The sequence below is a fragment of the Macaca thibetana genome, chromosome 1 (assembly GCF_024542745.1).
Source record: "Macaca thibetana thibetana isolate TM-01 chromosome 1, ASM2454274v1, whole genome shotgun sequence".
Taxonomy (NCBI): Eukaryota; Metazoa; Chordata; class Mammalia; order Primates; family Cercopithecidae; genus Macaca; species Macaca thibetana.
Genome location: NC_065578.1, coordinates 152,937,809 through 153,384,442, shown reverse-complemented (window position 1 = coordinate 153,384,442; position 446,634 = coordinate 152,937,809). Strand labels below are relative to the sequence as shown.

The following is a 446,634-nucleotide window of genomic DNA, read 5'->3' as shown; positions in this document are numbered from 1 at the left end:
TCTCTCAAGGGTCCTCATCCAGTTCCTAACCTGGCTCCCCTGCCCCTTAAATATCTGCCCATCTCTCAGGAGTGGCAGGGGTTCCAGCAGCTGGAGCCAAGTTCCAATTTCAGTGGCACCAGCAGTACAATAACCCTTGTCTTTGGACTAGTTCCACTTAAAAGAACCTAGCCTTCCTAGCTCACTTTATCACGAGCTCAAAAATATACATCCAAGGATGTCCATTTTCACATCCTATGTGAAATCCAGATGTGCATCACTCACTTGTCACCCACATTAACACAAAAATTCAGCATCTCTTGTAGGTTCCAAAAGTAATTATATTCTCACTGAAAGTATAAGTAAGCAAGGTAGCATATCTCAGAGGGGAGAAGGAAGACTAAGTTTACATTCATTCAGCGTACATCCTTTTTTTTTTTTTTTTTTTGAGACACGGTCTTGCTCTGTCACCCAAGCTGGAGTGCAGTGGTGTGATCATGGCTCTACTACAGCCTCGAACTCCTGGGCTCTAGCAATCCCCTGGCCTCAGTCTCCCAAGGAGCTAGGACTACAGGCATGTGCCACCATGCCTGGCTGGTATTTTAAAAATTGTTTTTAGTAGAGATGAGATCTTGTTATGTTGCCCAGATTGATCTCAAACTCCAGAGCTCAAACAGTCTTCCCACTTCAGCCTCCCAATGTGCTGGGATTACAGGCATGAGCCACTACGCCCAGCCCGGTGTGCATCATTTAACTCAAAAGATCCCCCTTGGCCATGTTGCCCTCAAAGTGCTTCCTCTAGGCTTCCCCTCTTAATCTGACTTTGACCCCCAGAGAATCCAGCCTCCAGCCTCCTTCTTCTCCCTCGTATATTTATGCACAGTTGATTCTGACTCTAACTTGAATGTCTTTTTTAACAAAAATAGTCTCTTCCCACAAAGAAATTCCTTCACCAAATATTACATTGGTAGGAGCCAAGACAATTGAGAACAACCTTAATGTCTACCCATGGGGAAATGTTTAAATTACAGGAATTAAATTCAATATTATGAAATCACTGTGTCATGGTAACAAGGGATCAAGTCGATTTATATGTACATCCATGGAAGGAATTCCAAGGCATACTGTTAAGTGTGTAAAACAAGTTGCTTACAAAGATGCATAATATAATTCCACTTATGTTAATAAGTTACATACACACACTCATGGAATGAGGATGTGTGGATTCCATGTGAATGGAATGGGGAAGCTAACTAGCATAAGGCACGATTGTAAGACCTGAGAAAATTAGGAACAGCTTTCTTCCAAGGAATACACCTGTGATTCTCAAACTGGCAGTGTTGTGAGTTGAGCTGTGTACCCCAAAAAGACATATTAAAGCGCTAATCCCTAATACCTAATACTTCAGAACATGATTTTATGTGGAAATAGATCATTCCAGATATAATTACTTAGGTGAAGAGAAGGCTGCACTGGATTCAGGTGAGCAGTATGACTAGTGTCATTTTAAGAAGAAGGCCACATAAAGGCAGAGACACACAGGGGCAACACCTTGTGATGACAGAGGCAACACCTTGTGATGACAGAGGCAGAGATGCAAGTGATGCAGCTGCAGGCCAAAGGACACCAAGGCTTGAAAACCCCTATCAGGAGGCAAGAAGAGGCAAGGAAGCACTCTCCCCTACAGGCTGCAGTAGAAGTGTGGCCCTCTCAACAACTTGATTTCAGTATTCCAGCCCCCAGGACTGTGAATCAATAAATTTCTATTGTTTTAAGCCACTGCGTTTGTGGTCCTTTCTTTGGCAGCCTTTGGAACCTAATACAGGAAGTACTTTCTTTGGCAGCCCTAGGAACTTAATCCCTGTATTAGGGATCCTTAATACAGGGATATGTACCCCTTGCCTTGCTTCTCTTGGTGGCCCAAGATTATGATGTTATCATAATGTTATGATTATAATATTATCATCATCTTGGGCCACCAAGAGAAGCAAGGCAAGGGGTACATATCCCTTGACTCAGAATTTTACTTCTAGGAATCCTGACATACAAATGTGATGTAATTAAAACAGAATCAAGTCATACCTCCATCAAAACCCATAATTATCCCATTTCATTCTGAGTAAAGGCCAAAGTCCTTACAGAGACCTAAAAATCTTACATGATCTGGGTCCTCATTGGCTCTGAGATGGCATCTCCTTCTCTTCTCCCTCATTGCTCAAGCACTCCAAGAGGCCTCACTTGGCCTCCTATCTATTCCAGAACATGCCAAATATGCTTCTACTTCTCCATACCACATGGCCAGCTGCCTTACTTCCTTCAGATTCATTCAAAAAGTTGCCTTTTCATGGGCTAAGGACATGAATAGACAATTCTCAAAAGAAGACATACAAATGGCCAACAAATATGTGAATAAAATGTTCAACATCAGCCAGGCATAGTGTCACATCTGTAATCCCAGCACTTTGGGAGGCTGAGTTGGGTAAATCACCTGAGGTCAGGAGTTCAAGACCAGCCTGGCCAACATGGTGAAACCTCATCTCTACCAAAAATACAAGAATTAGCCAAGCATGGTGGCGGCACCTGTAATCCCAACTACTCAGTGGGCTGAGGCAGGAGAATCACTTGAACCTGGGAGGCGGAGGTTGCAGTGAGCCGAGATTGTGCCACTGCACTCCAGCCTGGGCAACAGAGCAAGACTCTGTCTCAAAAAAAAGAAAAAGAAAAAATGCTCAACATCTCTAATGATCAGGGAAATGCAAATCAAAACCACAATGTGATACCACCTTACTCCCACAAGAATGGCTATAATAGAAAAAAAATCGAAAAATAATAGACGTTGGCATGCATGTGGTGAACAGTGAACACTTCTACACTGCTGGTGGGAATATAGGCTAGTGCAATCACTATGGAAAACAGTGTGGAGATTCCTTAAAGAACTAAAAGTAGAACTACCATTTGATCCAGCAATTCTACTACTGGATGTCTACCCAGAGGAAAATAAGTCATTATACAAAAAATGATATCTGCACATGCATGTTTGTAGCAACACAACTCACAATTGCAAAAATGTGGAACCAACCCAAATGCCCATCATTCAATGAGTGGATAAAGAAACTGTGATATATATATATACATATATATATACACACATACACACACAATGGAATACTACTCATCCTTCAGAAGGAATGAATTAATGGCATTCACAGGAACTTGGATGAAATTGGAGACTATTATTCTAAGTGAAGTAACTCAGGAATGGAAAACCAAACATCGTATGTTCTCTCATAAGTGGGAGCTAAGCTATGAGGATACAAAGGCATTAGAATGACACAACCGACTTTGGGGGCTCAGGGGAATAGGGCGGGAAGGGGGTGAGGGATAAAAGACTACAAATTGGGTGCAATGTATACTGCTCAGGTGATGGGTGCACCAAAATCTCACAAATCACCACTGAAGAACTTACTCATATAACCAAACACCACCTGTTCCCCAATAACCTATGGAAATTAAAAAAAAAATTTTTTAAGTTGCCTTTTCAATGAAGCATTTCTTAGCCACCCTAAATAAAATTTCAAACCCACCCTGAAATGTTCTTTCTGTTTTGTTTTTTAAGACAGGGTCTCGCTCTGTCACCCAGGCTGGAGTGCCATGGCATGATCACAGTTCACTGTAACCTCTACCTCCTGAGCTCAAGCAATCCTCCCACCTCAGCCCCAGAGAGATGGGACCACAGGCATGTGCCATCATGCCCAGCTAATTTTTGTATTTTTTGTAGAGACAGAGTTTTGCCATGTTTCCCAGATTGGTCTCAAACTCGTAAACTCAAGCGATCTACCCGCCTTGGCCTCCCAAAGTGCTGGGATTACAGGCATGAGCCACCATGCCGGCCTACCCTGAAATTTTATGTCTGCCTTCCATGCTTCTTTTTTCTCCTTAATACTTATTATTATCTATATTGTTGGTCATTTGTCTTGTTTATTATCTACCCTTGTCCCAGTTACTGTGGTGACATAACAAATCATCCCAAAACTCAGTGGCTTAAAACATAAAACAACATTCACTTCGCTCGCAAATCTGTAGTCTGAGCAGGCTCAACAGGGATAGTTAATTTCTGCTCCACTCAGTAAGACTGGGTGGCTCAAAGGTCAGGAACTAGAATCACCTAAAAGCGTGATTGTGCCTGCCCTGGGAAGACATGAACAGCTGGACTCTGCAACAGGTAGGGCACCTTAGGTGCCTGGCTCCTTGGGCACCTGGAGCCGAGCAGGGAGGGCACAGCGGGAGTCTCTCTCATCTTTGTGTGGTCTTCCACATGGTCACTTGGAATGGCAGCTTCAGGGTTGCCAGACTGCTTGGAGGACTTGAGATCTCCAAAGGCAAGTGTCCCAAGAGAAAGAGCCAGGCAGAAGCTATATTGCCTTTTAGGACTGACCATACACTTTTGGTTGAAGCAGTTCTGAAGATGCACCTCTTTTCAAGGAAAGGGAATATAGACCCCACCTGTTGATGGAGGAGTGTCACTGTCACATTGTAAGAGGAGCATGTGGGATGGATGGGCTAAAAACTGCTGCAGCCATCTTCAGAAAGCACCATCTGCCTCACTCCCGCTGCTAGAATGTTGGTTTCATGAGGACAGGAGTTTTTTCTGTTTAGTTCAGTGTACCCCCAGCACCTCGAGGAGCACCTGGCACATACGTGCGGGCCAGAGAAGATCATGAGGTATCTAGATACAAGTGATAAACTGTTTTCCCAAATCCAGAATCAGGAGATTCTGAGAGTAACATAAACACAGCGAGAAGGCAGGTTTGCAGGAGTCAAGGCCCTGCAGATTGTCAAAAGGACAGGAGTGGGAGGGCTGAATAGGAGGTGAGGAAATGAGTGCAGAGACAGAAACACGATCAGGTGACAAATTGATAGCTAAAGTCAAGTTAAAATTAGTTTTTGCCTTTAGTCTGAACATGTAAGAGTTCTCCTTAGGCCCAAAGATATTGTAAGGTTTCAGCCTGTGTTCAGGATAAAGCAGCCTTTCTGATTCTGCTCATTTTGGGCTTACTCACCCCTCCATAGCATTAGGGGAGCAGAAGATATGAAAACTAATAGCCAGTATCTATGAGTTAATATTAAACTAAACCTTTGGTCTCTTCCAGGGCTGTGCTGAGAAATGTTTAACGACTAACTCTCCAGAAAAAGAAGAAACAAAGCCTTAATTTGCTGATTGGTAGCATTTACCTGTATCTATGATGTAAAGACTCTCACTGTGGCCAACATTGAGTCACCAAAAGGACATCACTGCATGTGTATTGGGAAGAGATGGGCACCCCCGGCTCTCTCAAGCCTGTGTACTGGCTCCAGCACATCATCATGACTTTCACTTTCCACATTCCTGACAGAATTCGTTATTCTCAAGGAGACAGTTCACTCTCTCCTCCTCCAGGACTTGAAATCAAACTCTGATAACACGAGTCAAATCGGCATTTTTTTTTTTCTGTCAGTAAGCGTGGCCAAGCTGACTAGCAGTGACAAGACATCTACATTCTATAATACCATTGCCAGGGAAGGAGAGGCAGCAAGGGCTCCTGAAGACATGGGATGCTCACACTCTTCCATTCTAAGGGCATCAACATCCTGCATGAAGTCAACAGCCTCGACCGAAGTGTCAGGGAGCCCTGTAGTCATGACTTTCAAGTTTTTTAGCACTGCATTCCCCTGGGAGCAACGGAAAATCCAACTATCTGACAGTGGCTGGCTGAATCAGGCAGAGATTTATTTTCCCCTCCTAACAAAAAGTCTGGGTGGAGCGGACTAGGGCCTTTGGGGACCTGGGCTCCTTCTGTCTTTGCACTCAGCTCTCCATCCTCTTCCTTGATGTGGGGTATTCACAAGACAGTGGTCCCACCCTCAGCATCACTCAGTGTTTCCGGCAAGAGAAGGAGGAAGGTGAAGGGTACAGGATGCACACCAGCTGACTCCGACCCCTGATAATGAGCACACTGGGAAGCCCCATCCAAAGACTTCAGCTTACATCTCATGGCCCACAGCCATGGCGTGTGGCCACTGTTCCCTTCAGGGGAGGCTGAGAAATGGAGCTTTCAACTGGGCACATTGCCACGCCAAACAAAACTGTGGTTCTATTCAGCAACCAATAGTGTTTGTCATAAATATAAATCACCAGAGAAGCAGGGAGATACAGTCAGAGTAGAAGGACACAGGTCCTAAGACGTCAGCCTCCTAACCATGCTGACAGCATCCACTCACACTGACCATTTGCAAGGTCCTACTTGGGCACCACAGCTCTACCTATGCTGGAGGAAATCCCAGGCTTCCCACATCTGTAAATTTCCCTTTGAGAAATTGTGATTCCCTCTCTTCAGTAAAGAATGTCATGAAAAGGCCTAGATATCAGTAGGAGGGAGCACTGAGGAGGAGATCTCAGAGGAGGAGTACACATTGGCACAGGGGACAGACATCCAGGCTGCTCTTCCAGAGATCTCCTTCTCAAGGACAGTTAAGTCCCTCCTCACCAACAAGTCCCTCTCCAGAGCTTCTGTGCTACTATTCTCCACACTGACAGGACCCTGCTCCTTGGTTGGACCACTCCGGGCCAGCATGTGAAAAGCACCCCAGAGTATAGTCCACGGCAAACTTCAAAGGATGGCTGGATCGAAGACTCTCTAGAGCAGCGTTCTCCAAAGCTTTTGATCACATACTTCATTATTAAAACATGATTACACTTGGGGAACTCAAAAGATCCCCAAGTTGGAAAAAAAATGATTAAGCATGTGTGCTTCTAATAGACATATGGTTACTATTTATTTAATATATGCATATAATATTTGCTAGCATAAAACATATGCAAAAGTTGAAATCTTAAAAGGACAAACTAAAAATAAATAGAGAGATGCAGCTGGCAGAGGCGTAGTGTGGGCACATACAACTGTCCCACGTGAGGCTCATGGTAGATGAGGCCCTAGTAGATGAGCCATGGGCCCAGGTAGGTGAGGAGCCTGGCTAGCCGGGCCATGCTGCTGGAGGTGCACGGTGCACCCATTCATGGTGCTAGGGCTGGCATGCCAAGTGCACTGCAGTCGTCCACCAAGTGTCCCTGGTGGTGGATGACTGCAGTGTCCCTGATGTGTCCCTGATGTGGCCATGGGGCTATTCACCTTCCCCTTTCCCATCATCATCAGCCTGGGTTCTGCACTGACTTCCACAGCCACCTCTTCCTTGCCCGCTTCATGCCTGTGCTCACACAGAGCTCCATCTTCAGCCTCCTGTCCATGGCCATCAGCAGGTACCTGGCCAGCCACAGTCGGCTCAGGCATAAAAGTTTAGTCACTGGGACCCAAACAAGAGGGGTTACTGCTGTCCTCTGGGTCCTTGCCTTTGGCATTGGACTGACCTCATTCCTGGAGTAGAACAGTAAATATGCTATGTCCAACAACTGCAAGGAGCCCTGGGATGGAACCATGAATGAAAGCTGCTGCCTTGTGAAGTGTCTCTTTTAGAATGCAGTACCCATGAGTTACATGATATATTTCAGTTTTTGGGGGGGTAAGTCCTGTCCCCACTGCTCATAATGTGGCTGATCTCTATCAAGTTCTTCACAGTTAGTGCATGGAGCTGATGGACCACTCAAGGACCACCCTCCAACGGGAGATCCACACAGCCAAGTTGCTGGCTGTGATGGTGGGGATGTTTGCTCTGTGCTCGTTACCAGTGTGCACCATGGACTGTATCACTCTTTTTCAGCTAGCTCAGGCTAAAGATAAGCCCAAGTGGGCAAGGAAGATGACCATTCTCCTGTCACATGAACATTTGGTTGTCAATCCCATTGTCTATGACCACCAGAACAGAGACTCCTGCTATACTTTTCATAAAATTATTTACAGATATGTTCACTGCTGGACTGATCTCAAGAATGGGAATGGGAAGGTCAGGGCACAGCCTGTTCTCAGTGTGGCCTGTGAAGCAGGCTCTGGCCTCTTCGAGGAGAAGACGTAAATACATAATAAACAATGGGACAGGACATGACTGGCTTATTCTCATTGTAAAAGGTAGCTATACCTCCCAAGTACATGGGCTGCCTCTTTTGAGCACTCCCCTGGAGCTACCATATATCTAGCTAATATATACCTGTTATTAGTAGGCTCCAAGGGTTGACAAATATATTTATGGTTCTATTTGACTGCTCTTACTGTGTTGACGATGTTGACAGCTTGAATGGATTCTAAAAGCATGTTTTGTTTTGTTTTAGAGTCTGCCTCCTTTATGGTAGAAAATGACAAACTATTTTACTGTGAAACACTGTGAACTATTATAATGCAAATATGTTTTAAATTAGAGGCAATGAAACAATAAAAGTTGCCTGTACTAAAAATGTATATTTGTTCCTAAGAAGACAGCCAGGAAAATTAAAAGTATAATTCTTCAATCAAGAAACTGCCATATTAATTTGAGGAAATGATAGTCTCCTAAGTTCTTAAGTAGAATTGTCATCACATAATAATTTTAAGCTCCATTCTTTTCCATATACAGAAAACTACCCGAGGGGAAGAAATTGGAAGAATGAGATCCCTCTTCTACCAAATTCCCCTTTCTAGAGCTAGGGAGTGAATTTCGCTTCTCTCCAGAGTTCAAGTTTGGCGAAGTTCTTGGAACCTAAAACATGAACATTTCACTAAGTAAAATTATATAATTATGTGTATGTATTAGGTGAAATAAAAATAAAACATTTTAAAAATTAAATAGAAATTCCAATATTCTGCCCATCCTAGTAGTTCTCCTGCATGTCCCCCTTTGGAGGCTATGGCTCTAAAGTTGTATTAGAGAAAGAAGTCAGCATATGTTATGCTTTTAACTAGTCCTTTGGGACGTGAGTTATGGGACAAATGTTCCCTTGGCTTAGGGCGAGCTCCAATAAGTCAGATACAGAAAGAAAAATATTGCATTATCTCACTTTAAAAAAAAAGAAAAACTTGAATATATAGAAACAGAGAGTAGAAAGGTGGTTGGGGTAGAGGGATGATGGGGAGATAGAGGTCAAAGGGCACAAAGTTTCAGTTATGTAAAATAAATAAGCCTAGAGATCTAATGTACAATATAGGGGCAGCAAAACTCCACCTCCATTCTCAGAGGGTCCTGGCTGAGTCCAAGAATTAAGCTGACATAAGACAGATTAACAGAAGACAAGCAAACAAATTTATTTAATAGAAATTTTACATGGCACAGGAGAACCTCATAAGGAAATAAAGACCCGAAGAAGCAGTTTGAGTCAGTTACAAATTCAGTATACTGAATTCAACAAAGAATAGCACACTGAAAAATGTGATAGGGCAAGTGGCTTGGGCTAGGGTATTAAATTGGGCAGAGATGCAACTAGGAAGATAAGGGTTAGTTTAACAAGGTTTGTTTGTACAGATTTATCTTGGCTTCAGCTTCTCATCCTTGATGATAAGACTGTTCCTTTTTTATCCTACTACAGGGAGGATGTCTTTCCCATGAGAATGTCGTTTGCTTTTAAGAAACAGCTCAAAGGTCAGAGTGATCTTCTTACACTTGCTGTTTTTTAAGTGCCCTTAACTTAAATAGTCAATATGCCAGAATGGCGTATCTTTAACTCCTGAAACATCACGAGGACTATAGTTAATAGTATTGCATCATATACTGGAAATAACAGAGTAGATTTTACATACTTTTACCACAATAAAAAGGTGACTATGTGAGATGATGAATACCTTAACTTGCTTGACTGTAGCAATTATTTCACTATGTAAATGTACAGTCATGCATGACTTAACAGCAGGGATAAGACCTGAGAAATGCATCACAGTTGATTCCATCATTGTTCCAACATCATAGAGTGTACTTACACATACCTAACTGATAGAACCTACCACACACCTAGGCTATATGGTGCACCTACAGCTCCTCAGCTACAAACCTGTGCAACATGTTACCATACTGAATACTGCAGTCAATTGTAACACAATGGTAAATATTTGTGTATCTAAACATATCTAAGCATAGAAAAGGTACAGTAAAAATACAATATTATAATCTTATAGGACCACCATTGTATATACAGTCCCTCATTGACCAAAACATCATGATGCTATGCATGACTGTATATCAAAAAATCAATTTTTAAAAGATGGAAAGTACCAGATGAACACTGGCTGAGTTGGGGAAGCTTTCTGGGAAGGATGATAGGAAACAGAAGCCCTAGGGGAGGACACATTGGTACACCGCATAACCTGGAATCAGAGGGTGGAAACTGGGGACTGGCCCAAAAGACCCTTAACAATGAGGGGCTGAGGCCCATGGGACAAAAGAAATGGCAGAGCGTTCGAGCATCTCTCTGCTGAGCGACTGGCTGCCCGGGGACCGCTGGGGTGGTGTGCGTCTGGGGCTCCCTCACACTGTCCTTGAACGGTACTGTGGACCACAAAAGAGCAAGGCTGTCCTAAGGAAAGACTTTGCCTCTTTGCCGGCCTCCCTTCGGGCCGTCAGGGTGGCAGCGCCACCCCGTGGCTGAATGTGGTGGCGTACCACGCTTCACACAATCTCCTTGCCCAGTGCGTAGCAGGTTCTACCCCAGGGCAGCCACTACCTGTACACCAGCGTGCCTACCAGTGAGTCATCGCTTAGGACCCTGAACTGACCTAGAGGCGGGGCTGGACTCCGGCATCCGGTAACTCCGCCCGGCTGCTGGGGCCTTACGTTTGATATTGAGCCCTGGGGAACTAGACCTGTTCAATAGCGACAGCTAGTGGTCACCCTAAAAATAAGGTGCTCTGAGCCTCGCAGGGAAAGCACTGTCAAGATACGGGGAAAACCGGACAGATTCTTGGCCTTGAGTGGAAGCTGGCACATTTCCAAAGCCACTCTTGGGTAAAATGGTCTGTGGAAAACCCAAACGCTTTAAAGTGATGTACCAGGACCTTGTCTGCCTCTCCAGCCACATCTCGGGCCACCTGCCTTGCTTTTGATTCCCCAGGGACAAAGAACTGCCGGTCCTCTGAAGCACCCTGATGATCCCACTGTGTGCTGGCCATGCCATCTCCTCTGCCCTGAGCGCTCTTCACTCTCCCCATTGCCTGGTTAACTCCTGCGCCTCCTTTAAGGTTAAGTCCAACCATTACCTCCTCCAGGAAAACTTCCTTCCCTTCCGCCCAGCCTACCTCTGAAGGCTGGGGTAAGTGAGCTCCCACCCCTATCCCATGCCTCTACAGTTTTCTGTATTTGTTTATCACTTGAGTTTATCACATGTTTTAAATTTACCTGAAAATTGTCTTGTGCATCTGTAACTAAGAGAAAATACTGACTATATTTTACTCCTTGTTGCATCTCTAGTACTGAGCACAATTTTAGGCATTTAGAAGGTATTTAATATTTAAGAAATAAAGAACTCATAGACCCTCGTACTGGGAAAGGCTTTAGAAGAAATGGAGACCCACAGGGGCAAAACAACCTTGCTTTTCGCTCTGTCACCCAGGCTGGAGTGCAGTGGCACGATCTCAGCTAACTGCAAGCCCCGCCTCCTGGGTTCACGCCATTCTCCTGCCTCAGCCTCCCCAGTAGCTGGGACTACAGGCACCCGCCACCACGCCCAGCTACTTTTTTGTATTTTTAGTAGAGACGGGGTTTCACCGTGTTAGCCAGGATGGTCTTGATCTCCTGACCTCGTGATCCACCCTCCTCGGCCTCCCAAAGTGCTGAGATTACAGGTGCGAGCCACCGCGCCCGGCCGCAGCCTTGCATTTCAACAGAGAGGTAGAGATGGATCTAAAAGTCACCTCACTGGATTCCAGCCATTGCCTGTTGCCCCACACCCCGCTGTTTTTGCCGCCTGCTGACTCGCAATGTACTGAGCTCTCAAGCTGGTGAGAGAGCCTCCCAGCTCTACTGACCCTGCCATCTCCACAATGCCCTAAAGCCCAGCTTGATTCCCTCCCACCCACTTCCTGGAAATCTTTGCTGTCAGAACTAACCTACTTCTTCACTAAACTTCTCCAGCAAACCCACTCCAAGGTTTTATCTTAAAGAAAGTATTTTAAAAGAAGAAAAACAAATAAATGCATGCATGAAGATGCCCATCGGCAGCATTATCTGTAAAAGCTAAAAATTAGAAATGACAAAAATCTCCATATAATTAAATAAAATTAAATTCCTCCATATAATTTCCATATGAATAAAATTCCTAATTATATCATGCAAACTAAAAAGAGTTTCACCGCAACATTGGAATGGTTTTATTTTTACTTTATTGTATTACCAAATACTTCCATAGTATTTACTATATTTAGGAACTATTCTACTGAATACTAACTAATTTAAATCCTCAAAAGAGCCTTGTGAGACAGGTGCTATTATGATTCCCATTATTACATCAGAACACATTTGGTTTGGTCTAACTTAGAATTTAAATGACCTGGGATAGAATAGAATTTAAGTGACACACAATGAGAAACAATACGAGCCACTTCAAATGTTTTTCTTCCACAGAGAACAGTGTAAGGCACATTCTTTTAAAAACTTAGTTAAATGAGTTTTAAAACTTACAAGATTAGATCAGACAAAATGCATCGACTCACTGAAACTACTACTCCATTTTCACACAGCTACAGATCTGTGAGTCCATTTCGTCATAACCATTAATAAATGACAAGACAGATGTTCCAAATTGCAGGCGTTGCTAATAGTGATAGCTCACATGTCTTAGTGCTTTACAAGTGTTATATCTCATAATCCTATAACAATTCTGTCAAGTAGATATTATCAGTTATAGCCATTTTACAGAGGAGGGAACTGAGATGCAAAGACCTCAAACATAGCGTTCATGCATCCTAAGCTCAAACAGATAGTAAGGGGCAAAGCCAGGCTTCACACCCAGGCAGTCTGACTTCTGGTGCCCCTGCCCATCTAGCCCCAGGCTGTCACTCAGGACAGCTTCAGAGTGAGCAACAGTCTTGAAGTACAGATGACAGATGTGATCGATAAAGTAATCTTGTTACAAAGTTAAACATAATCACAGCTCTGAATTATTACAATTACAGAAAATTATTATAACATATTAATTTTTATTATGTGTATTAAGTTGTATTTGTACTGTATTTGTCGGTGGCTAATAATTATCCTGAGCAATGCTGGGTCACATGGCTACTATTTAATATAAGGATATTACTAAACACATTGTGGTACACTAATATTATGAAAGACCATGACGATGTGAAAAGCTTAAAAATGGAAAAAATGGAAAAACAGAAAAAATATTTATAATATAGTATCAAGTGAAAAACATATAATTCATACAATCACATATTACAAAAATGTAGGTTTCACTATGCTTAAAATATTATTAAAAAGAAATGCATATGATCAAAAACCAGAAGGTAGTGTGAAAAATATGAAACTAATTTGTCTTTGGGTAGCAGGGTTAGGATGATTATTTTTCCATTTTAAAAATCTTTTAGTGATATTATATTAAAATTTGTATACAACCTGAAAGAAAAAAATGGAAGAAAATCCAAATGCTTTCCAACTCATTTCTCTGTCCATCTGCCTTTAGTTTTCTAAGCAAGCCCTAAAGTTGCTCTCTGCAGGCAGGGGCAAGGGCGTGTGCAGGGAGTGCTGACAGCAGTCTAACATGTGAGCACTTTTGGTGAGATCAGTTTGGTTCAGCATTACAGCATCAAGTTAATATTCTTTGTTATGGATGATAAATCGTACTGAGTACAAAAGAGATTCTAAAGGTTTGTGTAGAAATGTATAAAATGTATAGAAAAGTCTCTGGAAGATATCTCAGTTTGGAATGTGAAGGCATTTGTGAAATAATTAGGATAGTTTAATCGAGGCTGTGCCAAGAGATGACAATTTAACTAGGAAGGAAAATTGTCAGTTTCAGAAAGAGGATCACACTATTAAATGACCTAATTTTGTTAGACAGCCAACGTCTCCAATATCGGAGTATTAATGAGTACAGTAACTAGTGTTGAGGCTCTCAGAAATCTTAGCTAAAGACATTGATCATGGTTCTGACTGCCTAGGCTATGTGAAAAAACATGACATACAAAAAGTAAGTAGAAGCATATTTTAATCAACAGAAACCTCATATTTTTTATTGTTATTGAATGATAATTTTTGGAAACTCAGTAATTTACATAAGAATACCTTTTAAATAAAGAATATGGGCCAGTCACGGTGGCTCACACTTGTAATCCCAGCACTTTGGGAAGCTGAGGCAAGTGGATCACTTGAGGTCGGGAGTTTGAGACCAGCCTGGCCAAAATGGCAAAACCCCATCTCTACTTTAAAAAATACAAAAATTAGCCAGCATGGTGGCATGTGCCTGTAATCCCAGCTACTCAGGAGGCTGAGGTGGGAGAATCACTTGAACCTGGGAGGCGGAGGTTGCAGTGAGCCAAAATCGTGCCACTGCACTCTAGCCTGGGCAGCAGAGCAAGACTTCATCTCAAAAAAGAATGTGATTTTTTAGTCACGAACTAGGAGTCCTATTTATTGGAAAACTCACACATACACTGGGGAGAGGAGGTTTTTGCTTCGGCTGAGCTCTAAAAAGCAGTAATTTTTCATTTAGAAAAGGGCATTGTATGAGCAGAAGACAAGTCATTATGATATTGAACTCAGGAACAGCCTATTTCATGTTCTGGCAGGACTCAAGGGGACAGAAACTGAAATGAAGGATAAAGGAGAGGAATGAAAGCTCTCGGAAGATTAACTTGTGGTTTGTCCTTTCCATCCAAATAGAGATGGGTGCCCCCCTTTTTCTGTTCTACATTACTCTCTCCTTTCCTGTTTCCTAATATACATACACTCCTACCTCTATACCTACCCCACCTTCACCCCCAAGCCTGAGGCTGCAGCCTGTCAAGGCTCTTCAGTGTCACAGCCAGTGAGACCACCTTTCTTATGAGCCCACGACAAAAAGTAACTCGTCCGTTGCTCAATGCTGGACCCACAAGAATGGATCAACAGTTATTTGTACCTTATGGTTAGGCTTTTCAGATTCTTAGAATCTAAACAACAGATAAATCTCTTGCTAATATTGAACGTCTCTTACAGCATAAATTTGAGGTTTCATTACGTGAAAAGGCTCTCCACCAACAATGACGATACAAAGCAAGCAAAGGTAAGAGGAGGACTTAGAACTCTGTCCTGCCACAAACGTACAGTCAGAACTCTACAACAGAGCAGCAACCTTGCAAACGTAGGAGTCAAGGAAATATTTATCTTCCTCCTGGTGAGTTTAGACTGTATCATCTCTGAGAATGAATATTTGTCCTTGGAATGTTTGTGTGGACATGAGTAAACATTTACCAGCTAGACACTTGGGAGACTAAGGAGGACAGTCTGCAAGTCACCTGATAAGGAGAACTTGAACTGAATGGGAACAGACTCAAGTATGCCTACCCTGAGCTGCTCTGCAAAACTTGGAGTGCCAAGGCCACTGTGGACTATCCTAGTAAGAGTGTCTGTGGCATTATTCTAGAATGAATAACCTAGACTTGAGGAATGTGGTGCTGAAGAAACATTGTCAAGAGTGTAGGAAAGGATTCTAAGGCAAGAACAACTCTTATGAGTGAGGTTAATGTTTCCCAGAAGATATGAGGAGTCACCCAGTACAGTGGAAAGAGAAGTGGGATTAGAACTGGTAACAGTTCTAATGGGTGGGTGGGTGGGGACCCCCATAAAGTGTTTAACTTCATGGTGGCTCACGCCTGTAATCCCAGTACTTTGGGAGGCCAAGGCAGGTGGATCACTTAAGGTCAGAAGTTCGAGACCAATCAGGCCAACATTGCAAAACCCGGTCTCTACTAAAAATACAAAAAATTAGCCAGACATGGTGGCACATGCCTATAATCCCAGCTATTCAGGAGGCTGAGACACCGGGGAGGCAGAGGTTGCAGTGAGCTGAGATTATGCCACTGCACTCCAGCTTGGGCAACAGAGTGAGACTCCATCTCAAGAAAAAAAAATTTTTTAAACTCCTTAGTGCTGTCTCTTGGAGTATGGGAGAAGTCATATTAGCATGTAGTTTGGTTATTACCCCAACTGTATAATAAAATCTGATAATCTTACACATGCCTGTGTGGTCTTGTGAAGCAACCAGGCTATAAAGGAAAGGGGAGCTTACCCCATACTCATCGCCTCATGGGGGCCTACCCAGGGCCCAGCATCTATCAAGGAAACTGTTTCAGAATATGACCATCAAAAAAGGGAGCCGTTGTTCCCATTGAACCTGGAAATGATGAGGAGAAGCACAGGATACTGGCCACTAAAAGCTAGCTGCCCAGCTCAAGAGCAGCCTGAATTAAAACCTCCATTGGAGGCCAGCTGATGATCACACTACAAATCTCTACTTGAGCCTAATTTGGTAAATTCGTTTTCTTAAGTCCATTTTATCTATATTTTAAAAATCATTCACATAGTTACACAAATGACTCTCTACAATTATTTTAATTTCCACTGTATTGTGGCTACTTTCCATGTATCATTCCTAAACTTTTATAATGGCTTTTCTCTTTTTTAAATTGATTTGGCTCATTGATAGTTTATTTTATTGATTTGTTTTCTATTTGTATGTCTACCCTTCCTCCCCTTGCCAGATGCACACACAAAAACTGATTTTTTTAATCAATTTTAAAAGGATTCTAACTTATTACATATTCTCCTTTTATCATTTCAAAATTCTCACCTCCTTTTTTTCTGATCATTTTTTAGCAATTCGTTTGAAAATAAATGAATAGGAAATTTATTTTTAATCTTCTTCACTTAAGTAATGAAAATGTTTAAAGCTAAGGATTTTCCTTGAGTTCTGCTTGGCCTCACAGATTTTGCTCATAAGGTTGCCACTACACCATTTTTCAATCCATTCTTAATTGCAGATTTGAAATTCCCTCTATATTTCAAAGTAAATGGGAAGAATTTTTTCCCAAGAAGTTAAAATATTTTTCTTCCATCTTTTGTTATTTATTTCAATTGTATTGTACTATGGTCAGAAAATTCTGCTATAATAGATCAACCTTTCAAAAGATGTACTGAGGCTTGCTTTTTTATCAATATGGTCAATTTTTTAAATATTTCATTGGCATTTGAAAATAAGGTATATTTTCTATTCTCAAAGTTCTCTGTGTGTGTGTGTGTGTGTGTGTGTGTGTGTGTCGATATAGATAGATAGGTATGACAACCTTATTAATTGTTTTGTTCTCAGAACACAATGTTAAGAGCTCAAGCCTGCTGTCAAGTAAACCTGGGTCCAACACTTTCTGTAGCATATCATTGACTGCTCTAAATGCCAGTTATCATGGGGGTAGTATCCCAATGACTGCAGAGCTTTGTACACATTTCTTTCTGGTGTTTAATGGAGTCCAAATAGTAGGTCTCTATAGGAATTCCTATTAAAATCTCCTGTCTTCCTTTACACTCTAATCCCCTGAACTCCCAGAATCTTCTCACTCTTCTATGCCAATAAAAATTCTCTGGCCAGTCGCGGTGGCTCATGACTGTAATCCCAGCACTTTGGGAGGCCAAGGCAGGTTGATCACTTCAGGTCAGGAGTTTGAGACCAGCCTGACTAACATGGTGAAACCCCATCTCTACTAAATACAAAAAATTATCCAGGCATGGTGGCATGTGCCTGTAATCCCAGCTACTCGGGAGGCTGAGGCAGGAGAATTGCTTGAACCTGGGAGGCGGAGGTTGCAGTGAGCCGAGTTCATGCAATTGCACTACAGCGTAGGCCACAAGAGCGAAACTCTGTCTCACTCTGTCGCCCAGGCTGGAGTGTAGTGGCACGTTCTTGGCTCATTGCAACCTCTGCCTCCTGGGTTCAAGCGATTCTCGTGCGTCAGCCTCCCGAGTAGCTGGGTTTACAGGCACATGCCACCACACCTGGCTAATTTTTTATATTTTTGGTAGCGATGGGGTTTCACCATGTTGGCCAGGCTAGTCTTGAACTCCTGACCTCAAGTGATCCACCCACCTGGGCCTCCCAAAGTGCTGGGATTACAGGCGTGAGCCACTGTGCCCAGCCAAAATTCTCTTATTCTGACATCTTGGACTCCCCAAACCCTCTGTCCTCTACTCATTCCCATCTGTATGTGTCAAGCTCCAGACACAGGGCCTTGAGCTGTTGTCTCTCATCCTGAGTAAATGCCATTTATCTTCAGCCCTACTGCTTGAGAATCCATCCTCTGCTTTTCCCTGCTGATTCCTCGTCCTTTTTCTCCTCAAAGAACAGAGAAAGAAGCAGTAGCAGAGAAAATGGTGACAAACTCTCCACATGTTAATAAACGTGATCACAGCTATGTTTAAGTCTCATTACCTGCCTCACGTGTGTCAAAACTTAGAATTCCAAAGAGCCACGTACATCATCCAACCACCACAGTGAGTAGCATCCAGACAAGGTGAATTTTACAAGGTTACAAAGCTGCTGGGTTAACTTGTCCCAATCCAGTTTCCCCTCCACTATTTTAGCTTGAACTTCTTGGGAATTTCCTGACTGCATCATTTGTGATGACTTCATCTTAATGCACACAAATTAGTTCCCTTTAGTTTTTCCCTAAATTTCCTAGTCTGGTTGACTGGATAAAAAATGTGTAGAAGATTCTGCCTTCTATTCCTTCCTTCATCCCCCAGCTACCCACCTTTATACCCCCTCCTCATTGCTCTAGAAAGGAGCAAATGCAGAATTGGCCTCATTCCAGAATCTGAGAAAGACACCAGCTACTTCAGAAAAGCAGAAACTCTTTACAATACCAGGATTGGGAAGAGGTGGCTAAAGAAAAAGGAAAATCTTTGCACAAAGAACTACCTGATACACATGAAAGCCTACACTGAGAACATCTCATCTAGGTCTTACCATCAAAAAGGAATTTTCTTTCCCTTCATAGAAACCACAAAGGTCTGAATCTGACCCAGAGGACTATCCTTGTCTAATCGTGGAAAGGAATCTTGACTTGAAACTGTCCAAGAGCTTCGACCAATCCAGTAGCAAGAGAAAGGGTGGCCAGGGTGCCTACTGATGGGAGGAGCTCCTGAGCCCAGCCCTGGAGGCCTCAGAGTTCAGAGGCTCACTCAGATGATGCCAGAGAGCAAGAGAGAGGAACCGGGGTTTGCAAACCTTGTGGCTTTGTCTGTTTCCTGTTTCAGCAAGGCTGCTGTGCAAAAAGAAAGACAGTACCAAGAAGGGACATGTTAATGGGGCCCAGACCTATGGATTGAAAGCGTGTGCTTTACCCATCTGCTGTCTTGCTCCATCTGAGACCAGAGCCAAGATCTGCCCAGGAGCTGGAATGCTTTCCTGAGTGGCTTGAGTCGGAGCCTGGGACTCGGAGGTAACTGAGAAGGAGGATGCTTTTGTGTCCTGGTTTGGGAACTCCAACTTTGGGGTGGGGCAGAAGATGCTCTACCATCCCAGCTCTCCTGGGTGAAGAAAGAGCAGGTGGCATAGTTTAAGGGTGTTGGGGGTTTGGGTAACCAAGAAAGTATCCTGTGTTGGTTTCCCGTGGCGCTAGCCTTGGCACAGGGTACAGCTTGCACCACTCCTCTGTTCCAGTAGATTAGATTAGATTACATTAGATTAGGAGTAAGTCAAATGACTTAGTTCAGGCTACCCAGTGATATGGGCATGAATTAAATGACCTTTTATAGTTTTCTTCAAAGCGGGGATCCCTGAACACAAGACTGCCTTCCCAGCAGCTCAAGCGTAGGCCCCTCTCCCCTCAGTTCCCACTGAGAGCTCTGGGCCAGGAAGGCCAACCCATGCAGGAAGCCATTCATTGCGTCTGTTGCACACACGGCCAGGAAGTAAAAGCGAGACTCGGAAAGGCATGTCAAGCCACAGTCAGGTGAGGAGCCATGCCCTGTTCTCTCTCTGCAGCCTGAGAGACCAGACTGAGCCTTCCAAGCCAGTAACCCTTCCTCCAAGCTCTAAGTGAGCCCAGTCATGCTGCCAGGGGGGAATGTCAGAGATGCCAGAAAGCCTGGGCAGTGACCCAGTGATCTTTCTTTGAACTCTACAGGGACCAGTTCCCTTTTCTTTAGCAGCCTATCCCTGTCAGCCATCCTGCATACCTTCTTGTTTTTAAGCAAGTCAGTAGGGTCCAGATATCCCAGAAACTGGGGTAGGGTTCTATGCAGCATGCTGCACCACATCCTAGCAGTTGTGGTAGCCAAGGCATCTGGGAACACTCCCGTCTCTAAGAAGCCATTTCCACTGCAGCTCCTTTCTTGGGTAAGAAGACTCAATGTCTGCCCCGAGGAAGCAGTGAGCAGAGCAGCTGTGTGTTTCAGTGGATGAAGGTGGGTGGCCTAGGTGGAAAGCCCAGAGAGACCTCATCTCAGGCCCTGTGTTCTCCCCCATAGCCCTTTCCTCTTCATGGCAAGAAGGTAGGAGGATTCTCAATGTTCTGCCTCCACTACAAAACCTGGCGGGAAGCTGGAGCCAAACAGGGAGGGAACCTCACAACTTATGTGTGACACAGGCAGACCCCATCTCTTCCTTACCTTTCTGCTTGGTGTAATTGGGATGGTGATTATGTCCAGATCACAGAGAAGCCCTTTCTCCTTATAGCCCAAACCCGGGGTCAGAAGAAACAGAGAAGTAAATGTGACTCCAACCTTGGTCCAGCATCCCCTCAATCTGATAAACAATATACTCTGTCAAAGAGAGAGGGTTGAGAGGATGAGAGAAGGCATTCTTGGTCTTAAGAGTGCTCGTTTAGCTTGGAGCCTTTGTCTTACAGCACCAAGTCTTCAATATCCAACATCAGCATAACAAGGATAATATTTGGTTTTTGCCATTACTTTTAATGGCAAAAATGTCATTTAATCCTTATAACCTACAAGGCAGGTTCTAGCCCTATTTTATTTTATTTATTTTATTTTATTTTATTTTATTTTATTTTTGAGACGGAGTCTTGCTTGTCGCCCAGGCCGGAGTGCTGCAGTGCAATGGCACGATCTCGGCTCACTGCAAGCTCCGCCTCCCGGGTTCACGCCATTCTCCTGCCTCAGCCTCCCGAGTAGCTGGGACTACAGGAGGCCGCCACTATGCCTGGCTAATTTTTTTGTATTTTTTAGTATAGACCGGGTTTCACTGTATTAGCCAGGATGGTCTCGATCTCCTGACCTCATGATCCACCCGCCTCAGCCTCGCAGAGTGCTGGGATTGCAGGTGTGAGCCACCGCGCCCATCCAATCTAGCCCCATTTTATAAATGAAGAGACTGGGGCTTAGAGATGTTTAATAGCTTACCTAAAACCACACACAGGTAGTAGGTGACAGAGCCAGGATATGAGTCCACACAGTGTGACTCCAAGAGCCAGGGTTCTCCACTGCAATCCATGGCAGAATAGCCAGGGGCTGTGACTCAGGGATGCTGTGAGTGTAGGTTCCAGAGATGGAGTTCACATGCACATAATCCTGGGTCTCCTCCATTCAGTCATTTATAACAACAGACATGGGTCTCTCAGACCCTTTTTTTTTTTTTTTTTTTTGAGACGGAGTCTTGCTCTGTCACCCAGGCTGGAGTGCAGTGGCCGGATCTCAGCTCACTGCAAGCTCCTCCTCTCGGGTTCACGCCATTCTCCTGCCTCAGCCTCCCGACTAGCTGGGACTACAGGCACCCGCCACTTCGCCCGGCTAGTTTTTTTTTTGTATTTTTTAGTAGACATGGGGTTTCACCGTGTTAGCCAGGATGGTCTCGATCTCCTGACCTCGTGATCCGCCCGTCTCGGCCTCCCAAAGTGCTGGGATTACAGGCTTGAGCCACCGCGCCTGGCCCAGACCCTTTCTTTTTAAGTCTCTAAATAAAGAAAGTGGCAGGGAGAAAGTCAAGGGACCATCCCCTATGCCCACTCCCACCCTTATCCAAGAAGGAGTAAGTAGAAACACCTAAAGAAAGAAGAGAGCCATTCAGAATGGGTATGTAGAGGACAAACATTAACAACCTCACATTTCTGTTTGGAATCAATGCTGCCTGACACCAGAGTATGCTCCTCCAACCCTCAAGAGTCAGGCATTTGAGTGTTCAGGGCTTGACCACCCAAAACTCCTCTCAGGGAAGAAGACTGTACCACCCATGACCCTGGGGAATGAGTGGTAGGATCAGAGAGAAAACAAGAATCCTGCAGAGAATTCCAGACTGAGCCAGGATAGCGAAGTCCCAGTAAAGGGGCAGAGACTCTGCTACCTGTTGAGTCTGTTTGGCCTATAAATAAACCCCGAGGGGTTACAGCTAGCAAACGCCTGCTGGTTGGTGAAGCTGAGATACCCTCCTCCCAGGGTGGTGGGTAATGAGGTCGTGGGAGGAAAAGAAGCAGCAGCAGCTGTGAGGGGGAGTCCCTCTTCCTTCATCAGTCCCTGGTCTGACTCCAGTGATCAGAGGAGGCAGGACACAGAATTTCCAACGCTCAGGATCCAGCTAATCCAAGTCCAGCCCAACTCAGCAAAGTGACCAGAGGGTTCTAGTAGGATAAACTGCAGAAGGTAGGTGGGGAAGAGTAGGAAAGAGAAAGGCACAGAGAAGGAAAAGGGGATTTGGGTCTGAGTGCTATGTGAATACCAGGTAAAGCCATGCAGAGGGACATCCTGTGGCCCCTACACAAAGCCTGGCTCCCTGGAAACTTCTGATTACTATTTTTGTTTTGTTTCTTTTCTGTTTGCAGCAGCCTTATTAAGGTCTAATTCATGTGCTTGTGGGTTTGGATGGCACAATCTGTGTCTTGGCAAAGGAAAGCAGACTTGGCACCAGAATTAGCCCTGACAAGAAGGTGATCCTAAAGAAATGGAACCCTCATCTCCAAGAGTATTGGAGCCAGATGCTCTGAAATGGGTTTAGGCCAGCACTAGGCATGTGGCAGATGCTCAGTCAATACTGATTGAACTTGATCTGCACCTGAGAGACACGGCCGAGTCCTGAGCTTGGAGTGGGGGGCCCATGGACCATTGTCAGCACAGCAGGTTGGAGGAATTAGGGTAGGGTTTCCTCCTAAACCATGCCAGGTCCAGACTCATAAGTTAGTTGCTAAAAGTCAAGAAGAGAGCAGCGGGTGCTGGTCACAGGACTGGTCACCACCTGAGTGGGGTGTGGTTAGCCCTCCAGATCTTGAGAAGTGTCACTCAACTATGTTAGTAACAGCTTGGACCAAGACAGCAGTAAAGATACTGACTTTCTTTTTCAACTGGGGGATAAGAGGGCAGAGGGGCTCACTAGGCTGTTTCTCTAGAAGTCTGGAAAATGAACACACACCTGCCATCCAAGAGGCTATAAGCTCATTATTATTTTAATCAATTATTTATCATGTTCCCCTGACTTAGAGGCATGGTAAGATGTTCAGTCAAGGAGTAAGTGGCAGCCATAGAGACCGTTTTACTTTACAAAGGGGAAACATCAGCTAGAGAAGAGCAGCAAATCGCTGTTACAAGGTTGTATTAATTCATTAGAGACTGAGCCCAAGAGTCCTGACTCCCAGTTTGATACCACCATGTCCTCAGTTTTCAACCCACATGGATGGAACTCTGTGCTATTTCTGCCCCCTGGTCTAGGGAGATAGTCATTTTTCTGCCCATCTTCTGACCCCTCCCCTTCTCCTCCCTCTTGGCATTTGGCAGATCCAGGCATCTATTCCAGGAACGGGAAGCCAAGCGCAACAGGTGCTTGGAGGTCATCATGATCAGCCCAGACCCCAGGCCCTCCCCTGGCTTGGCCCGGTGGGCTGAGAGCTATGAGGCCAAGTGTGAGCGCAGGCAAGAGATCCGTGAAAGCCGCCGCTGCCGTCCCAATGTGACCACTTGCCGCCAGGTGGGGAAGACGCTGAGGATCCAGCAGAGAGAGCAGCTCCAGAGAGCTCGACTGCAGCAGTTCTTCAGGAGGAGGAACCTGGAGCTAGAGGAGAAAGGCAAGGCGCACCGTCCCCAGGCCAGGGAGCAAGGGCCCTCCAGGCGGCCAGGCCAGGTGACTGTCCTCAAGGAACCTTTGTCTTGTGCCAGCAGGATCTCTTCTCCCAGAGAGCAGGTGGGCCATGTCAAGGGACATACTGCTCTGTGCTCCGGGACCCTCTCTGGACAAGGAGGGTGGGTGGGCTCAAGGTCGCTAAAAGTGATCTAAATTAAGTCCTTCTTCCTCAGTCATATAGTAAAGTTGCTAAGAGCTTCTTATAGTAAAGTTGCCAACAGCTACTTATTCAGAGATTTTTGCTGTTGTGTTTTTGTTTGTTTAGCTCTTTTTGTTCTGCACTTGACTTGTAAGAGAGAAAAAAATAATTTTTAAAAACAATTCCAGGCTGGGCATGTTGGCTCACACCTGTAATCCCAGCACTTTGGAAGGCCAAGACAGGAGGATCACTTGAGGCCAGGAGTTCGAGACCAGTTTTTTGATAGAGACAAGTCCCTGTCTCTATCAAAAACTTTACAAACTAGCCAGGCATGGTGGTGCACACCTGTAGTCCTAACTAATCAGGAGGCAAAGATGGGAGGATTACTTGAACACAGGAGTTTAAAGCGGCAATAAGCTATGATCACACCATTGTACTCCAGCCTGGGCAACAAAGGGAGACCCTATCTCTAAAAAACTTAAAATAAAACAAATAAAAATAATTCCAAAGCTAACACCTATATCAGTTCAAACTTAGGCAATATACACATATCTTCTACAGCTATCTTATAGCATTCATTCATCCATCAGTCACCAAATATTTACTGAAAGTTTATTATATGCCAAGTACACAGGCCAATCCTTTTGACACACACACAGACATATCTGTCCTCTCTTCTTCTGCAAGGCTGTTGTGCCCACTCTTCTCTCTTTCTCTGGTGTTATTCCAATTCTATTAAATCACTCGGCTACAGCCTCATCTGGTCCAGGAAGCCTTCCCTGGCTTCTCCAGGCCACCTCTGCTGTCTACGGGCCTTGTGAGGTTAAAATCTTCCAAGATTGTGTAACCCTTAGAGGGCCCATTAGTCTGGCCTGGAAAGGAACAGTGTTGGCAAAAACCAGGGTATGCTGAGATGACGTTGGCCAGCAAACCATCTGTGTCTTCCTACTGAGGTTGTGAGCATGTTGACAGCAGGGATGTGTCCATTATGTTCCGTGGAAATGCTTGGCATTGTGTCCTACCCAGAGTGGGTACTCCATTAGGGCTTCTTAACTAGTGGATCTGTTATGCTCAATAGGAGATACTGTTCAGAGCAATGATCCCAGAGCCCAGTTGCAAAAGAAAACAAACTGTTTACTAAAGCAAAAAACCTCCCCACAACTCCCCACTTTACCTAGTCTTCACACAAAACCTCAATGATTTTCTAGCTGTTACTAAGAGAAAGGAAGTTTTCCTTCGAATATGGAAGGAATCTTATAGATTATCTATTCCAAACTCCTCACTACACAGACAGAAGACTGAGACCTAGAAAAGATGGGATCTGAACCCAGATCCCCTTAGTGGCCACTCAGACCAGTTCTCTTTCCATATCACCATGCTGGCTATCTAAGTGGCCAAAACCAAACAAGGTAGAGAGAGAGGGGGAAAAAACAACAACAACAACTAGAGATTCTAGAGAGAAAAACTGGAGAAAAGTACAGCTCCACATATGCCTGGCCTGAGGAGGACCATGCCTGCCAGTCAGGACAAGGATGTCAGGAGCAGGAGAAGCCCGTGTGGCTCTGAAAGCTTGAGTGGGCTACTTTGATTTTGTGGACCTGAAACATTGTCCTTGTCCTGTAATGAATTACCACAGACTGGGTGGCTTAAATAACAGAAATTTATTTATTACAATTCTGGAGTCTGGAGGTCTAAGACCACGGATCCTGCAGATCTGGTGTCTGATGAGAGCACTCTTCCCACTGTGCAGATGGTCTTCTTCTCATTGTGTCCTCACAAGGCAGAGACCAGAGACAGAAAGCAAGCTCTCATGTCTCTTCTTATAACAGCACGAATCCCACTCATGAGGGCTCCCTGCTCTGACTTAATTATTTCTCAAAGACTCCACTTCCCAATACTATCACATTGGGAGTTAGGATTTCAACACACAAATTTGGGTGGGAGGACAATAAACATTCAGTCCGTAACAGACATGATGGTTGGTTCTTCCTTCTGAAATCATCAAGAGAATCTTTCAAGAGGCTCCAGGCAGTGGTTTTCAGCATTCCCCACTTGCCTTCCAGGTGGCAGGCACCAGCTCTGAGGTCCTTCCAGCCCAGCATCCTCCTCCCTCAGGCATCTGCAGGGATCTGACTGACCACCTCTCCTCACAGGCTGGGGGCCTTCCTCCACAGGACCCTCCCATCAAGAAGCCACCCAAACACCACCGTGGTAAGAGCAGAGCCTCCCTCACTCCACAGGGCCTGCAGAGAATCCTGAGACAGCTGTCCCAGCTCACTGGCAATGGAGAGTCCCTGCCCCTTCCCACTTCCCTCATTTCCTTCCCATAAGTTCTAAATCAACTTATCCTCTATCTCTCAGGTACTCAGACAAAGGCAGAAGGACCAACAATTAAGAATGATGCCAGTCAGCAAACCAAGTGAGTTCCTGACCCTAACCCTCTCACATCCCATTCATTCCTCTCTAGAGAGAACACAATGAATTTTCATGTCCACCTTAATTCAGAAAGAGGAAGCCCTTCCCCACCCTACTGGCTCTTCAGAAGGGATTTCAGAAGGAATCAACCCACTGCCTCCTGACTTGATTCTTTGGTCCATTATCATTATTTTTAATTTCTTCTCTTTCCAGTTACGGAGTTGCAGTTCTGGATAAGGTAAGCACATATTCACTTTGAAGGGGTCGAATCAGAAAGTATTAGGCTCTGACATTCTGGAATTCCATGATAAACTTGGCTGGGATGGAGGGGCATCTTCTTCCTGGATGGCAAGGAGGTACTGAGCATAGACATGGGGACTAAATGGACCCTGTCAGAGCCAAAGCAGAAGAGGTTTGCTCTACACAAGCCAACCCAGGTGTAGGTTTTATGTCACAGGGTTTCAGGGGACTTAGAGACATTTTGAATACCCTTGTTCTTTCTCTCCAGGAAATCATCCAGCTTTCCGATTACCTCAAAGTAAGTGGCATGTGACCTCTCCCCTCAGTTCCTCCACCCACCTATCCCCGATCCTCCAGGCTAATCTTACCCTCTTGCACTTTGTTCCCGCACCCCCAGGAGGCCCTACAAAGAGAGCTGGTCCTAAAACAGAAAATGGTGATTCTCCAAGACCTACTGTCCACTCTGATTCAGGCCTCTGACAGCTCTTGGAAGGTAAGGGAATGAAATTTTTTTTGAACAAAACTCATGGGCTTCTATGTGTTCCCATCTCATTTTTCTTTCCACATCATCACAGTAAGAGAAAGGGTTTTGTCACTACTGAAAAGTGAGCTGGGAAGAGGCAGAAGATGAGGGTGATGGTGCTCAGACCTAGAAGTCAAACAGGTCACAATAAATATATGGGTCATCACCTGAGGGTCATGGTGCTACATATCCAAGGAAGACCCAGAACCAAAAGTGGCAAGAATTCCCATTTTTTAATTTGTTGGAAGGAATGAAGGAAGACCCCAACATAGTTTATATTACTGAATATGGTAAATGCCAAATATTTTTGTATGGGATTCACACCGATATTTATCCAAACTAGCATGCCATGTACACACTCAGTCCAAATGAAAATATCAGAGTGGGAAGGGACCTTAGAGACAGTCTGGTCTAATACTCTTATTTTGCCCAGGAGGACACTGAGTTTCATAGGGGTCAAGTAACTTGCCAAAAGTCACACAGCTAGTTAGTGGCAGATCTGGAGCTAAAATTCAGGCCTTTGATTTCGGTCCATTCAATGTACAATATTCATAGGTTATGTCCTCTATACGGAACACTGGACTAGCACTAGAAATAATGAGATTATTTAGATAGGGTTCTTGCTTTGAGAAGGCTCATGGTTTTGTAAGAAAGACACATGACTAAACAATACAAAAACATGAAAACTAAAAGAAACGTTTTCAAGATATAGGAAAATACAAGAAGGAATGAGTGACTCCAGAGAAGAAAAGAGCCAGGGGAATGCTTATATAAGCATTTGCCAGGAAAATATAGAAGCAGAAATAGTATTCTAGTTGGGGTACAGGCAAAGATCTAAAGGCAAGGCCGGGCATGGTGGCTCACACCTGTAATCCCAGCACTTTGGGAGGCCGAGGTGGGTGGATCACCTGAGGTCAGGAATTCAAGACCAGCCTGGTCAACAGGGCAAAAACCCATCTCTACTAAAAATACAAAAGTATTAGCTGGGTGTGGTTGCACATGCCTGTAATCCCAGCTACTTAGGAGGCTGAGGCAGGAGAATCGCTTGAACCAAGAAGGCGGAGTTTGCAGTGAGCTGAGATCACCTCATTGTACTCCAGCCTGGGCAACAGAGCAACAATCCATCTCAAAAAAAAAAAAAAAAAAAAAAAAAATTAAAGGCATGACACAGTCTAATAAAATGGTTCTCCAATTTTTTTATTTCAGGATTCCTTTATACTTTTTCAATTATTGAAAATATATAAGAAATGTTTATATTTACCATATTAGAAATTAAAACAGTTGGCCAGGCGCAGTGCCTCACACCTGTAAGTCCCAGCACTTTGGAAGGCCAATGCAGGAAGATCACCTGAGGTCAGGAGTTAGAGACCAGCCCAGCCAACATGGCAAAACCCTGTCTCTACTAAAAATACAAAAATTAGCCAGGCATGGTGGTGCACACCTGTAATCTCAGCTACTCCAGAGGCTGGGCCACGAGAATCACTTGAGCCCAAGAGATGGAGGTTGCAGTGAGCCAAGATCGTGACACTGCACTCCAGCCTGAATGACAAGGCAAGACTCCCTCTCACAAAAAAAAAAAAAAAAAAAAAGAAACGAAAAAGAAAGAAGAAGAAAGAAATTAAGACAGAAATTGAGAAAGAATTATTAATTTTAAAATGATAGTAAAATATTTCATGCTAATCTAAATTACATGTTCTAAGAAAAACAGTCTGGGCACAATGGCTCACACCTGTAATCCCAGCACTTTGGGAGGCCAAGGCAGGCAGATCACTTGAGCTCAAGAGTTCAAGACCAGCCTGGGCAACATGGCAAAACCTTGTCTCTACTAAAAATACAAAAAATTAGCCAGGTGCATTTGCATGCACCTATAGTCTCAGCAACTCGGGAGGCTGAGGCAGGAGAATCTCTTGAGCCCCAGGGGCAGAGGTTGCAGTGAGCCAAGATTGCACCACTGCATTCCAGCCTGGGCAACAGGAGTGAAACTCTATCTCAAAAAAGAAAAAGAAAAAGAACCATTTTCAAAAACAAAATTAGTGACAGGAGTGTCATTGCTTTACCCTTTTGCAAATATTTTTAATGTCTGGCTGAAAAAAAGACAACTAGATTCTCCTATTTACTTCTGTATTCATTCTATTGGTTTAAACATAAAGAAAAATTCAGTCTTACACAAATACGTCATTAGAAAAAGTAAGACTTTGCTCATCCCTTAAAAGGGTCTTGGGGATTCCCAAGGTTCCTCAGAATCCCCATGTTGAAACCTGTAAATTAGTATATATTATAAATTCATGTATTAGTATGAGCTACAAGCATCTTGACACCACCAAAGCATAAAGCACCAGGTGGAAAGAGATGGAGCACACAACCTCACCGGCCTGTGTGACATCTCACCCTACCTCAAAGATGGCTTGAGCAGAGAAAGAAAGATGATGGGAGAGTATGGAACAAAACTGAGAAGTTGCAGCGATGTAAAAAAAGACTTCCTAAGCTCAGCTCTGCTCCTCATGTCAGACGTTGTACCTGGATTTTTCAAACCACGGTCAGGGCTCCTGACTGTTAGGTCATTTTCATGGAGAGTAGGAACTTCTGGCAGACAGCTGTGCATGTGAGGTGGTTTCTGGTCCTGAACTAAATTGAGATCATCTTGCTCATTTGTTTGACAGTCATTTGATAAGTTCCAACTCTGTGCTGGGTCTTGTGCTACAGGGACAAAAAGCATTATGGTCCTAACTCTTGAGGAGCTCACAGTCCAGCCATGAAGACAGAGACATGTAATAAATAACACCAAAACAGTATAATAAGGCTATAGCAGCAGTGCATACAGCGTGATGCAGGGAAAAGAGAAAGAGGGCAGCAATTATTCTGCCTGAGGTGGAATAGGGAAGGCTTTAAAGGAAGGAAACCTAGCCAGGCACGGCAGCTCATGCCTATAATCCCAGCACTTTGGGAGGCCAAGGTGGAGAGACCACTTGAGGCCAGGAGTTCGAGACCAGCCTGGCCAACATGGTGAAAACCCGTCTCTACTAAAAATACAAAAATTAGCTGAGCGTGATGGTACATGCCTGAAGTCCCAGCTACTCGGGAGGCTGAGACACAAGAATCGCTTGAACCCAGGAGCTAGAGGTTGCAGTGAGCTGAGATTGTGCCACTGCACTCCAGCCTGTGTGACAGAGCAAGATTCTGTCTCAAAAAATAAAAATAAAGGAAAGAAACCATTTTAGCTGAATCTTGAAAGATGAGTAGGAGCTCACCAGTAGAGAAGCAAGAGTGATGATGAGGAAAAAAAGCAGAAAGTAGAAGAGTGTTTAAGGTAAAGGAATTGGAATGATTACAGGCCTATGTATGGCAAAGAATTGGGTATGGAGAGTATGGCTGAAAAGAAGGTATGTCAAAGTAGTGCCAAAGAAAGGATCTCAGACAGGTCTTTAGAATTATAGGTCTTAAACTTTTTCTGTTGAACAAGGTATTTCAAACTTGAATAATGCATGGACCCATTTTTAAAGGAAACCCATATATGTAAATATATAAAATCACAGATCCATTAGAATGCATGCTACCCAGCTTGAGAAACACTGCTGTAGGTAATAAGCTGAGTAGGAACGGAACTATGCCTTATTGAGGTTTAGAGTTCTACACTTAGCAATGTCTGGCTCATCCTTAGAAAGTATGCAATTACTATCTGAGGAAATGACTTGTGAATGATCAGATCTGTGTCTTAAAAGGTTCTCTAACTTCCAACTGGATGCAGTGTCTCACACTTGTAATCCCAACACTTTGGGGAGCCAAGGCAGAAGGATCACTTGAGTGATCAAGACCAGCCTGGGCAACATAGTGAGACCTCATCTCTACTTTAAAAAAAAAAAAAAAAAATTAGCCGCGCACGGTAGTACACATCTATAGTCCCAGCTACTTGGGAGGCTGAGGCAGGAGGATCGCTTGAGCCCAGGAGGTCCAGGCTGCACCACTGTACTCCTGCATGCGGTAACAGAGCAAGATCCTGTCTCAAAAAAAAAGGGGCAGGGAGGTTTCAAGGATTCTCTAACTTCTAGCAATAAGAACCCTGGCTCCAAGCTGGGACTGGGGGAGTTGAGAGTCTTGTAATATCCCAGGTAAGACACAACCAGAGCTTGAATCAAAGCAAGTTTTATGGGAATGAGGGGGGATATATTAACAGACATTTCTGGGTTTGTCTCCAAGGAGGAGTTTCACCCCATGCACCAGCCCAAGAGCAGAAGTTTCCTTGGTTGTGGTTTTCTCCCTCCCTTCTTCTCACCCCTCCCAATCCTCACCCTTCTCTTCTTCATCCCTCCTCCCCACCAACCCCCTAGCTTCCAGTTTTAAAGAAAAACAGTCTCAGACTTTTTCAGTTAACAGCTATTGTTTCCCTTAAAATAAGGCAATTCAACTCTCTATCTCTTCCATGAAAGCCTCAACTTCAATAAAAGTATAGCCCCAAACTGTGGTATCTGGGGAAAATAATGGGAAGAAAGTGGCCAGAACTGGTTCAGACCTTTTTTTTTGCCATTTGACCTTCATAAATTTGAATTTACAACTTCACATGCTGAGAACTCACCACAAACTCCCTATTAGAACCCCAAGGATTAGCTCCCTCCACTGTGTCTCTGGGCCTTTTGGATACCATAGGCCCTGGGGCCCTGAACAGGGTCCAACCTTCAGGGCAGAAACAGCTCTACTAGCAGAGAAAGCAAGCTTTCAATATTGTGCAATACAAAAACGAGAGCAGGGCAGACTTGGGTTTGAAGATCTGCATCGTGGAATTAAGATCTTGAGATGACAGCGCAGCGGGGATTGGTTGCAAGCCCTAAGTAACCTCTGCTAGAGCAGAGAGATGAACTGTGGGCTGGTGCTTCCGTGGTGAGGTGGTGGTGTCTCTGGAGAGCAGATCAGAGGCAGGGGAAAACCACGCAGAAGCAGGAGCTGAAGACCTCAGATCGGCACCAGGTGTGTATGGCCTCCGCCTTGCTCCTCTCTTCACTGGGGGTTATATGCCCTCTGAGCCCTGGGGTCCCGGGGTCTAACTGCCTAGAACGTCAGCAGTAGGCCTGTAAAAAGTGCTTCTTCCCACATACTGTAACACTGGGCTTCAGTGTGGGGAGTCCTGGGGCTCAGACCAGCAAACTACATGCCCCATTTGCAACAACTTGGCTGCGACTTTTGTGACGTCTTGGGGAGTCCAGAAAAGCAGAGCTATGGAAAGAGGTTTCGTTCAAGCTCCAGACTTGGGTGGCCCTTCATCCCCACTGAAGGGGCTATCGTAAATTGTCTTCCGTTGCAACACGAATGGAAAAGTAATCTAGGGTTGGGCCAATACAAAAACAGTTGAAAGAGGTAAAATATTGGATTAAAGCCATACTATGGAATGGGGAGAGAGGAAATACCCCAAAAGGGTAGGAGACTGGGAAAAATTTAAGAATATTGCCTTAGGCCTGTTTTCTTCCCAAAATATAGCAAGATAAACCTTAAACTTGGTAGGTTTGACTGCATTCTGCATAGAAAGAGTTTGGGCAAAGGCAAATGTGCGGAGCGGAAGATGTGAACCAGAGGAGGTAGGTGTAGAGCCAGTTGATTTCAGGACCTGTGGATTGACAATGAACAGGTCACAGCAGAATGCAGCATTTTACCAGTTACTTCAAAGCTCAAACAGTAGAAGTCTTTCTCCACGTCTTCCATCGGTCACAAAGCCCTGTGCTTATTGTAGTTGCCAAATCCCTGACTCTCTGCTTTCCCTCACATGAGACGTTAGGAAAAACATTAATAGCAGGAGGCACTTTAAAAAATTATTTTTGGCAACACTTTTTGCTTTTGCAAGCCCCAGCTGAGTAACACAGGAAGCAGAAAGGGTGGGGGCACCCCCTGGCTCCCATGGTTAGAAGAATAAGCCAAACAAGATCAAAACAGGAGCTGCGAGATACCACTTCCTGCCTCCCCCAGGCACCCTGAAACTCACTGAGGGAGGCAGACCTCAAAGCCGAGCCCCCTCCTCTACCCCCAGACCGTTACAGACCGGAAATGTTACAAGAGATGGAAACGTCCAGGCCGTCTGGCTGAGAGGGCCCATGGCGTCTCGGGCCTAAAGAGAGGTGGAATTTCAAGACCTCACAAGTGTCCCACTTGGCCTGGTTGGAAAAAGCCAGAGAAAGGATAGGAAAACTGGTCACTGCCCTTTCTCTGGAAAACTGGCTCTCATTGATGGCTCCCCCGCCCCCTCCCCTACACATACACCCTACACAAAACTCCAGGCTAGAAGAACAAAACCCCTACCTGGGCAAAAGGGGCAAGTCTACAAAGGGAGGGGACAACAAAGTGGCAGGGAAGCTGTAGCTACTCAGCTGAAATACTGAAAAACTGAGAAACAGATATTGGCTCTTCGTGCCGACCTTGCTCCCCTCTCACCCTTGAGATTAGCATCTTTCTCGGAATGTCCAAAATACCATTAGACAGACCCAGCTTATGAATAAATAGAATGTGACTTTCTGGGAAGCTCCCTTACACCCCCTGCCGCCCTTACTCTGCTTTAATATCTCTCCATTTCTTGCTTTCTTAAAGAAGTTCTCATCTTGAGTCTAATATGTACGTGTGCATGTGGAAATGTATGTATGCAGGTGGAGGTGTGTGTGTGGAGATGGAAGTATGTGTGTCCAGGTGGAACTGTGCGTGTGCATATGGAGGTGTGCGTGTGCATGTGAAGGTGTGTGTGTGCAGGGGGAAGTATGTGTGTGTATATGGAGGTGTGTGTGTGCATGTGAAAGTGTGTGTGTCCATATGGAGGTATGCGTGTACATGTGGAGGTGTGTGTGTGCATGTGAAGGTGTGTGTGTGCAGGTGGAGGTGTGTGTGTGCAGGTGGAGGTGTGCGTGTGCATGTGAAGATGTGTGTGTGCAGGTGGAAGTATGTGTGTGTATATGGAGGCGTGTGTGCGTGTGAAGGTGTGTGTGTGCAGGTGGAGGTGTGCATGTGCATGTGGAGCTGTGTGTGTGCATGTGAAGGTGTGTGTGTGCAGGTGGAGGTATATCTGTGCATGTGGAGGTGTGTGTGCATATGGAGGTGTGTGTGCATGTGGAGGTGTGTGTGTGCCCATGTGAAGGTGTATCTGTGCATATGGAGGTGTATCTGTGCATATGGAGGTGTGTGTGTGCATGTGGAGGTGTGTGTGTACATGTGGAGGTGTGTGTGTGCATGTGGAGGTGTGTGTGTGCATGTGGAGGTGTATCTGTGCATGTAGAGGTGTGCATATGCATGTGAAGGTGTGTGTGCATGAGGTGTACCTGTGCATATGGAGGTTTGCGTGTGCAGCTGGAGGTGTGTGTGTGCAGGTGGAAGTGTGTGTGTGCAGGTGGAGGTGTGTGTGTGCAGGTGGAGGTGTATCTGTGCATGTGGAGGTGTGTATGTGCAGGTGGAGGGGTGTGTGTGTGCAGATGGAGGTGTATCTGTGCAGGTGGAGGTGTATCTGTGCAGGTGGAAGTGTGCGTGTGCCGGTGGAAGTGTGCGTGTGCCGGTGGAGGTGTGTGTGTGCCGGTGGAGGTGTGCGTGTGCACGTGGAAGTGTATCTGTGCATGTGGAGGTCTGTGTGTGCATGTGGAGGTTTGTGTGTGCATGTGGAGGTGTACCTGTGCATGTGGAGGTGTGCGTGTGCAGGTGGAGGTGTATGTGGGCAGGTGGAAGCGTGCGTGTGCATGTGGAGGTGTGCGTGTGCAGGTGAAGGTGTATTTGTGCATGTGGAGGTGTGCGTGTGCATGTGGAGGTGTTTGTGTGCATGTGGAGGTGTGTGTGTGTGCAGGTAGAGGTGTATCTGTGCATGTGGATGTGTGCGTGTGCAGGTGGAGGTGTGTGTGCAGGTGGAGGTGTATGTGTGCAGGTGGAAGTGTGCATGTGCATGTGGAGGTGTGCATGTGCAGGTGGAGGTGTGCATGTGCAGGTGCAGGTATGTGTGCAGGTGGAGGTGTGTGTGTGCAGGTGGAGGTGTATCTGTGCATGTGGAGGTGTGTGTGCGTGGGTGGAGGTGTGTGTGTGCATGTGGAAGTGTGTGTGTGTCCAGGTGGAGGTGTATCTGTGCATGTGGAGGTGTGCGTGTGCATGTGGAGGTGTGTGTGTGCATGTGGTGTGTGTGTGCACAGGTGGAAGTGTGCAAGTGCATGTGAAGTGTGTGTGCAGGTGGAGGTGTGTGTGTATATGGAGGTGTGCATGTGCATGTGAAGGTGTGTGTGTGCATATGGAGGTGTGCATGTGTGTGCATATGGAGGTGTGCATGTCCATGTGGAGGTGTATGTGTGCATGTGGAAGTATACGTGTGCATGTGGAGGTGTGTGTAGCAGGGAGGGAAGTGTATTAATCTCCTAGGGCTGCTATGACAAAGTACCACAGTCAGGGGAACTTCAAAAACAGAAACTTATTTTCTCATAGTTCTGGAGGCTAAAAGTCTGAGATCGGGGTGTCAGCAGAATTCTTTTCTCCTGTGGTCTCTCTCCCTGGCTTACAGATTGCCATCTCTCTCTGTGTCTCCACGTGGCCTTCCCACAGTGCCCTGATCTCCTCTTTTAATAAGGACATCCATCATATTGGATTAGAGCCCAGCCTAATGGTCTCATTTTAACTTAACTACATCTTTAAAGACCCTGTCTCCAAATATGGTCACATTCTGGGGCACTCAGGGCTTAGGACCTCAACATAGGAATGTTGAGGAGATACAAATAAGCTCATAACAGAGGGTAAAGGAGGGAATAAACATTCTTCTGGGAGGGGAGACTGTGTTAGCCTTACTGGCCTACATTTTACAGGGAAAGGTCCATGTACAAGACTGAGAAGAGGTGAGGAGTGCAGAAGTGCCTAGAGAGGGGAGAGAGGTAGTGAGCGAAAGGGTAGCTTAGAAGCTTTCCTTCCAGGGCTCCCCTGCTATTCTACCCTGAGCCTTTTTTTTTTTTTTTTTTTTTTTTTTGAGACGGAGTCTCACTCTGTCGCCCAGGCTGGAGTGCAGTGGCCGGATCTCAGCTCACTGCAAGCTCCGCCTCCCGGGTTCACGCCATTCTCCTGCCTCAGCCTCCCGAGTAGCTGGGACTACAGGCGCCCGCCACCTCGCCCGGCTAGTTTTTTGTACTTTTTAGTAGAGACGGGGTTCACCGTGTTAGCCAGGATGGTCTCCATCTCCCGACCTCGTGATCCGCCCGTCTCGGCCTCCCAAAGTGCTGGGATTACAGGCTTGAGCCACCGCGCCCGGCCTACCCTGAGCCATTTGATAAAAATGGAGGTAAAAAGAGGACTTGAGGCCAGTCTGATTCTTTCTTGTCCTAGTCTAGAGAAAGAAGAGAAGATCCTCTTCTATTCAGCATCCTTTGTCATCTTTGCTCTTGCCTGCCTCCTGAAAGAGTTCACTGTTTGAGCATCAACCATGTGCTGGGCAGTAGGATAGGAATATAGAGTCAAACTCTTTGCAGACTAGATTTTGGCCCACACTCATTAACTCATCCCATTTGCTCCAGGGACAACTTAATGAAGAAAAACTGAAGGGGAAACTGAGATCCTTAGAAAACCAGCTGTACACCTGTACCCAGGTAAGCATTCTGAAGGATATTTCCATCTCGGGAATCTAGAATTAAATGTGAAGAATGCTTGAACCTCAATCTTACTTTTGAGAAATGCCACCAGATAGAGAGTAACACACCCATTCCTACTTACCCAGTTCTGGCTTGGCCATTTTCACTTTAGTCTCTAATTCACTAGATCACTGTCTCCATCCTTCTTCCTCTCCCTTTCTCCCAGTATCCTTCTCTTTGCACCCTGGAGGAATCCCAGCACTAACCACTTTGTCAGCTCCAGGGGAACCTTGAGAATACCTGAAACTGTAGGGAAAGGCCCTTGGTAAAGATTCACACCACCCAGACAGATATTTACACATCCTAATCTTTGAACAGATGAGTTAGATGTTATAACGAAGTCTTAGAAAATGATTTTCATTCCATGGGCAACTTTTTTTGTTTTTTCTAGCAACCCCTAGAAGAATGTAAAAGCTCTTTTACTTGGCTCTTCTGTAACACCATTTTCCAGCATTAGTAATCTCCTGATTGGCCTAATTTTGGTTTACAAGAGATAGAAAGAAATCAGCTTTCACATTTGAGAAGTGATGGATACCTGACAGGTGGGGAGATGTCAAATAAGAGAATGGGGCGGAACAGGCAGACTTCTCCCATCTGGAGTTAGAGAGAGAAGACAGTTGGCCACATAGATGGCGTCTCACAGGGGAAGAGAGTTTATGGAGTCTATAAGTTTCTTGGTCCACAACTTTCATTTATTCAGTATGACTTGCTTTGACAGGACTAAATAATGCCAACCAAGTTCACAAGAGACCAATATATAATCCAGAATGCCAATCTATTCATTTTCAATAAGGAATAACACATAACCAGTGCCCAGCATGGATGGTCATTGGATGTCCAATAACTGGGACATCCCCTACATATGACCTCAACCAGGTTAATTCCTGAATCTAGTTTTTAATGAAAGTTCCAAAACTATAAGACCCACTCAAATTTAAATCCAAAATTTCAGACAATTCCAAAGCTAAATGGAAATGATTTCATATTGATCCCTAAATTTTTGTCATCTGGTCTACTGCTTACACAGTGAGTAATCCAGAATTGACAGTAAAATCTGCCTGCCTTCTCCGAAATCACAGGACACAAAGATGAAAGAAAGGGAGAAGGCAAGACCCCCAGTGAATTTGCAAAGCTGCACTTGTGTCTCCTTAATCCTGCAGCCAGGAGGAATTTTATAACGCGAATGTATTAATTTTAAACCATTAAGTTCATTTGGCATTGTAGAGAAGCTACAGTGATTTTTTTTTAAAGCAGCAGCAGTATGCTCCCTCCCTGAAGGAGTTTACAATCCAGTAGGAAAAACAGATGAGTCAACAGAGTAGAATAATAGAGGCATGCAGGGTATACTATGTGAACACTATAAACACTAAGAAAAGCTGCCTAATCTATAAGACATTGTGGGATGGGGGCAGTTGGTCAATTTATCAGAACTGATGATACTGGACTGAATCTTGAGTATGAGTAGAAGTTAACCAGTTCTAGGCAGAAGAAGCTATATGGGTAAAGGCAGAAGCCAAAAAAACAGAGTGCTAGGGGATCTGCAAACATCTCAGCTTAGGTGGAAGTAGCATGGGATGAAAGTCTAGGCATGTAAGTGGAGCCATGACAAGGAGTTTGGATGTGATTCTTAGGATGCTGAGAATCCATGGAGAATTTATGCAGGAAGTGGCAAGATCAGATTTGCATTTTAGAAAGAACCTTCTAAATGCGGGACTGAAAAGGGACTGAAGGGAGGCAAGATTTGAAGAAAGGGAAGCTGTTGCATTAATCCACATAACACTACTACTAGAGCCTGAACTAAGGAAGCAGCAGTAGGGATAGAGAGGAGACAGATATGAACTATGAAGGAAATTGTCAAGGTTCAATGACCAACTGATTACTGGAAGGAAATGAGAGAGAAAATGAAGATTGACTCCCTGGTTTAGGGTTTGGAAAAGACTAGATGGATGATGATTCTGGTCACTGAGATAGGAACCCCAAGAAAAAAGAACATGTTTAGAAACATGAGTCCTGTTTAGACATGTTGGATTTCAAGAGCTTGTGGAAGGCCTCAGATATAATGCCCAGCAAGCCTAGGGCACTGTTATTATGCCCCCCCACTCATCTCTCATTGCCTGAGGGACTCTCCCTGCTAGCTCTACCCTAAAAGAAAAGGCTCACTAGATTACTGGTATCTCTGCCTGGGGGAAGAACCAACTTCTTTTCATTTCTGTATCCCAGTTCAGGATTTGGCACACAGAAGTTCAATGTGTATTTGTTGAATTGCATCAAATTTACAGAAATACTCCCCTTGGGGAATGAAAAAAGTACTACTGGAGATGGAAGACCAGAAAAACAGCTATGAGCAGAAGGCCAAGGAGTCACTGCAGAAAGTGCTGGAGGAGAAAATGAATGCAGAGCAGCAACTACAGAGCACACAGGTATGGGGATGCCACACAGACCTTGGGGTTGGGGACTCCAGGCAGCTTGGGGAACAAGGGAGCCAGCTGCACAGCTCCCTGGAACCCTCTCCTCTCTGACCTCCCTCAGCGATCCCTGGCCCTGGCAGAGCAGAAGTGTGAAGAGTGGAGGAGCCAGTACGAGGCTCTGAAGGAGGACTGGAGGACCCTTGGGTCCCAGCACAGAGAGCTGGAGAGCCAACTCAACGTGCTCCAGTCCAAACTGCAGGTACCAGGCACTGGGGGTGGGGAGGGAAGACAGGGTATGGGGAGGAGGGGTGGTGATGAAGAAGCTGTTCTGGATTAGGGACTCCAAAGGCAGCTGACAGCATCTGGCTTTCAGTTCCTCAGTCACCACCTACTTTGTACCAAATTCACTGTTTTGGCTCTGAAATTTAATTTCGAGTTTAGCAAGGATGTCTGCACTGCTCATGCAAATGAACTAAGCGTTCATTGGAATGACACCATCACCATCCAAATGAAAAGAACTGGCTGGAATATACATCAGCCTACTAATGTCATATCCCAACCCACTCTCCAAACTCCATCCCAAAAAAGCATCCAGTTCAGAATTGCCCACTGTTGGCACAGAAAAAATGTCACTAATTTATTTACAGGTGAGTACTAACTAACACTTTTTGCCAATGTGTTTTTTAAGCAATTACATTTAGCAATTACAATTAGACTCCTGGCATCCTCAAGGGTTCCATCATCTTCAATCTGTCCTAAGACTCGGTTTCCCCATCTGTAAAATGAGGATAATAGTACTTACATCATAAGGTTGTTCTGAGTATTAAGTAAGATGATCCATGTAAAGTACTTAGCACAATGCCTGGCACATAAAAGCACTCAGTAAATATTAGCTATTATTTTGCATAGATTTATTTACTTGGTTTGGAGTTTTGAGGATCCACCTCAAAAGCTGATCTTTATAATTTTCCTGAAACAGGGCTCAGAACAGCCCACTTGATAAGAGACAGAGTATGTGAGTCTTATCAAAGGAGTGAACCTAGCTGGTCACTCTGCGTGGTATCCACATCTCAACCTTTGCTGTTCTCTTCTTCCCATCACCTATAAGGCAACTCCTATGAAGATTTTGGGGGGAGGGGGTTTAACTTTGAATCTTTGTGGAAAAAAAAAAAGACCCTAACAAAAAAAATTGATACTGCCAGAGGAAGAATAAAAGAGAAAATGAAAACATCTAGAAAACTGATGACTTCGTATTCCTTAATTTGGTGATTTACCAAAGTGTCAAGACATGAGTCCCACGCCAATGACAACCACTTACATTTCCCCTAGAATGGCAGATTTTTTAAAGTACTATTCTAGGGTTTCCTAAAGCAATTCTTATTTTATATATTCTAATTTATGTACATGAATGTGTCACTTAGACCTGTCACTAGAGATGGTTTAGAAAATAAACTTACACTACACATGCCTCAGTCCACTTCAAAACTACTGGCACATGCCTATAGTCCCAGTTACTCAGAAGGCTAAGGTGGGAGGATTGCTTGAGCCCAAGAGGTCAAGGCTGCAATGAGCTATGATGGCACCACTGCACTCCAGTCTGGGTGACAAAGTGAGACCCCATCTCTAAAAATAAAAATAAATAAATAAAAGACACGAGTTCCTTGTGAATATCAAGTCTTATTTGCTGTTATAAATGTGAGGAACAAAGCAAAGGGAAGAATAGGAAAAAAGAAAGACTTCTCTATTTTCTCATCTACCTAACATTCCTTCTATCTCTAAAACTCCAGAATTTTCTATATTTTCCTCTTCCATGGTATCTGCCCCCAACCTCCACCCCAACACTGACCTCCTTCTATATGGCCCTTCCTCCTCCTTACAGGGAGCAGATAGCAGGGACTTACAGATGAACCAGACCCTGCGATTTTTGGAGAATGAGCACCAGGAACTGCAGGCCAAGATTGAATGCCTGCAAGGGGACAGAGACCTGTGCAGCTTGGATACCCAGGACCTACAAGGTACTCTTCTCCTTGGAGGCTTTGGGCGTATGGGAGCCATGGCCAAGTGAGCTAAGAAAAAAGAAACTGAGTTAAGAGAAAGGCTTCAGCCTTTTATTTGTTTGCTTGATTGGTTGATTGGCTTTGTAATCTCATTTTACCTTGAGGGAGAGGCAGGGCTGTTTTAATCATCCAAAATTGAAAATTAATTTCACTGTACCAGATAGAGTATCCTTTTGTCTAGCTCTCTTTTTTAGCCCATCCCTCTGGGCCAGATCACAGCTGCTCCCACATCAGTCACATATGTCAAGGCCACATTCCTAATTTGAAAGGGAAAGGCCAGTTGAAACACAAGGCATAGAGAAAGTCTCTCAGTCACAGCCTCTGCGTCCGAGGACTAGATAGTGTGTAAATACAAGCCTCAATGCAACCCAACATTGTTGATGCACAAAACCTGAGGTACTTGGCTTCTGGTTTACCTCTTCAGAACTGGGACACAACTTCCAAAAGACACATGTTAGAGGCCACGACAAGACAGCATCTATTACTAATTTCCATCCTTAAGTACTGAGTTCATTAAGTCTTGGGTTCCTTTATTTTGGCTTGCATTATTGCATTTTCAGATCAACTAAAAAGGTCAGAGTCGGAGAAGCTCACCCTGGTGACCAGAGTACAGCAGTTGCAGAGTAAGTTTGCTTTCCAGATTCTGAAAGTCCACAGGGTTTTCCTGGGGGTCCTGGCCCATAAAAGGCACCCAGAGTAGGGACTAAGGGACCAGTCTTTGGCATATGCTCTAACTCTGTGCATTTTCAGACCCTCTTCTTGTGAAGTGAGGTCATTTACATAGCTCTCCATAAATTATGTATTAGCCTCTGTTCTTTTTTTTCTACTTTTCTCCTTCCATGCCAATGACACCACTTACATTTCCCCCAGAATTGCAGATTTTGTTTTAAGTACTGGGTTTCCTAAAGCAGCTCTTATTTTATATATTGTAATTTATAAGTACATGAATGTGTCACATAGACCTGTCACTAGAGATGGTTTAGAAAATAAGCTTACACACTATACGTGCCTCAGTCCACTTCAAAACTACATATTGGGCCCAAAGAGGAAAAGGGACTTTTCAGAAGAAAAGCAGTTTCTGAAAAGCTGGAGAACCTGACTCAATTAATACTGCTGCTGGTTGCCCACCACTTTAACCTCTGACACCTGATAGAGAAGCTTCATGCAAACAGCAATGATTATTAAGAGAGCAAAGCAACCGCAGGGGAAAGGGAAAGTCTTCAAGCAAAGACTTGAAGATAGAGACATGGTAGGGGGAGAAATAAGGATGCTATATTCATAGCAAAGTACCACAGACTGGGTGCCTTGAAGAACAGAAATGTATTGTCTCACAGTTCTGGAGACTAGAAATCCAAGGTGTCAGCAGGGGTGTTTCCTTCTGAGGGCATTTTTGGAAAGATCTATTCCAGGGCTCTTTCCTTGGCTTTGCAGATGGCCGTCTTCTCTGTGTGTCTTTCCCATGAACGTATCTGTGTCCATATTTCTCCTTCTTATAACGACACCAGTGATATTAGATTAGGGCCCACCTGAATGACCCCATTTTAATTTGATTATCTTTTAAAGAACCTATCTCCAAATAAGGTCATAATTTAAGGTACTGAGGGTTAGGACTTCAACATATAGATTCTGGGGGACAAAATTCAACACATAGCAGATGGGAACATATTTAATAACTAAGGTTCTAGGCAAAGGTCTGAAAAGAAACTCTTTGTAGTAAATATGCTAGCATAGACAAGTTCCTTGTGTTTTCCAACAGGTCTGCTTCAGAATCAATCCTTACAGCTTCAAGAACAGGAGAAACTCTTAACAAAGAAAGGTCAGCAAATTTATTAACCACAAATTCTAAGATACTGCTCTTCCCTTACCTGCCTAGAGGCAGCGGGATGGACTACATGACCTCCTGGAGTCCCACCCAGTTCTGAGAGTCTGTTAAGTCCAGGATGTGTGGGAGCTTTTTAAGGACTGATCATTGGCTCTGAGGACACTTCAACTAGTTAGCCTTCTATCCTGAGGTATATAAACTGTGAAAAAGGATTTCTATTCTCTCTGAAAGCACATGTTTGTGTTGAACATTTCAATAAATTTATTTTGAACTCAGGATTTCATGTCAATTTTTACACACTTGATTTTCCAAATCACATCCAACTTCCCAGCCCCAAACCACATAGCATGCCAGAGTCAACTCACTCTTAGCCCTAGAGAGTCTACTGTCCATGTTTACTGAGAATTCACTGTGTATACAGAGGGGCAATAGCTCCTCACCTGTCCACTACACATGACCTTTTGTTTTCTCCTCACAATCACTGGGCATAATATAATAGATAATGCAGAAATGTTTATGCCCACATAGTATGGATAAGACCATGAAGGTCTATGGTGGCACAGACTAACAACACAGCTACAACAATCCAAAACTTCTGACTCCTAGTCCATGCTCTTTTCACCAAGACTAAGACTGCAGGGTGGCTGAAAAACCATCTTTAACCATATGAAGATAAATTTTAGGATATGACTGCCATCTTCACAACTTTCAAATGAGGACATCAGGGAAAAGGGGTTATATTAAAGCATCCACCAAACTTATCTGACAAACTAGGAAGAATGTGACATACAACCAATGAAATTCAATTAATAAGTATTCACTAAAATTATCTAGCACTAGATAAGACTGGGGATACAAAGAAAAGATGCCAATCTTGTCCTCAAGGGGCTCAGATTCCAGCTGTCTGTCCAAGCTTAGCAGGGGCCTAGTGGAAGTTAACCTTTATGTCAAAGAATGCCATCAGTCTAGCCAAGAGCATGTCCTCCCAAGTTCCCTCCCCTCTCCCCACTCCTAGTGGCTCACCCTCAGGGCCCTTCCTCAAAGGTGTGGGCCTCACTATCACCAAGAATCTGGCTGCTTTTTTAGATCAGGCTTTGCCCGTGCGGAGTCCAAAGTCCTTCCCTAACGAAGTGGAGCCTGAGGGTACAGGGAAGGAGAAAGACTGGGATCTCAGAGACCAGCTGCAAAAGAAGACTTTGCAGCTCCAGGCCAAGGAAAAGGAGGTGAGAGGGTGACCTGAGACAGTGATGGCTCATCTGCAGAATAGCAGAGAAACCTGGGAAGCAGCCAAAGAGCAGGGATTTCAAAGTTTAGGCTGTGACTGGATACCCACAGATATTAATTTGCCTACATAAAGTGTCTGTGCTTCTGGGCTGACTTGTCAATCTTTTCCCTTCCTTATTTACACCAACTCCTATTCAAGGTTTTATTAACTGGTTACCTTTTAGAAAGTCGACCAAAACTCAAACACATTTAATAAAAATATTAACTTCTCAATATGTCGTCCTACATTGAGTATCTTAAGTCTTTATATGTCTTTTAAAGAGTAAAACTCTTCCTTTGTACAACTCACAAACATACACATCCCCAGAAGTATTCATATGCAACTAGCTCCTGGGAAAGAAACTTGTACTAAGGTCACTTCTAGGTTGTTTGTGCTATAAGAACTTCATTTTTCAGTGTCTCTCATTTGCAAAGCACTTGCACGTAAAGTCACATAAAAGAACTTAAATGTATAAAATGTAATATTATAATATGCAGTATTGTCAATCATTTAAAATGAACACATTCCAGACAATGTGAGACAGTCAAAAGACAAACTCAAATCCCTGAGAATGGCTGGGAAGGGAGGATGGTGGTAAAAATTCCAAATGAGTGAAACTTACACAGGGCAGTCTCCCCTACCTGGGCTCTGTCCTAGACAGAAGTGACAGTGACAACTTTGGTGATGTTCTCCCCAGTGCACAGAACTGCATTCAGAATTAGACAACCTCAGTGACGAGTATCTCTCCTGCCTGCGTAAGCTGCAGCACTGTCGAGAAGAGCTGAACCAGAGCCAGCAGCTGCCTCCCAGAGTAAGAGGGTCTCTCCTTCCCATAAAGCCCTGGATGATGGGATGATTCCTTCCTTAACCAAGATTTGCAGATAAAATATATCAGCCCACGCCAACAACTGGCCATCCTGTCCCACTGTGCTTGGTTTATAACATACTGACGTTATGGCAACCATTGGAAAAAACACTGGACTCATGCATCAAAGCCCAACTTTCATGGAACTCTCAATGCCAGAAGGAAAGACTCACTCTTAGCTAAAGTATGAAAGGGTGTTCTTTTAGCCTATGATAAGCATGGTGGCAAGAATAGAAGGACAACAAAAGTACTGGGGAATACAAACAAAGAATACAATTTTGCTGAGTTATTTTCCACCCTTCATTATTCATATCAGTATTTATATATCTGGTCCCTGATGGATATGGCTCCCTGGGCCAGAGAACACTGGTTAAGTGGTTTTACCCCAAGACAGGTGACAGAGTGGGAGACAGAGTAAAAAGCTTTTTCTCTACCACTAACCCAGGGTTTTCTACTGGGCTAGAGTAGGAAGAAGAAAGACTTTTGCCTATATCTTTTCCAGTCAACTCATAGCCACTTTCTTCTGTCTCCCTGTCCCTCTGCAGAGGCAATGTGGGCGATGGCTCCCAATGCTGATGGTGGTGATTGCTGCAGCACTGGCAGTGTTCCTGGCCAATAAAGACAACCTGATGATCTGAATAATTTGTGACAACTGTCTCGGGTGAAAATCAGAAGCAAGCAACTCAACAAAAAACTCAGAAGGTTTGGGTACATTACAGCTTGGGCTTTCCAACTGACTTAGGATTTCTGACTTTTTGTTATTTTCTTAACCTAGTGTAAATAAACTTCACCTGACCAGACTGTTCCTCAGAACTCTCAGTTTATTCCTGAAAGGTGTATTACATTAACAAGTATCACATATTTAAGCATACTGGTGGTCTACTCTCCTCAAATTCAATTGCAGGCATATAAACACGCAGAGAAACCCCCAGCCCTACTTTCCTAGCAGACAGCACCCACATAGAGCAGGTATATTTAGACGGTTACCATGCAAGAGTGTTTGGCTTGTCTTCCACCACCCTGCTTTTCCTCTATCACCTCTTTCCTTCTACCTCTTATCCAGTGAAAATGAAAGCATATCCACTAAGAGGACTTCCTAGCATAGAAATGGCAAGTAGGTACTATCTACCAATTTGCTACTAGCACCACCACTACCTATTTACATGCCCTTTGCATTTGCAGCCAATGGATTAGAGCATTGTGCCTTAGTGTACTCAAGACCCTTGGAATTGGCAGTTGAGATGATTATTTGCCATCCCCAACCTAGAGATGATCATTTACTGAGTACCTTCTATGTGAGAGGAGAGTAAAAGTCAGAGGGCCACAGCCGGCAGTGTGACTATCTCAGAGGAGATGCTGAGATCAGTAAAGTCATTCTGAGTCCTAAAACGGGTTCTGAGGTCCTTCTCCCAGGTGTTTAGAATGTGTCTCAGGCCTGGGAACAAGCTCTCTGGGACACTAAAGGAATAGAGCAGGATTGGGGGTCGACCTAGCAACCATGAGATCCGGGCAGTGAATACTCGTAGTGGAGTCAGAGCTAAGCAGTTGTCATCTCCCTGGTTCAGGTGAAAGGTATAGGGGACAGGATAGCCCAGGAGGATCCCAAATACAGTACAGAGATTCCAGTCTGAGGAATGGAGCCTGCTGTGGGAGACTGCAGAGGGAGATAAGTCCCTCTGCAGCCCCTGCAAATGTGTGATGATCTCAGTCACGAGGGCCTTCAAGTCCTGAAGTTGGTCCAAGGAGCAGACAGAAGGGTGAGGCTGGCAACTGGAAACATCCACAAAGGCTATGGTACCAAGCAGCACCTGCTCCAAGTGCTGACATACATGCTCAGGACTGACAATCAGGCTGTTTTCTCCAATCTCAAGGATGTGAAGTCCAAAGGTCAGGAAGCCAAGCCCCTGCAGCTCCTCCAGATAGCTCTGGAGCTCTGATGCCCCTGCACAGTTGCAATCATAGAGCACAGCTGGCTTCAGTCCCCGGGCCACAGCCAGCACCTCTCCAGCTAAGTGAAGGCAGATGGCTTGGGGTGGACTCCGTCTCTTTCCCATGCCAAGGGTCTGCTGAGCAGCTGCCACCAGCAGCTGAGGTCTCAGTGACGACATGAGATCTAGAAGCAACATCAAGAATGGCCTCCTTAGCTAGCCAGAGTTCCCTTCCCTGGGTGGCATCTTTAAGCCAGACACTTGAGGAGGGGCCTAGAAACAAAGCAATAGCAGGGAATTATTAACAGCCAATGACACACCACGAAACCTGACAACAGCCTTCCCGTTAAGTCGAAGTATCTTCCAAAGGTTATTCTGTCCTCCCTCTGCTTTGAAATGGTGACCCAGCCCAGACAAAATAGGATCAATGCTACCTGATTTTTCTGGTTGACTTGGTCTCCCTCAATCTTAAATTCGTGTTTTTCTAGCCTTATAGCTAGATTTATATTCCCTCTGGCTTTTATTGTAAATTTTACCTGTTGCAAATTACGTTCTCTGGTTCAAACCTTAAGGAGCTTGGGTCAGAGGCGGAGGCGGGGCGGTGTTTGGCAAAATTCACAGCATTTCGCCCAAAAGCCCTTCTGGGACAGAGCTCCAAGTTCCAAATGTATCCTTTCCACTGACAACTCCCCTACTCTTCCCGCCAGAGAATAGTTATAAGAATAGCAATTTGATTAATATACACCAGAATGTGGACTAACAACCATCTCACCCTGACACATAAAAATGAATGAATGAAATCCGCTAGAACTGCATACGGTAGTATTTTAACTTCTGCTGGCCCCGCCTTCCCTTTCTGTCCGACCAAGGACCCTCGGAAGATGGGATTTCTCCGATCCACACGCCCCACACCAGAGCATATTACAGTGATTTGCTAAATGAGGCATAAGTCTCTCTCACATACGTTCTTTTTCCACGTCCGCTACAGGTTCGCGGGCTCAGAAACTTTTTGTGGCTTCCTGCCTGCTGCCAGAAAGGCAGCAAGTCCCCAACGCCCAGCCGCAAGTAACACTGGAAATCCCGCCTGCGCTGGGAAGACCCTCTCAGCCTGCTCTGCTCCAGTCGGGCAGGCACCTTCTTGCGCATGCGCACCCACTCGAGTGCCGCCCTCTTTTCCCCCCATTCCGTGACATCATCCAGCCGCTCGCGCGCCTCGCGTTAGAACCACTAGCGAGGCCGCCTCGCTGCGCGCCGGAAGTTTGGGGAACCCTGCGACCCGCCCTTTCCTGTCAGACAGAACGCGGCCCCACCTGTCTGCTCAGGAACTGGGAAGGGCGGAAGTGAACGAGAAAAGGCGGAACCTGGTGAAACTGGTTTGCCGCTGCTGCCCTCATTTTGCTTCGCAGAACTTCCTTCTTGTGTTATGACGTCTGGTGTCCCACTTGACTGGGAATCCAGAAACGGGGCACACAGCACTTCATAAACACCTTTGATTTGTGTCTGTGGAAATACGTTTTGTCCAGACGAAACATACCTCAAGGCAATTAACATATTTTGCAGAATAGCCTCACCTGTGGGTGATGCTGAACCGTTTTAATTTTTTTTAACTTGACTTCCCTAAATCCTACATTTGAGAGGCCTACAAGAACAGCTCTCTAGGGAGGGTGTGAAGGTGTGAGTATTCACTTTGAACAAATATGTGCCAGTCATGCTGCTAGGCCCTGGAGGTATTGCAGTGAGCAAAACAGACCAAACCCCCACTTTCGTGAGGCTTAAGTTCATGTCTACTGAATCCAGTTTGCTGATTTCAAATAAGAAATGAGAAGTGACGACACAGAGGCTTTCCAGTTAGGTCATTACAAAGAAAAAGTGTTATTTCACGTAAGAGTTAACACCTTTTTAACTACCAGCAATTTGACCCATGCCACAAAGGGAAAGGATTTCTTGAGAAAACCCCAATATCTAAGGAAATGGCCCCAATTTATTTATACTTGGAGCAGGACAGAGATTAAGGGAACAGTGGACACCTACACTGTAGTTGTCACTCCTGGGTCTATCTTGGTGGTGCCTTCAGACCGTGAAAAGTGAACTGTAAAGATGGGGTCAGCATGGGAGGAGGACCAGCTTATAGGAGTTACCAGGCTAACACTGTCTGGTTCTTAGCTCAGAGGGAGTCAGAAGCTGAGTGTAGAAAGTAGTCTTCTAATTTTAGAATGTTTTCCTTTCCCGCATTTATTTAATTTTCCCATGGTGGTTAACAATAAATCCCTAAAAGACTGATTTAGTTCATTCATTTATTCCAGCAACAAATATTTGAGAACACACCGTGTCCCAGACACTGTTCTAAGGACTGGCAGCGAAGTCCAAGACAAACAATCCCTACCTTCAGCAAGTTTGCAGTCAAGCAGGATACAGATGCTGAGCATTACAAGGGAAATGATTATTCTGAAAGAGGAACTATGGGGTGCTATGGGAACATATAACCAGGGACCTAATTATATGGGAAAGGGACCAGCCCAGATCCAACACTTGCCCTCCCAGTTTACCTCCAGTAGGTTCTTTTTAACTTGAACTAATCTTGTTTAGTGGGGTAGACGGTGAGGAAAAAGAAGAGCTAGTGACAAAATCTAACTCCCTTCTCAGTCTTAAGCATAATGAAGGCAAGGGAGTAGAAGATATCAAAGGAGTGAGTGGTGGTGGCCACCAAAGGAGATAGCAGGCTGAGGCCCTAAAAAAAGAAAGGAAACCTAAATCTATCCAGCACTCTCCCAGCATTCTGAAAAGGAGCCAAAACAAGGAAGAAACTGGGGTATCTAGTGAGGCCCTCACAAATCACTCATCCATTTCTCTGACATGTTCATAAACTTTTCACAGTGGTTACAAACCAAAAGCTTGGTATTTCTTGGCACTTTTCCAATACCCTTTACCAGCTCACATTATCTGGGCTCCCACCCAGGCTACAGATAGCCTGGCTGTTAGCATTTCACAGAAGGGATACAGACTGGCCCAGATTCAAAAGCTACCCTTCTAATTTACCTACAGTGGGTTATTTTTAACTTTGAGCTCCCACATAGAGATGGGGCAGCCAAATATCAAGACCAAATCCCTCACTTCACCTGCTCAACAAAATGACCCAAAAAATGTAAAGTTTCTGTGCCATTAACACTTCCTGGTCCCTAAAAGCCCAACTTTTCCTCAAAGCTGGGCACCTGACCTTTAGCCAGATTTCTTAATCTTGTCATGCTTTTCGTAATAGCATGGGTAATGCTTTTCATAATAGTAAATTCCACCAGGTCTCTTAGAAACTCTAAAACCAAAGCTTAAGAACTTTAAATAAATAAGTCCTCGTGTCACCACTGATTATGAACTTTTAGTTTTTAAAATAAGGCTAGCACAACTTTTGAGTCATTTTGAAAAGTAGGAGATGGCCTGGTTTAAAGGTACCAGACTAGACATGGGCTTCCTTACTACGTCCCGACACAGACAGAAAGGCGTCACTATTCAAGAGGACTGGGGCTTGCAACCACAGATTACCATCTTATTTGCCATTTAGGTCCAAGATTGCTTGAGCCCAGGAGTTCAAGACCGGCATGGGCAACATAGCAAGACCTCATCTCTACAAAAAAAAAATTAGCCAAGCATCATAGTGCACGACTGTTGTCCCAACTACTCAGGAGGCTGGGGCAGGATGATTGCTTGAGCCCAGGAGCTTAAAGCTGCAGTAAGTGGTGATTTGCCACTGCACTGTAGCCTGGCAACAAAGCAAGACTCTGTCTCAAAAAAGAAGAGAAAGCCAAAATGGTTAGAGACTCAGCAGATGTTTCCAGATAAGATCAGTTTGTGACAGATAGACCTGCATTGTTCTATACCACTCTTTACCTTCACTGTTCACACTCAGATACCTCCACTAGTAAGGGAGACAAGCAGGTTCGTGCTATGTGAGCCTTTCCAGAAGAGTACTGCCCAGCCCTTCTTCATCCCTGCCTTAACACACCCAAAAACCAATATCTTTCAACTGCAAAAAATCTAAATTATACTGTCCCTTTTGTAGTCAGAGAAGTATATCTTAGATCCCCAGCTCAGTCTAGCTCAGAGAAGAAAATAAGAAAAATAGAGCTCTTTCCTCTTAAAGCTACCACCTGAGTCACATACTATCATCTACCCCCCTCCCCCAACCCCTAAACACACACACTGGTATTTGAGTGGTAATATGGTAAATGCCTGACAACCTATTCTTCCACAGAATCCCTAGGCTTTCTGTGTCAACAGCTTCCCTTTAGAAGCCAAATTTGTGAGCTTTCACTCCACAGGCTGGGTGACTTTCAGACTTTGGCACCCATTTCTATTTAGATATCAAGCATGGTTTCTAAGCAACCAGCCAGCCAGCTCCTCTCCCTCTCACTTCCCCCATCAGGGAGCCAGCTTACTATACTAGCAGAACAGGTCAAACAGAGCTTGATCCTGGACAAATCAGTGCTTGAGGAAACTTTAACAAAACCAAGGAAAAATGTGGTACAAGAACAATGCAGAAGGATTCTGTTCCAGGCAGTTTAGCCTTGTACAAGTAGAAGAAGGTCATCGAGTCTGTTTTAAAGCTGTATACAATTTCAGGCATCATTCCAATCTCTTCACTTTATAAGCAATAAATCTGAAGCCCAGAGGTTAAAGGACTTGTTCAAGGTCACATTGGCAGCAAAGCTGCAGCTAGAACCTTGGTGTCCAAACTCCCAGGCCAAATCTCCTTCTACTGTGCTACATCATACTACCATTAGGAGATTTGAAAAAGAAAAGCAAAGTCTGAAGGGTGATTTTTCCATAAATTAAATCAGCTTTAAATCTAGGCATACTTGGAGAATCACAGTCTTCTAACACTGTTAGAGAAAAGAGAGATTTAAAAGCTGGTTAAATCTAAACAATAAAAAAATCCATATATACAATATTATAAAAAAGGAAAGGAAGAAGATGGCATTCACGATTATTGAGGAGGCAGGGCAGGGGGGAGTTGCATGCTGGGGGTGGGCTGCATGGGCTGCCAGCTCTCCTGGGTTTGAAGGATGCGGTACAGCTGCTTCAGCTGAGCAACGATGTTATCTTTGATGTCTGGGGTTGAGATCTGCAGGCGGACACTGCCACTATCAAAGGATCGTGTGAAATCACCAGAAAACATCTCGTAGATCATCCGAGCTACTACTGGAATGACCTGTTCAAGACACAGAACATAGGTGTATCCTCTCAGGAAAAGGTATTTTTAAATAGCACAATGGACCCAAGATTGAAGGGCAGACCAAAGAGGCCCTGAGGAAGCCCCCCATTCTAATGTCTAAATAAAGGATATGCCTTCATCTCTCTGGACCATCCTCCTGCCAAAGCTCACTCTGGAAGTTGGTTCAAATGAAGGTAAAGAACCTAGATGTAACATTAGGCTACATGCCTAAATAAATGACTGCTTACTTTGCAAGACTTTTAACAAAATATCATCTATTGCTTGCCTTGCTACACAACTCCAGGGGCAAAGCCCAACTGGCCTTGCTGCCACTTCCTAGAATAAATTTATATTCCTAAAAGTAACTCAAAAGGTTTTTCTAAGAAAAGCTGGAAAGGGCCAGGTGTGGTGGCTTATACCCATAATCCCAGAATTTGGGGAGGCTGAGGCAGGAGGATCACTTAAGCCCACGATTTCAAGACCAGCAGGGGCAACATAGTGAGACCTCATCTCTGCTAAAAAGAAAATTATGCCAGGCATGGTGGCCTGTGCCTGTAGTCACAGCTACTTGGGAGGCTGAGGTGGGAGGATCACTTGAACCTGGGAGGTTGAGGCCACAGTGGGCTGAGATGATGCCACTGCACTCCAGCCTGGGTGACACAGCAAGACCGTGTCTCCAAAAAAAAAAAAAAGTGCAATTTACAGTGTGTGTGTGTGTGTGTGTGTGAGTGTGTGTGTGTGTGAAGAAAAGCTGGAAAGGGTCATATCTGTGAGGTTTCAGCAAGACTCTAAGGTTAGTAAGAGAATGAAAGACAAGATCTCCTCTAAATCAGTCACCCATTTTAAGGACCCTGCCTTTTCCAGCATGGTCCTACTGCACAAACCTGAGTCTGTTACCCCATCTGATGAGACTGAAACCTACATGGGCTGATGGATGCTTGATGAAGGCTCAACCCAGACCTGGGGCCTAAAGCATTGGCAAAAAGGAGAAGAGTTGTTGACACAGCCTTATCTTCTCACCTGAACCAAGATGAGTTTCCTTTCCAAGGGTTTCCCATCTGGCCATTCTTCCCCAAAGCATAAGTAGATCTCAAACGGTGGCTGCTTTTCTATCTGTCCTTTCTGGTGGGCAATGAGATCTGCAGAAAGTGGAAGAGCAAGTTTGGTATACCGGGTCATTCCACATGCACTCAACAAATACCATCTTTTATGCTGTCCATTACAATAGCCACTAGCCACAAGCACTCACTAATTTTAAATTAATTAAATAGTTCCTGGGTCACATTAGTCATATTTACATGCTCAATAGCCACATATGGCTTGTGACAACCATACTGAATAGCACAAATATATTGAACAGTACAAATTACAGAGGGTTCTCTTGGACATCATTGATCACAACTTGCGGTCCAAACCACATTGTAAAAAATTCACATCTCAGTGCTTTCCCCAAAACTGCCTGCTTGAATTCACCACTCAGATAATTCCCAAAAGAACATGTGCTATTCTGAATATGACAAGCAGGATTACCTTCCAAAGTTAAAGACAAGCTGGTAACATTTGAGATGTAATGACAGGGCTGTCTCCTTCTTCTGCCATTGAAGGAGCCACAACCAACTTAAAAATGACTTCCAAGTACGTATCTTTGGAGTGAAACTCCCTTCTTTGTTGCCGAGGTCACCTCCAATTTTTAGAGCCAAAGTTCTGTTCTCCCTTGACCTCCTCCAGAAGAAATTTTTAAAGATCTTTGCCATGCCAGGAAAGCAGGGAGGTGAAAGGCAGTCATGGTGGAAGGAATGTACTTCCAGAGAATGATTCCCACCATCAACCTTCTAAGAAATGACTTACCGCTAAGGAATGTTTCCAGACAAAACAGCTTGACCTTCTTTTGTCTCTCAATCAGGTTGGGAGCAACAAGTGATGGGGCACATGGCCCAGACCAGTACACCTTGCACTGGCACAGCCTGATGGCATAAATGGCGTGACCGCTGACCTCCAGGATCAGTCCTCTGTCCATGACGTCCAGCAGCTTGCTAGTGAAGAGCTTCTGCTTCTCATTGGTAATATGCTCAGGACCTGGGAATTTGACCTGCTCCAGGCTGACAGGACCAAAGAGCTCCTCCTGGTCAGGCATGGGACCCAGGTCCCCATAGAAGAGTCGGCAGCCCTGGGGGTTGCTCACGGTCATGGTCTGCCCGTACTCCTTCCCACGGTACTGAAACTTGATGTCCAGGTCAGTCACTGCAAGGTTAGAGATGACAGTGAGAGTCCTGCTTCACTGCTCTGCCTGTTCATCCCTGTGACTCATGCAAGTCCATTAAGATCAAGCCACCTTTCAACCAGCATTCAGGAAGGCCACTGCCATAGTTATCCTTCCTGCAATAAAGGGAGACATCAACATATCCCTGGAATATTCACTCAAAAGGCTGCCTGAAAGCAAACAGTTCAAGGTCCATCTCAACTATTTCTGTTCAATCACCACACCCCAAGGGCTACAATTTCATCAAGTAAAGTGGTCCTGGTATCCCCACGCTATACTGACTGAGTCTTCACACCAGTGGTCATTGGAAGGAACTAAAAACTAAGGTATCTGGTTTGTGTATCATTTTTAGCTTATTGTTTAAAGAAACTTGAGGAACAAGAAGCAATACCAAACAATTTTTCTGAAAATGACATGTGAGCACACACACTGGGGATCTGTTCTAATAATATACCATGAAAGGACACAGTTCACATCAAAGTTAATTTTTACTCAGCAAATCTCCATTGAACCCAATAGCCCTTATCAAAGCTAATTAGCCTCTTGGACAAAATTGTATTAATAGCACTCACATGCCTACCATGTATAGTGTGAAAGGGAGACCCAGGCAATGACATTGATTCTTCATTGAGATAAATTCGTACCAAATTCAGAAAGAGGTTTTTTCTGTAGGTCCTAAAGTCTCTCAAAATCCAAGAGCCTCCTCTACCAAATCCATGGCCATTAACCTCCCTGTTCCACAACTAACCTTGTCACTAAATCCCCCTGCCTGACTGATAAACCTGGGCCTCCTACCCACCTAAGACCTGAATAACCTGGAGCTGGAGCTGTAACCAATCAGAGCGTCCCTATGGGCAAGTAAGTATCAGCCAATGTTTCTTTTCTTTTTCTTTTCTTTTTTTTTTTTTTTTTTTTTTGAGACCATGTCTCATTCTGTCACCCAGACTGGAGTGCAATGGCTTGATCAGCGCTCACTGCAGCCTCGACCTTCTGCCATCAAGTGATCCTCCTACCTCATCCTCCCAAGTAACAGGGACCACAGGCATGCACTGCTATGCCCAGATAATTTTAGAGTCTCACTATGTTGCCCAGGCTAGTCTCAAACTCCTGGCCTCAAGCACTCCTCCCACCTCAGCCTAGGATTACAGGTGTAAGCCACCACACCCAGCTGGGCCAGTGTTTCTTTACTTCTTCCCTGATGACTCATGGGCTAGCCAGGAAACAGAAATAGAAGGTGCCTCTGAGACAGGTAGTTTTTCAATGCATGGCAAAGAAATTAAGTCAGAAAGCAGGACAGGAAAGAGTCTGTAATAGGAGCAGAAGGCCCAGCAAGAAAGATAAGGTCTCACTTACTTGGGAGAGAGCTGATCCACAGTTCTGGAGAGCTATAGAAGGGCTGTATAGGTGCCTGGGGTACTTCCATCTCCAGGGGTTCAGTTTTGGGCCACACTGCCTCAGGGCTGCAGTTGCCCACACTGCAGTTACCCACACTGGCTGGCGCCATGGGAGAACCTAGAACAAAAGCATATGGTGAGCAGACAATGCACATCACTTGCTGATGCTCTGAGAACTCACAAGGTCAGTAGACAAGAACTAAATACTGAACCCTGACCCACTGTGATCTTCCAGCCCATCAGTGATTCCCATAACTAACACAATAAGAAATAAGCTTCCCCTGCTCCTGCTTCCTAATCGTATTATTTCTCCCACAAATTCATAGTTTTAAAAACCTTTGTTTGCTGAAAATTAACTTAGACAAGTGAGTTTTCTCTGGAGGTTAAATTATAAGGAGTAAGAGATTCCATACTGTAAAATTTGCCCCAAGCAATTAAATAGAGGTTCATTGTCTTCCATAAAATGAACTCAACTGAATTAGCTGATTAGCTTCAAGGAAGTGTTAATGCATAGAAATTCCTTTAAAAACAAACAAATACTTTTACATGCATAAAATGTCTGGAAGGATACTCAAGAACCTAGAAGGATCTGACTCCTCCAGGGAAAGAAATGAAGGTTCAGGGACAGGATAGAAGGAAAACCTTTCCACGTATTTACCTTTTTGTACCATTATGAATGTCAACCATGTGAAAGTATTATTTATTCAAAAGGATCCAATTGAAGGTTTTTTTTAAAAAAAAAAAAAAAAAAAAAAAAGAGTATTTCCCTGCTACTGTCAAAGGTGACTTGCTCCAAAGTCTACAGATTTCTCCTCCTAGCCTCACCTCTTAGGCATCTATTCTTCAACAATTCTTCATCCTCTGGCCCAACAGCTCTGAAATCACAAAGGTTAATGTTTCTTTGACCCTTTGTGTATAAGTCTGGTTAAATTTACATTCTCATTTTACTTTTTTGTTTTTCATATCTATTCTACAACTTTCCAAAAAAGGATTAAAGGCAGCTCAAAACATAAGGACACACAAATGCTAGCTTTAATAAAATAGCAACAGAAATAGGAAATCAGGATCCTGGAAATAAACTGCATCCTTTTAGGGGGTGAGAATAACAGAATGAGTCAGCCAGACATTTGGGAAAGGATCCCACATTTCTATTTTTTTTTTGTTGTTTTGTTTTGTTTTTTGTTTTTTGTTTTTTTTTTTTTTGAGACGGATTCTCGCTCTGTCGCCCAGGCTGGAGTGCAGTGGCGCGATCTCGGCTCACTGCAAGCTCCGCCTCCTGGGTTTACGCCATTCTCCTGCCTCAGCCTCCTGAGTAGCTGGGACTACAGGCGCCCGCCACCGCGCCCGGCTAATTTTTTGTATTTTTAGTAGAGACGGGGTTTCACCATGGTCTCGATCTCCTGACCTTGTGATCCGCCCGCCTCGGCCTCCCAAAGTGCTGGGATTACAGGCGTGAGCCACTGCGCCCGGCCTGATCCCACATTTCTAGATGTTCAATTTCACTAAGTGAGAATATAACATGTGGCAATGCTTTGTTTGTTTTTACTTTTATTTTAGTTTCAGGAATGCGTGTGCAGGTTTGTTAAATAGGTGAATTACATGTCCCGGGGTTTGGTATAGAGATTATTTAGTCACCAGTTAATAAGTGTAGTACCCAATAGGTAGTTTTTTAATCCTCATCCTCCTCCCACCCTCCGTCCTCAAGGAGGCTCCAGTGTCTATTGTTCTCTTCTTTGTGTCCATGTGTACTCAATGTTTAGCTCCCCCTTATGAGGGGGAACAAGTAGTATTTGGTCTTCTGTTCCTGTGTTTTAGTTCACTTAAGATAATGCCCTCCAGCTACATCCATGTTGCGGCAAAAGACATGATCTTATTCTTTTTTATAGCTGCATAGTATTCCATGGTATATATGTACCACGTTTTCTTTATCCAGTCCACCATTGATGGGCATTTAATTTGATTCCATGCCTTTGCTATTGTGAATAAGTGCTGCAATGAACATACGTGTACATGTGTCCTTATGGAAGAACAATTTATATTCTTTTGGGCATATATCCAATAATGGGATTGCTGGGCCAAATGGTGATTCTGTTTCAAGTTCTTTGAGAAATCACTAAACTGCTTTCCACAGTGACTGGACTAATTTACATTCCCACCAGCAGGATATGTGTTCCCTTTTCTCCATAAACTCATCAGCATCTGTTATTTTTTGACTTTTCGGTAACAGCCATTCTGACTGGTGTGAGATGGTATTTCATTGTGGTTTTGATTTGCATTTCTCTAATGATTAGTGACGTTAAATATATGGCAATATTGACCTGGAAGATCTCTATGAAACTTCTCTTTACCCACACTTGGTTGCAAATATATAAGTGGAAGGATAAATGAAGGAGGGCCAGTGGATAGACAAGTGTCATTTCCTGATTCTGAAAGGTAGGGGCATCACCTAGAGTAGGGTACCTGAAAATCCTAAATAAATAATCTTGATATCCTAAGTTTTATAGGTGGCACAAGTTATCTCATTTTGACCCATTGCAGCCAGGTGGTACTAAAAAGACAATGAAAAACTGGTTGGCTGGATATCCGCAAGTCATTTGAGTAGGAGCATTTCAGTGGACAAATCAAGTAAAGATGCTGCAGAAGAGTAATTCAACATGTGTTCAAGTATCCTCAGAAAATGCAGTGGGAGATTCAGTACCTGCTCTGTCACACAGTGGATTCTCAAGCTCCCAACTCAATTTTCCTGGGAAGCTGGATTCAAAAGCCCACAAAAGGAAAGTCTGTTGCAGATAAATCCTATCAGAGCCTAGAATTATCAGCTACAAACATCACAAGTTTCCTGTGATACAGCCTAAGCAGAGTGGTCCTTGTTAAGGAAATGACACAGAATTTATACCAAGAGAAATATTAGAAGAGTTTGCCCGTAACTCGTAAAACTGACACTGCACTTGGCCTGAAGGAAATTGGCAAAATGTATAACTGATGATATATTTGTATGTTGGGTTAAGAATGAATTCAAATTTTTTATTTCTTTGAATTAGCACATAAGCTTCCGAAGATGTTCTATTGCCTGGAACCCACCCAACTCTACTGGGATAACTGAGACAGCAGGGAGTTCCTCACCTCTGACTCCCACTTGCTAACAGTCCAGCAGCCTGGACCGATCCTGCTTTCAGGGCAGTGGTGGCCAATGTATTGACAGTTCCAAGGTCAAAACTCCTTACATCCTCCGTATGTCTCTGTACCACCCATCATCCCCACTCACCATTGATGTTCAGGAAGGGGAAGGTGTCCTGGATGGGAACATGGTGCTGCGACTGATCCAGCTCATCTTCCTCATCTTCTTCATCCACATCATTATCCTTCTCATCCCAGGGAGCAGACCCTGTGGATCCTACCCAAGATACACAAGCTCATAAGTGAGCCATTCAGGTTGCACTGCCATCCCTGCAGCTGACCCACCATTCAAGCTAGGGACTGCTATCCCAGAGGCTCCTCAGGTTCAGTACACACCCTCAATGTCCTAGCTAAAAAGAGTGAGAATCAAAGGAACCAACACTTCTCTCATGGAAGGACCTCCCTGGATTCACTGGAGCATGTATCTAAATTATCTGGCTGTTAGTACTTGTTAAGTACGGAGTTAATTGGAGGGATTAGGAGATATTCTCTTATTCAAAGTATCCTATGAATTAAACGATCACTCACCCAACATGTATAAGAACTTATTACCCTGATCTTGTCACTATTGTATGTACCAAAGCATCACTATATACCCAATGAATATGTACAATTATTATTTGTCAATTAAAAAAAATTTTTTTACAGATCATGTTAATTTTTTTTTTTACAGGTCATGTTAATTGATTCTCACAATAGCTTTTGAAGTAAATAGGAAAGCTGAGATCCCATATTTTAGAGTTGAAGAAACTGAGGCTCACAAGAGGTAAAATGACTTGATTCAAGTCCTACAAGTAGTAAAGTGATAAGGGCCAGGTTTAGAATGCAAACCTAAGCTTTGATCCCTTCTCCTTCAAAACTACCTGGCCTCTTGAATCCCAAGAGAGGCTACTTTTACAGTAGAACTGTATACCCCTCCACTTTCTAATGTTTTAAGTAACTAGGCTAAAAAACATACCCCTAATTAAGCAAGATTTTGCTGAGTTTGAGTCTTTTGTTTTCTATGTCCTTCCCAGAGAAAGGCTTTCTTGCTTTATCCATCTTAAACTTTGTAAATCAGGCTGTTTTCAAGTTGACAATCTCTTAAGAGTCCAGCCGAGAATCTGGCATACTGCCCACCTTCTCCCCAGCACCTGGGGCCTCACCTGGGTTAATGATCGAGCCCTGGGGCTGAGGGATGTCACACACTTGATATATCTTCACTGGGTTCATGGGCACCTCCTTGGTGCCATCATACATTAGGTTGAATTCTCTGCTCTTATTGAGAGCACAGCGCAGCTGGGCCTTCCATTTAGCTGGATCAGGGTCATCCACCCCTTCCTGGTACTTCCCTGTCTCTACAGCCCAGGCCTGAGAACAAGAAACCACAGTGAGTCCTATCATTGCCCAGAGCCACTGCAAAGCGTGTGCTTGCCCTTTCTCATAGATACACACACACACACACACACACACACTCTTGCATGACTGCCCCACCATCCCAACCCCAATTTACAGAGACTGCAGCAGGAAACACTGCCCTTAGGACCAGGCAAGACAGGTGCCTAAGTGAAATAAAGCCATGTGCAAACACAATATATTAAAAGGAGGAGCCTTATCGCAAGCATTGGTACCAGCACTCATCAAGACGACAATGTTCTAATGAAGGGCTGAAGATAAAGTTTGGGGAAAATATGCACCAAAGTGCAGATGGTAACTCTGGATAGCAGAATTTCAAGTAACTTTTTTTCTTTGCTTATTCATTTTTGACATGAGTTGCTTATATGACAATAGGTAAGACAAAGAGGCATGGCAGAGGATATGAAGAGTTTGGCCTCCTGGGTTCCTTCCCGTCAGTCTTCAATCTAATACATAAATAAAGAATTGTGGCTCACTCCTGTAATTGCAGCACTTTGGGAGGCCAAGCCGGGTGGATCACGAGGCCAGGAGTTCGAGACCAGCCTGACTAACATGGAGAAATCCCGTCTCCACTAAAAACATAAAATTAACCAGGTATGGTGGTGCATGCCTGTAATCCCAGCTACTTGGGAGGCTGAGGCAGGAGAATCACTTGAACCCGGGAGGGAGAGGTTGCCATGAGCCAAGATTGTGCCATTGCATTCCAGCCTGGGCAACAAGAGTAAAACTCCATCTCAAAAAAAAAAAAAAAAAAAAGAATTGTAGAAACCAAGTACCTTTAGGAGGGAAGGAAACACACTGGGGGTTCAGCTTGTCCCACTGCCTGAGGGCCTCAAGTCCTAAAAAATCCACACCCCTTACCTTTCCCTATCCTCTCAAACTTCTACTTCATTAGAAACATCATGCTGTCAACCACACCAGTGGCTGGCAGCATGGACTAAAACCACTTTGACTCCTTCTCTCTGGTTTTCAAATATGGAAACTCACAGCACTTTCCCCAGACAAGAAGAAGTTAGCCTTCCCAGTGAGGAAATGAAAAATCTAAGCCGCTCAAGTCATAGACCAAAGTGCTCAGGAGCAAAGCAGGGAGTAGACACCTAGCCCTACTTTCGGCTCTAACAGGCATTCTTGTTTCTGCTCATAGGATAGCCACTCTCCCCCATTGCTAACAAGTTCTCTGATCTCTTTGTGCAGGAGTACAACTTGTTCTGATGCCGAAAAAGTAGGTGCCATTAGCAGAGAACTCAAGACAGGAAGCACACACCAATGTTTTCAAGCTAACAGGTTATTTGACTTGTCCAAACCCAATCCCTTCCTGATTCTGATCATAGGCTTCTGCCTCAAGCTGAAATTGAATTTTTCTGCCCCATCCTTCAAGAGCTCTGATCTCTTTCAGTCACCCCCTGAAGAACCTCACAGTCATGAGGAAGTTCCCTCAAAAGCTAATCTAAATCCTCCTCCTCCAATTCGGATCACTTCCTCTTACCATCTTCTCAGATTCCGGTCCCTCCATTGGATTTGTGGTACGGAATGAAGAAGTTTGGCAACACTGTGCTGCCCCAGGTGGCTGAGCAGACACTAGGGGGCCTAACTGCTGCTCCATTCTATCCAACCCCCTACAGGAGATTTCAATTTCACTGGTCACTGGTATCTGGAAGGCCTATCTCCAGTTACCTGGCAATACCTGGCTGCTGCCTCCCCACATTTTCCTTTCCGTTTGTTTGATCCTCTGTGTGCCCACGCTAAGTCTGGCCCCACCCAGCTGACTTGGGCTATGAAGACTTTGGCAGAGGTCTGCACATTTCTGTGGTTCCCTAAAGCCCTGCTTCTCCGTAGAGAGCAGCCAGACCAACCCAGAACCACAGCCCCAGCCTTCCTGCTCACCACACAGCCATCCCCAGGACCCACCCAGATTGCACTGGGCACCCAAGGCTGATGCAGTGAAGAGCCGTATCCTTTAAGACTGGAACTTTATAATCAAGAAAGGAGGCCAGGCCCATTGGCTCATGCCTGTAATCCCAGCACTTTGGGAGGATGAGGTGGGTAGATCATGAGGTCAAGAGATTGAGACCATCCTGGCCAACATGGTGAAACCCCATCTCTACTAAAAATACAAAAATTACCTGGGCATGGTGGTGCACACCTGTAATCCCAGCTACTTGGGAGGCTGAGGCAGGAGAATCACTTGAACCCAGGAGGTGGAGGTTGCAGTGAGCTGAGATCGTGCCACTGCACTCCAGTCTGGGTGACAGAGCAAGACTCTGTCTCAAAAAACAACAACAACAACAACAACAAAAACAAAGCAAAACAAGAAAGGAGAGCCTAGGTGGAACCATGTGGCAATCATTGTGATTTATAAACATCGCTTGTTCAAACCCATTCTGAGTCTTGCTAGCAAGAGATTCTGATCACTGTGCAGGTCCTTATTTCTCTTCCTAAAGAAGAAATAATCTCTGCATTTTTATAGCGCTTTACAAATCCGTTTCCATACTTTATTTCACTTGATTGTCACAGGCAAGACTACTTTCATCCCCATTTTACCAAAGAGGAGCTGAAGCCCAGAGAGGTTAACTTGCTCAGGGCTACACATGCAGCTGATGGTAGTAGAATTTGAGGCTAGTTCTTCCAATTCTTGATCAGAAAGGGCAGTATAATGGGGGTTGGAATGGAGACAGAAAGTCAAGGGTTCAAATCCTGCCCCCACTACTTACTGGGTGTGTGATTTTGGCAAGTTATTCAATCCCTCTAAGACTTAGCTTCTGCATCAACAGCATGAAGGTAATACCTCCCTTACAGGGTTGTCATGAGAATTGAAAGAGATAATGGACACAGACACTCATTTAATGTTAGTGCCCACCTGTATATTCTGCTAAAGGCCATCAGAGCTTGGTATCTGTGAAAGCACCCTCCCTCTGCACTCTGCAAACAGATGCACAGATATAACTAAAACAAAGTCACCTCCCCACAGCCCAATTTTCCTCAAGCCCCAAGCATGCAAGCCCAAAGCATCACTCTCATGAGTAGGGCTTTCAGGAAATAGCCTCTTCCCCAGGGCCAGCCACTGTCAGACATTTGAACAGCAAATCCAGTTTCAGACCATGGCCACAAGAGGCCAACTGGGCCAAGATGGGCCTGCGCCCTTCTCAATGCCAACTCCAATAATTGGTGCTGGTTTATAGGTACTAACCTTGTCAACTTTTATATTGTTATTTAAAATCTAAATTAAGAGCAGTCATTTACCTTCTAAGTACCTTCAGGCCAATTTTCTCTCTGCCTGTCCTCTCTACACCTGACATAACTGAGTTGGGTGGGAAACATCCCAAGGATGGCTTTCTTTTGAACCCTGCGCTCACATTTTCTGCCCTTTCCAAACCCAATTTCAGCAAGGACCCAAGGCATGAATCTTGAGAGGCCCACAGTAGAGACTGTATTTCACTGGTGACTTCTAGCTTATACTCAAAGAAGAAAAGGGCAAACAAACTAACTTCTCAATGTCTTGGGATGCAGGAACTAAAGCTACTCATGAGATGGAAGTGACCAAGAAAGAAGCTGGTCTGGAGCAGAGGCACAGCCTCCAGTGTTTCAAACTATGTGAAAACCTTTCCCACAACAAGCCTGTCCACCTACTTCTGTCTTAAGTCAAGCTTTGGTTTCACTTAAATTTTGTAAAATGTTATGTGATTAAATCTTGTTTTCAGTTAAATAAAATGACTGTCATATCAGTGCTATTTCTTATTTTTGAAAACATTCATAAAATTAAAACTTATAATTAAATCACCTTTAATTTTTAAGCAGCAGTTATAGATGGGGCAAAATATTTTAACTCAAAAGAAAAGCTTGCCAGGTGCAGTGGCTCATGCCTGTAATCTGAACACTCTGGGAGGCTAAGCAGGGAGGATCACTTGACCCCAAGAGTTCAAGACCAGCCTGGGCAACATGGTGAAACCCTGTCTTTGCAGAAAAAATACAAAAATTAGCCAGGCATGGCGGTGTGTGCTTATAGTTCCAGCTACGTGGGAGGTTGAGGTGGGAGAATCGCTTGAGCCTAGAAGGTCAGGGCTGCAGTGAGCTATGATCATGCCACTTGCACTCCAGCCTGGTTGACAGAGCAAGACCATATCCCACAAAAAAAGAAAAAGAAAGAAAAACTTGCTGAGAGTCCTCTATACCAACCACATAGGCTATACTGTGTGCCTGCTAACACCTGATAGTTCTGTCCTGGTCTGAGTATCCATTGCCAGGCCCAAGCACCTCTCTACATAGCAAGAGCTCTGAGTGATTGAGGAGGAAGAGTCAACTGCTGACCCTTGCTAGCTTTTGAAACAAACACATCACTACAATCACTAATGAGAGTTTTGGCCAACCCCAGCTGGTATCCTTTGGGATGTGATTGAGTACCTTCAACCAGTGGGAAAGAACAAAGGGCTTCAACCATTGCAGATATGCCTCCAAAAGAGGAATTACCATGCCTGCAGAGTTTGGGCACCCCCATCATAAGCATTCTCTCTGTTTCACCAGAGTTTTAGATCTAGTATATTCCCCAGGCCAAAAAAAAAAAAAATCCAGAAAGGTCTGATGGTAGAAGAAGTCCTTTACCTTAAAAATGGTATTTTCCTCTTCTTGTTGAGGGCTATGCCGGGTGGCATGTTTCCAAGGAATCTGGAAGCGTTTAGAGTCCCTGTGTAGCCAGATGAGCCCAGGGTAGAGGCCACTATCCACCTGGGCCACCAGCCAGGGCTTCAGTCGGACTCTGCGGGGGTGGAGGGCCATGATCTGGGGGATCAGAGGGAGAAATGGGAAGAGCAGAAGAATTAGGCCAGCCACTGGGAACCCTTCCCAGCCACCGTTCCCATCTACTAGAGCTACAGTTTCACTAGATTACAGCAAAGAAACTAAATATGGGAATAAACTGTGCCAGGTGGGAAAGAAAAGAGGTTAAAAGGTCCTTTTTATTCTGATTCCAAAGCCATTTATACTTCATGCTTTAGCCAAATCAGACTTATCATGCAAGTAGATCACATTTCTTCTATTTAAATCCTGAAGCAGAAAAATAAAAAGATGATGTCATCCTGCTGGAACACAGTCCTTCCTGAAGCAGCAAGGACTTTGGAAGAGAAGGGAAATTGTTCTTTTCAATCTCATCTCAGGAGAGGGAAGAAAAAAGTTATGGAAACAGCAACAACTATATAAGTGAGAAGCTGAAGCATGTTCTCTTTTTAAACAAGACAACTAAAGGTGAATGGGAATATTTTAGAAAGAAATGACAGCACCATGATGAGGGAGAAGTAGGTGAGGGGTAGATCCTGGACTCCAGAGTCTTCACTTACATGGAAGAGCAGGCAGTGTGTTCGCAGGGATCTGAAGAGTTGGCTTGTCTTTCCCTTGACCGCTCAAAGGTTCTGTATGGAGAAAAGGGGGGTCTCAGATGGTTATCCATACAACAATCTAGTGTCTGGGAGAAGGCTTGGGAACATTGGCGACAAAGGTTCTGAGAATATGTCTCTGCAAATGAGTTCTGGTAAAGCTCAGAAGTCCTAGAATAACCAAATACTAAAGTACTAAGAGTACTTAGAGTACCAAAAACAGACATGAGACAAGCTTTGCATGGCTAGGACAGCCTCCTCCCTTGGGTCTGTTTATCTCCCAATGAAGCCTGGAGTGAACTGATTGGTTGCAGGAGCCAGCCTGGGTAAAGTCTGCAATTGATTCTCGTAAAAATACATGGGCATAGCAGATAACATTCAAGAGCAGCTGGCACTCACGGCAGAAAATAAAAGCCTTCCCAGATTAGGTGACTGATAAAAAAAGAGTCACTGGAGAATTGTTTATCTGAGATGTTCTGTTGGATTTTTTGGTGTTCTTACTTTGTTTTTACTTAAGATGAGAATGAGATGCCTGGAAAAAGAACACTCATTCAACAAATATTTGTTCATCAGCTACTGTGTGCCAAGCACCGTGTTAGTTACTAAACACTAAAGCTCTATGTTCCTTCTTGAGAATCTCCACATTGGAACTTCTCAAGCCCCAAAATGGCCTGAGGAGGAGTGAAAGATAAATAGGTCACCTTCATACCCAGAAAGATCCCTACCTAGATCACAGTTCTGAAACCAAACAACCTTACAGCAAAGAAGCTAAATATGGGAATAAACTGTGCCAGGTGAGAAAGAAAAGAGGTTAAAAGGGTCAGCTGAAGGCTCCAACATAGAAGAGCTTAGCTGATGGGGTGGCCCATAACACCACTTCTCTCCCCAGCCAGACTCCCAACAAATGTGAAAAACCCAAACCTAACTCAGCATCTGGCACTTTAAGAGCAAGGCAAGACCTGCTCTCACCTGAGCTTTCTGACCCAATTACCAAGTCCTGCAACTGAAACCTTCCCCCTGGGAGCACAGTGGGTAGGTGAGGTTGGCATGCAGTGTTCAAGTGCCCCCACGTAGTTGGCCTTGAATTGCGGTGTTTTGTAGGGCAGCATGTGAAACCATCAAACCATGGAGTGCATTTACACCTTATAAGGAGGAGGGAATGCATATTCTCTCAAGGGCTAGTTCTACCTTCTGCTCCCCAGTCCTATCACTACTAAAAGGGGGATGGAGCAAGAGAAGGAAAAAGAGGATAGAGAAATAGGCACCATCCAGTCAATCTAGTAAAGAGCTTTTGAGAATTTCCATTGCAATACTGGTAAGTGCTGTGTTTGGGCCTGTCAGACATTAAAATCCAACTCTTGACCAATAGTGGACTTGAAGAAAAGTCCAAAAGGGCTTATTGTAGTTGATCCAAAGCCCATCATGAAAAAATTAAGGCAATCAGGCCAAGACCAGGAGCTGCGCCTGATGATGGGAAAGGAGAAGCAGCCACCCATAGAGATCAGTGATTAAGATCTAGAGCCCTGGGTTCTCAGTGTTCTCCTAAAATGGAACTACACATGAGCAGCCTTGCCTCAGCCCCATGGAAGGAGCCCCAGCCTGCCCTCCTCCAAGCCCATGCCCTGCCTCTCTCACTGTAAACCCTCTCCACCTTCTGAAAGTCAGCCAAGATCTCCCCCACCCACCACCCAGTAACTATAACTCTAAAAACAGGCAGAGATGGAAAAATTGAAAACCCAAATGACCGAGACGGAAATGGTTCATTACGTCACAACCACAGGCTGCAATACCAAGTAGCCATTAACAACAGGCATCAGAATTTTTATTATACTCAAGGAAATATTTACAATATGAAGTTGTGGGGGCAGGCGGAAACACAGTATACTGTGTAGCACTATCTCCATCTTATAACATAGCACATACTTGCATACATGTGCACATACACACAGAACTGAAAAAAGGAAATAAATACAACAATGCAACAAAATATTTGTAATGGTTATTGGAATTGTAACGGTGATGGAATTATGGATGCTTTTTACATTCTCCTATATACGTTATACATGATTCATATTTTCCTACAATGATATGTTTCAACTTATAATTTTAAAAACTACAAGTAATATTTTTTTAACCTCAGGACAGTAAGACATTGGTTATGAAGGATGGTAACAACAATCCTTTGTATCTGTGTAGGCTTTACAATTTTTACATGAACCTTTACCTAACATGTCTGGTTTCATCCTCGTGAACCTGAACGTGGTATTACTATCCCCATTTTACATCTGGGCTAACTGAGATGCTTTATCTCCTAAGTCAAAGTGTTCTGTACCAAACCTTGTCACTGCACCCTGTCTTCTATGTCCCTCTCATCTTCTAGGCACCAAGAAAGTAAACTAAAAACATCAGCAAAGATTCCAGCAGCATAGAGGGCCAATAAAGTGACTGAGGTGGAGACTGCATAACATCCACTCTCAAACACACCTAAATCAGAGTTCTCTTTCTAAACACTCTTACCACCTAAATCCCAATGCCTGCAGAACCACCTTAGCCTAGTTGAACTCATCTTGGTATCTCTAGCTGCCATCACAGCAAAATGCAAGGCCTATGTCTCTAACAGGTATTTAACCAGCCAAAGGACAATGATGCTAACCTATGTATTCCCCTCACGCTGAGCATAGAGGAGGGACACTTTCAGCCTCCTCAGGGCACTAACTGTCCTCTCCCATACGCCTATTCTAGGGAGCAGGTCCTCCATAAACACCCTCACTGCCACCTCCATAGCCCCTCCCCAGACTAGTTTCCAGGGGCACTGCCACACCAAAGCCGAGATTTGGCCATCAGTGGTTTTGCTCAGGTTAAAACACAAGCCATTTCTTGCAGACAAGTCTTAGCAGTCCCAGTTCTTCCCTTTCTCCTGAAGGAAGTGAAATGCCATCCTCTAAGTTCCGTTCCTCAGGTTTCCCTGTTTAGTTTAGCCCTGCTTAGGGGTAAACTCCGGGCGTCTAGTCAAAATGTCTACACCCTTCCCCCCTGCTGGATGGAAGTTGGGGGATGACAAATGGGAGTTACAAGGTATTGAGTGCCACTGTCATACGTCATACACGTCTCATCCTAAACCACACTCCTGGGTCAACACCAGCTTTCACCAATCCCACCCAAGCACCTTCCTCACTCTATCCGTCTCCTTTCCCTCACTTCCACTCTTGACATCCACCAAGAGAACAGGTTGCGACAGGGTGACCCCTTTACCACAAAGCAGGCTGCCTGTAAAGAGTGGCACCTCAGGCCTCCTTTCCAAGTCAGGCCTGGGAGACTTTCCCCATTCTCCACACAACCCTCCAGCCCCTTCGGGCAAAGAGGGCCCACCCCCAGAGCAACCACACCCCAGCCCCACCCTCCCCAACACCTAGCTCCGCTCCTTGGAAATCCAAGGGTGTCTCCCAGGCCCAGGGCGAAGGGCCTAACTGTGCCAAACAGACTCAGGAGGGAAAACAAACCGCCAATGCTCCAAAGCTCCTGGCCACCCTCACACCAGTTTCTCAAAACGCCCACTAGGACCAAGGGCCTGCGGACCTGGGAAGTCCTCTCTCTGGGACACAGGGGCCAGCGGCAAGTTGGTAAGAATGAAGGGGGCGCGGTGCTTTAGATCTACCGGATAGTGGGGTTGTTGGGGACCGAGAGCAGTTCCCTCCGCTTCGGCGGTGGGGGTAGGGAGAGTAGGCACAAGTGTAGATTCGAGAGGGGCCTAGCGCTACAGAACTGAGGCTGCCCCAAAGCTATCTGGAAGAGGGCGACAGGCACCCAACCCCAGTGTGTACGCACCCAAACACACAGATGCCCCCGAGCAAGTTCTCTCACCCCCCACAAACTCCGGCGACGGGTCCTACCCCACCCACGGGGGAGCCTCCCCTCCCTCAAGCTGGTCCTCAGAAGTTGGCGTCCCCACCTTTGCTCAATCTGTCCACCAGAAGCTGACGTCCCTCCGAACCAAGTCCGCAGCGAAGATCACCCGTCGCTACCACGTTCCTCGACGTCTCAGCCAAGGGGCGCCTGGCTCTACCCAAGTAGGGACTGCGGGTTCCTCTCCCCGTCCCGCACCAGCCTTTACCTGCCCGGCCCAGGTGCGCCGAGCTCACGTCAGCGCCTCGCCCCAGGACGCCGCAGCCCTCGCCTCCGCCAGGCCACGCCTCCCAGGTGTGGCCACGCCCCCCGGCATTCGGGATTGGCGAGTTGCAAGAAATATGACACTCCGCGTTTCTGGACGGCCCGGCCCAGCGGCGCCCGCCCTCTGTCCCACCCTACTCCCCCGCTTCTAACTCCGGCTAAGAAAGTCCCACATTCAGCCTAGCCTTACGCCTCAGGGCTGGTGGTCCTGGGAACTGGAAGTGACTGGGAGTTCAGATCTAAGTCGAGAGGGTGCCTCCCTCCTTCACGCCGCATAATTGCCCTGCAGTATGCAAACAGTTAAGCACAAATTAAGGGTTTTGAGATTCTGGGTTGGCCCTACCACTCGTGGGCCTGTGTAAGTGGAGTTGTACATGAAGAAGAGAACCAGAACTCTTGGTCCTGTCTGGGGGAAGCCATATGCTTCCAGGACTAGAATTCTACCTTTACTTTGCCTCTTACCCGTGTGACTCTGGGTAAGGTACTTAGCTTCTTGGTTTCAGTTTCCTCATCTCTTCAATGAGAATAATAATCCCTGCCTTCTTTTTTGTTGTTGTTGTTTGCTTTTTTCTCTTTCTTTTTCTTTTTCTTTTTTTTTTTTTTTTTTTTTTTTGAGATGGAGTCTTGCTATGTTACACAGGCTGGTCTCCAACACCTGGGCTCAAGGGATCCGCCTTAGCCTCCCAAAGTGCCGGGATTACAGGCACTGGCACCCAGTTCAGTTCCTTTTTTTTTTTTTTTTTTTTTTTTTTTTTTTAAGGCAGGGTCTGGCTCTGCCACCCAGGCTAGAATGCAGTGGCACAATCATAGCTCAACCTCCTGGGCTCAAGCGATTCTCCCACCTCACCCTCCCAAGTAACTGGAACTACAGGCATGGGCCACCATGCCCGACTGATTTCTTTTTTTTTTTTTTTCTTGTAGAGACAGGGTCTCACTATGTTGCCCAGGCTGGAGTTCCTGCTTCCTCTGATCACTATCGTGTAATGATTAAAAACATAGCCTCTGGAGCCAACTTTTGGGGTTTAGACCCCAACTCCATCAGTTACTACAGACTTGGGAAAGTTTCTTAAGCTTTTAAGGCCCTGGTGTCGTCTTATCTGTAGAAAGAGGTCAGTAATACTACCTACCTCAGGGTACTGTGGGGATTCAATAACTACATGTAAACTGCTTGCAACAGTATTTAGCACTTATCAAGTGCTTTTTATGTACTTGCAATTATTATTGGCGTAAAGATTAAAAGTACCATATAGACAGTGTGTCAGAGAACAAGAAGGCTTTCCTTGTTATTACCTGAAATTCAAGTCCTGCATGTACCCTAACAGGTGCTTGATGAGATTTCCCTCACGTTCCTCATCTATCTAGAGGACAGGTTTGCAGGAAGCTGTGCAACAGTAAATAAGACTTTTAAAGATCCCCCACCCTCAACCACTGAGCTGTCATAGGTGAAATGGGGAATGAGCAGGTCACTGAGGTTTTGGTGTTTAAAGTAATGAGTGAGAAACTGTGGAGGAGTGGTGCAATTAGTTGAATTGTCACCCACATAGAAAAAAAAATTTGTATTTTGAAGTCTTGACTACCCCCCAGCCCCAACCACCACCACCAGCCAGATGTCAGAATGTAACCTTATTGGGAGACAGGATCCTTATGGAGGTAATCAAGTTAAAATGTGGTTATAAGGGTGAGCCTGAATCCAATATGAATGGTGTCCTTATAAAAGGAAGAGATTTGGACACAGAGGCAGATACCCACAGAGGGAAGGTGGTATGAAGAGACACAAAGAGAAGACAGCTAGCTGCAAGCCAAGGAGAGATACCTGGAATAGAGCTTTTTTTCACATCCCTCAGACCTTGATTTTGGACTTTTAAACTCCAGAACTATGAAACAAAAAATTTCTGTTGTTTAAGCCACCCACTCTGAGGTACATTGTTATGGTAGCCCTAGCATACTCATACAAGTGTGTTGAAGAGCCCCAGATTGATAATAATGTAGGCATGATTCCAAGCCCCAATTTAGCTTTGGACTGTAGCCAGCAAAGGCCTGGGAAGGCAGCAAGGCCCCAAGGCCTGACTCAGCCAGCCTCTGTCTCAACCACTGCCCTGTGGCCACTCTTCCCTTCACTGGGGGAAGGGCAAGCTCATCAGCACAGCTAGCTGTTTACCGCTGATGAGCTCACTAGACAAACAGCATCTTCCATCTGGCCCAGGGCTGGGCTCTGGGGACCAAACAAGCTCCACTGCAGGTGTATGAGAGGGATGAGGGATAAGGCCATTGGGAGAGTGTCATTTGAGGGGAGTCAAAACCCCAATGACATACAAGTATGAGCCCACACACAGGCACTCACTTTTGCACCAGCTGAAATTCCCATGACTAAGGGGATGTCTTAAGGACCTTCTTTAGAAGGCATATATTTTGGAATCAGAAAACTCAAGCTGGGAGGGTGCTTCTGGATTATCTAGATCAAGACTAAAACTGACTTAGCCAGTTTTTACCCATACAGTATTTTAAATATCAGGAGATCTCACATAAACATCCAGATTCTCAGCATCTCTTAAAGAGTCAAGTGCTCTGGATGCTCTACCAGCAGTTCTACCTGGCAATAGTTGCCCATTTAGAGGGAGTCTACACATTACAGCCAGGACAAACTCACTCTATTGAGCTCACTCATTTAATTGCCTGACCCTGTAGGCATCTGATCGCAACGTCTAGTCTAAATTCTCCCTTTCCATAGGCGAGAAAACTGTGGCCCAGCGAGGTCAAGTGATTTGCTCAAGGTCACATAGCATATTAGCCACAAACCAAGACTAGAACACAAATCCAGGGCTCTACCCACTTGGACCCTACTCAGTTCCCCAGCCAGAGCCTATTCTGACCTGTTCTGCACTGGCTGTTAATTATTAAAAAAAAAAAAAAATCGCCAGGTGCAGTGGCTCACACCTGTAGTCCCAGCACTTTGAGAGGCTGAGGCGGGCGGATCACCTGAGGTCAGGAGCTTGAGGCCAGCCTGACCAACATGGAGAAACCCCGACTCTACTAAAAATACAAAATTGGCCAGTCTTAGTGGCACATGCCTGTAATCCCAGCTACTCGGGAGGCTGAGGCAGGAGGATTGCCTGAACCCAGGAGGCAGAGGTTGCGGTGAGCCGAGATTGCACAATTGCACTCCAGCCTGAGCAACAAGAGCGAAACTCCATATCAAAAAAAAAAAAAAATTAAAAAAAATCACCCATGGATCTAGGTACTGTTGATATTGCCATAAACAAAAGCAAGTCCCTACTCTCATGTCACTCAACTGAAGAATTAATGAAAGGGGGTAAAACAGGTGGAACTAAGGTAGAGATCAGGAGGAACCCCCTGGCTCTGCAGGCAACAAGCCCTGGCAATAGGCCACCCTGATGTCTTCTATTCTGATACACACCTCATCTGCTTGATCTAGGGAATAAGAACTTCTTGTGAGTCTTTCCACAGGCTCTTGAGGAATCAGTTCTTCTGTATTCTCAAAAGAGCCTCTTCAGGATTTAGTCATTCCCAACATGCCCTGGGCCGGCAATGCTCCCATCATTTTGCCCTCCATTGATAATCAGGTGCGGCATTGCTGACTCACTAGTGAGTCTGAGTTTCAGGTAGTGGGACGTACATTTCAGCACAGGGGCCCTGATTCACAGCCACAGGGAATGAGGGAATTCCCCTCTCCTGTTCCCAGTCAGCTCTCATTTGGTAGGGAGGAGTTTCTTTTTTCACCCAGAGACTTTAAACTCTACAATATCAGACATGTGACAATAAAACCATGAACCCAAATCCCACTCTCTTCTTGGCAGAGCAGAGGGCGTGGCAACTGGGACTCCTCCCAAAGGCTCCGTATGGTGGAGTTTAGTGTGACTGGAGTCGGTGATAGCAAAGAAGCTGTGCACCTTTGGTGGGGTTGCTAAAGAGTGGGGTAGGGACATTGCACTAAACAATCCAATTCTGTGCTTTCAAAGCACAGAAGACTGCCTTCTGGAAGGCATTCTGTAGCCCATCACATCTACCTTCACTCTTCTCTTGGCCCTGGTTTATCTCTGTCTCCATCCAAGTATCTTAAAGTACCGGGGCTACAGATGATCCTAACACATTGCCTAAGTCACAGCCTAAACTGTAATGCATACTGGTTGTTGCTCTCTGTAATAGCCTCCAAATTCTAGAATCACCAAGATGGCAGGAAGCATAAAAGAATCTCACTTTCCATTCCAAGCAATGGCACAGACTTTGGCTTTGGACTCTAGAACAATTCTCCACCAAAGTATGCAGAACATCTTCTGAGTCCTTCCACAGTTAGAAGACTCTTTTTATCCTTCAAGCAAGCTGAGCACTGGAAAGTGTTCTCAAAGAAGCAGCTTTCTTTATTCCAAACTTGGATCTCTATGGGAGGCGAAGGAGGAAAAACAAAGCCCAGGAAATTATTTGGAAGTAAGCTCCCCATTGGGGCCCTCCCTTCATTCTTCTGCCCATTCATTCTGAATCTTGAGGGTCCACTTTCCATCTTCCCCAGCATTGAGAGCTTCCATTGGCTCTACAGACAAAAGAGCCAAAGAAACTACAACCACCATGAATGTGAGAGTTCAGAGTTCTGATTTCAAATCTGCTTCCCCATTGGGACAAAATAGTGGCCTGATTTTGGCTTCATGGTCAGCACCAACCAACCTATGCTGTGACTGTGCTGCTTTGAAATGAGATAGTGGATATGAACGCTCTCTGAAATAGGTGAAGTGCTGTGCAGATGGAGTGACCATCACTGCTGTTATCTGCTCTTTGTTTTCTTTGTGTAGATAATTCTCTCCAGGCTTCAGCCAAGTCCTAAGGGCAGCAAGGTGCAGGCCAGACAGGAACTAGCACAGTGTCAGGTTCAGTTTGAGCTACAGAGCACTGGACAATGTGTCGATTTCAGAAAATGAGGACTCCAGGAGTACAGAACCTTCGGGGAGCAGTGTGGCAAGAAGCTGGACTCCTGTTCAATATGAGTGATTAACCAAATGTGCTTTTCTCCTCTCCCACCCTCCACCACCCCAGATCACCTCAGGTGATCAATGACAGTGAAGGAATTTTTTAAAACATATTAATCTATAAGGTTAAGAGCTGACAAAAAGCATGGGAGTAGAGATAAGAATGGATGAGAGAGCTCAACAAAAATAATAGGAGACAAAACACTATCTCAACAAAAATAGGATGTGGGTGGTTGCTGACGCTTTGGTTATAAAGCTTTCAGTCCTATTTGATTAAATCTTAAAGCAGATTTATATACATTTAATGAAAATATTATCATTACTTTTTTTTCAAGAAAGAAGAAAGAGCACTTGGGGAGTCAGGAGACCTGGGTGTCAGACCTTTCTCTGGCACTCCATGACAGCAGAGCCGCATCAGAAAAACTAACTGTGCTTTGGAATGAGTCAAAATTTGTCTCCAGTTTCCCATCTCTCATTTCCTAACTGTCCAGGCAGTCTGAGCCTCGATTTACTCACCTCCTAAATGAGAATGCTGCCTGTTTCATGGGATTGACAATAGGATTCAATGAAATAAATAAAACAATACCATGTCTTAGAAAATGTCATTCCTCTCTATTGCTGCATCCCCCTCCCCGTCTTTAGGCAAGGATGTGGCACAATTCAGGGCACCTGGTATTCACTTAACAAAAACCTGCAGAATTCAGTAATGTGTTACTGTGTATTTATTCTTGGGACAGTGAGGATACAAAGCATCTCTTCTCTGCTGACTGGATCAAGAGCAAGGCCCAAGTGTGACTCTCAGAGCCTAGTGAAGAATTCCCTTGAGGAGATATGGCTAAGGGATAGGAAAGACAGGGTAGAAACGGAAGTTTTTTGACCAAGTAGCAGCCCCACCCTTCACCCCTCCCCTGTCAGAATGTTCTTTTCATGTAGTCCACATGATTAGCCTCAACCTAGACTGGCCTCCTATCCAATTACCCTGGCCTTCTGTGGAAAAAGGTAAAGATGGTTTCCATGGGGAGTTCCACTCTCTTGAGTGGCTCTGGACTGGCCAAGGAAGGCCTAAGGACTACCTGCCACACTAATTTCTCCACATTGCCTAAAATTCCAGTTGCATAACATTCAAAAAGGTGATTCTATCTGGTCCCTGCCCCAGACACTGACAGCCTAAACCCCACCTCAATTTCTACAGCTTGAATCTCAGCTTTGTCCAAGCTAAGCTTGGGCCTAAGAAGTGGCTAGATGCCACGGAGGGTTAGCCCAGTCAAAGAAGAAAGGGGAAATGTATATACATATAAGGGATTTTCAGTACCAACCTCATGTAACCCCTGACTGGGAGAGCCCCAAAGTCAGGAGTAAATAGGGTTTTGGTTTTTCTAAGACAGACCAAGACCAGGGCCCTGGGTCTACCCGACATGAGACACAAATATCATTCCTTCATTCACCCTTCAGTAAATCTCTATTGAGCACTATATACCAGAAAAATCCCCACCCTTTTGAAACATATTGTCTCCTGTTCCTATGAAAGCCTTCTGTTTAAACTTTCACATATGTGCCCTTCTGCTATAGTGACTACTTCCCAACTCCCAGCTTTCAGCCCCACCCCAATCTATTCTACAGCCCTCTGTGAGCTCCAGTCCCATCACTGTCCTGCTCAAAAACATTCTGTGATTTCCTAATTCTTACTGAATCAGGAAATCTTATTCCCTCATCCAACAAATGCTTACTGTTTATCTACTGTGTGCCAAAGTTCTGTTCTAGGTGCTGGGGACATAGCAGTGAGCAAGAAAGACAAAATTTTCTGCCCTCATGGTGCTTATATTCTAGCTGGGGAGACAGGCAATAAACAAGATAAATAAGTAAAGTATGTAAGTTCATGGCAAGTTCTAAGAAGGACAACAGGGCAACCGAAAAAGATTAGGAGGGGGTGGAGTGGATCCAAATTTTAGATGGACTAACCAGGGGGAAGATTTGACATTTGAGTGGACATCTGAGTAGAGTGCTAAGAATGTGATGGAATCAAGTGGGTATCAGAGGGAAGATTATTCCAGAAAGAGGGCCCGGCAAGTAAAAGGCCCCAGGGCAGGAGTATACTTGCCCCACTAAAGGACCAGCAGGGAGGTCAGTGTGGCCAGGGCAAGGGGAGAGTTGAAGAGTTGAAGTTTGAGAGGTAACAACTTTTACTCAGAGTGAGGGGGAGCCACTGGAGGCTTTTAAGCAGAGGAGTGACAGAGGTAACTTGTTTTGCACAATTACTCTGGCTGCTGTGCTTAAGCTAGAAGGGAGAAAAAGGTCAGGCAGAGAGAGACCAGTTAGAAGGCCCCTCTCTGGCCCTAGCCTACTTTTCCAATCATATCTTCTACCATTTCGCTACCCTTCAACCATAATAAATTTGTCTTCCTTGATATACTTTGCACCTGCTGATCTACCATCTTTAATGAAGTTGCCTCCATTTGGAATATTAATAACAACAGCTGGAATAAGAGCTACTGTGTAATAAGCATTAACGACCATTCAAACACTTTTCATGATTAGCTAAGTTCATTTACAGACTCTTTTTAGTGTTCATATTTTGTCCCCATTCATTGAGAAAGCTGAGCGTTTTTACAAATTGTGACCAGCTGGAGGGCCCCGTGCCCAATCAAACATAGGATGTAGAGCCATTGATGGCCTTTTGGTCTCAGGTGGACCATTTCCATCTTTGAGGGTCTTCAGGCCACAAGACCCTCTGGGTATTTTCTCAGCAGAAGTCTTCACAAAGGGAGAGAGGAATGTTTAAGATGATCCTTAAAGTTCAGTAACCATTTTCTAGATAGAAGAGGAGAAGCAAAAAAACATTTCAGGCAAAGAGAATAACATTAGAATAGTTCAGCAGTACCTCATGGGATAGTCAGGAAACTGCAATTTGCTGAAGTGTAGCATTTACAGGGATGAATTAGGCAGGAAACAGAACCGGAAGGAAGGCCTTGAATGTGACATGAAAGAGTTGGACTTTCTCCTGTTTACAGTGAGGGGCATTGAAAGGTTTTGGGTAAAAAACAACACACAAAAATATTGTTTAGGTTGGGCAAGGTAAGAGTGTCTAGAAATGGTGAGAACCATGGCTACCTGGAAAGTGTGATTTCTTCCTAAAAGCAGCAGCCACTAAGCTCTGGTTGATGGCTGCCAGACAGAAATACAGGCCCAATGTTACCACTGGGAAATCTAGATTTTCATGTAAAATCTACTAATTTTTTATACACTTACAATTTTTTTTAAACTTTTAATTACATGAGTCATATAAAACACCTCACAGGAGCTGCTATTTGGGGGCTTCTTTCCTGGAGTATGAATAAGCTCCAAGAGGACAGAGGCTTTGTCTATCTTGTGTGCTACTGTGTTCTCAGGGCCTCTCACACAGTAGGTGTTCAACACATCTTTGCTAAATGCATGTGTGTGGGTTAGTGAATAGCATTTCTATTTTATTCTTGAGGAAACTAAGGCCCATAAAGGATAATCCCCAGGATCACATGAGAAGTGGCCAAGCTCAAGTTCAAGTCCAAATCCCTGAACTTTGAAACAGGCAAGTGGACTTGCAAGAGACATAGAATAAGAGTAGAAAGAGCACTTCATCAGACCCTTCTATCCCCCCCTATCCCAGGGCTGTTCTCACATGTTACCAATGTCCTGTGCATGACTCCACCCGGTTTTAAATCCCCTGGGAAACTTTCGATCCCCCTGAGACTGTTTTATCCCTCTTATTTTGTTCGGGCCCAAGAATCAGAGACAAGGCTGCCTACACACCACCTGTCCCTCCCCAGCACAATGACATCTGCATACTGTTGAGCTGCGGCTAGCAGTAGCAGTTTCTCCTGGGCCTTTCGAATCCAAAGAAGGACCCACCAAGCCTACGCTGCCCAGGTGCCTTGCCAGCTTAATCCCCTGGGGTAGCCAGGAAGTTTCAAAGCTCTGTCTGCTCTAGTTCACTATTTACAAAACACTATGAGAAGAGCTGGGCACAGCTGCTGCAGAACAGAAATGGAAGGTGGTAGGGAAATAGTAGACCTAGCAAAGGGGTATTTGAGGAAATATAATACCAGCACTGGAGGCTTCTAAAATAAGAGTCAATCCTTTGAATGAAAATGGTCAAAGTAAATAAATACATAAATATTTTTAAAAGTAAAATAAGAGTCATAATTTCTACTAAGTCCTACTCAGTTGAAATAAAATAGATTCTTCCTTTCTTCCCCCTTTCCTTTCTCTCTTCCTCTAGTTAGCCAGTTATTCAATATACATTTAATAAAGAACTTCAGTGTTCCACATTCTTTATTACTGCCAGGTAATGATTTAAATGGTGCCCATGAGCTGAGTGTATTATACTTAATTCATGCACTTCTGATTTATCAAGAAAGGATAAGGAGGGAAGGAAACAGTAGCATGTTTTACCAACTATGGCTATTCACAGGGGGAATGTCGTTATTGTTCTTGTTCCCCAGTACAAATCTAAGAGTAATTTACCTATGTTAGCTTTTCTGGAATTGTTCCAGAATCTTGCACTTTGAAGGAAAAGTTGTGGCTGCATATTCTGCCCCTCTCTGTTTGGAAATCCCCTGCACAGCTCTGCCAGCTACTCAGCTTGGTTCATCAGGGGATTTTTTTTAAATTTAATTTTTAAGAGTTTTATCCAAGGTCTCAAAGCTGCTAAATGGTGAGTAGGAAGTTGATTCTGCCTAATCTGTCTGACTCCATGCCCTTTCCATTAGGTCATGAAGGGGAACCTGAGGATTGGAGCTTTGGAATGTTAATCTTACCCAGAGGCCTGAAGTAATATCCCAGGATATGAACATGTGTGACCATCTGCCTATCCTGGGGGTGGGAAGAAGGCAGCATGCTCTATCCTTGACCCTGATTGAGCCCAGGGGCTGAATCTGGAGCTTTGGGGCCTGGGAACCTCTCTACTGTGTCAATGTCTGGAGGCCCTGAGAGTTTCGCTCAGGCTCAGAGCAGGCATCACAATCTCCCAGTTACTATTCTGTGCTGTGGCAAGTGCCAGCTTGTCCTCTCTTCCCCACCCAGCCCGGGAAACCGGCGGCATTTCTAGTTCAGGCCCAGACCCGTCCTGGCAGCCTGGATTCCACTGCCTAGGCAGGAAGCTCATCTCAGCCCAGTGACCCTTTCTCTCTGTTTTTTGTCACAGAGGAATTTCCATGCCAGCAGTGTGGGGCAATGGGGGTGGGTGGCCACAGGTTTCCCCCTGAAGCTACAAGAGCCATGGAGTGTAGGTAAGATAAGCATATGGAGGAGGAAGGATGGGAGGGAAGGATCAGGAAGCTTTAGAGAGTCCATTCCTGAGGCTGCTTCACCCTTAAATTCCGAGGTAAATAAAGGTGTTGGGAAGGATGTACTATATGTCCAGCTGCCCAGCCCTTGAGATCCTCCCCCTAGAGAGCTGAGAGGAGTTTTCTCACATTCCCACATGCAGGAGGGAAAGAGGCTGGGCCTGGGCAGGTCTAGAGAGTTCTGTTCCCCTGCCCCAGGGGGAACACGCCTAGGCTTGCTGACCTCTCAGGCAGGAGTCTGTCAGGTAGGAAGCTGGGCCTCTCACTGTGTGTGTGTGTGTGTGTGTGTGTGTGTGTGTGTGTGTGTGTGTGAGAGAGAGAGAGAGAGAGTGTGTGTGTGTGTGTGTGTGTGTGTGTGTATGTGTATACTGGTGGAGAGAAACATATAGGATAGGGTGGCCAGATTTAGCAAATAAAAATACAAGATGCCCAGTTAAATGTGAATCTCAGATAAACAATTAATACATGAATACACTAAACAATTATTTGTTGTTTATCTGAAATTCACATTTAACTGGGGATCTTGATTTTACTGGCAATCCCAATAAAGGGAGTCGGGGCTTGAGGGAACTGGACTGAGGCTGGCACTCCATTCCTTTGCCTCTCTGATTTCAGAGAGGTAGAGCTAATTCCCAGACATATACACCTGCCCTGACCTGCTCCTAACCTTGAAGCCAGAGAATCCCTTAGACATTGGCTTTTCAGGGCATACATGGGCCCCAACCCACACAGCTAGGGATCTTTTGACTTTAGTTCTCAAACTCCAGAGACTTTCATGACAATTGTGAATGCTCCATCCTGGAGCCCCTTTGAAGATGAAAAGCTCTCCTGAGAAGTGGAGTGCTCTGTTGTTGTAATTAACATAATTAAAAGCAATTTGTCTCATAGTCCCATAGGAAACTAGGGGACTTCCCTTCTTGTATGAAATCCTGACAACACTCTCCCAGGAGATGGACACCACTTCTAACCCAACCCTAGCCCCGGTCCCTGCTCCCACCCCATTCTGACTTAGATATAGAGGTTGTTTCATATTTTTTGTTTGTTTTACCTTTTCAGATGATTCCTCATCCACACAGGGCACCCAGATCTCCAGACACAGGACCCCATCTATCCTGGGACATGTTTGTGTCTGCTTTCCTGGGTTGAAAACACCTGGTGAATGGTAAATCCTGAGGCTTTACCATTTCAACCCTAGTTCTGCACCCAGACAAAAAGGATACCCACTGCTGTGGTCTCACCTCTCAACCCACATGCCCTGACCACTAGAAGCAAATGCTTCCTTGATTCCAAGAGTCAGGTTGTGGCTGTGCAGAGTGACCAGGCAAAGAACATGTAAGCATTAGTCTGCTAAAGCAGCTTGGTCACGCAATGGTAACCACGGTAGGAAAGTTAATGTCCAGAAGCCCTGCACAGAGTCTGTTGTCTTAATTATTTCTAGGAGTGCATCCTTCTGCATTCCCCAAGGAGATGATAAGCTTCCACAGGAAAAGCCGTAGCATTTCATTCCCCAGTTGCCCAACATAGAGAAGATGCTGTGTTACTAATTGGGCTGGGCCAAATTAATCTATTCCTGATAGGCCAAAGAAGCATCTCTGTCTCTTTCTGAGTTTTCAGGGTTCTTACCAGACAGCTCTGGGGTTTCCTGGCATACCTACGATGTGATTAGAATTTGGCCTGTTGTGATTGTCAAAATGCGCCAGACATGGTGGCTCATGCCTGTAATCCCAGCACTTTGGGAGACTGAGGCAGGTGGATCGCTTGAGGTCGGAGTTCAAGACCAGCCTGGCCAACATGGTGAAATCCTGTCTCTACTAAAAATACAACAATTAACTAGACACAGTGTCAGGCACCTGTAATCCCAGCTACTCAGGAGGCTGAGGCAGGAGAATTGCTGGAACTCAGGAGGCAGAAGTTGCAGTGAGCTGAGATTGCGTCACTGCACTGCAGCCTGAGCAACATAGCGAGACTCTCTCTCTCTCAAAAAGAAAAAAAATTCTAGACTATGATCATAGCAAGTTAGCAAAAGGCTATAAAATTTCTCTGTCACTTAGAATCTATTTTTTAATATCTTTATGTTGGTTGTGCTTTAGATTCTCTTGAAAAATCATGAAAGGGAAGAGTCCTAGAGTGCAGAGGAAAGCACTCTGAGGGCTTGGTCTTTAAAGTTTGTTCCTCTCCCCACAGCGTGCGCGCGCACACACACACCCATGCATCCGCACGTACACACACCTTCATCTGAGAACAGCAGAGCTAGCTCTTCCCCACCCATCTTCTGTTTCATTCAGTTTAACTTAATAGGAACTAAGGCTTAGACAGCAAATAGTGCTCAATGACAATAATCATAGCCCTAATTGAGCATAAATGACCTGGCCTCTTTGAGATTCAGAGTTACCAGCACATGTCAGATGAACTAGGGATTCTCTGACAGAGGCTCAATGACAGACAGTGATGAAAAGCCCTCTGAAATAGCTTCATCATGAGAGAGGAGACTCTGGACTGGTGACGGAGGGCCTAGAACCCATCAGAGGGGGAGCTGGTTCCAGAAACAGCATGCAGCTGACACTGACTTCTCCTCCCAAGCCATTCACCTGACCCTATGGGACTGCTAGGGAAATGGCTAGCACTTGTGAACTGAGGAGTTTGGACCCTAAAGAGGTGTGCCATTGACAGCTAGTCCTGGCCTGGCAGACATGAAGCAGAGTATCACAAGTTGCAGGGAGCTGGGAAAGAAGAAAGGGGAGAATGGGGGAGAATGTCTGCTTTTGCCCCCAGAACACAATCAGATTTTAACAGCAACTACTCAAGATGAGGGTAATCAGGACTGACCCTTTGGACTGGGTTAGCATTTTTGAGAGACTTGGCCAAACCAGGGGAAGAATGGACTTCCTGCTAATCTAACCCTGTAGAAGCTCAGCCTCACTGAGAATCCCATATCAAAAGAAACTCAGTCCTTTTCATTAAAGACTGAAGCACAGGGACAAATTTTAAGAATGATTATTCTTCAATGGCATACGCTATTTAGGAAATAAACCTTAACTATCTTTTCTTGGGAAAAAAAGTCTAGTGTCTTCATTTTTTAAATCAGGAATACAGAATTCTCAGGGTTTCTTTTCCTTTAATGATTTTTAAAGTGTTTTTATTTCTTGAAGAGCCAACATGGGTTCAAGGGTATATTCCTGTGTGGTTGAGAAAACAGTTTATCTTTGTATTCCAGCAGACAATGTCCAGACCTGGCCCATGCTGCCCTCATCTCACTTTGCACTAGAACCTGTCCTGTCCCAAATACATTCACCGTCATCTACCTTAGCCATCAAAGGAACTACAGTTACAGTTACTTTAGGGCTGGAGAACAAAATTATCCAAACATTTATCTGGCTCCCAAATTCCTAGTTGTGGAATTTGGGACAAAGCTAGAGGAGCTATTAGTTAGCAGAATATGGGTAGTACTATTCCACTGCACTCAACACTAAATTACAACCAGTTTTGCAATCTGCCTTTGTGGAATTTCCAGTGCAAGAATTTATAATAAACTCATGAAAGGACTTTTTTTTTTTTTTTTTTTTTGAGGTAGAGTCTCACTCTGTTGCCCAGGCTACAGTGCAGTGGCACGACTGTGGCTCACTGCAACTTCTGCCTCCTGGGTTCAAGTGATTCTCCTGCCTCAGCCTCCTGGGTAGCTGGGATTGGGATTACAGGCACACACCACCACACCCGGCTAATTTTTGTATTTTTAGTAGAGACAGGGTTTTGCCGTGTTGGCCAGGTTGGTCTTGAACTCCTGACCTTAAGTGATCTGACTGCCTCGGCATCCCAAAGTGCTCGGATTATAGGCGTGAGCCACTGCACCCAGCTGAAAGGACATTTTTAGTTATGAATTTTATTTCTGAAACTTTTAGTTCTAGCCAGAATGAATGCATAACGAAGAAAGTAAGAAGAAACAAAAATGTACAAGAAATTGGTAGAAAATCTTGTTCATGAGAAGTGGATATGGTTGTTAAAGTAAATATGAGAAAAGCTGGTGTTTTAGGGTCTTCACTATCTAAAGAAGAAAAGCTGCCCCCAAAATGGAAGGTAACTGCAGTTGCAGTTACGTTAGGGCTGACCCTAGTTCCAAATAAAACATTAAAATCGCTGACGCCTAGCACACCAGATGTAATAGTCTCAGGGGTTAAGGCTGGGATGTCAAAGTTACACCAGGGAGTGATTTGGTAACAGTCAAAAGGGAGAGAACATTGATTTGGGCTAATAGGCAATTATAGACTCAGTTTCATTCAAGATTGTAATTCCTAACTTAATGTTTTAAAAAGCAGGACCACAATCTGTACCCTGGGGATTTTTTTATCCTTATTTCTCCCCCTCCAAAAAAAAAAAAGAAAAGAAAAGAAAAGAAAAACTTCTTGTATCACATAAATTAATCCATGGTGCTCAGAAGAGTCGTGATTTTCTTGGGCAAAATGGCACATAACAGGCGAAAAAGAAAAAAAGATGTATCATTTGTAAGTCAGGCCACCCTAGGCTGGATTAATCACTCCCTCCTCTCTGTTCCCTCAGTGCACGGCTCACACTTTCATAAAAGAATTTATCATACTGTGATGTTGTGGAGAATCATCGGCTTCTATGACTGCTCCCTTTCTCTGGACTGTGAGCTCCCTGAGGCCAAAGACTTTGTTTTATTCTTTCACATAAATTCCCTTGGCACTTAATATATCCCCAGAGTGCAGTGGTACAGAATCAATGATTACTCCATAAACAAACACGCCCCAGGTTCTGTACTGCACCCAGTCCCCTGTATGAGGTGTAAAAGTCATTTGGCCCCTAATGCGTCACTGGTTTTTGAATCCAGATAGATGTGAGTCCAGCATCCTCAGTCTTAACTCTTTTGTAAACCTGCCTTTCCTGAGAAGAATCAGTCCATAAGTGGGAGACAACACCAGCTTTCCTCTTCCCCCAGTGGCTGCTCCTCCTTAGTCACCTTGCTTATTCTTCTTCATCTGTCCTGTGTCTTAAATTCACGGCTACCCCAGGGCTCAGTTTTCAGGCTTCTTCTCTGTATTGATACTAAGCAATCTCATTCAGTCCCAATCATACACTGACCACTCTCAGGTTATTCTGGCAGCCTGGATCTCTCTTCTGAACTCCAGATGTGCCACATACCTGGACCTTTCCACTTATATGTCTAAGGGAATCTATCTATAGCTTAATATGTGAATTGAATTATCTGGACACTGGCTGGGCATGGTGGCTTATGCCTGTAATCCCAGCACTTTGGGAGGCCAAGGTGGGTGGATCACTTGATGTCAGGAGTTCGAGACCAACCTGGCCAACATGGTGAAACCTGTCTCTACTAAAAACACAAATAATAATAATAAAAAAAAATTAGCCAGGCATGGTGGTGCACGCCTGTAATCCCAGCTACTCGGGAGGCTGGGATGGGAAAAGCATTTGAACTAGAGAGGCAGAGGCTGCAGTGAGCCGAGATCACACAACTGCACTCCAGCCTGGGCAAGAGAGTGAGACCCTGTTTCAAATAAATAAATAAATAAATAAATAAATAAATAAGAAGAATTATCTGGGCACTTGTTGGGCAGATGGATGCAGTGTTTCTGAGCCCACAGGGATAAGGGAGAACATAAGAAGTCAAGAGCTGTGGAGAGCTGGGGCCGGGTGTAGTGGCTCACGCCTGTAATCCCAGCACTTTGGGAGGCCGAGGCGGGCGGATCACGAAGTCAGGAGATCGAGAGCATCTGGCTAACATGGTGAAACTCCATCTCTACTAAAAATACAAAAAATTAGCTGGGAGTGGTGACACGCGCCTGTAGTCCCAGCTACTCGGGAGGCTGAGGCAGGAGAATGGTGTGAACCCAGGAGGCGAAGCTTGCAGTGAACCGAGATCCGGCCACTTCGCTCCAGCCTGGGCAACAGAGTGAGACTCCGTCTCAAAAAACAAAACAAAACAAAAAGAGCTGTGAAGAGCTGGACCCTTGGGTTCACTCGTGTGATTCCATCATATTATAACCATATTTGCATAGTGACCAGCATGGAGAGTGTGGATTTCACGGATGTTTCTGGTAAACTGAATTCATTACAGTCTCAAAATATGATAATTATACCAGGAGAGACTTGAGATTCCGGTTTCAATAAATGCTGAGAAGTAGGAGGAAGCACTTGGTAAACATATGAAAACGTCTTCAAAGTCGCCCCATCTGGAATGCAGTGGCACAATCTCAGCTCACTGCAACCTCCACCTCCCAGGTTCAAGCGATTTTCGTGCCTCAGCCTCCCAAGTAGCTCAGATTACAGGCGCATGCCACCACGCCCGGCTAATTTTTGTATTTTTAGTAGAGATGAGGTTTCGTCATATTAGCCAGGCTGGTCTTGAACTCTTGATCTCAATTAATCCACCCACCTTGGCCTCCCAAAGTGCTGGGATTACAGGCATGAGCCACAGCGCCCAGCTGAAAAAGTCTCCAAAGTCGTGGTGGGCAGCATCCAAAGCAAACTAATTGCTCAGGTAAGGCATCAGAAGGGAAGATTTAATAGCCTTGACACCCACACCAGACATCCTTGTGATTGCTCTAAACTCCAAATCTGATCACATAACTTCCTTGCTTGAAATCCCTTATCAGCTCCTCACATTTTATGGGATTGGATGTCAACTTCTCCATAAGGCATCCAAGGCCTTTCATGGACTGGCTCCTCACCTGCCAGGTCTCTAACCCCTCCTGTCCTGCCCGTCCACCTCAGTGACGTGGACCACTTGCAGTTATCCAAACACGTCTCTACACTTTTGTTCATGCTATTGCCTCTACCTGGAATTCTCTCTTCCTATGTATTCACCCAGGAAATCCTGACTCGGTCCATCCTCTGTGCAGCTCCCCACAAACTTTTCCCTCTTCTCCATGGCAGAATGAGTTTCTTTATCTTCTGGGTTCCTTTAAACCTTTTGTACATCTTTTAGCCCATGATAATGTTATTCTTTGTTAATTGCTTTGTCTCCCAACTAGACTCTGAGATCTTCAAGGGAAAAGTCTGATGATTGAGTTTTTGAAATCCTTGATGCCCAGTGTTGTTATTCCTGGAACACAGTAACAGTTTAGAAAATGTTTGATAAAATGAATGAATGAACAGCTGAGCCCTTGCCGGAACAAACGAAAAATAGTATCTAGTTATACCAACATTCCATTAGGGGAGCAATGCAAAAGTTGATGCCCTCTAACAGCATTTAAGGCTTGTTCTCAACTAAAGTAATAGGATAAAATATTTTCCATTTTAAACTAGACCTAATGTAAATCAATCCCTGATACACCTGATGAAACATATTTATAAAAGTTCACGATATTCCAGGTTCTGAGTTTCACAGTGGATACTTCTTATCGGTACAGATGAATGGAAAGGGCAGGGGCCATATGTACTAATATTTTGTATTTTTATGTTATGTAGCGTGCATCACAAAGCTTTGCTCTTCAGAGACATAATCTCATTTCTAAAGTCTGCTCCACCTAGAAAGCTTATTGCTCCACATATAATAAACGCTGTGGAATCCGATGACTACACAGCTTCCTAATTTCCTATTGTTCTATATCCATCATATCCTGTCTTGAACGCACGCACTTGCTGTTGATGAGGTCAGGAGACACAACTCATACGGCCTCATATCCATAATTCTGATCAATTTTGAGTTCAATACTAGTGTTCAATGAATGTGTCTGGCTGACACATTCTCAGCCTGAGACCAGCATCCCCCGACCTGGGTAAACATGTCCTTGCAGATTCCTTAGCATCCAGCATTGTTCAGTTCAGCATTCAGCACAGTGAATTGTAATGGTCTGTGTACTTACCTACACCCAGACAAGACTGTGAACTCCCTGAGGAGACTGGCATGATCTTATTCTTTCTCCTAGCCTCAGCTGCCAGCATGGTACCTGGCACGTATGTGTTAGGTAAATATTTTTTTAAACAAATAAGTGAGCTAATTCCATAATTTTATAAGGCTAGTGAGAGACTGATTTCTGCCAGCACTCTCGGGAAGAGGTTGGATTGCTTTGGGTCTGTACACAGACATACGTGTATATATGTTGTAGAAGAGCTGGTCTTGTATGTAGGAAACTGTCTAATTTAAGGCTACTAGGAAAACACACACACACAGACACACACACACACACACACACATACTCTTTCGTTAGAATCTTCCCAAATCAGAAGCTGAGGTGTCTGACTTTCACAATTAGAGAGTCATACCTTTGGATATACATGGCTTCCTCTCAACATATCTTGAAACTATGTGACCTTGTTATCACAAAAAAATCAAATCTCAGACATCCCCAGCATCTGAGATGTATCCTCAAGCAGTGCTCCCCCTAGCTCTGTTGAGAATCTCAGACAGACCTCTGCTTACTCTCTGTATTTTGCATTAGAAAGTGACTAACTTGTGTCTTTAAAAATATATAGCTATATGTCAAGTAAGTACTTTCAAATTATATATATCATAATATTTACAAACAATTAAAACATATCAATTTGTAGAACTCCATGAATTCAAAATGATACTAAAAATAAAAACCAAAACGTAATTGGCCACCATTAAATCTAGTGATCAACTTCTTATATTGAAATTGGCAAATGAAGGCAAAGAATCAAGCATTTATTCTTTCCTATATAAACTATACCACTGGGTAACCAAAATGTAATTAAGGTCGAAATTTATCTTCACAACAAGAATTCAGCAAGTAAGTAAAGAATAAATGACAGAATCAGAGTATCACTCCCTGAAACAGAATTATAACATATTCATGAATTAATGAATTTACACATTGAGCATCAATGTCTGGTAATATCACAGAAAGAAAGGCAACCAGACATCATATGCCTTCTGATGGAAGTATAAAATACCAAGTATAACAAAGTCTGATCAAACTACTGGGAAAACACAAACACACAGACACACACACACACACACACACACACTCCTTCGTTAGAATCTTCCCAAATCAGAAGCTGAGGTGTCTGACTTTCACCATTAGAGAGTCATACCTTTGGATATACATGGCTTGATCCAACAATCAATTCATAAGAAATATAGAGAAGAGCATAACAGCATAACATGTTAAACGACATGTTAAACCAACAAATTTTTTTTTTTTTTTTTTTTTTTGAGATGGAGTCTCGCTTTGTCGCCCAGGCTGGAGTGCGGTAGTGCTATCTCGGCTCACTGCAAGCTCCGCCTCCTGGGTTCACACCATTCTCCTGCCTCAGCCTCCCGAGTAGCTGGAACTACAGGCGCCCGCCATCACGCCTAGCTAATTTTTGTATTTTTAGTAGAGGTGGGGTTTCAGTGTGTTAGCCATATGGTCTCAATCTCCTGACCTTGTGATCCACCCACCTCAGCCTCCCAACAAAGTATTTTTAAAAGACAACATTTATGAGACAATCAAAAATTTGAACACTGGCAGTATATATGATTATATTAAATAGTTATCACTTTTTTTTTTTTAGGTTGGATAATGCCATTGAGGTTACATTAAAAAAAAATCCTTAAATTTTAGAAATGCACACTAAAATATTTACAGATGAAATAATATGACGTTTGGAATTTGCTTCAAAAATAATGCAGAGTAGGGACAGAGCAGTGGGACAAGATGGTCTTGAGTTGATAGTTGTTGAAACTGAGCAACAGGTATATGGGAGTTCATTCTCCCATTTTGTCTACTTTTGCATACACTTAAAATGTGCCATATAAAACATTTTTTTCTTTTAAATTATTAACTGATTCCGAAACATTCCTGTATTCTTGTCCTAAGGGATAGCTATCCCTCTCCCACTCCTTGAGATCATTATCCTAGAGAATCTTCTGGAAATTGCAAATATCCCAAGGAAAGTAACTTGTTAATTCATTAACAGCTATCTGTATACTAATATAGAGGGTTATTTCCTAGACCACCTTTAACACTGAAAATACGGAGTTTCTGTGAGTAGAGGTAAAATAAAACTTTGGGGGAGGGAAACAGAAGGGCAGAGGGAGGGAAGACGAAAGAAGAAGAATAAATTTTGTCTTCATTACAGTTTTCCAAAGGCCTTCATTTGTTGGCATATACAGCTTCTTTGTGCGGGTTTTAGTAAAAGAACTTTCACGGGGGGTGGGGAGTGGGGGGAGAGAAATGCTTACATTCTTGGCTCTTAGGTTAAATTTTCACAAAGGATCCCTTTTTATGTTGTCAAAGGGTAATATAAATATTTTTAGGACAAAAAGGGCTTCTTTTTGCATTACCCAGTGATCCAATGATGAGACTGCTTGGGTGGGGCTAGGGTAAATTTTTGCCTGAACCTGAGAACCGTCTAGACCTGTACACAAGACCACAAGGGTGTGGAAACCAGGAGATTAAGAGTCACTTCAACTGCTGGAGAATATAGCTTTCATAGAAGATCTCTGGAAGAACACCAAGAAAGTGGCTGCCTCTGGGGAGGGAAACTGGGGCACTTGGGATATATTGGGAGGGGGAAAAAGGATGGCTCTTTATTGTTACAGCCAAGTTATACTGTGGTCAGCACCTTAAAATATGTGACGACATCTTGTAAACAGGCTTTTGTTGACCTAAGTGACTGTACCTTTTATCTGGAAATTAGATAGAAGACAAATGGCTATTTATGGGTTCCTTGGCTGTCCCAGCTGCTGGGCACCACCCACTCTGTTTGCATGTGTTCCTCATATTCTCTGGCCCTGCCCTCCCTTCCGCACCCCAGCCTCTCCGAATCTAATTAAGAATAGTAGATGGTCACTAGAACTGACAAGAATCACATTCTAATAGTTTTATTACAACTTCTATGGTGTGACATAGTATCAGGGAAAATCCAAATTTCCCACAGTAGCACTCCAATAGCAGAGCTGTTGGATGCTCCTGTTTTACCTTAAATATTCAAGTGAATTCTGCGGCTTATGATTTAAGCACTCTGTTTCTATAGAACATGGTATCATAAGTTACTATTAGGAAAAGGGTCGCACCATCTTTATCCTGTGGTCTCAAGCAGCCCTGCACACTTTGCAGATCCCTAGAATACTGAGTCTACTTCTATATTTTTGCTTTTTCCTGTTTATTTAGGTGTTATTCACATACATTAAAATTCACTCACTTTAACTGTACAGTTTAACTTTTCTTATTGTATACAAGGCGTAACTACCAGCATGATCAAAATGTAAGATGGTTCCTTTACCTTCAAAGGCTTTTCCATCCCCCTTTGTCCGAGTTCAGTTATGAGACACTGGATTGGGTTTCACAGCCTTTTCTAGCATTGATTGGGGTGATTTCAGCAAAGTCGCTTTACCTCTCTAGCTGTGTTTCTGCCGCTGTTAAATGAGGAATGCTGGAACAGATTTGTTTCCAGGGACTCTTCCAATACTTGCAGAAAACGCGAGAGTGGGGTGAGTGTGGGAATCACACACTTGTGGGCCCCATGATTGATACTAATGGGTAAAAGCATGTGGTTGTATCAATATAAGGTTCTTCTCTCGCTAGCGTGTTATTATTTATTTTATTTATTTATTTTTTGAGAAGGAGTCTCGCTCTTGTCGCCCAGGCTGGAGTAGGCTGGAGTGCAGTGGCGTGATCTCGGTTCATTGCAACCTCCGCCTGGGGTTCAAGCAATTCTCCTGCCACGCCTCCTGAGTAGCTGGGATTACATGCACCCGCTACCACACCCGGCTAATTTTTGTACATTTAGTAGAAACGGGGTTTCACCATGTTTGGACATGCTGGTCTCCAACTCCTGACCTCAGGTGATCCACTCGCCTCAGCCTCCCAAAGTGCTGAGATTACAGGCTTGAGCCACCGCGCCCGGCCGTTAGCGTGTTATCTTGTCTAAGCATCAGTTTCCTCATCTGCAACACCAGGCTTATTAACAAGACCTATCTGTACACTGTTGTGGTGATGAAGTGAGATGTTCATGCACCTTTAAATGTGGGTTGATATTTTTATTGCAGTATACTGTAAAGTCACTGCATTCGGCTATCTCCGGTACTACACATTTACACAGACTGATTTCCATAACCAAAACACAAGCACAAAGCTCATGCCTCCGACCCAAGCAACGCGGGAAGCCCAGCTGCCCACGTTCTGGGGCTCTGAGAACATATGGGAACCAACGCCCGTACTTTCAAAGTGCTGCGGTAGGGGGCAGAATCGGGAACCGGATGTTCTAAGCCTGTCGCACGAGCGCGACGTAAAGCGGATCTGCTTTATGGCACCTTGCTTTCGCCGTAAAGCGCCATCAGGGAGCCCACGTGCTAGTGTTGACTGGACAGCTTCCTGGTGAAAAACGCGACTCTTCCAAGTGGGCAAACTTGACATTGTCGCTATGGGCAAACGCGGGAGCCGGAGCCAGAGCCAGCTACTCAACACCCTAACTAAAAAGCAGAAGAAACATCTTCGAGATTTCGGCGAGGAACATCCCTTCTATGACAGGTCTGAAGGGGCGTGACAGGGTTCCCCAGTCGCCAGGGTCGTATCCTCGGGTTTGGTCCTCTGGCCTCCCGGATAGTGCTGCTCCGGCCTTTTCCCACGCTTCCCTGGCTCCCGCCGTGCTCGGCCGGGGAGATTCTGGCGCCATCCCGCCGGGAGATGGAGTGCTTCACGGGCCTTTTTGTTGAGCCCGTAATTTCATGCTAAGAGACACGCCCGTTGTTTGGGGGCGGATTTTTTTTTTTTTTTGAGACAGTGTTTCGCTCTGTCGCCCAGGCTGGAGTGCAGTGGCGCGATCTTGGCTCACGCAGCTTCTGCCTCCCGGGCTCAAGCGATTTTTCTGCCTCAGCCTCCCGTGTAGCTGGGATTACACGCGCCGGCCACCACGCCCGGCTAATGTTTTTTGTATTTTTAGTAGGGATGGGGTTTCACCTTGTTGGCCAGGCTGGTCTTGAACTCCTGACCTCAGGTGATCCACCCACCTCGGCTTCCCAAAGTGCTGGGATTACGGGCGTGAGCCACCGCGCCCGGCTATGGGGCCGGATTTTTGTGTGGTCAGAGATCTTCTAGGAATTTTTTGTGGAGATATATATATATATATTTTTTTTTTTTTTTTTTAGACGGAGTCTCGCTTTGTCGCCCAGGCTGGCGTGCAGTGGCGCGATCTCAGCTCACTGCAACCTCCGTCTCCCGGGCTTAAGCGATTCTCCTGCTTCAGCTTCCCGTGTAGCTGGGATTACAGGCGCCTGCCACCACACCCGATCAATTTTTTGTATTTTCAGTACGGACGGGGTTTCACCATGTTGGCCAGGGTGGTCTCGAACTATTGACCTCAGGTCATCTGCCCGCCTCGGCCTCCCAAAGTGCTGGGATTACAGGCATGAACCACCGCGCTTGGCCTGTTTTTATAATTATTTTTAACTTACATAAAATGATTGTACATATTTGTGGGATACAGTGTGATATTTTGATACCAATACATGTACCCAATGTGTAATAATCAAATCCAGGTAATTAGCATATTCATCATCTCAAACATCATTTCTTTGCTTTGGGAACATTGAAAATCGGCTCTTCTATCCATTTGAAAATATACAATAAATTGTTATGGTCACATTATATGTTTTCTGTGTTTTTAAAGAATTTGTTGGGACATCATTGATCTATGCAATTACAATAAGGAAATAAGTGTATTAGTAGTTGTGGTTTCTCTAGAAATGTGTAGGTGCAGTTATGATCTCAGTGCTCATCCCACTACTTCGGGCTGCTTTATTATCAGTTAGGGACATTCTTTTTTTATTTTTTTTCCTTTTTTTTTCCGAGACAGGGTCTCACTTCGTTGCCTAGGCTGGAATCCAGTGCTGCAATCCTGGCTCACTGCAGCCACCACCTCCTGGGCTCAAGCAGTCCTCCTGCCTCAGCCTTCCTGGTAGCTGAGACTAAAGGTGCACAGCACAACACCGGGCTAATTTTTCTTATTTTTTGTAAAGATGAGGTCTCAGTATGTTACCCAAGTTGGTCTCAAACTCCTGGGCTCAAGTGATTCTCCCACCTTGGCCTCCTAAAGTGCTGGGATTCCAGATATGAGCCACCACTCCCAGCTTAGAGGGACATTCTAATTAAGAAATTTGCTAGAAAAAGATGAACCCCGAGATCTTTTATTTAGCCAAGTTGTATCCTTCTTTTGGATGAGAGCCATGTGTAACTCTAGTGTTTGTCATGTGACCTCGTTAAACTTTTCATTTGTCAGTTATTAACCATATTCTTGGAAGCCCTGCCCAAGTGCATGTGTAATTTTTGCATGACTATATCTAAAATGTATTTATAATGTTATATTCTGCCTTTTTCATTTAATGTCTCATTTGACCTTTTCCTAATTTCTACATACTAGTAGTTAGAGTGTAACATTGCCTGTTTCTTTTTAGGGTTTCCAGAAAGGAAGCAAAACCACAGATTTGTCAACTGGTAATGCTTTATACCTTCTTTTTAATAGTTGGTTTTGGGTTGTTGCCACTAAGATTATATCTAATAATAAAGCTTGATTACATTTCTGTTTCTTTTGATTTCAGATGCAAACTATTATTTTGGCAATGTTACTTAATTTTAAATGAAGATGTCTATAAAAATGCCATTGTGATGTCTAATACAGAAGCTACAGTTTGAAATTGTCCCAGGAGACTAGCCTATTAGGCCCTGTTACAGAGGCTTACCAGAGAGTTCTTAGTGAATCCTAGGAGGGAATATCTTTTTTGGTTAGCATAAAGGAATCACAAATACAGTGCAAAATGAACAAAGGGCCTATCATATTAAAATAAACTAAAAAAGAATAAAAACCTGTTTTCTTTTGTTGTTTTGTAATTGTCCTGTTGTTCTGTTAAACCTGTGGCCTGGGACATAAATTAATCTCATAACCTGAAGTTTTATGTTTTAAAAGTGAGCAGTAGCAGTTTGGAGAATATGAAGAGCTTCTAGAATCATAGCTAGATTAGCAATTTTAAGTAAATTTGAATTTGGGCTTCATTGAATAGATGTTGGCTTGATGATAGTTTTAGGGTAACAATGAGAACAATACAGTTTTTGTTCTTAAAATTCTCCTTTTCTTTTTAGTCAGAGAGTTCAGATTCTTCAGATTCTGAAAGTGAATCAGAGAGTGAGCCAGAACAAGTTTCTGGCTACCACAAACTACTTGCTACATTAAAAAATGTTTCTGAGGAAGAAGAGGAGGATGAAGAGGAGGAAGAGGAAGACAGTATTGTAGATGATGCAGAAATGAACGATGAAGGTGGTGGTAGCGATGTCAGTGTGGAAGAAGAGATGGCTGCAGAGGCTACTGAAAGTCCAGAGAGTAAGTGTCTTTAATATAGGCTCATCATCTTTGCCAGAACTATAGACAGTTCACCTCACGGGCATGGTACCTTGTAAACTGTGTGAGTTGGATGAAAGGATGTGAATCCAAACCAGGGATTTAACCTTGTTAGGTTTGATTATATCTTTGAGAATCTGATGGAAACACAGAACCTTCTTAGCACAGCTATGCAGAAATAACATTTTTGCTTGTCATTTCAGGGACTACACCAGTACTAGTGAAAGACCTCCTAATACAGAGGAAGGAGAACACAGTTCTCTCTTTGTGACTGTCTGAATTTATTGAAGAGGTTACTGTTCTTCCCTTAGGGAGACCAAGTTTGATGGAAGATAGACATAAAAACATATAAAAATTTTCAAACAGTAGATTTGCGATTGCATGGAACAGCTAGATGTAAGGTGTTGAAGAGACGCAGAGTGGTTGAACACTGCCAGCGTAAACTAGGGAAGGCTTCAGGGACTCTGTCTCACTCAGACTTCAAGGTGACTTTTTTCTTCAACTTCAAAATCACCTTCATTGAGGTATCATTTACATACAGTAAAATGTATCCAATTTAAATATGCAGTCTGATGGGTTTTGATAAAGGTATATATCCAAATCAAGATACAGAACATTTCCATTACCTCCAGAAATTTTTCTTGTCCTTTTGCAATCAGTTCCCCACCCTTGGCATCAGGTAGCCACTGACCTGCCTTCTGTCACTGTAGATTAGTTTTGCCTGTTCTAGAAATTCATATAAATTGAATCATACAGTATGACTCCTTTTATGTCTAGCTATTTTTGCTTCTCATGTTTTTCTAATTTATCTGTGTTGTGCATGTATTAGTTGCTTATTACTTTTAGTTGCTGGAATAGCATTCCATTGTCTGAATATATCTGGGTGACTTTTTACATCTTATTATTTTCATGCCTATTTTTCTTACAGACTTATTTTTTTCTATACCTTCTGGTGTTATATATTCCAGGTATTTTAACTGATCAGTTTTACTGAGATAAAAATTCATTGACTTACACTTAGGAATTTGTTTTGTTTCTATTTTTCTTTGCTTTTTTGGATTTTTAAAATTGAAAATATTTTTTATCATTATAAAAATAATATATATTTACTGTAAACATTTAAGAGGGTAGCATAGTTACCCACTATCCCTGCTACCCAGAGATAAACACCTTTAGCATTGTATATAACCTTTCAGACTATATTTTTATGATTATATATGTGAGTATGTATACAAATTTATGTGTATCTGTATAATGGCCTTATACATTTCTGTAACTTCCTATATCTGTAACTGTGGATTCACATTAGCTTCTTAATTACATAGTATTCCATTGTAAAAATATGATTGTACCCCATTGATAGACCTTTTTTCCCCCAGTTATTTATCATAATCAGCACTGCCTTGAACATCCTCTCATGTACGTCTTAGTGCACTATGTCTAGTTATTATTTTAGAATAAGTTCCTAGAACTAGAACTGGGTATATTAATCAGAATTCTCCAGAGAAACAGAACCAATAGGATATGTGTGTATATGAGAAAGAGATCTGGCTCACGCCTGTAATCCCAGCACTTTGGGAGGCTGAGGCAGGCAGATCGATTGAGCTTAGGAGTTCGAGACAAGCCTGGCCAACATAGCGAAACCCCATCTCTACAGAAAAATACAAAAATTAGCCAGGAATGGTGGTGCGGGCCTGTAGTTCCAGCTACTTGGGAGGCTGAGGTGGGACGATCACTTGAGTCCAGGAGTTGGAGGTTGCAGTGAGCCAAGATGATGCCACTGCACTCCAGCCCGGGTGACAGAGCCAGACCCTGTCTCAATATATAAATAAAAAATAAAATGCTCATCCAAAAACATCCTCGCAGAAACATCCAAAATAATGTTTGGCGAGATATCTGGGCACTGTGTCCCAGCCAAACTGAGACATAAAACCCACCATCCCACATCATGCATTGATGATTAGGCTTAATTTTGAAATCGATGTTTTCTACCTGAATTTACCTAAATATAAATAGTATCAATGAACATTATTGTTGGTATAGCCTAAGGAAATAAATTTTGTCAACAGAAGTATAATTTGTGAGTAAATAATTTGATAAAATGTTTCTCAAAACTGCAGATGTACCTTTATCTGCTGACCCTGAGGGAAAAGAAGATGGGGAAAGGCCACCGGGCACATCACAAGCATCCCCCGAAGAGTTCACAGACGCAAAACACGAGTCACTGTTCAGTCTGGAAACCAATTTTCTGGAAGAGGAAAGTGGAGACAACTCTTCTTTGAAAGCATCTCAAGGTCATAGCGCAGTGTGTGTTACTTGAATTCACCAGGTGCTTAGTATGGAATTTGTGTACTAATACACATTGAATCTATTATTGGAACAAACAGCAATAAAAACAGTTTGGTGGCTATATCTAGAGCTGGGAAAAATACTTCTAAAAGATATTTTATGTTTCTCAAGGGTTACTCAGTGTTTAGGGGTTGGAGGGGATGTTTAGGAGAACAGACAACTTAAGAATGATGGTAGGGAAGGTCAGCTTCCCAGGCCTCACATTTTCATTATTGGGGTCAGGGGAAGATTTCTGATTTTCTCCCCAAGCAGGGAAAGAGAAAGAAAAAGAGGAAAAATACTTCCTCTACCCCTCACTTGCTGTGCTGTTTTGGAGCAGTAATTTTTCAGATTTGCAAGACCCAGGGGTGGCTAATCTGAGTGGTCTTTATTACAGGGAGACCCTCAAAAGCCAAAAAGCCCTACCCTGTGTCTCCTGCCTCTCACAGACTCTTGACCACTCCTGTGACCAAATGGCAGTCATGTGGACAAGACGTGCCTATGTCAGGGTTTGATGGGTTCCTGCTGTCTCAAGTCGTTTCTCAGCCAGTGTCTAGGTGGGCAAGTCAGGTTGGTCTTGTTCTGTATCCTGATTGCCTTCGTTGATCTCATTGCCATTCTTCAACCCAGCTTTACCTTTAATGAAACAGAAATTTTAATCCTTATTTGACTCATTTAGTTCTGTTGGTTATTTTGCAGGAGAAGTGACAGAATTTGGAGATTTTAATACAAACTCCCTTCTGAACGATTAAAACTTAGAAACTTTGGAGGAAACATTAGGAAGCTTGACTGTCCCATAATTTCTGTGGTGGTTTTGCCCATACAGATATATTAGCATCTAGAATTCTTATGTCCTGTTGTTCACTCTTAGATATTTAATACAAGATGCTTTTCGTTTGAAATTTTACTGTTTGGATGCTTGAATGGGTCATTTAACTTTGTTCTGTTTCTTGTGAGTGGGACTGGGAGAGAAGGTTGGGTGGCTAGCTCAGAATACTAAAGATTACTTGGAGTGCAGATGCTATCATGTGGATCATTTGTTCAATTCTGTGGAGTATTGATCATTTCTATGTGTCCCAATGCAAGATCAATCAGACAAGGTTCTTAGAGACCTTGGAATCTGCTAGATAAGACATGTATACATATATATATATATGTGTGTGTTGGAATGGGTGGGCTGGGCAGGGCAGGAGACTAGAGAAAGTGATGACTCTGTAGGGAACAAAGGGAGCCAACGTTGTGCCTAACACAGTAAGCCTGGGAAGTATTTATTGTGATTCAGTGGGTAACATTAAATTGATAACATTTGGATATTATCCAAATCCAGCCTCAGTGAAGGAGAGGCTGGAACTTTTGGTTGAAAGAAGGAAATGCACAGAGGCAGAAGAATTTGAGGGCCATATAGTCCAGAAATGACACTGAAGATGCAGGTTGGAGGTATATCCTAAAATGCTCTGAATTTTGGGCTGAGAAGTTTCTTCAAAGGTTTTCAAGCTGGGAAGTAATATAATTAGAGAAATGTTTTAGGAAGATGAACCTTTCAGAAATTTTTAAGCTCTGGACTTGGCTAGAGGATGGGGAAAGGCAATGGAGAAAAGGATGAGTTAACACAATGAAGATCAACATGTCTTTCACAGGGGAAGACCAGAAAACCCCTCTATAGTTGCATAGTGTGCTGACATTTTTTATTTCTGAATTAGATCCATTTCTTCAACATGTGAACAAAGAACTGAAAGAAAAAGAAATTCAGGCTGTTGCCACAAATCCCAAAACCACCCACGAGCTTAAAGTAAGTGTTGCTTGGTCATCCTGGTCAGAAATAGAGAAAACTCTAAATAAAACAGTGGTCTTGGGTTTTAGTAGCCTCCCACAATGTATGATATACACCTGTGGTAGATGACTTGCTAGGGAAGCAGGGCATAGGAAGGCTAGAAGAGCCTAGTGGGGCACAGGTGTAGCCAGAAAAAGCACCAAGAAGCTGGAGTGTGGGTGCCAGATAATATATAATGATGGGTAAGAGTGGATTTGGAGACCAACATCTTCAAGGAGCTGTCGCATTTTGACCAAAGGCAAGTTAATGTGCTTTTTTGCTATTCACTATTCTAGTCTGCTAGAGGGGGATCATAATACCTATTTCAAAATAGAATAGTTTACTAATACATAGTGTTCAGCAAAACGGTGTTCATTAAAACAGTAGGTACTACTATTGTTGATTTGTTTGAAATTATTGGAGGTAGGTCCACAAATAAATTACCCAGACACTGGGCAGTTTTTACTTCTTTGTTCCCACCATTGATACCATTCATCAGAGTTGGTCATCCTTTTTTAATTGAAATTTTTATTGAGGAAATAATTATAGATATACATGCCATTGTAAGAAATCATACAAAGACATCTTGTACCCTTGGCCCAATTTTCCTCAATAGTGAAATCTTGTAGAATGGTAGTATAATGTCACAGCCAGGAAACTGACATTGATACAATCTACCAGTCTTACTCAGATCTGGTTTTACTCCTGTTCAACTGCGTATGCCTGTGCCTGTATTTAGTTATATACAATTGTATCATGCGTAGGTTCCTGTATCTACCCCTGCCATCAAGATGTAGAACATTTCCCGCAAAATATGGATCCTTGCTGCCCTTTTATAACCACATCTACCTCCCTCTACGCCCTACCCCACCCCCATTTCTAAGCCCTGATAACTGCTAATCTGGTCTCCATTTCTATAATTTTGTCATTTAAAAAATGTTAAATGACTCATACAGCATGTAACCTTTTGAGATTGGTTTTTTTTTCCACTCAGCATAATTCCCTGGAGATTCATCCAAGTTATTTCAGCTGTCAGTAATTTATTTCTTTTTATTGCTGAGATTGTCCTATTTTTAGATCAGCAATTTAGCTATAATGCAAAAATTCTTAAACTTGTATCCCACAAAATAGAAAATAGTATTTCTTAGGATTTAAACAAAATGGACAGATTTCTTGTCATGGAATTTGTCAACACCTTTAGTATCTAATGGACATTGTGAATCTCCCTCAGAGGAATTAAGTTTTGTGATGTTTATCAAGGGTATTTGACTATGGGACCCCTTTGTTTCTAGAATGAATGTTGACTCTTCCCAGAATATATTCCACAGAACAGTGTGGGACAACTGATAGGGTGAAAAGCTCAGATTTGAAGTCAGAAACCTTGGGGTCTAGCCCTCAGCTTCTTTTCTTCTGTGTAAACTTTGTCTGTATCATACAACCTCTGTATAAACCTCAGCGTTTCCTAAACTATAACGTGAGTATCATGGTAACTACCTTGCAGGGCTGTTGTGAGGATTAAATGAGGATGATCTATAAATAATGAAAACATTTGCTAAATATATTATTATGTGAATGTAATTTACTGTTATTCATTTCTAATTTAGCCCTTGATCTGTTTCTCCCCTAGTGGCCTATCCTGGGCCAGCTTGTCTTTTCCTCTAAGTTTCAGAAGTTGGAAACATTTAAACCCCCAAAGGATATTGACTTAAAGTCACTTCATCTCCAGAAGCCTCTGGAATCCACCTGGACTAAGACCAACAGCCCGTTCCTATCTGGTCCCCAAAAATCAAGCAGCCCATTCACCCCCCTCCAGAAAGAACTCTTCTTAATTATGAATTCTTACCGGGACCTGTTCTACCCAGAAAGCACTGCCCTGAAGAACGGGGAAGAGATCCGCCATGTGTATTGCCTGCATGTGATAAATCACGTCCTCAAAGCCAATGCCCAGGTGCTTGGCAACAATAGCAGACACCGAAGCCAGAAGTTTGGAGTGGGTGATGATGATGACTTTAGAGACCAAGGGTTAACAAGGCCCAAGGTGAGTGCAGCAGGAAGGCTTTGCTCTCAAGAAGGAGGCTGCAAGGCACTGCCATAGAGGTGCCTGACACTTAGCAGGAACTTGGGTGTTTTAATAATTGGCATCATGAATGAGCCCAAATGTGAGCATAGTAAGTAGGCCAGGTAGTGTCAGAGCATCACTGCAGCAGTTTAGTGGGCTGTTTCTGACAGTGGATGTAGCTGGAAACTTGTGAGAAGGAGGCACTTCGTGACACTTTCCTTAAAGATAAACCCAGAGTATATAAATAAAACTCCATTATAAATCTCTTCTTTGTGGTTGTCAGAGCTGGATGGGACCTTAATGAGCCTTTTATCCAATCCCTCCATATTACAGGTGTGGACAGCCCCAAATTTGTAGAAGTTCGTAGAGGGCCTTGCTAAAGAGAACCAGGGAAAGAGTAGCAGAGATGAGACAAGAACCATGGATTCTCTTCATTAAGCCACATACATATGTCAACCTTTGAAAACAAAAATTTATATTTGCCACTGTAAAGTTTTTGCTGCTTAAAGTGATGAGTTTATATTCATAAGTCTAAGCTCTAGTGGATTTGAGGCCTTAACAGGAAATGGCTTTCAATTACGTCTACATTATTCATGATGTTATAGAACCAGGACTTGTCCCCCTGCCCTGAACTGCATCTCTCTGTATTGAAGAGCCTCATCTTTTTATAATTTTCTCATTGAGTTTAATAGAATCCTAGAATTTTGATACTAATGTGGCTTTTGGAGATTTTTTAGTCAAACTCCCTTGTTTAATAGCAGGGGAAACCAAAGCCCTGATGCTTACTTAGTGTCACCGCTGGAACAATAACCCGGTCCTCTTAAATCCTGGTCCACCATTTCTGTACTGTATCAAGCTAAGTCCACTGCACTCCTTGGGGCTTGAACATCAGGGTTATAAGGTTATTTGTTTCCTTTTAGAATTACATAGAAGAATAAGAGGCAGATTATCTATGAAACATATTATAATTTGGTGAATTATGTGGTTTAACTGGGGTTATGTCCATTATGTTGTTTACAATAGGAAATTAGAAATTAATCATTTATTAAGCATCTTTGGTTTTTATTCTCAACAGTAACTTTAAATATTTTTGAATATGCTTAGAAAGCTGAGTCCTGTTTTTCCCATTAATTGTGGTCATTTTTTTTTTTTTTAGAAATGCTTTATTGTCATTTCTGAAAGACTGTACTAGAGAATGCACTGAAAATGTAATGATGTGTTAATCCTTTTTCTTACCTGCTTTATTTCTTCTCTACTTGTTCCATTTATTTATTTGGCATGTATTTATTCACTGTGTCTTAAGGATAAAAATATTGCACTAAATGCTGTGGGAGACACAGAAATGGAGTAACACTTCTTTCCCTCAAAGAGCTCATGTGTTTATGTCCTTGAGTTTTTACTAGTAGACGTATCTGTTAGAGGTATTGGCTTATTGTAAAAGATATTTCCAAATTCTGCTTGAGAAATGTCTCAAGCAGAGACGCATGGATTCACGGGTCTAAAGTCCGCAGGTCATGGTGCTGGGGTTATGAAACGTGCTCAGTTTCTGGTGTTGAGCCAGGCCCTGTGCAAAGGGGGTAACATAAGTATGTTTCCTGGGCTGGGAGCCACTGCTCTACATGGAGCTTTTTAGCTCCACTTCCTCAGCAGGTTCACCTCAAGATCTGATTCCTTCCTCTTGCCCCTACTAAGGCTGCTGTTGCTCTCTGCACAGGTACTGATAGTGGTGCCATTCCGGGAAGCTGCTTTGCGGGTGGTGCAGCTCTTCATCAGCCTCCTCGAGGGTGACAGCAAGAAGAAAATCATTGTGAGCAACAAAAAGAGGTTTCAGGGAGAATATGGATCAGATCCCGAGGAGAGACCACCCAACTTGAAGAGGCCTGAGGATTATGAAGCCGTGTTTGTGGGCAATATTGATGACCACTTCAGGATTGGTAATTCTTCCTTATCTACTTTGAGACCTAAAGTGTGAAGGTCTGCATAGCTGGAGACCAGAAGCTGGAATTAGACATTTTCCCAGTGGATCACTCGCTGCGCCTCTTAACAGAACCAGTGTGCCTTTGAGACATGTTGTTTGCCTTGGGAGAGTCTTTTCTTGGCTAATGGGGTGGATATTAGGCCAGTGGAGTGGGGAGGATCTCTGAGGCCACATATGAAAGGCACATATACATTAATAACAGAAATTTATGACAAGTGTATAACAGAAGTGTGTAAGCACACCCATAGCTGGTAGCAGATAGATGCTACAAGGGGTGCTGTAGGATGTTGGAAGTGATGGGGCTGATGGGGTCATTCTGGGGAGGCTGAATAAACTGACTGTCTCTACATAAAGGTGGACTTTCTCCTGTCTGCTACATAATGCCTACCCTGAATAATCTCCACACATGACTTCCACCCACATTTTCACGTTTTTGCTTGTCTCTCATTCAGCTCCCATTGACTTTGGTTGGTTATACCTTTCTAGAGTACAGTTCTTGAGAAAATGTTCATTAGTCGCATATGGTCATTCACAAATACTTATTGAGTATTTACAGTGTGCCAGGCACTCTTGAGAATATACGAATAAATATAGAAATAAAAGTTATAGTTCCTATTGCTAAGGAAATCCAGCCTACAACAGGGAGCAGGCAGTGCAGGATACATGTGCAGTGGTTGTTCTTGGAGCATTTAAAGCAAACCCCTTACCCAAAATGGGGGCAGGGTGGTTAGGGAAGATGTTGTGGTGGAGGTGTCATCCGTATTAGGTGGAAACCTATGCAGGATTTAGCCAGTTTCAAAGGGAGGTAACTGAGTGGAAGAAAACATTTCAGACAGGAAACTGCCTGTTGCAGAGGCCTCAGGGTGACTAAGCTTGGAATGACCTGTGATTCACACAGGCTTCGGTATGGTGGAATGTAAAGCATAGGAGATGAGAGCCCATGTTTTGTTTGGAACATATATGACTGTCCAGCAAGCAGTTAGTATATTGTTCTGGAGCTCAGGAAAAAGATAAGGGCTGGAAATACACATTTGTGTGAAGGTGACGTTAAAGCCATGATCAGTGAGTCAGTTTACCCAAAGCTTTATGCAGCATGAGAGCAGAGCTGACAAGTGAATCCACCAGTTTGTGGAAGAAGAGTTCTTTGGATCTGGAAGGATAGACAAGGGCCAGGTCAGTGATAGAAGCAAAAGTGAGCGTTGAAGTCATGGAAATGATTAGCAAGGAAAAGAACATTGCAAGGCAACTGTTTGTACATTCTGTGCCATTTGTACATTCCTCATAAGAAGCTCTCAAAAGTGTTCATCCTGTTGGTGACTGAGGACTGTGAGGACCTTAGCAAGAGTCATTTCCCTGGAGTCCTGAGGAATCAGAGGCCAGATTGCAGTGGAGTGAGAAGTGAAGGAGAGATTTGAAAGTAGAGACAATTCTCTGGAGCAGTTTGATGGTGATGGAAAGGAAGAGAAGGTAGAAGCTAGAAGGGACTATAGATGCAAGGGAAAGATTTCTCTTGTTCTTATGTTTTAATAATTAAAGCAGTTGAGCACAGTTACATGCTAAGAGGAACATAAGAGATGTGGAAGCAATAGAAGTGGTGGACTGCTTTGAGAGGGTGGAAGGTAATGGCTTGGTAGTGACTAATGAATTGGTGTGTACTTGGCTGTTTTGTGTAGGAGTGGCAATACTTCAGAGAAGCATCCGACTCTATGCCCCGTTTTACTCCTCGGATATCCTCATTGCTTCCCCCCTGGGCTTGAGGACCATCATTGGTGGAGAAGGAGAGAAGAAGAGAGATTTTGACTTTCTGTCTTCTATTGAGCTTCTCATCATTGATCAAGCTGACATTTACCTGATGCAGAACTGGGAGCATGTCCTGGTAATGCTGGCCATTCACATTCAGTGGAACAGTATTCATGTTTAGAGGGATAAGACACCCAGTGGTTTAAGTCCTAAAGAATTATTTAAGTCCAGATTAGAACTCTGTTTGGAAGCAAGGACACATTCCACATTTTCTAATTTGAAAAAGTCTTTTGTCCCCTTTTCTCCCCACAGATTGTCCATAATTAAACTATCTAGAGATTATAATTCCTGTCAGTTATTTTCAAATCTCCAGAAAAGATTTCTTTCCTTTAAAATTTCTTTCTGCTAACTTTAGGGTGGGTGGATGGGTGGATGGGACGGGTTGATGGATGGATGAGTCCTCATTGGGAACATCTTTACCTAACATAATCCCACATGTGGTTTTTTCTTATGCTCCTTTGCTTGGCCTTTAGTGAAGATGGGGAAACCCCGCTGCAGACTTTTGAAGGTGGGATTTTGTTTTGTAGAGAAATATAGGATGTCTTTATTTCCCGATGTAATTTGTACTGTTATTTTTTTCTCCTTCTCCGTACACTCTGCAGTGTTAATCAGTTTTAGGATTGAAAAATTGCTTTGGAACAATCCTTATTGAGGAACTATAGGTTTATTTTTCTAAGGCATATGGGAACTCACCCCTTCTACAACCCCATGTCTTGAAGCTTGCAGGAAGTTTGGGACAAATGAAGGGTAGGACTTACTTCTAAAGTAGGAAATACATTTATTGTACTCATTATCCTTCAATATATATTACAAGGTGAAAATATAATTAAAATGGAAAAGGCATTTTGGCATAGTTGAGTTATATTCTTCGATTTGAGGAGAAGGCAGGTATGGTGACACTGCGACTATTCCCAATGTTTTGAGAACTAGGTCATTGAGGGACAGCAACTCTGTTTTCCATGTCATTTCCCTTCTTGTCCAAGCCTGGGACTTAGGGACCCATAGAGAGACCAGTGTGGCATTTCAGAGGTTCATTTTAAAGGAATATTCCTGTAGGTACCATTTTGATCCTTTGTTAAAATTCCAGGAGGTGGCCAGTTTTAGCTTATCTCCTCATTGGGCATGTTTGGCTGGCCATGGGCAAGTCGCTCACCCATGTGAGCCTCAGTTTTCTTATTATAATTTAGGAGATGATAGTACATGCTCCATGGGCTTAACTGAGTTGATAGACTTGGAAAATGTTTAGCAATGTCCAACATGTAAATGCTCAATCAACACTAATGGTATCATTATTTCTACTCAAAGCATTTGATGAATCACATGAACCTGCTACCCCTGGACTCACATGGGGTAGACTTTTCTCGAGTGCGGATGTGGAGCCTCAATAATTGGTCCAAGTACTATCGCCAGACACTGCTATTTGGGGCCCTTCAGGATGCCCAGATCAACTCAGTGTTCAACAAGTACTGTGTCAACATGCAAGGCCAGGTGGGTTCTTATCTTGTTTCCTCAGTGTCTTCATGAGCACTGTTTATTGTTTGGGTCCTAAAGTAGAAGGAGGGGATAGCATCTGGTCAAGAAGGGGATGGCTGTCTACCTAACGCTCTCGTTGACTACTGGCAGGTGGCTGTGAGGAATGTCCCAATGACAGGCTCTATCAGTCATGTCCTGGTGCAGCTCCCACATGTCTTCCAGAGGATGGAAGCTGAAAACCTAGCTTCAGTGATTGATGCCAGGTAACCCACTGCTCCCAGCAGGCCCCTGGGGACAACATAGAGAGATTTGACTTGGGTGTCCAAACCTAGAATTGGATTCCATTTTGCTTTTATTGATTACTGTTTACCAAATCAGATGAGATAATTTAATTTAATTATGTCATGTGTCAGAGGAGGAAACTGAAGCCCAGAGAGAAATAGTGACTTGGCCTAGGTCTCCTGACTAGTAGTGGGGTTATTGCTATAAATCAGGACTCTTTCACTCTTGACGGTGCCATTTTAAAATTATACAGCTTTATGCTACAAGGTGTCTCATGTCAGCAAGTTAATTGTAAGCCCCTCAGGGAAAGAACTATTTTTCCAATTGTATAGAAAATTTTCCCCTTTTTCTTCATTGTGTTTAGTTAGGGGACCCCAAGGAAGCTTAGTCGGGCTTAGTATATGGTAGATGTTCAGTGATTATTTGTTGACTGACTGACTGACTACTGACTGAATAGTGTGGTGTGTACCTCCTAGAATAATTCTCTGGGATATAATGGTATTACATCTGTTTTTTACAATGAATAGTATTGACACTTACTTTTTTAGTGTGCTTATCAAGTTTTATCCTTACATAATCTGTTTGAGAGGAGGGAAATCCTATTGGCCTCTGGGGAGGTAATCTTTTAACACGAGATTGTGATTTGCCCAGGGTCACACAGTTAAGAGACACCATAAGCTTCGCTCTAGACATTAACTTTGCCCTTTGCCATTCCAAATCAGGTTTAACTTTTTTGTGAACAAGATTCTGCCGCAGTATCGTGATGCAGTCATGTCTCACACGCTCATCTATATCCCCTCCTACTTTGACTTCGTGCGTCTTCGAAATTACTTCAAGAAGGAGGAACTAAATTTTACCCACATCTGCGAGTACACGCAGAAGTCCGGTGTCTCCAGGGCCAGACACTTCTTCCTTCAAGGAGAGAAACAGTTTCTGCTTTTCACAGAGCGCTTCCATTTCTACAAAAGGTAAAGTGGTGCCCGGTTTCAAGCCTCCTCTCTGCAGGGGACGTGCAGGACAAATCATGGCCTGCTCTGAATGCATGGCAGGCTTCGTGGTGTTGTGAGATCATCCCTCACTCTCCCACTCTTACAAAGTAGCGAGAGTTTTTGGCCTGGACAGACTCTTCTTAGTTGGTTAGTTGGTTTTTTCCCAAAATGGGCATTGCTGAAGAAGGACGTAGAAACCAAAGCATACCCTGTGTATAACCCTGGAGTGAAGCTGTGGTTGTACACTGCAGGAAGGACATTACAGGACAGCTCCGATGAATACAGGGAAGGGGAGGGACCTTTCCTGTGTTCACTTGAGTTTTCCCTGTCTAGACTTTTTCCCTCTGTCTTCCCCCAGTGCACAGACAAGCATTGAGAGCTGTGTTTCCTGGGGAGATGGAGGCTGAGTACAATGTCAGTTTCCAGACACTTGCAGTGCTCCTGAGGTATGCACAGATACTCCCTACCAAGGAGAACTAGGACCATGAGCTCCTTGACATTTGCAGGAGGTAGAAGGGTAAGGGCTTCAAGTTGAATGTTGAAGGGTTTCAGTGTTTGCTTAGCTTTCCTACTAGGTGACTTTGACAAAATAAGTTGATTGGCCTTTTTGTTATTTTTTTAAAAACTCAGGCCAGGTGCGGTGGCTCACGCCTATAATCCCAGCACTTTGGGAGGCCGAGGCAGGCGGATCACCTGTGGTCAGGAGTTCAAGACCATCCCGGCTAACATGGTGAAACCCCATTTCTATTAAAAATGCAAAAAATTAGTTGAGCGTGGTGGCGTGTGCCTGTAATCCCAGCTACTTGGGAGGCTGAGGCAGGAGAATCGCTTGAACCTGGGAGACAGAGGTTGCAGTTAGCTGAGATGATGCCATTGCACTCCTGCTTGGGCAACAAGAGCGAAACTCCATCTCAAAAAAAAAGAAAAAGAAAAAGAAAAAAAAAACCCTCTAATTAGGATAGTGGCGGCCCTTTTGGCCCTACAGCTCATGTATTTTATTGTTTTGCTGAGTCTCTCTCTGTTGATAAATAGAAAAGGCTTTTTTATTTTATTTTTAGATTTTTATTTTCAATTTTCATAGGTACATAGTATGGAAGAGGCTTTTCTTAACCCTTGCCTGCAGAGATATGTAAATTATATTCTGTTACCTCATCCTGATTTCACAGTAATGTCCAGTGGATTTAAGTTCTGACTTTACTGTTTTATTAACTCACAATGGGTGCATTTTCTCAGAGAATCCCAAACAGATATGCCAGAAATCTCCCAAGCTTTGGAGCACATTAGATGACGCACTTTGGCATCGCATTACCTTTTAATTTATGCTAAAACAATTAGGATGGTGCTCCCCAAATAATGTTCTTGTTACCAGGATGGGGAGGGAGGAGTCCCAGCAGCTTGCCTAGGCATAGCAAAGCTGGCATGGCATGACCTCTTAGAGAGTTGAGGATTGATTAAATTTGTGTTTCCCAGGCTCCATTCTTGGCTACCCAGAGAAGGCTGCTTGGCCAAAGAGTGTTAATGAATGCTTGCTTGTTGGCCTCATTATTTGCTCTGTTCCAGTAAGTTGTCGTTTCCATTCATGTTGGAAAGTGTCTGGGGGAGTTGCACTCATCAGGTCTTAAAAGCTCTTAGCTTTCCATCGTCTTGACAAATGAAAGCAAGCCCTTTAAGTGAAGTGGATGGATTGGAAAACTTCCCAGTGTGATTGTCTATAGCAACTGTGAATTAAGCTGGGATGAGGACTGCTCTTAAATATCTCAGCAGCTTTTCAAGGACAGGGCATGGCGCCCTTTGTAAGCAGGACAGTCCCCTGTATTATACTGTCTGTTTATTTACCAAGCTGTGTTGCCCTCAAAGTCACGGTAAGGACAAATCTCAGCATATGCCATTTGCTTTATGCCCTGGGCCAGGTTAATTGGTGTTTCTTTTGCAGAAGATGAATGGAAATAATGTGCTTTAGAGTTCTGTAACAGCTAATTATCTCAGTTTCCAACTATGGAATTTTTTGCTTGAGAGATCACCAAGGTGATGATGGGTGTTTTCGTGTACAGTGTCTCTGTAATTTGTTTTTTTTTAAATTTGACCTTGGAAAAGGTACGCTTTTTGGAGGGGGGCTGGGTTGTGCGTTTGTTTGTTGTTTGTTTTTTTAGACAGTCTCACTCTGTTGTTCAGGCTGGAGCGCAGTGGCGTGATCTTGGCTCACTGCAGCCTCTGCCTCCTGGGTTCAAGCAATTCTCGTGACTCAGCCTCCCGAGTAGCTGGGATTACAGAAGTGCATCACCACGCCTGGCTGATTTTTGTATTTTTAGTAGACAAGGTTTCGCTATGTTGGCCAGGCTGGTCTTGAACTCCTGGCTTCATGTGATCTGTCCACCTCAGCCTCCCGAAGTGTTGGGGTTATAGGCATGAGCCACTGTGCCCGGCCAGAAAATGTACATGTATTTCATATTGTAGTATCTGACTCTGTTTTTATATTCTCTATGACAGCTGGCAGTGTTAGGAAGATTCGAATTCATTTTTGAGTTAGCAAAAATTTTTTAACCTGAAGATTTGTTTTATTTGGGGAAGATTAAACTAGCAGAATCTTAGAATTAGATGAACATTTAGTCGTGATAGCCTTCCCAACGATGGGTCACAGCTCTTTTCCAGTGTGTTATCAGTGGGTTTCCACGGTAGGGAGTATCTCAACCAGGAGGCAAGTCAGAAACTGGAGGTGGGATTTGTGGAGTTTGGAAAGGCTGCTGGGAGTTTCTGAGTACTCCCTTCCCCTACATGAGAATCCCTTTTCTAGAAGTAGTAGACTTGGTCTTTATGGACCGTAGGAAGGAGCCAGCCTTTCAAGTTCGTTGTGGTTGCCTCATTTGTCTTTAACAGTGGCTGGTGAAATAGACATCTGGAAGGTCCTGTCAGGGTGATTAGGCTGTGTTTGTAGGAGTCACTGAAGACAAAGCATATGTAAGGGAGGAGGAAGGCAGGGGAAGGGGTGCTCAGGCTATGGAGACTTGGCACTAACTGCCCCTTGGAAAAGGCCCTGGCCATGTTCTCTGTTGCCAGGAGATACTTAGTCTCTATTGTGGTTGCATTGGGACTGAGACAGATTTTCGTGTGTGTGTGTGTGTGTGTGTGTGTGTGTGTGTTTAATATAACTCTTAACGGTTTTATTGTTTTGCTTTTCCTGATTGTGAGGGTATTACACAGTTATTGTAGAGAACTTGGAAATTTTAGGTTAAAAATCTCACTGCCGTGATATAAATACTCTTTTTGGTATTTTTTTCCATCTTTTTTATATGAAAAATGTGTGCGTGCATGTATGCACCTGCACGCATGCACACACAGGTGTTTTTTTTTTAAAAAAAAAACTTAAATGGGGATCTTTTTTTCTTTTAGGGATTTTTTTTCCTTTGTCTGAGATGTTTTATGTGCTTACTGAAAAAAATTCAAAGATGTTAACATTTTGGCCTGTATATTTGTATATCGTGGATTTTTTGTGTATATTTTTAAGTTACTATATATAGCTCTACCACATCCTCTCTTCCCCCAGGTTTTTATTTGAAAAGATTTCATTGTGAAAGAAAATTGTTAAGAGACTAACAATAAACATCTGTTTATTTATAAACCCTTTTACCCCAGATTCCACCAGCTGTTCTCATTTTATCACATTTGCACATACCCATCTTCTCTCTATCCCCACTCACATCTCTTGTTTTTTCTTCCTGAACCACTTGAAAGTAAAGTAGCATGAATCTTCAGTGACACTTTACCCCTAAATATTTTAGCATGTAGCTCCTAAAAACATTCTTTTATCTAACCATAGCACCACTATCATGCTACCTGATGTTACTACAACAATATCATCCGATATCTAGTCTATATTCAGATTTTCCTAGTTGTCACTGAAATGACCATTATAGCCCTTTCCCTTCCGGCCAAAAAGGATTCATTAAGGATCATACATAGCATTTGGTTAACTTATTGCTTTTGTTTCTTTAATCTAGTTTAGTTCTCAATTGGGGGACAATTTTGCTCCCTCAGGGACACTTGGCAATATCTGGAGACATTTTTGGTTATGACAACTGGAGGATTATTCTGGTGGTTCTAGTGGGTTGAGACCAGTGATGCTGCTAAACACCTTCGTTCACAGGACAGCCCCCAACAACAAAGAATTAACTGTCTCAGAATGTCAGCAGTGTTAACACTGAGAAACCCTCATCCAGAATAACTCTCTTGCCTTTTTACTTTTTCATCACATTGACATCTTTTTGAAGAGTCCAATCTGGTTTCCTGTAGTATGTCTCACAGTCTAGATTTACCTAATTGTTCCCTTATTATTTAGATCAGTGGTTCCCAAACTTTGCTGTACGTTAGAATAGAAGCTTTTAAAAATCCAAATGCCCAGGTGGCATCCCAGTACCAATTAAATCGCAGTATCTGGGATGGGGACAAAACCTAAGTATTAATTAAAAAAAACAAAAACAAAAACAAACCAGCCAGATGATTTCAATGTGCAGCAGTTTGGGGACGACTGATTTAGAATAAATATCTTTTGATAAGAATCCTACTTAGGGAATATTACTTACTTTCTACCTCATCTCATCAGGAGGCACGTAATGTCACTTTGTCTCATTCTTGGTGATGTCAAATCACTAAAATCACTTAGTGTGCGTATGTAATTAAAAAGTAATGTGTGAGGTAAACATCACATTGTATTTAATGGCTACGTAGTATTACATTGGTTAGTTAAGCTAGCTTCCTTTTAGTGGCATATAGTGTTTTTTTTTTTCTGTTTTCTGCTGTTGTATATAGTAATACGCAAAACATCCATATGCATATATTTTGATGAACTACTTACCTAGTTATTTTCTTGGGATAGATTTTTAAAGGAAAACTTGTTAGCACAGAGGCTGTACACAGTTAAAAATGTGTCATGCATTGCCACTTATTTGCTCCTTCACATCTTTTCCATATCTTCTCCCGAATTCATAGACAAAGTAATTTATGCTCCATTGACCTATTTCTCCGAAACCCCATAGACTGAATTATTGCTACTGATGTGATAGTCAAAATGATACCTCATTGTTTAGATGTCTTTTTCTTGCTTTTTTATGTCTTCTGTAACTTTCAATGGAAGGTAGAGGCTGAGGTAAATAATCCTTATGTCTGGCCACACCCCTTCCGTAGGCCAATGGTGTGGGTGCTGTCAATCTAGTCAGATTTGATTTTTATAGATACCTTCCCAACACCACAGACTTCAAATACCTCCAGCAAACAGTGGGCTTGGTATAGGCTCTCGGGTGCTGGCGGGTTTTTCTCAGTGTCCTGATCGCTCAGCTGTCACCAAGGCCTCGACACTGAGTCCAGAGGAGGGTCTCACTCCACACTCGGACCCCTCCTCACAGGAGGCCTCTTGCTTGTTTCTCCTTGCAAGGCATCAAGTCGGGAGGAGGGGGTTCTCCTGGTCCAGCTCAATTTTTGGCCACCCTTTTTATTCCACGCTTTGGGGGTGAGGCTTTCTTAGGGTTCCTGCCCCGCCACCTCCGTGGCAGCCAGACTCTACCTTTTATCTGTGAGAGATCTTTGTGGTGAAGCGTATACAGCTTCTTCCCCAGTCGTGGCAGAACTCTGTTTGTATCAGTGCAGGAACTTGGGCTGAACAGGTTTCTTACCCCTTCCCCTAGAGCAGAATGCTTTTTACTGGGTGCAAGTCTTGTGTAGGGGAAAATGGAAGGGTAGGGGTTTACTGTCCTTCCATTAAGGGCAGACAACTTTTGCTTCTCCTCAGCCGCCTCCCGCCGTGAAGTGGCTTGCCTGTCCCTGCTTGCAGCTAGCGGTAGGGGACAGGGTGGTTCCTTCCCTCTTTCCCATCTGCTTCAGGTGTTTGCCATGGGTTTCACGGTAATGGGCCTAGGAAGTAGGTGGGCTTTCATGTCCCTACCACCAGTGGGATCTCCCTCGGGTCTTCTGCTTCCTCCAGGGCTCCCAGTGCAGGCCTCTGGAATGAGCTCTTGAGTGGATGTGAACTAAAGGAGCATCCAGGGATCCTTGGGGTTCTGAAGTCAGGCAAGCCTATTCTTGCCCTTTAAGAGTTTGTTAAAAGCGTATCTATTTTCTTACTACCCACTTTTTTGGCAGAGGCCGTCTTTCTCCTGTGCTCCTCCTAAGGTGCAGTAGTTCCTGTACCCTGTTTTTCCTCAGAAGGGCTATACTCTTTGGAACTTAGTCCATGGTGGGCTGAAGCTGGCTCACACTGGCTCTTGAGACCTGGTTGCACGTCTCTGTGTCAGCAGCGTGACATTGGTAGCTTGAAACTGACAAATCCTTCAAATTAGCACCCTCCCTTTCTCCCACTGAGGACCAATTATTAAACATACACCAGCTCACCACCTAATTCAGGTTACCTGATTGCCTCATGATGGTAGCTCTCTGGGCTCAAGAAAAGGAACATTTTTGTATAATAGATTATCTGACTTTTTCTTATTAGTATAGGAGCAATATTCTCTTGAGTTTTATACATTCTAAGCAGAAGTAGAACTCAGTGTTGTTTTTATTTTGAGAACTAGTGAGGTAGAACAGTTTATTCAAGTTTATTAGCCATTAGAATTCCTTCTTTACGGAAAGGATGTTGAAAAGTGAACCACATAATAGATCACAGTCATGGTTTGGGAAAGGAAGGTCTCCAGAGAGATCAGGATGAGCCATGAGGGAGAAAGACAAGGAAAACTTATCTTCTGTGAAAGAAATACAATCCCCAAGGGAGTCTAACGTCTTCAGTGTATAAGAGAAACTTAACAGGAAAAATGAGAAGCTTGTCAACATATAAAATCTTTTGTTACGGAATCCCACAGGGAACGGTTGACCTCAGCCTGACTGAACCATACTGTGAGTCAGTCCCTTGGGTCTACACCACCCCCTACCACAGGGCAGCACTGTGCAGCCGGGAAAGAGGTGGCAATGCATACGCTGTTGAAACTAATTGCTTTCTCAGGATGCCTAGTGGGTCCTTGCGCAGGGTTTTGACATCTGCCATGGAGTTAACATGTCTCCAGAGTGGCAAGAAAAGACTTACAGGAGTGTATTTACAATTTGTACAGCTTATTTTATGTACTGGGTCTGACTGGTCTCCATTCTTTTTTGCCTGATTATAATAAGGCTAATGTTCCATTTTAAGTGCCTGCTTTTTAAGTTTTCTGTGACAGATTTTTAAATCCTGATCTATTCTTTCCCATGATACCTCAGACTACCCAGAGTAGGATCAAGAAATGTGTATTTATTTTATCATTATCTTAAGCCAAATATTAGGACTTTGAATAAAAGTCATAAAATGACTTTGTCATAAAAGTAAGTGCTGCCACCTCAGAATAACTTTTGTTCTGTTATTTGTGCCACTGTTTTTCTCCATTAGCAGGAAGCAACAAGCATGAACTATGCCTCTGTACAACTCCTAGGTAGTTTTTCTAGAACTTATTTCTCAAGTTGACATAGCTCTCTCTTTCCAATTCTAACAGGTATACAATAAAAGGCATCAGGAACCTGATTTTCTATGAACTGCCGACATATCCACACTTTTACAGTGAAATCTGTAATATGCTGAGAGCCACCAACAGAGGAGAAGAGGCCACGTGGACCTGCACTGTTCTCTACTCCAAGTATGATGCCCAGAGGTTAGCTGCCGTGGTTGGTGTGGAGCGGGCAGCACAGATGCTACAATCCAAGAAGAATGTCCACCTCTTCATTACTGGAGAAAAATGAAATTTTGTTGGACAGGAAGTGGTATTTGGCATGATACACAATGTTTGATTCTATGCCACTTGGACCCAATTCTGATTACTTACAGAAGAAGGATTGATACAAAGAAAGTGCATGAGTCAATGTCAGTACTTTCTGACATTTCTTTCTTTTCAGGTTATGTGTCCCTGAAAAGTTAAATGTAAACCAGATTTTGGTAAATCACATTTTTCAGAAGTGAAGAGGGGGCTAGAAGGACTCTGAGAAGTTGGTAGAAGAAAACTTCCACTTGTGAATATTTTTATGAGACATAAATTCTTTTATTACAATTTACCTCTAATTTATTACACTTAGTAAATTCTTCCAGATTTTTCTATTTGTTTGACACTTTCTTAAAGTAAGAATACACATCATTGCTTGTGAGAACTGGTTATGAGACATTGGAATACTTCCTGCTGCTACATGTCATCTTAATTTTGGATGGCATGGGTTTTGTAAAACTTACTTTCCCCCAGCCAAACTTTTTTGAAACCTTAGATAATCCACCTTAATTCAGCCTAGAAGAGTACATTGATTCACTGATCTTTTTTTATGTTCATAATAGTAAATGTTTTAGTTTTGTTCAAATATATGCTTAAAATCACGTTATTTAAAAAACATATCTGCTCTGTCTCAAGAAGTAATTTTGTTGAAACTCCATGTTAAAATATCCATCTTCAACAGTAGGGTCTTCATAATAGCTGGTCATTTTTTGAGTCATAACAGATGCAAATAAAAAGAAAATTACATTTTTAACAACATTTTTATTTTGAAACATTCTCAAACAGAAAAATTACAAGTACAGAACCTGAACCATTTGAGAGTAAGTTGCCAACCCAATGGGCCTATCACCTTTAAATACTTTAGTATGTATTTCCTGTAAACAATTAAGAGTATTGTTTGTGACTAGGAATGCCCCACCAATAAGGATCATGTGAACATTCCAAAATCCAAAAATATTCGAAACACATCTGGTCCCAAGCGTTTCAGATAAGAGATATTCAACTCATCCTAGTATGGACTTGTAGTTTCTTCTTTTATTCATGGGTTACAGTTTGTTACATCATTATTTCTTTAGACGCGTAACTGGTCTCAAAAATGGCCGGTAGGAGCACCTTCAAGTTAGCCCCTGTGTACTTTTGACATGTCCCCCCTCTACTTGGGCACCGCTGTATTTTTTGACAATGAGACATTGCAGGTTTCTCTACTCCAGCCCTGCTTGCTTTTAGTAGGAAATTAGTTTAAAAGGTTAGATTGGAGTGCTTACTGTTGTGGTGCCACTCATCCCAGGCTCCGTGGTCAGAACTTGGGAATTGTGTACACATATGCACATACATATGTACACATGTTATCGAAATTTGCTTCACATTAGTATCTAAATTTACTTTCATATCCATATATTGAAAACCATGAAATCACACCAGTACCTCCAATTCTAGTCCAACAGCACGGGGTTGCTTCTCATTTTCTTTCCATATTGATAACTCCTTTCTCAGACAGTGGCTCCCATTATCCTCAACATAATAACCCGTGATTGGTACAGACTTTTTATCCTTGGGCACATTTAAAACTGCTTATCAAAAAAAAAAGTAAAATCACTTTTGAAGTAGTATTTCTGCTAAACATTGAAATAGACATTTTTACTTCTGTCTTTTTCTTCAGTATGGTAAATAAAACCATTTATTCCATATTTAGATGGTTTTCTAAATTTCAGAAAATTTAGTTGGTAGATAAAAGCCAACCAAACCCATGCTACAAATAACTTTATATCTGTAGGCATGTCCTGTGGCTATTGGCATAATTGTACTGCTGTTTATCATAGATCCTGTATATTGTGAGAAAAGAAATGAGTTTATTTACCTCGTTCAGAAATGTGAGACAAAGGGACTGGGATTACCTGGATCTTTCTTTTTTTTAGATCAAGTCTCGTTCTGTTGCCCAGGCTGGAGTACAGTGGCATGATCTAGGCTTACTGCAATCTGTGCCTCCTGAGTTCAAGCAATTCTCATGCCTCAGCCTCCCGAGTAGCTGGGACTACAGGCACATGCCACCATGCCCAGCTAATTTTGTGTATTTTTAGTAGAGATGGGGTTTCGCCATGCTGGCCAGGCTAGTCTCAAACTCTTGACCTCAAGTGATCCGCCCACCTCAGCCTCCCGAAGTGCTGGGGTTACAGGCCTGAGCCACCATGCCTGGCCGATTACCTGCATCTTTTTCTACTGCCATATTCTTTTGCCTGTGAATTGTAGTTCTCATGGTTTCCATTATCACTATTCACAAGACTCCCAAATCTCCAGCTTCTCTGGCTCTCCACTCACATATGAGCTTGGATTTCAAATCCATGATGTAGCCCCACAAATAACCATTTTATTAAGCACCCCTAGTGATTTTCCTGCTGGCGTAGAGCCAAACCCAGCCAACTGCTTCTTGCCTGCAGAGAGCACTGAGGATTTCAAGTGTGAACAAAGTAGTGCTGCTTTGTTCCTGGCTCAGCACCTGGAAAGAAGGTAAGCCTCTGCAGTTGGCCCTGGCTCCTTAGTGCATTGCAAAGAGTGGAGACTCTGGAATGGTTTTATTAAAAGGATGCCTTAACATCTGGTCTCTCTCACACGTAATAAGGGAGAGGAGAGGCTACTGAAATACAGATACATGAGCTGGAATTACACACTATCTGGATGTTAACAAGGCTCATTTGCAGGAAGCAAGTGCCTATATAGGGTCTGTGGAATATAGACAAAGGAGTGGTCCCAGTCCTAGGAAGAGTGGAATTGAAAGGTAGGGAAAGGAACTTACCCAGAAAGTAACACTTTTAAATGTTTTTTCTTTCCCCATAGTTAAAACAACCAGCTTAGCACTTTTCTTTTTGAGAGAGAAAAAGCTTTGAATCCTGGATGCTTCTCACAGCTGGCTGCACCATGTGCAATGTTCAAAAAACAAGAACAAGCTAATCATAGAGAACCAGCAGCAGCTAAACAGCCCTCTGCTGGCTTCCAAAGGGCTTATAATTGAGTGCAGATGGTCTTGGCGGAGATGGGGAATGTGTCCCTGCTGACTCCTCATACCCCAGAGGACCAAGGGGGGCTCATGAAGGCTCTCAGCCCTGATGGTGCCCTCGTGAGGGCCAGGAGCTAGGCTGCTGAAGGAGGAAAGGGAAAGGCAGGTGGGGCCAGACCCTGTTGGCCACCTTCTGTCCAGCCTTCCCAAGGCCACATGAGTAGATCTAGGGTCTCAAGATTACAGAAGACCTGGGGTGAGGGAGCAAGAGTTGGAAGTTCTTTATAGTTGTCCGAAGAGCCTCATCGTCCAACTGCAGGTGGCTCTGAGGTGCCAGAAGCTTGATGGAAAAGGAATGTCAGTGGAATGCTCAGAAGTGGCTCTTTTCAGAGCATGGCCTCTGAGGAGGGTGGGGCCACCACAGCTAGCCCTCCCTCCCTCTAGCCATCCTCTCCTTCCAGTCCCTTTCCCATGTTTTCTCTCAAAGGAGCATGGTGGTGATCTTCATTACCAAATTTCTACTCCACACTTATTTTTAAAAGCTTTTCTGAAAGCCTGGCTACATAGAATTCTAAACAGATTTCAGTCAACTTTTAATTACAGAGTCAATGAATGGCGAGTAAATACACATATAATCCAAAATTGATGTAAGCATTGGAAGGTGAAAGAGGGAACGCTTCTTTCCCTCTGGGCCTGGCCATTTCCTCCCAAGCGAACCCCATGATGTTCAGCCGTCTTCCTCCTATACCGCATGCTCTCACCAGAATGGCAGCAAAACTACATTTTGTGTCCTGTGTCTAAAGCTAAACACTTATTCCTGTCTACTCAAGTTTGCTTTGTGTCTGTTTCCCTTCTATGAGGACCTTCCCCTCCTCAGATGTGGGGAGGAGTTGCCTCTGCTTGCATTACATGTATTTCAGGGTAGGTCCTGGGCTCCCCTTACACCTCTGGTCATGTTGCTGTTATTCCTATGGTAGGTAAGGGGATGAGAAAGAACAGAGCTCCAGGCCTTTTTCAAGCAAACTGGTTTTCTCAGTAGTTACAGCCCTATGCTCAAAAGGAGTCAGGACAGAAATGTGACTGCCATAAGGAGCTGTTTGCTTTGCACAGAGAAATCGAACCTTTTTCCTGCTGGGCAGCTCAATGCAGATGTCCCCTCTCTGCTGGGAAAAACACCTGTCCTTGCTTGTTCTCCTGATGGCCCCTCACAGTCAGGTGTGGGATGGCACATTCCTAGGTGCTCCTGGCCGAGCTGTCATGGACTTCAGTCTTGGGCCTCTGCAGCTGGCTGTGACCAGGTGGAAACTGTAGCCTCAGCTGACATAGAGAAGGAAAGGCAGTCTGCCGCTTGGCTGATTTGGGAATTGTGCTGAATTCCTGCCCATCTGTTCTCCCAGCTGAGCCAAGGCCAAAGCTGTCTACCTTTTGCCAACCTAGGGAATGACACAGAGCACGGAGTGCCATCACTGAGACATCTGCCTCAGTGCCCTGCACCCCTCGTCCTCACTGACCTCTGCAGCCCCTCTCATCTGCCAGCTTGCTTCCGCAGGGAGAGGCGCCCCTGGGCTCACAGCTGGTGTTTGCCCACAGATGTTCGTGGGTTTCTGTCTTTGTGTTCTCTCATTTTTCAAAGCTGGGTGTTGGGACCAACATCATCACTGACATTCTGTGGCTCTAAGCAAGTCCTCACGACCACTTCTCAGTTTTCTCATCTTTATAAAGCAGGGAGTAATCCCCACTCTCCTTACAGAGGGACTGCGCGAGGAGGGAAGAGACTGCTATTGTTTGCCCTATGTCCACCTGCTTCCCTAGTTCCAGAACGCTGGATTTTAATGAGATAACAAAGCACCTAGTAAAAACACTGCATCATTTTCCGTCCCCCATCCCCCACCCCTTGCAGTAAGATGTGGCCCATGAGACAGAAGCACTAACTACTGAGCAGGAATTCTAGGGGAGTTCTTTGAAACTCAGAGGAGTACCGCTTTTACCTTTTGCTCTTCCCTTTTTCCTGCCTGGCACGCAGAAGTGATGGCCAAAGCTCCTGAGGCTGTAAGCTCTGTACATAGGATAGTGGTGGAGAAAGAAGGAGCCTGGTTCTCCAAGGACGTTGTAGAGCTACCATACCAGTCCTGCATGGTATTCCTGGGCGCCACTCTTATGTGAACACATAAACGCCTAATTTGTTTAAGCCACTAGGCCAGGCCTCTATTAGCCATTCCTGACTGATACAGAAGACAAAAATGGCACCACAGACTCCTGACCTCCAAAGACACTGCCTATTCTTTCGTCTGCTCTTGGTGGGCACCAACATGGGGACTGTACTTCAGGGTTGATGCTGGCCATTTGGTGGCAGTCAGGAGTGGGCACTCAGGAGTCTCTGCTAGCAATTCTGATGTGTCCATTCCACACTGGATCCACAGAATGAGGGAACACAAGTGTCTTCTCATAGGATTTGTGCAAACAGTGATCGTTGCAGGAAAATACTTAGCAAGAGAACAGACTTCAGCTCTCTGAAGGCTGATGACCACCTGTTTTTCATCTCTTCTAGTGTATGTCAAAGCTAAATTAGGTCAGATAGGAAATGAGTCAGAATTCCCAATTCAGTAGTAACTTACAGGTCTTGTGATCCAATCTGCCACGATCTGTTAATTATCTATACGTCATCCCTGAGAGGTGGCCTCCAGCTTCTGCTTGAATTCCTTCAAGGATGGGGGGTGCTCACTGTGGCTTTTCTAATCATCTCTGATTGTTAGAGACACTGTGAAACTTTTATCCATCAGTCCTGTTTCTGAAGTTGTACAGTACAAATCTGGTTTGTTTTTTTTTTTTCCACTTGTTAAGCCTCAACTATTTGGAGACATCTACCATGTCTTCTATGAGACTTCTCCAGGCCAATCATCCTTACTTCCTTCAACTCTTACTATTTTTTTTTTCCTAAAAGGTTATTCTTTTAGTCTTATTTATTAAAAAAGCAACCCATGTCCATTCAGCAAAGACAAGTAAAATGGTGAAAAACAAAAATCAAAACTACATCTATTTGGTGATCATTATTAATGTCTTATGTTTCCTCACAGATTCTTTTCTGCGTGAATGATAATAATAGCCAACAATGTGTGTGTGTGTGTATATATATATGTGTGTGTATATATATTTATGTGTGTGTGTATATATATATATTTGCATTAAAAAGTGGTTTTAAAGGTAACATTTTTTGGAGTACTTAAGTGCCAGCAACTCTTCCAAGCTCTTTGCATGTATTAAATCAGTTAATCTCCCCACCCATTTGAAGTAAGCATCCTTATTTTTCCCCATTCTATAGAGAAGGAATCTGACACTTAGAGGTAGGAAATAACTTTCTTAGCAGGACCGCCAGCATTTGAACACAGGTAGCACGACCCTGAAAACCTACATTGTTGTTCACTAGATAATTACTTTTCTAAAAACAAAACAAAAAAGCACTCAATAAATAGTAGCTATTATTATCCTTTTTAAGGGAGCAATCTTCTTAATTGTTGAATTCTTAAAAGAAGGACTAAGGGATGGCTCAAACCTGTAATCCCAGGACATCAGGAGGCCGAGGTGGGTGGATTCCTTGAGATCAGGAGTTCAAGACCAGCCTGGCCAACATGGCAAAAACCCATCTCTACTAAAAATACTGAAATTAGCTGGGCATGGTGGCAGGTGCCTGTAATCCCAGCTTCTCGGGTGGTTGAGGCACAAGAATCTCTTGAACCCAGGAGGCAAAATTTGCAGTGAGCCGAGACCGTGCCACTGCACTCCAGCCTGAGCAACAGAGGGAGACTGTGTCTCAAAAAAAAAAAAAAAAAAAAAAAAAAAAAAAGGGCGAAGGGAGATGATAATATTTTCTTGGGGAGGGTTGTTATAAACATTAATTGAGATGTTTGTGTGCCATCCTTCTGGATGCCACCAAGTGACATTCTTTTTTTTTTTTTTTTGAGACAGAGTCTCGCTCTGTTGCCCAGGTTGGAGTGCAGTGGCGCGATCTCGGCTCACTGCAAGCCCCACCTCCCAGGCTCATGCCATTCTCCTGCTTCAGCCTCCTGAGTAGCTGAGACTACAGGCACCTGCCAACGTGCCCAGCTAATTGTTTTTTTCTTTTTTTTGTATTTTTTGTAGAGATGGGGTTTCACTGTGTTAGCCAGGATGGTCTCGACCTCCTGACCTCGTGATCCGCCCGCCTCGGCCTCCCAAAATGTTGGGATTACAGGCATGAGCCACCATGACTGGCCGCCACCAAGTGACATTCTGAAGGAGAATTCAAGCACCTGAAAAGCATAACGTCTCATATGTCAGGATTATTTAATGCATATTTTTCACTCCTTCGCTGCCCCGTTTATCCTTGGTGCATTGAGCTTTACCCAGAGAGACTAAATTCTTAATATCAGTTCAAATAAAAATTAAAATTTTTGTTTCTTGAAACACACTCATGCACAGAGAAGCAGCATAAGAATGTGTGAGCACTGAAGTCAAGCTGCCTAGGTTCAAATCTTTCCTATTTTCTAGCTGCATAACTTTTGGAAAATTCCTTAAACTCTCTGTACCTCAGTTGCTATCTGTAAAATGGGGATGGTCATCATAACACCTGTCTTCAGAGTTATAATAACTAAGTTACTTAATCCATGCAGGGCACTTAGAACAGGACTAGACCTTCTTTTCCACATTACAAAGCTTACTAAAGTTTTAGAGAATTAATTCTTATTTTGGATTATTCTTACGTACATGCCTCATACTCTTCAAGTGAAAGAAAAGAGATTTTGAGAGAGAATAGTTCAGAAAAACAGCTGTAGGGATCTTTTTTACTTGGCAAATTCCAACTCTTAGGGGTGAGGAACGCTTATGCGTTATGAACACCAGGTGGCGCTGTAAACAAGTAAGGAGAGCTGCACATCCCCCTCGGGTGCCGGCCTTGGGTTGTGCTGCTTGTGCCTGGCAGCTCTCAGAGCTAGAGAAGACAGAGACCTAGGCCTCTTTTTTTTTTTTTTTTTTTTAACAACTTCAATACATAGGAAGTTGAGAAATTCAAAGAGTTACAAAAAACTGTGGTAGAATTTGTTTATAAGTTAACACCTTATTAAAATGATTTCACAATAGTGTATTTATTTCAGGAAATAATTTTATGGAGTAGTGAACATTACCTTTTAAGAAATGGAAAATCTCCAATACATGCTATTGCATATTTAAACTCACAAATAATTTCTTAAAAACTAACTTAACAAACCCTAAATTATAATAACTATGAGTAGCCTCATTTGGTTATTCATAACCCAATTCACAACCAAATTTACATATATGAGGCCCAAGCCCAACAGCCCCCTGGCTCCCCATAACCAACCACACTCTGGTTACACCTTTCTGCAGAGAAGAGATTGACCATAATCCCTTTAGAAGTGTGGTTTCTTGTCTAACCTTTTTCTAGAGGGGTTAGAGTTTCTCTCAGAGAGAGGGAGATTTTCTCTACTGGGTACCTTCCTAACTTCTTTTCCATCCACTGCTCCCAGGCCTAGGTTGTCACTTCCTTCCTTCTTGAGACTATCCACTCCCGTACCTAGGCCAGGGTGGATGTCCTCACACTTGCCCTTTGGTCCTCCTCTTGGGAACAATACTTCCCAAGCCAAAAGACATCAGGAAACTGTGGGGAAAGATAAGTGAATTAATATTTATGGAACACCTACTGTGGGCCAGGCACTGTCCTGGGTGCTTTATGTACATCAGTCATCTCACAACAACCCTCAAAAGCCAGCTGATTGCTTATCACCATATAGCAGGGGAAAAACATGCTCAGAGAAATTGGGCAGGTCTCCCAAAGTTAAACAACTGGCTAGTGGCCAATGCCACATGTTTTTTCTAAATCCCCATGTGATTGAATCCAGTGGAGAGGGAGGTCAGGACCAGTCACTCAGATGGTGATGAGTCTGCAAAGGGATTTCTACCTTTCCATCTGTGCCCGAGTTTTGTCAGTTTTATCAACCCACTGCCTCAAACATGAGCTCACTTCTCTAACTTCCTTCCCACAGCTTTGCTTAGTTCAGACCTTCATTAGACTTCATGGCATAATCTACACTTTACAAACTGATAAACTAGGCTTTTAATCCCAGCTTTGCCTTTTACTGGGAGTGTGACCTTTGGTAAGTTACTTACCTTTGCTTACCTCAGTTTCCTTATTTGTAAGGTAGAGATGATTATGTCTTTCTTGAGTGGTATTGTAAGGATGAAATGAAACCACATACATTAAAAAAGAAAAAGAGTCTCCTTCTCTCCCTTTTCCTTGGTCTGAGCGTTGATGTATCCATTCTGTGAATGTACTGAGCACCCACGATGTGCCAGGAATTATTTTAGGCACTTAGGACACAGCAATGAATGAGGGACACATATTTCCTGCACTCATAGAGTTAGAGTGCATGATTTAGACAGAAAAGAATTAGAGGCTAGATAAAAGTATAATTTCAGATGGTGCTAAATGTTGGAAGAGAGTAAAACAGGGTCAGATAATAGAGATCTTTGACCATCCTGTTTCCTTTGCCCAGAATGCCCAATCACTCCTCCTCCTCTGCTGAACTTACTCCTCTCTCAAGGCCCCCTTCAAATGATAATCTCTGTGAAATCATCACAGCTCACTATGAACTTCAATCGTGCCCTCCTCTAGACATTCCCACTGGTTGTCTAAATCTACCTGCAAGGCTGAGGACATTCGCTCATATCTTGCTCATTGTTCCATTCTGCACACCTTTGTCCCACCCTCAAGCAAAGCTCCTTGAATATACTGAGGAGGAAAACAGACACTGTAACCCCAAACAACTACCTGATACCTTGGTTTGCGAGTGGCAAATCCGAGAGTGGGGAGAAAGGGGACAGGCATCCCGGTCCCTCTAGATGGGGACAAAGGAACAAACTTCCAAACAAAATGAACGATTCCCCTGGGATGTGTGTGTGTGTTTGTGTGTGCACACACCCATGTGCTCATGACTGTGTGTAGTGTGTGTGCCTGTCTGTCGTAGAGGCAGGGATGAAGGCTGATAGGAGGGAAAATCTACATTTTCTAGCAGGAGGGATACTAGTTCTTTTGTTTGTTTTTTTCCCAAAAGGCTTAAGAAGCCTTCCTGCAAAAGGCTGGATTTCTGGGAGCCACTTAAATGAAGGCATTTTGCACATGAAAGACATGTAGAGTCTGAACATGGTCACCTGCCCCTCACTGCCTGCAGTGAGCCGTCGGCCACCCACATCACCCCAGCTCCAGCACCACAGTAGCAGACTCATCGTTTTTAATGAGATACTCAGAGTCTGAGCACTCCTCCTCCCTGGGGTCCTAATCATTTCTCAGACAGTGGCTGCCCTGCACCCTGGAATTCAAGTTTTTGATTTGTTTCCCTTTCCAACTCCAGCCACAGCTGGGTGAGGAGGTGTCGATGGGAGGAGAATGGCTGTGGAACACCTGTCACAGAGTTCTTCCCAGCCCCTGTGGGTGGGCAGGGAGATATCCCGGTTTTGTTCTGTCTGTTATGAAACCTGAGGAGAAAGCTAAATCTGGCGGTACTGACTGAACTCCCGGGTCGAGAAAAGCTGCTTGAGAGTCTTGGGCACAGAAAGGAATCCAAGCCAGCAGCCATCATTTGTAGAGCTGCGTTTGTTCCCCACAGGAACCTGAACTCAGAGGAAATGCCAGCTGAGTTCTTCTTGCCCCATCTGTGACAGAATTCCAGCTGTTCCACGATAGCAGTCTGGCTTAGAGAGTGTAGTGGCTTCCCTATACTCCATCAAAACAAAGCAGGGTGACATGTGAAGATACTAATTTTGGCTCCATTTTTATTGCTGTAAATGTATCTGCAAATTGCCACCAAAAAGTTAACCAGGTCTTGTGTTCCTTGCCTGGGGGAGCTTTGGGAGAGAGGTGAACAGCATTTTCCAGGCCAAGAGAACTTCGCTGGCGTGTCATGTAAGTAGAGGACATTGAAGCTAGGGTAGAGGAGGGGGAGACAGAAGCAGCCAAAGGAAAAGAGTTTTGAGGGTTCTCCTAGAACAGGAGGGAAGGATATTGACAAGACCTTCCTGTCCAAGCATGGCACAAAAGCCATGACATTGCTCCCTTGAAGCACTCACAGAAGTTTGGAAAATAAACGAGTAAACACGTTGATGGCAGTGAATCCATAGTGATCCGCAGCAACCTCAATTCTTGCCTCCTCAGAGGAAAGAATTCGACTGAGGGGCATCAAGCAGAAAAGGAGACCAAGGCAAGCTTTAGGGCAGGAGTGAAAGTTTATTAAAAAGCTTTAGAGCAGGAATGAAAGGAAGGAAAGTACACTTGGAAGAGGAACAAGAGGGCGACTTGAGAGATCAAGTGTGCAGTTTTGACCTTTTGACTTGGGGTTTTAGACGCTGGCGTACTTCTGGGGCTTTGCGTCCCTAATCCCCTGATTCTTCCCTTGGAGTGAGCTGTCCACATGCACAGTGGCCTGCTGGCACTGGGGCAGGGAGCGCGCACAGTGTGTTTACTGGAATTGTATGCATGTTCACTTGAGACGTTCTTCCCTTGCCAGTCAAATGTCTCTAAAGGTCATATACCAGTTAAGCTTTGCCATTTTGCCTTGTAATGTGCATACTTGAGCCCACTCACCCGGCTCCTGGGATCAGGAAGCTGCTGATCACCAGTTTCAGGTGTTTCTGTTTATTGGGAGACCGCCTTCCCCTGGCTCTAGCTAAAACCAATTATTATTTTAATGAGCTATTTAACAGTCACCTGACCATCACCTAATAGTTGCCTAACATTCCTGGTGTGTGTGTGGGTGGTGGGAGTGGGGGTGGAGGGGTGCCTATCCTGCCCTGCTCATGTCTGACTAGCAGACATGAGCTACCTACCTTTTGTTACCTACTGTAACAAAAATAGACCAGAGTAACTGAAGGCCAGGTCAGAAGGCCTTCCCTAAATGCTGTAGCCTCTATAAGACCTCCAGGATTTTCGCACAAATCTGAAAGGTGGAGCCCCAACTATGACTAAATTGACTTTCTGGTCAATTAGGAGGGATGAGGTTTAGAGCAGATTACATCTGTTTTAAAGATATAAATGAGGCCAGGCATGGTGACTCATGCCTGTAATCCCAGCACTTTGGGAGATCAAGGTGAGTGGATCACCTGATATCATGAGTTCAAGACCAGCCTGGCCAACATGGTGAAACCCCATCTCTACTAAAAATACAAAAATTAGCCGGGCATGTTGGCGAGTGCCTGTAATCCCAGTTACTCAGGAGGCTGAGACAAGAGAATCGCTTGGACCCAGGAGGTGGAAATTGCAGTGAGCTGAGATCGTGCCACTACACTCCAGCCTGGGCAACAAAGGGTGAAACTCCATCAAAAAAAAGAAAATTAAGAAAGAAAGAAAGAGAATGAAAGAAAGAGAAAGAAAAGAAAGAAAGAGAGAAAGAAAGAAAGAAAGAAAGAAAGAGAAAGAAAGAAAGAAAGAAAGAAAGAGAGAGAGAGAAAGAAAGAAGGAAGGAAGGAAGGAAGGAAGGAAGGAAGGGAGAAAGAGAAAGAAAGAGAGAGAGAAAGAAACAAAGAAAAGGTAATACTGCTTATACTCCTAAGTTTTATGAAACAGATTATATACTTGGAACAAAACATTAGCAAAGCATCCCAAATGCTCTTCTTATGAGTAAACAGTAGGGCAGAGCTGGGAAGCAAAACCCTTCATTCAAGGGACTTTGCTCTCAACCTTGTAAAGTCACGAGTTGCAGGAGAAAGGTGGGCAACTGACATCCTGCAAGGAGTAGTGTGTTAGTTTGCTGGGGTTGCCATAACAAGGTACCACAGATTGAGTGGCTTCAAAAACCAAAATTCGGCTGGGCATGGTGGCTCATGCCTGTAATCCCAGCACTTTGGGAGGCTGAGGCAGGAGGATCACTTGAGCCTAGGAATTTGAGACCAGCCTGGACAACATAGTGAGATCCTGTCTCTCAAAAAAAATAATTTTATAAAATTAGTTGGGCATGGTGGCACATGCCTGTAGTCCCAGGTATGTGGGAGGCTGAGGCAGGAGGATTGCTTGAGCCTGGGAGATCGAAGCTGCAGTGAGCCTGGGAGATGGAGGCTGTACTCCAGCCTGGTTGATAGAGTGAGCCCCCGTCTCAAAAAAACAATAAATAAGTAAATAACCAAAATCGATTTTTAATTCTGGAGGCTAAAAGCCAAAGATCAAGGTGTTAGCTGGGGTGGTTTCTTCTGAGGCTTCCTTGTGTCTTCACATGGTCTTCCCTCTGTCTGTCTGTCTGTCTCCTTCTCTTCTTACAAGGATGCATATCAGATTGGATTAGGGCCCACCCTAACGACCTCCTTTTACCTTAATTACCTTTTTTATAAAATATATTTTTTTCTTTTTTTGAGACTGAATCTCACTCTGTTGCTCAGGCTGGAGTGCGATGGTGTGATCTCGGCTCACTGCACGCCCCTCTTCCTGGGATCAAGGGATTCTCTTGCCTCAGTCTCCTGAGTAGCTGGGATTACAGGTGTCTGCCACCATGCCTGGCTAATTTTTGTATTTTTAGTAGAGATGGGGATTTCACCATGTTGCCCAGGCTGGTCTTGAACTCCTGACCTCAGGTGATCTGCCTGTCTTGGTCTCCCAAAATGCTGAGATTACAGGCATAAGCCACCGTGCCTGGCCCAACTTAATTACCTTTTTAAAGACCCAGTCTCCAAATATAGTCACATTGTGAACTACTGGGGATTAGGACCTCAAGATAGGGATTTTGGGGAAACACAATCCAGCCCATAATATGTATTCAGATCCCCTTTCTGCCCAGACTTTAATGCAAATATAGATTCACCAATCTGTCAAAAAAAGGCCACTGAGAAAGGAGGCCACACTTCCTGGAAGAAATTACATCAGGGAGGAATAAATACAAGCCTGTGGAGGTGTGGTTACTAGAAGGGGAAGCTGAAAATCTGTTTCTTATCTGCCTACACTCTTTGTACTTCCTCCACATGGGCTGCAAAAGGATGGTACCCCACACTTCAGCCCTGTTTGTTCCCTTTCACCCATTCCCACCCTCTGTGTATAGCCTGGAGAAAGCATTCTGATGTTTTAGTTTTCTTTCTCTAGCCAGTCTAGGATAAAGTCTGTAGGGTGTCTTTGCAGAAGCCTGCAAATATTTTGCTACAGAAAAGTGTTGCGGGAAGTCAGGGACCCCGAATGGAGGGACCGACTGCAGCCATGGCAGAGGAACATAAATTGTGAAGATTTCATTTTAATATGGACATTTATCAGTTCCCAAAATTAATACATTTATATAATTATTTTTTATGCCTGTCTTTAATCTCTTAATCCTGTTATCTTTGTAAGCTGAGGATGTACATCACCTCAGGACCACTAATGCGTTAACTGTACAAATTGATTGTAGAACATGTGTGTTTGAACCATATGAAATCAGTGCACCTTGAAAATGAACAGAATAACAGCAATTGTCTGGAATGAGGGAAGACAACCATAAGGTCTGACTGCCTGCGGGGTTGGGCAGAATAGAGCCATATTTTTCTTCTTGCAGAGAGCTTATAAATGGACGTGCAAGTAGGGAAGATAACCCTGAATTCTTTTCCCAGCAAGGAATATTAATAATTAATACCCCGGGGAAGGAATGCATTCCTGGGGAGAGGTCTATAAATGGCTGCTCTGGGAGTGTCTGTTTCATGCAGTTGAGATAAGGACTGAAATACACCCTGGTCTCCTGCAGTACCCTCAGGCTTGTTAGGGTGGGGAGAAAACTGCTCCCTGGTAAGTTTGTGGTCAGACCAGTTCTCTGCTCTTGAACCCTGTTTTCTGTTGTTTAAGATGCTTATTAAGACAATACGTGCACAACTGAACATAGACCCTTCTCAGGAGTTTTTGATTTTGTTTTTGCCTTTTGATCTTTGCTTTGCCCTTTGCCTTGTGATCTTTATTGGCCTCAGAAGCATGTGATCTTTGTTCTCCTTTTTACCCTTTGAAGCATGTGATCTTTGTGACCTACTCCCTGTTCGTACATCCCCTCCCCTTTTGAAGTCCTTAATAAAAACCTGCTGGTTTTGCGGCTCAGGTGGGCATCACAGACCTACTGATACGTGATGTCACCCCTGGTGTCCCAGCTGTAAAATTCCTCTCTTTGTACTCTTTCTCTTTATTTCTCAGACTGGCTGGCACTTAGGGAAAATAGAAAGAACCTACATTGAAATACTGGGGGCGGGTTCCCCTGATAGAAAAGTACCCAAACCTCTTAGTAAGCAAACCTCTTAGTTAAGAACTTACCTTATTGGACCATTTGGTGGGAAAAGCATGAACCTAGAAGATTGGCCCTAAGGTGGAGCTGTTAAGATGTGACAAATCAAGTGAAGGCTAAGCTGGTGCACATAATAATAACAGCTTCCGCCCCAGGAGACATCTGTGGGCTCCTCAATGGCTCTTCAAACTCTCAGATAGGTCCAGCCAAGAGGAGCCCCACCAAATGATGTCTGATCATGTGGAGGCCTTGGTTCCCCTGGCTCTCCCTGCTGGGCTGCAGGTGGGTGGTGGCTGCTGTCTCTATGAAAGCCACAGCTCCTGCTGGGTCACCTGCTCTACTACCGCCCAGCCTCCAGATTCCTCCCCTTGCCCTGGGACACTCCAGCATCTCCTGCTAGTTTCCCCTGACCCTGCCCACACCTCTGTGAATAGATACTTCATAATCTCTCCTTAATAACTCATGTCAATGTGCCATCTGTTTCCTCTCAGGTCCCTGAGCTTTTCTATGTGCTAGGTACTGTTATCAATATCAATATAAATATAAATATACATTTCCTCTTTTAAAAAAGCAGTTTGTTGAGATATAATTCACATATCATACAATGTACCCATGTAAAGGGTACAATCAATGGCTTTCAGAGTATTTGCAGATATATACAAACAATACCACAGTTAATTTTAGAACATTTTCATCACCTCAAAAGGAAACCCCCTGTCCCTTAGCTACTACCCTCCTCTTCCCCACACCCCACCCCTCAGTCCTGAGCAACCGCTCATCTACTTTCTGTAGATTTCTCTCTTTCTTTTTCACATGAATAGAATGATACAGTATGTGGTCTGTTACGACTGTGATATAGTATGTGGTCTGTTACTTCTTTTACATAGCACAATGTTTTCAGGATTCTTCCATGTTGTTACAGCTTATGTCAGCACTTTGGTCTTTTTTGTAGTTGAACAATATTCCACTGTATGAATTTAACACATTTTATTTATCCATTTGTCAGTTGATGGACATTGGGTTGTTTCCACCTTTTGGCTATAATGAATAATGCTGCTCTAAACATTCAGGCACACGTTTTTGTGGACATTGTTTTCATTTCTCTTTGGTATACAACTAAAAGTGGAATCGCTGAGTTCTATAGTAACTCTGTGTTGAACTATTTGAGAACTTGCCAAACTGCTTTTCAAAGCAGCTGCACCATTTTACATTTCCATCAACCACATATAAGGGTTCTGATTTCTTCACATTCTCACCAACACTTGTTATTATCTGAATTTTTTATTCTGGCCATCTTCGTGGTGGTGGTATCTCACTATGATTTTGATTTCTGTTTCCCTGTTAACTAATGGTGGCAAGCATCTTTCAATTAGCTTATTGGCAATATCTATCTCCTTTTATTCTCACAACTACTTTATGAGATAGGTGGACAATTAAATCCATTTTACAGATGAGAAGAATGAGGCATGGAGAGGTGAAGTGGCTTACCTAAGGTATACAGCGAGTGAGGGTTAGACTAGGATAGGAACTCTAGCAGGCAACCTTCATGCTCCTGTTAGAACACACTGCCTTTGCACAAAAGAACAAGAAGATTTGGGGGATGGCAGAGCAAGAAGGCAGGGCGGCCAAAGGACTTTTAAGAAGAGGAATATCTGCTGTGCCATTTAAAATAGCTTATGTTGCTGCATAGAAATCTCCTTCATTTCCATGTGTGAATGGTTATTTTGTGGAAAGCAAGGAAAGAGGGCCAAGTTCTTTAATGTTTGGGTTAAAGCCAGAGTGAAAATAAAGGAACAGCCACAAGCAATAGGGCAGGGACCAAGAACTCAGCTGGGGCAGAAAGTTGGAGCCAGAGCTAATAAGATCATATAGATCCCTTAATAATTCACAGAAATACGGGAGAGGGCTGTAGCTTTTCTACAGTCCAGACAGTTCAAAGAAACCTTATCTGGATCTGAAGGGCCTGGGAGACCCTCAGCTGGGTTTCATTTATAAAGTACTTTAGCACAAGTATGGCCATCCCCTCCCCAGTCCACTCCCACTCCCAAGTTCTTAGCCTTGTATCCAAATGAACATGTGGGCACCAAAGCCTACTCTTTCCTCCTTCTATCTTTGTATAAACACTGAACACACTGGCCTTTGTTTCTGACCTTGAAAAGGCAGTAAAATCAACATCATTCTCCAAAATATCCCTCAAAGATGGGCCTATAGGAATTCAGAGAGTTTAGAGAACCCCTGCTTAGAAGCTTTCTCCCCTCAAACTCATCCCAGGAATCTTCTCCCTTTTACTCCCACTCCCACTCTCAACACCACACACACACACCCTTCCCAATTCACTGCCAGACTGCCTGATGGTTCTCTCTGGTGAGAGAAGCCAGGGTAACAAGAAGGAGGGAATGAGTCTGCAAATCAGGTATATTTTTGAATTTCCATTCTGCATCCCCAGCATCTGTCTGCTGATTTATCAAGAGGACCAGAGATCGTTTAGGAATGATGGACAGTCCTCTGAGGAAGCAATGCCAGAAGCATGATGAGCAGAAATGCTGAACAAGATGCTGGCTGGAGGGGAAATCAATCTCCCAGGCCGATTAGTTTGGGTGGGAGCCAACAGAGGCGGAAACTTGTTACAGCTACAGTCATCCTTCTTGCTACTTTTTTTTTTTTCTAGATCCTGGAATAAAATCAGATTAGCCTTAGCGCTCAAGGTAGTTAACTGCTCTGCACATGCCATGGCAATGTCTCAAAACAGATGACTATTATTAAAAAATTACAGAAAGATGACATGATGCATCTCTCCATTTGGTCTGTAAGATACTCAAGGACAGGGGCTAAGACCTTTCTTCTGTGATTTATGGAGTAACCAGCACAATGCTGGGCCCAAAAGATCACTAAGCGACTTGCTGAAGGGAATAGGCTTAAAGTAGACATGAAAGGAACTTTCTTTTTTTAAAAAAAGTAAAACAAAGAGACTTTGTCTAATCTGCCAGCTAAGAAATGAAAGCCAGATGAGTCCAATTCATTATGATGCATAGAGAATAAGATGGATAATTATAAACAGAGAAGCCCACGGAGAAGTTTGGAGAAGGGGGTTGCTATTCAATTTTAAAAACATGATTCTCATACAGATATAGTCGAAGATTGATCTAACTCATTAGTGAGGGAACCAGTAGGAAGACAAATCCAAATCAAAGGAGAATGCAAGAGGCTGTTTTCTATGATCATTGAAAGTAAGGATGTAGGTGTGGGTCTGCAAAGCTAGGCAAAACTGCTTAATGTCCTACATAGCAGTAAGATCAGACCCTTTGGGGTTGTGTTTTCTATTTGACAGAATTCATTTGCCTTTCTACTGAACAAGAGTCATTTGCAATGTAGCAATCTTCTCAAGTTAGCATCTGATTTTACAGAGTCTGGCCCCTAATCATGAGTAATTGGAACCAGAAGAATGCTCTCGGCTCTCTCGCTCTCGCTCTCTCTGTCTTAAAAAAAAAATCCTGGGCTGGTATACCAGGTGACAGTAGCAGTTACAAGTGTTAATCCTCTCAAAGGCCTCTGCGAGTTTAGATGGAAAAGTCAGGGAAGGAAAAGTAGGCAGGGTATGCAATGTGCCTAGCGTCACTCTTGGTAAGATACCACTTGCCTATAAATAAAACCACAATGCATGATCACCCATTAACCCAGAAAATGGTTTTCAGAGTGATCTAATCCAACCTGCAAACCCTGGCTTCTTTTCCTCCCCTGACATTTCCATCCACATTCTTTAGGTGGAAGATGGAAATAACCACCTACCTGAGGTGAACAGACTTACCTCTCCTTGTCTGACAGTTTAAGTCCTAGATTTATAAGCCAGTCTTTCCTATTAGGAAGGGAATTAAATCGTTGTTAAACAAGTGTTTGTTTTCTTTTGCTTTTTCCTTCACAGGCCAGGAGTCATTTCCCTGGATCCCACTCAAGTTTAGGTGGCTGTGCCAATAGCATCAACTGCATAGGCTGTATCTATAGACAAGTGGTATCTGACAGTAAGGGAATTGCTTGTTGAATGACTTGGAGGATCTCCCCGCCCTGTTGAACCAGGATTAATAAACTCAACAATGGAGATTTGGAGGCTTTACTGTCCGCCTCAGGGGATATGGCTTGGAAGAACTCAAATTCACCTCTATGACATTCTAAAACTGGCAGAGGCAAATGAGAGGATTAACACTTGTAACTGTTACTGTCACCTGCAGTACTAGCCCAGGATTTTTTTTTTTTTTAATATACTTTAAGTTCTAGGGTACATGTGCACAACCTGCAGGTTTGTTACATATGTATACATGTGCCATGTTGGTGTGCTGCACCCATTAACTCGTCATTTACGTTAGGTATATCTCCTAATGCTATCCCTCCTCCCTACCCCCTCCCCACAATAAGACCTGGTGTGTGATGATCCCCTTCCTGTGTCCAAGTGATCTCATTGTTCAATTCCCACCTATGAGTGAGAACATGTGGTATTTGGTTTTCTGTTCTTGCGATAGTTTGTTGAGAATGATGGTTTCCAGCTGCATCCATGTCCCTACAAAGGACATGAACTCATCCTTTTTTATGGCTGCATAGTATTCCATGGTGTATGTATGCCGCATTTTCTTAATCCAGTCTGTCATTGATGGACATTTGGGTTAATTCCAAGTCTTTGCTATTGTGAATAGTGCTGCAGTAAACATACGTGTGCATGCATCTTTATAGCAGCATGACTTATAATCCTTTGGGTATATACCCAGTAATGGGATGGCTGGGTCAAATGGTATTTCTAGGTCTAGATCCTTGACAAATCACCACACTGTTTTCCACAATGGTTGAACTAGTTTACAGTCCCACCAACAGTGTAAGTGTTCCTATTCCTCCACATCCTCTCCAGCACCTGTTGTTTCCTGATTTTTTAATGATTGCCATTCTAACTGGTGTGAGATGGTATCTCATTGTGGTTTTGATTTGCATTTCTCTGATGGCAAGTGATGATGAGCATTTTTTCATGTGTCTGTTGGCTGTATGAATGTCTTCTTTTGAGACGTGTCTGTTCATATCCTTTGCCCACTTTTTGATGGGGTTGTTTGTTTTTTTCTTGTAAATTTGATTGAGTTCCTTATAGGTTCTGGATATTAGCCCTTTGTCCGATGAGTAGATTGCAAAAATTTTCTCCCATTCTGTAGGTTGCCTGTTCACTCTGATGGTAGTTTCTTTTGCTGTGCAGAAGCTCTTTAGTTTAATTAGATCCCATTTGTCAATTTTGGCTTTTGTTGCCATTGCTTTTGGTGTTTTAGACATGAAGTCCTTGCCCATGCCTATGTCCTGAATGGTATTACCTAGGTTTTCTTCCAGGGTTTTTATGGTTTTGGGTCTAACAGTTAAGTCTCTAATCCATCTTGAATTAATTTTCATATAAGGAGTAAGGAAAGGATCCAGTTTCAGCTTTCTACTTATGGCTAACCAATTTTCCCAGCACCATATATTAAATAGGGAATCCTTTCCCCATTTCTTGTTTTTGTCAGGTTTGTCAAAGATCACATGGCTATAGATGTGTGGTATTATTTCTGAGGGCTCTGTTCTGTTTCGTTGGTCTATATCTCTGTTTTGGTACCAGTATCATGCTGTTTTGGTTACTGTAGCCTTGTAGTATAGTTTGAAGTCAGGTAGCGTGATGCCTCCAGCTTTGTTCTTTTGACTTAGGATTGTCTTGGCAATGCGGGCTCCTTTTTGGTTCCATATGAACTTTAAAGCAGTTTTTTCCAATTCTGTGAAGAAAGTCATTGGTAGCTTTCTCTACACTTCTCTTCTTGCTTCATTTCATTCATTTGATCTTCAATCGCTGATACTCTTTCTTCCAGTTGATCGAGTCGGTTACTGAAGCTTGTGCATTTGTCATGTAGTTCTCGTGTTATGGTTTTCATCTCTATCAGTTCTTTTAAGGTCTTCTCTGCATTGATTATTCTAGTTATCCATTCATCCATTCTTTTTTCAAGGGTTTTAGTTTCTTTGCGCTGGTTACGTAGTTCCTCCTTTAGCTCTGAGATGTTTGATCGACTGAAGCCTTCTTCTCTCAACTCATCAAAGTCATTCTCCATCCAGCTTTGTTCCATTGCTGGCGATGAGCTGCGTTCCTTTGGAGGGGGAGATGTGCTCTGAGTTTTTGAATTTCCAGCTTTTTTGCACTGCTTTTTCCCCATCTTTGTGGTTGTATCTGCCTTTGGTCTTTGATGATGGTGACGTACTGATGGGGTTTTGGTGTGGGTGTCCTTTCTGTTTGTTAGTTTTCCTTCTAACAGTCAGGACCCTCAGCTGTAGGTCTGTTGGAGTTTGCTTGAGGTCCACTCCAGACCCTGTTTGCCTGGGTATCAGCAGAAGAGGCTGCAGAAGATAGAATATTGCTGAACAGCAAGTCTTGCTGTCTGATTCTTGCTCTGGAAGCTTTGTCTCAGGGGTGTACCCCGCCGTGTGAGGTGTGAGGGGTTGGTCTGCACCTAGTGGGGGATGTCTCCCAGTTAGGTTACTCAGGGGTCAGGGACACACTTGAGCAGGCAGTCTGTCCGTTCTCAGATCTCAACCTCCGTTCTGGGAGATCCACTGCTCTCTTCAAAGCTGTCAGACAGGGGCATTTACCTCTGCCAAGGTTTCTGCTGCTTTTTGTTCAGCTATGCCCTGTCCCCAGAGGAGGAGTCTACAGAGGCAGGCCGGCCTCCTTGAGCTGTGGTGGGCTCCACCCAATTCGAGCTTCCCAGCGGCTTTGTTTACCTACTTAAGCCTCAGCAATGGCGGGCACCCCTCCCCCAGCCTCGCTGCCACCTTGCAGTTAGATCTCAGACTGCTGTGCTAGCAATGAGGGATGCTCCGTGGGTGTGGGACCCTCTGGGCCAGGTGTGGGATATAATCTCCTGGTGTGCCGTTTGCTAAGACCCTTAGTAAAGTGCAGTATTAGGGTGGGAGTTACCCGATTTTCCAGGTGTTGTGTGTCTCACTTTCCTTTGGCTAGGAAAAGGAATTCCCTTCCCCCTTGCACTTCCCAGGTGAGGCAATGCCTCGCCCTGCTTCAGCTCTTGCTGGTCGGGCTGCACCCGCGGACCAGCGCCAACTGTCCAACACACCCCAGTGAGATGAACATGGTACCTCAGTTGAAAATGCAGAAATCACCCATCTTCAGTGTCGCTCATGCTGGGAGCTGGAGGCTGGAGCTGTTCCTATTCGGCCATCTTGGGCGTGCCCCAATTTTTTGTATCCAGGATTTTTTTTAAAAAGAGAGTATCTGGTTTGGCCCCATTTGCTGCTATGAACCCTCCCAGCTCCTGCCTTTTCTCCCCTGCTGGTTCTGGGGCACCCCAAGGAGCACTCCACATGGGTACATAGCACAGTCCTCTGGTGTGTAACGCCAGTAACCGTCATTCCTCTTTAGTTCTGCCCTGAATTCCTGTGCTGAGTTTCATTCCAGAGATCGCATACTCTTGTGCAGCTACCTGGACACCACCAGAGCACAGACACCACCACTCATGATGCCAAAGCCACTGGAACCAGGGCCACAAGTGCCCTGTGCTGTCTGATGCCCTCCATGCCCCTGCCAGAGTCTATGGAATGGCTCACTTAATTCTTTCCTTCTGGCAGCCCTTTCTGCCTAGGACTCAGGCAGGTGCCCTTAGCACCATCTGGATTTCTCTGCTCCTCTCACATGGACCCAGATTTGTGCAACTCTACCCTTTGCTCCTCCAGGTGAACTCTCCCAGGGGACTTATGAGAAAGTCCTCTTAGAGGGCCCCCTGGCCCATTTGGCCATGATTCTCCAAATATGCTCAGGGGGGTGTCTGGATCCAAAGTAAATAAAGTTGAGGTTCAAGTTGAGACACTGTCACTCTTTAAAATGGGCATAGATGGGACAATAGAACATCACCCACCAGCTCTGAAAGGAAGTTCACAGATATTTCCTTAGCTAAGCAGAGAAACATGGGGACAGTTTCCTAGCTCCCTCTGAATCAAATCTTCAACACAAAAGTTTGTTATTCCAGGAAAGAAACAGGAACATTCAAAAAGAGAAAATGGAAACTGAGACCTAGAGTACAGTCTCAGTTGTACCGTTAATGAGTCTAAGAAAGTCATTTCCTCCCCCTAGCTTCAATTTCCTTTTATGTCAAATGAGAGTAGTACTCTAAACTGGGGGTCAGCAAACTTTCTGAGTAAAAGGCCAGATGGTAAATGCGTAGGCTTTATGGGTAATACAGTTTCTGTCACAACTACCCAATTCTGCAGTTGCAGTACAAAAGCAGCCAAAGACAAAATGTGGCCGTGTTCCAATAAAACTTTATTTACAAAAACAGGCAGTGGGCTGGGTTTGACCCACAGGCCATATTTTGCCAACCCTAGGTGTAGATGATCTTCAGCATCTTTTTAAATAACCATAATTCCTTTAGGTGAGAATTGGATTTTTTTGATACTACACATACAATTCATTTAAATGTAAGATCCCCAATATAATAACTCCAACTGCTTTTTGTTGTTTTGGATAACATCTTTTCTTCTCTCCTTTAGTGATAAATCAAATCTCAACAGACTTTATTTAGAGGTTAGAATAACAGGTCAGGTGATGCTCTCACTGAGGAATTTGACAATATACATGACTAAATCCTAGACCTCAAAGTGTTCACAATGTAATGAAAGAGACATACACATAAAGGCATAATTATAAAGTATTACAGTAATTGCTAAAATCATGCTATTATCCATTATCAAGACGTACTTAAATTTTACTACATACAAATTTCAGATGCTAGAGTAGACCAAGTTCAAGGACATTGCAATATAATGTATGTAGCATATGCAGAAAATTGGTGGACCATCTGAAATGCATTCCTGTGAAAATTGAGGGTGTGAGTTTTCAGGGAAGTCTTGACTTAGAATAGGACTGGTCCACAGAGCAAGGCTGTGCCAGATTGCACTTGAGACCAAAAGAGTGGCCATCTGTGGTAAAAGTCAGACCTTTGTTCAGTTGCAAAGAAGTAAGGTGTAGTTATGATACAGAACATGTGAAGAGAACTTTTTGTTCTGGAAGGCGGCACATGACATTCCATTTGAAAGAGAAACATCAGAGAGAGCCATGCTTTCACTCTCACAAGACACGATCCCCAGCTGCACAAAGCATTGTATTTCTTGTTGTATTTCCTTTTTCAGGGAGATGAGGGGCTGGTGGTAGAGAGAGATGCATGGACCACAGCAAGTTATTGTGCCATGATTTTGTCTTTGACGTACTTATTTCTGAAATTCATTATGACTTGAAATATCCTTTTCATAAAGACTGCAATAAAGTCCTTTGACAATATGGCTAGATGGATCAAAGGGCTTATCTCTGTTGAATCTTGAGTAGCCACCCAGATATCACTGGAGAAGCAACAGTGCAGGTAATTCAAAACACCCTCAACTCATACTTAGTTGACTCTGGGATGTAGTACAGTTTTGCAGGAATAGATTTATATTTCTTATATTTCATAGCCTAATAGAAGCTTAAATAGTTAGCTCAGCCTTCATTGCACAGATGGTGAAAGAGAAGCTTAAAGAAGAGAAATTAAGTACTTGGCCCAAGGTCACATAGTTAGTTAATGGAAGAACCAAAACTAGAACCTAGATCTTCTGATGCCACATTTAAAGCTCCATGAACCACTGGTAAGAACTACCTTTGATGCCGGTACACAGTGTGTGTGCAAGATTACACCTATAATGATAAAACTGGTGGTTTTTATTCTGTCCTTTTCTATTTGATTATTTCCTTTTAAAAAGTGCTGGTCACAGTCCACAAACTCACTACGAGGTCTCAGCTAGCATTTGTAAATACTGCTGTGGATCACAGAATTGCTAATATGCCATCCTAACCATATACCAAATGATGCTTTCATACAACAGTGAAAAAATATTTCCCTTGGAAAGATTAGATTTCTATTGTCTCTTTTTGTGAGTGAGTGGAAAGAATTTGTGACTATTTGGTTTTCTTAGGGAAAAAAGATTAAATATGCATAAAGGGAGCCACAAATCTGTCAAGTATTTTCAAACTGTGTTCAAAAACTCACCGTTTCCCTGAACTCTTTCCACGCTAGACTCATCGAACTCTCCGATCTTCTCAACACTGATGTACCTTTTTGCAAAACATTTAGTCACTGATCCTAAACTTCAACGTTACTCCCTTTTTCTAGAAAAATTAAGAAAAATTGCACTCACACACAAAATTTCCATTGGCATCAGGGATGGCTTATTCCCAAATCTGGGAGGTATGGTAGAAGGCTCACATGCATGACACAGAATGACAGGCATTCATACATGTCAAATACTATATATCTGAGAGCTGAAAATATTATAGGAATGCAACAAAAGGTCAAAATCAAATGGTCCAGGATGGAAATTTGGCTTAAAAAAAAATCAGTCTGGGCACAGTGGCTCATACCAATGATCCCAGCACTTGGGAGGTGGGCGGATCGCTTGAGCTCAGGTGTTCAAGACCAGCCTGGGCAGCATGGTGTTACCCTGTCTCTATCCAAAACACAAAAATTTGTTGAGCATGGTGGCACGTACCTGTAGTCCCAGCTACTTGGGACGGGCTGAGGCGAGGGGATCACTTGAGCCTGGGAAGTCAAAGCTGCAGAGAGCTGTGATCACGACACAGTGCTCCAGCCTGGGTGACAAAGCCAGACCTGTCTCATTTAAAAAAAAAAAAAATCAGATTTCTAATGCAATTTTAGAAACTTTGCAGCCTGTGGATACCACGGACTCAACTGGATTCAACCACGCCCTAGTCCTCCTTCCCAAACATCTCTCAGAGTTACACACTTCCAGCAAGGAATGCTTTGACATTCATTTTGTTTTCTTAACCACCATGCCTGCAGGAGATCCAGGATAAAGGCAAGGAGCGGAAGGGAGACACACAAGATGCTCAACTCTTTAAAAATCTCCATAGGGAGAATCTTGCTACAAATGGGCAAATCACATCCTGAAACAGTGGACTCTCTGAAGACCTTACAAAACAGCCTTCAGGCCTGATCTGTCTCCTTTCCCAGCTTGAACTGTGTTTTCCTAAAGTGGTTTCACTTTCCTCCTTCTCCAAAAGGTGGCATCAGAAAGGAGGGAGCAGGAAGGCACAGGCCAAACGCTCATCTCAATGGCTGCCTCAGCCATGCTCTGACAAGCGAGCTGATGGGAAAATTGCTCCTAATTAAATCACTTCATAAAAAAGAGACCATTTTCCAAGCGAATGCACTCCGCAGTTCTCGTGGTGGGTAATTTGTTGTGTTAATAAGCTGGAGAGGTTGAATTCCAAGGTTGCAGCCGCTGACAGCCCACAGAAATAGGGACCATATTTTGGCAATGCCCTTGCCCTGTCGAGGGTACCGAGGAAAGCTGACAAATGGCAGTTCCTTATAATAGTTCTGCTCACTGGAGACCTGGGGGGCTGAGAATGATGTTTTCTAGTCTGTAGGTTTAGGATGCCAACAAGATAAAACAAATACACAGAAAAAGACCCTGTGTCTTTTGTTTGCTGAAAAATAACCAGGGGAGGACTTCCCTTTTGTAGATCCTGCTGTGATAGAGGAAGAGGGTGCTTCTTCAGCTGTATTTGAACCAAAGCATGGAAAATTCCCATCTGCATTCGACTCCGTGGTTTTAGGGCAGCTGGATAGGCAGTGTTGCACAGTCTGAGGCTGTGGACCCTGAAGTTAGACCAAGTGTCAGTTCCAGTCCTAATGCTTACCAGCTGTGACACCTTGAGCATGCATGGTAATCTCTCTAAGCCTCGTTTTCCTCATCTGTCAGGACAGTCATAACACCTACCTCTTGGAATGGTGGTAAAGAGTAAAGAAGGTAATATTTGTAGAGTGCATAGTGTCTGGCAATAAGAAATACTTATTAAATGGTAGCAAAAGTGTTTTCCCCCACTTTACAGATGAGGAAATGGAGGATTACAGTGATTAAGTAGCTTAACCAAGGTCATAAAACCCTGAGTGGGAGGGTCAAGACTCCGTTTGGCTCTAAATCCAGGCACCGTGATTTCACTGTTGGTACAGATGGAAGCAAGCACTTAAATGCATGTGATCTTATTGGCTGTGAACTAAGCAGGACCATTTCTGATATTTCTGTCTAGAGCAGGCCAATCACGTAGTGCACAGATTATGTTCCCTGATGTATATCTTGGCAAAAATGGTCCCAATCCCTTTGGTTCTTGGGCTGATCTTGTTTGAGGATTCTGTTGCTCAGAGCCCCTGAGCCTGTTTCTCTCTAGCTTCTGAAGAACATTTGGTCTCCTGGGTTCCCTGTAGCCAGTCTGCTGCTTCACTTTTCTTCTTTAGCAGCTCAAAAAGATTTTTTCCCTTATTTCCTGAGACCCCAAAGAAAACTGGTGGTCCTGGCTCTTGCCTTCTGACCTCCACTTCTTTCTCAAGTTTCCACTTTAGTTTGGCTTCTGTGGAAAATTCCACTGTGGACTTCTATGGATGAAAGCACTCTCTAATTATATTGAATCTACAGAGATCTGTTTTCATAACCCTAACAGGGTTAGTCCCTGAGTTCCTGTGACTGTTAGATGATCATGGACCCAATGGACCCATTCTGCTGGGAACAAGGGCCCCTCAGGGAGGCTCATTGACAGTGGCCAGTCATCTGTCATGAGTCATTGCTATCGTGCTAGAAAATAGAAACTTATGGCTTTGATCAATATCTTTCCTTAGGGCTCAGCATCTCTTGGCTCCATTCTCTTGTTGGCACTATGAAACAGCAGCAGTTAAAACAATTTTTTTTTTTTTACTGCAAATAAATTCTTTTTTGCTACAGTTTCTCTGAGGGCCCTCACTGCAAAAGAAACCAGGAACTGTAGCGTAATTTGGGTTGTGTTTAGTTCTCTTTCCCTCTCCTAGATTTCCTTGCTGTCTCCTTCCTTGCTCCTTCCTTTCTTCTCTTTTTCCTCCCTGTGTTTTCTTTCCCCTCACTTCCCTTGCTTTCCTATACTCTTCCTTCTCCTATCTGCTCTGTCTTTCCACATTCTTTTCAATTCAATAAATATTGATTAGGTACTCAATTGATTGGACTAGGCAACTCAGTACCCCCAAAATGAGATGGTCTTTGTTCTTAAGGAACTCATGCTTATAATTTAGTAGAAATCTTTCCTATATTGCCTTTTCCCCCCAATGTATAGTGAAGGCTGAAAATCTAGATACTATTTAGGGTTAGTAAATATTCTCTTACAAAAAGTCAAAATCTTCTTGAGGAGTCTGGCTTAGTTAGTCATTTACACATTAGTGTGAATTAATTTAATAAGATTGCTTTCCCTCTCATACCTAAACAGCTTGCCTTGTAAGAATAAAGATTCTGATTGGGGAAGGAGAAGTAGGAAATTTGGAACTATAAAACAATTTTTGGAGGTTGGCAGCCTCAGGGAAAGCCATTGGAAGAGGATAAGAACACTGTTCATTAAGATAGAGATTCTTGTTTTAAAATGAAATCAGGCCGTGCACAGTGGCTCACACCTATAATCCCAGCACTTTGGGAGGCCAAGGCGGGTGGATCATCTGAGTTCAGGAGTTCAAGACCAGCCTGGCCAAATGGTGAAACCCTGTCTCTATAAAAATATAAAAATTAGCCAGGCATGATGACAGGTGCCTGTAATCCCAGTAACTCGGGAGGCTGAGGTGAAAGGATTGCTTGAACCTGGGAGGTGGAGGTTACAGTGAACTGAGATCGCACCATTGCACTCCAGCTTGGGCCACAGAGTGAGACTCCATCTCAACAAATAAATAAATAAACAAACAAGTAAATAAAAAATAAAATGAAATCAATACAAAAAAAATAAAGATAGATATTCTTTTTACCCAAGGCTTGCCAAACACCTCTGTGACCTATAGTTTTAATGTGAACCAAGGCTGAGTGAGAGAATTTGGAGGGATTATGATTTTAATTTCTCCAGCTGTCAAAATTTTTGACTCTACTCTCAGCAGGAAGAGGTGGAACTTTTTTACTGTCTTCTTCACTAGACTGTAAGCTCCATTAGGTTAAGATATGATCTGTCTTGTTCATAATTGTGTCCTCACTACCTAGAACTATGCCTGGTATACATGTAGTAGGTGCTCAAGAGGTACTTGATGAATAAATGAATGGATGAACAAAGTGACAGTTGGATACAAAGGATACAAACTGCTAAAGGAGTGCAAACGAGGGAGAAATTGCATCAGGTTGAAGAACACTTTCCACAACCTGGTTTAGAAGGAACTTCATGGAGAAGGGTTTTCAATGAAGAGCTAGTGGACTGTCTGCCTGGACCTCAAGGACAACAAGGAAGAAAATAACCACTGAGAACCAGTAGGGAACATTACCCAGTTGGAGTAATAACACTTCCAAAAAGTGAACATTCTAACAATGAACTATTTCTTGAGCACAATGGAATGTACAATCAGATTGTGTGCATATTCTGATTGTACAGAATATGCCTGGTGGGATGATTTTACTTCCCTTCTGAGCGATCTGGGAATTGTCAGGAAAATGGAGATAGCTTCAGGCTAAGAAGGGATTGCCCAGGGAACCGCCTGGTGTTCCTGCAGAATCACTGCATGCTCCACAGGGCAGAGCCTCTCACTGAAGGCTTCCGGTGCTCTGTTTCTCAAGAGTTGTCACTCCTTAAATCCAGAACCCTCTCCAGATTTGTTCTACAGGGTTGTTCCTATCCGGAGTGAGTGACAAGTGACTACGCAGTCTGTTTGCAGGGAAGACCTTCCAATCCAGTATTGTGTGGGTGTGGGGATGATTCTGCCCCAAGGCGGGGAGGAGAGAAAATGTCCTTCAATGAGCCCCTTCAGCCTGAGAATCCATAATTACCGCGTAGACTCGTTGCAAAATCTGACCTATTTTCCAGCTCCCTGAGTGATGGCAGGAACTCGACAGTCTTCCTCCTGTGCTGTACATCTTCTCCTTTCCCCACTTACACCGACAGATTATTCCTTCCTAGTGTCCTTTTTTTCCCTTTGTCTCAGAAATAACGAGGCATCATGAGTCTGCCATACATCACCCTATCGGCAGCCAGTGGTGACTTCTGATTAGTGGAATACCATGGGAGCAGAGGGAGGGAGCGTGGCAGCATCGGCTGCTCTGCCTGGCAGCCCTGTCGCGCCTCAGAGACTGGCGTTTTGTCTGTGTCAACAAGAATCCGCCTGGGTATTATTCATGTAGCTGGACATAATGAATTCAGCTGTTTGCTAGTGCAGCAAATAGGTTTTTTGCCAGTGATATTAGGATCAAGCTGAGTAATAGGATGTGTCCATACCAGAGTAATGTCCATTTATTAGTTTCTGTGGGAACACACACATATTAAGAAAAATCACATTTCGCATGGCTCTGTAGCTGAGGGAACTGCTTGTTAAAAATTTCCACTCAAGCAACCTCAAGCTAAGGATTTGTATTCCTAAGAGCTGGACCTATTTCACCAAAAGTATTTACTTGTGAAGTAGAAAAATCCTACAAGCTTAATGAGCACAAATGACTCTGCCTTATGTAAAATCCCTGTGGAAAAGTTAACCTTAGTGGAGGAGAAAAGCTGGAGGTCTACAGAGAGGGCAACCCAGGGGAAATGGCTGACACATGCTGTCTTTCAACATAACGTCAATTGGCTTTTTTTAATGGCAACATGAGATTGACTTTAATTGCCTAGGAGGTTACGCTGCGAACAAGAACAGGCTTCTAAGTCATCAGGAGAAGCAGCTGTCTACTTGATTTCAGGGGCTGGGAGCAGATTCTCTTAGTCCTCCTCAGAAACCTCTCATCAGCTCAACCAGGACTAAACTCCCACCATCTCAGATTCATCCCTTGGCTTGAGATTTACCTTTGCCCAGTGAAAGATGTCACTAGGAAGCGCCACACATGAAGCCTCTTAGAATTGTACAGTGCCAGCCCCCACAGACTTAGTAATTTGAAACTCTTTCTTATGAATGAGTTTTGATGGGAGACAAGGTGAAAATTGGAGGGCTCTGGGATCTGGTGGAGGGGAAAGAGAATATAGACAAGGCAGAGAGGGGGTGACTAGTAGTTCCAAAAAGGTAGGAAGAAGTGGATTTGGCATGCCTGTAGTCTCTGCTACTCAGAAGGCTGAGGCAAGAGAGTTGCCTGAGCCCAGGAGTTCATGGCCAGCCTGGTCAACATAGTGAGACAGATGGAAGGAAAGAAGGAAGGGAGGGAGGGAGGGAGGGAGGGAAGAAAAGAGAGAAAAAGAGTCAAGACCAGAAACAGAGACCTAAAATTTTGCCTATTTCACAGTCTTGCAAAGGAAAACTTAATAAATAGGAGTCCCAATCGTTGTCATTTGGGAGTTTACAAATGTGGAATGCCTTCTAAGGTACATCCCATGCAGCCTAGACAACTGCCTTCCATGAAGCCAAAGGGACAGTGGAAATGTCTTGGTGGTACGCCTTCTTCCAGGTGGGAAGGAAAAGGCAGACACGAAGGTGAATATTCTGAGGTGAGGCAAACCCATCTCCTGTTTTCCCACACAGAGGGCCTCACGCAGTCGTAGCAGTGGAGGTGTTGGATGATGCTGTGCTCCTCCATGGGTCTGTCAAGCATGTCTCCCATGGAAGGCACACCCTTGGCACCAACTTGGCAATTGCAGCCGTCAGCATTTTGTGATCTAGTGAAAGTGTCCATGTTCCTTGGAAGACAGGAGGGCAATTCCTTCAGCTCAGACCACCAGGTCAGAGAACACCGGGGGCTCCTGTCAGGCAAGCATATCTCCCAACCCAGCCCCCGTGGCCCTGGCTCCACTTTCGCTAGTTCCCAGATGCCTCTCTGGAGATCAGGTTGCGTTCTCTGCCCTTCACAGATGTCCCTCACACCGACTCAACTTCTTGGGCCTTTTTTTCCTCAAGACCGACTTCTGAATAGACTACTGGCTCATCAGCTATGCTCTTCCTTGCTATCTCTGAAAACAAACACAGGGGTACCCTTTTCTTTGTTTTAACCACCTGCCACCAGGAAGAAACAGCCATGTTTCAAAGAAGTTACAATCATAAGGTGAACACAGAGGTTCCAACATTTTACTCATTTCTTCTGGTCACTGTCTCACACCACAGATGCCAGCTTATCCCTTGACTATTGCTCAGTCCTTGGCCCTCTTTTCTTCTCAAGCTGCATCTGAACAATCACATGACAATCACATGACTTTGTTTGTCATCTTTAGGCTGAATTCTTCCAAGTCTCTGTTTCTGGTCTCGACTGTTTCTCTGAACATGAAACCTCCATATCCAGCTGGAGGGTCAACAGTCTCACTTTAGTGTTCTCCAACTCAGCACGTCCACAGAGTTCATTATGACTTCCCCTACAGTCTGCTCTTCCACCTGAATTATTTATATTGACTTCAAGCATCCACCTAATCAATTAAACCCTACACCTGGAAACCTTCCCAGACAACTTTTTCCTCTCCAGACCCTCATATCTACTTACAAAATCATGTCTTTTTAACACCTCTGTTCCTGACCCCTTCCTTCTTCTCAACGCAGTACTCTTTCCCTAATCCAATGTAGGCCCTCCTTGTCTCTTGCTCTGCTCCGGTAGTAAGCTACCCTCTGGGCTTGCCTGTCCCTAATAATTCTTTTGTAATCCTGCCAAAGAATGGCTCCCATAAGGCAGATATGATTTTTGTTATCCTCCTGATTAAAACCCGACAGCGGACTCCTCCTTGCCCTTGGCATATAATCTGAGCTTCTTTGAATGTCCTAGGAGGTAGCCCATGAAATGTCTCTGCTGAACCCTCTGACCTTATCTCTGGTGAAGCTGCCCACGTGCCTCACGCCACTGCCCCCTTGCCATGCTCTAGGCCAACCACACTCCCTACCTCCATGCTACCCACTGATCTCAATGTCACTAAGTCATTTTTTTCAAGAGAGTCACTCTCCTTGGCAAGTAGGTCTGAAGTTAGATTTGGGGTAGAACAATAACTGTGAAACAGATGGCCAAAAACTCAGGGCCATTCAACTGCCTTCCCAATCTAAGGACCATTATGGTGGTGTGGCATAATGAAGGTGGGCTGACCCTCTATGTCTAATATAAACAGAATACAGCTTAGCATAGCTCATTTAAAGTGCTTAAATAGATAAAGAAGCAGCCTCTGGAGTCAGAATTCTTAGGTTCAAATTCTACCTCATCAATTAAACCTTAGTTTCCTCATTTGAAAAATAGAAACATTGGTATTCACATGAAATTGCTGGCAGCAAATTTTAAAAGTGGAAATAATAATACCTGTCTCGTAAGGTTGAGAGAAATGGAAATATTGAAATGGGGCCTGGCAAAAGGTGTTTGGTAAATGTTAGCTATTGATGTTATCATTATTAATGGTATTTATAGAATTCCATTTCTTTTCTATCAAATAATCAGAAGGAGATTTTACCCTTGAAACTGTTGGAGAGATGACCATGGGATTCGGCAGTCAGGCTGGCATTCTGATTGGTGGCAGATTGACAGGTGCAGCAGGAAAACAAAGACATACAACCCATTCCTCCCTCCCCCACACTGTTTTATATTTTATAAAGGGAATTCACAGCCTAGTAGATATGGGGTTGAGTAAAAGTACTTCCTGCCTCTATTGAAGCTTGAGGACACTGGAGTCTTCCACAATTCAGCCAGAACCCGGGGTACGCCAAACCACTTTGCGATCCTCCATCTCTGTAGGCTACAGTTTATAAAACACTTCTATCTCCATGATTTCATGTGATTCCCAGAGTGACCAATGAGGTTTTAGACCTCTCCATCCTCAGACAGACTCTGTCACATGCCTCTGAAAATGTTTTAGTTGTTGCCACGTGGATGGACACTCAGAAAATACTTAAAAAAAAAAAAAATCTAAACTGCTTGCTTTAGTGGTTTTGTGTAAAATGCAACCAGAGAGAGAAAGAGAGACAGGCCCTTGGCAGATAGGTTTAACTCAAATCACTGAGCAGGAAAATATGTGGGAATCTGGCCTGGTTTGAGAAAAAGAGCCAGCTTTTTTAGCTGACTAGGAAGGAGCTTAAAAGGGAGAAAAATGAAAGGAAGGAAACTAATGAGGCATCTCTTTCCTCACAGATACTGTGGGATGCTCACCCAGTGGTTTGCAGTGGCTATAGCATCTGTTACACTTCAGTGACAACCAAAATGCCTTGGAGATAAGACAACAATTATGAGACCTGCCTGAGAAGAAATGAAAGAAAACCCAATCGCAGCCAAATAGCACTGCCATCTATTAACAAATTATTACAGGCTGAAGCAGTCTTTAATGAGATTTTAACAAAACAAATCCAGTCGTGTTCCTCTGGGGCAAAGAGATTTTATTATCATGTGAATGGTTAAGCAGGTAAGAGGCCCTCCCTTGGAGCTCCAATAAAGAGGAAATGTGTGAGCCCTGTGTTCTGCCTCTCCAAGGAGCTCTAACTCCCAGTCAAGATGAAAACATCTTGGAGAAAGGACCCAAATAATACTGTTCAAGAGGAAGTTTTAGTTTAGTAAGTGGCTTGATGAGCCAAGTGAGTCTTCAGAAAAGCCGCGTTAGACCTTTGCGTTGTGATTCCAATCCTTTGTGCTTTTGGTTATCCTAAAGGACATTGTGACATTCTCAAGAGATTCTTAAGTTAAAGGGTATAGTGGCAACATTAATCTGAAGGAACAATGAAGCCAGCTAGATTCAGGACCTGCCTGCCTATGATCTTGTAGAACTGCTGAAGTTTCAGAAGAGAAACTGCTATGAGTCTAATGTTGTTAGTTTAAAGGAGGAAAGAAAAATTGGCTGCATGGAGGGAGTTCGAGGGAGGGGGAATAATGTGCAGTCCAAGGAAGTCAGTGAGAAGTCTGCTCTGATGCACTAGACCGTCTTGCATGAATTGGGTTTTTCTTTTTGCTTCTCCCACCCCTTTCACTGATCCACTACATGAACACTTATAGGCAGTCAATAATATCAGGAGAAATATAGCCGTTTTGAAACTAATATTTCTGTTACCCAGGAATTTGCTTTATTTGCAATATGAGCCTCCAATGCCTGACTAAAGGAAACTGAGGACTAACCTGGGTGATCCAAGAATTCCTGGACTGTTAAATAGCGTAGTTTCTTTAGAAAAGGACTCTGGACCTCCTCCTGGGAGGAGGGGCAGTGAGGCTAGGGAGAGTAAGCAGGCTCCCCGCGTGAGGGTGAGTCAGGGAGACTGATTCCTTAGCAGCCGGGGCACTGTGTAAGACTAGGTCACCTTCTGTGGCAAAAGAACAACCACAATCGCTATGTGTTATGCTGGTTATACTCCCCTTGAGACCAATGGCAGACACTGGCTGTTAAAATATTTAGTGTCTGATAATGTATGATTAATGGGTAAGGAGTAGAGTAGCACTTCTTTTAATGGCTCACACTATAGGAAAGAGATTTAATAGAATTGAAGATGGACTTAGAATGACAGAAGATAAATCTCAGGAACATACATCTTTGGGACAGATAGCTCATTCTGTTAGAATATAGTGTTATTATTGTTATTAGCTAACATTTATTAAGCACTGACTAAGTGCCAGGAGCTGCTTCAAGTGTTTTACATATGTTAACTTAATGCTTCTTGTGCTGTGATAATGAACCAGTGTTTGTTTTTTAAATTTCCAATGTGTCATGGACAAATGCTTTTGTGGAATTCAATAAAAATAAATTACTACAAAAGTGAAAAAAATTTAAAACATGCAAAATTAAAGCTCAATTTTTTGCTTTTTTAACTATTAGATGTAAGAGACATCCAATTGTCAAAATCCTACAAAAGTTTCTAAATCCTTACTCTTAGTTACTATACATAACTCCCCGTAGACTAGTAACAAACCTTCACCAACTGGTGCAAGTCTACGGACTCTGTTGAAGAGCACTGTATTAACTCATTTAAACCCTCCTAAAAGTTCATGACGTCATTAATATTTTCATTCTACAGATGAGGAAACTGAGGCACAAAACAGTTATCTTGCTACTGAGGCCAGACATTTAATTTTGCAAAGAGAAAAATATCTATTTCATGGTCATAGAAGAGTACCCCAACTAGTCACTGAAAAATTAAGAGTAGCATTAAGAAAAACAAGCCTTAATGAGAAAGTATGAATAGAGTTTTATTATCCAGGCTTCTGTGGAAAAACCAGGAAAGGCATAGGCCATACTGGTGACATTTTGGGGGTGTCATCGTTGCTATATTGGGCAACAGGATGAAGTGTTTAAGACTGTGGCTTGAGGGCTAGACTTCCAGGATTAGTTTTCTTGCTTGGTCACCTACTTGCCATGTGAAGTTGTTAGTTCCTATCTGAAAGGATGGTTGGGAGGATTAACTGAGTTGTATATGTAAAGTATTTTTCTTTAAATGCCTGGTACATAGTAAGTAGTTTATATGTGCTGCTGTATTTGCATATGAAAAACCACCCATTGCAAAAATTTCAGATTCCTTAAATGCTTCCATCTATAATCTTTAATCAGAAGTCATGTTTGACTTCTAATTAAACAAGCCTATCCTCCTTGCCTTAAACTTAGAGCCCCTGGTAAAACTCAGCAGTGCTGCAGTGGTCACTGCCAGACCTCAGGTATAGAGCAATGTTTGGGGCTGGATAATTCTTTTTCTTGGGGAGGGGGTGGTTACTGTGTGCATTATATGATAGCAGCATTCCTGGTCTCTACCCACTAGATGCCAGTATTATCCCCTTCCAGCTGTGACAACCATAAATGTCTTCAGTCATTGCAAAACGTCCCCTGGGAGGCAAAATTGCCCCCAGTTGAGAACCACTGATATAGAGAAAAGAGAATATTAATAATAGTCTCTTATGTTTTCATAGCTTTTCAGTGTAAAAGGGCTTCTGCATGTTTTAACTCAGTTGGGAAAAAGAAAAAGAGGAAAAAGATGAAATAGATCAGAAGAAGAAAAGAGAGAAGGGAATAGGGGAGGGATAAGGGAGGGAGAGAATGCAGAGCGCAAAGAGATGAACTGGGGCAGACACTCAAAACACAAAGGAACGAACAAACAGGTGTGTGAGTTTGTGTGATCGCCCATGAGTGCATCTACACCTGCAGGTCCTCCCAGCACCTCCCACTCAACATGTTCAAAACTGAACTCAGCAGGTTGTAGACAAGGAAGGAAACTGAAGTCCATGGCGGTCTAAGGTGTGACCTTGGGCAGATTCTTCTGAGTCTAGTTTCCTTGATTGTAAAATGAAGATAACACCACGTGCCTTAATGGACTGTGTGAGCTGGCATGGAGCTAACCTATCACAGTGTGCTCTTGCTCATCCTTTTCCCTCCTCCTTGTCTCATGCCTGTCAGTTAACGGCTAGGGTCTGGCACTCTTCCTCCTTCACAGCACTGCCTCCCGGACAGAGGTCCTGTCCCTACTAGCACCCAGTGTTTCTATCCATTTGACTCCACTATTCCATTCCTCTTCCCACTGCTCCAATCCATGGCCAGCCCTCAACACTGCACAGCTAATGTCCTGTGGGAGCCTCCTAGTTAGACTTCCTGACTCTGGGTTCTCCCCACGACAATCCAGATTCATGTCCTAAAACAGCACTGGGATCAAGTCACTCTAATTTTTTTAAAAAACTGTTCACTGGCTCCCCAGCATAAAATCTAAACTTCTTTGCCTACCATTAAAAGCCATCCTCTCTCCCTACTTCCCACTGTCTGGCTCCAACCTAGCTTCCTAACCTTAATTCTCCATTGTGCTACCCATCTCTCTCTCTTTTTTTTTAGACAGAGTTTCGCTCTCGTTGTCCAGGCTGGAGTGCAATGGTACGATCTCGGCTCACTGCAACCTCTGCTTCCTGGGTTCAAGTGATTCTCCTGCCTCAGCCTCCCGAGTAGCTGGGATTACAGGTATGCACTACCACACCCAGCTAATTTTGTACTTTTGGTAGAGATGGGGTTTCACCATGTTGGCCAGGCTGGTTTCAAACTCCTGACCTCAGGTCATCTGCCCTACTCAGCCTCCCAAAGAGCTGAGATTACAGGCATGAGCCCCCGCGCCTGGCCTGTACTTCCCATCTCTTATCAAACTAAAAAGGCAGTTTCTTATACACACCCTGTGTTTTCCTCATCTTCCTGGGATTCCCTTCCTAAATCCCCACAGTCTATCCCCATCCCTCAAGGCCTATTTCACTTGTTAACTTCCTTCATGAAACCTAACCTCCTCTTCCTGGACATGTACAGTTGTCCCTTGCTATCATCAGCAGACTGGTTCCAGGACCCTACAGATACCAAAATCCATGGATGCCCAAATCTTTTATATAAAATAATGTAGTATTTGCATATAACCTATGCACATCCTCCCACATACTTTAAATTATCTCTAGATTACTTATAATACCTCATACAATGTAAATTCTATGTAAATAGTTGTTATACTATATATTTTAAATTTGTATTATTTTTTATTGGTGTCTTTCTCAAATAATTTTGATCTTTGGTTGATTGAATTCACATATGCAGAACCCATGGACGTAGAGGGCTGACTATATTCAGTCTCTCTCATCTCTGGACTCTCATAGCACTTTCTCTGGGTCTATTATATAGCATTTATGTTTTTCCATCTTGTATCATAAATATCTATGTGTTTATCTCTTATCTCCCACTGAACAAGGGGCTCCTTGAAGACCCAATATGTACAGACTGATTTTCATATCTTCTGTGGGACCTAGTACAATAAATATTTACCTAGTATATATAAGCCATATAAATAACATTAGCTGTCATACTTTTTTATCCTCCACGGAATTCCTATCTATTACTTATCTAACTAAACTTTATAATGGTTTAAAAAAGAAACAGGGAGGAGGGAGAGATAGCCAAAGATTGGTTAATGGATATAAAAGTGATGCAGGGGCCAGGCGGGTGGCTCACACCTGTAATCCCAGCACTTTGGGAGGCCGAGAAGGGCAGATTGCCTGAGGTTAGGAGTTCAAGACCAGCCTAGCCAACATGGTGAAATCCCATCTCTACTGAAAATACAAAGAAACTAGCCAGGCGTGGTGGTGCATACCTGTAATCCCAGCTACTTGGGAGGCTGAGGCAGGAGAATTGCTTGAACCAGAGAGGTGGAGGTTGCAGTGAGCCGAGATCATGCCACTGCACTCCAGCCTGGGTGACAGAGCGAGACTCTGTTTAAAAAAAAAAAAAAAGCGATGCAGGACAGAGACTCAATAAACAAAGGAATAGGCCCACCTAGAGAGGAGGAACAAGTTACAGTGTTCTATAATACTGTAGGGTGACTATCATTAACAACAATTTACTACATATTTTCAAATTGAAGAGTAGATTTTTATTCCCAACACAAAGCAATGATACATGCTCGAGGTAACAGGTATACTCATTATCCTGATTTGATCATTACGCATTGTACACAGGTATCAAAATATCACACTGTACCCATAGATATGTATCCATTAACAGTAATAATAAGAGAAAAAAACTAGCATATGATAGCAGCATGAGGAGAGTCCCTACTGACTTGGGTCATAAGAGCAGCCTGAGGTGTATGTGTATGTGTGTGTGTGCATGTGTGTGTTGTAGTGTAATGCAGTGTTCTGAAATCATATAGAACTGGTTTCTAATCCTAGCTGTAAAACTTGATAGCTATGTGGATTTTGGACCAGATAGTCCGCATACCTAACTTCATTTCCTCATTTGCAAAAAAGAGATAACAATACATACTTTATAATGTTATTATGAATCATTTATTTATGTCATCAACAAGAATTTACTGAGTTTTCACTATGTGCCCGGTACCTGGTAGAAACAAAATAATGTACATGGTATATTTACCAGAGGACCTGGTATATACTGAATATTTGTAATGTTTAGTATTTAGCATTAGAGCAATTCGAATAATATGAGAGCAGCTACTCTGTTACACATCCATGTACACAAAAATAGAGAGAGCTACAGTACCAAGTAGGGGTCTTTATTTTAAAATTTGGACAAAGGGAAACAGTATTCTTTAGCCAAAAGTTTTTCTTCTCCAGTTAGCTTGAATATGCTTTTCCTGCTTCATTCTTAGTATCCATACTCATGGGAAAAAAATCAGACGTCAAGAATACCATTTATCTGGTGTCTATTATGTGCTATGAGCCTTTCAACAACTCTTTAAGGTAGATTAGCTGGTCTCCATTTTATGGGTGAAGAAAGAGACCCAGAGGATAGTATTTGCTAGTCTTTTCCACATAACCTGTAAATGGTGGAATCCTCTTTCAAATCCCATACTGTCTGCTGTTCTGCGGGAGAGGCATCCTACATGCCAGCTCAAGGTGAGGAACAATTATTTGCTCGATCAACTTCCCAGAAGTTTCTATCAATAATTCTCCTGGGTTCAGAGTTCTTGGAAATATTGAAACAAAGTTGGTTTCCAATTCTGTCTAAAAAGATAACATTTTTACTTGGAAGGAGACATCATATTACTCTTCTTACATTCCCACTTATTCCTATACAGGAGGTAACTTCACTAACTATTCAAATCTCCACTCTCTACTGGTTCCTCCCCAGGTAGAAAAAAAAAAAAGATTAATTCTTTTCTTTTTATAGTTAGCAGGGCTATTGGCTTCGAAAACAGGAACCAGGCCTAGCAGGTCATCTGGTCCAGGTTTCCACATCTTTCTTTTAGGTGAAGAGAGCCCATTGCATTGTCCTTGCCCATGCAATAGAGAGAACTGGGTCTATCTTGCTTGTGACAGTGTGTGTGACAAAGCTTGTGGCAGTTTGCCTTACTGGATTTCCTGCAAACTCAGAGTCTCTGCACTCTACACATTCCTCACCTTGGAGGCTCGTGCCTGTCCCAAGGTCCAGATTCCAGTGCAGAGGTAAGAAGCCCCCAGTTTGGCACCAGTTTCAAGCAGCTTTTCTCTATCCCAAGTTGTACTACAGATCCTCATATTGTAGAGATAATTGGGCACTTGCCAAACTGTTGATAAAGCTGATATTTTTGTCTTTTTTTGGCTAGCGGTGCTTATGTGTATTATCTAACAGTCAGAATCCAGAGAGGAAAAGAAGGTGGTTTTACATCCAGAACTGCTGGCTCTGTTGCTGGGTTAGGAGCTTTCTCCATCTTAGTCTGTTCTATATCAAGGCTAACCTTGTTTTCACGGATCAGTGAACTCGTAGGCCCTTTCAGTGATTTTTAAAGCCATATACACAAATATCTAACAACACTCAAAGATGGCCTGCCACTAGAAATTTATTCATTTTACAGTTACCAGTGTAGGAGGATGGAGATACATTCAGTAATATTTGTTTGGGGGCCTAGAATTCAAAACTAAAAACTCTACAGTCTAATTTTGTTACAAATAACTCATACATGTTAGCAAGTTAATTCTGACAAAAGTCAGTCTAGGTGAGCTTACTTGTATTTCTACTTACCATCTTAAAAATAAAGTTGGAGTTCCAGCCTCACTGCCAGTTGTTCTGTGACTTGGATAAGGCCTATTCCTGGGCCTCCATTTCCTCGTCTAGAACAATGGGTGTTTTGATTCAGACCATCACTGACAACCCTCCTGCTCTTCTGTCCTCTTAATACTCAGAAGTTAGCATTTGAGCCTATGTTGCCTTCAGGGTGTATTCTTGTGGCTCTGAGGGGTTTGGGAAGAGGAGTGGATCTAGAGGAAAATTTAATGAACATAAAGGGAGAAACTTGCCAGATGCAAAGTGGGAGTTTATTCCAGGAATATTAAATTATCATGAAACACATCCATCTACATTTATTAAGAACAGGAAGCACGACTCTGCTTGCCTGAAGCCTTCATTTCTAAAGCATTAACAAATTATTCATTTCCTTCATAAGCTCTTTAGTCCTTGGGGTATTTAACACCAGGAGTTTGACCATATTATGACTCATCCTCATATCACATGATAAAGACGATACTAAATATTGTAAACATATGACAGTGGATATAACTTATGAATCCTCATTAATTTATTTTGATTTTAGCATAATGGCTTAATACTTTGCAGGAGACTTCTTTTTACCCAAAACAGGACTGGTGTGTTTCAGATTTGCAGTATTTTCATGAGTAAATACCACTGACCACATTAAGAAAGCATTCTTCTTTTTATGCAAATGTGTGTCAAAGATTATCAAAATGGGAAAGAATTTTACCTTCTCAGCTATTTAAAAAAAAAAGATTTTAAAAGAAGCCTATCATTATTTAGCTGTATACTCTGTGTTAGTTTTCCGTGGCTGCATAATACATTATCACAAACTTAGAGCAACATCCATTTCTTAGCTCACAGCTCTGTAGGTCAGAGTGTGGGTTCTGCTGGATTCTCTACACAGGATCAAACAGGGCCAAAATCAAGGTATTTGCCTACTGCCTCTTCCCTGGAGGATCTGAGAAGAATCTGCTTTCAAAGTCATTCAGGTTGTTGACAGAATTCTATTCCTGTGGTTGTAGGACTGAAGTCCCATTTCCTTGCCGGCTTTTGGTGGGGGACTGCTCTTTGGTCCCTAAGGTCACTCACATTCCCTGGCAGATGACCTCTTCCTTCTTCGAGCCAGAAATGGTTCATAGAATCCCCTTTGTGCTTTGAATCTCTGACTCCTCTTCTGCAGCTAGCTAAAGAAAACTCTCTGCTCTTAAAAGGTTCATCTACTGGGTCAGGCCCACCCAGATAATCTCTGTAACTCAAGGTTAACTGATTCGGGACTTTAATTATATCTGCAAAATACCTTCTCAGCATGAAGAAGATTAGTGTTTGACTGAATAACCAGGGACAAGCATCTTGAGGGGCCATTTTCATAATTCTATCTATCTGTCATACACAGTTGCCCCTTGGTATTCATGGGCGATTGGTTTCAGGACCTCCGCAAATAGCAAAAGCCACAGATGCTCAAGTCCCTGGTAAAAAATGGTCTAGTATTTGCTTAAAATCTATGCACATTCTCCTGTATACTTTAAATCAACTCCAGGTTATTTATAATACTTAATACAATGTAAATGCTATGTAAGTAGTAGTTTTTAGGGAATAATGGCAAAGAATAAAGGTCCGTACATGTTCAGTACAGATGCAATATCTTTTTCCAAATTATTTTCTAATTTTCTAGCTGTGGTTGATTGAATCCATGGATACAGAACTCATGGATATGGAGGGTCAACTGTACTTTAATGCAATTGGGCAAATTATCTAACCTTTTTTTTTTTTTTTTTGGAATTCTACTCTGAGAGCTTTGATGAATAGACCTATGAAGGGATTATGCTTATGATAACTTTTCTACAGCAGCCAACAAAACAAAATAACCAAAACAGACAACAAAAACTGTTCACACTAGATCTATAAGATGCCAAAGCACGTGAATAAAAAATAGACTTAATCATTATCAATCTTGTTAACCACCATTTGCCCAGCTCTTGGAACAGAGCCTGACTCAAAGTAGGTGCTCATTAAATATAGTGTTTGCTGAATGAATGGATGTATAGCACTAATTAGAGCCCTTTAGTTAACTCTTTATCAAGTGCTTCCTGCACACAGTGGACTTGTGCTGAGTATAGTGAAGGAAGATTCATTGTGATGGTTGATTTTATATGTCACTTCAGCTAGGCTATGGTACCCAGTTGTTTGGTCAAACACTAGTCTGTATGTTGCTGTGAAGGTATGTTTTAGATGTGATAACGTTTAGCCCAGTAAAGTTTGAGTTAAGCAGATTGCCCTCCATAATGTGGGTGGGCCTCATCCAATCAGTTGAAGATTTTAAGAGAAAAGACTCCAAGCGGGTGGATCACTTGAGGTCAGGAGTTTGAGAACAGCCTGGCCAACATGGCAAAACCCTGTCTCTACTAAATAAAAACAAAAACAAAAATTAGCTGGGTGTGGTGGCACATGTCTGTCGTCCCAGCTACTCAGAAGGGTGAGGCAGGAGAATCACTTGAATCCAGGAGGCAGAGGTTGCAATGAGCCAAGATTGCACCACTGCACTCCAGCCTGGGTGACAGAGCGAGACACTGTCTCAAAAAATAAATTAAAAAAAAAAAAAAAAAAAAAAAAAGAGAAAAGACTGAGGTCCCCTGAGGAAGAAGAAATTCTGCCTTCAGATTTCTTTCAGACTCAAAACTGCAATATCAACCCTTCCATGGGTCTGTTGTATTCTGGGAACAGGGAAAAGAACAGCCCAACTAAAGAATCCCAGGGGTAGAGAAGCATGCTGTTAGGGAACCTGGAGGCTAGGTTGCAGAGAGCCCTGATAAGCATAGAACATAGGCTGCAAAAGCCTTAAAGATTCATCTTTTAAACAAGCAGCATTAAGTACTTCTCTTTCTTGTGGCAGGTTAGAGTCCCTATCATCTTGCCCCAGGCCTCTCATCTTGTAACAAGAAGCTGAGACCCAGGATGAGTGTCCTTGGGTCACAGGGGAAATCTTTGCAGGAGAAGGCTATCTTCCACTGCCTCAGCCAGCACTCTGGCTACCACATCTTCCTGCTTCCTGCGTCTGCAAACTCATCTCCTGCCTGCTCCCACGTTGCTTACTGCCACACTGGTTCTCTTGCTGTTCCTCAAATGCTAATGCTCTAAGTTTGTTGCCACTTCAGAACCATTACACTTGTTCCCTCTGCCCAAAAGCTAAAAGGACCTTGCCTTGGGTTTTTACACCCTGGAGCTTCTTGTCTCTGATCTCAGCTCAGTTGTTGTCTTCTCAGAAAAGTCTTCCCTGACCACAGGCTTGAATGGTGCCTCATCCACATCTGTTCCATTGCCCTGATTTACTTTTTTTTTTTTAAGATTTTTTTGAGACAAGGTCCCACTTTGTCGCCCAGGCTGGAGTGCAGTGGCACAATCTCAACTCACTGCAACCTCCCCTTCCGGCTTCCTGGGTTCAAGTGATTTTCATGCCTCAGTCTCCTGAGTAGCTGGGACTATAGGCATGTGCCACCATGCCTGGATCATTTTTGTGTTTTTAGTAGAAACGGGGTTTCGCCACATTGGCCAGGCTGGTCTTGAACTCCAGAGCTCAAGCAATCCACCTCCCTCGGCCTCCTAAAGTGCTGGGACTACAGGCGTGAGCCACTGCATCTAGCCTACCTTCTCTATAGTACTAATCAATGTCTAGAATTATTATTATTTACCTCTCTATTGTTTGTTTCCCTAAATAGAATATAAGTTCCATGAGAGTAGAATTTGTTCCCTAATGTGATTTGCTCATTGCTTTAACCCCAGCACCTTGAATAATGTACATATTCGTTACTCTATAATTATGAATTGAATTAATGAATGTTGAATACAGATCTCAGTTCTCACAGAGTAGTTTAAGGGGGAAAAGAGATCAAGAGAAACAAAGAGGCATTTTCATGAGGTAAGCAGAGAAGCCATCGGCGATCACCTCTGGTCCCACAGCAATGCACTTTTACTTCTTCCACTTTTTATTCAAAACAGATGCCTCTAGAAGGAATTGTTAAGGTCACAGTTCTTGCTGGATAAAAATCACAATTGGTACTGAATTCAGCTCACCATTAAAATTCCCCACAATGCCAGTTTCAAAACAAAGTGCTCTCCGAAAGATGAAACCTTATGTTCCTCCCCTGACATTCCCCTCTTTCCTGAGAGTCGTATGAACTCTCTCAGCTTCCCTGGACTCACTGTGCTTTATCACTAATCCTTCACTTTTCCCTTTCTGCCTCAAAGGAAGATGCTCCCCTCTTCACTTACTGAACCTAACATGGATCTGCTCATGCTGTGCAGTAAAGCTAAACAACCACCCTGGGGTTTTGCAGCAAAAGAAAGGAGGATGTTTATCTGTAGGGCCCCAAGCAAGGAGAATCTGGCAGCTTACACTTAAGACCTGACCTCCTTGATGGATTACAAGCAAGGTTTGTTGTTGTTGTTGTTGTTTGTTTGTTTGTTTTTTGAGACAGGGTCTAACTCTGTCGTCCAGGCTGAAGTGCAGTAGTGTGATCTCAGCTTACTGCAACCTCCACCTCCTAGGCTCAAGCGATTCTCCTGCTTCAGCCTCCAAAGTAGCTGGGATTACGGGCATGCACCACTACTGCCCAGCTAATTTTTGTATTTTTAGTAGAAATGGAAACCGGTTGCACCATGTTGGTCAGGCTGGTCTCGAACTCCTGGGTTCAAGCGACCCTCCCACCTTGGCCTCCCGAAGTGCTGGGATTATAGGTATGAGCCACCGTGCCCAACCTCAATCTAGGTCTTTTTAAAGGCTGGGATAAATTTCAGGAAAGCAGAAATCACAAGCAAAAAGGTAAATCAATACATGGAGGTTATATACTGGTTTGGCCTAAAAAGGTGGGATATCTTGAAGTGGGGCTTTACAGGTCACAGGTGAATTCAGAGACTCTCTGGTTTGCAATTCGCTAAGCAAGCAAAGCTTTGTCTAAACATTTGGGGTTGGCAGAAAAGAATGTTAAGATCTAGCCTGTGGGCATGACTTTCTCCAGGTCCCTTAGGAAGAAATTCAGAACAAAGAATGACAGAGTTCAGTCCTCAGTTCTCCCGTGTCTGAGGTCTACAAGCCAGCAGACAGTATTTTTCATTTGGTGGGGTGCGGGGGAAGGTAGGGGAGGGTCCAGGTTTCTGAAAAACAACTCAGGGACATATGTTAAGATATTATCTTTAATTTCTCTAGAGAACCAAACATCTTGTGACTCTAACTTTCTTGGCTATTGTTTTAAGCTATTAGATTACTCATTTACTTCTCAAGGCTAGCTAGGTGCCTGGAATTTCCCTTGAAGAAACTCAAGATTTTCCTTTATTCTCGTGCTTGGGTTGGGGTTGGGAAGGCAGGACCCTAAAAGGGGTCCCTGCTCTGTCTCACTTCCATTTCGGGATTTTCTTCTTTACTTGTTCTCTGAACCCCTTCCCAACTGATCTTCCTCCTGCCTCAGATCCACATTTCACATTGCCACCCAAGGATCTTCAATAAACCACTTCTATGAATATTGCTCGGTTACTCGGATACCTCCACTGGCTCTTCAAACTCACATTATTGAGCCTGGTACTCAAGGCCCTCCCCAAGGACAAAGACCAGCTTACCTCTTCACCCTTATTTCTACGTTCCCTAGCATTAAACTGACGACAAAGCATATAGGATATAACTAACTGCCTGCAATTTTAATGCAGTGGAGCTGTTGGCTTGCAGCTGTGACAGGAAAAGACATTTGACCACAGGGAATCTGGTGCAAAGGCATTCTGGCAGAGCAAACCCAACACATCAGTTTTACTGTTTCCCATGACTTATGAATCCACCCTGGAGAGGATTTGAATCAGTTGACTTCTTCCTCTGAAACCTTCCTAGCTGCCTAGTTGTTTGTGTGTGTGTGTGTGACTGCATTATTGAGTACCCAAGACTTTTGAATCAGGGATCTTAACTATCAATTATTTTACATCATCCTAAACCTCTCTTCCCTTCCATTTGCATGGATAATTGGAAGCTGATGAGGGTTAGCATTGCACAAGGAGATAAATTCATTCAACAAACATTCAGCAAACACTTATTAAGTACCTAATGTATGCCACCTTGAGATACTCACAGTGTAGAAGGCGACACAACCATTTCTTCTTTTGTTACTTCAAAAGAAGAAATGCTATAATAAAGGTATGTTCAATATTACATGTACTGAGGGAATATAGAGGCAGTGCTTCTCTAACAATCTAAAGAGTACAGGGAAGGCTTTGGGGAGAAGGTGACAAGAAATGGAGGATGTGAATCTGAGGCAAGGATAGAAAGAGAAGTAAATTTTCCAGACTTCACCCCCATACTATCAGTATAATTTGAGATATATTTTAAAACATCATGACAGTACAAATTTTTTTAGTGGCATTATTTGGGCCATACCGAATGATTGCTGCAAGCATTTCTACTCCTTTGACCTACTTTTTCATAAGTATCAACAGAGGCTTGCAAACAACCACTAAAAGAGTGTTCACAATGTATCAGGATGGAGTTTTGAATTAGAGGCTTCCAGGCTGTGCTGAAGCTGGTGGTCTTGTGAGCAGAAACACTTTGCTAAGCAAAAGGAAGCATAGCAGGGCAAAGGAGGAAAGAGACAGAGCAAGCCTAAAGCTAAAGAGTTGTGAGGGGTGGAGCCCGGGTCATTCAGGGAATTTTTTTTTTTTTTTTTTTTTTTTGAGACGGAGTCTCGCTTTGTCGCCCAGGCTGGCGTGCAGTGGCCGGATCTCAGCTCACTGCAAGCTCCGCCTCCCGGGTTTACGCCATTCTCCTGACTCAGCCTCCCGAGTAGCTGGGACTACAGGCGCCCACCACCTCGCCCGGCTAGTTTTTTGTATTTTTAGTAGAGACGGGATTTCACCATATTAGCCAGGATGGTCTCGATCTCCTGACCTCGTGATCCGCCCGTCTCGGCCTCCCAAAGTGCTGGGATTACAGGCTTGAGCCACCGCGCCCGGCGGTGGGATTTTTTTTAAAGTGGGTCGCTCATAATGTTTCTGGAAGAGCATACAACTTAGCGGACAGAACCCGTATGACTTGTAAATTACAAGCTAGAGGAAGTCATTAATAACATAGCCAAGCTAGAGGAAGGGCGCCTTCTGTTAGAGTGGCTATGTAACTCTCGATTTCAAAATGCCTCTTGGTTCGTTTGCAGGACTAGGCAAAAAAATAAGCACAAGAGTACATCAAACTTAGCATTTTGGATCAAGCCAATTTTGTTGCCAAAGGACACTTCATGAGATCAGTAGTAGCTGCCTCTATGTTGACCAACTAAAGTCATAGAGGTACCATATTCTCAACTTCTTCCTATGAATTTTAGTTTTTAAATTACCAAGTCAAAAGCAGTAAGCATTTAAACCACTTTTGATAACTATCTTATGTTGTTTATCAAAAGAGCTGTATTAATTTACTATACCACCAACAGGGTATATGTATACCAGATTCACCACGACCTGTCGTACATTTAGCAAAAGTAAGTTATTGAGTTAACAATTTATGATTTAGTATATTTAAAACAGTAGCTTAACAATGGTTTAACGTGCATTCAACAAACATTTGGCAAACAATTATTAAGCACTTAATGTACTTTGATTACTGGAGTTATCTTTTTAGGCTGGCACAAAGCCACTAGAAAGGTCCATTTGAATGAAGCGTCATTGCTGATTTGATGATTTCTCCCTTTCCTTCATCCCCCATAGGAATCAACATATATATATGTGTGTGTGTATGTATACATATGTATATATACATTGAGTTCTTTTGACTATCTCTTTCAAAGGCCTCTTACATCTATCTATACTGTTATTTTTATTCCTACTACCATCAGCATAGTTCATAGTGCAGAAAACTTAAGTCTGTGCTACTGAAAATGTCTTCACAGGTCTCTCTTCCTTCAGTCTTCCCCATGGGAATAATCACAACTCATTTACTGAGCAACTAGTATGAGCCAGGCCGACTGCTGGGCGTTTCATAGACATTACCTCCCACAACAATCCCATGAGACAGATATTAACTCGACTTTACAGATGAGGAAACTGAAACACAGAAAATTAAGATAATCACTGAATTTACACAACAGTAAGTGGAAGAGCAGATATTTTAACCTGAGTCTGACTGAGTCCAAAACCTGTGTCCTCAATGAAACATTTCTCGAATCAGTCCTCTAACCCATTCTAAACATTCCTGTACTTGTTATTAAGTAGTTGCCTTTTAGCTTCAAACCCCTCCTGTGATACCCGGCTTTGTGATACTCAGCTGGGACTCTGCAAAACACAGTCCGCTTTGCCTGTTAGCTCTGTGTTGGGCTCTGCCAATAGCGGGTGCTAGAGGAAGAGCTCAAGGCTGGAGGAGGGAGGACAAAGTCCTCAAAGCAGCCCAACTACCTGCTTCCCATGGACTTCCTGTGAGCATCACTTCTGTAGTACTTCATCCCAGCAGTAGCAGTTCTGTCCCATAGTAGCAGCTAAATTCAGTTTGCCGTTTTCCCAACCCTTACAGAATGAGTTTTATTACATCCCCCTCAGAGATGCCAGCATTAGCCAGCAGGTGCCCCTTTTCCAAGATGTGGGTCCCAGCTCCACTTAGGCCCTCCTCCCAAACAGTATCTCCTCTTCAAGTCTGAGCTTTGGCTTATCAGAGCTGCTCCTCTTCAGCTTCCAGGGTTTAGTCATTCTAACATCTTCCTTTTGTTCCCTCAGCCCTAGAGATGGTAGTGTTTTGATGCTAACTTCATAATATATTAGAGTTCATTTTTACCTGTTCAAGTATCTAGTTAACAAATTTATACCTTATTAACAATTCTGGAGAAGTTGTTGCAAGAAGGAACTTACTCCAGAAAGCAAGTGAACCTGAGTAATGCAAGGAGTGAAACATATTGGATACTGTGTTGTTCCCCCAGGTCCCCTCTTTTGGGCCACAGCACCCATCTTCTAGTTGCTGGGGGTATCCACAGCTGCATCCCCTGGGTTTCATGGAACTGCCTCACCCAAGGCTACAGCCCCTGTCAGCAGCGGATATTTTTGTTGTTCTGTGTTTTCAACTACTTTTTAGCTTTAACAAGTCAAATTGCCTTGCTACCCTGAGGCCACTTCAGAATACATATGCCGCATTGGTACTTGAAATCTGCATATCTTATTTTTGTTTTCCACTGCCTGTAATTCTATAAATAAAAGGGAAAATAATGTATGAAATTTCAACTTATCTGCAATTCATATTATATAAAACATTAACTTTTGGGGAGAAGGAATTGATTTAAATTATTAAAACCCTAAAAATGCTAATATACAAAATAGTCATCTCTCATAACATTATGTATTCTAAGAAGTTGCTACTTGAGTTTTTCAAAGGCTTACTCATGAACTAATTTTCTTAGTCTGCAAACAAATTTAAGTGTTCATAAATGCCATTAAAATTATATCCTGCAGTTTTGAAACAATATTCAATTAGTTTTTAATGAAGGAAAAATATATAAAGAAGATAAAATATTCTTCAATTAGTAGTATGGTTTATACCTCAGGCAATGAATAAAGCCTCCCTGAAATATTTCAAGAAAATTGACTATTTTGAGCTTATTTTTAATATCATTATAAGCCATAACTACATTTTGTTTTAGGGAGATAAACATTTATAACAACCAAATGTCTGCCTACCAGAAGTTTGATTATCTGAAAAAACTCAAGACGAGGAATATTTAATATGTCACTTAAAATTAATACCTAGGAAGAAGTCTCAATTAAATCCTAGGTATAGAGGTGAATCCCCATGTTTTATTTGGCCTGATATGATATTGCTGGGTCTTTCTTAAGGCCTTAAGATAGTACTGTGAAAATGTCATTTGTATATTTTTATGATATCTGCATTTTGTTTGGATGTATTTATATGTTCTTATTTATACCATAGCTTATACTTCCTGACAGTTTTTCATTTTAAATTGGATCATAAATATCCTCCACTTACTAGTTTCTTGATTTTCCCCTTTGCCATTTCTTCACATTTTATCTTCAAAATAACCTCTCATTTTCTTGACTTCCTGGATAGCACAGAAAAGAAGGCACATTGAGCAAGGGGGAGGAAGGAAGGAATTACAATAAGAAGCCTAAGTAGAGGCAGAGTGGGCAGTGGGCTACTTTTCCTGCCATCAAATGTCTTCTCTAACATTTAGAAAGGTATGGAAAGGCTGCTAGTTTAAAGACTAACAAACTAGGAAGGCTGACCACATATTAGCAGAGTTTAATATATTAACCAACTGAATATTAAATTTGTACACTAACACAGGTTAAATGCATACTCGTTAATGTGCTACCAAGCAACTAGGGCTAGCTATTTAACCAGTACATATAGGTAACTGTAACTGAGTCCTTGAACTGTGGTTAAAACCTTCTGAAAATAATGTGTGTGTGTGTGTATTTACACTGCTCCTCAATTGACAATGGATTTCAGGAGACTCCAGAATTACATATACAATGAAGTAGGAAAGTTGAATTAAAAAACAACAACAACAACAACAACAAAAACAATTAGTATGCTGGTGTTTGCTGGTTACAAAGCAACTAGTCCCCTCTTCCCTCCTCCTACCTTTACCTTTTTTTTTTTTTTTTTTTTACCTCCCCAATGTAACTGGGAGAAAAGTGACCCCACTGCCAGATCCAGGGTTCTGATTAGTCTAAATCAATCAGGATCTTACCATCTGGATTAGGCCCTTTTTGCATTGCTATAAAGAAATACCTGAAGGCTGGGTAATTAATAAGGAAAAGAGGTTCAATTGGCTCATGGTTCTAGGCTGCACAAGCATGGTACCAATGTTTGCTTACTTCTGGTGAGGGTTTCAGGAAGCTTATGATCATGGTGGAAGATGAAGAGGGAGCAGGCATATCACATGGTAACAGAGGGAGCAAGACGTGGAGGGAGGTCCCAGACTTTTAAAAACCAGATCTCATGTGAACTAAATGAGCAAAAACTCATTTATCAGCAAGAGGATGGTGCTAAACCACTCATGAAGGATCCATCCCCATGATCCAATCACCTCCCACTAGGCCTCACCTCCAACTCTGGGAATCACATTTCAACATGAGATTTGTCAGGAAGAGACATCCAAACCTGATTACCATCTCTTATGTGACAATGAATGAGAGTCCCCTGTTCATAGGTATGGACATAGGATCCTTTGGCAGTCTTAAAACATGGCCCCCAAATTCTTTGACAGCCTTCCTATTGAGAGGTAGAATCTCTGTCTCCTCCCCTTAAATCTGGTATCTTTGATTTCTTAACTAATAGGATGTGGCAGAATTGACAGTTATGTTAGAAAATACCAGCTCCTACTCCTTGTCTCTTGGGATACTTTGCTTTGGAAACACAACAACCATGCTGTGAAGAAGCTCAAAGCAGCTCATGAAGAGACCCACAGGGAGAGTAATCCAGGTCTCTGACCCTCAATTCCAGCTGAGCCACCACCTGACAACCAGCACCAATTTGCCAGCTGTGTAGGTGAACCATCTTGGAAATGAATCCTCCACCCAATTAATAAGCTAAATAAATTGTTATTTTAAGCCACTAAATGGATTTATAAAGCAACAATAGATAACTAGAACACTGATACTTGACTCCCCATAGGTGAACCTTTTTTCTTTCTCTTGAGAAGTTTAGGCTCTTTCGTTAATCCATCATGAAATTTAATGTTAACACTTTTTTTCTTTCCTTTTCTTTTTGTTTCCCTCCTTCCTTTTTTTTCCTGCCATTTGGTGATCTTTAATAATAATAATAATAATAATAATAATAAATCACTCAATTCTAGGGAATGTCTTTGGTAATCTTCTTCCGGTAATTTTCTCCCCTTCATTTTCTCTGTTCTTTCTTTCTGGCACTCCATATGAGACAAATTGGATCTCCTGATTGATTTTCAAATTCTCTTTCCTTTTGTTCATCTTTTTTTCTATTTTTCTTCCAACCAAGATACTGAATTTTTAAGTACAGCTATCAGATAGCTGTACTTAAGAGCTCTGTCTTGTTCTTTGATTCTCTCTTTTAAATAGGATTCTATTCTTTTTTCCATGGATCAAATATATCTCTTTTCTCTCTGGAGACATTTATCTTCAGGATTTTTAAAAAATAAAAACTCTTCTGCTTTTGTGTCATTTATATTTCTTTGGTATTCCTATTCTCTGTTTCCTTAGGTTTCTCTTTTATTTTGGAGGCATTTATTTTTCAACTATCTGGTAATCCTTGGCTACAGATTCATAGTTTAAGGCAAGAGGCTGTCTAGTTTAGTCTACCTACTGAAAATCAGTTTTAATTTCAATTGAATTTAATAATTTTTTGAGGCTTGCTTTATAAAATGTCTAATTGTAAGCATTTCCAAGGTTATGAAAAGGAATAAAACAAAGCCCTCAAGAGGTTTACAACGTAATACAGTAGTCTTATTAGTCTCTTCTCATGCTGCTAATAAAGACATACTCAAGACTGGTTAATTTATAAAGAAAAAGAGGTTTAATGGACTCACAGTTCCACATGGCTGGAGAGGCCTCACAATCATGGTGGAAGGCGAGGAGGAGCAAAGGCATGTCTTACACGGCAACAGGCAAGAGTGCTTTTGCAGGGGAACTCCCCTTTATAAAACCATGAGATCTTACAAGGCTTACTCATTATGACCAGAACAGCATGGGAAAGATCTGCCCCCATGATTCAATTACCTGCCACCAGGTCCCTCCCACAGTATGTGGAATTATGAGAGCTACAATTCAAGATGAGATCTGGGTGGGACACAGCCAAACCATATCAGTAGTAATGTTTTTTTGTTTCTGTTTTTTTCTGTCTCAATCTTTATGTCATTTATTTATTTGCCTGTTTTTACTGCACTGGCTAGGCTTCCTGATAAAATGCTACTTAGAAGCAGTGACAGGGATTTTATTGAATCTGTAGATGAATTTAAGGAGTATTGTCATCTTAATAACATTAGGTCTTCTGATCCATAAATGTGAGATTTTTTCCATTTATTTAAATCTTATTTCATTTTTTTCACAATGTTTTAAAGATTTCAGATTATAAGTTTTGCACTTATTCAGTAAAATGTATTCCTAAATGTTTTATTCTTTCTGATGCTATTATAAATGAAATTCTCTTAATTTCATTTTTAATTGTTTATTGCAAGTGTATAGAAATATAATTTATTTTTATATATTGATCTTGTCTCCAGCAACCTTGATAAACTAATTTATTAGTACAGTATTTTGTGCATGTGGACTCCTTAGAAATTTCTATATACAAGATCATGCCATTTGCAGTAGAAAGAATTTTAATTATTTCTTTCCAAACTTGATGGTTTTCTTTCATTTTCTTGCTTTATTGCTCTGGCTAGAACCTCTAGTACAACACAGAATAAATGTTGTAAGTACAGACATCTTGTCTTGTTCCTGTTCTTAGTGGCAAAGACTTCCACTATTAAGAATGATGTTAGCTGTGAACTTTTTGTAGATGCCCTTCAGCAGGTTGAGGAAGTTCTCTTCTATTTCTAGTATTGTCAGTGTTACTTTTTTTTGTACTTCATCATAAAAGCACATGAAATTTTTTCAAATACCTTTCCCGCATTTATTAAGATAATGTGATTTTGGCTTTTTATTCAGTTGCTATGGCATAGTATATTAATTGACTTTTAGATATTATTAAGTTGGTACAAAAGTAATTGCAGTTTAATAAAACAACCATGCATACCTGGAGTATATGCCACTTGATCATGATATATCATTATTTTTATACATTGCTGAATTTAGTTTGCTGGCATTTTGTAGAAGATTTTTACGTCCATATTCATAAGAGGTATTGGGTTATAGTTTTCTTGTGATGTTCTTGTGTGGTTTGGTATCAAGGTAATATTGCCTTCATAGAATGAATTGGAAGGTGTTTTCCTCTTCTATTTTTTGGGTAGAGTTTGTGAGGAATGCATCTTAATTCATCTTTAAATGTTTAGAAGAATTTACTAGTGAAGACATCTGGCATGGGCGTTTCTTTGGAGGTAGTTTTTTGATTACTAACTCAATCTGTTTACTTCTTGTAGGTCAATTAATGTCTATTTCTTCTTGAGTCAGTTTCAGGAGTTTGTATTTTTTAGAAATTTTTATATTTTATCTAAGTTATCTAATTTATTGGCATATAATTGTTCATAGTCTTCTTTATAATATTTTTATTTCTGTAAGGTTAGTAGCAATATCTGCTTTTTATTTCCAGTTTTAGTGATTTATGTTGCTGTTTTTATTTTCCTTGGTCAATCTAGCTAAATATTTGTTAGTTTGTTGAACTTTTTGAAGAACCAGCTTTCAGTTTCATTGCTTTTCTCTATTGTTTTTTAATTCTCTACTTAATTAGTTTCCATTGTAATCATTATTATTTCCTTCTTTCTGCTTGGTTTGGGCATAGTTTGCTCTACTTTATACTAGTGTTTTAAAATAGAAAATCAGATTATTGCTTTATGACCTTTTTTTACTGTGGGCATTTACAGCTATACATTTTCTTTTGAGCACTGCTTTAACTCCATCCCATATGTTTTAAATATGTGGTATGTTCACTTTTATTCACATCAAAGTATTTTCTAATTTACTTTTTTATTTTTTTTGATTCATTGATGATTTAGGTGCATTTTAATTTCCACACATTTGCATGTTTTACAACTTTTTTCTGTTATTGATTTCTAATTTAATTTCATTGTGGTTGAATAACATACTTTGTATTATTTCTTTCCTTTTAAATGTATTCAAGTTTGTTTTGTTGCCTAGCATATGTTCTATTCTGGAGAATGTTCCATGTGCAGTTGAGAAGAATGTGCTGTTGTTGTTGGATAGAGTGTTCCATAGATGTCTGTTAGGTTAAGTTTGTTTACAATTGTCCCAGTCTTCCAATTCCTTGTTCATCTAGCTGTTCTATTCATTATTGAAAGTGGGGTATTGAAGTTTCTGGCTGGTTGTCAATTTCTTTATTTCTGTCGGTAGTTTTTGCTTTGGGTATTCTGATGCTCAGTTGTTAGGTGCATATTAATTTATAATTGTCATATCTTTCTGAAGAATTCATCCCTTTATCCACATGAAATGTCCTTCTTTATCTCTAATAATTTTTTTTGTTTAGAAGTCTATTTTTTCTGATATAAGTATAGCCACTCCATTTTTTATGGTTGGTGTGTATAATATATACATTTTGTCATCTTTGACTTTCAATGTATTGGTATCTTTGAATATAAACTGTGTCTCTTGTAGACAGCATATAGTTAGATCTTGTTTTTTATCCATTCTGATAATCTCTGTTTTGTGATTGGGATATTTAATCTGTTCATGTTTAATATTATTATTAAATAGCTTATTTAATACATATTAAATATATTACAGAAAATTGTACATATATCTAATCTCATGAATAAATAAGTATGAATAATTATTTGATGACATAGTTGGGCTTATGATGTGATATGACATAGTTAATATGGTTGGATTCATGTTTACCATTTTGTTTTTTGGTTTTTGTATGTTTCTTTTTTTTTTTTTTTTTTGTCCTCCATTCCTCTTGTACTGCTTTTTTTGGCATTAAGTGAATATTTTCTAATGAAGTATTTAAATTTCTTATTGATATTTTGATATTGCTTTAGAGTTTACCATATTCACCTTAATTTATTGAAATAACCTTCAGATTTATAGTAACAATTCCAATGTAACATAGAAATGTTTTTCCTATATAGCTTTATTAATCTTCTCCCCTTTTGTGACATTATTATTATACATATTACATTTATACATGTTAAAAACACAAGAATACATTGTTATAGATACTATTTTACATAATTTTGTCTTTCAAAGAAGCTAATAGAAGACAAAGTTTATATTTATAGCTTTTGTTATATTAACCTGTTTATTTTTCATTTCTGGTTCTCTTTATTTGTTTCCATAGATTCAAGTTACCAACTGGAGTCGTTTTCTTAGCTCAATAAAGCTTTGCTCTTATCCACCTCTTTTGTGGTGTTAATGGCAAATATATTACATTTCTTTTTCCTTCCTTCCTTTCTTCTTTCTCTCTCTCTTTTTCCCTTTCTTTCCTTCCTTCCTTCCTTCCTTCCTTCCTTCCTTCCTTCCTTCCTTCCTTCCTTCTTTTCTTCTTCCTTTCCCTTGATCTGTCACCCAGGCTAGAGTAGAGTGACACAATCATAGCTCACTGCAGCCTCAAACTCCTGGGCTCAAGCAATCTTCCTGCCTCAACCTCCCAAGTAGTTAAGACTACAGGCATGTGCCACCATGTCTGACTAATTAAAAAAAAACTTGTAAAAATCAGATCTAAGATCTCATTCTATTGTCCAGACTAGTCTTGAACTCTTAGCCTCAAGCAATACTCCCAACTGGGCCTCCCAAAGTGTTGGGGTGACAGGCATGAGCCACTGCACCTGGTGTGAATATATTTCTGTATGTATTATATGTCCAACAATTTGTTACATACTGTTTATACAATAGACGCATTTATCAGCTGAAACTTTGACTATAATTACCATTTCCCCCAATCTCCTTATTCTTTATCTCTGTGTGGTTAAGAGGTAGTTTAGGGCCAGGCATGGTGACTTACACCTGTAATCCCAGCACTTTGGGAGGTCAAGGTGTGAGGATTACTTGAGCCCAGGAGTCCGACACCAGCCTGGGAAAAACAGTGAGACCCTGTCTCTACAAAAAATAAAATAAAAAAATTAGCCAAGTGTGGTGGTGCATGCTTGTAGTCCCAGCTACTTGGGAGACTGAGGTGGGAGGATCAGTTGAGCCCCAGAGGTTGAGGTGGCAGTGAGTCGTGTTTGTGCCACTGCACTTCAGCCTGTGCAACAGAGAAAGACTTTGTCTCAAAGAAAAAAAATGGGGGTAGTAGAGGAATAGGAAAAGACCATAACTGATTTGTAGTTGGCCTGGGGAAGGTAATTCTCAGCAAGAAGAAACACATGGAATAAATGACCAGATCAGGTTATTTTGGCAGTGTTTGTAATATGCAACAATATTGTGCAGAAATTAAGAGCACATACTTTTTTAGTCAATTAGACTGTTACTTGCTGGTTGAGTGACTTTGAGTAAGCACTACTTTGTTTTACTGAACTTCCATTTCCTCTTCAGTATTAATGGGTATAATAACATCTATGTGGTATGGGAGCTAAGTGATGTGACATATGCCAGGTGTTCAATAAAAATAGCTATTATGGTCAGCTCAGAAATAAAAATTCAGAACACACCCACAGAAGGCTAGGGAGTACACCAGTGGAAGGACTATGGCCAACAGGGATAATGGCCTACAGTTATTCTGGATGTCATTAGTAGAGCTATTGCACTAAAAAGCAAAGTGGAATTTAGGGACCATGGATGTAGAACTAATGAGTATGATGTGAAGCTTTTCTAATATTTTATCCTTGTCTTAGAACACTGCTGCACACATTTGAAAAACAGATTGTCAAAATCCCTTGTGTCTACACAGTAGGGTAGTTTTGGATTCATTATTTATATGGCAAAACATCTTATTTGTAGGTCTTCTATTTACATGCATATTTGCTGGAGAGCTGAAAAAGTTAGCAGAATGAGGAGATGAGGGAATACTTGGCGCTGCCACACTCTCTTTGTTTTTCTTGGAATCATGATACAAATTGCTTAGGAAAAAAGATAAAGATGCCAATTCAAGAGTAGTATCTTAATTTGTCGACTGTGGATATGATAACAGCAGGTAGCAGAGCATTCAGGTAATTAGAAAAATCTTTTATCAAAAGAGGACATACCTTTACTATGTATTTTGCAATTACAATTACATAACTCCCAAATATTTCTTTCTTTCTTATTTTCATGGTTTTTAAAATAATTTCTTTTATAAAATGTACAGGTTGTAATTAAACAAGTTCATGGGCAGAACTTTTCACAATATCCCTATTTTAGAGAAAATTATCAGGGAAAAAAAAAACAACGCATAAAGAGAACTGGAAAGTGGCCTGGCCTGCTAAAGCAGCTGATATCAGCTTTTGGGAGCTAGCATGTCCCCCATATGGGAAGATAGGGCAGAGTCCTTTATCATACAAGGCAACAGGTGCTTCCCTGAAGAGCTACTCCTTCTTCTTCTCCTGGCTGCTAGGTAAATCATGATGGTTAAATCCTAGCATGTCCAGCTGGGGACATACTACATCTGAAAAGGGAGGAAAGAGATTATACCCCCAAAGCAGCTGCAAGAATTAACTAACATGTACTAGCAGGGGCCAGGGTGCTTGATCAAAGAAGCTAAAAAATAAGATGCAATAAAGCAAAAGTTCGTTGACTCAGGGACACTTCTCAGTGGAAGAAGGGGTGGTTCTTAGAAACCTGCAGAAATTGATGCTTCATACTAAGTGAAGTTGAAATGCCTAAGTGGCCATGGCAGATGGTGGCAGAAGGGATTTAAATGCTCAAGGAGATGGGCATGTTGGAATATATATATGACGTGAGCCAGAAGACCCACCAGAAGATTCTTTTCCACAGCAGGGCCTAGATGTTACATCATTTACCAAACTGTCAGGAACATGCTGATAAGACAAGCACCGACATTGCTAAGAAGATCAGGGTTGGCTTTTCTCTGTAGGCCAGGGCTGACTGTAGGAGATGCAGTCACAGAGCTGGGCTCATCAATAGCAATGGGGATAGTGAGGTTCTGAAACAAAAAGGCCAGTTGTTGACCCTTAACCGCCAGAAGCCAGAGCAAAACAATTATGATACTGATTGATAAATTTGTAGAGGCAGCCAGGGGGACCTAATCTACAAGGAAGCTGTGGAGATTGGTCAATGTGGCATCCCTAGGAGCAAGATAAATAGGAAACCAACAAGAGTGCTGCCTCATAGAATCAAAAGAAAGCAAAAATGGGTGAATGGAAGGCTGAGGGCAGAGTTTCCCCAACAAAAAAGTTGTGATTCCTTGCTCAATTCCTAAGACAACTGGATCTAAGCCAATTTTCAAACTCTAAACCTATTGACTGAAAAGGTGAATAGGTCCCCAGGAAAAATATAAAGAGTTCTCTAGACCTCCCCAAAGGGACCTACAGCCATTTACTCAGGTGACTATCCACTGGAGCAAGAAGAATGCCAAGGCATTTTGAGGACTGTTGGACATGGGAACTAAGTTGATCTAGAAACGTCAAGAGTCATATCATAGTCATTCTGTTTCAACGATGGTATATGCAGACCTACTGGAATACATTCAACCTGGAAGAAGCACTGAACAACCAAGAAGGCACTACTTAGCCTTGATCATCAGGTACCCCAAAACTAGTAAAATGGGCACATGAACAGAGTGATTGTGGCGCCAGAGATGGCGTCTATGCATGAACTCAATAGCATGGAGTCCCACTTACCAGGGCCTTTCTAACTGCCACCTATGAATGTCCAACCTGCCAGCAATGAGACCAATGTTGAGGTCACTTATGGCATTATTCCTTTAGAGACCAACTGGCCACTTGGTTTTCAGTTTTCTCTACTGGGTCTTTTCTATCCTGAAAGGGCTAGAGATCCATTTGCACAGGAAAAGAAACTTATTTCAGGTATGGATTTGCCTTTCTTACCTGCAGAGCCTCAGTCAGCACCACTAATAAGGAGCTTATGGAACAGGTGATTCGTAGGCATGAAATCCCTCACAGTACAGCATCTGGCCAGGAGATCCACTTCAGAGTGAAAGAGTTGCACAAGGAGACCAATAACCATAGAAGCTACTGGTTGTATCACACCTTCCAGAAGCAGCTAGTCTGACAGAGCATTGGAATGACTCGTTCAAGGCAGAATTACAGTGTCAGCTTGGAAACATACTTTGCAAGTGTGGGATGACATCCTATGATATGCAGTATATATGTGTACATTGAATCAAGTTTCTATGTATAGCTTGGGACCAAGAGGTGGAAGCATAAGAGCCCCATTTACCATCATTTTCATTGACCCATTTCATTGACCCATTTGTTCTTCCTGTGCCCAAGTTCTGGGCTCTGCAGCATCTGAGATCCTTTACTCCCCTAAAAGAGGAGTTGTGCCAGGGTCCCATTGATCTACAGGCTAAAGCCCATCTGGGCACTTTGTACTTCTATGTACAGAGATCAGCTGAGAGAAGAAGAGTCATCATCTTGTCAGTCATAATTGACCTTGGTTATCAAGCGGAGGTAAGAGGTTGCTGTTATACAATAAGGGCAGAAAGTAATATCAATGGAATGCAAAGGATTCTGAGTGCCTCCTGGTACTCTCTTGACCAATTGTGATGAGGCATGGAAAAGTACAGCAACTCTGACTTGATTAAGGGGTCAGGAGCTCAGACTTCGCAGAAATGAGGGTTTGACACTACCAGATAAGCCCTCGAGACCAACAGAAGTGATGGCTGAGTGTGAGTAAAATTTGAATGGTTAGTGGAAGAGGAAGATGATGAGTACCACTGCAACACTTTGAACAACTGTAGAGATTGCTACTGCAGTTAATCCCACTAATCTCCTTCTTCTAACTTTCCAGGAAAAGAGGCTACTATAAGCCAGGGAGATGTTGAATGACATTCTGAAGTGTTCAAGGCAAGAAATGCTGTCTCCTTGCAGAGACTGAGTAAAAGACTGAGCATAATAGGGGAAACTGGGGTTTGGCCATTTATATACAAGGAGAAATTCTTGTAACAGGCAATCTTGCCCTGGAGCTTGCTATCAGTCTGGCTGAATCTTTCTGAGAGTTGCACCATGGTCTGAAGCTCTTTTCACCTCCCTCCTTCCTCTTCTCACTTCACAGGGGTCAGACCTGCATTGTGGCCTGGTGACGTTCTATACCTACTTCTATTCCTTTTTCCCTGTTCTTTCACAGGCATTAGCCTTTGTGAATCTCTTGCACTTCTAACTGTATTTTGACATTTGCTTCCAAGACAGCTCAGACTGACATGCCAACTATGAGACTTCCCAGTTTATGCATTTCCATGACTTGAGGAAGTAGATTTCCTTGTTTATTTTTTAACCTTTTTCTTTTTTTAAAAAAATCAAAGTTATATGTGAACAAAGCTTAAAAAGTAAAATAGTTCTACAAGAGTTATTTAGAAAAACAGCATCCTCCTGGCCCTCTCTTACCGTTTTCTTTCTCATAACAGCCAATCCTTTCCCCTTGTTTACCTAATTAATTTGAATTTTGTCTTCCTATCTCCAAATAACATAGTTATATTGTTACCACTTAATTTTTCAGTTTTAGATATTATCTATTCCACTGTACAAGATGATTTAGCTGTCTTTCTTTCCCCTACTCCTTCCACACACATGCACACTTGCCATAGTTCTTATGCTCCCCAAAGTATTTAATCATACTTTGATTAGGTCAATACCCAATGTTTATATTGTGATAACTAAGTGATTGCTATTCAGAGCTAAGTCAGGTAGTAACCTATGATTACATTTCCTTTCACACAAAATGAAATTAATCATGGTGTGTGTGTGTGTGTATCTTCTTAGTTTTTTTTATGTACCAATTCAAGCCCCAGTACCTAAATACCTTCTCAAGATGTTCAGGCACATAAAATATTCTATTAATTTCATCTTCATGAAGAAGTCTTTCACATGGAGCCTCCTGACTTGTCCCTGATAGAACTCACTGACTTCCATTTTTGGTGTCCAGGTGTTTCTCTGGTTCTCCTTATCATCATTCTAGGATTCCAAGAATTTCTATTAGAATATGTTTCCGACAAGAGCACATGTCAGAACTCCTGTTTCCTATAATTTGTGTCTTCTTTTTTTTTTTTTTTTGGCTTATTCTCTCATTATGTTGGAAAACATTTGCAAATAAATATTTAGGAAAGGGTACATAGGAGGTAACATGTTTTGAAACCATACATTTCTGACAATGTTCTTATGCTATCCTTCCACTTTATTTATAATTTTATAGAATATGGAAGTTTAGGTTGGACATAGTTTTCCTGCAGAATTTTAAAAGCATGGCTTTATTGCTTCATAGCTTGTATTATTGCTGCTTAGAAGTCTACAGCCAATCTGATTCAATTTACTGATCAACTATTATGCACCAGATTGTTCTATATCCAATATATCGGATTTCTGACCTTCCTGCTGTCCCTGGTATTCTCAGTCATGAGAAGTGTCTTAGTGTAGGCCTCTTTTTACTAATTATACTAAGTATTCAGAGTGCCCTTTCAATCTGTAAAATCTGTTCTTCAGATATAGGAAGTTTTCTTAGATTTTTTTTTTTTTTTGTGGTTGTTGCGGATTTCTTCTCTAATTTCTTTTTATTTCCTTTGATGATTTCTTTCCTTTTTCTTTCTAAAACTCCTTTTATTTGTATATTGAACCTTCTGTGTCCCCTTATTTTTGCCCCTATTTTCTGTATCTTCATCTTCATCATTGTTCAACTTTCTGGGAAATGTCTTCACTTGTGTCTTTCAATCCTTCTATTGACATTTTAATTTATCTTATTTTTTAGTTTGAAAATCTTTTTTTTTGTTCTATAAATGCTCCCTGCTTATCTTGTTCTTGTTTCACTGTTGAAATATCTTCTGTTGTCTCAGGCATAAGTTAAGAGAAAAGGCAACTCTGGGGAGATTGGTGTTAACAGTTCGTGAATCTTATTCTAAACCTTAAACCTCCCAACTACCATGTTCTTTTGGTGTCTTAGTTCAAATGAGAGAAAGAAGTTGACTGGGATTGATTAGTCCCCATGGGTTAGGTGTTTATTACCCCTGGCCCAATCCATTATGGCCAAGGGCCCACGCATACTACAGAAACATGAATTCCAGATATTTTCCATTGATATCTGCGAGAATAATTCTCAGAGAAGAGCATACTTGTCATGGAATAGAAAGATATCCCCAAAATTATGTTTTTCTACTGTTTATTCTTGAAATTTCTTTAATACTTCTTATACTTGAAAATTTTCAGTATGTGTTAGATTCCAGAACTCAAAATTGTATGCAGGTGAAAAATATTCTGCATTTAAAATCAGTCTTTATGGAGGCAGTGGTTCTCAAGCTTTGGTTTACACAAGAATCATTTGGAGGAGATTTTTTTTTTTTTGGTGCAAAATACATTTATTTCCAATTAAAATTTTATTTAAAAATAAACATTATTTTGTACAAAAGCTTTAGGTTCACAGCAATACTGAATAGACAATCCCCTGTCCCCACCATGCATAGCCTCCTTCATTATCAACATCCAAAGGGACGCTTTTTAAAAATGTGATTTCTCAGGTCCTACTACAAGAGATTTGTCTTCATTTTATGTGGGATAGAATCTGGAAATTTGTGTTTTTAAAAAAAATCCAGGTAGTATTAATGCCATATTAAAGATCACACTTTGAGAAATGGCTATAGAGAAGGTCTTTTTAATGGCATGTTATAAAAGAATAATGTTTTAAGAATCTGGTTTTATTTCAGGAGCCAAAAATATACATGAATGCATTAAGACAGGTATTTAAAAGAAAGACTTAGGTATTTAATAATCTGTTGGGGGATATTTTGCTTAACTCACTAGGTTGGATGGCCAACAGAGCAAACTCATCTTGGCAATGGTTGTGTAGTTGTTGCCAAAAGTTCTTAGTGAAAAATTCAAATTCAGCATTCAGATCAATGAAGGCATGGCACAATATCATAATTATTATAGCCACCTTGTCACCTGCTGGGCTAATCAGTTTTCCGGGAAAGAACTTTCTTATCTCTCAAAAAAGGGTCATATTTTAACATTATCTGTATTTCCAAATGGATCGCTGTTATAACTATGACATTGAACTTAATCTTTTTAGGCAAATGCAAGACATATTATCATGTGACTAATTAATGGATTCATTAAAAACTTAATCCATTGTTGACTTAGTATTCAGAATTATTTAATATTCAATTTCCTTGCTTTCTTAGTTTAAAAAAAATTGTAAAGACAGGTCAGTAGAATATTTTCTTCCTTTATGTATATGTATTCAGATTCCTTTATGTATATGTATGTTATTTATACATATTATTTACATATGTTATATATATAATTATTCCTTAAAGAAATTGTAACTTGGATTTGGCTTTTTTTTTTTTTAAAGGAAGCACTTAAAAGTACTTACCACTATTTGGGTAGTTTAACCATTGTTTTGACTTTAACGTTGCTTAGCCTTTATTATAACAAATAAAATATAGTTAATTTGAACTAATTAGCAAATTACATTAATGAAGGATATGTATGTTGGTAGCAATTTCATTTAGATTATGTATAAGAATACAAAATAAAAAGACGAGAAAGCTGGGTGCGGTGGCTCATGCCTGTAATCCCAGCACTTTGGGAGGCGGATCACCTGAGGTAAGGAGTTCAACACTCGCCTGGTTAACATGGAGAAACCCCGTCTCTACTAAAAATATAAAAATTAGCCAGACGCAGTGGCAGGCACCTGTAATCCCAGGTACCTGGGAGGCTGAGGCAGGAGAATTGCTTGAACCCAGGAGGTGGAGGTTGCAGTAAGCCAAGATTTTGTGCTGTTGCACTCCAGCCTGGGCGACAGAGCGAGACTGTCTCAAAACAAACAACAACGACAACAACAAAATCCAGAAATAATTATCTAATTATATGGCAAGAAGTGTGGTGCTGTGATCTCAGCTCACTGCAACCTCTACCTCCCGGGTTCAAGCAGTTCTCCTACCTCAGCCTCCCAAGTAACTGGGCTGACAGGCGCCTGCCACCGCGCCTGGCTAATTTTTGTATTTTTGGTAGACACGGGGTTTTACCATGTTGGCCAGGCTGGTCTCGAACTTCTGACCTCAAGTGATCCACCCACCTCAGCCTCCCAAAGTGCTGGGATTACATACATGAGCCACCGTGCCCAGCTGAGCCCAGTATACGATCTTGGTAAACTGATTTTACGTTCTAGTTTCAAGTATTATGTGTCTGTATTTCATCCTGAAACCTCTCACTAAGGCTTCAATTTTTTTTATCCTCAATAACCTAACTACATTTTTATTTGGATATCCTGTTATGTCTCAATCATCTCTCATAAGGAATTTCTAATTCCCAAATTTTTGTGAATAGCACCATTATTTTTGTCTCGTATGCCTATACCATTAGAACTAACTGCTTCTTATCCTCTACTTAATCCTTTGTCTATTTTGTCACTGTGTATATTAATTATGACTCTTTTGGCTTCAAATGACTGAATTTGAAATTCCAGCTACCTTAAGAAAAAAAAAGGGGGATTTATTGGAAGGATCCTGGGTACCCCATATAATTTAAAAAGAAAAAAAGGAGAGAGAGCTGCAGGAAACTAGAGCAGCTCCATGACCCTCAGGAACTGGAACCAGCAAAGTGGTGCCACGAAAATGCACTCTTTCTGTTTCTACCTGGATGATAGCTATACTTTCTGGATCTTTTCCACAAGGCTGGGATTCTAGTAGCAGACTTAGGTCACACCCATTCAGCAGCATCTGCATTTAAAAACTCAGTTTGGCCTCTAGTTTAAACTCAGCCAGTCTCAGGGGGCGTTCTTAGTGGTCCAACTTGGGTCGTGTGCCTATTCCTTGGAATAATCACTATGGGTAGATGGATGCTGTACTAGTTAATTGGCCCAGCCTGGATCATGTGCTACTCCTGGGGTGTGTTGTGTATGTGTAAAAGAGAGAGAGCGAGACAGAGAGATAGAAGTGGCCTCAGTGCAAACATGGAGATGGATTTCCAAGTGCAGTAGCTGAGGCCCTTACTCAAGTGTGCTCTTTGTGGTAGGAGTTCTACCAAGGGCATTCTCATGGCTGTACCTGTCCCCTACATAATCATATGACTGGAGTGGGAGAGGGGCAACTTTTGGAAAAGAAGAGATATATTTTTCTGGTCAGATAATGTCCAGTACACTAAGTATCATCAAAATTCTTTTAACATGCCTCTCCACCTAACTCTTCCTTTCCATGCTTACAGCTGCTCCCATTGTCCATGCTTTCACCATCTGATTCTTGGACTACCATGGCATCTTCCAATTAGTTCCTGCCTTTATTCTCTACTTTCTTGAACTAATCCTATACTCCATCTTATAATTTACTGCCTAGAATGTGACTTTGAACATATCACTTTCTTGCTAAAATCCTTACAAGATTTTGGGGGTCCTCAGTCTGCCATTCAGCAATAGTAATAGGACTCTTACAATTCCTCAGTTCTACTTCTTTACTCTTGAAAATCTCCTCATCTTTCAAGTACATCATGTTCATTTCTATCTCAAGCTTGCCTTAGAATCATCATTGACTCTTAGGTGGAAAATCTCTATATGAGCATTAATTTCTCTCCATTTTAGCTTCTTGGATCTTTGGGAGATTAGAGGTGAATCACTGAAAATTAAAGCTGAAGTATAAATGAGGAGGAGTGAGGCGAGAGAGAGAAACCTAAGGTGTGGGCTCTATGACAAAACTAGTATGTGGTCCTTAGGATTTTGAGAGCAGGAGAATGGGATAAAATGAAACCTGCTGGAAAGTTGGACTGTGGGAAAGAGAGGGATGGGGAGACAGGTACAGATTCCAGGATGGGTCTTCGGCAAGAAGAAAGCCTACCTGGGAAATCATTGTCTTCAACTATCTCAAGTGCTTCCACCAACACAGAGTGGAAAAACCCCAAAAAACAAACAAACAAAAAATGCCAAGTAAGGAGGAGGGGAAAGGGCTGGCAGCTTCCCAAATCTGCCATCCACCTAATGCTTTTGTTGAGTCGCCTGTTAGCATAATTCTCTTCCAATAGAGTTTGCATGTAGGCTATGATTACAATCTGGTTTAATGTGGTAAAAAAAAAAAAAAAAAAAAAAAAAAAAACAATTATTATGCACACTAAACCAAAAGAGACTATTCATGACAGTGATAATCTCAGCACCGGGGCTTATAACAAGCACAGATCTCTTCCTGTACAGCTGCCACCCGCTGGTTTTGGCTCTAACCATCATGACCATACTGAATAAGCCTGATCTCTTTTCATCTGGCAGACATTCAAATATTTGAAAACAATTATCATGGAGTCCCTGAGTCATTTCTTTTTCAGACTAAACATTATCAGCTTTTTAGCCTTTTTCACATAGAATATAATTAGAAATATCTCGCCGTTGAATTCACTCCAGGTATTTTCTTAGCAGGGCAGAGAAGAGTGAGACTGCTGCTTTCTTTTTGATAGATAATAGGTATCTAAAATTGCAGTCTGAAACCACATTAATAATTTTAGTAGGCACCCCATATATACAAATTGAACTTACTCTCAATTAAAACTCCAGGTCCTTCTAGCTGTGCTTCTTCTGGTCTAGGTTTTCCCTATTCTACTTTCATTCATTTATTGAAGGGCTTTATTGATGATTTCTTATTAATTAAATACATTTTCACTAATGAGGGATCACTGTGGGCTTGGTACTGGGAGTGGGGGAAGATTTAGCACTGTTGGGAAACTCTCCCATTGCTGTGACCCAGGGGAGCTAGAGGTGGTGGGAATCCAAGGTCAGGACTAAGGTTGAGGTAAGCCAGGAACCTAGGGCGCAACACTTAAGGAGGCACTCACTGTCGAGTTGGTGCAAGCACAGCACAAATAGTGTACTATTCTGGACAGAGTTGTTGTCCAGTCCCCTCTCTGGTTTATTGTTTAGAATAAGCTGACAGCGTAGCTCAGGTGGGTCAGTCGCAGGTTTTGGACATTTCAACTACAAACCAAAGTTTTACAGTTTATATTAGGCATTTATATTCATTATCGAATACATTCATAGTCTGCACAAAGGACCACACAAGCATACACCCTTATAATATACAATGAGGAAAATCATAGTTGTTATGTGGTATGTCAGGGTGAGGGAATTCAGAATATAAGACTGGGGTTTTTCCTGGAGCCTCCCTGACAGCACTGTAAGGAGGGATAGGAGAAGTATACATAGAAATCCAACTTTCCCCCCGAGTTTGTAAGGTATTTATGCTCAAGGTCCTCCTATGGTTTTTGGATCCTTGATGTCATTGTCCAAATTTTTTAAAAAACCTATCACCAGGCTCCAGATTCTCCCATCTGCAGAGATATAGCTCAGCACATTAAATGACTTCCCATTGACCAGCACCAATAGAAAAGCCCTACATAGAAAATTTGGAGAAAATAAAGAACTTCATCTGTCCTTATATAACTAAGACTCAGACATAAAAGGAGGCTAAATCAAAAGGGAACGGCCACTAAGAGAGAACAGTAAAACCCTTTCCAGGAAAACAAAGAGAATGAGAGCACAGGCCAAGGTGGGCTGAATATACACTTCCTCTCTCAGACTGGCTTGTCCTGTCTAGCTCAAACCAATTCTATTTGAGGAACTCCTCATTTAAGCCTTCGCAGTGAAAGGGAACCAGGAAGATGAATGAAACAGAGTTACTAACTTAGGGCTCAGTTTAGGGCTCATTCAATTATGAAGAGACACTCTAAATATAATATACATAAATGTAAATATCACGAGAGTTCTTACCTCTGATGGAAGGTAAGTTTGGGAGGCATCACAGAGGAGGAGAGAAGCCATTCGAACCTTTATTTTCAGAATATATTTTTATATTTTTAATGCCAAAACAAAAATTATATTTTCCAATTGAGACTCCTCCAACAGGTAAACTTTTATAAGTTTCTGTTTTTAGTTCTTGCGATTATCACCATATGCTAAATAATATAATTCTATTGACTGGCGCAGTGGCTCATGCCCATAATCCTAGCACTTTGGGAGGCCGAGGCAGACAGATCACCTGAGGTCAGGAGTTTGAGACTAGCCTGACCAACATGGTGAAACCCTGTCTCTACTAAAAACACAAAAATTAGCTGGGTGTGGTGTCGTGCCTGTAATCCCAGCTACCCCAGAGGCCGAGACAGGAGAATCGCTGGAACCTGGGAGGCAGAGGCTGCAGTGAGCCGAGATGGCACTACTGCACTCCAGCCTGGGCGACAGAGCAAGACTCCGTCTCTCAAAAAAAAAAAAAAAATATATATATATATATATACACACATATATATATATATAAAATAAAATTCTGGCCAGATGTGGTGGCTCACACCTGTAATCCCAGCACTTTGGGAGGTGAAGGCAGGTGGATCACGAGGTCAAGAAATCGAGACCATCTTGGCCAACATGGTGAAACCCCATCTCTACTAAAAAAACAAAATCAGCTGGTTATGTTGGTGCATGCCTGTAGTCCCAGCTACTCAGGAGGCTGAGGCAGGAGAATCACTTAGACCCGGGAGATGGAGATTGCAGTGAGCTGAGATCATGCCACTGTACTCCGGCCTGGCGACAGAGTGGGACTCCAACTCAAAATATATACATAATATATAAAATTCTATCTTATAAGTTTACACATCTGTTGATTCCAGGTTATGAAACAAGAAGAATTTGCCTCATATATAATTAGTCCTCTGTAACTGTAGGTTCTGCATCCACAGATTCAACAACTGTGAATTTAAAAATTTGAAAAAAAAAAAACCAATACAACAAGAAATAATACAAATTAAAAAAATATATAGTATAAGAAATATTTGCTTAGCATTTACTTCGAAGTAGATATTACAAGTAATCCAGAGATAACTTAAAATATACAGGAGGATGCGGTTAGGATATATGCAAATTATCCATCATTTTATACAAAGAACTTAAGCATTCATGGACTTTGGAATGGGGAGGAGTGTCTTGGAACCAATTTTCTGAGGATACTGAGGGATGACTATACACTATTTCCCACCTTCTCCCTTCCTCTTTTTCTGAACGTATATATAGAAGATACAATGTAAGAATATATAGGCCAGGCGAGGTGCCTCATGCCTGTAATCCCGGCACTTTGGGAGGCTGAGGCAGCCGGATCACTTGAGGTCAGGAGTTCGAGACCAGCCTGGCCAACATGGTGAAACCCCGTCTCTACTAAAAATACAAGAATTAGTTCGGTGTGGTGGCACACACCTGTAATTCCAGCTACTCAGGAGGCTGAGGCAGGAGAATTGCTTGAACCTGGGAGGTGGAGGTTGCAGTGAGGTGAGATCATGCCACTGTACTCCAGTCTGGGCAACAGAGAGAGACTTTGTCTCAAAAAAAAAAAAAAAAAGAATATATATATATAATACATATATATGTATGTATATATATGTGTGTTCTATTGCTCATTTATATCAATTTTAAAATATAATAAAATTTGTCCTTATTTTCCATACATTTTAAAAAGTAACTTTAATTCTCTCTTATGTAGGCTGGGAGAAATTACTGTCCTTGTTCTCCATCCCTCATTTCTCTGCTTTACTTCTCAGCCTCTGATGGCTATATTCTTATTTTGATATTGTCAATATTGATAACATTTATGTCTGGTTCTGTGAAGTATTCTGTACCTTTCATAGTATCTTTGAATTAATAAACAGTGTCTATATGTTATTATTAAAGAAATATTATTTACTATGTTTCAAGTTGTATGATTACAATTTTAAATTGGAAAATGTGGTGCTACGTTGCTAAATCAGTGCTGCTCAAAAGAGAATATTCCAAGTGCCAAGGTCAACTAGATTTTCTCTAACAACTTTAACAATGACTCAAACTCAAGCCATATTTAATTTGCTTCATATGTGGGCCATATGGCTTTTCCACCCTAGAGCATCTAATTGCTCTTCTTTTTTCTACTGAGAGAAAAAATGTATGCCTTTTTCATGACAATAAGATCTTTCAGCATTGTAGTATATTAGTTGTTGAATGACAATTTTCTTTCTGAACATTTTCTTCAGACTTCCCTTTATAATTTAAATTTGTTGATTTTCAGGTTCATTGTCATCCTATTTCTTTTCATCATACTCATAGGTTAGTTTCATGGTTTCTTGGATCTATAACTTCTTCCTTGGATTATTATTTCGTTGGGCTATATCATTAAGTTAAAAATTTTAAAAATGTGAACAACAGTAGATTTTTAAAAAATTTATGAATGCCTGAAACGCTTTACTCTGTCCTCATTCCTGATTGAGTCAGGCTTGACATAGAATTTGAAGTTCATAATCATTCTTTCTTCAAGACTCCACAGTCATCGCTCCTTTTTTTTTTTTTTTTCCAGATGGAGTCTCGCTGCAACACCCAGGCTGGAGTGCAACAGCATGATCTCAGCTCACTGTAACCTCCGCTTCTTGGGTTCAAGTGATTCCCCTGCCTCAGCCTCCCAAGTAACTGAGACTACAGGTGCACGCCACCACATCTGGCTATTTTTTTTATTCTTCATAGAGATGTGGTTTCACCATATTGGCCAGGCTGGTCTTGAACTCCTGACCTCAAGTGATCCGCCCACTACAGCCTCCCAAAGTGCTGGGACTATAGGCATTAGCCACCACATCCGGCTGCTCCCTTCTTTTCTAATACCCACTTTGTCATTGAAATCTCTGATCCCAATTTGAACCTCAGTTTTTCAGAGTTAAGTTATTTATTTTACTTCTTCTTTTTCCTTTTCTTTTAAAAAATCTCTGCCTTAAGAATTTTCATTATTCTTGATGTTCTAAAATTCCATGAGATGTGTCTCAATGTGGGTTTTCATTCATTCATCTTGCTTGGTTCTTGCAGGGTTCTTTCCATCTAAAGTCCAGGGCCTTTCTTTAGATCACAGAAATTGTTTTGCATTGTTTCTTTAACCATTTGTGCTCCAGATCCTTTCTTCTTTCCCTCTGGAACTCTTATCGGTTAAACTCTAGACTTTCAGAATTGATCTTCAAGGAATTTTATTTTTTTCTCCTCTTTTCCATTAACCTATCTTTTGTATCGTCTAGTTTTTTCTTTTTCCTTTCTCAACCAGATTTTCTGAAGCATAATTGATAAACAATAAGTTGCATATGTTTTAAGTATATGAATTGATCAGTTTTGACATAGAAATACACTCATGACACCATTACCACAATCAAGATAACACATCAGTCAGCCCCCAAAACTCCCTTCTGTCCCTTTGTAATCTCTCCCTCTTGCCCCTTCCTAGACCACCTTACCTCTTTCCTCCCAGGCAACCGCTGATTTACTGCCTGTCACTATACATTATGTAGTTTGTATATTTTAGATTTTTATCTGAATGGAATCATAGAGTATGTATTCATTTTTCTCCCTGGCTTCTTTCATTCAGCATAATTATTCTGAGGTTCATCCACGATGTTGTGTGCATCGACAGTTTATTCCTTCTAATTACTGGTTATTACTTCATTATATGGATATGCCACGGTTTGTTTATTCATTCACTTATGATGAACTTTTGGGTTGTCTCAAGTTTTTGGCAACTTTAAATAATGCTGCTATGAACACTCAGGTACAAGTCTTTGTTTGGACGTATGCTTTCTTCCCTTTTTTTTTTTTTTTTGAGATGGAATTGTGCTCTGTCGCCCAGGATGGAGTGCAGTGGCACGATCTTGGCTCACTGCAACCTCCACCTCCCGGGTTCAAACGATTCTCCTGCCTCAGCTTCCGGAGTAGCTGGGACTACAGGTGCATGCCACACACCCAGGTAACTTGTATTTTTAGTAGAGACAGGGTTTCACTACGTTGGCTAGGCTCGAACTCCTGCCCTCAGATGATTTGCCCACCTCGACCTTCCCAAGTGCTGGGATTACAGGCGTGAGCCACCATGCCTGGCCATGCTTTCTTTACTCTTGGATAAGTATCTAGAAAAATAACTAGATCATGTAGTAGCTCTATGTTTAACTTTTAATGAGACTGACAGGCTGTTTTCCAACTTTTTCACCTTTTCTAATGAGTATTTTGTTTCAACAATCATATTTTCACAATAGCAGTCTTTGTTTAAAGGCTCGTAATGTCTTATTGAAGCTCTCTGAGTTCCCCTTGGGTTCATTTGTCCAATTGTTCACCTAGGGGTTTTTTTTTGTTTGTTTTGTTTTTTGTTTTTTTTTTTTTTTGGGACAGGGTCTCACTTTGTTGCCCAGGCTGGAGGGCAGTGGTGTGATCACGGCTCACTGCAGCTTCTGCCTCCCAGGCTCAAGCCATCCTCCCACTTCAGCCTCCTGAATAGCTGGGACCACAGGCACATGCCAACACACCCTGCTAATCTTTTGTATTTCTTGTGGTAAAGTCAGGGTTTCACTATGTTGACCAGGCTGGTCGCAAACTCCTGAGCTCAAGCAATCCACCTGCCTCAGCCTTCCACAGTGATGGGATTACAGGTGTGAGCCAGTGCACCCAGCCTCTCCTAGGTCTTTCACAAATGTCTAAAGATCCTTTATTTAAGAACTTATATTTTAAAATAAGGGACCAGATTGAATAATACATGTAGTTAGTATATCAAAATATAGAGGGCTTTATGTCAGGGTGCCAACACTAGGAGCCTTACCTCTTTCTAGACAGATGTTCAATTTATTTACAATTCTCTGATTCTATCCTACAAATTTCACTTCTTTCTGGCAGTTACCTACACACGTGGGTTTGGGAAAAATAGGGGAGGCTGTATTGAACCAGCTATCCATTGATAGACTTTTTGTTTGTTTGCTTTTTGTTTGTTTGTTTGTTTTGAGACAGAGTCTCACTCTGTTGCCCAGGCTGGAGTGCAGTGCCATGATCTCGGCTCACTGCAACCTCCGCCTCCCGGGTTCAAGCAATTCTCCTGCATCGGCCTCCTGAGTAGCTGGGACTACAGGTGCATGCCACCATGTCCGGCTAATTTTTGTATTTTTAGTAGAGACGGTGTTTTACCATGTTGGCCAGGATGGTCTCGATCTCTTGACCTCATGATCCACCTGCCTGGGCCTCCCAAAGTGCTAGGATTACAGGCATGAGCCACTGCGCCCGGCCCACTGATAGGCTTTTAATTAAGTTCCCTTAGTTCTTACCCTAGAATCTGCTTTTCCACTTCATTTATATCCACGTCAAGCCCGAGGTCTCTGGTGCTTTATTGGGAAAGACAGCTTTCATCATTGCTCTGGAATTCTTCTATGAGTTCTGGGCTGACATTTCCCTCCATTGATATATCCATTGCAGCTGAAGTTTTCCCTCTAGAAAGCTGTTAAAAGTCTGTGATCAACTAACGCACATGCATCTCCCTTTTACCACTATTATCTGAAGATTTAAACATAAGAATAAAATGTTCAGGTATGTATTTTGGAAATGCAGTGTATAATATTGATAGAATTGAAGAAGATAAATTTGGGCAAGGTAATGATATGTGGAATAAAGGAAAGACAGTCAAAGCAGGAAGATAATTTAGGAATTTATTGTAAAAATCTGGAAAAGAGATGATCAGGGCATCCATTAGGAAAAGTAAGGTTTTGATTATATACGTATGGTGGAATCTACAGATTTGATGACTTTTTGAGAGTGAGGGATACAAATAATTCTAAGTCATTCTAATTTGGATTACTTAGTGGATTGTGGTATCAATAACTTAGGTGGTGAATAAAGGAAAAGGAATAATTTTTTTTTTTAAAAAAAGAGAATGTAGTGAGTTTGATTAAGAAGTAGGTTGAGCGTAACAGGTGGAAATTACCAGTAGGCAACTAAAGTAATACTCTGATATTTAAAAGGTTTAGAAATGGATCCCAGTGGAAATTTTATGCAAACATTACAAAGGATAATATATTTGTTACGTTTTAGATTGAGAGTTTGAAATTTAGAAGCCTCTTGAACAATGGTGAATTCAGCTGAATTAATACTTAATAAATAGACATAAACTCAATCAAGTGTAGTTTGGTTGGGTGAGAAGTCTGGATGGAGAAGAAAAATAACATGGCTTAGCATATAGCAAAGGAGTACAGTTCCCCTCTGTAAATTTGTAACAATCAGATGCAGTGAACAGAAACTAGTAGAAGTAGCAGGTACCCTAAATGTTTTATCTAATATTATCTATATTATCTTTTCTACTGAAAGCTAAGCAACGTCAGGTGCGGTGGCTCACACCTGTAATCCCAGCATTTTGGGAAGCCAAGGCAGGTGGATCACTTGAGGTCAGGAGTTTGAGATCAGCCTGGCCAACATCGTGAAGCCCCACCTCTACTAAAAACACAAAATTAGCAGAGTGCATGCCTATAATCCTAGCTGCTCAGGAGGCTGAGACAGGAGAATCGCTTGAATCTGGGAGGTGGAGGTTGCAGTGAGCCGAGATCACTGGAGTCTCACAATTTACTTCCAGTCCTTAACATATCATTTTCAATTCAAAATTGTACTCTTACAAGTCATTCTATGATTGATTTTGTAGCCTATCTTTCTGAATCCTTAAAAAATGTTCCATAATTCCTTTAGTAAATTGTTCCATGTTAAAATAGAAAACACTAATAAACTTTCTAATTGTCAGATTATGGCGTGTCGTACCACGTTAAACTCTACAAATTTTTTCCCTTTCCTTAATAACAGTAAGTAAATACTTAAGCAAAGAGAAATTCTGTATTAGGAAATGATGATTAGGAAGATGATAATGAGAAATACTATTTTACATAAAGGGTTTTCGATAATCAATTTTTAGCTTCTCTTTATCACAATCATCAATGGCTATTTAATCTGATTTTTGTGTAGATGTATGCATCAGAGTTTAAGAACTACAATCATAAAGGACACATGACTCCAAGCCTGTTACAATTTATTCATTTAACAAAAATTCATTGAGCACCTACTTTTATACAAAGAATAATGTTTGATAGCATTGTATTTGAAGAGCGTAAGCAATAAAAGCTCTTAGTGACCGTCATAGATTCTCTGCTCTGATCAAGCCCATTATTTCACCTCCTTTTCCTAACTGATGCCCTAATCATCTCTTTTCCAGATTATCCTAAACTATCTTTCTGCTTTGACTCTCCTTCCTCTACTCTATTCCACACATCATTACCCTGTTCAAATTTGCAATTATATAAACCAAGAAGATTTGAATAATGTTTTTGCAGCAGAAGACCATTTTCTCATCTAACTCAGATTATCGATTTATTTTAGGTGTAAAATTCAATTTCTTTCCTGTATATGTATATTCTTTAGGGCTTCTAAAAGTTGCTTCCATTTTCCACATGATAGGTGGCTGCATTTACTGGTGGGTGACATATTTATGTCATGTAAAAGGTTTGTGGCACACTTTTTGACCTCTGAGTGAAAGTCATCATACAAATGTCACTTGTCATTATCATGGAAACACTCAGTCATGAAGAAAGGTTTTAAATATAGTCCAGTACTCCTACCTAGAACAAAATAATACGCTTCTTTGTTGTGAATAAGAACACTTAGTTACAGTAGCCTGTATCCTACTAAGCATGTACTTGTTGATCATTTTGTGTTAAATTGGTCTATATGTTTAAAAGTTCTGTTCACTCCTACGAGCTGGACAGGCCAGTATCGTGCTGTGTTATTATTCTTTTGAAAAACCTCTGCATACTGCTCTATGCAGCTAGCCAATAGCAATAACTTCAGTGAGCAATAAGAAAATTATAGCAGATTATACAGGAAGAATATCATATTTACAGAGGAAAAGGAAGCAAAGTATAGTTGGCCCTTCTGTCTGAATGAAAGGCTTAGAAGACACAACGGAAGGAAAGCACAGGATAATAAATTAGTGTCCATGCTATTTGCTCTTTTGTTCCTTTTCTTTGCTAGAGCTTGTGTTACTTCTAAAGCTTTAGGTGGCAGGAAAAAAACTACCATTTGATCTAAGTGAACAAAAATAATTCTAGAATTTTTCATGTTAGTTTTTCCCTGTTATAACTGTGCTATCTATAGTAGAGTAAATGACAACTCTTGAGGAAAATATTTGCTGGAGGAAATGGAAGAGAAAACAAAATTATTCTGATTTCTGGTTACTTTTTTCCATCACCATCTTTAACTACCTCCACATAGCATGATGGATATATTTCTTACAGTGTCAGGTCATTAGGTAGAATTGCCAAACATGGGAAATTGCTGCTATCCTTTTCCCACTATAGACATTACAGTTTATCTCACCAAGTGCTCATTAAATAATCTTCTTTCTTACTTCCTGCCTGAACATTACCATGCCATTTCTGTAGCTCTAAGTCTATGCTGTTTGATATGGCAGACAATAGCCATATGTGGCTTTTTAAACTTTAAATTGAATAAAATTAAATAAAACTAAAAATTCAGTTCCTCAGTTGCACTCCCTACATTTCAAGTGCTCAGTAGCACAGGTGGCTAGGGGCCACTGTATTGGACAGCACAAATATAGAGTGTTTTAACTGTTGCAGACAATTATTTTGGATAGCTCTGCTGTAAGGGAACTGCAGGGAAGTATGATGAAAGGCAAGTGCTTGCAAAAGAGTTAGAAGGTAGACATGAGGTGGATGTCTAGACAGTACAGTACCTTTGTAGTTACTACTTAACCCATTTATGCCTGAAGTTACAATTTTTAGAATTTTTGCAATCAGACCTTGGCGATGTCCTTGAGCAGTAGGACATAAATAACTCCCACATGCTTAGCGTTCCGATAATGGAACACTAGGCATAAATTTCTTTCTGTCCCAACAACCTCCTTCTGGGAACAATCTTCCTTCTTCCCCAGTTCATCTTTATGAGTCTCATGGGGGCTGCTGTATTATTCCATGACCCTGCCATTATGGCCACAGAGGTTTTGTTCAGGGGCATTCACTTGACTCAAGCTAGGGCTAATTTTTGTACTTGGCCTCCTGATTGGTAGGAAACAGAGTATTTCATTTAAGTTGAGTAATGATGCTTTACTTTATGGGGACTTTATGAAGCTGGGGCCCAGAAAGTTGCCAGAAACTGTGAGCTATAAAGCTCGACATCTTTCAAGTGTCATGTTTTCTGCCATAGGCACAAAGTTAGCCTGTGGTGAGCAAGCAAAATGAAGCTAACATGCACAAAAGTAGAGATAAGAGGTAGAAGGTATGGTGCTGGCATTGGGGTTTCCAAGTCTAGCTGACTGTGAGGCCAAGGTTCATTTCTGTACTTACACCTTTATAACTAACTTTCCACTTTTCTTAAGCTAATTCAAATTGAGTTGCTCTCATTTGCAACCAAAAAAGTATTAACTAATGTACAATTAATTGAAGACACTAGCTTGTTGGAATGTATGGATTTAGAGAGGCAAGTATAATTCAAATTTGTAATGTAACAAATATAAACAAAATAAGTCAATTACATACATCAACAAAGCTCTGGTAATTATATTTATTTTAAACAAACTAATTTATAATTGCAAAAAGACAGTATTATTTTATAAAGACAACTTGCCATATTTTGTTTAACTTCATGAGTGCTAGAAAAACAGACGAAGATATCAGAATAACTAATAGTGTAACTTTTCATGGCACTGTGATTCATGAAGAAAAAGAAATATTAATGGTTTTAACTTGGTTTTTCACCAGGTTTGTATAATCCAGCCACCTCTTTTCAGATAATTACAACTGGTAACAAAACTTAAAGTTTAAAAGTGTTGGCTGGGCACATTGTCTCAGGTCGGGCACAGTGGCTCATGCCTGTAATCCCAGCAGCTTGGGAGGCCGAGGCAGGAGGATCGCTTGAGCCCAGAAGTTTGACACCAGCCTAGGCAACAAAGTGAGACCCTGCCTCTCCACAAAATAAAAAATAAAAACGTTAGCCAGGTGTGGTGGTGCATACCTGTGGTCCCAGCTACACAGGAGGTTGAGGCAGGAGGATTGCTTGAGCTTAGGAGGTCGAGGCTGCAGTGAGTCATGTTCACGCCACTGCACTCAAGCCTGGATGACAAGAGAGAGACCCTGTCTGAAGAAAAAGTCTCCCTTAACTCAAATACTCAAATGCCTGAATAATATAAGATCTACTAAAATTTTTCAAAATACATATTTTTTTGTATAGATACTTGTTAAATCTCCACTTCTATATATGCAACTATATAATTGCTGGTTAGTATTTTTTTTTTCATTCTTCTAGTGGTTTAGTCTTTTTCAGTTGAACAGCTTAAATTAAATAAAGGAAAGGTCCAATTTTAAACATGAGTTGTTTCTTAAAAGCACATTGGGAATTTTTGTAACTTGGAACATACTTTCCCATCAAGACGATATTGTTATCAATAGTGGTTATTTTGTGTGGTACATGAAAACTACTTAACTAATATAGGTGAAATTACTCTTCACTTCCCTTTTGAGTTGTTCTTCCCACATGATTCATCTTCCGTGCTCAATTTTTCCACTGATGTTTCAGCCACATCACTAGGTAATAAGCTTTGTGGTTCTCCTGGAAATAAAACTCTCATTGAAAATAATAGCTCTATGAAAAACTAATTGGAAACTGAAAATACCAAAAACATTTCCATTTTATAACATAAGAAAGGAAATTAGTATGACTAACTTGCGTTGCCTAAGCTGGAGTGCACTAGTGCAATTACTGTTTACTGCAGCCTTGACTTCTCGTTAAGGTGATCCTTCCACCTCAGCCTCCTGAGTAGCTGGGACTATAGGCAAGTGCCACCATACCCGGCTAATTTTTTGTAGTTTTAGTAGAGACAGGGTTTCACCATGTTGTCCAGGCTGGTCTTGACTCCTGGGCTCAAGCCTGCTTCAGCCTCCCAAAGTGCTGGGGTTATAGGCATGAGCCACTAAGCCCAGCTTGACTTCTTTTATTCTACTTTTCCTAACTGAGCTCCTAACTATCTCCACATCACATGATGGTAATTGCTTGAATTATATGTTTGGAAACTGTTTTGCAAATAATTTATTATAAAGAAGAATGAAGAATGAAAAATGAAGAATCTCTTGTGCATTCCCAAGTACATAAAGGTATACAGACTAAAGACAGTTTTGGAAGTGTAAGGTGAAGATTAGGAACAATTTTTGTTATTAGGCAGGATGTGTAATTAACAAAATGTAAAACATTCAAATTATAAATAATTGACAATCCCTAAAAGTATCAAACCCACAACATACTTTATAAATAAGAATATGTAAGACACTAAATTAAAAATCTGATTCCAAGTGGCTGCTAAGCAAACTCAGCATCTATATGAAATCTTGGGTGAGGAAATCCATATGATATTTTCCAACATCAGTCTCAGAAATTTTCCAGTTAGTATTTGGAAAACATAGTTTCTTTTTTTTAAAAGCAATGTTGGTAGGGAGAATTCTGCATTCTAATCCAGAGGGAAAGGTCATCAATACCCAGTGGCCTTGGCCTAAACTCCTGTATTCAACAAGTTTGAAACTCAAGTTCACCACACATACACACACAAATAAGTCTCCTGAACAAATAATAGCGATGTTAATCTAGGTTATGGAAACTCACATAATCTGGTTATTTACTTAATAGCTGTGTAATTGGTGAGGAAAGGATGATTAAATTTTTGGGGCTTTCAATATGAAATTCTTTAAAAGTTTGAAAAATTGGATTACTCAGAGCTAGCCAGAAACCACAGACTCAGAATTGTGGTGTCAAGTTCAGATCAATGTCTTGGAGTTCAAGATTATTTTAAGGGAGGCTGCCTGGGGAAAATGTCATTAAACATTTTACCTGAATCCTCTAGATGTCTATCATAAACTCTCTCATGAAGCTTTCCTAAAGTATAGGCATTTTAATGTTTTCTGAGTAAAACAGTATTTTGTTTGATCCCTCAATAACAATTCTTGCTTGTAGCCAGATTTCAGCACAGTGCCGGCTCCACAGATATTCACTGAACTAACGAAAATGGTAAAGGATGACTGTCTATTGAGCATAAACTGCGACTGAGGGAGAGGTTATATAAAAGCAATGGAAGACAGTTTCTGCTCTAGATTTACAGTCCAACCTCACTTACATAAGTGTAAAATATTTCTTCTTTGTGTCAGTCCCTATATAGCTATTTTACTCTAGGAATTAGCATTTCCTCCACAAGGGAGAATTACTAAACTCCCTATTTCTCAATGTTGTTTATGCTGTTGATTGTCCAGGTCCTCAAATTACTAAACGAAGTTGAGAGTTGGGTAAATGGTTGAGCGGTTCAAGTATCTTAAGTAAAAACTAAGTGGCCAATTGTTGTTGTGCTCAGGGTTGGCCTGGGACTGTTGACAATGCTCACAGGTTTACAAATTTTAAAAACCTGCATGTGACATGCTTTCCAGGTCCTTTGTCAGAACGTCTGTCTGACCCCTACTTTTGTGTGGCTTCAAATGTGCGTTTGCTGTGTGTAGACAAATTCCAACTCTTAGTTCCAAGAGGTAAACCAAGCTCTGTGTGCCAGCAAGGCTTATCAAGAGCGAGGCTAAGGGGTGAAGTGGGTGCGTGCAGGTGAGTGTGTGTGTGTGAGAGAGAGCGAGAGAGAGACAACTGCTGTGCTCAGGATTCCTCTCCCTTCTTTGCTTTTTGCGAACTAGCTGTTCCTCCACTTCACAGCGGAGATCTGAGACAAGTATGTGGCTGATTCGGGCAAAACAAAACAAAATAAAACCAAACGAAACCAAAACAGACCTTCCTATCACCAAATCTGAGTTAGTGGGTGGAATCCTTTTCAACCAAGGAGACCTGTCCTTGGTCCTGACCACATCATTTGCCACTCGCCTCCTTCATCGACTCCGTTTGCTACAAGTACGGAACCGGCGGGCGCCCGGCTCCAGGAAGCTCGGGCCCGGGCCCCCACAAGTGCTCGGCGCGCCTCGGGCGGGTCTCGGGCGCCGGCCCGTGGCTCTCCGGGCCGGGCACCTGTTTCGAATCCAGGCGCGAGGCGCGGTGGGGGCGGTGGGGTGGGGTGGGATGGGGTGGGGTGGGGGTGGGGTGGCGTCACGTGCCGCCGGCGACGGCGGCGGCGGCCCCGGGAAGGTTCCATTTCTTCAGCGGCCCGCACTCGCGGTGCTCGGGGCCCCTCCCTCGCCCCGCCCGCGGCGCCCCTTGCGGCCGCGCAGCCGGGCGACTCCGGGCCGGGCCCCGCCCCTCTCGCTGGCGGACTCGGCGTGTCCTCCGCCCGCCCTCGCTCCCGCTGCCCCCGCCATCTAGTTGGTGCGGTCCATGGCGAGCACATCATGGCGATTGAAGGTAAGTGGAGGCTGACAGCGGGGAGCGAGGATGGGGACCGCCCAGCTGGCGGGGGGCTCGGAGGCGCGCCGGCAGGCCGAGGCGCTGACGGGGCCGTCTCCTGAGGGCTGGAGCCGGCTGAGGAGGCGCGGGGGTCCCGGCCGCGTCTCGGGAGGCAGGTGGGCGGAGCGGCGCCGCTGGGACGCCGGGCTCCACTGGCTCGCTCGCCCCGGCCTTCGCAGTTTCACCGGCCTCCCGGCGGCCGCACGCGGGGCAGAGCGGACTGGCGGGCAGGTACAGCGTCCGGGCCGCTGCCTCCTGCCGGCCGCGCGGTGTGGGGGTCGGGCTGAGGCCCTACAGACCCCGCGGGACGGGCTGGGAGGAGCGAGGGGCCACGGGGGGCTCAGGCTGCACCTTCTTCTCTGGCTCCCGCCGCGGCAAACCATCCTTTCACAATACCCGCCTTTCTGCCAAACTGAGAGTCCAGTTTTTTGTTCCCTTTCTAACCCTTCCCTGTCCCCACTCAGGCTGATGCTGGGTTACACTCTCTGTCATTCCCCTTCTGTTTGCCGTTGTAGGGTGTCCAGGAAATTTGGGGTTAGGTTAATTTTCTCTTCAAGTGGTTTTGTTCCTCCCCAACACTCAAAATTGTTTTTCTCCGTGAAAAGAAGTAAATACGTCTTTACAACAAGCACACATTCTTAGAATCCTGCAAATATCAGTCTATGAAGTGTTACAGTGCCAACAATGCTTATATTTCGAAAAGCAGCTTAATAAAAATTAAGTTCCTGGATAAGGTAGTTGACACGAAAGTGTATTTTTCTCTTGTTCCAGAAACATGTAACTGGGACCCAGTGTCTATATTTTGCCTTGTTTTTAAGGAAGATATTGTGAAAATTAATTTCACACGTCTAGGATGTTTATGTGAAAGATTACATCTTCCAGGCCCTGTCTCTTAGATTAACTCAAACAGTGAAAGTAATTTGTAAATTTTCCCTGTGCGTGTATATTAATCTGTACAGCTGTGCAAGGTGCCTATAGCTGTATCATTATTTGTCTACATTGAATGTGTGTTCCTAAGTAAAACTTTTTAAAGCGTTTCCCTTCTAAGTGACCAATCACTGGTAGTATGCATCTCTGGGGACTGCTTTTTGTCAGATCGTGTGGACTCCAAAATAGAGTTTAGCCATGTGTTTACGTTTATCTTATTTATTTAAGCGAGGGAGTACTATTATATGCAAGACACGCATTCAGACAGTTTCAAATGTCTACTTTAGTTAAAATGGTGGGAATAAGATCTACCTATAATTTATGATATTCCTGTTATCTGGAGCAGTACTTTCAACGTTTGTTTCCCTGGCTGTCCTTTCACCAAAGGTTAAAAATCAAGAAACCAAACCCACTGATTTATGTTGTGTACTTTATTTTCCCAACTAGTTTGTGGTAGAGTTTCTTGTGAAGCTGTGAAGGTAGAAAGGTTTAGCAGAACATGAGGAAAATCCTTCAGCCAGATGCCATTCAGATATGATGCTATAACTTGTAATTTCTTAAAATCTTTTCAGTTTTTTCCTTTTTTTCTTAGTTCTTCCTTTCTTTCTTCTGGCGGTTAAGTGTTACTGGTTAATTTTCCGTGTCACCTGATGGGATTTTGCTCTGCCTACTACTTAACATGTTTAAAGAATAAGATTTTTTGAATCCTCACATTCTAGAGATTCCTCTGTGTTTGAGATACTCTCATAAATATTTTCATACTGAAGCATTTGCTTAAGGTTTCATAATACAAAGATCAGGAATTATATCTTTTCTAGTTTGGCAAAGAAACTGTAATTAATATTAGCACTTCAGATAAAGATGGCAGTTCGAATTAGCCTAACTGTGCTCCTTATCACATAGTAAAATAGATTCATTATGCACACCCTCCCTAGGCTGTGTTATGGAGTAGAATGAGTTCTGCATGAGACTCTGTGCTAAGGAAATCTTAAAAATTTAGGGGCCCAAAAGGGCATCTCATTTTTTCAATGAAGTGTTTCTTAAAACATTCAATTTCTTCATTCACCTATTAATTCAATAGACTTTTTTTTTTTTTTTTTTTTTTTTTTTGGTACAGTAGCCGTATACAATGTTCATTCCTGGATTCCATGAGGCCAAAACATAAATAAGACTATAACCCTTCCCTCAAAGAGTTCATGTTCTATTCGGAGAGACAGATAATTTTAAACATGCAATTACAGTGTAGTGTGAATGCTAAGAGATGGATCATCTTTCCTTTGTAAAAAAACATTCAATGATGATGGGTCTAACACGATTTTTGGCAGTAATTCTTATATTCATAAGGTCTTTGTATTTGGCCGAATATCTGACATTCTGTAATGTCTGTCTACCCATCCTAGTTTTGCTTTCTGTAGCAATGAAAAGCCCACTATTCTCTCTCTCTGTGATATCCCTTCTGCCATTTGAAGACAGCTCTAGAGTGTTTTCTAGATAAAATTATCCACTTCCCTTCTCTGGATGATCTGTAGTTGTATGTTTTAAAATTTAGAATATCGTAGTGGGCCATTTCATTCCAGTTATACTATTGAATAGCATACATTAAAACTGTTATACCACTCCTTCACTTGTGTGTAATCCTATTAAAATAGTTTAACATTAGAATAGGTTTTTTGGAGCTTCATGTTGGCACAGAGCAAGGCTGTAATCAACTAAAACCACAGTCTCTTTTAGCTGGACTACTCTCAAGGCATGTGCCTGCAACCCTTTACTTAGCTAACCAATGTTTTGAACTGAACAGTTCATTAATATCTGTTAAGCATACTCTTATTAGCTGTGGCCCAGTGTTTTAGCCCTTGAGTCTAGACTTTTAAGTACTAAGGATTGTTTTTATTTCCTTCTCTGTGTAAACCTGCTATTTTATAACACAAAATTATTTCTACTAAGTAATCATTAATTTCCTCCTTTCATCAGTCAGATGTGTGACTACTAATAAAAAGAGACAAATAAAAGATGCTAGAGTTACTACACTGAGCTAACATAATTCCAGTCAGCGGTAAAGAAGTTAGGCTATATTAGGTAAAGTTACAATTTTTAAAAGGCATTTTGAAATATTGAGAATAGTTATACATCCTTACTGTTGGCCCAGTGGTCTGGCAATACCAGATTGGGAATCATTGTTGTAGCCTAGCCAATGAAGTGATGTAATTGCTATCCAGCATATTCATTCTTCTAGTGTTGGCCTCTGTTAATCTGATAGTGTTGACTCTTTTTTGTTGTATTTGAAATTTCCTCCTCTCTTGATTACATATTTCTCAGTCTTCTCTTAATCTACCTGACCTAATGTTCTAGTGGCTTCCATTCTTGACCCTGTTGCCATTGTCTGCTTTATACACATTGCCGTAATTGCACACATTGAACAATTTTGTAATCACTTATTTACAAGTTTGTTTTTCCTGTCTGACTGTAAATTTCTAGAGGTTAATGTCTTATTCATTTGTACCCCTTAGGTTTTGTATGGTACCTGAATACAGTTTCCCCTTGGTAACTGTGGGGGAGATTGGTTCCAGGTGCCCTGGAGATACCAAAATTTGAGAATGCTCAAGGTCTTTATATCATATGGCATAATATTTGCATCTAACTTATGCACATCCTCTCATATACTTTAAATCATCTCCAGTCTACTTGTTACCTACTGTAATGTAAATGCTATGTAAATAGTTCTTTAGGGGATAATGACAAGAAAAAAAGTCTGTACATATTCAGTACACTTACAACCACTGTAGGCCTAACTATGTTTTCCACGCACGGTTAGTTAAATCCGTAGGTGCTGAACCTGTGGATATGGGGGGCCAATTGTATTTTGTATGAACTGAAACCAAGTTTCTATGCATTGTTTCATGGAATTCTGAACATTGTCATCATAAATTATGCCATTACCCAGAAGCGTATTTCTAACACAGAATTTTCCTGACTTATATTTCCAAATAGTAGCTAGATACTTTCACATGGTTGTCCTCAGCAATCCAAAATGTTTAGCTTGGTATATTCAGAATGTCCCAAAGTTGTCATCACAGCCACCAAATCCAGCCTCCATCAAAATTTACCCCCACTCTGTGCAGATTTACCATCTGAGTGGCATTTTTAAGTAACCAGGAATCTGAGTTAAAAACCTGGACACCAACCCTATATTACAGCTCACCTCCCACATCCTGTTGATAACGAAGTCCTGCCAAGTCTACAATTCAAATCAGTTTGTGCTGCTTGGTGTCTTCACTTTAGTTTATGCCCATATCGCTCATTAAGAGACTTGCATTAATTTCCTAAGTAGTCTTATTTCCAGTGTTAAGTTTCCTTCCAATTCATTTTCCAAAGTAGTGCTAGTTATCTTCGTATTATAAAATGCAAATCTGAGTTTCTTAAAACCTCAAGATAAGGCTGGTCTTTAATGATCTAACTTCCTTCCTTCATCCAGTTGACATTTTTCTTTCTCTTCCATAAGAATATCAGAAGACTCTGCAAACTGTTTTGCCAAAGTAAAAAATAAACACTTGTTACATTGCTATACTAACTTTAACTACTTAACTTCTCTGGGTAACATTTTTTAAAAATGTAGAATAAGGTTAAACTAGCAAGAATCTATGTGTGTGTGTATATATATGTGTGAGTGTATATAGTGCATTTGCTTTTTATTAATAATGTACCTTATAGTTTGCTACATATATATATTGTATTTTTAAAATAATGAGAAGAATACTGAGATGTTCTTTAAGGTTTCTTTTGGCTCTAAGATTTCTAAGGCAAAATTTAGACTTTCAAAAGCCATTTGAAATACTCAGTTAAAAAACCCAGTAGATTTACTTTGAATAATTTACAGTTTATTCAAGGTTACTTTTCTAACTCACCTAAGAAAATTAGAAACACTTAGGGAACATTAGAGACACAGTGGTATTTTATTTTTTGTTGTTTTAAGGTTGTGTTGCAGCAGTGCACTTTGGTAGGCCGAGGTGGGTGGATCAGTTGAAGTCAGGAGTTTGAGACCAGCCTGGCCAACATGGTGAAACCTTGTCTCTACTGAAAATACAAAACTTAGCCGGGTATAGTGGCTCACGCCTGTAGTCCCAGCTGCTGGGGAGGCCGAGGCAGGAGAATCACCTAAACCCTGGAGACGGAGGTTGCAGTGAGCCAAGATCGTGCCCCTGCACTCCAACCTGGGCAACAGAGCGAGATTCTGTCTCAAAAAAAAAAAAAAAAAGGAGAATGCAGCAGTGCATGCCAATGGGGAAAGCAGAGAGAACCATACAGTGGCTTAATTTATACAGTTTGTTATTTGAGTAATACTATTTGCATTATCAGTTTATTTGCAAATATTATGTTCGCGCATAGTATATATGTGGTAGTATAATAGATTGTTTTCATGAATTTTATTTCCATTTAGCTGACTTTATCCTTTTATTCTTTTCCCCAAATCCTAGTCGATTACTACCTAATATGAAAGTGCCTATATGTGAATAATGTAAGACTGAACAAACTACTATAAATAAAACATTTCACGCTTTTGAGTAAAATGATTATATGCATATTTTGTATGTCTATATAGTAGTATCTTAATTGGACCCTATCAAATTAGAACACTTGATTTACCATTTTTTTAGAAGGGGGAAATAGTGACAACTCAGGAAGCTGTTATTGGGCATTTACGAACAAATTTCGAAGAGCCACACATGAATTCAGAACAATTTCTTATTTTCACATTTTTAGGACTATGTTAGAATTGGTATTCAAGATATTATTTTGAGCCATCATGAGGTAGAAGTTTTAATGAATATTAAATTATCTTCAGTATTCTGAACTTAATGCGGTAATGCATATGAGTAGCTTTAAAAAATGATTTGGTGCAGAAGTAAAAAAAAAAGTTTTATTCTCTGTTGACTAGAAAATACACTTAAGTAGAATTTTTTGTGAGCACATACTTAAGGTTTTATTGTGTTATGTTAATGAGTATCTAGCAGTCAAAAGCATAATTGACCAAATGAATTGGATTAAAAAGTAGCTCAGAAGTTGGAAAAATGGATTAATTTGTGAACAGTAAATTTAATTTTATAGGATAAAATTTATACCTCTTAGAAAAGACTATTGAATAAATTCATAGGAACTTACATGGATCAAATGAGATACCATATTTAGCATGCTTTGTAAATTATAAAGTGCTCTAAGATATAGTTGTGAATAAGATCTAGTTTATTTTATGTGATGCTTGAGGGGTAGTATGTGTCTCAAAGTGTAGGCTGCTATTTAATAGGAGTATCATAGATAAAATGAGTTTGTAAAAGTATAGAAAGGACTTGACTTTTTCAGACTATTTTAACTCTACAGTAGTTGCATAGCAACAGCAAAAAGTAAAGGAATTCCAATTTGGGAGGATAACTCCCAGAGGGTTGGAAGGCTGAAGGTTTTTTCCCCCTCTTTTTTAAAGAAAAAATTCAAAAAAGAGGACAGGTTAAGAAGTATGAGAAAGTTAACATTTATTTTGGAATATTTACATGGGAGAATGTCTGACATTCAATGATAACTGTAGAAAAGAAGAAAACATCTCCAGAGCCTTAATTTCTTTGATTTTTATATTCTACTTGGTGAAGAATGCAAGGGAATTACCTTTCTTTGGGTGCTTGCCACGGGCCAGGCAACATATATTCATTTTCTCAGTCATGAATAGCACCACTTCTCCCTCTGTTGTCTGCAGCAGACATCTCTTTTATTAAGACATCTTTTTTCCTGCCAGTTGTGGACTTGGTTTCCGAATCCTTGGCAACACTACCCTCCACCCCTACTCTAGCAGCTACTACCAATCCATCAGAATTAGTATACAAGATGAAAGCTATTTTCTGTCCTGAGGTTATTATTACTATTTTATAAATTACTTTAGCTATTATTTTTGCTTACTCCAAAGATTAAGTAACAAGCACAGGTTTGCAAAGACAGTACTAGGTGATGCTGACTTTAGAATTGAAGTCTGACTCAATTCAGAAGCAATGATCTTTATGTAACCCTGTGTTTTAAATTGGTGACCAAAATTGGTATTATTCCTTGAATGGTCTAATTAGGGACAAAACTAAAAGATGTCTAGAGGTTAGTGACTATGGTCTAAGTGGATTAAGTTGGTTGGGGGTTGGTAACATTAGTAGTTTCATGCTTATGATGTGCAGTATAGGTGTCTGCATAAGGATTAGCTATAAAAGAGTTTATAATTGTAAGTTAGGTGATCATTTAAAGGCTCTGACTGATGCATGTGCTTTGGAGAAGAATCTTTAGATGAGATAGAATTTAAAATATTTCTAAGGTAGCCTTTCAGTGTTTGACCAAGAAGAAATAAGTAGAACCTGTAAATTGTGGTGATTTAGGCTAATGGTCAGAATAAACATGGTAGACAAAATAGTTCATTTTGAAAAGGACTCTTAGATCCATTTTAAAGGAACTAAATTTGGGGGTTTAATTCCATGTTTGTGTGCAGGTATACAAAATTGCGCTTCATTTTATTGTAAATTCACAAATTTGCATTTTTTACAAATTGAAAGTTTGTGGCAACTCTGTGTTGAACGAATCTATTGGCACAATTTTTTCAACAGCATGTGCTCACCTTGTGTCTCTGTGTCACGTTTTGGTAATTCTTGTAATATTTGAAACTTTTTCATTATTATTATATTTGTTATGGTGATCTGTGATCAGTGATCTTTGATGCTACTGTTGTAATTGTTTTGGGCGCTACGAGCCATGCCAATATAAGATGGCAAACTTAGTTGATAAATGTTGTGTGTGTTCTGATTGTTCCTCCAACCAGTTATTCCCTCAGTCTCTCTTCCTTTCCTCAGGCTTCCCTATTCCCTGAGACACAACAATTAATAACCCTACAAATGTTGAGTGAAAGGACGAGTCACATGTCTCTCACTTTAAATCAAAAGCTAGAAATGATTAATCCCAGTGAGAAAGGCATGTTAAAAGCTGAGACTGGCCAAAAGCTAGGCCTTTTGTGCCAGTAGGTGAAGTTGTGAATGCAAAGAAAAAGTTCTTGAAGGAAATTAACAGTGCTACCTGCTGTAGTGAACACATGAGTGACAGGAAGACTTAACAGGCTTATTGCTGATATGGAGAAGTTTGAGTGGTCTGGATGATAGATCAAACCAGCCACAACATTCCCTAAAGCCAAAGCCTAATTCAGAGTAAGGCCCTCACTCTCTTCAATTCTGTGAATGCTGAGAAAGTGAAGAAGCTGCAGAAGAAAAGTTGGAAGCCAGCAGAGGTTAGTTCGTAAGGTTTAGAAAGAAGCTATCTCCATTAACATAAAAGTATGAAGTGAAGCAGCAAGTGCTGATGGAGAAGCTGTAGCAGGTTATCTATAAGATCTAGCTGAGATCATTGATGAAGGTGGCTACACTAAACAACAGATTTTCATTGTAGGTGCAACAGCCTTCTATTAGAAGAGGATGCCATCTAAGAGTTTCATAGCTAGAGAGGAGAAGTCAGTGCCTGGCTTCAAAGCTTCAAAGGACAGGCTGACTCTCTTGTTAGGGGCTGATGCATGTGGTGACTTTAAGTGGAAGCCAGTGCCCATTGACGATTCTGAAAGTCCTTGGGGTCTTAAGAAGGATGCTAAATGTATTCTGTGTGCTCTACAAGTAGAACAACAAAGCCTAAATTTTTGGGGTTTTAGATTTCAGAACATCTGTTTACAGCATGGTTTATTGAATATTTTGAGTCTGCTGTTGAGTCCTACTGCTCAGAAAAAAGATTCCTTTCAAAATGTTACTGCTCTTTGAGAAGGCATCTGCTCACCCAGGAGCTCTAATGGAGACGTACAAGGAGATGAATGTTGTTTTCATGCCTGCTAATATAATATTTATTCTGTAGCTCATGAATCAAGGATTAGTTAAGACTTTCAAGCTTTATTATTTAGGAAATATATTATGTAAGGCTATAGCTGCCATAGATGGTGATTCCTTTGATGGACCTGGCAAAGTAAATTGAAAACTTTCTGGAAAGGATTAATCATTCTAGATGCCATTAGGAACATTTGTGATTCGTTTGCGGAGGCCAAAATATCAACATTAATAGGAGTTTGGAAGAAGTTGATTCCAACTATCATGGATGAGTTTGAGAGGCTCAAGACTTAAGTAGGGGAAGCCACTACAGATGAGGTGAAACTAGCAAGAGAACTAGAATTAGAAGTGGAGCCTGAATATGTGACTAAATTCCTGAAATCTCATGATAAAACTTGAATGGATGAGGAGGTGCTTATATGAATGAACAGAGTGGTTTCCTGAGATGAAATCTACTGGTGAAGCTGCTATGAACATTGTTGAAATGACAAAGGGTTTAGAATATTATATACACATAGTTGATAAAAAAAAGCAGTAGGGTTTGAGAGGATTGACTCCAGTTTTTAAAGTTCTATTGTGGGTAAAATGCTATCAAACAGCATTGCATGCTACAGAGAAATCTTCCATGAAAGGAAGACTCCATCGGTGTGGTAAGCTTCATTAGCCTAATTTTAAGAAATTGCTACAACCACCCCAACCTTCATCAGCCATCATCCTGATTGGTCCACAATCATCAACATCAAGGCAAAACCCTTCACCAGCAAAAAGATAGGACTTGCTGAAGGTTTAGACAATCATTACTATTTTTTTTTTTTGCAATAAATTATTTTTAAATTAAGGTCATACATTTTTTAAGGCACAATGATATTGCACACTTAATAGACTACAGTCTAGTGTAAACATAACTTTTGTTTGCACTGGGAAACCAAAAAGTTTATGTGACTTGTTTTATTGCGATATACACTTTATTGCAGTGATTGGAAGTCAAACCCATTGATATCTCTGAGGTATGCCTGTACCTGGATGTATTTCGATGGGGCTGTCATATAACTACATATTTTCCTTCTGTAAACATGTGGGCAAGTACATATGTTGTAATGATCCTTTTGTTTATTTTTTTAAAATTCCAGTTTCCAGTGACACTCACATGTATATTCATACACAAACACATGCACACAATCACAGCATACGTGTGTGCCCACACACATCTATTTTCTCTTATACCCCTTATTCCAATTGTAGAGGATTATGCCAGTTTACATTTTGCTCCTACATGGGTTTGCCTGAGGGAAAAGATGGTAACTTTGACTAAGCTTGTCATTTTCTATCTGTTTCTCCTTTCCATGTTGCTGAGATGATTATTTCAAAAGCAGTGCTACTATTATCTCCAAGTATAGTTTTTATGCAGTTCTATTTAAATTACCTTAAAGGATTGGAAAACAATTTCATAACTTTCAGTTTTTTCATAAAAATGAAGAGAAATCAATATTAACTTTCCAAAATGCATTAAACATAATGTTCTTTTTTTTTTCCCCCTGACAATTAACTAGTGACCTTGAACAACTTTAACTTTTGGGGTCTCCATTTATCTATAAAATTATGAACTAGACAAATGTGTTTCTGAGTTCTAGTGTCTTATGTTCTGTTGTCTCAGTACTGATTTTCTTGAATTAAATTTGATGTGTGGAAAATTGTATTTATACAGGAGTTCATTTTTGGGGTGATTTTTTTAGTGGAAGATTAATCTCTTTCCAAAGATACGGGCTAAGTGACTAAATAAGCATTCCCTCTTGTGCATTACACTGTTAAAAGCAGTATACCACTTTTTGGATTACCACCACATCTAAATCAAGATATGTCTACAGTGTCTTTCTTGCCTCCTGCTTACAAATTTAACATTTCTTTTGGAAACTTTTCAGATTTACTTTTCAAGACAAAATAAAACATAAAATTTGTACAAAGTTCAACTTATCTCTAACTGAAAAAGTATTTAAGCCTTTGACTTCCAAACAGACATATACATTAAAAAATTTACATTTAACCTAGATAATTCATATTTTTTCCTTACACTCCTCCCAGTCTTAGGAAGGATTGGGGATAAAGGGAACACTAGGCTGGGCATGGTGGCTCACGCCTGTAATCCCAGCACTTTGGGAGGCCGAGGCAGGTGGATCATGAGGTCAAGAGATCAAGACCATCCTGGGCAACATAGTGAAATCCTGTCTCTACTTAAAATACAAAAATTAGGCACCATTTGCACGTGCCTGTAGTCCCAGCTACTTGGGAGGCTGAGGCAGGAGAATTGCTTGAACCTGGGAGGCGGAGGTTGCAGTGAGCTGAGATTGCGCCACTGTACTCCAGCCTGGTGACAGAGTGAGACTCCATCTCAAAAAAAAAAAAAAAAAAAAAAAAAAAAAAAAAGGGACACTGAATTTCAGTTTCCAATAATGTAATAAATTTATATGACTTTTTTGTATTTCTTCTTTTGTATTTCTAAAAGCAGGGTTTTCTTGAATTTTATTTTATTGTCTGGAAATTATGTATCCTTAGTATTTCTGTTCACTGTTCATTTTCATAAGAATAGTGATTTCTTTTGAGTTCCACATGTACATCAGTGAAGTCTTATTTGTTGGTTAGAATTTAGGGGACAAATATCAAGAAAGGTCGTGCATAGTCTTATTTGCTTATTTGACTTTTGTGGGTACTTTGACAAATTTGGCAGCTAATTGACTGTAAATATGAAATATAGTGATTATTTGAGTAACTTGAAAAATTTATGAGGTTCTTTGATATAGATAAATTGAATGCTTTTAAAAGTGGGAATTGGCTTTCATTGTCATTCTGCAGTTTTGAGAAATGTCTTAGAATGTAGTAGTTTTTATTGTTACTGTACATACTAAGCCTTGTAAAAATAATGCTGGTACAGTTAAGATTAGGTGTATGTGGTAAAACCTAATCAATTTATATTAAATACATGGGAGAGTTTAGTTCTAATTACAGGCCTTAAAAAGTACAGCGTTTTTACATGAATTAACTACGTAACTCAAACTAAGTTATGTGTGTAACTTCTAGAGAATAAGCCTTAATGTGCATGGAGAATATTTCTAAGTAACCTCTGAAAACATCATAGGCCTCAATATATTAATACATTATAATTATGTTATTTTTATTACATGACCCTTCTGATGTTTCAAAAATAGCTTTTTGTTATAATTCGGTAAATAGCCAGTCATTGGACTAGCATCTCCTCAATTGGAAAGAACTGTAGTACGTAGGTATATTTCATTCCAGCCTTTCAGCAGGTAATCTGTGTTCACTGGTAATATTCCAATTAACACTCTATTTTTTGCACTGGGGTTTTGCTGAATAATTCCTTTATAACCCCATAGCTTTAAGTTAGGTGTTTCTTCTTGCAAAGCCTATCTTCCTGATAATCAGTGATTATTCTGTATTTTTAATAATAAAGAAGCAATGCCATTGTTACAACCAAGTCAGAATGAAGATCTAACCTACTTTGGTGATAGAAATACTATTTTCTAGTTTTTTTAGCTTGCTTCTCAGACGACCTACTTTTTTTAGTGGATATCATGGTTTTTACTTCTCATGTTATTGCTGTAGGATATTTCTGTTTCTTTTTTTTTTTTTTGAGACGGAGTCTGGCTCTGTCACCCAGGCTGGAGTGCAGTGGCGCGATCTCGGCTCACTGCAAGCTCCGCCTCCCGGGTTTACACCATTCTCCTGCCTCAGCCTCCCGAGTAGCTGGGACTACAGGCGCCCGCCACCTCGCCCGGCTAGTTTTTTGTATTTTTTAGTAGAGACGGGGTTTCACCGTTGTTTTTAAAAGCTTCTGTGCTAAACTGAAATGATTAAATTATTTAATAGTTTCATTATGGAAAGACTAAAAGTAATTCACAATAATTATAAGGTCATACATATACAGAACACTACAAAGTTTTATTCAGCTTACATTAAAGTGGTGACATGCTTCTGAGTGAAGGAAATAGATCTATATAGTAGTAACTAATAGATAAAATTACTCTTATAATAAATTAGAATATTCAAAGTATGTGTTTATGGGGTACAGTGTGATGTTTTGATATATGTATACATTGTGGAATGATTAAATCAAGCTAATTAACATATCAGTCACTTCACCTTTTTTGTAGTGAGAACATTTAAGGTCTATTCTTTTAGAAATTTTGACATATACAACACATTATTAATGACTGTAGTGACCATGCTATGCGGTAGATCTCTAGAACTCCTCGTCTATCTGAAACTTTGTACCCTTTGCAGTATCTCCCCATTTCCTGTCCTGCCCCTCTCCATTCCCTTCTCTCTCCCACCTCTGGTAACTACCATTCTACTCTACATCTGTGAATTTGACTTTTGTAGATTCTACATACAAGTGAGATCATGCAGTATTTGTCCTTCCGTGTCTGCTTTCTTTCACTTGGCATAATGTCCTCTGGGTTCATCCATATTGTTGCACATGACAGAATTTCCTTGTTCTTTTAGACTGCATAGTATTCCACCGCATATATTTACCACATTTTCTTTATCTATTTCCACCATTTGCCATTATCTTCTAAAGTTAAACATACATTTGCCCCATAAACCCAGCTGTTCTCCTCAAAATACATTTAGAAGACACGCACGCACAGCATGCGTGTGGGAAACAAAGAGACATGTATTATATAAAAAGGTTCATAGCAAAATGAGTCACAGCAAACCCAAATCAATTCAAATGTTTATGAATGGTAGAATTGAAATTTATACGTATGTATGCATGAATATATGTGTATATATGTATATTTATACACAATGGAATTATATACAGAAATGAAAAGGAATGAGCCACAACTACAAGCAATAAAATAGTTTGATCTTACAAACCCAATATTCAAAGAAGTAGGACTCAAAAATGCCCACTTAACAATTCCACTTGTTTAAATTTTCTAAGCAGACAAAACCAAGCTGTGGTGATAGCACTGAGAAGATTAGGTACTTCTGGGGCACAAAGTAGTGCCTAGGAAGATGAATTAAAGGGGCTCCTGGAATGCCAGCAAAGTTCTGGTTCTTGACTTGGTTTGTAGCAACTCAGGTGCTTACTTTGTGATAATTACATGAAAGTTTTATACATTTGTGCACTTTTCTGTATTTTTGGTTTTTGGCCCAATAAGTAGAGATTTTTTAAAAAAGAAACATTACAAAAGACTCTTTCCAAAAAAGAATAATCAAAGTAATTTTTAAAGTTAAATTTGTTTTTATCATCATACTGTTAAATTTGTTTTACAAATTTATAATAGTGGGTTGTTGGAGAATATATAATATGAGCATATATGATAAAATATAAATAGTAACTTTAGAGGATTGACCTTTCAGTAACTTACTTGTGTATGTTAAGGCTCAGATACAAAAGTGGGTCCTCTCTTAGAGTGTTTCCTTCTAGACGATGTGAAGAGATGCTTGGGAAATGGTGGTGTGATTTCTGCGGTTGGGAAGCTTGCCATTCAGAATCACATACTTGAATGAAGTGTCTTCATTCCGAGACTTCCTAAGACCTAATTTCTGGGTTGTTCCAGAAAATTCTGTTATCAGGCTATCATATTCATTTAGTTAAGTATAAAGAGACGAGTTAGGGAAACTTTTTCTGAGGTCACTTTTAGGTGCTAATTTAAAATGATTCTTTGTAACAGTCAAATTCACGCTACTTTCTTTGTTCTTAACTTCCCATAAACTTTTTTTAACAGGTGGAGAGAGAACCTGTGGAGTACATGAACTTATCTGTATTAGAAAAGGTAAGTCACTGCTCTGCATGGCTGTTTAAATACTAACTGAATACTTTCAAAGTGTATAATAGATTTTAGTAGGATGGCGTATAATTTGTATTTATAAAGTGTAAATTTTAGTAAATATTAACATTTGTCTTATAGACTTAAGCATTCATAAAGTGTATATTACTTATTATGTGATTATTGAGAGTTGTTGCTTTATATTTAGTTTTGATGGGCTGATAGAGCCTGCCTGGTTTCTAGCATATTGGTTATTAGACATGGTGAAGAGGCAAAGAATGGAGGGTTTGATTTTTGTTCCCTTTCAGAATCTGGAATCTGAGTGCATGCTGATCTCCCATTGACTTCTGTTCTATTACTGTACCCCATCAGAGAGATGTGAGGAGTTGGTTGAAATTCAAATCGGGAACATATCCAAAGACCACAACATCCTTTGACACCAACAACTGTCTATGCTTCCTTAGAAGGAGCCACCTGACAACTGGGTGGTTCAACAAAGTGGCCCCAGGAAAGGTAATTCAGTTACTAGGTGGGAGGCAAGGAATCAGGTATTCTCTAGATTTGGAAGAATCAGGAGAACCTTGGGAGTCCTCACAACTTCTTATAAGTAATCACAAATCTGTGAAATGGTATGAAGAAAAGATATTCCTGGGGAGGTCAGGGGAAGAAATCCTCATAAATTTACTACTCTTGGCTCTTTTTAAACTTGGGGCACTTTCTTTTCTTGCATCTCTCTTCAAACTCACTTGGCCCTCCTGAGTCTAGCCAACTAACAGCACTCCTCCCATCCCTAATATTTCACTTTAAGGAAGTTTGGAGCAGTGTCATTATTTGACACTCATACCTGGGTATTAGAGGCATGGCAGGAAAATGTCAGCATATTTTCAGTAAGTCTTCAACAGCTCTGAAAGGCCTCAAGTTCTTTAGACTTTAAAAACATTTTAATCCTTTTTAGGTGAATTTATGTCACTATTATTGACATGGTCGTACTAGTTTATCTGTGAGTCATTGCATGCAATTGCTGTTCATTTAAAAATCTTCTTTCTTTATTAAAATACAGTTTTTCCGTATACCTTTCCTCTGGTACCACAAAGGAGGAAATTGAAGTCAGTTTCGTGAAATCTCAAATTTAGGATTGTGATTCTCATGCTATAACCATTGTTGATTTGTGCTTCTTACTAAAGTGGAGGTAGGGGATAGACAAATTTATGCATTGTTTTATTTCTCCACATAAACATTTGTAGTCTTCTGCTATTTATATAAATCCAGAATTCCTAAAAATGTTTAAAATAATTTTATAGTTATTATCCAGTCCCACGAAAACTTTTTAAAACTTTTAATTTGATGGGATAGCAAAAGACAGTAAAGATCAGTTGGAATCAAAAGCTATTAAAGGTGTGGTCAGGTGAAAAGAGAATCAAGACAAGAATAGAGACAGCTAGAAGTAAGAAAATGAAAAGGTTTAGAGGGTCTTTTGTGGCTACAAAGGGAACAGAAAGCTACAATGGAGAAAATTAGATAAGGATAGAGGATAGTGTGAATATATCTTTTTTTATCATGGCTTTTTTGGTTGTTGTTCTTTATTGCTGTCTCTATTCCTGTTCAGGTAGTTCTCAAAGTATGCTTTGCCCAGATTTCTCTATATTAGTCTAGCTTTTTCTCTGTCTTCCATTATCTATAGAAATTTAATTCTGCATTAAAAAAATTTATTCACACCATAGCCATGACATGGAAAAATATCTGAATCTCTGTTTATCCTCTGAACATTCAGTACAGTAAATTTTTCATAAGTATTTGAATATTTTTAGAATTAATGCTCTGGGCTAAAGCTTTTTGCGTTTTATGCTAGACTTCCATAGAGTAGATCATATGAAAGTTGTGAAGAGTAATTATAATTAGTATCAGTGATTATTCTGATGAAATGACATCTCTGACATCACAACCTCCTTTTTTCTTTTTCTTTTTTAAAGACAGATTTTCACTCTGTCTCCCAGGCTGGAATGCAGTGGTATGATCTTGGCCCACTGCACCCTTTGCCTCCTGGGTTCAAGCTATTCTCATGCCTCAGCCTCCCAAGTAGCTGGGATTACAGGCGTACACCACCATGCCCGGCTAATTTTTCTATTTTTAGTAGAGGTGGGGTTTTACCATGTTGGCCAGGCTGACCTTGAACTCGTGACCTCAAATGATCTGCCCACCTCGGCCTCCCCAAATTCTGGGATTACAGGTGTGAGCCACCGTACTCGGCCAGACATCACAACTTCTTTTTACCTCTTTGGCTGTTTCTGTCTCTTTTGCTAGCCTCTCTCCCCGTCAGACCTCTGATTATATCATATACCAGGGGTTTGGTCCTGGGCTTACTTCATTTTTCTATCTTTTACTCTGTTTGATTTTATCTAGTTCTGTTGCTTTAAATACCACATAAATTTGTAAATCCAGCTCTTGGCTGTCTGAGCTCCCTCATCTTTTATCAAATGAGTTACTTGATATTTCCATCTGGATATCTGTTATAACAACAACTTGACACGTTTAAAATGCAAGTCTTGATTTTCTTACCTGAGCCTATACCTTCCTCAGTTTTCTCCATCTCAGCTAATAAATAGCACCATCTACCCAGTTACTCAACTCCTAACTTAGGAATCATCCTATATTTCCCTCATTATTATTGTCCACATTTAATTTATTAGTAAGTTCAATCAGTTCTACCTGCAAAGTGTATTTTTAAATTTATCCTCTTTTTTTTTCATCCTGCTGCTGTCATTGTAGTCTAGTTCTCTGTCTTTTTTTGCCTAGATCACTGTCATAGTTTTCTAACTGGTTTCCCTACTTGCATTTTTATCTCCTTTCAGTAAGTATTAGTGATTTTCAAAAATGTAAATCAGGCCAACCACTTTGCTTGTTGAAATTTTTCTGTGGATTCTTATTATACTTCAAATAAAAGTATCTTACCCTGATCTACAAAGACATTATAGTATCAACTCGGAGCCCGAAATGTCATCTGAATATCATCAGTTCAAAAGTCTCATTATCTAAATCACTTACATAATGTATGGGTGAGACTCTGGGTGTAATCCATTGTGGTTCAAAATTCCTTTCTATCTTTGGACCTGTGAAAATAGAAACCAACTTACCCTCTCATGCATTTCTTCAAATCTCATTTCCCTAAGTTGTATTTCAATTTTGATTAAGTCAGTTTTCAGAACTTACTTTTTTATGATCAATATTGTTTGCAGTAAAGCCATATTATATAATAATTATATTTCCCTTTTATATAGTTTTCATCTTAAAAATATCCCTTCTTTCAAATTGTAAGCACCTGTCTCAACTCCTCATTAACCATGGTTTAGAATCCACTCTGATTTCTCTGTCATTCTTATTTTTCTTCTGCTACCACTCTTCCCCCTGTGTTGAAGTATACATCTTCTGTATCGTATATCCCTATAGAAGATTTTTCTGCTTCCCTAGGAAATAGTCAACATATTGTATTACTCAAGGTACTGTTAGCTGCTGCGCCAAACAAACCCCAAACAAATAATGACTCAAACAGGATAGAGGTTTATTTCTCTCTCGTGAAGTTTATATCGGGTATTTCTAGTTGCCACATAGCACTCCTTCAGCAGTGATTCAGGGATCCAGGATCCTAGCTTGTGGCTCTGGCACATGGCTTTGGAGGTTAGTGAATTCATCTTCATTAAGCAGGGAGTGTGTGGGGGAAAAAAGGGGAAAGGAAGATCGTGTGTACGAGATTTTTGTGGGATAGGCCTGGAAGCAAAGTACATTCTTTAAGATTCCCATGTCAATAATTCAGTCACAGGGCTACATCTATAGTAACTTCAAAACAGGCTGGGAAATGTTAGTGAGTCAGTGAGCCCAAGAAGTACAGCAACCTATATTCTTCCCTTTATCAATTAATCTACCCTAATATAAAGTGCTCACCTTGCCATAGTCTTACATGCTCTATATATGCTAATGGTGACCATGTGGATAAATTTCTTCTAGAGGTAGGTATATAACTTAAAGGTGTTACTTCAGTGAGAAAATTTAAGGCTAAGTAGAAGGGGAGATTGATATGGAAATATGTAATAGGGTTGTTTTGTTTTGTTGTATTTTGTTTTGGAAGGGAAGGGATTGTGAATCCTCTGATTTTGTGATTGTCTTTTGTCTCTTAGGACCCTACCCCCTTTTTTTTTCATTTTCCCTTCACCACCCAGTTGCTGAAGGGCCTTTTCCCTTCTGCCTTTTTTCCTCCTGCAGAAGCTATGTACAAAGACTGCCCAACTACCCCGTTAAGTTATGCTCGAAAGTAACTTATGCTAAGTTATGCTGAAAGTAACTCACATGTACTTTTAGAGTTCCTTGCCTGTAGGCTGTGCTGTCATCTACTCAGTTTTGTTATTGCTGCTGTTAGTATTTTCAGATTTAACATGGACTTTCCTTTCTAACTTTAGCCCCCCATTGCTGTCTTCTTTCTTCTGTCTTCCTGATAGTTTTTCTCTTCCTTTGTCTACACCAAAACCTTTCTGTTTTGTTTGGGTGGGGTGGGATCATGAGAGATTGCACCTTATGATTTGGTAAGTTTTCTGTTTTTACTCGCGTTTATTTTGAGATATTAGCATTCTCTGTATTCAGATGATTCTGAGGATATAGTTTTTATATGTGAGACAGAGTCTTGCTCTTGTCACCCAGGCTGGAGTGCAATGGCGCGATCTCAGTCTCCACCTCCTGGGTTCAGGCGATTCTCCTGCCTCAGCCTCCCAAGCAACTGGGATTACAGGCATGCACCACCATGCCCAGCTAATTTTTGTATTTGTAGTAGAGACTGGGTTTCACCATGTTGGCCAGGCTTGTCTTGAACTCCTTACCTCAGGTGGTTCACCCACTTCAGCCTCCCAATGTGCTGGGATTACAGGCATGAGCCACCCCGCCCAGCCTGTAGATTTACTTTTTCTTTCTTGTTTTGTACAGTTTGGGGGAGGTAAAACTGGGAGGCATGGAATTAGGCAGATTCCATTTTTTTCAAATACTCGAAAGTGTTGATGGTATGTTCATGAACAAAAATTTTAATGTTAATTTAGTCTAACTTCTTAATATTTTTTCTTTTCATTCTTTTCTCTTTCTCCCCCTCCTTCCTTCTTTCTCTCTGTCTTTCTAGTGCTTTTTGAGATGTTGTGGGGAAATCCTTCCTTACCCCTAAGATGATAGCAATTCTATTACTTTAAGAGGTTTAGTCTTGCTTTTTATATTTATGTTATTAATCCATCTGAAATTGATTTTTATATGGTTAAGAACCTAATTTCAGTTTTTATTGGTTAAGTAGTAGTTCCAGCATAATTTACTAAGTATTCCAAACATTTCCCACTGATCTGCAGTGCCACCTCTGCTACCTCTGTCGAGTTTTTATCAAATTGGTCTGTTTCTGTTCTGTTCATCAGTTTACCTATTCCCTAACAGTACGTCACTATCTTAATTATTAAAGTGTTGTGATTCTTGTTATCTAGTAGTACAAATTCTTCTTACTTTTCTTCTTCAGTAATGTAATAACTATTTCTGGGCCTTTGATTTTCCATATAAAGTTTAGAATCAGCTTGTCAAGTTCTTTAAAAAGCCTTTTTGGAATTTTAATAGGGATTACATTGAATCTCTAGATCTATGTGGAGATGATATCTTTAAAATACTGAGATATCTTATTCTTGAACATGGTGTATCTTTACATTTGTTTAATACCTTTCAGTAAGGTTTTGAAAATTCATCTGTAATGATCTTGCATTTTTTTAGATTTATGTTTAGATATATTATTTGTTGCTATAGTAAATGAAATTTGTTAATAAAAATGCAATAAACTTCTCTAAATTAGTGTTATATGTGGCCATATTGCTAAACTATTTAACTATTTCCATAGATATTTTGGGTTTTCTCAGTAAACATATCATCTGCAAATAATAACAGTTTTTTAATCTTTTCTAGTTATACTTTTTATTTCTTTGGCAGCTTCTTCGGGAAAATAAACAAAATAGAACTAAAAGGATACTCTATATTCCTCTTCCAACTGCTTGACTAAGCATGATCTTAAAAATGGACAATAACAAGTGTTGGCAAGGATGTGGAGGAATTGAAACTCCCATCTATAGCTGGGAATGTAAAATGGTACAGCAACGTTAGAAAACAATTACAAAGTTCCTAAAAAAAAAAAAAAAAAAGACATAGAGTTACCATATAACCCAGGCCTATACCCAAGAAAATTGAAAACATATGTTTATACAAAAATTTGTAGATGAATATTCATAGCAAGGTTATTCTTTTTTTAAATTTTTTTTCTTTGAGACAGAGTCTCATTCTGTCGCCCAGGCAGGAGTGCAGTGGCATGATCTCAGCTCACTGCAACCTCCGCCTCCTGGGTTGAAGCGATTCTCATGCCTCAACCTTCTGAGTAGCTGGTACTACAGGTGTGTGCCACCACACCCAGCTAATTTTTTGTATTTTTACTAGAGACGGGGTTTCACCACATTGGCCAGGCTGGTCTCGATCGCTTGATCTCTTGATCTTCCTGCCTTGGCCTCCCAAAGTGCTGAGATTACAGGCATAAGCCACCACACCTGGCCTAGCAACTGTATTCTTAATAGCCAAAAAGAAAGGGAAACAACCTAAATATCTATCAACTGATGAATGAATTAAATAAATGTGGCATATTGGCACAATGGAATATTATTCATCCACCAGAAGAAATGAATTATTGATACAAGCTACAGCATTGATGAACCTTGCAACAGTGAAAGAAACCAGACACAGAAAGCCACATATCATATGTATAGGCTTTCATTCATATGAAATGTCCAGAATAGACAAATCTATAGAGACAGAATATAGATTAGTAGTTGCCAGGGCTAGGGGAGGGGAGAATAGGGAGCTACTACTAATAGGTATGGGTTTTTCTGGGGAGTGATGAAAATATTCTGAAATTAGATAGTGATTGCACAACTCTATGAATATATTACAGAACACTGAATTATGCACTTTGGTGAATTTTGTGGCATATGTGTTTTATCTCAATAAAAAAAAGCATCTGCTTACATAGCGTGTTTTATTCTTACCAGCTCCTCTTTTTATGCAAAAGTTTCCATTACCTGAAATTCTATTCCTTTGATATTTACTACTTTAGATTTTTTATGTCTTTATGAACCTAAATTAAAATAATGATGCCTGAGACAGGTGAATGTATATACTAATGTATGTTAATATGTTCAAGTCATATTAACCTGGAGGGTAGTTTGTAGTTTTATGGCACAGGACTCTCTATTGTCCTGGCCTGTTAGTATTTTTATATACTAAATCTATCTTTATGGCATTACTTTATTGGATATTCACAAATCAACATGTAATATCCCAGTATGAATGACAATCTGTTTTTGGAAATTGTAGAAAAAAGTCTCTGTAGTGATTAGAGAATAGGAGATGATCAGTGGTTAACTTTGTTTTTTCAATTTAGGAAAAATAAATATATGCCTTTTTTTAAACATTGAAAATAAAAATTACTGAGTCAATTGGGAAGATGTATAGAATATTTAAATTTATTACCTTCAATGTTTTTCCTTGACTAGAAGGAAGTCACTTATTTAAACCACTAAAATATAAATATCTGAGCATACTTGAGAAATAGTAGCAAAAAACAACTTTCCAGTCTTTTCTCCCATTTGAATCAAAGACTGTCTTGAAGCTAGGTTGGCCACATGTGGTTTTTTGAATGCTGCTCATCACTAGTCTAGGTGGCCTTTACAATTTCTTTCAAATATGATCCGAAATAATAACTTAAACCTCATCAATTAACATCTTAAGGTGAGTAGTTGTAACTCATCTGAGGGCAAAGCCTTGTATGATTGTTGACATAGGATGTGCATGGTAGTGGTAGGTTTACAAATTATGGGGCTACAATAGATATCCTATATCTGTTCAATTCTGATAGTTTCTTGTCCTAATACACAACTGTTTTAGAGTGATACACTTATAAGAGAGTATAAGGTGTGAGAGATGAAAATTTGGAGACAATAGGTAGATTACAGTTACTAGAGCTAGGGGAGAGGCTGAACTTGATGCTGCTTTTCCAAACCTCTGGCAATCAAGGGAATGTTTTTGCATGTGCTATTCTTTTCCTTTGAGTTGGCTGATATCGCTTTGTGGACAAATGGAAATCCAGTTAGGTGTTTATATTTTACTGTCTACAGCCTTGGATTCTCCCTTTTTGCTGGGTAGACAGATTTATTATTTCTTTCTCTTTCCCCTGAAGTGCATCGTGGGCTCTTCCCTCTTTTGGTGGTGTTTTAGTTATTTCTTTTGGGAACATAGTAGAAAAATGTCTGAACTGTAGGTGACAATTTTTCATGTAGAATTCGTGAAGGTGTAGAACTATATTCTGACTTTTTAGGGGCTGGGATAGGTACAGATTTCTTGCTTAGTGACCAAACTTGACTTTCAAGCCTTTTATAGTTCTAATTGTCCAGAGTAGTAGAACAATAAAGTAACTTTTCTTTTTTTGTGTATTTATTAGAGCTAGTATTTAGTAGAAAGAGAACATGATTATGAAATAAAGAGATATGGATTAAATTTCCCAATTTGCTTCATCCAGGCTAGGTAACTAAAGTCGTTAAATTCTTTGAGTCTCAGTTTCCCCCTCTGTAAAATGGTGACATTATTAAGGCTATCTATACTAATCTCACAAGGCTTCTGTGAGGATCAAGTAAAGCAAAGTGTATGAAACCCTTTGTAGTCAGTAAATTGGTATGTACATATTATTGTTATCTTGCTGAAGAAGGTAGGGACAGTCTTGGAACTTGTAGACTCTTATTGGAGATGAATGAATTTTTTTGTATGAATTCTGGAAGGCATGACCCGATTGTTTCATTGTTTATTCTTTCAGTGGTTTGACACTCAGAGCTTTGAATTTATGAGACCTACCTACTGAGTCACTAATGTTAGCCTTCTAAAATGTTTCAATAATTCATTTAATAATGGCATATGTCTGTAGGAAACAGTTTGCTGATCTCTGAACAAGGAAGTGGCTCCTAGTATGAAAAATTCTGACCACAAATCTTTGGGTGTTGGCATATAAGCAGACCTCCATCTTCAATTTCTATGCAGATCCAGTAAAATACTTTTTCTCCTATTAGATCAACATGCAAATGAAAAATTCTAAAAATTATGTAAAAATTGTAATTGTCTTTTCTTTCTTTCTTGTGACTAAACAGTATGTAATGAATCAAGTACTCTTTTTCTCAGTGTATAATTTAGTTTTCATTATTTTAAAAAATATCTAGTCATAATATAATTCTTTTATTTATGCCATTTTCATTTTTTCTGGTTCTTAGGGTAGATATGTTTCCTTTTGATATAGCTCAGTGACTTCTAGACACTACTATTAAGAGATATCCTTGAATTGAAGAGGCCAATAGATTTTTGTAACTGCCCTGTTGTACATTTTAAGCTTTTTTTGTTTGTTTGTTTGTTTGTTTTTATTTTTTTGAGACGGAGTGCTTTTTTTTTTTTTTAACCTGGTGCAAGAAATTTCAATTAGGTTGTGAATTTATAGAGCCTCAGTAGTAGCAGAGAATAGGGCTTTAGCTACTATAATTAAAATGACAGTTTCATTTACAATTTAATAGAAGGTGGAGATCATGGAGCTGTATTTTCTTTGATTCATTCTCGGCTTCTTTGAACTTCTTAATGAGAGGTTTGTGTGCACCCAGAGGGAGGGAGCCTACTGCATTGACTCATGCTTGTTATTTTTAGTTTTATGTTCCAAATTCAGGCTGCCATAAATTAACATATACGCTAAGAGTAAAGCAGACCCCCAGTCTTTGAAGGGGAATGATTTTATTCATTCCTGAGGGGAAACATTTTATTATGGAGGTCATAGGAGTATAAGAATCTAGAGTAATCCAAATAAAAATGGAGAGCAAAGGGGTGATGAAGGCTATGAGAACCCATCCTGTACCTCACTAAGTTCTACCTTTCTCTGAAATACCCATCTAAAAGTGTCATTTTCTTCTTCCCTTATTTCTTTCTGTAATGGCTGTATGAGTTGGAGTTTTATGAGTGTAAAACTAAGGTGTTTACAGAATGATGTCTGTATACCAACCTCAGAAATGTAAAGCCTATTTCAGTTTTTCCTAACCCGTCTGCATTATTCAATTGAGTTATGGACTCTTTAATAAATCACATTGAAACGGAACAGAAGTTCATTTATTGCTACCAGAACAGAAAGACAAGAATGTTGTTTATCTGCCCGGCGCTTGGTTCAAGGGAAGTGGTCTAGGCATTCTTTTACTCAGAATAGACATTGTAGTTGAGATGTCCAGGGTGTGTGTAAAAAAGAAAATCTTTTTTTATTCTTGAGAGAAGAGGAATAGAGATGGATTGCTGAGATGATCCTGACAGAATGGGTGTCATACATACCATCCACTATAGTCTCTTTAGTAAGGGTCCAGGTATTATAAAAAATGTCCCATTGTCAATTTAGTTTAGATTTCTCTCTCCTAGGGTCTTTTCCATTGGAAGAAAGAGAGGGAAATTTTCTTGTTTTATCAACCTATTTCATCCTACGACTTAGGCAGACAAATGGGATATATACTAAGTAATTTTGGCTTATGTACTTATTTTACCTAAATGAATTATATATGTAAAAATATGTATGGTTGGGATCTTTTGATCAATAAATTTAATTTTCTGATTATTTATTCTGGCCTGTCATCATTTTCATGAGGAGGAAAAATATCTACAGAGGACAGTTTTCATACATCAAATGAAGTATGACTCATCTTTTCTACATTTCAACACCAGAAGTTAGGTAAACACAAACAAACCTTTAAGAAATATATCTACAAAATGAGAGTGATTAATCTGATGAAATGACAGATTTGGTGATTATTTCCTCAAAGAATTGGTTGTTCACATCAGTGAGTCTCTAATTACTGTAAAATATGGGCTTCTGTAAACATGTGTTTACATCCACTTGTAGTTTATTTCAGTCAGAGGTGTGAGGGAAGGATCCAGCTTTACGTTAATCTCTAACTGATCAGCCACTTATACAATACCAGTTATTGGATAATTCATTCTTTCCCTGACAACTTGCAGTACTACTGTTTTCATGTACTAAGTTGTTATACACGCTTGGGTCAGTGATATGGTTTGGCTCTGTGTCCCCACCTGAATCTCATCTTGAATTGTAATCCCCATTATTCCCACATGTCAAGGGAGGCACCAGGTGGGAGGTGATTGGATCATGGCGGCAGGTTCCCCCATGCTGTTCTCGTGTTAGTGAGTTCTCACAAGAGCTGATGGTTTTTAAGAGTTCAGCAGTTCCTCTTCTCTCCCACCTGCTGCTGTGTAAGATGTGCCTGCTTCCCCTTCTGCAATGATTGTAAGTTTCTTGAGGCCTCCCCAGCCATATGGAACTGTGAGTCAATTAAACTTCCTATCTTTATAAATTACCCAGTCTCGGGCAGTTCTTTATAGCAGTGTAGACTAATATAGTCAGTTTCTGTAGTTAAGTTTTTTTTCTTTCTATTCATCTGTATGTGTTTTCTGGAACCACTATTACTCTGCTTTTATTAGTGAGGCTTTTGTTACCTAGTAGAAAAGGGTTTCTTGCATTAATGTTCATTTTAAACATTTTCCGGTTATTCCCTTATGTTTATTTTTCAGTGAACTTTGAAGTAAAGTATGCTTTTTTACAATTTATATTTCAAAGGAATCCTTTTTCCCAGAAATAATCCTAATACAATTGAGTTTCCTTGTGCTTTCTCCCTGTCATGAGGGGTCACACAGAGCACACCTCCCTCAGCAATGAAAATGCAGTAACATGTATACCATCTTCATGCCTAGGAAAGTTCATTAGAGACTCAGAGCCCAAGGTTTTCATTGAGGGCTTGCCATGTAAGCACCCTCTTCCTAGCTTGCAAAAAAATTGCAGATTTCCAAAAGAAATATAGGAGTTCAGCATAAACCATAGTATTTATACAAACAGTCTAGGTACAAGAAACTACTCATATCAATTAATGTTGACTGGTACCACTCTGAGGATCAAGTTCCCAGATGCCAGCCAGGGGCCAACCCTATAAGCAGGGTTTTCTAAGGATAGCAGTCTCAGGTCTGCCATGTTCACTTTTTTTTCTGTACAGAAGGTCAATGCCAAAGTAAGGCATGTTTTGACGAAGTCTATTTTAAAATAAAATTTTAGATTCAAGAGGTCCATGTTCATGTTTGTTACATGGATATATTAATATATTGTGTGATGCTGAAATCTGGGCTTCTGTTGGATCCATTACCCAAAAAGTAAACAGAGTACTCAATAGTTATTCAACCCTTGTCCCGCTCCCTCTCTCTTCTCTTTTAGACTCCCCGTGTCTATTGTTTCCATCTTTATGTCTGTGTGTACTCAGTGAGAACAAGTGATACTTGATTTTCTGTTTCTCCATTAATTCACTTAGGATAATGGCCTCCGGCTACATCCATATTGCTGCAAAGGACATGATTTCATCTTTTTTGTGGCTGCATAGTGTTCCATGACATATATGTACCACATTTTCTTTATCTAGTCAATTGTTGATGGGCACCTAGTTGATTCCATGTCTTTGCTATTGTGAATAGCACTGGGATAAACATATAAGTGCATGAATCTTTTTGGTAGAAGAGTTTGTTTTCCTTTGGGCATTTACCCAGTAATGAGATTGCCGGGTTGAGTGGTAGTTCTATTTTTAGTTCTTTGAGAAATCTCCAGACTGCTTTCCACAGGCACTGAACTAATCTACAGTCCCATCAACAGTCCGTAAGCATTCCCTAAGGAAGACATTTTGAGTTAATTTTTATGTATGATGTGAGATACATATCAAAGTTCACTTGGTATGGATATCTAATTGTTTCAGCCTCATTTTTTGAAAAAAAAAAAAAAAACCTCTTTGAAATGCCTTTGTCCTTTTATATCAAATCAATAGATTATGTATTTATTGGTTTATTTTTGAAATTTTCTTTTTTTCTTTTTTTTGAGATGGGGTCTTTGGGCCAGGCTGGAGTGCAGTGGCGCCATCTTGGCTCACTGCAACCTCCGTCTCCTGGGTTCAATCGATTCTCCTGCCTCAGCCTCCCAGGTAGGTGGGACTACAGGTGTGTGCCCACCACACCCAGCTAATTTTGGTATTTTTAGTAGAGATGGAGTTTCACTGTCTTCGCCAGGATGGTCTCGATCGCTTGATCTCATGATCCGCCTGCCTAGGCCTCCCAAAGTGCTGAGATTACAGGCATGAGCCACCGCACCCGTCCTCTTTTTGAACTTTATCCTGTTCCATTGAATTATTTGTCTGCCTTGTTGCCAATACCAAAGTGTCTTGATTACTATAGCTTTATAACCATTCTTGAAGTGCAAGTCTATGAATTTTATTTGTTTTCAGATTCTTCGCTCTTCCAGATCTCTTGCATGTCTATGTGAATTTTAGCTTCAGTTTATCAATTTCTACAAAATAGCCTGGCGGAATTTTGGATGGGACTGTGTTAGAAAAAAACACCTGTAGATAAGCTGAAGAAAATTGACATTTTAATATTATTGAGTCTACTAATCCATGAACCTAGTGTATATTTCTATTTAGTTCTTCTTTAATTTTCTTTAGATATAAATTGTAATTTTCAGTGTGTAAGTCTTAAACATTTTATCAGATATATCCCTAAGCATTTCATATTTTTTAATGTTGTAAATAGAAATTTTAAATTTAAATTTTTAGTGGTTCATTGATATTATATAGGAATACAGTTATGTTTTGTACATTATTTTGTATGCTGCAACCTTGCTAAATGCACTCGTTAGTTCTAGTAGCTTATTTTGTAGATTCTAAAGAAATATTTATGTAGATGACTGTGTCTGTGAATAAAGACAGTTTTACTTCTTCCTTTCCAATCTGGATGCCTTTTATTTCTTTTTCCTGCCTTATATTTCACTGACTAGAACTTACAATACTGAATAGAAGTAGTGAGAATGAGAATCTTTGCCTTGTTGGTGATCTCAAGGGAAAGCATTTTGGGTGATCTCAAGGGAAGACCATTCAGTCTTTTACCAGTAAGTATGATGTTAGATGTTTTTGCCTGGGTGAGGAACATCCTTTTTATTCCTAGTTTTCTGAGAAAGTTTAGAAGGAATGATTGTTGGAATTTTTCCAAGAAAATGCTTTTTCTGTATCTACTGATATGATCATGTGATTTTAAAACTTTTTTTGGTTTGTTTACATGATGAATCACATGTCAAACCAATCTTACATTTATGAGATAAATTCTACTTGTTCATGATGGATTATCCTTTTACTATATTGTTGGATTGAATTTGCTAAAAATTTGTTAAGACTTTTCGTGTATCAGTAGGGATACCTGTTTCTTTTCTTTTCTTTTCATGCCTCTTTCTAGTTTCAGTATCAAGATGATACTGGCCTGAGAGAATGAATTGGGAAGTTCCTTCCTCTTGAATTTTGTGAGAGAGTTATATATAGTTGGTATTATTTCTTTCTTAAATGTTTGGTACAGTTCACCAGAGAAGCCACATAGGCCTTGGTGGCATAAATTTTCTTTATGGGAAGGTTTTTAACTGCAGACTTAATTTTTAAAAAAATATATGGGCCTCTTTAGGTTATGTATTTATTCAATCCACTGTTGATGGGCACCTGGGTTGGTTCCATGTCTTTGCTATTGTGAATAATGCTGTGGTGAACATATGTGTGCATATGTCTTTTTTGGTAGAAACATTTTGTTTTGAAGATATATCTGGTAATGGGATTGCTGCATCAAATGGTAGCTCTGTTTCAAGTTATTTGAGAAATCTCAGAGTTGCTTTCCACAGTGGCTAAACTTATTTACTTTACCATCAACAGTGTTTAAGTGTTCCCCTTTCTTTGCAGCCTCACCAGCATCTGCTAATTTTTTACTTTTTAATAATAGCCATTCTGACTATTGTGAAATGATATCTCATTGTGGGGTTGTTTTTTCTTTTCTTTTTTTCTTTTCTTTTCTTTTTTTTTTTTTTTGAGATGGAATCTCGCTCTGTTGCCCAGGCTGGAGTGCAGTGGTGTGATCTCGGCTCACTGCAACCTCCGCCTCCTGGGTTCAAGCGATTCTCCTGCCTCAGCCTCCCGAGTAGCTTGGACTACAGGCATGCGCCACCACACCTGGCTAATTTTTTGTATTTTTAGTAGAGACGGGGTTTCACCCTGTTAGCCAGGATGGTCTTGATCTCCTGACCTCGTGATCCACCCGTCTTGGCCTCCCAAAGTACTGGGATTACAGGCATGAACCACCATGCCTGGCCCTCATTGTGGTTTTGATTTTCATTTCTCTGATGATTAGTGATATTGACAATTTTTTCATGTTTGTTGGCTGCTTGTATGTCTTCTTTTGAGAAGTGTCTGTTTGTGTCTTTGCTCACTTTTTAATGGGGTTGTTTTTCGTTTATTGACTTGCTTATTCCTTATAGATTCTGGATATTAGACCTTTGTCGATACATAGTTTGAAATATGCGAATATTTTCCCCCATTCTGCAGGCTGGCTGTTCGTTGTGTGGATTACTACTTTTACCGTGCAGAAGCTTTTTAGTTTATATAGTCCCATTTGTGTATTTTTGTTTTTGTTGCATTTGCTTTGGGGGTCTTAGTCATGAATTCTTTGCCTAGACAAATGTGCAGAGGAGGTTTTCCTGTATTTTCTTTTAGAATTTTTATAGCTTCAGAATTTACATTTAAGTCCTTAATTCATCTTGAGTTAATTTTTGTATATAGTGAGAGATAGGGATCCAGTTTCAGTCCGCATATAGTAATCCAGTTTTCCAGCACTATTTATTGAATAGAGTGTCCTTTCCCCAGTGTATGTTTTTGTTAACTTTGTCGAAGGTCAGTTGGCTATAGGTATGTAACTTTATTTCTGGGTTGTCTATTCTGTCCCGTTGGTCTATGTGTCCTTTTTTGTATCAGTACCATGCTGTTCTGGTTACTATAGCCTTATACCATTTAAAGTTGGGTAATGTGATGCATCCAGCTTTATTCTTATTGCTTAGGATGGCTTTCACTATTTGGGCTCTTTTTTGGTTCCATATGAATTTTAGAGGTTTTTTTGTTTTCTAGTTCTGTGAAGAATTGACATTGGTAGTTTGATAGGAATAGCATTGAATCTATAGATTGCTTTGGGCAGTATGACTTTTTTTTTTGGTGTCGGAGTCTCACTCTTACCCAGGCTGGAGTACAATGGCAGTCTCGGCTCACTGCAACCTCCACCTCCCAGGTTCAAGCCATTCTCCTGCCCTCAGCCTCCCAAGTACCTGGGATTACAGGCATGTGCCACCACGCCCAGCTAGTTTTTGTATTTTTAGTAGAGACGGGATTTCACCATGTTGACCAGGCTGGTCTCAAACTCCTGACATAAGGTGATCCGCCCACCTTAGCCTCCCAAAGTGTTGGGATTACAGGTGTGTGCCACTGCACCCGGAGCAGTATGGCCATTTTAATGATACTTACTCTCCAATCCATGAGCATGGAATGTTTTTCCATTTGTATTATCTATGATTTCTTTCAGCAGTGTTTGGTAGCTCTCCTTGAGGAGATCATTCACCTCTTTGATTAGATATGTTCCTAGATATTTCTTTTCTTGTGTGGCTGTTATGAAAGAGATTGTTCTTGGCTTGGCTCTCAGCTTAAACATTATTAGTGTATATAAATGCTACTGATTTTTGTACTTCGATTTTTATCTTGAAACTTTATGAAGTCGTTTATCAGTTCCAGGAGCATTTTCCTGGAGTCTTTAGGGTTTTCTAGGTATAGCATCATATCATCATTAAAAAGAGACAGTTTGACTTCCTTTTGTCCTATAAGGATACCTTTCATTTCTTGCTCTTGCCTGATTGCTCTGGGTAGGTCTTCCAGTATTATGTTGAGTAAGAGTGGTGAGAGTAGACATCCTTGTCTTGTTCCAGTTCTCAAGGAGAATTGCTCCAGCTTTTGTCCATTCAGTATAATTTTGGCTATGAATTTGTCATAGGTGGGTCTTATTATTTTGAGGTATGTTCCTTTTGCTGCCTGGTTTGTTGAGGGTTTTTATCATAAAGGGATATTGGATTTTATCAAAAGCTTTTTCCATGTTGATTGATATGATCATGTGATTTTTGTTCTTGACTCAGTTTATGCAGTGAATCACATTTATTGATTTGTGTCTGTTGGACCAACCTTGCATCCCAGCAATGAAGGCTCCTTGATCATGGCAGATTAACTTTTTGATATGTTGCTGAATTTGACTTGCTAGTATTTTGTTGAGAGTTTTTGTGTCTACATTCATCAGGGATATTGGCCTGAACTTTTCTTTTTTTGTTGTTGTATTTTTGCCAAGTTTTAGTATTAGGGTGATGCTGGCTTTGTAGAATGAGTTAAGGAGGAGTCCCTTCTCCTTGTTTTTCTGGAATAGTTTCAGTAGGGTTGGCACCAGTTCTTCTTTATGCATCTGTTAGAATTTGGCTGTGAGTCCATCTGGTCCAGGGCTTTTTTTGGTTGGTAGGGTTTTTATTATTGATTCAATTTTGGAACTTGATATTGGTCTGTTCAAGGTTTCAGTTTCTTCTTGAGACAATCTTGGGAGGTTATATGTTTCCAGGAATTTATCCATTTCCTCTAGATTTTCTAGTTTTATGGGTATACAGATATTCATAGTAGTCTCTGAAGATCTTTTATATTTCTATATAATTGGTTGTAATGTCTGGATCATCTCACTGTTTTTCTTTTTTAATCTTACTAGTGGCCTATCAAAGTTGTTTAACGTTTCAAGGAAACAACTTTTGGTTTCATTGTTCTTGGTATGTATTTGGGGTCTCAGTTTCCTTCCGTTCTACTCTGATTTTTATTTATTTATTTATTTATTTATTTATTTATTTATTTTGCTGACTTTCAGGTTAGTTTGTTCTTGTTTTTCTAGTTCTTCTAGGTGTGATATTAGATCATTAAGATTTTTCTAACTATTTTAGGTTGGTGTATAGTACTATGAACTTTCCTCTTAATACTGCTTTTGCTGCATCCCAGAGATTTTTGTATGTTGTGTCTCTGTTTTCATTTATTTTAAATATTTTTAAAATTTCTGCCTTAGTTTTATTGTTTACTGCAAAGTCATTCGGTAGCAAGTTGTTTAATTTCCATGAAATTGTGTGGTTTTGAGAGATCTTCTTGTTATTGATTTCTATTTTTATTTCACTGTGATCTGAAAGTATGGTTGGAATGATTTCAGTTTTTTTGAATTTACTGAGACTTGCCTTATGGCTGAGCATGTGGTCTATCTTAGAGTGTGTTCTATGTGCAGACGAGAAGAATGTATATTCTGTGGTTGATGGGTACAATATTCCGTAGATGGTTATTAGGTTCAGTTGGTCAAGTATCAAACTTAAGTCCAGAAATTCTTTGTTGATTTTCTGCCTTGATGATCTGTCTCATGCTGTCAGTTGGGTATCGAAGTCCCTCACTATTATTGTGTGGTTGTCTAAGTCTTTTCATAGGTCTAGAATAATTTGTTTTATGAATTTGGGTGCCTCAGTGTTGGGTGTGTATGTATTTAGGATAGTTAAGTCTTATTTAATTGGATGCTTTCTCATTATATAATACAATTCTCTATCTTTTTTATTGTTTTTGGTTTAAAGTATGTTTTCTCTGATATAAGAAGAGCGACTCTAGCTCTTTTTTTTTTTCTGTTTGTACGATAGATCTTTCTTCTACCCTTTTCTTTGAGCCTATGGATTTATATGTGAGATGGACTTCTTGAGGACAGCAGACAAATGGGTCTTTTTTTTTTTTGCCAACTTTTAAGTTTAGGGGTACGTTTGCAGGATGTGAAAGTTTGTTACAGAGGTAACATGTGCCATGGTGGCTTGCTGCACAGATCATCCCATCAACTAGGTATTAAGCCCAGCATCCATTAGCTGTTCGTCTTGATGCTTTCCCTCTTCCTGCCCCCCAACTCTCCAACAGGCCCCAGTGTGTGTTGTTCCCCGCTATGTGTCCATGTCTTCTCATCATTCACCTCCCACTTGTAAGAGAACATGTGGCATTTGGTTTTCTGTTCCTGGATTAGTTTGCTGAAGATAATGGCTTGCGGCTCCATCCATGATCTTGTTTCTTTTTATGGCTGCGTGGTATTCCATGGTGTATATATACCACATTTTCTTTATCCAGTCTATCACTGATGGGCATTTAGATTGATTCCATGTCTTTGCTATTGTGAATAGTGCTACAATGAATGTGTGCATGCATATATCTTTTTTTTTATTATTATCATACTTTAAGTTCTAGGGTACATGTGCACAACATGCAGGTTTGTTACATATGTATACAGTACATGCATATATCTTTATAATAGAATGATTTATACTTCTTTGGGTATATACCCAGTAATGGGAGGATTGCTGGGTCAAATGGTATTTCTGCCTCTAGGTTTTTGAAGAATCACCACATTGTCTTCCACAATAGTTGAACTTAACTTATACCTTTGCCAACAGTGTAAAAGCATTCCTTTTTCTCTACAACCATGCCAGCATCTGTTATTTTTTTTTTTGACTTTTTAATTATAGCTATTCTTACTGGTGTGAGATGGTATCTCATTGTAGTTTTGATTTACATTAATCTGATGATCAGTGATGTCGAGCTTTTTTTCATATGTATGTTGGCTGTGTGTGTATCTTTTTTTGAGAAGTGTCTGTTCATATTCTTTGCCTACTTTTTAATGTTTTTTTTTTTCTTGTAAATTTGTTTAAGTTCCTTGTAGTTGGTGGGTGTTAGACCTTTGTGAGATGGATAGATTGCAAAATTTTCTCCCGTTCTTTAGGTTGTTTGTTCATTCTGATGGATAGTTCCTTTTGCTGTGCAGAAGCCTTTTAATTAGATCCCATTTGTCAATTTTTGCTTTTGTTGCAATTGCTTTTGGCACTTTCGTCATGAAATCTTTGCTGGTGCCTATATCCTGAAAGGTATTGCCTAGATTTTCTTCTAAGGTTTTTATAGTTTTGGGTTTTACATTTCATTCTTTATTTATCTCGAGTTGATTTTTATATATAGTGTAAAGAAGGGGTCCAGTTTCAGTTTTCTGCATATGGCTAGTCAGTTCTCCCAGTACCATTTATTAAATAGGGAGCCCTTATCCCATTGCTTGTTTTTATCAGGTTTGTTGAAGATAAGATGGTTGCAGGTGTGCAGTCATATTTCTGAGTTTCTATTCTGTTCCATTGGTCTATGTGTCTGTTCTTGTACCAGTACCAGGCTGTTTTGGCTACTGTAGCCTTGTATAGTTTGAAGTCGGGTAGCATGATGCCTCCAACTTTGTTCTTTTTGCTTAGGATTGTCTTGACTATTTGGGCTCTTTTTTGTCCATATGAATTTTAAAATAGTTTTTTTTCTAATTCTGTAAAGAATGTCAATGTTAGTTTAATGGGAATAGCATTCAACCTATAAATTACTTTGGGCAGTATGGATTTTCATGGCATTGATTCTTCCTATCCATGAGCATGGAATGTTTTTCCATTTGTTTGTGTCATTTCTGATTTCACTGAGCAGTGGTTTGTAGTTCTCCTCAAAGAAGTCCTTCACTTCCCTTGTTAGCTGTTCTTTCTTCTTTTTTTTAAAATGCAACTTGCAACTCTGTGCCTTTCAAGTGGGGCATTTAGACCATTTATATTCAAGGTTAGTATTCATATGTGAGGTTTCAACCATATGAAGTTGTTAGCTTTTTGCTCTGTCATTTTTATTGTGTGGAAGCTGTATAGTGTCTATGGGCTATGTACTTTATTATGTTTTTGTGGTAGCAGGTATTGTTCTTTCATTTCCATGTTTAGAATTCCATTAAGGATCTCTTGTAAGGTTGATCTGGTGGTAATGAATTTTCTTAGTGCTTGCTTGGTTGGAAAAATGTTTTATTTTTTCTTTGCATATGAAGCTTAGTTTGGTGGAATATGAAATTCTTTGTTGAAATTTCTTTTCCTCCTCCTCCTCCTCCTTCTTCTCTTCTTCTCTTTTTTTTTTTTTTTTTTTTTTTTTTTTGCCGGGTCTCACTCTGTTGCCCAAGCTAGAGAGTGGTGTTGTGACTGAAGCTCACTGCACCTCAAACTTCTGTGTTTAGGCAATCCTCCCACCTTAACCTCCCGAGTAGCTGGGACTACAGTTGTGTACCACCACACCTGACTAATTTTTAATGTTTATTTTTTGGAGAGATGACATCTTGCTATGTTTTTCATGCTGCTGTCAAACTCCTGGGCTCAAGCAAGCCTTCTGCATCACCATCTCAAAGTGTTGGGATTACAGATGTGAGCCACTATGCCTGACCCAGACTTTCTTCTTTTCAAGAAAGCTGAAAATAGGCCCTTATTCTCTCCTACTTTGTAAGGTTTCTGCTGAGAGGCCTGCTCTTAGTCTCATGGGGTTCCATTTGTGCATGATCTGACACCTTTTTCTCTAGCTGCCTTTAAGATTTTTTTCTTTAGCATTGACCTTGGACAGTCTGGTGACTGTATGCATTGGTGATGTTTGTTTTGTATAGTATCTTGTAGGTGTTGCCTGGATTTCTTATATCTAGATGCCTACCCCTCTTGCAAGATTAGGAAGATTTTCTTGATTTATTCCTTCAGTTATGTTTTCCAGGTTTACTTTTTCTCAAGAATGCCAGTAATTCATAGGTTTGGTTACTTTACATAGTCCCATATTTCTCAAAGACTTTGTTTATTATTATTATTATTATTATTGTTATTTGAAATAGGGTCTCACTCTGTAACCCAAGCTGGAGTGCAGTGGTGCCATCACAGCTCACTGCAGCCTTGACCTTTTGGTCTTAGGTGATCCTCCCACCTCAGCCCCCAGAGTAGCCAGGACTACAGCCATGTACCACCGTGGCCGGCTAATTTTTGTATTTTTTGTGAAGACAAGGTTTCGCCATATTGCTTAGTCTGGTCTCAAATTCCTGAGTTGAAGCAATCCACCTGCCTCAGCCTCCCAAGGTGCTGGGATTATAGGCATGAGACCGTGTTTTAAAATTCTCTTTTCTTTGTTTTTCTGTGACTGGGTTAGTTTAAAACACTGGTTTTGAAGTTTTGAAAATTTTGTTTTCTGTAATAGCTCATTTGTTTTTAACACTGAATAGTATTCCGTTGTCTGGATGTTGTGTAGTTTTATTTATCCATTCACCTACAGAGGGACATCTTGGTTGCTTCCAAGTTTTGGCAATTATGAATAAAGCTGCTGTAAGCATCAATGTACACATTTTTGTGTAGACGTAAGTTTTTAACTTTTTCGGTAAATACCAAGGAATGTAATTGCTGAATCATATGGTAAGAGTATATTTAGCTTTGTGAGAAGCAGCCAAACTGTCTTTTAGAGTCGCTTTGCCATGTTGCATTTACAGCAGCTGTTAATGAGGGTTCCTGTTGCTCCACACCCTCATCAGCATTTGGAGTTGTCAGTGTTCTGGATTTTGGCCATTCTAATAGGTATGTGGTGGTGTCTCTATTGTTTTAATTTGCATTACCCTGATGACAGATGTTGTGGAGTGTGTTTTTACATGCTAATTTGCTATATGCTTATCGCTTTTGGTGAGGTATCTTTTAAGGCCTTTGGCCCATTTATTCATCAGGCTGTTTGTTTTTTGTTTTTTTTTTTTTATTGTTGAGTTTTAAGAGTTCTTTATATATAATTTTCGAAACAGTCCGTTATCAAGTTTGTCTTTTGCAAATATTTTCCTCTAATCTGTAGCTTGTCTTTTCATTTTCTTCACATTGTATTTTGCAGATCAGAAGTTTTAAATTTTAAATTGAGATCCAGCTTATCAACTATTGTTTTTCATGGATTGTGCTTTTGGTGTTATATTTACAGTCATTTTTGGCCGTTACTTCTTCTGATATTGTTCTGCCTTTTTCCTCTTCTCCTTTTGGTGCTCATATGATACATGTGTTGGTATGTTTGATGCTATCTCACAGGCTTTCACATTCTGTTCATTTTTCTGCCTTCTTTTTTTTCCCTTGCTCCTCAAACTGGCTCATTTCAATGGTTTTATCTTAATGTTTACTGAGTCTCTGATTTGCCTGGCCAAATCTGCCATTGAATCTCTCTAGTAAACTTTTCATTTAATCTAGTGTACTTTTCACTGTCAGAATTTCTATTTGGTTTCTTTTTATAATTTCTGTCCCTTTATTCATACTCCCTACTCATACAATGTTCTTCTGATTTTCTTTTTTTTTTTGTCCCTGGTTTATTTTGGCTTATTAATCTTATTTAAGAGTGTTCATTAAACATCCTTAACTAGTAATTCTAATTTTGGATCTTCCTCAGAGATTGTTTCTGTGAAATTCTTTTATCCTGAGAATGGGCCATACTTTCCTGTTTCCTTGAAGGCTTTGTAACTTTTTGTTGAAAACAACATTTTGAATACTCTATTATGGTAAGTAGAAATGAGATTGTCCTACTCCTCAGGGATTTCTTATTTTTGGTTAGTAGATGCTGCAGTTATCTGTTTAGTGACCTCCCCAGACTATTTTTGAAAAGTCTTTATTCCTTCTTGTATATGGTCAGAGATATTTCTTTTTCATTATATCTGTGGTCAAACAAGGACCTCTCTCAGGTTTTCCTAAATGTCTGGATCCAAAAACCCAACCAAAGATGTATGTGCCTTCTTGAAATAGCCACTGCTGGCAAAGCCACTACAGCCTGAGGCAGCCAAAACAAAGGCAAGCATCTACATCTGTTCTTCAGGGAAATGCCAGAATGATCAAAATGCACAACTGACAATTTTTGGAAGTCAGGGTCCTTACTGCTGATTTTAGCACCAGCTAGCCAGTCCAGGTATATGAGCTGATGTCCCATTGCCAAGGTGGGGCTGAAGGGTGGGGGATGGTAGCTGTTTTGTGCATACTGTTCTCTTACTGAGTTTCAGCAGTCTCTCCTTTCAGCAAGCGCATCCATCATTGCTGTAATTGGCCAACAAGGTTCCAGAGTTTCGAAATAGTTGATTTTGACAATTTTTTTTCCTGTTTAATGGTTCAGTGGAGGTATGTACCCTTGAAGCTTCCTACTCCCTCATTTTCTGTGATGTCACTCTCTCTTATCTTTAAAATATTTTAAATAATAAGATGAAAACTATTTTTTTAGTACACTGTATTCTTTGTGTTGTATATCTGGGTTTCATCTTTTGTCATTTTCTTTCTGTTTGAAGAACTTTAATATTTCTTACGGCAGATTTGCTGGCGATGTTGTCTTTCAACATTTGTGTATTAGTCCATTCTTGTGTTGCTATAAATACCTGAGACTGGGTAATTTATTATAGAAAAGAGGTTAATTGGCTCAGGGTTCTGCAGGCTCTATAAGCATGACACTGGCATCTTCTCAGCTTCTGGAGAGGGCTCAGGGAGCTTTTACTCATGCTGGAGGGGAAAGTGAGAGCAGGCACTTCACATGGCAAAAGCAGGAACAAGAGAGAGTCAGTGGGGAGGTGCCACACACTTAAACAACTAGATCTTGTGAGTACTCACTATTTCAAGAACAGCAGTAAGCCATGAGAGTTCTGCCCGCAATACTTGAACACTTCCCACCAGGCCCCACCTCCAGCATTGGGAATTATATCTCAACATGAGATTTGGGTGGGGACAGATATACAAGCTATATCATTCTGCCCCTGGCCCCACCAAATCTCATGTCCTTCTCATGTTGCTAAATATAATCAGGCCTTTACAATAGTCCCCCAAAGTTTTAACTTGTTGCAACACTAAAAGTCCAAAGTCTCACCTGAGACAAGGCAATTGCTTTCTGTCTAGGAGCCTGCAAAATCAAACGGGACAAGTTACTTACTCCCAAGATACAGTGTGGGTAGAGACATTGGGTAAGCATTTCCATTCCAAAAGGGAGAAATTGGCCAAAAGAAAGGGGCTGCAGACCCTATGTAAGTTCAAAATGCAGCAGGGCAGTCATTAAATCTTAAAGCTCCAAATCAGTCTCTTCTTTGACTCCATGTCCTATATTCAGGGCACACTGCTTCAAGAGGTGGGCTCCCAAAGCCTTCGGCCGTTCTGCCTCTGTGGCTTTGTAGGCGGTCAGCCCCCAAAGCTGCTCTTCCAGGATGGAGTTGAGTGTTTGTGGTTTTTCCATGTGCACAGTGAAAGCTGCTGGTGGATCTGCCCCTCTGGAGTCTGGAAGACAGTTGCCCTCTTCCCACAGCTCCACTGGGAATGTCCCAGTGAGGACTCTGTGTGGGGCCTCCATCCTCACATTTTCCCTCTGCACTGCTCTAGTAGAGGTTCTCTGTGAGGCCTTCATCCCTGCAGCAATCTTCTTCCTAGACATTCAGGCTTTTCCAAACATCCCTGAAATCTAGGCAGAGACTGCCAAGCCTGCACTGCTCTTGCACTCCAGGTGCCTAAAGACTTAACACTAAGTGGAAACCTCCAAGGCTTACAGCTTGCACCCTCTGAAGCAGCGGCCCAAGGTATACCTGGGCTTCTTTGAGCTGGTTGGAGCCAGAGTGGCCAGGATACCGGGAGCAATTTCCCAAGGCTATGCAGGATAGCAGGACCGTAGGCCTGGCCCACAAAACCATTCTGTTCTCCTAGGCTTCAGGACCTGTGGTTGGAAGGGCTTCCATGAAGGTCTCTGAGACCTTTATCCCATAGTATTAGGTATTAGTACTTGGCTCCTTTTTAATTTTGCAAACTTCTCTAGGAAGTGGTTGCTCTGCAGCCTGCTTGAATTCCTCCCTTGAAATTGAGCCTTTCTTTTCTACCACATGGCCAGGCTGCAAATTTTCCAAACTTATGCTCTGCTTCCCTTTTAAATATAAATTCCAACTTTAGTCATTTATTTGTTCCCAGATCTGAACATAGGCTGTTAGAAGCAGCCAGACCACATCTTGAATGCTTTGCCACTTAGAAATTTCTTCTGCCAGATACCCTAAATTATCTTTCCTTCTTTTTTTTTCTTTTTTGAGACAGAGTCTCGCTGTGTTGCCCAGGCTAGAGTGTAGTGGCGTGAGCTCAGCTCACTGCAACCTTTGCCTCCCAGGTTCAAATGATTCTCCTGCCTCAGCCTCCTGAGTAGCTGGGATTACAGGCATGCGCCACCACGCCCGGCTAATATTTGTATTTTTCGTAGAGACAGGGTTTCACCATGTTGGTCAGGCTGGTCTTGAACTCCCAACCTTGTGATCCGCCCACCTTGGCTTCCCAAAGTGCAGGGATTACAGGCGTGAGCCACCATGCCCGGCCCAATTATCCTTCATTTTTAAACTTACACAGATCCCTAGGACATGAGCACAATGCAGCCAAGCTCTTTGTTAAGGCATAATATGAGTTACCTTTGCTCTAGTTCCCAGTATGTTTGTCATTTCCATCTGAGACCTCAGCAGCCTGGATTGATTGTCCATATCACCATCATCATTTTGGTCACAGCCATTTAACTAATCTCTAAGCAGTTCCAAACTTTCCCTCAGCTTCCTGTCTTCTTCTGAGCCCTCCAGACTATTCTAACCTCTGCCTGCTACCCACTTCCAAAGTTGCTTTCACATTTTCAGGTATCTTTATAGCAGAGCCCCACTCCTTGGTATCAGTTTTCTATATTAGGCCATTCTTGTGTTGCTATAAAGAAATACCTGAGACTGGATAATTTATAGAGGTTTAATTGGTTCACAGTTTTGTAGGCTGTACAAGCATGGCGCTGGCATCTGTTCAGCTTCTGTAGAGGCCTCAGGGAGCTTTTACTAATAGTGGGAGATGAAGTGGGAGCAAGCACTTCACATGGTGAAAACAGGAGCAAGAGAGGGTGTGGGTGAGGTGCTACACACTTAAACAATCAGATCTTCTGAGTACTCACTCTTGCAAGGATAGCACCAAGCTATAAAGGATCCTCCCACCGTGATCCAAACACCTCCCATTAGGTCTCACCTCCAACACTGATAATTACATTTCAGTATGAGATTTGGGTGGAGACAAATATCCAAACTATATCCTTTTTTGTGACTCAAAGTTATGTTGTATTGTTTTGCAAACTTTCACCTTTTATTTTTCAAAGATCATTTAACTGGCAAGGACTTCTAGATTAGCGGCTTTTATTCTTTCAGTACTTTAAAGATAATGTGCCACTTGTTCTGTCTTTTATTATTTCTGATGAATCTCTTGTCAGCCTTACCTCTATTTTTTTTAGGTAATGTGTAATTTTTCTGACTACTTCTGTTTTTTTTTTTTTTTTTTTTGAGACGGAGTCTCGCTCTGTCGCCCAGGCTGGAGTGCAGTGGCATGATCTCGGCTCACTGCAAGCTCCGCCTCCCGGGTTCACGCCATTCTCCTGCCTCAGCCTCCCGAGTAGCTGGGACTACAGGCACCCGCCATGACGCCCGGCTAATTTTTTGTAGTTTTAGTAGAGACGGGGTTTCACCGTGTTAACCAAGATGGTCTCGATCTCCTGACCTCGTGATCCACCCGCCTCGGCCTCCCAAAGTGCTGGGATTACAGGCGTGAGCCACCGCGCCCGGCCCGACTACTTCTGTTTTTATCTTTACAACTTTAATGCATTTGAATATAATGTTCCTTTGTGTAGTTTTCTTCATTTTTTTCTTTTTTTTCGTTTTTTTTCTTGTTCTTTGAATTTAGTGAGCTGCTTTTGGTTATAGTTTTCATTAAATTTGGAACAATTTTGACCATTACTTCTTCAAATGTTTTCTTGATTTCTTCTTTTCTCATCTCTTTTGTGTGGGTGTCAGTTACACATACATTTATCTACTTGAAGTTGTCCCACAATTTACTGATTATTTGCTTATTTATTTAGTCATTCTGTTCTTGTGTTTATGCCTTCTGTTGATATGTCTTCAGGTTCATTAACATTTTCTTTTTAATATCTGATGTGCTGTCAGTCTCTTTCAGTGTATTTTTATCAAAGACATTTTAGTTTTCACGTTTGGAAGTTTGATTTAGGCTTTTAAGAAAAGTTCCATGCCTCTTCTTAACACATTCGATCATTCCTCTGGTTCTTCAAACTCATGGAATATATCATAATAATTGTTAGTGTCCCTGTCTCCTAATGTTATCAATTTTCTGAGTCAGTTTTGATTGATTAATTTTTCTCCTGGGTTTTTTTCTTTTTGCTTCTTTGCATACCTGATAATTTCTTTATTGGATGCCAAACATTGTGAAGTTTCCCTTGTTGAGTGTTAGATCTAATAGTGATTAGTTCTTGAGCTTTATTCTGAGATAGGTTAAATTACCTGAGAACAGTTTGTTCCTTTCAGTCTTGCTTTTCACCTTTGTTAGGAGGGGCAAAACCTGCATTTAGTGCAAGATTAATTTTCTGAAGCAAAATCCTTGATATGTCAGTCTAATCAGTGGATCATAAGGTTTGAGATTTTAAAATTCTGGATCTTCAGAATAGTCCCCATTTCGTGCTCTGTGTAAGATTCGGCATCTCTTCCCTCTAATCCTGTTAGGCAGTTTTTTCCCCAGCCTCTCATTGTTTCCTTACATGTATGTGCTAAGAAGTACTGAACTGTATGTTACGAGTGACTCAGTGCAGGTATCTGGAGTTCTCTGTCTACACAGCTTTTTATTCTGGGACTCAGCCACATGAACTTTAGCACACGTAGCTTCTTCATACTCCCAGGTTTATCTCCTCAGCACTCACCTGATTGTACAGTGACCTTACTGTCCCCTTTCTCCAGGTAGTAAGCTTGGAAAATCATTATCATATCATATTCTCATTGAATATGATCTCATATCATGATCTCATTTTTTTTTCTTTCTCTAAATGATCACTCCTTTATTGCCCATCTTCAGTGTCTTAAGTGCCATTGTTTCATATGCTGTCCGTTGTTTTAGTGTTTTCAGGTGGTGGGATAAATCTGATCCATGTTATTTTATCTTAGCTGGAAGTAGAAAATGTGATTATTAGAATGGGGTCGTTTTTGGTGTTTAAATAGACTATATAAAAATCTGCAGCCGCGATTTCAGGAGGGAGTGGGAAATTACACAGGAACTGAGAGTCCTGCATTAGAGAACAAGATACGGTGAAATTTAAGAGGAGACAGAAATTTGATTGTTTAGAAGAAGTGGAAATTGGACAACGTAGTTTATGAATAAAAAGTAAAAACAAAATTTATTAAGGTAGAGAATTAGTTTTATCTTACATTTACCTTAAGGAAAGGCATTCTCTAGCTGTCTGCTCTTTAACCTTTGAATCATTGTCTTAGAACACTCCATTTGATTTCTGAATGAGATTACTTATTAAGTTTTAACATTCCAGAAATGGTGATGTAAATGTAGTTGCTTATGTCATCTTTCTTCACTTTAAAACTTAAAGTTAACAATGATAAAAGATAATGTGTATTATATTTACGTAAAAGTTAAGTATTTTTATATTACTTTTTGAGCATGTCGGGAAATTAGTTTAGTATAGTTATGTTAACTAGTAGATATATGGTGCCATCTAATGGCTAATATGAAAATATATTTAGTAAATACTTCAGTCTTTGCCTAGTGTGTATATATGAAATTTTACTATGAAATTATCGTTGCTTTAGATGTCCAAGGTGCAGTTTTTATTTAAACTCTAAGATATATGTATATTTTCGTTTCAGTTTATAGTTTTTAAAATTCAGCTATATATTGGTCTGACTTTTCATCATGTTTAAAGCCATATACTTGCAATTAGCACAATTTAAAGTATATTCGATATATTCAATATAAAATTAGCATATAAATCAATTTTAATAAGCAAGTCAAAGTTACAGACCTCCTGTTTGCTATCTTTTAGTTCTGGTTCCTTAAGACGTGACCCAATATATAGTTATAAATTATGCCTTATGGAACCTCAGCTTTATTGTAAACAGAATTCATTTTCCTTCCACCTTTCATCTGTTTTTGTACATTTTACAAAATATATAAAAAATGTTAGAGTGTTGTATTAGGTTGGTGATTTTTTTTTTTTTTTTTTTTTTTTTTTTGAGACAGAGTCTCACTCTGTCGCCCAGGCTGGAGTGCAGTGACCCGATCTCTGCTCACTGCAAGCTCCGCCACCTCCCTGGTTCACGCCATTCTTCTGCCTCAGCCTCCCTAGAAGCTGGGACTACAGGCGCCCGCCACCACGCCTGGCTAATTTTTTTGTATTTTTAGTAGAGATGGGGTTTCACCGTGTTCACCAGGGTGGTCTCGATCTCCTGACCTCGTGATCCGCCCGCCTCGGCCTCCCAAAGTGCTGGGATTACAGGCGTGAGCCACCGCGCCCGGCCTACATTGGTGGTTTTTAAGTGCTGTTCCAGATTGTTAGGGCTTCTTTAGAGCCACTCACAGGGTGTGATGGAGATGGCTAAGTTTAGAAAATTAGCATATCAATGGCTCTAGAAGTCCCGCACTGAAAAACTTTTCAACTTTATTTAGCCCAATATTTCCTGAATGCATTTCACCGTGGAACCCCTTACCTTCCTTTTTTAAAAATCTCACATCCAGATTTGTTGATCTAGTGTTCCTCAGATGTCATTTTGGCAATCGTCTTAAATTCCATTTTTACAGATGAAGGAATATTTCATATATATGTATGTGTGTGTGTATGTGTGTATATATTTCTTGTTTTAATGAAATAAAATTTGTTGCTTTTTCTTGTCATATAATATTTATCAAAAATTTAGCAATATGCCACTTACGCTGATGTGATTATTCCACATTGTATGCCTGTATCAAAATAGCTAATGTACCCCGTAAATATATACACATATATATACCCCCCAAAAATTTTAAAAATTAGTAAATACAGAGTAATCATTGTTTCTTTTACATTCTTGTAATTTCCTGGTTAAAAAAAACTTTATCAAATTGGTATTATTACAAAGTTGGAGGTCTCACTTTACCTGACTTCAGGTTATATTGCAAGGTGTTAGTAACCACAATAGCATGGTATAAAAATAGTCACAGATCAGTAGAATAGAACAGAGAACCCAGAAATAAAGCCACATACTTACAGCAAACTGATCTTTGACAAAGTCAACAAAATTATACACTGGGGAAAGGACACCCTATTCAGTAAGTGGTGCTAGGAAAATTGGATTGCCATATGCAAAATGAAACTGGACTCCTGACTGTCACCATATACAAAAAATAACTCAAGATGGATTAAAGCCTTAAATGTAAGTCCTGAAACTGCAAAAATTGTAGAAGAAAATCTAGGAAAAACTCCTCCAGACATTGGCCTAGACCAAGAATTCATGACTAAGACCTTCAAAAGCAAATGCAACAAAAACAAAAGTAGACAAATGGGATTATATAAACTAAAAAGCTTCTGCACAGCAAAAGAAATAATCAACCCAGTGAACAGACAACCTGCAGAATGGGGGAAAATCTTGCCAACTTTGCATCTGATTTTAGGTCTAATGTCCGGAATCTACAAGGAATGCAAACAACTCAACCAAAATCCCTCAAATAACCCCATTAAAAAGTGAGCAAAGGAAATGCACAGACATTTTACAAAGGAAGACATATAAATGGCTAAGAAGCATGTTGAAAAAATGCTCAACATCACTAATCATCAGAGAAATGCAAATTAAAACCACAAGGAGATACCGTCTTACACCAATCAGAATAGCTATTATTTAAAAGTCAAATAACATCTAATCTGGCCAATATAGTGAAACCCCGTCTCTACTGAAAATACAAAAATTAGCTGAGTGTGGTGGCATATGCCTGTGGTCCCAGCTACTCGGAAGGCTAAGGCATGAGAATCGCTTGAACCCAGGAGGCAGAGACTGCAGTGAGCCAAGATCACATCACTGCACTCCAGCCTGTGCAATAAAGCGAGACTCAGTCTCGAGAGAGAAAAAAAAAAAAAGTCAAATAACAGATATTGGCAGGGATGCAGAGAAATGGAAACACTTATATGCTGTTGGTGGGAATGTAAATTAGTTAAGCCACTGTAGAAAGCAGTTTGGAGATTTCTCAAATAATTTAAAACAGAAGTACCATTTGACCTAGCAGTCTCATTACTTGAGGGAGAAGAAATCATTATGTCAAAAAGATGCCTGCACCTGTATGTTTATTGCAGCACTATTCGCAATGGCAAAGATACGGAATCAACCTAAGTGTCCACCAACAGATGACTGGATAAAAAAATGTGTTTATTTATTTATTTTTGTGTGTTTGTTTTTGCTTGAGACAGGGTCTTGCTCTGTCACCCAGGCTGCAGTATAGCGGCACGATCATAGCTCACTCATCCTTGAACTCCTGGGTTCAAGTAATCCTCCTTTCTCAGCCTCCCAGGTAGCTAGGACTACAGATGCACACCACCATACCTGGCTAAAAAATGTGGTTTATATAACCATGGAATTTCATTCAGCTATAAAAAAAGAATAAAATCTTGTCTTTTGCAGCAACATGGTGGGAACTGGAATGGAGGACATTATTTTAAGTGAAATAACTAAAAAACAAAGTCAGATGCTGCATGTTCTTATGGGTAAGTGGGAGATAAATAATGTGTACACATGGACATAGAGAATGTAATAATAGACATTGGCGACTCAGTAGGATAGAAGTGTAAGAGAAGGATGGGGGATGGGAAATTACTTAATGGGTATAGCGTACACTGTTCTGGTGATGGCTGCGCTAAAAACACTGCTATGCAATGTATCTTTGTAACAAAATGGCACTTAACCCCCCTGAATTTACAGAAAACAAATAAATAAAAGGCAAATGTAACCATGCTTGCTTAAGAAAACTGATGGAGGGACAAGATGGCCTACTAGATGCAGGGAGGAAGTAGCATTCACACTGAGAGAGACCAAATTATTGACTAAACCACCTTAATTTGGGCAGATCTTCAAAGAGAAAAAGCTGAGAGTGGATGGAAACACTGAAGCTGAGCATGAAGGGGGCGGAAGCTGGGAACACTGTGTAGGATAACTGAACCCCTGGACTAGTTCCTGGCCCCTAAGAGCTCCTGGGAAAGAGGCGAATGAAGGACCTGAGGGACAGCTCACTTTCACCACTGACCCCTAGGATCCTAGTTACAGGGTGCCTCGAGTCCCCTGTGGACATGTGAGCTGGCAGAGAGATCTTGCTGGGGATAGGCAGAGACTAATTTTCAGATGTTGCAGAGCCTGGGAGTTTTTGTGGGCTGGGTAGCTCCGTCAGAGAGTGGCCATGGATGCCTTTCCTCTAGGGCTCCCCATCTCCCTTTAGGAAGTGCCAGCCCTAACTGACCTCTGAGCCAGAAGAGAGTGGGGCTGGCTTCGCTATGGAACAGGGCACATCTGTTGTGCTAGCTCTCTTGTCGACTGCCTCTCCCTGGACCTATGCCTAGGTGTACTGTGTAGCATCAGCAGCCCAGCCTGAGTGCTTGGGGTCAGGTTCCAGCTGTGCTGAGGAATTGCAGGTGTTTCTGGGCCACTGGGAAAAGAAATAAGGTGAAACATTGCACTCAGGCTGGGCTGCAGATGCTACACAGCTTGACATCTGGGTACCCCCAGAGCTGCAGCCTGCAGCCAAGATCATGGCCAGCACATGAGCTGGGGAGGAGCCTGTACCCTTAGAACACTGAGAGGGGTGACACACATGGGTTCCTGGACCAGGGTGGGAACCAGACATGCATTTCTCCTTACACAGGGCCTGTCCAGAAGGGGTTTGGCATATTTCCCTGTTGCAGCCTCTGCCTGGGGGACCTGGCAGCCTGGAACACCTAACAAAAGAAACTCGGGCGTGGGTGCCCGTGATTGGAGGGAGTTCCCTAAAGTGGACCTGCGGAGGCCATCTCTTCTCCCCCTCTCCCCGTCCCCGACCTCCCCACTGCAGAGCACACCAGTGAAAGTGAGGAAGTACAAGAGTTGTGTGGCTGGGTATTAGCCTAGCTACTGGCCATTACTCTTAAGTGCCAGCTACTGGATTCTAGCCCAAACTGCAGCACCAAAAATCTGCTGATATATACACCTGTGAAACCAAGTGCAAGTGTTTACCTACACATAAAGATGTTGTACAGAGCCCTAGTCCTCTGAAAGCACCCAGAAACGAAGCTAACTGACTATATACAGTTAACACTGCAGAACACCAACCCTCCAAGATGAGAGTCAGTGCTAGAACTCTGGCAATTCAAAAAGCCAAAATGTCCCTCTACCTCCAAATGAATCCACTAGTTCCCCAGCAGTGGTTCTTAACTAGTTTGAAATGAGTAAAATAACAGTCATAGAATTCAGAATCTGGATAGCAGGGACGCTCATTGAGATTCAGGAGATAGTTGAAACACAATCTAAGGAATCTGGTAAGATGATCCAAGAGCTGAAAGAGGAAATAAACATTTTAAGAAGGAACCAACTGAACTTCTAGACCTGAAGAACTCATGACAAAAATTTTGTAATACAATCAGAAGTATTAACAGCAGAATAGAACAAACTTAGGAAAGAATCTTAGACTTTGAAGACTGTTTCTTCAAGGCAACTCTGACAAAAATGAAGAAAAAAGAATTTTTTAAAACTGAAAAAAAAACTCTGAGAAATATGGGATTATGTAAAGTGATTAAATCTAAGACTCTGGCATTCCTGAGAGAGAAGGAGAGAGAAAAATAACTTGGAAAATATACTTGAGGGTGTAGTCCATGAAAATTTCCCTAATCTTGCTAGAGGTTGACATGTTAATCCAATAAATACAGAGAATACCAGATAGATACTATAGACAGGAACCATCACCAAAGCACATAGCCATCAGATTCACCAAGGTCAACACAAAAGAAAAAAATCTTAAAAACAGCTAGAAAGAAGGGTCAAGTCACATACAGAGGGAACCTCATCAGGTTAGCAGCAGACCTCTCAGTAGAAACCTTACTAGCCAGATGAGATTGGGGGCCTGTTTTCAACATCCATAGAGAAAAGAAATTTCAACTGTTTCATCTCTTACCAAACTAAGCTTCATAAGTGAAAGAGCAATAAAATCTTCATCAGATTTTAAGCAAATGCTGAGGAGATTTGTTTCAACTAGACCAGCCATATAAGAAGTCTTTAAGGGAGTGCTAAACATGGAATCGTAAGAACAACATCTGATACCACAAAAACACGCTTAAGCACGTAGCTCACAGGTACTGTAAAGCAACTATGCAATCAGTTCTACATAACAATCAGCTGACAAGATGATGACAAGATGAAAATCATGTGTATCAATACTAACCTTGAATGTAAAGGCACTAAACACCCCACTTAAAAGACACAGAGTGGCAAGGTGGATAAAAAGAGAAGGCTCAACCATCTGTTGTCTTCAAGAGAACCATCTTACCTCTCGTGACACCCATAGGCACAAAGGAAGGGGATGGAGAAAGATATGCAAACAGAAACCAAAAAAAGAGCAGAAGTCACTATTCTTATATCAGATAAAACATATGTTAAGCCAGTAAAAATTAGGAAGAATGAAGGACATTACAAAATGATGAAAAGTACAATCCAACAAGAAGACTTAATTATCCTAAATACATAGGCACCAAACATTGGAGCACCCGGATTCATAAAACCAGTTCTTCTTGTCCTACGAAAAGACAGACAACCACACAATAATAGGGTGAGACTTCAACACCCCACTGATAGTGTTAGATCATCAAGGCAGAAAACTAACAATGAAACTTCAGCCTTAAACTCAACATTTGACCAATTGTACCTCATAGACATCTACAGAAAACTCCACCCAACAACTACAGAGTATATGTTGTTCTCATATGCATACTGAACATATTCTAAGAGCCAGCACATGGTCAGTCGTAAAGCGAATCTTAGTAAATTAAAAAGAAAAATCATACCAGCCACATTCTGAGACCACAATACAGTAAAAATAGAAATCAACATAAGGAAGATCTCTCAAAACTGCACAAGTACATGGAAATTAAACAACTTACTCTTGAAACTCCTGGGAGAATGTTGAAATTAAGGCAGAAATACATTATTTGTATTTAATGAAAATAGGGACACATCTTACTAGAATCTCTGGGATACAGCTAAACCAGTGTTAAGAGAACAGTTTATAACCCTAAATGCCTTCATCAAAAATTTAGAAAGATCTCAAATGAACAATCTACCCTTGCCCCAAAGGAACTAAAAAAGAAGAAAAAATACCAGCCCAAAGCTAGCAGAAGAAAAGAAATAACTAAAATTAGAGAAGAGTTTAATGAAATTGAGTTGCAGAAATCCATACAAAAGATCAATGAAATAAAGAGTTGGTTCCTTGAAAAATTAAACAAGACTCATAGACAGCTAGATTAACAAATACAGTTGGAAATGACAAAGATGGCGTGTAAGTGATCCCACAGTAATACAAAAGATCCTCAGAGAATAATGTGAACAACTCTATGCATGCAAATTAGAAAATCTAGAGGAAGTGTATAAAATTCTGGAAACATGCAGTCTTCCAAGACTCAATAAGAAAGAGATTGAAATCCTGAACAGATCAATATCGAGATCTGAATCTGAATCAATAATAAAAACCCTACCAACCAAAAAAGCCCTGGACCAGATGGATTCACAGCCAAATTCTAACAGACACACAAAGAAAAACTGATGCCAATCCTACTGAAAACTATTCCAGGAAATCAAGGAGGAGGGACTCCTCCCTAACTCATTCTACAAAGCCAGCATCACCCTAATACCAAAACCTGGCAAAGACACAACAACAACAAAAAAAGAAAACTTCAGGCCAGTATCCCTGATGAACATAGGCACAAAAACCCTCAGCAAAATACTAACAAATCAAATTCAGCAGCATATCAAAAAGTTAATTTGTGATGATTAAGTATCTTTCATTCCTGGGATGCAAGGTTGTTCCAACATACATAAATCAAAAATGCTTCACTGCCTGAACAGAATCAGAAGCAAAATCCACGTGATCATCTCAATTGACACAGAAAAAGCTTTTGATAAAATCCAATATCTCTTCATGACAAAAACCCTCACCAAACTAGGCATCAAAGGAACATACCTCAAAATAATAAGAGTCATCTATGCCAGACTCATAGCCAACATCATACTGAATGGGCAAAAGCTAGAACCTTTCTCCGTGAGAACTGGAACAAGACAAGAATGTCTACTGTTACCACTCTTATTCAACACAGCGCTGGAAGTCCTAGCCAGAGCAATCAGGCAAGAGAAAAATAAAAGGCATCCAGATAGGGAAAAAAAAAAGTCAAATAGCTTCTTTTTGCTGATGATATGATTCTACATGTAGAAAATCCTAAAGACTCCACCAAAAGGCTGCAAGAACTGATAAACAATTTTAGCAAGGTTTCAGGATACGAAATCAATGTACAAAAATCAGTAGCATTTCTATACACCATAATGCCCAGACTGAGAATCAAATTAAGAACACAATCCCATTCATAATAACCACACAAAAAATGAAATGCCTGGGAATACATCTAACCAAGGAAGTGAAATGAAAGATCTCTATAAGGAAAATTAAAAAACACTACTGAAAGAAATTGGAGATGACACAAATAAATAAGAAAACACTGTTCTCATGGATTGGAAGAATCAATATTGTTAAAATGGCCACACTACCCAGTGCAATCTACAGATTCAATGCTATCTCTATTAAACTACCAATGTAATTCTTCACAGAATTAGAAAAAAAGGCCATTCTAAATTTCATATGGAACATTGGATACCCAGGGACATAAATATGAGAACAGTGGACACTGCACACTACTAGAGAGGGCATGGGGGCATGGGTTGTAAAACTACCTATTGGGTATGTGCTCACTACCTGGATGCAATATAAATCACCATGTAACAGGTCTGTACATGTACCCCCCAGTATCTAAAATAAAAGTTGAAAGTAAAAAAAATTATTATTTAAAATGGCTTTATTACTCTGAAGTTGGATATTTTTTCAATTTTAAGAGTGATTTAACTTTTAAGAAATAAACATTCCTCTTTAGTGACGATTCCATGGAAATTATTCTTGAAGATTTATTAATGCTCTTTATTTAAAAAATTAAAGGCTTTTTTGAGTAATTTTTAAAACCATATGTTAAATTTTGCCCTCTTTTTTAACTTTGAATTTTGATTGTTTTTAAGACAGAGTTCTCATATTTGTACATAGGAAAAAAGTATTAATCATTTTTATTTCTAGGATTTTTTTTGTTTAATTTTATATAGCATTTCTATACACCAGTAATGAGTAGCTGAAAAAGGCCAAGAAGGCAATCACTTTTACCACAGGTATGGAAAACAAAATAAAATAATAAAGTTAGCCATGAAGGTGAAAGACGTCTATGAGGAAAACTGTGAAACACTGATAAAAGAAATTGAAGAGGACCCAAACAAATGGAAAGCCATCCCCTACTCATGGATTGGAAGAGTTAGTATATTAAAATGACCATATTACACAAAGCAGTCTACACATTCAGTGCAATCCCTGTCAGAATATCCGTGTCATTTTTAACAGAAATAGAGAAAACAACTCTAAAATTTGTATAGAACTAAAAAAATAGCCCAAATAGCCAAAACAATCCTGAGCAAAAAGGATAAAGCTGGACGCAGCATACTCTCTGACTTCAAAATACAAGGCCGTAGTAACCAAAACAGCATGATGTTGATATTAAAGCAGACTTATAAACCAATGGAATAGAATAGAGAACCCAGAAATAAATCTACATATTTATATCCAACTGATTTTGACAAAAGCCCCAAGAACATATTTTGTGGAAAGAATAGCCTCTTCAATAAATGGTGTTGGAAAATCTGGGTATTCATATGCAGAAAAATGAAACAGTATTCCTATCTCTCACCATATACATACATGAACTCAAGACTGATTGAAGGCTTAAACGTAAGACCTGAAACTATAAAACTACTAAAAGAAAAAAGGAGAAACACTTCAGGACATTGGTTTAGGCAAGATTTTATGGCTAAGACCTCAAAAGCACAAGCTAAAACCCCCAAAATAGACAAATGGAACTATATTAAGCTAAAAAGCTTCTGCACAGCAAAGGAAACAACAGAGCAAAAAGACAACATGTTGAATGGGAGAAAATATAAAATATTAGCAGACTTTATCTGACAAGGAACTTATATTCAGAATTTACAAGAAACTCAGTGGTAGAAAAATAAATAATCCTATTAAAAAGTGGGCAAAGGAGATGAATAGACATTTCTGAAAAGACAGTTTGATATCACTGATCATTAAGGAAATGCAAACCAAAGCGACAATGAGATATCATCTTACACCAGTTAAAATGGCTATTATCAAAAAGATTAAAAATGACAGATGTTGTCAAGGATGCAGAAAAATGGGAATTCTTATACACGGTTGGAGGGAATGTAAATTAGTACAGCCACTATGGGAAACGGTATGGAGATATCTCAAAAAAGTAAAAATAGAACTACCATACAATCCAGAAATCCTTCTACTAGGTATTTATCTAAGGGGGAAGAAATTAGTTTTTATCAGTGGGATACCTGCATCCATAGTTTCTTGCAGCACTATTGACAATAGCACAGATATGAAATCAATGTAAGTGTCCATTTTCAGATGAATTGATAAGAAAATGTGGTAAATTTACACAGTGGAATACTATTCAGCCATAAAAAGAGTGAAACCTTGTCATTTGCAGCAACGTGAAAGGAACTAGAGGTCATTATGGTAAATGAAATAAGCCAGGCACAGAAAGACATTGCATGTACTCACTCATATGTGGGAGCTAAAAAAGTGGATCTTATAGAGGTAGAGAGTAGAATAGTAAATATCAGAGGCTCAGAATGGTGTGTGTGGTAAGGATAGGGGAATAAGAGGTTGATTAATGCATATGAACATAGTTAAATAGAAGGAATAAGTTCTAATGTTCAGTAGCAGAGCAGGGCGACTAGGTAACAACAATATATTGTGTATTTCAAAATCTAGAAGAGAGGACTTGAAATGTTTCCAACACATGGAAATAATAAATACTGGAGGTGATGGATACCTTGAAGTACTCCAAGTTGGTCATTCTATTCTTGTAACAAAATACCAGATGTACCCCATGAATATGTGCAAAAATTATGTATTAATAAAAATGTTTTTAAAGTTTTGATTTTATTTTTATTTTACAGATATTTGCAAATGTATACAAATACATTTTTTACGTGGTATGTCAAGTATTTGCTTTAAAATTGTATACGTATATATTTATGGTTATCTCCCTATTTTCATGTACGGTATTCTATATTTGTAAGTATTGTATTAGTCCAGACAGTTGAATCATGACTCTGCCACTTAATGGTTTTGTGAATTTGGACTATTTCATCACATGTTTTGGTTTCCTTTTCTGCAAGGGTAGTAGAGTTGTTGTGAAACTTGAATGAAATTATACGTGTAAAATACGTGGGATAGTGCATGATGCAGAGTAAGCCTTGAATTACTTTTGTTGTAATTTTTATTAGACTTGCCAAAGTATGTTCATCTTATTTTAGTCCTCCGTCCTCATGTGTGTGCATACACACATACATACGCACATACACACACACACACACACACACACAATCTAAGAAAATGTTCTTAGATACTTCTGTTGCTTTTATTGAATTTAATTTTTTGCTGTTTTTATGTCCTCCTACTTTCTTTAGGGCTATTTTATGCCTTCTTTTCTTTTTTTTCTTGAGGCAGAGTCTCTGTCACCCAGGCTGGAGTGCAGTGGCGCGATCTTGGCTCACTGCAACCTCTGCCCTCTGAGTTCCAGAGATTCTCCTGCCTCAGCCTCCCTAGTACCTGGGATTACAGGTGTCCGCCACCGCGCCAGGCTAATTTTTTGTTTTTTTAGTAGAGACAGGGTTTCATCATCTTGGCCAGGCCGATCTTGGTCTCCTGACCTCGTGATCCACCCACCTGGGCCTCCCAAAGTGCTGGGATGCCTTCTTTTTAAAACTTGTTTCTGTGTGCCTCATAGTTTTCATCCTTTTGTGATTAAAAACACATTTTAAGACTGAATTATGTTTTTCATTAACCTCTTAAGAATGAAGTTTTATTGTTAGAATAATAAAGGACTCTTGTTTTCACTGAGGTTCATGGAGGCTAGAAATTGAATGTTGTTTTGAATCCAGGGCAACCTAAAACCTCTGCTTTAGTGCTGAAAAAAAAAGCAAGCAGCTTTGCTGTGTTCCTGATTTTAAAGTGAATACTTTTGAATTGTAATATATTCTCATGAATTTTTTTTGCTATATTATTTTGGCTGATTTCTTTTATCAGGCTAAGTAAGTTACCTTCCAGTTCAAACTTACTAATTTTTTTCTTTTTAAAATTATAGGTTGCTGTTGAGGTTTCTTAATAACTTTTTTTTTCTGCCCTGTTGAAAGGGTGTCTTGACTCCTTTAACTTGTTTGTGTGATGAATTCTATCAGTTGATTTTCTAATGTTACATTATTTTTACATAGTGGGGATAAATCTAACTCTGTCTGGATGTATTTCTCCATGTATTTCTGGATTTGGGTTTTAGTATTTATATTTTACATTTATATTCATCATTTTAAATTACATTTATGTTCATAATTATTGCCTAGCAATCTATCCCAAATATCAGTGACAAATAAAAATAAGCATTTATTTTCATAGATCTGAGAGTCAGCTGGCTTCCTGCCTTTTTGAAGCATACATGCTAGTACGGGAAGACAGATAACAACTGATGTAAAAAGTAATAAATTATTTGGTATTTTAGAAGATAAGAGATACAAAAAATAAGCCAGGGTAAAGGTGAGGTATGGGTGTTAATGGGTTGCACTTTTAAATATTGTTGACAGAGTTGTTCTCATTAAGAAGGTTATGTTTAAGCAAAGACTCAAAGGAGGTGAAAGAATCAGCTATGTGAATATCTGGGAAAATGCCATCAAAGCAGAGGGGGAACATCCAGGGAAAAACAACCTGGCTAATACTTGAGAAACATCAAGGCAGACTGTGGAATGAGCTAGTAGGGAAGTGGTAGGAAATGAGGTCAGAGTAGTCATAGAGAGCCAGATCATGCAGGAAATGAGGAGCCATTGGAAGGTTTTGACCAGAGGACAGTCCTGATTTATATTTTGAAGGGCTCATTCTGGACACTGTGGTAAGATTAGACTGAGAGGGACAAAATTGTAAGTGGGTCATTCAGATAGCAGCTCTTGCAGACTGGAATGATTCACCACGTATCACCATAACCAAGATAAACTGCCCATAAGAACTATACATTTTTTAAGTTCTTTTTAAATTTTGAAACAAAATGAAGAATAATATTTAAAAGCAAGCACCTGTGTAACTAGAACCCAGGTAGAGAAGTAGAATGCTGCCATTTCTTCAAAAGCCCCCATGCACTCTTCCTTAGTATTATGTCTTTTCTGCTTACTTTTATGGACATTAATTTTGCTTGCTTTAAGTTTTACCACCTAAGTACACATCCTTGAAAGATTAGTTTTGCCTGTTTTGAACTTTATATTGGAATCTTGCCCCTTCTGCCTTGCTTCTTTTGCTTAACCTCATGTTTCCAAGTTTCAGTTTTTTGCATATAACTATTATTCATTCATTTTTATGGCTACATAATTTTCTAGTGTATGAGTATATATCCATGAATTTTTTTCTCCACTGTTGAGTCTCAGATTTTTATCGTCTGAAAGATTTCCAATTGCGCCACTTCCTCACAAATACTTCATATTACAGGTTCTAAATTTTGGCCATTCTGGAATAATGATATTGCTTTATGATGTAATTTGAAGTTTTCTGATACATAACAAAGTTGAATACCTTTTCATACATTTATTGGCCATTTTTATTTTATCCTTCGTGATAACCCTGATCAGGACTTTGCCCATTTTTTTTTGTGCTGTCTTAAAAAAAATGTTTTTACACATTTTTAATATATTTAGATATGAGCCTTCTCCTCCTGATTATGTGTTGCAAATACATTATTCCATACAATATATTATTTGGCTTCCCTAGTCATTATATGATATCTTTTGATGATCAGAAATTTTAAATTTTAATGTAATAAAATTTATCAGTATTCTCTTGTGATTTATGATTTTTATGTCTTGTTTAGTAAGAAATCCTTTGCCTTGGGATCATGAAGAAAAGTATTTGTATTTTTTTCTGCAATATTGATTGGCTAACACATTTCACACTTAGATCTATAAGCTATCTAGAATTGGTTTGTATGTAAATTCATTTTTCCGTTATATTCTTGATTTTCCAAACACAATGCATTGAAAACATGATCCCCCACTCACCCACTGCTCTGCAGCCAACTTTGTCATACATCAGAATCTATGTGTGCAAGTGTCTATGTCTGGCTTTTTGGTATGTTATCTATTCCTGTGCCAATATCATCTGGTTTTAATTATTCTACTTTTAAAATAATTATTGGTATCTGGTAGAGTTTCTTCCCTTTAGTTTTCATTCTGTGCCTGCCAAGAAACCTTTTAATTACTGTTTCAGCTTTTCAGGTACTCTAATACCAGGAAGATGTGTGTGTCCTGGTTTGACATTCTGTTAACATTTCTGTTATTCTAATGGAGTTTTCTCCGGTGTAAATTTTAAGTTGTTCATATATCCTCTGCCATTTTAGTTTATTTGGCTACTGTGTAACAGGATCTAAATGCTAGATTCTTTACCTCTATTCATTTTTTACCTCACATAGGCCCTCTAGGCCCTGAAAAAAGACAAGTTTTTGGTCTTCTGAAAGTGAGGATAACACAGTAGACTGTGATGAACTCATCAAAGATCAAATTGTTCTGGAAAGCAGCTTGCTGACCAGTCACTTGCTGGCAATGCTTCTTAACTTGCTCTCTTTAAGCCATTGCATTATATTCTTTAGCAGGATTAGGAAACAGTTTCCCTTTTAAAATGCATTGAATATTGGAAAAATCCTTACAAATACTGGTTTTAATATTTTTCCCACATTAATTTTATTCACAAATGATTTTTTAGTTTTTTTTTTTAACAAATGCTGTTTCTGTTTGTTTTCTTCTGCTTTAAAATTTTTTTTCCTTATTGTGAAAGTCTTCAAATGTATTTTTACTAGATGTTCTCAGTTTTACTTTGAAATTGGAGACCATAATTGCTTCATCAGAATCAGATAGCATAATAGAATGATTAGTTTTCACCAGTTAGAAACATTATACTGCTGATTTCTATTTGACTTGTATTATATTATTTTAATTTTTTTCCTGACATGTTTTGCTGAGCCAACATTTTCATTAACATTTATTAGTGTTTGGCTCCTAATGGAGTAGTAACCTTGAAATTATCCATATTGAATTTCATTTTGTTTTGATGTGTTATTTCTTTAATATATTGAGGTCCTTAGTGTATCTTAATTTCTTTCAGCGAATTAGCAGTCATGCCCTACCTACTATTCCTAGGACCTTCTACAAAATTAATGAACATATTCTCAATTCCTTTATTCAGGTCATTGGTAAAGGTATTAAGTAACACGGGTTTATATATCTCCCAAAATATCTAACTAAAATGGATACCACTGAAAGACGTGTCATGGTATACCACCAAATTTTACATCTCTTAATTTCATCATTTCATTGCTTATCTTTTCTCTTTTTGATTGACAAATTCTTTCTTCAGTTAATGTTGATTTGGTTGCTGGTGACCCTTGTAACACTACTTCTTACTTTATAATACCTTACTTATTGAAAGTAGGTCCTACTTTATTTTAATTACTTAAAATTTATATTTCAATCTTTAAGGACAAAGACTCAAACTGTTTCTCACATGATTCTGCTCCAAAACTGCGATGCTTGTTCAGAGGTTACTCAGAACTCTATCAGTACCTAAACTTAAAGGATCGTATCTTCTTTGCAAAGCTTTTAGAGTAGTTTTTCTTTAAAATTTCAAATATTTTTGCTTTTACTATATCTGATACAGATATATCAACAAAGAGGTAGAATGGTATCACTTTGCAAATGGAGCTACGCATTTTTTATTCTATATGCGTTGAGAATGCAAGTGAGTAGAACATTCCAGTTGCTATATTCGGGTGGGAACACAGTATGATGTTGATATTGAGCTCTTGTCATCACTAAAGTATGCTGGACTCATTTATTTAGTGGATAAGAAAACATGATATGCTGGTAAGGTTAGATGAACCTTTGATTGCCTATTTATGTGTTCGTACACAGCAAATCTATTGAACCCTTCAGTGTTTTCAGGAAAAGCTACTTCTCTTCAGAATGGATCAGGCTTAGTAAGGGGAAAGATGGTTTTTGAGTGAGCGAACAATGTTTTGATCATTTCAAGAAGAGAACCAGGTGTCCTAATATTAAAATTTAAGAGGAAGATGGTGTCTCTCTCAGAGATTTGAATGAAACTGCTTTGTATTTACCAGAATTTTGATGGGTTTGAACTAAATCTTGAAATAAGCACATCTAAAACTGTGGTTGAAATCACAGATTGGCTTTAACCAGAATATTCCCTTGGGGCTGGTGTTGAATTCAAAATCTTACTCATAGTAGCTTAGCAATGAAGATCTTATTGAAAAGAAAGAACAAAGAATCATTGAAAAAGTAAAGGAGAGGAAGCGGTGACCTTAGATATTGCCCATGCCATTTCTTATTCAGGTAATTTTAAAGGAATCCATACACATTGAATAGGTAATGAACAAATTTGACATAGTCAACCCTAGTTTGTTGTTCAAAAGAATGACTATGCTTTGCTATAGAGAGATTTGCCAGGAAAATAAGTTTTTCTTAGTCTAAACTTCATTGGAATCATAATTCTAAAGCCTCAATCAAGACTGTCCTTGAAGAAAAGTCTCTGCCAGAGATTGACACAGTTTTATATTAAGATTTGGTTTAAATATATGAAGTACATTAAGTATTATTAAGTAAGAAGTGTGTGGTTTAAATATACTTTATATTTGGTTTTCCATACTTGATAAGTGTTTGGGTTTTCTGTTTTTTCCAGTTTCTTCAAGATTGATTTAGGGTTTTTTGTTGTGATATTCAAATGAATTTTCAATTTATTGCATTGTACTTAGAGGAAATACAGGTTCAATCTATTCATGGCTTGAACTCTGAAACAAGTTGAGTGGCATGTCTTTTATCAACCTGACCAGGTAGGTAACTGTTTCTCTTAGAGGGCATTTTTTTCCCTAAGATCTTAGTTTTTCACATCACTGCCATCTATGCCTTCATCCGTTGTCCCTTTAAGTTACTCACCAGTGAATTGTGTTACTTCTGTCAGTAAATGCTCTTTGTAATGATTGGTTTTTATAAAATCTGGGGTTAACAGCTAGCATTGCTACATTCTTTTTTTGATTTACATATATTCTTTCCAGTTTTGTGTCATTTATAATGTAATATAAAAATTTGAGGGAAATTTTATTTGTGAACTAATTGAAATATTATAAAAGGAAACTGAAACATATTAACCTTCTGTTTTCCTAAATTATCTCTTAGAATTATGAATAATTCTCTATGTCCAAACCCAGAGCAAAATAAATTATAGCAGTTTTCTGATTAAAATATGGGGAAAATATTTAGAGCTAATTAAATGTAAAACACATATATCTTTTTCAATGAAAGTTGCCTTTGATAGTTCACATTTTGGTCAAGAGATAGAATTGCATCTATTAAATGAATTATTAAGGTATCCATGACATGGAGTTAGAGGATTAGTGTTTCATGCCCAGCAGGACAAATCAGCAATACATCCCTTATAATGCAAATTGTAAGTTGTTGCTTTTTATCTTTTTAAAAAAAATAATTAGATGAAGCAGAGGTACTTTTTGTTTAATTTTGCATTTAAGATATAATGAATAGAATAGTCTTGCAAAATTTATATTAGAAGTTATAATTAATTTGTTTTGATAGAAGTATTATTTAGAGTATTATTGTGGTCCAAGTAAATCAAAATTGAAAATGTGTTGGTTTAGTAGATAAATATCCCCCATATGTTTAATTGTTTTTATGTATATCCTAGCATTTTTCTCAGAAAAAATTTTCTTAGCTAGAAAATGTTCTTTTGTAACAAAATATGATGCAGAATTTAAGTGAAATCTACAATACTTGCAAAGTTGAAATGTATTTGCTCTTGCTTTGACTTTAGTAAGATTGTAATTTTATCATCTTTTTAATGACCAACTTATCTGTAGAAATTAAAATGAATTTTACCACTGTTACTGAAGCTTAAAATTTAAAAAAATTGGTATTTTTAAAGTTTATTTTTTGTAAACACATACATTTATTTCTAAATATAAAGATAACTGCCAGAGCCAGTTCAGTATACATAACACAAATAATCATTAGTCTTGAAAGGACTAAACTTTCTACATTTTCTGGTGAGATATTGTACCTAGTGCCCCTTCTCACTTTGCAGTATGATCTTTAGGTAATTCATATAGCGGATGATATAGCTCACAGAGAGCAGTTAATATTCTTTATTGAGCACTACTAATGAATATCAAGCTTATTTTTTACAGAGTACCTTTAGTTTTTTAATTCATATGTGTTTTATTAGCTTTTCAAATGTGGCATACAAGGATGTACTGTGTATTTTGGTTTTTAAACTTAATTCTAAATTCTAAAATATTTTGAATAGTAACTTGAATAGAAAAAAGTTACGATTCCAGTTTTAAAATTCATGTATTTACTTTGAGGAAGCTGAAATTCCTTGCTATTTTTTAACATATATAAAAGCTATAAATAAAACATTTGCACATAATATATATAGTAAGCTATGTTACTTTGGTCACGTAGCGTTTTCTTATCTTTTATATGCAGGTTGGCGTACAAGGAGCGGTATTGGTGTTTAAGATCATGGATTCTGGAATCAAAATGTCTAGGTTCAAATCCAGGTTCTACCACTTCATAGATTTGTGAACTTGGACAACTTAATTATTCTCTGGACTTCAATTTACTAATCTAAAAACTAAGATAATATTATAGTACTTATCAAAAAATTGTCTTCAGCATTAAATTTTAAAATGAAAGCAATTATAACAATATCTGGCAAATGGGAAGCTAAGAGATTAGCAGTTAACAGTTTGGGTTCAGGAGTCAGTGTGCCCAAGTTCAAATCCACATTGTGTCACTGAATAAAAATTTTAAGATCTTGAAGATTTTACTTACTCTTTGTGAACCTCCGTATCTATATCTGTAAAATACGGTTGCAGTGAGGATTAAGTAAGATAATGCTTGTAAAGCACTTAAAATAGTCCCTGTTAAATAATAAGCACTTTTTAAGTGTTTGATATTGTTCAGGTTTTTAGTTGGTCTTGGTTTTGTTGTTTACCACATTAAAACTTTGCAAATTTGGATGGGAAAACAGTGCATTAGTGAAATTTGAGTTATTGACTATATTCAACAAATTTAATTCTTCAGATGTGTAATATTAACCTAAACTAATTATTGACTGTGTGCTTTTAAATAGAATTTTTTTTTCTTTTTGAGATGGAGTCTCACTCTCACTCAGGCTGGAGTGCAGTGGCGCGATTTTGGCTCACTGCAACCTCCGCCTCCTGGGTTCAAGCAATTCTCCTGCCTCAGCCTCCTCGGTAGCTGGGATTACAGGTGCCCACCACCACACCTGGCTAATTTTTGTAATTTTAGTAGAAATGGGGTTTTACCATGTTGGCCAGGCTGGTCTTGAACTTCTGACCTCAGGTGATCCACCTGCCTCAGCCTCCCAAAGTGCCGGGATTACAGGCGTAAGCCACCACACCTGGCATAAATGGAGATTTTGAAGATCCTCCTTAAGAGGCATATGTATTTAAATAGATTTATTTTCCTGCAGTGGATGGCCTAGAATGCTTGAAAGAAGGTAGCTTCATGTATAGATAAATTAACCATATTTTTAGAAATACTTATGCAGAATGACTTTGTAAGCAGATTCATAGTATAAAAAGATTTTAGGGGGAAATTCTACTCCTATAATGAATGAGAATATATTTTTTATTAGTGAGGTCTAAATCTGTGTAATTTTTTAATTGATGGTGTACAGCAGGGGTGTCGAATCTTTTGGCTTCCTTGGGCCACACATAAAATACACTAACGATAGCTGATGAGCTAAAAACAAATTGTAAAAAAAAACTCGGCCGGGCGCGGTGGCTCAAGCCTGTAATCCCAGCACTTTGGGAGGCCGAGACAGGCGGATCACGAGGTCAGGAGATCGAGACCATCCTGGCTAACAAGGTGAAACCCCGTCTCTACTAAAAATACGAAAAAAAGCTAGCCGGGCGAGGTGGCGGGTGCCTGTAGTCCCAGCTACTTGGGAGGCTGAGGCAGGAGAATGGCGTAAACCCGGGAGGCAGAGCTTGCAGTGAGCCGAGATGGCGCTACTGCACTCCAGCTTGGGCGACAGAGCGAGACTCCGTCTCAAAAAAAAAGAAAAAAAAAAAAAAAAAAAAACTCATAAGATTTTAACAAAGTTTACAAATTTGTGTTGGGCTGCATTCAAAGCCATCCTGGGCTGCATAAGGCCGGCAGGCCATGGGTTGGACAAGCATGGTTTACAGTATTCATATCTTTAGTTTAATTTCAGTATGTCTTCTATTGCAGTTTTATGTACAGGTGGGATTTACCTGTACAGTTCTGAGTTTTATACTCAGAACTGTTACTGGCTAACTTCTGGTATCATTATAATATATTTGAAATAATAAATATTAGTTTAGTTCTCAGCTAAGGATGAAAAATGAGCTTGAAGATTTTAAATATTTTTATTAGAAGATATTTTATTTCTTGTCTATGACCATATTACTGTTTTAAAATTGTAAATAGATAAAATATTTTTAATGAATGTAAAAAACAGGCATTCAGTCAGGGAATTATGTGAATAGTATGTTTACAGCAGGCATATTTCACCTTTTCCTAGTGGAGCAAGCGGCTTTTTTTTTTTTTTTTTTTTTTTTAATTTGTCTGATGCCACAGTATGTATTTATCTAAAGATATGTAACATAATATATTTACCATTAATAAAGCCTGGCACCTGCATTTGCCAGCTTGGTTTTATTTAGCGAGTGAAGTGTTTCATGTGGAATAAGAGGAACAAAAAAGAGGGAAAATTTTCAAATTTTGTTAACTAACCTGACCTTTACCAGAACATCATACTCATATTTCCCTCTGTGAAATATTCTGTTGGCATTTCCAATGTAGCATGTCAAAAACTAAACTAATCATCTATCATTCTCCTTCTATTTTCCTCTTTCCTCCCATGCTCTAATCCAAATGCCTTTCTTCTCATATTCTTCATTCTGGTTAGTGCATTACCATTTACCTGGTCACTCAAAGCAGAAACTTTAGAATTAACCTCAACTCTTCTTCTTTCTTACTCTCTAAATTTACATAAGTGGATCATTATCAATTTTCTTTGAATAAAGACTAGATTTCACCCTTCTCTGTTACCACTGCTACTACTTAAAGAACTGAAGATATTTTACCACTGTTGACTTGCTACCATATTTCAGTTTTCTAGTTGTTGTTTTTTTTTTAAACCAATATAGTTCTACAAGGCATACTTGTAATCATGTTACTCCCCAAATACAAAATTTTTGGATGATATTCAAGGTTCTTTGACAATATGGACCTTGCTTTCATCTCCAGTTACAGCTCCTCTGGTATATTCTTGATCTTTCCTGAATACACATATATTTATTAATTCATTCATTCATCCATCCATTTGTCCACAGATGTTTATATGTCAGCTATGTGGTGCTGTCCTAGGTACTTCGAAGATACAGAGGTAAATAAATATGACAGCTGTGATTATTGCCCATTAGTGCTTATAGAATGCCAGGTATATTTTACCAGGTGTCTTATTAAATGCCAGGTGTCTTTAACCATGCTATTTCAAATGTACTTTTACTATTTATAGAGGTTCTATTAATCTTTTATACCCTATTCAAGTGTCATCTCTTCTAAAGCATTTTGTGACTTTCTCAGGTACTGGTTCTTTGTGTTCTGGTAATAATTTATATTCATATCTCTATTATACTATTTACTATATGTTATACTTACTTGCTTATAGTGGATCTCTCCTACTAGGTTGAATTTTTAAAATGGGCAAGAGAAAGATGAAAGAGGAACATAGAAATAAGGATTGAGGCAAGGGGTAGAAAGAGGCAAGAAGAGGAGAGAAGGTAAACAGAAGCAGTATGAGTAGTAGTTAAGACGCAGACACTGGGGCCAGACAGGGTTTGAATCCTGACTTACTATCTGTACACATAGTTTAATATCTCTTTGTCTCAATTTACAATTGGGATGATAATAGGATCTTTGTGAAGATTAAATGGGTTAATATATATAAAATGCTTAAAACAGTGAGTGGTATATAGTATATGCTATATGTTTTTGTTGCTATTTTTGTTATCGATAACTAGCTTTCTTAAGTGACATGAGCTACATTTTCTCTTTCATTTAGTTTTCCAAGACATGGGAGATTTTCAGTCTGCATGATATCTAATCTTGTGTAGCCACTTAAGGCATTAAATGTCTGATTGTTTTGAGCCTGGACTAAAAGAGGAACTCCTATATATATTTGTTATTACAGTGTAATATTGAAATACTGCTCTTTTTTGCCTCTTCATAACAGATTATGTTCTGCTTCTGATTTTCCTGGCTATCTGAAATGTTGATTTTAATTATTCTGTTTTCATTTTTACTCCATATCTCAGGCTTGATACATACCACTGTTTTTATGTCATATACCTTAGCTTCTTTTATTAAAATAGTTTTCTTCCCTGGCTGTGCTTCAGCCTGAGGACAAGACAGGCAAGGCTAATGTCTGGCTATAATTTCTTGGTTCTAGGAGCAAGATCTGTCCTTCAGCACCAGCCTGGTATCCAGCTAGCACTCCTACCATTCCTGCTGCCTCCTACTCTCACTCCTCCTCTCACTTCCATTGCCCCTGCCTTACAGTGTTACTCTGCTTCGTCTTCTACTGTAACACCATTGACCCCGCTTTGAAAAGATATAATGTCTTATTCAGTTCTATACCTCGTATGCCTAACTTTTATAAATAATGAAAAAGGAAATCAAAGCACTCATCATTGACCAATTGGTGACTTCATTTTTAACAAATGAGTTAAGATACTATTTGCCATTGCTCTCTGATTTAAGAATCTTAGAGAAAACAACATTTTAGTTGCTGCTTGAATGATGGAGGAGGAAGAGTAGATTATACAGGGATCTTTGTAGGGGTGTTTGAAACTTAGAATCATTCTCAGCTAATACTTGAATATTATCTGTAAGACATGGAGGATACAAAAACTTAGCTCCTGTTTAACTTCAAATGACTGATATAGTGACAAATAAAAAAGTTGAAAGAGAGATTGCCAAGGACTGGAGAAGCTGTCTTTTGTCTTTTCCCACTGTATAAAACCTCTCTAGGTGATTTCATATATTTGCTTGAGACCAAATTCTCTTGAAAATCTAGTAGCTTATCATAACAGAATTTCATTCAGTTTCTGGAATATAACATGATCCTCTGTCTCTGGGCTTTTGCACATGTTATTTCTGCCTGAAGTAATTCTTATTAATTCTTAAAATATAATCATAGAGTCCATAACTTCCAGAAAACCTTTCTTGATCTTTCAGCACTGGAATAAGTGTTCCTGTGTTCTCATAGTCCCTGTTCTTTCCCAATCATAGCCTTTATTACACTATATTGCCTTTATTACGCTGTGTTGTATCTGTCTTCACCAGATTGTTCAAGGAACTCAGGAACTGTTTATATAACAATGCCTGGTATATGGTTGGTGCTCCAAATATATAAGTTGGTTGAGTGAATGAGTAGGATATAGTAGAGAGGCGTTGGTTGTTCTAGGCAAGGGAAGAGGATCAATAAAAACAAGGAGTGTGGTATTGAATATTGCAGATTCTGAGGCAATGAGTACAACATTTGACTGGAGTATAGTATTGAAAAGGGAGGCTGGAGCTTTGAATGCCACATTAGGGAATACAAAGTTTACTAAGAAAGAGCGATTGAAGCTTTTAGAGATAAAAATAATGATATGTGTTCTCATAAATTTTGTTAAGTAATATATCCGTGCATGGAATATAACTTTTTTCTAATTCTTTTTTTTTTTTTTTTTTTTTTTTTTGAGACAGAGTCTCACTGTATCACCCAGGCTGGAGTGCAGTGGTGTGATCTTGGCTCACTGCAACCTCTGCCTCTCAGGTTTAAATGAGTCTCCTGCCTCAGCCTCCTGAGTAGCTGGGATTACAGGTGCCCGCCACCATGCCTGGGTAATTTTTGTACTTTAGTAGAGACAGGGTTTCGCTATGTTGGCCAGGCTGGTCTTGAACTCGTGACCTCAAGTGATCTGCTCACCTTGGCCTTCCAAAATGCTGGGATTACAGGCATGAGCCACCGTACCTGGCCTTTTTTCTAATTCTTATTTTCAAATTTTTGCAGTGCTGTTCGATGGATTAAACATATGATGATTGCCTATTTTATAGACTCCTGTCTTTTTTTTTTTTTTTTAAGACAGGGTTTTGTTCTGTTGCCCAGGCTGGAATGCAATGGCACAATCTTGGCTCACTGTGGCCTCTGTCTCCCAGGTTCAAGCGATTCTCATGCCTTAGCCATCCAAGTAGCTGGGATTACAGGCATGTGCCACCATGCCAGGCTAAGTTTTGCATTTTTAGTAGAGACAGGGTATCACCATGTTGGCCAGGCTCGTCTTGAACTCCTGGCCTCAAGAGATTCTACCCACTTGGCCTCCCACAATCACACCTCCCACAGGGATTACAGGTGTGAGCCACTGTGCCTGGCTGACGCCTGTCTTTTAAGATTGTTCCTCTGAATATTTAAGGAAACTTAGAAAATTTGAATGAATGCTGCTGAATAGATTGAACAACTGTCATCAAACTTTGCAGTTTGTTTTTCTTATAAATGAAACTATTTTTAAACTATGACAATTAAAAAATATGATTCAAATAAGGTAGTAAGCTAACTTATGTTTGGGGTTTCCTTCTTATTTGTAGCTTAAAGAAAAATAAATGCTTACAGCTGTGACTTTTTTTTCTCTAGTATCTCCAGAGGCAGTTGGATTTTTGTCAGCTGTTGGGGTGTTTATTATCTTGATGCTGCTCCTTTTTCTCTATATTAATAAGAAGTTCTGTTTTGAAAATGTTGGCGGGTTTCCAGATCTTGGTTCAGAATACAGTACAAGGAAGAATTCACAAGATAAAATTTGTAAGTATCATATTGCTGCTTCTCTTGTTTGTTCTCTTTATCTGTACTATTATTTACTTATTTTAATATATGCAATAAAAAGGTTGGTTGTGACATACAATAAACTAATATTTGAGCTACTGTTCTGTAAAAGATCTGTTGAGTAAATTATGTTCAGGTGTCCTTCTGTTGTTCATGAATTGCTAGTACATAAAGGTGAATTGTCTACTATCACAAAATGACATTTTAATTTTCATATGTAAGATATACTTTTGAGCCTATGATAGGAACAGATGCGCTTGAGGAAGAAGGAAGTATGTTGTTACTTTATGTAGCATACTTCCATTGTCCAAGAAGCTCTTTAGAGAACTTTTTTCTCCACATCCCTAGAACACTTTTGAAAGTGTTCACCCTTTTTCTTTACCTGCTATTTAATTTTCAGCTAATGGGTAATTTTATTGTTTGGAGGAGTTGGAGGTGGTTCTACTTAGTAACTTAATTTATATATAAATTGTGATGATAAAAAATAGTGTTCTGCTCCCTCCCTTGGCACCATATATTATAGCGTTACTGGATACTAGGAAAGATGAGGGCTGTAAATACCATTCTTTCTCTTATGGAAACATTTTCCTTGGAATGTTTTTTTAATTACTACAAGAGTTTTTAAAATTTTCTATTTCCAAAGACTGGTTTATATAAATGATAGCAGAAACGAATTGGAAATTATAAAAGCAAAGTGTTAATTTAGAAGAATGTGATGAAAAATAGCTGAGAAATCTTGCTTTACTTATCTGTGTACAGAGATAAGTGTTGGAGATACACTTTTCTGTTACATCTGATAACTTAAAAGGTGATAGCCCTGTTACAAGAATCTGTAAGTTATTAAATTATATGTTGTGACTTTTGCATTAAGAAACTATAAATAGTATTTTATACAGTTTTAATTTGGTTAAGTTCAATGCTTCTTATAATCCACTCCAGTCCTGCTTTTTGATCATTTGTGCAGAAAGAACTGGCTAAAAGTATCTCTTTACCGGCCTTTGGTAATTCACTGGTTCAGTGTTTCTGGCTTTTCCTTTGTTTAATGACAACTTTGTACAAATTTTATTAAGTACTCCCAAAGAGCTTTTTGTTTATGTGGATTTTATCTATTGATATGTACCATATTAGAGTTAAAACTGAGAAAATTTAAAATATTTATTTTTTAAAAAAACAAGACTATTACACATTAATATAAATAACATCTTTAAATTAAAAAAAACTATCTTCCAAAACAAAAAGAAAATGGGGAAAAATGGTGAGAAGAGTGATTTTGTTACACTTTTTGCAAATCTTTTTAATGACTAGCATAATGGAAGACAGCTGGATTCTCATTTCTGCCTCTACATTCAATCTGGCATGTAGCCTCTGGATAACTCGTGTTCACTTGTGAGCCAATGAGAATGAAAAAGTTAAGTACCCCCTTGCTGTTATTGTAAAACTAGTCTTGACCTTGAGGATCCCTTGAAAATGTCTCAGGGAACTTTATTTTTCTGAGCCTTGTTTTTCTTTCACTTATTAAATAGGAATAATAATATTTACCTCCTAGAATTACTGTAAGATCAAGTGGGATAAAATGTGTCAATTACAATGCCTTGCATATAGTAGCCACTCAGCAAATGTCCACACCTCCTCTCCCCTAATCTTACCACTAGGCAAAATTGTTTAGATATTTCCCTCTAATATTTTTCTTAATTTGAAATGATACTGGGTAGTTTATTAGTAAGATAGGGTAGTTCCCTTACATAGACTATTAATAAGCAAACTAAAAGTACATAATAAAAATCCTTTTTATACTTCTTCTTTCAGGTATAGAATAAAAACCAATAGTATTTGAGGGAAAAATATTGTCTTGCTGCTGTTACAATAGCTGTGGAGTGAGAAAAAATGTCATAACATTTAAACCAAGTGGTTTGATTTTTGTTTTTCGGAAGAATCTTTACTTCAGCATATTTCTTTCAATGCATAATGTATTTACAGAAAGATTGAAAGCTACAATGTGAATTGCTAATATTGAGCTGACGAATAGCAACATTTAAGTAAATGTTAAATTCAAGTTCCAAAGTGGTTGATATTTTGAGAAGAGAAAATTCTGTTACTGCACCTTTTAGGAACAAGGAATTAGAAAATGGCATTTTTCAGAAATTTCCAACAGAATCTGCCTTCAGTGTCCTCTCTGGTAGACACAATCAGTAGTGCTGTAGAGGATTTGACCACTGCTGTTGGGGAGGTCAGCTATGCTTTAACTGACTCAGTTGCTGAGCAGGTAACAAGTATGATAAGTGGCTTTCGCCCAGAAGAGGAAAGCTCTGTAGCAGAAGAAGCTGTAGACACTTCTAACCAAAAAAATGCCGGGTTAACAGAAGTCTCCAAAAACACTAATTGTCAGAAAACACAAGCCAATTTAGAGCATAGAGCAAAGCAAATAAATACTTGCAAAACTTCAGTTTCACAAAAGCAAGATCAAGGTATATATGAAGAAAGAGTATCTAAACATGTTAATGATAGGCAACAGACTCTATCAGGATATCAAGATACTGGTAATACTGGTGATTCTTCTTTGAAAGGCTGCATGAATAATGGTGGGATATCAGTTATCAAACAGAATACAAGGGCTGGATCTATTTGTCAAGAACTTGAAAGTACCAACAGATGTAAAACAATTGGACTAGGAGTTTCCAATAATGGTAAGAATGATTTAAAGGAGGTAAGATATCAAGAAATGAAAGGAAATCAGAAGAATGCCGATGGAATAAACAAATTGTATGAGCAAAAGAAATACGTTGGTACAGATAATCGTGAAAAGGAAGAATATACTAAATCTCAACATGTATATTTGGGAAGAGATCAAGAGAATATGGGGCATTTCAATAAATATAAACATCTTCCCAATTTAGGGCATTCAGATCGTTTAAAGAAAGCTGAAAAATGTGTTAAAAGTAAAACATCTAAAGGGAATGAATGTTCAGGAAATGAATGTTCTTTAAAAGGTATTTTGACAAGCAATAGACATATGACACAGAAATCCATTATAAAAGAAGACATACATCCAGCACCACCAACTAATTCTAAAGATAAGTTATCTGGGAAAATTGAAGAACAAATAAATTCAAAGAAATACTGTAAAGTGAAAGAAGACGTAAAACCGAAGAAAACTGAGGCAATTTCTGCCAAGAAAGGAACAGCAAAGAGTAAAGATGAAAAATATTCTAAGTTAATACCAGAAAAAGGTGAGGTCTCCTAATGTTGGTGTGAATGATTAAATTTTCTCTTGATTTTTTAAATTAGTAAAACATCATCCAAATTTTTCAGCTTTCCTATTCATGTGTCTACATTTAAGACTTTCTTGAATCCTTTTACTGGGAAACATTTTTAAAGCCATTCAGTATTTTTTCTAAAATGACTTTGAGAGCATTCATGTTATTTGTGCCGCTAAGTATTGCCCCTGGTCCCTGCATTATTTGACCAACTTTTCAGCAGCCCTAGTTTTTCTTAATGTCCCTATTATGTATGTAATCGTAGCAGAACTGAAAACTCTTCTTAATGTCCTCGTGATCCGCCCGCCTTGGCCTCCCAAAGTGCTAGGATTACAGGTATGAGCCACTGTGCCCGTCCATTCTAGCAATTTTTTGATTGTCAGATTTAGTGATCTTTGGTAGGCCCAGTTTAGTTCTGATAGACTTACTGCTTAAAGTAGCAAAAATTAAAAAATAATGTAAAATAGTTTACATATTATTTTATTCAGAAAATAATGGTAGAATGGACACTCATAATAAATTTATTACAAGTAGCATGTAGGGTTTTTAACTTTTTAAATTTGTTTTCATTAAGAAGCATGCTAGTACCTAAAGAAACCAAATATTTCTAACATATTCCACAATATAGTCAGTACTAAACTTACGCATGTTCCCAAATGATTTTCAAAAGCTTTTTGATCCATAGGTTAACCCTTCATTTAGCTGAACGGTAATATTACTGGTACCTATGTTCCAGATTCTGACACAGGGTTTATAAGGTATAGAAAAAGGAGGAAGGCCGGGCACGGTGGCTCACGCTTGTAATCCCAGCACTTTGGGAGGCCGAGGCAGGCGGATCACGAGGTCAGGAGATCGAGACCATCCTGGCCAACATGGTGAAACCCCGTCTCTACTAAAAATACAAAAATTAGCTGGGCATGGTGGTGGGTGCTTGTAATCCTAGCTACTCAGGAGGCTGAGACAGGAGAATTCCTTGAACCCAGGAGGCGGAGGTTGCAGTGAGCCGAGATCACGCCACTATACTCCAGACTGGCAACAGGGTGAGACTTCTCAAAAAAACAAACAAACAAAAGAAAAGAAAAAGGAAGGGTTTTCTTCTCTATTTCTAATGCAGGTTACGTTAGGTAATGTTTTTTAATAGGTGAAGTTTGGCCACAGACTAATTACCCTCCTCAAGAGACTCAAAACCTTTTGCTGCTTTAAGATCCCCACCGTGGTATCCAACAAAATGCTAACAGCTCTGCACTGGGAGTCGGAGGTCTTATGGCTCGGCCATCTCATTGTTGTCTAATAGTATTTTCTGCAACAATGAAAAAGTCTTACATCTCTGCATTGTTCCATACAATAACCACTAGCTGCATGTGGCTGTTGAGCACTTCAAACGTGGCTAATAGCATGGGGAACTGGGTTTTAATTTCTGTTTAATTTTAATTAGTTTAAATAGCCACATGTGACTATTGGCTATGTATTGGGCAAGCACTGTCACAATATGTGACATTGGTGATAGCATTACCCATTTATGGCTTTATTTTACTGATTTAAAAACTAGGACTAGACTAGATGACATATAACCTTTTTCTAACTCTAAGCATTTAGTTTCTGTCCTGTATTTAAAAATTACTTATTCTGTAACTCCCACTCAAATTTCAGCCTCGATTTCTTTACTACAGATTATCTTAACTGACTATAAAGAGAAAAATAACCCTGTTGAACTAATGAATTTTAACTACTGTAGTCTCTTCATCTTTCTAGAATTGTTTAATAATTCTAAGAAAGTTGCACCATTGTGCAGTTTCAAAGTGGTTACCTTTTCAAAAAACTGGTAATAACTAGTGCTTTTTAGAACAATAAAAAATTTAGACTTCCTGAAAGTTTTTTTTGAAATTTAGGTATATTTAGGTAAAATTTTCTTAGAAATTCTGCCTTTCACAAGCAGTAAGTGTTAACAGTTTGGTGTATATCCTTACAGATAGTTTTGTCTGTGCATACCTAGACTGCATTATGTGTGTGTACATGCCACGTGTGTGTATATATATTTTTCAAATGGGAATGTAATTATAACTTCTACTTTTTAACCTCCTTTTTTCTCATAACATGATATTGTAGTTATTCTTTCCCTGAGAGTTCTTTTAAGTTCACATCCTCATTTTTAATGACTGCATAGTATATCATTGAATAGATGTATCATATTTATTTAAACAAAGCCCACTGTTGGACATTTAGATTATCTCTTTTGCCATTAAATACAATGCAGTGAATTGTTTCAAAAATCTATCTTTACTCATCTGTTAATTAATTTCTTAGGCTGAATTCTTAGAAATAGAATTGATAAATTCCTGGAAATGGATCAGAGTATGCAGATTTAAAAGTCTGATATATTTTGCCAAATTGCTGTCTAGGAAAGTAGTATCAATTATAATTTCACCAATAGTGTATACCTGTCCATTGCTGTGTTTTACTGCTAGCACTGAGTATTATCAGTTGAGAAAATTTCAACCAAAACGAGAACCAGAAATGTGTCTTTTAATGTGAATTATTTGAATCAGATCCATAGTACTGGCAATACTTAGAACTTCACTTATGTGTTACTTATACTTCAAAAAATGTAAAATGGTAAGTATTATAATTTCCTTTATATATAACATGGTTGAAAAATCTCTGTGACTAACAAACATTATTTATATAATAGAATATACAAGCTGATCTTTTTCCAAAGCTTGGGCTTCTTATGTGAAAAAATTGTATTTCTTTAAATCTGAAAATTCAGGTTATATATGTGTATATATGTGTGTGTGTGTATATATATATTTGTGTATATATATGTGTGTGTGTATATATATATATTTGTGTATATATGTGTGTGTTTATATGTATAACTTCAGCAAATTTTCCATATTTGATTGCATAAAAATTTTCATTTCACAGGCCCAGCAGGGCCAGTTGAGGGGAGGGAAATGTTTTTTCAATTACGGTTTATTCTTCATGTCATTCCAAATAGATAATTCCTACATGGACAAAGATGAGCATGGTTCGTCCTCTGAAAGTGAAGATGAAGCACTGGGTAAATATCATGAGGCCTTATCCAGAACACACAATTCCAGACTACCACTGGCAGATTCTAGACAAAAGAACTATGCTTGGGAAACAAGGCAGAAATACAGTCCTTTATCCGCAGAGTATGATGGATACAGTAGTGAAGCATCAATAGATGAAGGTAAGATGGGCTGTTTTATTTTTTTACATGACACACTATAGTATTCGATTACTTGTGCCTGAAATTCTAGGAATCTGTGGTTGCAGAATAAACAAGAGAGCTCACACGGTAGAGTCACATTTCTGGAAATGTAATTTATTCAAATTCATATCTTTGGCCTCAGGCCAAAAATCAAAACCAATACCAAAACACCCCAAAGCAAAAACCAAATAATTTACGTGATGTGATAATTGTAGCTCTCAGTTCACAGTGAACATATGCTTAGCAAGCATGATATGGAAGATGTGAATCTGCTGTTCTCTCAGATGGAATCAGTTCTCTATACCTGTTATAGGAACTGATAGAGTTTAAGTCTCTCACGGTGTTGAATATGATTCCAGTGTGTAAATGTATGCTGTTTCATTCAATATGGCTCCTAAACACCAGCCAAATGTTGCACATGGCACACAGCGGAAGAAATGGTAATCTGTTTTGTGCAGGAGGGAAAACTGTCTGAGATGAATTTATTGAGAGCTGGTACTATATTATACCATGCTTTAAAGGCAATTTAAGGGATTTTCAAGGATTTCAGTAATTTGAAGGATTATTTGTCTCTAATTGATTTTGTGTTATGTACTGAAATTGACTTTAAAACTCAACCTGTATAGAAGATGTCAGTCCATTTATACATGTTTTTACATCTTTCTGTGACATAAGTAAGACAGGTTTTGCCATTAATTAAAGCATATTTATTTCCACATTTAAATAAGTTATTCACTTGCTTAATAGACTGTATGGGTGCTCATCATGATTATTATCTTTATACCCAGATATGAAGGGAAGAATAACATATCCTAGATATCATTTTTATCAGTATACATAAACACAAGCGATCCTTGATTTTGTAGCTGTGACTTAATGTTTTAGGGCCTATTACTATTAATGACTTTGAGTCTTATCCCAACATGTACAGTTGTCAAAGGGGATAAATCGTCTATTACTGTATTTGGCTTCATGCCAACTAAAGATTAGTGCACCTCAATTCTTATGTCTGTTAGTACACAGATATAATAATAAATTAATCAAATACTGAATGATTGCTATATGGTCATTATGAGATTCAAGGGAAAAGATAAAAAATATTTGACATGTACTCTACCCTCAAAAATACAGTGTAGTACTAGGGAAAAGAAGACATGTGCTTACTAAGTTAATTAAATAATGTAAAGCAGTAAAACCAGTCCCCAAGTTATGTACACCTCTGGTACAAGAATAGTAGAGCAGGAAGAGAATGTGTTTTGAGATCTGGTCTTTATTAACGTTCTGGCCATATCTCTTAACATATTAGCTGTGAGACCTTTGGCAATATAGTTCATTGTGTTTAGATTTCTTTCATTGTCTGTAAAATATGAGTAATACTGAACTGGTAGGGTTGCCATGAAAATTAAATGATAGATGTGGTACAGTTTTTAGCATAGTGTCTGATAGCTCATAAGTAAGTGATAAGTAAATGTAGCTAATTATAATGGTAGTGAAAACAGTGATGGTCATGAGCAAGCCCTGAGTGTGCATTCCCTTTTTGCAGGTGTACATTTAGGATTTATTTTCTATTCATTTCTCTTTCCTCTCACCCCAACACCCCTCTGCTGTCTTGAGCATGTCTCGGTAGTTCTGTTAGTCTAGCCTGACTTTATAGACTATGGAAAGAGCAGTGAGGAGAGAGATACAACCTAGGTGCTTTTACTATTCTTGCCCTAACCTCTGCAAGTGGTCCAAGTGTCCCAGAATCACTTTCTCATTTTAGTTTACCCATATATTTAGGAGCTATCCTGTACTTTTTTACACATTCCTACCCTAAATTATTTGATGAAACACTTAATTTTAGGCATTCCGAGATTAGATTTATTTATTTTGTAAACATGAAAAGCTTTTGTGAACACTTTTTAGCAGTCATACACTGCTAGATACTGTGGATATGAAGATCATAAGCTTGTTTCTCTCAAAAGCCTACTGACGGCTGGGCACGGTAGCTCACGCCTGTAATCCCAGCACTTTGGGAGGCTGAGGCGGGCAGATCATGAGGTCAGGAGATCGAGACCATCCTGGCTAACACGGTGAAACCCCGTCACTACTAAAAAAATAGAAAAAATCAGCTTAGTAAAAAAAATCATTTTTTACTAAACAAAAATCAGCTGGGTGTGGTGGCCGGTGGCTGTAGTCCCAGCTACTCAGGAAGCTGAGGCAGGAGAATGGCATGAACCCGGGAGGTGGATCTTGCAGTGAGCCGAGATCGCGTCACTGCACCCCAGCCTGGGCGACAGAGCAAGACTCTGTCTCAAAAAAAAAAGAAAAAAGCCTACTGACTGGAGGAGGAAAATCAGTGAGTGTATATGTAATATAATATGATGAGAGGTCTGTTAGTCACATGAACAAAGTGCAGTAGAAATATAGAAGAGGGAAAACAAAGAAAAACTGTTTTGAGATGGAGTCTCACTCTGTTGCCCAGGCTGGAGTGCAGTGGCATGATCTTGGCTCACTGTAACCTCTGCCTCCTGGGTTCAAGAGATTCTGCTTCCTCAGCCTCCCGACTAGCTGGGATTACAGGCACGTGCCACCATGCCCAGCTAATTTTTGTACTTTTAATGGACATGGGGCTTTACCTGGCTGGTCTCGAACTCCTGACCTTCTGATCTGCCCACCTCGACCTCCCAAAGTGCTGGGATTGCAGGCATGAGCCACTGCACTCAGCTGACAAAACTTTAAAAAGTAAAAATAATAAAAGATACACAGAGTAGGAGGTGATTTCGATTTTGGGAGATAGGAATCTCAGGAAGTCTAATGGGGTCTAGGTGAGCTGGACTTGAGTGAGAATTATTTCAACAAGCATGGAATAGGGCTTTCATGCAATCATGAATCCAAAAGAAAGTATATTTCAGCGCCTCTAACTTGGGATCTTTGTTCGAAGAAGGGGAATGCCTTGCTCAGTAGTTTTTAAGCAGGAGAGTGTGATACAATGTAGAGAATATTTCAGGGATGGAGAGAAATCCACTTGACTCCAGCATAGCTGCATCTATACACATACATCTGAGGGAATAGGAGTTAAAATTGAAAAGAGAGATGAGGTTGAAGGCCTGGAGTGCCCCCTGACTAGGAAGATAGGGTTTAATTTGTTTGCCAGTGAGAATTTGCTGAAGAGTTTTTTACTAAGGAATCATAATCAGGGTTGTGCTTCAGAAAGATTAATTTAGCAGCAAGCGGACTGTCAGAAAAGATACCGATTAAAGAGATCTATAGGGTAGTATATGTGGAAAATGATAGAAGTTTGAATTACAGTAGTGGCAATAGAAATAAAGTAAGATAGGAGAGCGATTATTGAGGTAGAATTTACTGGATTTAGGATCTGAATGTGTTTGGAACATTTGGAAAAAGAAAGGAAACATCAGAGATGACTAATTTCCATCATGTATGGTGAGGAGAATGATGACGTCATTAATGTAAATATGAAATCCAGAGAGGGACCTGTGTTTGGTTGGAAGGGGGCAGTGGATAAGAGATATAATAAGTGATTTTACATAGTGATGAGGCAGGATATTTAAGCAGTTGGAAATGGCTATCAAGCTTGTAATCATGAATGCATTTGAGGGAGAAGTTTTCAGATCATATATGCTTAGAGAATAGAAGCTATGGGCATGAATTAAATTGATGAAGGAGAATGCGTGCAGAGAAAAGATCAGAGAATCATTTCCTTTGACAGGAGAATTAGGGGTGTCATGAAAAGACACAAAGAAACAGTAAAAGAGATAAAGAGGAGATTCAGGAAAATGTTATATTTTATCAGCCTTGGAAGAAAAGTTTTAGAAGAAGAAGGAAGGCAGCGTGGTTGGGGAGGGTGATAATTCAGATAAACCCGTTTGTCCAGTAGAAGTTGATCAATCATTTTCAATTAGAGTTTTAGGAGAGTAATAAGGAAGTCAGATTGAGTGTTGTTAAGGAGAGGATAAGTGGTAAGGAAGTATACATTTGCTGCCTAGGCTTTCTTACCATCTATTCTCTCCTTATCAACTCTGAGAGTCAGAGAGGTGGTTGAGGGGTTTTGTTTGTAACCCAACTGTTCACTTTCTTTCTCTCGCCCACTGATACTCCCCTCTGTTATATGTTTGGGAAAGAAGGGGATTTGCGTCTCCACCTGGTGGTTGCCGCTTGGCAAAGCTGCCTCTGCAGAAACTGCTACTTTGTGGCTGATCACCCACCTAAGAGAACTGCTGGGTACAGTTCTCTTGGTAGGACTTCATTCATTTTCTTGTGTGAGTAGAAAATAAATGACACACAAAGAGATGAATAGAGTAAGTTACATTTCTTATTGCTGTGATCCTGTAGTCTGCATGTGACCATCACACAAGTTTATAAAGGTTAAACTTGACTAATGTGAGTTAACTAAAGGGAATCACAAGGTAGAAGGAAAAATATTTAAAAATATACATTTTTTTACATGGCATAATATTTACCTCATTAATGCTAATAAGGAACCTTTAGTCTATTTCTCAACAGCCTAAGTAATTCCAGTTGAGAAACTTTGGAACAGCCAATTTTGAAAACAAATCTGCAGGAGTAGAGAAGATTAGAGAGGACCTGAAGAGGTATTAGGAGACACCAGTGCAAGAGAAATTTTACCAGGTAGCGAGGACTGCCATTTATTGAGTTCCTACCATGTGCCTCACTCTGTTTCTGTTATGCTGTCATATTTAATTTTCATTGCCATGTATGGTGGTAGGTAAGATTCTACAGAATTGAAGTGACTTTGATTATTTTTTTAACCCAAAGTCACACAGCAAGATAAAAACTATACTTGTCAAGTCGACAGCAAAATTAATGTTATTTGGCTTTCATTAGGTCATCACTGCTACTTTAATATTTCCCCTAAGTCTATTTCATACAAGATGAACCCCTTCAATTGGTCCTTTAGAGCAGGTTATATGTTATGAATCTGAAATACACATATTCTAGAAAAAGTAAGAAAATGTAATGGCATATTTGTTGATCATGTTTTCTCCTCTAGGTGGCCATATTAATCTTCTTTTTTTTTTTTTTTTTTTTTTTTTTTGGAACTACAAAAAGGATGGTATCTGTAAGAAATTTTTCTAGAATAAAGAAACATCAAAATAATTTATCAAATCCTTTTGTTCCCAATTTTAATTTATTTTTACTGTGTTGGGCTTAAAATTAAGGGCATTTTCTGATAAACCACTCTAGTTTTAAAAAGGTCAGTGTCAAAATATGGTTTGTGGGTATCTTGTTTAATTGATGAGCTAGACCAACCTCTGAAATTTCATTCACGCTAATTAATACTTTCTATTTTTATATTAGATAGAAGCTTATTCAAGATGATTCTATATGAAGATCAAGTTCAGTGTAAAATTACTAGAATGTCTTCTGTTATTGATAGCTTTTTATTATTAGTTTCCCATAGAGATTACATAGATATATCTTATGGAAAGCTGTATTACTAAATTTACATTATTTACTGTGGGGCAAGTTAATATAAAACACCATGGAAAAATAATTTTCAGCATCACTTATGTCTTAGGGTGTATAGCTTACACACACACATACACACACACAGCCCTACTTGTCATTCTCTTTCTGTTATAGCTATACCACAAGCTTCATTCTATTAATTTTGATGTTACCTTAAAATTAGGACTACCAAAATATATTCATTTATTCCTTTTATTTATATTTTACTCTTATAGTAATTTAATATTTAAGAGTAATAGATTGTTTATATTTCCTTTAAGTCCATTTTAACTGTTATATTAAAATTTTTTTATTAATTTTCATAATTTCTTTGCAAAGTGGAAAAGTACTAAAAATTCTCTCTGTATTTTCCAGAATTCTTTGATATAAAAATAGTGTAGTGACTTTGAATAGTTAAAGTTAGGTATATTACATTTGACTTTTGAATAACCTAGGAGTTAGAGGCACTGATCCCCATAACTTTTGATTCACCAAAAACTTAACTACTGATAGCCAACTGTTGACTGGAAGCCTTTATTGATAATATTAACAGTCAATTAATGCATATTTTAAATTTTATCTGTATTATATACTGTATTATTACAGTAAAGTAGGCTAGAAAAAAGAAAATGTTATTAAGAAAATTATAAGGGGACTTGGGCGCAGTGGCTCATGCCTATAATGTCTCTACAAAAAAATTTTTAAAAACTAGCCAAGCCTGGTGGCCCATGCCTGTAACCTTAATTTCTCAGGAGGCCAAGTCAGGAGGACCACTTAAGCCCAGGAGTTTGAGGTTGCAGTGAACTATGATCATGCCACTACACTCCAGCCGAGGCAACAGAGTGAGACCCTGTTCCAAAAAAAATAAATAAATAAGGAAAAGAAAATATATTTACTGTTCATTAAGTAGACATGGATTATCAAAAAGGTCTTCATTCTTATCTTCATGTTGAGTGGGCTCTGGAGGAAGAGGAGGGGTTGGTCTTGCTGTCTCAGGTGCCAGAGATGGATGAAAATCTATTTATAACTACACTCACACAGTTCAAACTCCTGTTGTTCAAGGGTCAACCATACATGTTTATTTAGATTTTTGGTAAACTTTTTTCTTAATTTCAGATTTTTGTGTATGAACATCTCTCCTCTAAGGAATTCTTTATCATGTGTATATTTTAAAAATATGGCCAATTTGAAGAGGAAATAATCTTGACTCTTATTTTACTGCAACTTTGGTGTTTTGGATATCTTTTTATGTGATGGGATTAATTCCTCCCAATAGCGTAGAATTTTATTTTATTTTTTACATCTACAGTATTTATTTTTCTCTTTTTATTCCTTATTGTGATAAAATATATATAGCACAAAACTTATCATTTTAATAATGTTTAAATGTACGGTTCAATGTCATTAAGTATATTCACATTGTTGAACAACCATCATCACTATTCCATCTCTAGGATTTTTTCATCATCTTAAATGGAAACTCTATACCCATTAAAAAATAAGTCTTTTATTCTCTCATCCCAGCCTCGAATAACCAATATTCTACTTTCTGTCTCTTCTGAATGTGACTACTCTGGGTAGCTCATATAAGTAGAATCATACTCTATTTGTCCTTTTTTTGTCTCGCTTATTTCAGTCAGCATGATGTCATCAAGATTCATCCACATTGCAGCATGTATCAGAAGTTTATTCCTTTTTTCTCTTCAATTTTAAAATAGTGGTAAAATACACATAACATAAAATTTACCATCTCAACCATTTTTAAGTGTACAGCTCAATAGTTTTCAGTCCAATTGTTGTGCACCATCACCACTATCCATCTCTAGAACTCTTCACCTTGCAAAGCTGAACTCCATACCCATTAAACAACTTTCCATTCCCCCTTCCCCCAACCCTGGCAGTCACCATTCTACTTTTTGCCTCTGTGGTTTTAACTACTCCAAGTACTTCATATAAATGGAATCATATCCTATTTGTCTTTTTGTGACCAACTTATTTCATTTAGCATAATGTCCTCAGTTTCATATGTGTTACAGCATGTATCAGAATATTCTTCCATTTTAAAGCTGAATAATACTCTGTTTTGTGCATGTGCCATATTTTGCTTAACCATTTATCCATTGGTGAACACTTGTATTGCTTCTGTGTTTTAGCTGTTGTGAATAATGCTGCTATGCACATGGGTGTACAAATATCTCTTTGAAACTCTTCTTTCAGTTCTTTTGAGTATGGACCCAGAAATGAAATTGGTGGATCGATGGTAATTCCATTTTTAATTTTTTTAGGAACTGCCATACTATTTTCCACAGTGACTATACTATTTTACATTTCCTCCAGTAGCATACAAGGGTTCCAGTTCCTCCACCTCCTAACCAACACTTATTATTGTCTGTTTTTTCAAAGTAATAGCCATTCTAATAGGTATGAGGTGATATCTTACTGTAGTTTTGATTTACATCTCCTTAATTATTAGTGATACTGAACATCTTTTCATGTGCTTATTGGCTGTTTGTATATCTTTTTTTTTTTGAGAAATGTCCAAATCTTTTGCCCATTTTGGATTCACATTGTTTGTTGGTTGGTTGTTGAGTTTTAGGAATTCTCTATATATTTTGGATATTAATCTCTTATCAGACACACAGTTTGCAAATATTTTTTCCCATTCTGGACTGGCATTTTTTACTCTGTTGATAGTATCTTTTGATAGACAAAATGTTTTAATTTTCATGAAATCCACTTTGTGTATTTTTTGTTGTTGTCTGTGCCTTTGGTGTCATGTCCAAGAAATCTGCCAAATCCAATGTTGTAAAGCTTTTTCCCTACGTTTTCTTCTAAGAGTTTTGTAGTTTTAAGTCATAGTTATGATGTGATCCATTTTGAGTTAATTTTAAAATATGATATTAGGCAAGGGTTCAGTTTTATTCTTTTACATTTGGATATCCAGTTTTCCCAGAACATTTGTTGAAAAGGCTCTTCTACATTGCATGGTCTTGGTCCCCTATCAAAAATCATTTGACCGTATATGCAAGGTTTTATTTCAGGACTTTCTGTTTCATTCCATTGGCCTATATGTTTGTCTTTGGCCAGTACAACAGTGTTTTGATTACTGTAGCTTTATAGTACATTTTGAAATCAAGAAGTTTGAGTCCTTCAGCTATGTTTCTCTTTTTCAGAATTGGGATCTCATTGGATTCCATATGAATTTCAGGATGTTTTTCTATTTCTGCAAGAAATGTTATTGGAATTTTATGGAGGTGGCGTTAAATCTGTAAATCACTTTGGGTATTATTGACATCTTAATATTAAGTTTTCTAAGCATTAACATAGTGTGTCTTCTCATTTATTTATTTATGTCTTTACTTTCTTTTGGAAATGTTTTAGTTTTCATTGTACAAGCCTTTCACCTCCTTAGTTAAGTTTATTCCTAAGTATTTTATTCTTTTTGATGTAATCGCAAATGGAATTGTTTTCTTAGAAATTTCCTTTTCAGATTGTTCATTATTAGTGTATAGGTGCAGCTGATTTTTTAAATGTTGATTTTGTATCCTGCTGCTTTGCTGGATTTGTTTATTAGTTTTTTGTTTGTTTGTTTGTTTGTTTGTTTTTAGTGGAGTCTCGCTTTGTTGCCCAAGCTGGAGTGCAGTGGTGTGATCTTGGCTCACTGCAACCTCTGCTTCCTGAGTTCAAGTGATTTTCCTTCCTCAGCCTCCCAAGTAGCTGGGATTACAGTTTCCTGCCACCATGCCCATGCCCAGCTAATCTTTGTATTTTTACTAGTGATGGGGTTTCACCATGTTGGCCAGGCTGATCTTTAACTACTGACCTCAAGTGATCCGCCTGCCTCAGCTGCCCAAAGTGCTGGGATTACAGGTGTGAACCACTGTACCTGGTCTGATTTGTTTATTAGTTCTAGCAGTTTTTTCTAAGGTGGAATCTTTAGGATTTTCTGCATAGAAGATCATATAATCTGTGAGCAGAGATAATTTTTTTTCCTTTTCACTTTGGATGCCTTTTATTTCTTTTTCTTGCCTAATTGCTCTGGCTAGGACTTTCAGTACTATGTTGAGTTGAAGTGGTGAAAGTAGGCATGCCTGACTTTTTCTTGATCTTAGAGGGTAAGGTTTCTGTCTTTTATCATTGAGTATGATGAAGTGAGGAGTGTTTTAGGAAAGTATGTCAACTTTCTCTGTTGTTGGGATTCATGCATGTCTGTGCATCGCTGTTGGACAGGGATGAGAGTGTGAGAGAAGATCACTTATAAGAACAGTTTCTTGAGAAAGGTTTAGGAACCAGACATGGTGAACTGGCTCAGTAATAAAACTAATTAGTATGGGAAGGCAGTGTTTTGTTTGTTTTGTTTTGTTTTGTCGAGACAGGTTCTCAATCATTTGCCCAGGCTGGAGTGCAGTGGCACAATGATGGCTCACTGCAGCCTTGACCTCCTGGGCTCAAGCAGTCTTCCACCTCGGTCTCCTGAGTAACCAGGACTATAGGCATGCACCACCATGCCTGTCTTTTTTTTTTTTTTTTTTTTTTTTTTTTGGTAGAGATGGGGGTTTCTCCATGTTGCCCAGGATGGGGCAGTTTTAAATATAGCTTGCTATCTGTATCTGTTGATAGTATCGTATGGTTTTTCTTCTTCAGCCATATGTGATGGATGGATTACATTCTTTCATTTTCAAATGTTGAACCAGCCTGGCATACCTGGAATAAAACTCAGTTGGTTGTGGTTTTTATTCATTATTGGACTTGATTTGCTAATGATTTGTTTGGGATTTTTGAATCTTTCTTCATGGAGATACTGGTCTGTAGTTTTCTTTTCTTGTAATAGCTTTGGTATTAGGGTGATGCTGGCCTTGTAGGATGAGTTAGGAAATATTCACTCTACTTCTGTCTTCTGAAAGAGAGTGTACAGAATTGGTATAATTTCTCCCATAAATGCTTGGTAGAATTTACCACTGAATCCAAAATTTCTGCTTTGGAAAGTTATTAATAATTGATTCCATTTTTAAATAGGTATATACCTATTCTGGTTGTCTGTTTCTTCTTGTGTGAGTTTTGGAATACTGTGTGTTTTGAGGAATTGGTTTATTTCACTTAGGTCATCAAATTTGTAGGCATAGATGTTGTTTATAATATTCCTTTGTTATCCTTTAATATCAGTGTGGCCAGTGGTGGTGGAGATTGCTATCTGTTTCTCAGGTTGTTTTCCTGTTATAGCTTTTACCTGATTCATGCCTGAGTTTTGAAAAGAGCAAGGAGGCCATTGTAAGACCTCAAAAACCTGTTTTAATAAATCCTGTAATGCCCACCTATTGTTGTTTAGGGATTTTTTCTAAAAGAAGGTAACAAGAAGGAGAGAAATTTATTCTTTCCCTCTTTGCTGTGGACTACTGTGCACTTTAGCATTTTCAGGACAAATAAGGGACAACTAGCAGAGAATGACTATGCCCGGAAGTAGAACAGGAAAGTAATACCTGGTGGAGCATTTAAATGTCATGGCAGAGTTAAGTATCTTCCTTTTTTCTCTTCTTCCTATGGTCTTTTTTTTTTTTTTTTTTTTTTTTTTTCCAGAGAAGGATGTCATTGGAATCAGCTGAAGATGCTAGATTAAGAAAGATTAAGTACACTGCCGTCATTTACCTCTAACTCAGATATTTTTGTATAGTACCGACAAAACAGAATGGTATCAATGCAGCTGAATTTCAATAGCATACCAGTTGCTTCTGAAATAATTAAGTAAGCAGTGTTTTCTACCAGTTCTTCCTGCTTTTGTCTTTTGTATTACCTTTTTATCACCATCTTTTACCTTTAGGTTGCCCTAAGCACTTCATCAGGTTTGTCCCACACCAAGTATCTCTTCTTCTCAAATCATGTTTTCCTCTCTTACCAGTAGAAAGATTCTTTACCACTAGAAGTTTCCAAGTTATTGTTTATTTCCTTTCTAAAAATGGAAGTAAAAAGGGGGAGCAGAGGAAAACCTAGCTTCAGTTAGAGTATTAGACCATGTGAAATCATACTTGTTTGTTTATGATATTAACTCCTCATACCCGCTTCTTTCATTTTTTGTATGAGTGACTCTGACTGTAGTACCCAGTAAAAAAACCCCATCATGGGAAGTAGAGTGTAAATATTAATAGTTACAAATAAATATGGTAAGAGAAGAATATATCAATTCTGTTGGTTTTTTATTTAAATACTTACTATGAAGACAATAATTAGAAGCTGATTAATTTAGCTATACTGTTCTCCTAGTTTACTCTTCCATGTTTTCCATTCTACTAATTGTTTGTGGTAGAAGCTTACCTATACATTTGCACTATTTATTTATGTACTCTCTAAATTTGTTCATAGTACTCCCCAAATTATTGCATTTTCAATTTTTTTTTTTTTTTTTGCCTTAAAACTGAGTTTTAATATGGGACAGGATCATTTAAATATCCTTTCTTTCCAGTTACTGCTATAGTACAAACTAGAATAAGAATTAGGGGAGACAAAAAAAGTAGAAGTCAGTTATAATAGTGAAAACATACATTGAAATGTTCAGATGATAATGTCAGAAGAACATGTCCCGTCTGTCCTCTCTTGAGGCAGATATTAATCAGGGTTTGAGTTTTGAAAAGCCTAAAGAAAAGAGACCTGACTGAATGCAAACTTTTATTGGACCATAGGGGTAGACTGTGAGAGTTGAGCTAAAGATATAAATATATACATTATACTTTATGGTAATGTGTTTCTCTGGCTTCATTCATGTTAAATAATTACAGAGCCATTTTAAAGAGGTAAATATCAACTGAATATCATTAGTTTTGGGTGAAATAGAATTGAGATTCTGTTTATTTTAATGCATAATTCTGAAAAATCTTTCATCTAAGCAATCTTAATGTGGAGCTCTCTTTTTGAGATTTCCTACCTTTGAGAAAATAAATTACATTGAAATCTTTGATGTGCGAGTCAAAAATTACCTTGAGAATATAAGAGGTGTTTTGACGCCTTAGAATATCTCTTTCATTTTGCTTGATGTGTACTCATAAGGGTAAAGATTTTCCTAGAAGATCAGATTATATTTAAGTCTGAGTTGCTGAAATTCCATCCACCAAAAGTAAGATCATTTAAATGGATTTTGAATCTTAGTAAGGCAGTTATTTACTATTCAGATAGTTATGAAAAAAGCATTTGGCTTTTTATAATTTAACCAATCTTTTAGTTGTTGTGCCTTGATTTTAGTAGGTAACTGAAAAACATATCATGGGATTTTGGTCATTGGTAACTTTGAAAATGCTTCTTTAATTAAGTATAAATTTAATAAAGCATAACACTTTATAAGGAAAATATTTATACCCTTAAACATTTTTACTTGTTTCTCAAAGAATGAATATACCCTTAAATTTTTTTATAATTTCATAGTGAACAGCTTTTTAAAGATGATGGATTACAATATTTTGGAAGTCTGGAAAATCTGTATTTTTAGTACATTAATAAAAAGTTCTGCAAATAACAATAGCTATACTTTATTAATGATTATGTGGTAAATAATATTGTAAACATTTTACATAAATTAACTCATTTAATCTTCAAAATAACCATAAGGGACAAGTTTTATTAGTGTCCATATTTTGAAGATGAAGAAACTGAAACACAATGAGGTTAAGGAACTTAGGTCTAAGGTTAATAGCAAGTATACAGCAGGGCCAAAATTTAAATACGCTGTGTCTGCCCTCAGAGCTAATGCACCAAACTCCTCCACTGAAATAACTTAGATAACATAATATGAGAAAATTTTTTTTGTATAACTGTTACACCCAAGTAAATCTTTATTGCTGTTTTATTTTTATTGTGTAAGCAATACATGTTCATTATAGAAAAATCAGAAGTTAAAATTTTTATATATATATTTTTCTTTTTTTTTTTTAAGTAGATGTAAGGGGTATAAGTACAGTGTTGTTGCATAGATATATTGCATAGTGGTGAAGCCTGGGCTTTTAGTGTAACCATTACCCAAATAGGGTACATTGTACTCATTAGGTAATTCTCATCCCTCACCCACCCACTTTCCCTCTCACTTTTCTGAATCTTCAGTTTCTATTATTCCACTCTCTATGTCCACGTGTAAATATTACCTAGCTTCCACTTGTAAGTGGGATCATGCAGTATATGACTTTATGCTTCCGAGTTATTTTACTTAAGATAATGACCTCCAGTTCCATCCGTGTTGCTGCAAAAGACATGATTTCAATTTTTTATGACTGAGTAGTATTCCATGGTATGTGTAAACCACATTTTCTTTATTCAGTCCTCTGTTGAACACTTAGGTTGATTCCATATTTTGCTACTGTGAATAGTGCTGTGATAAACATGTAAGTGCAGGTATCTTTTCGGATATAATGATTTCTTTTCCTTTAGGTACATACCCCAGTATTGGGATTGCTGGATCGAATGGTAGATCTACTTTTAATTCTTTCAGAAATCTCCATACCGTTTTCCTTAGAGGCTGTACTAATTTACATTCTCAGCAACAGTATATAAGCATACCCTTTTCTCCACATCCTCGCCAACATGTTATTTTTTGACTTCTTAGTAACAGCCGTTCTGACTGGTGTCATATGCTTGTTGACCATTTGCAAAATTGTATGCCTTCTTTTGCAAAATGTCTGTTCATTTCCTTTGCCCACTTTTTCATAGGGTTATTTGGGGGATTTTGGTTGAGTTGTTTGCATTCCTCATAGATTCTGGATATTATTACTCCTCTATCAGAGGCATAGTTTGGAAATATTTTCTCCCATTTTTCAAGTTGTCTGTTGACTGTGTTGATTGTTTTTTGCTGTGCAGATGCCTTTTAGTTTATATAGTCCCGTTTGTCTATTTTTGTTTCTGTTGTTTTTGCTTTTGATGTCTTAGTCATGAATTCTTTGTCTAGGCCAATGCCCAGAGGAGTTTTTCTTAGATTTTCTTCTAGGGCTTTTAAAGTTTCCAGACTTGTATTTAAGTATTTAATCCATCTTGAGATAATTTTTGTATGTGGTGAGAGATAGGGGTCCAGTGTCATTTTTCTGCATATAGTAGAGGAATGGAAATCCAATTTTCCTAGCACCATTTATGGAATAACATGTCATTTCCCCGGTGTATGTTTTGGTTGACTTTGTTAAAGATCAGTTATTTCTGGGTTCTCTATTCTGTTCCATTCATCTGTAAGTCTATTTTTATACCAATACCATGCTGTTTTGGTTATTACAGCCTTATAGTATAATTTGAAGTCAGGTCATGTAGTGGTTCCAGCTTTGTTCTTTTTGCTTAAGATTATTTTGGCTATTTGGGCTCTTTGTTGGTTCTGTCTGAATTTGGGGATTGTTTTTTCTAATTCTGTGAAAAATAATATTGATATTTTGATAGGGATTCCATTGAATCTATAGATCACTTTGTGTAGTATAGTCATTTTAGTAGTATCAATTCTTCCGATCCCTGAGCATGAGTTGTCTCTCCATTTGTTGGTATCATTGACAGTTTCTTTTGTCAGCGTTTGGTAGTTTTCCTTGTAGAAATCTTTCACCTTCTTGGTTGAATGTAGTCCTAGGTATTTTATTTTTTTTATTTCTGTAGCTTATTATAAATGGAATTGCTGTCCTGATTTGGATCTCAGCTTATTGTTGGTGTATAGAAATGCTGCTGATTCCTGCACATTGATTTTGTATCCTGAAACTTTACTGAATTTATCAAACCTTGAAGTCTTTTGGAGGAGTCTTTAGGAGGTGTCTTTAGAGAGATGATTATTTTAGGCATAAGATTATATCATCAGCAAACGGAGATAATTTGACTTATATTTTCCAGTTTGGATGACCTTTCTTTCTCTTGCATGATTGCTCTGCCTAGGACTTCCTAGTACTAGGAATAGGAGTGGAAAAAGTGAGCATCCTTGTCTTGTTCCAGTTCTTAAGGGGGAATGCTTTCTTTTGCCCATTCAGTATGATGCTGGCTGTGAGTGTGTCGCTTATGGCTTTTATTATTTTGAGATATGTTCCTTCTATATCTGGTTTGTTGAGAGATTTTATCATGAAGAGATGCTGAATTTTATCAAATGCTTTTTCGGCATCTGTTGAGATGATAATATAGTTTTTGTTTTTAATTCTGTTTATGTGGTGAATCTCATTTATTTATTTGCATATGTTGAACCATCCTTGTATCCCTGGAATAAATCCCACTTGATCATGGTGTATCATATTTGTGATGTACTGCTGGGTTCAGTTTGCTAGTAATTTGTTGAGGATTTTTGCATCTATGGTCATTAGGGATATGGATCCGCAGTTTTCTATTTTGGTTATGTCTTTGGCTGGCTTTGGTGTAAGGGTGATATTGGCTTTGTAGAATGAGTTGGGGAGAATTCCTTTTTTCTTGATTTTTTTTGAAACAGTTTCAGTAGGATCGGTATCAGTTCTTTGTATGTCTCATAACATTTGGCTGTGAATTTTTCTGGTTCTGGGCTTTTTTGTTGTTGTTGGAAGATTTGTTATTATTTGTTCAGTCTCACTACTCATTATTGGTCTGTTCAGAATTTCTGTTTCTTCCTGGTTCAATCTTGGTTGATTGTATGTTTCTAGGAATATATCCATTTCCTCTAGGTTTTCTAGTATTTAAGTGTAGAGATGTTCATGTAGTCTCTGATAATCCTTTGTATTTCTGTGTTGTCACTTGTAATGTCTCCTGTTTAAAATTTCTGATTGTGCATATTTGAATCTTCTTTCCTCTTTTATTTGTTTGTCTTGGTAGCAGCCTATCAATTTTGTTTATCTTTTCAAAGAACCACCTTTCATTTGGTTGATCCTTTGTAATTTTTTGGTCTCCATTTTGTTTAGTTCTGCTCTGATCTTTGTTATTTCTTTTCCTCCAGTAATTTTGTGTTTGGTTTTCTCATTCCTTAAAGTGCAACATTAGGTTGGTGATTTGTTATTTTTCTGGCTTTTAAAAATTGTTATTGTTGTTATTAATAAAGGCACATAGTACTATAGACTCCCTCTTAGCATTGCTTTTGCTGTATCTCAGAGGTTTTGGTATGTTGTGTCTTCATTTTCATTCATTTCAGAAATATTTTAAATTTCTGTTTTAATTTTGTCATTGATTCAAAGATCATTCAGGAGCAGTTTGTTTAATTTCCATGTATTTGTATAGTTTTCAGCTTTCTTCCTGGAATCGATTTCTAGTTTTATTCCATTCTGATCCAGGAAGATATTTTATATGATTTTTATTTTTTAAAAAATTTATTGAGACTTGTTTTGTGGCCTACTATGTGGTCTATATTGGAGAATATTCCATGCACTGATGAGAAGAATGTATATTCTGTGGTTGTTGGGTAGAATATTCTGTAAATTTCTGTTAGGTCCATTTAGTCTAAAGTCTAATTTAAGTTCAGTGTTTTTCTTTGTTGATTTTCTCTCTTGATCTGTCTCATGCTGTCAGTGGGATGTTGCAGTCCCCCACTATTATTGTATTGCTGTCTCTCTCTTCCTAGATCTAGTCATATTTGTTTTATGAATCTGGGTGCATATAAATTTCAGATTGTTACATCTTGTTGAATTGATCACTTTATCATTATATAATGCCCTTCTTTGTCTTCTTTTATTGTTGTTGATTTTAAAATCTGTTTTATCTGATATAAATGTAGCTATTCCTACTTACTTTTGGCTTCCGTTTGAATGGAGTATCTTTTTCCACTCCTTCACCTTCAGCCTTGGTGTCCTTTCCAGTTAGGTGGGTTTCTTGTAAGTAGCATCTGGTTGTGTCATGTTTTTTACAAATCTGTTGTACCAATGTTTATCTTTTAAGTGGAGTGTTTAAGGCATTTATGGTCAAGATTAATACTGATAGGTAGGATTTCATCTTGTCATAATGTTTACGGTTACCTAGTTGTTTTGCAGTCTCATTTGTGTAATTGTTTTGTAAGATCTATGAGTTTTATACTTTTGTGTGTTTTTATGATGGTGATTATCAATCTTTCATTTCCATATTTAGAATTCCCTAGAGTATTTCTTGTAGGACTGGTCTAGTGGTGATGAATTCCCTTAGCACTTTCCTGTTTGGGAAAGACTATTCTTTTTCATTTATGAAGCTTATACTAGTATGATAACAAATTCATGGTTGACAGGTTTTGTTTTTAAGTCTGAAAATGGGACCCCACTCTCTCCTTGCTTGTACAGTTTCTGCTGGGAAGTCTGCTTTTAGTCTGTTGGGATTTTATAGGTGTTTAGATGCTATTTTCCTCCTGACACTAGGAATTTTTCCTTCATGTTGACTTTAGTCTGATGACTGTTTGTCTTGGTGAAGTCCTTGCAGTGTGTTTTCTAGAGTTCTCCAAGTCTGTTGTATCTGGATGTCTGAATCTCTAGCAAGACTAGTGAAGTTTTCCTCAATTATATCCTCAAATAGGTTTTCCAAACTTTTTACTTTTTCTTCTCCCTCAGGAATGCCTATGACTCTTAGGTTCTGGTGTTTTACATAACTTGATACTTCTCAGAGGCTTTGTTCATGTTTTAAATTTTTTATTTATTTTTGTCTGACTGGATTAATTCAAAAGACCTGTCTTCAAGCTCTGAGATTCTTTCTTCTCCTTGATCTAGTCTGTTTTTAAAGCTTTCAACTGTGTTTTATAATTCCTTCAATGAATTTTTCACTTCTCCCAGACTCTTGGGACATTGAGATTGATGAGACACTGCTGTCTAGCCTGCAATGTAGCCAATAGCTGTAAAAGATGCCTGCCCTTAGGCTCACTGCCAAAATAGCTGTAGTGCAGAATCTCCTGCCTCAACCCCAATCAAGATGGATTAAAGACTTAAATGTAAGACCTAAAACCATAAAAACCCTAGAAGAAAACCTAGGCAATACCATTCAGGACATAGGCATGGGCAAAGATTTCATGACGAAAACACCAAAAGCAATGGCAACAAGAGCCAAAATTGACAAATGGGATCTAATTAAACTGAAGAGCTTCTACACAGCAAAAGAAACTGTCATCAGAGTGAACAGGCACCCTACAGGATGGGAGAAAATTTTTGCAATCTGTCCATCTGACAAAGGGCTAATATCCAGAACCTACAAAGAGCTTAAATTTGCAAGAAGAAAACAACTTCATCAAAAACTGGGTGAAGGATATGAACAGACACTTCTCAAAAGAAGACATTTATGTGGCCAAGAAACATATGAAAAAAAGCTCATCATCATTGGTTATTAGAGAAATGCAAATCAAAACCACAATGAGATACTATCTCATGCCAGTTAGAATGGTGATCATTGAGAAGTCAGCAAACAACAGATGCTAGAGAGGATGTGGAGAAATAGGAACACTTTTACACTGTTGGTGGGAGTGTAAATTAGTTCAAACATTGTAGAAGACAGTGTGGTGATTCCTCAAGGATGTAGAACCAGAAATACCATTACACTCAGTAATCCCATTCCTGGGTGAATACTCAAAGGATTATAAATCATTCTACTATAAAGACACATGCACACGTATGTTTATTGCAGCACTGTTCACAATAGCAAAGACTTGGAACCAACCCAGATGCCCACAAATGATAGACTGGATTAAGAAAACATGGCACATATACACCATGGAATACTATGCAGCCATAAAAAAGGATGAGTTCATGTCCTTTGCAGGGACATTGATGAATCTGGAAACCATCATTCTCAGCAAACTAACACAGGAACAGAAAACCAAACACAGCATGTTCTCACTCATAAGTGGGAGTTGAACAGTGAGAGCACATGGACACAGGGAGGGGAACATCACACACTGGGGCCTGTTGGGGGGTGAGGGGCTAGGGGAGGGATAGCATTAGGAGAAATACCTAATGTAGAAGACGGGTTGATGGGTGCAGCAAACCGCCATGGCATGTGTAAACCTATGTAACCTTCACGTTCTGCACATGTATCCTAGAACTTAAGGTATAATTTAAAAAAAAAAGAAACCAAAGTGATGTTAGCTCTACATAGATGTTTATACATTGTTCATATACATGTTACATTGTCCTTATAAATAAATGGACTTAGGATCAGGCTTTAAAATCTAACGTATATAACTATAGGAGCTTCTGAACTTAGTAAGAATTAATTCTATGTCTTTATGATATACATCTTCCAGCAGCATTGGTTCCTAAAGTCATTTAGTCAGGAATCCCCTGTAGTCAAAATGATCTTTGAAAATTCCTAAATGGGTTTGTGTATGTAACTGTGTAATAATTCTAAAGTTTGAAGACTATTTGGTCTTTTAAAAATAAAAATAAACTGTCAATGCAAATAAATAAATAAATAAATAAATAAATAAATAAATAAATAAAGGGATTCTCTATTTAGGGCCTCTCTCCAGCCTCGAATAGCTGGGCTTCCATGATCTCTGTTCTTTTGTGGGAGTGGCCTGCAGTGCAACACCAATATGGTGCCTGTGGTGACTTCCATTGCCACCTTTACTTTTTTTCAGAGTAAGTAAAGGCTATGGTTATCATAAGGAGTTAAACCAAGGAAATGTGGGCAGTCAGCAGATGGCCTCAACCTGGGTAGGACAGATGGACATTGAACATTTGCCCACTGGGATACCAGTGCCAAGGATGTCTCCTCTGGTGTTGGGAAAACATGTAAGGATAGGGCCTACAGAACTGGTGAGTTTAACAGCAGCCCCTACCCAGGGCTCCTGAGGGAGCAAGAAAGGAGGCTTTAGGTCAACCCTCTTGAGTCTTTGTGGTGTTCAGCAGGTGGGACTTGTGGTGGCTACTTGCTTGGGCACCAAACAGCCTGAAAGAAGGTTTCCAAATGGGGAAATCAAAGCTATACTGGTACTGTGTGGCTGAATGTCAGCCCTGAGTTGATCACTGGTTTTAATTTGATTATTATTAAAATAGGTGAAGCCCTATAATTTACAAAAAAATCTTTTCTAAAGGAAGCATGCATGTGGGATGCAGGGGTGAATATATGCAGTACATTAATGCTTAATATTGATAACTGCTACTGGGAGATGTATAGCATACTGTAAGTGAAAAAAGCAAAGCATAGAACAATTCTTATGCTATAATACCTTTTATCTAGAAAGGTGGAATATGTTTGTATTTCTTATTCTTGAAAACAGTAGAAGAAATCATAAACTTAAAAATAGTTACTTATGAGGGAGGAAACAAGATAGAGGAGATAACAGAGACCCTACTACTTGGGTCTGGTGAGACAGAATACTCTTACAAGTTAGACAAAGCAACTTTATTACTCACAGATAGGCAGCAAGATAAACAGAAGCCAGGGATCCATGATGAGCTAGTCCCCCAGGGTTTACAAAAGCTGCCCAAGGTAGATAGAGTCTTGTCTGTGTATGCCTCTTCTTGCAGCACAACTGAGGGACCCCAAAAGCACTCTGCTCTGGGTTTTATACGCCAGCATTACTGGGATCACTGAGCCAAGTGTTGCTTAGTGATAGGAGGAATGATGAGCCTTGGTTGTTCTGGACAGTTTCTTACCTCAGGATGTTGCATTCTGAGTGCATTTATTGAGTTATTCTCACAACTGCAATCAGGAGAGGCAGGGGAAGGGCTGAGTGGACCAAAGCCATCTGGGGACCTGTCCTTCTGCAGGGACAGGGATAGAAACTAGACTCTGTGACAAACCTTGTTTACATAGCAACAAAGTGAAATTAAATTTGCAAACACATTTCCTAAAACCAAAAGCACAATGAAACAAATGAGCTTAACCATGTCTTGAATTAGTTTAACCATACAGAGAAGGATGTTTAGTTAAAAAATAAGTGGAAGCTTCTTTTGCTGTGCAGAAGCTCTTTAGTTTAATTAGATCCCATTTGCCAATTTGGCTTTTGTTGCCATTGTTTTGGTGTTTTAGTCATGAAGTCTTTGTCCATGCCCATGTCCTGAATGGTATTGCCTAGGTTTTCTTCTATCGTTTTTATGGTTTTAGGTCTTACATTTAAGTCTTTAATCCATTTTGAATTAATTTTTTTATTATAGAGTTAATTTTTGTATAAGGTGTAAGGAAGGGATACAGTTTCAGTTTTCTGCTTATGGCTAGCCAGTTTTCCAAACACCATTTATTAAATAGGGAATCCTTTCCCTGTTGCTTGTTTTTGTCAGGTTTGTCAAAGATAGATGGTTGTAGATGTATGGCATGATTTCTAAGGCCTCCATTCTGTTCCATTGGTCTATGTATCTGTTTTGGTACCAGTACCATGCAGTTTTGGTTACTGTAGCCTTGTAGAATAGTTTGAAGTCAGGTAGCATGATGCCTCCAGCTTTGTTCTTTTTGCTTAGGATTGTCTTGGATATACGGGCTCTTTTTTGGTTCCATATGAAATTTAAGTAGTTTTTCCTAATTCTGTGAAGAAAGTCAATGGTAGCTTGATGAGGATAGCATTGAATCTATCAATTACTTTGGGCAGTATGGCCATTTTCACGATATTGATTCTTCCTATCCATGAGCATGGAATGTTTTTCCATTTATTTGTGTCCTCTCTTACTTCCTTGAGTAGTGGTTTGTAGCTCTCCTTGAAGAGGTCCTTCACATCCCTTGTAAGTTGTATTCCTAGGTATTTTATTCTCTTTGTAGCAATTGTGAATGGGAGTTCATTCATGATTTGGCTCTCTGCAGGGGCAGATTGTAGAACCTTTTTGAATTCATTTCTTTTATTCTGCTTTCAAAGGATTTGATCCAATACAAAGCATGAAGCTACATGTGGTGTGTACAGAAATGATACTTTTCCATTAAAGGAAAAAGGCATCAGAAGGTAACCGTGGAAACAGCCTAGTGTCCGTTCCAATTTCTAACAGAAAATCTTAGTTTTCTAATAAAAACCTACCAGATAGATATATTTCTACTCCAACTCACTAGTTCTAACTTTCTTTTAAAAAGTTTTGGAATCTTTGTTTTACTAAAAAAAAAAAAAAAAAAAAAAAAAAAAAGTAAAATATGTGTTCATGGCTGTAAAAAACAAATAACTGGAAGTTGGGTTAATTGGAAAATGTAGTTATGGTAATCCAAATGGCATATAGCTGTCTCTACTGCCGTGGTAACCGTGGGAATATAAGTAAGAATTTGAAATATATTTTGGAACCAGAATTAACAAGTTTGGATGCAATATGGGGGCTGACAGAAATTGACAAATCCAGGATAGATTCCTGGGTTTTTATTTGAGCAACAAACATAGTATGGGAAAGACTAGGGTAGGAATAAGGATTTTCTGGGCATGTTAGGACTTTGAGATACTCACATAGGATATGAAGTTGGCAGTTCAGTGTGAGTCTGTTTACTCAGAGGGAAGGTCTGAGCTGGAGATAGGAATCTAATTATCATCACCATATATGAGATATTTAAAACCAGGTACTCTATTTTTGTTACATACTCCACTGCAGTCGAATCTGTCTCATGGATTATTCCAGATTTTTTATTAGGATCATATTGAGAAAGTGAATTTCTGTAATATGGGCATGGAGTGTATTTTTTCAGATATCGTTTAAAATATACTTTTGTATTGGTTTCTCAATTTAAAGCAGTTCCCCATTCTTTAGGAATGATCTCTGATTTCTAGCAGTGGGTCCCAGAAGTTATGTCTGTATTTCATGACCTTATCTCCACAGCTGTAGTTGGCTGATGGGTGCCAATGTTGTAAATAGAAGGTGCATAAACATCTACTTTTGGATCCCTAGAGAAGTCTTGGTTCAAGCACTTTTTGAGGCTTAGTTTTTTAATCATTTCCTGGATTGCATGGTACACCTTCCATTTTTCTCGCACTTTTATTTTCTTTGGCTTAAAATTCTAGTTCAAGTTGGTTTTGTTTTATTTAGTTTTACTAATACAGAAATAAATGTAAAGATCCTTGTGTTTTACTACCCAGAGCTCATAATAAGTTTAGATAATGTTTTGAAATCTCTAGAAATTTCACTTCAACTTTTTACTCCCTTTTAAGCCACTGCTGGCATCTTTCCTTTTGTGGAAAGCTTATTCGAAACAGTCTTTTAATGAATCAAAGCCATAGGAATCTTGTTTCAGCATCGAAACTTATTAGGGTGCTTCTGCCAGACAATGTGATAGATATGTTCTTTCTGGATCTTGTAGTTTTGATATTAAAGACATCTCGCTCCTTACACATTTTTCTTCCAAGAATGAAAGTATCTCTAAAGAGTTCTCTTTTCTTGGAATTTCCAGATAATGATTTGTATTAGGCTCTTCTCGCATTACTATAAAGGAATGCCTGAGAGTAGGTAATTTATAAAGAAAAGAAGTTTAGTTGGCTCACAGCTCTGCAGGCTGTGCAAGCATGGTACCAACATCTGCTCAGCTTCTGCTGAGGCCTCAGGGAGCTTCTACTTATGGTGGAACATGAAGTGGGAGCAGGCATGTCATATGGTGAGAACGGGAGCGAGAGAGTGAGTTGGCAGGGATGTCCCAGACTTTTATTACCAAGGGGATGGTACTAAACCATTCATGAAGGATCTGCCCCCATGATGCAGTCACCTTGCATTAGGCCCCACCTCCACCACTGGGAATCACTTTTCAATATGAGATTTGAGGGGGACAGACCTCCAAATCATGTCATGATTCTCTTTAATAATAATAATACATCTACTTTCAGAATATTTATAAATTTTCCATGTATTTAGACTTGAATAGACTCATTTCATTCAGTGCTATACACATTTAGTTCAGTTTAAAATGTAGAAATTAATTCATCAGTGTAAATTAGTCAACAAAATATTTTCTTAATGCATTGTGAAACCTTGTCAAACTAAGATCTGTTTATTCATAATAGTGCTAAATACAAAGTAAATGCTTCCCCAAAATTAATTAGATTTCTGTAAAAAACATATGAGATGCTTTGAATGTAGTTAATTTGTAGTTCATTTATTTCAGACCCTTACATTTCAAATGAACACACTTAAAAATTTATAAGTTTTAGTACACTTTTATGGAGGACATACTCTTTTTTTTTGTTTTGTTTTTGTATTCAGAGAAAATTAACTTTAAATACAGAATAATGCTACTAGCAGTTTTGAAGGAATACTCTTTCCTATAAGATGAAGGCATTGAAAAAAGCCGCCTCCAGCCATTTCTTATCTCTGAATTAATAGTATAGTTACATTAATAAATAAGAAGGACTTTAACCAGATGAAAATGCAACTTCTTATCTTTCTGTACTTTTGTTTAGAATAACGTTTGGAGGTATATTTATCAGTAATAAATAGGAGACTATATAAAAGCAAATGAAATATTAGTAATGAGTAAAATCATGTTAAACTATTTTTAAGTCTGTAGGGAAAATTTCTATTTCTATTCTAGGTATAATATTTTTATGTCACTTTAGAACTTCTCAATCTTCAGGAAATTATTGTATATTTTCATTAATTCTCAGAAATTTAACAATTTTATTATATGTTCTGTTTGTCCTTAGAAAATATATTATTTTCATATCTTGATTATATTTGATAATATAAATCATGTAGTACAAAGAAAATTATTTTATCTTAATAATTGCTAATACATTGAACATATTTTTCACTAAGTATTTTAAAATTGCTTTATGGAGTTATGTTTTTTTCTTTAAAATTTACTCATGACTGGGTATCGTGGCTCACAGCTATAATTCCAGCACTTTGGGAGGGTGTGAGGCAGGAGGATCACTTGAGGTCAGGAGTTTGAGACCAGTCTGCCCAACATTTAGGTGAGGTCCTGTCTCTACTAAAAGTACAAAAATTAGCTGGGCATGGTGGTGGGCACCTGTAACCCCAGCTACTTGAGAGGCTGAGGCAGGAGAATCACTTGAACCCAGGATGCAGAGGTTGCATTGAGCCAAGATCACACCACTGCACTTCAGCCTGGGTGACAAAACAAGACTCAGTCTCAAGTAGAAAACAAACAGACAAACAAAATTTGCTCATTTTAAGTGTACAAGTCAGTGATTTTTTTTTTAGTAACTTTACTGAATGGTATAACTATTACCATAAATTATTTTTGGAATGTTTCCATTAGCCATTCAGATTTGTCATGCCTATTCACAGTTAATCCCTACTCTCACCCTCAGTATCAGGCAACCACTCATCTACTTTATATAAATTCGCCTATTCTGGACATTTTATATAATTGAGATCATACAATGTGAAGTCTCTTGTGTCCGGCTTCTTTCACTTAGCATCATGTTTTTGAGGTTCATGTGTTGACTTAGCATGGGTCAGTAGTTCCTTTTTATTACTGAATAGTACTTCATTGTGTGAATATACCACATATTGTCTATCCACTTAGCCACTGATGAACATTTAGGGCATTTCCAGTTTTTTACTATTAGGAATAATGCTGCTATGAAGATTCACTTGCAAGTCTTTGTGTGGTTGCTTGTAAGTATTCTAAAATCTTTGTGTATATTAACACCTTTAATCTTCACAACATCTCCAGAGTTAAATAGTATTATCATCCCCATTCTATAAAAGAGGAAACTGTAAAATTATATTAACATCATATAGCTACTAAGTGACGGACCCAGGAATCAAACCAGTTTGATTCCAGATCCCCTGTTTTTAATTCTATAATTAATTAATTTATTTGATATTAATGTGTGTTTATCATATTGATTGATATAAATAATTATTCTAATTAACTTAGATCTATCATATTGATTGGTATAATTATTCTAATTAACTTAGCTCCACCATTATATAATCCTTTTAAACCAGAATTTAGGTAAATATTACTTTATCGTTAGATTTATTATTAGAAATTTTTATGAAAAGGATAAAGGTGGCAAGTACTTTGCCTTATTCATCCTCCTCTATCTAGCACCTCTCAAAGAGTATGGCACATAGAAAGGTAGACAATAAATGTTTATTGAATTAATATAGCCAAAAAATAAAAAATTACTTGGATTTTTCTGTTGCTTAGGTATAGTTTTTTTCATTATTTATCGTTTTCCTGTATATCCTAATTTGAAGAATTTTATTTATTTATTTTATTTTATTATTGAGATGGAGTCTTACACTGTCAGTTGAGCTGGAGTACAATGGTGCAGTCTCGGCTCACTGCAACCTCTGCCTCCCAGGCTCAAGTGATTCTCCTGCCTCAGCTTCCTAAGTAACTAAGATTACAGGCATCTGCCACCACGCCTGGCTAATTTTTTGTATCTTTAGTAGAGACGGAGTTTCACCATGTTGGGCAGGCTGGTCTCGAACTCCTGACCTCGTAATCTGCCTGCCTCGGCCACCCAAAGTGCTGGGATTACAGGCGTGAGCCATCATGCCCGGCCTTGCTGAATTTAATGTAGATTATATTTTCAATGCGTTTCTGATTAAATATCCTAAGACTACTACAGATGTTTTAAGACACTATAATTGACAAACATGGGTTGAGTATAGCTCAAGAATTGGGAATCCAAGTTATGTGTTATGCAAAATATGAATAAAAAAGATGTCTGCTTTTTTCAGGTTGATTTTTGGCAGGAATACTATATCTGAAATGTCTTCAGTGTGTTACATCAGGGACCACATGATCTCGGATGTTACTGGTGCTACTAACTTTGCTTGTTTGATTTAAGTGGTGTGGTGTCCACTAGATTGCTCCATTTTGGAAGACCTTTTTCCACTTTTTCAGGAGTAAATAATTTCTGGATTGGTACTTTGAGACTGTGAATATCCTGTTCCCCAATACCTAGTGGTTTTAACATTCATTGATGATTCTTGACTAAATCAATTATTACCTTTTTCTTTAGTATTAATACTCAGAGATTCTTTTTCTATTCAGTATTATCCACTCCTGTCATTTTTTATTTGGATCCCCGAATTGTCTCAAATTGGGCTATCAATTGTTCACTCAAACTGACTCCCACATCTTTTTGACCTGTGTGTGTCCCTGTATTAGTCCGTTTTCACACCACTGATAAATACATACCCAAGACTGGGCAATTTACAAAAGAAATGTTTATTGGACTTACAGTTCCACATGGCTGGGGAGGCCTCATAATCATGGTGGAAGGTGAAAGGCACATCTTACATGGTGACAGACAAGAGAAGAGAGCTGGTGCGAGAAAGCCCCCCCCCTTTTAAAACCATCAGATCTTGTGAGTGAGACTCATTCACTATTACGAGGACAGTGTAGGAAAGATGCACCCCCATAATTCAATCATCTCCCATTGGGTTCCTCCCATGATACATGGAAATTGTGGGAGTTAAAATTCAAGATGAGATTTGGGTGGGGACACAGCCAAACCATATCATTTCGCCCCTGGCCCCTCCTAAATCTCATATCCTCACATTTCAAAACCAATCATACTCTCCCAGCGGTCCCCCAAAGTCTTAACTCATTTCAGCATTAACTCAGAAGTCCACAGTCCGGCATCTCATCTGACACAAAACAAGTCCCCTCTGCCTATGAGGCTGTAAAATCAAAAGCAAGTTAGTAACTTCCTAGATACAATGGGGGTACAGGCATTAGGTAAATACAGTATGGGAGAAATTGGCCAAAACAAAGGGGCTACAGGCCCCATGCAAGTTTATAATCCAGCAGGGCAGTCAAATCTTAAAGCTCTGAAATGATTTCCTCTGACTCCGTGTCTCACATCTGGGTCATACTGATGCAAGGGGTGGGTTCCCATGGTCTTGGGCAGTTCTGCCCCTGTGGCTCTGCAGGGTACAGCCTCCGTCCCAGCTGCTTTCACAGGATGGTATTGAGTGTCTGCAGCTTTTCCAGGCACACTGTGCAAGCCATTGGTGGATCTACCATTCTGGGGTCTGAAGGACCATGACCCTTTTCTCACAGCTCCACTAGGCAGTGCCCCAGTAGGGACTCTGTGTGGGGGCTTTGACCCCACATTTTCCTTCTCCACTGCCCTGGCAGAGGATCTCCATAAGAGCCCCACCCCTGTGGCAAACTTCTGCCTGGACATCCAGGCATATCCATACATCTGAAATATAGGTGGAAGTTCCCAAATACCAATTTTTTTTTTCTTCTTTAATCTTTTATATGGATTTTTTTCTTTTCTTTTTTTTTTTAATTATACTTTTAAGTCCTGGGATACATGTGCAGAAAGTGCAGGTTTGTTACATAGGTATACATGTGCCATGGTGGTTTGCTATATCCATCAACTTGTCATCTACATTAGGTATTTCTCCTAATGCTATCCTTCCCCTTGCCTCCCACCCTCCAACAGGCCCCAGTGTGTGATGTTCCCCTCCCTGTGCCCATAAGTTCTCATTGTTCAACACCCACTTATGAGTGAGACATGCTGTGTTTGGTTTTCTGTTCCTGCCCAAACACCAGTTCTTGACTTCTGTGTACTCACAGGCTTAACACCATGTGGAAGGTGCCAAGGCTTGTGGCTTGCACCCTCTGAAGCCACAGCCCGAGCTCTGTGGTGGCCCCTTTCAGCCACTGCTGGAGCAGCTGTGATGCCTGGCCCACAAAACCACTTTTTCTTCCTTGACCTACTGGCTCATGTTGGTAAGGGCTGTGGTAAAGACCTCTAATATGCCCTGGAGACATTTTCCCCATTGTCTTGATTTTAACATTTGGCTCCTCATTACTCATGTAAATTTCTGCAGCCAGTTTGAATTTCACCTCAGAAAATGGGATTTTCTTTTCTGTCTCATTATCAGGCTGTGAATTTTCCAAACTTTTATGCTCTGTTTCCCTTCTAAAACTGCCTTTAACAGCACAGAGTCACCTCTTGAATGCTTTTCTGCTTAGAAATTTCTTCTGCCAGATACCCTAAATCATCTCTCTCAAGTTTAAATTTCCACAGATCTCTAGGGCAGGGGCAAAATGCCACCAGTCTCTTTTCTAAAACATAACAAGAGTCACCTTTGCTCCGTTTCCCAACAAGTTCCTCATCACTGGAGACCACCTCAGCTTGGATCTTATTGTCCATATCACTATCAGCATTTTGGGCAAACCATTCAACAAGTCTCTAGGAAGTTCCAAACTTTCCCACATTTTCCTGTCTTCTTCTGAGCCCTCCAAACTATTCCAACCTCTGCCTGTTACCCAGTTCTAAAGTTGCTTCCACATTTTCGGTTATCTTTTCAGCATGACCCCACTCTACTGGTAACAATTTACTGTATTAGTCCATTAATACATGGACTAATATGTTACATTAGTAATGTATAGAGAGTATCACATCATTTGGGAGGCCTCACGATCATTGCAGAAGGTGAAAGGCATGTCTCACATGGTGGCAGACAGGAGAAGAGAGCTTATGCAGGGAAACTCCCCTTTTAAAACCATCAGATCTTGTGAGACTCATGAGAACAGTGCAGGAAAGACCCACCCCCATAATTCAGTCACCTCCACTGAGTTCCTCCCATGACACTTAGGAATTGTGGGAGTTACCATTCAAGATGAGATTTGGGTGGGGATGCAGCCAAACCATATAAGTCCCATCAGGTCTTGAGTCCTTTCTTCCTTTTAATCCTTTTTTTTGGCAGAGAAAGTTGCATTCCTATCTTGTTTTTTTGTTTGTTTGTTTTGTTTTGTTTTGTTGTTTTTTAAGGAGGCCTGGATCCTTTTGTGAGGAAGGACATTTAGAAATGAAGATCTAGGTGTGCTTGTTACTGCTGGGTATCATTTCTTCTAGGTTCTTTCAGTGAACAGTTTATTTTGATATGACGCATTCAATCCAGTACCAGAGTTCTTCCTCTTCTTTCTCTTTTCTGTATTTGTATCTCTCTTCACCCATAGAACTGTGGTTCCTAGCAAAATTTTTTGTATTTATTCATTTGCTCAGTCCTACAATACATAAAAAATAGTTTAGGTATTGGTACTTAAATACCACTGCCAATAATAAATCTATTACATAAAATTCAAGAATTTTGGTTACATAATGTTTGTCCTCGGAATATATCAATAAGGTTGTACAATATACTGTGTTCAAAAGTTATCTGCATTAATTCTTTTTTGTGGTTACTGTTTGCTGTGAATATAGTTCACTTCATACTTTTTGTTTCATTCGATGTTGAGTTTTCCTTTTTCAATTTAATTGTTTTTGAATATGTAAAACATTAGTCTAAATTAAAAGCTAAATTAAAACATATACTCAGATAAATCCCATTTCTTTTTTATTTCTTCTGCTTCATTCCCACTCACCTGTGTAGGTAACCACATTTTTAGTTTCTGGCTTATCCTTCCTATGTTTTGTTTTGAAAAAACATAATTATGTGTGTCTTGTTATTTTCCCTTCATATAGAATACTATATATATGTGTGTATGTGTGTATATGTATTTTTTCTTTTGCATTTTTCTTTTGTTACTTATTTTGGAAACCACTCCATATGAATTCATAGAAATCGCCTTCCTTCTTTTTTTACATCTGCTGGTTATACTTCTGAATAAGTACCTAGCTTATATTCAACCAGTATCCCACGTACATGAGAAATACCTACCTTTCAGACTATTTTTTATAGGATATTAATATCAGATTCTTTGAAAGAGTAATTAGCCTCATATCTGTGTTACTTTGTTTCCTTTACATTTAATATGATTGAGACTGCTAACCAAATCTTAGTTGTTTTTAGAATATTGTTGGATTTCTTACCTGCTACTTATGTTAACTTTTGGACCCTTTTTTGCATATGTATAGTCAAATTTCTTGGTTTATATCCTGAACTGAAATCAATCAAGAACACTCTGTTGTCAAACAAATTGTTAACAATAACTTGTTAAATTCTTTTCAAGCTCTTGGTTAAGTTACTCTTTAAGAGCAAGTTATTTGGATTCTAATTACAGAATTTTTAGTATATTCTGGCTCTTTGAGTTTTTTCCCCGATGACAAACTCTTTGGAGCAAATTTTAGGTTTTAAAAGCTCTCCAGGCCCGGTGCAGTGGCTCATGCCTGTAATCCCAGCACCCTGGGAGGCCAAGGTGGGTGGATCATCTGAGGTCAGGAGTTTGAGACAAGCCTGGCCAACATGGTGAAACCCCGTCTCTACTAAAAATACAAAAATTAGCTGGGCATGGTGGCGGGTGCCTGTAATCCCAGCTACTCAGGAGGCTGAGGCAGGAGAATCACATGATCCCAGAGCTGGAGGTTGCGGTGAGCTGAGATCGCACCATTGCACTCCAGCCTGGGCAACAAGAGCGAAACTCCATCTCACAAAAAAAAAAAAAAAAAAAAAAAAAAAAAAAAAAAAAAAAAAAAAAAGCTCTCCAAGCACAGGAACAGTGGCATTCTAAAGCAATTTATTAAATATTAAAGATTTGACAGGCAGAAAGCATTGTAAATACTTAGGAGTCCATTTAATAGGTTGCTAACAGGAAATTATTGAGGTGTATTAATTAAATTTTTAAAATAAAAAATAGCTCCACATACCTATTATAAGTTTATTTTCCTTTTATTGAAATTTAATTCACCTTCAATGTTACCTTTAAGTTTTAGATGTGGTATTAAATGTCAAGATCATTCTGCCGTATTCTCTACATTTTCTTATGACTGCTACTAGTATTATAATTTTATACAATATCCTACATGACTACAAATTTTCTTTCCTTTATTTATACATAAGGACAAAGCCCAGATCAAAGAAGGGCAAATTATACCAGAACATGGAAATTTTGTGTTGATCCATACAATGTCAATATAGATCAACATTTTAATTTAACTTTAACTTATTATGTTCATGCATAGAAGGTAGAATTATATTGTAGTAGAATCTCCTTTGGTTTTTTATTACAGTGAATCACTAATTTATGCCACTGTAATTTTATTTTTGAATGCCTGCTATGCTATGCACAGAGATAGAAAAAGAGCTGTTTAAGAGAAAATTCTTTCTGCCAAGTTGAGAAGCAACAGGTGGTTTGTGTGCTGAAGTAATAGTAGTGGTAAAACATAAGACTGAAAAGTTGGTATAGATCATTTAGGGTCTTAACTGATGGGTCAAGCAATTAGGACTGTTTTTTTAGGCAGTGAAGGCCATTAGAAGATTTTAAACTAAAAGCATTACATGACCTGACTTTTGCTTTAGGTAGATAACACTATTAAGTCTAAGAAGAATGAATTGGAGATGTGGGAAATGAGAGGTAGGAAGACTAGTTAACTGTTGAGGCAGGAAAATTGTTGATTTAGTTGAACAGTAATACGAAACTTGTCAAATAGCTAAATGTAACAATTCCTAGCATTCATTAGGTAATTTTGTGGATTGTATCTATAGTTTGAGTGCTTATGTGTTCAACTTCTGGTACCAATCTTATTGAAATCTAGAGCCCTTAACTGTTATCCTAACTCTGGTCTTATCACAGCACCTTTAATTTTCTGTTAAAGTAATTTACGTATGTAAGTATATTAAAAACTCAACAGTCTTTTTTTTGTTTACTTTCTCATTTTGGTATAAAGCCTATCTTCCAGTAGCTTCCAGAGAAACAGTATATAGCAAGTGAGCTTTTTGAGATGCTGCACATTTGAAAATCTCTTTATTCTAACTTGTAATTGATTAATGGTTTGGCCAGGTATAGAATGCCAGTTTAGAAATCATTTTCCTATAGAATTTTGAAGTCATTGCTTTATTGTCTTCTCACTAATAGTCTTGCTATTTTGGTTCTCATTTATTTTTAGATATTTTATTTTCTCTGCAAGTTTTAATTATGTTATTCTTCTTCCTGTTTTGGGAAATTTTGTAACATTGTACCTTGGGTACAACTTTCATTGTTGATGTCAGGCACTTGGCAGGCGCTTTCAGTCTGAATATTCATTTCTTAAGATGTGAAAAAAAAAAAAGGAATCATTTATTTCATAGTTCCTTCCATTTTCTCCTTTGTTTCTGGCAAGATTATTAGTCTGATTTTGAGAAGCCTAATTTCCTCCCATACTGTAACTTTCTGCTATCACATTTTAAAATATCAAGAGTTGTTTCTCAGTCTCTGATGGTTTCTTACTTAAAGTAATTGTTCTTATTTTATGATTGTGATATCTTTTCATCACTAAGGATATTCTTTTCTTCCATCTTAAGCCCTTTTCTTGTTCCTATATTACGTTTCCTTTTTTTTTTTTAAGTCTCTTGTCTTTCATATTGGAGGTTTTCTCACATATGTAGAGATTGTCATATTTAACAGTGATATGTAGAAAAGCAGATCAGAAACTGTGTGCTTGGACTGAGTTTGTTATCAGTGACTTCAGTGCTAGTTTATTGGGAAGGAATATGACCATTTCATTTGAGACTCCCACATGTCAGTGTTTATAACTGTAGTCTTTTAGGCCACTTAATTTTTTGGAATAATCCTCCATTATCCTCATCCTGTTTTTGGTGAGAAGTGTGATATAATGCTTGGCTGCAGCACTCTTGGAACTGAGTAATAAAAGGTAGCTGAGCATTGAACTGTTCGTCAGATTTTCACTTAATTCTCTGTTTTCAGAGGGGGAATGCTTCTCCCTGTTTCCTGTTATGCCTGATGTTCCTTAATTGGATTCTTGGATACTTATTATAGAGGACACAATTTATGGTGGGAGTGTTGTTATTGCTTACTGTGCAAGCTTTCATCTGCCTGCTCTTGTTTTAGCATACTTCTCACCCACTACCTTCCAAGGTACTAATGCCTTCAATTCCTGAGCCTTTCTGGAGCTCTGTGGAGTGAACTGGCTTGTTTCTCATCACATTCTGATTTTCACATGAGTCAGGAGATGAATAAGCTGTGGAAAAACTTAATTCCGATCCTGTCTTCAGTGATTATTATCTATGTGATATAATAAACTTTTCTGAGTCTTTTCTTAAATGTAAATTATCAAAAATACTTGCCCTAAAGAGTTAGTGTGAGGACTAGAAATACTACATGTCTTGGGATATAATGGTTCTGAATAAATGGTAGCTATTAACATATTTGTATATATGAAATGTCTTTATGTATAAAATTAAATAGGTATGCCCATTGATAATTTGTTGAAAAAAATAAAAGTGCATGAACTTCAAACTGTCTAAAAAATGGGAACAGCTAGTTTTTAATCGATATTTTATTGGTTGAGAGGGAAAAATATGTTTTTTTCCTATTAGAATGTCTTAAAAATAGAATTGTTGGCCAGACACGGTGGCTCATGCCTATATTCCCAACACTTTGGGAGGCTAAGTCAAGAGGATTACTTGAAGCCAGGAGTTCGAGACCAGCCTGGTCAACATAATGAAACCCCATCTCTACAAAAAAAAACAAAAACCAAAAAATTAGCTGGGTGTGGTGGCGTGCACCTATAATTCCAGATACTTGGGAGGCTAAGGCAGGAGGATCACTTAAGCCCAGGAGCTCAAGGCTACAGTGAGCTATGATTGTACCACTGAACTCCAACCCTGTCTCAAAAAAAAAAAAAAAAAAAAAAGATTGTCTCCCATATAAAAAGTTAATTTGTTATAGTTTTGGTTATATATCAACTAAAATTTAAGTCAAAGTGATTTCTCACTTACCATCTCCAATTCACCTTTAACCATTTAGAAGTCTCTTCTCTAAAGAGACTTCTCACAGAACATTTAGAAACATCATGTAAATAAGATTTTTGATGCTGTTTTTAAAAAGTGCTGTTTTGCCTAAGACTAATCCTCATTTCAGATTTAAAACTCTGTAATTATACAGTTAGAGGCAAAGTTTGTTTATTTTAAATTCACTTTAAAAATTAATATAAATTAACGCCCAATATGAAACTTACCTTTATAAGTTTATGTTCTTTAAAGTACATTTGATGACATCGTATTATAAAAGCTGTACTCACCTAAATATTTCCAACATTTATCCTTATGGAGCTGTTGTCTCTCAAGAGCTTTCAGTGAAACTGTGGGTGAAGAAATCTATAGGGCATGCAACTAGTTGAGAATTGAGCCAACTAAAAGGTAATTGAGACCTCAACCCTCACCAAAAAAATATTCCACAACAGTTTTAAACATGTTTTTCATTAAGGGGTTCTGTGGATCCTTGGTAGGGGTTTGTTCTAGGAGTAAGATAAAATGAGAGTCAGGGAATCAGAATGAGGAGACAGAGCTCAAGCTCCTTATTTCTTCTTTTATTGGTTTAAATAGATTAGATTTTATTTGAACAAAAGGTTCTATAACTAAAAAGTTTTTCTGGGGCTGGGCCTGGGCCTGGTGGCTCACGCCTGTAATCTCAGCACTTTGGGAGGCAAAAGCAGGCAGATCATGAGGTCAGGAGATCGAGACCATCCTGGCTAACATGGTGAAATCCTGTCTCTACTAAAAAAAAAAACAAAAAAATTAGCCCGGTGTGGTGCCATGCGCCTGTAGTCCCAGCTACTCAGGAGGCTGAGGCAGGAGAATCACTTGAACCCGGGAGGTAGAGGTTGCAGTGACCCGAGATCGTGCCACTGCACTCCAGCCTGGGCGACAGAGTGAGACTCCGTCTCAAAAAACAACAACAACAACAAAAAAGTTTTTTTGAAAGCTTCCAGTTGATACTATTATTTATTTATTTATTTATTTATTTATTTATTTTTATTTTATTTTTTTTTTTGAGACTGAGTCTTGCTCTGTCACACAGGCTGGAGCGTAGCAGCTGCAATATCGGCTCACTGCAACTTCTACCTCCCAGGCTGAAGCACTTCTCCTGTCTCAGCCTCCCAAGTAGCTGGGATTACAGGCACCTACCACCACATTGGGCTAATTTTTGTACTTTTAGTAGAGATGGGGTTTTGCCATGTTGGCCAGGTTGATCTGGAACTCCTGACCTCAAGTAATCTGCCCTCCTTGGCCTCCCAAAGTGCAGGGATTACAGGCATGAGCCACCACGCCCGACCCCAGTTGATATTGATATTTGAAATCACAAGATTGGAGACAAACCCAAACATGAAGTAGTATAAATATCTAAATTAACCTTTCCTTGTTCTCCCATTGTTTAAAACCTTCTCTAGTTGGCCAGTTCTTTGCAGAGGTAATTTGGTCATCATGCCTGACTTTGTACCTTTGTTAATATTGTACCCCAGTTTGAAAAACAGCACCCTCTTTCAGCCTATTTAGCACTGCATTTCAAGGCCAAAGTTAAGGCCAACTCCTGCCATGAAGTTTTCTTGCCAACACTCTCACAGATTAATCTTTCTATTTTCAGAATTTCTATAGACCTCAGTTGCTTTGGATATTCTTTTGTTATGTACAGTAACTTGTTTCACTTCACTTCGGTGTGAGTTCCCAGTATCTCACATAGTGCTTGCTGGATGCAAATTTAATAAATCAATAATTTTTTTATTTAAGTGGAACAAAGTTATGAGGTTGATTTTTCTAATTAAAACCTCTCTTGCCCTTATTACCATTAGCCTATTTTGTTAATGATTTATATATTTGGACTTCTTGAGTTTCTTGAGTTTGATTCTTTAACATTCTTTATGATCTCTTTCATTTTGCATTCATCTTGATTTGCCCACAAAATGAAATAATAAATCATCCATGTTTGACAGCTAGCTATACTCCTACTTCCCTATAGCCTGACAACAGAATACTCCTTCCATATGCAGATTTCTTGTGACTATTTGGGGTTAAAGAGGACCATCTCTCAGAATATACAGAACACATAAACTTTCTCTCCCTGTGTGTTCTTACATAGGCATTTGATTAGGTTGTGCATTTAGGTCTATACCTACCACAGATTATAGTGATGTATAAGAAAGATTGTTTGTCCCTATTTTAATTGTATTTGTATCAGAATGTTTAATGAGATTTTTCTTGAGGCTTTTGTTATTCTGGAATAGGTGACTAGGGACTGAAAGCTGGAATAAGGAGGTAATAGTAATTCATCTCTATCTAAAATCTTGAGCTAACAGCCATTGGCATTCTGGGTCAGAGACTTCCCTACATGTTTATTATGAGGTAGTCCAAACTAGTTTTATTACTCCCAAATATTAATCTAACTGCTGTGCTCCCACTCCCACCCCATGTCAAATAAGCAGGAGATGAGGTAGGGGGAGAAAGAGAGTTGGAGTTTGAAAGTTGGGAGGTACTGTGGTTACAGCTCTTCTACCTCATCCCATTTTTCAGTGGGCACTTGAGATTTGTGAAGAACATGGAGATATTTTTGAGGCTCCCTTTGGAGAAGCATGGAAAGTAGAAGAGATAAGAGTTATAGGGCTAGTCAGGCAACCAGCAAACCAGGGAATTTGCTACCTGATTAGGAGATTAGGAGTATGGACTTCTGACCACAGGGGAAGACTTGGCTGCTCTCCTCTGAGTAGTTCCTCTGTGACTGCAGAGGCTGAGATGAAGCTGAGTATCACCCAAATGAATTATCTGCATAATTTATGAAGAAACCACCATATCAGCAGAAGCTACTATAGCCAACCAGTGCTAGAGTGAGGTTTAGGGTACCTTTCTACTACCTACATGCAGCCAGTAAGGCAATTTCAGCAATTTCTGCTATTCCTGTTCCTTACCCTAATACATCAGAGTAATTAGAGGTGGAAGAGAGGGAAAGATGTTCCAGAATGAAGTCATTCAAGGTGCTGGATGGAGTAAGGAGGATTAAAAGTGCAGACCTCACTTTGTCTCCCACTCAAAAGTTCCATGAACAGAAGCTTAGCATCAGAGGAAAGGAGTAACAAAAGCAAATACATATATAGTGCTTGCGATGTAACAGGCACTGTTTTAAGCCCTTTGCTTATATTAGCTCATTTAATGTTTTGACAGCACTGTGAACTATGAACTATTATTACCTCTGTTTTACAAGTTAGAAACTTAGATATAGAGAGGAAATTAAGTTAGACTTGGGAATGGAATTTTAAGTTCTACTAGCTTGAGATTCTTTACTAACAGAAAGTAACTGGTAATGAATGAACTCAAATTAAGGGCAGGATGAGAGAAATTCACTATCATACAATTAAAACATAAGGATTAGAATAAAAATTTCCCACGGAAAAAATTCCCAGGAATTTCACATGCTAAATTCCCATACTAATTTGGGAATGAATTTGGTGGCTAAGAGCTGACAAATTCTCTTACTCAACCTGCATGAGATAAATTATATATATATACATGTATATGTATGATGACAAGAAAGAATATATATATATATATATATATAGAGAGAGAGAGAGAGAGAGAGAGAGACATGAATGGGATTACATTAACATTATTTCCAAAATAATGGGAACTAAAATAATTACTGTCGGAGTTGTGGGCCCTAGGATGTAAAGAGGCTGTTGTTTCAGTTCATGCACTGCGTGTTTTCTTCCCAGGGTGTGAATGCATTACCAGAATTGGCAGGATAAAATAATTTACTAGCCACCACGTTGCACTAGGGGTCCATACTCTTCTCTGATCTCAGGCCAAATAGCCTGCTATGGCTTTCTGTGAAAGATACCCCCTTTTCTTATTGTGAGTATTCAAGAGTCTCATTGCACTTTTCAGAAATTTGGATTGTCACATTCACTTTACCCTCTAATTTGCAAGACATGTTTATATATAGTCTTAGTTTAAGATGCTTTTTCTGAAGGCATCTCACCCTCCCATGTAAATCAGTGGATGCAAGTTTATCTACAGTGGGTGGAGAATGAGGAAATGGGATGGGAACTGGGAGGTGGGAAATTGAAGGATATGGATGCCATCTAATTCCATTGTATGAGAAGTATCTGCATCTCAGCTCTAGTCTAGCGTTGGTCCTTGCTACATCTGTTTCAGCTTTGGAATTGTATGCAACCTCATTTCTTTTTTCTTTTTTCTTTTTTTATATATATACTTTAAGTTCTAGGGTACATGTGCACAACATGCAGGTTTATTACATATGTATACATGTGCCATGTTGGTGTGCTGCACCCATCAACTCATCATTTACATTAGGTATATCTCCTAATGCTATCCCTCCTCCCCCTGTCACCCCACGACAGGCCCTGGTATGTGATGTTCCCCTTCCTGTGTCCAAGTGTTCTAATTGTTCATTTCCCACCTATGAATGAGAACATGTGGTGTTTGGTTTTTTGTCCTTATGATAGTTTGCTGAGAATGATGGTTTCCAGCTTCATCCATGTCCTTACAAAGGACATGAACTCATCCTTTTTTTATGGCTGCATAGTATTCCATGGTGTATATGTGCCACAAATTCTTAACCCAGTCTATCATTGATGGACATTTGGGTTGGTTCCAAGTCTTTGCTATTGTGAATTCTTAAGCATACTTAGAAGTAGTTAGAGCCAATGGGTATGCTTGTATAGGTCTGTACTCAGGAGACTTGTAAATGGCAGATGTGGTTTCTAATCTTACCCTTTGTATAAACTATTACTTTAGGAATGTCACAGGCCCTCGTTTCCTTTTGCACAAATGTTAAGGTTAGGCAATGTGATCTAAGGTTCCTTCCACTTCTCATATTTTGAGTTCCTATGTTCCTAAGTAGAGCTACTAAAATTGCATTTTATTGCCTTTATAATTTCCAGCATAATATGTAAAGTTAACTTCAAAAAATAAACTATGTATGCAGTTTACATCCTGTAATCTTTCTTTTAGTTCTTGTGTATAGCTACTTTTCTAAAATTTATAGTTTGTCTCTATGTCAAGATTAACGTGAGAATTCTATGTGCTTTGAACTTTGGTGCTGTATTACAAATATTCCAGAGTAGGTTTGTAAAGGAAGAAAACTCTGAGCCAATAACATATTTACCTTTAGAGAGGTTTAAAATATTCATTGGTTGTACTTGTGGGCAAAAATATGGAAATTTAAAGGGAAACAGCCCTCTATAGAAAGGAAAAAAATATATATTCAATTCATGGGCCGTGCTGCTATTATTGCTGGGTGAGATCAGATGTCCTTTTTTAGGGCAATTTTCCATTTGCCGTTGCTATTACTATTTTGAATTTCTATGCATCATTTTCTCCAGCTTTAATTGGTAGTTGATTTGCTATAAAACATGTTTTTCTGCTATTTTCTTACGGAATACTTAGTGAATAGATCTGGTCAGTGTTATCTACAAACTCTTAATTAAATTCAGGGCTTCATCAATTAAGACATCTTTGATTTATCTACTGTGTCATCATTATTTAAGTTTTTTATCTCTATAAGAAAACTGAAAAGATACGTTTTGTGTACCTGAACTAGATTCCCTGTCTTCACTGAAAGGACTTCCATGCCTTTATTGTATTTCCCAAAGGCCTGCCATTTAATCTTTTTTTTCATTATCTCAGATACCATTGAATCCTTTTTCTCTATCCCATTAATTTCATCCTTCATATTACTACACCTTGACATTAATGGACTGTCATTGTAGAGGATATTATGTTTGGTATGTCTATAATATTGAATAGGACTAATATGAAATTTTCATAATTGAGTTGGGTTGCACGAGCAATGATGTTCATATCTGGAGGGTTTCTTTAAATGATGAGTCAAATTTGAAGCTTCTGGGAAGAAAAATTATCAAAATATATGCATTTATTCTTGCTTATGCAAATTTTAAATCAGAGGCTAATCAATTATGTGTTACATTTCAAGTTATTGGTAAACATTTATGTTCTCAGTAGCCTCAAAAATAGATGTTTATAGACTAAGACTCAGTTATCTTTTTTTCCTTATTCGTTTTAAAAGCAAATATCCACAGTAAAGGTGACATAAACTAGTGTCTGGTATAATGGATATTCAATGCTGTATCTTGACATGCTTAACTAAGAAAACTCAATTTAAGTTTGATAGACTTGAGCTTTTCCAGATGAGGGTCACTTCTAGACATGTAACTAGTTATAGAAATTTTGTAGTGGGGTTTATACTTAAGGGGTTTAAATGAAACTAACTTTATTGATACAAAAATAGTAATCTGAATTTAAGTATTAAAAGAATTCCCAATTCACAATATAACTTAGAGTTTTGATTTTGTAATTTTATGTATGTGTTGTTTGTTGGCTAAACTTCATATAATCTATTGTTACATTGTGAGCTTTGCTATTTGAATCTTACTCAACTTTGTCTCTTTCAGTATTTAGAGTTAATTTTCTAAGACTGCTGTAGTTACCTTATTTTTTCAATTATCTCTTTTTTTCAATAGTGTAAAGATCTATTATACAGTGGCTTTGCATTTTTGGCATTCCATTGCAGAAAGTATCAATTTGTCACATAAAAAGAAAAATTAGATATACTTTATTCATGTTAAAGTCACACCCTAGCTTTTTTAAAGGCAGCTTTGACTTAGAGTTCCAAGCCTGAGGATATTGATTTGAATTATGCATGACTGTCTGGTGTGCAGTTGCATTAGCCTGCTGGATGGATAATGTAAACATGTTCTGAATTTTAAGTACATGACAGTATATGAGTGGCAGGTTAAAAATAGAACTAATAACCAAGTGCATATTTGGAAATTTGATTCTTACAGTGTAAAACTATATAGGGATGATCTCTGCAAATGGTTGACTGCAAATACAATAACTTGTTTTGTATTCTACAAATATAAAAGGTAGTGTCTGATAAGTATACTGGGTCAATGATTTTTTTTTTCTAATTTGTCAAACTTTTGACAGTAGAAAACAAAAGCACAATAATGTGCAAATGAATAAGGATTACCTTGCACAGATTATTAGTTGATTGCTCAGCCATGCTGTTTCTAACATATTTTTCAATAAATAGGCAGGAAGATTTGATGCTAGTTATACCACTTTGCCATCAACACATCCATTTTGAATTCTAGAATTGCAGTGGGTACAACTAAACGTTGTAGTTTACAAATGAAATTTGACATTCTATTCTCATGAAATCCTGTACCTTTCACTCCCATTTCAAATTGGTAGAAAACAGTTTGTTCTAACTACAATCTGTATCTTTGACACTTATATTTTAATTTACATTTCCAACTATACATTTTTCCTAATGTTATCGTTCTTTGATTTTGAAAATTTCTAAAGTTTAATATTAAATGTTTTAGTTTGTATTATAGTTTATGTGCTTGTATTATATATGCTGTGTGTATGCATGTATATTTGTGCATGTTGGTAAATTTAACCCATTTTTCTTTTGCGTTGATGGTATTTTTCTTCTTGATTCATAATTCATGGATATTAAGAATATTAGCCTTTGTTGCATGTAACATTTTTTCTAGTTTTTTTTTTTTTTTTTTTTTTGGTAACATTGGTTGTGATTTTGCTGACCCAAAATTTTTATGTTATCTCAGATTTTTTGTTTTTTTTTTTCATTTATAGCTTCTGGATTATATATCACATTCAGAAAGACCTTTCCTGTTTTGAGATTTGGAAAATTGTGTTCATGTTTTCTTCTAGTATTTTTATGGGTTCATCTTTTACCTGTAAATCTTTGATCTAGCTTTGATTTTTGTTGCAAGAACTGAAGTGGAGATCTAGCATTCTTCTTTTCCAAATTGCTGCCATTCATCGCTGTGTTTTTTGCTGGAAAATCTAATTTATTAATCACTGGTTTGAAATACTGCTTTTATCCTACGTTAAATTCCTTTTTGGACTTGTATCTATTTCTGAACTTTATTGTGTTCCAATTAATTTCTCTACTACAGTGTCTAATGCTATAACATCATATTCTTTGTCAAATCTTTTATGGTTATTCTTATTCAATAATCTTTTTGGCTGAACTTTAGAATAATTCTGGTGCTATTTTGAATGAGATCACATTGAATTTATGTTGAGTGTTTCTTGATTACTTTTAATGCAGAGTTTAATTACCATTGTGAAGTTTTTTGATGCCCCTCCTTTCCAATATTCTGTTGTTTTTATTCATCATTTCTATGTTGTATTCTAGAGGCCAGATACTTATGTCTTAACTGCTGTCTTCATTTGGCCACAGCTGGAATTGGTTATCAGCAATCACTTATTCTTTTTTATTGTGTGATGGCCTTCTTTTTTCTCTATGATTCACTTTCTTCTATTCTTAAACACTCCTAGGTTTTCCTATATGAAGAGTATCCTCCCTCTAATCTTAATTTTTTTAGTGTTTTTTAAAAAATCAACTTGAGATATAACAGCCTTCTAATCTTTTTAATTACTCTTAACACCCTCTTTCCGTTTCTTATATATCTCTTTAGAAGGCTGGCTGACAATGCTTTCATATTTTCACGATCCATTTTTCCAAATCACTTGAAAGCTGACTTTTAATTATCTCACACTAGTGAATTTTTTCTATTTAGTTTTTTATTGTGGTAAAATATATACATAGCATACAATTTATCCCATATAAGTGGGATCTCATATAACTTAAATAATAATATATGCCTTTTTGTGTCTGACTTATTTCACTTAGCATAGTTTTCAAAGTTCATTTATGTTATGGCATGTATCAGAATTTCATTCTTTTAAAAATCTGTTATATATTTCTTTTAATTGTGGTAAAATATGTAAAAATAAAATTTACCATCTTTACCATTTTTAAGTGTGCAGGTCTTTGACACTGAGTACATTCACAGTGTTATGCAACCATCACCATTATCTATTTCCAGAACTTTTTCATCTTCCCGAATAGAAACCCTGCCTATTAAAAAATAACTCCTCATTTCCTCTTCCCCTTAGTCCTTGGTAACCACTCTTCTATGTTCTGTCTTTATGAATTTGCATGTTGTAAATAACCCATGTAAATGGAATCATACAATATTTGTCCTTCTGTGTTTGGTTTATTTCATTTAGCATAATGTCTCCAAGGTTCATCCATATTGTACCAGGTATCAGAACTTCATTTCTTTTTGTGGCTGAATAATATTCTGTTGTACATATATACCACATTTTGCCTATCCATTCATCCTCTGATGGATTCTTGAGTTGCTTCTACCTTTTGGCTATTGTGAATAATACTGCTGTAAACATTGATGTGCAAGTGTCTGATTGAGCTGCTGCTTTCATTTATTTTGGGTGTATACCTAGGAATAGAATTGTAGGGTCACATGCTAATTCTGTGTTTGACTTTCCTCAGAACTGCCAAACTTTTTTTCTGCAGTGGCTGAACCCTTTTACACTCCAGCAGCAATGCATGAGGGTTCCAATTCTTCCACATCCTCGCCAACACTTGTTATTCCTTTGTTGGTTTTGTTTTTAGTGGTAGCCATTCTAGTGGGTAAAAACTAGTATCTCATTATGGTTTTGATTTGCATTTCCTTAATGACTAATGGTGTTAGGCATCTTTTGATGTGCTTACTAGCCATTTGTTTATCTTCTTCTGTGAAGTGTATATTCAGGTCCTTTGCCCATTTTTGAATTGGGTTGTTTTGAGTTGTTTCATATTTTCTTCCATTCTGTGAGCTATCTTTTCACTGTCTTGGTAGTGTGCTTTGATACACAAAAGTGCTTGATACAGTTTGGCTGTGTACCCACCTAAATCTCATCTTGAATTGTACTTCCTGTAATCCCCACGTGTCATGGGAGGAACTCAGTGGGAGGTAATTTAATCACAGGGGTGGTTACCCCTCATTCTGTTCTTGTGATAGTGAGTGGATTCTCATGAGATCTGATGGTTTTATAAGGGGCTTTTCTCCCTTTTGCTTGGCACTTCTCCTTGCTGCTTCCATGTAAAGAAGGATGTGTTTGCCTCCCCCTTCTGCCATGTTTGTGAGTTTCCTGAGGCCTCACCAGCTGTACTGAACTGTGAGTCAGTTAAACCTTTTTCCTTTATAAATTACCCAGTCTCAGGTATGTCTTTATTAGCAGCGTAAGAATGGACTAATACAGTGCTCAGTGAAAAGTGTTTGTTGAATTTCAATTTATCTCTTGTTCCTTTTGTTGCCTGTATTTTGTTTGTAGTATCCAAGAAATAATTCCCAAAACTGATGTCATAAAAAAGTTTTCGTTTTCTTCTAAGAGTTTTATAGTTTAAGCTCTCATTTAGGTATTTAATTTTGAGCTAATTTCTCTATATAGTATAAGATAAGGGTCTGACTTCATTCTTTTGCATGTAAATAACCACTTACCTCAGCACTATTTGTTGAAGACTGTTCTTTACCCATTGAATGGTCTTGGCACCCTTGTCAGTTGACCACACACATACGGTTTTATTTCCTGACTGTCAAGTGTATATCATTGATCTACATGTCTGTCCTCTTGCCAGTACCACACTCTCTTGATTACAGTTGCTTTTACTAAGCTTGAAATCATAAAGTGTGAGTCTTCCTACTCTATTCTTCTTTTCTTTATTGTTTTAGCTATTCTGGTTATCCTTGCAATTCCATATGAATTTTAGAATCAACTTGACAATTTTTACAAAGAATTCCTCTGAGATTCTTATGGGGATTGTGTTGAATCTGTAGATTACTTTGGAGGATATTGCCATCTTAATATTAAGTCTTCTAACTCATGAACGTGAGATGTTTGTCCAGTTATTCATGTCTTCTTTAATTTCTTTCAACAGTGTTTTTCAGTTTTCAGATGTTTTAATAGGTTATTCATGTTGTATCATGTGTTTGAATTTCATATTACTATATTCTAAGAACTTTTTTAGGACATGAAACATTATATAGATTTGAATACCTCTCTCTATATATCACCATATTCTAGAATTTGGTATTTATGCATCTTATACATATTTTAAAAATTTACCCTCCCATTAACAGCCTTCTTACTGATCTTTTATGTCCTCATCAATGCTTACATTTGCTAGATTTTTGCATTTTTGGCAATCTGATAGGTGGTATTTCACATTTTTGTGGAGTTCCTAGGAAAAGCTGATAATATAGAAATGTGAGATGTAAAGATTGAAAAGGGAGAAATAAAACAGGCATTGCTTGGAAATGATATGGTTGTCTATCTAGAAGAGGAAAGAGATTCTACAGGCATATTATTAGGAAAGGTATCTTATTCAACAATCTTGTTCATTATTTCTGATAAGTTATAATAATTTGTCTCTAGCTCTGGCTAGGAACTCACAGACAATGTTTAATACCAGTGAATGTGCCTCTTGTTTCTGTTTTAAAGAGAATGCTTCTAATGTTTGCCTTTTATGATGTTTGCTCTGGTTATTTGGAAGATATCACTTATTGAATTAAGGAAATTCCCTTTTGTTCCTAGTTTGCTAAAACTATAACCATTAATTGATGTTTAATTTTATTATTTTCTCTTTTTAATCTTTGGAAATCACATAGATTTTATCTTTTAATCTGTTCATGTTGTGAATTACATTAAAAGATATCCGTTTGCTAAACTAACCTTGTGTTCCTGAAATAAAACCCGATTTGTCATGCTGTATTTTGATTACCTGTTGTGTTCCCTTTAGGGTTTCCCAAATAAGCTTATTATATACCATTTTTTCTCTTACTATCTTTGTTTGAGTCTTAGCATCAAGGTTTTACAAAATTGTAAGGCAAGTTTTGGATTATTTGCTCTTTTTCATTTCTCTAGACCATTATATAAGATTAAGAGTATCTGTTCTCTGGTAGAATCAACCTATGAAACTACTTGTGTATCTTATGAGTTTTTTTGAAGATAGATTTTTTATTGATTTAATACTTAAATGTAGGTGTCATTGGATTCTCTATTTCTTCATGAGTCAGTTTTGGTAAATTATATTTTTCCAAAAATTTTTTATTGTATACATTTTCAGAATTATGATTGTAAAGTTGTTAATAGCATTATTTTCCTTACTTAATTCTTACAGGATTTTTAAAAAATAATTCATTAATTCTTTCAAGGAAATGTTTTGGTTTTGTTAATCTTCTCTATAGAATTGGTTTTTTTAAAATTTTATTGATTCTATCTACTTTCTTTTTTCTTTTATTTAGATTTATACTTTAACTTCTTGAGCTGGATGCTTACTTCATTGTTTTTCAGTCTTTTTTGGTTTCTAACATGTGGATTTAAGACTATACATTCCTTTTAAAATACCATTTCAATTGTATCCAACACATTTTAATATGCAATATCTTCATTTTTATTTGTTTTTATAATTTTTCTAATTCCTATTATGATTTTTTTCAGTTGCTGGGTTTGGATTTAAGATTCCAAATATTTAAGCTAAAAGAAATCTCTTCATGTTTCTGAGTTCTCAGTTAAGTGTGTTGTGATCAGCTATCAAAATCTATGCAATACCAACTTTGCTATTTGTTAAGACTTGCTTTATGTGGCTGGTGTATTCGTGTGTGTGTGTCAAGGGGATTAATGTCTATTGTATCCAACAAAAGAGTACGCATTCTCTAATTCTTGGTTGTAAGTTTCTGTGAATGTCTTTTAGTTGAGCTTATTGAGTTCAACTCATCTGCTGTATCCTTCCTAAATATTCTTTCTGCTTTGCCTTTTAATCAGTAGGAGAGATATATAATATCTTCCACTATGATTGTAGATTTTGTCAGCTTTTTACTTGGAATTCTGTTTTTCTTTAATTATTTTAACGTTATGTTATAAGGGACTTACATGTTTACAAATTCATCTTTCTGGTGGATCATCCCATATATAATTTTGTGGTAATAACCTTCTTTATATATTTATATTTATGTCTCTTCAGAGAGGGCTCAAAAACTATTTTATTTGTTATAATATGCTTACACAGCTTTTAAAAATTGATTTTTGTTAAGTATATCTTTTTATGCTTTAATATTCAACCTTTCTTTATTCTGAGTTATAAGTGTATATTGTAAATGTTTACTTCCTATGTATTTTTTGCAGTACTTTTTATAATTATTCTCTTATTTGAATTTGTTTTTGCTATATTATTTTCTTATATTTACCCCACTTTTTCTATGCTTTTTTTTCCTCTGTGTTATACCTTTTTTTTTTTTTTTTTTTTTTTTTTGCCTTTGTCATGATGTGACTTAGGAACATGATAGTGTGGAAAATTTTTTGATGGTTTCTGCATTTGATGGCATCTGTCTCTGGAAATAACCTCAGGAAAGATCACATTATGAACAGCTTTAGGAATTTAGAAACATTGAAGCAAAACATTGTTCACATTAAAGTTGAGTTTACTAATGAGATCCTCGCATATTAATGTAAAATGTCTGCAAAATATAGTGGTTACTTAAACATCACTTAACATAAACATTTTATTCTGAGGAGGAAAAAATGTTTTTATTCTTTTCGTGTTTTAACCTTTGCATACAATTTCTCTCATCCCACTCTCTCTCTCTTCCTTCATTGTGCCGTCACCATATATTTAAAGATCTTGAGAGCTTATGTAGTCTTGCAGGAAGGCCTGGATCTCAAATATGAAAAGGTAGAACTCTGTTAGAGTTAACTAGACTTTGAAGAAATGAAATTTTCTAGTTCCCTTTTATAATCCATTGCAGCAATAGCAGTTTTCACTTTTAGAAAATTAATCCCTTATTCTATTCCACTTTCAAAATGGAACTGTTAAGTGTTATGGATTCATTGTAATTAAAATTACACAGATCTTAGTGATCTGGCTCGTTCTCTTCGGTTTATGGACAAAAGCCCAGAGAGTTTAAATACTACTTTGCTTTTTAGTAGCAGACCATGGGTTCAAAGTCAGGTTTCTGCTCTCCCTGTTCAGTGTTCTTTATTGATTTCCCCTTTCCCTGTTATAAAAGCTTGACAAATTAGGTTTTCTTCTCAAGGCCTATGGAATTTAGTAACTTGCATAATGCCTGGCACAAAATAGGTCCTAAAATAAATGCCTGTTGTTTACCATTTACTGGGAAATACAGGTACACTTGGAGTCTTGGAGTTTTAAGTGGCTTGCGCTTCGTTGTCTGTGGGCACAGAAGAGGCACACTGAAATCAGCTGAGTGTTTCTTGGTATAGGGTCGGCTGCTTTTCTCCAAACCACTCTTAACAGAACATGGGATTGTCTCCAGAAGCAATCATGAGAGAAGCTGATTTAGATGGATATATTTTCTCTGCTAGTCAGCTTAGTTCAACAAAGATAGTTGGGTATAATTTTTTTTTTTAATTTTTTAATTTTTTATTTTTTTGCCTAGACTTTTGCTACAGTCCTTTGTGATGAGGAAAAACAGTCCTTTGTGATGAGGAAAAACATTCCCTGTGAGTCTTGATAAAAATTTCAGACATGTGTTATAATATTTTCCCTTAAGCTAATTCTCATATAAGCCTAGTAATACCATTTTTTTTTTTTACTATTTTTATGGTTTATATTTAGAAACGTTTCATAATCTTTCCAAAACAACAAAAGATGCCTTCCCCCTCTAAAGATGGAAAAATTGAGGCATTGTGAGTGTTGAGTTGGAACCTCTGTGTGAAATTCCCTGCATCAGACTGAATTTGTATAGATATGTATTTCTTATAAATTAAAGAGCTTCCCTTTAGTAAGTACTATATTTATATATTAGATAATAAAAATATTTATGTTTATTCACTCTATGATCTCTAAGTCACAAGTCCTTATAGAAGGAGTAATACGTGTTTCTACATTGTAATACGTATCTTAATCATAAAATTTAAAATAAACATTCACTAAAAGGACATACCTAGCCACATTGAATGATACAATTCCTGTGAATTGTTATGTCATGTGAAGTTTCTTATTATTTATGTGGGTACATTTGTCTTATAAAGTAAAATTGTATCTCTCTGACAAGAAGTCTGTTTAACTGCTTCATACATATTTATACTATTTTTAAAAGAAGTCACAAAAGGAGTTGTTGAAAATATTTTTTGTAGGAGCTGAGTTTGATATTCAATTCCTGATTTTTTAAAAAGATCTCTTATGTAGTAAAAGATATTAAATAGTGAAGAAAGATTTGATTGCTACACTAAGAAAGAAGAAAGTATAGGTAGAATGAGATGATTTCTGAAATAATCTGAATAATTTTTACTGGTAAAAAAAAGCTTCAATTCCATTTTGCAATGATGTTTTTGTTACAGTTTAGCACTTAACCTTGAACAATCTGCATGTTCTCATAAATGACCTCTTCTGAAATTTTTTATTATGGGCTACATAATATGAATGTTCCTATGAGATATTGTCTTTCATATAATTAGAAATTTTTATTACTGAAGAACTCAAAACTCAAGTTTACTTTTGGATTCAGGTTTTACTTTGAATCACAGATTGTCATATTGGCTTATTTTAATGTTTATACCTTTTTAAAAATAACTCATTTTCTATCCAATAATTTGATGTCTATTCAGATTTTTAAAAATAATTAGCTGGTTTAATTAAATATATATACACACACACATACACACACACACACACACACACACAATTTTTTAAAAGCATGAACAATTAGAGATTCATAATGTCTTGATGGCTTGATTCCTGCCATGTCAGTTTTCTTGTGTTTGATGAGACACATAGAGCAGTTATGGGAGAATACTTGTCACTGGTATCCATGGTAACTCCAAAGATACTTTGGAACTCAGAGGCATAGAGTGAGCCATAGTAATAGATCTCATTATAAGGGCAAAATACATAAAAGGTTCAGGCATATGCTTTTAATTAGTTGCCAAAAATAGCTAGAACTGGAGAGGATGCAGTGAAATATTTTTCACTGATAGAAATAGTATGGGCAGCGTTAAATTTTAAATGCTTCCCATACTATTATCTTTTTCTACTAAAGTAAGGGAGATGTACATTCTGAATACTCATAGTAGTAGTTTCTTAATCACAATTTGGACATGGGAGTACAGGAGTAATACATTCGTAGAAGAGAAGACTTAGTTTCATACTGATAAAAATATAGTATTTGCTTATCATTTTTAATTTTAGTCCTACAACATAATTTATTCAGAAAAGCACTTCTTAGACTTTTCCTTGTAGGTTCTAAACTACCCCTGAGATTTACTTTCTGTCTAAACAACATACAGAATATTATTCCATGCATTTTTGTTTTAAAATGCAAATGATACAGTAGCTAAAATTCTTATTGTTCAGGTATATTAAATTTTCTGTCTTTTTTGGGACATATTAAATTTAAATTAGCTAAAACAGGCTTCAGGAAAAGTAGACAAGAATAATTAAGTATTTTCCATTAGAGAATTATGATGGATAAAAGATTAATAACTCTTTTAAGACAAAATTCTTTAAAGATTTCCTTTTGAATTGCAATCTGTAAAAAAAAAAAAAAAAAAAAAAATCTTGTATTGCATTGCAATTCAACACATTATTTCTTCCTGTTGCTATAGAAACTAATTCTGGTGCAGCTGTGATTGCTAATCAAAATTCTAACATTATACAACCTTTTCCCCCTTAGTATTTCATTTTGTTTTTAGTTACAAAATAATAAATTTCAGTGGTAAGTTCATAACAATGGTCAAAACATTAATGCAAAGATTTTTTAAAATTTAAGCCCTTTTCTTTGAAAATAAGGAGGTATTCTTATTGTGTAGTTTCAATATGAATAACAAAACAAAGCATTTTAGCTAAATTACAAAGGTCTATAATTGCTGTATTACATCAACATTGTGAAGCACTTAACTGCTTCATAATCCTAAATTGCTACTATTTCAACCATCTATTTTTGAAGTGTCTGGTTATTTGGTATTATAAAAATGAAAAAATAAAAAAAATCCTCAGAATGCCTGAAGTCTTTTAACACAAAATGGGAATGAAACTTCCTTATTGTTTTATCTTCAAAGAATTGATATCACATCCCCATTTTATGTCATAAGTAAAAGCTAATTAGTTCTCATTCTTGCCTTTATTGATATATACTCCCCAACAAACCGTACTGTTAATATCATCCAATATAAGTCCATATATGTTTTACAGGCCAGAATGGAGTTATGTTTTGGGTTTTGGGTTTTTTTTTTTTTTTTTTTTTTTTTTTTTTTGCCTCTCTAAAATCATTGGTTCTTTTCTACTTCCTAAAACAAATATAAAAACTAATCACCAATTTATACATAGCAAAAAATGTCTTCTGTTATGTATATACACATTCAACAGGCCTTAAGCTGAATCTAAAATAAAATCTTTGGTATGTGTTATAGTATCAATTACACTATGTTATTTGCGTATACTATCACAAAGTTTTAATTTGGTATACCAAGAAAACAAAGATGAAATTTATCATTTCAAGTTACTGATTGAGTTTAATAAAAACTCAGATGTAAAAACATAACATTTTGTATGGTTTAACAGGGTAGACTGTGTCCAAAATTAATCTGAAAGCAAATTTATAAGTTCCATGGCCTTTTCTCAGGAACACTAAATAAAAAATGAAAAATACAGATCTAATTTATTTATCCTTTCTGAGCCTCACCTACCTCAGGGGGTTACTGTATTGATTAATGCTAATATGATAACTATAACAACAATTAAATTTACCGACACTATGAAGCACTGTGCAAAGCACTTAAAACATTAACTGAGTTAATCTTCAGAAATTACAATAAGGTTGATGCTACTATGATTCCTGATTTACAGATGAGCAAATAAAGTCATCAGAGATGTAAATAAGTTGTCCACAGTCACACAGCTAGTGAATGGAAGAGGTAGAATTAGAACCGGGTAGTTTAAAACCCACATTCTTAGCTCCTGTTAAGTACTGTATAAACCACAAATTATTATATGAGCTTAAGGTATTGATACAAACATAGGCACTCTGTCAGCCAACTGCTGCCTTAAACTTTACATTGTTTATTAATAATGTTGGAAGAGGTATACGTCACGTAAAAAATTTCTGTTAGGATGTTCTTAGGTGACTATAATCCCAATTCTATAAATTCTTTACTGTCAGAAGAAAATGCCTTCAGAAAGCAATACATTTTTTCCCAACTCTCCATAATAGTGAAATGGGAAAAGTTCCCTTGGCCCCCTTGCAGGGCCTGTGATGGTGGTGTGGATCACTTCTTCAGTGCCCTGCTACTTAAACCTGTAGGGGAGCATACAGACTGGCAGGCTGTGGGGCTCTGACCCCATGGCAGTGTCTAGGGATGAATGTTTACAACTGAAGCCCCAGTAAGCATGTGTTACAGGGTGCTCTTCTAGTTTGGCCATCCATAGGCGGCTTGTGTTAGTCAGCTCAATTAGACCCCTGCCTTTATCACAAGGACAGAGGGCTTTCTGTGTCCCAGGGTTCTTGCCTTAGTGTGCTAGAAGAATTGGATCACATGTGGGTTTGGAGAATGAATACAAGGTTTTATTGAGCGGAAGTAGCTCTTAGCAGATAGGATGGCCGCCTAGAAGGGAAATGGTTTTCCCCTGGAGTCCGACCGCTCAGCGGCCCGGCTCTCCTCTGACTGCCCCAGCCAAACTTGGCCTCATCTGGCCAGTCTATGGCCTGTCAGTGCGGCCGGCTGACGTGTGTGCTTCTGCCGGCGTGCTCCCCTCGATGTCCTCTCACTGTCCAGCCATTTGTGTCTTGTGCCGATGTGTTCTTCTCGACGTCTAGCCGCTTGTATGCTTGCCTGCTAGGGTTTTTTTTGTTTTTTGTTTTTGTTTGTTTGTTTGAGACAGAGTCTCCCTCTGTCTCCTAGGCTGGAGTGCAATGGCAGGATCTCAGCTCACCACAACCTCCGCCTTCTGGGTTCAAGCAATTCTCCTGTCTCAGCCTCCTGAGTAGCTGGGACTACAGGCGAGCGCAACCACACTCAGCTAATTTTTGTATTTTTAGTAGAGACGGGGTTTCACCATGTTGGCCAGGATGGTCTCGAACTCCTAACCTCGTTATCTGCCTGCCTCGGCCTCCCAGAGTGCTGGGATTACAGGCCTGAGCCACCGCCCCTGGCCGGTCCTGAGGGTTTTTATAGGCACAGGATGGGGGCGTGGCTGGCCAGGGTAGTCTTGGGAAATGCAACATTTGGGCGCAAAGTCAGGAGTACCTGTCCTCACCTAGGTCTGTGGGCACAGGCCTGGGGGTTAAAGCCCTTGCCAGAGACCCATCCTTCCGTTCTCAGCACTTCCCTGCCCTTCTTCCGTATCAATAGTTCCCTTGTATAGATTTTCTGTTACCAAAGGTATATCTTTGCTATTAATAAGGGATAAAATTTGTGTTAAATGGTACCTGCATGATGGGTGTATTTTTTAAATATTGAGTATTATGTTTTATATAATTGTATTTCCCGTAGGCTTATCCCTTAAGCAAAAAACTTTAAACTTTTTGATAGCAGCATTCTATCTTACTGGTTTTACGTTGCCTTCAACTAACAGATTTGCTCCTTCATTTATCCATTGAGATATTACTCTGTAGACTTTGGGAATAGTAAGAGCCATTTTCTCCACTAGAATCTCAGACACAAGTAGGAGAGTTTTATTGAGATACTTGGCTTAATTGAATCTTTGATGATAATTTTGGGTCATGATTAATATTGGTTACTAAGTGGAACCCCCCAAAAAGCTGAAATTTCAGCTGCTGTTACTAATATAGATGGCATGGTGTATATTCCTGAATGACTTTTGGTAAGAGCAGTATCAGGTCAAAAATTCACTCACAGTATATAATTCAAGAGTTTTACAACCATCACAATAATTTAGTTTTAGAACATTCTCATCACCTAAAAAATAAATCTTGTACGTATGAGCAGTCACTCCCCAGCACCAGCATCTAAGTAACTACTACTCATCTACTTTCTGTCTCTTTATATTTGCCTGTTTCTCATCTTTCATATAAATGGAACAATATAAAAGGTGGCTGTATTAGTCCATTCTCATGCTGCTATGAAGAAATACCCAAGACTGTTGTTTATAAAGAAAAGAGGTTTAATTGGCTCATGGTTCTGTAGGCTGTACAGGAAGTATAGCAGCTTCTGCTTCTGGGGAGGCCTCAGGAAACTTATACAATCATGGCAGAGGAAATATAGGGAGCCAGCACTTCACATGGCTGGAGCAGGAGGAAGAGAGAGAGTGGGCAGGTGCTACACACTTCTAAACAACCAAATCTCACGATAATTCACTCACTCTCACGAGAACACCACCAAGGGGATGGTGCTAACTCATTCATGAGAACTCTACCCCCATGATTCAGATCCCTTCTCCAACACTGAGGATTACAAATCAACATGAGATTTGGGTGGGGACACAGCCAAACCATATCAGTGGCTTTTTGTTACTGGTTTCTTTCACTTAGTCTAGTGTTTTGAAGGTTCTTCCTTGTTGTAGAATTTCTTTTTATTGCTGTGTTAGGCCATTCTTGTGTTGCCATAAGAAAATACCTGAGACTGGGTAATTTATAAAGAAATGAGGTTTAATTACCTTACAGATCTGCAGTTCCAATAACCATGATGCCAGCATCTTCTCAGCTTCTGGGGAGGCTTCAGGGAGCTTTTACTCATGGTGGAAGGCAAAGTGGGAACCACCACTTTACATGCTCTCAAGCGGGAGCAAGAAAGAGTCTGTCGGGGGGAGGTGCCACACACTTAAAACAACCAGATTTCAGGAGTACTCACTCACTGTGACACAGACAGCCCCGAGGCATGAAGGATCCACCCCATCACCCAAACGTCTGCTACCAGGCCCCACCTCCAACATTGGGGATTGCATCTTAGCATGAGATTAGGTGGGGGCAAATATCCAAACCATATCAATTGCCAAATAGTATTATATTGTATAGATGTACCACATTTTGTTCATCAGTTCATCACTTCATGGTCATTTGGGTTCTTTCTACCTTTTGGCTACTATATGAGTAATGCTTATGTGAATATGTGTACAAAAAAATCATTATGTGGATACATTTTTTATTTCTTTTGAGTAAATACAAATGTACAAGTCAAATTGCTGGGTCATATTGTAACTATTTTTAGACTTCTGATAAGTGTTTTTTGAAATGGTTGTACCATTATACATTTCTAGCTGCAATTTATGAAAATTCCTGTTTTTTCATACCTTCCAATACTTACTATTGTCTATATTCTTATCATAGATATTTTAATGGGGTATAAAGTGGTATCTGACTGTGATTTGGGGGAAATGTTTTAAAATAAAGAATTAAATACTGTGTTAACTGCTGTGGAAACTAGATGCAGAACAGTGCCGCAGAGGAAGGGATTGTTAGACCAGAAAAGGTTTTATACTAGAACTGAAGTCTTGGACATTGAAAACAAAGGATATCTCCATGTTGATGCTGGAAACAAAGAACATTATAGCAAACGCCACTGAAGCATGAAAATATGCGTCTATTTCAGGGAACTGTAAATGGCCTGACAGGGTTGGTACAGTGATTTGATAATTGCATGTGGATCATGAAATCAGTTTAGTAGGTCTTCACAAACACTAAAAAAGTGATTTGCCATGAAGAATACTTAGGAAAAACAAATTGTATTTCTTATAAAATATGGTTATTGCACATACTAAGGATATTACTTAATTACTCTTTTACCCCCATAATTTAAGACATATACTTTTAAATTGTATTTATGGTGTGGGTCCTGGTTCAAGAGTTTGAAATTCACAGGTCTAGAGTACACATTGAAAGACAAAAAAGACATGAAACACTTAAAACAGCCTAACACAGCACGTTACCCTAGTGTGTACTGTAGAAATATCAAGTATGTCAGAAAACATTTTCATTGACTGTGAATAATATGATACATGTTTTTTTTTTTTTTTTTTTTTTTTTTTGAGACAGGGTCTCTCTCTGTCGCCCAGACGGGAGTGCAGTGATGTTATCATGGCTCACTGTAGCCTCGACTTCTCAGGCTCAAGTGATTCTCCCACCTCAGCTTCCCCAGTAACTGGGACTACAGGGTTATGTGCCACTATGCCTGGCTATTTTTTTTTTTTCAATCTTTTTGTAGAAATGGCATTTCACCGTGTTTCTCAGGCTAGTCTTGGACACATGAGCTCAAGCGATCAGCCCGTCTTGGCCTCTAAGTGCTGGGATTATAGGCGTGAGCCTCTGTGCCCAGCATGTATGAATCCTTTAAAGCTATGGTATTATAATAATTTTTTAATCATTGTTTTTTTTAGCCTGAGTAGATGCTTTGTAAAACTATCTAGGTCATTGTTTCTCAACCTTTTTTCATTATTGCTTCCCTACAGAGATCATTTCAATTTAATTTAAATAAATCAATTAAATTAATTTGAAAATAATCTCTACATAATAGGATACTATGTTCACTATTTGTGTGATGGGTTCAATAGAAGCCCAAACCTCACCGTCACTCAATATAACAATTATATAACTATAATGGTTACAGTTATATCCATGTGACAAACCTGCACATGTACCCCTGAGTCTTAAAAATATTCTACCTAACAAGAGAAGATAAATACGAAGGAATAAGTTTTTGTCAGGTAGGGTTATGTTTTGGTAAGCCATAAAACATAATAGTGAAGATATTTTTTCCCATCACTCCAAAAACCAATTGTAGCTCACTGGGGCATGACATTGTCTGAGTTGAGAATGCATGATCTAGCTTATTCCTATTTTGTTTAAAATTAGAAGACTTGGAATTTCTACCACAGCCCATGAAGAAGTAACTGCTAAAGGACTTGCTTTCCTGCCATAAATAATTAGAATACTCAAAAAAAAAAAGTAAGGAAAAACTATTTTGAGTCATTGGACAGTAGGCAGGGCAGGGATATGATCCATGAGAGAAAGCAAATGAATGAGGAAATACCTATGAAGGCCCAGCTTATTACTTAGAGACAATTTTGAGGCTGCAGTGCAAGGAGGGAAAACCAAAATGGAATCTGGCAGTCTCCAAAAATATTGATTGAAAATAATATTGTAATTTTGGACAATCTTCCTTTCAAAATTTAATAGGGAATTATTTATCAAGAATCTTATAGTTTCAGCATAGTTGAACAAAGTAAAAAGAAATTCTGGTCATTGTTGATATTGAGTTGTCCTCATATTATTTTAAAGGCGATAAAATATATATTGTTAAATTTAATTCTAGATTTATCTAGTTTGGTTTTGTGAAGTTTTCTGAGGAATACCAATTATCTTTTTAATTTTGTCCTCAAAAATTGCTGCATTATTTAGGATAATTCAGTGAATTTAAAGCAATGGATTTGAAATATCTACTGTGTATATTTTAAACCAGATCAGCCTTTTAGCAGGAACACTTGTCATTTCATTTAATTGTTTAGGCAATTTTGTGAATAAAACACCCTTCAGTGTCCCCTAAAAGAAATCTGAAGTCATTTTCAGAATCATAATTTAGATTCATAATATCTTGTAGTCAGATTAGAAGGAAATTTTTTAAATAATTGTTTTCTTGGCTTTTTTTCTAACAGCCTGGTATTGCTGTGACATGTTTCATTTAGAAGAGTTTTATAACTTTGAATAGTCACACCTCTTGATATCATGTACTCTTTTATTTCCTTAATGTTACAACAAAAAATATAGTGTGAGTTCATGACATGGGAATCCAGAGGTTTCACTGCCCTGCCAGTCATGATTGGGTCACATTGAATACCTCTGCAACAATTATTTTGCCCTTTATTCAACAAACTGTTTAAAAATTGTGATTTAGCAACTGCATTTCAAGCAAGTTGCTGGGCACTGCAGGTACAAAGATAAGAGACAGTTCCTGGTCTTTCAGGGAGCTCACATGAACATCTAAACAGAGATAGAAAAGTTAATGTTAAATGTTAACATAGTGCAATACACTGTAAATGATGGAAGCAACGTGTGCTGTAGAAGTCAGTACTTAGGACCGCTTAACCCAACATGCATACATAGGTGGATGTATTTGGGGAGAGGGTGGTTATGTTTGGGGATAGGGTGACAAATGCAACTGGGAAGGATAGGAGAGGGTGAATCTTTGAAATTCTTCAAACAGGTGACAACTAAGCTGATTCTTGCAGGATAATATGTGAACTTACCCAAGTGAAAAGGAGGAGGAAGTGAAGGATATCACAGGCCAAGGGAAGGGCACGTACCAATGAGAGCATAAAAGACCATAATGCATTGAGGAAATTGCCAGTGTATGGCTGTGACTGGATTCAGGGGTAAAAAACATTTAGGATATTGTCTTGAAAGTAATGTGTAGACCTTTAAAGAGTATAGAACCAGCTCTGAAGAACTATAATACTATAAGAACAAAACATTTTGTCCCTGGAACCTGAGCAAGGCTAAGTCTGCTTTGAGGTATAGTTAAGGATGTACAGGCATACCTGAGAGATACTGCAGGTGCAGTTCCAAACTATTGCAATAAAGTAAATTTTGCAATAAAGCAAGTCCCATGATATTTTTGGTTTCCTAGTGCATATAAATGTTATGTTTATACAATACTGTAGTATATTAAGTGTGCAATAGTATTATGCCAAAAACAATTTACATACCTTAATTAATACTTCATTGCTACAAAAATGAGCACATGCTGTTGGGAAAATGGTTCCAGTAGACTTGCTTGATGTAGAGTTGCCACAGACCTTCAGTTTGACTGCTGTATCTTTGAAGCACAATAAAGCAAAGCACAATAAAACATGATATGCCTGTGATTTTTAATGTGATATAGAATAATCACAACTGGAGAGATAAACCTATGGCCTCAGCCTCATGAGCATCATGAACTACCCAACTATATTAACCTGCACTTAATTACACCTAGTTCCAAAGCACTTTGTAAAACAAAATAAACAATATCATAGTAATCCTATAATCATAATAGCACTATAGTTTGTAGGAAGTTTGAATTAAAACCTGGCAAGCATATGATAGTGAAACATCTCGAAAGTTTTGATTAAAGATGAATATGATTAAGCATAAGAATTAGAGATTCATTTGGAAAAAACTCATACTGAACTCAATTGTGGAAATTCCTTGATGCTATTTGTAGAGAGAAAAGTTAACGTTAAATGTTAAGATTTTCAGTTTCTATTTGACAGCAGCAGAAATTCAGTTTAAGGAGCAAAGCAAAGCAGTTGAGTAAATGTAGTTGTTAGAATATTTAGAAGTGTTTTCCATGTGAGAAAGAATTACACTTGGAATATGTGGGGTTAAATTTTAGAAATCATGATGTTTGGTGCATATTTGAGTTTTAAATTGTATTGGAAATGTAAACATTTTCAAGCCATAGAGCCATCCTGGGTGACATCAGTCTTCCAGTCTTTCTCCTCCCAAGTCTATACATTGAACCAAACCATTGGCAGCTAGGAATTAATGGAGACCAACCCTTATTCTAAGCAAACTTGAAAACCAAATAGACTACTAGGAATTCTATCCACTGAGGTTTTCCTTCTCTATTATCTTCCAGGGCCACCTCTGAAAAGTACTGGAATACCAGAACATTTTGCTTCTGTTGGTGTTGGTGTATCACTAGATACAATTGTTTTACTCAGTTAGCTAATCATGATATATTCCCCATGAGGCTATGAGTGTAGGTAAGCAAGAGAAAACAGGCATAACTATAATACCTACCTATCCCTTAGAGCCTACTTAGTCTGATAATTATCATCCAATATATGCCAACTTTCCTTAAAGATGGTTTGCAGCTGACATCCTCAACTTTATAGCTAAGAGATCACATGTCATCTGTTTCATACTGGACAAGTTGGAACACATTGCTACCTGGTGTTCCTTGGTCTTCCATGTAGCCTCTGTTTGATACTAATAGTAGACCAAGAGCTGTTTCTCAAAACAGAAATGCTTTTCACTTTACTTGCTGATGTGAGTATGATCTTGTTTTAGAGCTCTAAGGGTCAAGAAATGAGAGGCAGTGAGTTGATTTTTCACTAGAGAAATAGATGTACTGAATAAGATTGTACTGGTAGAAAGTTGGTAGCTATGCGTGCAGTCTGGTTTGAATAATGGGTTATTTCTTTTTTCTTTCTTTCTTTCTTTTTTTGAGATGGATTCTCACTCAGTCACCCAAACTGGAGTGCAGTGGCATGATCTCACCTGACTGCAACTTCCACCTACTGGGTTCAAGAGATCTTCCCACTTCACCCCTCCCCAAGTAGTTGGAATTATAGGCATGTGCTACCATGCCCAGCTAATTTTGTTTTTTTTTTTTTTTTTGTATTTTTAGTAGAGATAGTGCCTCACTGTGTTGGCCAGGCTGGTCTCAAACTCCTAACCTCAAGTGATCCACCCACCTCGGCCTCCCAAAGTGCTGGAATCACACCATGCCCAGCTGAGTAATGGATTATTTCAAATCAACAGGAAAATAAACTAATCAAAGATTAGACTTTCAAGGCATGACATAAAAATAATCTGAACTTTGTTTTCTAATAAAATGTATCTGAAGGTACAAAGGAAGATTATGTATATATTTATTTTATAACAGGGTCACGCTCTGTGGCTCAGGCTGGAGTGCAGTGGCACAATCATAGCTCACTGCAGCCTCAATCTCCTGGGCTCAAATGATCCTTTTTTAGTAGCTGCAGTTAACAGGCATATGCCACAATGCTCAGCTAATTTTTTTTATTTTTTTTCTTGAGACAGGGTCTCACTCTGTCGCCCAGGCTGGAGTGCAGTGGTGTGATCACGGCTCACTGCTGTCTTGATCTCCTGGGCTCAAGTGATCCTCCCACCTCAGCCTCCTGAGTAGCTGGGACCATAGACACACATCACTACCCCTGGCTAATTTTGTATTTTTTTGTAGAGATGAACTTTCGCCATATTGCACAGGCTAGTTTTGAACTCTAGGGCTCAAGCTGTCAGTCCAGCTTGGCCTCTCAAAGTTCTGGAATTACAAGTGTGAGCCATTGCACCTGGTCAAATTTTTAATTTTTTTATAGAGACAGAATCTCACTATGTTCCCCAAGCTGGTCTAGAACTCTTGGTCTCAAGCAATCCTCCCACCTTGGCCTCCTAAAATGTTGGGATTACAGATGTGAGTCACCATGCCTGGACTAGAAGATAATTTTTAAAAATCTGTAGGCCTCCACAGCAATTTTACCATCAAGGCTTCCCAATGGTATTTTTTAGCGCCATTACCTACAACAGACATTTTAGCACCACTTGGTTTGCTGGGTCTCAAAGGTCAGGCATAGAGCTTCCTCTATGGTATCCTCAATCATCTGGAGAGACTTATCTTGCTCTGCATGCTACTCAAAGCTATTAGCTTTTTAGTTTACCTTATAAATGGATAAGAGGTATATATTAAAATGTGGAATATGCTGCTTTCAAAGTGTAAAGAGGCCAATAAAGCTTTTTGTCTCCTTATCAGGAAACAGACAAGGAATATAAATTCTCTTTGACTTTGGGAGGAATATTCTTATCATATGCATGGATCCTTGGGAACATTATTGACATGGCAAGCCCATGTATTTTTGTAGGATTTAGTTCTTGATTCTGTCTCACATGTATATCTTACCAAGGCACTTCATCTCTCAACTCTTCTACTCTCCTGGTCATAATAGCTTGCTGTCATCAGAGCAAACCTGATCCTTCAAGGAAAAGTAGTATGGAATATTGAGGCAGCCGAGGTTTCTGCAGAGTAGATCGTGGCATAGAACAAGAATTCTGAAAGCAGGTCAGTAGATGTATTCCTGTCCTTGCCAGGTGAAGACAACCTGTTAACTTTTGTTCTTTCTGGATAAATACAAAGGAAAAGAGCATTTGTAGGTTAAAGCTGCATATCAGATACCAGGGCTGTCTTAATTTGCTCAATAAGAAGACTCCATCTGGAGCGGCAACTGCAGTTGAAGTCATCTTCTAATTAAGTTTATGATAATCTGCCATCATTTTTCAAGCCTACTAATTTTTGCAGTAGACAAACTAGTGAAAGCATTTGTCAAACCTGCAATTCTCTACCATCTCCAATGGTAGACTAGTCTCTGCCTTTCTTTTGAGATGCTGTGTTAATGGAGAAAGGAAGCTCTGTTGGTTTTCAGCTGTCCTTTCCTGTACCATATAGGCACTGCCTGGAATGCCAAAGTTTGGATTCCACCAATTGCTAAGAATATACATTCTAATTATAAGCCCAAGAACTAGAAAAATAACAATGTCATTTCTTAGCATTATCCTTAGGTATTTAATGTTATCTAATGCTATTATATGTGAGATTTTTTAAATTTTTGCTTTCTAATTGATCATTGAGTGTAGAAATTCAATTCATTTTTTAAAATATTGATCACATAGCCAGTGACCTTGCTAAATTTACCAACTCTTAATAGATTATCTCTAAATTATTTTGGGTTTTCTGTATCACAGTCATCATATGAGAGTAATGACCGTTGTTTTTCTCTTTCCAATCATTTTATATCTTCTTTTTCTCAGCTTATTGCCCTGGCTAGGACCTTTAATTCATTGTTGAATAGAAGTGGTGGTAACAGGCATCCTTGTCATTCCTGATCTCAGAAGTCAAACTTTCAACATTTCACCATTAAATATGATGTTTGCTTTAGGACTTTCATGGATACCCTTTAGGAGATCAAGGAAATTGCCTTCTATTCCTAGTGTGCTGAGAGATTTTATCATGAATGGATAATGAATTTTATCAAATGTTTTTAGTAAGTCTTACAATTATCATATTACTTTTTATATTTGTTCTTTCAGTGCAGTATATTAGATTGATTAGTTCTTAAATGTTACATCTATCTTGAATGTACAGAATAACTGCATTCCAAATTGATTGTGATATGGTACCCTGTTTACATAACTCTGGGTTAGATTTGCTAATATTTTGTATAGATTTTTTGTATCTATGTTCACAGGAGAGATTGGTTTATACTTATTCTTTCTTGTAAGATACTTTTTGGGTCCTGATGTCAAGGTTATTATGGCCTTATAAAGTAAGAAGTATTCCCTCTTTTTTGTATCATCTGAAAAATTTTATGTAAAATTGGTGTTTTTCCCTTCTTTAAATAATAAATTCACCAGTGACACTCTCTCTGGGCCTGGAATTTTCTTTATTGTGGAGGTTTTAAAATAAGGATTCAATTTCTGTAATAGATAAAAGATTATATAATTTCCTATTTCTTCGTGGGTTCATTTTGATAGATTGTGGAGTTATTTTGTAGCGGTATCCTCTCTATTTTGTTAGAGATATTCCTCATTGCATTTTATCAGGTGGGGTACAATTTTGATTTGTCCTGTTTCTCATAATGTTCACTTTGATCTCTAGTTTAAGCTGGTATCTACCAGGCTTCTCCACTGTAAAGTTACCCTTTGTAATTAAAAAAGTATTTTGTAGGAAGATACTTTGTAATTATGTACATATCCTATTCCTCAAAAAATTTTTCATTTATTCATATATTTATTTATATCTATATGGACTCATAGTTTTCTCATTTATTCTATGAGCAATAATCAGTTACTGTATTTATTTTGAGCTCAGATGGTTAGTGGTCAGTGGGATCACTGTCAAGCTGATTTCTTTGTCCTTTTGACATATCCCCATCAGTCTTTGAACATCTCCTCACTTTCAATACACAAACTTTTCTAGGCTCATCATGTACTTTACCTGGCCTCACCCTGGAATTAGCCATTTCTTTAAATAATCCTGGTTCCTTTTAGTGGATAACAGATTTAGAAGCCAAGACCCAGGCGCTCAGTGGACTCACTGCTGTCGAGGTGGTGGTGGTCACAAACCTCCTCAGTGAGCAAAGCTAGGATATTTATGTATGGGTGTATGTGCAAATATGTGCACACATATATGCACATTTGCACTAATAACTTCTATCTATGTATTTTTAAACTATGAGTTTATGTGGATTGTCCAATTCCAATGCAACGCCATAGAATTTGTTTCAGTTTTTTCCTTTTTCATATTTGTAACTCCCTTTTCCATCAGTAAGAAACCTGGCTGCCATTAACCTTAATATATTTGTTATTTGATTAGTCTGCACACATGTCCTCCCATCTCTCTGCACACATGCCCCCTTCACTTTGTTTGAGTTCTGATATCTCGTGCTGCCTTTCACACTTGTGGGTGTCCTCATGACCAGCTGAGCATGGGCTCTGATACCCGAGGTCAGCTTGCCCCACATTGGGTGCCCTCATCGTCCTTTCTAGACCCTGACTTCCTGCTTGAGTTTTAGCACCATGGTCCAGGACTCCCCCTTACTCCACATAGTTGCCCTCTTCACCCCACTTCGCCACCCTCACACTGGACACCCTGTCCACGCTGCTTAGGCTGTAGTTTCCTGATAGGCCACCTGTCTGTACAGATGCGCGCCTTACCCTGCTAGTGCTCTGATGTTCTTCACCAGATACCCCTGTGTGTGGCACCCTCCTCACCCTCCTGGGTTTTCACAGTCCACCCCAGTCACCTGGCTCTATGGCCCTGATACTTCTCATTCTCTGACTTCACATTAGGTTGCTCTTCTTCCTCAATGCGAACACACTCCTTATCTTGTTTGGGCTCTGTTGCTCCAGGACAGGCTGCCCTCCCATGAGGAGCTTCCTTATCCTGCCATGGCTCTGACTTCCCTCACTGGGACTTTCTCACCTGCTTGGGCTTCAGCATGCTCTGTAGGACTGCCCCCATGTATGTGTGCTGTCTTTACCCTACTTTACACCTCAGTCTGGTCACTTTCTGAATTGAAAACCCTTCTCACCTGCCCTTGGGTTCTGACACTGTATGTTTGACTGACTCCACTCCCCAGTATGGACATGGACACCCTTCTTTCATCTCACTGTGGCCCAGGCCCCAAGATACCACACTGGGCTGGACATCTTCCCACTTGGGCTCTAACATGTGGCTCTGTACCGCTGTGACTTCCTTTGCCACCATCAGTGCAGCCCTCTGCCTTCCTCTGTCCCACTCAGTGGCTTTAGGGCTGAAATTTTCAGAAAGAGAAGAACAAAGGGGAAATTTCTGTCTTTTTAATGTCTATGGGATTTGAAATGATGTCCTCTTTTTATTCCTGGTATTCATAGTTTATGTAATCTCTTTTTTTCTGGACTCATCTCTTCTAGTAGTTTATCAATTTTATTTGTGTTTACAATGAATTTTATTTTGATGCTTTGTTATATGCTTGGTTTTTTATTTAATTTCTGCTCTATTATTTCATCCCTTCTACTTTCTTTGGATTTAATTTGCTATTTTTATTAACTTCTTTTTTTTACAATGAGTTTTTTTTTAAATTATACTTTGAGTTCTGGGATACATGTGCAGAATGTGCAAGTTTGTTACATAGGTATACATGTGCCAGCTGGTTTGCTGCACCCAACAACCCGTCATCTACATTACGTATTTCTCCTAATGCTATCCCTCCCCAGCTTCCCACCCGCCGACAGGCCCCGGTGTGTGATGTTCCCCTCCCTGTGCCCATATGTTCTCATTGTTCAACTCCCACTTACGAGTGAGAACATGAGGTGTTTGGTTTTCTGTTCCTGTGTTAGCTTGCTGAGAATGATGGTTTCAAAGGATTGTAAATCATTCTACTATAAAGACACATGCACACGTGTGTTTATTGCAGCACTATTCACAATAGCAAAGACTTGGAACCAACCCAAATGCCCATCAATGATAGACTGGATAAAGAAAATGTGGCACATATACACCATGGAATACTATGCAGCCATAAAAAAGAATGAGTTCATGTCCTTTGTGTGGATATGGATGAAGCTGGAAACTATCATTCTTATTTTTGTTAACTTCTTGAAGTGGATTCTTAGACCGTTGTTTTTTAGCCTCCCACCTCTCCCCAATATTTTATGCTCAGACCTGTACATTTCCTTCTAAGCACAGATTAACCACATTCTACAAGTGGTTGTGTAGATCATTTTCATTATCATTCTCTTCAGGATATTTCTTTTTTATTTTTTTATTATACTTTAAGTTCTGGGATACATGTGCAGAATGTGCAGGTTTGTTACATAGGTATACACGTGCCATGATGGTTTACTGCAACCATCAACCCATCATCTACATTAGGTATTTCTCCTAATGCTATCCCTCCCCTAGCTCCCCACCCCCGGACATGCCTGTGTGTGATGTTCCCCTCCCTGTGTCCATGTGTTCTCACTGTTCAACTCCCACTTGTGAGTGAGAACATACGGTGTTTGATTTTCTGTTCCTGTGTTAGTTTGCTGAGAATGATGGTTTCCAGCTTCATCCATGTCCCTGCAAAGGACATGAACTCATCCTTTTCTATGGCTGCATAGTATTCCATGGTGTATTTGTGCCACATTTTCTTAATCCAGTCTATCACTGATGGGCATTTGGGTTGGTTCAACTGATGGGCATTTGGGTTGTGAACAGTGCTGCAATAACCATACGTGTGCATGTGTCTTTATAGTAGAATGATTTGTAATCCTTTGGCTGTATACCCTGTAATGGGATTGCTGGGTCAAATGGTATTTCTGGTTCTAGATCCTTGAGGAATCGCCACACTGTCTTCCACAATGGTTGAACTAATTTACACTCCCACCAACAGTGTAAAAGCACTCCTATTTTTCCACAACCTCTCCAGCGTCTGTTGTTTTCTGACTTTTTAATGACCACTATCTTCAGGATATTTCTAATTTATATTGTGATTTCTTCTTTGATCCATGGATTATTTTGAAGTATGTTTTAATCTCTAGTTATTTTCATTTACATTTCTGTACATTTTCTAGTTACGGTTTTGTTTCTGATTTCTAGTTTAATTCTGTAGTGGTCATGTCACCAGTGGATGTCTTGACTATGAGTCGTCCAGATTCTTGGTGTTTTGAACAAAGAATTGGATAAAATGCACAAACAAAGCAACAAAAAAAATGAAGCAATGAACTCATAGATTTATGCTAACATAGATTTAAGCATAGTGAAACAAAATTACACAGAGCAGCCCAAGAGCACTGGCTACAGAATTTTCTGTGGTTTAAAAACCCTCTAGCGGTTTCCCATTGGTTACTTGGCTACCTCCTATGTAATGAAGGACTGACCTGTGACCAGTCTGATTGGTTGGAGGAGGTGACCAATCAGAGGCTAAAGTGAAGTTACAGTTACCCGTGAAGACTTGGCTGGTCACCAGTCTGACTGTGGGAGGGGACCAATCAGAGGTACTTCCCATTTTTCATCTGCCACACAGTGCAAAGGGAGTAGCCTCTGATCCTTTTGTTACTTGGGTATGGAGAGCTGGGGTTTTACTTTTGATTCAGTTCTAGGAAGTCAGCATGGCCTTAGGTTTCCTGCCTTCAGACTTTATTCTCCTGCCTCGTTTAGAAAACATCCTCTTCATGCTTCCAATTTGTGAAATGTATTGAGACTTAATTTATTGCCCAGCATATAATCAATTTTGGCAGATTTCCACAGGCACTTGAAAAAAAAAAAGAATTCTGCAGTTGTTGAATATACATTTTTTTTTTAGAGCTGTGGTTCTCACCACTGTTTTAAAAGATAAGAACCACAGGTCATATGCCGTGTGTGCGCACATGCTATTTTTTCTATGGTAAGAAAATACTTCATCTTGTTTTGCAGGTGCTATGCAATATGCAGATGGTAAATTAAAATGCTTAAAATATATCCATGCCTAAATCCTTTTATAGATATGTTATTTATATAGAAATAGGGATATGAAATTAGGTAATAAAGCAAGAACTAAAGTAATAGGAGGGCATCATCACGTGGTGTTTGATAGTTCCATAGAAATTTCTTCTTAAGGTTGATGTTTACAGTGTAATTTAACAATAATAATATAAATTTTGTTGCTTTATAAAATTATTTAAAAATTTTTCTTATATCAATTACATTTAAGCCAACTCAGTACACTATGTAGACTAAAAAGAGATTGCAAACATTTAAAAAGGAGGGATCTTCAGAGCTATATTTTTTAATGAAATTTTTATTCCACCTACATTTGTGTGTTCTACACTTTAAAAAATAAAATGCAAAAATAAAGTGAAAAGTAAAGATAAAAGTGTGGTGTTACTATTTTCAAAACTTGAAGGATATGGTGTGGCTAAAATAAATTTTATATATTCACAGCTTTAATGTTGTTTCTCTCAAATCCAGAAAACAGTAGTGAAGTCTACCCATTGAGCCCACTTAACATCTTTATATATCACAAACCCATTTTGTGTAACTTGTGCCTTGGTCTCTGGAGCAAGAGTTACACTAAATCTAAAGTAGCACCAGATGCCTGGAGCTCAGCTGTGATAATTCACTTAGTTGGCCCACAGCTAGGCAGGGACCTAATATAAAAAAGCAAACCAAAGGAAATAAGGTATAACATTATTACCAGACCAAAATTATCCTGTGCTGGCATATCAAAAGGAACCTCGGAAAAGGATTGTTATATTGAGGAAAAAAAATACTCTGATCAAGAAAACAGGCCTGGCACAGTGCCTTATACCTGTAATCAACACCTTGGGATGCTGAGGCAGATTGCTTGAGCCCAGGAATTCAGGATCAGCCTGGGCAACATGGGAAGACCCTGTCTCTACAAACAGTTTTTAAAATTAGCCAGGCATGGTGGCACATGCCTATAGTTCCAGCTACTTGGGAGGCTGAGGAGGGGGGATCACTTGAGCCTAGGAGGTCAAGACTGCAGTGAGCCATGTTCACTGGATCATGAACTGGATCATGTTTGTTTTGTAACCAACATTCTTTCTCTTTCATCCTCCCTCCTGTATCCTACATTGTTTAGGCATCTACTCTTTTCCACATAGGTATGAAGAGTGAAGCTGGCCCCATCCCCAGCTTCAAATTTTGATGGCTTCTGATTAATTTCAGACAATTATGGTCATCCCATTTCTTCTACCAGTGATGGGTTTAGGAATAGACATGTGACCCAGGTCTGTGCATTGAGATCTGTGAGGCAATATGCTCAAGACTTCTAGGAAAGATCACCTGTCTTCTAAGAAAAAAGGTAAAGGAGTAGATGGTGTGCTGACTCCCAAAACCACTTACGTTGGAAAATTTTTAATTGACTTCATGTTACAGTATTTAGGTATTACCCTTTAATTCGGTGGCTAATTAAATATGCACTTTTAAAGGGGCAGAGGATGTCAGTTTAATGATTGATAAACTTTGTCCTATCCCTTGAGAATATATTTGGAAACAGCAGAAAATCCAAATACTGTTTTTTCTTTTTCTTTAACAAATAGGGATTTGTCTCAGCCATCAAGTTTGGAGGTAGGTATTTAGTGATGTTTCAGATACCCGGACTTTTCATTTTCCTGCTTCTGCCTTCCTAGCTTTCATTCTCGTACTTACCACTGTATGGTCACAAGGTAGCTGCTACTCCTCCAAGAAGGAAGCAGGGGAAAGGCAAAGGGACAAAGGGGCATGCCAGTAGAGTCTGGCTGCTTTTATCAGGAAAACAAAACTTTCCTGGAAGGTTCACTCTGAAATCTGCTTAGATCGGCCACTCCTAATCGGAATGCTGCTTAGGAGAAAAAGAGGTTATGGATGGAGTCAAGTCAGTCTGCCAGCGGTGGCAGCCACACATAGTTACCCACCCCACATAAATGGATCAAGCTAATTAACCGCCTAAAACCACTTGTCTCTTTACTATTCTGTAATTCTGTGGGTTATTTTGCTATGACTTGCAACATGTCTAATCTGTCTTCTTGAATTCAGCTTCAACTATATTAATTCAGCCACTTTTTTACTTTTTGCTTATGTTATAAACTAAAGTTAGTACAGCCGGCCCTCCATGTATGTGGATTCTGCATCTGTGAATTCAACCAACCTCAGATGGAAAATATTTGAAAAAATGTATGGTTTCTATCAGACTTTTTCTTATTATTTCCCAAACAATACAGTATTACAACATTTACATAGCATTCACATTTGTGTTAGATATTGTAAGTAACATCGAGATGATTTAAAGTATGTGGGAGGATGTACTTAGGTTATATGTAAATACTACACCATTTTGTAACAGGTACTTGAGCATTTTTGTGTTTTGGTATTTGAGAGGGAATAGTGGGGTTAGAACCAGTTCCCCACATATGCTGAGAGATGACTCTGTGGATAGACTATTAGACTCACTAGGTAAGACATTTAGTTTTACTTTTTTTCCAAAATTGGGGCCTCTGAGCAACTATGTAAATTTGTGCTACATTTGTGCAAATTATTATTTTTCATTTGAACCAAGCATTGTGGTAATTTTTAAATGAAGCTTATAGTTCTTATGTAACTTTTTATCTTAGGAAGAACAGAGGAACTATTGAATGTTTGAACTGAACTCCATATCAATGATAATACAAACTACTGTTTCAGGGTCCCTTGAGAAAAGAGATGCACAGTTCATTAAAAGAAAAAAAAAAGATCAGTGTTTACATTTAGTGTTTAGCATTGCATTCAGAATTTGTCTACAAAGACTTAACTGTTCTTAAATTATGTACTGGGCTCTATTTCCCTCCTGTCCCCAACTCTGTCCTTGTTCACAGATACATTTATTCTCAATCACTGAGATAAATAATTGAGGTAAAAATTAAAAGGAGAATTTTAGAGTGAAAGAAAATGTGGTTTCATGTTAACTGCTAGAGGTAGAGATGCCTACTATAGGCAAGATGGAGTCATAATTTACAAAGAATACAGACACAGATGTAGAGTGGGATAGAGTGCCATTATAATGGAGAAGAGACAGAACACAGCCTCCAATCTTTGCTGATTGATGGATGTTAGCAAACAGGGAATGGGCCTGATTCACAGTACACCTCATTTTAGGATTCTGGATCCAGAACAGATATAGAAAAACATTTCTGACACCGCCAGCTGAATGCTGGTTTAAGTTCATCTCAGTAACTGAAGAACATAGGTGAGTTCTTGTTGAACACAGTTGAAGAACAAGCAGAGGTATTATGTTTGTTTTTCCAACCATATTTGTATTGCTTTGACCCTAGGGTGGCCACAGATCACAGGGTAACAGATGAAGTATGTATACATCAGGATTGTTTTGAGACAGACAAATAAATACACTGTTTAATACTTATCACTCCCTCATTTTTATGATATGTAACAGGATCTTTCTTCATATATGACTTTTATTTTTGCTAATCTTATTATGCAGGAGGTGAGGAGTGGGAAACCAGATTATTTTATTTGTGCCTCTGAACTAGGGAAGAAGAGGTCATTAGTAAATCTAATAGTTATGTTGCCATCAATTTTTTGATCCAGTTTTCAAAAGTTATTTACAGTTATTGTGTGTAACACTATACTGCATGTTGAGGCTAATTGGAAACAGTGACCAGATTCTTAATCATTATCAGGAAACTGCATTCAGAGAATGAGAAGAACACCCCCGCTGGATGAATTGCAGCCACCACCATATCAGGATGACAGTGGTTCTCCCCATCTGTCATGTACACCCTCAGAAATTGGGGACAGTAAATGTGAATTTTCCCACTGCAGCAACAGTCCAAGATGCTCGTATAACAAGTGCCCAAGTGAAGGAAGCACAGGTCATGAAATAGAAAGTTTTCATAATAAAGGATATGAAGAAGATGTTCCAAGTGACAGCACTGCAGTCCTGAGCCCTGAAGTAAGTAAAAGCACATAGAAGTTTGAAAATGAATGTTATTTGGAGGAGGATAATCCTGTGCTTCTCCTCTTGATAAGAAGAATTGATTTTATCACTATCTTATTCCTTTGTAACTTATAGTACCAGTATCCATCCTTAATCTAATCTTTATCCAACAAACTTACCAGGAATGTCCCAACTAGTCTTCAACTGCCCCCACTCCCCAACCCCAAGCCCCACCACCAAAGGAAGATGGGTACCTACAGATGTTTTTTTTTAACACTTTGTATAAAACATTCTAGAATAATTGATTTTATCATTTATTTCATCTTGAGGCTACTAGTTGTATTATTTTATTTTATTTTGGATTTTTTTTTTTACTATGAGAAGGTTACTCAATGTTTCACAAGTCTTTCATAATCTTATTGTATTTTCATATCATAGAAAATACAAGGGATAAATGATGATCAGCTTTACTAATGAAATTTGAATCCATGGCTTCATGCATTCAGAGTGGCTGGTTGGTTGGGCTTTAAGTTTACTTACTGTTTTGGAGCAAAAATGTGAAAATGACAACAAAAATAATTTTGTGGCCGTTGTGAAGTATTACTGTATTCTAAAAAGAAGTTGTTTTAATGTTTCTGTCATAATGAAAACAAAAAAGGCAATCTAGTGGTTTTATAAGTTAGTATTTAGATTTACTTTCAAGTTTGTTTTTGTTTTGAAACAGGGTCTCGCTCTGTCACTCAGAACAGAGTGCAGTGGCGCAATCACAGCTCACTGCAGCTTCGTCCCACCTCAGCTTCCCAAGTAACTGATACTACAGGTGTGTATCACCACACCTACAAATTTTTTAATTTTTTTGTAGAGACAGGGTTTCACTATGTTGCCCAGGCTGGTCTCAAATTCCTGGGCTCACGCAGTCTTCCTGCTTCAGCTTCCCAAAGTGCTGGGTTTGCAGGCATGAGCCACTGCACCCAGCCTACTTAAAAGTTTTAGATTGCAAGTTTTTACTGCTTTTGTTCCAGACAACATTCAGTAATACTGAAATATGTCCGTTTTCTTACCAGACAAATTTTCAGATCTGCTGCCAAAATTAAATAATAGATGTAGTTTCCTAATACCCAGAACAATTAAGCTATGGATAGAATTTCCTTAATTTTAAGCTTTTCTTTTATAATTGTTAAAAATACCTTGTATCTGTTATTGCTTTTTTTAGTATTTCTAGTATTACAGTATCTGACCTAGAAGAAAATTGTACATTGATATTTTAAGTTTAATATATCATTATTTTATTATTTTTCATGATTATGTTTCTTTGTGTTCCATTACCTAAACAAATTTGAGACAGCTGTTTTGTAGCTTTGTAAACTACATATACAGCTCACAAGTTAACAGTGAAGTCTGGATTGTGGGATTAATAAACAACAACAAAATACTATCACCACTGTGTCAGGAATTTTGCTATGAGCTTTATGTAGTCTGCTCATTTAATTCTAACAACCACATCTTTAGGAAGTTATTATCTCCATTTTATAAATGAAAACATTAAGAGTCAGAGAGCTAAACAATTTGACTAAGTATAAGCAGCTCTTAAATAGTGGAACTACAGTTCAAACCCAGGTCTGTCTGACTGCCAAAACGGTGCTCTTAACAACTATATTATATTGTCTTTTTTGATCCAAAACGTTGTGTGAGAAATTACTTTGATTCAGTGGTACCCTCCAACATTACCAGGCAAACTCTCTCAGAGGACTAAAGGACCAAAGTAAGATGCTCAAATTATGTATGTGTGTGTGTGTGACAGAGAGTGTGTGTGTGTGTTTTAATCCATTTCACATACAAAGCAAGAAGTAAGAGGAGCTAGATGAAATCAGAAATCCGTTAACACACCTAGGGATAAGCTGCAAGTGGGTATAGGTAGCAAGACCACACTGTGTGAGTCCTGGTTTATGCAGTGCCCATACATCCTATCTCACTGTCTCTTTTCCATCAGCATTCCTATTTATGATGTAACAAGGACCAGAGTTGAGATTTGAACAAGGGTACCAAGAGCCAACAGCACACACTTGTTTGTTTTGTGGGAGAGATATAGTTATACTCCTGACCATCACTTAAACTTGTCAGTTAGCCTGCTAGGCAGTTGTAGGTTTTATCTGCATTTCTTAAGTAGAGCACATGGGTGACAGAGCTGTCAGCCCAGAGGCTACATGATCGTGGCTTGTGCATTTCATCCCTTTCTATAGGTAACACTCATTTGATCCATCATATTTTCTATTTAATCTTTCTTTGGCATATGTTGTAAGTTATTAACTATTTGTATTTAATATCTTATGAATTCTGCCTATGTCTCACAAGCTGCTTCTTAACTCACTCTCTATAGTTATCACACACTGTGAGTTTTGTCCGTTTTTCAGAAGCTGCTAACTTGCTATCTGTAACCACTTCTTTGGAATTTCCTCCATCCTGCTTATTTTTGTGTCTTCTGTAGTAGCATTGAATGTGCTCAAACAATGTAGCAAATGCACATTACAGAAATATTTAGATGTGAATGCTGATAGCCTATGCTAATATAAAATTCACTTTTGTGTTTTTTCAAGTTTATTTTGCATCCTTGTAATAGATATTATGTGTCAGATAGAAAATTCTCACTTTTCTCTTGGTTTAATCCAGGCTGTAGTTATCTTAGAGCCTATCCACATATATGATTAAACTGAGAGAGGAGAGAAGGTTCAGAAGAATTCCATGGGAAGGAGTTTATAGACGCTGTTGATGACCTATTGCTATCTAGATAAAGTTTTTTTAAAACTGGTCCAGATACCTTGAAAGGAAGAATTGTTTGCTTATTGCCTATTTTCAGAATGCAAATAATGTCTTTTATCTGTAAATGTTCTACCCTTTCAACACTGGGTTTCACAAGAATTGTTGGCATGTTTGGAAAAAAAAGAAAAAACAATCAGGGAGGCACCAAGAGAGACAAAATTGAAAAATAGCTATCTAGGACCTGATAAACATCTTTATTGCCTGAAAATCTTAGCTGTCATGATGCTGTTTTAGAAAATCTTTAATTGAAATACCAAAACCATATAATTAATAATCTTTAATTACCAATTATAAAGTAGTATACATTAAAACATTTTGCTCTAAACTGTAAATTTTTTTAATAGAATAAGAATATGTTTTGATTTTCTCATACTATATTAAAAACTGAATTCTCTTATGGGAATTTATTCCTTCCCCCCAAGTATTGTTCTTCTGTTGTTTTTTTCCCCCATACATTATACCAACTAGCATGTAAGATTTATAAGACCAAAGACTAACTGGGCATGGTGACTCCACACCTGTAATCCCAGCACTTTGGGAAGCCGAGGCAGGAGGGTTGCTTGAGCCCAAGAGTTTGAAACCAGCCTGGGTAACATAGTAAGACTTTTGTCTCTACTAAAAATCAAAAAATTTAGCCAGGTGTGGTGGTGTGTGCCTGTGGTTCCAGCTATTCAGGAGGCTGAGGCAGGAGGATTACTTGAGCATGGGAGGCCAAGGCTGCAGTGAGCTGTGATTGTGCCATTGCACTCCAGCCTGGTTGACAAAGCAAGACTCTGTCAAAAAAAAAAAAAAAAAAATTAAGGACTCATGTCTTTTTAGTTCTCTCTGCAGAAAGAAGCACTCTCCCGACCTAAAATAGGGCTTGGCACATAGTAGGTACAGTAGTTACGGTACATGTTAAGCTGCTACAACAAAAAGACCCCTCAGCCCCCACCAAATACAATGGCTAAGGAACACAGAAACTTACTTCTCTTTTGTTTAACAACAGTGCATGGTGAGCAGGGGGCTTTGCTCTATGAGATTATTCAGGGACCCAGTTCCTTCTCTTCTGTTGCTCTGCCTTGCCCTAGGGTGTTGTCCTAGTCCACATGGTCTGAGCAGACCCACACATCCTGACTGTATATCTGCTTGTGAGAAGAGTGAGACAGAGAGTGGAGAGCAAGTAATTTCTTATATAAACCTGATCTGGATGTTTCACACATAAATTATTTTTGCCTCCCATTGGCCGAAGCTGAGTCATGTAGTTGTATGAGCTATAATAGAGGCACTGAAGTATATATAGTCTCTTATGGACAGTGTTTTTTCTTTTTTTTTTTTTTACACAAAGTCTCACTCTGTCACTGAGACTGGAGTCCACTGGCATGATCTTGGCTCACTGCAACCTCTGCCTCCCTGGCTCGAGCGATTCTCCTGCCTCACCCACCTGAGTAGCTGGGACTACAGGCACCTACCACCCATACCCAGTTAAGTTTTGTATTTTTAGTAGAGATGGGGTTTCACCATGTTGGCCAGGCTGGTCTCAAACTCCTGACCTCAAGTGATCTGCCTACCTCGGCTCCCGAAATCTTGCGGGTAGTATTTCTAGCTAACACTCAGGAGGATTTTGTTTTGTTTTATTTTGTTTTGTAAATGGAAAAAGAGAAGACTGAAATTCAGTAGTATTTACTGCCACTCAAAGTTTAGAAAATTTTAAAAATTTATTAAATTGGCCCACATTTTGAAATGAGAATTATTTAAGATTTATTAAAATACTTGAAGACGCAGAGTGGTATAGTTGAAAGGTCAGAGACCTAGGTTTGACATTGTTGGTAACTAGCTAAAACCCCTATTACATTCTAGAATAGATAGACTGGAAGGAATTTGAGACAATTACAGGAAAAATGGTTATAATTTCTTTTAATTTCATAGTTAAAATGTACCATTTCAGCCTTTCTTGAACTTTTAAAATGTGTGTTCTGTCATTTTAAATAGTCATTAATGTTAGAAAATAATGTGTTTTTAATTGTGGTTAGAAATTGAAGTAAATATAGTCTATGTTACGGAAAGTAAATATTTGCTAATATTTTGAGACCTTTATTTATGCTTTCACATTTCCATTGATTTTTAAGTCTAAATATCTTTATATTTTATTACAGATTGGGGTGTTTTAGAACAAACTCTGAAGACGGAACCAAATTTTTTAATAGCATTATACTTTTACTTATGTTCTGTTCCTCTGCAGCCTGATACTGTGCTGTCAGTGGCATTGTTTATAACATTGAAAGTAAAATGTAGTCGTTTTCTACAAAAGGAGCAGATATACCCACTAAAGGATATATTTTAAATTATCATTTATAAAAACATACATCACATTTTCTCAGAATTGTAATGGTGAATATTAAATTCTAAACGTGTCTTTATTATCATAAGTTTTGAGTTTAACTTACTGCTTATAGTAATCTCGCCCTATAGGGTTGCTTTTGGTTGTAGTTGACAGTTAATTGTTATTGTATTACTTTTTTTGTGGCAGAATTGTTTTCACATCACAAGGCTTTCACATCACAAAGCAGAGAGACTGTTTAGAATGGTATTTCCTTCTAAAGAAATACCAAGTATTTATTGACATGCTAGGTTAAATAATTGAGTTAAAAACTCTAACATTTAAATTTTCTTTGCTTAGGATATGTCAGCTCAAGGATCATCATCACAGCTTCCTAAACCTTTTGATCCTGAGCCAGAAGCTAAATATGGCACACTGGATGTGACTTTTGACTATGACTCACAAGAACAGAAGCTTCTGGTAACAGTGACAGCTGTCACAGACATCCCAACATATAACAGGACAGGTGGCAACTCATGGCAAGTACACCTTGTTCTTCTACCTATAAAGAAACAGAGAGCAAAAACCAGCATCCAGAGAGGACCATGCCCTGTCTTCACAGAAACATTTAAATTTAATCATGTTGAATCTGAGATGATTGGAAATTATGCAGTTCGGTTTAGACTGTATGGTGTACATCGCATGAAAAAAGAAAAGATTGTGGGGGAAAAGATTTTTTATTTAACAAAATTGAATCTTCAAGGGAAAATGTCATTGCCTGTGATATTGGAACCTTCTTACAATCATTCTGTGAGTATCTCATCAAATGGCCTGAATATAGTTTATGTTCATGGTTTATAGTGTGCACAATTTTAAAAATCTTTAATCAAGCCAACAAGTTTGTCAGTCTATTTTTTAACATAGTAATCATGCCTTTTCAAAAATATCTAAGCCCTGGATAGATAGATATACTTTTTCTTACCTAAAAAAGTTGCCCTTGAAGATAATTTGTGATTTATGTCTTTTATTTTATCCTTCACAGAGTTTTGGCCCAGGGTTTTACATGTTTGTTATTTTGTTGAACATTTATTAAATGTTTGATTATGAAGTCATCCAAACTCCTTATAGAATTTTTTTTTCCAGGTTAAAATTAGGCAATGCATTCAGAAGTATCAGCCCCATATATTATTTGCTATATGGCAGAAAGGATTTGCCCTTACAGAATATGTACTGCTCCCTAGGTCATGACTGGATATGTTTCCAGAACTTCTGTGAAATTATTTTAAAGTTTCAAAATAAATCTGGCCTCAGTAGACTTTCCACCCTTTTTAAACAGATTGTGAAGTATTTCCAGAGAATCCTTAAGCTTAGTACTTTGAGCTAGTTCTCTCTTTTCTCTTTTTGTCCTCCAGATGATAATCACATATAAATCTCTCTCTCTGTCTTCATATTTTAAACTAAATTCCCACAAGGCATTGCAAATCACAGGAGAGAAATGTCTGCACTGTTTATTTAAACCAGGGAGATACATTATGCCACATTTAGATTATGAAAAAATCTGTGATATGCTATAAGTGTGCATTACGGTTTATATTTATTCCTCTCTGTTATATTGAAAACAAAGCATTTTTAAAATATAAATATACAGATTTTAGAATATATTTATATTTTAAAATAAAGGTATATTATTTTAGTGTAGTTTTAAGCTTTTAAATGTGTAAGCTTCAGTCCAAGTAGTTTAGGGTATCACTGCATTTACACCAGGCAACATTTTATGTTGTAGGAACTTCATTCACAGTCACACCATACCAGTTCAACTAAATGATTTCAATGTCTTTATGTACAAATGATGATGGTAAATACAGTATATTCATATGGGTTTCTAGGATAAGAATTAATATCTTTCGGGAAAATTGATAACTTGCTATCCTTTTAAATTTTCAGAATTATCATTTTGGGGAAATGCCTTTTTAAAATAATAGCAGCAGCTTATAAGAGGGGAGAAAAAAGAGTGCAGGCAATATTTCAGGGGGAAAAGAACAAATTTTTCATAAAATTTAATAATCTACAGTTATTAATATGATTTCTAAACTTTTTCATTATTTGGTCTGGGTGATCACTAGTTATTCTGTGGAAAATACACCCTTATCTAGAAATAACATATTTAAATTAGCAGAGAAAGACTCTGTCATCAAGAGGTATGTAATTTATCTGTTCCCAATTGTGTTTTAATTACATTCATTTCACAAAGAGAATGAAGTCATAGAAAATAATACTGTCTTATCTCTGTTCAAACTAAGCAATTTTTTAATGGACCTACATTACATGTGTTAGCTTCGGGTCATTGATTCTATAATCTTTTTCTGCCAACCAGTACAATAATTTCTGAGGAAAAAGTGCTAAATAAATAGCTTGTAAGACATAACATTTCTTTTTTATTAACTTTTATTTTAAGTTCAGGGGTACATGTGCATGTTTGTTATATAGGTAAACTTGTGTCATGGGGGTTTGTTTTACAGATTATTTCATCACCCAGGTATAAAGCCCAGGACCTAATAGTTAATTTTCCTGATCCTCTATCTTCTCCCACCCACCAACCTCTGATAGGCCCCATTGTCTGTTGTTCCTCTCTAAAGATGTAACATTTGTATTTGAATAAAACTATCCATCTTCTGCCCTTAGAGAATGTTTTCTCTGTGTTGACATGCTTCTCAAATTTAGTACCCTATATTTAATTATTATTCTTTATTACTTTCCTTCTTTCTCCACCTTCTCAAATCTCATTGGTTCCTTTTGGCTTCTGTGCTATCAGTTATTTAGTTGTTAAAATATACCAATAGAATGTATATATTCTATATATACTATAGTATTAATGTTCTCTTTGCTTAAGTTTTAATATTAACTTTGTGGGGAGATCTTGTGATTACAGTTTACTTGGGTGAGTTTGGCTCTAATTTTTGTAAGATGTAGTAATATATCTGTAAGAGATATACTCATAATTAAACATTTGTTCTGGTTGCTTTTTTTTCCCCCAGAGTCAGGGTCTCACTCTGGGAAAAGTCAGGGTCACCCAGGCTGGGGTGTAGTAGTGCAATCATGGCTGACTGTGGCCTGAAACTCCTGGGCTTAAGCGATCCTCCCACCTCAGCATCTCAAATAGTTAGGACTACAGGTGCACACCACCAGGCCTGGCTAATTTTTTTTTTTAGAGATAGGGTCTTGCTATGTTGTCCAGGCTGGTCTTGAACTCCTGGCCTGAAGCAATTCTCCCACATCAGTCTCCCAAAATGCTGGGATTACAGGCTTGAGGCACCATTCCAGGCCTTCTGGTAGCTTTTGAATACTTACTTATTATTGTTGTCATTTTTGTTGTGAGGGTATTAGCCTTTTGGCCAGGAAAATTTTAATCCAGCCAAAGAACTTGCAAACTACCATTAAAACACATTTAAGCTTACAGTTTTTTTTCATAGATAATAGGAACATAGAATTTTGCATATAAAATTTAGTTTTATAGCTAGTTTTGCAGGAACTGATTGAGAGAAAAAAAGACCAATGTCACCAAAATGACTTTCTGAGGACTAAACAGTAGATTTCCCTGAGAATAAGATTAAAGTTTAACATTAAGGCCGGGGCGCAGTGGCTCATGCCTGTAATCCCAGCACTTTGGGAGGCCGAGGCAGGTGGATCACAGGTCAGGAGATTGAGACCATCCTAGCTAACACGGTGAAACCCCATCTCTACTAAAAATACAAAAAATTAGCCGGGCGTGGTGGTGTGCGCCTGTAGTCCCAGCTACGCGGGAAGCTGAGGCAGGAGAATGGTGTGAACTCAGGAGGCGGAGCTTGCAGTGAGCCAAGATCGCGCCACTGCACTCCAGCCTGGGTGACAGAGCAAGACTCCATCTCAAAAAAAAAAAAAAAAATTAAAATACCATTTGAAGTGTTCCTTCTTGATCATTGCATGATAGAAAATATACTAAGAATTAAAAAGCATAATTTCTTTCTACTGACTAGCCATGTAAACTAAGTAAATCATCTGATCATTTTGGGTATCAGGTTTCTCATTAGTGAAATGAGAGGATTAGACCAAGTGATCTCTAAAAGCCTATCCATCTCTGATATTATCTAATTATGCTAGTTTATGTTGGGGAAGGAGTTAGGTAGGAACAGAAATTGGTGAATTTTAGATGGGTTTGTATGCTTGATATGACATTTTGTGGCAGACATGTATTATGTTTTCTCACTCTTCCACCTTTTCAGTAACTATCTGGGAATAACTATGTCTACCTCCCTAAGGTAAGCCATAAGTTGACTTTCCCAGTCTCACTGGTAGGTACGGCAGGAGCTGTGTGACCTAGACTCTGCCACTCATATTCATTTTCAGGAAACCTCAATACAGACTGAACAAAGAAGCAGGCACTGCACTCAGATCATGTTTCCATGAAGTTGATGGTGGAGGTATCTGGTTTTCAGAGGCAATAGTAACTCTGTTATAAAATAGCTCTGCTGATGCAGAAATGGTATTGGTGCTGGGCCACTAACAGTTGCAATAGAGAAAAGTCCTTGGCAGAAAAGAATCCAGTGAGAACAGCAGCAGGTTCTCCTCACCCAACCAATTCTGTAGTATGGTTTTTAGACTTCATTCTTGAGAAGCTTAACCATTAACTTGGTTCTTTATTCATCCCTATTCCTTTAATAAATTACTATTCCACTTAATGAGTCAGTTAGCTTCTGTTGTTTTCAAATAAGAATCGTGAAATAGCCATATGGTTTACTATTAACTTGCTTTAGTACTGTCTTATGCCAAACTCAGTAGCTAGAACGTTGTCAGTTATCCTTCCTACCATGGTATATATCCCTCTCATAATTTGAACTCTTCTTACATACTCAGCTTTGTTCAGATGGCACTCTTTCTTAGCATATAACCCCAATTAATTTCTTCACTTGGATTTTTGGTACTATATTACTCTCTGTAACAGTTGCATAAAGCAGCCTTTCCCTTTTTCCTCATCCTGGTTTTACATCTAATTGCAGCTTATTAGATTTGTTAATGTTATTATATTTGATTGATTAATAATGAAACTTTATTCTTTCTCTCACAAACATACACACAACCCTTCCTGTACAAACAGTACTTAATTAGCCTGATCTCTTCGGAGTGGCTAGCGATAATAATAGTGAGGCTACCTACACATTGGACAGTTCTCATAATATAGGAATCTTTATTAAATCATTGGTTTACTTTAAATAATATGTATGGTTTTTGGTGAGTTGCCTTTTAGGAAAACTGATATTTGACAAAGCTGTGTTGTATTTCATCTTGAAATAAGGTTCTCTACATTAATAGATGAGCTGCAGGCGTACCTATTAAGTTTTTTTTCTGTAGACAAATGGTTCTCAAAGTGTGATTCCTGGACCAATAACATCATCACATAGGAACTTGATAGAAGTGCAGATTCTCAGTCCCTCTCTGAAAGTGTCTGAATTAAAAAAAAAATGTGAGGGTAGGGCCCAGCAATCTGTATTTTAACAAGCACTGTACATTATTCTGATATACATTAAAGTTTGTGAATCACTGCTTTTGACCAGGGTTTGCAAACTATGACTTGTGAGTCAACTCTGGCATGTAGCCTGCTTTGGTAAGGTCTGTTGCTCCTCTCTGCAAAAGCAGCATAGATTACCACTCTGTTCAACTCAGGTGTGGCCACATGACTTGCTTTTATCTGTTGCTCATAACCTTTAAGAATCAGAATAATGCTTTCACTATTATGGAAGCATGTGTGGAAATGGAGCCTCTTTGAGCTTTGAAGGAAGCCTCTGTTGCCAGTCCAAAATCCATATGTTGTATAAGGAGGAAGTAAACCATTGTTGAATTAAACTGCTGAGAATTTGGGGTTCTCTGTTACTATAGCATAATCTGCCCTGGCTGATAAAACATTTGCTCTTCTGACTAAGGAGTACATTAACCCCTGTGGGAAGAGAATCAGATGAAGCAGGTAATATAGTTTGGATGTCCCCTCCAAATCTCATGTTGAACATGTTGAAATGTAATCCCCAATGTTGGAGGCGGGGCCTGGTGGGAGGTGATTGAATCCTGGGGGCAGATTTCTCACAAATGGTTTATTTTAGCACCATCCTCTTGCTGCTGTCCTCACGATAGTAAATTATCTGTCATGAGATCTGATTGTTTAAAGGTCTGTAGCGTCTCCCCCTCTCCCTCTCTCACTCTTGCTCTCTTCATGTAACATGCCTGCTTTCATTTTTGCCTTCTGCTGAGAGTAAAAGCTCCCAGTGACCTCCCCAGAAGCTGAGCAGATTGCTGCACCATGCTTGTACAGCCTGCAGAACTGTGAGCCAATTCAACCTCTTTTCTTTAAATTGCCCAGGTACGTCTTAATAACAGCAGGGAATTGACTAATGCAGTTGCCTTCTTCTGAAAGAATCTAAGGCACCATATGTGTTCCAGATTCGATTACCTGGGAAGCAGACTCTGAGAGGGAGTTTAGAGTGCCAAATGTTTGTTAAGGAGTGCTCTTGGAATTCATACTTGTAAGAGAGGAGATGGAAGCAGGATTGGGCAGAGAGAAGTCAAGCTGCAGTGCACGCCCAATGACAGTCTTAGCCAACCCCCAGGGAACTCTGGAACTAAAATAGTCCTTTAGAGTTGTCCTCATTTGGGCTGAGATGGCTAGGCCTTTATACTCCCATCAGTCAGTCATTGGATACTGGTTGCCCCTTGTATTAGTCCATTCTCATGACGCTAATAAAGACATACGCAAGACTGGGTAATTTATAAAGGAAAGAGGTGTAATTGACTCACAGTTCCACAGGGCTGGAGAGGCATCTTGAAACTTAAAATCATGGCAGAAGGGGAAGCAAACATGTCCTTCTCCACATGGCAGCAACAAGGAGAAGTGCCAAGGAAAAGGGGGAAAAGCCCCTTATAAAACAATCAGATCTCATGAGAACTCACTCACTGTTATGAGAACAGCATGAGGGTAACTGCCCCCATGATTAAATTATGTCCCACAGGGTTCCTCCCATGGAAGCGGGATTATGGGAACTACAATTCAATGGGTGAGGAATTGTGAGGAATTATGGGTGGGGAAACCGCCAAACCATATCATTCCGCCCCTGGCCCCCCCCCCCCACCAAATCTCATGTCCTCACATTTCAAAACAAAATCCTGCCTTCCCAACAGTCCCCCAAAGTCTTAACTCATACCAGCATTAAGTCAAAAGTCCAAGTCCAAAATCTCATCTGAGACAAGGCAAGGCCCTTCCACCTATGAGCCTGTAAAATAAAAAGCAAGTTAGTTACTTCTTGGATGAAGTGGGGGTACAGGCATTGAGTAAATACACCCGTTCCAAGTGGGAGAAATTGGTCAAAACAAAGGGGCTACAGGCCCCATGCCAAATCCAAAATCCAATAGAGCAGTCATTAAATATTAACATTCCAAAATGATCTGCTTTGACTCCATGTCTCACATCCAGGTCATGCTGATGCAAGAGAAGGGCTCCCACAGCCTTGGGCACCCCTGAAAGGGTGACCTTGGGTGAGGCAGTTCTTTACAGTTGAGTCAGTTCCTGAAGGGACTGACATTGAAGGCTGTCTTCCAACAGCCCTACCAACAGCTAGGGCAACAGTCTCTTCGTAGATAGATAGGGAATTATCTATTGACAATTACAATTGTCAGCTACAATTCAAGGTGAGACTTGGGTGGGGAAGCAGCCAAACTGTATCATTCCACCTTTGGCCCCTCCCAAATCTTATGTCCTCACAATTCAAAACAAAACCATATTGACATTCCATTGACAGTGTATCACAGTGTCTGTCAGAGCTATAAATCTGGACAGTATAAAAAATAATACTGTATTTGATTTTTTTTAACTGAAAGGCAGACATAGAGCAGATGGAAAGAAATGTAAGAGTGCTAATATGCTAATGTAGTTAAGAAAAATGACTAACCCTTTCCTATTTAACTTAGAGAAGGATCATTTAGAAAATAATCAGCAAGGAAGAAATATTTATGTAAAGTTCAACTATTCATTTTATTTCATTTTTTCTATTAAATTTATGTAAGGTAAAATGGATTTTTAAATAAAATAGCTATAGTGTGATCCCATTTTTATAAAAGTATTTCTATTCCTTTTTCTGTTAGTACATATTCATAGAATGATGCCTGCAGGATGTTTACCTAATAGCAATTTATGAACGGTTTAGGTTTATGGTGATTTTTTTACTTCTATCTTTATTTCTGTCTTTGTTTAATTATTTATGATAATCATTTGTCAGTTAAAAAATGGAGAGTCAGAAAGGGCCATGGAATTTGGACCCTGGTCAGTTTGGTGGGGATAAATAAGTAGATAAGTTTCTTGCTGGATTCTTTAAGACAGGTGAAAGGATGGGAGAAAAGACAGGACCATAGTGAAAACTTAAATTTTCTTAAGTTCTAATGATAGAGGGCACTTAATATTTTCTTAGATGTGTGTATTTCATTAAATCTGACTCTCGCTTACACTTCTATGTGGACACAAAGCAGTTCTGGAAGTAGACATGAGAGTAGATGATTGTATTGGGTGAGAAGAGAAGATCTTCAGGAATTCCTAGATTTAAAAATCGGAGAAAAGAGAGGTAAAGTAGGAAGAAAGAGGCAGTAAGAGATCATGAAAGCCAAGAATGAAATTCATGAAGGAAGGAATAATCAGCTTTGTCAGATGTTGCTGATGGAAAGAATAATCTGAATATTAAAAACTGTGTGTTGGATTTAGGATATGGAAATCATAGATAGCTTTTCAGGGGCTAATTTTGATACTGTGAAGGGGCTAGAATCCAAATGAGAGTGGCAGTCATTTAGACTTTTTTTTTCACCTAATCTGGCTATAACAGTAGGAAGGAAAAGAGGACAGTATTTGGAAAGCGAGGGTTCAGGGAGAATGTTTTTGAGCTGAGGAGAGCCTTGGGCATGTTTAAATATTAATGCAAATGATTTTATTTTAAAAAAGGACAAATAACTGAAGAGAGCCATTAATCAATGTGTTTGGGATAAACAGAGAGGCAAAAGTGTTAGAGTATTTTCAAGAGATTTATTTAAATGGTAGATCATGAAATGAATAAAGAGAGAAATGAAGCCAGAAAGGGGATTATGGGCAGGAGAAGTAGAAAGGTTAGTGAACTGAAAGTCCCAAGGATATCAAGACAGAGATGTGAGGGGAGTAGCTAAGCAAGAAGTGTTGAAGGATGGCAGACTGTGGTTGAAAGGGGAATGTTTTCAGTTCATTTGAAGTGGAAGGAGAAGGGTCCAGAGTGTGATGGTGGAAGTGGGCATCTGAGATAGAGTAAAAGGTACAATTACTGGAGAGGGATACTTGTCAAGAGGGCTGGTTTCTTAGATAGGCTGAGTGGACACGGAATTTACAAAAGATGATGACAGAAGTTGAAGTGTAAAAAAAGGTTGAATTCAGAATCAAATTTTTAAGGAAAAAACAACTCCATCAAGAAGTGGGCAAAGGATATGAACAGACACTTCTCAAAAGAAGACATTTATGCAGCCAACAAACATATGAAAAAAAGCTCATCATCACTGGGTATTTGAGAAATGCAAATCAAAACCACAATGAGATAACATCTCCAGTTAGAATGGTGATCACTAAAAAGGTAGAAAACAGGCCGGGCACGGTGGCTCACACCTGTAATCCCAGCACTTTGGGAGGCTGAGGTGGGTAGATCATGAGGTCAGGAGGTTGAAACCATCCTGGCCAACATGGTAAAATCCCGTCTCTACTAAAATACCAAAAATTAGCCGGGCATGGTCACGCACACCTGTAGTCCCAGCTACTCAGGAGGCTGAGGCAGGGGAATCGCTTAAACCTGGGAGGTGGAGGTTGCAGTGAGCTGAGATTGCACCACAGCATTCCAGCTTGGCAAGAGAGCAAGACTCCGTCTCAAAAACAAAAAACAAAAACAAAACAGCAACAAAAGTCAGGAAACAACAAATGCCAGAGAAATAAGAATGCTTTTACACTGTTGGTGGGAGGGTAGATTAGTTCAACCATTGTGGAAGACAATGTGGTGATTCCTCAAGAACCTAGAACTAGAAATCCCATTTTGCCCAGCAGTCCCATTACTGGGTATATACCCAAAGGATTATAAATCATTCTACTATAGATACGTACACGTGTATGTTTATTGCAGCAGTGTTCACAATAGCAAAACTTGGTACTAATCCAAATGCCCATCAATGATAGACTGGATAAAGAAAAGGTGGCATATACACACCATGGAATACTATGCAGCCATTAAAAAGGATGAGTTCATGTCCTTTGCAGGGACATGGATGAAGCTGGAAACCATTATTCTCAGCAAACTAACACAGGAACAGAAAACCAAACACTGCATGTTCTCACTCACAAGTGGGAGTTGAACAGTGAGAGCACATGGACACAGGGAGGGCAACATCACACACTGAGGCCTGTGAGGGGGTTGGGGGCTAGGGGAGGGATAACATTAGGAGAAATACCTAATGTAGATGGTGGGTTGATGGTTGCAGTAAACCATCATGGCACATGTATACCTATGTAACCTGCACATTCTGCACATGTATCCCAGAATTTAAAGTATAATAAAAAAAATTTTTCAAAAGGTTGAATCAAGGACCATTTCCTCAAGGAATAAAGAAGAAATGTTCAAGGAATGAAGATGAAATATCCAGGAGGACAAAATAGGAGGACAGGATGATACAAACTTTAAAGGAAAATAGTTGTTCTTTTCCTCAACTTTTAAAGGAGCAGTGCTTAAGAAGCAGCAGAGAACTTTGCTTCCTGATCTTGAGTCACTTGGGATATGAGGGAATAACCAGATTGAAAAGTCAAGAGGGAATGAAGTATCCTCAGGGAAGAATTCCATTTCAATTAAACAAGGTGTTGGGAGTCCAAAGCAAAGACTAAAGTTCTAGAAGAGTTTATCATATGTCAGGAGTACCAAGGAGACATAGTAAAGGATTATACTAAAATGTCAATCTCAGTCATAATTTGATTCTATTTAAATCTCACATTTCACTTTAAGTCTAATTTAAATCATACCTTTATAGAAATGTATTAGATTGTTAATATTATTATTCTTTTTTGAGACGGAGTTTCACTCTTGTTGCCCAGACTAGAGTGCAGTGGCGCAATCTCGGCTCACCACAACCTCCGCCTTCTGGGTTCGAGCGATTCTCATGTCTCAGCCTCCCGAGTAGCTGGGATTACAGGCATACGCCACCATGCCCAGCTAACTTTGTATTTTTAGTAAAGATGGAGTTTCTCCATGTTGGTCAGGCTGGTCTCGAACTCCCAACCTCAGGTGACCTGTCCGCCTCAGCCTCCCAAAGTGCTGGGATTGGAGGTTTGAGCCACCACATTAACATAAACCATTTAATTTATCTATCTTTGTAAAACCAAAATCCAGTACTAATTTTCATATGTGTCTGTGTGAAGAGGCCACCAAACAGGCTTTGTGTGGCAATAAAGCTTTTTAATCACCTGGGTGCAGGCAGGCTGAGTCCAAAAAGAGAGTCAGCGAAGGGAGATAGGGGTGGGGCTGTTTTATAGGATTTGGGTGGGTAGTGGAAAATTACAGTCAGAGGGGGTTGTTCTCTGGTGGGCGGGGTGGGGGGGGTCACAAGGTACTCAGTGGGGGAGCTTCTGAGCCCGGAGAAGGAATTTCACAAGGTAATGTCATCAGTTAAGGCAGAAACTGACCATTTTCACTTACTTTTGACATTCTTCAGTTACTTCAGGCCATCTGGATGTATTATGTGCAGGCTTGGGCCCAGAGGCCTGACACTAATTATTGCTATATAAATGTTGAATGAATGGATGGGTAAATAAGTTCATAGGATATGTATATTATCTCTGAGTTTATTGCCTCTGGTCTCATGTTGCAGCTAATCTTATATTATTGAACTTGGTTTTGTTTTGTTTTGAGATAGAGTCTCGCTCTGTTGCCAGGCTGAAGTGCAGTGGGACAATCTCAGCTCACTGCAACCTCCACCTCCCAGGTTCCTGGTTTCAAGTGATTTTCCTGCCTCACCCTCCCAAGTAGCCAGGACCACAGGTGTGTGCCACCATGTCTGGCTAATTTTTGTATTTTTGGTAGAGGTGGAGTTTCACCATGTTGGCCAGGCTGGTCTCAAACTCCTGACTTCAAGTGATCTGCCCACCTTGGCCTCCCAAAGTGTTGGGATTACAGGCATGAGCCACCGTGCCCGGCCTGAACTCATTGTTTTGTATCTTCATCTAGATTTTAAACACTTGGAGAAGAGATACTGTTTTATTTATATGGTAGTTTTCATAGCATCTAAAACACAGGTGTTCAATGAACACTTATTAAATTTATTCATCAACATGTTCAAGTAAATCTGATCATTCTTAAATTCTTATTCAGTTTCATATAATGTAATATTATTTCTTGAGAGGTGTCAGTATCCTGGCCCTACTAAGAATCTTTTATAACCTGGGATACAATAAGCATGCATCTCAGGGTATTTAAACATATCAGGAGTTGTTTTATTTTTAAATAATAATTGATTAATTAGGGATATATGTGCATTTCTCAGTCAAGAACATAATGCCACAGACTCTTAAAAGTGAGCTACTTTATGACTTACTACAATGATGAACTTGTAGATAGTTGTAATTTCAACCTTTAATTTCTAAAATTCCTATGTGTCAGAAATAGCCTATCTTTTATGTTAATGGATTAAATCAATTTAAATCAATTCAGTGTGATGTTTATACTGTTATTTTTATTTTTAAGAGGTAAATTATTGCTGATACTCTATCATTCAGTTATGTGTCCCTATAAGAATCATACTTTATATGATTAGGAAATACTTTCAAAACTTAGCTTCATCCATTTTCATATTCACTATAATTCACAACTACCATTGTCAGCAAAAATCTACATTTTCTGAATGGAGATTACTCTTCTTCTTTGTAAAACAATTTGTAATAAATACTTCATGATAAACTAATAATCACAGTTGAAAATTGCTACATGAAGGAGAAAGTTACATATGTTTTAGTTCCCTAGACAACAACAGTAATGAGTCATGGCTCACTTTAGTATAAAATTCAGTGATTATAGACCTATTTAGAGACAGTTATTCACAGAGAAAGTAAATGAGCATATATTATTAGTTGAGAGGAATAACTGCAGTCTCACACAAAGAATTGTTTTCAGATAAATCTTTTAGTGAAAGGAAGAAACTAAAACAGGTCATAAAAGAAGCCTTTTGTTTAAGTCAGATTTTTAGTTTTGTAGGAAAAAATTCAAGTTTAAAGGTCAAGTCTCAAGAAATTTTGAACATGCAGGAAAATTGAGTGAGAAAAACTGAAATTTCAATATGTAAAACTGCTTTTTAAAGTATTTAATATAGAGAATAAAGAACATCAAGCAACTAAATTGGGATTCATTTTGTTGAACCATCCAAATGCTAATCCCTTCACTGTCAGCATACCAACAAGTGTGTATTATGTTTTTCAAAAACGAGCCAGAAAATTAACAAATAAGCTTAAAGCGCAGGTATTGTTTTCCTTTGCTGCTCTTATTTTATTTTAAGCAATTTATTTCTTCAAGATACCAACTTTAGTTGTTGCAATGCTAATGAGAGAGATTAACAAATGTTTTATGGAAAGAGAATACTACTTGACCATTTTATGGTAGATTATAACAGATAAATGGGTCCAAACAAGCAGCATATTCTATAATTAAGTACACTGTAAAATTTATTAAATTGAGAAAGAGGCGATAAAATAGTGTTTCATATAAAAACATCATAGGGAGACACATTCAAATTCTAAATATTATCCGTTATTTCAAAAATTATTTCTTTGGGGAGTATCTAGATTATGGCCATCCCGAAAACATGCCTTCTTCATTATCATCAACATCTATGAAATGATATATATTTTACTTTAAGGAAGCATTTTTATTACATTACAGTGTTCCCAAGTAAGTTCCCTTTTGTGTTGATTTTTTGTTTTTGTTTTTTGAGATGGAGTCTTGCTTTTGTCACCCAGGCTGGAGTGCAATGGCATGTTCTCGGCTCACTGCAACCTCCACCTCCCAGTTCAAGTGATTCTCCTGCTTCAGCCTCCCGAGTAGCTGGGATAACAGGCACGCGCCACCATGCCTGGCTAATATTTTTGTATTTTTAGTAGAGACGAGGTTTCGTCATGTTGGCCAGGCTGGTCTTGAACTACTGACCTCAGGTGATCAGTCTGCCTCGGCTAATTGTTTAATAATAATAGAGTAGTCATATCCACTGTGTTTCTTATTTATTATCTTACCATTTGGTGGATGGATGATAATTAAATGAACAGTAACATTGAATGAGGTTGTTCTTGAGGCCTACCCTTTATAAATGAAAGAAATAACAAACAGAAGCAATGTTTTATTATTTTCTTGAATCATTTTCCCCATCATGCTAATCTAAAATAACAAGAAAGTATACAATGGGCAAATATATTTTAAAACCAAAATCCTTAATTCTCGTATTTTTGTATTCAAAATCTTGACAGATGATTTAAAATAGTAGGTGCTTCATTTGAAAAATGTTTAATACTATTTTTAATGATAGATATGAATATGTATTTTATCAGAATATATTTTATAAGCTAACTACTAGTAATTACATTGCTTGTAGTCTTTCCTCTGAATTTAGCACTAGTGAGGATATTTCTTCCAAGAGTTATGGATATATCTGCTGAGACAGTTATTTCGAGGTAGACAGGATTTAATGCTACTTTTCCAAAGTAGTGTCCATTTAGGCAGATGGTGAGAATTTAAAGAAAACTGGAAAATACTAATTGCAAAAATGTTTTTCTCTCCAGAAAGCTTGAGATTTAATTTAGAAAAGAGGCAATTTTTATCCTTGATGTATTTATGTTCTTAGAATAGAACTTAAGAAATACTGAATGCATTCCTAGGACAAAGGAACTTAATTTTATTTATTTTTTTTTTTGAGTATGTTTTACTTTATTTCAATATAATGATTTGCTTGTAAAATACATGAGAGGAAGAAAAATTCATGAGGATATTTTCAAGATCAGAGAACTAACTCAGAAGTAGGATAGGGATCATCTCGCCTGAAGATAAAAGTTCTTAACCATATGAAGGTTAGAAATACGGCTTCCAGAGTTTACTACCTTGGTTCAATGCCTGCCTTCGCCAAAACTATGTTGGCAAATTGGGCAAATTATTTATCTGTGCCTTGGTTCCCCCATCAGAATAATTTTTAACAAACGACTTATGAGTGTTATCATGGAGATTGAGTTAATATGCACAAAGCACCGTAAAATACTTGGCATATAGCAATAAATATTTTAACTTGAATGAAATTGTTTATTAGCAGGTTTCCAGTCTCATAATCACATTTGTGCTGTGGATTCGGTAGAGACTGTAATGAGTCAGAAAGATGTCTATTTGAAAGTTACGTTGAATTTTATGCAGGGAAAAGAATAATTCTGGTCATAAAATTATTGTTCATGATAAGCCAGTATATAAATTTCCTGATGTTTATTTTAAGCAAATAGATGTAAATTTCCATCACTGAAAATGAACATGCTCCTGCAAATACCACGTGTTTATATTCCAGGAGCTCTTATTAGAGTAAAATACACATTTTTAGGTGTTGATTATGGAAAGGTGTTCTGGTAAAAAGGCTAATTCTCCATACTACACATGTTAGAATTGAAATAGTAGTGCCAGCTTACCTGGGTACTTCACAAGGTTGTGAAGATTAAATGAGGTAAAAGTATGTGAAAACCTTTGAACTAACAAACACTAGCTGCTTCTCTTGAGATAAAACAGGTGTCCTTAATTTAATTTGAGTAATTCTACCATTTTTTGTAACGATATTCTCTGATCTTACAAAAGGTATACATTATTTTCTTTCCTATATCTCTTAGAATTGTTTTTATAGGCTATACCTTAGCTATTTACCATGTCCTTTTTATAGTCAGTCACTTTTGGGGCAACTAATGATTAGAATGGTACTAAATTACATTTTTTTTCTAGTGGAAAAAGCTAACAGAACTAATAGAAACTGAAAACTTAAGTTTGGTGCACATAGTTTTGTTATATTTTGGAATTACCTGATATTATAATCAAATTATATACAGTCATGCACCACACATAACATTTCAGTCAAAAACAGATCACATAATTGATTGTGATCCCAGAAGATTATTACACAGTCTTATTACTGTACTTTTTTTGGTGTTTTTGTTGTGTTTTGTTTTGTTTGAGATAGGGTTGCTCTCTTAGCTGGAGTGCAGTAGCACAATCAAGGTTCACTGCAACCTTGACCTCCTGGGCTCATCAGCCTCCCGAGTAGCTACTGTACCTTTTATATGTTTAAATATGCTTAGATACACAAATACTTAACCATTGTGTTACAGTTGCCTACAGTGTTCAGTACGGTAACATGCTGTACAGGTTTTTAGCCTGGGAGCAATAGGCTATACCATCTGGGTTTGTATAAGTACACTCTATGATGTTCCCACAATGACAAAATTGCCAAACAATGCATTTCTCAGACCACACCTGTGTCATTAAGTGACTATAATTTGTATAATAAAAGTTATATCTAAAGAGAATAAGATTTTTTTAGTTTATGGAAAACAGCATATTAGAAGTACATTTTTCGTTAGTCAGTTTACTTTCAGTGGTATATTTCTCCCTAAAATGAAAATTAGCACTGTCCTTAAGCTGTGTTCAAGTTAAGAAAAATTTTTATACCAGCTCATTTGTGATTTGTCACAAAATATTAAAGAATTGCTAGATAGGAGAAATCTGCCATTTTAATGCCAAAATTGTTAGATATTCAAGACCAAGTTTATGTTTGCATTTAGAAGGGTTGGTATAAAGTTGGGAGCATCTGCAGTCTCTGGACTCACGTCATGGATCCCACTCCATCCCAACTGTGTGTCCTTAGTTGAATATTCAGCCTCTCTGTGCCTCATTTTTTTCATTTGTAAAAAGAGATAGTAATGATAATAGCCACCTCATAAAATTTTTGTGAGGAATAAAGGAGATAGTCCACGTGGAGTCCTTAGAACAGCAGCTGGTAAAGAGTGGGAACTTGATAAATGCTAACTATTTTTATTTGATCTTATCCATGTGTGAATAAATTTAATGTTCTAATTTTGTGGTAACCTTAGTTAGATACTACTCCGCAAGTAAAAAATCATTGCATTGTATTTTTTCAAGTTTCAAAATCAGAAGGAACATACCAAACTGGAAAAGAAGAGGGTAAACTGGAAAAGAAGAGGGTAAAAGTACTATTATTACAACAACGGAAGTAGCTAGTAATAACTATTTTCAGGAACTAAATATAATTTAAGCCTCAAATGTTTTTGAGATATAACTTTTAGAAATATATTCTGAGTAATTATTAATAATACAATTATAAATATTCTTTAAATGCACTTTTATTATTTTCAGGCATATGTAGGAACTCATATTACATTGACACATAGCAAGCAGCTTAAACTAGGCTATTCTGAGGTAACAAATCCTGTGACTTTTAAATGCCCACAACAACGGTTTCTTTTTTACTTATGCTACATGTTTATTATGGGTCAATTATGGCTCTATTCCATGTTTTCTTCACTGTAAGTTCCAGACTGATTGGGCAGGTTCTTTCTGAAACTTTGTTGGTTGTCATGGCAGAGAGCATAGCAAACTAATCCTTATCTCTGAAAGCTTTTGCCTAAAATTGACACATGCCACTTCCATTTACATTTCATTGTCTAAAGCAGGGGTTGGCAAACTTTTTCTGTAAAGTGCCAGAGGGTTCATTTTTTTTTTTTTTCTTTTTTTTAGGTTCTACATATGGTCTCTGTCGCTTTTTTTTTTTTTTTTTTTTTTAACAATTCTTTTTAAAAATGTAAAACCTTTCTTAGCATGCTGGCTGAACAAAAAGCAGACCACATGCCACATTCAGTTTGCAGCCTGTAGTTTGCTTACTTCTGATCTAAAAGCAAGTCTTACAGCCAAGCCTAGTATCAACAGTGAGGGGCAGTGAATAACTGTAAACAATATTCCATATAGTGAATTGTAAGATTAATGTAATCTGTATATTCACATTGTGGTTTGCATATCAGTAGTTTATAAATTTGTGCTTTTATAGTACATGAATTTGCTCTCTTGGAACAACATTCTCTTTTACATCTTACTTAAATAATAGAGTTGCGTAACAAAGCCTTTCCTAAATACTTAACTGTGTCCAGTTATCACAGTTTCTGAATCCAAGTGCTAATTTATAAAAATATTATTGAATATGAAATACTTAAATATCTGACAAGTCGTAGTATGTGTTAAATAAGTTGGCCTAGACTGGCACTGCCGAAAGAAAATGCAAGAAAGAGTTTATTTTTACAGTTAAAGATGGCGGATTAGGCACATATAATTATTTATTCTTCCTGTAATCTCCACTGAAATGATAGTATCATAGTTTACAAAAATAAATACATATATATACACATTCACATTTATACCCATAAGGTCCAAATAACTGGAAAGAGGGCATCAGCAGATGAGACATACCACCCTCTGAAGACATTGTGGATGGAGGCTGGTAACTGACTCTTTAGAAAGAATGGAGACAACCGAGCATAAAGTGCACATAGAAGGGGAGAACTAATCTGATCACAGAACCATGAATACTACCAGGTACAGCATGGGTAGCATGAATCTGGGGATTAAAAGCAAGATAATCACTAAAAGCCTGTAAGATGTATAGTAGTATTTCCATCCAGCGTGAAGAATAGTGTCAGGCTTGCATCTAGCCCTTGGGCAGTCAATATCATAAGTTTCTTCTCTGGAAAAACTCAAGATTCCAAGCAAAGATTGCCCCATACTGACATTTAGGAGTCCCCAGGGAAATTGTCTTATCTCCATCTAATCATGTTTATACCTTCAGTGAACAAGCTGCATTTAAACGTTTAGAGTTTTTTGGGGAATGTATTCTTAAATATAAACAGGCAATCATGGCTGAGGAGACACTAAGGGAAAGCCTCCACCAGGAAAGAAAATCCAGGATAAACAGAAAATAAAATTATGCAACAGAAAGAGTCCATAATGGAAAGATGACAAGAAAACTAAAAACTAATTTTAATTAGTGTTTTCAGAAAGATTTAAGAAGACAGATTTTTTTTTAGAAGAGAAAAAATGCTCAGAAAAAGAACAGTCATAGAAAAAGGGGACTCTTCTAAATTACAAGTATGATCGCCAAAACAAAGCAAATAGTAGAAGGATCAGTACGAGGACTGGCAAACTATAGCCTTCCACCTGTTTTTGTAAAGAAAGGTATACAGGAACCCAGCGCTGCCTATTTGTTTACATATTGTCTATGGCTGCTTTCATGCTACAACAGCAGAGTGAGTAGTTATGACAGAGATCGTATGCTCATGAAACCAAAAAATTTACTCTCTGGCCCTTTACAGAAAATGTTTGCTAACCCATTAATTAGAAAATAGAAATGAAAAAAAACAAAAAACAAAAAAAAAACCTCCAGGAAATATAAAAGGAAAATGGAGTAGAAAAGAAACAGATGGAAAGATTTAAAAAAGGATTAGAGACTTAGACAATCCAGGAGGATTTAACATATGACTAACAGGTGATTCATAAAGAAAGAAAACAGAGGGGAGGAAGTTGTATTAAAAATACAAGGCAACGTGCCAAAGCTGAAGAGCTTGTCTCCAAATAAAGGATCTGAACAATAAATGAAAAAGTCCAGACCTAGACACAGCATTGTGAAATTTTAGAACACCAGGGGTGAAAGACAATCCGAAAAGACCCCCAGATGACATAAAAATTAGAAAGATCGGAGGGGCATCAAACTTTTCAACTGCAAAACTAGATGCTGCAAGACAGTTAAGCTAAGGCTTCAAAATGGTAAAGATACATGATTTTCACTATATTAAGTGTTTTGTATATATAATCTCGTTAAATTCTAAACACAACACTATTATGGGTAGGTGTCATTATTTAATCCCGATGATAAAACTGTACTTTTGTGACTTTGAGTATCCCAAAGTCACTGTGTTACATTTGATTACTTGGCAAACTACAAATATTCCCAGCCCTTTCTAGTTTTTTTTTTTTTTTTTCCTGTACTTCAAGAGAAATATGTTTGAGACTCTGTGGCGTTCTGGATGCTAATCAGGTTCCAGCAGTTAAACACATTTGTGCATGATTTGTGAAGTTAAAGTGAAGGCAGAGGCCATTTTCTTCCTGCTTCAGATAGGCAAGTTCAAGGAAAGATGCTTTTCCTCCTCCAGTAACATTCTTTTTCTTTTTTTTAGATTCAAGGGGTAGGTGTCCATGTTTGTTACAAGGATATATTGCATGATGCTGGAGTTTGAGCTTCTATTGAACCCATCACCCAAATGGTTAGCATAGTACCCAATGAGTAGTTTCTCAGTCCTTACCCCCATCCCACCCTCCCCGCTTTTGAAATTCCCAGGGTCTGTTTCCATCTTTATGCCTATGTGTACCCATTATTTAGTTCCCACTTCCAAGTGAGAACATGTGGATTTGATTTTCTGTTTCTGCGCTAATTCTCTTAGGATAATGGCCTCCAGCTGCATCTGTGTTGCTGCAAAGGATATGATTTCATTGTTTTTTTAGGGCTGCATGGTATTCCATGGTGTATAGTGGCTAGTTTACAGCTTCATGTACACTAAGAGGTAATTGCAATGGCCGTGAAGACTTCCTGATCTCTTGATCAAACTAATATAGTGTGTTTTTTAAGTCATATCTTCCCGCCTCCCCACTACATAGTAACTCCTTTGGGGGATCAGCTTTTCAAAAATGTTCTAGGAGTCATTTCTGCAGAACTAGCCTAAACCTTGCTACTCCAGCTCTTCTAACAATTTTGTAAAGCCCCTAATTTTCTGAATTAAATCTCTTTCTTAAAATACCCAAAGTGATTTCTGTTTCCTTCACTGATTCCTGACTGATGTAGTTCACAGAAGTTTAATATTAATGATAGAATAAGAGGTTTTCAGATTTTAAAATTTGTATCTAGGCAGTCCATGCTATATTAAAACACTGCCCGTCATAACCAGGGTTTGATTCTAGTTAAAATGGTTTTTTAACATATAATATCTAAGAATAATTACATTAGTGGAAAGAGGTAAAGAAAGGCAACATCCAGCTGGGCGCAGTGGATCATGCCTGTAATCCCAGCACTTTGGGAGGCCGAGGCGAGCGGATCAGGAGGTCAGGAGATCAACATCATCCTGGCCAACATAGTGAAACCCTGTCTCTACTAAAAATACAAAATTAGCTGGGCATGGTGGTGCACACCTGTAATCCCAGCTACTCAGGAGGCTGAGGGAGGGGAATTGCTTGCACCAGGGAGTCAGAGGCTACTGTGAGCTGAGATCCCTCCACTGCACTCCAGCCTGGCAACAGAGTGAGACTCCGTCTCAAGAAAAAAAAAGAAAGGCAACGTCCACTTACTTTCTTCAGCTTGAATAGTGCTTCCGTGTACTGGGTGCAATTTTAAGCATGATATATATTAACACATTTACCCCCGAGATAGCTACTATTATCCTTAATTTATGGCAAAAAAAGAAAAAAAGGCATAGAAAGGTTAACTGAATTGCCCAAAGTCATATGCTTAGTAAGAGGCAGAGTGAGGATTTAAATTCATCTGTCTCCACAGTCTGTTCTTTTAGCTATTCTATACTTTATCATTATATCTTTGTAACACTAAATTGGACCTGAAAGGGGGTTAGATTTGTCTGGGATTGTTGATAGAACCAAGTGTAAAGTATAAACATGTCTTTATTCCCATGTAATTTGTTTTTTATTAGATGTGAAAATCAGAATCCTTAAAATGTCAAGATTGTGATTTTTAGGACAAAAATACAATGTAAAGTAGATCCAGAAATGAGAACTAAAAGTACTCTTTTCATCATCAGTAGTGGTGTGCTGCTGAAAATATATTATGACCAAAATAATTTTATGAAAAAGTGCTGAATTCTCTGTTTGTGGATGCTTGCCATTTCTTTTTAAATTTTGGTCCTTTTGGATGTTTCTCACCATTTTCCTCTGAATCTTTTATGGTTCTGTACCCTAGAATGTATCATGAAATATGTTAACTCACTTAAAATTTCATAGCTCTGATCAATTTAACAGTTTACTAAATTGTGTGAGTGACATATAGAGAAAGAAGCAGAGGCTTTTGATAATGTTATGTTCCTTGGTGGATGGGGTTCTATGGCTTTGAGTGGGCAGGGGCTTGGATATTTAAAATAGGAAAAATGGTAAAATGTGCTTTCACAGGTAGTCCCTACCTAATGAATATGTTGTGGTCCCATACTCATTTATAAGTTAAAAGTTCATTTGCAAGTCAGCATGTAGACAGTGTTCGGAAGTTTGAACTAAGGCTGATTATTATAAAAGCACTAAAGATTCTAGGAGAACATAAGTACCACTTAGACTTTATTTTCATTGGATAATGAGGTAGATATATTTCCCATTCTCACCCTCACTTCCAGGGCAGTGACTTGAGCAATCTATAAGTGGACATCCTCAGGGATTGCTAAGGAGACCCTCCATTGAGGACTCTGGCAGGGGAGGTGACAGTATAAAAGTATGGCTGTGTTGGTGATGGCTACAGCAAATGCCCTCAGCAAACTTCCTCTTAGATTCCATTGGCTAGGATTTGGTCACATACCCATGGCATCTACCAGAAAGACTGGAAATACAACTGCTGGCATTTTTAGTCTTTGAAGTAGGAGGAGAGCCCTTCCAACAAGAAATAAAGAGGTTGGCAGTGGCTGTTGAGCAGGCAACCAACAGTGTTATAACCGGGGATTTTGGTAGCGGTCTTCAAATTTATGCTTTAATATGGAACTATCTTTTGGACGAACCTAAAATGAATAATTTCTCCTTTAAGTTTCTCCCCTCTTTCCAAGTATACAATATTTTATTTTTAAAATTGGATGATCAGGGCAGGGCGTGGTGGCTCACTCCTGTAATCCCAGCACTTTGAGAGGCTGAGGTGAGTGGATCACCTGAGGTCAGTAGTTCGAGACCAGCCTGGCCAACATGGTGAAACGTCGTCTCTACTAAAAATACCAAAAATTAGCTGGGCGTGGGGGCGGGCACCTGTAGTCCGAGCTACTCGGGAGGCTGAGGTAGGAGAATTGCTTGAACCCGGGAGGCGGAGGCTGCAGATCATGCCCAGGATCATGCCATTTACTCCAGCTTGGACAAAAAGTGAAACTCCATCTCAATAAAATAAAATAGGATGATTAGATCTATGACTATTAATTATTTTCAAGGGAGATTTGAAATCTCCCTTGAGGTGTGGTGGCTCATGCCTATAATCCCAGCACTTTGGAGGGCCAAGGCAGGAGGATCACTTGAGGTCAGAAGTTCGAGACCAACCTGGACAACACAGGGAGACCCAGTCTCTACAAAAAATGTTTTAAAAAATTAATTGTGGTGACACATGCCTGTGGTCCCAGCTACTGGGGAGGCTGAGGTGGGAGGATTGCTTGAGGCTGGGAGAGTGAGGCTGTAGTGAGCCACGGTTGCACCATTGTACTCTAGCCTGTGTGACAGAGCAAGACCCTGTCTCAAAAAAAAAAAAAAAAAAAAAGATTTATATATGTAGCTCTTCACTAGTGAACAGCTATCTTATATTGTAAATGCAAACAAAAGTTCACAACTCATGCAATATTTCTTTTTCCTTTCATCTTCTTTTAATAAGAACTTAGGCTTGTTTAGCTTTGGAAAACATTTTTCACTTTTATATTACATTAGAAATACCACTCTTTAAAAAATCAATATTTAAAATACAAAATTAATAGCTGAAGTGTTTGTACTGAAACAGATCCACTACCCTCTTCTGTCCTACAGAATTTCTGAGTAAGCTCTGCCAGTCGTTTGCATCAGAATCTTATGGAATACGAACAGTGTCTATTTCGGGGACTCAACACTAGATCCACTAAATCAGAATCACTGGAAAGCAGCCTAGGCATCTATTTCAAACAAATTGCCCAAGTGATAGTAGCATACACTGAAATATCAGAGCCACTGATATATAAATTGTTTTCCCAAAGAACATTGTGGATATGAGTGAATTGAAGTATATATTTTGGAATAAGTTCTGAGGACATATTTTTGTCTGTTTTTTTGTGTTTCATCAGATTTTTCCATCTTTTACTGCCTTTGTTTTCCTTTTCAAACATTTAGCAATGTATGTTCCTTAGGTATCAAAAAAATAGCTTCAGGAGTAGAATTATAGAGAAGTATAAATGAAATTATAGTAAAAATGTTAAGAAAAGTGTCCATTTTAGAAATCCCCTACCATCATTTAATCATATAAAGAGCCAGAGATTACACTGAATAATTACTTGCATCAGTTAAGATTCTGTCAGTTTCAAGTGAATGCACACCAACTCAAAATGGCTTAAGCAATAACAAAGACCTAGAGAGTAGGCCTTTCTTCAGGCATGACTGAAATAATATTACCAAGGTACTGGTTTCTCTCTCTACTCTCTTCCCTGACCCTGCCTTCCATGCATCAGCTGCATAATCAGGTTTCACATAGGGGCCCTCTTGAAACTCCTTGTGTCTCACTGAGTTATGTGCCCATTCCAGAACCAATCACAGTGGCTACAGGGATGGGCCGCACTGATTAGCTTATGCCCTGGAGCTGGGTGGTCGGTCACCTTCTAAATGACATTAGATAAGAGTTAGAAAGGAGGTACCACCAGTAAAAGGAAGTGATGAATGGATGCTCGGGAGATGAACAACTGATGTCTAATATAATGTTTATTTAAACTTTCTTGATAATAATGTTCACTAAACCTTTAGTGATTGGACATAATATACATGAAATCCTATTTTAATCCGTTTGATGCTACATCAGAATTAGGCAGAATTTTCTGCACATTGTCTTTAGGAAACTTGAGGTCTGTTACACACAATTAGTGTCTTTCTAATATGCTTAATTGGCTATGAGCTAAATAAGCCCTGAAAATGATGATTCTCAATCTTGATTACACTAGAATGAGTTGGAGAGTCTTGAAAGTCAAGATGCTCAGGCTCCCACTTAGACCTGTTGATTTGTGGGGCCTAAGTATCTGTATCTTCTAAATGCTCTGCAAGAGACTCTAATACCAAAACTGCATCAGTTTTCATTGCCCCATAGAATCTATCTGACTTTCATATCTTCTTCACTGTCATTTTCTGGATAGCCCCAGGACTGCAGTGAGTCACTGTCGAGTTCTGAAATATCTGTCGAGTCTGACCATAGACTTAACATGAAACAAACCATATAATTCAGAAAACTATTATAAAACTGTTTTTTCCAAAACTGCTCAAACTGCAGCCAGCTAAACGAATGGAAAGAGGTACTTATACACACTATTAAATGTTAACCATTTCATTGCGTTTGACTTCTTTCATATATACTGTAAAATATTAAAATTATTTATCTCCTTGATTCATTAGAATTTTAGTGTATTTTGAGAGCAGAAAAAAACAAAAAACATTTTAAGAATGGATTAAAGTCATGACCATGAGAAAAAAAATGGTTTATTTCCAGTGTTCATTGTATGTAACCTAGAATATTATAGATTATATTTTCCTTTTGATTCAGTTTATTTAAACAAAGTTTATTGTGGAGCTGAAGACGTTAGAACTAAATTTTTAAGAAACTGACAAATTCATCATTTCCTGGGCTTCATTGGTCATTTGGGAACACTGATTTGGAAAAATATGCCAAGTGGCCCATTAATTATCCACAAGGCCATTCTTATGGTGTATAGTCCCACCTGGACTGTCCTGAAATTCACAGTGTAAAATGACAGAAGGAATGAAGATAACATTAAAAGATTTGTTCCAAAATAACACATCATGATAAAGTGAAATAAAAACCATTGCTCTTTCTATAGCTATTAACATTTCATTTCCTGGGAAATGCTTTTAATACTCTATGAGGATATATACAAAAACAACAGTAATAACATCATATATAATAACTCAGGTAGCTAGAGAATTCATGATGAAGTTGGTCTCTCAGAAATATCCTTCTTTATTCCTATTTTAATGAACATGTAAATCATATTTTGCCATTATATTTGTCAGTAACTTACTCATAACACTTGAAATTTGAATCAGAACTAATCTTCAAACAGTCTGTTTTGTGGCATAAAAGAATTGTGATTACCATTTTAACGTTTAAGAAAGGAAATTTGAAACTCAAGGTATTCATAAATTTAAACTGAAATCATCTTTGTCCTAATCCTTAGTGAGAGTGTGTTTAAGATTTTAATTCATATGAAGTGGTTAGCACAGTTCCTGGGACTTAGTAAACAGTCAGTAAATAATAGTTGTGTTAATATTATCATCATCACTACTGTTTCTACTACCATCACCACTGTGACTGTCACCTTTTAGCCACTTCTTTCATAAGCATAGTTTAATTTGATTTCCTTTTAGTTGGAATTGACAGTTGTTTTCATAATCCATTTTGTCCCTGTGAACATCTTGCATGAGTAATTTTTAAAAAGTTTCTCCCTTTTACAGGGATAGTCTTATTAATATGTGCAGAAGTTGTTATAAAATATGAAAAAAATGTAAATTCTTAAAGTCTTAATTGCACGGTAGAATTGGTATATGCTATACTAAATATCTTTCATGGCTTATGCCACTTTTTCATGGAGGCAAAACTTATGGAATATTATGCTTCTATTTTTTTATCATTATTCTATTTGTATATAGGTATACATATATATACATATTTATATTTATATTTATTTCTATACCTATATATTGAAAGCCATGCATTCACATTGAGACTACCAATTTTAGTTCAGCACCACAGGATTCATACTAATTTTCTCCCTTTTTATATGTGTAGCTACCTTCTTCCATAGTGAGAAGCATGGCTTCTGTTATCCTTAATGTATTAACTCATTTGATCAATCTCTTTGAATGTAGCCAGTGTTCTGTTGCAGCCATACCTTCCATATAAACATTCATTCCCAAACTCAGGTTCTAACTCCCTGTGTTTATTTTCTCCTCCTGCATGAAGTCCTCATTATGTTTGGCCTCTGACACCAAGTAAAGGCTCTCCTCACCGTGCAATGGCTTTGAAGCCTCATACCAGGCTGGCTCTGATGCAGGACACCAGCCTTGGGCTCTGACATCCCACACTAGACCACTCTTCTATGGAAACACTGTCCTTACCATACTTGGAACCTGACACCTGAACGGGCCCACCCCTCTGAATGGGTGCCCTTCTCACCCTGCAAAAGGTTCTGGCAGCCCATTCTGTGTTACTACATGTTGCCCTCAGTGGAATGTCTTCTTTACCCCACCAAGGCTCTACACCCCAGGCAAGGCCATCCCTCTGTGGAAATGTTCTCCTTATTCTGCTCAGGATCTGATGGCCACCACCAGGCTGCCCATCTGGGCTCTCTCCCCATGCCAAGTCCACCTCTTCATATCTTTCTTCCCACCCTGGCATGGACATCCTCTTCACCCTGCTGTTGTGCCATTCCTCTGTGAGGACACCCTCCTCACCCTGCTTGGACATAATTGATTTTTTTTAACTTTTTTTTTTTATATTAAGTTCTAGGGTACATGTACACAACATGCAGGTTTGTTACATATGTATACATGTGCCATGTTGATGTGCTGCACCCATCAACTCATCATTTACATTAGGTATATCTCCTAATGCCATCCCTCCCCCTTGCCCCCTCCCCACAATAGGACCCAGTGTGTGATGATCCCCTTCCTGTGTCCAAGTGATCTCATTGTTCAGTTCCCACCTATGAGTGAGAACATGCGGTATTTGGTTTTCTGTTCTTGCGATAGTTTGCTGAGAATGATGGTTTCCAGCTGCATCCATGTCCCTACAAAGGACACGAACTCATCCTTTTTTATGGCTGCATAGTATTCCATGGTGTATATGTGCCACATTTTCTTAATCCAGTCTGTCACTGATGAACATTTGGGTTGATTCCAAGTCTTTGCTATTGTGAATAGTGCCGCAATAAACATGTGTGCATGCGTCTTTATAGCAGCATGACTTATAATCCTTTGGGTATATCCCCAGTAATGGGATGGCTGGGTCAAATGGTATTTCTAGTTCTAGACCCTTCAGGAATCGCCACACTGTTTTCCACAATGGTTGAACTAGTTTACAGTCCCACCAACAGTGTAAAAGTGTTCCTATTTCTCCATATCCTCTCCAGCACCTGATGTTTCCTGATTTTTTTACTGATTGCCATTCTAACTGGTGTGAGATGGTATCTCATTGTGGTTTTGATTTGCATTTCTCTGATGGCAAGTGATAATGAGCATTTTTTCATGTGTCTGTTGGCTGTATGAATCTTTTCTTTTCAGAAGTGTCTGTTCATATCCTTTGCCCACTTTTTGATGGGGTGGTTTTTTTCTTGTAAATTTGTTTGAGTTCTTTGGAGGTTCTGGATATTAGCCCTTTGTCAGATGAGTAGACTGCAAAAATTTTCTCCCATTCTATAGGTTACCGGTTCACTCTGATGGTAGTTTCTTTTGCTGTGCAGAAGCTCTTTAGTTTAATTAGATCTCATTTGTCAATTTTGGCTTTTGCTGCCATTGCTTTTGGTGTTTTAGACATGAAGTCCTTGCTCATGCCTATGTCCTGAATGGTATTACCTAGGTTTTCTTCTAGGGTTTTTATGGTTTTAGGTCTAACATTTATGTCTCTAATCCATCTTGAATTAATTTTCATATAAGGAGTAAGGAAAGGATCCAGTTTCAGCTTTCTATTTATGGCTAGCCAATTTTCCCAGCACCATTTATTAAATAGGGAATCCTTTCCCCATTTCTTGTTTTTGTCAGGTTTGTCAAAGATCACATGGCTACAGATGTGTGGTATTATTTCTGAGGGCTCTATTCTGTTCCATTGGTCTGTGTCTCTGTTTTGGTACCAGTATCATGCTGTTTTAGTTACTGTAGCCTTGTAGTATAGTTTGAAGTCAGGTAGCGTGATGCCTCCAGCTTTGTTCTTTTGACTTAGGATTGTCTTGGCAATGCGGGCTCTTTTTTGGTTCCATATGAACTTTAAAGCAGTTTTTTCCAATTCTGTGAAGAAAGTCATTGGTAGCTTAGCTTAATGGGGATGGCATTGAACCTATAAATTACCTTGGGTGGTATGGCCATTTTCACAATATTGATTCTTCCTATCCATGAGCATGGTATGTTCTTCCATTTGTTTGTGTCCTCTTTTATTTCACCGAGCAGTGGTTTGTAGTTCTCCTTGAAGAGGTCCTTTACATCCCTTGTAAGTTGGATTCCTAGGTATTGTATTCTCTTTGAAGCTATTGTGAATGGGAGTTCATTCATGATTTGGCTCTCTGTTTGTCTGTTACTGGTGTATAAGAATGCTTGTGATTTTTGCACATTGATTTTGTATCCTGAGACTTTGCTGAAGTTGCTTATCAGCTTAAGGTGATTTTGGACTGAGACAATGGGGATTTCTAAATATACAATCATGTCATCTGCAAACAGGGACAATTTGACTTCTTCTTTTCCTAACTGAATACGCTTTATTTCTTTCTCTTGCCTGATTGCTGTAGCCAGAACTTCCAACACTATGTTGAATAGGAGTGTTGAGAGAGGGCATCCCTGTCTTGTGTCAGTTTTCAAAGGGAATGCTTCCAGTTTTTGCCCATTCAGTATGATATTGACTGTGGGTTTGTCATAAATAGCTCTTATGATTTTGAGATACGTTCCATCAATACCGAATTTATTGAGAGTTTTTAGCATGAAGGGCTGTTGAATTTTGTCAAAGGCCTTTTCTGCATCTATTGAGATAATCATGTGGTTTTTGTCTTTGGTTCTGTTTATATGCTGGATTACGTTTATTGATTTGCATATGTTAAACCAGCCTTGCATCCCAGGGATGAAGCCCACTTGATCATGGTGGATAAGCTTTTTGATGTGCTGCTGGATCCGGTTTGCCAGTATTTTATTGAGGATTTTTGCATTGATGTTCATCAGGGATATTGGTCTAAAATTCTCTTTTTTTGTTGTATCTCTGTCAGCCTTTGGTATCAGGATGATGTTGGCCTCATAAAATGAGTTAGGGAGGATTCCCTCTTTTTCTATTGATTGGAATAGTTTCAGAAGGAATGGTACCAACTCCTCCTTGTACCTCTGGTAGAATTCGGCTGTGAATCCATCTGGTCCTGGACTTTTTTTGGTTGGTAGGCTATTAATTATTGCCTCAATTTCAGAGCCTGAAATTGGTCTATTCAGGGATTCAACTTCTTCCTGGTTTAGTCTTGGGAGAGTGTAAGTGTCCAGGAAATTATCCATTTCTTCTAGGTTTTCTAGTTTATTTGCATAGAGGTGTTTATAGTATTCCCTGATGGTAGTTTGTATTTCTGTGGGGTCAGTGGTGATATCCCCTTTATCATTTTTTATTGCATCTATTTGATTCTTCTCTCTTTTCTTCTTTATTAGTTTTGCTAGCTGTCTATCAATTTTGTTGATCTTTTCAGAAAACCAGCTCCCAGATTCATTGATTTTTTTGGAGGGTTTTTTGTGTCTCTATCTTCTTCAGTTCTGCTCTGATCTTAGTTATTTTTTGCCTTCTGCTAGCTTTTGAATGTGTTTGCTCTTGCTTCTCTAGTTCTTTTAATTGTGATGTTAGGGTGTCAATTTTAGATCTTTCCTGCTTTCTTTTGTGGGCATTTAGTGCTATAAATTTCCCTCTACACACTGCTTTAAATGTGTCCCAGAGATTCTGGTATGTTGTATCTTTGTTCTCATTGGTTTCAAAGAATATCTTTATTTCTGCCTTCATTTCATTATGTACCCAGTAGTCATTCGGGAGCAGGTTGTTCAATTTCCATGTAGTTGAGCGGTTTTGATTGAGTTTCTTAGTCCTGAGTTCTAGTTTGATTGCACTGTGGTCTGAGAGACAATTTGTTATAATTTCTGTTCTTGTACATTTGCTGAGGAGTGCTTTACTTCTAACTATGTGGTCAATTTTGGAATAAGTGTGATGTGGTGCTGAGAAGAATGTATATTCTGTTGCTTTGGTGTGGAGAGTTCTGTAGATGTCTATTAGGTCTGCTTGGTGCAGAGTTGAGTTCAGTTCCTGGATGTCGTTGTTAACTTTCTGTCTCGTTGATCTGTCTAATATTGACAGTGGGATGTTAAAGTCTCCCATTATTATTGTATGGGAGTCTAAGTCTCTTTGTAAGTCTCCAAGGACATGCTGTATGAATCTGGGTGCTCCTGTATTGAGTGCATATATATTTAGGATAGTTAGCTCTTCCTGATGAATTGATCCCTTGACCATTATGTAATGGTCTTGTCTCTTTTGATCTTTGATGGTTTAAAGTCTGTTTTATCAGAGACTAGGATTGCAACCCCTGCTTTTTTTTGTTTTCCATTTGCTTGGTAGATCTTCTTCCATCCATTTATTTTGAGCCTATGTATGTCTCTGCATGTGAGATGGGTCTCCTAAATACAGCAAACTGATGGATCTTGACTCTTTATCCAATTTGCCAGTCTGTGTCTTTTAATTGGACCTTTTAGTCCATTTACATTTAAGGTTAATATTGTTATGTGTGAACTTGATCATGTCATTATGATATTAGCTGGTTATTTTGCTTGCTAGTTGATGCAGTTTCTTCCTAGCATCGATGGACTTTACATTTTGACATGTTTTTGCAACGGCTGGTACCTGTTGTTCGTTTCCATGTTTAGTGCTTCCTTCAGGATCTCTTGTGGGGCAGGCCTGGTGGTGACAAAATCTCTCAGCATTTGCTTGTCTGTAAAGGATTTTATTTCTCCTTCACTTATGCAACTTAGTTTGGCTGGATATGAAATTCTGGGTTGAAAATTATTTTCTTTAAGAATGTTAAATATTGGCCCCCACTCTCTTCTGGCTTGGAGAGTTTCTGCTGAGAGATCTGCTGTTAGTCTGATGGGCTTCCCTTTGTGTGTAATCCGACCTTTCTCTCTGGCTGCCCTTAACATTTTTTCCTTCATTTCAACTGTGGTGAATCTGACAATTATGTGTCTTGGAGTTGCTCTTCTCGAGGAATATCTTTTGGCGTTCTCTGTATTTCCTGAATTTGAATGTTGGCCTGCCTTACTAGGTTGGGGAAGTTCTCCTGGATGATATCCTGCAGAGTGTTTTCCAAATTGGTTCCATTTTCCCCATCACTTTCAGGCACTTTCATCACTTTCAGATGCAGATTTGGTCTTTTCACATAATCCCATATTTCTTGGAGGCTTTGTCCATTTCTTTTTACTCTTTTTTCTCTACACTTCTCTTCTTGTTTCATTTCATTCATTTGATATTCAATCACTGATACTGTTTCTTCCAGTTGATCAAGTTGGTTACTGAAGCTTGTACATTTGTCACGTAGTTCTCGTGTTATGGTTTTCATTTCTGTTAGTTCTTTTAAGGACTTCTGTACATTGGTTATTCTAGTTAGCCATTCATCAAATCTTTTTTCAAGGTTTTTAGTTTCTTTGCGCTGGTTACATAGTTCCTCCTTTATCTCTGAGAAGTTTGATTGACCGAAGCCGCCTTCTCTCACCTCGTCAAAGTCGTTCTCCGTCCAGCTTTGTTCCGTTGCTGGCAATGAGCTGCGTTCCTTTGGAGGGGGAGATGCACTCTGATTTTTTGAATTTCCAGCTTTTCTGCACTGCTTTTTCCCCATCTTTGTGGTTTTATCTGCCTGTGGTCTTTGATGATGGTGACGTACTAATGGGGTTTTGGTGTGGGTGTCCTTTCTGTTTGTTAGTTTTCCTTCTAACAGTCAGGACCCTCAGCTGCAGGTCTGTTGGAGTTTGCTTGAGGTCCACTCCAGACCCTGTTTGCCTGGGTATCAGCAGCAGAAGCTGCAGAAGATAGAATATTGCTGAACAGCAAGTCTTGCTGTCTGATTCTTGCTCTGGCAGCTCCGTCTCATGGGTGTACCCAGCCCTGTGAGGTGTGGGGTGTCAGTCTGCACCTAGTGGGGGATGTCTCCCAGTTAGACTACTCAGGGGTCAGGGACCCACTTGAGCAGGCAGTCTGTCCGTTCTCAGATCTCAACCTCCGTGCTGGGAGATCCACTGCTGTCTTCAAAGCTGTCAGACAGGGACATTTACCTCTGCCGAGGTTCCTGCTGCTTTTTGTTTAGCTATGCCCTGTCCCCAGAGGAGGATTCTACAGAGGCAGGCACGCCTCCTTGAGCTGTGGTGGGCTCCACCCAATTCGATCTTCCCAGCAGCTTCGTTTACCTACTTAAGCCTCAGCAATGGCGGGCACCCCTCCCCAGCCTCGCAGCTGCCTTGCAGTTAGATCTCAGACTGCTGTGCTAGCAATAAGGGAGGCTCCATGGGCGTGGGACCCTCCAGGCCAGGTGTGGGATATAATTTCCTGGTGTGCAGCTTGCTAAGACCCTTGGTAAAGCACAGTATTAGGGTGGGAGTTACCCGATTTTCTAGGTTTTCCTTTGGCTAGGAAAAGGAATTCCCTTCCCCCTTGCCCTTCCCAAGTGAGGCGATGCCTTGCCCTGCTTCAGCTCTCGCTGATCGCTCTGCACCCGCGGACTAGCACCAACTGTCCGACACGCCCCAGTGAGATGAACCCGGTACCTCAGTTGAAAATGCAGAAATCCTCCGTCTTTCGTGTGACTCACGCTGGGAGCTGGAGGCTGGAGCTGTTCGTATTCAGCCATCTTGGGCACGCCCCCGATTTTTTTAACATTTATTTTAAGCTCAGGGGTACATGTGCAGGTTTGTTTTATAGGTAAGCTTGTATCATAGGGGTTTATTGTACAGATTATTTCATCACCCTTAATTGGTTTTGTAAGTTAATGACCCCTGGACAGTCCCTCTATAAAGTCTAAGATGATGATTTTATATATATATATATGGGTGTGGGTGTGTGTATACAGATGTGTACACAGATGTATATACACACACACACACACACAATGATAGCCACTAACTTATATTGACCATTATACAGATGTGGCCATATTTTATGTTTCAGATAATTCAGATATTTCCCTTTTCCAGATGTCTATGAAATGGCCACCAAGTATAATCTTCAGAGTATTGCAACTAGATGTAATTTTTGGCCTTCTGAGATTAAAGACAGAAACTGAGTGGTGGAACTATCCCTGGTACTGACAAGTCCCTGGCGTCTCTTCTGGATTCTTGTGTAGCTGCCTTAAATCCGCCATTTACAGATCTAACTATACCTCTTACTTTTTTCTGAGATTTTTTTTCTAAAGCCTTGTAAAACCTGACTTCATTCCCACACTTTGACTGGGTAGGAGCTTTTGTAAATCTGTACACCATTCCCTGAATTTATTATATCTTACTCTGATCTTTTTATTTTCCCACAATGGTCAGAGGACCTTTCCATAAGCCAGCTGGAGGATAACTAACTTCAAAAGGTTGTACCTTCTTTTAATTAATAGACATGTTCATATGTTACAGTCCTAATGTTGCAGTTATACCCCTTTCTAGGAGGAGAACTTTCTGAAAGTGCACGTGTATTTCTAGCGAAGCATCTTAGCAGTTGATCTCAGGTCAAGTTCTCTTGAGAATCAGACTCAGTTTGGGAGGCAATGACTTTTGCTGTATTCCACTGGGATATAGGTTCTTCAACACTTATTATTCCTATAATATGATAGGTGCAGCTTTTGTGATAATCTCAGATTTATACCAGAAGCTGTTTTCACTGGAGAAGTCCTCAGATTCACATCCTGCTCTTCATATTTACTGAAAGTATAATAAGAAATGAGTTAATAGATATTGTATAGCAAACAGGTTTATTTCATTTGATAGCAGAGTACACCAGTAAATGCTTAAATCTGATTGAGTAGCTGGAGTTAGCCAATAGTGGTGCCAGTAACGGTGAATCTGATAGTGGTGTCCAGTATATTAGTTAGTATTTTCTCTTGCCTTCCATATTTTATTAATATATTCACTTATCCATTCCCAAGTGAACTGACAGGAAGATCAAAATCTCTGTATTTCCTGAAGTATTCCTTTTGCTTCTTGTGGAAGGTAGAGGCAAATAAAAATTTCTAAGAATCCTAGAGCCGAGTGCTAATTTTGACTTTTTTTGGCAACTGTCTGGTTGTTTATTTTTGAGAACCTAGCCCAAAAGATACCTTATTCACATCTGATTGTCTTATTTACTCTTTTTTTTTTTTTTTTGGAGAGCTTGTTCAAGTGTAAAGTGTGGGGATGGACCACTCAGAAACACCAACTCCATAGAAATGGAGGTGGCACTCCAAAGTAGGAAAGTTAAAGTTTCATTTGTATAGGCAGAGACAGAGGCACTTTTGACAGGATTACAACATTATTCATATAAGGTTGGCACATAGTTACAACAATTTGGTTGGTTAGGTTTTGTTGTTGTTGTTTTGTTTTTTTGGGTTTTGTTTTTTGTTTTGTTTTGTTTGAGACGGAATCTTGTTCTGTCACCCAGGCTGGAGATAAGGTCTTGCTCTGTCACCCAGGCTGGAGGGCAGTGGTGCAGTCATGGCTCACTGCAGCCTCAACCTCCCAGGCTCAAGCGATCCTCCCACCTCAGCCTCCTGAGTAGCTGAGACCACAGGTGCATGCCACCACACCCAGCTAATTTTTAATTTTTTTTTTTTTTTTTTTGTAGAGACAGGAGTCTCACTATGTTTCCAGGGCTCGTCTTGAACTCCTGGGCTCAAGCGATCCACCCACTTCAGCCTCCCAAAGTGCTGGGATTACAGGTGTGAGCCACCACACCCCGTTTTGATTATCTTATTCTTAACTATGCCTTACTCTTATTTATTCGAACATCTGTACCTAAGTTTTACAGTTTTCATTAGTATTAATGAAATGGAGCCCTGAGTTTCTTGCCTTAGTTGAACACATACTTAAATAATTTGTAAAACACTTCAACTGTTTACAGCGTGTTTTCACACACAGTATACCTTTAAAGCTTCATACTTTTAGTCCTTAAACTCACCATATACAATATTGAACTCCTTTCTGCCTCTACCTCTAAACATGCTTTTCCTCCTCCTCCATTTCTAAATCATTTTACAGTACCACTGTAAAATTGTTGATAAAGCTAGGAGCCATAACCTCATCATACATATGTCATCTTGTCGATCTGGGTTCACTGAGTTTCTCAGAGGTTTGGATTTGCAGTTTTAATTAAAGGGAACCTTTTGCCAATACTTCTTCAAATATTAATTCTGGCCACATAACCCCTTTCTGAAACTCTGATACATACATATGAGACCCTTTGAAGTTGTCCCAAAACTCACTAATGCTGTGTTCTTAATTTTTTTCCCTTTTTTTTTTTTCCAAAAATGGAGTCTCAATCTGTCACCCAGGCTGGAATACAGTGGCACAATCTCGGCTCACTGTAACCTCCACCTCCCAGGTTCAAGTGATTCTCCTACCTCAGCTGCCTGCGTACCTAGGATTACAGGCATGCACCACCACACCTGGCTAATTTTTTGTATTTTTAGTAGAGACAGGGTTTTGCCGTGTTGGCCAGGTTGGTCTTGAACTCCTGGCCTCAAGTGATCCACTGGCCTCACCCTCCCAAATTGCTGGGATTACAGGCATGAGCCACCGCACCTGGCTTCCTTGTCTTTTTTTTCCTCTGTGGTTTGATTTTAGATCTTCTATTGCTATGTCTTTGGGTTCATTGATCTTGTCCTGTGCATTTTCTATGTTAGTAATCCAGTCCAGCGTATTTCTCATCTCAGATATATTTTTCAGTCTCTATAAGTTAAATGTGGGTCTATTTTATATAGTCTCTGTCTCTTCTTAACAATACCATGTTTTCTTCTATTGTCTTGAACCATGGGACATATTTATAATAGCTGTTTTAAGGTCCATGTCTACAAATTCTATCATCTGTTTTGTTTCTGGATCAGTTTTTATCGATTGACTTTTTTCCCTTAATATGGGTTTTATTTTCCTTCTTCTTTGCATGCTTGATAATTTTTAATGTATCCTGGATATTGTAGATTTTACATTGTTGGGTGCTAAATTATTTTGTTTTCTCATACTTTTGAGCTTTTTGGATGCAATCAGGCAACTTGAAAACATTTTGATCCTTTTGAGGCTTGCTTTTAAGTTTTGCTTTAGAAAACTAGACATTATTTATTCTAGGGCAAATTTAACCCCACTACTCAGGCAATTTCCTTCTAAGTACTCAACTCAGTGCCCCATATATTATGTTTTCTACACTTTATTCAGAATGTGAATTATTCTCAGGCCTATATGAGTTCTGGGAATTGTTCTGCTTGATTCCTTCCAGTACTTCTTTCCTTGGCCATAGGTAGTTTGGGATTCAAAATGAATTTTTAATCTATGAGTGAGACTTAAGTATATTTAAATATGGCTGAGACAAATTCATTGAAGCATGATATTTAGGATGTGAGACAAGAAGCCTATAGAAAATAGGATCCAGATAGCAGGTGGAGAAATTGGTCTGAAATACAAGGGATGCCTCCTCTTACAATGGTAAGAAAGAAGAAGAGAATCCAGATGTCAGAAAGTTTGTAGATATTTTCACAGGAAGTTGAGGAAGTTTCCACATATTGAGAGGTGTGTGTGCATGCATGCGTGTGTGTGAGAGAGAGAGAAGCAGGAGGCAGGAATGAGTAAGGAGAAAGGGAACGGGGTCAGTGATTTTAGGAGAATGGAACTGGGTCAGCTGATTTTAGAAAATGGAAGATTTATAATAATTGGGAAAATGGAAAAATAAATTCACCCGAGAAGTATAACTAGATTGTAAGTATAGCCAGATGATGGCCAAAGTTCCAATTCATCCCATTGTGTTGCTTTTCCTAGTGCAATCAAGGAGTTAATTGGTTCTTCCAAGGTTAGCGTTTTGGCAGCTTGGAATGCCAGCTTGATGGAGGAAGAAGTAAGGACAAGAAGGGGCTGATGAACAAAAAATATAGTGTCAAGGACTGAAGGTGCAGTCAAAGCATGGAGTTGTGAGAGCAGTTGAGTGAGCAACTTATGTTAGAAAAAAGAGGCTGTAGTCAGCACCTGTTTTACTTAGTAGTTTTGGCAAAGACCTCACCGTAGCCTCTGGTGATGCCGAGGCCCAAGAAATAATGTGAGACTGGGAGGGAGAAGTCATTAGAGAAGAGAAAATCAAATAACTTAGTGTGCAGACTGTTAGAAGGATCATTCATGTGGAAATTTAATTCACCTTAAGTCACATTAAGTCAGAGAGACGTTAGGGTGCAGGGGAATCTGTGAGCCAGGTGGAAATCTTCACTAACGGAGCAGGCCTCACTAGATGATTAGCAGTTGAAACATTGCTGAGAGGGAGAATATGGTACCGTCAGATGGCAGGAGCTTCAGACTGAACCACAATCTGCAAGAGTGTCTCATGGATCCTGGTAACATGTGCTTCAAAATTTTATACAAATGAATTTCTGTCAGGGTATGGGCAGATTTGAAGGGACTTACCCAGTTTTGTAATTTGTATCAATTCCGTCTGAAGGCCCAAACAATAACGGGAACTCTGAAGAGGAGGCAGATGTGGGCCCCAGATTTGAAAGGTAAACTCGTAGGACACAGCCTCCTTCACCTCCTATGCTCACATTCTTGATGGGCAGTTGCCACACCCCCACCAAAAATCATCACCATCCCACTGGCGCTCTTCCTTGGTAGAAATGTGGGGACCTCACTACTCTTGTGAATTATAGAGGGAAAAATAATGAAAGTGAATATGAGGATGAAGCCAGATTATAAAGATCCTCAAAAACAGAATAAGGGATTTAGACTTCTTAGTAAAAAGACCATTCGAATTAAGAGTCCAGAATCCTGAGTCCTAGTCCATTTTCTCCAGAACAACTAGATATGTTAAAACTTTCAGAAAGGTATTTAACCTCTCCAGGCCTTATTTTTCTCATTTCTAAGGTAAATATGTTAGGTAAAATAGGTAGATTTGAACCATGTTCTCCAGAAATGCTCTGGGAAATGTTTGCTTCAAATTTCTTTTTTTTTTTTTTTGAAATGGAGTTTTGCTCTTGTTGCCCAGGCTGGAGTGTGGTGGCGCGATCTTGCCTCACTGCAACCTCCGCCCCCGGGGTTCAAGCGATTCTCCTGCCTCCGCTTCCTGAGTAGATGGAATTACAGGTACGTGCTACCATGCCTGACTAATTTTTGTATTTTTAGTAGAGACGGGGTTTCACCATGTTGGTCAAGCTGGTCTTAAACTCCTGACTTTGTGATCTGCCCACGTTGGCCTCCCAACATGCTGGGATTACAGGCGTGAGCCACTGCTCCCAACTTGTTTTTAAAATTATAGTTTAAAATTGTAAAAAAAAAAAAAAATCATAATTATAAACACATGTGTATTAAATTTTAATATATTGGAAACTGTTTACATGTGAACTCACTGTATTAGTCCATTCTCACACTGCTAATAAAGACATACTGAGGCTGCGTAATTTATAAAGAAAAAGAAGTTTAATGGACTCATCATTGCACATGACTGGGGAAGTCTCACAATCATGGTGGAGGCAAATGAGGAGCAAAGTCACATCTTACATGGTGACAAGCAAGAGAGCCTATGCAGGGGAACTGCCCTTTATAAAACCATCAGATCTCTTGAGACTTATTTACTACCAAGAGAACAGCACAGGAAAAACCCATCCCCATGATTCAATTATCTCCCACCGGTTCCCTCCCATAACATGTGGGGATTATGGGAGCTACAGTTCAAGATGAGATTTGGGTGGGGACACAGCCAAACCGTATCACTCACTATCTACTCTTTTTTTCTTCTATAGATTTACTAATAAAGCCACTTCTCCCATATCTCTCTATATATTTGAAATTCTTATAATTGTGACTTGGGAATATTATAGCTTGGTGTTGATATATTGTTTAATCACTATATATTGTTTAATTTAGTCCTATATGTGTCTGCCATAAAAATTATACATGCATCACAGTCAGTGCTTTTTCTATATTTAAAAAAATCAGGTAGTTTTAATTATTTGCATAAAATCAGGGTAATTTTCTTTAATTATAAACAATCATTATAGTAATGGTTTAACTTAAAAAGTTTATGTAATGTTCCCTAACTTTATCTTTCAATTTTCTTGGTCAGTTCAATCAATTAATATTCTGACATTGCAAGGCAAGGTAATTCACAACTTATCAGCTCTTTATTGATATACATAAAATAAAACACAAACACTGGATGCCAAAACTGTTACCTACAAACCTAAATATCAAATTTCATTTTTTATTCAAACAACCTATTATAAATTTGACTCGGTAATAAACATATACTAATACAATGCTATACTTACCTGTTTCATGTATTTGAATGTGGAATTAGAATAATATTTTATTTCTTTTAATAGTACTTTTTTTTTTTTTTTTTTTTTTGAGACAGAGTCTTGCTCTGTCACCCAGGCTGGAGTGCAGTGGTGCAATCTCAGCTCACTGTAACCTCCACCCCCCAGGTTTAAACAATTCTCATGCCTTAGCCTCCCGAGTAACTGGGACTACATATGTGCACCACCACGCCTGGCTAATTTTCTTTTTTTGTATTTTTAGTGGAGTTGGGGTTTTGCCATGTTCCCCAGGTTGGTCTCGAACTCCTGCTAGGATTACAGGTGTGAGCCACCATGTCTGAACAAAAGGGTACTTTTACTACAACTCTTTGAAAACCACTAGATTAAATTATCTTTGAGATTCTAAGATTATATTATTCTGAAATAGGGATCCTGTAATTTTTCATAACTATTGAGACATGATTCACAGATCATAAAATTCACCCTTTTATAATATAAAAGTCATGATATTTAGAATATTCATATAGTTGTGCAGCCATCACCATGATTTAATTTCACAATATTTTTATTATCCCCCCGTCCCAACCAAAACTCTGTAGCCATTAGCAGTTACACCTCCTGGCAACCACTAACCAATTTTTTGTCCTATGGTTTTGCCTCTTCTGCACATTTTATATGAATCGAATCATACAATATGTGGCTTTTTGTGTTTGATGACTTTTACTTAGCATGACGTTTTCAAGGCTTATTCATGTTTTATCACATATCCATACTTCATTGTTTTTTGGGGACTTAATAATATTCTTTGTATGGATATACCACATTTTGTTTGTCTTTCCATTCATTGACATTTGGGTTGTTTCCATTTTTGGCTTTATGAATAATGCTGCTATGAACATTTGTGTACAAGTTGTGTAGACATATAGTTTCATTTCTCTTGAGTATATATCTAGTTCTAGAGCTGTATTTATTCTTAACATTTCTAGGAACTACCAAACAGTTTTTCAAAGTAGGTGCACCATTTTACTGTCCCACCAGCAATGTATGAGAGTTTCAGTTTCTCCACATTCTCTTCAACACTTGTTATTATCTTTTTATGTAAGCTATCCTACTGGATATAAAGTAGTATCTTATTATGGTTTTGATTTGTATTTCCCTAATGACTAATGATGTTGAGCATCTTTTCATGTGCTTATTGACCATTCATTTATCTTCTTTGGATAAATTTCTATTAAAATCCTTTGCCTATTTTTTAAATTGGCTTGTCTCTTTATTTTTGAGATGTAAGAGTTCTTTACATATTCTGGAAATAAGTCCTTTATAAGATAAGTGATTTGATAATATTTCCTCCCATTCTGCCTGTCTTTTTACTTGATGATGTTCTATGAAGTACAAAGTTCTTAATTTTGAGAATTCAGCTCATTGATTTTTCCTTTTGTTGCTTGTGCTGTTAGTGTCTTATCTATGAAACCATTGCCTAATATAAGATAAAGATTTACTACTATGTTTTCTTCTAGTAGTTTTATGGTTTTAGCTCTTTAGATTTTTTATACGGTGTGAGGGGAGAGGTCCAAATTAATTCTTTCACATGTGAATATCCAGTTGTCCCAACACCATTTGTTTAAAAAAATTCTTTTTTCATTTATTTGTGTTGGCACCCTTGTTGAAAATGAATTGCCCATAAATGTAAGTTTTTATTTCTGGACTGTCAATTATAGTCTCTTGATCTATTTGTCTATCCTTCTGCCAGTACCACACCGTCTTGATTATTAAAGCTTTATAGTAAGTTTTAAAATTGGGAAATGTGAGTCCTCCAACTTTGTTATTGTTTTTCAAGATTGTTTTGGCTATTCTGGGTCCCTTGCGTTTACATATGAATTTTTAGGACATGTAAATTTTAGGATTGAATTCTTTGTTTCTGCAAAAAAAAAAAAAAAAGGAAGGCCATTGCAATTTTGATAGGGATTGCTTCGAATCTGTTTGATCGGTACTTTGGGCTGTATTACCATCTTAACAATTTAAGTCTTCCAATCCATTAGCATGAGATGTCTTTTCATTTATTTGGGACTTCTTTGATTTCTTTCAAAAATGTTTTGTAACTTTCAATGTAATACAGGTTTTACAGTTTTGTTAAATACATTCCTAAGTATTCTATTCATGTTGATGCTATTGTGAATGGAATTGTTTTCTTAATTTTGTTTTTTCATTGTTCATTTCTAGTGTAAAGAGATAAAATTGATTTTTGTATATTGATCACAAATCCTGAAGCTTTGCTGAGCATATTCATTAGTTCTAGTAGTTATTTTCTTCGTGTATATGTTAGGATTTACTGCATAGGAGATCATGTCATCTGTGAATAGAGGTAGTTTTAATTCTTCACTTCCAATCTGAATGCCTTGACAAAGACATTCTCCTAGACTAGTCGCTCCCACGGTTTATTGTTGCTGTTTGTTGTTGTCATTCCTCTTTGTTTGATGACTTTCTTGGATTTTGTAAAGTCTATATTATTGTCATGTGCATCCCAGTTAACATTAGTGGCCAGCTAACAACTGGACAGAGATTTCATTAAGTCTTTGCTGAGGGGTTCTGCGTGTATTGAGCCATGCCTTCAATACTCCTGGAGTCAGTTTACAACTGTGCCTTATCTTTCACTTTCTGCATGCACAGAGCAACAAGATCAGCTAGAGTTATGAGACTACGACCTTCTCAAGTTTTTTTCTGGGCATGCACATAGCTTTGCACATGTGCATGGACTGCTAGATTTCCAGAAATGCGTTAGAACTTTTCAGAGATCCCTATTAACTTTTCATTCCCTAGATTTTGCTCTTATTTTTTCATTGGCCAGAACTGCTTCTTTGGTGGCTGCAGTGTTAAACAATTGCCACTGATTGCTGTTGGATTTCACAGTTGCAAGTGTTGGCTTTCAACACTACCAGCGAACTGGGGAGAGGGTAATGGGAATAGGGTACATTTAAAATGCCACAAACCTTGTATTTCTCACAGTATTCAGCCATTTTTCTTGAATAAACACTCCTTGGAATGTTGCAGGCCTTTAGTTAGTTCAGATTTCTGAAAAAGTTTTTTTTTTTGACCATGTTTGCCAGTGTTCATGTTGCTTTTATAGAGGAGCAACTTTCAGAGGTCCTTACTTCACCATTCTGCCTGTAACGGTTTTTGAATAGAGGTGTGTCACCACAAAAGCCAGGTGTATGGAAGTCTAGTTTACCAGTGTCTGATGTCCATATGCTGGCATAGAGATTGGTGAACTGTAGTGATGAACTGATCCAAAGTGGCCGTTCAGTTAAGGAAAACTAGGAACATTACCAGAAGAAAGTTACAAGGCCAAAAGTTCAAAGATTTAAAAGTAAGTAACAGAGGCCGGGCGCGGTGGCTCACGCCTGTAATCCCAGCACTTTGGGAGGCCGAGGCGGGCGGATCACAAGGTCAGGAGATCGAGACCACGGTGAAACCCCGTCTCTACTAAAAATACAAAAAATTAGCCGGGCGCGGTGGCGGGCGCCTGTAGTCCCAGCTACTCAGGAGGCTGAGGCAGGAGAATGGCGTAAACCCAGGAGGCGGAGCTTGCAGTGAGCCGAGATCGCGCCACTGCACTCCAGCCTGGGCGACAGAGCGAGACTCCGTCTCAAAAAAAAAAAAAAAAAAAAAAAAAAAAAAAAAAAAATAAGTAACAGATTGAGCTGACATGAAGGATGACCTGACTGAGCATAGGAGACCTCTCCTGTGCCTGCTCTGCACCCCTTCCTCCCCCATTTCCCACTGTCTGCATCCACTACACAGATAATGTTTAAAAACTTTTCAAGCATTCAAACCCTTTATTTCAAATGAAATATTATTTATAACTCAAATAGTGTACAAGAAGCACCAGAATGGGGAAAAGATAACTAAGATGAAATTGCATTATAGAAATATAGTGATCTATTTTTAAAACACTTATGTGTTTGCTCACGTAATCTTATCACTTGAGAGGACATGAACATGAATCTCTGTTTTGTAATGGAGAAAAATGAGACTTTCAGTAGATCAATTACCTCCAAGGCTTAGGGCTAGAAACAGGTAGAACTGCTCCTAGTTCTTTTGATTTGTCAAGTACTTTTTGCACTATTAGATAATAACACTCTATTAGAGGAGTTTTAGTAGTAAGGAAGAGCCTATTTTGAGATACTATCTGGAGGAAAAATCACCAGTGTTTATCTGGTTGGTCATGTGAGATTAAAAAAGAGAAGATGCCCAAAAGTTGGAAAAGGTAATGCATGAAAAGTGTAATTTTAAAACATTGCAGCTAGCCAAAAACAAATGCCATTCTAATGTAGGGAAATGAAGATCAAGTTGCTATTAAGTCCGTGGAAGAAACAGGGAAATAATTACTGAATACTTAATTTTAGCCACAAATGTGTATATTTTGCTAATTTTTCTCCAGGTGTCAGCAGCACTGTAAACAATGGCAATTATAATAGTTACTTGGGTATCTACATTTGTTAAATATTACACATTTGGGAGTATATTATATTCATTTGCTCCCACCATCAATAGTTTATACTTTAATATCTTGAAAAATGTCATATATTATTTAGTGCTATATTCAATATTTTACCATCTATATTATTACGTCCTCAGCCTGCTAGAGAGTTACTTAACTGTAATCCTGTAAGTTTTGACTTAACTGAAGACTCAAAATATTTTGGAGAAACTGGGTCAGCAGGGGGCAGCACAATCTTACAATGTGTAAAATGTGGTCATTTGAATGACCGTTCAGAAATAGGATATAAAGGTAGTATAGTTCATGGCTTTTCAAGCATTCAAACCCTTTATTTCAAATGAAATATTATTTATAACTCAAACGTGTAAGGCAGAGAAAAGTGGTATTTTACTAACAGAAATCTTATTTTATAATATTTACTTGTAACATCTAATGCTGAAAATGATAGGGTGGTTTTGATGAACAAAAAATTGAGAATGAAATTTTCTAGAAAGTACTATTACTATATTATTTTTATAGATGAGGAAATCGAGTCTCAAGGAACTTTTAAAACATGTCCAATGTCACACAGATGGCAAAAAGTTAGAGCTTATTCATAAATTCAACTGTCTTACTCTGTCCAAAGCACAGGCACCTACAATTATGCAATTGCTGCTAATACATTTTCATCTTGCTGCAGCTCTGAAATCCAGTGCAACATATTTCTTTTATTTTAATTATGAATTTTAGAGAAAATTCTGATTCGTATAGATAAGGAGTTACAAATGATAACTTTTTTTGAGAGCTTGCTCTTTAAACTTCAAATATTCTCAATTAAACAGAAATGACAGGTAAATCTTTAGTCCAAGATACAAAAAATAATACATTAAATTTATTTGCAGTACAATGTGTTCCCTAATATGTTAACAAGTGGTGTAACTATTAAGGAAGTAGATAGTTATTTCACATTTTTTAGATAACTGAAGTATGGAGATGCTAAATACCTTACTAAAGTCACAGTCCTGTAACAGACCCCAGTAAATCTGGCTGCAAAGTTTCCTTTCCTTCTGAGTACACTGTATTGCCTCTATTTTATTACTCATTTATGTACTTGTATTGTTTTTATTTTAATTTTTAAATAGTTAAAATTGTATTTTAAAAATGAAATTCAATAGATTTCACTAACCACTGTTGGAAAACCAGTAGTCTATGGATAATTATAATCCAAAATATAGAAGACATTTAGAAATTATTTGGGGCTGTTATATTAATAATTTAATTTATTTATATTTAGTTTTCCAATAATAAAAACATATTTATATTAAAAACAGATTCAAATCATCTCATTTAAAATAAATTAATTAAAGGGAACATATAATTGGATATATCAACTTGCATAGGAATAACTGATTCTAACACTCTATATGCTGAGTGACCAATTTAAAAAGCTCACACTTCCCCCAGGTGTAAATGTGAGAGCATTTCTGGGATATAGAGTCTTTACTATTTAGCAACCCAATATGTGTCAGCAGTGATTCAGATATCTCAGAGAAAGAGATTTTTGAAATTTTCAGAAATGTGATAGACTAGAAAGAAATCAAGGAAGTCAGCTACATTAATTTTGAAGCAAAATTTATAGTTCTTAGTATGTGCTAAAGCTGTTAGGTTAGAAAAATCTTATATGATTACTCCAACTATAATGTGTCTAGATCACTAAGATTGATTATAATAAAACAGATATTTTTAAGTCTATGTTTTGCTACAGGGTAAAAAATTGCAATTTTTTGCTCGGGATATAAAATGCGCACAAAGCAAGTGTTATCTCAAGTAAAGACTTATCTGTCACTAGCACAGCTAAGTAAGTTGTGATCCCTGCTCAAGCATTCAGTCATGCAGCATATTTGGCCTTATTTTTTGAAGAGGTCTATCTGAGCATGTTACTCCCCAGTTCAAAATGCCTCTCTTGCTTCCACTACGTGTAGAGTAGGTCCAACTTTTCTTACCACCGCATTTCATGTCTTTCATGATTCATTATTTTCATTCAGCAATATTTATTAAGTGCCTGCTGAATGATAGGCACTGTACTAATTTGAGGACATACAAAGATGAATAAAACAAAAGTTCTGCCCTCAAGGGACTCACAGTCTAGTGGGAAAGACAGACAAAGCAACAGTTACAGGACAGAAAGTCTCTAATAGAAATATTCATACAGTGCTGGGTGAATAAAATTTGGCTTCATCCTTCCTTTCCATCTACATTTTCCACTCCCTCCCCATAAACACATGCCACTCCAGATCCATTTACATTTAGCAAATGTGATACCCACTTTTGGGGCTTAGCTCATACTTTCTTTGTGTGAAATGCCCTTCCCTATGCCTGCTGAAATCCTATTAGGACCAACTTCAGGTAACTCTGGAATATTGTTTCTGTTATCCAGAGTTGATCACATCCACATATTTTCTCCCATAAAATCTCTAAAGGCAGTTTTTCATAGTCTGCCTTGAAATCAGTTCATCTATTCCCTAGTACAGTGCTTGTGCTGAACAGACATTGAATATACTTTTCTACTGCTGAGTCTCCAAATAATAACTTTATTTCTAGTCTATTCTGTTTCCTTCAGTAAAATAAAAAACAGTATGGCCGGGCATGGTGGCTCACATCTGTAATCCCAGCACTTTGGGAGGCTGAGGTGGGCAGATCACCTGAGGTCGGGAGTTCAAGACCAGCCTGGCCAACGCGATGAAACCCCATCTCTACTAAAAATACAAAAATTAACCAGGCATGTTGGCTTATGCCTGTAGTCCCAGCCACTCAGGAGGCTGAGGCAGGAGAATCACCTGAATGCAGGAGGCAGAGGTTGCAGTGAGATCACGCCACTGCACTCCAGCCTGGGCAACAGAGTGAGACTTGGTCTCAAAAAAAAAGAAAAAACAGTATATGGCCTATTTATTACTTTTTGCAACTGGCCTGAAGTCTGGTCACAAATAAAATGAATTAGGATTATAAGATGAATATGAGTGTTTCTAAAAACTATTAAACACAATGTAAACAGTATATTAGGTACTAGAGTATAATGGATACTGTTGGTTTTCTGCCCCAGGTGTAAATGTGAGAGCATTCCTGGGATACAGGCTTTACTATTTAGCAACCCAATATGTGTGAGCAGTGACTCAGATTATCTCAGAGAAAGAAGGTTTTTGAAATTTTCAGAAATGTGATAGACTGGTAAGAAATCAAGGAAGTATGTATATACTACATATATACTATATGTAGTATGCATGGCCTATATATGTATGTATGACATACATATGTAGTATATATACTACATACATACTATATGTATGTATACATATACATTTCCCACATACAATTCCCACAGAAAAAAATAATTTCCAATGAAGATGAACTCACATTTTAAAAAGTATGAGCAGGAAGAATTAGTCCACCATGAATGACAGTAGACGCAAGAGAAAGATGTATTGGCAGCTCTAGAACTAATAGGGCTCTGTGAAAGAGGTTATAAAATAAATATGCTTTAATAGAATAAAGAAATAAAAGAAGTAATAGAAACTACAAAAAAAAAGAATAAGACAATGTGGGAAAAGAGGTTAATTTAAATAAGGGCCATATTGAACTTCTAGAATGAAAAAAGTCATTAAAAATAGACTCAATGAAAAATATGAAAAAGTTTTGGAGAGTGGAATAGGAATGTTAAGCATATTTTCTAATAAGGACTCCAGAATGTGAGACTAGAAAAAACGAAAGATAATATTTAAAATACATAGATCATCAGATTGAGAAATTAGAAGTTTTACACAGGATTATTAAAACTGAGTCCACACCCATAAAAATTACAGTGAAAGGATAAAATACCAGACAAAATGATAAAAGCAACCAGATAAGATACAAGGGAACAACAGTGTGACCAACAGCAGACTTCTCAACAGCTACAACAAAGGCCAGAAGGCAGTGCAGTAGTATAATATACTACATGCTAGGTGTTGTTCTAGGTATTCAGTATGCATTAATGAAAAACATATAAATTTTGGCTTGCATGAAACTTAATTCTAGGTAGAGAAGAGAGATAAACGTAATACATACAATAAGTATAGGGTATGTGAGAAAGAGGTAAGTACTGGGGGGTGGAGGGAGAAACAGGGTGAGCAGAATTAAGAGTGCTAGTGAGAAAGGAGGTGTAATATTAAATAAGGGTCAAGGTATAAGGCTCATTGGGAATGTGATATATGAGCAAAGACTTGAAAGAGGTGAGGGAGTTAACCATGTACAAATCTGAGGAAAGAACACCGCGAGCGGATGGAACAGCCTATCCTGAGCCCAGAGTGCGTGTGTTGTGTTCAAGGAATAGCAAGAAGTGCATTTAGCTAGAACTCTATGACTGAGGAGTAAAGTAATAGGAGGTAAGAGAGTAAAAGAGGCAACCCTCTCACTCCAACCCCCCAAAATCTATATTTTTCAATACTCAAACCAAAAAAAAACTTTCTAAGTCAACTCAGTGTCAGAGACTAAAGCATAATTAAAATTGGAAATATTTAGGCACAAACACAAATGAAAATACCTAAATTTGTGGATTTCAGCCCCTATCAGTATTATAAGGAAATGTCTAGCCTTAAATTTATTTCTAAGAACATAAGAATGAGGCAAATTGATCAGCTATAAGCATTCTTCAACTCAAGAAGTTAGAAAGGGGAAACAGTAGAAATTAAAGAAAAATTGTAAAGAAGTTTAACATAAAATCTGGTTCTTTGAAATTACTAATAAAAATAGATAACACCCCTGGAGATGTTGAACAAGAAAGAAAGAAAAATATGTCAAATTAAAAGGAGGACATAACCACCAATTCAGTGGAGATCTCAGAATTTTAAGAGAATGACTCTGGGAAAATAAATTTGAAAACAAATAAAATGTGCACTTTTCTTGAAACATACAAATGTCTAAAAAGTGATTTAAGAGTAATAGAAAACATGAAAAGACTGATTATCATTAAAGAAATTCAGCCAGTAGCCAGAGTCCTCTTAAAAGAAAGAGGAAAAAAAGATGGTCAAGTTTCAGAAGCAAGTTTTACCCAGCTTCAGTGAACAAATAACTTCTGTTATATAAGCTATTTCAGAGAATGAAAAGGAAAGGTATCTAACTTCTCTTTCGAGGCTTGTATAATTTTGACACCAACTAGACAAGAATAACATGAGAAAATTATAAACCAATCTCATTTATAAACATATATGCAGAAACCCTAAATTAAGCATTTTAAAATAATTCAGCAAAAAATATACACATATGCCTATATTTATACATATATATTCTTCAAATAGGTATTGTTTCAGGAGACCATGAGAAAAGAAACTTACAAACTTTATAAACCAATCTCATAAGCAGAAATGCTAATTAAATATGTTCATATTGAATAGAGCAAAAAAGTGCATATGTATATATACATATATATACATAAATTTTGATTATAGCAGGAATTTTTTTTTTTTTGAGATGGAGTCTCACTCTGTCGACCAGGCTGGAGTACAATGGCATGATCTCGGCTCACTGCAACATCCACCTCGCAGGTTCAAGCAATTCTCGTGCCTCAACCTCCCGAGTAGCTGGGATTACAGGCGCCTGCCACCACACCTGACTAATTTTTGTATTTTTAGTAGTGACAATGTTTCACCATATTGGCCAGGCTGGTCTCAATCTCGTGACCTCAAGTGATCTATCTGCCTCAGCCTCCCAAAGTGCTGGGATTACAGGTGTGAGCCACTGCACACAGCAGATCATAGCAGGGATTTTTATGACCATTTCCACATGATGCTATGGTCAAACGCTGATAAAGTATTCTGTTATTATGGTTATTTATGTGAAAGTTCTATGATTCATTTTTCTTTTCTTAAATCTTATCAGATATGTTAATTTTTAGTGTTAATATGTAGGGCTTATGAAAGAAAAAGTGATCATTTTCTTTTATTGTGGCTCTTCCTTACCTAACCTGAATGTCAGAGCCGTGCTCCATGAGTGTAGTAGCATCATGATTCCGTTTCATTGAACCATCTTTTCATCCTCCTCGGCTCCTGCAAGGCTAATAACTGCACAGCAAGAGCCTGTGGAGGGTACTTACAATTGGAGCAACAGCAACAACATCACCTGCTCTCCAGTAATGTGGATAACAGTCCTCACTGAAGACCAAGGGGGAAAAAGCAGGGACAGACAACTCAGTTGAATGGGCTCTGTAGTTGACGTCTGTTTTTTCTGCCTAGCATTCATATCTTTCTTATGCACACCGTACCCAGATTTTGGTTGGGAGACTAACCTGCCCCTGTGTTCTGCTGAAGCAGACTTTATTCCAAAGCCCTAGAATTAAATCTCATGGGCTCTAAGCAGCAAGTTCCAGGATTTGGATTTGAGCAAGTAGGATGCTGTCTTCCTCTTTCCCATGACACTCAGAGCTGCTGGCAACTAGGAGGGAAAAGTGTGCCAGAGAATGAAGCCAAATTTGGGAAACAAACCTGAGAAATGGATAAAGGAGAACTGGTTCCTAGTGACATGGGTTGAGGCCTGGATCAATGAGTGCCAGAAGCTACCTGTGTACAAACTGTACAAAGCCACTGTTCACTCCAGTAGACTGTCCTTTTGATACACTCGGTGTTTTTACAAACCCTACTAAAACCCAGCCTGGCTCTCCTTTACGCTAGACTAACAGTGTGGAGGATGGAAAGGAGGTGGGATTTGGAGCAATTACGCTCTTTCTTCCTCTCTCCTGAAATTGCCTCTGGTGATCTCCTCCTTACCTAGTTCCCTGGGGCTAGGAGAGGGCCCTGAGGAGGAATCCTTGCGGCTAGAGATGAAGTTCATCATTAGTGGCAGCTCTGACTTTGCAGCAGGTGACTTCCCTTGTTTTAACTTCAGCACCCTCTGTGATCGCCCCATTTTCAGAAAAGTATGATGGAAGCATTTCACATATAAATAAAAACTGAATGCTATCTTCCAGACACAGTGAGAATTAAGTTCCACAGACACTATTCAATAGGTAATTCAATTATAGTAATGATCATTGTACAGTTCAGTGGTTTCACCTTAAAAATATTGAGCATAAGTAGTTACAAGTAAGCTGGCAGTAATTTAATATTAATAAAAAGCCTAGTATGTTTACTTAATAGGAATTATATTGTATTTTTAATCATATTGTTTTTTCTCTATGTATTTACAAGCTTCCACCTGATTTTAACCTGTTCACACCATTAAGGAAATGTAATGGCTACCTTAACCACTAATTCTGGTTATGGTAAACATATAGCATATATTCATTCCTCTAAAAATTACATATACTTCACTTTCACAGAATTACTTGTAATCCTTTACCCTAGGGCAGAAGACTCAGGGGGAAGGAGGGGAAGTATTAAAAAGAAGTAAAATATTATGCAAGATGGGAAGAAGTTTTACTTTGGGGAGCCTGTGGGACTATTCCTTTAAGTAGACCTAGTTATGATTGGAATTTGTTTGACTTTGCATTAATCACCTGCAGCTACTGCTACCTAGGCAAGCCCCAGTTATAAATTAGTGATGAGATCTGCAGAGGGAGTAGATGGAGATTCCTGAATATACACTGAATGGAGCAGCATGCCCTGAGGAGTAGTCTGAGGAAAGATGCCATTTGGGCAGATAGTGTCGATATTTAATTTGAGGTTGGTTGTTTTTGAGACAGATCTCGCTATGTTGCCCAGGCTGGTCTAGAACTCCTGGGGTCAAGTGATTCTCCTCTGTCAGCCTCCCAAGTAGCTGAAATTATAGGCGAATGCCCGTAACTTTTTTTTTTTTTTTTTTTTTTTTTTTTACTACAGTGATTCTGTTTAGCTATTTTTTACTGCTTTTCTTGTACTGAGTGATCTCCTTGGAGTGCCACAACTCTACCAATATTGAATGGGCAGTTACACTAATGTCAGTGGAAGGGACATGAGATTAGCACTTTTTCTAGGGTGTAAATTCATAATGAACTCTTCTAGGTAATAGTTTCTTGTGTTATTTAAACACCACTATATTTCAGCAGGGCTTACTAAAATAGAATGTGATTAACAAGGATCTTAATGCTCTTGCTTTTTGGTTGGACTTGAAGGTAATGATTTTCACAGCAGTGAAGTGGGGAGTGTTTTCCTTAGGATCGAGAAAGGACTTTCCATCGCTTTCTTTGGGCATTGCTTTTTTTCTCAAAAGTGGCAGTATGACTTCTGTGTATAAGCAGCTATTAGGTTCACATCTTATCTGACAGTAGGTTAATGTGGAAAATACTATATTGTGAAAAATGTATCTAACAATATTCTAACAGATGCTGCTAGTATAATAGCCTAATGTAACAAATGCACCAAATGTGCTCAAGCATGTTTTTGACACTATTTTCATAAGTGATGATATATCCTAATTGAAACTTACTAAAATTGTTTTCGTCTCCAACTGTCATGAAAACATACCAAACTATGTGTTTTGTGTACCCATGATTTAAGAATATAAAATGTGTATTCCTTTTGGCTTCCACTCTGCAGTCTAGAGTTAAAAATATGAGATTTTAGCCTTAGTATATTAGTCCAACAAATTTGTTCAGGCTCCAGGTATGTATTCATTCTCCTTCATTACTTCTACAGCCAGTAGTAGGTTTAAACTCGAAGATTCTTATAAAACATTTAAATTTTTTTTAACTACATTGTTATACAGAATAGTGTTAGTGTCTTTTTTCTTTCCTTTTTAATTCATGGACTGGATCTCTTTGGGAATCTTCAAAGAAAGTTCTGTATATTTATTTTTATCATTGTATATTCATTTGTGTATACTGTGTCTTTTCATCATGTAATTCTTTTCTTAAATCTTTCTTGCAAAACCCAACACACATTAGAAAAGGGTAAAAAATGCAAATGTACAACCCATTTATCACAAAGCAAAACCCATGTAATTACCATCCAGGTCAAGGAAAGAAACAGTGTCTCAGTAACCCCAGAAACTCCCATCCTGCCCTTCCCAATCACTGTTCTTCTCTCCCACCTCCAGAGTTAACTACAATTTTTACTTTATGTTAATTACTTTTTTGCTTTTCTTTGTAATGCTACCACCTATTAATACATCAGGAACATAATGGTTTAGTTCTGCTTGGTTTGAGGTTTTGGTTTTTGGGTTGTTTGATTTTTTGTTTGTTTTTGTTACTTTACATAAATGGAATTATGCAGCTAGGTATCCTTTTGGGCCCAACATGTTTTACTTACAATCACGTTTGTAAATGTAGTTATAATTGGTTTTCATTGCTGTATAATATGCTGTTATGAACTCAGTACAAATTATTTATCCATTCTATTGCTTGAATCCAATATGAATAATGCTGCTATGAACATTCTTCCATATGTCTCTTGATAAACATTGCACATATTTCTGATGGGTATGTATGTAGGAGTGGAACTGCCAGCTCATAGCGTATGTGTATTTATAACATTTAAAAAATTGGTATCACTTCACATTTCTACAAGAGAACTATGATAGTTCTCAGTGCTTTGTCCTCACCACACTTGGTATTCTTTTAGCTCATCTGTTTGTTGTGTAGTGTTACCTTGTAGTTTTCATTTCCATTCCCCTGATTACTGATGAAGTCAAACAATTCAAAGAAACCTGCTGATATTTTTATTAGAATTGAATTTAATCTATTGATTAATTTGGAGAGAATGTTACAAAATTGAGCTTTCTAGTACAGTAACAGTTTATATAGTACTTTTTGATTTCTCTCAGTAATGTTCATAGTTTTCTGTATCGAGGCCTTGCATATCATTTGTTACATTTATTCCTACATATTTTATATTTAAATGCCATAATAAATGCTATTTTAATACATTTTATTTTCTATTTGCTTCTGATATATAGTAATGTATGGATTTCTACATTTTACCTTTGTATACAACTGCAGTTCATCTGTAGATTTATTCCTGTGTACATAATTATGTAATCTGCACATAAGGGCTTTTTAAAAAAATCTAGTCCCCTTCCAAATCATTATACTTTTTATTTCATTTTATTGTCTTCTTCACTAGCTGGTATCTCCACTACAGTGTTGACTAAAAGTAGTAATAGTTGGTAGTTTCAAAGGGGAAACATTAACATTTTTTGCTATTACGTATGATGTTGCATGTTGCTAAATTTGGTTTGCTAATAGTATATTTAGGATTTTTTCATCTAGATTCATGAATGAGAAACTTTTTCTTTTTTATAATGCCCTTATTAGATTTTGGTTTTAATATTTTGCTAAATTCTTAAAGGAAGTTGAGGAGTGGTTTCTCTTTCTCTACTATCTGAAAGAGTTTGTGTAAGGCTAGCATTATTAATTAGAATTCACTAGTGAAGCCATCTAGGCCAAAGTTTCTTATTTTGTTTTGTATGTGTATTTTGGAAAGGCTTTTAATTACAAATTAAATTTCTTTAGTAAGACTGTTTCTGAACAGTCTTCCACCGTGTCTTTTGGTTGTTAATAACTTTCTAGAAAGATGTCTATTTCAGAGGTCTCCAACCCCCTGGACACAGACCAGTACTAGTCCATGGCCTGTTGGGAATGGGTGCCACACAGCAGGAGGTGAGCAGCAGTGGGCTAGTGAACATTACAGCCTGAGCTCAGCCTCCTGTGAGATCAGTGGCAGCATTAGATTACCCTCTACACCCTGTCCATGGAAAAACTGTCTTCCAGGAAACTGGTCGCTGGTGCCAAAAAGGTTGGAGATCACTGGTATATTTCATTCAAATTTCAAATTTACTAGAAGAAACTTGTTCATCCTATCCTCTTATTTTTTTCATGGTCTGTAGAATACATAGTGATGTCTCCTTCTTCATTCCTGATCATTGTTATTTGTCCCTTCTTTTTTTCTTAATTGGACTTTCCAGAAGTTTACTCATTTTATTAGTCTTTCAAATCACCTATTTCTATTATTTAGTTACTAAAAGTATACCTTTAATTTCCAAAAAATATAGATATTTTATTCTCCTCTAGAACAGAGTTTGGGTTTCTAATCAGTCAAAAACATTATGAATAATTTTCATTTGAAATTATTATTTGCTTTAATTTAAAAATTCTGTGTACTGGGGAAAATTATATTTTGTAGTTATTAGGTGTAATATTCTGCATGTGACTGTTAGGTCAATTTTGCTTATTGTGATGTTCAGATCTTCTACATCCTTATGGTACTTATTTGTCTGCCCATTTGGTCAGTTACTGAGGGAAGTGTGCTTATGTCCCCAGTGATTATGGATTTCTGTATTTCTCTTTCTAGTTCTGGCCATTTTTGCTTTCTGTATTTTGAGTCCATGTTATTAAATGCATCCAAATTTGGGGTTATTTTACTTTTTAGTAATTTCAGTGTTTTATCATTATTTCATATACTTCTTCATCTCTAGTGGTGATTATTGCCTTAAAGCCAACCCTGACTGATACTAATGTAACCACATCAATTTGTTTGATTATTTTTTACATGATTAATTTTTCACATATTGTTCAACTTTTCTATATCTCTGTGTTTTAGATGTTGGCTTATAAATAGCAGGTAGTTCTGTTTTGTTTATTTAAAGGCACAGTTAGGACATTTGATGTATTGAGTCTAAATCTTTGTCAGTCGTTTAAGGTTGATAGTCTTTAAACAATAATTTCTCATATTCAGAAAACAGTTTATTAACATCTATAAGTTTAAGAAACATTTATCTGATTTGTATATAAATATGCAGGGATTTGTGAAGTCTTCTCATTTCCTATTACTTCTTTGGCTTTTATATAATGAAAAGAAATCCAGGGGCTAAAATATGCTAAGGACGATAATTCTAATCTGGTGTTTGGTTTGGTTTGGTTTGCAACTCATCTTTATTGCGATTTACTTACCTAATCCAAATAAACATGGCATAACAATATATCTCTCTTGCAAAATACTATAAAAATTTTATTATCGATTACAGGGCTGTGACTCCCAAATGAGCGTGTCAGAAATGTCATGTAGTGAAAGTACATCCTCATGTCAGTCTCTTGAACACGGCTCAGTTCCAGAAATTCTTATTGGCCTGCTTTATAATGCCACAACTGGAAGACTATCAGCAGAAGTGATAAAAGGCAGCCACTTCAAAAATTTGGCAGCAAATAGACCACCCAGTGAGTGAAAAATAACTTTTTAAATTCTAATGTTTTCTTTACTTTTGGGACTCTCAGTACTAGGGACTTCAATCCTATCATTTAGTCTTAACCAATCAAAATGAAATGGTGTAATCATCAGCTAATCTGTTTCATGTTTTCTATTTCCAGTCATTTGGGAAGTAGAAAAATTTGAAATTCAAAGTATTAATAGTAAGGTGACAGAACTTTTAATTTTTCATAGTGTCTGCAAAATAAATTATCTCTATCATCTTTTAATGCCAAAAAAGGTTACAGGGCCTTTAAAAGTGAGTAATGTTCACAAATATGAACAGGAATGTGTATAGCTATTGTTAACTGAAGAATAATGTGTTTTCTATCTGCATGCAGTACTATGAACTATTTTATTTACTTCTATATTTTCCTTCTTTCTCCCTTAACAATTTAAGAAGAAACTATTACTTCACATTTTTTCTCCTTTAAAATTATAACCCAGTACTGCCAGTAGAGACTTTTTTTAGATGGAATGGGCTTTGCTCTTACCAGGACAAACAGAATAAGGAACAGTTTGCAGTTTACCCTGGATACTAAGAAAGAAAAGCTAGATGGCATACCTCTGCCCTGACTGTATGCATGTTATACCTGTTACTGTTCTCTCTCCAGATCTCTCTCCCAGTTCAACAGGGCCAGGGTAGGTTATGGGAGGATAGTGAAATTGTCACCCAATATACCTCTAAATTGTTGGTACCTGTAAGAGGTAAACTGGGAAAGTGGCAGCTTTTTTTTTTTGGGAGACAGAGTTCTGTTCTTGTCGCCCAGGCTGGAGTGCGATGGCACAATCTCAGCTCACTGCAACCTCCGCCTCCCAGGTTCAAGCGGTTCTCCTGCCTCAGCCTCCTGAGTAGCTGGGACTCCAGGCACCCACCACCACACCCAGCTATTATTTTGTATTTTTAGTAGAGACGGGTTTCACCATGTTGATCAAGCTGATCTCAAGCTCCTGACCTCAGGTGATCCATCTGCCTTGGCCTCCCAAAGTGCTGGGATTACAGGCGTGAGCCACCGCACCCGGCCCAGCTTCTTTATACTTAGCTAAAATTAAAGCTGTTAATGCCGTAAACTAAAAACTTGAAAAGAAATCTGAAATAATAATGCCACCTTAAATTTTCTTAAAATAATTCTCACAGACTTACTTAATGCCATGTTTTATTCCAAGAAGCAAGTAATTAGTATAGGAGTAGGGCCAGGAACAGTATCTCATGCCTGTAATTCCAACACTTTAGGAGTCTGAGGCGGGAGGATCACTTGAGCCCAGGATTTCAAGACCAGCCTGGGCAACAAAGTGAGACCCTGACTCTACAAAAAATTAAAAAATTAGCCAGGTGTGGTGGCTTGAGCCTGTAGTGCCAGCTACTCAGGACAGTGAGGTGGAAGGATCGCTTGAGCCTGGGAGATCAAGGCTGCAGTGAGCCAAGATTGCACCACTGCACACCAGCCTGGGTGACAGAGCAAGACCCTGTCTTAAACAACAAAAAAAAATTGGCCAGGTGCAGTGGCTCACGCCTGTAATCCCAGCACTTTGGGAGGCCGAGGCGGGCAGATCACGAGGTTAGGAGATCGAGACCATCTTGGCCAACATGGTGAAACCCCGCCTCTACTAAAATACAAAAAATTAGCTGGGCATGGTGGCGCACGCCTGTAATCCCAGTTACTTGGGAGGCTGAGGCAGGGGAATCGCTTGAACCCAGGTGGTGGAGGTTGCAGTGAGCTGAGATCGCGCCACTGCATTCCAGCCTGGTGACAGAGCAAGACTCCGTCTAAAAAAATAATAATAATCAATTAATTAATTAAAATTTTAAAAATAAAGGAGGAGTAACTTTTTTACCCTTGAATTAAATTAACTGTTTCTAGTTGTCATAAAAATTATTTATTCAATGGAAGTAAAAAGTTATTATAATATATTATAATACTGGAAAACAATTTTGGAAATAATATTGGAAAGTTTGCTTCGTACGTATATCATAGAAGGTATCTATCCCTGAATTAAAAGTCTGAAGGCTTAAATTCATATTGCTACCCTTGGACAGTTGACCTCACTCCCTTAAGTCTGTTTATTTGTAGGTAAAATTAAGGTCATGTATCTCACAGGGTAATTGTGAGACTCAAATCAGAGAAAGGTGCATAAAAGAAGGATGGAATTATTATTGTCCCCTTTCTCATTTCAGAAGGAGAAATTGAGTGGGGAAAAAAGAAGCAATTTCTAGAATAAACAGATTTGGTAGTGTGACTTGATCATCTTCATTAGTATACACTTAGAATGCAAACTCAAAAGGCCTGGGGGATAATGAAATAAGTAAAACTCATAGGTGAAAGATAGGGAGAGGTGAGGCCTGTGACAAACACGAGAGTGCACACGCTGCCAGAAGACTTTGAGATTCACAGATTGTTAGCACTGTACTGGATAAATAGAGCATTGTTTAGGGTCACATTGAGCCCCCAGTTATCAATTTGCCACTTGTGCTTTAACTAATAATTTACTACATTTTTTCACAAATATTTAGCTGGAGATACTAAAAAATAGAATGAAATGATACGTTTGCCTTTCTATCCTTACTGTAGTCAACTCTGATAGAAACAGAGCAACAAGGATCACAACTAAAAGGGAGGTCTGGCCAAGTGCAGGGATGGATAATAAACAGATGACAAAAGATTAACATCTGCAACATAGAGTCAATGTTTCAGGTTACAGAGTAGGTTATAGCAATTGCCGTTATTTTACCATTAGACCTTCAGTATAAGGATAATTCATGGTGTTAGGTGGGAGGTAACTAGAAAGTAAGTATAAGTCAATTTAAAGCCATTTTATGAAAGTGGAATATTTATAAAGTAAAAGGTAAAACAGTTTTATCAGTTTGTCCTAAACAGTATATATTATATAAGATTATAGCCCCTCATATATACCTAGGTTATAAACTTTGAACTATGTTATAGACTGAATAATCCCCATTTTTCCAAAGAAAGAGCAATATTCAAGAGCGAAAATTTCAATAGTCCTATTTTGTTTTGCATAATTAATTTATATATATTGGGAGTAGTAAAAGTATTTGAAATATTAAATTGATACATTTTAAATTTAGCAATAATAAGCATAATAATAATCCTGATGATCCTTATAATTACTCTTATTCAGTCTTTTATAGTTTGATAATGTGCATGATTCTATGTTCAATGTGCTTTAGACCAAGAGGATATCATTAAAAATATGTCCCCCTTTAAAAAAGTGTAATTTTTGTTTAAGATTACACAATAACCTTAAAAATTCTCATCCCATGAAATTTGCCCAACATCCCTTTTGTTCAGTCCTCTATCTGAATTAAAATGCTAAAGTTTTGTGTTCTTCCACTCCAGTGAACAGTGTTTCCTCTTTAATTCTAACCTTTGACCCTCTTTCACCCAACGATTGACATCTGGTCATTATTTCTTTTACTGCTTTCCACCCCCTGTTGTCAGATGGACTGTTCTGTTGTCTAAAACACTTGATAGGTGGACAGGTTTATATAATCCGAGGTGAGTTCCTGTAGAGGCTAATTGGATGTTGTCTTTTCATGCAAAACCAAAATACCCTAAAACTTGCCAGCAGTGAAGCTGTCCACCATGTTGGTTTCCAAAACAATGCACATTTATTATCTGTGGTACTTTAAATAAAACTAACTTAGAATTTATCTCTGATTATGGATGATGGTATTCAGAGCATATATGAAATAAGCAAAACTTTTTAAAATAAAAATTGTTATTTTTTCATTCATTTGTACTTTGATTCATACAACAGAAATAGATATTTCCTGATAAATATTGTAATTTTCTTTAAAATTAATTGAAATTTTGATATGAAGTACACATGATGGATCACCATGCTGAAGATCATTTGCATGAGTCTAAAAAACTTGAAAACACAGTCTTATAAAGAGAGGATTTGTCTCCCAAATAATCAGGCAATGAACTGTTACGTTTCACTTCGTACACTAAACATCACATCAATTTTTTTTGTAATTCATAAAAATAGTTCAGATATCATTCTTAAAATTTTACATTAAATTTGTGCCAAAAAACAATCCTATTGTATTTTAACTATCCTGAAAGCACATTAAATGTACTCTTGCATGCAACCAGGCGAAAGTTTTACTTGGTTTGCTAAACTTTGAACCCTTAATGCATTTGGCTTCATTTTTGCCCTTAAATGTTTTTAAAGTATATTTAAAAACCACATCCATGCAGAGATTTTTTTTGACATTTCATCCTAAGCTGTTTTGATGTCATCTTTGCATTCTTGTCTTCTTTTCCTCTTCACCATTTGCCTTCATTTCTATTTGTTTGTTTATTCTTATTCTCTGAAAACAGTGGAATGCTTTACAGTGTTGTGGCTAATTGAGCTTGCTAAGTGTTTATTAATGCTATGATGTCCTGCTTAGTGAAGCTAAATGGGAAGGGGAATGGGCAGGGGAGGGTAGTGGGAGGTCAAGAATGGGGTGGGAGGGTGGAGGAAGGATTATGAGGTATACCTTTAAATTCTAACTATTACATAGAACTAGTAAGGTGAAGATATTATTACTCCCAAAATATCTTTGGCCTACTTAGCATTCTCTGTATTTGTCACATATTATAAGCATCTACATCAAAATGGAATTGGTTGAATTTCCATTAAACATGGTATACACCATATCCTTATAAAGTATAAATACTTAATTTTCTTAACCTATAAGAAAATTGTTTTGAGTTTGTTTCAAATGATATTTGTGATATGTTGTTTTTTTCTTCTTTAGATACATATGTTAAGTTAACTCTACTGAATTCCATGGGTCAAGAGATGTCCAAATGCAAGACATCCATTCGCAGAGGGCAGCCAAATCCAGTATACAAGGAAACTTTTGTTTTTCAAGTGGCCCTATTTCAGCTTTCTGATGTGACACTCATACTGTCTGTGTATAACAAACGCAGCATGAAAAGAAAAGAGATGATAGGCTGGATTTCTTTAGGTCTAAACAGCTCTGGGGAAGAAGAACTCAATCACTGGACTGAAATGAAAGAGTCAAAAGGACAGCAAGTATGTAGATGGCATGCGTTGCTAGAGTCATGATGAATAGAATAAGCAAACAGTTATCATCCAAGGCAGCATATTTCCAATTCCAACATTATTGTTTCTACCAAGTCACCATTAGAAGAACTGTTCTTTGAAGAATCATATTCAACTTTCTATCAAAATGCTTTAAGTTTTATGGAAAGAACATCTCATACTGACATAAATGAAGAAAATATGTGTATCTAGTAGAGCTTGTTTGGGAAACTGAGAAATGTACATTATCATTGCTAAACTAACAGCCCTCCAGAAATTTAATAAGATGTTTTTTATTTGAAGTTAATTTTAATTTAGCAAAAGAGCCAGTCATTTTATGAAAAATCAAAATTATAAGTGATTTTAAAAACCAGAATTTTAGTTGCGATGCAATTTTAATATCACCCTACATATTATTTATAAAACATAGTTTGACTGGCCAGTCCCTGGTGTTTGTAATGTTCTTTAATATGAAAAAGTAGTTCTCCAACTCTATCATAAGTCATATCTAATGGTGAAGGGTTTCAGTCACATTGAAAATTGTTTTATTTCAGACATGTTCCCTTTGTGCACTTAGTTTCATTGTGCCTCACTTCCTCTCAATAGCACTAAATCTAAGTGCAAACAAGTATTCATTTTCATACAGGAATTTTTTAATATGTTATTTTTTTAAAAGCTCATTTTTCATTTGCCTCCGCTTTTGCCTGATCCAAAGAGACCAAGTCACTGTACTGGTCCCTTGCAAGTCTTCTAGACAGGTTGTACTGTAGAACTACGTAACTTTCTGTTGAAAGCACTTCCTGTATTCTTGTATTCCAATGTAGGAAGCTAATAGAGCAGGACTTTACTTTAAAATTTCTTTCAGTGATTGACTCTTCAGAATTGCAGTAGTGTGAAAATACATTTTTTACAAACAAAATACAGTAGATAAGCTGTTGAAAATGGAAAACAATTCAATTTTAATTTTCTGCTCTGAGTATTTAGTAACCAACACTGCATAAAGCAGGTAGCATCCAAAATAAGAAACTGTTCTCTCTCTAAATCTTCACTCTTACTTCAATTTATATTTGTGATGTAAAGACTATCCAGTTCTCAGTTTGAATTGGAACATCATGTTAAAAACAGTTATGAGATTCCTTATGAAGTTTCTAGTAACTTGTGACTAGACTTTATGAAATTTACAGATAAAGTTCTTCAACGTGATGTCATCTTGTGCCTTTCATGTAAGTTAAATTTGCTCATACAGCTTGAAAGTTGTATTTGCAAAATTAAGCCTTCAATTTTTATAAATGTAAAGATTCCTCAGAACAGTGTCGCAACATCTTTATTTCCTCTGAAGTATGTAAAAGTTGTATAATGTGCTAATTGTTTTAATGTCAAGGCACTTTCATTTGTTTTTATATTTAGGAACTCTAATCAGGAATATTAGAAGCTGTTTTCTTTTTAATTTTACTTCTTACCTAATATATCATTTTATGCATATACTTTATTGGAATATGTTTTATATATATTAAAAATAGTTTCTTTTTTCTCCTTTTCATTTCTAGTTAAAATAGACAAAAATCTACTATTTACCAGTTACTAAAAAGCAGTATATCATTGCTTCTAGTCCCAACTAAGTACTATATATTATTGTAAACTAGAACTTGTTATTACCATAATAACAAAACAATGCATAGATATTACTTCAGCTTGGCTGTACTGAAAGGCCTTAAAAGAAATCCAAAAAGACCGTGAACTTCTGTAATTTTTAGTTTAAAAAATGGCAGCTCTATGCATTCATGCACATGAATTATAAGAAAAAATACAAATGCTATATTGGATGACATGAGGTTTGAGAATGTTTGTTACAGGGCTGCATTAAAGGGAAAAATCCGTCTTTTATTGTTATATCAATGAGCTTTTTCCAGGATTTTTTAAATAAATGAGTAAGAGTTAGAACCTGAATCAAATGGCAAAATATCTCATTTAAGTGTTTTCAGCAACAGTATGAAAAAAGACTTGAAGAGTGGATGTAGATTTTACTGAGAAATTAGACTTAGGCATTTGTCCAACAGTGATCTTTTCTGACTTTGAAACAACTGATTGCATTGCTAACAACTGTTATCTTCCTAATAAAAAGAGTTATCAGTCTTATTTGTAACTGGAACAGAGCTTAGTGAAACACATTAGTAAGACCAGTTTGGTGCTTTCACTCTTAGAAAAAGACCTAACTAATTGTTATTTGTTAAATCTACCTGTTTTCAGACTATTCCCAGAATTGTGTGTGTGAGATTTGATACATCCCTAGGGATTTATCTGGTATAAGTATCAAATCCTTCATGGCCTAAGAATTAATAAACAGTTTTTTAATATTTCTGGAAAGACCCTACCTCCACCCTAGCTGCCAAGTCCTCAAAGATTATAAATTATCTATATGAGTGTGTGTATCTGTATAAACACATGCACTTACACACATACAACATAAATATGTATATGTATATTCATTTGTAAAGGCAAATGTGCCCTGGCTTTTTCAGATAACTGAATAGAGAAACATTTCATAAATTTAGGATTATTTTTCTCCTCTGTGTATTTACTAGATATTATATTTGGTTTGGGTGCTTTCTGCTGCTATTCTCCTTTACACACAGCAAAGTATACATTTGTTTCTGTAGATTGACACAACTATAGTAATTACTCCCAAAAAGTTGTCTATTCTTCTAGAAAAGGATTAAATAAGGCTCAGGGGACCCACTTCACTCTACTGAATCTAATGTACGAGACAGTATGACTGCTTTTTTGTGTGCTTAAATTTGCATGAAAGCTTAATAGCAAAATCTTCTATCTCAGTAATTATAGCAAATAGGGACCCACTGGTAGGGAGCAGGTGTTGGCTCAGAAACCTGAAAAAGACAACCCACTTTCATATTCTATTAAAATCCCATAAGTTTTCTAATAAAATGGTATAGTCCAAATATGACAATTGGCCAGCATTTATGGGAGCCTCTAAACCTGGAGTTCTGGGGTTTATTTGTCTCCCAAATGAGCTGCAAAAGATAGTTATTGCTGCCCAGTAAACAAAATGTATGTCAAATCAGTAAAGAATTTGTTTACTATAATATTGCCTTATCTTTCAGAAGCTTTCTTCTGTATTCTTGTGTCTTCAGAACAATCCACATTTTGTTTGAAATCCATTTGCATATTATCTTATTAGTGAATTCTCAATAATGTTGTATTTGCTGACAAGAATAATAAATTGGACCACAATTAAAAGAAAGAAAACCCAATGAGAAAATATCTAAACTACCTGATTAATATACACATGTTTAAATGTAGGGCCTGGTTAAGCATTTCATCCAACCTAGTGAAGATGCCCAGGGCTGTTTGTTAAATGATTTGCTTGATACCGTCATCATTTTCATTTCACTTATCAAGTGAATCAGAAGCATAATCAATAACTGCAAATTAAGATAGTACCAATAGGGGAAAGGGGTAAAAGAATTGAGTGTTTGTCAATATGAAGATGAGTGGGGATACTGAATGATATCATAGTCTTCCCAATGGAAGAAAAAGTAGGCTATGGGAGATGTAAATTTTTGATGGAGTAAGAACAGTAGTCACCAACAAATATTTTTCAATATCCCTATCCAAATATGAATAGAAAGGACACAAATTCGTTTGCATAAAATTGCCATTTGCCTACATAGACTAGACAATTCATAGAGATTTTTCACACTGACAGTTACTATATTATGTATATAGTTATTTTAGTTATCAGTAATTTCACCTTGATAGTTTTTATTTCTAATTTTTTTTCCATTCACTGTCCCCAGTTCATCTGTGGCCTACATTCAAGGTAGCTGTCGCTATTATTATTACTAACCAAACAATATTGAATACAAGTTTAAGCATGCTGCAAAGCATTTTCTAACGTTAATTTTAAAACATCATCTCTGCCCTCCAAAGTGATGGTAACAGCTATAATTTTCTAAGATCTAGCACAATAACTTATTATTTGCTTGATTCTCCAAACAATACTATGAGGTAAGTAATGTTATCAACATTTTATTGATAAAGACACTGCACCATGAAGAGGTTAAGCAGACTTTCCCAAGGTCATTCAGTAAGTAAGTAGTAGAACTGGGATTGGAACCCAGATGTAAATTACTCTAAAACCTATGCCATGCATGTTGCATCTGCCTCCCTGTTTGAAAAAAAAAAAAAAAAAAAAAAACTACTTAGGACATTGTATTTATCAATAATCCCACTCACCTTGATTGAATGGCAAAACTAAGGGGGAAAAAACAGCTGGGGAAAGAGAAAAGACAAAGAAGAAAAGATCAGACCTTTTTTTTCTTTTCAGGACACAAATGGTGGTACTTTTGTGTCATTTTGTAGATGACTTTGATTTGCAGAGATTTGGAATTGATTTATCCTGCCAGTTTAGCCTATCTTCTGAAAGCATATTAATCAGTTCTGCTCCTTGACCACTTTTGGGAATCCAAGGTGTTTTAATTGTTACATGACCCCCTTACTACTCTATGAAGGGCATACCCTGTGTCTAGCCCATATCTCACTCTTATCAGTGGTGAGACAAAAGATTTGTCTTCCTCTGCCCTCTCATTGCAATTTATTTATGTTTCTTTTATTCTCAATTTTGTTAAGATTTGTCAGGAATTATAGCTAGTTTTTTATTACGTATGTCTCTCTTTCGCCCTAGGTAAGTAGTCAATGCCTTGTTAGTATCTTTCTGTACCCCTTTGCTCATAGTAGGCAGACAATAAATATTGAACTAAATTCCCTGTGGAAGAAACCAGTCACACTATTACATGAGTCTTAGTTTTTATGAATCTTGTGTTATGCATGAATTTATTTATCCCTTCAGTTACTATATATTTAAGAGTACTAGATATGTGCCATGTGTTGTTGTTCCAAGTGCTACAGATGCAGAGATAGTAAATTGGTCAAAGTCTTTGCCCTCATGGGGCCTACATTCTAAGGTAGGAAGATGGCCACAGAATGGATAATTTCAGTCTAGTATAATGAAGCATTAAGATAGAGGCATGCATAGAGTACCATGGGATTTAGTAGAAGAATGCAACATGGAATTCAAAAAAATCTTCCTGGAGAAGGTAATCCTCGAGTTGGGTCTTAAAGAACAAATACATGTTAGACTCCCATCAAACTTGAGGATACATGTTCTTTCCAAGAACAAAATGTAAAATAATGATTTCTAAACTATAGTATCCTTAAGAATTATTTTGAAAATTTAACTTGGGCCAGGCGTGGTAGCTTACGCCTGTAATCCCAACACTTTGGGAGGCTGAGATAGGTGGATTACTTGAGCTCAGGAGTTTAAGACCAGCCTGGGCAACATAGCGAAACCCCATCTCTACCAAAAATTTAAAAATTAGCTGAGTGTGATGGTGCATGCCTGTGGTCCCAGCTACTCAGGAGGCTTAGGTGGGAGAATCGCTGGAGCCTGGCAAGTCAAGGCTGGAGTGAGCCAAGATAGCGCCACTGCACTTCAGCCTGGGTGACAGAGCAAGACCTTGTAGAAACGAAGAAAGAAAGGAGGGAGAGAGGGAGGAAGGGAGGAGGAGAAGGAAAGGAAGGAGGAGAAGGGAAAGTATGAAGGAGAAGGGAAAGAAGGGAGGAAAATTTAACTTGTATTCCAAAACTCCACCTCCAGAGATTCTACTTCATTTGGCCTGGAAGGGAGCCCAATAATCCACATTTTATTAAGCTCTCCAGGAAATTCTGTCTGAGATCTATTGATATAGAATATCAAGTGTATTCCATAGCATTATTCATGAAATGTTTCAGTGCCTGTAGATCAGACCTTTAAGTGCGATAGTGATAGTGATAGTAAGAAGCAGATTAAGACTTGGATTGATGTTATTCATCTTGTGCTTCCTTACAAAGGAAAATATTTAATGAAAAAAAAAATAATGAGTTTCTGTACATTTACACTCAACATACATTTTTCAAAGTGTTTCTTGGTGTAATAAATATGTTGATTTTATGGCTTCCAAAAATTCCTTTCCATTATTGTTCAAATATTTCCTTCCAAGTTATCTTTACAATGATGGATATAAAGCAAAGAATGGGGAGGTATTTATCTAGTAATTTCTCTATCAGTATCGTAAATGAAATAAGACTGACCTTTGAGTAAATGTATAGTAGCAGCCATAGGTGCTGGCATTTTTGCTTTTGTATACAGTAAGATTTCTTGCTTCCCTTTATCATCATCTAAATGACTTCATTGTCATCACAGTCATCAGATGAACTGCAGTACTGGATTCTTCTCTAAAAGCAGTGTTTCTGTGACTGCTGCTCTAAACTCTAGTTCCTTGATTGTTTTGTTCTTAGGATCCTTTGTTTCAAATAGCGAGTGAATACAGCAGCCTCAGGACCTTCTCTTTCTCTCAAAATGAACGCTGTGGATAAGGTACATCTGTGTTTCCATTTCCCCTCATTTCAAATGTAGCCATATTTTCTTCTCTGATGTAATATTTTGTGTGAACACGTTTTACATTTTGAAGTTTTCTTTTCCCCCACGAAGATCTGTGGTTATCCCACTGAAAAATGAGCTTATTTGAATATGGGAAATAATGTTGTCATTGAATTAGACTGTTTTGTGACTGCAGATTATCACTGTGTTTGATTTGGTGATAGCTTGAGGCATGGTTAATATAATCTTGAGGTAATCAGCTTGATAGACTGGAATTACTAGTTTATTATCAAAAAATGAATGTAAAAATATTGCTCTTTTCTCTCCCTGTTTAGACTAGTATGTGCCTTTTTAAAAATATTCCCTTTCTCTTCCCTGCCTTTTTTCCCACTCTTATTCATGTACACTCAAACTAGATACCAGAGTTAGTTCATCAAAGCTGAATAATACCTATCAAAAAGTGGTACCCTGACTTTTTTCTCTTAATCACCTGTACTGGACTGTAGGGAGGACCAGATAGGCTTTCTTGGGGACTACAGAAAGAGCAAAGCGTAATACTCTTTAATCATAGCATGTTTGTTGTTGCTGTTTCAGTGGTGGTTGTGGTGGTTGTATACTTACCTTGAATAGTGTGAAGTACCCTAAAATTGTGTTGTGTGGGCTGGGAGCAGGAAGGAAACTGATTCTTCGTCTAACAAAAGTTTGGCATAATTTTATTGTAAAATTTCAACAACTTATGACATGAAAATTTCTAATTAATTATAAGAACAAAGTCACTGCGGTGGCGATAGTTGTGCAAGATGTTTGACATTATTTCTATGTCAGTTTGATAGTCTGTGTTATAAACTGTCTTATTAGGACCCTTCTTCCCTCTCTCCTTTATTATTCTGATTATCAGTAAATCCAGTTTGTACTGTTAGACTTTTGAGTTTGTCTTTTAAATATCCAAGACTATTTTAAAAAGAAAAGCCATAGCATCTTTATGTTTAAAAATATGTATGACGATGTGTTTAAAATGAATTAATAGATAAAATATAACACTCCATTATATACTGAAAAAATGATTTTTCAAACTTTGTTTATATATTCAGTTATTGCTAGCAGTTCATGTTAAATATGACTATTTTGTTTAATGAGAAAATAGGAATTTTTCCTTATCTCTGAGACTTACTGCTTCTCTTTGCCATTCACATCTGGTTGAAGGTGGATGGTTGTGAACTTCATAACGTCACTTCATTTGTCAGTTTCTGGATGTGCCAACCTCCTCCTGACAGTTTAATTTTCGGTAATAATCAAACCATTTATTCCCTCAGGGGTTGGTCCTCATAGTGATTCCTGTTCTTAACCCCCATTAGTGTGAATGGAAGTAATCCATAAGCACCAGTAGGCGAAAAGGCCCATAGGATCAGTATCCCAGAACCCTGAAATAGGACGGCCACTTCAGTACCCAAATGTCATTGCAATTCTAATGGAGTAGAAGCCAGCTTCTTGAAGTGAGGATTTGAGATCATTATGTCATATTCTCTCTTTTTGGTCTCCTCCCTTCTCCCTCTAGCTTGCACATTCTTTTTATTTTAAATTTTACAGGAAGACTTCTTTTAAAAACCTGGTTTTTAAAATTTCACATGTTTCTTTAACCAGGCGATTTCCCAAACCAGAAAACTGAAGTACGTACCATGGAGTCATAAGAAGTTTGGGGGCTTTTTTGTTTTTTTTGTTTTTGTTTTTTTTGTTTTTTTGTGGCCTTTTTTTTTTTTTTTTTTTTTTTTTGTAGTGTGGGGAGTGGGGAGAAGGAAAAGGGAGGAATCGTGCTTGTTTTGGTTTTGGGAAGTCTTTTTGGATAAATATTGAGAATATTTATAGTATTCTGTAATTATGTGACATTTGTTGTGTGAGGGGAGACCAGAGTAGCTGTTGCACATAAATTGACTCTCTTAATATGTAAACATATTTAAACAGTTGTTTGAAGCAGAGCTAGAAATTAATGGTGATACTTCTAACAGCATTTTGATGTTATAAATATTACTTTAAGTTTATCAAGAGAAAAATTCCAGTAGTAGCTTGCATTATAAAATTAATTGATTTATTATGTTTCTGTATAATTTTATTGAGATTGCTTTTGTTTTTGTGGTGAATATAATACAGTGGCAACAATTTTGAGGAATCTTTAAAGCTGTTTGGAAGAGATGGCCAAACTTTGGCTAGATTTTTACTAGAATTTTGAAATAAGAAAGTGTATAAATATGTTTTCAGTTAAATTAGTCTTGAGGAAGAACAGTTATTATATGAGTTTTAAGGATCTTGATAAATGTTGGGACCTATCCTAAAACTCATGAGATTCCTCACTGATCAATACTCTTGCATTGTATTTTATTTCTCAAAATAATGAAATTTTTATGGAAAAGCTCAATTAGTGGAATCTTTTATTCAATATTCCCTTACTCTTCTTTCTTCCTTCCTTCTTTCTTTCCTTCCCTCTCTCCCTCCTTCCTTCCTAGTTCTTTCATTTTTGAGGCAAGAAGCTTCCTTAATAATATAGTTTCTACAGAGCTTTCTTACTTATTTTTCTAATAATGGATATAACAGTGTGATAAAGTTTAAATGCTCTGTGAGCAAAACTCTTATCAAACAACTGAAGAAATGCACTGCTGTTAACCTTTTCCTTGGTCTTGAATTGTCTCCAGCATATTTGCTAGTGACTCTAAACCATTAATGGATCTTATTAATATAAACAAGTGTCTGTGTGGTTATCAACAGTGTTGTATTATTGTCACATTTATTTACATTTTTGGTCAAAAATATAAACAGATGCTTGTGTGAAGCAGTCTGTTTTATAGAGTGAGCATATATGTAATCACTTTCATGTAATTGGAAATGTGCTGTGTGTTGCATTTTATTCTCATGTCGACTTTTCTACTATGTATACACCGATTGTCTCGGTGCCTTTTTCCTTTTGTATAATTGTATTACATACAGAAATTGCTGACCTCTGTGAAAACAGTGTAAAAAATGTTAAAATTATTATTCCAATGAGATTTTAATGGCAGTTTAATTTTCCAGAGAATAAATTTTGTGTGGGTTAAAAGTTATTTTTCTTCACCTTTATGTAAGAAATCTGTTCACATTTTAGTACTCACATGGAATGGGTAAACATCTGACTTCATTGATGATGATACATAAACATCAGTCCTAATTCTTGTCATTGACAAATGTTAATATGACTGTTACACAAAATAAAATAATGTCAATTACATAAGGAAATATCGAACGGATATATGTACATGTTGCTTAGATCTTGGGTTTGAAAGGAATCTCATCTAAATGCGCTATAAAATACTGCTCTCAAAAGGTTTGGGTCATATTATTTTCTTTAATTGTAAGTCAAATCTGGCTTCCAAAGAAAATAGACTTACAAATTCAAACATTTAAAAATATTCTCCTTTAAAGTTCATATAAATCACAAATAAACTAAATAGCTTTAAAATGGTCTCACTATCTTCAGCTGGAATATGAACTGTTATCTAGTTTGTTCTTTCACTTAATGTGAATTTGTTGTCATTCATATCAGTATTGCTATTCTGTTTAACAAAATAATTTTCTCTTTGCCAATAGTAGTTTGTTGATTTTTCATTCTTTTTCATTAGATAGTTGTATTGTTTCCCAAAGACCTTGAGTTTAGATATTTTTCATATTTCATTACCTTGTCCATTTTACTTCCAGCAACAAAGATTTATAACAACAGACTTAACAAGTACTATTTTGCATATGAAAAAGAATTTAAACGTTTGGTGCTCTAAAACTGAAAGAAATTAAAGTTGCTGCATCATCTAATCTCTGATTGTCTCTGAATCCTGAGTTCCATAAATTATCCAGAGCCTTTTTTAACATTATTTAAAGAGGGGAACGCCAGTGCCCAATTGGTCTGGTTGAGTTTTTTTTCTTTCCTTTTTGTAAAGTCGTCTCTACTGAAATATAATGAAAACATGAAACACATCTTCTGCTCAGAATAAATGGATTCATAATGTAATCTTCAAACTATAATTTAAGGAATTTGTATTTTTTCCCAGTACTCACTGCTGAATTCTTCCCCCACTCTCAAACATTTTGAGCTTCTGTTATTAAGACATTTAGGCTGGGCACAGTGGCTCATGCCTGTAATCTCAGCACTTTGGTAGACTGAGACGCGGATCACAAGGTCAGGAGTTCAAGATCAGCCTGGCCAACATGGTGAAACCCCATCTCTACTAAAAATAAAAAAATTAGCTGGGTGTGGTGGTGTGCGTCTGTAATCCCAGCTACTGTGGAGGCTGAGGCAGGAGAATCACTTGAACCTGGCAGGCGGAGGTTGCAGTGAGCCGAGATCACGCCACTGCACTGCAGCCTGGGTGACAAAGCAAGACTCTGTCTCAGAAAAAAAAAAAAGACATTTAAGATTAAGCCAAAAGTAACAGATTTGCTTGAGTGTTGACAAAATTTTTTTTCTGAATTGTAAGCAATATCTTACTTAGGGATAATTTATTATTTAATACTTTGAAAAAAAATTATTTTCGTTTGGGTCTTTCAGAGAATTACAATTAATATAAAGTGAAATTCCAGCAAAAAGTTGGCACATCTGCATTCTTGCTAACAAATCATGAAATTGTCATTTTCTATTGTTATAAAATGGATTTAGTAGTTATTCATTATAACAGGTTACTATATTTAAGGTATGTTTTTTGTTTGTTTCTCTCTTTTTTAAGCCAAAACCTCACCAAACATTATATTTTAATTGCAAATTGATTATAACTCCTTTGATCTCCAGTATGCAAAATAATATTTAAATCAACTTTTTCTTTCCATAGATATCAAAATATTTCGTAATATTTCCCATTTGAAAATAAAGTCATTCCCAATTTTAAAATAAATGGTCTCAGTAAAGGTATATATGGAATATTTTATTAGTAATTTATAATGAATTATTAAAATATAATACTTGTTTTTATGAAATTAAGTACCAAATAAATGGGGCAAATTATGTGAGGATCTCATAAACTTATATTGATTAGTAAGAGAAAAAATGAAAACATCTACTCAGCATGAAGAAAATATATCTAAAGGAAAACCTTCCAAAGAATACTTTTAATATGTGGTAGAAACTGCCAATTCTTCGCCAAAACCCATGTATTTCTCTTTTTCTTGGTCATATGGCTAGCTTATGTTTCTCGCCTTGCCTTGAAATTAGGCATGGCCATGTGACTGAGTTCTAGCCAATTGAATACAACCAGAGATGATGTGTACCAATTTCTAGGAGGTTCTTTTTTTTTTTTTTTTTTTGAGACAGAGTCTTGTTCTTTTGCCCAGGCTGGGGTGCAGCGGCACGATCATAGTTCACTGCAGCTTTGATGTCCCAAACTCAAGAAATCCTCCCACTTCAGCCTCCCCAGTAGCTGGGACTACAGGTGCATGCTGCCACACTCGGCTTATATTTTTATTTTTTTGTAGAGACAAGGTCTCACTGTGGTGCCCAGGCTGGTCCTGAACTCGTAGGCTCAAGCTCTCTGCCTGCGTTGGTCTCCCAAAGTGCTGGGATTACAGGTGTGAGCCACCACACCCAGCCCAGGAGGCTTTTTAAGAATCAAATATGGCCAGGCATGGTGGCACATACCTGTAGCCCCAGTTACATGGGAGGCTGAGGCAGGAGGATCATTTGAACCCAGGATGTGGAGGTTGCAATGAGCCGAGATTGTGCCATTGCACTCCAGCCTAGGCAACAAAGGGAGTTCCTGTCTCAAAAAAAAAAAAAGAATCAAATGTGCCTTTTCCGTGCGTTCTTTTCAGTTTCCACTGGCTGGATACAGAGAAAACAAAGCTTTCAGGAATGGCAAAGCCCCAAGTTGGAGAGATTCTGGGTCACTGAGTCACCTCACAGAAAACAGACAACCAGGTATGCATGCCTTGGAATGACAGCATAAATAAGGAAAAAAAACTTCTATTATATTTGAGCCATTACTTATTTTGGAGTACATTTGTTACTGTAAACAACCAAAACTAAAAAACTATTGATAACCTTCCAGTGGGGTTCTGTGAGAATGAAAACCTAAAATACTTTACATTAACTTAGCAGTCAAGCAGCCAGTGGTGAGGAAATAGATACAGCAGCCTGGAAACCTGTAGCCGTATTTTGCTGTGGCAAAGCACAAATAAACCAGTTGCCTGTATAATGAAGGTGGTCAGTGTGACTGCTAAAACTGTAGTTCAGGGGAAATGGATGGAAAGAGCCAGAGTAGCGGTGTGTTTGAGATGTTCCTTGCTAAAATATATTAAAAGAAAGCAGTAAACTCAAGCAGGAGTTCCATGGCTTTCACGGAGAGATTGAAGGGAATGGAAAAGAGCCCTGAGATTAACTGCCTTGGAGATGGAAAAGTCTACTGCTTCTAGATCCCAAGTATTAAGATAGAAAATTGAAAAAAGTGTTGAATAAGAAAAGCCCATTGAGACTGCTCAACCAAACACAGGGACTCAACCTCATGGCAAATATCAGAATTGTTTTAGTGTTCCCTCCTGTATCAGAGGAACTCCAGGCAAACTTTCATCCTCATGAAGCAAGCTATGAAAGTTGTGTGGCCTCCAAGAAGGAAACAATTCTCAATATCTACTTCAGATGAAACCATAGCATGTAACAGTCTTCTAACTCCTCAGAAGTCAGAGCAGTGGACCACTGAGAACAATGAATAAGAGAATTCCTCTTAGAAAACAGATGGAGCCAAATAAAAAACTGCCCCTAGGTCAGGTGTGGCAGCTCACACCTATAATCCCAACACTTTGGGAGGCTGGGGCAGAGGGATGCCAGGAGTTAGAGACTAGCCTGGGCAACACAGGGAGACCCAATCTCTACCAATAAATAAGTTGGTCATGGTATACTCCCAGCTACTCAGGAGGTTGAACTGGGAGGATCACTTCAACCTAGGAGTTCGAAGCTGCAGTGAGCTATGATCATTTCACTGCACTCTTGCACTCCAGCGTGGTCGACAGAGCAAGACCCTGTCTCTAAAAAACAGGAAACAAAAATAAACATTTAAAAACTGCCTCTGCTGAGAGAATTGGGAGCCGGGGTTTCACTGCTATGAATCAATGACTGCTGTATGTTTCTCATTCTTCCCTCTTTCAGATGGAAATTTTAATGGCAGTTATCTTCTTCCTGCTCCGCATTATGTATTTGGTGGAAGTTGCGGGGGCAGATATCTTTAAATTCCCAGGTCACTGGACTTGATGGAAAGGAGAGTGTATCACCAGAGATAGAGGACTTGGAGAAGACTGCAATAACTGGATGGGACTTGAGGTGGTCTTCCTTAGGGAGAAAGTAAGCTATTTAACTAAAGTTCTGTTCTGTTCCTGGACACATGCTAAACTATACTTCCCAGCCTCTCTTGCAAGTATCTGTGGCTATGTGACTGAGTCCTAGTCAACTGGAATGTGAGTGGAAGTGATATGTACCATTTCTAGGCCCAGTGCCTTCATGGTCTCTCTCCCCATGCATTAGCTGGTTACAGAAGATGGCTAGTATGCTAAGGGATGGTGAAGCCACAGATGAAAGGAGCCTGGGTCCTTGATTCACTGCTTGAAGGTCATCTATGCATCAACCAGTAATATCTTCAGAGTGTTACATGAGAAAAAAAACTTCCACTGTGTATTTGAGCTGTTACTCATTTGGGGTCTATTTTATCCCTGCAGCACTAGCATAGACTGATAAGTAAACTCACAGCAACTGAGGAAAAACTAGATAGCACTGTAGCAAAATAAAAGTTCCAAACAATATTCGGAAAGACAAGGTCTAACACTTAATTGTTGGGGGCAAAAACCAAATAATAAGGTAAGTCTCCAGAACATTGCCTGCCAGCAGTACTGGAAGGAGTTATTTTAGGAATGGATTGTAAGGTTTTTGTAAAGATTAAAAATGCATGACTCTCCAACTTCACCAAACTACAAGAAATGAATTTAACTGTGACCCAAGGGATGAAATGAAGTGATAGGTGGAAAGCCAGAGGAACAACTAAAACCTGAGCGTCAAACCTAGAGACATAACTGAAGCAATAAGAATGTTGGAGGAACACATTTGTAGGGTGAATAGAGAAAGAACCCAAGCAGTGAACCAGAGTTAAGGCAAGGACACCAGAAACGTCATGAGGGGCAACTGAAAACCAGGTGGTCAAAACCCTTGAATCCAGATGAGAGACTTGTATAGCTAACCCCATAAGGTTTAGAGTAGAAGAGTGATTTTAAGAAGGCAAGTTTAATAGGGGATAAGAATCAGAAAGAGGTCCGTTGGAAGCTGTTTTTAAAAAAATTTATTTATTTATTTATTTATTTATTTATTTAAGATGGGGTCTCACTCTGTCGCCCAGGCTGGAGTGCAATGGCACAATCTCGGCTCACTGCAACCTCTGCCTCCAGGGTTCAAGTGATTCTCCTGCCTCAGCCTCCCAAGTAGCTGGATGACAAGTACATACCACCACACATGGCTAATTTTTGTATTTTTAGTAGAGATGGGGTTTTTCAGCATATCGGCCAGGCTGGTCTCAAACTCCTGACCTTAGGTATCTGCCTGCCTCGGCCTCCCAAAGTGCTAAGACTACAGGTGTGAGCTAACGCGCCTGGCTGGAAGCTATTTTTTTAAATTCAGATGTTTAAAATCATAAGTGATTAGATATAAGGTAATACTAGTAATCGATATCATGTGAATATATCCTGTATCCTATATCATGTGAATTCTGGGAATTGATGACCAATTCAGTGCAGTCGTGCAAAGCACTGGAATGACCAAGTCACAGGAATCAAGAGCTGACATCCTCTCATTAGAATATACGTTCCCCAATGGCAGAAACTTTTCACAACTGTGTTCCCAGTGCCTGAGCAGTATCTAGGGCATAAAGTGAATGAGTATTTAATGAATCTTTATTTCTGATGGACGTTGGGACATTGGGAAGTTTGAGGGGGCTTGAGAGGTTTTTGGGGGGGTGTCTTTTTAGGCAGCTATTTGTGTGTTTTAATTGAATAGAATCAGCCAAGAATGGTTAGATTATATTAATGTACATTATTTGCCAAGGCAATAAAAATATACAAATACATTTGAGAAATATATTCAATAATACCTGAGATGAAAAGAATACTTGTTCAGCAAAAAGAAACTGATTTATGAAACCCCATGTCCTCTATCATTTCTGGTTCATTAGTTGATTTTTTAAAAAACCTCTATTTCTGACATAGCTATAACTGTTAATAGGAAAATAATACTAAGCTAACACCAAGCTTTTTTTTTTCAATAAACTTCATTTTAGGACAGTTGTAGATTTACAGAAAAATTCAGTTGATACTACAGAGAGTTCCCACACACCCAGTTCCCCCTATTAATAATATCTCACACTGGTACATTTTTTACAACTAATATCCAATTTGCTTCATTATAATTAAATGAAATCGCTGGTTTAATCAGATTTTCTTAGTCCTCTCTCCTTGCTTATCTAATATCCTTTCGCTGTTCCAGGATCCTGTTTAGGATCTTACACTGCATTTATTTATAAGTCTCCTTAGGCTTCTCATGACTATGACAGTTTCTCAAACGCTCCTTGTTTTTGATGACTTTGACAGTTTTGAGGAGGACAGAACAGGTATTTTGTAGACTGTCCCTTAATTGGGATTTCTCTGATGTTTTTGGTTTACAAACCTATTTTCCCATCTGGAAATATTACTCCGCTCAGCATAGAGTTATGAGTTTTAAATGGGTTGACTGAGGCAAGTTATCCAACACTTAATAAGTGTTCATGTAGTTTTATTTCCATCTTTTTGTGATTAATGAAAGTACACTCATTATCTTTGGCACAAATAGTCACTTCATATGCTTGGGGGGCATTACTAAATCAACCATCATTTTTCTAAATAATATTAATACCTTTAATAAATTTTATTTTCCAGATTTTCTATTCTCTAGATCCTTTCTAACTAGCTTGACATCCCTTAATCCATGAAATCTGAGCCTCTATTCACTTATTTATCAGGGGTTCAAACACAATGAAGACTTACAATATGGTTTTACATTTTATACCACTTACTTGTTTTTTATTTTTTAGTCACAACACAAGTATAAGGATTCTATTTTAATTATTTGTAAACTGTCAAAACTTATTCACCCTGTATTACTTTGATAATTATTTTTAACCACTGGGCAATATTTTGCTACAGTAGCTCTTAAACTGTACAATACAGATGATTTTTGTTCACCCAAGATAGTTTCAGTCTTTATAGGATGTTACCATATGTTACATACCATACATGCATATAGATATCCAGAGATTTTGAAAGCAAGAAAAAATATGTTAAACTTCAGTGAACATATTTTTTAAATGAATCAGAAACAGTATCCTATCTTTATTATGAATGTCAATTTTTTTCAAGCTTACAGGTAATTGGATTTCAAATTAAATTGTGTTTGTGTGTAAAATCTTTGTAGAAATCTTCATACTTTTCAGAAGATTTTAAACATTTATACTATCAATTTTGTGATTTTTAAAAATTTTGCCTCTTCTATAAGAGTAAAATATTAAACAAAACCACTTTTGCTTGGGCTTCAATTTACTTAGCAAAGAGTTTTCAATGACTACTATGTGTTCAAGACTTATTTGGCTTAGAGCTGTAAATACAAATGAGATATAGTTTTTTCCCAAATGAAGCCTGTGATCTAGTAGAGGAAGACAGACCTGAAAACAAAACAAGGCCAACAAAAGTGTAAATATTCAATGATACAAGTTTGCAAATAGTCCAAGGGCTCACAAATATCATGGGGTTGGTTCTTCTTTGGGGTAGGGGGTTGCATCAAAAAGTATTCAACGAGAAGTTAATACCTGAATACGGTGTAGAAAAAGGAGGACTGTACATACTTTCTAGTGAACTGGGATGAGGGAAATAGCACATGAACACAGGAATGGAGATACAAGGCCGAGTGCTTCTTGATGAGTACCGCAAGTCATTAGTCATGGCTGGAGCATAGTATGTGAGGACAGTAGCGTGAAAGATAATGCTGTAGACACAGGCAGAGAACAGAGCAGAGGGAGCTTTGTTTGCCTTGCAAAGAATCTCACATTTATCAGTAGACAACAGAGAACCCCTGAAAAATTTTAAGCCAGACAGTGACATGATGAGATTTTCATTTTATTGAGACTATTCTTGCAGCAATTTGGAAGATAGGCTGGAGCAAAAGGAAAAACTGAAAGCATATGGCCTATAAAGAGGCCATTGCAGTCATCTAGGTGAGAAATGTGTGAGGGCTCAAACTAAGGTAGTAGCAGAGGGAATATAGAAAAGGAGAAAGAAAAAATACTCAAGGAGGCCAGGCACGGTGGCTCATGCTTGTAGTCCCAGCACTTCAGGACGGCCAAGGCAGATAGATCACTTAAGATACGGAGTTTGAGACCAGCCTGGCCAACATGGTGAAACCCTGTCTCTGCTAAAAATACAAAGATTAGCCAGGCGTGGTGGCTCACGCCTGTAGTCCCAGCTACTCAGGAGGCCAAGGCAGGAGAATCGCTTGAACCCAGGAGGCAGAGGCTGCAGTGAGCTGAGATCGAGCCATTGCACTCTAGCCTGGGCCACAGAACAAGACTCTATCTCAGGAAAAAAAAAAAAAGGAAGAAGACTAAACAGGCCTTGATGACTGACTAGTTGTGGAGGATTAGACAGAGGGAGATGTCTAGGAAGACACTGTTTCTGGCTTGGACAGTGGAATAGAGGATGTTGCTGTCTACTAAGAGGGAAGAATAAAGTGAGACTCTGAAGGAAGAGATACTGAATCAGTTTCCCTGTGGTGATCCCCCAAAGATTTCAAATAGGTTGTTGCATATGCAGGTCTGAAGCTCAGAAGAAAAACCTGAATGAAACGTATGGATTTAGAATTTATCAAATTTCAAATCGGTTGGAGTCTACATAAATGGGATTTGTTATATGCTGATTGATGGCATATAGTTTAACCAATATATGTTATGTAGATGAACATTTAAAAAATCATTTAGGTAATGCTAAACCCAATGGGAAGATGGCATATTAGACTCTAGCACTCCTACCACTCATTAACAAGGACTATTATAAAATAATTAGAAGAGATTTCAAATAAATAAATAGAATGTAAAGAGCCACCATAATGAATGTTATGCTTACTCTAGTTGCTGTTTAAGAATTATTAAACAGCAATTTAATCATTATTGGGAAGTGGTTCTTTTTCTTTCTTTGTTTTTTTGTTCTTGTTTTTGTAACTAGTTTCTACCACTGATGTTTCACGAATCTTGGATGGATAGTAACTACTAAATAAATAATGAAAAATGTGGCTGGGCACAGTGGCTCACGCCTGTAATCCCAGCACTTTGGGAGGCCGAGGCGGGTGGATCATAAGGTCAGGAGATCGAGACCATCCTGGCTAACATGGTGAAACCCCATCTCTACTAAAAATACAAAAAATTAGCCAGGCGTGGTGGTGGGTGCCTATAGTCCCAGCTACTCAGGAGGCTGAGGCAGGAGAATCGCATGAACCCAGGAGGTGGAGCTTGCAGTGAGCCAAGATGGCGCCACTGCATTCCAGCCTGGGCAACAGAGTGAGACTCGGTATCAAAAAAAAAAAAAAAAAATGTATGCACTGCTTAAAGGGAAAGCTTGAACCATATCAAACAATAAAACTGATTTTAGAAACAAATATTTATACATTGCAATGAATGTTGTACTTTGGTGGTCTTAAAACATGGTATGCTATTCATCTATTTAAACAATAGTGCCTAATTCAAAACATTTTAGAAACATATTCTTTTGGTATTATTTTCAGAGCCCATCTAGCAGTCATGTAAGAAAAACATTCCAATGATTTGTAGTCAAAACTCATTTTTGACAAAAATCAGTACTTTTTTCTTTTTAAACTTTTTATTATGGGAAATTTAAAACATCTACAAAATAAACAGAATAGAATAATGAACTTTCATGTACTACTCACCGAGCTTGAGTAGTTAACTAACATTTTGTCATTCTTGTATGATCTATAGCTTCATGTACTCCCCATCCCCACTTAATTTTTATTACTTTCAAAAAGTTTTAAGGTAAATTTTTTATACTTTCATGTACCTTAGATTGAAATCCACAAATGTTACCTTGCACAATATTGACAAACAGATGCACCTTTGTAACCCTCACCTCTATTATAGACCATTTTCATCTACCAAGAATGTTTCATTATATTATTTCCTAGTCGTTTGCACCCAAAGGCAATCATGGGTCCATGTATTCATTTAGATTAACTTTGCTTATTCTAGAACTTCAAATAAATGGAAACATATGTACTCTTTGTTCCCAGCTTCTTTTGCTAAGCATAGGATCTTTAGATTCATCCATGTTGTTGCATTTACCAATACTTCATTCCTTTATATGGCTGAGTTTCATTGTGTGTGTATACCACAATTTGTTTTCCATTCTCCTTGTCCCAGTTTTCTATTGCTGCACCACAAACTATCCCAAACTAAGTGGCTTTGAAAAACTGGCAATCATATATTTTGCTCATGAATCAGCACTTTGTGCATGGCATAGCAGGGGCAGCTTTTCTCCGTTCTGCATGTCACCCCCAGGGTGGCACAAAGGCTGAAGGTGACTTGATGGTCAGAGACAGGAATCATCCAAAGACTCACTCATGTACCTGGTGGTGGATGCTGGCTGTCATCTGGAACCTTAGCTGGAGCCTCTGCACATGGCTGCTTGCATTCCTCACAGTCTGGAAGCTGGGCTCCAAGAATAAGATCTCAAGAGAGCAAGGCAATTGTAGGTGGCATTTTTATGACCTATCTTCAGAAGCCACAAAGCATCACTTTCTTTGTACTCTATTCGCCAACACAGTCACAGAGTTCTATCCAGGTTCAGAGGAATAGAGCAGAGACTCCACGACTTGGTGAGAGGGTTGCCAATGTCACATTCTAAGAACACATGGGATAACACATGTTGTTGTGGCCATCTTTGGATAACGCTGTCTGCCATAGTCTCCCTTCTGGCCACAAGAGTTCACATCTTTCCCACATACAAAATACACTCAACTCTCTCTTCCAAGAGCCCTAAGTCACTTACCATTATGGTAATAGCACACAGTCCAGGATCTCCTCATGTCATTTAGGTCTGAGTATGGATGAGACTCCTTGGGAGCAGCTTCTGCATTCAGTTCCTTCAGTAGCATTCTGAAGAGTTGTGAACCAAAGAGAGAAGTTACATGCTTGAGACACACCCAACAGACAACAGGGGAACAGGCAGAGGATAACCACTGTAAACCCTACTGCTCAAAAACATGTCCACTCCCTGGGATTTCTTCCTTTTGATAAAATGTAGCTCATGTTTGCAACTAATACATTTTATCAGACTACTCTCTGCTGCAGAAGTTTGTGGATCCAATGAACTCTATTATTTTTGTACTGTCTTTGTTCCTTTCAGTCCAGGCAATCTACTTTTTCTTTAAAACTTGTGAGCTTTATGTGTATTAATTTCCAATCCACCCTATTAGAGAAAAGCCATACCCACAATCTCTTCAAGAGAAGCCCTACTCTACCTAGAAATATCTATGAGATTGCTATGGGACAACTCTTTTAAAATCTTTAGATGCCCCATTGTTTAGCAGGGAAGATCTGTGAGGCATTTCCTTAAGATCCTTAGAAGAACTTCTGTCTATCTGAAAAGGCATATAAAATACCACCTTATGGCCAGGCACAGTGGCTCACGCCTGTAATCCCAGTACTTTCGGAGGCCAAGGCAGATGGATGGCTTGAGCCCAGGAGTTCAAGACCAGCCTTGGCAACAGTGAGACCCCGTCTCTACAAAAAAAATTTTTTTAATTAGCTGGTCCTGGTGACATGCAACTATAGTCTCAGCTACTTCCTTGAGCCTGGGAGGCTGAGGCTACAGTGAACCATAGTTGTACCACTGCACTCCAGCCTGGGCAACAGAGTGAGACATTGTCTCAAAAAACAACAACAACAACAAAAAAAAAAAACCAAAAAACCCACATTTTTTAACACCACTTTAAGTCTTTCTGAGGTCTTAACAAAAGGATTTCCAGTCATGCCCTTGGCTTATATGTGGACATATTTCTGCAACACCATTGATTTGCTATAAGCCATTTCTTAACTCAGGCATCATTTACCATCTGGAGAGGCTGGAAATGAGAAACCATGTAATTTTCGTACCCAGCAAGTCCTGGCTCCTTATATTTAACTGTCCGTTCTCTTATCTCTCTTCTAATGCATTGCCAGTGAGAAGTCAGGTGACATTTTCAATATTCTACCTGAAAATCTTCTTAACTAGATTATTGTCTGCATTCAGGACATTGCCTCTTTTCCATATTACTGCAGGGGACTTCAGGGACAATTCTCCACCACTATAAAATGAAGGTCTCTTTCCCCTGCAGCTTCCAATAACATTTTCCTTACTTTCTCTTTGGTACTCACTGACATCCTCCTCAAGATCCTTTAAGCCCCTGCTAACACCTTGTCTCCTCAAGGCGCTTCCAACTTCACCTACTATCCAGTCCCAAAGCCAATGCCACATGTTTTAGGTTTTTGTTTTGGCATTACCCCATCTCCAGGTACCAAAATCTGTTCCAGTTCTCTGTTTCTGAGTGACAAATCACCCCACACTTAATGGCTTAAAACACCAAGTCATTTATTTTACTCACGAATCTGCAATTGGGCAGAGCTTGACAGAGACACCTCATCTCTGCTCAATGCAGCATCAACTGAAATAATTCACAGGCTGGAAATGACTCCACAGTTAGGCTTTGAAGTCATCGGAAGGCTCACTTACCTGTCTGGGAGTCAACAAAGGTTGCCATCTGGGACACCGAGGCATGAACTCTCCTGGTTAGTCTCCTTGCAGCACAGTGCTGGATTCCAGGAACAAGCATCCCAAAAGAATAAGACAGAAGTGTGTGGCATCTGTACGACCCAGCCTCGTAAGTCTCATAGTGAAGCTTCCTCCATTCTTGGTTGATTGACACAGTCACAAAGATCTGCCTAAGTACAAGTAGAGGGAATATAGGAGACGTGATATAAGGTGGTGGCCATCTTAGAGAAATGAAATCTGCCATAGTCCTGTTGCTATTACTTAGGTTTAACCTGTATCTTATTTATAAGTCTACATTCCAAACCTGTATCTTATTTATAAGTCTAGATTCCAAACAATGTTTTTATATTTCTGATGATAAAACCCATTTTTAAGGTGCCATGATTGACTTGATTATTCATGATTATTCATGATTGAGATATTGAGAACGCATGGAGGCTTTCAATTCCAAAAGAGTTTTTAAAATCAACAGAACCATCATCATTGCAAGTACTGTTTGAATCTATGTGCAATTCTAATTATCAGCCCTTTATCACAGATGATTTATACTTGTAGTTGAATGCATTGCACACTCTGACTGTAAACTACAACCATTAGATTATCACTATCAAGGAGAATTAAATTTAGCTGGCAAAAGATAGACTAATTTCTCAAGCTCTTCAACACCTGACAACAATCTTATAAAATATTATGAGACCTTTGGTATTGTCAATTATTAACATGCCTGATTCTTCTTTTCCCACTAGCACATTTCTATGAAGAAAATTAACTCCTATATATTTTTTGTGAATATAACTTAAGGGCATATAGCAATCTAATTGTATGCCTAATTATTTCAAGTTATCTTTTAAAAGTTGGTCCTAAGGATCTCTTTTGCTAAACCCTGTATCCAAAGGAGGCCAGAATTGACACAGACTTTTAAGAAAACCCCTAGGCCACGTGCAGTGACTCATTCCTGTAATCCCAGCACTTTGGGAGGCCGAGGCAGGCAGATCACTTGAACTCAGGAGTTCAAGACCAACCTGGGAAACATGGGAAAATCCCATCTCTACCAAAACTACAAAACTTAGCCCAGCGTGATGGTGCATGCCTATGGTCCCAGCTACTAAGGAGGCTGAGATGGGAGAATCATTTTAGCCCAGGAAGTTGAGACTTCAGTGATCCAGGATCGCACCACTGCACTCCAGCCTGGGTGACATAGTGAGATCCTGTCTCAAAAAAACAAACAACGAAATCCCCTGAGAAATATTTAATATATAATCTTCCCTGCTATATTTGAGACACTCAATTGTACCCAATTGTATCAGGAATATTCCATAGATATGGAAAGATGTTTCTTTTGAAATCTTCTAACTATAAATAAACTATCAATTACTGAGTATATACATTCTTGTCACACCACTGCCCCACTACCGCCATTTATAGGGGGAAAGGCAAAAAAGAAAAACAAAAAAACCCCCAAAAAACCATATATATATATATAAATGTCAGTCATGATCATTTAATCTCATTGGTTGGGACCAGTTGGAAAAGAATAATCTTATTTGCTAAGAGTGCATGGCACAAGGCTTTAGAATAAAAATGAGCACAGGGAGGTAAATACCCAGGCAGCTTGCACTCAGCCTGAATCGGGCTTTTGACTTCAATGTAAGAGAAGGAGAGTGAGTCACTAAAAACCTTCCCACTCAAAGGTGATTTCTAAGTGATGAGTTATGTATTAGTGATAAAATAGCAGGTTTTACTTAGATGTCTCTTTACATGCTTACTATATAGGTATAACATTTTAAATCATGTCAGTAACAGGTTCAACTTTTAAAATAGATATTAAAAGAAAAATTGCACAATTGCATGTCAAATAAACATGCCTAGAATGACAGCCTTCGGCTGGAACCATGTGGCCATTATCAGGGCCTCACCACCATCCAGTGTCACTGTACTCCAATTACAGAAGGAAGGAAACATGACATTTTGAATACTGCATTTGCAAATATAATCATAGTAAGATTCATAGATAGCTCTTTTTTTAGAAAATAGTTTAAGTATGATTTTAAAGAAAAAAATGGCAGAAGAATTTTTTCCTATTTATATCACGTGAGGCATCCTCAGCCTCCCCTCCTAGCTTTATTAGCTTTATCTTGGGTTTGTTTGTTTGTTTTTTGTTTTTGAGATGGAGTCTCATTCTGTCACCAAGGCTGGAGTGCAGTGGCACAATCTCGGCTCACTGCAACCTCTGCCTCCTGGGTTCAAGCCATTCTTTTGCCTCAGCCTCCTGAGTAGCTGGGATTACAGGCGTGGGCCACCACACCTGGCTAATTTTTGTATTTTTATTAGAGACAGGATTTTGCCATGTTGCCCAGGCTGGTCTCGAACTCCTGACCTCAGGTGATCCACCCACCTCAGCCTCCCAAAGTGCTGGGATTACAGGAGTGAGCCACCACTCCTGGCCTTCCCTCCTAGCTTTAAACATTAACCTATTCTTCAAAGTCAAATGCTCTTCTCTTGTCATTGAACTTTAGTTGACTCTATTTTGTTATTGGGAACATTTTCTAGTTAAGAAACATTCTTTCACAGGGTATAAATTTTCAGTAGTCCATAGGAAATCTTAAAAGGTGAAAATGGACTTGATTATTCATATTATTCAAAGATTTTAGTCTTTTTTCTTGGAATCCATGAATGGATGGCCATCTGGCCTTCTCGTTCCCACTACAAACACAATCACTTTTTTCCCAGTAAAGTTATGCTGATTCCCTCTTAATTTTGATTTTTTTCTAAATGGATCTTTCTTTGACAGCCACAGAGTGAAATGACTTGAAGGGGAAATTTCTCCATATGGTAGTATTAAAATAAAATGCCTGCCAAATTGGATTGATTGGAGGAGCTCTGAATGCAGCAATATTAATATTAAGTGAAAACTGCATATTTCATAAAAACCTTTGGGTGAAGCAATACATGAGTTACAGAGCTATATTTCAAGATGTCAAATGGTAGTTCATGGTATGAAAATAAAATACTAACTAAAGTAATGCCAGGTGCAATAGAAATGAGAGAAATGTGCCTAGGTCTTGAGGTACAAAACAGACAAAACTATCATTTGGATAGTACAAGATCTTTAGTCTTTTTCTTGAAACCCATTAGTGGATAGTCATCATTGCCTTCTCATTGCCACTATATACATGCTTTGTTCTCAATAAAGCTATTTCTGATTCTCTCTTTGAATTTGATTTTGTTGTTGATAGAAACAGAGTGAAATGTCTCAAATAGCATTTGGGAAGTTGGGGGGTGAATGAAGAGAAAGGAAAAGGACTCATGCTTCCCTGTTCTCATATTGGTGGTTCTCAAACTTCCAGATGTTTAGGAATTATCTGGGGAGGGAAGCATAGTACAAATACATATTTTTCAGGCCTTATCCTCACAGATGCATTCTAAGGCACCCCAAATATCAATTAGATTTACCCCTATGGCCCACTGAGTAACTCATGACTGGATATATATATCAGTTTTTCTCAACATTACAGAAATACCCCTGGTTCCCTCCTCTGAAAATGCCACTCTACATGTTTCTTCTGAAATAACCTACACTTGGGGCCAAATACCAATGTCACGTAGAAACTTAAGGTGCAGAATCTACTCTAAAACATCTTCAGACTTCGAATGAATGTGTGGCCCTGGAGGTCTAAAAACTGTTATGTTGGCTGAATGCAGTGTCACACCTGTAATCCCAGCACTTTGGGAGACCAAGGCAGGTGGATCACCTGAGGTTGGGAGTTCAAGACCAGCCTGACCAACACGGAGAAACCCCGTCTCTACTAAAAATACAAGAAAATTGGCCAGGCATGGTGGCACATGCCTATAATCCCAGCTACTTTCCAGAGGCTGAGGCAGGAGAATCCCTTGAACCCAGAAGGCAGAGGTTGCGGTGAGCCGAGGTCATACCATTGCACTCTAGCCTGGGCAACAAGAGCAAAACTCCATCTCAAAAAACAAACAAACAAAAACAAAACAAAAAAAAACTGTTGTATGGCTTTAATGTTTATTACAACCCCAAATATATTTAGTATGCATTGACTATTGTTTAAAAGTTGCTTCAGTAATTCCTGTGTTCATTGAATATAGTTGGATAACAAGACATTTTATTTGCACAGGAACTTCTCTTTACCCTTGGCATTGCTAGAATTTGCTTTGGGCTGAGTTGAAGTTCAGAGATTCTAAAGTGTGGGTTCAGTCAGTTTAACTTCCATTGTATCATTTTGCATCTACTCATTTGCAAATGGACTGAAGAGACCCCCTTTAACAGAAGAAGGGGTGAGAATATGATTCTACCATCCAGTGAGGTTTAACAAAATAACATTTCTGATGAACTGGAATAGGATCAAACCAAGTCTAGATCCCAGGATATGGCAACAAGATCCCTAAGACGGAAGAGGGAAGATTGAATTATTTACTGATAAATAATAAACACTTCCAAACTAAGTGGCTTAAAACGAAAACAATAATTTATTTTGCTCATTAATCTGTGAGTCAGGAATCGAGATAGGTGAGAAGAGAACAGCTTACCCATGCTCTGTGATATCTGGGGTCTCAGATGGGATGGTCTCAACATTTCAATGCTGGAACACCTGAAGCTACCCAGCCACCCCAAACCCTTCTCTCTCACACACAGCCTATCTACATGGCTAGCTTGAGCATCCTCAAAACATGGCAGTCTTACCATTGTCAGACATTTTGTATGGCAGTCAGGGCTCTAAGAATGAGTGCTCTATGAGGCCTGGGTGAAAGCTGCAAGCCTCTTATGACCTAGCCTCAGAAATCCAGAACATCAATTCTGCCACATCCTATTGGTCAAATATGTCATTAAGACCAGCCAGATTCAAGGGAAAGAAAATTAGACTCCACCTATCAGGGGGAGGAATAGCAACAAATTTGCAGCCATCTTCAGTCTTTCTTTCTTTGTCCTTCCTTCCAGTTCAATCTCTGCCCACCAATAATTTACATTCATCCTACATGCAAAATACACATACCCCCTCCCAAGGCTCCCAAAAGTCTCATCCCATTTCAGCACTAGTCCAAAGGCCAGCATCTCATTATGTAAATTGGGATGAGGTTTCTCAATGTAGTTCCTTGAGGAGAATTCCTCTTGATCTGAAGACCATGAAATGAAGATGTAAGTTATCTTCCTTGTCTATAAACCCAATATCCAGTAGTGACACAGGCATAGGGTTACTGCAGTCAACACAGTCATTCAAAAAAGAGGAGGACAGAATCAAAGGTTCAGAGCAGCCACTAGTCTATAATAGTTATGAAACCCAACCAGACCCATATCAATAGTTCCTTTGCTCTGAAGCCATTTCTTACCTTGATAATATTTTTCTGAAAGAGATGGAGGTAAGGACTTTTATTTTCAAAAGCAACAATTTCTTTATTCTTAATATATCCTATAAATTCTCAAAAAGTGAACAGTTCCATCTTTAATTTTTTCCTCACTTCCCGTATTTTATTGTAGAAATAATAAAATTATTAGAAAAAGCTAAGTAGCACTTTCAGCATTCTGCCTGAAAATCTGTTTAGCAAGATCCTCAAGATCTTTCTTTACCTCATTACTCCAAGCAACAATTTGGCTAACTGTTCTGCTAGGACATATCTCACATGCCTGTCAGGCCTCTGAGCCCAAGCTAAGCCATCAAATCCCCTGTGACCTGCACATATACATCCAGATGGCCTGAAACAATCGAAGATCAAAAAAGAAGTGAAAACAGCCTTAACTGATGACATTCCACCATTGTGATCTCTTCCTGTCCCACCCTAACTGACACATATATTCTCCCCTGCCCTTAAGAAGGTACTTTGTACGCCTATCCCAAACCTATAAGAACTAATGATAATCCCACCACCCTTTGCTGACTCTCTTTTTGGACTCAGCCGGCCAGCACCCAGGTGAAATAAACAGCCTTGTTGCTCACACAAAGCCTGTTTGTTGGTCTCTTCAAATAGACGTCTGTGACAATACCCTTTCTTCCAGCCTCTATTTCTTCACTGTCCTGTAAGGCATCACTCATAAGGCCATTACAGATTTCACATACAGTCTTCTTAAGGCCCAGTTTCCACCTGCTACCTAGTCCCCAAACCAATATCATATGTTTTAAATTTTCTTAAGGTAGCACCCCACTCTTGGCACCAAATTCTGTTCCAGTTATCTACCCTGTGTAAATAACTACTCAAAACAACTTTTTTTTTTTTCTCACAAATCCATGAATCTGGAATTCAGGCATTGCACAATGGAGACAGTTCACCTTTGCCCCGTAATGTCTGGGGCCTCAACTGTTATGACTTGAATGACTTGGTGCTAGAACAGGAAATTAGCTATATTGAGGTTTCTAATAGTATGGTCCTTATTGGGGGAGCCCACCCCCAATATTTCAACATAGGTTCTTTCTATTTTCCATAAGCGTCAGCCAGCTGAGAAATAAAGAGAAAGAGTACCAAGAGAGGACTTTTACAGGTGGGCTGTCAGGGGTGACATCACATATCAGTAGGACTGTGATGCCTGCCTGAGTCTCAGACAGCAAATTTTTATTAAGGGTTTCAAAAGGGGAGGGGGTGTAAAACAGGGAGTAGGTACAAAGATCACATGCTTCAAAGGGCAAAAAGCAGAACAAAGATCACATGCTTCTGAGGGAACAGAACAAAAGGCAAAACAGAACTACTGATAAGGGTCTATGTTCAGTTGTGCACGTATTGTCTTGAAAAACATCTTTGAAAACAGAAAACAGGGTCTGAGAGCAGAGAACCGGTCTGGCCACAAATTTACCAGGGCAGAGTTTTCCCCCACCCTAATAAGCCTGAGGGTACTGCAGGAGACCAGGGCGTATCTCAGTCCTTATCTCAACCGCATAAGACAGACACTCCCAGAGCGGCCATTTATAGACCTACCCCCAGGAATGCATTCCTTTCCCAGGGTATTAATTATTAATATTCCTTGCTAGGAAAAGAATTTAGTGATATCTCTCCTACTTGCATGTCCATTTATAGGCTCTCTGCAAGAAGAAAAATATGGCTCTTTTTGCCCAACCATGCAGGCAGTAAGACCTTATGGTTGTCTTCCCTTGTTCCCTAAAAATCGCTGTTATTCTGTTCTTTTTCAAGGTGCACTAATTTCATATTGTTCAAGCACACATGTTTTACAATCAATTTGTACAGTTAACTCAATTATCACAGTGATCCTGAGGTGATATACATTCTCAGCTTATGAAGATAACAGGATTAAGAGATTAAAGTAAAGACAGGCATAAGAAATTATAAAAGTATTATTTGGGAACTGGTAAATGTCCATGAAATTTTCATAATTCATGTTCCCCCACCATGGCTCCAGCCAGTCCTTCCATTTGGGGTCCCTGACTTCCCACAACAGGTCCTCAAGGTTGTTAGACTTTAAATTGGTAGCTCAGAGCTCCAAGAATGAGTGTAACCAGGGGCCTGGGCAGAAGCTGCAAAACTTCTTATAATTTAGCTTCAGAAGTCCTAGACTGTCACTTCTGCCACATTCTATTTGTCGGGCAAGTTACCATAGCCGGCCCAGATTCAAAGGGAGTAAAATTAGACTTCATCTCTTAATGAGAGAAGTAGCAAAGAATTTGCAACCATCTTTAATTGATCATAAAGGGTATTGTAGATAGCAAGAATTAGTTTGCTCCACATCCATTTCAACTTCATTTTATTACTGCAGAGGTTAGAAAGGTTCTTTTAACCTAAAGCTTCTTTAATCTAAAGCTAAAAGCTTTATTTCTTCCACTCTCTTGCAGTTGGGTTTAGAGGTGTGAACCAACTTTAGTAAGTGGAGAGACAAGGCATGGGCCTCTCCTTTTCTGGTATACAATATTGCAGAGAGAGACAGAGGTTATACAGTTTGCATCTAAAACAGCAGTATGCTATTTTAGTGCTATGCAGTGGTAGGCAGAATTCTAAGATGACCTCTAAGATCCCCTTTCCCTTACACACCATATCCCAGTTATTGAATAAGACACTAATCTAGGTGCTGCTGTGAAGAGTTTTGCAGAAGCAATTGAAGTCCTTCTTCAGTTGCCTTTAAGTTATGGATATTATCCTGTGTGAGCCTGACATGATAATCAAGTGAGTCCCTAAAAGAAGTCAAAGAGACACTCTCCTGCTGACCTTGAAGGAACAAACTGCCTTGTTGTGACAGAGAATGGCAGGCAGCCTCTAGAGCTGAGAACAGCTCAGGTTGACGGCCAATAATCAAGCAGGAACCTTGATCCTACAACTGCAAGGAGTTGAACTCTGCCAACAGCCAGGGAGCTTGGAAGAGGACCTCAAGCCTCAGACGAGATTATTGTCCCAGATGACACCTTGATTTCAGCCTGGCGAGACCCTGACCAGAGAACCCAGTTGATCTGTGCCTTGACTTCTGATCTGCAGAACTGTAAGAAAACAAATGGCTGTTGTTTTAAGCCACTAAGTTTGTGATACTTTGCTAAATAGTGTTTTAGTCTGTTCAAGCTACTATAACAAAATATCTTAGCCTGGGTAACTTATAGACAACAGAAATTTATTTCTCACCGTTCTGGAGACTGGGAAATCCAAATCAAGGTACTGGGGACATTTGGTGAGCGCCTGTGTCCTCAAGGATGGCAACTTCTCACTGCATCCTTACATGGTAGAAGGAGCCAACTAGCTCTCTGGGGTCTCTTTTATAAGGGCACTAGTCCCATTCATGCAGGGAGAGCCTTCATGAGCTAATCACCTCCCAGAAGCCTTCTCATACTATCACATTGAGGATAAAGTTTCAATATATAAATTTTGAAGAGATTAAAAACATTCAGACCATAGTAAATAGCAATAGAAAACTAATACAGGCAGCATTGCAGTTTGGCTGGTAGCTTCTTGATTGTCACAATGCAGAGTGATTCTAGAGTCAAAAAATGTAGCACAAAAGATTCCTGATTCTACAATTTCTAGACCAGGGCAGAGGCTGGTGGTCCAATGGCAGCAAGTTTGTGGTGGATTTAGTAGTCATTCCTAAACTAGCCTAGAGTTTTTTTCAAGCACTCAATAGCAACAGTAAGTTCTGTTTTCTGCATTTGACTAGTAGAGTTTTGTTTGAACCCACAAGGCAGACTCAGCTCCTAGACCTAAAGTTTAATGGAAGGGCTTTGTTTCCTACAGCTGGCAAAGGAATTCATCCCAAACCAATTTTGCTTGATGCTTGATCCCATCTTGGGGCAAATGTATCTATGTAATTATGAACTGAAAGATCTGTATCATTAAAGACTTATTCTTCAGCACAGAAGCCACTTTGCTGTAGGAAACTGTCTCAGAATAACAAAACAGAGAGTATTCTAGTTTTCATCACATCAGCTATTGATGACCACGTGATCAATGAATTCAATGACGCAAAGACATTGACAGGGTTCTACTGAATTTGGCCAATAACCAATGATCTTGGAAGAGGGCATCAGGTAAGTAATATGGATAAAGTTAAACTTCCAGAAGGACCCAGTCATTCTCCCTCTACATACAGATAAGTACAAGTTGCAGATACATATATATATACATTTACTCTTTTT

General features: G+C 39.1%; 6 protein-coding genes and 1 pseudogene across 22 annotated transcripts; 5 read left to right on the top strand and 2 right to left on the bottom strand.

Moving 5' to 3' along the window:
- Positions 1 to 7,116: 7,116 nt before the first annotated feature.
- On the top strand, positions 7,117 to 8,741 carry LOC126954945 (adenosine receptor A2b-like; annotated as a pseudogene).
- A 10,332-nt stretch (positions 8,742 to 19,073) lies between these two features.
- TRAF3IP3 (TRAF3 interacting protein 3) lies at positions 19,074 to 46,107 on the top strand. Of its 7 annotated transcripts, none has more exons than XM_050781379.1 (16): positions 19,074 to 19,337; positions 23,617 to 24,019; positions 26,162 to 26,309; positions 26,460 to 26,517; positions 26,727 to 26,751; positions 27,022 to 27,051; positions 27,151 to 27,246; positions 36,768 to 36,839; positions 39,161 to 39,301; positions 39,411 to 39,548; positions 41,169 to 41,304; positions 41,907 to 41,969; positions 43,103 to 43,162; positions 44,255 to 44,391; positions 45,130 to 45,243; positions 45,843 to 46,107. In XM_050781379.1, the coding sequence occupies exons 2-16, from the start codon at positions 23,675 to 23,677 to the stop codon at positions 45,933 to 45,935; spliced, it is 1,656 nt and encodes a 551-aa protein (XP_050637336.1). In that variant the 5' UTR covers positions 19,074 to 19,337; positions 23,617 to 23,674; the 3' UTR covers positions 45,936 to 46,107. The 7 variants fall into 7 exon arrangements, with proteins under 7 accessions (XP_050637336.1, XP_050637344.1, XP_050637333.1 ...); XM_050781376.1 differs by lacking the exon at positions 19,074 to 19,337 and adding an exon at positions 19,358 to 19,850 and having other exon boundaries at positions 23,617 to 23,959; XM_050781374.1 differs by lacking the exon at positions 19,074 to 19,337 and adding an exon at positions 19,358 to 19,850.
- On the bottom strand, positions 32,235 to 48,345 carry C1H1orf74 (chromosome 1 C1orf74 homolog). Of its 2 annotated transcripts, XM_050781419.1 has the most exons (3): positions 48,190 to 48,342; positions 46,586 to 47,498; positions 32,235 to 32,869 (listed from the first exon to the last, which is right to left on the bottom strand). In XM_050781419.1, exon 2 carries the CDS (start codon positions 47,421 to 47,423, stop codon positions 46,611 to 46,613), a length of 813 nt encoding a protein of 270 aa, XP_050637376.1. In that variant the 5' UTR covers positions 47,424 to 47,498; positions 48,190 to 48,342; the 3' UTR covers positions 32,235 to 32,869; positions 46,586 to 46,610. The 2 variants fall into 2 exon arrangements, with proteins under 2 accessions (XP_050637376.1, XP_050637374.1); XM_050781417.1 differs by lacking the exon at positions 32,235 to 32,869 and having other exon boundaries at positions 46,099 to 47,498; positions 48,190 to 48,345.
- Positions 32,868 to 36,204, top strand: LOC126948990 (von Willebrand factor D and EGF domain-containing protein-like). 2 transcript variants are annotated; one of them, XM_050781412.1, is made up of 3 exons: positions 32,868 to 34,418; positions 34,519 to 34,673; positions 34,876 to 36,204. In XM_050781412.1, exons 1-3 carry the CDS (start codon positions 33,863 to 33,865, stop codon positions 35,485 to 35,487), a joined length of 1,323 nt encoding a protein of 440 aa, XP_050637369.1. In that variant the 5' UTR covers positions 32,868 to 33,862; the 3' UTR covers positions 35,488 to 36,204. The 2 variants fall into 2 exon arrangements, with proteins under 2 accessions (XP_050637369.1, XP_050637371.1); XM_050781414.1 differs by having other exon boundaries at positions 34,519 to 36,204.
- A 1,160-nt stretch (positions 48,346 to 49,505) lies between the features above and the next one.
- Positions 49,506 to 70,230, bottom strand: IRF6 (interferon regulatory factor 6). 2 transcript variants are annotated; one of them, XM_050781410.1, is made up of 9 exons: positions 70,129 to 70,230; positions 65,982 to 66,053; positions 65,251 to 65,427; positions 60,405 to 60,609; positions 59,348 to 59,476; positions 56,042 to 56,200; positions 54,277 to 54,669; positions 53,449 to 53,567; positions 49,506 to 52,425 (listed from the first exon to the last, which is right to left on the bottom strand). In XM_050781410.1, the coding sequence occupies exons 3-9, from the start codon at positions 65,422 to 65,424 to the stop codon at positions 52,201 to 52,203; spliced, it is 1,404 nt and encodes a 467-aa protein (XP_050637367.1). In that variant the 5' UTR covers positions 65,425 to 65,427; positions 65,982 to 66,053; positions 70,129 to 70,230; the 3' UTR covers positions 49,506 to 52,200. The 2 variants fall into 2 exon arrangements, with proteins under 2 accessions (XP_050637367.1, XP_050637359.1); XM_050781402.1 differs by having other exon boundaries at positions 69,967 to 70,195.
- Positions 70,231 to 92,718: 22,488 nt separating this feature from the next.
- UTP25 (UTP25 small subunit processome component) lies at positions 92,719 to 116,993 on the top strand. The gene is made up of 12 exons (XM_050781372.1): positions 92,719 to 92,930; positions 94,853 to 94,892; positions 95,535 to 95,772; positions 97,911 to 98,084; positions 99,819 to 99,907; positions 101,556 to 101,966; positions 103,702 to 103,921; positions 105,639 to 105,841; positions 107,071 to 107,253; positions 107,389 to 107,501; positions 108,243 to 108,488; positions 116,012 to 116,993. Exons 1-12 carry the CDS (start codon positions 92,824 to 92,826, stop codon positions 116,253 to 116,255), a joined length of 2,268 nt encoding a protein of 755 aa, XP_050637329.1. The 5' UTR covers positions 92,719 to 92,823; the 3' UTR covers positions 116,256 to 116,993.
- An 82,597-nt stretch (positions 116,994 to 199,590) lies between these two features.
- On the top strand, positions 199,591 to 425,008 carry SYT14 (synaptotagmin 14). Of its 8 annotated transcripts, none has more exons than XM_050781361.1 (10): positions 199,751 to 199,811; positions 214,405 to 214,452; positions 214,755 to 214,959; positions 268,418 to 268,582; positions 274,856 to 275,071; positions 347,283 to 347,554; positions 353,016 to 353,465; positions 409,463 to 409,652; positions 413,142 to 413,198; positions 414,452 to 425,008. In XM_050781361.1, exons 4-10 carry the CDS (start codon positions 268,471 to 268,473, stop codon positions 414,763 to 414,765), a joined length of 1,611 nt encoding a protein of 536 aa, XP_050637318.1. In that variant the 5' UTR covers positions 199,751 to 199,811; positions 214,405 to 214,452; positions 214,755 to 214,959; positions 268,418 to 268,470; the 3' UTR covers positions 414,766 to 425,008. The 8 variants fall into 8 exon arrangements, with proteins under 8 accessions (XP_050637327.1, XP_050637318.1, XP_050637310.1 ...); XM_050781365.1 differs by having other exon boundaries at positions 199,767 to 199,811; positions 214,819 to 214,959; XM_050781370.1 differs by lacking the exon at positions 214,755 to 214,959 and having other exon boundaries at positions 199,591 to 199,811.
- The last annotated feature ends 21,626 nt before the right edge of the window (positions 425,009 to 446,634 follow it).

What these genes read in the sequence shown, in the direction of transcription:
- TRAF3IP3 (XM_050781374.1), top strand. Translation starts at nt 19,765, where the DNA reads ATGCAGGAAGCCATTCATTGCGTCTGTTGCACACACGGCCAGGAAGTA. An exon ending in CAGAGTACAGCAGTTGCAGA is followed by an intron (nt 41,970 to 43,102) that starts GTAAGTTTGCTT and finishes GTTTTCCAACAG; the next exon opens with GTCTGCTTCAGAATCAATCC. An exon ending in GAAACTCTTAACAAAGAAAG is followed by an intron (nt 43,163 to 44,254) that starts GTCAGCAAATTT and finishes CTGCTTTTTTAG; the next exon opens with ATCAGGCTTTGCCCGTGCGG.
- LOC126948990 (XM_050781412.1), top strand. Translation starts at nt 33,863, where the DNA reads ATGTACGTGTGCATGTGGAAATGTATGTATGCAGGTGGAGGTGTGTGT. An exon ending in GTGTATCTGTGCATATGGAG is followed by an intron (nt 34,419 to 34,518) that starts GTGTGTGTGTGC and finishes GTGCATGTAGAG; the next exon opens with GTGTGCATATGCATGTGAAG. An exon ending in GTGTATCTGTGCATGTGGAG is followed by an intron (nt 34,674 to 34,875) that starts GTGTGTATGTGC and finishes GTGCATGTGGAG; the next exon opens with GTTTGTGTGTGCATGTGGAG.
- C1H1orf74 (XM_050781417.1), bottom strand. Translation starts at nt 47,423, where the DNA reads ATGTTGCTTCTAGATCTCATGTCGTCACTGAGACCTCAGCTGCTGGTG.
- IRF6 (XM_050781410.1), bottom strand. Translation starts at nt 65,424, where the DNA reads ATGGCCCTCCACCCCCGCAGAGTCCGACTGAAGCCCTGGCTGGTGGCC. An exon ending in GGGCTCGATCATTAACCCAG is followed by an intron (nt 59,477 to 60,404) that starts GTGAGGCCCCAG and finishes TATCTTGGGTAG; the next exon opens with GATCCACAGGGTCTGCTCCC. An exon ending in CCCCTTCCTGAACATCAATG is followed by an intron (nt 56,201 to 59,347) that starts GTGAGTGGGGAT and finishes CTTTTGTTCTAG; the next exon opens with GTTCTCCCATGGCGCCAGCC.
- UTP25 (XM_050781372.1), top strand. Translation starts at nt 92,824, where the DNA reads ATGGGCAAACGCGGGAGCCGGAGCCAGAGCCAGCTACTCAACACCCTA. An exon ending in AAACCACCCACGAGCTTAAA is followed by an intron (nt 99,908 to 101,555) that starts GTAAGTGTTGCT and finishes TTTCTCCCCTAG; the next exon opens with TGGCCTATCCTGGGCCAGCT. An exon ending in GTGTCAACATGCAAGGCCAG is followed by an intron (nt 107,254 to 107,388) that starts GTGGGTTCTTAT and finishes GACTACTGGCAG; the next exon opens with GTGGCTGTGAGGAATGTCCC.
- SYT14 (XM_050781324.1), top strand. Translation starts at nt 270,729, where the DNA reads ATGGCATTTTTCAGAAATTTCCAACAGAATCTGCCTTCAGTGTCCTCT. An exon ending in CTGCAGTCCTGAGCCCTGAA is followed by an intron (nt 347,555 to 353,015) that starts GTAAGTAAAAGC and finishes TTCTTTGCTTAG; the next exon opens with GATATGTCAGCTCAAGGATC. An exon ending in AACCTTCTTACAATCATTCT is followed by an intron (nt 353,466 to 409,462) that starts GTGAGTATCTCA and finishes TATCGATTACAG; the next exon opens with GGCTGTGACTCCCAAATGAG.